This window comes from Saimiri boliviensis, chromosome X (genome assembly GCF_048565385.1).
Source record: "Saimiri boliviensis isolate mSaiBol1 chromosome X, mSaiBol1.pri, whole genome shotgun sequence".
NCBI classification, from domain to species: Eukaryota; Metazoa; Chordata; class Mammalia; order Primates; family Cebidae; genus Saimiri; species Saimiri boliviensis.
Window position 1 is genome coordinate 95,874,753 of NC_133470.1, and position 576,716 is coordinate 96,451,468.

Sequence of the window (576,716 nt, forward strand, 5' to 3'; positions counted from 1 at the left end):
AGTTAAAAGAGTTATGGGAGTTGGGAGTTAACAGTTAACAGTGAACAGCGATATGGGTGTTGGGAGTTAACAGTTAACAGTGATATGGTAGTTGGGAGTTAACAGTTAACAGTTAACAGCGATATGGAAGTTGGGAGTTAACAGTTAACAGCGATATGGGATTTGGGAGTTAACAATTAAAAGTTAACAGCGATATGGCAGTTGGGAGTTAACAGTTAACAGCGATATGGGAAATGGGAGTTGACAGTTAACAGTTAACAGCAATATGGCAGTTGGGAGTTAACAGTTAACAACGATATGCCAGTTGGGAGTTAACAGTTAACAGTTGACAGCGATATGGGAGTTAGAAGTTAAGAGTTAACAGTTAACAGTGATATGGCAGTTGGGAGTTAACAGTTAACAGCGATATGGGAGTTGGGAGGTAACAGTTAACAGTTAACAGCGATATGGCAGTTGGGAGGTAACAGTAAACAGTGATACGGGAGTTGGGAGTTAACAGTTAACAGTTAACAGCCATACGGCAGTTGGGAGTTAACAGTTAACAGCGATATGGCAGTTGGGAGTCAACAGTTAACAGTTAAGAGCCATATGGGAGTTGGGAGTTAACAGTTAACAGTTTACAGCGGTATGGGAATTGGGAGTTAACACTTAACAGCGATATGGGAGTTGGGAGTTAAGAGTTAACAGTTAACAGTGATATGGCAGTTGGGAGTTAACAGTTAACAGCGATATGGGAGTTGGGAGTTAACAGTTAACTGTTAACAGAGATATGGCGGTTGGGAGTTAAGAGTTAACAGCAATATGGGAATTGGGAGTTAACAGTTAACAGTTACCAGCGATATGGCAGTTGGGAGTTAACAGTTAAGAGTGATATGGGAGTTAGTAGTTAACAGTTAACAGTTAACAGCCATATGGCAGTTGGGAGTTAACAGTTAACAGCGATATGGCAGTTGAGAGACAACAGTTAACAGTTAAGAGAGATATGGGAGTTGGGAGTTAACAGTTAACAGTTAACAGTGAAATGGCAGTTGGGAGTTAACAGTTAACAGTGATATGGGAGTAGAGAGGTAACCGTTAACAGTTAACAGCGATATGGAAGTTGGGAGTTAACAGTTAACAGCGATATGGGATTTGGGAGTTAACATTTAAAAGTTAACAGCGATATGGCAGTTGGGAGTTAACAGTTAACAGCGATATGGGAAATGGGAGGTAACAGTTAACAGTTAACAGCGATATGGCAGTTGGGAGTTAACAGTTAACAACGATATGCCAGTTGGGAGTTAACAGTTAACAGTTGACAGCGATATGGGAGTTAGGAGTTAAGAGTTAACAGTTAACAGTGATATGCCAGTTGGGAGTTAACAGTTAACAGCGATATGGGAGTTGGGAGGTAACAGTTAACAGTTATCAGCGATATGGCAGTTGGGAGTTAACAGTAAACAGTGATACGGGAGTTGGGAGTTAACAGTTAACAGTTAACAGCCATACGGCAGTTGGGAGTTAACAGTTAACAGCGATATGGCAGTTGGGAGTCAACAGTTAACAGTTAAGAGCCATATGGGAGTTGGGAGTTAACAGTTAACAGTTTACAGCGATATGGGAATAGGGAGATAACAGTTAAAAGCGATATAAGAGTTGGGAGTTAACAGTTAACAGTTATCAGTGATATGGCAGTTGGCAGTTAACAGTTAACAGCGGTACGAATATTGGGAGTTAACAGTTAACATTTAACAGTGATATGGCAGTTGGGAGTTAACAGTTAACAGCGATATGGGAGTTGGGAGTTAACACTTAACAGTTAACAGTGATATGCCAGTTGCGAGTTAAGAGTTAACAGCGATATGGGAATTGGGAGTTAATAGTTAACAGTTACCAGCGATATGGCAGTTGGGGGTTAACAGTTAATAGTTAAGAGCGATATGGGAGTTGGGAGTTAACATTTAAGAGTTAACAGTGGTATGGGAGTTGGGAGTTAACAGTTATCAGCGATATGGGAGTTGGGAGTTAACATTTAACAGCGATATGGCAGTTGGGAGTTGACATTTAACAGAGATATGGGAGTTGGGAGTAAACAGTTAACAGTGATACGGGAGTTGGGAGTTAACAATTAAAAGTTGACAGCGATATTGCAGCTGGGAGTTGAAAGTTAAGAGTTAACAGCGATATGGTAGTTGAGAGTTAACAGTTAACAGAAATATGGGAGTTGGTAGTTAACAGTGAACAGTTAATAGCGATATGGGAGTTTGGAGTTAACAGGTAACAGTTAACAGTGATACAGGAGTTGGGAGTCGACAGTTAACAGCTATATGGGAGTTGGGAGTTAACAGTTAACAGTGATACTGGAGTTGGGAGTTAACAGTTATCAGTAAACAGTGATACTGCAGCTGGGAGTTAACAGTTAACAGTTAACAGCGATATGGCAGTTGGGAGTTAAGAGTTAACAGTTAACAGCAATATGGGAGTTGGGAGTTAACAGTTAACAGTTAACAGCGATATGGGAATTGGTAGTTAACAGTTAACAGTTATATGGCACTTGGGAACTAACCGTTAACAGCAATATGGGAGTTGGGAGTTAACAGTTAACAGTTAACAGCAATATGGCAGTTGTGAGTTGACAGTTAACAGTTAACAGCGATATGGGTGTTGGGAGTTAACAGTTAATAGTTAACAGTGATATGGTAGTTGGGAGTTAACAGTTAACAGCGATAGGGGAGTTGGGAGTTAACAGTTAACAGTTAACAGCGATACGGCACTTGGGAGCTAACATTTAACAGCGATATGGCAGTTGGAAGTTAACAGTTAACAGTTAACAGCGATATGGGAGTTGGGAGTTAACAGTTAACAGTTAACAGTGAAATGGCAGTTGGGAGTTAACAGTTAACAGTTAACAGAGATATGGCAGTTGGGAGTTAAAAGTTAACAGCAATATGGGAGTTGGGAGTTAACAGTTAACAGCGATATGGCAGTTGGGAGTCCACAATAACAGTGATATGGGAGTTGGGAGTTAACAGTTAACAGCGATGTGGCAGTTGGGAGTTAACAGTTAACAGCGATGTAGAAGTTGGGAGTAAAAAGTTAACATCGATATGGCAGTTGGGAGTTAACAGGTAACAGCGATATGGCAGTTGGGAGATGACAGTTAACAGAGATATGGGAGTTGGGAGTAAACAGTTAACAGTGATATGAGAGTAGGGAGTTAACAGTTAACAGTTAACAGCGATATTGCATATGGGAGTTGACAGTTAAGAGTTAACAGCGACATGGCGGTTGGGAGTTAACAGTTAACAGTTAACAGAAATATGGGAGTTGGGAGTTAACAGTGAACAGTTAACAGCGATATGGGAGTTGGGATTTAACAGTTAACAGTTAACAGTGATATGGCAGTTGGGAGTTAACAGTTAACAGCGATATGGAAGTTGGAATTAACAGTTAACAGTTAACAGCGATATGGCAGTTAGGAGTTAACAGTTAACAGCGATATGGCAGTTGGGAGTTAAAAGTTAACAGTTAACAGCCATATGGCAGTTGGGAGGTAACAGTTAACAGCGATATGGCAGTTGAGAGTCAACAGTTAACAGTTAAGAGCAATATGGGAGTTGAGAGTTAACAGTTAACAGTTAACAGCGATATGGGAGTTGGGAGTTAACAGTTAACAGAGATATGGCAGTTGGAAGTTAACAGTTAACAGTTAACAGCGATATGGCAGTTGGGAGTTAACAGTTAACAGCGATATGGGAAATGGGAGTTAACCGTTAACAGTTAACAGCGATATGGGAAATGGGAGTTAACCGTTAACAGTTAACAGCGATATGGCAGTTGGGAGTTAACAGTTAACAACGATATGGCAGTTGGGAGTTAAAAGCTAACAGTTGAAAGTGATATGGGAGTTGGGAGTTAACAGTTAACAGTTAACAGTGATATGGCAGTTGGGAGTTAACAGTTAACAGTGATATGGGAGTTGGGAGGTAACAGTTAACAGTTAACAGCGATATGACATTTCGGAGACAACAGTTAACAGCAATACGGGAGTTCAGAGTTAACACTTAACAGCCATATGGCAGTTGGGAGTTAACAGTTAACAGCGATATGGCACTTGGGAGTCAACAGTTAACAGTTAAGAACGATATGGGAGTTGGGAGTTAACAGTTAACAGTTTAGAGCGATATGGGAATTGGGAGTTAACACTTAACAGTGATATGGGAGTTGGGAGTTAAGAGTTAACAGTTAACAGTGATATGGCAGTTGGGAGTTAACAGTTAACAGCGATATGGGAGTTGGGAGTTAACAGTTAACTATTAACAGAGATATGGCAGTTGGGAGTTAAGAGTTAACAGCAATATGGGAATTGGGAGTTAATAGTTAACAGTTACCAGCGATATGGCAGTTGGGAGTTAACAGTTAAGAGTGATATGGGATTTAGGAGTTAACAGTTAACAGTTAACAGCCATATGGCAGTTGGGAGTAAACAGTTAACAGCGATATGGCAGTTGAGAGACAACAGTTAACAGTTAAGAGAGATATGGGAGTTGGGAGTTAACAGTTAACAGTGAACAGCGATATGGGAGTTGGGAGTTAACAGTTAACAGCGATATGGTAGTTGGGAGTTAACAGTTAACAGTTAACAGCGATATGGAAGTTGGGAGTTAACAGTTAACAGCGATATGGGATTTGGGAGTTAACATTTAAAAGTTAACAGTGATATGGCAGTTGAGAGTTAACAGTTAACAGCGATATGGGAAATGGGAGGTAACAGTTAACAGTTAACAGCGATATGGCAGTTGGGAGTTAACAGTTAACCACGATATGCCAATTGGGAGTTAACAGTTAACAGTTGACAGCGATATGGGTGTTAGGAGTTAAGAGTTAACAGTTAACAGTGATATGGCAGTTGGGAGTTAACAGTTAACAGCGATATGGGAGTTGGGAGGTAACAGTTAACAGTTAACAGCGATATGGCAGTTGGGAGTTAACAGTAAACAGTGATACGGGAGTTGGGAGTTAACAGTTAACAGCTAACAGCCATACGGCAGTTGGGAGTTAACAGATAACAGCGATATGGCAGTTGGGAATCAACAGTTAACAGTTAAGAGCCATATTGGAGTTGGGAGTTAACAGTTAACAGTTTACAGCGATATGGGAATAGGGAGATAACAGTTAAAAGCGATATAAGAGTTGGGAGTTACCCGTTAACAGTTATCAGTGATATGGCAGTTGGCAGTTAACAGTTAACAGCGGTACGAAAGTTGGGAGTTAACAGTTAACATTTAACAGTGATATGGCAGTTGGGAGTAAACAGTTAACAGCGATATGGGAGTTGGGAGTTAACACTTAACAGTTAACAGTGATATGCCAGTTGCGAGTTAAGAGTTAACAGCGATATGGGAATTGGGAGTTAATAGTTATCAGTTACCAGCGATATGGCAGTTGGGAGTTAACAGTTAATAGTTAAGAACGATATGGGAGTTGGGAGTTAACATTTAAGAGTTAACAGTGATATGGGAGTTGGGAGTTAACAGTTATCAGCAATATGGGAGTTGGGAGTTAACAGTTAACAGTTAACAGCGATATGGCAGTTGGGAGTTAAAAGTTAACAGCGATATGGGAGTTGGCAGTTAACCGTTAACAGCGATATGGCAGTTGGGAGTCAACAATAACAGCGATATGGGAGTTGGGAGTTAACCGTTAACAGCCATATGGCAGTTGGGAGTTAACAGTTTACAGTGATATGGCAGTTGGGAATTAACATTTAACAGCGATATGGCAGTTGGGAGTTGACATTTAACAGAGATATGGGAGTTGGGAGTAAACAGTTACCAGTGATATGGGAGTTGGGAGTTAACAATTAAGAGTTGACAGCAATATTGCAGCTGGGAGTTGAAAGTTAAGAGTTAACAGCGATATGGCAGTTGAGAGTTAACAGTTAACAGAAATATGGGAGTTGGCAGTAAACAGTGAACAGTTAACAGCGATATGGGAGTTTGGAGTTAACAGGTAACAGTTAACAGCGATACAGGAGTTGGGACTTGACAGTTAACAGCTATATGGGAGTTGGGAGTCAACAGTTAACAGTGATACTGGAGTTAGGAGTTAACAGTTATCAGTAAACAGTGATACTGCAGCTGGGAGTTAACAGTTAACAGTTAACAGCGATATGGCAGTTGGGAGTTAACAGTTAACAGTTAACAGCAATATGGGAGTTGGGAGTTAACAGTTAACAGCGATATGGGAATTGGGAGTTAACAGTTAACAGTTAACAGTTATATGGCACTTGGGAACTAACCGTTAACAGCAATATGGGAGTTGGGAGTTAACAGTTAACAGTTAACAGCAATATGGCAGTTGTTAGTTGAAAGTTAACAGTTAACAGCGATATGGGTGTTGGGAGTTAACAGTTAATAATTAACAGTGATATGGCAGTTGGGAGTTAACAGTTAAGAGCGATAGGGGAGTTCGGAGATAACAGTTAACTGTTAACAGAGATATGGCGGTTGGGAGTTAAGAGTTAACAGCAATATGGGAATTGGGAGTTAACAGTTAACAGTTACCAGCGATATGGCAGTTGGGAGTTAACAGTTAAGAGTGATATGGGAGTTAGTAGTTAACAGTTAACAGTTAACAGCCATATGGCAGTTGGGAGTTAACAGTTAACAGCGATATGGCAGTTGAGAGACAACAGTTAACAGTTAAGAGAGATATGGGAGTTGGGAGTTAACAGTTAACAGTTAACAGTGAAATGGCAGTTGGGAGTTAACAGTTAACAGTGATATGGGAGTAGAGAGGTAACCGTTAACAGTTAACAGCGATATGGAAGTTGGGAGTTAACAGTTAACAGCGATATGGGATTTGGGAGTTAACATTTAAAAGTTAACAGCGATATGGCAGTTGGGAGTTAACAGTTAACAGCGATATGGGAAATGGGAGGTAACAGTTAACAGTTAACAGCGATATGGCAGTTGGGAGTTAACAGTTAACAACGATATGCCAGTTGGGAGTTAACAGTTAACAGTTGACAGCGATATGGGAGTTAGGAGTTAAGAGTTAACAGTTAACAGTGATATGCCAGTTGGGAGTTAACAGTTAACAGCGATATGGGAGTTGGGAGGTAACAGTTAACAGTTATCAGCGATATGGCAGTTGGGAGTTAACAGTAAACAGTGATACGGGAGTTGGGAGTTAACAGTTAACAGTTAACAGCCATACGGCAGTTGGGAGTTAACAGTTAACAGCGATATGGCAGTTGGGAGTCAACAGTTAACAGTTAAGAGCCATATGGGAGTTGGGAGTTAACAGTTAACAGTTTACAGCGATATGGGAATAGGGAGATAACAGTTAAAAGCGATATAAGAGTTGGGAGTTAACAGTTAACAGTTATCAGTGATATGGCAGTTGGCAGTTAACAGTTAACAGCGGTACGAATATTGGGAGTTAACAGTTAACATTTAACAGTGATATGGCAGTTGGGAGTTAACAGTTAACAGCGATATGGGAGTTGGGAGTTAACACTTAACAGTTAACAGTGATATGCCAGTTGCGAGTTAAGAGTTAACAGCGATATGGGAATTGGGAGTTAATAGTTAACAGTTACCAGCGATATGGCAGTTGGGGGTTAACAGTTAATAGTTAAGAGCGATATGGGAGTTGGGAGTTAACATTTAAGAGTTAACAGTGGTATGGGAGTTGGGAGTTAACAGTTATCAGCGATATGGGAGTTGGGAGTTAACATTTAACAGCGATATGGCAGTTGGGAGTTGACATTTAACAGAGATATGGGAGTTGGGAGTAAACAGTTAACAGTGATACGGGAGTTGGGAGTTAACAATTAAAAGTTGACAGCGATATTGCAGCTGGGAGTTGAAAGTTAAGAGTTAACAGCGATATGGTAGTTGAGAGTTAACAGTTAACAGAAATATGGGAGTTGGTAGTTAACAGTGAACAGTTAATAGCGATATGGGAGTTTGGAGTTAACAGGTAACAGTTAACAGTGATACAGGAGTTGGGAGTCGACAGTTAACAGCTATATGGGAGTTGGGAGTTAACAGTTAACAGTGATACTGGAGTTGGGAGTTAACAGTTATCAGTAAACAGTGATACTGCAGCTGGGAGTTAACAGTTAACAGTTAACAGCGATATGGCAGTTGGGAGTTAAGAGTTAACAGTTAACAGCAATATGGGAGTTGGGAGTTAACAGTTAACAGTTAACAGCGATATGGGAATTGGTAGTTAACAGTTAACAGTTATATGGCACTTGGGAACTAACCGTTAACAGCAATATGGGAGTTGGGAGTTAACAGTTAACAGTTAACAGCAATATGGCAGTTGTGAGTTGACAGTTAACAGTTAACAGCGATATGGGTGTTGGGAGTTAACAGTTAATAGTTAACAGTGATATGGTAGTTGGGAGTTAACAGTTAACAGCGATAGGGGAGTTGGGAGTTAACAGTTAACAGTTAACAGCGATACGGCACTTGGGAGCTAACATTTAACAGCGATATGGCAGTTGGAAGTTAACAGTTAACAGTTAACAGCGATATGGGAGTTGGGAGTTAACAGTTAACAGTTAACAGTGAAATGGCAGTTGGGAGTTAACAGTTAACAGTTAACAGAGATATGGCAGTTGGGAGTTAAAAGTTAACAGCAATATGGGAGTTGGGAGTTAACAGTTAACAGCGATATGGCAGTTGGGAGTCCACAATAACAGTGATATGGGAGTTGGGAGTTAACAGTTAACAGCGATGTGGCAGTTGGGAGTTAACAGTTAACAGCGATGTAGAAGTTGGGAGTAAAAAGTTAACATCGATATGGCAGTTGGGAGTTAACAGGTAACAGCGATATGGCAGTTGGGAGATGACAGTTAACAGAGATATGGGAGTTGGGAGTAAACAGTTAACAGTGATATGAGAGTAGGGAGTTAACAGTTAACAGTTAACAGCGATATTGCATATGGGAGTTGACAGTTAAGAGTTAACAGCGACATGGCGGTTGGGAGTTAACAGTTAACAGTTAACAGAAATATGGGAGTTGGGAGTTAACAGTGAACAGTTAACAGCGATATGGGAGTTGGGATTTAACAGTTAACAGTTAACAGTGATATGGCAGTTGGGAGTTAACAGTTAACAGCGATATGGAAGTTGGAATTAACAGTTAACAGTTAACAGCGATATGGCAGTTAGGAGTTAACAGTTAACAGCGATATGGCAGTTGGGAGTTAAAAGTTAACAGTTAACAGCCATATGGCAGTTGGGAGGTAACAGTTAACAGCGATATGGCAGTTGAGAGTCAACAGTTAACAGTTAAGAGCAATATGGGAGTTGAGAGTTAACAGTTAACAGTTAACAGCGATATGGGAGTTGGGAGTTAACAGTTAACAGAGATATGGCAGTTGGAAGTTAACAGTTAACAGTTAACAGCGATATGGCAGTTGGGAGTTAACAGTTAACAGCGATATGGGAAATGGGAGTTAACCGTTAACAGTTAACAGCGATATGGGAAATGGGAGTTAACCGTTAACAGTTAACAGCGATATGGCAGTTGGGAGTTAACAGTTAACAACGATATGGCAGTTGGGAGTTAAAAGCTAACAGTTGAAAGTGATATGGGAGTTGGGAGTTAACAGTTAACAGTTAACAGTGATATGGCAGTTGGGAGTTAACAGTTAACAGTGATATGGGAGTTGGGAGGTAACAGTTAACAGTTAACAGCGATATGACATTTCGGAGACAACAGTTAACAGCAATACGGGAGTTCAGAGTTAACACTTAACAGCCATATGGCAGTTGGGAGTTAACAGTTAACAGCGATATGGCACTTGGGAGTCAACAGTTAACAGTTAAGAACGATATGGGAGTTGGGAGTTAACAGTTAACAGTTTAGAGCGATATGGGAATTGGGAGTTAACACTTAACAGTGATATGGGAGTTGGGAGTTAAGAGTTAACAGTTAACAGTGATATGGCAGTTGGGAGTTAACAGTTAACAGCGATATGGGAGTTGGGAGTTAACAGTTAACTATTAACAGAGATATGGCAGTTGGGAGTTAAGAGTTAACAGCAATATGGGAATTGGGAGTTAATAGTTAACAGTTACCAGCGATATGGCAGTTGGGAGTTAACAGTTAAGAGTGATATGGGATTTAGGAGTTAACAGTTAACAGTTAACAGCCATATGGCAGTTGGGAGTAAACAGTTAACAGCGATATGGCAGTTGAGAGACAACAGTTAACAGTTAAGAGAGATATGGGAGTTGGGAGTTAACAGTTAACAGTGAACAGCGATATGGGAGTTGGGAGTTAACAGTTAACAGCGATATGGTAGTTGGGAGTTAACAGTTAACAGTTAACAGCGATATGGAAGTTGGGAGTTAACAGTTAACAGCGATATGGGATTTGGGAGTTAACATTTAAAAGTTAACAGTGATATGGCAGTTGAGAGTTAACAGTTAACAGCGATATGGGAAATGGGAGGTAACAGTTAACAGTTAACAGCGATATGGCAGTTGGGAGTTAACAGTTAACCACGATATGCCAATTGGGAGTTAACAGTTAACAGTTGACAGCGATATGGGTGTTAGGAGTTAAGAGTTAACAGTTAACAGTGATATGGCAGTTGGGAGTTAACAGTTAACAGCGATATGGGAGTTGGGAGGTAACAGTTAACAGTTAACAGCGATATGGCAGTTGGGAGTTAACAGTAAACAGTGATACGGGAGTTGGGAGTTAACAGTTAACAGCTAACAGCCATACGGCAGTTGGGAGTTAACAGATAACAGCGATATGGCAGTTGGGAATCAACAGTTAACAGTTAAGAGCCATATTGGAGTTGGGAGTTAACAGTTAACAGTTTACAGCGATATGGGAATAGGGAGATAACAGTTAAAAGCGATATAAGAGTTGGGAGTTACCCGTTAACAGTTATCAGTGATATGGCAGTTGGCAGTTAACAGTTAACAGCGGTACGAAAGTTGGGAGTTAACAGTTAACATTTAACAGTGATATGGCAGTTGGGAGTAAACAGTTAACAGCGATATGGGAGTTGGGAGTTAACACTTAACAGTTAACAGTGATATGCCAGTTGCGAGTTAAGAGTTAACAGCGATATGGGAATTGGGAGTTAATAGTTATCAGTTACCAGCGATATGGCAGTTGGGAGTTAACAGTTAATAGTTAAGAACGATATGGGAGTTGGGAGTTAACATTTAAGAGTTAACAGTGATATGGGAGTTGGGAGTTAACAGTTATCAGCAATATGGGAGTTGGGAGTTAACAGTTAACAGTTAACAGCGATATGGCAGTTGGGAGTTAAAAGTTAACAGCGATATGGGAGTTGGCAGTTAACCGTTAACAGCGATATGGCAGTTGGGAGTCAACAATAACAGCGATATGGGAGTTGGGAGTTAACCGTTAACAGCCATATGGCAGTTGGGAGTTAACAGTTTACAGTGATATGGCAGTTGGGAATTAACATTTAACAGCGATATGGCAGTTGGGAGTTGACATTTAACAGAGATATGGGAGTTGGGAGTAAACAGTTACCAGTGATATGGGAGTTGGGAGTTAACAATTAAGAGTTGACAGCAATATTGCAGCTGGGAGTTGAAAGTTAAGAGTTAACAGCGATATGGCAGTTGAGAGTTAACAGTTAACAGAAATATGGGAGTTGGCAGTAAACAGTGAACAGTTAACAGCGATATGGGAGTTTGGAGTTAACAGGTAACAGTTAACAGCGATACAGGAGTTGGGACTTGACAGTTAACAGCTATATGGGAGTTGGGAGTCAACAGTTAACAGTGATACTGGAGTTAGGAGTTAACAGTTATCAGTAAACAGTGATACTGCAGCTGGGAGTTAACAGTTAACAGTTAACAGCGATATGGCAGTTGGGAGTTAACAGTTAACAGTTAACAGCAATATGGGAGTTGGGAGTTAACAGTTAACAGCGATATGGGAATTGGGAGTTAACAGTTAACAGTTAACAGTTATATGGCACTTGGGAACTAACCGTTAACAGCAATATGGGAGTTGGGAGTTAACAGTTAACAGTTAACAGCAATATGGCAGTTGTTAGTTGAAAGTTAACAGTTAACAGCGATATGGGTGTTGGGAGTTAACAGTTAATAATTAACAGTGATATGGCAGTTGGGAGTTAACAGTTAAGAGCGATAGGGGAGTTCGGAGATAACAGTTAACAGTTAACAGCGATACGGCAGTTGGTAGCTAACAGTTAACAGCGATATGGCAGTTGGAAGTTAACAGTTAACAGTTAACAGTGAAATTGCAGTTGGGAGTTAACAGTTAACAGTTAACAGAGATATGGCAGTTGGGAGTTAAAAGTTAACAGCAATGTGGGAGTTGGGAGTTAACAGTTAACAGCGATATGGCAGTTGGGAGTCCACAATAACAGTGATATGGGAGTTGGGAGTTAACAGTTAACAGCGATGTGGCAGTTGGGAGTTAACAGTTAACAGCGATATAGAAGTTGGGAGTAAAAAGTTAGCATCGATATGGCAGTTGGGAGTTAACAGTTAACAGCGATATGGCAGTTGGAAGATGACAGTTAACAGAGATATGGGAGTTGGGAGTAAACAGTTAACAGTGATATGAGAGTAGGGAGTTAACAGTTAACAGTTAACAGCGATATTGCATATGGGAGTTGACAGTTAAGAGTTAACAGCGATATGGCGGTTGAGAGTTAACAGTTAACAGTTAACAGAAATATGGGAGTTGGGAGTTAACAGTGAACAGTTAACAGCGATATGGGAGTTGGGAGTTAACAGTTAACAGTTAACAGTGATATGGCTGTTGGGAGTTAACAGTTAACAGCGATATGGGAGTTGGAATTAACAGTTAACAGTTAACAGCGATATGGCAGTTAGGAGTTAACATTTAACAGCGATATGGCAGTTGGGAGTTAAAAGTTAACAGTTAACAGCCACATGGCAGTTGGGAGTTAACAGTTAACAGCGATAAAAAAGTTGGGAGTTAACAGTTAACAGCGATATGGAAGTTGGGAGTTAACAGTTAACAGTTATCAGTGATATGGCAGTTGGCAGTTAACAGTTAACAGCGGTACGAAAGTTGGGAGTTAACAGTTAACAGTTAACAGTGATATGGCAGTTGGGAGTTAACAGTTAACAGCGATATGGGAGTTGGGAGTTAACACTTAACAGTTAACAGTGATATGCCAGTTGCGAGTTAAGAGTTAACAGCGATATGGGAATTGGGAGTTAATAGTTAACAGTTACCAGCGATATGGCAGTTGGGAGTTAACAGTTAAGAATGATATGGGAGTTAGGAGTTAACAGTTAACAGTTAACAGCCATATGGCAGTTGGGAGATAACAGTTAACAGCGATATGGCAGTTGAGAGTGAACAGTTAAAAGTTCAGAGCAATATGGGAGTTGGGAGTTAATAGTTAAGAGTTAACAGCGATATGGGAGTTGGGAGTTAACAGTTAACAGCAATATGGGAGTTGGAGGTTAACAGTTAACAGTTAACAGCAATATGGCAGTCGGGAGTTAACAGTTAACAGCGATATGGTAAATGGGAGGTAACACTTAACAGAGATATGGCAGTTAACAGTTAACAGTTAACAGCGATATGGCAGTAGGGAGTTAACAGTTAACAGCGATATGGCAGGTTGGAATTAACAGTTAACAGTTAACAGCGATATGGGAGTTTGGAGTTAACAGTTAACACTGATATGGCAGTTGGGAATTAACAGTTAACAGCGATATGGGAGTTGGGAGTTAACAGTTAACAGGGATATGGCAGTTGTGAGTTAATAGTTAACAGTTAAAAGCGATATGGGAGTTGGGAGTTAACAGTTAACAGTCATATGGCAATTGGGAGTTAACTGTTAACAGTGATATGGCAGTTGGGAGTTAACAGTTAACAGTTGATAGCAATATGGGAGTTGGGAGTTAACAGTTAACAGTTAACAGTGATATGGCAGTTGGGAGTTAACAGTTAACAGCAATTTGGGTGTTGGGAGGTAACAGTTAACAGTTAACAGTGACATGGCAGTTGGGAGTTAACAGTTAACAGTGATACGGGAGTTGGGAGTTAACAGTTAACAGTTAACAGCCATATGGCAGTTGGGAGTTAACAGTTAACAGCTATATGGCAGTTGGGAGTCAACAGTTAACAGTTAAGAGGGATATGGGATTTGGGAGTTAATAGTTAACAGTTAACAGCGATATGGCAGTTGGGAGTTGACTGTTAACAGAGGTATGGGAGTTGGGAGTAAACAGTTAACAGTGATATGGGAGTTCAGGTTAACAGTTAACAGTTAACAGCAATATTGCAGCTGGGAGTTGACAGTTAACAGTTAACAGCGATATGGCGGTTGGGAGTTAACAGTTAACAGTTAACAGAAATATGGGAGTTGGGAGTTAACAGTGAAGAGTTAACAGCAATATGGGAGTTTGGAGTGAACAGTTAACAGCGATATGGGAGTTGGGAGTTAACAGTTATCAGTTAACAGCGATACGGCAGTTGGGAGCTAACCCTTAACAGCAATATGGGAGTTGGGGGTTAATAGTTAACAGTTAACAGTGATATGGCAGTTGGGAGTTAACAGTTAACAGTTAACAGGATATGGGATTTGGGAGTTAACAATTAATAGTTAACAGTGATATGGCAGTTGGGAGTTAACAGTTAACAGAGACAGGGGAGTTGGGAGTTAACAGTTAACAGTTAACAGCGATACAGCAGTTGGGAGTTAAAAGTTAACATCCATATGGCAGTTGGGAATTAACAGTTAACAGCGATATGGCATTTGGGAGTTGACAGGTAACAGAGATATGGGAGTTGGGAGTAAACAGTTAACAGTGATATGGGAGTTGGGAGTTAACAGTAAACAGTTAACAGCTATATTGCAGCTGGGAGTTGAGAGTTAAGAGTTAACAGCGATATGGCGGTTGAGAGGTAACAGTTAACAGTTAACAGAGATATGGGAGTTGGGAGTTAACAGTGAACAGTTAACAGCGATATGGCAGTTGGGAGTTAACAGTTAACAGCGATATGTCAGTTGGGAGTTAAAAGTTAACAGTTAACAGCCACATGGCAGTTGGGAGTTAACAGTTAACAGTTAACAGCGATATGGCAGTCGGGAGTTAACAATTAACAGCGATACGAAAGTTGGGAGTTAACAGTTAACAGCGATATGGAAGTTGGGAGTTAACAGTTAACAGCGATATGGGAGTTGGGAATTAACAGTTAACAGTTAACAGTGATATGGCAGTTGGGAGCAAAGAGTTAACAGCGATATGGGAATTGGGAGTTAACTGTTAACAGTTACCAGCGATATGGCAGTTGGGAGTTAACAGATAACAGTGATATGGGAGTTAGGAGTTAACAGTTAACAGTTAACAGCCATATAGCAGTTGGGAGTTAACAGTTAACAGCGATATGGCAGTTGAGAGGCAATAGTTAACAGGGAAGAGCGATATGGGAGTTGGGAGTTAACAGGTAACAGTTAACAGCAATATGGCAGTTCAGAGTTAACAGTTAACAGCGATATGGGAAATGGGAGTTAACAGTTAAGAGTTAACAGCGATATGGCAGTCGGGAGTTAACAGTTAACAACAATATGCAAGTTGGGAGTTAACAGTTAACAGTTGACAGCGATATGGGAGTTAGGAGTTAAGAGTTAACAGTTAACAGTGACATGGCAGTTGGGCGTTAACAGTTAACAGCGAAATGGGAGTTGGGAGGTAACAGTTAACAGTTAACAGCGATATGGCAGTTGGGAGTTAACAGTTAACAGCGATACGGGAGTTGGGAGTTAACAGTTAACAGTTAACAGCCATATGGCAGTTGGGAGTTAACAGTTAACAGCGATACGAAAGTTGGGAGTTAACAGTTAACAGTTAACAGCGATATGGCAGTTGGGAGTTAACAGTTAACAGCGATATGGCAGTTGGGAGTTAACAGCTAACAGTTAACAGAGATATGGCAGTTGGGAGTTAAGAGTTAATAGCGGTATGGGAATTGGGAGTTAACAGTTAACAGTTACCAGCGATATGGCAGTTGGGAGTTAACAGTTAACAGCGATATGGGAGTTAGGAGTTTACAGTTAACAGTTAACAGCCATATGGCAGATGGGAGTTAACAGTTAACAGCGATATGGCAGTTGAGAGTCAACAGTTAACAGTGAAGAGTGATATGGGAGTTGGGAGTTAACAGTTAACAGTTAACAGCGATATGGGAATTGGGAGTTAACAATTAACAGCGATATGGGAGGTGGGAGTTAACAGTTAACAGCGATATGGCAGTTGGGAGTTAACAGTTAATGATATGAGAAATGGGAGTTAATAGTTAAGAGTTAACAGTGATATGGCAGTTGGGAGTTAAGAGTTAACAACGATATGGCAGTTGGGAGTTAACAGTTAGCAGTTGACAGCGATATGGGAGTTGGGAGTTAACAGTTAACAGTTAACAGTGATATGGCAGTTGGGATTTAACAGTTAACAGTGATATGGGAGTTGGGAGGTAACAGTTAACAGTTAACAGCGATATGGCATTTGGGAGTTAACAATTAACAGCAATAGGGGAGTTGAGAGTTAACAGTTAACAGTTAACCGCCAAATGGCAGTTGGGATTTAACAGGTAACAGCGATATGGCACTTGGGAGTCAACAGTTAACAGTTAAGAACGATATGGGAGTTGGGAGTTAACAGTTAACAGTTTACAGCGATAGGGGAATTGGGAGTTAACAGTTAACAGCAATATGGGAGTTGGGAGTTAAGAGTTAACAGTTAACAGTGATATGTCAGTTGGGAGTTAACAGTTAACAGTGATATGGGAGTTGCGAAGTAACAGTTAACAGTTAACAGCAATATGGCATTTGGGAGATAACAGTTAACAGCAATATGAGAGTTGAGAGTTAACAGTTAACAGCCATATGGCAGTTGGGAGTTAAGAGTTAACAGCGATATGGCACTTGGGAGTCAACAGTTAACAGTTAAGAACGATATGGGAGTTGGGAGTTAACAGTTAACAGTTTACAGCGATACGGGAATTGGGAGTTAACAGTTAACAGCGATATGGGAGTTGGGAGTTAAGAGTTAACAGTTAACAGTGATATGGCAGTTGGGAGTTAACAATTAACAGCGATACGAAAGTTGGGAGTTAACAGTTAACAGCGATATGGCAGTTGGGAGTTAACAGTTAACAGCGATATGGGAGTTGGGAGTTAACAGTTAACTGTTAACAGAGATATGGCAGCAGGGAGTTAAGAGTTAACAGCAATATGGGAATTGGGAGTTAATAGTTAACAGTTACCAGCGATATGGCAGTTGGGAGTTAACAGTTAACAGTGATATGGGAGTTAGGAGTTAACAGTTAACAGTTTACAGCCATATGGCATTTGGGAGTTAACCGTTAACAGCGATATGGCAGTTGAGAGACAACAGTTAACAGTTAACAGAGATATGGGAGTTGGGAGTTAACAGTTAACTGTTAACAGCGATATGGGAGTTGCGAGTTAACAGTTAACAGTGATATGGGAGTTGGGAGTTAACAGTTAACAGTTAACAGCGATATGGAAGTTGGAAGTTAACAGTTAACAGCAATATGGGATTTGGGAGTTAACATTTAACAGTTGACAGCAATATGGCAGTTGGGAGTTAACAGTTAACTGCAATATGGGAAATGGGAGTTAACAGTTAACAGTTAACAGCGATATGGCAGTTCGGAGTTAACAGTTAACAGCGATATGGCTGGTGGGAGTTAACAGTTAACAGTTAACAGCGATATGGGAGTTGAGAGTTAACAGTTAACACTGATATGGCAGTTGGGAGTTAACAGTTAACAGCGATATGCGAGTTGGGAGTTAACAGTTAACACTTAACAGCGATATGGCAGTTGGGAGTTAACAGTTCAGAGGGATATGGCAGTTGGGAATTAACAGGTAACAGTTAACAGTGATATGGGAGTTGGGAGTTAACAGTCAACAGTCATATGGAAGTTGGGAGTTAACAGTTAACAGCAATGTGGGAAATGGGATTTAACAGTTAACAGTTAACAGCGATATGGCAGTTGGGAGTTAACAGTTAACAGCGATATGGGAGTTGGGAGGTAACAGTAAACAGTTAGCAGCGATATGGCAGTTGGGAGTTAACAGTTAACAGCGATATGGGAGTTAGTAGTTAACAGGTAACAGTTAACAGCCATATGACAGTTGGGAGTTAACAGTTAACAGCGATATGGCAGTTGAGAGTGAACAGTTAAAAGTTAAGAGCGATATGGGAGTTGGGAGTTAACAGTTAAAAGTTAACAGCGATATGGGAGTTGGGAGTTAACAGTTAAAAGCGATATGGGAGTTGGAGGTTAACAGTTATCAGTTAACAGCGATATGGCAGTCCGGAGTTAACAGTTAACAGCGATATGGTAAATGGGAGGTAACACTTAACAGAGATATGGCAGTTAATAGTTAACAGTTAACAGCGATATGGCAGTAGGGAGTTAACAGTTAGCAGCGATATGGCAGGTGAGAGTTAACAGTTAACAGCGATATGGGAGTTGGGAGTTAACAGTTAACACTGATATGGCTGTTGGGAGTTAACAGTTAACAGCGATATGGGAGTTGGGAGTTAACAGTTAATAGTTAACACCGATATGGCAGTTGGGAGTTAAAAGTTAACAGGGATATGGCAGTCGGGAGTTAACAGTTAACAGCGATAGGGGAGTTGGGAGTTAACAGTTAACACTGATATGGCAGTTGGGAGTTAACAGTTAACAGCGATATGGGAGTTGGGAGTTAACAGTTAATAGTTAACAGTGATATGGCAGTTGGGAGTTAAAAGTTAACAGGGATATGGCAGTTGGGAGTTAACAGTTAACAGCGATATGGGAAATGGCAGTTAACAGTTAACAGTTAACAGCGATATGGCAGTTGGGAGTTAACAGTTAACAGCGATATGGGAAATGGGAGTTAACAGTTAACAGTTAACAGCGATATGGCAGTTGGGAGTTAACAGTTAACAGTTGACAAAGATATGGGAGTTGGGAGTTAACAGTTAAGAGTTAACAGAAATATGGGAGTTGGGAGTGAACAGTTAACAGCGATATGGGAGTGGGGAGTGAACAGTTAACAGCGATATGGGAGTTGGGAGTTAACAGTTAACAGTTAGCAGCGATATGGCAGTTGGGAGCTAACCCTTAACAGAAATATGGGAGTTGGGAGTTAACGGTTAATAGTTAACAGTGATATGGGAGTTGGGTGTTAACAGTTAACAGCGATACCGCAGTTGAGAGTCAACAATAACAGCGATATGGGAGTTGGGAGTTAACAGTTAACAGTGATATGGCAGTTGGGAGTTAATAGTTAACAGCGATATAGCAGTTGGGAATTAAAAGTTAACAGCGATATGGAAGTTGGGAGTTAACAGTTAACAGCGATATGGCAGTTGGGAGTTAACAGTTAACAGCGATATGGGAGCTGGGAGTTAACAGTTAACAGTTAACAGCGATATGGCAGTTGGGAGTTAACAGTTAACAGTTAACAGCAATATGGGGGTTGGGAGTTAACAGTTAACAGTGATATGGCAGTTGGGAGTTAAGAGTTAACAGTGATACGAAAGTTGGGAGTTAACAGTTAACAGACATATGGGACATATGGGAGATGGGAGTCAACAGTTAACAGCGATATGGTAGTTGGGAGTTAACAAATAACAGTTAAAAGCGATATGGGAGTTGGGAGTTAACAGTTAACAGCGATATGTCAGTTGGGAGTTAACAGTTAACTGTTAACAGCGATATGGGAGTTAACATTTAACAGTTAACAGTGATATGGCAGTTGGGAGTTAATAGTTAACAGCAATATGGGAAATGGGAGTTAACAGTTAACAGTTAACAGTGATATGCCAGTTGGGAGTAAAGAGTTAACAGCGGTATGGGAGTTGGGAGTTAACAGATAACAGTTAACAGCGATATGGCAGTTGGGAGTTAACAGTTAACAGCGATATGTCAGTTGGGAGTTAACAGTTAACTGTTAACAGCGATATGGGAGTTGGGAGTTAACATTTAACAGTTAACAGTGATATGGCAGTTGGGAGTTAATAGTTAACAGCGATATGGGAAATGGGAGTTAACAGTTAACAGTTAACAGCGATATTGCAGTTGGGAGTTAACAGTTAACAGCGGTATGGCAGTTGGGAGTTAACAGTTAACAGTTGACAGCGATATGGGAGTTGGGAGTTAACAGTTAACAGTTTACAGTGATATGGCAGTTGAGAGTTAACAGTTAACAGCGATATGGGAGTTGGGAGTTAACAGTTAACAGTGATACGGCATTTGGGAGTTAACAGTTAACAGCGATATGGGAGTTGGGAGTTAACTTTTAACAGTTAACAGCGAGATTGCAGCTGGGTGTTAACAGTTAAGAGTTAACAGCGATATGGCGGTTGGGAGTTAATAGTTAACAGTTAACAGAAATATGGGAGTTGAGAGTTAACAGTGAACATTTAACAGAGATATGGGAGTTGGGAGTTAACAGTTAACAGTTAACAGTGATATGGCAGTTGAGAATTAACAATTAACAGCGATATCGGAGTTGGGAGTTAACAGTTAACAGTTAACAGCAATATGGCAGTTGGGAGTTAACAGTTAACAGCGATATGGGAGTTGGGAGTTAACAGTTAACAGTTAACAGTGATATGGCAATTGGGAGTGAAGAGTTAACAGCGATATGGGAATTGGGAGTTAACAGTTAACAGTTACCAGAGATATATCAGTTGGCAGTTAACAGTTAACAGTGATATGGGAGTTAGGAGTTAACAGTAACAGTTAACAGCCATATTGCAGTTGGGAGTAAACAGTTAACAGCGATATGGCAGTTGAGAGTCAACAGTTAACAGTGAAGAGCGATATGGGAGTTGGGAGTTAACAGTTAACAGTTAACAGCGATATGGGAATTGGGAGTTAACACTTAACAGCGATATGGGAGGTGGGAGTTAACAGTTAACAGTTAACAGCGATATGGCAGTTGGGAGTTAACACTTAACAGCGATATGGGAGTTGGGAGTTAACAGTTAACAGTTAACAGAGATATGGCAGTTGGGAGTTAAGAGTTAACAGCAATATGGGAATTGGGAGTTAATAGTTAACAGTTACCAGCGATATGGCAGTTGGTAGTTAACAGTTAACAGTGATATGGGAGTTTGGAGTTAACAGTTAACAGTTAACAGCGATATGGCAGTTGGGAGTTAACAGTTAACAGCGATATGGCAGTTGGGAGTTAACAGTTAACAGCGATATGGCAGTTGGGAGTTAACAGTTAACAGTGATATGGGAGTTTGGAGTTAACAGTTAACAGTTAACAGCGATATGGCAGTTGGGAGTTAACAGTTAACAGCGATATGGCAGTTGGGAGTTAACAGTTAACAGCGATATGGCAGTTGGGAGTTAACAGTTAACAGCGATATGGCAGTTGCCAGGTAACAGTTAACAGCGATATGGGATTTGGGAGTTAACAGTTAACAGTTAACAGCGATATGGCAGTTGGGAGTTAACAGTTAACAGCAATATGGGCAATGGGAATTAACAGTTAACAGTTAACAGCGATATGGCAGTTCGGAGTTAACAGTTAAAAACGATATGCCAGTTGGGAGTTAACAGTTAACAGTTGACAGCGATATGGGAGTTAGGAGTTAAGAGTTAATAGTTAACAGTGATATGGCAGTTGGGTGTTAGCAGTTAATAGCGATATGGGAGTTGGGTGTTAACAGTTAACAATTACCAGCAATATGGCAGTTTGGAGATAAGAGTTAACAGCGATACGGGAGTTGGTAGTTAACAGTTATCAGTTAACAGCCATATGGCAGTTGGGAGTTAACATTTAACAGTGATATATCAGTTGGGAGTCAACAGTTAACAGTTAGGAGAGATATGGCAGTTGGGAGTTAACAGTTAATAGCGATATGGGAGTTGGGAGTTAACAGTTAACAGTTAACAGCAATATGGCAGTTGGGAGTTAACAGTTAACAGTGATATGGGAGTTGGGAGTTAATAGTTAATAGCGATATGGCAGTTGGGAGTTAAGAGTCAACAGCAATATGGCAGTTGGGAGTTAACAGTTAACAGCAATATCGGAGTTTGCAGTTAACAGTTAACAGTTAACAGCGATGTGGGAGTTGGGGGTTAACAGTTAACAGCGATATGGCAGTTGGGAGTTAACAGTGATATGGCAGTTGGGAGTTAAAAGTTAACAGCGGTATGGCAGTTGGGTGTTATCAGTTAACTGTTAACAGCGATGTGGCAGTTGGGAGTTAACAGTTAACAGTTAACAGCGATATGGCAGTTGGGTGTTAACAGTTAACAGTTATCAGCAATATGTGAGTTAGGAGTTAACAATTAAAAGCTATATGGGAGTTGGGAGTTAACAGTTAACAGTTAACAGCGATATGGCAGTTGGGAGTTAACAGTTAACAGCGATATGGCTGTTGGGAGTTAACAGTTAACAGCGATATGGGAGTTGGGAGTTAACAGCTAACAGTTAACAGCGATATGGCAGTTGGGAGTTAACAGTTAACAGCGATATGGCAGTTGTGAGTTAACAGTTAACAGTTAACAGCGATATGGGAGTTGGGAGTTAACTGCTAACAGTTAACAGCGATATGGCAGTTTGGAGTTAACAGTTAACAGCGATATGGGTGTTGGGAGTTAACAGTTAACAGTTAACAGCGATATGACAGTTGGGAGTTAACAGTTAACAGTGATATGGGAGTTGGGAGTTAACAGATAACAGTTAACAGCGATATGGCAGTTGGGAGTTAACAGTTAACAGCGATAGGGTAGTTGGGAGTTAACAGTTAACAGCAATATGGCAGTTGGGAGTTAACAGTTAACAGCAATATGGGAGTTGGGAGATAACAATTAACAGTTAACAGCGATATGGCATTTGGGAGTTAACAGTTAACAGTGATATGGGAGTTGGGAATTAACAATTAACAGTTAACAGCAATATGGCAGTTGGGACTTAACAGTTAACAGTTAACACGTATAGGGAAGTTAACAGTTAACAGTTAACACCTATATGGGAGTTAACAGTTAACAGCGATATGGGAATTGGGAGTTAACAGTTAACAGTTAACAGCGATATGGCAGTTGGGAGTTAACAGTTAACAGTGATATGTCAGTTGGGAGTTAACAGTTAACAGTTAACAGCGATATGGGAGTTGGGAGTTAACAGTTAACAGTTATCAGCGATATGGCAGTTGGGAGTTAATAGTTAACAGTGATATGGGTGTTGGGAGTTAACAGTTAACAGCGATATGGGAGTTGGGAATTAACAGTTAACACTTAACAGCGATATGGCAGTTGGGAGTTAACAGTTAACATTTACCAGGGATATGGCAGTTGGGCGTTGATAGATAACAGCGATATGGGAGTTGGGAGTTAACAGTTAACAGCGATATGGGAGTTGGGAGTTAACAGTTAACAGTGATATGGGAGTTGGGAGTTAACAGTTAACTGTTAACAACAATATGGCAGTTGGGAGTTAACAGTTAACAGTTAACAGCGATATGGCAGTTGGGAGTTAACAGTTAACAGTTAACAGCAATATGGGAGTTGGGAGTTAACATTTAACAGCGATATGGGAGTTGGGAGTTAACAGTTAACAGTTAACACCGATATGGCAGTTGGGAGTTAACAGTTAACAGTGATATGGCAGTTGGGAGTTAACAGTCAACAATTAACAGCGATATGGGAGTTGGGAGTTAACTGTTAACAGTTAACAGTGATATAGCAGTTGAGAGTTAATAGTTAACAGCGATATGGGAGTTGGGAGTTAACAGTTAACAGTTAACAGTGATGGTGCAGTTGGGAGTTAACAGTTAACAGCGATATGGGAGTTTGGAGTTAATAGTTAACGGTTAACAGCGATTTGGCAGTTGGGACTTAACAGTTAACAGTTAACACCTATAGGGTAGTTAACAGTTAACAGTTAACACCTATATGGGAGTTAACAGTTAACACTGATATGGGAGTTAACAGGTAACAGTTAACCCTCTATGGAAGGTAACAGTTAAAATTTAACAGTTACCTTCGAAATGGTAGTTAACTGTTAAAAGTTAACAGTTAAAAGCTGTTAATAGCTTAAAATAAAAGTTTCTTTGCCTTTGAATAGCAAAACAAAGTACTGTCAATATTTTAAGCAAAATGTTAAAAAAGATTACTTTAGTTTTCTAACAGTTTAGTTTATGCAATTAATTCCTGTCCTGCTATTTATCAGAAACCTGTATTCAAGTGCACCTGTTACAGCTTTATAACTGATTATAAAACCACCCTTTAAAGAGGAGCAGAAGAAGACAATTATTTATGGATGACACAAAGTTATAGGGTAGTCACAGTTAAAGACACAATTGACAAGGATATTTGTTACCTCTGTGACACACAATAATTTTAACAAAACAATCATAATTATTACTGATAATGTACAGTAAAATATATTAGAATTATAGGAGTCTCCCATCACTTTGGAACACATGCCATTAACATATTTATACAAATACAGTCCAAAGAAAGTCAAACACTATTTTATAGACAATGCTTCCTGTATGACTTTATACAAAATAAGCCAAATTTTACCATTATATTAGTGTGCTATTAATGTTATACTCCATTTTTAATAAAATCTTGTAGATTCATTTACCCAATTTTAATGTTTGACCATAATGTAAGATTTTTTATAGACCCTTTTTATCCCTTTATAATTTTTGTTAACGAGCAGGTTAGTGCTTTAAAAGAAACCCATTGTGCTTTTATTTTAATGTTCAATTTATAGAAAAACTGGATTTTACCACTCGATAGATACCACTTAGCCAGTATGTTTACACATGGAATTTTCTTTACAATTAACTTTCCAAAACTGCTTAAACCTTTAAAAGAATTAAATGCATTTGTTTGTGGGATGAGGGAAAAGTGAAGTGAGAGAAAAGACAGGGTAGGTGGACAGAGACCCATAGGATTCAGGAATTAATTTAGGATGAGCTGTCATTGCCCACTGCTTCCTGGGTTGCAAGATAGCCTCTGCCCCCAGCACCCATCCCAGGTTTCAGCACCAAATGTAACAGTTAAAGAAAGAGGAAAGAAACATGAAACATGGCTTGACAGTTAAAGACAGGTTTATTTTAGAAAAAACATGAGAGGCGCTTTTTTTTTTTTTTTTTTTTTTTTTTGGTTAGGAGCACTTTTTTATGGACTAAGAATATATATTGATTTTTGAGTGAGGGGGCTTATCATAAGCTCAGAATGTTTCTGTGTTGGGGAGAAGTTTATGGCAGAATTGGAATGTCTCTGGGAGGAGGGGAGGTTATCTTGGGGCTGGCATCTTCCTGGCCAGAGCGGGGGTTATTTCAGGACTAGCTTGTCTCTGGTTGGGGAGAATTTGGAATGTTTCCGGTTGGAGATGTTATTTGTGGTTGTTTATGGTTATGCTGACATTAGGTATTAGGCTGATGCCCTTTGGATTTAGGCAGTTTTTGATTAAAGTAAATTTTACAATGACAGTGCTTGTTCAAGACGGCGATACTCCTGCTTTGCCAGTGATGTCCTAAACCTCTAGCCCCTGATGGCTTGCAATCACTATTGATTTCAAAAGCTATGCCATGCCTGACGTGCATTTTCAGGAAGGAACAATTAACATATTTCTGAGTGTAGAGACCTGGAATCTTGCCTTAAATTTGCTTCTAAGTAGGAAGGTGATCCTGAATAAGTTTCCTTCCTTGGATTCCAAATTTTTATTTAAAAGAGACAATGGGTTCTTATGATCCTATGGTCTTTTCCAGCTTTAATATTCTATGCTAAAAATGTATTACCTTCAATGATGTCCAGTGCTCTCTCTATTGTAAAAATCTGGCCAGGCGCAGTGGCTCATACCTGTAATCCCAGCACTTTGGGAGGCCAAAGCAGGTAGATCACGAGGTCAGGGGATTTAGATCATTCTGGCTAACATGGTGAAACCCTGTCTCTACTAAAAATACAAAACATTAGCCAGGCATGGTGGCACTCTCCTGTAGTCCCAGCTACTCAGGAGGCTGAGACAGGAGAATCGCTTGAACCTGGGAGGTGGAAGTTGCAGTGAGCCATGATCACACCTCTGCACTCCAGCCTGGGTGGCAGAGCGAGACTCCACTGCAGAAAAAAAAAAAAAAATCTAAATCTTTGTCCTAGTAGTTTGATGTCATGAATTTTCACATCCTATTATACTCACTACTAATAATTTATAATTACTGACCACACACTATGTACGAGGCTCTGTGCTAAAAGTTTACATATATTAATTGGATTTTTACAACAATCCTGAAGTAGGTGCTAGCATTTTTTCCATTTTTCATATGAAGAATCTAAGACTAAGAGGAGTTAAGAAACTTGACGTAGATCACTCAACTAGGAAGTAGCAGGATTCAGATTTGAACCAGGCCTATGATCTTACTTTTATGCCATTTTTCCTCTCATGAACATAACAATAGTAATACTAATGAGTATAACATAAATTGCCAACTTAGTGGTACTACAGTTGGCAATTTAATAACCCTTGCCACAATTGTAAGAACATGTAGCATGAATAGTATTCTATCCATTTTATTGACAGGGAATTCACCACTTACCAGTGTTGCTCTCTGACAGTTAAAACATGTAAATCCTTTCTAATAATGAAGGCTGTAATGCTAAATTCAGGTTAAAATGCATTCATTCATCAAATATTTCTTGAAAGTTTACATATTCCAGGTACTGTAGTAAGATAACTGATAAAAAGTATCATATTTTTTTGAAAGAGGCACAAGCACCATTAAATGTCTTCACCATTAAATGGAGGATGGCCTTTCCAATGAAGTGATTTCTGACTAGTGACCTTAAGAAAATTAGGATACATAGAGGATATTTTAGAGAAGAACCTTCCAGGTGGAAGTATGCAAAGACCCTGATAAGGAAGGCAGGTTACAGGAATCACATGCAGGGTGAGTTACAAGAATCACAGATTAGGGAGTGTGATAGAAGCAGAGTGATTCATGAGAAGAATAAGTATTCATGTCAGAGGATAACAGTTGGCCAAATCATGTACAGCCTTATTAGGAATTTTGATTTTATTTTAATCAAGATGAAAAATCTGTGGAGTTTGCATCAAAGGAAAAACTTGAACTGGCTTAAAATATATTGTAGGAGATCAAGGGTAGAAGAAATAATCCATTGTCATCATTACATCAACAAATATTTTTCAGAATTACGTTTTGTTTGCTCAGATGATTTTCAGAAACATCTTTAGCTACTTAACTTGTGAATAACTTTTTCAAAATAATTGTCCATATTCAGACTTGTGAAGCTTTGTACCAATTTAGAGATAGTCCCCTCTCTTCTCTTCTCTCCTCCCTCCCTCCCTCCCTCCCTTTCTTCCCTTTCTTCCTCCCTTATCCTCTTTTAGATTCCTCCCAGAGCATAAGATAACATAGGAGAAGATCTCCTTTCTGAAATGAGTTCAAGTCCCCTTTTATTACAAGAGTTCAAAAACATGATGACCTCCAAAGGATGATCAAGAAATAGAATCAGTCTTAAGCTGTAGTGTGGTGTATGGGGCTCAGTCTCTGGGGTCTATGCTTTAGTCAATGATAAAGTATTTGCTGACTTTCAAATGGATCTGTGAATTTTTGTTTTTGCTTTTTTGAGATGGAGTCTGGCTCTGTTGCCAAGACTGGAGTGTAGTGGTGCGATCTTGGCTCACTGCAACCACCAGCTCCTGGATTCAAGCAATTCTCCTGACTCAGCCTTCTGAGTAGCTGGGATAACAGGTGCCCACAACCACGTCCAGCTAATTTTTGTATTTTAGTAGAGACAGGGTTTCACCATGTTGGCCAGGCTGGTCTCAAGCTTCTGACTTTAGGTGATCTGCCCAAGGGGCCTCTCAAAGTGCTGCGATTACAGGCATGACCTACTGCACCCATCCAGATTAGTGATTCTAAAATTTTCTTGGCCACAGGGAAAATGGTGCAATATACCCTTCAAGGAACTTTCTGCAAAATAGAGGAAATGCAAATTTATTCACACGTTGGTTACAATTATATCTCTTTCTCTCACATTAAAAAAATCATATTGCAATGTGAATGGGTGTGAGAGAATGATATTTTTATTGAAATAGCTGGCACGTGAACATACCTGGTTACAATGCTTGGCTGAATGAGAAATGCAATGCCATTTTATGTAATTGCACTGAATTTGTGTGAGTCTGACACTTAATCAATTCAGAATCTCTGTCATATTTCCCAATGTCGTATCCATCAAACATCTCCTGAGATGTGTATCATCCCATCTGGACCTAAATGGCTGATTCATGCAGAAAATTTTCATGTCATCCCTCAATCCCAACCACAGGCATCTTTGGATCCAACTCTCTTTAAAATACTTTATTGTCCTTCTTAGGGGGCATGAGAAACATTTAACTGTTTTCTTTCACCATTATAATTTTTTAAGAAACAAAGTAGAGCGGTTATAGGCCATTTACTGGTTATGTGCTGCTCTCAGGTAGGCCCACTACCTCTGCTGTGCTGCACACAAAAACATAGTACGTGATAACTATATAAGACTCAGGCGCGTCTTCCCAGACAGAACACTTGGACATTTCTTTTGCTTTTATTTTTATTATTTTAAACTGACAGGTAAAATTTAATGTATTTATCATGTATATAATTTTTGCAATATATACATTGTGGAATGAATAAATATAGCTAATTAACTATGCATTATCCCACAAAGTTGTCATTTTGTACTGAGAACACTTAACATCTACTCTCTTAGCATTTATCAATAGTTAAACATATTATGATCACCTGTAGTCCCCACATTGTACAATATATCTCTTGAGCTTATTCCTCCAGTCTAACTGAAATTTGGTATCCTTTGACCAATGTCTTCCCAGCCGCCACCACAGAGCCCCTAGTTACCTCCATTCTACTCTCTCCTCTATGAGACTTATAAATATTTTACTATTTAATTTTCATTATCTTTTATTTTAGGTTGAGGGGAACATGTGCATGCTTGCTATATAGGTAAAATGCATGTCACAGGGGTTTGGTGTACAGATTATTTTATTATTTAGGTAAAAAGCGTAATAGCTTTTCAATCGTCACCCTTCTCCCATCCTCCACCCCTAGGTGGCACTGGTGTCTATTGTTCCCTTTTTTGTGTCCATATGTACTGATGTTTAGCTCTTGCTTATAAGTGCAAAAAGGTGGTATTCATTTTCTGTTCTCATGTGAGTTAGCTTAGAATAATGGCTTACAGCTCCATCCATGTTGCCACAAAAGACATGATCTCACTTTTTCATGGCTTTATAGTATTCCGTGTGGTTTATGTACCACATTGACTTTATCCAGTCTACTGTTGATGGGCATTTAGATTGATTGAATATCTTTGCTATTGTGAACAGTGCTGTCATGAACATATGCATGCATGTGTCTTAATGGTAGAATGACATATATCCTTTGGGTATATATCCAATAATGGGATTGCTGAGATGAATGGTAATTCTGTATTAATTTCTTCCAGAAATCACCAAACTGCTTTCTACAACGGCTGAACTAATTTACATTCCCATCAACAGTGTATAGGTGTTCTCTTTTCTCTGTAATCTTACCAGCATCTGTTATATTTTGACATTTTAGTAATAGCCATTCTGAATGGTGTGAGATAGTATCACATTGTGGTTTTGATTTGCATTTCTCTAATGATTAGTGATGTTGAGCATTTTTTCATAGGCTGTTGGCCACATGTATGTCATTTTTGTAAAGTGTCTGTTCATATTCTTTGCCCAATTTTTAGTGAGTATGTTTATTTTTTGCTTGTAAATTTTAAAGTTCCTTAGAGATTGTGGATATTAGACCTTTGTCAGATGCAGTTTGCAAATAGTTTTTCCCTTTCTATAGGTTGACTGTTTACCCTGTTGGTAGTTTCTTTTGCTTTGCAGATGTTCTTTAGTTGAATTAGGTCTCATTTGTCAATTTTTGTTTCTGCTGCAATTGCTTTTGGCACCTTTATCATGAAATCTTTGCCTTGTCCTATGTCCAGAATGGTATTTCCTAGGTTATCTTCCAGAGTTTTTATAGTTTTTGGTTTTACGTTTAAGTCTTTAATTCATCTTGAGTTAATTTTTGTATGTGGAGAAAGGAAGGGGTCCAACTTCAATCTTTTGCATATAGCTAGCCAATTATCCCAAGATAATTTATTGAATAGGGAATCCTTTCTCCGTTGTTTGTTTCTGTCAATTTTGTGAAGGGGCAGATGGTTGCAGTTGTGTAACATTATTTCTGGGCTCTATGAGACATTTTTAGATTGGGACATTTATTTCAATTTCTAACTACTCTTGGCTAGGGACAATTGTGCCTCTTTTATTTTCACAGGCATACAGATATACTATCATCTCTGGCTCCAAAACCTATTATGGGGTTTCTATTTATCTGTTATTCTTCATCCAACCAAGGGTTTAGTATGAGCATGAATTGGGAACTGATGATGAAGGACTTCATCTTAGAGACCAAAAATATTTATTTACTCATGGTAGATTATGGTACATAATGCTTCCTTTCACATTTCAATAAAGTCTTTTCACATGGTCTCAGTAAAACATGGATATTCATCAAGATAAGCTAGTATTTGCTGGAAAAACAAATCCAAAATCATAATGACTTACTATAATAAAGGTCTAATTCTTGCTCATACTAAATATTAAGGGTTACTTAGGGGGAAGTCAGGAAGCAGAGACTATATAAATTAAATTACCAGTAAGTATGACAGAGGAGAAACAGAGCTATGGGGAAGGGGGTCTCACTTTGGCAATTAGATATTCTGGCTCAGAAGTGACATCAGTCACTTCTGTTACAACTCATTGACGTGAACACATTATGCCCTCATTGTACTATGGCATCCTGTGGTGTTGTGCTTAGTCATATGATTGCTTTCACCAATAAAAACTAAGTATAAATGATTTAGCAGAAGTTTTAAAAGCTACACCATGGTGTTTCATGTTATATACTTTTTCTCTGCCACAAAGCTGGCAATACCCTGGTTCCTTTTTCAGCCTAGATTCTAAGTCCTTTTATGATCTGTCCATTAGTCCATTACTACCAACTCTCTCTCTCTCTCTTTTTTTTTTTTTTTTTTTTTTTTTTAAGATAGAGTCTTGCTCTTGTTGACCAGGCTGGAGTGCAATGGTGTGATCTCGGCTCACTGAAACCTCCGCCTCCAGGGTTCAAGCCATTCTCCTGCCTCAGCCTCCTGAGTAGCTAGGATTACAGGTGTCTGCCACTATGCCCAGCTAATTTTTGTATTTTTAGTAGAGAGGGGGTTTCACCATGTTGGCCAGGCTGGTCTTGAATTCCTGAGCTCAGGTGATCTGTCTGCCTCGGCCTCCCAAAGTGTTGGGATTAAAGGCGTGAGCCACTGTGCCTAGCCCCAACTCTCCTTCTTTATCCCCAGTTACCTCTGTGAGGTCATCTATTAGTACTCTGCTCATTCCCTTTACTCCAGCTTCAATAGCCTCTTAGGTTTATTTGAATACTCATGGCACATTCTCACTTCAGAATTTCAGAAGTTATTTTTCCCTTTTTTGAAGGGTTCTTTTCTCAGATATTTATATGTTTCCTTCAAGTCTTTTCTCAATAGCAACCTTCTCAATAAGCAGTTTCTAGCCACCTTTACCTAAAATTTAGTGACTTTCCAGCAAATTCATACTTTCCTTCCCTGCTTTACTTTACCATTCATAGCACTTATCACTATACAACATAGCTTAGATTTCTTTTTTTTTTTTTATTTTTTTTTATTGCATTTTAGGTTTTGGGGTACATGTGATGAACATGCAAGATTGTTGCATAGGTACACACATGGCAGTGTGGTTTGCTGCCTTCCGTCCCCTCACCTGTATCTGTCATTTCTCCCCATGCTATCTCTTCCCACCTCCCCACCCCCCCGCCCCTCCCCCATTTCCCCCCAATGGACCCCAGTGTGTAGTGCTCCCCTCCCTGTGTCCATGTGTTCTCATTGTTCAACACCCGCCTATGAGTGAGAATATACGGTGTTTGATTTTCTGCTCTTGTGTCAGTTTGCTGAGAATGATAGTTTCCAGGTTCATCCATGTCCCTACAAAGGACGTGAACTCATCGTTTTTGATGGCTGCGTAATATTCCATGGTGTATATGTAGCACATTTTCCCTATCCAGTCTATCATGGTTGGGCATTTGGGTTGGTTCCAGGTCTTTGCTATTGTAAACAGTGCTGCAATGAACATTCGTGTGCACGTGTCCTTGTAGTACAATGATTTATAATCCTTTGGATATATACCCAGTAATGGGATTGCTGGGTCAAATGGGATTTCTATTTTTAGGTCCTTGAGGAATTGCCACACTGTCTTCCACAATGGTTGAATTAATTTACATTCCCACCAACAGTGTAAAAGTGTTCCTATTTCTCCACATCCTCTCCAGCATCTGTTGTTTCCCGATTTTTTAAAGATCGCCATTCTAACTGGTGTGAGATGGTATCTCAGTGTGGTTTTGATTTGCATTTCTCTGATGACCAGTGATGATGAGCATTTTTTCATATGTTTGTTGGCCTCCTGTATGTCTTCTTTTGTAAAGTATCTGTTCATATCCTTCGCCCATTTCTGACACCTTACACCAAAATTAACTCCAGATGGATTAAAGACTTAAACATCAGACCTAATACCATAAAAACCTTAGAAGAAAATCTAGGCAAAACCATTCAGGACATAGGTGTAGGCAAGGACTTCATGACCAAAATGCCAAAAGCAATGGCAACAAAAGCCAAAATAGACAAATGGGACCTAATCAAACTCCACAGCTTCTGCACGGCAAAAGAAACAGTCAGTAGAGTGAATCGGCAACCAACAGAATGGGAAAAAATTTTTGCAGCCTACCCATCTGACAAGGGGCTGATATGCAGAATTTACAAAGAACTAAAGCAGATCTACAAGAAAAAAACAAACAAGCCCATTCATAGCTTAGATTTCATTTATCTGGTTTGTTTTCTATCACCCTTAATCCATTTTCTGTTGCTTATAATACCTAAAACTGGGTAATTCATAAAGAAAAGGAATTTATTTCTTACAGTTATGGAGGCTGGGAAATCCAAATTGAGGGGGCACATCTGGTGGTGGCCTTCTTGCTGGTGTTCTCTTTGACATGTCCTGAGATGACCAAGTGCATTGCATGGCAAGAGAATTGAGTATACTCACATGCTATACTCAGGTCTCACTTCCTCTTCTAAAGCTACCACTTCCCCTCCCATGATAACCCATTAATCCATTCACACATTAATCCATGAATAGATCAATCAATTCATGAAGGCAGAAGCCTCATAATCCAATCACATTAAAGAGGTCCCACATCTCACCACCTCTCAATACTGCCACATTGGGGATAAAGTTTCAACATGAATTTATGGAGGGGACATTCAAACCATAGCACCGCACCATGAGAATTTAAGCTTTTTGAAAGTAAAAAAATGTTATTTTTTCTTATTTTATTTTACTCCTATATTGACAGGGCTTAGAATAGTGCTTTACATAAAGAAGCTAATCAACAAACGTTTGTTAACTAAATACCCTTGAATGAACTAATAAAAGACAAGAGAAAATTTCCAAAGTTTTACAGTATTTTGTTTTTGGAAAACACATCAGTCTATATTAAATAAAGCAATTGAGTATTTTATAATAATAAATAATAGGAAATAATATTTTTGAGTAAAAAACTAAGAATAAGAATAAAAGAATTAGGAAAACTGGCAATATTTTAATCATAATGCAAAATACTTATCATAAAGAAGCTGAGGTTATCCATCATACTTTCTGATTCTCCAAGATCATGAAAAGAGACTCACTTGTTCTTGTTAAAAAAAAGCTTTAAAAAAAACTGTGCTGAAAAATAATTTCTAGAGTGAAGCTGTGTATGTTAACAAGCCTTTGAGGCGCTTACTTGACTGTTGGGCAACTGAATTTCAGGAGGCTTGCTTCAAGTCCAGCATGTTTTTATCCTGGCTTTGGCATAAGATAAAAAACAAGAGCTTTAGTCAGAAAAAGCTAAGCTATGCACTTCCTAACTGTGCAAAGTTGAAAGATTTACTTAACTTTGCTGATCCTCACTTTCTTTCTTTCTTTTTTTTTTCTTTTTTTTTTTTTTTTTTTTTTTTTGAGATGGAGTTTCTCTCTCCTTGCCCCAGCTAGCATGCAATGTCGCAATCTTGGCTCACTGCAACCTCCACCTCCGGGTTCAATTCATTCTCCTGCCTCAGCCCCATGAGTAGCTGAGATTACAGGCATGTGCCACCGTGCCCAGCTAATTTTGTAGTTTTAGTAGAGATGAGGTTTCTCCATGTTGGTCAGGCTGATCTCGAACTCCTGATCTCAGGTGATCCTCCTGCTTTGGCTTTCCAACATGCTGGGATTACAGGTGTGAGCCACCACGCCCAGCCTCACTTTCTTATTTATTAAATGAGTCATAATACCTATCCATAAGAGTTTTGAAAACTAAAGTATCATTTAAAAATCTAAAGCTAGTAGGTGTTCATTAAATGACAGCCATTATGATTAGTTTTACATGATTATTTTATTGCTCAACATTATGCACATGACTGGTTTGGGAGTATGCAGTATTATTCCTTTAATGGATTTGCATCTGTTATAATTAAGAAATGACACATACAAGTTATTTCATTAATGAGGCTTGTTACCACTGTGGGGATGTGCAGTTTTAAGTCACAAGGTGACTAACTTGAACAAAGTAATTGTCTTTGTGTCTGGGGACATGGTATAAGAATTGCAAAAGGAAAATTCTGTCTTGCTAAAATTTTTGATAATTAGTCTATTGACAGATTGGCAAATTTAGTTAGAGATGTGAGTTTTCTACTTTGTATTTGAATTGAAATGCGATTTAATTTAAATATCATACAAAATAGGTTTTTTTTTTTTCTTTTTTTGTTGTTTTTTGAGATGGAGTCTCACTCTGTTGCCCAGGCTGGAGTGCAGTGGCGTGATCTTGGTTAACTGCAACCTCTGCCTCCCTGGTTCAAACGATTCTCCTCCCTCAGCCTTCAAAATAGCTAAGATTACAGGCTCCCAACACCATGCCAACTAATTTTTGTTATTTTAGCAGAGATTGGGTTTCACCATGTTGGCCAGGCTGTTCTCCAACTCCTGACCTCAGGTGATGTGCTAAACTTGGCCTCCCAACAAAATAAATTCTTAAAAAGAGAATGACTTGCAATAATCCTATTTTTGCATATTATAATTACATCTTTCATATTACTCCATTTCAATCTTCTTTCAGGTAGAAAAGTATAACCTATAAGTTTTCTCTCTTTCTTGAAATGTTTTATTTTTATTTTTTGAGACGGAGTCTCGCTCTGTCATCCAGGCTGAGCGCAGTGGCACGATCTTGCCTTACTGCAACCTCTACCTCCCAGGTTCAAGTGATTCTCCTGTCTCAGTCTCCCAATGAGCTGGGATTACAGGTGCCCACCACCACGGCTGGCTAATTTTTGTATTTTTAGTAGAGATGGGGTTTCACCATGTTGGCCAGGCTGGTCTTATACTCCTGACTTCAGGTGATCTACCCGCCTCAGCCTCCCAAAGTGCTGGGATTATAGCCATGAGCCACCACAGTGGGCCAGTTTTCTGTCTTTTAAATGAAGACACAGTAATCACAAAGGGGAAAAAAAGTTGAATCAAGGAATTAGCCAACTTACACCCCAAATAAAACTTATTTTTAGCTTGTCATACTACTGATATACTGCTCCCTTCACAGTAGCTCTCAGAGCAACAGTGTAAATGGAAAACAGTGTGTCATCGAAGAGTGTGGGGTCCTGCTTACAATCTTTGAACACATGAGATATAGTGCCATACATGCCATGATCTTGCAGAAAAGGGGAACACAATCTGTTCCTGAAACACACGTCTTTTACAACCAAAATCAAAGAAGGTATACATGGTAAGCAATCTAATTGGGGACAATCATTAGAATAAGATGTCTTCAGTACTGGACAGCAGGTTATTTTTATCCTAATTCAAAACACTGAATTCATTTAGCATTGAGACTGAGTTTGTCATGTACCAGGCAACATGCTAAGGTACATAGGGAGGATGTGTATAGGACACAGTTGGACAGGGCTTGACTCTGGTTATCAAGAGACTTTCAGTCTATTAAAAGATATAAGCCTGGCCGGGCACGGTGGCTCACACCTGTAATCCCAGCACTTTGGGAGGCTGAGGTGAGTGGATCACTAGAGGTCAGGAGTTCGAGACCATCCTGGCCAACATGGTGAAATTCTGTCTCTACTGAAAATATAAAAAATTAGCCAGGCATGGTGACACATGCCTGTAATCCCAGCTACTGGGGAAGCTGAGGCAGAAGAAGCACTTGGGCGGTGGAGGATGCAGTGAACCAGGATTGTGCCATTGCACTCCAGCCTGGGAGACAGAATGAGACCCTGCCTCAAAAAAATTATATATATGTATATACATATATGTATGTATATATATATATATATATATATATATGCCTTATGTTTTAGTTAACCACTAAATTTTTGACATATTCCAAGTCGAGTGTTATGCATTTATTCCTAAATAAACTAATCAGATCTTCAAAACAACACCAGAGTGGTTATTGCCCACATTTTGTTGATGAGAAGACTGAGAACCCTGTAAGAAAATTTCATATCTAGTCTTTTTATTATTAACATCTTACACTAGGATAGTGCATTTTTCAAAACTAATAGCCAATATTCATACAATATTATTAACTAAAGTCCTTCTATTACTCAGTATTCCTTAGGTTTTACTTGATGCTGTTTTCTGATCCTGCGCAAGATACCAGATTACATCTAATGCTCATGTCTTTTTAGGCTCTTCTTGGCTGTGACAGTTTCTCAGATTGTCTTACTTTTTATGACCTTGACAGCTATGAGAGGTACTAGTGAGGTGTTTTATAGAGTACCACTCAGTTGGGATATGTCTGGTGATACCCTTTTCATTAGACTAAGATTATGAGTTTTGGGGCAGAATCCCACAGAAGTAAACTACTTTTCTTGTCATATTATATCATGGTTGTATGATATCACACGACAAATTGCTGAGGATATTGGCCTTAATCAACTCACCAAACTACTGTATGACAGGTCTCTCCACTGTAAAGGTACTCCTTGTTTTCCATAAATTGCTGTTTCTTTTTTTTTCTTTTTGAGACAGAGTCTTGTACCGTCACCCAGGCTGGAGTGCAATGGTGCGATCTTGGCTCACTGCGACCTCTGCCTCCTGGGTTCACGCAATTCTCCTGCCTCAGCCTTCCGAGTAACTGGGATTACAAGCGCATACCACCAAACTCAGGTAATTTTTTGTATTTTCAGTAGAGACAGGGTTTCACTATGCTAGACTGGTCTCGAACTCCTGTCCTCATGATCCACCTGTTGCAGCCTCCCAAAGTCCTGGGATTACAGGCGTGAGCCACCACACCCAGCCTACACTGCTTTTTTAAAGCAAATCATTAAGTGAAGCCAACACTAAAAACAGAGGGGGATTAAACACTACTTGGATTAGGAAGTATCAACATAAAATATTTGAAATTCTTCTATATGGATTTGTCTATTCTCCTTTATTTGTTTTTTTTTCAATAATTAAATTATATCACTGTAAACTCCCAGATATTTATTGTAAACTTTGGCATAAAATTTAATATTACCTTATTAATTTTCTTCCTTAAATCATTTCAATTCTGCTGATTGTGGGCTCTTTCAGTTGACTCTTGTGTCATTTTGATATGCTCTCATCTTTTTTTTTTTAATTTCTTTACTTTCTGGTACCACAAAATGCTTCAGGCTCATCTTATGCAATTCCTGCCCTAGTACTAGAATTAATCACTCCCTTAGGCATTCCTATTTTGTTTTCTTCTTTACTTACATAATGATTTTAGCAAGCTAGAACTGGGTGCTAGGTTTGTTGACTGCGAATGGGTTGCCATTGTTTTTAGCCCTTCTCAGTAGATGAAGCAAGAAAATACATATATATATGTACTAAATTGTGTATATCAGCACATCTATAAATATTTCTGTATATATGTTACGTTAAACATGAGTTCATACTGATGTCTTCAGCTCTAATCCATTACCACACGTGTCATTCTAGTTTTCTGCCTTGTCTACAAACTTCCAACAGTGAGAAACTAGTCTCCCACAATCCATCATGTATTTGCTTATTTGCTTAGTTGCAGTATAAATGTATACTGATTTCAGATTTGTTAACCCATGTTTCCATGGGAAACAATGTTATACAATAGACTGCAGTGTTTATGTGAGCTCCTTTTACATTTAGTCTCATAAGCTCATTTCCACCTTTTCTCCTAACCTCCCCAGTAAGATTATTTAATGGAATTGTAAGTCAGTCATATTCTATTGTCACAGTCTGAATTTTCTATCTTTGCTTCAGTTTAAGTAGTTCCCATATCTTTTATTTTGCAGTGTCTACTGGGATGATAATTTCACCCACTTCACTTTTAATTTCAGATGGCATATGTTTTAGCTCCCAAATCCCATGTTTTGTCTTCCATTACTCTTCTCATTAGAGTATTTTAACAACTATTTTAGTCCATGCACGGTGGCTCATGCCTGTAATCCCAGCATTTTGGAAGGAGGAGACAGGCAGATCACCTGAGGTCAGGAGTTCAAGACCAGCCTGCCCAACAAGGCGAAACCGGTCTCCACTCAAAATACAAAAAAACTGCTGGGTATGGTGGTGGTGCCTGTAATCCTAGCTACTGGGGAGGCTGATGCTGGAGAAACGCTTGAACCCAGGAGGCAGAGGTTGCAGTGAGATGAGAGGTAGAGCTTGCAGTGAGACAAGATCAAGCAACTGCACTCCAGCCTGGGTGACAAGAGTGAAACTCCATCTCAAACAAAACAAAACAAAACAAAAACTACTTTAAAGGTTTGTCAGCCAATTTCATTCTCTCTGATTTCCTCCAAGTTATAGGTCACAATGTGTTGTTGTGCTGGTTGTTTTTTGTGTGTTTTGTTTTGTTGTTGTTTGTTGTTGTTCCTAGGCAATAAACTGAAGATCAGTTTAATCTTTTTGGATACTAATTTTAAAGTTTGTTTTTAAGCGTCACTAGAATATGTCTGGAGTAGCCTTTACTCTTGGGCTAGTTTAGCCTTCTGGTGCCTACTGAGTGCTTAGAGCATTAAGTGATGCTTCTCTATTTCACTGGTAGGGTATTTAAGATGTTTCAGTTCTATGCGGTAGGAAATTTTGAAAAGCAGTCATTGACAGCTGGCAACTGGTCAGACACTCATAGCTAGGCCTCAGTGCTATTAGAAGCTGGGCTGCCACTCACAGCTAAGCCATATTATTCTCTTGTTGAATGTGGACAATTTCCCAGAACTCCAATTTCAGACCATGATAAAGTAAGATAAAACAAGGTCATTTTATAATTTTGTCTAAGTACAGACAAAAATAAGATCACTGTGCAATCCAAAAATTGTAAAATATCCCAGTTATCTGCTAATTTGAGTGACTGCTACTTGTTTTCCCAATTACAGCTTCATATTTGTTCTACTTTGCCCTCCTTTTATATAAATTCTACTTAAATACTGAGTTATAGAATTGCTCCTGTTTTCTGACAGCTGTTAATCTAGACATAACTCCCAGTTCCTTAGACCCTTTACCAAATTACCCAGCCAAAGCCCAAATCCTATAAGAAGTTCTAATACTCTATATCTGACTTGTCATGTAGTTACAGAACTTTTCCTCCCAATATAAATGACTAGAAAACATACTGGAAACAGTTTATTGCCTAATCTAGACAATGGGCAGTGCAGTACTATGATCACTAAAAGAAGGAAAACAAACGAGATGGTGTTCCATTTCCTTCACTGAAATAAATGAGTAATAAGCCCAACTTCTTTAACGACAACTGTGTTCTTGTAGGATAGTGACAGTGAGCTCCACAAAAATTTCAAGTGGTGATTCACAGGCAGTTGTTCTTTCTCTGGCCTGATGGGACTCACCCTGCAAATGTGTTGATTAGTAGTGAAGGATTGAAAGGGCCCCCCAGGAAGATTTCTGGAGCTTTTTCCTCTACCTAGCTCCGTCCTCTCTATTATTCTGTCCTAAAAATTCCATTTATTTCAAATGCCTAAATTATGATTTCTATCTCTTCAATTTAGTGAAACAAAAGTGTCTCTTATTTGAATTCTTTGTGTCATTATTCCAAAATTCCTGCCTGGTAGGAAGGTGGAGTGATTGTAGAGCGTACCTCCTTGTTTCTCTTAGTGAACACAGTGCTATACTGTGAATTGTCCTGATTAATGAAAAAATCTGTTTCAAATATTTTTTCTCATTTTCTGGTTGGTCACATTGGGAGAGAATATGAGCAGAAGTGGAAGTTAGTAAACAATAATGTATTATATAGTTTCAAATAACTAGAAACAGGTCACTGAACATTCCTAAGACAAATAAATGATAAATGTTTGAGATGATGGATGTGCTAATTACCCTAATCTGATTACTATACATTGTACATATCAAAGCATCACTATATACTTCATAAATATATACAAGTATTACTTATCAATTACAAAAATTAACTTAAAAATTTAATCATACCATATATATTTCTTTCATATTTTCTATCCCCACCTCACCTCTTTGTAAACATATCAAAGATACACTACAGATAAAATTCTACTTTATTTAATATCTGGTTAATATTTTATAGGTTATATTTACTATTATGTATATAATCAATGCAGTTTTAATGAACATTTTTCCAGTGTATATGTCTGTGCATCTGGTATGTTGTTATCCTTATACAACATGCTGCATTATTGTATTAATTCTAATGTCCATATGCTCAACAAAATTATTGAGATGCTACTATATGCTAGGCACTACGCATTAAAATGGTTATGGCTTCTGTTGCTGTAACTATGAAAGGAAAAGAAAAAAAAAGTAATGACTTTGGCTATTTCTGAGAAATGTACTTTAATTTTCCAGAGTGGAATTTCTTAACACTTATCAAAATCCTAGTTTATAGACTCAGATAGATACACTTTATATATCTGCAAAATATCTTATTTATTTCTTTCACAAATGCATTTTTAAAGTTTATATGCAAGCTGCAATTATATAAGTCTAATTTTAAGTAACTTTTTTTATAACAAGCCTATAATCAGGTGAGTCAAAGCCACTTGCTATATACATTTCATTTTCTAATATGTTATTTAAGGCAGGGTACTGATGTAACCAGTGGGCTATAGTTTTAGACAGTAGGTGGTACGTAGTTAAATTTTAAAAATGAGCAAAAACAGAAGTAAAAATCCTTACAATGTTTGATTGAAGAAATAAAATCACAGAGTTTCTTACCAGTCAATAGCTTTGCACTGTGGGATGAGAACAGGATATAAAGAACCAGAAAAGAATTACAGCCTTTTCTTCCCTCTTGGTAATTTCTTATCTGTGCTACCTAAGTAGGGGAGAAGGTAGGCTTATAGTAAGGGTGTATTAGTCCATTTTCCTGCTGCTATAAAGGACTACCTGAGACTGGGTAATTTATAAAGAAAATAGGTTTAACTGACTCACAGTTCCACATGGCTGGGAGGCCTCAGGAAACTGACAATCATGGCAGAAAGGGAAGCAAATATTTCCATCTTCACATGATGGCAGGAAGAAGTGCCCAGCAAAAGAGGAAAAGCCTCTTATAATACCATCAGATTTCATGAGAACTCACTCACTATCATGAGAACTCACTCACTGTTACCAGAACAGCAGCATGGGAGAAACTGCCACTATGATTAAATTACCTTCCACTGGATCTCTCCAACAACACGTGGGGATTATGGGAACTACAATTCAAGATGAGATTTGCGTGGGGACTCAGCCAAACCATATCAAAGGGTAACTACAACCTTTGATGATTGGGAAACATAATTTTTCTCCCTAGAAAAGGAAGAAAAAAGGCAAAAGTATTTAATGTGAAACTGATTTTGAATCATGAATGACTATTATGATATAGTGTTTACTGTATCTGAAATGCTACTCTTCATGACTTCTGTTTTCACTCAGTATAGTTTTTACTTATTCTAGTAATAAAAAAAATTAGGACTTTAGAAAAAATGAAAAGAATAATATTTAAGTAAAACTATAATAAATTTCCTTTTCAGTTCAATTTTTCAATCCAATTTCCTTTCTAATTTATTAAATCCTTATTCTGTACTGTTTGTCATATATTGGGAGTAAAAATATGTTGAAAAATGAAGGGGGCAACAAGCAGAGAAGAAATGAGAAAAATCAATTCTTGGCTCAGGCATCTTGAAATACCGAGTCAGCAATACAAACAGGCTTTCATTTTCAAGCACTTACCAAGCTATCTATAGCTTTTTAAGTACTATTATATTTAATCCTAAACAGGGTTCTTCGAGGTTAAGCATGTTCATTATTCCTGATTCACACATGAGGACACTGAGGCTTAGAGAAGTCAGGTAGCTTGCCTAAGGTCACACAGTAAGTAAAAGGTAAAGCCAGGTTTCAAACCCAGGTCTGTGTAAATACTTCATCTTAATTTTTTCCTGTGATTTTCTACTGTTCTTATTTTCGAGAGTTCTTTGTAAAATCCTTCATCCTTTTAGAGGTAGTATTTTTTTTTTCTTATGGTTAGCTTCAATTGAATTTTCTTAGGTAAAACTTTTAGCCCTATAACAATGGTTTGAATCCATGACTTTAGAAGACGTCTCTCTAGCCTTACTGCTTTCTTAGAAGGTTAATGAGATGAGGTGGGCAAGGCACATAGTAGGAGCCAGATTTCCCTTAATCTAAGTTCTGCCTCTGATTGCCCTGGTGCTCTTGGTTGATATTTGACTTTACTCTGCCAAGGGGCAAGGAAGAGGCACTTATTACACAAAGATAAATGAACAGATGTTTCCCAAAGTCTGACTTTGGATCATTTCCAGGCTTCTGAAAAGTTCCATTTATTTATTTATTTTTGGGGATGGAGTCTTGCTCTGTCACCAGACTGGAGTGCAGTGGCATAATCTCAGCTCACTGCACTCTCCGCCTCCCAGGTTCAAGCAATTCTCCTGCCTCAGCCTCCCGAGTAGCTGGGACTACAGGCGTGTGCCACCACACTCATATGATTTTTGTATTTTTAGTAGAGACGGGGTTTCACAATGTCGGCCAGGATGGTCTCGATCTCTTGACCTCAGGTGATCCACCCACCCTGGCCTCCCAAAGTTCTGGAGTTACAGGTGTGAGCCACAGCGCCCAGCCTCTTAATGCTTTTATGGAGGAAATGATTTTAAAAGTCCTTATTTTGCCATTTTACTTAACATAGTTACAGATTTGTTACTTTTAAAATTTAAAGAAAAAATATTCTCACTTATAAATATTATCATAACAATGTTAAATAAAATATTAGCAAATTGAATTATGCAGAATTTTAAAATAAATAATACACTATGGCCATGTAATGTTTGATTAGGAAATTAAAATACTTGTCCTATATTTGAAAATTAAAAATAAAATCAACCATATTTATGTGACTGTGGTAAGTAGTTTTTAAAATGTCTCCCAGTGATTTCCATCTCTTAGCATGCATGCCCTTGCCTAATCTCCTTCTGGGATAGTTAATTTAAAGGTCAACTTGATTGGGTTAAGGGATGCCCAGAAAGCTGGTAAAACATTATTTCTAAGTATGTCTGTGAGGGCGTTTCCTGAAGTGATTAGTATTTCAATCAGTAGACTGAGTAAAGAAGATCTTCAAATGTGGGTAGACATTATCTAATATGTTGAGAAATAGAATACAAAGGCATAGGAATGGAGAATTCTTTTTGCTTGATCTGAAACATCCATCTTCTCCTGCCCATAGAAATCAGAGCTCCCTGTTCTTGGGCCTTTAGATTCAGACTAACTTACACCACTGGCTTTCCTGGTTCTCCAACTTTCAGATATCAGAAGGTAAAGATTAGACCCACTGATTTCCTTCCAATAAGTAGAGTAAGACATGAGTGATGGAGTGTCAGTTACAAATTACATGACAAAAGACTTTGCCTATTATGTTGCTTGTATTCTTACTGACACTCTACTTTGCCCTCTCACCTGTTCATACTGATGAAACCAGCTGCCTTGACGTATGCTGAACTATGGAAAAAACCCACTTCCCAACAAGCACAGAGTTATTTCCTCCCTCGGCTCATCCATAAAATGACTACAACTTTGACTGGATCCTATCAAAGCCCCTGAGTCAGAGGAACCACATAAGCCACATGCAGATTGTTGACCTACAGAAACTGTAAGATAACACAGGTTTTTGTTTTAAGCCCAAATATTGGAGTAATTGTTTATGCAGCAATATATAATGCAATGATAACTGGAAAATTATATAATCATATTTACTGCTGTCATCATTGCATTGAGTTTTAACTGAAAAAATATAGTAAATTAGGACTAGGAGACATACTTTCTCAATAACAATGACCATCCCAAATCAATAGCTGAAATTATATTTAAAAGTAAACTATAGAAACCTCAGTTGACATCAGGACATGAATTATTCAAGATACTGGGTGAAATGGAACACTATTTGAAAAGAAATATAGATTCATTACATGTCACATCGTGCACCAAAAGAAATAAAAATAGGTTAAATTATTTCTAAAAATAAAATTATAAAAGTAGGAAGAGAAGATACTGGTAAATATTCATATAATCTTGAGTTTGGAAACTTTTAAATACAACACCAACCAAGGTCAAAAACCTTTAAGAAAAATATTAATATATCTGACTATACAAAATTATAAATGTTAGGATACAAAAAATACATTAAAATTTTAAAAGAAAATTAATTATAAAAAATTTATTGAAAATATTAGTTATTAATGTCGTTCAAAATACATTTTCAAACCAAATAATGTCCAATATAATTTTTTTAAAATAAGGTCTCCTCTGTTGCCCAGGCTGTAGCATAGTGTAGCAATCTCAGCTTATTGCCGCCTCACCTCCTGGGCTTATGAAATCCTCCCACCTCAGGCTCTAAGCAACTGAGGCTACAAGTGCATGCCACCATGCCCAGCTTGGGTGTGGTTATTATGATTATTATTTGTAGAAACAAGGTCTCACTATGTTGCCCAGGCTCGTCTGGAATTTCTGAGCTCAAGAGATTCTCCTGCCTCATCCTCCCCAAAGTGCTGGGATTACAAGTGTGTGTCCTATACACCCCTGGCCTAAGATAATTTTAACAGAAGATTAATGAGAAGAAACTATATCCTACCAGATATTAAAACATTATAATAGTGTATTTAATGAAGGTAATTACACAAGTATATGTTGATGTAAAGATGTTCCATAGGGAGTGCTCACAAAGTTTCTGTGAGGGTGTTTCCTGAAGTGATTAGTATTCCAATCTAATTCTCTATATTCTAATTCTAATTCTCATTCTAATTTCAATCTAATTCTCTACAATCTAATTCTTTAAATCTCTATATTTTATAGCCTGCTTTATAATCAGATTGAGATGACTTCAAAATTGACTAGCTCTCGGCAGTGAACCATGCACAGAAAACATATACATCATTTTAAGGTTGAGACAATTATGCCCTCATGTGGCTTTTCCATTCTTTTCTTCTCCTGTCACAGTGACCTTGAAAACCATGAGTTGACAAGGAAGTGAACAAAATGGAGGAAGCCTGGCTCCCTGAGGTATTGGATGGAAAAGAGTCTCTGCTCACCCAAACAGATGTTTAGTTCATCAAAAACAAAGCTTTGTTATGTTAAACTACTGAGATTTTATTTTGTGGTGGTTGTGGATTCAGCACAGCCTAGCATTACTCTTGCAAATACAAATTCCAATAAAAAGATATTAGTATTTATCTAATGTTATAAATAAAAATAAAATAGTAGAAAGAGAATGTACTAGTCACTAAATGGAAAGCTATTTTAACCATTTCCACAATAAATTGTAGGCAAACTAGGAAAATATATATTTTTTTAAAGTACGCATAAAAGAGCTATAAAAAATAATAAATAGTAACTATATATATATATGAAATACTTCTTCTTTAGTTCACTTTCTTTCTTCTACCAGCTTTATATTATTTTTTTGAGAGAGAGTCTCATTCTTTTGCCCAGGCTTGAGTGAAGTGGCATGATCTCAGCTCACGGCAACCTCCACCCACTGGGTTCAAGTGACTCTCCTGCCTCAGCCTCCCGAGTGGCTGGGATTTCAGGTGCCCACTATCACGCCCAGCTAATTTTTGTATTTTTAGTAGAGATAGGGTTTCACCATGTTGGCCAGGCTGGGCTCAAACTCTTGACCTCAGGTGATCTACTTGTCTTGGCCTCCCAAAGTGCTATGATTACAGGTGCGAACAACCAGGCCTGGCCCCAACTTTATAACCTTTTATGTAATGATTGCTAATTGCTATGCATTTATGCAATGCCTTCCTATGGTAGATAGCAATGATGGCCATATTATTTTATACCTTCCTGAATCTACCCATATGGGATTTTGCTTTTCCTTTCACTGAAGAGTTAATGACCATTTCATTATCACTTGAATCTATGGCCTTACAACTTGCTTTGGCCAACAGAATGCAATAGAGTGGCAAGGTATCAATTTCAAGCCTAGTTTTCCATGGCTCATTGTGTGCATCCTCTTGCTTTTTGTTGCCCTCTGCTGTTAACTTGAAAACATGTCCAATCTAACACACTTGTCTCCAAAAAAGAATAAGAGACAAGGAGCAGAGTCAATCATCAGGTATGTAAGCAAGCTTAGCTAAACTCAGACTACATCAACTGAACCTCATAGACACATGAGAAATTATTGTGTATCCTTATATGCCACTGGTTTTAGGGTAATTTGTTACACAGCAATATTGTGGAAGTAGATAACGGATACTTATTCCACAAAAAAAAACCTGGGTACAATGATACTTTACAGGGATTATACACTTATAACAGACGCATAAAGAGATAATTTTATGTATGTTATGCATTCATTGGAGGAGGGAGGATGTAAGCCAGAATGAGATTTTATTGCCATAGCCTCTTCACAATGCAATTTCAGAATATATAGAATCAATTTCTCAGTTTACTGACTGCTGAGTAAGTCCTTGGAATAAATTAAGACTAGAAATGAGGGCAAGATAAGTATCTCACTTCAGCCTGGTGGGTTTCTCAAGCAGAAAAGTGTTCCAAATCTGTTGCTAATAGAAATTTTTGTTTCAGTACTGTTGGCAGAAACTCTTCCCATCTTCTGGCAATAGGTTGGATGTTAGCTTTACTTTGAATTGTGTTAAGGATTCCATCCCCTTTTCTGAATACCTGTTGTATTTTGGTGAGAAGATAAAAGATGCTGAGAATGCAGAATAACTACCTTAAATTGGAAGTCTTAGATTATGTCACTCATGAGGAAATGTTTGAATAAAAATAATTTAGATGGGAATGACTGAGAAAGAATCTTCTCTAGACGGAGAGTGCAAAAATGGGAAGATAGCAATCTACATGGAAACTGCAAAGAAAATAAGGGAAAATAAATAAATCTACTCTTTAGGGTAAATAACAAGTCAAATAATATAAAATGATACTGTTTTAATCAGAAAATATTCATAATGGAAGACCTGAATTCATCCATATTTGGCTAAATCCCAAACTTAGAAACTCAGTTGAAGGAACATCATAGAACTGCAATTAATATAACTGCATTTCTCTAGTTTTTAAATTGGTATTCAAAACATTCTTTTTAATGATCCCTCAACTGTGCAATTTTCAAATCCCCATGTGTGACCATATAATGTCCTTGCACAAAATCATTCATTTCCCCCAGTGCCTATAAAATAATGTCCACGACTCTTTTTTAAATGTTTTCCAGTTCTTTTCATATTTTGATGGATACATAGTAGTTGTATATATTTGAGGTGCATGACATGTTTTGATACAGGCATGCAATGTGAAATGAGCACATCGTGGAGAACAGGTTTTCTTTCATTTGAAACATTTATACATTGTGTTATAAATAATCCAATTACACTCCTTATTTTAAAACATACAATTAAATTATTATTGACTACAGTCATTCTATTATGCTATCAAATAGTAGGTTTTATTTACGTTTTCTATTCTTGTACCCATTAACAATCCCAGCCTCCACTCCAATCCTTCACTACCCTTTCCGGCCTCTATTAACAACCTTTCTACTCTCTAAGCCCATGATTGTAATTGATTTGATTTTTAGATCCTACAAATAAGTGAGAACATACAATGTCCATCTTTCTGCACCTAGTTCATTTCACTGAACATAATGATCTCCAGCTCCATCCACGTTGTTCCAAATGACTGGATCTCATTCTTTTTTATGGCTGAATAATACTCCACTGTGTCTATATACCACATTTTCTTCCTCATTCACCTGCTGATGGACACTTAGGTTGCTTCCAAATCTTAGCTATTGTACATAGTGTTGCAACAAACATAGAAGTGCAGATATCACTGCAATATACTGATCTCCTTTTCTGAGGGTGTATATATCCAGCAGTGGGATTGATGAATCATATGGTAGCTTATTTCAGTTTTTTGAGAAACTTTCAAACTGTTCTCCATAGTATGAGTGTGGTAATTTACATTCCCACCAACAGTGTAGAAGGGTTCCCTTTTCTCCATATCCTCACCAGCATTTGGTATTGCCTGTCCTTTGGATGTAAGCCATTTTAACTGGGGTGAGATAATATCTCATTGTAGATTTGACTTGCATTTCTCTGATGATGAATGATTTTCAGCACCTTTTCAAAAACTAATTTGCCATTGGTATGTCTTCTTATGGGAAATGTCTATTCAAATATTTTGCCCATTCTTTGATCAAATTATTAGAATTTTTTTCCCTTATAGAGTTAAGAGTATCTTATATATTCTGGTTATTAATCACTTGTCAGATGGGTAGTTTGAAAATAATTTATCCAAGTTTGTGAGTTGTTTCTTTACTTTTTTGACTGTATCCATTGCAGTGCAGAATCTTTTTAACTTGATGTGATCTCATTTGTCCATGTTTCTTTTGATTGCCTCTGCAGTGCCTAATTTGTGAGGCACTGCTCAGGGTATCTTTGCCCAGACCAATGTCCTGGAGATTTCCCCCCAATATTTTCTTGCAGTGTTTCATAATTTGAGGTCTTAGATATAAGCCTTTAATCCATTTTGATTTGATTTTCTATATGGCAAGAAATAGGTGTCCAGTTTATTTATTCTGAATTATGAATATCCTGTTTTCCTAGCACCATTTTTTGAAGAGGCTGTCTTTTTCCCAGTGCATGTTCTTGGTACCTTAGTTGAAAATGACTTCATGGTAGGTGTTTGGATTTGTTTCTGGGTTTTCTATTCGAGTCTGTGCTGATACCAGTACTGTGCTGTTTTAGTTACTATAGCTCTGTATTATAATTTGAAGTCTGGTAATGTGATCCCTCCAGTTTTGTTCTTTTTGCTCCGGATACCTTTGGCTAGTCTGGGTCTTTTATGGTTTCATACAAATTTCAGGATTTTTTTTTTCTATTTCTGTGAAGAATGTCATTAGCATTTTAATGGAGATTGCACTTAATCTGTAGATTGCCTTGGGTAGTATTGGGCATTTTAACAGTATTTATTCTTCCAATCCATGAACATAAGATATTCTTCCATTCTCTGGTGTCCTCCTCAATTTCTTTCACCTGTGCACTATAGTTTTCATTATAGAGATATTTCACTTCTTAATTCCTAGGTATTTAATTTTATGTGTGGCTATTATTAATGAGATTGCTTTTTATTTTTCACTCCTGACATATAGAAATGCTACTGATTTTTGTGTTGATTTTTGTATCCTACAACTTTACTGAATTTATTATTAACTTTACTGAATTATTAGTTCTAATTATTTTCATGTGGAGTCTTAGGTTTTCCAAATATAACATTATGTCATCAGCAAATAAAGATAATTTTACTTCTTCCTTTCTAATTAGGATACCTTTCATATCTTTCTCTTGTTTGATCGCTCTAGCAAGAACTTACAGTACTATGTTGAATAACAGTGGTGACAGTAAGCATCCTTGTCATGTTCCAGAACTTAGAGGAAAGGCTTTCAGTTTTGTTTTATTTTGTTTTTCCCATTCTGTATGATACTAGCTGCGGGTCTGTCATATAAGGCTTCTATTACGTTGAGATATGTTCCTCCTATACTCATTTTTGAGAGTTGTTATCATTAATAAATGTTGAATTTCATCAAATACTTTTCCAGCATCAACTGAATATGGTTTTATCCTTCATTCCATAGATACGATAAATCACACTGATTGATTTGTGTATGCCAAAACATCCTTGCATCCCGGGATAAATCTGACTTCATCATGATGAATGACTTTCTAAAGTACTGTGGAATTCAGTTTGCTAGTACTTTGTTGAGGATTTTTGCATCAATATTTATCAGAGACATCGATCTGTAGTTTTTTTCTTTTCTTTTTTTTGGATGAGTCTTTTGTCTGGTTTTGGTATGAGTGCAATAGCGGCCTTGTAGAATGCATTTGGAAGTATTCCCCCTCCTCTGGTTTTTTTTTTTTTTTTTTTTTTTTTCAGAATAGACTGAGTAGGATTGGTATTAGTTCTTTAAATATTTGCTAGAATTCAGCAGTGGAGTCATCAGGTCCTGGTATTTTCTTTACTGGAAGACTTATTATGGCTTCAATCTCATTACTTATTATTGGTCTGTTCAGGTTTTGGATTTCTCCTGGGTTCAATCTTGGTAGGTTGTAAGTCTAAGAATTTGTCCATTTCTTCTAAATTTTCCAATTCATTGGCATTTAGTTATTCAGAGTAGCCACTAATAATCCTTTGAGTTTCTATGGTATTGGTCCTAATGTCTCCTGTTTCATTTCTGAATTTATTTACAACTCTCTTTCTTAGCCTGATTAAATGTTTGTCTATTTTGTTTAACTTTTCATAAAAACAAATTTTTGTTTCATTGATCTTTTGTACTATATTTTTCATTTCAATTTCATTTATTTCTGCCCTGGTCTTTATTATTTAATGTTTCTACCTATTTTGGGTTTACTTTGCTCTTGTTTTTCTAATTTTTTAAGATGTAGCATTGGATTGTTCATTTGAAGTTTCTCTTATTTTTTGATATAGGCACTTATAGCTATAAACCTCTCACTAGTACTTCTTTTGCTATATCTAATAGACTTCGGTATGTTCTGTTTATATTATTACCATTTCTTTCAATAATTTTTTCAATTTCCTTCTTAATCACGTTATGTTCACAGTGATCATTCAGAAGCCTATTGTTTAATTTCCATTCATTTGTAGAGTTTACAAAATTCTTTTGGTTTTATTTATTTATTTATATATTTAGAGATGGAGTTCCACTCTTGTCGCCCAGGCTGGAATGCAATGGTGCAATCTCAACTCACTGCAATCTCCACTTCCCAGGTTCAAGCAATTCTCCTGCCTCAGCCTCCTGAGTAGCTGGGAATACAGGCACCTGCCGCCATGACTGGCTAATTTTTTTGTACTTTTTGTAGAGACGGGATTTCACCATGTTGGCCAGGCTGATCTCGAACTCATGACCTCAGGTGATCTACCCACCTCGGCCTCCCAAAGTGCTGGAAATACAGGCGTGAGTCACTGTGCCCAGCCTTGTTACTCATTTCTAGTTTTATTCAATTGTGGTCAGAGAGGAACTTGATATTATTTCATTGTTTTAAACATTTTAAGACTTGTTTTGTGACTTGACATATGGTTCACCCTGGAGAATAATCCACATGCTGAGAAAAAGAATGTGTATCCTACAGCTCTTGGATGAAATGCTTTGTAAAATTATTAGGTCAGTTTGGTATGTACTGCAGATTAAGTCTGATGTCTCTTTGCTGATGTCCTGCTCTGTGTTATCTTGAATTTCTTTGAGTTTCTTCAACACAGGTATTTTGAATTTTCTTTCTGAAAGTTCACGTATCTGTTTCTCCAGGACTGGTTTCTGGTGCCTTATTTAGTTCATTTGGTGAGGTCATGTTTTCTTGGATGGTGTTGATGCTAGCATAGATATTCTTTAGCACCTGGGCACTGGTAAGTTAGGTATTTATTGTAATTTTCACAGTCTGGGCTTATTTGTAGCCAACCTTCTTGGGAATGCTTTTCAAATATTTGAAAGGACTTGGGTATTATGATCTAAGCTGTTTCTGGGTATATACCCAAAGGATTATAAATCGTTCTATTATAAAGACACAGGCACACGTATGTTCATTGTGGCATTGTTTACAATAGCAAAGACTTGGAGCCAACCCAAATGCCCATTAATGATGGACCGCATAAAGAAAATGTGGCACATATACATCATGGAATACTATGCAGCCATAAAAAAGGATGGTTGCATGTCCTTTGCAGGGACATGGATGAGTCTGGAAACCATCATTCTCAGCAAACTGACACCAAAACAGAAAACCAAACACCGCATGTTCTCACTCATAAGTGGATGTTGAACAATGAGAACACATGGACACAGGGAGGGGAATATCACACACTGAGGCCTGCTGGGGGCTGCAGGAGCTAGGGGAGGGATAGCAGGGGGTCGGGGGATTGGGAAGGGATAACATTAGGAGAAATACCTAATGTAGATGACAGGAGGATGGATGCAGCAAACCACCATGGCGTGTGTATACCTATGTAACAATCCTGCACAATATGCACATGTATCCCAATACTTAAAGTATAATAATAAAAAAAGAAGAAACTTCTAAAATAAATTTAAAAAGAAATGGAAATTCTAACTTCCTAGTAGATTAGCAATATAGAGTCACATAATAATACCACAGTATGTCTAAGTTGAAAATCACTTAGTCATCATATTAAACCTTCTCATTTTATGATGGAAAAAAATGGGATAAGGAGGCTGGCTGCAGTGGCTCATGTGTGTAATCCCAGGTCTTTGGGAGGCCAAGGGGAGCACATCACTTTAGGTCAGGAGTTCAAGACCAGCCTGGCCAATATGGCGAAACCCCATCACTACTAAAAAATACAAAAATTAGCTGGGCATGGTGGCAAACACCTACAATCCCACCTACTTGGGAGGCTGAGACAGGGAGACTCACTTGAACCTGGGAGGCAAAGGTTGCAGTGAGCCAAGATACGATATTGCACTCCAGTCTGGGTGACAGAGTAAGAGTCTGTCTCCAAAAAAAAAAAAAAAAAAAAAAGAGATAAGGAAAGAAGGTGGTTTGTGCAAGATCACAGAGCTAGTTGTGGCAGAGTTGTAAATAAAAGTATTTCTGATTCTCAAGCCAATGACTTACAACTGTAAGTCATTATTAACTCAATAAACATTTATGGAGCACTAAATATGAGTCCAACACAATAAGTCACAAACAGTAACATGTGACCTGGAGGCTGTCTACAGCAAACTGACACTGGCATTTTTCTGATGGAAGACCAGCAGCTGACTAGCTTTTCTGGATTAGCCCAAGTCTTTCTTGAAATCCTCTCTAACAGAGATAATAACAGCAAAAAGCTTTTTATCAACTGCTCCTTTAAGTCACTTGTAAATCTCTTTTCTCTATACAAATGCTGACTAATAGAAATATAATGTAAGCTAGTTATGTCATTTAAAATTTCCTAATAGCCATAATAAAAACATAAAAATAGTTGAAATTAATTTTAATTAATGTTTCATTTAACCTAATATATCTAACATGTAATTTCATATGTAATTGACATAAAATGTATTAGCATCATATTATATATTATCTCATTTGTACTAAGTCTTCAAAATCCAGAATGCATTCTACATTTACAGCACATTCCTATTTGAACTGGCCACATGACAAATGTGCAGTCATTTGTGGCTAGTTGCTACTATAGTAGATAACATAGCTTCATATCATACATTAGAAAAATTAGTCTGAACAAGTAATTAAAATGCAACCGAAACATATTACAATTAACTCACTAAATTACAAAACATGGAAAATTCTTTATCAGATGGATTCTTACGAACGTCAATTAAGTGTACTTCTTCTTTTAGTTATTCTATGTTAAGCCTGAGCATGCTAGGTCACTGGAAAGGTTAAGTTAAAAGAAGCAAAAAGAACATTAAAATAAAATGTTACATTAAACCCAATAGGTTTTTAATGATTTCTGGCCTTCACTTATTGTTAAGTCTTTATAATTGGGATTAAACATTATTTTCTCAACGGCAAGTCAGAACAGATAACATCAGGAATGGAGCCACTTTTCTGGTAATACATTAGGGAATTATCTGTCCATTCAAATTAGGGGTTTTTTCTATATCTCTGTCAAGGCTAGATTTTCATAAAAGGAAGATCATTTTACATGGAACGAATTGCTAAGCAGGCTAGAGGTTCGAAATCCATTACCTATTCATCACCTAGTTAATAGATGTTCATCCTCTATAACCTTGAAGAAATTCTGCCACAAAATTCAAAGGCAACATACAGGTCATATTTCTGAACCCAGTGCTACAATATATAGCTTGACAATATTACAGAATCTTCCAAATTAAAACTTTTTAGAAAATTCAAAATCTATGGTCACAGTAACTATAAGTTAATGAAATGCTACAGTAAATTTTGGATACTGGGAAAATGTGGCCTAACATTATAATAGCTATCTGAAGGTACTTTCTGCAAAATTGTTAAAACACCATCCTTTTAGGGGTCCATTTTTCTATCACTCTAAAGAATAAATACTCTGGGGAAAATGAAGTATTATTATGGTTTGGCTGTGTCCCCACAGAAATCTTATCTTGAATTATAGCTCCCATAATTTGTTTTTTTTTTTTTTTTTTTTTGAGACAGAGTCTCACTCTGTTCGCCAGACTGAAGTGCAGTGGTGCAATCTAGGCTCACTGCAACCTCTGTCTCCCATATTCAAGTGATTCTCCTGCCTCAGCCTCCCAAGTAGCAGGGATTACAGGGGCGTGTGACCACCCCCAGCTAATTTTTGTATTTTTAGCAGGAGACAGGATTTTGCCATATTGGTCAGCTGATCTCAAACTCCTGACTTCAGGTGATTTGCACTCCTCAGCCTCCCAAAGCTGGGATTACAGGCATGAGCCATCACACCTGGACAGCTTCCATAATTTCTGGCCAGAAATGTGCTGTGGGAGGGACCCAATGAGAGATAATTGAATCATGGGGGCTGTTTCCCCCATACTGTTCTCATGGTAGGGAAGAAGTCTCATGAGATCTGATGGTTTTATAAGGAGTTTTCCTTTTTGCTTTATTCTCATATGCTCTTTGCCTGTCACCATGTAAGGCATCCCCCTTTGCTCTTCCTTCATCTTCCACCATGGTGGTGAGGCCTCCAGTCATGTGGAACTGTGAGTCCATTAAACCTTTCCTTTATAAATTACAAAGTCTTAGGTATGGCTTTTTTGCTTTTTTTCTTTTTGAGACGGAGTTTCACTCGTTACCCAGGCTGGAGTGCAATGGCGCGATCTCGGCTCACCGCAACCTCCGCCTCCTGGGTTCGTTCAGGCAATTCTCCTGCCTCAGCCTCCTGAGTAGCTGGGATTACAGGCACGCGCCACCATGCCCAGCTAATTTTTTGTATTTTTAGTAGAGACGGGGTTTCACCATGTTGACCAGGATGGTCTCAATCTCTTGACCTTGTGATCCACCCGCCTCGGCCTCCCAAAGTGCTGGGATTACAGGCTTGAGCCACCGCGCCTGGCCTAGGTATGGCTTTATTAACAGCAAGAGAGCAGCATATTCACACCTAATGCAAGTGTAAACATTTGATATTTCATTATTTTTTGTGTTCATTTATCTTGCTTCATGCAATGACACTTGACAAAATATCACTTTTATTTTCCTAAAGAGTTGTAAAATATTTTATTTCATTTCCATGGGGGTAAAAAAAAAATCTTACTTTACCTCTATTTTGCCTGCAATTTAAAACTTCTGCTTTAATTACTAAGAAGATAAGCAATTAAAGTTTATATGCAATTTAGTTTATAATAACTAAAATAATATGGGTTTTAAGGAAATGTCAGGAAATTTATTTTCTCAGAAGTTTCTCTCCTTTTTTTTGTTGTTGTTGTTATTGTTTATTTGTTTGTTTTTTAAGATGGAGTCTCAATCTGTCTCCCAGGCTGCAGTGCAGTGGCACGATCTCAGCTCACTGCAACCTCCACCTCCCAGGTTCAAGCAATTCTCCTGCCTCAGCCTTCTGAGCAGCTGGGATTATAGGCACCCGCCACCAAACCTAGCTAATTTTTGTATTTTTAGTAGAGATGGGATTTCACCAAATTGTCCAGGCTGGTCTCAAACTCCTGACCTCAGGCAATCCACCCACCTCAGCCTCCCACAGTGCTGGAATTACAGGTGTTAGCCACCACACCTGGCACCAGAAGTTTACTTTCAAATAGTGGTATCTTCAAGTTTCCAAATATGAGTGTCTGCAGTTGTTTGGGGGCAAAAACCTGTCAATCATAAATTCCACAAATACTTAGTAGTATGACGTGGAGGCATTTACAAATTGGAGGCTTATGTGAGGAATTGTTGAAGAAAATAGGAAAAAGGCTGTAGGAAGATGCCACCTTTAACATATATCTGTGCAACCCTCACCTCACAATTCTAATCCAACTACAAGTCTATTTACCAGATTGCTACTGAGGCAGAAATATCTATGGTGCTCCAAGACTGTAAAAACTAAGCCCCATGTGTGCTAGGGTCCTCACAAAATTAGAGGATGATTTTGTTGCTCTCTGCTCAGACTAGAGCTTCATGATCTGCCAGTCAGGGGCGAGAAGCTGCTAGAAAGTTTAGTCAGAGAATATCTGTGAGTCCCGCTGCAGGATGGGAAGTGGTGTCCCTAGCTCTCAATAGGCTACAGAAGTTTATAAGATGCTTTGAGCCTTCTATATGCTTAATGGGGCAGAGTGGAAATTTTTGCAACTGAGGAGACCAGAGGGCAGAAATACATTAAGCAATCTGCCACATGACACAAGCACGATTACCAGTGCTTAAGGTACCCTAGAGATTGATCTGAGCTCTGATAATAAATATATCCATGACTAGGCAAAGGAAAATAAGAATTCATTCACGATAATCCATTGTCCACTAAAGAATGAAAAAGCAAAAGGGACAAGTTGCTAGTGAAATGAAGCTGCTGGCAGAAATGGATGACAATAAAAATACTACTACTACTACTAATAAAATAATAATAAACAAATTCAATTATGACATTAATAGATTGTGAAACAATAAAAATATCAGATGTAAATTAAAACATTTAAATGATGAAATGAGACAGGATAATACTGCCAGAACACAAATTACATACTTGGAAGATGAAGTGGAAGAAAAATCTCAGAAGATAAATGATGATGGGAAAACTGGATATTCACATGCAAAAAAATTAGACTAGGTCCCTACATCTCGTCATGTACAAAAAATCAACTCAAAATGGATTAAAAGCTTAAATGCAAGATCTGAAACTATAAAACTATTATAGGAAAATATAGTGGAAATGCTTTAAGACATTGATCTAAGGCAAGGATTTTTTGGATAAGAACTCAAAAGAATAAACAACAATAACAAAAATAGACTAATGGGATTAAATCAAACTAAAATTCTTCTGCACAGGAAAAGAAACAACAGAGTAAGGATACAACCTACAGAACGAGAAATATTTGCAAATAATGTATCTTGTAAGGGATAAAATATACATCTGGAATATATAAGGAACTCAAATAATTCAGAACAAAAATGATAAATAATTTGATTTAAAAATGGGCAAAAGATCTGAATAGACATTTCTCAAAAGAAAATATATAAGTGACCAACAGGTATATGATAAAATGCTGAACACCACTAATTATTAGGAAAATGCAAATAAAAATCACAATAAGATCATCTCACACCTTTTAGAATGGCTATTATGAAAAAGACCAAAAACAAAAAACCCACAAATGTTGGTGTCTATGTGGTGAAAGGGGAACTTTTATATGCTGCTGATGAGCATGTAAATTAGTACAGCCATTATGGTCAAAAGTATAAAGGTTCCCCAAAATGTTTAAAAGGGAACTACCATATGATCCAGCAATCCCAGTACTGGGTATATATCCAAAGGAGATAGAATCATTATGTCCAAGAGATATCCACATTCTCATGTTTACTGTGGCACCATTTACAGTCGCCAAGATAAAGAATCAACTTAAGTGTTCATCAGTGAATGAAAGAAAATGTGGTGCATGTACACAATGGAATACTATTCAGCCATAAGAAATAATAAAAACCTGTCTTTTGCAACAGCATGGTTGAATGTAGAGGGCATTATTTTAAGTGAAATAAGCCAGACACAGAAGGACAAATACTGCATAACCTCACTTATATGTGTAATCTTAAAAACGCTGATCTTACAGAAGTTGAGAACAATTACCAGTGGCTGAGGAAGGTATTGAGGATAAGTATGTCACAATCAGCTAGGAGAAAACAGTTCTGGTATTACATAGTGCATAATGGTGCATAGAGTTAGCAATAATGTATTGTATGTTTCAAAATAGCTAGAAAAAGGATTTTGAATATTCTTATCACAAAAAATAATAAATGATTAAGATAATGGATATGCTAATCAACCTGATCTGATTTCTTTCTTTCTTCTTTTTTTGAGATGGAGATTCACTCTGTCACCAGGCTGGAGTGCAGTGGCGTGATCTTGACTCACTGCAACCTCTGTGTCCCAGGTTCAAGTGATTCTCCTGCCTCAGCCTACCAAGTAGCTGGAATTACAGGCATGTGTCACCACACTCAACTGATTTTTGTATTTTTAGTAGAAACGGGGTTTCACTGTGTTGGCCAGGACGGTCTCGATCTCTTGACCTCCAGATCCCTCTGCCTAGCCTCCCAAAGTGTTGGAATTACAGGTGTGAGCCACCAAACTCGGCCCCCTGATTTGATTTCTTAACATTGTATACATGTATTGAAACACCACACTGTACTTCACAAATATGTAAAACTATATGTAAATTAAAAATAAAAGAAGACTAAAATAAGATATGTGAATCTGGCTAGAAAAGCTGAGGAACTTTGAGCAGAGACCCTGAAATTAATAGGGGGTCCAGAAAGGGAAAAATCAACAGATGAAGAAAAAATAATTAATGAAATAATTGAACAGACTTGAGTGTACTATTGAAAATAATATGGGAGTTTCCAGAAAGGACTTGTTAAGGAACATACAGGTAGGTATATCATGATCTTAAAAAAAAAAAAATAGAAAATGAGCACCTGGAGAGGGAAGTAACTTTCAAAAAAATCTAATTAATATTGGACTTGTCATCTCTAATATCAGAAACTACAAGTTGTAGACTAAGGGGAAAACTATTGTGAAAAAAAGGAAATGTGACCCCCAAATTTAGGCGAGATATAAATAGTGCGCACAGCCCTCTTTGAGTAATATTTTCAAGAAAAGACTAATGGACCCCAAACATCTAATAAACTTTGGTGAAGCCTTAAGAGAGGGAATGATGATGAAAGGAAAGAAATAGAGGTGACAATAAATACTGAAATATATATAAGTAAATCTAACAGGAATATGCCAGAGTGACTATGAATGTGTAATATACACGAAAGTGAAAAGATACACTACAAGAGAAATCTAATTATAATCTGGAACTTAAAATATTATCACAGAAAAGTTGAAGGGAAGATAAAAGTAGGAGCAAAATCTAAACTCCAAACCAGGTGAAAGATGGGAAAGAAGGAAAAAATAAACAAAAATAGAAGGATAAATGGAAAACATAAACTATGATGACAGAAATAAGTCCCAATTATGACAGTAACTACAACAAATGCAAACAGATTAAACTCTAGAACCAGTTTCCGCAAACTGTGACCTGAGGGCCCAACAGAATATAAAGTTTTATAGAGACCCTGCCTGTTTACATATTGTCTGTCAATGTTTTTATCCTATAAAGGCAGAGTTGAGTAGTTGCAAAAGGTATCATATGGTCCACAATGCTGAAAATATTTTACTATCTGGCCTTATACAGAGGAAGCTTACAACATCTGTTTTAGAATCATAAAAAGAGATTCAGTGATTTGATTATCTTAAAAACACATATTTGGAAAGATATTGTCTAGAGTAAATGCATTTAGAGAAAAAAGATATAGTGGTTAAAAGTAAAAATACAGGTAAACATAAATTTGAGTAAATGTGAACCAGAAAAAAAAAGCAGAGGTAAAAACTTTTAATATCAAGAAAAGTTCATTATACGCCAGTCAATGGTCAAGAGATCAAGGAAAATATATAATGACTATGAGCATGTATGCACTTAATAATATAGCTTTGAAATAAAGCATGTGGCAGAACTAGGTAAGTTGATAAAGGTACTTGGAGATTTTAATGCACCCCTCTCAAACACTGGTAGTTCAAGCAGATAAAATTTAAAGTAAGGTAATTGACTGTAGATTTGTTTACATTTAAAATTTATATTCAGCAAACAAGAAATATACTTCATTTTTAAGCATACAAGGAATATTCTCATGAACTATATTAAACTATTTCACAGTATGGATCAAATACCTTAAAATTATACAAATCATTTAACACAGCAACTTCTTTCACGCATTTACCTTAGGAAAATAATCAGATTTGCACATAGATATATTTTAACCTAATGTTCATTGCAACATTGCTTATATTAGAAACAGATTGGTAATAACCCACTGTCACACAATAGAGCAGTGATTAGATAAATCATTGGTGCACTAACATGTAGTTGGTAACAGCCAGGAATGCTCTTTCTTGGACATGAATAAAAAATTGCTACTTCCAATACAGGCATAGACAAAGGGCCCATGTATAAGCGGATGCATAGGCCCAGATGAATGAAAATGCTATGCTTGTGAATAAATGTGAAAGAATTATTATTTTAGGACTTGGAATTGTAAAGCTAAGACTTAGTAATGGTACTTCTTGAGTAGCAAAAGGATTCACTTTGGGGCCAGTATATGATGCTTTGGGACACTTATGTGATCCCTTGAGCAGAGGTCAGGATAAAAGCCTGGAAACTTTTGCTCAAGTCATCATGGATCTAACAAATTCCTACCAATGGACAGAAAAGGGACATTCAGAAGCTAACCTACCTCAGATATGCCCTATGCCTGTCTGTACTCTTACCTGTTTTTGCTTGATAAAGCTTATGAGTAGAAGTAATAGATATCCATAAATTTCATTTCCAGCGTTCCTCAAACCTGGTCTGATCTTTGTCCAGCACCTAAGGCATAATTACATGAAAAATGATGAATCCATTAAGAATAATGTTAGACAAATCTTGAATTCTTATAGCAAAGGTTTATTACCATATATCCAAAAAGCAATCTCTACATAGCATTATAGAATGAGATACTATTAAATTATAGCTATCCTTCAGACACATAAATAGAAAAAATAACTAGAAAATGTATACCAGCTTATTCACAGTTCTCCAGAACTGAGATTATAATTATTTCACTTCTTTTTAGTCTTATGTATTTGCAATATTGAGAGCAATTAATATGTATTACTTTGGTAAAGATAAAAATTGATGTTATTTCACAAACATAATTAAATAAAAATGAATGCCATAAAACTAATGTATAATATTTCATATGGTAGTTCTTAATTATCCCACTTTTTTCAACAACACACTGGAAAATTCTCACCGAGTTTCATGGAAATTATAAAAGCCCATGGGACTGGGGAAGAACTGATTCAATTTCTGTTTCTAATGCTAGTGTAATGGATAATTTCTAATTTTGGATTATAAAACTAAGATAAATTGAGCTTATCTAGGAATATAATTCATATAAATAGTTTATATACATCAAATTAAAACTCTAATTTTAAACATATAAATAATTAACAATAATTTAGGACAGCTAATTTAAAATCCATAAGATTAAATCTCTTAATTTAAATAAAAAAAGATATTATTTCCATTACACTGTTTTCTTGGAAAATAAAACATCATTTCTACAATGGGGAAAAAATAGTGATCTAAATCTGCTAAATATCTCACTGTGAGTTGGACAAGTCAGATTTATCTCTAAATCCTGCATCTGAATACAATTATGCATTTATATATTTATTTATATATAAATTATACATTTATTTATGATTCTACAGAGCAGTCTTCTAAAATGCACCATTATTTCAAAGTTTATTCATTGAGCAGGTTCTATTTTCTTCATGCATAATATGAGACAGTCGGAATAAATGATCTCTGCTGATTGCTTAAACAGGGCAATTGTCACCCTACAGACACACCAATTCTATGAAGGGATCTGTGTTGATATAAAGACATCCCAGTTTTATACAGAGATTCACAATACTAATTTAAGAACACATTTGTCCCCCTAAAGGAACTGTCTTTGCCAATCTGACCCAATGACCACATTGAAATGTCTCTGCAACTATAAAGCACACCAGGCTCACCCATAGGAATGCCTCCCGCTCCATAGATACTGGAATCCCTTTAAAGAATCCCTATAATCTCCTGCCATTTGTAATCTCACCAATATGTGAAAGGGTTTCTCAGTCACTATGCTCTTAAAGGTCCTCTTACACATCTAGATGTACCAATTCATATCATTTTACATTTTTGTTTTATAAGTTACTTTATACATAGGTCTCATTTGCAAGTAAAGGAATGCATTCTACTGGTTTTCAGAAGTATCTAAAGGCTGCAACTAGTTACTGCTTTCCATAATGCTATCAAAATATACTCTATTTATTATTTCTGCAAAGCAAAACCAAAACTGAAATCCACAAAAATACAGCTAATTCATTTAAATGGCATTAAAATTCCTCATTAGATCTAGGTGAATACTCTAATGCTTAATCCTATACTGTCATTGTGACAGCAACAAAACTGACATTTTTTTCATTTAAAATGTTTTCTAGAACAAAAGACAAATGCTTCCAAGTTAATTAATGCTCAAATAATATAAAATATAAAAATTAAATCAGAATTTCTAACACTGCATCTCAGTCACATTATCATTTAGTGAATTTAATATGAGTAATATCACCACTATGACTATTAAATGAACTAATAAATGATTATCTGCTTCTTTAGTATTTTACCATGAAAGCTAAAATGTATGTTTTTATCCCTTTTGCATGTGATTTTTCTTTTTAGCTCGTTCCAATAAATGAACTCTTTAATCCACCATTGTTTCACACATAATCTAATTTGTGTAATATATTTCTCTATTTCTTTATCTTATGACTCATACTACCACATTATTTTTTAATAGTGTAATTGACTGTAATGAATATATTATGAGTTAAATGTTATTATAATGATAGTTATTGCATTATTAGATGGTTTCTTTCTTTTTTCTTTTTTTCTCAGGTGCCAATCATGTTTTATAATATATTACTGAGTAACTAAAATATTTTTAAAATATTGATGACAGAATAATTATCATTTACATAGCATTGTAAGATATATAAATGGTCATTTACAAAGCCCAAATGTTTCAGAGATGCACTACAGTATTTAAACTACAATAGTTTTTTCCCCAATTCTAAACATACTACACGATTACTATTAACATTTAGAAAATATAAATATTCAAAAATAGTTCTCTCTCTTCTCTAATGATCTGCTCATTCACTCTCTTTATGAATTCTACTGAATATTTTCTGTGCTTACATAAGCATAGTTACAGAAATCCTCTATTTAGAATCATACTGCATATTCTGTTCTGCATCTTGTGTTTTAAGCAACTTATGTGTTAACCCAATATATATCACTGACACCTTCCCAATGTTAATACATAGTAGAGATCTAGTATTCTTTTTCTTTACATATATACTTTAAATTCTGAGATACATGTGCAGAATGTGCAAGTCTGTTACATAGGCATAGATGTGCCATGGTGGTTTGTTGTACCCATCACCCCGTCACCTACATTAGGTATTTCTCCTAATGCTACCCCTCCCCTAGCTCCCCACCCCCCTATTCTCCCTCTCCTACTCCCCCATCCCCCGGACAGGCCCCAATATGTAATGTTCCTCTCCCTGTGTCCATGTTCAACTCATTGTTCAACTCCCACTTATGAGTGAGAACATGCAGTGTTTGGTCTTCTGTTCTTGTGTTAGTTTGCTGAGAACGATGATTTCCAGCTTCATCCATGTCCCTGTAAAACATTTCTTGATTGCCAAACATTAATTTTATTAGGAATATAAATTTTCCAGTGTAATCATTTATTGATGTAGCTTAAAAGGTACCAAACTCTCTCTGGCAAACATTGGAACACATACTGCCATGGGTTTTAGCTATTGGTAAGTCAAGTACCACAGAGTACTATAAAATAAACCTTTGAAGCCAAGTCCTTGGTGATGTTTCACGGACTGTATGAAATAATATCGGCCAGGCACAGTGGCTCATGCCTGTAATCCCAGCACTTTGGGAGGCCAAGGAGGGCAGATCACCTGAGCTCAGAAGTTCGAGACCAGCCTGGGCAACAGGGTGAAACCCCATCTCTACTAAAATAAAAAAAAAAATTAGCCAGGCGTGGCAGCATGCACCTGTAGTCCCAGTTACTTGGGAGGCTGAGGCAGGAGAATCACTTGAACCCAGGAGGAAGAGGTTGCAGTAAGCTGAAATTGCATCACTGCACTCCAGCCTGGGCAACAGAGTGAGACTCAGTCTCAAAAATGAAAGAAGGAAAGAAAGGAAAGAAAGAAAAAGAAAGAAGGAAAGAAGGAAAGAAAGAAAGAAAAAGAAAGAAAGGAAGGGAGAGAGAGAAAGAGAGAGAAAGAGAGAAAGAGAGAAAGAAAGAGAGAAAGAGAGAAAAGAAAGAAAGAAAGAAAGGAAGGAAGGAAGGAAGGAAGGAAGGAAGGATATCAGAGTACAGTTAGGTATCTTGCTCTGCTTCCTAATTTTACTGCTTGATGAGTCTTGCCTTGCTCTTTGTGCAGAATTCCTCATGACCTGGCCAGTGACAAAGAAACAGTGTAATACTAAGTCATTGTCACTGGCTAGCTAGCTTAGATTCAGCCTTCAGTAGGCCAGATGCTGCTGCAATAGTCACCATTACAGGGAAAATCTCTTTTAACCAAAAATCAAAGCTTCATCCAAAGCCTGCTTGTTTCAAATAATCTATGTAAAATCAAATCTAACATTTATCAAATGCTAGGAGTGTGGCAGACACAAAACATACTGCCCAGTTCCCCCTTCAAGGAAGGACTTGCTGCCCATCTGCAGTGAGTGTGGTCAGCACACAGCCTTTAGCTGTCAACTCCTTCAGAAACTGCCTCAGCTGCAGAGTCACCTGGCCCAAGGTAACACGCACAGAAGCCTACATATGGCATCTGAACAGGTGGCTTTATAGCCATAAAGTCTTGACCATTCCAAGCCAAAGCCTGGCATCGTTGATGGGCAATGCTTTCTCAAGAGCTGCCAGTAAGGCTGAATGAGGCTTTGTTAAGCCTGCATAGAAGCTCATAGAAGCACAATCCTGCTTCTTCCTCCTCCCTCTCACAACTGTTGATCTTCAAATATCTGACACCTCACACCCTAAACCTCAATGTCTGTTTTTGAGATCCCAACCTCCAGCAGTAAATCAAATGCTATATATTTCTATGTGTATGTGCACTGTAAATGTCAAATGCCATTTATAGCATCAAGGCAAACTAAACTTCCCTCACTGGAAACAACTAAAAACCATTTATAACCTACTTTTAAAACTTTTCAAATGTATCACCCACCCATCCAAAAAATGAGGAGAATCCTTAGAGGCCAGAAAATGAAGCTACAATCTAAGTACTGCTACACGTAGAGCACTTAATAGGAACTAACAAGACTCAGCTAAGGAAATTGTAACTGGCCAAGTCCCTATGCAAAGATATCAGGAATAGGTAAAGATACTGTGGTAAACTCTATAACTACTCACTAAATGTTCCAGTGCTTCTCCTTTAGTCTTCTTCCCTGTAGAAGGATACATCCCTGTCCAATTGAATTCAGGAGAGCCTGTGGAACCTGCTTGGGCTAGTGAAATTTGGAAGTGATATGTGCCTTTTCTGGGCAGAAGGTTTAAGAGAGTGGTTCATTTTGTCTCCTTTCTCTCTGCCATGAAGACTGACAGTATTCCAGAAAGAAATAACTCCATCCGCGTGTTTTCTGAAGTAAAGATGACATAGCACTGAGAAGTAGCCAATCCTCAGTAAAGTTGTAGCATGAGTAAAAAGTAGATATTTATAATTGTATGTAACCAAAATGTTGGAGCCATTTGTTACTGAAGTAAAACCTTATGAATCTTAAATTTAATTGTATTCAGCATTTACTTAGATATTATCTCACCTAATCCTCAAACCAACCTAATTAGACAAATAATTATTCTAGTTGGTGCTTTTATTTGTAAACAACAGACACCAAGTCTGGTAATATAAGCAGAAAAACAATTTGTTAGAGAGATAACACATTGTTCTTAGAGTCCATGTGAAGAGCAAAGAGTCAGGCAAATAATATATGGAAATAGCCAAGGGAGGAAGAGCTCACCCAGAATCACCCAAGAGAAGCAGTTTTCTTAGGATTCCACTGGAAATACTGTCACTTCTCAGTACTCTGTGTCACACTACTGGACTCTAGCCTCTGCCACAAATAGTGCAAATAAGTGTTGACTTTCTCTAAATCTTAGTATACCTCCAGAAGTGTCAAAGCTCCTGGCAGAAGTATCCACATGGCTATGCTCATCCACTGGGTCTATGCCAACAAGCTGACATTAGTAATATCTGCCCCTCATTCAGCTTCCAAGTAAAAGGTAAGGCCCTGACTCACATTTCTCTTTGGATTACCTCCAGTTGGTGCCATTTAGATACTATGAAGACAAAAGTGACTGATATGGTATTTCCAGTAAAAAAAAAAAAAACTTGAGAAAATTGGACTTTGGAGAATTTAAATCACCAATTCAAAATCACACACCAGTAATGACTTATATCAGATAGAATGCTTATAGCTACAAGTAACCAAAATCGGAAACTCAAGCAATAAGGCATATGTTATCACGCACAAATGGTATTCTAAGTGAAGTGAAGGCTTCTGGGTGGATTGGATCAACTCTTTAATGATGTAATTAGTTCATGTAATTTCTTAGCCCACCTGTCCACAATTTCAGCTTTATATTAATGCTGGTACCCCTCATGGTTATATGATAGCTGCACCAGCAATCAAAGCTATGCACTGTTCATTTTCCACCAGAAAAATTCTGTCACCCTCTTATAGCTTCTTTCTTGCTTAGCCAAATTATATCACATCTTCATCCCTAGACATTGCCACACACTGATTAGCTTAAGCTTGGCTTCCTGAAATGGCTGGCAAGAGGAAAGACATTATTATGATTGATTCGTTTATCTTTCATTCTGAAGCTGAAGATAAGGGCACCTTTTTTTTCTATTATATGAGCTTCACGAAGAAAGGCAAATGTCTGAAGAAAAAAAAATATGGTTCTCTTAAGAAGAAGAAAGAAGGCGGAAATAGATAATCTGTAGGCAAACAACAACCATGTTCTGCCTGCTTCTAATACATAGATTTTTTTGAAGTGTCCACACAAGACAGTGTGGCAATTCCTCAAGGAACTACAACCGGAAATACCATTTGACCCAGCAATCCCATTACTGGGTATATTCCCAAAGGATTATAAATCATTCTACTATAAAGACACATTCACACATATGTTTATTGTGTGAAATATAACTACGTGAAATTCCTTCAACTATCCCTAAAGAGAAGCTCCCTAAATTTCTTCTGGGTAATGCACTCAAGTCAAGTCCATAATCTCTAAGTGATGCAGCAGTGATCCAAGACTAAATAGTATTATACTAACCCCAAAAACATCGATGTATCATGATGAGGAAAAAACAAGGCAAACATTAATAAAAGTCATTATTTTTTTAAAACAACAAGAGGGAAAATTAAGTGATAATTCTTCCTTATAATAAAACATAATCTGTGAGATCGCAACAGAGAGGATGTTCTGTCCTAGAAGTGAATTAAGTTTCCTGATCATCCAAGCTGGCTTCCCCTGGTTCTGTTCTCTGAGAAAATATCCCTCATTAGTTTTCCCCTAAAGTCAGATGCAGGATAATCACTTCCCAGATTACTTCTCATAAGAGGTTTCACTGCCTTAGTAGTCTACTTTGTATTGGTGTAAGCATACAGACAAAGGGATCAAGGTTGTTGGCTAGGATTTTTGTTTCCTTGGCAGTAAAGCATACATAAATTCACTATGCTTTCAGCCTATTTACTTTTAATCTTTTCTACTGGCTAGGAACCCCAGCCAGAGATCTTGTGAAACCATGGGCTTTGAATCTGAGAATATCACTTTCCTTGCTAGAGCTTTCAAAGTGCCACATTCACCTTATGCTTGACTATTATATGGCATTTATGAAGATAGGAAGCAGAGCTAACATATGCCAACATCCAAAATTTCCTCTACTAAGACATTCTATGTAGGAACATGATGATTCCCAATGTAAAATACATAAAAATGCTTTTTAATCATACCATACAACATGTGCCAAACAAATACCAATCATTCATTCATTTAATGATAACTTATTGAACACTTAGAGCCTAATATTAGCTATTGGTACAGTAAGGCTACATAACAAACAAGTATAGTATCTGAGAGGTAGACAAAAATACTCATTTTTCTCATCCATGGGTCTTCAAAGTCTACGAGGGCAGAATAAATTCAGGCTTAAGACTGAATATAGGTGTGCTTCACAATGTGTCTCATTCCAGTATAGAGGATGAAGGCATCACAACTAGGCAGGGCATCTTTTTTATTCTCACAGAAATGGCAGTAGACGAGACAAGGCCAACTTTAAAGGTACTTCAAAGGTACATTTCAGCTCTCTTCTCATATCATGATAATCTCCTCTAGAAACACTTTCATAGACATACCCAGAAGTAATGTTTAATTCAAGACCTGGGTATCAGATGACTCAATCAAGTTGATACATAAAATTAATCATCACACCACCCATCTATCATAAGGCCATGTCAAGGAAATGTATGTATAATGCCACTATTACAAGTGATTGAATAATTATGACAATTTAATCTACCACATCTGCTGCATCCCAAGAGTTGTTATAAGCACTGAGGATATAGCAGTGCTGAAAACAGGCAAAGCTACAATACTGCTGGGTTTTAACTTGCAGTTGAGGAAACATAAAAACAATGAGCACAACCCTGGATATATCTATAAAATATTACACAATGTTAAAAATGTTAATGGTAGGTAGGAGGCAGTGGCTCATGCCTGAAATCTCAGCACTTTGGGAGGCCGAGGCAGGTGGATCACCTGAGGTCAGGAGTTTGAGACTAGCCTGACCAACATGGAGAAACCCCATCTCTACTAAAAATACAAAATTAGCCAAGTGTGGTGGCTAGGGGAGGAGAATAGCTTGAACCCAGGAGGAAGAGGTTGCAGTGAGCCAAGGTCACACCATTGTACTCCAGCCTGAGCAGCAAGAGTGAAATTCCACCTCAAAAAAGAAAAAGAAAAAGTTAATGGTAGAATCAATCATGGGTAGACAGTGAAATGTTTGAAAAAGTGAAGTAGGTTAAGGGGTTTATAAAGTAGATGTGTTTGTGATATTTTGGATAGGGTGGTAAAGGAAGCGTCTATGAAGAGTTTATAAGATGAGAAACCCCGTCTCTACTAAAAATACAAAACTAGCTGGGTGTGGTGGCTTGTGCTTATAATTCTAGCTACTCTGGAGGCTGAGGCAGGAGAATTGCTTGAACCTGGGAAATGGAGGTGGCAGTGAGCTGAGACTGTGCCATTGCACTCCAGCCTGGACAACAAAAGTGAAACTCTGACTCAAAAAAAGAAAAAATAATAGACACATAGATCAATGGAACAGAATCTAGAACCAAAATCTAATGCCACATACCTAGAATCAGCTGATATTTGACAAAGCTGACAAAACCGTACACTGGGGAAAGGACACTCTATTCAATAAATGGTGCTGGGAAAACTGGACAGCCATCTGTGGAAGAATAAAAATGGACCCGTATCTCTTACTATATACAAATCTAACTCAAGATGGATAAAAGACTTAAATATCAGATATGATACTCTAAAAAATCCAAGAATAAAACCTAGGAAAACTCATTTTAAAATTAGCCTAGGAAAAGAATATATGAGTAAGACCTCTAAAGCAAATGCACAAAAAACAAAGACAATTGGAACTTATATATAAAAAGCTCTGCACAGCAAAAAGGATAATGAACAGAGTAAATAGAAAACCTACAGGCTGGCATACAATATTGGCAAAATATGAATTTGACAGGAGCTAATATCCAGAATCTTCAAAGAACTCAACACATAAAAAAACAAAAACAAAAACAAATAATCCCATTAAAAAGTGGGCAATAGGACATGAACAGACATTTTTCAAAAGAAGATATACAAATGGCCAACAAACATGAAAAACTGCTCACCATCACTATACATCAGAGAAATGCAAATTAAAATAACAATGAGTTGCCATCTTACAACAGTCTTAATGGTTATTATTAAAAAGTCAATAAACAACAGATGTTGGCGTGGATAAATAGAAAAGGGAAAACATATTATGTTGGTGAGAATGCAAATTTGTACAGCATGTTTGGGAAATGTCAGGGTCATGACCTGTGGGGGTCTGTCCTGCAGACCCTGGCTCAGTGATGGAAGAATAAATTCACTCACACAAAGAATACAGTGAATGTGAGGGCTGGGGTGACCAGGCCATTCACAGGCATTCGAGGAGAGTGCTTGAAGACATAGTAGCCACTGGCCCCACCACGCTGGCCTTTCTAGCCTTTATTCAGGGCATATTAAATGACAAAAGCTTTGAGTCAACACCACTAGGGTGAAGAGATTAAAGAACAGGTTCCAAGGCCTAAAGCAAACACCATTATTGAGTAATATCTCCGGTCAACCTCCCCGCAAAACAGCCATCCAGAATGATCAAAGGTTAGTTTATAGGACCATATGAGTAAAAAAGTTATTCAGATAAGCTCCCCCACATTTCCTAGCTATTTACTTTTCTTATCAACTAAAGATAAAGGGGATAAGTCTGCCTTCAGCCAAAACTTCTAGTGAAACTATGCAAACTTCTCGGCCTCCCAAGAAAGTTTGTGACTATATTCTATAACTCTCTCTAATATTTTTCCCTTAATATTTTTCCACCACCCTGACTGAACTCTAAAAGGGAAAAAGTATGGATATTTCTCAAAGAACTAATAATAGAGCTACCATTCAATCTAGCAATCTCACTACTTGGTACCTACCCAAAGGAAAAGAAATCGTTATATCAAAAAGATACCTGCACTCAAATGTGTATCACACACACACACACACACACACACACACACACACACACACACGAGTGCAGGTATCTTTTTGATATAATGATTTCTTTTCCTTTGGGTAGGTACCAAGTAGTGAGATTGCTAGATTGAATGATATATATATATATATATATATATATATATATATATATATATATGTGTGTGTGTATATATATATATGTATATATAGAGAGAGAGAGAGAATGTATATACACATACATACGTATGTGTGTATGTGTGTGTGTGCGTGTGTGTGCATGTGTGTATGCAGAGTACTACTCAGCTAAAAAAAAGAATGAAATGCCTGGGCATGGTGGCTCATGCATATAATCCCAGCACTCTGGGACGCCAAGGCAGGTGGATCATCTGAGGTTAGGAGTTCGAGACCAGCTGGGCCAACATGGTGAAACCCCATCTCTACTAAAAATACAAAAAATTAGCTGGGTGTTGTGGTGGGTGCCTGTAATCCCAGCTACTTGGGAGGCTGAGGCAAGGAGAATCACTTGAACCCGGGAGGCAGAAGTTGCAGTGAGTCAAGATTGTGCCATTGCACTCCAGCCTGGACAACAAGAGTGAAACTCCATCTCAAAAAAAAGAAAGAAAATGAAATAGTCTCTTGCAGCAACATCAATGAAATTGAAAATTCATTATCTTAAGAGAAATAAACTCAGAAACAAATAAAATATTGCATGTTCTCACTTATAAGTGGGAGATAAATAATGTGAACACATAGATATGAAGAGTGGAATCACAGATACTAGAAATTTAGAAATGCAGGAGACTTTGAGGGTGACGAGAAATTACCTAATGGGTACAATATACACTATTAGGGTGATGGTTACGCTAAAAGCCCAGACCTCACCACTAGACAATATATTCATGTAAGAAAACCACATTAGCACCCCAACAATATAGACAAATTTTTTAAAGGCCTAGTTAACAACTCAACTAAAATATCTAATAGTAATAATAACAATAAAACAACTAATGCCTGTATAGTGCCATTAATGACTGAGTGTTCCTTTTCTGTCAAAATTAATATGTTGAAATCCTAACCCCTGGTGTGATGGTATTAAAAGTGAGGCTTTTGAGATGTAATTAGGTCATGAAGACACACTCATAAATGAGACTAATGCCTTTATATAAAGATGCAAAACAGTTTTTTTCTGTCTCTGCTCTCTGCCATTTGAATATTCAATGAGAAGTTGATAGTCTGCAACAGGAAAGAGGGCCCTCACCAGAACCTGACCATGCCAGCACCTTGATCTTAGACTTTCAGCTTCCATAAATGTGAAAGAAAAGTCTATTGTTTATAAACTGCCCAGTGTGTGGTAATTTCTTATAGTTAAGATAGGTTCTTATTATTTGACACAGTTTATTGTAAGCACTTTAAAAAATATATTAACTTAATTCTCACAAAAGCCCACAATGTGTTGTATTAGTTAGTTTTCACATTGCTGATAAAGACATACCCAAGACTGGAAAGGAAAAGAAGTTTAATTGGACTTATGGTTCCACTTGGCTGAGGAGGTCTCAGAATCATGGCAGGAGGTGAAAGCACTTTTTACATCGCAGTGGCAAGAGAAAATGAGGTAGATGCAAAAGCGAAAACCCCTGATAAAACTATCAGATCTCATGAAACTTATTCACTACCACAAGAACAGTATGGGAGAAACCATCCCCAGGATTCGAATTATTTTCGACCAGGTCCCTCCTACAATACATAGGAATTATGGGAGTATAATTCAAGATAAGATTTGGGTGGGGACACAGAACCAAACCATATCATGTGTACAGTATTATTATCTCCATTTTTGTATGAGCAAACAAGTTGCAGACATTAAATAACTTGCTCAAGGGTTGCTGAGTGATGGAGTGAGAATGTGAATTCAGGCAGTCTGGCTCCAGAATTTTTGCTCTTAACAATACAACCTTACTGAAAGTAAATAACAGGTATCCCAAACTTATGGCCCAAACTGAGCTTAGGTACTCCCACAAACCAAGCTTTTACCTCCAGATATTTTTCTATGTCAAAAAACGGCAACTCCAGGCCAGATGTGGCGGCTCATGCCTGTAATTTCCACACTTTGGGAGGCCAAGGTGGGTGGATCACTTGAGGTCAGTTCGAGACCAGCCTGGGCAACATGGCAAAAACCCATCTCTACCAAAAATACAAAAATTAGTCAGGCCTAATTTTTGTGGCACATTCCCATAGTCCCAGCTACTCAAGATGCTGAGGCGGAAGAACTGCCTGAACCCAGGAGGCAGAGGTTGCAGTGAGCTGAGATCACACCACTGCATTCCAGCCTGGGTGACAGAGCAAGACCCTGTCAAAAAAAAAAAAAAAAAAAAAAAAAAAAAAAAAAAAAAAAAAAAGGCAGCTCCACTTGCTTAGGTAAAAAATATCGGAGTCACCATTTACTTCCCACTACCTCACAAAAATCACATCTGGTTCATCAACAAATCTGACATTTCCACAACCTCTATATTTCCACAACCTCCATTGCTGCCATTTTGATCCAAAACACCATCATGTTTCATCCAGAAAACTGTAGTAGTATACTAACTTTGCCCCTTCCTTCAATTTTGCTTCTCCTGCATCAAACTCTCCAGTGGATTTTCATCTCACTCACAGTAAAAGTTTCAGTCCTTACAATAGTCTATAAGGTTCTGCATGATCTTCCTCTCTATCTTTCTCATTTCATTTCATCCTACTCTCCTACTCATTCATTATGATCCAGCCATACTAGCTTCCTAGCTATTCCTTAAAAACATCAGGCTTGGCCGGGCACTGTGGCTCATGCCTGTAATCCCAGCACTTTGAGAGGCCAAGGCGGGTGGATCACAAGGTCAGGACTTCAAGATCACCCTGGCCAAGATGGTGAAACCCAGTCTCTACGAAAAATACAAAAATTAGCCGGGTATGGTGACAGGCACCTGTAATCTCAGCTACTAGGGAGGCTGAGGCAGAGAATTGCTTGAACTCAGGAAGTGGAGGCTGCAGTGAGCCCATATGGCACCACTGCACTCCAGCCATCTCAAAAAAAAAAAAAAGACAAAAAAACATCAGGCTTGCTTGTGCTTCAAGGTCGTTGCAACTGCTGTTCCTTCCGTATGCCTAAAATTTTATTGTTTAGATATCTGCATAGTTCACTTCCTTACTTCCTTCAAGCCTCTACTCAAATGTCATTTTCCTAGTGAAGTTTTCTTGGCCATACTATCTAAACTCCACTCAACTACTGCAGAATCTTTCCTCATGCTTTATCATTTTTAATTTTTTCTGTATTTTATTTACTGCCTATATCCTTCCATTAAAAGGTAAGTTCTATGAGAGTAAGAATTTCCATTTTTTTTCTTTGCTGCTGTATCCTCAGTGTCTAGAATAGTAATTGGCACATAGCTGGTACTCAACAAATATTTGTTGAAACAAATAAATGAGTGAAACCAAGTAAGTAATTTTTAACAGTGAGAATTTCAGGTAAGGTAGGTTTTACTTGGTTGAGGGGTATATATTATCCAAGGTGTCTTTCTCTTAAAGACAGATTGGCCAGGCATGGTAGGTCATGCCTATAATCCCAGCACTTTGGGAAGCTGAGGCGAGATGATCATGAGATCAAGAGATCAAGACCATCCTGGCCAACATGGTGAATCCCTGTCTCCATTAAAAATACAAAAAATTATCTGGGCGTGGTGGCACGAGCCTATAGTCCTAACAACTTGGGAGGCTGAGGCAGGAGGATCACTTGAACCTGGGAGTTGGAGGTTACAGTGAGCCAAGATCACACCAATGCACTCCAGCCTGGCGACAGAGCGAGACGCTGTCTCAAAACAAACAAACAAACAAAAAGAACAAAAAAAAAAAAAACAGAGATCTTCAGATTCTTCTCTCATTTCAGGCATGTGAGTCACATTTCTATAGACCCTCATTGACCTGAAACTAAACTTATGAGGTAGATTGCCACCACCAATAGGCTATATTTTATCTGCATAGAGTTAACTGATATAAGTAACTTAAGATATTACATAGCCTGGCAAGTTTTTTCTTATAAGGTCTTTCCCAGCCAATATCCTTGTAGCTTCTAGATTGGAAAAAACATACGGCTCAGATACATATCAATGAGTTTCTTGTACCCTGTGGCATTCTTTTAAAATTCACAGTTGACTAGTATGAGTACTCAAAGGGGAAAGCTCCTTTCTGTTAAAGTTTTTAAACTTCTGCATTGTTAAAAAAATTCTTAAGGAAAAATCCTCATTAAACTTTAATTATTAACATTGAGTACTGATAAAAAAGGAATTTAAAAATATTCTCTTCTTATCAATCCCTTAATTCTATGAAGAGATTTCCAGCTGAAACCCTTTATGGCACCTGAGCTTCATGGGTATAGGAATTTTTTTTTTTTTTTCTTGAGACGGAGTTTCACTCTTGTTACCCAGGCTGGAATGCAATGGTGTGATCTCGGCTCACTGCAACCTCCACCTCCGGGGTTCAGGCAATTCTCCAGCCTCAGCCTCCTGAGTAGCTGGGATTACAGGCACGTGCCACCATGCCCAGCTAATTTTTTTTTTGTATTTTTAGTAGAGACGGGGTTTCACCATGTTGACCAGGATGGTCTCGGTCTCTTGACCTCGTGATCCACCCGCCTCGGCCTCCCAAAGTGCTGGGATTACAGGCTTGAGCCACCACGCCCGGCCCGGGTATAGGAATTTTAATTGAACTCTAAAAGATAGAGCTTCTATATAAAGTATGAATATTTTGGTACACATCTTCATAAGCCACTTTCTTAACAGTATTTTTGTTAACGGAGACGTTCAAATATTACGATTGCTATTAACATCAATGGAACTCAGTTACGCTTTTAAAATAAATACATGTTATAGAGTACCTAGTTTAACTGGGAACTGGCATGAAAGAAAATCTGTTGCAATTTTAAGACGGGTGTTGTGAGCATGTTATAAAAATCTCTGTATTAAGACACTGCATTGCCCCATTATTTGAGCTGGCATTTTGGTCTTACCTTGAGGACACATAACTGACCCAGAAACCATTTTGTGATTAACAGACAGTGACTGCTGTAAAACAGTAAGTGAGGTATTTTTTCTGAGCTCCAGTGTTATTAGCCTTAGGCAGCACAGATACAGTAGTAACTGCTGTTCCAGCTGCCAAAGTGTGAGGGGAAATGAAGCCTGTGATCTCTGGGAGAGTTTGATTCTCCCATTACCTGCCATTAGTAAAAGTAAGTTTTATTAAATACAGAGTTATTTATTAAATGGGGAAACTAAGTAGGCTTTAAAGTGGCTTCTAAGATGTGCTTACAGTGGTTATTAATTCCAAAGTAAGTTGGAAGAACCAAGGGGAAAATGGTATTCTAGGAACTTTTACCTCTGTCTGCATGACTTTGGATAGACCAGACACATTTTGCATACAAACAGAGATTATTAATATTCTAACCCCAGAGGATCAATTCCGAACCCATATGGTACAGAAGGAACTGTAAATTGAAAATATAAAATAAGATGACATAATGCCAGATATGCAAAATGAAAATAAATATTGATTAAATTTGCCTATTTAACAAGAAAGACAGTAATGTTTGAATCTAAAAATCTAACTATTCACCTCTTTAAAAAATTTGCTTAAAAAAACACAGCAAACACTGAAAAGGTTGAAATAATTAAAGCAATATAAAAAGATATATAAGGCAAGAGATTGTGCCACTGCACTCCAGTCTGGGTGACAGAGGGAGACTCCATCTCAAAAAAAATAAAAAGATACATGTGGCAAACACTGATCAAATTAAGCTGGTACATCAATATTAATATGAAAATAAATTGAATTGAAAGTAAAAAAAAATACTAGATATAAAGAAGTATACTTCCACATGATAGAAAGGATAATCCACCTAGCTTGAATTTGTGAAAATTGAACAGCATAACCCAAAAATACATAAAATAAAACTTGAAAAGAAACATACACACACACACACACAAAACCATTAAGGTATATTTAACATGAATTTCTCTTCAAAACTGAACAATTTAAATATCAAATTGGGCGAGATGCCTTGGCTCACACCTGTAATCCCAGCACTTTGGGAGGCCGAGGCGGGTGGATCACAAGGTCAGGAGATTGAGACCATCCTGCCCAATAGGGTGAAACCCTGTCTCCACTAAAAATACAAAAATTTAGCTGAGGTGGTGGCACGTGCCTGTAGTCCCAGCTACTAGGGAGGCTGAGACAGGGGAATCACTAGAACCCGGGAGACAGAGGTTGCAGAGAGTCAAGATCGCACCACTGCACTCCAGCCTGGGTGACAAGAGTGAGATTCCGTCTTGAGAATAAAGAAATAATTAATTAATTATAAAAATTATTTAAACAATGCCATTAATATGCTTGATCTAATGTGACTGTTGATGCATGTATGTGCATGTGTGTAGAAAAAGAGACGAAGGCCGGGCGCGGTGGCTCAGCCTGTAATCCCAGCACTTTGGGAGGCCGAGGTGAGTGGATCACGAGGTCAAGAGATCGAGACCATCCCGGTCAACATGGTGAAACCCCGTCTCTACTAAAAATACAAAAAATTAGCTGGGCATGGTGGCGTGTGCCTGTAATCCCAGCTACTCAGGAGGCTGAGGCAGGAGAATTGCCTGAACCCAGGAGGCGGAGGTTGCGGTGAGCCGAGATCGCGCCATTGCACTCCAGCCTGGGGTAACAAGAGCGAAACTCCGTCTCAAAAAAAAAAAAAAAGAAAAAGAGACGAAAAGGAGAAAATAGTGAGACAGAAGCGTAAGAGGAAAGACTTTTTTTCATGCACATAGTGAACATTTACAAAAATTGACTCTGTTCTGGATCAGGGCTCTGCAAACTTTTTCTGTATAGAATCAGGTATGTAGTAGGCTGTGGATTATAAGGCCTCTGTCACAAATATTCAACTCTGCCAAAATAGTACAAAAGCGTACAAAATAGTACAAAAACCATATATAATACCTAAATGAATGAGCATGGTTGTGTGTCAAAACATCTTTACTAATAAAAATAAGCAACCAGATTAATTTACAATATGGGCCTTAATTTGTCAATGTGACTTCTGTTTCATCTCATAAAAAAATTTCAGCTTAGTTACAATGCCTCATGCCTGTAATCTCAGCACTTTGGGAGACCAAGGCAGGTGGATTGCTTGAGCTCAGGAGTTCCAGACCAGCCTGTGCATCATGGCAAAACCCCATCTCTGCCCAAAAAAAAAAAAAAATTAAAAATTAGCTGGGCATGGTGACATGTGCCTGCAGTCCCAGCTACTCACAAGGCTGAGGCAAGAGGATAGCTTGAGCCTTGGAGGTAGAGGATACAGTGAGATATGATCACACATTGCACTCCAGCTGTGGCAACCAAGTAAGATTCTGTCTCAAAAAGCTTTAAATAAACTTTAAAGAATTTACATCTTAGATAGACCTCATTTACACACAACACACACACACACACACACACACACACACACACACACAGAAAACAGAAATCAGAAATTAAAAGATGGGTTTAAATTTCTGGAAATTAGCAAATTTGCTCTCATATTACTCACATATTAGAAAAAGCATCATGTTGGAATTTACAAAATATTTTAAACTAAATAATAAAAATCCACATGTAAAATGTGTGGCTCTTTTCTTTCAATTCAATGTAAAAGGTTTGAAAAAGTTTTTTGAAGAGTGTAATAAACTTGTTAATCTCCCAATAAAACTGAAAACAAAGTAAGAGGCCATACAAATTCCCAACATCATGAAACAAAGAGGAACAGCACTACAGGCCCTACTGACAGTAAAACAATACTAATAGAATATGAGAGCAACTTGGCTGGGCACAGTGGCTCATGCCTGAATCCCAGCACTTTGGGAGGTGGGCAGATCACCTGAGGTCAAGAGTTTTGAGACCAGCCTGACCAACATGGTGAAACCCCATCTCTACTAAAAATACAAAAATTAGCTGGGCATGGTGGTGGGCACCTGTAATCTCAGCTACTTGGGAGGCTGAGGCAGTAGAATCGCTTCAACCTGGGAGATGGAGGTTGCAGTGAGCAGAGATCATGCCATTGTGTACTGCAGCCTGGGCAACAAGAGTGAAACTTTGTCTCAAAAAAGCAAAAAAGAATATTAGAGCAACTTTATGCCAATAAATTTGAAAGTTCAGATTAAATAAACAAATTACATGAAAAATACAACTTATAAAAACTGATATAAATGAGCTGAGATATACAAAAATATATATACAGCCCAATATCTGTTAAAAATTGAATTTTTAAAGGATACATATGTTATAAATATTATGTATATATAATTTAACTCCCTCTCCACATCAAGCATATTAAAAAAAGGCTCCAATGTTTTCACTACTGACTTCTATGAAATATTTAAAGAAATAATACCTAATTTAAAATAAATTGTTTCAAAAACAGAGGAGAAATATTCCTCAAATCATTTTATGAGACTAGCAAATCTCTGATATCAAAATCTATCAAATATATTATTAGAAAAGAAAACTTCATGAATGCAGGCACAAAAATCATTAAAACATTAGAAAACAAAATCAAGTAAATAAAATCAAGTAAACAAAATGTAATTTATCGTATCTGTGCTAAGTGTCCCCAAGTCCAACACCCGCCTTGGCCATTTATTAGAAGGATTTACAGGACTCAGGATATAGATGTTGTATTTATGGCTAAGATGTAATAAAATGAAATGATATAAAGCAAAATCAACAAAGAGAAAGGTATGGAAGGAACCAGAAATAAGTTTCTAAGAGTCTTCTCCTGGGAGAGTCATAGAGGATGTGCTTACTTCCTGCAGCAACAACTTGTAACAAAATGTGTGAAATGTTTTCTACCAAAGAATTGCTTTAAAGACTAAGTTTTTATTAGAGGCTGATTATGTAGTGATTTTCTGCCTAGAGTATACCAAAATTCCAGTCTCCCAAAAATAAAGCCTCTGTTCAGTATAAACCAAATTGTTTGTACAAACAGTTTAAGCACAATAAGCCACTCTTATCTGTTAGTTTGGGGAGAAGTCTCCCAAAATCCAAGTTACCAGACATCATCCAATGGCCAAACTTGCAAGCAAGCCTTTCTAATATCTAGGCCTACAGTATTAACATTTTTCTTAACAATGGCCAAGTGAGATTTATTCTGAGAACGAAAAGAAAATGGTTTAACAATTAAAGTCCAACCACTGTATTTCACTATGTTAACAAAATAATCCAAATAAAGAACATCTGATTGTTTGAATAGATGCAGTAAACGTATTTGGCAAAATTCAACGTTCTTGATAATCTAGTGATAAATAATAATTTCCTCATTCCAATACAAATCATCTATAAAAACCTATGGCTGATATCATACTTATTGTGAAATTGTAAACAGTTTTGCATAAGACTTCCAAAAAGGAAATGGATTCACAAGCAGTCCTAGACCAAGTAATAAAGCAAAAATATTAAATAAAAAGTCTACAACTTAGTATGAGAAGAGTAAAATTTTATAAGCAGATGACATGGTCATTTGCACAGAAAATTCTATGTAATATACAAAACAACTAGTAAAATTAAAAAGTTAATCTAGCAAATGTACAGCATACAAAATTGATATCAAAAAAACTATTATTTATGTACCAGCAACCACAATTGCAAAATAAACTTAAAATACCACTTTCATAATATTCAAAAGCAGAAAATGCTTAGAAATGAATTTAATAAAGCATCTAACACTTGAGAGAAATTAAAGAAGATCTAAATAAAAAGATACATGTACTATGTTCATGAATTGGATTACTTAATATTGTTTAAATGTCTGTTCTCTCTTATTTAATTTATACATTCATCATGATCTCAATGAAATCACAGCAGAATTTTTTAGTGGAAAATGACAAGTTGGGGAGCAAGATAGCAGAATAGACAGCTAGTTCTACCAATTAACCCACATCACAAAGACATCAGTTAAACAGTTATCTACACACACACAAAGCACATTCAAAAGAACCAAAAATCAAGTGTAAGCATTCACTATGAAAGGAAAATAAATCTTAGAACCCCAATATCACTACACTAAAGGGAAAAGTCAAGCTGGGGACTTCTTAGGGCACACTTACCTCCCATTCTATTTAAAGTCATCCCTCTGCTCAATGAGATTAATGCATATCTAATTGCCTTCTTCAGAAAGGCTAATCAGAAACTCAAAGGAATGCAACCATTTTTCTCTCACCTACCTATGACCTGGAAGCCTCTTCCCCACTTCGAGTTGTCTTGCATTACCAGGCAAAACCAATGTATAGCTTACATATATTAGTTGATGTCTCATGTCTCCCTAAAAACGTATAAAACCAAGCTGTAGCCGGGAGCAGTGGCCAACGCCTGCAATCTCAGCACTTTGGGAGGCTGAGGCTAGCGGATCATAAAGTCAGGGGTTTCAGACCAGCCTGACCAACATGGTGAAACCCTGTCTTTACTGAAAATACAGAAATTAGCCGGGTGTGGTCATATGCACCTGTAATCCCTACTTGGGAGGCTGAGGCAGGAGAATTGTTTGAACCCGGGAGGTGGAGGTTGCAGTGAGCCAAGATTGCGCCACTGCACTCCAGCCTAGGTGACAGAGCAAGACTGTGTCTCAAGGGAAAAAAAAAAAAAAAAAAAGCTGTGCCCCTACCACCCTAGGCACACGTTGTCAGGACTTCCTGAGGCTGTGTCACTAGCACGTGTCCCTAACTTTGGTAAAATAAACTTGCTAAATTGACTGAAACTTCTCTCAGATATTTGGCGTTTACACACAATACATGGTTTCGATTTCAAATTGCTGAGTCACTGAAGAGGTAAAGAAAAGTTCCTTGAATCATCAGTGCCACTTCTCCCTCATCCTTCAGCAGCAGTGGTGTGGTATGGAGAGCCTTTCTGTGTGCAGGAGAGAGGGATACTGTAGCAATTGTGAAGCCCTGATCCTGCCACATTATAGCATAAAATAAAACCAGAGAAAATTCACCAGATGCCTGCCCACAGAGGGAGCATTTAAACCAGTCCAGCCAGAGGGAAATCACTGATTCTTTTGTTACCAGAAAGGGGACCAATCCAGACCCCGAGAGAAGGTTCTTGGATCTTGTGCAAGAAATAATTCAGGGCGAGTCCATAGAGTAAAGTGAAAGCAAGTTTAACAAGAAATGAAAGAGATAAAAGAATGGCCACTCCATAGACAGAGCAGCCCCAAGGGCTGCTGTTTGCCCATTTTTATGGTTCTTTCTTGATAATATGCGAAGAAGGGGGTGGCTTATTCATGTCTCCCCTTTTAGAACATATACGGTAATTTCCTGACATTGCCATGGCATTTGTAAACTGTCATGGCACTGGTGGAAGTGTAGCAGTGAGGATGACAAGAGGTCAGTCTTGTCGACATCTTGGTATTGGTGGGTTTTAGCCGGTTTCTTTAAAACTGCAACCTGTTTTATTAGCAAGGCCTTTATAAACTGTAGCTTGTGCTGACCTCCTAGCTCATCCTGTGCCTTAGAATGCCTAACCATCTGGAAATGTAGCTCAGTAGGTTTCAGCCTCATTTTATGTAGCTCCTACTCATGATAGAGTTGCTCTGGCTCAAACGCCTCTGACAACAGTGGTTTAAACATGAGTTCCTGCAAGCCTGTCACTGCAGGACAGAGTGCCCTGGGGCTCTAAGAAAACCTGAATGGCAGTTTAGGCCACAAGGAGTGCAACTTTTAGGTGAGACCTAGTGCTGAATTGGGCCCAAAACTAGTGGACTAGGTAGGCACATGACCTACCAAGAAAACAACTGGAATTCCTAATGGAGTGCTGGTATCACTGCTCCCCTAACCCTAAGCTGCACAGCTCATGGCTTTAAAATAGACCCCTTCTGTCCACTAAAGGAGAGAAGAGTAAATAGTTGGGAGGACTTTGTTTTGCATCTTGGAAACTAGCTCAGCCATAGCAGGATAGGGCACCAGTCAGAATCATGAGAGCCCCATTCCAGGCCCTGCCTCCTAGATGATATTTATGGCACCCTGGGCCAGAAGGGAACCTGCTGGCTTGAAGGAAAGAACCAGTCTTTACAGCATTCATCACTTGTTAACTGATGAGCCAAAAGTGCAAGCAGGTGAAGCAAAATTAAACAAGTAGGACTACATCAAAGTGAAACGTTTGATATAGAAAGGACACAATGAACAGAGTGAAAAGACAACCTACATAACGGAAGAAAATATTTCCAAGCCATAATCCTGACAAAAGATTAATATCCAAATATATAAGGAATTCCTATAACTCAATAGCAAAAGAAACACACACACACACACACACACACACACACAAACCATGGACAGTGGAGCTGAATAAGCATTTCTTCAGAGAAGACATACAAATGGCCAAGAAATAAATTAAAAGATGCTTAACATCACTAATCATAAGAGCAATGCAAATCAAGACCACAATGAGATATTAACTTTTAGGATAGCTATAGTTAAAAAAAAAAATCAAAAGATACCAAGTGGGGCAATGATGTTGAGAAACTGAGAACCTGTAAACTCTTGGTGGGAAGGTAAATTAGGGCAGCCACTATGGAAAGCAGTATGATGGTTCCTCAAAAAAATTAACAATAGAACAATCTATAAATGTCTGTCTGTCAGTACATGAATGAATAAGGAAAATGTATATACATCCAGTAGAATATAATATTATTTAGCCTTAAAAAGAAGGAAATCCTGCCATATGCTACAACATATATAATCCCAAAGGATATTACAGTAAGTGAAATAAGTAAGTCACAGGAGGACAATTATTTCATGTTTCTACTAATATGAGATGTCTAAGATAGTCAAACCCATAAGAATAAAGAGTAGAATGTTGGTTTCCAGGGTGTGGTGGAAGGAAAACATTTACAGTCACTAGTATACTTTCTCAAGTCCCTCTCTCAATTATATTTAAATCTATACTTCTTTGGGGCAGCTCTTTCTTCTGTCTTGGGTTGTTATATTAAATTATTTCTTAGATTTTGCTAATAGCAAACTTCACTATCTTAATATTTTCTCTGCTATGTTTGGGTTATTTCAGAGTGGATAAGGTAGAAATGCCCATTACTCGCCCATATTCAAGCATCAAATCCCTTTAAAAAATGTATTTAGGCTGGACATGGTGGCTCATGCATATAATCCCAGCGCTTTTGGAGGCCAAGGTGGGCAGATCAGCTGAGGTCAGAAGTTCAAGAGCAGCCTGGAAACCCTGTCTCTACTAAAAATACAAAAAATTAGCCGGGTATGGTGGCAGGCACCTATAATCCCAGCTACTCGGGAGGCTGGAGCAGGAGTGTTGCTTGAACCCAGGAGGCTGAGGTTGCAGTGAATTGAGACCATGCCACAGCACTCCAGCCTGGGCAACAGAGTGAGACTCCCGACTCAAAAAAAAAAGTATTTAATGACATAAACCTAATTAGGTGTCCTGATTCTTTTTACAAAAATGAGGAAACATTTAAAAAAGTATACCATTTGGTGGTATTATTATATTCAGAGTTGTGCAGCTAACAACACTAAGTTCAGAATATTTAATCACCCTAAAAAGAAACTCCATACTCATGAGGAGACACTCCTCATTATTCTTCACTCTAGCTCCTGGTAACTACTAATCTATTCTGTGGCTCTGTAGATTTGCCTGTTAGAATATTTCATATCAGTGGAATCAGACAATTCATACAATTTATGGCCTTATGTGTCAGGCTGTTTTCATTTAGCATAATGTTTTTGAAATTCCTCCATATTTTAGCATGTATTGCTATTTTATTTTTTAAATTAAAATTCGTATTTTTATTGTGTAAAGGACACTTAACATGACATCTACCATCTTAACAAATATTCAAGTGCACAGTACAATATTATTAACTGTAGGCACAATGCTGTAAGCAGAGGTTTAGAGCTTATTCACTTAGCCTAACTGAAACATTCTACTCATTGAACAGCAACTTCCATTCATCTGGTGCACAGTTGCAGCTTACAAATGTTGCAGAATTAATGTCCCGAGCATCTAATTTCCAAGGATGGTGGGAAGGAGAAAAAAGGTAATTGTCCAGCCACCCCATCTATATCAGAGGGACAATTCTGTGGCATGTTCTCCACAATTCCTTTAAAGATTCCCAACGAGACAGTCCCAGTTGCCCACACCAACATCGAGCTCAATAATGCACCCTCCATTCACTTTTCTTCTCTGTCTTACTCTCCCTGCTCCCATATTCAAATGACCAATGAATACCTCTCAAACTTCCTGTACCTACTCTTGCACTCATTCTTAGAATGAAAAGAAATTGACAAATACTCTGCATTCTAAGTATCCCTAGAGCAGCCAATGTCTTCATTGACATAGGGGAAAATGAAGCTTAAAAAGAAAAAAAAAACACTCATACACATCAACACACATGCACATACATGCACAGACATGCAAAATTCTGAATGTTAAGGAAAATTCCTACCTTCCCCGAACTCTTCCCATGCACTTTTCCTAGATAGATAGATGGAAAATATTTGGCCCAGAAAAGTCTTTTTTTTTTTTTTTTTTTTTTTTGAGATAGAGTCTCCTTCTGTTGCCCAGGCTAGAGTGCAGTGGCACGATCTCAGCTCACTGCAACCTCCACTCCCCAGGTTCAAGTGATTCTCCTGCCTCAGCCTCCTGAGTAACTGGGATTACAAGTGTGTGCCACCACGCCCAGCTTAGTTTTAGTAGAGATGGAGTTTCACCATGTTGGTCAGGCTGGTCTCAAACTCCGTATGTCGTGATCCACCCACCTTAGCCCCCCGAACTGCTGGAATTACAGGCATGAGTCACCACACCCAGCCAGAAAAGCCTTTTTTCAATCCAAAATGTGCTCAAAACAGGACAGGCACAAATAAATAAAAAGCACCCTATGAGAAACAAAGGTGACTACAACAGAAAAAAAATCACAAAAATAATACCCACTGCTAAAGTTTGCCACAGGACAGATTAAAAATTTCACCAACTTCCACGTTCTATAATAGAAGCCAAGGTTATTTTGACCAACCCTCCTGTATTAGGCCATTTTCATGCTGCTGATAGAGACATATCCAAAACTGGGAAGAAAAGGAGGGTTAATTGGACTTACAGTTCCACATGGCTGGGGAGGCCTCAGAATCATGACACAGGACTAAAAGCACTTCTTACATGGCAGAGGCTAGAGGCAATGAGGAAGAAGCAAAAGCTTCTAAAAAATCCAACAGATCTTGTAAGAGTTATTCACTATCATAACAATAGCACGAGAAAGACCAGCCCCCATGATTCAGTTACTTCACTCTGGGTCCCTCCCGTAACATGTGGAAATTCTGGGAGATACAATTGAAGTTGAGATTTGAATGGGGACACAGCCAAACCATACCACCTCTCAAACAATTAAAAATTCTGAATGGAAGAAACATTAATCGTATCAAAAACTGGTAGGCCAGGAAAAATATCAGCCTCATATTTCAAGAGACTGTAATCAGGGCCCAGGGCCTACTTATGAAAAGAGTTTAATAGCCAACTCTCTCTAAATGGATCTGGGATCTTCATAGTAAGAAGATCCCAGAAGTAAACCTGTCCTTACTTCCAAACTCAAGAAACTTTGGCAAAAGTTATCTTGGAGCTGAGAAGAAAAAGGAGGAAAACAAAAAAATAATTGTGTCCCTCAGAAGTCCTGGCCACAGGCTGGCCATCATACAGATTTTCAAGCCAATTCCATATTGTTTGGATATTACAAAAAAATCTCAAAACATAAATTTGTGTGTGGGTTGTCCCAGATTAGCAGGATCTGGCAGAAGCAAATTTCATCCTAACCCTCAAAGAATTCACATAAATCTTTTTACATTGGGATCTTACCATTTGTTTCATGAATGAGAACTGACTTTAGTTTTAATATATTTTTATATACTCAATTTGTGTGGTACTGGTATCAACATTCTGCTTCCCTCTTAGAATAAGTTTAGGATTTTCCCTTTTTTATTTTATAGAATTCTTTATATATATTGAAATGCTCTATCGGTGGAAAAAGTCCGGGCCTAGTGTTTTATCTATAGGAACAATTCTTTATTTCCTCTAACTTTATGAAATTAATCAGATTACATATTCTTGTATCAATTTTACTAAGTTATATATTTATAAAAATCTGTCTATACAATCTAAGTTTTCAAATGTGTAGTATAAAGTGTTCATCATTTTCCTTATTAGCTTCTTAATCTATACAGTATCTATAGTTATGTATCTTTTTATTTAAAAGTCTTATTTTTATTTGTGCTTTCTCCCTTTTTTCTTAACTTGCCTGAGGTTTGCACCTTTTATTATATTTCTCCAACAACCAAATTTTAGCTTTCTATGTTTTACTAATTTTCTCTACATCATTATCCCCTCACTTTAGTTTTTCAGAATTGATTCTGTTTTCTTTTCTAATTCTTTAAATACCTAGTACACTAATTTTCAAGTTGTAGTTTTCTCCATTAGAAACATTTAAGTCTATAAACTCCTATTGTAATAACACTTTTCCTGCTACTCGCAAATTTATTCTGTAATATTTTCAATATCATTAAGTTCTATGTACTTTTAAATTTCTATTATGATAATCCATGAATTGCTGAAAAATATTTACGCTGTTAATTTTGTTGTTCAATTTCAACTTAATTTTAATTTCTGCTAACTCAATTGAAAATTCTTTACTAATTTTCTAAATCTCATAACAAGACTTTTATTCACATCGATTTTTCTATAAATGCTCTCACCTTGAAGAACGCTCCCCTCTAGGCTGCTTCCCTGTAACAGTCTTGACTGGTTGCCCTCTAGGCCTGATTCAATTTTCTCATCCTAGGATTTTCCTTCACTATACTTTTAGGAATTTATTTCTCTCTTGTGTTGTGTCTCCTATTTTCTGCATTTCACATCTTTATCTTTCTTGGTTTACTTCTTCCTTTTGGTAGGAAAAAATCTCCAGTAGCTTCTTAAGAAAAGGTTCACAGGGAGACAAAATTTTAGAGATGTCACATGTCTGAAAAATGTATATTTTCTACTTGTACACTTGATTATTAGTCTACATGGAAATAGAAAGATATATCAGAAATCATTTTCCTTTAGAATTTTCAAAGCATAACTCCATTGCCTTCTGGTTTATAGTGATGGTGTTGAACATTTTTAAGTCATCTAATTCCTCATCCTTTGTACCTGACCTATTTTTACCCCTCTGGAAACATACAAATTTTCTCTTCATTCTCAGTGTTCTCAAATTTTACATTGATATATCTTGACATGAGTCTATTTTCATCTATTTTGCTAGGTGCTAACCTTTTAATCTATAAATAAGCATCCTTAAGTTCTGAGACTTTTTAATGAATTATTTTGCCAACAATTTTCCCCTCCGTTTCACTTATTTTCTTTCTATAACTCATATAATTAAAATATTGGATGACCCCCGTATGGGCCAAAAAAATAAAAATAAATAAATAAAATATTGTAATTAATTATCTTGGAGAAGAAGATAGCACTACACTGATTCTATTTGTGTCAAACTATCACAGCTCAAGATTTTCATATTTTATTAAGGAGAAATGTATTTCTTGGTATTCACATTGTTACCTAAAGAAGGGCAATGACTGGTCAAAAATTGAAATATATGAATAATAGTTAGAAGATGCAAGCTGTATCCTCAAGAACTGTAGCATATGAAAACCTTTCAATTCCAGGCAAGTTGACCTAAGCTTCAACATTCTCCCAACTAAAATGAATCTATTTGTGCTAAGTTCTGGGATAAAAGGTGAATAAGACATTGTTTCTGCCTTCATTGATATCTCAAGTAAAGGGAGACAAGTAAAAATGATATAAAAGAGGGATATATAAGGTGCTATGGAAACTGAGAAGAGGGACAGAGTATCTGTGACAGATAACTTGGTTGGGGCATTTGGAAACAAGGAGTTCTCAGCGTATGCTTTACTGTGTTGCATTTGATTGTAAGCAGAAACAAATGAATATTAATCCTAATGGCGTCACAGACCCTTTTAATGATGTAATGAAATTTTTACGACTCTTTCAATAAAAATTAATATAACAAACATACACATATATTTTGCTTACTAAGAATGTGTATCATCAAGAGCTCTGGGTATAGAGGAATGAGTAGGAATGTTTTAGGCAGAAAAGAAGGGAAGGGGAGTCCAAACAGAAGAAGCAGCATGTGCAAGAGCATGGAGACACAAAAGCTTGCACATTATTGGAATCAAGGTGACTATAACATAATTCAGGGTGACTGGAGCATAAGCTGGAAGATGAACCAGTCATGGTATAAGATGAAAATAGAAGATAAGAAGATAGCCAGGGATAAAGCATGTAGTATCTCAAATGTCAGTCATGCACTTTGTTTATTCAGACACAAGACCATGATTGATAAAAATTATGCACATCATGTCAACTCTCTTCTAACTGTTAACAAATATAACTGGAACAGCTAGTACCCAGTGGAATACTAAATAACATTCTGACTGTAGGGTTTCACTGGCATTCATTGTAGGTGTTGAGTATGAAGTGCTAAAACCTCAAGCTTACAGCTTGATGAAAGAAAAATCAATGTTAGAATGAAACAAAAAGCCCCTGAACGGCTACATCAATTATGTTCTACCTTAATAACTTACAGCAGAATGGTAATCTTCAATGAGTAGAAATGGTTCTCAACCATAGAAACAACTTAGATTTACCTGGGAAGTTTACAAAAAGCATAGATGTCTGGGGGGGTCAATGGATCCTGGACATTTGAATTTTTGAAAGCTTAACAGATAACTTTAATGTGCATTCAAATTTGAGAACTACTATGTTAAGAAAAATAATCCATGTAAGTAAGTTCCTATCTACTCATCTGCCCTTAATTATACTACACTGTTCTCATGCAGCATGATACAAATCAAAATTAATATTTTAAAATATTTAAAAATATATGTGCTAGGATGCAGTGGCTGACCCCTGTAATCCCATCGCTTTGGGAGGCCGAGGTGGGTGGATCACTTGAGAGTTCAAGACAGCTCTTGACAAAATGTTAAAACACTGTCTCTACAAAAAATACAAAAAATTAGCCAGGCCTGGTGGTACATGCCTGTGGTCCCAGCCACTCAGGAAGCTAAGGCAAGAGGACTGCTTCGGAGGATTGCCTCAGCTCAGAAGGCTGAGGCTGCAGTGCACAGACATCAAGGTACTGCACTACAGCCTGGGCAACAAAGTGAGGCTCTGTCTCACATACATGTTTGGCCACTTTAATTCCTTTGCAATGGAAGTCTAAGCAGCATGCTTGAGGGTCAATATCAGTACCTGCAAGCAGCTAGCCTGTGCTAGAAATGTTCAGAGTGGGTTTTTTCACATTACACAGTCTCATCTGCTGAGTGTGCTGCCTGAGGCTATTGTTCTCTTCGTATCTTGCAGATCTTTCTGGGGAAAAGGCCACATGCATCAAGAGTTTTTTGCTAAGGGTCTTGTAATTAATTGGATGACCTTTCAGTCAAACAATTTCTAAGGACAAGATTTTTCCTATTTTGGCTCAGGAAACTGCAGGCATCAGTTGCATATTTAACATTACCACAGCTAATAAGTCATCCATTGCCTTAAACAAAGTGTACAGAACTCAATATTTTAACTTTAGTTACACCCCAACACTATATAGGGTTTGCAATTAATCATTTTTATATTCTATATTCTGTTTGACACTGAACATAGAATTTCAAGAAGAGGGTTACATAATGATTTATTCAATAAATATGTATAGAGCATGTATGTACAAAAAGCTGTGCTAGGTGCTGAGATTAGAAAACATACCATATGGCCAGACACCGTGGCTCACACCTGTAATCCCAGCACTTTGGGAGGCTGAGGCAGGTGAATCACCTGAAGTTGGGAGTTCAAGACCAGCCTGACCTCCCGACCTGTCAGGAGATGGAGAAACCCTGTCTCTAATAAAAATACAAAAAATTTAGCCAGGCGTGGTGGTGTGAGCCTGGAATCTCAGCTACTGAGGAGGCTGAGGCAGGAGAATCGCTTGAACCCAGGAGGCAGAGGTTGTGGTGAGGCGAGATTTTGCCATTGCACTCCAGCCTGGGCGACAGAAGTGAAACTCTATTTCAAAAAATGAAGCAAAGGGAAGGGGAGGGGAGGGGAGGGAAGGTAGAAAGAAAACAAACATACCACGTGTCTGCCCTCAACATGTTCTCATTCTATTAAATGGTGTAATAACATAACACTGAGCCAGAAAAGTTTCAAAAGAAAAGTACCCACACAAAAAAGAGCTAGGCAAATACATGGGACATTATGATCACTTATAACTGGTATCAGTTAAAGCCAGGTCTTCAAGCCCCATAAATGTCAGAATAGAAAGTTTAGAACAAACTGTCTACATAAACAGGAGTTTTTTGTTTTGTTTGTTTTCCTAGGAAAATAAGATCAGAGTTTCAGGAAGGTTACAAGACTAACTGCAATATATAGGATGGATTGAAGACAACAAGAGAAGACAGAAGATGAGTTATGAGTTTTATTAAATGGTTAGAATAATAGATGACGGCAATGTGGGCAAGGAAAGTGGAAGCAAGGACTGAAATAAAGAGACAGATGTGAGAATCATTGCAAAGATAAAGTATAAAAGTCTTGGCATAAGTTTTCAAGTTGAGGCCAGTGAGAAAACATCGGGGGATTAGTGGCATTCATCTATCCATCAAATTATTCAACAAGTCTTTATTAAAAAACTACTATGCGCTGGGCGCGGTCGCTCAAGCCTGTAATCCCAGCACTTTGGGAGGCCGAGGCGGGTGGATCACGAGGTCAAGAGATCGAGACCATCCTGGTCAACACGGTGAAACCCCGTCTCTACTAAAAATACAAAAAACTAGCTGGGCGTGGTAGCTCGTGCCTGTAATCCCAGCTACTCAGGAGGCTGAGGCAGGAGAATTGCCTGAACCCAGGAGGCGGAGGTTGTGATGAGCCGAGATCGCGCCATTGCACTCCAGCCTGGGTTAACACGAGCGAAACTCCGTCTCAAAAAAAAAAAAAAAAAAAAAAAAAAACTACTATGCAACAAGCACTGTTCTGGGTTCTAGAGGTAAAGCAATGAATATGGGATTAATGGTCCCTGACTTCATAAAGGTTTATGTACAGGGAGAGCCAGATAATAAATAACAGACACAAGCAGTTGTAAATGCCGTAAAGGAAATTTTTGGATGCTGAAAGACAGTAACAGACAGTAGTGATGGTTGGTGTAATAGACAGAACTACTGTATATTGGGTACTAAGTGAAGCTTTCTCCAAGGAAGTCTTATTTGGTGTATCAGAAAAAGCAAGCATTGAAAAAGTGGAAAATAAAACAGCTGCCAAGGCTCTAAAATAGGACAATTTTGGCATAGTTCTGTGTTTGAAGAACAGGGAGTTGCTAATATGCAAAATAGTGCTGAGAATTTGAATAAGAAGAAAATGGTAACCAGTAGTTTTAATAGTACAGATTGTAATATTGACCTTGATAAAAGCAATTCCAGTGGAATGAGAACAAAACCAAATTGAACTGAACTGAAAACTGAGTGGGAAGAAATGAGGGAAGTGAGTACAGTGTGTTTGGTGGGGAAAAGAAATGAGGGTAGTGGCAGGGAGATACACAACGTGGAAAATTCTAGTTTGTTAAAGTGATAGAAGAATTTAGATCACAATTGAATATGTATACTGAGCTGCTAGGGAGAGAGAATTTAGATCACAATTGAACATGTATACTGAGCTGGTAGAGAGGCAGAGATTAATGTACATGAGAAAATAAAATCGAGAATAGTGGGATTGTGGTGTCTAGCATCTACAGTTCACACTGACCTTGCCTTTGAGTTGGATAAATGGCTGAAAGCTGATTCTTTTTCAAAGTTGGTTTCTGTTTGGGAGAGAAGGGAGTAAGGAACAAAATGAAATTGTAAACTGCATAGAAAAATAAGGATATTGAGTACCATAAAGGAAGAAAAGAGCTCAGGAACAACAAGATCCTGATCCTCAAACCAATGCTGCCTACTTTCTAGTCTAGCTTCACATCGGCCCTATTCCAATTTCCAAAAGAACAATGATTGTTTCATTTAATCTAACCAAGAGCACTTTACACATCCTACCATATACATCTGTCATCTCAAAGAAGAAAGAGTGTTTTAGGACTAAAAATAAAAAGAATGTAATATTAAGATTTAAATCAAATAACAAATCTAGCTTCATTGAAAACTTGTCTATACTGTTTTCTTCTTCTTTTTTTTTTTAATTATGCCATGGATTAGTGAAACTATTATCCCAGTCTTGTGCCTGTCTGGAAATCAGTACTGGGAAATCACTAGACTGATTGCCTTATGAAATCTCTCCCAATTCACATTCTATGATTCAGTTAACAATTACAAAACATACCATATTTGAAATAAAATAATTTCCTTTCTATCTTCCATTCAACGATCTTATAAATAACTCTTTCCCGAGTCACCTTTCCAGTTCTCTCAGCTATAGGGATCTAATATAACACTTTGACACCCTCATCAGTTTCAAAGGCCTATTGTCTCAACTTTTCAGAGAGCCCAGAGCATTTACAATAAACATATCTCTCAGCACAAAAGGTAATAGCTGGTTCAACTGTTCTTTGTCAGCCTGAATGTTGATTAAGACCTCAGTAATCCCATTCCACTCTGCACAAATCCAAAATCACAAATGCAGATTAATTTATGAGAACAGAAGGAAAGAATTAAAAGAAAAAAAAAGGCTGTCTTGCTGAAAGAAAGAAAAACACAAAAGAAGTCTCACTGGCTAGCTCATTGGGATATTTTTATTTCTAAAGTGTTCAAGCATCCTAGTATTTTTCACCACTCTTAAACAGACATTTAAATATTATATCAAATAGAATATTTTAAAAGATGACTTAACTTATAACAGGTGGACTCTAAATACCAGAAGTATCAGTGGTTTACTAAGACCTCTGATCTGGAGGCATGTGCCTGATGATGCCTTTCTAATTCCAACAGCATGGGCCTGGAGCAAAGTTTATTTTACTGAAAGGCCCACTGTATTGAATTCACTGCCTGCCCTAACTCTATATATTTCCAATTAGCTGACCTTCAAAGCTGATGTTAGTAGAAGGAAATTGTTTTCTGACATGTTAACATTTTAAAGCTAATAGTTTTTTAATAAGCGATTGAGTTTGCAGCATTCTGCTCTTGTTATGTTTTATTGTTTTTTGTGCTTTAATTTGGTATGTGTGTTTTGGCATGACTCCAATGGCAGGTGCAATTTTAAAAATGGAATCAATTGGATTCACTGTGATGTCTGATATAAGCATTCCAAGCTTAGCTTTTAAAACAAAATGCTAGGCTTGGCTCTTTCCACAGTCCTGCAAAGAAAATGTATTGATTCCCTAGGGTTTTCCCTAGGGAAATTCTGTTCTGAAATTTGTTGTGTTTTGAAATTCTGTTCTCACTCTTCAAATGTCCAAATCCACACTCCCTTAAACAGCTTTTATTGAGAACCACAACCTCATCCTCTCCTTTCTCAAAGCGACTAAGTCCATCTAGCAGGAAAGCCCAAGTACAGTTTATTTTCATCTTTAAAATCTCTCTCCAGTGCTTTCTACAGTACTGCCAATTAATAGGGGCTTAATAAATCTTTGCTAAATGACAGGTTGAATGAATTTGTCCTCTCTCCCTTTTTCTCTGACTTGCAGTAAGAGAAATTTCTTTTTTCCAAGATTAAACTTTGTCAATGATGTAGAATTTATGTGATTTTTTTCCACTCATGCCTTCTTCAAGACTGTGATTCATCACGTATTTCTCCTTAGTCTGTGTTTGGTCTTCATTTCTTCATTGGTCACTTAGTGGCTTCCTATTAACACAGATAAATGTCTCAGTTTTGTTAAAAGGGCTGAGAAAATGGTGACTGGGACAAGGCATCTGTATTGGTTGGGTGGCAATATTCTGTTACTTTATATCTGCATGGCAGAAATAAAATCAAACACTTGTATGTTTTCCTTATCTGAGTTTTATCTTAAAAAGGTAAAAATAAAAACAAAAAAAGAAACACATTGGGAACAAAAGGTTGATTAAGGCTGAAGCAAATTAAAGACTAGATCTGAAGAATCTTTCAGAAGAATAAACAGAGTTAGGCCTCATAAGTGACTTCAACCTTGCTTGATTTGCAAACATAAGCAAAACTTAACTTGAGCTACTCCTTGTAAATGTTTATATCACAGAAAAACAATCAGAAGCAGTTAACAAACTTATATAATTAGGACTTTCCTATGGGATAGATCAAATGAGGCACTGTATAACTGTAACCAATCAAATACCATCTGCTTTACTTCTGTGTCTATTCTATAAAATTCTCCTAATTGTTTTCCCTTGATGGAGCTCCCGAATGGCTTCTAGTTTGGAGCTGTAAAATTCATGGAATATTTTTTGCTCAAATTCTTAAAAAAAAAAAAAAGTTATTGTGCCTCAGTTTACCTTTTAACATTAGAAATATTACTCTGGCTTGACAAGGTGAACAATTTCTGAAGACTAGATGGCAACTCCTTTGGTAAGCCAAGCAATTTCCAATGCTTTGTTTTCAACAAAATTGAATGACTTGCAGTTGTCATATATATAGTTTTCAGTATGTAATTCACGAAGAATTCAGAGTTAAGTGAAATTGCTGTAAAAAAATCTTTCTTCCATTCCTATATACCTATTCATGGGAACAAAGTCTCTTTTTGACACCTGTATCCATAAAAAGAAAAAAAATCAAAATAGAATAAATAATGAACCCTGTCTCATTCTAGCAATTAGTAATAATTATGTCCACAACAGTGAATGATAGTAAATGAGAGGACAGAAACAATACCATGCATTTCATTAAGAAATGTATTTTCAATAAATATTAACACTGTATATTTAACAATTATTTTCAAAAAAAAATTAACATACTCTTCAATCAATTGTATGCTGCTATTTTTTTTTTTCTTTTTGAGATGCTGTTTTGCTCTTGTTGCCCAGGCTGCCCAGGCTGGAGTGCAATGGGGCGTTCCTGGCTCACCAGAACCTCCACCTTCTGGGTTCAAGCAATTCTCCTGCGTCAGTCTCCAGAGTAGCTGGGATTACAGGCATGTGCCACCATGCCTGGCTAATTTTGTATTTTTAGCAGAGATGGGGTTTCTCCATGTTGGTCAGGCTGGTCTTGAGCTCCCGACCTCAGGTGACCCACCCACCTCGGCCTCCCAAAGTGTTGGGATTACAGGCGAGAGCCACCACGCCCAGCCTGTATGCTGCTATTAACTGAAACCTGCAAGTATGTTTATCAGAACAATAAGGGTGGTTATTTTTCCATATTGTTGCATTTCATGTAGTTTCTTTTTACTTTCTTCTTTGTACTTTTTGTATTTTTAAATATTACAATAGGCACATATCATTTTTCACTAAGTAAAGCAATAACGTATTAAAGGTATGAAAAAATACTTTCTCTTGAAAACACCTCCCTAAAGCTATTCATCTTCTTTCTTTTTTATCTCCTTTTTGTCATTATTTATTCATCTCATTTTCAACAAGACTTCTGCTACTATTACTGCATTGAAAATACACTCAAAGGCCAGGTGTGGTGGCTTACGCCTGTAATCCCAGCACTCTGGGAGGCTGAAGTAGGTGGATCACCTGAGGTCAGGAGTTTGAGACCAGCCTAGCCAATATGGTGAAACCCTGTCTCTACTAAAAATACAAAAAGTAGCTGGGCATGCTGGTACATGCGTGTAATCCCAGCTATTCGGGAGGCTGAGGCAGGAGAATTGCTAGTGGCAGGGAAAAAAATAAAAAAATAAAAGAAAATACACTCTGCAAGGTCAACCTTATTGTCACAAAATCTTCAGTCTTTACTTCCTTTGACAGCACTCCACAACATTCAGTATAGTCAACTTGTCTGAGCCTTGCAAAATGTGTCCCTTGGCTATTCATTTACTTTTTTTTTTCCTCCCCTTCCTGCTCACATCTTATCTCCCTCTTTGATTGGATTTATTAGGTCATCTGCTCGTTGCGAAATGTAAACCCGAGCCTAAATATTAAGAACACTACTAGCTATGTGTCTCCAAGCCATTATATCGTGGTTGAATGATTTTCCACCCTGCATTCCTCATTCAGAGTGCTCTCTGACCTTGAGCCATAGTTCTGCAACTGCCATTTTCACTGGGATATCTTGACACCACCTTAAACCCAACATGTCTAAAACTACATCTGTTGCTCCAAGTCTGTTTTCCCTCTAGACCATACTTGTTCTGTCACAGAATTAGGTCATAATTTCATTGCTTTTGCAATAGCCTTTGGCCAAAAACAAGAAAAAGTCACAAAGTGATCTTCAGCTACAGTAGAAAAATGAAAACAGAACACACAGAAAGTCTGAATACAAGAATATTTATTTTTAGAGCTGATTTCATAAAAGAAATCAGACTAATATATCATTATGTCAGTTTAAGTATAGCCATAAAAGTAAATTTGGCTTCAAATTTAGAGTCAATCAGTCTCTGGAGAGAAATGTGTTCATTACCAATATTAGCAGCACTTTATCCTCCAAGTCATTTGGACTAAAAACCATGGGGAGGTACAATTCTGTTTTTTAACCCTCATATCTAGCCTTTTGCCTACTCTTGTCAAGTATTTTTTAATGTCTTTTGTTACTGATTACATTTGCACTCCCACAAAATACCTAATTCAGGTCATGTTCACCTTACATTAAGATGTTACAACACTCAGACTCTTAACTGATATACTTCACCTCCATTGTCTTCCATCTTCTGTTCCTGTTTATATAAATTCAACCTGCTTTAAAAATTCTATCTGGTACTTGATGTCTATAAGATAGAGACTATAAACTTGAGTATTGAAATAAATAGAGTGCCTAGGACAAATATTTAGATGTTGAATAAAGTAGGAGCCAGTGAAGGAGAGTGAGAAGGAGAAGTCAGTGAGGTAGGAAGAAAATAAAATTAAATGTGAAGTTACAAAAGACAAGGGAAGATGTTCAAAGAGAGAATGACCAACTGTTTAAGAGTGATAGGTGATCCTTAAATGGGAAATACAGAAGTTGCTGATGACCTTGACAAAAACAAGATCAATGGAGTGGACAGACTGAAATCTGGAATAGTTTAAGGAGAGATAGGAATTTTGAGACCAAGAAGCAATAAGCAACAACAACTCTCACAACAGGTTTTGCAGTGAGGAGAGCAGATAAACGATACTATAGATAGAAATGTAGGGTGAATACAGTTTTTTGTTATTTTATTTTTAAGATGGTAGTTATTTTAACATATTTGGGTACTAACAGACATGATCCAATAGAGAAGAAACTGATGTTGCAAGAGAAAGATGGTGTAAATCCTTGGGGAGGTGAAAGAGAATGGGACCGAATGCAATTGTGGAGGGGCTGCCCCTTCATAGGAATGGGGACACTTTTTTGGTTTTAAATAAAGAAAAGGCGTATGTTGGAGATGTCACAGTCAAAAGATGAAGCAGGCTTATTTTCATGTCTTCCTCCCATTTGCTCAGTGAGGTATACATCTGGAAATGAGGGGATTGGGACAGGTGGGCATATGAAGTTTAAGGAAAAGGAAGATATGAAAATAAGTTCTCAGACAGTGAAAAAGTAAACTTGCTATAGAAAAACAGTTGAAATTCCAGGGAATATTGAGACCTAATTTGAGTTTTGAGAGTATTAAAGTTAAACTAGGATGTCTGATGATTTGATATTTCTCCATCTATGAAGAAAGGATTATTAATGTGCAGGGCAAAAATGAGACTCAACTTCATGATTTCTAACTCTAAGACCAATATTCTTTGTACTATACTATATTAATGGTATTTTCTTTTAAATTCACTAGAAAAATTATAGGTCAGGTTATAATTGAGTAAAATACTTTATTCAAATTAAAAAATATATATCCAAGTGGAGGATGAGCAACAATACCTACAGAAATAAATTAAAGAAGCTTACAACATGAAGCCATTTGTAGCCTGTATGCCAATCAGCATACATTTCCCCCCGTAAATATTGCAAAATGTCCATATGCTCATGCTGCAAAAAGCCCTCTTAGAGCCTTGTAATCAGGCCAGTGGACCATATTGTTAGACACAATCTAACCTCTTTCAGTCTTGGCCCCAAACAAAGGACAGCAGGCTGATAGAGCTAGAGCTGATTAGCACCCCATTCATCTTGCCTTATGCTTAGAATGCCTAAAGGAAGCTTCCTTTTTCTGGCTGATGATTAAACAGAATCAGTCTCTTTTGCTCTCTGATTTGAGTCATTTATCAATCATCATTCTGCAGACATACTGAGAAGCAAAGAATGTATACACACATACATCCTTATGTTTAAAATGTTTTAAAGGGGTATATATGTGTTTTTTTAGAAGGTGTGTATATGTGTGCCTGGCACCACAATATAATAAAAAGGAAAGTGGGAGGGTGTGAGGGAAGCAACGTCTAGAAACTGTGTGTACAGCTATTCCTGGAAAGATAGAATGGTGTAAAGTTAAAAGCATGGACTCTGGAGTCAAACTTCTTGGGCCAAATCCTGGCTCTGACATTTATTAGCCACATGGCCCTGGCCAAGTTACCGTTTCTGGACCTCAGTCACCTTATTTGTAATATACAAATAATAGTAGTACTTAAAATAAAAGGTTGTTGAAAAAATTAAATGAGTTGGTGTTTCAAACTCTAGTATTTACCAGCTGATGATCCTGAGAACATCATTTTAACTCTTAAGGTTCAATTTCAATTCAATTTTAGTAAAACTTACTTCCAAAGCCTCCACTGCTTTTGCAATTTTGTTCCTATCATAAGATTTTACATTTTCTGGTATTCTGGCAACAGATTCATGGTTAAATAATATTGTATTAGTTATAAAATTTGCTCAAAATTCTGTTACCTATACCAATGTCCTCATCAGCAGCCAGATAAATTTATAACCATTAATATTTGAATCAAGAATGTCATATATTGGCGGGATGTGGTGGCTTATGCCTGTAATCCCAGCACTTTTGGAGGCCAAGGCAGGCGGACCACCAGATCAGGAGTTTGAGACCAGCCTGGCCAACATGGTGAAACCCCATCTCTACTAAAGATTTACAAAAAAAAAAAAAGAAAAAAAATCAGCTAGGCATGGTGGGACGTGCCTGTAATTCCAGTTTCCCAAGAGGCTGAGGCAGGAGAATCGTTTCAATCTAGGAGGTGGAGGTTGCAGTGGGCAGAGATCACGCCACTGCACTACAGCCTGGGAGACAGGGCAGGACTCCATCTCAAAAAAAAAAAAAAAAAAAAAAAAAGCAGATGAGTCTTCCTAAGAATATATCTACATTAATATCCAATTTGGTTTACATTTCTTGAGGCCTTAACAATGGAATGCAAAAAGGTGTACAACTAATGAAGCTCAGTCTATGTAATGGACTGCATAGAAGATGCCTCATCTACAAAGCTCAGAGGAATGATAGTACTATCAACACGCAGCACTTTGTCTCCCTGTCATGTGTCTCCCTATACTTGCTTCATAATAAGGGTAGTCCTATGTCTTATTCAGTCTGCATTCTCATGCCCAGAACAGAGTCTCTGACACTCAATAGATCTAAAAATTGTATGAAAAGTGAATGAGGAAATGAACAAAGAAAAGGCTCACTTGACTGTTTGTCTCATCTTTCATCTACCTTTCAGTCAATTTCCATTATCCAAAACCTTTTAAGTAAGGCTATAATAAACATTTATTCTGATAAGATAGAAGAAGAGTAATGCATATGTTTGAATAATCAATTCCTGAGCAATATTCCAAAGGCTCACAAGAAATACCTGATTACTTACAATGCCGGAAGTGCCATATTTGCCTATAGCATAAATGTTGCTTCTTATAACAATTTTGGTGCCCCCCCCACCCATCGCTCACATCATACACAATACATGGGGGCATGTGCGCGCATGTGTGCACGCGAGCACACGTGCACGCACACACGCACACACACACACACACACACAAAATTTCTTCGATAAAGACTGGACTTCAATAGTGATAAAAGACACATTGTTAAAATGGTAAGGGAGAAAGCAAAACAACAAATTGCTGTTTCATACTTAAGTCTCTGGGCTTTTATGTTCCATATGGTAACTGAGATTGCAACATAGCAAATACAGATTCCAAAAGATCTTTTTATCCCTCTATTTTGTGATTTGTGCAGCCAAGCATGTTAGAAAGAATACATAACTAGAACAAAGAGCTGACAGGCAAACAGGTAGCAATTTGCAATCACTGAAGAGAGTACTTTCCTCAGGCTCCAAGATTTTTTTTTTGTTGTTCTTTTTTAAAACTATACTGCTGGGCAGAACAAACGTAAGTGCACAGAACCCAATCACAACAGGTGAAATCATGATGAAATAAGACCCTGAATCTTGGTTAGAAAGAAGATGGTCAACATACTATAAAAAAAGTGGGGGAGGTAACTCCATAGGAATCATTTCAATATGAAAAGTCTGGATATTATTTTTAATATACTTTTGTGGCTTAACCATAATCGCATAAACACCCAGGAGTCATTAACTTTGCAAATTATTTGGAGGATTCTGAGGAGTTAATCCCAGAAGATAGTATGATGTACAAAAAAAATTTACTAGAATGTTTTTTATTACAAAGAAGTAAAAAGGAACAAAATAGAAAAGAGGTTCCATGCAGCAGATGCTACACTAGGAGTCAAAAAACCTGAAGTCCCATCTCGGTCTAAAGTAAACTAATTATCCCTCTCTGTGCTTTCTGTTTCCCATGAATATAAAAGAGGTGATGAAAGGAGATGTGCATTCAATCAGTTCCCTCCAAGCTGTAACATTATTATTTTGAAAGTCCTTCCTGATTACAGAACACATGTCTTAGCTTACAAAAAGCTCTATCATTGAATCCTTACAACAATACTCTTAAGATAGGAGTTATTATCCCCATTTACAAATAAGGAAGCAAAACCTCAGAGAGATTAACACATTTCCCCAAACCCTCCTTCTAGAATGTTGTAAATCCAGTTCTCACATCAAATTCAACACTTTCTTTCTTTTCTTCCTTCCTTCATTTTTTTTTTTAGATGGAGTTTCACTCTTATTGCACAGGCTGGAGTGCAGTGTCGTGATCTCGACTCACTGCAACCTCCACCTCCCAGGTTCAAGCAGTTCTCCTGCCTCAGGCTCCTGAGTAGCTGAGATTACAGACAAACGCCACCATGCCTGGCTAAATGATTTTTGTATTTTTTTTTTTTTTTTTTTTTTTTGAGACGGAGTTTCGCTCTTGTTATCCAGGCTGGAGTGCAATGGTGCGATCTCGGCTCACCGCAACCTCCACCTCCTGGGTTCAGGCAATTCTCCTGCCTCAGCCTCCTGAGTGGCTGGGATTACAGGCACACGCCACCATGCCCAGCTAATTTTTAGTATTTTTAGTAGAGACGGGGTTTCACCATGTTGACCAGGATGGTCTCGATCTCTTGACCTCGTGATCCACCCGCCTCGGCCTCCCAAAGTGCTGGGATTACAGGCTTGAGCCACCGCGCCCGGCCGATTTTTGTATTTTTAATGGAGACAGGGTTTCACCATGTTGGTCAGGCTGGTCTCAAACTCCTGACATCATGATCCACTCACTCGCCTCGGCCTTCCAAAGTGCTGGGATTACAGGCATGAGCCACCACACTGGGTCTGCTCTTTCTACTACACTGACTCCCTGATACAATTTATCCTAGTATACACAGTATTTCTCAAAATTTAAATTATCATGTGACCCACACAGAATGAAGCTTTAAAACAGTAAAGGATTTCATTGGACTGGAAATGACTCATTTTAATAAAATATAAGAAACGGGAAGATGTTGGTCAAATGATACAAAATTTGAGTTAGATAGGAAGGATAAGTTTAATAGATCTACTTTACAGACAGCATGGTGATTGTGGTTAATAAAAACATTATATTCTTGAATGTTGCTAAGAAAATAGATTTTAAAAGTTCTTATTACAAAACAAAATATGTGAAGTAATATATATGTTTATTACCTTGATTTAGCCATTTTACAATGTTTCAAAACAACGTGATGTACACAATAAATATATACAAATTTTTAGTCAGCAATTAAATAAATAGTGTTTTAAAAAATGAAATAAAAATAAAAAGCAGTTGGACTTATACCACAATGTTTTCATATTATTATTTGAAAGCTGTCTAGATAAAGACTATCAGGAATATACTATAGTTGAACAAATTGAGTTTATTACTCATTACAGTAAGAGAGAATGTACACCATAGAGAACTATTTTATCAATTATGGGGGCATCTCAGTAAGAAAATAATAAAAAGGACTTGTTATAGTGTTTGGATTTGTATTAGGTGATTTGGGGGAAATACTAAGGAAGCAGAATTTTTCTCTGGATTGAATTCTCAGGAAGTAGGGATAATATGATGATTAGGTAGGTATCTTACTACATCTTATCTATTGTGAGGGAAGTATAAAGCAAGGGTAAAGTTGTAATTGGTAAAAGAAAAAAAGCAGTAAATTACATTAGTCAGAAGTAAAATAACTGGTCACTTTTGTGACTTGCACAAAAGGTTCACATTCTGTTTTCAGACATGACTGGAGAGCAGTTTTGTTTTTGCCTTCATTGATCATGGTCACAGAGTGGCCTTATTTAATGCTGATGCTCTCGATATAGTAATACCAAGGCCGAGCTATATGAGTGCCAAGCCAGCTCCTAGAAACAACTGGGCATAGCTTGTGACTGTCAGGAGTTGTTTTCATCTTTCTCAAAAGCAGTTAAACATTTTAGTTGAGTGATTTGCCCTGCAGCTAGTGGATGAGAAGGAATTTTCAAAAGGAAAAAAAATGGAATAAGATCTGTTCTTCTCAAAAGACATGTTTTCAAGTACTATTTCTATATGGCAAATTACTTCTTACACAAAATTAAAATATAAAGAAGAGACTAGGAGAAAATACTTGTGATGTGTATAACAAACAAATGAATATACAAAATTCTTCTATAAATAATCAACCCAATATAACAACAATTCACAGATTAATAACTACAAATAGATAAGATATTCAACTTTACTATTCACCAGGTAAATATAAATTAAAACAAAGAAGCAATTTTCTTCCATTGGAGTACCAAAAAAATGATGAGGGAATAGGAAATCCTTATACTGTTAAAAGTGAACAAAGTACAAGTACTTTTCAGGATATTTTGGCAATTTCTAGCAAACTTTAAAATGCACATTAAATTTTTTAAAAAATTTCTTTTGGAAATGCTACACTTGTGCACAAAAACACGTGATTCAAAAATGATCATTGTAACATTTGTTAAACAGAAAAACTGGTGAAAAACGTATGTACATCATAGAGAAATACCTAAATTTAAAAATGATATATCCATCTATGAAGTTATATGTAAGCAATTAAAATATTTATATAGATATGTATGGCAAATGTAGAGGAAAAACAAAGATACAGTCTTAGACAAGAAAATTAATCTACAAAAATTGCTTAATATCTCATTTATGTCCAAATATTTATGTAGGCCAGATGCAGTGGCTCATGCCTGCAATCCCAACACTTAAGGAGGCTGAGGCAGGAAGATTGCCTGAATCCAGGAATTCGAGACCGGCCTGGGCAACATAGTGAGACCTCTTCTCTACCAAAAAAAAAAAAAAAAAAAAAAAAAAAGAGCCAGGTGTGGTGGCATATGTCTGTAGTCGCAGCTACTCAGGACACTGTGATGGCAGAATTATTTGAATCTGGGTGATTGAGGCTGCAGTGAGCTGAGAGCATTCCACTGCATTCCAGCCTGGGAAAGAGAGCAACACCTTGTCTAAAAAACATATATTATGTATTTGTAATATTTGCATATATGTGTATGACTATGTAAAGTATATGTGTATATATATTTAAATGAATATAAAATTATCTGTAAGCATACCGATTGAAAGCTTTTTCCTTTGAGGACCAGGAATTCAGTTGAATTTTGGGAAAATAGAAGGTGGGGAGAATGGCAGAAATGCAAGTTTTTCTGTATATACATTTGTACTGCTTGAAATTTTTATAGAAAAATATTTTCATAATAAAAAGTTATATAAGAATGTATTCTCTCTTTTTTTTTTTTTTTTTTTTTTTTGCCATGGTGTTTTGCTCTTGTTGCCCAGGCTGGAGTGCAATGGCACAATCTCAGCTCACCACAACCTCCACCTCCCGGGTTCAAGTGATTCTCCTTCCTTAGCCTCCAGAGTAGCTGGGATTACAGGCACCCAACACCAATTCCAGCTAATGTGTTGTGTTTCTAGTAGAGACGGAATTTCTCCACGTTAGTCAGGCCGGTCTCAAATTCCCAACCTCAGGTGATCTGCCTGCCTCAACCTCCCAAAGTGCTAGGATTACAGGCAAGAGCCACCACGCCTGGCCAATAATGTATTCTCTTAGGAAACATCTAGCTGAGCTGGGGTAACTTATAATGGAGTTATCTTCCTGGTAGAAATAACTGAAAACATTGACTGTATACATACATATATATATACAGAAACACACACATATAAATGTTAATGTTTTTTAAGTATTAGAAATTAAGTAGTGCAAGAAAATAATTCCTTATAGAGGAAAAACAAAGTGAAGTCTTATGATTGTCCTGGCTTACTGCCTGAAAGGAAAATTCAGGCTACATCATAGAAAGGGAGAACCCAGGCTGAGTGCAGTGGTTCGAGCCTGTAATCTCAGCACTTTGGGAGGCCAAGGCAGGCAGATCACCTGAGGTCAGGAGATTGAGACCATCCTGGCTAATATGGTGAACCCTGTCTCTACAAAAATACAAAAATTAGCTGGGTGTGGTGGCGGGCACCTGTAAACCCAGCTATTGGGGAGACTGAGGAAGGAGAATCACTTGAACCTGGGGGCGGAGGCTGCAGCGAGCCGAGATTGGGCCACTGCACTCCAGCCTGGGTGGACAGAGCAAGACTCCAACTCAAAAAAATTTAAAATTAATAAAATAAAAAGGAGAATCCATATGGAATCCAGTGGCCTCCCTAAGTTGAGATGACAGAACTAGGAGTCCAGAAAGAGAAATACAGCTAGAATTTTCAGAGAAGAATACAAGAGAATTCTGCACACACAATAAAAGACAACTACAGAGATTTGTTGAAGGTCCTCCTCAGCTCTAGCTAAGCATGAATCAGTGCACGAAGGTGAGGAAACTAACTGAGACTGGAGAAACAACTATCTAAAAACAACAGAAGAAACAATTCTTAGAGCTCGAACAGTTCATGTTCCTGTAAGTCAGAGTGAAAAACACTATTTTTCATGATATCAGGTAGGTTCCTCAGAGGGTATCGCCACAGTAGTAGAAAAAAAAAAAATAACCCTAGCTATTAATAGCTAGTCTGGAAAAAGCTTTATGCAAATAAACGCAACAACTGAAATGAATGACAAATACTGTGAAAAGACAAGCTATCAATGCTAACACAAAAATAAAAAGATAACCCAAATTTACTATATTTAAAAAAAAAAAGAAATAAAATTTTTAAGTGGAACTTTCACACAAAGAAAATTTCTGGCCCAGATGACTTAGCATAGAATTCTAATGAACATCAAAATTAAGAAATAATGCCAATTCTATACAAAGTCTTGTAGAACGTTAAAAGGAGGGAATGTTTTTGAACTCATTACACAAGCCGAACATTACCTTGATGCCAAAGCTAGACAAAGAAATTACAAGAAAATCACAAACTAATGTCCCCCATGAACAAATTCAAAAAATTTGAACCAATTTTTATTAAAACAAATAGTTTACAGAATGGATAACAAATCCATAACTAGAAAAAAGTCAAAAACTTATCTTAGTCTATTTGTGCTGCTATGCAAAATAATTTGGACTGGGTGGTTTCTAAAGAAAATAAATTAACTTTTTATAACTCCAGAGTCCGAAAAGCCCAAGATCAAAATAGCAGCAGGTTTGGTGTCTAGTGAGGGCTGCACACTTTATCTAAGATATTATCTTGCTGCTGCATTCTTCAAAGGAGAGAAACGCTATATGCTCATGTGGAAGAAAAGCAAAAAGGGCTTAAGTTAGTTCCTTCCTGTCCTTTTATAATGATCTTCCCTCATGACTTAATCACTTCCAAAAGGCCTCACTTTTTAACATCACCACCAAGGGGATGAAGTTTCAAAACATGTATTTTGGAAGGGACACATTGAAACCGTAGCATTCTACCAATAGTAGCCCAAAATTCATGTTCTACTCACATACGAAATAGATTAATTCCATCCCAAAAGTGTCAACTCATTCCAGCATAACCTTTAAAGTTTATGTCCAAAGTCTCATCTAGGACATGCAAATATTATTTAAATCAGATGCAGGTGATACTCAAGGTATGATTCATCCTGAGTCAAATCTGCTTCCAACTGTGAGCCTGTGAAATCAAACCAGTTATATGCCTCCAAAGTACCATGGTGAAACAGTCATGGGATAGGCATTCCCATTACAAAAGAAAAAACTAGGCAAGAGGAAAGGGGTAGTAGGTCACTTTTGGGTTCAAAACAAAACAGGACAAACAACATTAAATCTTAAGGCCTGAGAATAGTATTATTTGACTCCATGTCCCACTTTCGAGACCCATGAATGAAGGTTGTGTTCACAAGGCTCCAAAGAACTTTGCCCCTTTGGATTTGTTGGGTCAGCCCATGCCACAGCTCCTAGGGTTTGATTTCATGCACCTAGAGCTCTCCCAGGCTGGCACTGCAGGCTGGTGGCTGTGCAGGTCTAGGGTCTCAGAGGTGGCCTTCCCCAAATAACCCCAGTATACACTGCTCTGGTGGGGGCTCTCTGCAGTATCTATGACCCCTTAGCTCCACTGGGCATTTCCCCGGGGGGAGATTTGCTGTGGTATCCCCCATCCCATGGTTCAACTGGTCACTGCCCTAGAGGGGGCACTGATATGGTTAGGCTTCGTGTCACCACCTAAATCTCATCTTGGATTGTAATCCTAATAATCCCCACATGTCAAGGGTGGAACCAGGTGGAAGTAATTGAATCATGGCCGTGGTTGATAATGAGTGAGTTACCATGAGATCTGATGGTTTTATAAGGGACTTAATAGGGTTTGGTTGTGTCCCCACCCAAATCTCATCTTTAATTGTAGTTCCCATTATCTGGGAGGGAAGCAGCAGGAGGCAATTTAATCATGGGAGCAGTTACCTCCATATAGTTCTCGTGATAGTTCTCATAAGAGCTGACGGTTTTATAAGTGGCTTTTTCCCCCTTTGCTTAGGACTTCTCCTTCCTGCTGCCATGTAAAAAAGGACGGGTTTGCTTCCCCTTCCATGATGATTGTAAGTTTCCTGAGGCCTCCTCAGCCCTGTAGAACTGTGAGTCAATTAAACCTCTTTCCTTCATAAATTACCCAGTCTCATGTATGTCTTTATTAGCAGTGTAAGAATGAACTAATAACAGGGCTCTTACCCCTTCACTCAGCACTTTTTCTTCCTGCTGCCTTGTAAGAAGGTGCCTTGCTTCCTCTTTGCCGTCCTCCATGATTGTAAGTTTCTTGAGTCCTCCCCAGCCATGCTGAACTGTGAGTCAATTAAACCTATTTCCTTAATAAATTACCCAGTCTCAGGCAGTTCTTTATAACAATATGAAACAGACTTATGCAGGCATTCTGCAGTGGCCCTGACACTGCAGTAGTTCTCTGATTGGACCCTAATTTTCTCTGAGGCATTCATTGAAATTTAGGAAGTATTCATGCCTCCGCAGCTCATTCACTCTGCGTGACTGCAAAGTTGGCACCACATGAATGCGATCAAGGTTTACAGCGTACGTCTTCCAGAGAAGCTGCCCTTGCTGCAACTAGGCCCACTTGAGCCACAGCTGAGACAGCTGTGGAGCACTGCACTGGAATGAAGGAAGCAGAGACTTGAGGTGGCCTTAGGCAGCATACCTTGAGAATCTTCAGGCTTCCTGGGACCCTCCCTTGAAACCACTCTGCACTGAAGGACCTAGCTCTCTGTTCCTGTGATAAGAGTGATAGCCTGGAAGATCTCCGAACTGCCTTCAGGGTCATTCCTCCACTGTTCTGATAAAAGGATTCTGGCTTCTTCCTATCTACACTAATCTCCTCATCAAATGCTCACTTGGCCACACCCTTGGTTTTCTCTCCTAAACACAGGTTTTTATTCTTTACTAGGAGAGGCTAACAATTTTCCAAATCTTCATGCTCTTCTTCCCTTTTGATTATAAATTCTATCTTTAATGTGTTTCTCTCTTAATGCATTTTACTATAAGCAGCTAAGCCATGCCATACAGCACCCTGAACAATCTGCCTAGATATTTCTTTGACCAAACATTCTAGTTCATCACTCTTAAATCCTGCCTTCCACAAAGCAGACATGGATACAATTCAGTCAAGTACTTTGTCACTTTATAACAAGGATGGCTTTTTCTCTAGTTTCCAGTAAGACATTCTTCATTTCCATCTGACACCTCACCAGAATGGCCTTTACTGTCCATATTTCTATCAACATTCTGTTCATAACCGCTTAGGTCATCTCTAAAACTGAGCCTTTCTCTATAGCTCTCCTCTTCTGAGCTCTCACCAGAATTGCCCTTAACTTTCTGTTCACGGCAATCTAAGCTTTTTCTAGTCTGCATCTTAAAAGTCTCCCAACCTCTACTCAGTTCCAAAGCCACATTCACATTTTTAGGTATTTGTTAAAGCAGCACACACTTGTCAATACCAATTTCTATCTTAGTTTGTGCTGCAATTAAGTACCTTAAACTGAGTAATTTACAGTTCAGGAGGCCAGGAAGTTCGGTTTAATACCTGGTGAATGCTGGTTTCTATTTCTAAGATGGCACCCCGTAAACTCTATCTTGCAGAGGGGAAGAATGCTGTGTCCTCACCTGGCAGAAGAGCTGAACACTGGTCTTCTATGGCTTTTCCTTGAACATTTCAAGCTGCTTCATACAAGGCTGTTGCACTTGGCTATCTCTGTCCAGAAAACTCTTCCTCCAGATATTTACTTGCCTAATTTCTTACGTCATTCAAATGTCATCTCCGTGTAGAAGCACTGTTCACACTCATTCCTTCTGCCAACTCTCTACTCCCTTTTCTTCTATTCACAGAACTACTTGAAATTATATATTTGTTTGCTTCTGATTTAGAAGCTATGTGAAGGCAGGAACATTTTGTGTTTTGTAACTGGAGTAGCTGCAGCTGCATTCTCTGGTTCCCACGCCTGGAGTCGAACCCAGTCGCCTAGGTGAAAACCAGGAGTCTTAACTGCTAGGCCACCACAGAAGCGGAGTAGCTGCAGCTGGAACTCAGGCTCTTGGCCTACCTAACCCAAAAGAATGGAGAAAAAGAGCCTTGGTGGCATGGTGAGTGTTACAGCTCAAATAGAACTTGTGGACCCAAAGAGTGTGCAATAGTGCGATTTATTAGGCAGAGCAAAAGGACAGCTTCCACACTGTGAAAGGGGCCCTGGAGAGAGGTTGCCATCCAGCCTGGGCGACTAGAGATTTTACCCCTGAGTTATTACCTCCCCATTCATGGTCTCATCCAATGAAAGGAATTCTTTCAAACTTCCTCTGGATCAACTGATCTTTGAATACTTTACCGGACTGGCTACTGTTTCACAACCGTACACAGAGCTCCCACTTCCAAAAGCCAGAGACATAAAAACCAAAGACAAAGCCCCTACCTAGCCTGCCACAGAGGGGAAAGTGGAAACAAAGGCACCTAGCTGGCCAGAGTTGGGAAAGCCAGAGAAGTCTTGTGCTCGAAAGCAAGCCCCTAGCGACCTCAGGAAGTCACTCTAACACAGTCCCTCAGTTTTATTCACTGCTGAATCACCCAGTGCCTGGAAGAGTACTTCACGAATCGGAATCTCTCATGAAACACTTGTTGAATGATTGTATGAGTAACTGTGGACTAAATTATACTAAAAGGAAAAATAAATAAAATATTAGCTCTTAAGGCAAAAAGATCTTCAGGCAAGTAGTGCCCAGTGAATCTGAGCACAGAGCTATTACAGCCAACAAGAGAAAAGGAGAAACTTAGAAGCTTGGAAGTCATAGATAAGGAAATACCAAAGAAGAGTTTGAAGATTACAAATTAATCCAGCATCTTACGGCTATAAGAGAATGTAAATACTTGTCTTAAGCAGAGTCGGGGAGTGGGAAAGTGATGTAAATAGATATGTTCCATGCATATAATAATTATGGTATGTAATTATTGGTAATAGTGCCTTAATTTACTCTTTGATAGGCCTAGGTTCTACCCTTTCCCTATCAGTTTTGAGTTCCCAATCTACTGGATAGTTAAATAAGTAAAATCTGTTTAACTTAATATTTATCTATTCATATACAATGTATATATATATATCATTGTGTGTGTATATATATATATATATATAATTTATATGTATACATTACTACTGTTTATGTTCAATTTTAGCAGTTTCTTTTGCTCCAGTTCTTAATAATCAATATTCTGAGGAAAAAAGAGTTAAGGTACTTAATGTTAACTTATGTTAAGTGTTAAGTTGTATCATTTTATTCTCTCCTAAAAAAGTTTTTTTTTTTTTTCCAGAAATCATGGAGAGAAATAAATACAAATTATTTCACTTCTGCAATGTTGTACATTGCTGGCGTTGACTGTATTTTTTTTATTGTATTTTATTTTTAGATAGGGTCTCACTGTCACCCAGGCTGGAGTGCAATGGCATTATCTGGGCTAACTGCCACCCCCACCTTCCAGGTTCAAGTGATCCTCCCACACCAGCCTCCTGAGTAGCTGCAACTACAGGTGTGCACCATCATGCCCAGCTATTTTTTGTATTTTGCGTAGAGATGGGCTTTCACCATGTTGCCCAGGCTGGTCTCAAACCCCTGACCTCAAACAATCTGCCCGCTTTGGCCTGCAAAAGTGCTGGGATTACAGACATGAGCCACTGTGCCTGAACAATTATATTCTTTTACAAATTATTGAGGAAAATTAGCCAAAATGTATGTATATATATATTTTATATATATATATATAATATATATACACACAAACATACATATATATGTTAAAGTTCATTATTCATTTTGAAGTTATTATATTTTAAATGATAAATGTACCCAAAGACTAAGTGCAAAGAAAAAAACAAAAACACAAAAACATTAACTTTTCCGCTCAGTAAAACATATTGAGACTATAAAACAATAAAACACAAGGCAAAAACAAGCAGGAAAATAGCATTTAAGAATGCACATAAATAAATGTTATCTTCACTGATATCTTCATTTATACCAGTAAGCTATTACAAAATCATTTTTAAATCTACACTACCTTTAAAAAAAGAAACAATTCAGGCTGTCTTTTAAAAATCATGACAAATATATTTGCAAATAAGTTGGAAGATATTTCCCAGATGTTTTTCATGTGATGATGTTTTTCTTTCAGACATAGAAAGCAAATGAGCATTTTCACAGAAAACTTGTTTTTTAATAAACTGGTGGCTGATTGTGCAGGTGTGTGAATGAATTTTGAGAGGCTCCCAGCATTCCTGGGGGCTCATCATTCAAAGGATAGATTATGGGGTAGAAGCACAGGGTTGGGGGCCTCTGACTCCCTTTTAAATGCCAAAAACATGAAAGTGCCTCTCTGATTTGCCTATAGCCATCCACATAAGAACTTGGGCTATAAAAAAATATCTAAAGGCCAGGTACGGTGGCTCATGCCTGTAGTCCCAGCACTTTGGGAGGCCGAGGCAGGTGGATCACGACGTCAAGAGTTCAAGACCATCCTGGCCAACATGGTAAAATCCCATCTCTATTAAAGATACAAAAAATTAGCTAGGCATGATGGCACACACCTGTAATCCCAGCTACTCAGGAGGCTGAGGCAGGGGAATGGCTTGAACCTGGGAGGCGAAGGTTGCAGTGAGCTGAGATTGCACCATTGCACTCCAGCTTGGGAGGCAGTGCAATACTCCTTCTCAAAAAAAAAAAAAAAAAAAATCTAAAATGAGCCAAATGTTATTGCTATTTTTATATAACCCAGCACTAAGTAATGCTCAGGATGTTTTGTCCTCTAAGTTTTAATAGGCAATGTTTCTTCTAGACAAATATCCAGAAATATTTTTTAAAGAAAGCTTGGGGAGAGGTTTACAAAGCACCCATGCAAAGGCATTTCAATATTTTGGAAGAGAACAAGTTATATAACATTTATATTGAATTCAGGGTAATTTTTAAGTAATGAAGTGTCTTACCTCATTTTATTCCAGTCCCCTCATTTTACAGATTTTACATCCTAGAGAAAGAAATAACATCTGGCAATACATATTGCCAGATAATGAGAAAACTAATAGTGGAAACCAGGTCCTACCCATGAACTCACCAATTCCCATCCCTTGATCTTTTCACCATACCACTCAATTTGCTTTCTGAATCAAAGTAGAAAAATATAGTGGAAATATGTATAAGATAGTTTCTTGATTTTTTTAACTAATTATTCCATTTAAGACTAGAAAGAGAAAAAGGAGTATTTTATTTTATAGTTAATAAACTAAAACATACATTTTTCTTAACTAGAAAGGCCAGTGCCTTTGACAGGTCCTGTGCACGTATCATTTTCAAGCATAACTCTGCTGAAAAAGAAATGGAAAGAAACACAAACAACACCAACTGTTACATGAAGTGTATGAAAAATTGGTAAATGCTTTTGATCCTTCCAGCAGGAAGGGACAATGGAGTAGATAACCTCCATACAACTGTGGGAAAATACCCACTGCTCTTTATTCTGGGAATGTACTTTCTACATGCAAACACAAAAGGAAAGCAAAATAAATTAAGTAACTCATCCATGTATAGCTAAGCTGAAAACATGTACTACAAAGTGTTGCAGGTGAGTGTCAAGTGTGAGGTCTATCACTACCAGAAGAAAGCCAGCTAACTATATCAGGGAACAGAAATGGGATGAGCAAGATTTCTTGAAAAGAACTGTAGTCTACAAATTATAATAGACTCAGCGAGGTTAAGTGCACTTTTCCAGGCCCTGGACTTGGCTTCAGAACTCAACTATACAAGATGGGAAATAGTGGCTTACCAGTAATACACTTAAATAAAACTTGGGGGTTTGAGTTGATAGTTAATATAAATCAATTTAGCAGTTAAAAAAATCATATAACTTAGGGACATATACACTGTAATATGATAACCATAATAGGAGAAATTCTAGTTCCACTTCACTCAGTGCAGTCACAGGTAAATTACTTAATTTCCATATGCCTCAATTTTCTCATTGTCCAAATAAGGATTAAAATGCATCAGTCCTATTCATATTGTAAGAATTAATTAATACAAGTAAAATGTTTGGCATAGTAGTTGATAATCAATAAAGGCTAGCTTCTATTATTATTATCATTATTATTATTCACCTCACTCTAAGACACTGAACTCAGTGATGCATTTTTTAAAAAGGCATAAGTTGGTAAGTATTCAATAGAATGTGATCACAAAGTAACTGAAAAGAAATCTCATCAAATAAGGATAACTTATGGGAGCCAACATGTTTAACATGAAGAAAAGATGACTTCGATTATCATAGAAACTGTCACTACATATGAGAAAGACTGTTATGTGGAAGAGGAGGCATATTTTTTCTCTGAGGCACAAGACAGAGGGTAGAAACTACAGGGAGACATGATCTGGTTTAATACAAGTGAGACTGTTATAATCAACAGAATTATCTACAGATGGAGTGGGCTGTCTCAGGAGGCAGACAGTTGAAGCATTAGTTGAATGTTTGGCTAAGATTTTGAAGACAGGGTTTACACATCAGATGGTTGGGTAGGACTAAATGACAGCTAAAATTCTGTTCTTTCCAGACATGAGTTCCTATAATTCCATAACAGTTCTCCAAACACACTTTGGTGGTCAAGCCAGTCTAGTAATATTGAACCTAAAATTTGTCTGGGGGAAGAAGATTGCCATTATCACACAACTATTAGCAGTTTACAACGTAACATTGTGACAATGGCTAGCCAGAATAACTGGAGAGCCAAGTACTTAAGAGTGCAGAATATAGCCATCCACAGGGGTTTTAAAAAAAAGATCACAAATGTAGGCAAAGTTGCCCAACCTACTCCAAGGATCAGAGAAATGCACATTGAAAATAATATTTTAATTGCTGTTGTTTTCAAAGTTAGATGATATTAAAGGCTGAAGAAGAGGCTGGGCATGGTGGCTCATGCCTGTAATCCCAGCACTTTGGGAGGCCAAGGTGGGTGGATCACCTGAGGTCAAGAGTTCAAGACCAGCCTGGCCAACATGGTGAAACCCCCATCTCTGCTAAAAATACAAAAACTAGCCAGGCATGGTTGTAGATGCCTATAATCTCAGCTAATCAGGAGGCTGAGGCTGATTTCAAGAGAAATCGCTTGAACCCAAGAGGCAGAGGTTGCAGTGAGCCACTGCACTCTAGTCTGGGCGACAGAGGAGACTCCATCTCCAAAAACAAAAAGGCTGAAGAAGATATGAAGAAACAGAAACCTACATGAATTGAATATGGAAATGTAAATTGATATTCCTTGGTTTCTGTCTTAGAACACTCAGACAAAGCAGTTATGGACAGGGCTTCCCATATTAGCCTTGTTTGTTATAACGAAAAACCTCAAACTATCCCGATATCTATCAATAAGTTACGAATAAACAAAATGTAGTAGACTAATACCATAGACTAGCTCACTTTTGCACCAGCTTAGTATTTGCACTGACTTGTAAGATCTGCAAAACTTATAGTTAACTGATAAAAGTAAGCTGCACAACAATGTGTATGTGACAATTTTGGTTAAAAATACAAATAAAGACCATGCAAACTAAATATTTCTATATAAATATCCATATCTATGTAAATGTATAGGAAAACTCCTAAAGGATAAACACAGCACTCTTGGGGAGGGAAGCGGGTTTGCTTAGCAGTTAAAAGTACTTTAGTTTAATATCTAATGCTTGGAATTTTTAAAACAGGACCTTTTCATGTTTTACTTGTTTAGTTAAAAACAAATATTTAAATTGAAAGTGAGAGAAGACTGGGCATGGTGGTTCATGCCTGTAATCCCCGTACTTTGGGAGGCTGAGATGTGTGGATCACAAGGTCAGGAGTTCAAGACCAGCCTGGCCAAGATGGTGAAATCCCTTCTCTACTAAAAATACAAAAATTAGCTGGGTGTGGTGGTGGGCACCTGAAATCCCAGCTAATCGGGAGGCTGAGGCAGAGAATTGCTTGAACTCAGGAGGTGGAGGTTGCAGTGAGCTGATACTGCTCCACTACACTTCAGCCTGGGCAACAAGGGCAAGATTCCATCTCTAGAAAAAGAAAAGAAAATGAGGGAAAACTAGAGATCATTAATCCAGCAACCTCATTTTACAAACAAACAAAACAGAGGTTGGCATTGCATTCAATTTGCTCAAAGTTCTACAGTTATTTAATGGTAGAGCTAGAATTAAAGAACAATTATATGATAAGACAACATAGTCTTTGGGTCAAGAAGCCTGAATCTGGGCCCTAACTGTGCATTAGGCATATGATTTTAAGAAGCACACAATCGGATTCTCTTTCCTCTTCTGTACAACTGGGGCTTGTTTATTCATGATTCATTTAGTTGCAAGGAATAGAAACCCAATTTCAACTAACCACGGCAAAAGGGAAATATGTTACCTTAAAAAGGAAAAGTGGAAAAGACCTCAGGCACAATGACATCCAGGGATGCAAATAATGTCTTCAAGATGACTTATATTCTTCTCTAAATATCTCTATATGTTCATTTATTCTGTTCCACTGAAGAACCATGTGGTTCTTGTGAAACATTCTATCACAGTACCTTGCATTCCCTATGATAGGGGAGAAGATATATCTCCCCCAAAATGATTCTTTACAGCAAAAGAATAGAAAAATAAATTGGATGGATAGAAACAAAACAGTTCACTGCCTTAATCACCTCAGAGGACAAACAGAAGGAGCAAACAAGAAAACTTAACAGATGCTCCATCTCAAAAAAAAAAAAAAAAGTGAAGAAACTATGTGTCTAGATACTGAGGAGTGCTAATCTAATCTGAAATAAGTACAACATAGAGAGGTTTGAGAACTGCTGTACTGTGATGAATTTCATAACAGAGGTACAAAAAAATTAAGATCTGTCAAGTGTTATATGAAGCTAGATTCAAATAACAAACCAGTAACTGTGAAGAAAACTGTGGAAGATATGACAATAAATATTTTGCTAAAATACATAATATCCAGTTACATAGAAAAGAAAACTAACGTGCAGAAGTTTAATAGATCCAGAACACTTTTAAATTTTAACACTGACATCCAACTTACTTTACAAAACAAAATGATTTTCTTAAAATTACATCAACTATACAATCATTAGTTTTTAGTATTTAAAAATACAAATTTTACACACGAACTGGATTCCCTGCTGCACACATTTCAAGATATGAAATACAATCATTTTGCTTTCAGTCCTGGATCATTTGTCTAACGAGGATCATCATAAGACATAAGTGGTTGTCACATTACATGCACCACCAGAAAAATCGTTGGATAGTCCAGTCCAAAGACAAAGATTCTAAAACAGAGACCTAAGTTATTGTTATTGATAATTACGCAGAAAGAATATCATTTATTTGATTTTCCTGGATATCACTCTATTATTCTAAGTCATCTCTCAATAACTTGTTATACTCATTTCTGTTGAACCATGAGAAGCAGTTGAGCATAGCATTTACAAGAATTGACTTTGGAATTAGAGACATCCCTACGTTCCAACTCATACTCCAGTATCTATCAGTTGTGTGACCTTTGTAAAAGTTACTTTATTTTTAGAGCCCAAATTTCCTCCCCCGCAAGATATGAATAAGGATAGCACCTGCTAAAAGAAGATTTTGAAAGGATTAAATGAGATAATGTTGGTAAAATGCTTAATGCAGTGTCTGATTCATGGAAACATTTAATGAATAGAAACTATATTTATAATTAATAACAAGTGATTTTGTATGCTCTTGAAGCCAGAAAAGCTAAAAGACTGAAATATATAGCTTGCTCAAGTCTAGTTCTTATAGCTTATTAAGACATGGAGCCACTAATTCCTACATGAATTCAGAGACCCATTAGAGTCACTTCAACCTAGAAGAAATCATGTAATGAGAATGTTATTATATCTTGGTATATACCCAGAGAAATGAACCAGAGAAATGAACATTTGTTCATTTCTCTGGGTATATACTAAGAAAGAAGTGTAGGGTTATTATGTTGCAGGTACTGTCTACAGTTTATTACCAGTCTTTCTCTTTCTTTTTCTTTTTTTATTTATTTTTTTGAGATGGGATTTTGCTCTTGTTGCCTAGGCTGGAGTGCAACTGGTGGGATCTTGGCTCACTGCAACCTCTGCTTCCTGGGTTCAAGCAATTCTTCTGCCTCAGCCTACCAAAGAAGCTGGGATTACGGGCATGTGCCACCACACCTGGCTAATTTTGTTTGTTTTTGTTTCTTTTTTTTAAGTAGAGATGGGGTTTAGCCATATTGGTCAGGCTGGTCTCGAACTCCTGACCTCAAGTGATCCACCCACCTCAGCCTCTCAAAGCACTGGGATTACAGGCATGAGCCATCGTGCCCAGCCTCTCTTTCTCTATCTACCACTCTATGTGTATATATACACACATACACATATTCTCAATTGATTATTATAAGTAAAGCCTAATTCAGACTATCAAATGAAAAAAATTTAAAAATTCTCTTAAATAAACATAGAATGTAACATCAAATTTTATTCAGTAGGTTTAGATACTTTTTTTGAATTTACTGACAGTTGTTTTATGGACAATTTTGTGGTTGATTTTAAAGTATGTGTCATGTGCAGATAAAAACAATATATATTCTGTTTGTTTGAGAGTGGAGGTTCCTATAGATGTCTGTTAGATCCATTTGGTCAAACGTTGGGTTCAGGTCCCAAAGATCTTTGTTAGATTGCTGCCTTGATGATCTGTCTAATACTATGAGTGGGGTGTTGTTGAAGTCTCCCACTATTATTGTATGGTTATTTAAGTCTCTTCATAGGTCTCTACAAACCTGTTTAATGAATCTCAGTGCTCCTGTATTGGGTACATATGTATTTACAATAGTTGGATCTTCTTGTTGTATTGAGCCCTTTACTATTATGTAATGCCCATCTTTATATATTTTTTATCTTCGTTGGTTTAAATTCTGTTTTGTCTGAAATTAGAATATCAATCCCTTCATTTTTCTGTTTTCCATTTGCTTGGTAGATTTTTACCCATCCCTCTACTTTGAGCCTATGGATGCCATTGCATGTAAGGTGGGTCTATTAGAGACAGCATACAGCTGGGTCTTTCTTATCCAACTTGCCACTCTGTGCTTTTTAATTGGGGGTATTTAGCCCATTTATATTTAAGGTTAATATTGATATGTGTGTTTTTGTTCCTGATATCGTGTTATTAGCTGGTTGATTATGTGGTTGCTTTATAGTCTATGTATTTATATGTGTTTTTGTGAAGGCTGGTAGTGGTATTTAATTTTCCTGTTTAGCACTCTCTTAAGGACCTCTCTTAAGGCAGATCTGTTAGTAATAAATTTCCTTAGCATTTGCTTGTCTAAAAGGATCTTATTTTTCCTTTGCCTATGAAGCTTGGTTTGGAATTTATATTCTTTAAGAATGCTGTATATAGGCCCCTAATCTCTTCTAGCTTGTAGGGTTTCTGCTGACAGGTCTACTGTTGGCCTGACGGGGTTCCCTTTGTAGGTGACCTGCCCCTTCTCTCTAGCCGGCTCTAACATTTTTTCTCATTTCAAACTTGGAGAATCTAATGACTGTGTGTCTTGGGGATAGTCATCTAGTATATTATCTTGTAGGGATTTTCTGTATTTCCTGAATTTGAATTCTTGCCTCTTTAGTGAGGTTGGGGAAATTTTCATGGACAATAACCTGAAATATGTGTTCCAAGTTGCTTGCTTACTCTCCCTCTCTTTCAGAGATACCAAGAAATCATAAACTTGGTCTCTTGACATAATCACATATTTCGTGGAGACTTTTTTCATTCTTTTTTTGTTATGTTTTCTTCATTTTTGTCTGGCTGACTTAATTTGGAGAACGAGTCTTTGAGTTCTGAGATTCTTTTCTCAGTGTGGTCTATTACGCTGTTAATACTTGCAATTGTATTATCAAATTCTTATAGTCAGTTTTTCAGCTCTATCAGGTCAGTTTGTTTTTTGCTTAAAAAGGCCATTGTGTCTTTCAGCTCCTATATCATTTCATTATATTCCTTAAATTCCTGGGATTAGATTTCCACTTTCTCCTGAATGTCAATGATCTTCATTCCTCTCCATATTCTAAATTCCATGTCTGTTATTTCAGTCATTTCAGCCTGGTTAAGAACCATTGTTGGCTGGGAATGGTGGCTCATGTCTGTAATCCCAGAACTTCTGGAGGCTGAGGGAGGCAGAATGCTTGAGCTCAGGGTTCAAGACCAGCCTGGGAAATATGGTATAGTCCCATCTCTATAAAAAGTACAAAAAAATTTAGCCAGGTATGGTGGTGCATGCCTGTGTGCCCAGCTACATGGAAGGCTGAGGTGGGAGGATCATTTGGGCCTGGTAGTTTGAGGCTGAATTGAGCCATGAATGCACTATACTGAGTGACAAATTAAAATTGAAAAAATAAAAAATAAAAAAAAAACATGGCTGGGAAACTAGTATGGTCTTTTGGAGGTAAAAAGGCACTCTGCCTTTGTGAGTTGCCAGAGTTCTAGCACTGGTTCTTTTTTATCTCTGTGGGCTGATGTTCCTTTAGTCTTTGAAGTTGCTGTCCATTGGATGGGTTTTTTTTTTTTTTCTTTTATCTTCTTTGATGCCCTTGGGGCTTTATTTGAAGTTTAAGGTCAGTTTAGTTGACTGACTTCATTTTTGGAAGACTTTAAGGGGGCCAAGGCTAAGTTCAGCACCCTGGACTGTGTGCTCTAACTGCGGGGAAGCTAGTACCATTCACCCAGCTTTATTTGCTGGCCCCTCAATGATAGCAACCTTCTATGCTAGAGGGACCAAGGTGTTCCCAGACTGCTGGCCACAACACTATGATGGCGGGTACTGGCCAAAGTGCTTCGTTGGGGCAGTGGCAGCAGGATCTGGGCTCACTCTCATGTGTCAGCAGCTGCAACAGCTTTCACTCTCGTTTGTATAGCTCCTGGGAATAACTATCCCAGTAATCTCTAAAATGTTTATAACTTTGGAGTCTTCATTCATTATTTAGTCTATCATATTACTGCTTTGTATATTTATGAATTTGACCAATTCCTCAATGTTTTCTTCCTTTCCAAACTCTAAATTCTCTGCTTTTCTCCTTCCCTCTGAGCTGGCTCTTTCCCATTAGACTATAAGCATGCTGAAGTAGCTCTCACATTAAATCCACCAAACAACCAATCAAATATAAGTATTGGCCTTCCACTGACCCAACAGCCCTATCCAGCTACTGTTGTATTTCTTTATTTCCATTCACACTGATACTTCTTGTCAAAGGATTTGTCTTTTCTCTCTATTGCAACTTTTTCACCTTACGTTTACTCTTCCTCCCACTCCAACTTTGCTTCCAGCTCTACTACTGTTGAACCAAATTATCTGACTTCTGTGTGCCTACACACAAGCATTTAAACATTGCTGGGAGAAATCTAATGACCAGTTCCATGAAATTCAATTTAAATTTCTAATGACAAATCGTAAGAAACACATGTTGAGGCAGCAATCCTACTCTACTTCTCTTACTGACCTTTGTCCACTTTGTGGAACTACTGAACTGTAACTTCTACTTCTCTTTCAAACTTCTAAGAAAATAGAAGCCATCAGAAAATGTACACAGCATTCCAACACCAAATTTGTATTTCTCTCTGCATTTGCAGCCATGTTGTCTGTATCTGCTGAGTCCAACTCCTCACCTACTGCTTATATTTCCATATCCTCCAAATATGTTTTTGAGACTCACTACCTATTCTGAAACTGCTTTTGTTAAGATCACAGAGATTTCCCTGTTGTAAAATCCAATTAATACTTTTTTCTTGTTAGATCTATCAGAATTATTTGAAACACTGCTGACTCTCCCTCTCTTGAAAGATATTCCTCTGACTTCTGGATACCACATCTGTCTAATTTTCCTCTTCTCTCCCTGGTGGCTCCTAAGCAGTCTCTTTTACTGAATCATCTTCCTCCCCTACTTCTTAACCTGAAATGCAGGAGCATCATATGGCTTTAAATATCTTCATGCCATAACTTAAATGTCACTATCCAGAGAACTTTCCTGACTACCAATTAAGTAAGTAAGTTATCCAGTTATTGTTTATTAAAATGCCATGTCGATTCAATTCATGGCATTAACCACATGCTATATTTATATATGTGTTTAATTGTTGTCTGTTCACCATTCCTCATTGGATGGTGAGCTCCTTCGCAAGATACAGAGTAGCTCAGTTGTCTGTTACAGCACATATCACAGCGTGACAAACAGTAGCAGTTTAAAATAACTCTTCTCAAATTTTAGTGATTCCATGCTGTTTAGTAAATTGTGAACAGACTGTAAGAATCAGCATTAAAAAAAAAAAAAAAAGCATCCTGGTGATACTGATGCAGGTGTTTCGCAAATTGCCCTTTGAGAAACTCAGGCAAAGGGGACTGAATTTTAAAAATTGAATACTTTTATAGTAATTCAAAATTTATTGTGGGTCTACAATGTGCCAACCACTATGCTAGTTACTATATCAAAGAATAATTTGACGAGTCCTCATAAAAATTGAAAAAGGAAAGAAATCTCACTGATATAACAGGAAGAAAATATCCTAAATCTATAAAGCACATAAAACAAAAGGACGAAAGACAAAGAAATGGTTTCTAAGACTTTGGTTTTACTGGTAACGTAACGCCTAGACAAAAACTAAGAAAGAAGCTTTTATATTTATATTTTATAACAGGTTTCATGGGCTTTCCTTAATAACAATTATGCTTTGGAAGGCTATGTGGACACTGAGCAATTATAATACCATGTGTACTTGAAAACAAATGGTTTCAAGGATTCAGAAAAATCATGTTAGCACTAAGCAGCTGGCAAAATGTCCTGCTTCAGTGGGCAATATTTTAATGTCTCAACCTCCAGCATCTCCCTATTTCCTCACATATTTGACAGTACAATTTTCACACACAGACTATTCAGTATCCTTCTTAGCTAGGAAAAAAACTCAAGAAACTCCAAAATTTACACCAAAGTGGAAACTATTAAACTGGTATGCTTTCAACATAAAAACTTTAAGACACATTCAGAAATATGATCACAGTCAGAAATAAGCAATTATAAGACTTGACTTCTGTGGTTTCCAACATCCTCTTCCTTTGAATCTCAAATGTTTTTGAGAGTTTTTTTTACTTCTCAAGAACTTACTCTTTCATGAAGTGCTACTGAAAGAAAAACCACGAAATTCTGAGCTCATACTATACTTTGGTGATTTATTCAATACTCATTAGCCCAAATTTTTGTCAGGCCTTATCTTCGGAGATAGGCATACAATAATGAAAAAAACAGACAAAAATGCATGTCCTCATGAAGCTTCTATTCAGCGTGTGTGATAAGTAGGTACAGTAATTAATGCTAGTTGATGTTAAATGCTATAGGGGAAATCAGGGAACTAGAGTCATGAGTGCTGCTAGGGGCATTCAGATTTTAAACAGGATAGCCAAGGAAGACCTAACTGAGCAGGTGACGTTTGAGCAGGGTCCTGAAAGATATTTGGGAGACATGCAAACATGTGGGCAAAGTTCATTCCAGGCAAAATGAAGCAAATGTAAATATCTTCTGTTGGAAGCATTTGTGTATGGTCAAGGAAAAGCAAAGAGGCCAATGGAGCTGAGCAGAATGAAGGAAAAGGAGAGCTGTGGCATAAGTTAAAGAGGTAGGTAGGAGCAAGGTCACAAGGACCTTGTGAGAAGGTTTTATCCTGATAGAGAGAGGAATCACTGGAGAGTTTTGAGTAGAAAGTGACACACTCCTTTAAAAAGATTAGTGTGGCTGCTATGTGAATAACAGACTGTAAACAGGCATGTATGGAGACAGGGAATCAACTTAGGAAAATATTGCTATTATCCTGGCAAAGAATGGTGTCCCAGAGCAGACCATTAATGGAATGATGAATAATGTACAGAAGGTCCAAAACTGAACCCTGAACTAGTCCAAAGTTTAGAATTGGGGGATTGAAGGAGGAAGTCATCAAAGGACATTGAGGAGGAAAAACCAGTGAGGTATGAGGAAAATGAAGAAATTATAGTTCCTTTAAAGCAAAATCAAGATATTTTATCAAGGAAGTAATTAACTCTACTAAATACTGCTGATTTGTCAAGTTACATAAAGACTGAGAATGGGCCTTAGGGTTAGCAACATGGAGGTCACTGGTAAGTTAGTTTCCTAGGGCTGCCTTAACACTATACCACAGACAGGGTGGCTTAAACAAAATAAATTTATTTGATCACACTTCTGGATGGTAAAAGTGTGAGGTCAAGATGTTGATAGGTTTGGATCCTTCTGGGGCCTCTATCCTTGGCTGGCAGACAAGCTGCTTTCTTACCGAGTCCGCACATGTCCTTTCCCCCGTGACTGTGAACCCTTGTGTCTCTGCATGCCCAACTTCTTTTCTTATAAGAACGCCAATGATATTTTATTAGAGCCCACCTTTTTTAAATTTTTTTTTATTTTTTTAATTATTATTATTTTTTTTTTGAGACGGAGTTTCGCTCTTGTTACCCAGGCTGGAGTGCAATGGCGCGATCTCGGCTCACCGCAACCTCCGCCTCCTGGGTTCGGGCAATTCTCCTGCCTCAGCCTCCTGAGTAGCTGGAATTACAGGCATGCGCCACCATGCCCAGCTGATTTTCTGTATTTTTAGTAGAGACGGGGTTTCACTATGTTGACCAGGATGGTCTCGATCTCTCCACCGTGTGATCCACCCGCCTCGGCCTCTCAAAGTGCTGGGATTATAGGCTTGAGCCACCACGCCCGGCTAGAGCCCACCTTAATAGTTTCATTTAACTTAACAGTCCTTTAAAAAGCCTATCTCCAAATATAGTCACATTCTGAGGGACTAGGGATTAGGACTTTAACATAGGACATTGGGGGGACACAACTGAGCCCTTAAAAGTAACCTTTATAAAACCAGTTGTGAGGAAAGTGGTAAGATTTACAGCCTTTAATAAAAGTTGGAGAAAAATCAAAATCAACAAATGTAGACTATTTTTTCAATGACTTTTGCTGTAAAGAGGAAAGAGAAATGGGACACCAGCCAGAGAAGAAAATGAAATCAAGAGAGCTATTTGATTTGCTTTCGTTTTATTGAGATGGGAGAAATATCAGCAGGTTTTGTTTATGAGAAAAACCCACTAGAAAGGGAAAATTTAATAATATGGCATAGGAAGAAGAAAATTATAAGAGGGCTCTCTTGGTGTTGGTGAGTAAGGATGAGGTTAAGTTCAACTGCTTTAGCTAGCAGTACGGGTAGTTCACCTATATTAACAGGAAAATGCTGAGTATATGGATTATAGAAACTGGTTGGTAAAATAATGGGGATAGTAGACGGAGGAAAATCTCTTTCGATTGTTTTTGTTTTCTCATGTAAATAGGAAGCAAGGTGGAGTGAGTAGATATTTGAATTCTGAAAAAGGAGAAGGCATGGAATAGTCATTGAGAATGTTAACGGAATTGGCAAATATACCACAATTGCCAGGCAGCAATTTAAGACTCACCTGGGGCTTGAGTTTAAAGTGAGACCAGTTAGAAAGACTGTATGATTTTCTTCAATCATGTTCAACTTAATTAGACTTAGGATGTTGTCAAATGGGTATAATTACCGAGAGAGTAATTGGCTGGGCGTTATGGCAGGTGCCTGTAGTCCTAGCTACTCGGGAGGCTGAGGCAGGAGAATCGCTTGAACCTGGGAGGCAGAGGTTGCAGTGATCCAAAATTGCACCATTGCATTCCAGTCTGGGCAACGAATGAGAAACTCTGTGTCAAAAACAAAAAACAAACCAAAAAAAAAAAGCCTTTAGTGGGAGCCAGATTAGGGCAGAACCAGATTTAAGTAAAAATAAGGAGATGAAGGAAACATTAAAAGCTGTTGAAGATTTTCTAAATACCAGCTCTGATTTCCAGAGGAAAAACTATAAGGTTTATAGGAGTTGAGAGACAGGATTAAAACAAAGATATACAAGGCAAATATAGAGATGAGGAAGCCTGGAATACTTGAGGATTGATCCTATTGGCCTTAAGTCAAAACAGTGATGTTATGACTCTAATCATCATTGTTCAGAAAGGAAGGGTAGTAGTTTTGTCTGAGAGCAAGCTTGTTTGGGTGTTATTCTGTTCTTCAAACTTTGTGTTTTTCCCCTTAATATGGGAGTTTCAAACACCACATGTTCTTACTCATAAGTGGGTGCTGAACAATGAGAACACATGGACACAGGGAGGAGAACATCAGGGCATGTCGGGTGGGAGGCTAGAGGAGGAATAGCAGAGAGTGGAGGGATTGGGGAGGGATGGCATTAGGAGAAATACCTAATGTAGATGACGGGGTGATGGATGCAGCAAACCAGTACCATGGCACATGTATACCTATGTAACAAACGTGCACAATCTGCACATGTACCCCATAACTTACAAGTATAATAATGTTTTCAAACAAAGCAGTTTCTTCCCTTAACATTTATTTTTGCTATAGATTTTTTTTTTTTTTTTTTTTTTTTTGGAGACGGAGTTTCGCTCTTGTTACCCAGGCTGGAGTGCAATGGAGCAATGGAGCGATCTCGGCTCACCGCAACCTCCGCCTCCTGGGTTCAGGCAATTCTCCTGCCTCAGCCTCCTGAGTAGCTGGGATTACAGACACGCGCCACCATGCCCAGCTAATTTTTTTTTTTTTTTGTATTTTTAGTAGAGACGGGGTTTCACTATGTTGACCGGGATGGTCTCGATCTGTTGACCTCGTGATCCACCTGCCTCGGCCTCCCAAAGTGCTGGGATTACAGGCTTGAGCCACCGCGCCCGGCCCTAGATTTTTTTTTTTACAATAAAATAGGAAAAACAGGCTCTGATTGACTGTTTAGGAGAAACCCATGTTTTATTCAATTAACTGTCATGTCACTTAGAATACAAGTTCCGTGAAGACAGAGTCTACACTGTGAATATTCACTCTAAATCTAATTTATCCCATAGAATGTTTAAGCTTTCTATTAAGGATTTCATGTTGGCTGATTTGAGCCCAGAGGAATATACCTGCCACATTGCTCAGTGTACCCTTTTTCTGTTCAACTTTTCATCAGACCTATCCATCTCCTCAGGCTTTTGAGAGAACTCCAACACTTCCATTTCCTCCAAGAAGCCATAATTGGGAGAAGAGGGTAAAGACTCTGGTCCAACTCAGTCTGACCATAGAAATGTGATGGTTAATACTAAGTGTCAACATGACTAGATTGAAAGATGCAAAGTACTGTTCTTAGGTGTGTCTGTAAGAGCGTTACCAAAGGAGATTAACATTTGAGTCAGTGAACTGGGAGTGGTAGACCCACCCTCAATCTGGGTGGGTCCACCTAATCAGTTGCCAGCATAGCTAGGATAAAAGCAGGCAGAGGAACGTGGAAAGACTAAACTGGCTAAGTCTTCTGGCCTCCATGTTTCCCCCGTGCTGGATGCTTTCTGTCCTCAAACACTGGACTCCAAGTTCTTCAGCTTTTGGACTCTTGGACCTAAACCAGTGGTTTGCCAGGGGCTCTCAGGCCTTCAATCACAGACTGAAGGCTGTACTGTCAGCTTCCTTATTTTTGAGATTTTGTGACATGGCCTGGTTTCCCTGCTCCTCAGCTTGCAGACAGCCTATTCTGGGACTTTATCTTATGATCTTGTGAGTCAATACTCCTTAATAAACTCCCTTTCATACATACTTCTATCCTATTAGTCCTGTCCCTTAGAGAACCCTAACTAATACAAATTCATTATGTACTGTAGTAGGCTCAATCGTAGCCACACCAAAATGCATGTCTACTTCATAATCATCAGAACCTATGAATGTTACTTTATTTGGAAAATGGGTATCTGCAGACATAATTAAGGATCTTGAGATGGGGAGATCATCCTGGATCATACCGATGAACCCTAAATCCAATGACAAGTGTCCTTTCACCTGCAGAGGCTTGTCCTGCAGACCCTGATTCAACTACAGATAAATGAATGCACTCTCACACCCAGTACAGGGATTTAAGTGGGCTAGAGATGGTGTTCAGCTGCTTTCAGAGGGTGATTGAAGCTAACCAACAGTGACTCCCTTTTCCTCCTCACATTTATTCAGCATAGATTTAATAACAGAAGTTCTAAGTCAACATGTTTGTGGATTATTAACATGGTTAAAAGAGTGGTTTTATGAATGATAAAAGATCTTGCTTCCAGGGTCCAAAACAAACACCATTAACAGGTAATTCCCCTTCAACCTCCCCGAGAGGACCAACCAGCACAAAGTTTACAGTTACATGAGTAAACAGAGACAAAGGAATGTGGGATAAACAGATGTAACTAGGGAAGTTTTTATTATCCCTAATTTTTGTCCTATGCCTTAAAGCTCTAATGTTAAGAACTGGCTGCCTTTAGCTAGTGTCATTGAAATCTTTTGGCCTTCCAAAAGGTTTGAGACTATAATCTATAACTTCCCTATATCTCTCTTAATATTTTGCCAGCCATCCTGAGTGAATCCCAACATAAGGGTAAGGCTGAGAGAGATTTGACAGGAGAAGAGGAGGCAACATGACCACTGAGGTAGAAATTGTAATGATGCAGCCACAAGCCAATGGAGTCTGAAAAAGGAAAGAACAGACTCTCTTCTAGAACTTCTAGAGGCGGGCCACTCTGCAGACTTGATTTTGGATTTCTGGACTCTAAAGCTCTGAGAGAAAAAAAAAAATATCTGCTGCTTAGAGTCACGCAGTTTGCAGTAATGTGTTACAGTAGCCACAGGAAACTAATAACTCATCCTTCAAATGTCACTCCTCTCATATATACTCACTCCTCTATTACAAAATATAGTTATTTGATGTATATGATTATTCACATGAAAACATTTTTTTGTTGTCTTTGGAAACAGATTTGAGTTTGAATCCTGGCTGAGGCACTCATTAGTCATAAAATTTGGGCTGGAATTTATATCTCACTGAGACTCAGTTTCCTGTTGAATAAGGATAATAATATTTTTAAAGGCTGAAATAAAGTTAGAGATAATGTGTATGGTGTACGTAGCACAGAGCTTGGCATAAATGGGCATTCAGAAATGTTATTATATTCTCCATGGAGAATATGTTATCATGTGCTCCATGGGGCCACATTCATGAAAGCTAACGTTAAAATGTCCAAAGACTTAACTGATAACCATATCTACTTAAACAAGTCGACCCCAGTCCTAGCACACAACTCTCCTTCTTGAAAATTGCTCCATTCTACACTTCCCTTTAACAATATTTCTTAACAAAAGCAAGAACCAAGAGGTTCTAAATTCCAACCTTAACACTAAAGGCTCTAAATGCTAATCTTAACACTTAACACTAAGGGTGATCCCTGGGAGGGTGATCCTGGGTACTTCCAACAGTCTGTATCTACCTAAATTGCAACCTCTACAAAAAGGCTTAATATGCCCTCCTGAGATACACAAAGATCTATAAACAAATAGAAAAGCACAGACATTTTCATCCCTGATGTGAACTGTTACCACTGAGCCATTGAAGCAGCGGCACTAGACATCTATTCAAATGAGTACACTCTTTGCAAAACAATAATTTACCCCAGGGATTTAAAATCTACTTCAACCATGAGTCAAAGCAATGCGCCAGCAAAAACCAAAGCCAAATATTGTATGTCTGCTTTCCAGAGATATCTCTTCAAGAGAATCTCTCCTGTAGTGTACAGCCAGAAGTTATTTTCTTTTCTTTTGTTTTTTGTGACAGAATCTCACTCTGTCATCCATGCTGGAGTGTAGTGGCACAATCTCGGCTCACTGCAACCTTGGCCTCCCAGGTTCAATTGATTCTCCTGCCTCAGCCTCCTGACTAGCTGGGATTACAAGCATGTACCACCACACCTGGCCTAGCCAGAGGTTCTTAGTGTCCCAAGAGACTGTACCAGAATGGATTTTGGAATATCATTGGCCTCTTCAAGTGCCCCTGTAGATATTTTTAAAGTACTGAATATAAATTATGATTAATAATCTCCTATCATTCGATGATTTTGAGGAGTTTCCTTATATTTTGTAGGCATTTTTCAAGTTTCACTTAGTAATGTCTTGATATAAGAGGATGATGAGATATTATTCACTGAGATAACTATAATGAAGGGCAGGAGATTGTTCAGCATTATGTTAGCTTCAGTAACACATGTCCATGAAATTGTATCTCTCAGAGACAGGGCTCTGCTATTGATGTTATTAGAGAATGGGTAAAGCAAGGCTTATAAAATATACACTCTCTTCCCTGTTTCTCTAACTTCTAAAAATATGTCAGCTACCATCCAAGTGATCAAAACATTTCCCTCAAGTCTTCTGAAATAATCCAATTTAAATGCTAAAAAAAAAAATAAGGAAAGGGAAAGATGGAGTCTTATGTATGTACATGTGTGTTCAAGAGGAGGCTGAGACATGGGAAGGCTTCACTGAGAAAGGGAACAAGATCTCCAGCAGACATAGAGCAGAATGTCATGTAAATGCTAGATTTCCAATTTTCAATTGAAAATTTAGAAATTACTATCAACTATGTTTATATTTGCCAAGTGCAGTTCTCAAAGTAGGAATTTTGGAAACAACAAAAAAGTGTTGATATGAAATGCTTAAAAAACAAGAACACTCAAAATATTCTCTCAAGTTCCTTTGTCCCATTCATATGTATCATGGTAGCGACCATCCCAGGGGAAGTTATAACAAGCCCACCACAGAGTGGAATGTTGTATTTGGAACTCTTTTTATTGTACCTTTAGAAATTTTAGACCTGAAAACATTGGCTGAGTGTATTTACAGAAACTACTTTAATTGTTCCATTGTTGACAGATCAGTCAAGGGAAGGGTGAAATGCAGATGAAAAAGAAAAGGGTATGGAAATAAAAAGGTACAAAAGAAAAAAAATAACTTCAAAATAGTCAAACTACTGTACTTATATAGGTATGTCCTTATATTGACTTTTTTTTTAAAAAAAAAAAACATTATCTTTAAAAGTACCTTTTAACTTCAAACTTAAATCAGTGGTATTTCCTAGTTTCCTTGGGGAGGTACCATGGATCCACTCTTTTCAATGATGATAATTTTTTTTTCAGACAAACTAAAATCTCCAGCACAGCCTAAGAATTTAATGGTTATCACTGACAATAAAGTGACAGAGCAGAAGCTGTGGACCTCATTGGTGAACTTAAGAAAAATTTCCACTTCCAGCTGTCCTCATTCACTACTTGTAAGGTCTTTTAGGTTGACTGACAGTGCCATGGACTATACCATGGTAACCTCTGTAGCCTGCACGTACACTCCAGATGAGTTCCTGGAACTAGAAAGTCTGAAGTAACTGGAAAACCACAAAAGGAGAAGAAATGATCAACCTCTGTGATGCCTAATTAACTCTGAGTCATTCTTCTATTGTTTCTTATTCCCACCTCAATTGATAAGGCAATTCAATGATATAACCAACCTTGGTTGACCTTGTGACTCCACACCCCACAACCCCTCTTAGCCTGCAGAAACCACCCTGAACTGTAACTTCTGTAACTTTCCACTGCCTACCCCAAACCTATAAAACCAACTCCTAACCCACCACTCTCTACTGACTCTCTTTTAAAACTCAACCTGCCCACACCAGGGTGAATAAACAGCCATGTTGATCACACAAAGCCTGTTTGGGGGGGGGGGGGGGTCTCTTCATTCAGAGCACACATTTAACATGAGTCTTTATTGATACATTAAAAAAGGAAATGATACGGCTGGGCATGGTGGTTCATGCCTGTAATCCCAGCACTTTGGGAGGCCGAGACAGGCAGATCATGAGGTCGAGTTTGGGACCAGCCTGGCCAACATGGTGAAACCCCATCTCTACTAAAAATACAAAAATTAGCCAGGTGTGGTGGTGAGCGCCTATAATCCCAGGTACTCGAGAGGCTGAGGCAGGAGAATTGCTTGAACCCAGAAGGCAGAGGTTGCTCTGAGCTGAGATCGTGCCACTGCACTCCAGCCTGGGTGACAAAGTGAGACTCTGTCTCAGAACAAAATAAAAGGAAATGATAATAGCTCAAAAAGTACTTGGAACACTACAAAAAAAGCTCTGTTTGTCTCTCTTTCACAGAAACACTTACTTTCCTTCTTAGAGCATGTTTATGCCAGTCTCCTTCCTATCCATTGAAGTAACAATGCCTGGATTTTCTGATATCCTTCAGATTCTGATTATCTCATGCAGCAACCTTTTCCACAATGTTTGTTTAAAATCATTTATTTATTCATCTGTGCAGCAAATATTTACTAGTGCCTACTAGGTGCTCAGCATTATTCTAGGTATTAGGCATATAATTGAGAATGAGGAAAGCAAGGACTCTGACCTTAGAGAACTTGCAGTCTAATAGGACACCCCTCCTCCAAAAAAACAGGCTAATTAAATAAATGATTATTTAATACAAGCTCCAATGAATAAGTATAGCCTATTGACAGTTTAAAACAGGTACCCTTTGGGAGCAGAGGTAGGGAGTGAGGGGGTGGGCATTGGCCAGATAAGGCTACCACAGGAAAATTATATTTAAGATAAGATTAGAAGAATGTTGGAATTACCTAAGTAAAAAGAGGTGGGGAAAATTTTCCCAGGCAGAGAGAGAGGATGTGGAAGTCCTTATGGAAGGAAAAATTCTGGCAGTTCTGAAGTTAATGAAAGCCAGTTAAATTACCATATTGCTGCCCATTAAGTATGTGGCTTGGGAAGCCACTTTATTCTTCTGACCGTTGGTTTTCTTGCCCATAAAATGGGTGTAATAATAGGTTTATGAGAGTGAAGAGAATGTTAAATTATATACTATCAAATTATTTATTAAATATATTGTTAATTAATTAACTATTGTCAAATATTAAGCATAGTTAACTATTACTAAACTTCTAGTAAAACATTATGAAGCTATTCATTAAACAAAGTAGTCTGAAATAGCATATATTATTTTTCACTAGAGAATTTTGATGCACTAATCTTGTAATGACAATTTCGTATTTTTTTTTCTCTGTTGCCCAGGCTGGAGTGCAGTGGTGCAATCTCAGCTCACTGCAACCTCTGCCTCCCAGGTTCAAGCAATTCTCCTATCTCAGCCTCCTGATTAGCTGAGACTATCAGGCACCTGCCACCATGCCCGGGAAATTTTTGTATTTTTAGTAGACATAGGGTTTCACTTTGTTGGTCAGGCTGGTGTCGAACTCCTGACCTCAGGTGATCCACCTGCCTCGGCATCCCAAAATGCTGGGATTACAGGCATGAGCCACTGTGTCCCCCTTCGTAGAGATTTTAAATTGAAACGGGATATAGCAATTCCACTGCCACTTAAATTGTTCCAATGCCTAATAAAGGAAAAACTTTCATTCTGTTAATGAAAGACGGATAATATTGATCACAAACCTAACAAAATTATACAAACAAGAAACTACAGACCAATCTCAGAATTATCAATGAAAATTTTCAAATCGTATTAGGAAGCAGATTCCAACTGAACATTAAAAATAAAAATAAAGAAAGCCATTAGGACAAAATGAGATTTATTGTGGAATTACAGGGATGATATTATACTAGAAAATCTATTATTAGCCACTTAAAAAATTCTAAGAAAAAATCGCCAACTGATTGTTATACAGATGCTGAAAACGTGCTGTAAAAAATTTAATGCCATAATACAACATTATGTATAATGTCATGTATGTTATATATGTAACATAATGTTATATATGTAACATATATAATATTATAACATAATGTAACATTATATAACACACACATAATACACAAATGTAAATGTATGTGTTTATAGATATGTTGTTTGGGATTCTTTATGAACACTGTCAATAAGGAGACAAACAATGAAAATACTCCATCTATTTCTACTATAACTTCATACTAAGAGAAAACAATTGGAGGCATGAGAATTAGAAGTTTTTGCATATAATATAATGATATATTTAGAAAACCAAAGACAATAAATATCAAAATTAAAATTAAAATTTAAAAATTAAGTTTTTGGCATGATTTAAAATTTTCACACAAAAATATACAGACAGACACACACACACACACACACACACAAACACACTCAAATCGGTCAAAAGCTACTTAGGAATACAGTATCAAAAACCTATATAAGAAAACATTAAAATATTCCTGAAAGGCTCAAAAGTAAAATTTAGCAATTAAAAGCACATTTTTCGTTGTTGGATAGGATAAGTGAACTTCATAACAATATCAATACTCCCCAAATTAATATATAAATTTAGGGCTATTTCAACAAATATGTTATTTTTTCTAATGTTAAACATGTGAATTATAAAATTCATACAGAAAATAAAACATGTAAGAACCTGACAAAGAATAACAATGAAAGGAAGACTAATGCTACCAGATATTAAAACATACTCTAAAGTTTCTATAGATTGTGAGGTAATGGCATAAGGTCTACAGAGCATTTAAATGAATAGAAAGTCCACAAATAAATACAAGAACTTATGTTAATTTAGTATATATGATAATCATATCATATTGAAGATGTGATGAGTGTTTAACAAATGGCTTGCAACACCTCAATAGCCCTTTGGAAAAAATAAATTGAATGCTTATCTCACACCATATCCCAGAATAAACTTCAAATAGAAGAGAGATACGAATGTTAAAAAAACTGAGACCATAGAAGTACTATAATAAAACATTGGGGGCATTCATTTATAACCTAGAAAGTCTACCTATAACTCAAAATCTACAAGAAATAAAAGAAAACACTGATGAATCTATCTGCAAGAAAAAAAAATCTTTTACAGTGTAAAATATACATATCATAAAAAGGATAAAACACAAATGGCAGACTGGGAGAAAATCTATGCAAGTTATATCATAAACAAAAGACTAATTGTCCTAGTACATAAGAGCTTTTAAACAATAAGAAAAAATATTAAAAAAAAAACAAGATAAATGATCAAAATACATTAACAGATAATTCATGGAAAAAGAAATATAGATGGCCCTGAGCATATGAAAAATACTTCACTCATAATAAGAGAAATGCAAAGTAATATTACACTGAGATATTTCAAAACATCTTTTGGATAGTCAAAAAATCAAAATAGCCCTTATCTTGGAAATTCTATAAGAAGACAGTCTTATCCATTTTTAGTGGATGTAAAGAATGGCAAAACCACTATGGGAAGAAATTTAGCAATATCTGACAAATTACATATGTCTTTAGCCTTTGATCAAGTAAACCTTCTTCCAAAAACTTATTGTAACTGTATACTTCCACAAATATAAAACAAAATATGCCCAAGTTTATTCATGGTGAAACTTCTTAGTAATAACAAAATATTTCACATAAATAGGAAAAAATTTAATAACTATGACAAATCCATGGAATTAACTATGCAGCTGCACAGAAATGTAGAAAGCATCTATGAACTGATACAGTTACTTCTGAATTTATAGTTAAGTGACCAAAGCAGGTGCAAATTAATGTGTGTGGAAAAGTTCCCAACTCATTCCAGGAGGGCAGTATTGCTCTCATACCAAAACCAGACAAAGACATCATGAAAAAAAAATTACATATCATTATTCCTTATGAATAGAGACAAAAATCCTCAACAAAATACTAGCAAAACAAATTTAGTGACATATAAAATGTATTATAGAACATGAACAAGCGTGATTTATTCTAGGAAGTCAAGATTGATTTAACATTTGAAAACCAGTCAATATAATAACTCCATATTAACAGATATAAAACAGAAACCACATGATTATCTCCATAGATACAGAAACAGCATTGGACAAAATCCAACATCCTTTCATGATAAAAATACCCCATAAACTAGGAGTAGAGGGAATTTCCTCAACTGATAAAGAGCATCTATGAAAACTACACAGCTACCCTCATATTTAACAAAGGACTGAATGCTTTCCTTCTAAGAAAATGAACGAGACAACTCATGCCACTTCTATTCAACATTGCACTTAAAGTCTAGCTAGAAATATTAGGTAAGAGAAAGAAATAACAGTAGTTCAGATCTGAAAGGAAGAAGTAAAACTATTTCTACTTGTATAGGACATCCTAAGCAATCCACAAAATAAACCACTAGATCTAGTAAGTTCAACAAGGCTGCAAGATATAAGATCAATAAACAAAAATCAATTGTATGTCTATGCATAATGGATAATCTGAAAACAAAATTTTTAAAATTCCACATAGAATAATATAAAAATAATACTTAGAAAAAAAATTAAGCAAAAATAAGTGGAAAACATATAATAAAATCAACAAAACATCAATGAAACAAATTATACAATATCGAAATTAAATGGAAAGACATCTCATGTTTTCAACTGTAAGATTTAATACTGTTAAGATGGCAATACTCCCCAACTTGATCTACAGGTTCTATGCAATCCAAATTAAATCCCAGATGTAGCTTTTAAAGAAACTGACAATCCGATCCTAAGACTCACATAAAAATGCAAGAGACCCCAAACAACCAAAACAATCTTGAAAAAATACTAAAGTTGGAGGACTCACAATCCCCAATTTCAAAAGTTACTACAAAGCTACCAGAAAAAAGATAATCTGATACTGTCATAAAGATAGACATATAGATTAAAAGAATAAAATTGAGATTCTATAAATAAACCTATACATTTGACAATTGCTTTTCAATAAGGGTGCCAAGAGACTTCAATGGGAAAATAATAGTCTTTTCAACAAATGATGCCAGGACAACTAGATATCCATATACAAAAGAATGAAGTCTAACTACTACCTCATACTGTGTATGAAAATTAGTTCAAAATGGACCAAAGACCTACATGTAAGAGCTGAAACTGTAAAACTCTAAGAACCATGAAAACATAAATGTAAAACATAAAATCTGTGAAAACATAAGAGTTAATTGTTGTGACCCTGGATTAGGCAATGATTTCTTAAATATAACATGAAAAGCACAATCAACGAAAAAAAATATAGATTAAACCATATCAAAATTGAACACTTTTGTGCATCAAAGGATACTATGAAATATGTGCAAAGCCAATGTATTAATGGAAGAAAATATCTGTAAATCATATATCTGATAATTGTCTAGTATCCAAAATATATAAGGACCTTCTATAACTCAACAATGAAAAGACAGTCCAATTTTTAAACACAGGCATTTCTCCAACAAAAGATATACAAATATCCAATAAGCACATGACAAAATGTTCACCATCATTAAACGTTAGTGAAATGTGAGTAAAAATCATGATATAATACTTCACACCAACTAGGATGACTATAATAAAAAACAGACAATAAAAGGTGTTGCTGAAAAGTGGAAACACTAGAAAATCTATACACTACTGGTAAGAATGCAAATGGTAAGGCTACTTTGGAAAATAATCTGGCAGTTCCTAAAAAATTAAATAAAAAAGTTACATATAACTTAGCAATTCCATTCCTATATATACATACCCATTATAATTGAAAACAGGTCTTAAAACAAAAAATTATACAAAGATTGTCATGGCAGCAGTATTCATAATAGCCAAAAATTGGAAACAAACCAAACGTCTATCAAATGATGAACAAGTAATGAAAAGTTTACCCATATAATGGAAAATTAATCAGTCCTGAAAAGGATTGAAGTACTGATACATGCTACAACATCAGTGAAGCTTGAAAATATTATGTTAAGGTGAAAGAAGTAAATAACAAAAGACCGTGTATTGTATTATTCTATTTATGTAAAATGCCCAGAATAGGAAAACCCATAGAAACAGAAATTAGATTAGTAGTTTCCAAGGACTAGAGAGTTATAGGGGCAGGGAGGGAGATGGAACAATGAGGAATAACTAATAGGTACAGAGTTTCTTTTTGGTATGATGAAAAGTTCTGGAATTGGATAGTGGTGATGGGTTGCACAACTTGGTGAGTATACTAAAAATACTGAATTATACACATAAAAGGGTATGTGAATTATATCTAAATAATTATTTTTTTAAAAAAGTGTAATCCGAGTATTTTTCCTCAAATCTCATACCTGTTCTTGCCGGTACACCAGTGATGGTGGAAAATGAGGATGGAATCAGAGAATCACAGAGTTGGAAGGACAGTGCCAGACACTCATTCTAAAAGCCTTAATGTTGTCAAAGGCAAGACAGACCTTCAATGATCTGCTAATGAAAACACTTCACATTACAAATGAGGAAATGAAGGCCCAAAGGAGATAAGTAATTTGTACAAGGCATCATTTTCAAAGGCAAAATTAAATTGTAAACTGAGCACTGGACTTGTGGTGGGAATTCCTGGCCCAGTTTCTGTCATGTTCTATCATGAACAAGGCCCTAAGCATTGCTGAATCTAAATACTGCAATGTGCAAAATATGAATATAATATCTCCTCACCAACTTTTTGTATCAAGTTCAAAAATTAATATGAAAATAAGTTATAAGTGTCCAATACTCTTCATGTGTTACTTTTTAATATCTATTCTTGTGAATGCCCCTTTGTATATTTTAATATGTTGACCACCTTTTCTCCTATGACATTCCAAGTCCGCCAATATTAGTGTCTTTCTATCAGAATACTCAAGTCTATCATAAAAGTCAATCTTATATTCTTACTTTGCTAAATAATATCTAATAAGGAAAAGAAGAATAGAGCTAACATGTATTGACTGTCAAACAAGATATTAGTTACATTTTTTTCTTACATTATTCTTGAGACATAATTTTTTCCATGATACAGACGCAGAGGTTTAGAATCAAGTAAATCAACTAAGTTGTCTGTGGTTTTCAGAGTAAGCCTATGGCAATGTCAGGACAGAGATCAAAGTCTTTCTGTTCACCAACCCATTCTAATTGAACTCAGACTTCATCCAAGGAATAATCCATTCTCAGCTCACAACAAACCAATCTTTCCATGTATGCTTGTCTATCTCTTCTAAGGTCCATTTTCTGATGCTAATTTCAGCCTCCTCCACTTTTTATTCCAATAAATCACAAATTTAAGTATACTACATAAATATTGATCAAGTCTTCTACATATGTGGCTCACCTTCTCCACAGATAACTAAAACCCTTCCACTTGTCTTCTTGCTACACAGGGTGATAAAATGTTTTTCCAAAAATTAATAGTCAAATTATTTATCTTGTTTTTGAAAAAATACACATACACAAAAAAAAACAGTAGTGAAAATGTACTCTAAGCCATTAATATTTAGTTATTTAGCTTTCTGTTTCTCCTATCCCAGAGCTGAGTATTATTCAGTCCCAGTCATAAGTTAGCTTGACACTTTAATGGAACATAGATTATCTAAGGTTATTTAGACATCAAAACTAACTGAGCAGCAGGGTCAAGAACAGTAAGTACAGAATGTTGCCTCTGAAAATAATGTCAGAAATCTTCTAGGTACATCCAGGTACAATGAATGTATAGGAGTGTATTACTGAAATGATTGATTTAATCAGTTAAAAAAAAGGAGAGTGTTGTCAAACCAATCTCATCTCTGGCAAACAAGAAGCATGCAATGTAGAAGCCACCAACATTGAGTTATTTCTGCCAGAAAAATCATGTTGTGACAGGACTAAAAGAGGCTGCCTGATAATTATCCTTACTGCAAAAGAGTGGCATTACTAAGAAGTAGATAAGATCCCAAAAGGTTTCCAGGAACAAAGCGATAGACAGAGAAGGACAGGAAAAAAACAAACAAACAACAACAACAACAAAAAAAAACAAAAACAAAAAAAAACAGCAAATAGCAGTCCCTAGAAAAATCTTGCCAAGAAACATGTGACCTATCATATGGCCATCATATCATATCATATCACCATTAATTTTTTAATATGAAGGAATCACAGCTAAACAAGATGACAAATCAGCGATATAAGATTCAGGAATATGTACAAGTCAATGGAAACTAAACATGACCTGGAAGCACTTGTCAAACAAGTGGGAAAAAAAAACAACAAATAAAATCATCACAGAAATGAAACCCAAATTGAAGGCAACACAAAGATTGACGGTGCTGAAAACACTGTAAAGGACGTAGAGAACAAGATGGAGAAAAGTAAGCAGAATGAAATAGAAATGAAGCAAACAAATAAAAGTCTGAGAAATTTTAAAATTTGGAGGGCAGGTGAAGGAGAGTCAATATAAATATATGTTAGCTTATATGGACTCAAAAAATAAGGAAAGCTTTGCAAAAATGAAATAAGCTTTGATTCTACATATCAGACAGTGACACTGGGTTTTGATTCTACATATCAGACAGTGACACTGGGTTTCAGAAAAAATGACAAAGAATGAATAACACTGACATGTATTCTACTCAAACATACAGAAAAATTACCTGAGAACTAAGTAGAACTCTCAACAATATGAGTGGAAAATATTAGCGTGCTCTCAGACTTCTACAAGACAGCATTCAATGCTAACAAATAGTGGAGAAATCAAAGTAAAGACAAAGGGAGACCCAAAACTCTACACACAATGCAACTTGTTATTCACCTTCAAAAACTCAGGGTATATAATTCCCAGGGTTGTTTTTTTTTTTAATTTGTAAGAAACAACTGAAAAGAACAGCAAAAAAAAAAATTACTAACATAAAGATGTAAAATGAAAATCTTGACAGAATAGTAACTATTTAAATCTATTTATCTGCTGTATTAAAACAAATGGGAAGATTATGGTAATGAAAAACACATAAATGTTATAAATGATAACATCATATTGTCACTTAGAAAGTTGATAGAGAAAGAGTATTAGTGTGTTGAATTCCTCATCTTTCATGGCTAAATCAAAATTTATAATTCATATCTGAAAAACAATAGTGTTGTCTGTTCTATTTAAAGGCATAAACACTAACAGAAATGATGCAATCAATTAAATTTGGGAGCCAGAGATGGGAGGAAAGTGGAAAAAAGGAAAATATACTAAATATTTTCTCAACAGCCTGAACTATCATAAAGTAAACAGGCAAACAACAAACTGGGCATAAATATTTGCAACATATATCGCAGATCCCTAATAAATAGCTTCTAAAAAATTGAGAAAGAAACACGAACAACCCAACAGAAAATTAGGCAAGGACATGAAAAGAATAAAGCAAATCCACAATACAGGAAATTTGATAGATAAATAACCAGGTTTCCTCAAAGAATAAATTACAGAGGAAAAAAAGGGTGGGAGAAATTGCTATTAATTAAATGAAGGTTAAGAAATATATAGACCAAATTCAATGTGCTAACATTGTAAGGAAATTAATTCAAGTAAATGATTAAAAAGACATTTTTTAAGATACTGGGATATTTGACTCTGTATTGAATATTAAATATTGAGGAGACTGTTGATTTTGTTAGGTCTGTTAATGATATGGTGGTTTATGTTTTTTAAGGCCTTATCCATTAGAGAAACTTACTGAAGTATTAAAGGGTGAATTAAAGTCAGACCTGGGATTGGCTTCAAAGTATGTAATAAAAATTACAAGAAATTTAAGGGATAAACAAAGCAATAATGTTGATAATTTTTGAATCCAGGAGTCTATGGGGGTTCATCATAGTATTCTCTCTACTTTTGTATGTGTTATAATTTTTATTGTGTACATTCAAATAAGCAGTTTCTAAAAATTCTATATGGCAGTACAATTATCTGTGACTAGAGAACACATAAATCTGAAACATCACAATTACTTTAGTTACCATTGAAATGTAATTCCCTTTACTTTCTTTTTACTGAGGTTATTTGTTTTAAATCTAAAGCTTTAACATGGGGCATATAAAAATAGCCCTGGCAACTGTCTTTTATCTTGAACTGACTGATTCTGGACTAGTCAATTCAGTTAAACTGAATGTATAGGAACTTTGGCTAAAATATAAGAATTACTGCACTTTTACTGATGAAATCCTTGGTCATTTAGAGAGAGGAGAGTAGGTATGTAAATTTTGTGGCTACAATAATAAGAAATATAATATATTACTGACCACATGTCAGATACCAGCCTCTGAGGTGGAAAAGGGGGTTCAAAAATGTTGCTATATCTAGCTACTCTTAAACACCCTTTTCAGCATCTCTCCATTTTATATGATTTGCTTCTGTGTTCCAACTCAAATCTCATATTGAACTGTAACCCCAAGGCTGTAGGTGAGGCCTGGTGGGAGATGACTGGATCATGGGGGCAGCTTCTCATGAATGGTTTCATATCCTCCCCCTTGGTATTGCATAATAAGTGAGTTATCAGGAGATGTAGTTATTTAATAAGTGTGTAGCACCTACTCCCTCATTCTGTCTTCCTGCTGCTCGCCATGTAAGACACGCCTGCTTCCCCTTAGCCTTCCCCCATGACTGGAAGTTTCCTGAGGTCTCCCCAGAAATCATCATGCTTCCCGTACAGCCTGGGAAAGCATGAGGCAATTAAACTTCTTTTCTCTGTAAATTACACAGTTTCAAGTATTTCTCTGGGGATGAGATTAAGACACCACTCCTCTTCCCAAGTTATCCACGGGAAGGTTGTTGCTCCACTAAGAAAACTGCTATGGTGTTCATAATTTCCTTCAAGCAAGCAATTCCTTCAATCTATCCCAAGGTTAAAAAAAGAAAAAAAGACAATAGGACATTATATGGATGACAGAACATTTGAAGACAAATGTTCTCGGGACAATAGAACATTTGAAGAAACAGGAACAAATTTTAACAGGCATTTTAGGCAAGAGAAAAAAATGCAAGGTAGTTAATCAGATTTTCATTAAGGAAGATAGGAGGTTATCAACACTGTCAAAGGACACCATTGTACCTACCTTTAGAACTGAGTGGGCTAAGACTGTAGGGAACATGCTTGATCTATTCAGTAATGCAAACTGCTGCCAGACACTTAACCCTGACTTAGCAAAATCCATATTTCAAAGCAAATAATAAACATTCTTCATATAATTATCCTACCCTTACCATCGAGGAAAACATTCTCAGGACCTTGAATTAAAGTAGCTTTATTAGCTTTGCTTTACTTATTTTGAGCACCTAGAGGTCAGGTGAGGTGGCTCACATCTGCCATCCCAGCACATTGAGAAGCCAAGGCAGGTGGATCACCTGAGCGGGAGTTCGCGGTCAGCCTGGCCAACATGGCAAAAACCTATCTCTATTAAAAATACCAAAATCAGCTGGGAGTAGTGGTGGACATCTGTAATCCAAGCTACTTGGGAGGATGAGGCAGGAGAATTGCTTGAACCCAGGAGACAGAGGTTGCAGTGATCTGAGATTGTGCCACTGCACTCCAATCTGGGCAACAGAGTGAGACTCCATCTCAAAAAAAAAAAAAAATCCTAGAAAAATATTTAAACGCATTTTGAAAATGCAAATATACCACTAATTTCAACAAGACTTCTCCCTCTAGTCTTCCTACTTCCAAATTAATGAGGTTTTAGCTATGTTTTAATAGCAGAAAATAATCAAATATACATGTGCATAAAGCACTCTAGCTTTATATACCATTCTGCAAGATACAGCAACATGGACATAATATATGGCAGTGCTTATCTATTCAAATGAATAGAAAAATCAAAAGATATATTGGTATATATAAGATGATTAAATGATTATGACCTTTAATATGACTAATTTCATCTCACTGATAGCATAATTTCATTGGCCATTTCAAGTCTATTATGCCCAAAATGAGAATTCAGGAGTCTGAAGTTCATATTTGTTCAGCATTCCTACCAATTTTTAATACTTTTGATCTAAGTGGTGCTTTTATCCTTAGACATACTTCTATTTCTTCCTTTTTTGCAATGCTTTATGCCATTATCATGAATTCCTCCCTGGGTGGTGGAGCCCTTGCCAATATCTGCACTTTTATTATAGAATCTGCCCCCAACGTAACCAGAGTCTCACATTTTCCTTTTCTGCATCTCACAGCATAACCTGTTCGTCCGTTATGCAAGAAGGACATCACCTAACACACACAAACATACACACACACACATACACACACACACACACACACACAGAGTCACAGCAAGCTCATGTGCACATGCACACATACTCAGGAAATGTACATTTTGGATCACAGAAGCTCCTTGGCCTAGTTCTCCCAGATGCCACTCAGATGCTGCCTTGGCATGGCATCCTTACTGACCCTCCCTTCCTCCACAGAACACTGAACTCATCTGTCCTCAACTTCCACCCCAGAAAGGTCACTCCCAGATCTAATCACAGCCCAGATTCTCTTCCTGGCCCGTCTCTGTAACTAATCATCGAAGTTCCGGCCCAAAGCACAGTAAAAGCAGTAGACTGGACTCATTATGAAGGCAGAGTCCACATTTTATTCAATGATGTTTCTGTAACTCCACTCACCATAACTGGGCCATAATCAGTTTGGAATAAATGATTTCTGGTCACACTGGATCCTTTACCTTTTAGAGCTGTTGCTCACTTTTCCACATTTATCCCCAATTCAAGGTCTTTCTAATCAAGAATAAAGTGTAATTATGTGGCCTCTGACATATTATGTCTCAAACATAATCTTTCACTCTTCCAAGGGTTTCTGTATATTTTTCAAGGAGACTGGGAGAAGTGATCAACAAATTATAAATAACCAGGTGTCTCCTTGATTCAGATTTGGAGGCAGCAGCTCCCTGAAGAGCCCCCAGATCTCATTTCCACCCAAGGCCTTGGCCTCTTTTATTAAGTCATGCCCAACCCCATCTCTGGCCTCCAGAAACAGCTATCTTAGGTGTGAGACAACTCCTACCCTGAACTTTGCCTGTTCACCAGGTAAAACAGCTTTGTTTCTCGCTTCATATAAGACTCCAAAAAGTAAATAGGGTCTTATCATGCTCTCATTTCCATTCTCCCTGCACTTGCTCTGCTCTTCTTCTCACTGACATTTTCCTACTAAAGCCAAACTCAGAGCCAGAGACTTGCTTCCTGAGACTTCGGTTCCCAGGCCCAGGAGTAACAGCCCATGTTTACTGAGTACTCATCATGTAGCAGGGACAGTTCTAAATGCTTCATGGATATGATCTCATTTAATCCACACCTATGAGGTAATTAATATGATGATCCATATCTCATTTAATCAACACTGAGGTTTACCAGTACAAATAAAATATCTGCTTCAAAAGGCCTTACACAGTAAGGAAATGTGTTATTTAAATTAATCAAAGGTTATAAAGTCAAGTTCGCTTCAGACATGGTACAATGAGGACATCTGGACAGATATAAATGAGAACTTTGAACCACTCACCACCTCCTAAACCATTCTGCCTAGCAGAGGTAGTCCTCACAAATCCCGGGACAAGCTGCTCTGCATTAAACATTTCATGACTTAACCTGGGGCAATGGCCTCACAAAGGTATGCAGATTCTTCTCAGCAGCCACTGCTTCACTGCTCTGAACCCTCCAGGCCGAGATCTCAGCATAGCCCACATAGCAGTACAAGGTCTGATTTAAGAGATAACCAAGCATCTCCTGTTAATTTTCATAGGCAGGAATCTGGGACACATCTATGAGTGGGAATTCTACAGATGTCTGCCCAAGGAGGATGAAATATTTGTTAAGATCAGGGTGTATCTTTATGGGTGCACTTGCCCAGGATCCAGGATTTAATGTTAGCTGGAGCATCTGAAAGTGACATAAAAGCAATATACTATGTTGGCTATTTGGAGCCTGAACTTAACAGCTGCATATAGGCAATAAGGATTAAGGGGCAGAACTTCCCTGCTACAGTGTTAAGAATTCTGAAAGCTCAGAGAATTGGGAGCATTACATCTCTCTCTCTCTCTCCAGGTTTATGCCTGTTGTTGTGGTCTAATTATTAATACTGCCTCTTTGCCATCTGCTCAGCCAAGCCTTACCCATGCCATCCTAGAGGAACCAGAGGACATACCCTTTGCCAGGGCTTTATGAAATGCATTGGTGAAGGGAACATCAGAACACTGACAGAGCCCTGAGGTAGCTGTCGCCAGCAGCCTGGAGATGACAGTGGGGAATATTATGACTGTATTCCCTGATTTCCGTGGGAATAATGGTAGACAGAGTGACAGTGGTAGAGGCCAGTGAGAGCACTTAACCATTAAAAGACAATCTTTTTTTTTTTTTTTTTTTGTAGTGCTTGATATTTATTGAAAATAATGCCAATGCTTTTTCCAGGTAGTATTGAGGAGCTGTGCTGAGTGCTTGTTTTGTTTTTAGTATTATTTGTCCAAATGCACACATCTGTGGGACTGCTGCAATTTTGAAAGTAAAGTGACAGCTGTGTAAAACCAGTGCATAGGAAAAAAGAAATGTCAACAATTTGGCTGCCAGGCACACCAAGCCCCTGCAGCAATCTGGTGGGGCAGGGGAGGACCCTCGGAGTGGGTAGAAAACTAACAGGCTGAATGACTGGCCCCTTCATGGGTTCGTAAGCTGTCCAAATCAATGTCCGAAGAGGTATAGCCAACTCTGGCATCTTCCAGGTTGGTCTTTACTTCGAAAGGCGGTAGTATGTAGGTGGATGTGGTGAGTGGATGTGAAGTGGCAGCATAGTTCTCTGGGCAGATGTAAGCCTGGCAGTAGGGCAGGTGGCAGCAGCAGGGTTATGGGTGGTATGACCAGTTTATAACAGGGGCCTGGCCAATAAATGGGGCTCAGGACACAGTTCGGATTAGCAGGGGAGGGTTCCTGGGGCTGGCCAGGGTAGATGACACTTCCAAGCACTTCCGAGTGAGTGAGACTTCAGCCCCAACCCCAGGAGCAGGTAAATGGTGTACTATTCCTGGAACAAAGACAAGCACTACGGAGAAACGAAGAGAGAGAACAGAGGGCGCGAGTAGGGAAGGGGACCAGAGGGCAAGGCGGAGAACAGTGGCTCCCGGCGGGGTGAGGGTTGGAGGGAGGGGGTGGCGGCGTGCAGGGCCCTCCCCCCTAGGCCCGAGGGTCTAAGGCCTAGTAATCATCCTCTTCGTCGTCGTCGTCGTCGTCTTCGTCGTCATCCCAGCCAAAGCACTGTTTCATCTCATCGAGGAAGGCCCGGTAATCACCTAGGATGGGGCTATCCATCTCGATGTAGGGCACCACCCACTCCTCGGCTTCCCCGGTGAGGAGGCTGATTAGGAATGCCACCTTCATGGCGTCGTTGCAGAATCGGTTCTCGTTCACGAGCATGTAAGACGCCGTCTGCACGATAAACTCGGGGAGCCGGGAACTCTCGCCATTAAACGTTTCGGGGAAGGGCACCGGGCAGCTTGGCGGACGTACCTGGCGCAGCAGGCTGGCCCTCTCGCACACCAGCAGCCGCAGCTGTTCCATGAGCTGGCTGTTCTCGATGCTCAGGGCGCGGTGCCGCATCAGGAGCGCATGCAGCAGCAGCACCAGCTCATCCACCATAGCGAACGGCTTGGAAGGACAGGGCTCGGCTCGGTTCGGCTCGGCTCGGACAAAGTGCGTACGGAGGCCTCGCAGGAAGTGCTCGTCCACGGCGGCGCGCGAGGGTCAGGGGCGGGGGGCGGTGCGCGCCAGAGTCCGGGAGGCTACGCAAGCCCCGCCCACGAGGCCATTCGGACGGACGCTGCGCCGGCGCGGCGCAGGAGGGGCGTGGCTAGCCTAGGGGCCGCGGCAGCGTTGGGGAGTGGCCGGGATGGGAAGAGTGCAGACACAGAGGGCTTGGCTAGGACTAGGATTCGCTGGGTCGCTGAACTACCGGCTTTGGTAGCTCTCTAGGCGGGCAGTTAAAGGCTGCGGTCGGCTGCCAGAACTGGATGTGGGGCCTGAATTAGCGGAAGACCTGGCGAGCGCTGAATCCGGTCTCAGAGAAGGTACACTTGTTCAAACTGAAAGGATTAACCACTCTTCTACCTAGCCAACTCGCACAACTCAGTGTTCCTTCGCGGGTCTGTGGCGACTAAATTCTCTTGGCGTGATGTTTTATTAACACATTTTCTTTCTTGTTTAAATCTCACTTAGCGAAGTATTGACACTGCTGGCTGCACTGTGGGAGTCACACTTCCTTTCAGGGTCATGAAGACCCTCAGGGGGTCCTGCCTTACATGAAAAAGGCAGTATTTAAACAGTGACTTACTTAATTGGGAAATAATATGGTATACCTACCTTAAAAAAAAAAAAAAAAAAAAAAAACTAAATAGCAAGATATACAAAGTTCTGCAGAATCAGCATCCAATAACCAATTGCAGGCATCCCACACATTTTATTCTCTATTTCTTGTTCTGCTACTAGTGCCATTGGCCACTGGGTATTATTCTCCACTTAAAAATGAACTGTTAAGATGTGTGTGTTTTTAAATAATTTTCTTTTTCTACTTTAAATGGATCTCTGATCCTAGAGCCATTATGAATTGTTGGCTCTGCTTTCAAATACATTGCCAATTCAATCATGTCTTGCCATTTCTCCCACTGCCACCCTGATCCCCAGCCTTTCTTTCTCACACACTGCTGCAACTAATCACTCAGCTTTCGCTTTTTTTTTTTCTTCCTATAGTATATTCTCCATAAAGTAGCCACGGGAATCATTTAAAACAAAAATTAGATCCCTTCACTCCCTTGCTCAAAATCATCCAACAGTTTCACCTCAGAATAAAGAGCAAAGTTGCAGCCAAGGTCTACAAAGCCCTTCCTTCTATCCTATGCCTCTTCCCATTTTCTGCTGTGCTCTAATCACTGTCCTTGCTGATTCTCACACACGTCAAGTAGTTCTGGCTTTGTAGCCTTTGCACCTTCTATCCCTTCTGCCTTGTAAGACTGTCGTCCCAGTTGGCTGCCTGACTCCTTCTCCTACTGCTTTCAGAGAGAACTTTTCTGGCCACCGGACTTATCAGAACCCCCTGTTCTCTGCCACAAATCTCTAACCCTTTACTCTGCTTCATTTATCTACATAGCATTTATTGTGCTACTGGCCAACATGTCGAATAGCACTTTGCTCATCATTTGCTTCTATTTTATAATATATAAGTCAAAGAAACACTGCCTTTGCTACCTGCTGTATCCCTAATGCCTAGAAAAGTTCTGGCCCACAGCAGAGGCTTCACTAATGTTTGGCAAGTAAAATAAGCTCAGAGTGCAGATGCTGAAAAAAAATTAGAAGTTATGGCTGCACAAAGTGTCAAAAAATACTCTTTAAGTCGTTCAGTGTAAGGTCAGTCGCGGTGGCTCATGCCTGTAATCCTAGCACTTTGGGAGGCCGAGGTGGGCAGATCACCTGAGGTCAGGAGTTCAAGACCAGCCTGGCCAACATGGCGAAACCCCATCTCTACTAAAAATACAAAATTAGCCAGGTGTGGTGGCAGGCGCCAGTGATCCCAGCTACTTGGGAGGCTGAGGCAGGAGAATCACTTGAACCTGGGAGGCAGAGGTTGCAGTGAGCCAAGATCACACCATTACACTCCAGCGTGGGCAACAAGAGGGAAACTGTTTTAAAAAAAAAATTGTTCAGCGTATTTTATCTCTGATCATGAATCAGTCTCAATTGTGAAACAACGACTGATGTAATAAAACTGGCTGAGTAGATTTTTAAAGAAGTTCAATGATTCAGTCCTTTATGACAGAATTGAATGATCATCCATGGAAGTAGGAGGCTGGGAGAGAGCAGAGAAACAGGGCCAAGACCCAAGTAGGGACACGGGGAAGATCACACTGGTGAAAAGATGGGCAGTGAAAAAAAAAAGAGATAGGAGAAATGTGAGCCTTTGGCCTCTCCTGTGCTATGAGCTCTGCTGCTAGAGAAGTTTCTTGAGGGCAGGCAGGGATCCACTCTCACTCTTAATTTTATCTTCAGCATCTGGCAGTGTTTACTACCTCCTCCATAAATGTTCAGTGTGAGGGTTGAAGAGGAGGGATGGGAAATGTGGAAAGTAGGTCTCTGGCCATCATGCCCATTTACAGTTCAGAGTACAGGATGGGCCTTACTGGGACAGAGGTAGTGTCCAGCTCCACCTTTCATATCCAGGCCCTAATCCAGGAAGAGTACTCAGGATTCCACTCCTAGGAGCACACTTTCTGTAGCAGATGCTGGGCCAGGTGATTGGCAGGGCTGTCTCAATGACTCACACACACGGACCAGACTTGTGAATGGGCCTTTTAGAGCCAGAGACGCAGGAGATAAAGACTTACCTCAGCCTAATAAAGCAATAGGTTGATGGTGCTATAGCATCATGCCAACCTCTCTAACTCTAAAGCCTTTGCTCTTGCACCATGTGCTGGACCCTTGTGACTTCAGTGGACTCAGGCAGGTCTAGTGGGGAATCAGAGATGATTAAGCAGATGCTGCCCTCATTTTCTTCCTACAACTCCACAGCAGAGAGATTCAGGGAGGAAACTAGATGAGGCAACCACTAGTATTCCCTCTGAGTGTGCTCTGAGATGCTGGAAGACAGGAAATGTCCTGGCCAAAACTGTGCACAGAACTGGGCAGTGACTTTGGGAGGTACTTCTCAGCTTGGAGAAAGGGGATGGAACAAGCAGCTTAGCACTGACAAGGGAAGCAGTCAGGAAGAGGTGGGTAGTATCAGCTGATAGAACAAGTAGAATCTTTTTTTTTTGGGGGGGGGGACGGAGTTTCGCTCTTGTTACCCAGGCTGGAGTGCAATGGCACGTTCTCGGCTCACCGCAACCTCCGCCTCCTGGGTTCAGGCAATTCTCCTGCCTCAGCATCCTGAGTAGCTGGGATTATAGGCACGCACCACCATGCCCAGCTAATTTTTTGTATTTTTAGTAGAGACGGGGTTTCACCATGTTGACCAGGATGGTCTCGATCTCTTGACCTCGTTATCCACCTGCCTCGGCCTCCCAAAGTTCTGGGATTACAGGCTTGAGCCACCGCACCCGGCCTACAAGTAGAATCTTAATACTCATGTTAACCAGCTTCCGGGTGCCTGCGAGGCTCTCCCATCAGTGCCAGTGCCTTTCAGCACTTTCTTCTCCATTCACCCTGCTTATGCCTGCATGTTGCCTTCCTCATTCTCTTTCCCCCCTCTCAGTGGCCCTTAAATGTTCCTTTACACTTAGGTGAATATGCTGGAGGCAGACACAAGTACTCCCTGTAACAAGTACTCATAGGGAGTACTTGTCTCAGGCTCATAAAATTTATCAGGTCATATCTGGCTTGGAACACCCTAAGGGTGGCTTAGTCTCCACCATTTGGCAAGAGCACAAGCCCAGGGCACTCACTGCCACCATCTTCCAGGCTTCAAACCCTCCCCTGGTACACATCAAGCATCCAGGCTGTAAAATTCCCTTGAAATAAACATGAAAATTTCCCATGATTCTTGAGCCACCAGATGAGTACGCACACATCAACTGGGTAAACTAACTTGGCACTCAAATATGCAGTCAGGAACAGAAAGCAGCTTTGGAAAGTATTTGTGAGAGGACTGCATGAATGCTGCCAAGAGCCAGATCTCTTCCTATAGATTTCCTTCTATAGCCAGGTGCACCCTGGACTGCATTTGGACGGCAATAGCCCTCTGGCCTAGAGAAAGGAATGAAGAGGGACAACTTCCTCCCTCCTATCTTTGCCCTCTCCAGCTTACTAAAGTGCCTGGAAACATTTTTACATGTTTATTAATGTACTAAATTAATGTATCCTTATGGTTGAAATAAATAATATTGATGTGTTAAAATAAAAAAGGAACATTCTTAAGACCTCTTATCCTCACAAAATATCACTTAATAAGATTGCTGAAAATTCAAATTTTGCCGTCTCTTGTTCTCTCTCTCCCTTTCTCTAAGGGACTCAACTCTTCAGTTTGTTAGATGATATAGAAAAAAACATGATGCCAAATAAACTCATAGTTCCAGATATAATACTAGAGAATCAGAGTTCTATAACTGAAAGATTTTTATGAATTAATGTCTTATATTAAGTATTTTGTATTTTTCAGGTGTAGGCTTTTGTATTACCATAATATAGAATTTATTGCCAGCAGCGTGCTGCACTAGATGGTTGTTGTTTAGTTTTTCCTCTTGCCAACTTATTTTAATATATTTGGTCACATTGATTATACAAGAGCTTATACACATGTTTTGTTTCTGCCATTTTTGTACATTTTAGGAAATATCTGACATCATGTTAAATTTGTTCTTAAGGATCTTAAGAAAATGATTTATTATAAATCTATGTTTGCCTGTTTTGTTTTAAATGTTTAATAGCCTCTCTTTTAGATTGGCTAGTTACTTTGATCTAAACTCAGTTTTTCATGAGGCAGAATGGGTGTTGTGAATTGAAGGTAACCACAAATTCTTTGCCATTCAGGAGAGAGGTAGAAACAATTTTCCCTGCCTCATTAATCTGGGGTGGACCTGTGACTTGATTTGACAAGCGGAATGTGATGCAGTGCCTTAAAATTTATGAGACAAGTCCTTAAATAACTGAAGATTCTGCCTTTGCCACTTGGTATGCTTCCCATTAAGAGCCAGCTGCCATATATAAGAAGTCTAGCTACCATGGGTTCATTATACTGTGAAGAAGCTTAAGCTAGCCACGTAGAGAAAGAGAGAGCATGTGGAGGAGCATCGACAGTAAAAAAACATGAGACTGAAGCTCCTTTTTTGGACTTTCCAGCCTAGCAGAGCCACCACCTGAATGCAGCTGAATGAATAACCCCAACTGACAATATACAAAGCAAAAAAAACCCCACACACACAAAAACAAAAACTATCCAGCTGAGCCCTAACTGAATTTATGATCCACAGAATCATGAATAAATAAAATGCCAGTTGCTGTAAACCACAAAGTTCTGGGATAGTTTGCTACCTGGCAGTAGAGGACTTAAACATGGAGAAAGTTAGGGTATGCTGCAGATAAAAGCAGGATCCCTATATTTTTTAAAAAATATGATTTATTAATATACTGCCCTATTCTGTTTTCTTAGATTTACATTTGTCTCTTTGGCATCCATTAATCACAAGGCCAAACTAATGGCCAAAGTTGTTTGCATCCTCCTTGGTATCCAGAACCCATCCTCCGAAACTACTTCCTTGCTTTAACTCTCATGCACCAAGCCAATATTCACCTGCTCTAAATTAACCTGAAGCCAGGTGTCAGACAACTAGGGATTGCCCCATCCCCCATAACCAGCTGGAATCATTCAGATTATCCAGTTCTAAACTGTTTGGCCTGCCCTGCCTTGCCTTTCCCACAGATACACCGGTAAAGACTATGGCTTCCACTCACTCCTTTGTGCCTCCTGGTGTTTACCCACATGTCCTTGCCTGATGTGGTGAGCCTCCCCCTCTCAGGAAATGTAAGTAACAAAAATCTTTCAATTACATTGGCCTTTCCATGTCATCACTCAGTCAACTCCATAAATTAAAATCCTACAGGTACAGTTGGGACAAATGAAAAGTAATCCTCTCCTTTGGGGAACTCTGAAGTGTGTGCTTGTGCATGAGTGCCTCTCTGTCCTTATGTGAGTGTCTGTAGCCAAGCAGACATAAGCATATTGCTGCCCTGTGACATCAAGGGTGCTGCGTATAGGGAAAAGTGGTAGTGTCATGGTATGACAAAAATAGAATCAAAAGCAGCCATGTTTTCTCCAGGAAGTATATATGACTATGTAAAAGCAGTGAAGAACATTTCAGGGAAGCATTATGGAAAGAAAATAATTTTTGAAAAGAGGAGTTCTGTTTTCATACTCTTGCTTGCAACCTGTGTGGCCTGAGGAAGTCATTTATTTTTTTTTTCTGAGCTTCTATTTCCTTATCAATAAACTGCATACTAGTAAGATCTATATCATAAGGCTGCAGTAAATATCCAATCGTAAAATATAAAAGTATTTGACAAACTACAGAAGTCTTTTGTATGCGGATTACATGTTATTGTTCACTGGACATTCGAGATTTAGTAGCCTTGCAGTAACTCATATTAACTGCGTGTTAAGTTTACTGGGTAGTTCACTAATCTTATGTTAACATAGTATCTGTGAATTTATCTATGAAGTTTAAAATTATAAAGTATACCTTTGAATAACTAGTTGAAAGAATAAAATAGCGTTACCTCAGGATCTTGCTTTTTGTCATTCAAAGCTTTCTGCTCTTTTAAGTTTTTTAGGGAAAAAAAAATGCATCTATCACTATAGTCCAAAGACCAACATGTTACATTTTCCATTTTATTCTATCAATCTGTAAAAAAATCCATGCTACATCTGGGATATGGATACACAATCCTCTCTCAGAGTAATGAGGCAATTATATCTCCAGAAAGTTTTCATCACTGTGGACAATGGTGGTCTTCCTTGGAGAGGCCAGCTGCCCGCAGGGACATATGAAAGAGAGAAAACAGGGATTCTTTCAGCCTTAGAAGTTTCTCTGGCCTGCCTTCACCTGAGCCTCTCCTCTCTCCTCTGGGCTTTCCTGCTAGCCTCTTTCATGTCCATTGGTATCTCCTAAACATGCAGTGATTATTTTTGTTTTTAATTTTTAATTTTCGTGGGTACATAGTAGATGTCTTTTTTGTGGGGTACATGAGATATTTTGATACAATCATACAATACATAATAAACACATTAGGGCAAAAGGGATGTCTCAAGCATTTATCATTTCTTTGGTTACAAACATTCAAATCTTACTCTTTTAGTTGTTTTTAGATATATAAATGTTTTTAAATGTATAATAAATTATTATTGACTGTAGTCACCCTGTGTGCTACCAAATACTGTGTCTTATTTATTTATTTATTTAGAGATGATGTCTCAGTCTGTTGCTCAGGCTGGAGTGCAGTGGCACGATCTCGGCTCACTGCAACCTCCACCTCGTGGGTTCAAGCGATTTTCCTGCCTCAGCCTCCCAAGTAGCTTGGATTACAGGATTACAGGTGCCCACCACCACGCCCAGCTAATTTTTGTATTTTTAGTAGAGACAGCGTTTCACCATGTTGGCCAGGCTGGTCTTGAACTTTTGACCTCAAGTGATCTGCTCGCCTCGGTCTCCCAAAGTGCTGGGATTACAGGCGTGATCCACTGTACCTGGTCTTTTTTATTCTTTCTATTTTCTAGCTATATTTTTTGGATTCTTTAACCACCCCACTTCCCCCTCAGCCCCCCACTACCCTTCCCAGCCTGTAGTAAGTATCAGTCTACTCTCTATCTCCATGTGTCCAATTGTATTAATTTTTATTTCTCACAAATGAATCAAAACATGCAAAGTTTATCTTTCTAGGACTAGCTTGTTTCACTGAACATAATGTCCTTCAGTTCCATGTATGTGTTTGCAAGTGACAGAATCTCATTATTTTCTGTGGCTGAATAGTACTCCATTGTGTCTACGTTCCACATTTTCTCTATGCAGTCATCTGTTGATGGACACCTACTTTGCTTCTAAATCTTGGCTATTGTAAGAAGTGATGCAACCAACATGGGAGTGCAGATACCCATCAGTATAAGGAAATCAATGTACTGATTTCCTTTCTTTTGGGTATATTCCCAGTAGTGGGATTACTGAATCATATGGTATCTCAACTTTTATTTTCTTGGGAAACTACTAAACTATTCTCCTTAGTGGTTGAATAATTTACCTTCCCACCAACCGTGTAGGAGGGTTCCCGTTTCTCCACATCCTTACCAGCATTTGTTAATTCCCGACTTTTGAATATAAGTCATTTTAACTGGTGTGAAATGATATCTCAATGTAGCTTATAATTGCATTTCTCTGATGAACAGTGATGCTGAGCACCTTTTCATATGCTTGTTTGCCATTTCTATGTATTCTTCTGAGAAATGTCTATTCAGATCTTTTGCGCATTTTTTCATAGGACTGTTAGATTTTTTTTCCCATAGAGTTGTTTGAGCTTCTTAAATATTCTGGTTATTAATTCCCTTGTTGGATGTATTGTTTGCAAATATTCCTTCCCCATCTGTTGGTTGGCTTTTTAACTTGATGTGATCTCATTTGTCCATGATTACCTTAGTTGCTTGTGCTTGTGGGGTACTGCTCAGGAAATTTTTGCCCAGACCAATGTCCTAGAGATTTACCCTATTTTTTTTTCCAAGACAGAGTCTCACTCTGTTAATCAGACTGGAGTGCAATGGCATGATCTCTGCTCACTGCAACCTCCACCTCCTGGATTCAAGCTATTCCCCTGCTGCAGCCTCTGGAGTAGCTGGGATTACAGGCACGTGCTACCACTCCCCGCTAATTTTTTGTATTTTTAGTAGAGATGGGGTTTCACTATGTTGGCCAGGCTGGTCTCAAACTCCTAACCTCAGGCAATCCACCCACCTCAGCCTCCCAAAGTGCTGAGATTACAGGTGTGAACCACTGCACCCCGCCAAGTAATTACTCTTAAGTTCAAACTTCCAGAGATGCCTAGGACATAAACACAATGCAGCAAAGCACTTTGCTAGAGTATAACATGGGTGACTTTTATTCCAGCTTTTGATAACTTCCTCATTTCCATCTGAGACTTCATTAGCCTGGACTTCACTGTTCATATTCTTATCAGCATTTTGGATACAATCATTTAGTCTCTAAGATGTTCCAAACTTAACTTCATCTTCCTGTCTTCTTTGAAGTCCTCCAGACTCTTCCAACCTCTGCCCATTAACCAGCCCCAAAGCTGTTTCCACATTTATAAGTATTGTTATTGCCACAGCCCACCCTTTGGTACCAATTTTCAATATTAGTCCATTCTTGCATTGCTATGAAGAAATGCCTGAGACTGAGTAATCTGTAAAGAAAAAAGGCTTAATTGACTCATGGTTCTGTAGGCTGTAAAGGAAGTGTGACAGCATGTGCTTCTGGTGAGGGTTTCAGGAAGCTTACAATCATAGAAAAAGGCAAAGGGGAGCCAATGTGCCACTTGGTGAGAGCAGCAGTAAGAGAAAGAGAAGTGGGAAGTCTCTTATTTTTTAAACAACCAGATCTTATGTATACTAACTGAGAACTTCACTTATCACCAAGTGGGTGGTGCTATAGGATCCATGAGGGATCCACCCCTATTATGTAATACCTCTAATGAGGCCCCACCTCCGATAATGGGACTCACATTTCAAGATGAATTTTTGAGGGTGCAAACATCCAAACCATATTAACAGACATGTGCCCATATAGCTGAGGGAAAAGACACACATACTGCTAAGTGAAAGAAGCTAATGTGAGAAGACTACATATTGTATGATTCCAACTATATGACATTCTGGTAAAGACAATGGAAACAGTACAAAGATGAGTGGTTTCCAGGTTCAGGAAGAGAGTGAGATGAATAGGTGGTGGACAGATGATTTTTAGGTCAATGAAACTATTTTTTATGATATTATAATACATTATATATTTTTCAGTAGCCATAGAATGTACAACAGAAAAAGTGATACCTAATGTAAACTATGGACTTCTTTAGATAATAAAGTTAATAATAATGTATTGACATTTGTTCATCAATTGTAACAAATGTATTACACTAATACAAGATGTTATTAATAGGGGAAACTGTGTGTGGGAGGGTGGTGGGGTATATGGAAAAAAATCTACCTTCTGCCCAACATTTCTGTAAACTCAAATCTTCTCTAAAAATAGTTTGTTAATTATAAACAAAAGGCAAACAACCCAGGTTTTTCTAATGGACAAAAGTCTTGAATAAACAAATTCACAAAAGAAAATATAAGAATGGTAAATACGTATATGAAAAGGTTCTTGACATCATTATTGTAAAGGAAATATGATAAGACACCATTTTATACCAAAATTTGAATGGCTATAATTTTTTGAATGCATAATTCTCAATGATATTGAAAATACAAAATCACTGGAATTATCATACACTGCTGGTGGGAATATAAAATGGTGCAACCACTTTGTGGAACTGTACGGTAGATTCCTTTTTGTTGAGACAAAGTCTCACTCTGTCTCCCAGGTGAGAGTGCAGTGGTGCGATCTCTGCTCACTACAACCTCTCTCTCCTGGGTTCAATTAATTTTTCTGCCTCAGCTTTCCGAGTAGCTAGGACTACAGGCATGTGCCACTATGCCTGGCTAATTGTTTTTGGTATTTTTAGTAGAGACAGGGCTTTATAATGTTGGTCAGGCTGGTTTCGAACTCCTCACCTCAAATAATCTGCCTGCCTCAGCCTCCCAAAGTGCTGGGATTACAAGTACTTTCTTAACAGTTAAAGATACACCTACATTATGGTCCACTATCTGTCTCTAGACTAAAAACATATTCACAAAAGTTTTCTACTAGAATGAACATAAACCACTGGAAACAACTCAAATGTCCATCAACAGAAGAATGTTTAAAACACATTGTAGCACATTCCTATAATCAATATCACTCAGAAAACTACTAATGCACGCAACACAAAGATTAATCTCAAAAGCATTATTTTGAATGAAATAAGTCAGACACATAAGAATAGCATAACTGTATGATTCAATTTATATACAATCCAAGAACAAGGGAAAGTGCTTCCTGGTTATAGAAATCAGAAGGGAGATTGGCTGGGGGCTGGATGTGCAAGGGAGACTGACAGCAAAGAGACACAAGTGAAATTTGGGGGATAATGAAAATGCTCTACATCTTAACTATGGTGGTGGTTATATGGCTCTATACAATTGTTAAAACTAAAACTGAACACGTACTGTATATGCTTCCTAATTTATATAAATATACCTAAATTAAATTTAAAAAAGACTGGAGTATTAACTTCAAAGACCTCAACAAAAGAAAAACGAATACAAGAATAGTAAACATAATAAAACTGTCATTCAAGTATAAAGATAGAGAATGCTTTTGTACCAAAAGAGAGTATCTTCCATTTACCCGAATGGGCCCTAGGAGAGATACAGCTAAATTTGAACTTTAGTAGCATCTTCAAAAAGGACACATGGGAAATATATTCTATTCGATTTTCCAAACTGCCAGAAGTATTGTATGTCTTTATACCAACATTTCAGTTACCATGTGTTATAGGCTGAATTGTACACACCTCTTAAAATTGATATTTTGAAGTCCAATTCCCTAGTACCTCAGAATATGACCTTATTTGGAGATAGAGTCTTTGTAGAGATAATTTGGTTAAAATGAAGTCATTAGGTTAAGATCTATTCTGACTGCTGTCCCTGTAAAAAGAGGAAATTTGGATGCACACACCCAAAGGGAACACAATGTGAATATATAGGGAAAAAACTACCACCTACAAGCCAAGGAAAGAGGCCTAGAACAGATACTTCCCTCACAACCCCCAGAAGGGAGCAACTCTGCGAACACCTTCACCTTCCACTTCTAACCTTCAGAGCTGTTTAAAAAAAAAATAAATTTCTGTTCTTTAAACCACCTAGTCTGTGTTTCTTTGTTATAGCAGCCCTAGAAAACAAGTACACAATTGTTTAGTTAATTAACGCCACTCCCACAAAACATAGTTCAGATGTCAGGTACCACTGTATACCCATTGAGTAATTCCATAAAGTATGTATTTTGCCTCTAACTCTTCAATCCACATTTCATTATATAAATAACAGATGCATCATAAATGACCAATCACATCACTTCCTACAAACTCTGTCAGTAATTGGTCATTGCACACCTATATTCAGTGCATACACAGCAAAGTATATTAATTGTTACCTCCTTTCCTGTCAGTGATAAAGCTATGTGACATTTTACTTAAATGGATAAGAGAAAGGTGGAATTAGCCAAAGAATGAAAATGACAGGGAAGAAATAAATCAGCAAACAAAACACTGAACGTGAAATTGGAAAGTGGTTGTAATGGGAAGATGAAGATGTCCCAAAAGAAGTAACACTGGCAAAAACTTTCACATTAAATAAACTTTTGGGGAAATTTTACAAATTTAAATATAAAGGATGAAACACTGGAAGCAATCCATACTTAGAAAGGAGTATGACAATTCAGCAAATCAAAGAAAGATGCTTATTTCATATCATAAATTACATGATTTATGTGCTAAGAAGCTGTTGTGATTTCCAAGAATCTTGAGGAAGCTCCCAATAGCTATCTTGTTCTGCCACAACAAAGCAGGTGTCTGAAGTGCTTACTAAGAAACCCATGTGAATCTCACATGTGCCTATGTACCTGTCTGCAACTATTCTGGAGTACAATAGACTATTCTCTTCCACCTTCTAAATCTCATTCGTGCAAGTGCCTTTTACTGGCAAATTTTAATCCAAAACTATTTCAGGGAGAGGATACTAGGAAACTGTTCACTGGCTTCTCTTCTGTGATATAAAAAGAGAATCTTAAAGTAGCTTGGAAGTTGTGGTAGGCAGAAAAATTGCCTTCCAAGGATGTTCAATCCCTGCAACCTGTGACCGTATTACTTTATATGTAAAAAGAAATTTCACAGATGGTATTAAGTTTAATAGAGAACATATCCTGGATTATCCACATCATCCCACTGTGATCACATGGGTTCTTATTAAAACTGAAAGAGGGAGACAGAGGACTGAGTCAGAGAGATGCAAGAAAATTCAAAGTATGAGAGGGACTCCTACCCACCATTGCTGGTGTTGAAGAAAAGGGGCAAGAAGCCAAGGCATGGGGGCAGTATCTACAAGCTAGATCTCACTTTCATCTGCCAGCCAACAGGGTAACAGGAATGCCAGTCTTAAAATTGCAACAACCTGAATGTACAATAGAACAATTCTCACTTAGAACCTCCTGAAAAGAACAGAGCTCTACTGACTACTTGATTTCTGCTTGGTGAGAAATTCATCTGAATTTTGCCCTAGAGAACTGTAGGATAATAAGTTTGTGTTGTTAAAGCCACCGAATTTGTAGTAATTTGTTACTGCAGCAATAGGAAACTAATACACTGGTCATGCTGAGTTCATGACAGGCCTTCAGAAATAATGAGAACATAAGTGGAAACTGAGTCAAAAAGTCTAGCAGTAAGGATTGAACCCATAATGTAGGGATACAATTAAAATAAATGTAGAGATTATGAGCACAGATTTTTAAAATATAAATTCTATAAATTCTGATTATTTAAAAATTAAATAAGGAAGAGAAGTACTAGAGGAAAATGGCTAGCATTTTTTATGGTAGTAAGTTCATCTTTCATAACTGAGATCAAATCATTCTAATTAAATAAAAACTCAGATGCTTTTAAAGATAAAGATAAATATTGAAGAAATAAAATAATCAACTAAAATTTGGGCAGGAGAGTAGAAAGGAAAGGTGGAGAAAGTGGAAATATACTAATTCCACCATTGTTTATTATAAGCAAAGAATACTATCTAAAGTAAGAGAGGATTGAATGTCTTGTTTATAATTAAAAGAAAACTAGCACATTAAAAATGTAACCCTTCCCAAGCTTCAGAAAAAATGTGCAAGGAAGTAAAGAAAATATGTTAAAGACAAAACAGAAAACATCACATGAAATAACTTGACAAGCTAAGCCCATAAATGCCTACCATTTAAATAAATAAATATCAGCTAAAGTCACTTTCTAAAGGATATATTTTCAGATCTCATTACATAGCAAAACCCCTATACTTAAAAATGACTCAGAAACACTAAGATGAAATGATGGAGAGCGTTAAACCATGCAAATGCAAACAAAAATAAAGCAGGGTTTATAATTTTAAAATTGGGCAATGCTGAATTTACTGGAAAAAAAACATTAAAATAGAAAAATAAATAGTGAACCACTTTGTTGGTTTTTTTTCTTTCTTCCACTTTTAAGTTCCCAGGGTACATGTGCAGGATGTACAGGTTTGTGACACAGGTAAACGTGTGTCATGGTGGTTTGCCGCCCCTATCAAACTGTCACCTAGGTGTTAAGCCTTGCATGGATTAGCTGTTCTTCCTGATTCTCTCCCTCCCCAACCCTCCTGACAGGCTTCAGTGTGTGTTGTTCCTCTACCATGTGTCCATGTGTTATCATACAGCTCTCACTTTCCCACTTATAAGTGAGAACATGTGGTGTTTGATTTTCTGTTCCTTCGTTAGTTTGCTGAAGAAAATAGCTTCCAGCTCTATCCATGTCCCTGCAAAGGACATGAACTCATTCCTTTTTATGACTGCATAGTATTCCATGGTGTATACGTGAACTACATTTTCTTTATCCAGTCTATCATTGATAGGCATTTGGGTTGATTTCACGTCTTTGCTCTTATGAGTAGTGCTGCAGTGAACATACATGTGATTTATAATAGAATATATCTTTATAATAGAATGATTTATGTATCTTTATAATAGAATGATTTATATTCCTTTTGATAAATATCCAGTAATGGGATTGCTGGGTCAAATGATATTTCTCCTTCTTTGGGGAATCTCCACGCTGTATTCGACAATAGTTGAACTGATTTACATTCCCACCAACAGTGTAAAAGCCTTCTGTTTCCTCTGCAACCTCACCAGCATCTATTGTTTCTTGACTTTTTAATAATTGCCATTCTGACTGCCGTGAGATGGTATCTCATTGTGGTTTTGATTTGCATTTCTCTAATCAGTGATGTTGAGTTTCTTTTTCATGTTTGTTGACTGCATGAATGTCTTCTTTTGAGAAGTGTCTGTTTATGTCCTTTGCCCACTTTTTAATGTTTTTTTCTTGTAAATTTGTTTATACTTAGTGAAATGCTTTATGATGATAAAGTCTGCAATTCCCAACAGAGATCCAACAATTATGAAAATCCATGTGCTAAATAATATAGCATTATTTTTCATAAGTCAGGCATTTCAGGAGTAAAAAGAGAAGAATAAAATCATATTCATAACGAAGGGTTTTAATACATCTCTCTCAGTCCATAATAGATCCCAGAAGACAAAAAAAAAAAAAAAAAAAAAAAAAACCCACATAGATCTCAATATCCTAGTTAGTAAAGTATATATAATGGATAAATATTGAAACAATCATAATAATGTCAGGGAAAGGACTAAATTTCAGGTTCTCAGATTCCCAATATGCTGTTTTCTTGCCCCGAAACTATGATTTTCATCTATGAGAAATTATATGCAAAAGAATGATGTTGGACTTATACCTTAGGCCATACATGAATAACTTGAAGTAAAACAAATACCCTACAGCAATAGTTAAAATGATAAAACTCTTAAGAGAAAACATAGGTTTTAGTATTCATGACTTTGGATTTGGCAATGGCTTCTTAGATGTGACACTAAACACACAAGTGACAAAAAAAAAAAAAATAGAAACACCGGACCTCATGAAAATTAAAATCTTTAAGGCCAGGTGCAGTGGCTAACACCTGTAATCTCAGCACGTTGGGCAGATCACGAGGTCAAGAGATCAAGACCATCCTGGCCAACAAGATGAAACCCTGTCTCTACTAAAAATGCAAAAAAATTACCCAGATGTGGTGGTGTGTGCCTGTAGTCCCAGCTTCTCAGGTGGCTGAGACAGGAGGATCACTTGAACCTGGGAGGCAGAGGTTGCAGTGAGCCAAGATAGCCCCATTGCACTCCAGCCTGGCGACAGAGCGAGACTCCATCAAAAAAAAAAAAAAAAGAAAGAAAGAAAAAGAAAAAGAGAAAAGAAAAAAAATTAAAAGCTTTACTGCTTCAAAAGACACTATCAATAAAATGAATGGACATTCAAATTGTATATCAGATAAATGACTAATATGTAAAATATGCAAAGAACTCCTCCAGCTCAGCATCAAAAAGAGAAAATACGCCAATAAAAATTGTGCAAAGGTCTTGAATAGACATTTTTCCAAAGTAGGTATACAACTGACCAATAAGCACATGAAAAAATGTTCAGCATCATTTGTCATCAGGGAAATGCAAATCAAAACCACAATCAGCTACCATATCATACCAACTGGTATGGTTATAATATTCATTTTTAAAACAATAAAAAGTGTTGCTGAGAATGTAGAGAAATTGGAACCCTCAATCATTGCTTGTGGGAATTTAAAATGGTGCAGCTGCTAAAAAATAGCCTGGCGTTTTTTTCAAATGGTTAACCATAGAGTTACCATTTCATCCAGCAATTCTATTTCTGGGTATATACTTGTGAGAAATGAAGACATATGTCCACCCACAAACATGAACATGATTATTCATAGTATCATTATTTATGATAACAAAATTGAATCAAGTCAAATTTTCATCCACTGATTCAATAAATAAAATGAGATAGATGAATCTGGCCGGGAGCAGTGGTACATACCAGTAATCCCAGCACTTTGGGAGGCCGAGGTGGTCGAATCATGAGGTGAGGAGATCGAGACCATCCTGGCCAACATGGTGAAACCCCATCTCTACTAAAATACAAAAATTAGCTGGGTATGGTGGCATGTTCCTGTAATCCCAGCTACTCAGGAGACTGAGGCAGGAGAATCTCTTAAACCAGGGAGTCAGAAGTTGCAGTGAGCCAAGATTGCGCCACTGCACTCCAGCCTGGCGACAGAGTGAGACTCCAGATATATCTGTGCAAATGAATATGATTCTGCAATGCAAAAGAGTGAAGTATTGATACACAATGCAATATGAATGAACCTTAAACAAAATGCTAAGTGCAAGAAGCCAGCACAAAAGACCACACAATTTCATTTACGTTAAATCTCCAGAATAAGCAAATTCAGATACAAAAATAGGTTAGAAATTGCTTAGCACTGGGGAATGGAGGAAATAGGCATGACTGCTAAAGGGCTAAAGGGAATGGAGTGTCTTTTTGGGTGAAAATGTTCTAAAATTGGTTGTGGCAATAGTTTTACAACCTTGTGAATATACTAAAATTGTGCTAGATTGTACACTTTTAAATGGTAAATTGTATGGCATGTAAGTAATCAGAATAAGCAGATACACACACACATACACACACACACATTTACACTGAGAAACAGCACCTATTGTTTACACAGAAAAGTTTAGTGTAGGGTTTTGCAGTGGAACAGTCCATGCATTTTGTCACTGATCTGCTGCCTTACTTTATTGATGTAGGTAATAGAGACAGACTTTTAACCTTTCAGCTCCTTAGGTATCTTCAGCTACATCTTCTCTGACTGCTGGGACAGGTGTGTGTTTAGCTTCCTTCTGAAGGACATTGACTTCTCTTGCACTTCATCAGCATCATCAAAGTTGGAGGGTTAGAGATGATGGGAAACTGATGTGGGTTTCTGCTAATCTTTGGGAATTCTGGTATTTCTTTTCTTCACCATTTCACAGGCATCTTTCCTTCCTCACTGCCTGTCCTGTTATCTTCAGGCTAAACACAAGACTCAGAAGTGATGGGAAAATATAGATTGCTTTACCACTTTCTGCAATAGCATATAATCAAATAATGCCTATAATAAATGTTTTATTCTCTATTACTTGCGGTAGTTCTGTTGCAGTTGTGATACAGGTGTGATTCATAATGTTTTCAGATAGTCTCTCACATCTTAGCCTGAACAATATTACCACCTGCATAGCCTCCCCACAAGGCAAATCTACATGCAGTTGTCCCAGACATAATGTCTTCCAGCTTTTCCAGCTTTAATCTTCTGACAGTATTATCTCAAAACAACAGATTACACCTTAACTACTCCCTTAAATCACATTTTGCCACTCCCAGTCTTCTTCACATTAGTGCTATGCTTTATTGTGCCCTGTGATATAATTTGGAATTTGTAGCTATAGACAATATTGCTGTCTTTGCCAAGCAGTTAATTAAGGTGTTACTATAACCTCTAAGGGACATTTCACACACTGCAAATGTAATCTAAAGGATTAAAGTATGACTCAAACTTACAGATAGTCAGATAAGCTAGATTTTGGGAAACATTGAATGAGCTTCTATATTGTGCTTATCACATCCTCTCATTTACTACTAAAAACCTTACATTATTGATATAGTTTTTCCTATATGGCAGATGAAAAAACTGAGGCACAGAGATGTTGTTACTATGAAAACAATTACACTAATATACATAACTGTGATTGGGCTTGATTTGGTTTCTTCCTATAGAAAGCATGTCAATGGGCTCTCGCAAATACTTTTTTGATTTCTCTCCCCTGCTCATCACACATTTTAACTCTGTCCCTGACTATACGTTGACCTTATTCTCATCAGCTACAGATGGGATTTTCCCACAAGACTGTAGAGTTTCAGGCAACAACTCTAGGCTTATATGTTCCCAGTTAAACAACTCCAATAGAAAAATTACTTTTTTCTGAAAGGATTCCAGGGGAGGACTCTGACAGGACGTGCTTTGATTATGTCTCTCCTGGAGCAATCACTGTGACACAAAGGATTTTGTATTTTTAATGACTCAACCTAAATCAGGTCCATTCCCCTGTGGCAGAGAGCAGGAGGGTAAGTGGGAAGAGACACCATTTTAGATGTCACTGTCATGACCACACGAAGTGGGCATTCTCCAGTAGAGCAAAAATGAGGGAGGTGGAAAGGTGTGCTGAGAACTTACCTAGCTATAGTTAAAGAGGTAAATTTTTAGGTGCAATTTGGGTAACATTCTCAAGATGATAAAGCTGTTCTACCATCATTGGATCTCAGGATAGCAATATGAAAACACTATTATTTTATTGATTTAAAATATGTGCATTATCCAGAATCATTTTGATACTGTTTGTTTTCTGCTCAGTCTTACAAGATCTCTCAACCTAGTAACTTTCTATTGGAAAACAGAATTTTTTATATAAATTGCTTTTCATTAAAAGACGCTAGACTATGTCCTGAGGCAGGGTAAGGATGGGAGAATATCAATGTCCATACTTAAAGATTCTCATACCAGTGAAAATCTGGCAATTTCTCTGCTACTTTTAGAAAGATTTATTTTGTCAGTCTGGTAGTGACTCTTAAAAATGATCAATGCAATCCTTAGATGTAACAGAAAATGGATATATTACATTGGGGTTTAAGTTAATCTCCTTTGAGATATTGTTTCTCCTTTCATTTAAAAGCTGCTGTTATTTTGCTTGGCTTCAAAGATGATAGGAAATCATAGTTTAGAGAAAGGAATGGTCAAAATAAAGCCAAAAGCACTCAGTTTCTCTGTTTTTTAGAGCCTAGTCTTTTTATGCTTTCAAAGAGAATGTTCAATAAACTCTTGAGTTAGTTGGCCCTATTTTGTGAGCAAAGTTAAACACAATTTCAATGTTAACAATTTGGCAGTAATTGTTCATGTAACAAATTAAACTAGATATGTATATTGTTTGCATAAAAACTGTTTCAGTACTTTTAAAAACATAGTTTCATTCTGGCCGAGCACGGTGGATCATGCCTGTGATCCCAGCACTTTGGGAGGCCAAGGTGGGTAGATCACCTGACGTCAGGAGTTCCAGACCAGCCTGGCCAACATGGGGAAACCCCATCTCTACTAAAAATACAAAAAATCAGCCAGACATGGTAGTGGGCACCTGTAATCCCAGTTACTCAGGAGTGTGAGGCAGGAGAATCACTTGAACTCAGGAGGTGGAGGTTACAGTGAGCTGAGATGGTGCCATTACACTCCATTCTGGACAACAAATATGAAACTCCATCTCTAAATAAATAAATAAAAATCGTCCTCTGTTTTAGATTCAGAGGGTACATGTGCAGGTTTGTTATATGGGCATATTGTGTGATGCTAAGGTTTGGGATATGAATGATCCTGCCACCCAGGTGGTAAGCATACTACCCAATGGATTGAAGAACAACCCCCCTGATAAGTCTGCAGTGCCTATTGTTGCCATCCTTGTATCTATAAATACCCAATGTCTAGCCCCCACTTATAAGTGAAAACTTATGGTATTTGGTTTTCTGATCCTGTGTTAATTCACTTAGGATAATGGCCTTCAGCTGCAACCATGTTGCTACGCATGGAAGTACATTTTTAGACAATTAATTCATTATAAAGAAAGAGAAAAATATGACAGTTGTAGAAACTGATACTGATTTTTAATATAACAGTAACTCTTGTCAAACTTTTGGAAGAAAGCACTGCAGACAATGCATAAATTACCACATTCCAATACCAAGATCCTAGGTTTGCAGAGAAAATGGAATGGATACATTAAAGATAAAATTAAAAGTTTGCATTACTGGTAACTTTTATTTAATCAATTCAGCTGCCTACCTCTGAAAATACAATAGCACTCTATGAAAGCCCATTTTTGATAGACAGTTTCAAGACAAAACCTGTGTGTTGCTTCTGTTGTGATAAGACATGCTATCTTATTTGAACACCTTAATAGCAAAAGGACTTTTTTGGTTTAACTAGAACATTAGTAAGAAATGAAAACAAAGTCACTGAAGTTAGCACTGTGTTTTGCCAGAGTTCTGATGAAGAAGTGCTCTGAGATTATTCAAATGATTTGGAAATATCTTACCTCATTATCTTATTAATGCCTCTAGTTTCCTGGAAGGGACCTTGGAGGCCACTAATTCTAAGGCATGGAGGTTGTAGACTTGTTCCATTAACAAAAGTAAAAGGTGAAATTATTGACAAAGAGTAAGACATTGTAGGCACTTGTGAGAAGATAACCACAGGACAAAGGGAAGGTGGTTGGAGGATGGTTTTGAGTTTTAGTACTTTATGACCTTACTACTACGTACCAGGAAAAGTGTAGATTTGCCTGATGCACTTAGAGCTTGGCTATCGACATTATGATCACTCTTGACTGAATTCAGTTGATTCAAGTTCTATATGAAAAGAACTTCATGTGTACCTATGCAACAATCTTGCATGTTCTTCACATGTACCCCAAAACCTAAAATGCAATTAAATAAAAGAAAATAACTTCTGAATGAAATAGAGGTCTTTTCTGAGCAGGGTTCTTATGATGCATGGGTACCTTCTTACCATAACTTTATCTACTCAGCTTAGAAAACTGCAGTTGAGATACGACTATTTTTGTGATCCTCCCTTTATTTTAGTTTGTTTTCATTTTGCTTTCCCTCTAGCTTTAGTAAAATAATTTTGAAAATCTTAATTTGTCACAACTTGGCCAAAATTAACAAGAAGATAGTTTTTTGCCCATTGTTTGTTCTTTAGCCAGAACGAAACTGGGGATAGCCTTTTCTTAAGATGGGGTATAAGAAACACAGAAGAAAGAGAGAAATGTCAGGGGGAAGATCCAAACTCAGAATGAAAGAAGAGGGACCCACTAACCCAACCTTTCCTGTGAACTTGAAGAAATTGCTTCAGGAGCATCTCTTGGCTATAGCGTTAAAGAGCTTATGAAGGGAGGCAAGTATAGAGTAATGGTAAGAACACCGGGAATAATGACAGGCAAATTTAAGTCAGAGTGCTGACTAGGCCATGTTATGTTAGGGAAGTCATCTGACTTTCTACTACAGTTTCCCCATCAGAAGAAATATTAAATACATTGAATATTGTCAAACTTGAAAAACTATTATGTATATTAAATAAGATAATGTATGTGAAAGTAATTCATAGGTAATAGGCATTCAGTGGATGCTTATTATTATTACTGTTTGAGTGTGAGCTAAACAGAAGGATTCTTCTGAACATGTTATGTTAGTTTCCTGGGCTGATTGCTCTTGACACAGAAATGATTTGGCTGTTATGGGGCCTCATATATGTTTCTAATGAACAGTTTTACATATTTTCCCATTTGGTTTTTGTCAAAATGAAAGGCCTCTTTAACCAGAAATTGTAAATGTATGTGTTCACTATAATTTCTGCCTACACTTGAAGTCTTCACAGTGTAACTGATAAGACTATTACCCACTAGAAATACAATCTGAACTAACCAGTTGAGCTAAAACGAAATCAGCTTTTCCAAAAATGAGTCATAATCTTCACAAATACACATCGACTGTTTTTCATTATGCTTGTAATTGTGGCTGACATATTTATTGAAACATCTCCATCTAATTGGGTACTCTCTGAACCAGTTAGCATATTATAGATGCCCCTCTTTATCTAGCACTCTAATACTGACCAAGGGTGAAGAACTAAATGCAAAAAGTTCTAGTCCCTGATATTCATGGTCTTTCATCTAAACCACAAGACAAAATTCTCTCTTAAAAGGAAAGAGGGAATTCTGTCTCATTTTTGTAAGTTAATACACTTTATTTTTAAAAGCCAATTTAAGTTTACAAAAGAAATAGTAGGAAATAATTCTATTTCATTTTCTATATTGTGAAAACCTATTGTCAAGCTCGACATTTCAAGTGGGAAATTATTTGTTTTCTGCTCCTTTTACTCCTCTTGAAAATTTTGATTTCAATTTCAAAACTGCTCCAAAATGAAATGGCACTCAATAACCACATATTACTTTCTATTATGGGCTCATCAAAAACACAGCTTTGTACTACTGATAACCATTCCAAAAAGAGAAAAGGTGTGAAAAGTGTGGAATTTGCAGGTCAGTATCAGAAAAATGTCCGAGTGAGATTTTCATGAGATCTTCCTATGGCAATAAAAATATCAACTGCAATTTAAAGAACATAACTGACTCTGAGAGCTGAATCACTTTACCTGACTAAGTCTCCCCGTTCTCAGCTGCAAAATGAAGGAGTAGGACCAGCTGAGTGGTTCTCATCCTTGGCTACTGCACATGGTAACTTTCCAAGATGGTTTCTAATCACACTGAAGCTGGGCTCCAGTAACACTTTTTATGATATAGGGATTCGATTCTCTCTTCCTTAAAGGTGTGAGAGAACTTGACTAGAAAAATGCCTGGATATGTGAATATATGTTTATGTGTGTGCATGTTGGCATATTTTCACAAGTAGATTTTTATCTACTGATTTAATAGATTGAGTGGTTATAGGTTTATTCAGGTTTTCAGTGTTTTTGTGAAACACTTCTGAGAAGTCTTGTTGTGCTAGGAAATTGTCCATCTTTTTAAAATTGTACTTTAAGTTCTGGTGCACATGTGCAGATCTTGCAGGATTGTTGCATAGGTACACACATGCCATGGTGGTTTGCTGCCTCCATCCCCCCGTCACCTACATCAGGTATTTCTCCCAATGTTATCCCTCCCCAACCTCCCCACTCCCCACTTTCCCTCCCCTAGCCCCCTACCCCCCGACGGACCCCAATGGGTGATGTTCCCCTCCCTGTGCCCATGTGTTCTCACTGTTCAGCACTCACCTGTGAGTGAGAACGTGGTGCTTGGTTTTCTGTTCTTGTGTCAATTTGCTGAGAATGATGATTTCTAGATTCATCCATGTCCCTACAAAGGACATGAACTCATCCTTTTTTATGGCTGCGTAATATTCCATGGTGTATATGTGCCACATTTTCTTTATCCAGTCTGTCCTTGATGGGCATTTGGGTAGGTTCCAAGTCTTTGCTATTGTAAACAGTGCCTCAGTGAACATATGTGTGCGTGTGTCTTTATAATAGAACAATTTATAATCCTTTGGGTATATATCCAGTAATGGGATTGTTGGGTCAAATGGAATTTCTATTTCTAGATCCTTGAGGAATCCCCATGCTGTCTTCCACAATGTTTGAACTAATTTACCCTCCCACCAACAGTGTATAAGTGTTCCTATTTCTCATACATCATAACAAACAGTCTTTCAGACCATAGTGCAATCAAATTAGAACTGAGGATTAAGAAACTCACTCAAAACCCCACAAGTACATGGAAACTGAACAACTTGCTCCTGAATGGTGACTGGATAAAAAATGAAGTGAAGGCACAAATAAAGATGTTCTTTGAAACCAATGAGAAGGAAGATAGATATAATGTACCAGAATCTCTGGAACAGATTTAAGGCAGTGCCTAGAGGGACATTTATAGCAAGAGGAAAGCATGAGAAGCAAGGAAAGATCAAAAATTGACACCCTATCATCAAAATTGAAAGAGCTAGAACAGCAAGATCAAAACAATTCAAAAGCTAGCAGAAGACAAGAAATAACTTAAGATCAGAGCAGAACTGAAGGAGATAGAGACACAAAAAAACCTTCAAAAAATCAATAAATCCAGGAGCTGGTTTTTTGAAAAGATCAACAAAATAGACCACTAGGCAGACTAATAAAGTGGAAAAGAGAGAAGAATCAAATAGATGCAATAAAAAACAGTAAAGGGAATATCACCACTGATTCCACAGAAATGCAAACCACCATCAGAGATTACTACAAACAACTCTATGCACATAAACTAGTAAATTTGGAAGAAATGGATAAGTTCCTGGACACTTACACCCTCCCAGGACTAAACCAGGAAGAAGTTGAATCCCTGAACAGACCAATAACAACGTCTGAAGTTGAGGCAGCAATTAATAGTCTACCAAACAAAAAGAGTCCAAGTCCAGACGGGTTCACAGCCGAATTCTACCAGATGTGCAAAGAGGAGCTGGTACCATTCCTTCTGAAACTATTCCAAACAATACAAAAAGAGGGAATCCTCCCTAACTCATTTTATGAGACCAACATTATCCTGATACCAAAACCGGGCATAGACACAACTAAAAAGGAAAACTTCAGGCCAGTATCCATGATGAACATCAATGCAAAAATCTTCAGTAAAATACTGGCAAACTGAATGTGACAGCACATCAAAAGAAAATTGTCCATTACATGTTTAAGTGTATACTGGCAGAAAGTTATTCATAGCATTCCTTTATATATTTTAAATTTCAAAAGTAGATTTGCAGTTATATTCATATTTTCACTTATAATATTGTTTATTTGGCTCTTTGGTTTACCCTTTTAATCTATATTTCCAGAGCTTTTATCTATTTGACTTAAAAAAAAACACACATACACAACATTTTGTATTATTGCTCCTGTTATTTCCTTGTTTTTCCTTTATTTCTGTTTTTCCTTTTTTTGTCTTTTTTATTCCTTTTGTGGAGAATGGGGTCTCACTATATTGCACAGGCAGGTCTCGAACTCCTGGGCTCAAGCTGTCTTCCTGCCTCTGCCTCCCTGAGAGCTGGGATTACAGGCGTGAGCCACTGCGCCTGGTCTCCATTTTTATATTTACATACTCCTTTCCTACTTTGTTTTCGTGCTGTTCTTTGTTTTAGTTTTTTGTGTAGCACGTTTTGCTCCCTAGTTTTAAGCTTTTTGTCTTTTCTGATGTATGCAGTTGAGTTTAAACCTTTCCCTGTCATTACTGCTTTGGGTGTGTATCACAACTTTTGATACAAAATGTTTTCATTGTCATTCATTTCAAAATATGATTTAATTTATATTATGGCTCTTTGTTCCATTAAGTTATTATAAATATATCTTAATCTTTCTAAGTATTAAGGAATTAGTTTTCTTTTAGTTTTTTATTTCTGTTATTTCATTTCATCTCAAACCATATAGATATTCCATATGATATTGATTGGCATTTGTTAACATTTTCTTTGTGGATTAAAATGTGGTTAATTTTAAAATTATTATTATACTTTAAGTTCTGGGATACATGTGCAGAACGTGCAGGTTTGTTACACAGGTATACACATGCCATGGTGGTTTTCTGCACCCATCAACCCGTCATCTACATTAGGTATTTCTCCTAATGCTATCCCTCCCTCATATCTCCACCCCGACAGGCCCCGGTGTGTGATGTTCCCCTCCCTGTGTCCATGTGTTCTCATTGTTCAACTCCCACTTATGAGTGAGAACATGCGGTGTTTGGTTTTCTGTTCTTGTGGTAGTTTGCTGAGAATGATGGTTTCCAGCTTCATTCATGTCCCTGCAAAGGACATTAACTTACCCTTTTTTATGGTGGCATAGTATTCCATGGTGTATATGTGCCACAAAAAAATATGGTTAATTTTTTTAATAACGCCCCATCGGTACTTTGAAAAAGTTTATTATCTAATTGCTAGGTGTGAGATTGTATAAATGTCCATTAAATAAAGCTTGCTAATTTGATATACAAATATCCCATACACAGCAACCATCCTCAAACTTTAAATAAACTTGGTATGTTTATGCAGTCATTAGTGATTAATTATTGCTTCATTGACTCAGAAAGCCATCTACTATTTCATAGTGTCACCTGAGCTACAGCATCAAGCCTTATGAATCGTATTTATCTTCCCAATGTGATGAAAATAAAATGAAGTTTACAATGAATAAAAGATAATGAAATTCCTAAAACTACCTAAGCCAGAAAAGCAACTGTATGCTTGTCTGTGGGAATGGTGACTGTTTCATTCTGCAGACCCATGTCAATAAACCGATTGCTTGTATGATCTTTTAGCCCCTTCCATCAGTGACTTAACAAGAGTTCTAGAATTCTCCCTCACCACAATTTACAAGTCCTAAAAAAAATTAAATCCTTCTTTACATAAAAACTCATTGTCTTCCCAAAGTTACCCACAATAAATGATTTCTGTAGGAGAGAGGCTCACTGTCAAGATCAGTTTTCTGAAACTCATTCTCGTCTATCCCCTAGTGATTACCTTTCAGCATACACTCAGTCTTACCTGTCTGAAATAATTCCCTAGGTTGTCTGATGGCACACAGATCTAGTGGTGTCTCACCTGTTTTGAATTCTTCAAACAGCTGCTGAAGGCAAGTGGAGTCCACACTGTTTGGTTCACAAATTGAAACAAAACACATATAAATATACCCAGGTGGACACCACGTGACATTCTCTTTCAAATATTCTGCACTTCTGGCCTGCCGAACATTTCAAGGGTATTTCTGTCCCTTATTTGGACAAGGTTCTTCTCAGTAAATGAGCTGTGCCAAAAACCCAATGCATAGAAATAAGATATTGATAAGGGATTAAGAATAGGTAAGCAGGCTACTCATGACACTATACATATGCTGTTAATTCAACTAAGAATAGTTTGATTTTTAACATTTTTGATTCTGCTGAGAAGAAAGATACTCTTTCCTTTTATCATCCGTATTTATCCCACTCATAATTTCTCAGGTTCATGAATAATTCATCTTTTTTGATTTAGAATGATGACCCTATTGCTTTTAGAGATGGATACTGTGTCAGGAACAGGAAAGTCTCCTTAAGAATACTACACCAGCAGTGCTGAGCTGTGATTATGCTAAAAGAAAGAACATGGCACATTTAGCTGATGATGGCAATTGTGGAGAAAAGTTAGGTACCTGTGGGTCAATTTGTGGCAGTCTGTTTTAAGTGGGAGCTGTGGCAATTGAAGTTGCAAATAAAATTGTGTTAAATTTTATTGAATAAAACATTGTTAATACTATATATGTATATATATATTTAAATCTTCTTAGTGTTTTTTTAGAGATGTACTGTTTCATTGTATATTATGATAAAAAAGCAAAAAAAGGGCCGGGCGCGGTGGCTCACGCCTGTAATCCCAGCACTTTGGGAGACCAAGGCAGGTGGATCACGAGGTCAAGAGATCGAGACCATCCCGGTCAACATGGTGAAACCCCGTCTCTACTAAAAATACAAAAAGTTAGCTGGGCATGGTGACGTGTGCCTGTAATCCCAGCTATTCAGGAGGCTGAGGCAGGAGAATTGCCTGAATCCAGGAGGCGGAGGTTGCGGTGAGCCGAGATTGTGCCATTGCACTCCAGCCTGGGTAACAAGAGCAAAACTCCGTCTTGGGGGGTAAAAAAAAGTAAAAAAAGGAAGTAACCTAAATATCAAATAATAATATATCCGTACAATTAACTACTATATAATCACTTAAATTTCTACTGTGAAAGAATTTTTTTTCTTGTGCTTTGGGCTCTTGGTAGATGTGCATATCCTGCATCCTTCAGGATTGTTGCATAGGTACATACATGCTATGGTGGTTTGCTGTCTCCATCCACCCCCTGCCCTGCCGTTGCCTCCATCAGGCATTTCTCTCTGTGTTATCCCTCCCCATCCTCCCCAACCCCCCGCTGTCCCTCCCCTTCCCTCCCCTCCACTCCCCCTACCTAGCCCAGTGAGTGTTGTTCCCTTCCCTGTGCCCAAGTGTTCTCATTGTTCATCACCAGCCTATGAGTTAAAATATGTGGTGTTTGGTTTTCTGTTCTTGTGTCAGTTTGCTGAGAATGATGGTTTCTAGATTATCCATGTCTCTAAAGACACAAACTCATCAGTTTTTATGGCTGCCTAGTATTCCATGGTATAGATGTGCCACATTTTCCTTGTCCAGTCTATCTTTGATGGGCATTTGGGTTGGTTCCAGGTCTTTGCTAGCATAAACAGCACTGCAATGAACATACTTGTGCATGAGTCTTTGTAATAGAATGATTTATAATCCTTTGGGTATATACCCAGTAATGGGATCGCTGGGTCAAATGGAATTTCTGTTTCTAGATCCTTGAGGAATCACTACACTGTCTTCCATAATGGTTGAACTAATTTACATTCCAACCAAGAGTGTAAAAGTGTTCTTTTTTCTCCACATCCTCTCCAGCATCTGATGACTCCAGTTTTTTTAGTGACTGCCGTTCAAACTGATGTGAGATGGTATCTCAGTGTGGTTTTGATTTGCATTTCTCTAATGACCAGTGATGATGAGCATTTTTTCATATGTTTGTTGGCCACATAAATGTCTTCTTTGGAAAAGTGTCTATTCATATGCTTTGCCTGCTTTTGAATGTGTTTGTTTTTTTTCTTGTAAATCTGCTTTAGTTCTTTGTAGATTCTGGATATTAGCCCTTTGTCAGATGGGTAGCTTGCAAACAATTTTTCCCATTCTGTTGGTTGCTGGTTCACTCTAATGATTATTTTCCTTGCTGTGTAGAAGCTCTTAAATTTAATTAGATCCCATTTGTCTATTTTGGCTTTTCCTGCCGTTGCTTTTGGTGTCTTAGTCATGAAGTCCTTGCCTGTGCCTGTGTCCTGAATGGTGTTACCTAGGTTTTCTTCTAGGGTTGTTATGGTGTTAGTTCTTATGTTTAAACCTTTAATCCATCTGGAGTTAATTTTTGTATAGGTGTCAGGAAGGGATCCAGTTTCAGCTTCCTGCTTATAGCTAGCCGGTTTTCCCAACACCATTTATTAAACAGGGAATCCTTTCCCCATTGCTTGTTTTTGTCCGGTTTATCAAAGATCAGATGGTTCTAGATGTGTGGTGTTGCTTCCGAGGCCTCTGTTCTGTTCCACTGGTCTCTATCTCTGTATTGGTACCAGTACCATGCTGTTTTGATTACTGTAGCCTTGTAGTATAGTTTGAAGTCAGGTAGTGTGATGCCTCTAGCTTTGTTCTTTTTGCTGAGGATTGTCTTGGCTATGTGGGCTCTCTTTTGGTTCTATATGAAGTTTAAAGTGTTTTTTTCCAGTTTTGTAAAGAAGGTCAATGATAGCTTGATGGGGATAACATTGAATCTATAAATTACTTTAGACAGTATGGCCATTTTCACAATATTGATTCTGCCTAACCATAAGCATGGAATGTTTTTTCATCTGTTTGTGTCCTTGATCAGCATTTTGTAGTTCTCCTTGAAGAGATCTTTTATGTCTTTGTCAGTTGTATTCCTAGGTATTTTATTCTCTTTGTAGCAATTGTGAATGGGAGTTCGCTCTTGATTTGGCTCTCTGTCTGTTGTTGGTGTATAGGAATGCTTGTGATTTCTGCACATTGATTTTGTATCCTGAACTTTTGCTGAAGTTGCATATCAGCTTAAGGAGGTTTTGGGCTGAGATGATGGGGTCTTCTAAATATACAATCATGCCATCTGCAAATAGGGACAATGTGACAACTTCTTTTCCTAATTGAATGCACTTTATTTCATTTTCTTGCCTGACTGCTCTGGCTAGAACTTTCAATACTATATTGAATAGGAGTGGTGAAAGAGGGCATCATTGTCTAGTGCCAGTTTTTAAAGGGAATGCTTCTACTTTTTGCCCATTCAGTATGATATTGGCTGTGGGTTTGATGTAAATAACTTACTTTTATTATTTTTAGATACGTTCCATAGATACCTAGTTTATTGAGAGTTTTTAGCATAAAGGGCTGTTGAATTTTGTTGAAGACCTTTCCTGCATCTATTGAGATAATCATGTGGTTTTTGTCTTTGGTTCTGTTTATGTGGTGGATTACATTTATAGATTTGTGTATGTTGCCTCAACTTCAGACCTTGTTAATGGTCTATTCAGGAATTCAACTTCTTCCTGGTTTAGTCTTGGGAGATTGTAAGTGTCCAAGAATTTATTCACTACTAGATTTACTGGTTTATGTGCATAGAGTTGTTTGTAGTAATCTCAGATGGTAGTTTGTATTTCTGTGGAATTGGTGGTGATATCCCCTTTATCATTTTTTATTACATCTACTCGATTCTTCTCTTTTCTTTTTTACTAGTCTGGCTAGTGGTTGATCTTTTCAAAAAACTAGCTCCTGGATTCATTAATTTTTTGAAGGGTTTTTGTGTGTGTGTGTCTCTATCTCCTTCAGGTCTGCTCTAATCTTAGTTATTTGTCTTCTGCTGGCTTTTGAATTTGTTTGATCTTGCTTCTCCAGTTCTTTTAATTGTGACATTAGTGTGTTGATTTTAGATCTTTCCTCATTTCTCATCTGGACATTTGTTGCTATACATATTCCTCTAGACACTACTTTAAATGTGTCCCAGAGATTCTGGTACATTGTGTCTTTTTTCTCATTGGTTTCAAAGAACATTTTTGTTCTGCCTTCATTTCATCCAGTTACCATTCAGGAGCAGGTTGTTCAGTTTCTATGTAGTTGTGCAGTTTCGAGTGAGTTTCTTAATCCTGAGTTCTAATTTGATTGCACTGTGGTCTGAGATCCTGTTTGCTATGATTTCTCTTATTTTGCACTTGCTGAGGAGCGATTTACTTCCAATTATGTGGTCAGTTTTAGAGTGATTGCGATGTGGTACTGAGAGGAATATATATTCTGTAGATTTGGGGTGGAGAGTTCTGTGGATGTCTATTAGGTCCGCTTGGTCCAGATCTGAGTTCAAGTCCTGGACATCCTCATTAATTTTCTGTCTCATTGATCTGTATAATATTGACAGTGGAGTGTTAAAGTCTCCCACTATTATTGTATGGGAGTCTAAGTCTCTTTGTAGGTCATTAAGAGCTTACTTTATGTATCTGGGTGCTACTATATTGGGTGCATATGTATTTAAGATAGGTAGCTCTTCTTGTTTAATCGATCCTTTTACCATTATGTAATGTCCTTCTTTGTGTCTTTTGATCTTTGTTGGTTTAAACTTCGTTTTATCAGAGACTAGGATTGTTAACTCTGCTTTTTTGTGTGTTTGTTTTGCTCTCAATTTGCTTGGCAAATCTTCCTCCCTCCCTTTATTTTGAGTCTTTGCACTCGAGATGGGTCTCCAGAATACAGCACACTGATGGGTCTTGACTTTTTATCAAATTTGCCAGACTGTGTCTTTTGATTGGGGCATTTAGCCCATTTACATTTAAGGTTAATATTGTTATGTGTGAATTTGATCCTGCAATTTTGATACTACCTGGTTGTTTTGCCCGTTAGTTGACACAGTTTCTTCATTGTGTCTATGGTCTTTACTACTTCGTATGTTTTTGCAGTGGCTGGTACTGGTTGTTCCTTTTGGCAAGTTGATTCCAGAAAAGTTGATTTCAGGAAAGGCAAGCAAGTCGATTCCAGAAAAGTCAATTTCAGGCAAGGCAAGGCAAGTCTACTCAAGAAAAGTCGATTTCAGGCAAGACGAGAAATCAATTCCAGATAATTCGATTTCAGGACAGGCAAGGCAAGTTGATTCCAGAAAAGTCAATTTCTGGCTAGGCAAGTAAATTCAGAAAAATTATTTCAAGGCAAGGCAAGTTGATTCCAGAAAAGTCAATTTCAGCCAAGGCAAGGCAAGTCAACTCCAGAAAAGTCGATTTCGGGCAAGGTAAGGCAAATCATTTATACAAAAGTTGATTTCAGGCAAAGCAGTGCGAGTCAATTCCAGAAAAGTTGATTTATGGCAAGGCAAATCGATCCCAGGAAAGTTGATTTCAGGCAAGACAAGTCAATTTAAAGCAAGGCAAGCCAAGTCTATTCCAGAAAAATCGATTTCAGTCAAGACAAGGTGATTCCAGAAAAGTCGATTTCAGGAAAGGCAAGCAAGTCGATTCCTGAAAAGTCGATTTCAGGCCAGGCGAAACAAGTCTCCAGATAAGTTGATTTCAGGCAAAACATGAGAGATCCATTCCAGAAAAGTCAATTTCAGGACAGGCAAGGCAAGTCGATTCCAGAAAAGTCAATTTCAGGCAAGGCAAGTTGATTCCAGGCAAGTCGACTCCAAACAAAACAAGGTTAATCGATTCTAGAAAAATCAATTCCAGGCAAGGCAAGGCAAGTCGATTCCAGGCAAGCCTATTCTAGGCAAGGCACGATGATTCCAGAATAGTCGATTTCAGGCAAGGCAATGTAAGCCGATTCCAGAAAAGTCGATTACCAGCAAAGCAATTCAAGTCGATTCCAGGTAAGTTGATTTCAGGCAAGGCAAGTCCATTCCAGAAAAGTTGATTCTAGGCAAGGCATGATGATTCCAGAATAGTTGATTTCAGGCAAGGCAAGTCGATTTCAGAAAAGTCGATTTCAGGCAAGGCAAGTCAATTCCAGAAAAGTCAATTTCAGGCAAGGGAAGTCGATTTCAGAAAAATCAATTTCACCCAAGGCACAGCAAGGCGATTCCAGAAAAGTCGATTCTAGGCAAGGCAAAGCAAGTCTATACCAGGCAAGTCAATTCTAGGCAAGGCAGGATGATTCCAGAATAGTTGATTTCAGGCAAGGCAAGGCAAGTCTATTTCAGAAAAGTCAATTTAAGGCAAAGCAAGGCAAGTCGATTCCAGAAAAATAGATTTCAGCCAAGGCACAGCAAGGGGATTCCAGAAAAGTCGAGTCCAGGCAAGTCTATAACAGGCAAGTCAATTCTAGGCAAGGCATGATGATTCCAGAATAGTTGATTTCAGGCAAGGCAAGGCAAGTTGATTCCAGAAAAGTCAATTTCGGGCAAGGCAAGGCAGGATGATTCTTAAATAGTTGATTCCCGGCAAGGCAAGGCAAGTCGATTCCAGAAAAGTTGAGTTCAGGCAAGGCAAAAGAAGTCAATTTCAGGCAAGGCAAGGTAAGTTGATTTCAGAAAAGTCAATTTAAGGCAAAGCAAGGCAAGTCGATTCCAGAAAAATCGATTTTAGCCAAGGCATGGCAAGGCGATTCCAGAAAAGTCGATTCCAGGCAAGGCAAGACAAGTCTATACCAGGCAAGTCGATTCTAGGCAAGGCAAGGTACGATGATTCCAGAATAGTTGATTTCAGGCAAGGCAAGGCAAGGCGATTTCAGGCTAGGCAAGGCTAGTCGATTCCAGAAAAATTTATTTCAGGCAAGGCAAGTTGATTCCAGAAAAGTCGATTTCAGGCAAGGCAAGGCTAGTCAATTCCAGAAAAGTCGATTTAGGGTGAGGCAAGGCAAGGCGATTCCAGAAAAGTCGATTTCAGGCAAGACAAGTGAAATCAATTCCAGAAAATTCAATTTCAGGACAGGCAAGGCAAGTCAATTCCAGAAAAGTCGATTTCACGCTAGGCAAGGCAAGTAAATTCAGAAAAATTAATTCCAGGCATGGCAAGGCAAGGCAAGTCGATTCCAGGCACATCGATTCTAGGATAACATTTCATCTAACCTTTTTTCAGGGTTTTTGGTTTCGTTGCATTGGGTTAGAACATGTTCCTTTAGCTCAGAGAAGTTTCTTATTATCCACCTTCTGAAGCCTGCTGTCAATTCATCAAACTCATTCTCCACGCAGTTTTGTTCCCTTGCTAGTGAGGAGTTGTGATCTCTTGGAGGAGGAGAGGCGTTCTGGTTTTTGATGATTTCATCCTTTTTGCTCTGGTTTCTTTCTGTCTTTGTGAATTTACCTACCTTTGGTCTTTGAAATTGGTGACTTTTGGATGGGGTCTCTGAGTGGACTTCCTTTCTGTTGATGTTGAAGATATTTCTTTTTGCTTTTTTGTTTTCCTTCTCACAGGCCCCTCTGCTGCAGGACTGCTGGAGGTCCACTGCCAACCCTGCTTGCCTTGGAAGCACCTGTGGGGGCTGCAGAACAGCAAGGATTGCTCTTTGTTCCTTCCTCTAATAGCTTTGTCCCAGAAGGGTACCTACCAGATGTCAGCCAAAGCTTTCCTTCATGAGGTGTCTGTTTGGATATATGGGGCTCAGGGAGTTGCTTGAGGAAGCAGTGTGTCCCTTATCAGAACTCAAGTGCTGTGCTGGGAACTCCATTGCTCCCTTCAGAGCTGCTGGGCAGGGACATTTAAGTCTGTGCAAGAGAACTCACAACCACTCCTTTCTCCAGGTGCTCTGTCCCGGGAAGGTGGTGCTTTATTTTTAAGTCCCTGACAGGCTGCTGCCTTTTTTCAGAGATGCCATGCCTAGCAAGGAGAGAGTCTAATCACAGTCTGCCTGCAGAAGCATTGCTGAGCTGCTGCAGGCTCCACCCAGCTGCTGTGTAAACTTCCTTGTGATTTTGTTTACACAGGTAAGGTAGAACTGCCTCTTTAATGGTGGATTGCCTAGGTAATGGCAGATGCCCTTCTCTTCACCAAGCTCTACCGTCCTTGATCCAGCTCAAAATGCTGTGTTGGCTACGAAAATCTCAAGCCAGTGGGCTTCAGTTTTCTGGTCTTTGTAGGGATGGGAACCGCTGAGCCAGATTGCTTGGTTCCCTGCCTTCAGCTTCCTTTTGTTCAAGGGAATTGGCACCTCTGTCTCTCAGGCATTCCAAGGTGCCAGCTAAAATGGGCTGCCCAGATTTGTGCTGGAAACCCATGCCACCAGCTGAAATGGCCACCCAGATTTGTGCTGGAAACCCGTGGCACTTGTCGGCTAGGTGGGAATCTCCTGATCTGTGGGCTGTAAAGACCATGGGAGAAGATCAGTATTGGAACTGGTGTACTGGAGTGGCTGGAAAAGTCCCTGATAGCCTCCATTGGGTAGAAGGGGGGTCCTCTGGCCCCTTGTACTTCCTCAGTGAAGCAGTACCCCACCCTGCCTCGGTTTGCCCTCCTTGGGCTACACCCACTGTCCAACCAGTCCCACTGAGATGAACCTGGTACCTCAGTTGAAATGCAGAGACCACTCGCCTTCTGCATTGCTCTTGCTGGGAACTGCGCTCTGGAGCTGGTCCTATTTGTCCATCTTGGCAGATGTCCTCTCTCTCTCTCTCTCTCTCTCTCTATATATATATATATATATATATATATTTTTATTGCATTTTAGGTTTTGGGGTACATGTGATGAACATGCAAGATTGTTGCATAGGTACACACATGGCAGTGTGCTTTGCTGCCTTCCGTCCCCTCACCTGTATCTGTCATTTCTCCCCATGCTATCTCTTCCCACCTCCCCACCCCCCGCCCCTCCCCCATTTCCCCCCAACAGACCCCAGTGTGTAGTGCTCCCCTCCCTGTGTCCATGTGTTCTCATTGTTCAACACCCGCCTATGAGCGAGAATATACGGTGTTTGATTTACTGCTCTTGTGTCAGTTTGCTGAGAATGATGGTTTCCAGGTTCATCCATGTCCCTATAAAGGACATGAACTCATCGTTTTTGATGGCTGCATAATATTCCATGGTGTATATGTACCACATTTTCCCTATCCAGTCTATCATCGTTGGGCATTTGGGTTGGTTCCAGGTCTTTGCTATTGTAAACAGTGCTGCAATGAACATTCGTGTGCACGTGTCCTTGTAGTAGAATGATTTATAATCCTTTGGATATATACCCAGTAATGGGATTGCTGGGTCAAATGGGATTTCTATTTTTAGGTCCTTGAGGAATCGCCACACTGTCTTCCACAATGGTTGAATTAATTTACATTCCCACCAACAGTGTAAAAGTGTTCCTATTTCTCCACATCCTCTCCAGCATCTGTTGTTTCCCGATTTTTTAATGATCGCCATTCTTACTGGTGTGAGATGGTATCTCAATGTGGTTTTGATTTGCATTTCTCTGATGACCAGTGATGATGAGCATTTTTTCATATGTTTGTTGGCCTCCTGTATGTCTTCTTTTGTAAAGTATCTGTTCATATCCTTTGCCCATTTTTGAATGGGCTTGTTTGTTTTTTTCTTGTAGATCTGCTTTAGTTCTTTGTAAATTCTGGATATCAGCCCCTTGTCAGATGGGTAGACTGCAAAAATTTTTTCCCATTCTGTTGGTTGCCGATTCACTCTACTGACTGTTTCTTTTGCCGTGCAGAAGCTGTGGAGTTTGATTAGGTCCCATTTGTCTATTTTGGCTTTTGTTGCCATTGCTTTTGGCGTTTTGGTCATGAAGTCCTTGCCTACACCTATGTCCTGAATGGTTTTGCCTAGATTTTCTTCTAAGGTTTTTATGGTATTAGGTCTGATGTTTAAGTCTTTAATCCATCTGGAGTTAATTTTGGTGTAAGGTGTCAGGAAGGGGTCCTGTTTCTGCTTTCTGCACATGGCTAGCCAGTTTTCCCAACACCATTTATTAAACAGGGAGTCCTTTCCCCATTGCTTGTTTTTGTCAGGTTTGTCGAAGATCAGATGGTTGTGGGTATGTTGTATTTCCTGTGAGGCCTCTGTTCTGTTCCATTGGTCTATATCTCTGTTTTGGTACCAGTACCATGCTGTTTTGATTACTGTAGCCTTGTAGTATAGTTTGAAGTCCGGTAGTGTGATGCCTCCCGCTTTGTTCTTTTTGCTTAGAATTGACTTGGCTATGCGGGCTCTCTTTTGGTTCCATATGAAGTTTAAGGTGTTTTTTTCCAGTTCTGTGAAGAAGGTCATTGGTAGCTTGATGGGAATAGCATTGAATCTGTAAATTACTTTGGGCAGTATGGCCATTTTCACGATGTTGATTCTTCCTAACCATGAACATGGAATGTTTCTCCATCTGTTTGTATCCTCTCTTATTTCGTTGAGCAATGGCTTGTAGTTCTCCTTGAAGAGGTCCTTTACGTTCCTTGTTAGTTGTATTCCTAGGTACTTTATTCTCTTTGTAGCAATTGTGAATGGCAGTTCGTTCTTGATTTGGCTCTCTTGAAGTCTATTACTGGTGTATAGGAATGCTTGTGATTTTTGCACGTTGATTTTGTATCCTGAGACTTTGCTGAAGTTGTTTATCAGTTTCAGGAGATTTTGGGCTGAGATGATGGGGTCTTCCAGATATACAATCATGTCATCTGCAAATAGAGACAATTTGATTTCCTCCTTTCCAATTTGGATACCCTTTATTTCTTTTTCTTGACTGATTGCTCTGGCTAGAACTTCCAGTACTATATTGAATAGGAGTGGTGAGAGAGGGCATCCTTGTCTAGTGCCAGATTTCAAAGGGAATGCTTCCAGTTTTTGCCCATTCAGTATGATATTGGCTGTTGGTTTGTCATAAATAGCTTTTATTGTTTTGAGATACGTTCCGTCAATACCTAGTTTATTGAGGGTTTTTAGCATGAAGGGTTGTTGAATTTTGTCAAAAGCCTTCTCTGCATCAATCGAGATAATCATGTGGTTTTTGTCTTTGGTTCTGTTTATGTGGTGAATTACGTTTATGGACTTGCGTATGTTGAACCAGCCTTGCATCCCCGGGATGAATCCTACTTGATCATGGTGGATGAGCTTTTTGATATGCTGTTGCAATCGGTTTGCCAGTATTTTATTGAAGATTTTTGCATCTATGTTCATCATGGATATTGGCCTGAAATTTTCTTTTCTTGTTGAGTCTCTGCCGGGTTTTGGTATCAGGATGATGTTTGTCTCGTAAAATGATTTGGGAAGGATTCCCTCTTTTTGGATTGTCTGGAATAGTTTCAGAAGGAATGGTATCAGCTCCTCCTTGTATGTCTGGTAGAATTCAGCTGTGAACCCATCTGGACCTGGGCTTTTTTTGGGTGGTAGGCTCTTTATTGCTGCCTCGACTTCAGACCATGTTATTGGTCTATTCAGGGTTTCGGCTTCTTCCAGGTTTAGGCTTGGGAGGTTGCAGGTGTCCAGGAATTTATCCATTTCTTCCAGGTTTACTAGTTTATGTGCATAGAGTTGTTTGTAATAATCTCTGATGATGGTTTGGATTTCTGTGGAATCTGTGGTGATATCCCCTTTATCGTTTTTTATTGCATCAATTTGGTTATTCTCTCTTTTCTTTTTTATTAATCTGGCTAGTGGTCTGTCTATTTTGTTGATCTTTTCAAAAAACCAGCTCCTGGATGTATTGATTTTTTGAAGAGTTTTTTGTGTCTCTATTTCCTTCAGTTCTGCTCTGATCTTAGTTATTTCCTGTCTTCTGCTAGGTTTTGAGTTTTTTTGATCTTGCTCCTCTAGCTCTTTCAATTTTGATGATAGGGTGTCAATTTTAGATCTCTCCTTTCTTCTCATGTGGGCACTCATTGCTATATATTTTCCTCTAGAGACTGCTTTAAATGTGTCCCAGAGATTCTGGTATGTTGTGTCTTCGTTCTCATTGGTTTCGAAGAACATCTTTATTTCTGCCTTCATTTCATTGTTTATCCAGTCAACATTCAAGAGCAAGTTGTTCAGTTTCCATGAAGCTGTGCGGTTCTGAGTTAGTTTCTGCATTCTGAGTTCTAACTCGATTGCACTGTGGTCTGAGAGACTGTTTGTTATGATTTCTGTTCTTTTGCATTTGCTGAGGAGTGATTTATTGCCAATTATGTGGTCAATTTTAGAGTAGGTGTGATGTGGTGCTGAGAAGAATGTATATTCTGTGGATTTGGGGTGGAGAGTTCTGTAAATGTCTATTAGGTTTGCTCGTTCCAGGTCTGTGTTCAGGTCCTGGATATCCTTGTTGATTTTCTGTCTGGTTGATCTGTCTAATATTGACAATGGGGTGTTAAAGTCTCCCACTATTATTGTGTGGGAGTCTAAGTCTCTTTGTAAGTCATTAAGAACTTGCCTTATGTATCTGGGTGCTCCTGTATTGGGTGCATATATATTTAGGATCGTTAGCTCTTCTTGTTGCAGTGATCCTTTTACCATTATGTAATGTCCTTCTTTGTCTCTTTTGATCTTTGTTGCTTTAAAGTCTATTTTATCAGAGATGAGAATTGCAACTCCTGCCTTTTTTTGCTCTCCATTTGCTTGGTAGATCTTCCTCCATCCCTTTATTTTGAGCCTTTGTGTATCCTTGCATGTAAGATGGGTTTCCTGGATACAGCACACTGATGGGTTTTGGCTTTTTATCCAATTTGCCAGTCTGTGTCTTTTGATTGGGGCATTTAGTCCATTGACATTTAGGGATAGTATTGTTATGTGTGAATTTGATACTGTCATTTTGATGCTACCTGGCTGTTTTGTTGGTTAGTTGATGCAGATTCTTGATTGTGTTGATGCTTTTTTACCATTTGGTGTGTTTTTGGAGTGGCTGGTACTGGTTGTTCCTTTATATGTGTAGAGCCTCTTTCAGGAGTTCTTGTAGAGCAGGTTTGGTGGTGATGAAATCTCTGAGTGCTTGCTTGTTCACAAAGGATTTTATTTTTCCTTCACTTATGAAGCTTAGTTTGGCTGGATAGGAGATTCTGGGTTGAAAGTTCTTTTCTTTAAGGATGTTGAATATTGGCCCCCAGTCTCTTGTGGCTTGTAGGGTTTCTGCTGAGAGATCTGCTGTGAGTCTAATGGGCTTCCCTTTGTGGGTAACCCGACCTTTCTCTCTGGCTGCCCTTAGCATTTTCTCTTTCATTTCAACCCTGGTGAATCTGACGATTATGTGCCTTGGGGTTGCTCTTCTTGAGGAATATCTTTGTGGTGTTCTCTGTATTTCCTGGATTTGAATATTGGTCTGCCTTGCTAGGTTGGGGAAGTTTTCCTGGATAATATCCTGAAGAGTATTTTCCAGCTTGGATTCATTCTTTTCATCACATTCAGGTACACCTATCAGACGTAGATTAGGTCTTTTCACATAGTCCCACATTTCTTGAAGATTTTGTTCATTCCTTTTTGCGCTTTTTTCTCTGTTCTTGCCTTCTCTTTTTATTTCATTGAGTTGGTCTTCGACCTCTGATATCCTTTCTTCTGCTTGGTCAATTCGGCTGTTGAAGCTTGTGCATGCTTCACGAAGTTCTCGTGTTGCGTTTTTCAGCTCCATCAATTCACTTATTCTCCTCTCTATGCTGTCCATTCTCGTCAGCAGTTCGTCCAATCTTTTTTCAAGGTTCCTATTTTCTTTGCGATGGGTTAGAACATGTTCTTTTAGCTCATTGTAGTTTCTTACTACCCATCTTCTGAAGTCTGATTCTGTCATTTCATCACCCTCCTTCTCCATCCGGTCTGGTTCCCTTGCTGGTGAGGAGTTGTGATCACTTTTAGGAGGAGAGGTGTTCTGGTTTCGGGAGTTTTCATCCTTTTTACGCTGGTTTCTACCCATTTTTGTGGGTTTATCCACCTGTTGTCTGTCTCTGTCCCAGGGAGTTGGAGCTTTATGAGTTTCCGTTGCACTACTGCCTTTTTTGATTTTTTTTTTCAGGTCGGACCCGCCCAGCTAGCAGCACGCCTAGCCTCTGCCTGCCCGCAGGGGCTTTGCTGAGCTGCTGTGGGCTCCGCCCAGCTGCCCTGAGCTCTTCCCTGTAGTCCTTTTTATATGGGCGTAGTTAGAACTGTCTGGGCAATGGTGGCCCCGCCTCTGTTATGGCGGACTCTCTCTGTTGTGGCAGGTTGCCTCGGCAACGGCGGGTTGCCTCGGCAACGGCAGCCTGCCTCCGTAGCGGTGGAGAGTCTCAGTAATGGCGGAAGCCCCTCCCCCACGAAGCCGGACCGTCCCGGTTCAGCTGTGCTTGGTTTGAAGGGCTCAACCCAGAGGGTTTCCAATTACTGTTTTTGTTTTCGTCGTTGTTGGGGGTGGAGGGGTGGGACCAACCGAGCCTGATCACCTGGCTCCCTGACTCAGAGTCTTTTCTTTTAAGTTGAACGACCCCGCGTTCCGGTCGCTTGTTGAAAAGGCGCCGGGATCTCCCGTGCTGCGACTCACGGAGTCTGCTCGAACCGCGGCGCCGGCTCTTGGCGGATTTTTTGCCTAGGAATCTCCTGGCCTGGCTCGCTATTTCAGATGAATGGGCTATTCTGCCGTCTCAAGGCTCTGCTCGCCCGCTAAGAGGGCTCCCAGACCAGTGGTTTTTGTACGGAGAACCGCAGCAACTGGGAGTGGTCACAGCAGCCGCGCGGGCGGAATCAGCCCCGCGGGGGCCAAAACAGCCGCACCGGCTGGGACTGCGATGCTGGCGACCCCTCTGCCTGGGTATCTCCTGGTCTGTGGGCAATAAGAGTTCGTCTGGAAATGCGGCGTCCACTCACCCTCTGCACTTTCACTGGGAGCTGAAGTCCTGAGCTGTTCTTAGGCGGCCATCTTGAAAGTCCCCCTATTTTTTTTTTTTTTTTGAGATGGAGTCTCACTCTGTTGCCAAACCGTAGTGTAGTGGTGCAATCTTGGCTCATTGCAACCTCTGTCTCCTGGGTTCAAGCAATTCTCCTGACTCAGTCTTCTGAGTAGGTGGGATTATGCCCAGGGAATTTTTGTAGTTTTAGTAGAGATGGGACTTCACCATGTTGGCCAGGATGGTCTTGATCTCTTGACCTTGTAATTCTCCCACCTTGGCCTCCCAAAGTACTGGGATTACAGGCATGAGCCACTGCGCCTGGCTGTTAATGCAATGTTTAAATTAACAAATAAACCATAGATTTTATTTACCACATTCAAATAGTGTAATACAGTACATTTGATAAATTTTCATTATTGCAGAAAATATGACAGCATATTTAAATTTCATAATTTATTTCTCTATGATGTATGAGAATTTACAAACACTTAAGGTAATATATAGTATAATCATTTAAAGATGGTATGCTTCTAATATGTAGAAATTTAAAGAGATTTACATTTAATTTAAACAAGTATGAATTTTTTTTTTTATTTTATTCGTTAAATTATCCTTTAAGCTCTGGGATACATCGTCAGAACGTGCAGGTTTGTTACATAGGTATGTGCATGCCATGGTGGTTTACTTCACCCATCAACCCGTCACCTACATTTGGTGTTTCTCCTAATGCTATCCCTCCCCAATCCCCCAACCCCTGCTATCCCTCCCCTAGTCCCCCACCCCCTGACAGGCTATGGTGTGTGATATTCCTCTCCCTGTGTCCATGTGTTTTCATTGTTCAGTTCCCACTTATGAGCAAGGACATGTGGTATTTGGTTTTTGATTCTTGTGTTAGTTTGCTGATAGTGATGGTTCCCAACTTCATCCATGTTCCTGCAAAGGACATGAACTCATCCTTTTTTATGGCTGCATAGTGTTCCATGGTGCATATGTGCCACATTTTCTTTATCCAATCTATTATTGATGGGTATTTGGGTTGGTTCCAAATCTTTGCTACTGTGAATAATACTGTAATAAACACACGTTTGCGTATGTCTTTACAGTAGAATGATTTATATTCCTTTGGGTATATAGCCAGTAATGGGATTGCTGGGTCAACTGGTATTTCTGGTTCTACATTCTTGAGGAATCTCCACACTGTCTTCTACAATGGTTGAACTAATTTACATTCCCACCAACAGTGTAAAAGTGTTCCTATTTCTCCACATCCTCTCCAGCATCTGTTGTTTCCTGCCTTTTTTTTTTTTTTTTTTAGACAGAGTCTCACTCTGTCACCAGGCTGGAGTGCAGTAGCACAATCTTTGCTGAATGCAAACTCTGCCTCCCAGGTTCAAATAATTCTCCTTCCTCAGCCTCCCAAGTAGCTAGAATTAAAGGTGCCCATGTCTGCACCCAGCTAATTTTTGTATTTTTAGTAGAGATGGTGTTTTGCCATGTTGACCAGGATAGTCTGAAACTCCTGACCTCAGGTGATCTACCCGCCTTGGCTTCCCAAAGTGCTGGGATTACAGGTATGAGCCACAGCACCCGGCCAACGACTAATCTTAAACTCTGTGTGTGTGTGTGTGTGTGTGTGTGTGTGTGTGTGTGTGTGTGTGTATTCTCCGCTGTGTGTGTATGGCCCTTTAATGTCATTAAGTTATTTCTTTTATTAATAATAATAAATTAAATAATTCAGTTTCTAGGGAACAATTTCCTTGGGCTGGAATGCCACTCACATGAAGTGAGAGTGAAATATTGTCCCTATTTTTGAGTAGCTCACAAGACATCAAAGTAGAATGGATAGAACAATAATTATAGTTGAGTATAATTAGAATCCTGAATTTGGCATGAACATAGGTTAACATTTTGTTTAACTGGTATATGATTGCTCAGTTTCTCTTTAATAACTGCATTTTTTATTCTGCCTCATAAAAATGCAAAAAGTAAAAATAAAAATTACATTTAGCATCTAGATACCAACTATCACTAAGCTCCTTCCATTTTACTGTCCTACAGAATTCCAGGCTTGAGAATCAGAGTATTTAATATAATCCCTACTTCACAACAGCAAGTTTCTTAGTGGGAGGAAGATTGGATTGGGAATGGGGAAACCTGGCCTAGCTTCCTTACCATTTATTGAGTCTCTGTTTTGTTTTTGTTTTTTTTCTTTGAATCAATTGCCACTATCTTAGGTGTGAGTGTGTGCTTATACTTAATTCACAAAACATTTATTGAGTGCTTACTATATACATGGATTTTTAATAGAATATTAGATCAACAATGATTTTTCACCTGACACTCTGCTGCTGGATTATTTTATAAATGTAAAATGTGCTTTTCACAAGGATATTATCAGAATTTCCTCCAGAAAATGTTTAAGAAAACAGTCTTTTTTGTTCGTGCAGGCAAAATTGAGGAACTCATTTCTGCTGACTATTATGTAGTCTATGCTAAAAGTTCAACTTACAATACTGATATTAGTTACCAATCAGCTGATAATTAAGGTGTTAACTGATGATTGGAGGCTTAGTTGATAATAGGTGAAGTTTTGAATACTTCTAACACATTGGCATTGTTGAAGGGTGGGAAGTAGGTGAAACAACATGCTACTGTCTACAACATTCTACTATCTTGCATTCCCTGTCCCATCTCTTCATCGTTTAGAAATGGAGAATGTGTGATTTTTTAGGGTTGAGGAATGATTGGACACAAGCTTTTTTCCTATTGGTTTCACACTGCAGCTGCCTTGGCATATTTTCTTTAAGGTCTATCAAAAAGGAAAAGGAAAAAGACAAAGAAAGAGAAGATGCTAAACCTTGTCCTAGAAGAAACAAGCCTGGCTGGGAAACAAACAACAACAAAATCACCCTGATAATTTAAATTTTTCATAGCTTTAATTCAAATCCATAAAGCATCACATTCCCTAGTACCAGTTAATAAGGCAATTTAGTCAACAGGTTGACAGGGACATCTGTAAGGATGCCATCACAGCCAGCAAAGAAAGGTATTTTTGAAACCAGCTGAATGACGAAATTGATTTTATGTTGCTTCATCTAATGATAAAACCAACATTTTAACCATGCCTGAGCTATCTCTAACAAAGTGTAACTTTGGAGGGAAATGACTAAGAGAAAGGAGCAGTGAGTCTCTTTGAACAATAATTGGAAATACCTGCTGTTTCAGAGCTGAAATCTTTATTTTATTAGGTATTTACCTAGTAAAAACCATCACATATCAGTAGAGATAGCTTGCACTTCTTGTGTGTTTTTCCAAAGGGCCAGATAATACCTCAGAGTGAGGGGTGTCTTTATGTGTGCTGAGACTGAAGATACAATTTTTCACATTTAATAGTTGTTTATTTTCTGATGATTCAGTTCTCCTAGGACAGGATTCTTGGAGCTTTAAGTCTCACCCAGTCTTTCTAGGGGAATAAGAAAGCCATCACTTGCTGTGACTTTGTCAGCTTTGTTTAGCCTACCTCTTTGGAGTCAGCCAATAAATGTTTCTGGTGAAGAATCTGAACTAGAAAAAGAAAAGGAAAAGGAAAAAGTATATGCTAAATACATAGCTAAGAAAGACTTCTAATTCTTCCAAGAAGACAGTGTCAACATTGACAATGTGTGGGTAAGACAGTCTTCAGTACTAGCAAGAACCTCTATTCATGGAGTTATCCATATATTCAGCAAACTATACTAAATACTTATTTTTAGATGGTTCTGTGCTCAATCAATTCAAAAGATAAGTAAACATTAAACGATGCATGCCACATAGGAGCTCACAGTCAATAGTTTAAAAGACTAACAAATAAACACATAGTTATAATACTGCAAAAAACGTTCTGATAGGGTATTCATAGCTTGCTGTGAAAATACATTGGAGGGGCAAATAACAAAGACTCAGCTAGCTTGTGACAGGATATAGGGAGGGTTTTTGATATGGTTTGGCTGTGTGTCCCCACCCAAATCTCATCTCAAATTGTAATTCCCACATGTTAAGGGAGGGACCTGGTGGAAAGTGCTTGGATCATGGGACCATTTTCCCCCATGCTATTCTTGTATTAGTGAGTGAGTTCTCATAGAAGATGGTGGCTTTAAAGTGTGGCACTTCCACAATCGCTCTTTCTCTCCTGCCACCATGTAAGACATGTTTTGCTTCTCCTTTGCCTTCTGCCATGATTCTAAGTTTCCTGAGGCCTCCTCAGCCATGTGGATCTGTGAGTCAATTAAACCTATTTTATTTATAAATTATCTAGTCTCAGATAGTATCTTTATAGCTGTGTGAAAATGGGCTAATACAGATTCTTAATATTTATGCCTTTTTTATTTGTATTCAGGTGACGACTTCTTGTTCTAGTGTTAGGGCACATCAATTACTTAACTAATTCATTTGACAAATACCTATTTTATGTATTGGAATCATGCCTAAGAAATAAAAATGTATAGTCTCATGAGCAGAATCAGGCAATAAACAATATATACAAGTGAAACAAACAGTATTTTAGAAGAGTCAAAGTGTTATAGAGAAAAAAAGCAGGGGAAGGCAATAGGGAAAATTAAATGGGCACCGTCAGATAGAAAGAAAAGGTGGCAAGTTTTTTGTTTGTTTGTTTGTTTGTATTTTGTTTTTTTGAGACAGAGTCTCGCTGTGCAAACCAGGCTGGAGTGCAATGGTGCAATCTCAGTTCACTGCAACCTCTGCCTCCCAGCTTCAAGCAATTCTCCTGCCTCAGCCTCCAGAGTAGCTTGGACTACAGATGCACACTACCATGCCCAGATACATTTTTGTATTTTTGGTAGAGACAGGGTTTCATCATATTTGCCAGGTTGGTCTCAAACTCCTGACCTCAAGTAATCCACCCACTTCAGCCACCCAAAGTGCTGGGATTACAGGTGTGAGCCACTGCACCCGGCCTGGTGGTTTAAGTTTTAAATGCTATCTCTGAGTGAGATCTCAAGCCAAAAATTTTGTTTTAGCAGAGGAATGCCGAGATCTCATTTCTGTTTCAATAAAATCACCCTTGTTGATGTGTCAAGAACAACAGGGAAACTCTTAGCACCCTGCTTGATGTATCAAGCACAGACTTATAAGGCCAAGTTTGTAAACAGGGTAAACAGGGAAACTCTAAGATTTTCCCTGTTTATAAATCAAGACAGAAGAATATGTGCCTTTGATTAGGTTTGTAGCAATGGGAGTGGGTGAAAAGTGGAGAAAATCTTTATGTATGTTAAAGATATTACTCAGAGCATTTCTGGATGGTTTTCAGATTGAGAAGAAGGAGAAATGAAGGGTGACTCCAGAAATTTTGAGTTGAGCAACTAGAAGGATGGAATTAACATTAACTTAGAACTTAAAAGGAACAGAAAATTATGAGAAGAAGGAATAGAATTGGAAATTCACTTGGGTACATAATAGTATTGCAATACTTATTAGCCAAATGGAGATATTGTTTTGGCAGTTAAATATATGAGTCTGAATTAGAGAGGATAGCTTAGAAGGAGTGCAAAAATCGGGAAATCATTAGCTAATAGATTGTGAAGGCCTAAGGGTGCATGATGTCACCTAGAAAGTGAGTGTAGATTTTTAAAAAGATTCCAAGACTGAGCCCTATGACATGAAAACTTTATGAGTCTGGGCAGATGAGAAGGAGTGACCAGTGGGGTGGAAGGAAAATTAGGAGAATGATATCAGCAGCCAAATGAAGGAAGTTTTTGAGAAAAAGGGAGTCATCAACTATTTCAGATGCTGCTATATGTTAAATAAGTTGAGGATGGAGGAATTGACACTGGATTTAACAGTGTGAAGATCATTCCTGGCATGCATAAAATTAGTTGTGGTGGAATGGTAAAGTCAAAAGCCTAGTTGCAGTGAGTTCAAGAATAAATGGAAGGGGAGGAATTGAAGACAGTAAGTAGACTTTTGCAAACCAGTACTAATATCCTCAGATAGACAAAGACCTTCTTATGCAACCACCCATTCATTCTTTGTACTAATAAACATAAGGAAATGGAGTCTTGATATGGGAACTTTTTTAATAGGAGAGACAAAATCAGGGAGAAGAAATTTGGAATGTAATTCAGCAAGAGGTTCTCAAATTCAGATGCAACACTGTGTTAACAGGATTTTTCTGTTTTAAAGGAGCAGAGGTGTGTTCAAAAGTGTTAATTGGAAAGATACACAGGCAAGTGGAGGACAGGAGAGAGTCTCCAAGAAGACACAGTTTTACTCCTCTCCCCTCACCAACATATATTCATTGCTCCCTATTCTAGCAACTCTTCCACATTCCTGACTCAGCATTTCAATCTGTTGATCTGCTTCTTCTGTTCTATTTTGATTACTGCCCACTGACCTCTCTGTAGTCTCCTCTCATGCCATGGCTTCTGAATAATCCTGGATTCTACTGCTTCATTCTCCTACTTCTTGTTTTGTCTTATTCTGTTTCTACTCTTTTCAATATCACCAAATTAAAATTCCCCAAGAGAGATATGATTAAATTGGTTTAGTTCTTGTTCTCTATATAGCTGGCCCTAATTTCTGGTTAGTTGTAGTCAGGATATTGGACTCATGTGATTCCTATTTATAGAGATAATCATGGGAGTGGTCTCATGGGTATTGATACACATTCAGAACTCTACAAACTCCTCCTGAATACAGTTGTTAAGAGTAGAATAAGTTGAAAAATATCATAAATATAAGCAAAAGGTAGATAAAAACGACTTTAAATTTAGTTTTGTAAAAGTTTTTTGAGAAGAAAAACATCTATAATACAGCTTTGAATTATATACAGATAAGCATGAATGCTGAAGTAGATCATATTCCTGTGTACTCTATACACAGGAATTTACCTCACCAGTATAAATGGATATACGTGCATTTCACTACATAGCCTCTATGAGATACTAATCATACCTAATTCATGGGGAAGAGAGTGCGTAATTCAATTCAAAGACATAAATCCCCAGTGATGCCATTTCAGTTATCAATACAGGGCTTTTTTGTTACCATCTTTAAATGACATCTACTTACTCTGCGCATGCAGATTCCAGAAATCTCAGAAAAGATTTAATTTGTCTTCTTAGTTACATTAGACCTTTAAAAATAGTGAGCAATTTCTGCTGGCAGTTCTGTCACATGAATCCTTACTTTCCAGCACTTAAAGTCTCTGTCAATTCACCCTGGTTGTCTTGCTTATAAATGTTTCTAAGTTGTAGAGTATGGCCCCGAAATGAATCATAAATTTTTCTAGGGCAAGTTCCATATCTTTAACTTCTTTTGTGTTTGCTTCTAGCGTTTAGTAGTATTTAGTGGAGTTCTCTTCACACATACCATGAATGTTGTTTTTGACTTCATATATCCACAATGACTTTCAGATACACCTACAAAAGGGAGCCTTTGGTTGTAATGAAAAGTGGAGTTGCAGACAAATTCTTTATAGGAAATGAATTTTCCTTTAATTTAGGGTTGTATATGCAAAATCCAAGTAGACTTTGGCTTTATTGGTTATCCACCAAAATCATTAAGTCTGTATTTTTCTGGATTGATTTTTTTTTTTTTTATAATTCTTACTCTACAGAAAACTAAAGTGTTAGTTACCCTCCAACATGTGTAAAAACAAACAAAAAATCATCCCACATATGTCTTAAATGTCATTGAATTGATTGCTTTTTCCCAGCTGCATGAGAATATTAGAGATGACATCATTGTGTATATACAATATATTTCAAATCCCTATTTTGAATGCAGTGACAGTTCTATTGCTATAAAACTATTATACTACTAAATAATTAACTAGGAAAATTTGAAAAACATAATGGAGAATAAAAGACAATTGCATACGCGTTTATCACAACAAAATAGTCTTTTATAGCTGATTATATTTCTTTTTCTATGGCTGAAGAACAAAATATCAATTATGGACAGATGGCCATTAGCATAATCCATAATGCCAGAAGACAAAACAATGTTTTTATCTATCACCTTTGATTAGTAGTATAATGTTTTATTAGAGTCTGTATAAATAACAATGAGTAACAGAATATGGGCTTTGACAGAGCAACAGTTTGCCCTTTAATGGCAGTATTTCTGTTTGGAAATAAAAGAAAGGAGGAAATTATTATACAAATCTTCAAACATGTATCAAAATGATGGATTTCCTGATTTTCTCAAACTAATGGCATACACTCAGTATACAGAAATTCATTTAAATAATTAACATTTCCATGAAAATATTCTTTAACCGAATAAAGCAATTTAGATGTTTTCACATAAAATCAAATGGTGTAAGGGATATATCAACAGCCTAAGTGTTTGAAGGAAAGTTTATACTTTCCAACTTGTCTTAGGTTTCACCTAATGGGCCTTTGACAGCCTTGACTGTGATTTTCTTAACCTCTATCAACCCCTACTCTATTTCCACCAGGAGAAAAATAAATCAAAAGTTACAGACAACAAAGCCTTAAGGACCTCTATTCTCAATGTTTAAGATGTTTCTGTGGCTTAGATTGGCTGACTCATAGCTAAAAGTAAATTTAGGTGAACATCTTCCCTAAATAAAATCTCTGTAGGAAGAATGAGCTTAGGCTATTAAAGATGACACTAGAAGTTCTTTAATTCCATTGGAGTACAAAAGTTTCAATCACTTTTTTTTTTTCAAACAAAAAAGGTTTAATGAAAAAGAAAAGACATTAAAATGGTTTTTTTGTTTGTTTGTTTTTTAACAGGAGGGTTTGGGCATGGAGCTGGTTGATCTTAAAAATTGTATTACAGTCATTCACATCAAGCTGTTCAAACCTTGTAACTGGAAAGGTCCCACGATGCTGGGCTCTAAACATCAAACACAAAGGCTAGCATTACAGAATTATCTGGTATTTTCCCTTTCCTGAAAATTTCATCTTAAATTGGGGTCTGTGGACTCAAGAGCTATATTTATGAACCAAAATTCAGGATACATACTGTGGTACAGGGACATGGATGGTGTGAAAAATATCCTGGATATCTAGCTGCTGAAACTGCAGCCCTCTCAATGACTCTAATACTCAAGAGATTCAAAGTACAGCCCCAGAAGTTCTAGATACAAAAATAGTAACAACCCAAATGAATATGACTGCATTTAAAAAACGTAATTATTTCCAAATCTACTGAGCAGCTAAACAGTCTTCAGTGATGCGTATGGTCACTGGGTTTCAAAGACTCCTGCTCCCAGGAGCGCCAGGACCTTTTATGACTATGTAATTTAACTCAGCTCCTACTTCTACTTCTGTGACTACGCCCTTCAGAACGCCCGTTGTGCCGGCTAGAATATGTCTGAACTCTGCCCTCTGTCCCTATCCCTTGTCTTTTCTTCTCTTGCCTCCCTCCTGCTTGGGGACTTGTGCTCGTGCTTGGGTTTCTCCTTCTTCAGCCCCCTCTCTAGGTCCCCTACTCCACCAGAGTAGGCAGTCCTGGCCTTGGGGAGCTTCTGCCCCTCCCTGAGCTCTGACTTCTGAGCTCTCTGATTTCTTGCTGCTGTGCTTCTTAGGGACAGGGTCATCCTCTTCCTTTACTGTCTTGCTTCTGGGTGACGAAGAGGATGGTTGATTTGCCTGTACCTCCTGGTCAGTTTTCTCTTTTCCTTTCTTTTTTCCCTTTTTGTCTTTCTTGGGCTTTTTTGCTGGGTTTTCATCTTCAGAGCACTTAAACTAACTTGGTGAGGGGGTACGAGCCCCACAGCCCTTCTCCTGGAGCTCTTTGGACACATCATCCATTTCTTCTGAATCCTCAGGAGCCTGATAGTTAGATACATGATCCACTCAGATAGTTCTTCCTTTCATCTTGATCCCATTAAAATTGTCAATGGCCAGAACTGTGCTCATTTGGTCTTCATAGCAGAGGAAAGAGACTCCTTTGGATTTCCCAGTCTTCTTGTCCTGCATGACATTAATGTTAACCATCTCCCCATATTGTGAGAACACACAGATGATGTCCACTTCAGTCAGTTCATAAGGAAGCCCTCCCAGGGAGATCCAGGTGCTGTTCTTGTACTCAGAGTGCCAGGACACCTTATCGGCCACCCCAAGCTTGATCTCTCGCTCATTCAGCTAGTTGATCAGCTTCATCTTAGTGAAAGGGTTCATCGCACTCAACATTCAGGTATCAGCACAATCACTTTTATAACCTACATGAAATAGAGTAAAGCACCAGTAAACTTGCAAGGGGACAAATTTTAACTGTAACTATGTCTGTTAAGGAAATGACTGATGGTGGGGAAGCAGAAAAGTGTCTATGGGGTGAGGAGGCATAGGGATTATAAGTAACAGGGGAGAGTCTTTTGGGTAGAACTCAACAGAAATTGTTCCTTTCTCCTACTTATATCCAACAATGTAGCCATATTACAAATATATTTTCCAGCAAATGTATTTTTCAGATAGCATTACTAGAGCCAGTTTGCACTAAAGAGAGTTGCAGTGCCAACATTCCACAAATCTGTGAAGATAGCAACTAGAGTCATAGAAGTATAAAGACAGGAGGTTGGGCAACTGCCATTATATGAAAAAAACTCTGCAGGTAATATTTTGGAACTTAATGGGTAGACACTACAGACCAACTAAGGAGATCCCTCTCACTGTCTGGTAGCACTTCCCTACAAATCTCTATATATTGCCATAAAAGCATTTATTCTGATCATAAGAATTATATATGCTTATCATGGAAATTTGAAAAATACCTCAAAATATTAAAAAGGGGAACATTCTATCATCCAGTAATAATAGTTTCTATATTGACAAGTATTCACCCAGACTTTTTTTTCCCATTGAGAATGATGTATATGGCTGTGTGTGTGTTTTAAAATCTAGATCATATTTGAAAAACAAATCTCTTTTTTCACTTATTACATGAGGAACATTTCCCATGTCATTCAATATTCTTCAAAAATTTCATTGTTAATGACTGCATAGCGTTTTCTGTATAATGGTTAAGCATTAGTGTATAAAATATTTTTCTGTGTAATTATTACATGCAATAGCTAATGAAATGAGATAGAAAAATTAAATATGTGGTATACTTTATTTATTTATTTATTTATTTTAGAGGGAGTCTCTCTCTGTTGCCCAGGCTGGAGTGCAGTGGCACAATCCTAGCTCACTGTAACCTCCGCCTCCCGGGTTCAAGCGATTCTCCTGCTTCAGCCTTTTGAGTAGCTGAGATTATAGGCACCTGCCACCATGGCCGGCTACTTTTTTTTTAATTGTACTTTAGGTTCTGGGGTACATATGCAGATCATGCGGGATTGTTGCATAGGGACACACATGGCAATGTGGTTTGCTGCCTCCATCCCCCCGTCACCTACGTCTGGCATTTCTCCCCATGTTATCCCTCCCAGACCTTCCCATCCCCTGCCCCACTGTCCCTCACTTGTGTTATGCTCCCCTCCCTACATCCATGTGTTCTCATTGTTCATCAGCCACCTGTGAGTGAGAACATATGGTGTTTGATTTTCTGTTCTTGTGTTAGTTTGCTGAGAATTACAGTTTCCAGATTCATACATGTCCCAACAAAGGACACAAACTCATCATTTTTTATGGCTGCATAGTATTCCATGGTGTATATGTGCCACATTTTCCTTGTCCAGTCTATCGTCTATGGGCATTTGGGTTGGTTCCAGATCTTTGCTATTGTAAACAGTGCCACTGTGAACATACGTATGCATGTGTCTTTATAATAGAATAATTTATAATCCTTTGGGTATAGTAATGGGATTGCTAGAAATTTGTATTTCTAGGTCCTTGAGGAAGTGCCACACTGTCTTCCACAATGGTTGAACTAGTTTACACTCCCACCAACAGTGTAAAAGTGTTCCTATTTCTCCACATCCTCTTCAGCATCTGTTGTCTCAAGATTGTTTAATGATTGCCATTCTAACTGGCATGAGGTGGTATCTCAATGGGGTTTTGATTTGCATGTCTCTAATAATCAGTGATGATGAGCATTTTTTATATGTTTCTTGGCCTCATAGATGTCTTCTTTTGAAAAGAATCTGTTCATATCCTTCACCCACTTATGGATGGGTTGGTTTTTTTCTTGTAAATCTGTTTTATTTCTTTGAAGATTCTGGATATTAGTCCTTTGTCAGATGGGTAGATTGCAAAAATTTCTTCCCATTCTGTTTGTTGCTGGTTCACTCTAATGATTGTTTCTTTGGCTGTACAGAAGCTCTGGAGTTTAATTAGGTCCCGTTTATCTATTTTGGCTTTTGTTGCCAATGCTTTTGGTGTTTTAGTCATCAAGTCCTTGCCTATGCCTATGTCCTGAATGGTTTTGCCTAGGTTTTCTTCTATGGTTTTTATGGTGTTAGGTCTTATGTTTAAGTCTTTAATCCATATGGAGTTAATTTTAGTGTAAGGTGTCAGGAAGGGGTTCAGAATCTGCTTTCTGCACATGGCAAGTCAGTTTTCCCAACACCATTTATGAAACAGGGAATCCTTTCCCCATTGCTTATTTTTGTCAGGTTTGTCAAAGATCAGATGGTTGTAGATGTGTGGCATTGCCTGCAGGGCTTCTGTTCTGTTCCATTAGACAACATCTCTTGGTACCAGTACCAGGCTGTTGTGATTACTGTAGCCTTATATTATAGTTTGAAATCAGGTAGCATGGTGCCTCTGGCTTTGTTCTTTTTGCTTAGGATTGTCTTGGCTATGTGGGCTCTCTTTTGTTTCCATATGAAGTTTAAGGTAGTTTTTCCCAGTTCTGTGAAGAATGTCATTGGTAGCTTGATGGGGATAGCATTGAATCTATAAATTACTTTGGGCAGTATGGCCATTTTCACCGATATTGATTCTTCCTAACCATGAGTATGTAATGTTTCCCCATCTGTTTGTGTCCTCTGTTATTTCATTGAGCAATAGTCTGTAGTTCTCCTTTAAGAGGTCCTTTACATCGTTTGTTAGTTGTATTCCTAGGTATTTTATTCTCTTTGTAGCAATTTTGAATGGGAGTTTGCTCATAATTTTGCTCTCTGTTAGTCTGTTATTGGTGTATAGAAATGCTTCTGATTTCTGCACATTGATTTTGTATCCTGAGACTTTACTGAAGTTGCTTATCAGTTTAAGGAGATTTGGGGCTGAGATGATAGGGTCTTCTAAATATACAATCATGTCATCTGCAAATAGAGACAATTTGACTTCCTCTTTTCCTAATTGAATACCCTTTTTTTTTTTTTTTCTTGCCTAATTGCTCTGGCTAGAACTTCCAATACTATATTTAATAGGAGTGGTGAAAGAGGGCATCCTTGTCTAGTGCTGGATTTCAGAGAGAATGCTTCCAGTTTTTGCCCATTCAGTATGATGTTGGCTATAAGTTTGTCACAAATAGCTTTTATTGTTTTGAGATATGTTCCCTCAATACCTAGTTTATTGAGAGTTTTTTAGCATAAAAGGCTGTTGGATTTTGTCGAAGGCCTTCTCTGCATCCATTGAGATAATCATATGGTTTTTGTCTTTGGTTCTGTTTATGTGGTGGATTACGTTTATAGACTTGCATATGTTGAACCGGCCCTGCATCCCTGGGATGAAGCCTACTTGATCATGATGGATAAGCTTTTTGATATGCTGTTGCAATTGGTTTGCCAGTATTTTGTTGAAAATTTTTGCGTCTATGTTCATCATGGATATTGGTCTGAAGTTTTCTTTTTTTGTTGAGTCTCTGCTGGGTTTTGGTATCAGGATGATGTTGGTCTCATAAAATGAGTTAGGGAAGGATTCCCTCTTTTTATATTACTTGGAATAGTTTGAGAAGGAACGGTACCAGCTTCTCTTTGTATGTCTGGTAGAATTCGGCTGTGAACCCATCTGGACCTGAGCTATTTTTGGTTCATAGGCTATTAATTGCTGCCTCAACTTCAGACCTTATTATTGGTCTATTCAGGGTTTCAACTTCTTCCTGGTTTTGGCTTGGGAGGGTGCAAGTGTCCAGGAATTTATCCATTTCTTCCAGGTTTACTTGTTTATGTGCATAGAGTTGTTTGTAGTAATCTCTGATGGTAGTTGTATTTCTATGGAATGAGTGGTGATATCCCCTTTATCGTTTTTTATTGCATCTATTTGATTCTTCTCTCTTTTCTTTTTTATTAATCTGGCTAGTGGTCTATTTTGTTGATCTTTTCAAAAAACCAGCTGCTGGATTTATTGATTTTTTTTGAAGAGTTTTAAGTGTCTCTATCTCCTTCAGTTCTGCTCTGGTCTTAGTTATTTCTTGTCTTCTGCTAGCTTTTGAGTTTGTTTTGATCTTGCTCCTCTAGCTCTTTCAATTTTGATGATAGGGTGTCAGTTTTGGATCTTTCCTCACTTCTCATGTGGGCATTTATTGCTATAAATTTCCCTCTATACACTGCTTTAAATGTGTCCCAGAGATTCTGGTACATTGTGTACTCATTCTCGTTGGTTTCAAAGAACAGCTTTATTTCTGCCTTCATTTTATTGTTTATCCAGTTGACATCCAAGAGCCAATTGTTCAATTTCCATGAAGTTGTGTGGATCTGAGTGAGTTTCTTTATCCTGAGTTCTAATTTTATTGCACTGTGATCTGAGAGACTGTTTGTTATGATTTTTGTTCTTTTGCATTTGCTGAGGAGTGATTTACTTCCAATTATGTGCTCAATTTTAAAGTAGTTGCTATGTGGTCCTGAGAGGAATGTATATTCTGTGGATTTGGTGTAGAGAGTTCTGTAGATATCTATCAGGTTTGCTTGGAAAATTTAGAAGGTGAAGAAAGTGTGAGGATATCTACTTCTAGAAGAGAAACGACACAACAGCATTGTTTCACATGTATTTGGTAGGATTAGAGATTTGCTTTAACCATTTTGGAAAGTAATTTAGCAATACATATAAACATTTTAAGAATGCGTAAACTTTGATGCAACTATTTCACTTGTAGGAATTTACCTCATCATGTTTATACCTACATGGATGCTTATTATATCACCACTTAGTGTCCTAAATTTTGAAAACTCTTCATTGTCCAAAAACAATTGAAATCAGTTGTCTTTCTGAGCCAAGATAATTGACATTTAAAGTTCTATCTAAAAAACAGGCATCCAAATAATGCTATGAGACTTGCACATGAGAAAACTACTTTGACCAACACAGTTAATCCTTTCGTGAAATTTCTTAAAATACATGGAATTTCATAGAAACATTCTCTTAAAATCCCAACAGTTGACATAGGTATTAAGGGTAGACAAAAATATTGTTCAGTCTGTATCATTATTACTGCATACACTGCATAGTATAGGATGATCCTGATCTTCCACCAGCTTTCTTACTACCCAGCTGGCAAAGATATAAGATGAATTCAACTGTTAAAGAAGTTCTGTTTAGTAATGCTTTCAGTAAGTTAGCTTGGATAATTGGTCATATTATAATATCACTTGTACAAATTAAGTCTTCAATAAATATATTTGAATAAATAAGTTAATATTCTTAATTGAGGGGCAAAATGTGAACATGGAAAGGGAAAAGACATAGTCTAGTCACCCAGGTCATGTCTCAATTTCTAATTTTTTTCTCCAAATAATTTCAGTTCACACTTTGTGTCAGGAACCATTCATGTATTCAACAAATCTTTACCAAGCACCTACTGTAAGTCAGACAGTATTTCAAGAACAGGGGACATGCAACAGTGTATAATAGAGATGACGAAGCTTACACAGTGTTGAGAATTCTCTAGCCTAGCCCTTCTACAAACAACATCGACTTAAGGGGTTTTTAGCCTATTTCTGAAAAATGACAACCTCCCCATAGGGACTTCTTTCAAAGCTGCAACTTGTTTTCGATTTCTTCATTTCATCCACACAGTTACTGAATGCCCACTATTATGAGCCAGGCACTGCGCTAGGGACTGGAGAAACATCAGCAAACAAAAAAGACAAAGTCTTTGCCCTCAAGAAGATTGTGTTCTAGAAACAAAAAAAAAATCCAAAATAATTTTAGATATTGGTAAGTGACATCAATAAAATATAGAGGGCTGTATGATAAAAGTAATTGGGAGGATAAGGCTATAAAAGCTAGTTGATCTGGAAGGCCGCTCTGTGGAAGTGACATATAAAACAAAACCTGAATGACCAGAGGGAGCCAGCAATGGAAAGATCAATATGAAGAGCCTTCCAGACAGAAAGAATAGCTTTTGCCAGAAGAATAAACTTGAGATGTTCTAAGAATAGAGACAGCAAGATGATCAACGGTGGAAGTGATTCATAAGAGATGAGTTCAGAGAAGTGGCAGGAGACCACATAATTTTTGATCTTGTAGGTTAGGCTAAAGACCATAATTTTTATTCTATATACAGGGGAGAGTCACTAGAAGGTGTCAAATAGAGTAGTGATAAAATAAGATTTACTTTCTTTTTGAAAACCCAATATTTATTTCTTCCAGATTTATTGAGGTATAATTGGCAAACAAAAATAGTATAAATGTAAGTTATGAAACATGACATTTTTATAAATGTATATATTGTGAAATGATTATCATAGTCAAGTTAACTAGCATGTCCATCACCTCACATAGTTACCGTTTTTTGTGATGAGAAGATTTAAGATATATTTTCTTAGCTAATTTCAAGTATACAATACAGTATTATTGATTATACTCACCATATTTTACATTAGATTTCCAGAACTGATTTATTCTGCATAACTGAAACTCTGTACCTTTTGACTAATATCTCCCGGTTTTCCCCCATATCCCAGGCCCTGGTAACCAGCATTGTCCTCTTTGCTTCTTTGAGTTCATCTTTTTAATTGCTTATTTCACTTAGCATAATGTCCTCCAGGTTCATTCATGTTGACTCTTATGATAATATTTACTTATTTTTTAGGGCTAAATCATATTCCACTCCATATATATTCCACTACATATGGAGTGGAATATTATTCACTTATATTTCTACAGTGCCTACTGTGGGGCATATATATATATGTATAGCATTGTGTTCTTTGCTTTTTTGCCTCTTTGCTTCTTTGAGATGTATATATATGTATATGTTTTTTATTTACATGACACGTATATATGTTTTTCAACTCCTTCCTCATCTGGGGCCACACAGGGCATGCTTTTATTTCTAGCAGTCAACTATGAGAACTGTTGTCGAATAGACTGAACCAGGGAAACCCATTTGAATCTTTGGGTCTAAGGCTTTTATTGAGCCAATGTCATCTATAGCAATAGAAACATGAGAGTCCAACAGTGGAACCAGGTGCACCTGTTAAATCTTGGTGTTTGTGCAAAGCAGCCTGAGAAACTAATATGGAACAGTCCGTAGCTCCAGGTGAACACAATGAAATCCTTAATCACTGACAAATATATTCTAAGGATCACATTTCCAAGGGCTGACCAAGGGTCGATCATGATTTCCAGGTGTCCTTGGACATGCAAGGAGTAAGCAATCAGCTAAGAGGTCCAGTCACTGAGGATAAAACATTGACTATTGGTTTTTGCAAGTTTTAGGTCACAGTAATCTTAAGAATGTTTCAGTTTAGTGGTGGCCATAACAGTCTGATATAAAATGTTGACAGGATAATGGAAGGTGAGGAATTAAAGTGAGTATACACAACTCTTTTAATGTATTTTTCTGTGAAGGGGAAACAAGAAATGAGGAGGTTTTTAGCGTATTCAGATGTCAAGGAATTCTGTGGTCAGTCTTAAGATTAAAAATATCACAGCATATTTATATGCGGATCTAGTAATGATTCAAGAAAGAAGGAAATACATGGTAGGTACTTTTATTAGTCTGTTCTTGCACTGCTATAAAGAAATACCTGAGACTGGATAATTTATAAAGAAAAGAGGTTTAAATGGCTCACAGTCCCATAGGCTGTACAGGAAACATCACTGTGGAGGCCTCAGGAAACTTACAATCATGGTAGAAGGTGACAGAGAAGCAGACCCATCTTACATGGCAGGAGCAGGGTTGAGGGTGGTGCCACACACTTTTAAACAACTAGATTTTATGAGAACTCTATTGCAGGAACAGCACCAAAAGGGGAAATCCACCCTCATGATCCATTTACCTCCCACCAGGCCCCATCTCAAACACTGGAGATTACAATTTAACATGAGATTTGGGCAGGGACAAAAATCTAAATCATTATCAGTCCTTGAAATGGGAGAGGTAATGAGATACAGAACTCAAGTAGAGTTCCTGGCTTGTGATGGGAGGGGCTGTTCTAAAGGTCTCTGACTTGCCCTGGAGATATTTTCTTCATCATCTTGATGATTAGCATTTGGTTCCTTGTTATGCAAATTTCTGCAGCTGGTATGAATTTCTCCCCAGAAAATGGGTTTTTCTTTTCTACCACATTGTCAGTTTGCAAATTTCCCAAATGTTTATGCACTGTCATCTCTTGAACACTTCGTTGTTTAGATATTTTTTCCACCAGATACTTTAAATCATCTCTCTCAAGTTCAAAGTTTCACAGATCTCCAGGGCAGGGGCAAAATGCTATCAGTCTCTTTGATAAAGCATAGCAAGAGAGGGGGACCTCTGCTCCAGTTCCCAACAAGTTCGTCATCTCCATCTGACACCACCTCAGCCTGGACTTCATCGTCTATATCACTATCAGTATTTTGGTCAAAGCCATTCAACAAGTCTCTAGGAAGTTCCACACTTTCCCACATATCCTGGTCTTCTGAACCCTCCAAACTGTTTCAACCTCTGCCTGTTACCCAGTTCCAAAGTCACTTTCACATTTTCAGGTATCCTTATAGCAGCACCCTATTACCTTGGTGCCAATTTACCGTTTTAGTCCATTCTCACACTGCTATGTAAAGCTGCCCAAGACTGGGTAATTTATTTATTTATTTATTTATTTTAAAGGTTTAATTTGCTCACAGTTCTACGTGGCTGGGGTGGTATCAGGAAACTTACAATCATGGTGGAAGGCACCTCTTCACAGAGCAGCAGGAGAGAGAATGAGTGTCAGCAGAAGAAATGGTAGCTGCTTATAAAACCATCAGATATCATGAGAACTTACTATCATGAGAACAGCATAGGGGAAACTGCCACCATGATCCAATCACTTCCCACTGTGTCCCTCCCATGACACATGGGGATTATGGGAATTACAGTTCAAGATAATGTTTGGGTGGGGACACATACAAATTGTATCACTTGTAAACACTCATATACATTTGTTAATACCTTCACACACTTATAAATACAGCATCACACTCTCATATTCTCTTACATGCTGAAAAACACACACTCTCAGTAACACACTCACACATTCAATCACACACATTTTCACAAGTCTCACAGACTCATACATACAAATTCCTATGCTCAAATACACTCACAAATTCTCTTACATGCTCTCTAACACTAAAACTCTCACACACTTTCACAGTCACACAGTCACATTCTCACACATACATACTTTCAAACATATACTCCTAAATATACTCACATAATCAGCTGCACTCTCACTTACGCATAATCTCACACTGAAACAGCCACACATTCATATAGACATGAACTCAGATATGAAAGACATATCAGTTGTCATTGTTGCCATGGCTATTCCAGCAGGGAGAATATTTGAATAAAAATACAAAAGCCCTTTGGAGTTTATATTCTACTGGGTAGTGATAGATAACTAAACAAATGATATAATATCAAGTAGTGATACATGTTATGATGACAAGTTGACTAGAATAAAAGAGTAAAGTGCAGGGATGATATATTAAGTACAGCAGTCTGGGAGGTTTTCAGAACATTTGAGCAGAGGCAGGCTGTAGTCATATTTGTGCTTTAAGAAGTAAATACATAGTATGGAAAAATAATTAGGTGATAATGGCGGAAACAATTTTCTGGTCAAGAGATGATAGTGACATGGAATAGAAATGATGCTGAGTTAGAAGAGGTGGGCAGAAGTGGAAGCACTAAGCAACAGTGGTATCCTAGATACATTTTGAACATAGAGGAAACAGAATTTGCTAACAAATTGGAAATGAGTCATGAGAGAAAGAAAGGACTTAAGGGCGATTTCAAAGTTGTTGATTGGAGCAACTTGAAGGACGGAGCTGCCATTTACTATCATAGAATGAAGGATACAAAGAATAGCCTGTTTGTCATTGAAGAAATGGGGATGCAGTAGAAATGCAGAGTTCAGGTTTGGCCATTAGTTTAAGGTAACTATTGGTCATTCAAGCTTAGATTAGAAATGAAAATGAGAATATGGTAAGCATTAGTCTGGAGTTTAGGGGCAATGTTATTTATTAAGTATTCATTAATTTTTTCAACCAATAATTATTGAGCACCTCCACCCTTATAGGCTCTGGAGATTCAGAAATTTACAAAACTAAGTCCCTTTCCTCAGAGCTTACAGAAGGTAGGTGTAGACAGCCCATATACAAAGTCCATATACAAAAAGCATATTATAAAATATAAAGGTAGTTATAAGTGTTTTGAGGGGGAAAATGAAACATGTGCCTGACACTATTTTGTGCATTTAAATGCAAGGAGATACTGGTATTCTTCCCAATTTACAGTTGGAGAGAGCAAGCCTCTCATATGTTAAGTAGTAAGTCAAGGCTTAATGAGTAAATGAATTGATATTTTAACATATCAAACTGTACAGGAATACCAAGGCTTCACTGCAAAGGTACTGGCATGGATCATTCTATTTTGTCCCCAAGCCACCATACCAACTTACCCACCTGTCTTGATCTTGAAAAGTAGTCACTACAAAAAAAAATTAGCATCAAAATACTATGAACATACGAGGTCCCTAAAAGTACATGAGGTTTGAAATACAGCAAAGAAAACCATGAAAGGAGAAATTTTTGTAGCCCTTTAAATTTGAAAAGACTTGCAGTTTACAAAGCTTTTGTACTTATATACAAATTTTCCTGATTTACATAGACCAGAGTATAAAATATGGGTGCATTCACCATTTCATTTGTCTTTATAGTAACAGCCTTAGCAAACAGCCAACTAAGGATGGCCTTTTCTCCTGATTTGGAAGCCCTGCAAAGAAGACTACTTTGCTCACTATGCATGCCCACCTCTGGTGGCTCCATGTACATTTCCACAAGGGCTGCCATTTCTCTCAGAACTTATTGCTGAGATAAATGCACTGGAGCCCTCAAGGTGCAAATCTACAGAGTTCTGTGACAAAATGGGAGTGATCTTCTCTTTATCTTTTGGTACCATAATCAAAGTCCCAGAGCAAATCATCTTGTGTCCCATCACATTACAGGTTATTTAGTTATATATCCATGTCAGATATTTCATTCACAATTCTCTGTTTTCTTCAGCCCCAGGCATAAGCCTCTTGGCAGTAGTGGGGGTAGAGCAACATTCTTTACCTTGGCATCATGTTCCTAAACAGAAGAACCTATGGCTAGAGCAATACAGCATTTCTCCACAGGAGGAGGCAAGTCTTCATTGCGTTCAACACATGTTACTTATCTTTTTACGATAAGCCTGCAGTGAGGAAGCACATAGTCTTAGTTCTGTGCACCATGAGTTTCTCAGGTGCAGGTATTCATTGGAGGAGACATGCCGCATTTGTTCATTGCAGTATTAAGAGGTTCATTTTTGCTGCACAACTGAAACATATTCTCCAACCACAGCTGTTTTTAGTAATAAAGATGCTAGTGTTGATCACCATCTGTCTGACTCGGTTAATTGAAAACTCAGGTGAAAAGAACAGTGCCATGTATTGGGCCCACCAAATCCCACATAGTCTGTGGGACTAGGCTAAAGAGAGTTTTCACTGGCAGACTGTCCTCAAAACAGTTCCCCTGATGCCACTGTATTCATTTCTCTGGGCTAAGGTTAGTAGTCTAGATCTCTTCCTTAGGGGAATTAAATTATGATATTTTCAACTTTGTGTTGAGTTGTTTCCTCCCTCCCTCTTTCCTTCAGTAAGTTTTTTACTGACTGCTTTTCTTTTCTGGGCACTGTCCCAACCTCTGGCAATACAACAGTGACCAAGACAGAAATAGCACCTTTTCTTATAAAGTTTACAGTCTAGTAGCCCAACGAACATAATTGAAATGGTCACCTGAGTGTTATAGTGTATAATATAAACACAATAAGTGCTATGAGGGTCTTGGACTCTGATATAGTCTGAGGGATCAAGGAAGGCTTCCTTGTGAAAAATGATGCTTGAGCTGACATCTATAGAATAAGCTGGGCTGGTGGCTCACGCCTCTAATCCCAGCACTTTGGGAAGCCGAGATGGGCAGATCACGAGGTCAAGAGATCAAGACTGTCCTGGCCAATGTGGTGAAACCCCGTCTCTACTAAAAATACAAAAATTAGCTGGCCGTGGTGGTGTACACCTGTAGTCCCAACTACTCAGGTGGCTGAGGCAGGATAATCACTTGAACCCAGGAGGCAGAGGTTGCAGTGAGCTGAGATTGTACCACTGCATTCCAGCCTGGGTGACAGAGTGAGACTCCATATCAAAAAATAATAATAATAATAATAAGCTGAAGTTAACTAGACAGAAAGATGGGATATGAGAAAGGCTGTATTTTAAACAAGGGTAAAGGAATAAGCAAAGGCCCTGTGGTAGTAAGGGAGGTGTATTGAAGTTTGTACTCACCCAGCAGTTTAGTCTTTTCAACCATCCTTTCTACAATTTAGCTAGGATTCACATTTTACAGATGAATACATTGAAACACAAATGGTTACTAGCTGCATGACCTTGGGTAAGTAGTAGAACTGAAATGTGAAGCCAACATTCAGTGCCTCTAAGGCAATAGTTCTCAAATAGAGGCTATCTCTGACACCCCACCCTCCCTAGGCACATTTTGCAATACCTGAAGACATTTTCAGTTGGCGCAAGTGGAGGGATGCACTCCTGACATCTAATGGGGTCCACATGAAATGATTATCTGGCCCGAAATGTCTTTTTCTTCAGTTTTTTGAAATTTGTTTTAAATTTATTTCTTAATTTTTTATTCAGGCCACATACACACATATACATATTGATATAATCATTTCAGTAATTTAAATACTACCCAAGTTGATATACCCCACACCAAGCTCCTCATCTTTCAACAGTTCTGCCTCTTTCCCTGGAGGCTTCTCAGTCCCTCATGCAAATAGACGTCTGGCCAGTCAGCTCCAATTAGCCATTGTTGCCCAGTAGTGAACAAGGATTACACTTAAGCAAGGACCTCTGCTACTTTGCAGTTATCTCAATGATCTTCACCAGCTTTGTATTATCACTTCACCTCATAGAAGAGGAAACAGAGGTTAAATTACATGCCTTGGATTTTAGAATCCAAAGTAACAGAGCAATTGAGTCCCTCTTCTAAAATTAATATTGTTGTCTCTTCATGCCGTGGCCCTTTTAAGGATAAATGCTTACTCTCACCCTTCTCAAGTACAACTGGCAAAAGCTGGAGATGCAAGTCTGGATCGGAGCTGCAGGAGTGCTGTGAAGAGTTTGTCAGACTTAATGGCTGGATTATTTTTTTAGGAGCTTGAAAATCAGCCCAGAGTTACTCAGCTTGAATTCTTCTCTTGCTAGGCTCAAGGCACACCAGACACACAATCTGCTGTTTGTGTAGAAAATATGTCAGGAGAGAAAAAGATAGCACCCACATGCGAGCATCTGCTGGAAAAATTCATTTTACCACTAACCATACAATTGAGTGAGAAAAACATCTGTGCCTGCTATTGCAGATGTAATCATAAAACGCAAATGTAGCAATGAAAGAAAGTGGAAGAGGGGCAGAGGATGAGGAACTAGAGAAACACGTGACAGTGTCAGGAAGGGATGACCCTGTAGCTCTGTTGCTGCACTGAATACTCTCACCTTCACCTTTCAAATATGACACGATCCATAGGGAACAGCAAAATTGTAAGCAGGCAAATTATGCATGAGACACAGCATCTTAAACTCAAACCAGCAAGGCAGCTCCGACGAAGCTCTAAACGAGGCAGAGGAATCCCAGAGACTGCCAATAACAGCAAAAAAAATCTAAATATATGTTGGCAGCATTTCAATATGCAGTCAGACTTAGCATTGTGGAACTGGAGAATGCAGAAGATATCAAAGCCCTCAGAGATCAACTAGGTTAACCCCCTGTTTTACTCATCAGGAAACCAAAGCCCAGAGAGGGATATGACTGCCCAAGTTCACACAGCTAGTTAGTGGCAGATGATTCTTCACAGTTCCTGGGACGCAATTTGTTTTTCAGACTGATAAGAGGAAGAACTTTTGTAAAACTTTTCAAGTAGCCAGCAGCATCAACTTGAGAGCATAATTGTACTCCAGTGATATAAAGGTATACTTTGATTCTGGAAGCCAAAAGCCAATGGTGATTACCCGTCTTTGTTCAAACTGCTGAGGTATAATTCTGCTACTCCCGGTGGAATAGAAACACACAGTAGATCTCAGCAAATGACACTCTACATCTGCTTTGAAAACAAATCTGAAATGTAAATGTGGTTCTGCTTCTGTTGTGCTTCCAGTTTCAAAGTACCATACAATTTTGTTCTGAAAGTGGGAAGAAATCCAACTAGGTCCAAGGCACCCCATTCCACACTCTCATTGGTCAGTTTGCATGGTCTGGCGAAGGCGTCTACATCCACCGAACCAGGCATCCTAGCTTTTGCTTCTGGTTCTGCCTAGGTCTAGCTACATGACTTTGGGACAAAGGCCACTGGGCTTGAGCCCTACATAGCCTTTCACCGTGGAAAAATGGAATAAGAAGCAGCAAAAGTAAAGGATAAAATGGAGAAATGTATGGTAAGAGATGGGGGTAAGAAACAGGGCTGCCGTCTCTCCCTGCCCATGCCCTCAACTTACAGCATAGTTAGCAGCATGTTATGAAGCCCAGACAGTGTCCGTTTTCAATTCAGTTGTGGTCACATCATTCTTTTTATTCTGTTGTGAAGTCTTGGTTCAAATCATTTGTTGAATTTTATTGGTCATTTTCTTGTTAATGAATTGTAAGAGGTATTTACATATTCAGAATACAAGTACATTGATATAAGTGCTGTGAATAATTTCTCCAGTTCAATATGTCCTTTTCCATTTTCTGGACTGTATCTTTCACATAGCAAACCTTTTTAATTTTAACATAAAATGTATCTTTTTTTAATGCTTGTGCTTATTGTGTTCTGTTACAAAACTTTTGCCTATCCTAAGTCACAAATATTTTCTTCTATACTTTCTTCTAGGTGTTTCAGAATTTAAGGTTTTACATTCAGGTCCATTTAGAATTTATGTACGTTTATTATCTATTTTGAGCTGATTATTGTATACAACATAAGTTAAAAGTTAGTATTGGCTTTTTTCCCATATGGGTATACAGTTGGTACAGCAGTATTGGTTGAAAAGGTCCTTTTCCCCCATTTAATTGCTTTGGTACCTTTGATAAATTGATCATGTAAATGTAAGACTTTTGGCTTGTGAGCAGACCTAGACCTACACTTCAAAGACAATGCAAAGGAGGAAACAAGTTTACAAACACATTTGCACTAATTCCAACTCAGTGGAGCTCAACTCATGAGGTCTGACTGTAAAGGACCTCACAGTTGTTCCCAGGGGTGAAGGAGGGTGAAATAACAAGATACTACTTTGGATAATTAATTATCAGGTGTACAAGACTGGGGCATTCCTTGTTTCTACTTTATATGCATCACATCACTAATATTTCTAAACAATCCTGTGAAATAGCAATTAATATGATCCCCATGCTTTAAAGTGAAGCACTGAGAGGTAACTTGCTTATCTGAGGTAATGTAGAGCTGGAGGACCTGGAGTGTGAAACTAGACTCTATGATGCCAGGGCTATGCTTTGAATCACTGTTTCTGTTTATCTTTGTAGCTCCACTACTCTTATCTGCACAGTGCTCTGTAATGGTTCTCATCTAAATCAACCTACTACTATTCCCTTCCCTCCCAGCTGTTGAGGGCTAAGTAATAAAAACAGTTAATATTTATTGAACACTAAAGCACATAGGCTCTTTACATACATTAGTTCATTCAATTCTCACAACAGCTCTAAAGAAGGTTTGTACTATTATCTCCATTTTACTTATGCAGAAACTCAGTCTCAGATCCTTTAAGTAATTTACTCTAGATCACACAGCTATTAAATGGCAGAGCCAGAATCTAAAGCCAAAATTGACTGGCATTAAATTCCCTGCTCTTAACTACTACAACATGCCACCTTCTAGACTTTTTTTTTTTTTGAGATAGGAGTCTCATTCTGTTACCCAGGATGCAGTACAATGGCGCGATCTCAGCTCACTGCTACCTCTGCCTCCCGGGTTCAAGTGATTCTCCTGCCTCAGCTTCCTAGTACCTGGGATTACAGGCACTGGCCACCATGCCTGGCTAATTTTTCTATTTTTGGTAGAGATAGGGTTTCGCCATGTTGGCCAGGCTGGTCTTGAACTCCTGACCTCAGGTGATCCACCTGCCCCAGCCTCTCAAAGTGCTGAGATTACAGGCATGAGCCACTGCACCTGCCTTCACCTTCTACACTTTAAAGTAGATTATCCCTGCATGGTTGCAGAGGATGAGGTAAAGACACTGGTAAGTCACTAATGTGCCTTCACAACCTAGAACATTCCCTGGATCTACTATTATGTTTCATCACTTAAAGCTAGGGGTTGGGGAAATGAGCAATTCAGAAGTTCCCACAGCCAACTTAAAATTTCCATGGAATTGCCTGTCTTCAGAAGATCAAAGGCTTCCATATTATAAAGTGATGTCACTTGCTCTATTCTGCTTGGAACTTCAAGAACAGGATATGTAAAATGATTCATTTTGATAAGCTGTTATGGCTTAACCTAACAACAAAGAAATTATTCAGAATTATCCTAATAATACTTTTATGCTTAATCTTCATGATCTTCCATATGATTGCACCAGTGCTCTCTCAATTGGTTTTCACAACCTTGTATGATAAGCAGAGAAGATGCTATTCTCCCCATTTGACTGATGAAGAAATCATATAAAAGAAAATTAAATGGAGGTAAATGACTTGTCAAGTTTATACAGTTAGTATGCAGTGGAGCTGGGACTGAGCCCCAGGTCCTTGGAGGGCTCACTACTGATTTTCAAATCTAAAGCCACTAATATTGCGATCATTGTTTCTTAATGTTTCAGGTTATTCAGATGCAGACTGTAACAACATCAAGATCTCAAAATATTTTCTTTAATAATTATTTTCCTAAATTATGAGCATCCTACTATCACTATCAGGACCATAGCTGCACCTATGATCTTTCAAGTGAAATCACTTTAGCAGGCTTTTAAGACAGACTGGGCCAAAGGAAAAAGATTCCTGAAAGGAAGAAAGCAACATGTTACCTTGAAGAGTAATCAATTATGTGAGTGGTTTCACTGCCTGTTACACCATGGATTATGCTTTCATTTTTCATATTAATGTTCTTTATGTTTTTCAATTAGTCACAGTAAATTACCTGTCCTTCCCCTTTGCAAGGGCAGCTTAGTGGGCCTCTGTGGAGTATTTTCCAAGTTTTGTCAGGTGAATTCTTGCTTTAATTCTCCTTGAGGCATTAACGTATAATTTTTTTTACAAATACACGAACGTGTTCCATTTGATACCATCTCATTCATGTAGGAAATAACCTATTAAAGAAGGAGTTTGAGGAATCTGCCTCTTTTTTTTTTTTTTTTTGCAATTGTGCATAACAAAAATACTTCTAACTTAAATATGAAAAAAGAATTGGAACATTAAAGAAAATTAAAATTCATTCAATAATTTAGTCATTCCAACAGAGAGAGCTTATGACATGAATCATATAAAAGAGCAAATTCTCCAAAATCCATTTCCTTCTGCCCAGTCCTGGCAAAGTTCCTGTCCCCCCCTGCACTCTATCCTATGACCCCATATTTCTCATCCCATAACAGCTAACCAGCTGCATTTTAATAGTCTGTTTATAGTCAGTCCTTGCCTCCTTCCCCTAATCTTTGAGGTTTTCTAGAACAGGAACAATGTCTTCATCGGAAGTGAATCCCTAGATGTTGGCACACTACATGCACAGAAGTAGGTGCTTAGGAAAGGATAGAGAGATGAATGAAGCCATTTGCCTTTGGAAAGCACTAGTGCATCATGTTAGCTATGGTCTTATCTCACAAATGAGGATTTTCTCAGGCTATAATTTAAGCATTATATTGCTTTCCCATAATCATCTCTGGTAAGGGATACCAAATAACCTCTCTGCCCTTGAGGACCCACAGTCTAACAGAGCTCTGTCAAATGTTACATTTCTGAAGGCCTGGTGATAGACTCCATTCCGAGTGCTTTGTCAAAAGTTGCCATTTTCCCTTTTTCTTTCATGTGTGACATTGTCCTTAAGATTAGAAACTTCTCTGAAACACTACTAGGGTGGTGTCTCACAGGACTAATGCTTTGCTCCATGGGCTACTGTCTTTTGACATCTTAATATGGGAGAGAGTAAGCCTCTTCTTCCTCAAATATCTTAGTTTTATTTTATTATTGTTATTTTTTTTAGAGGAGGAGCACTATAAAAACTTCAACTCACAATTATATTTCTGCTTTTCACCAAAGGACAATTTAAATTTTTTTACATTCAAATTCTTTTCCTAATGTCATTTAATGACTTTGGGGAAGCAGAGAAAGAGAGAGCCTCTGAGGACTCTCTGAGTCTTTGTAAAGAACTACAAATTATTATTATTAAACCACTATCTCCACTGTGGTAATTCTTTTTCCTATTAATAATTAATTCAGTAACTAGGGTGGAGAGCTATAAAAAGATGCTATTATTCCAATTTTAGGTTAACTTAATCCATCAAATGACATAAAATATGTTTGAAAACATCTCTAATTTGTGTACGTTGTGCAAACAAATGTATACAAAAAAATTCATTGAGTCGTTGTTTCCTTGACTTGAGACACAGCTAAACTACAAAAATCTGAAAAGTAGAGTATGAGACCTCTTTCCAGAGAAGATTTGGCTGATACTCACTATTGGTGGGGTAGCATCTAGAAGCCATCAGAGGAATAGTAGATTGAAAACTTGTAAGAACCTTGAAAGATTGATTTTCTTGGCTTTGGTACAGTATAGATTAGTGGTTATTCACCTCTTTCTGGAGCTTTACAAGAAACTGATATACCACATAACCTTCGGTTACCATTCCGGCGATTTATTACAATAACAAGCAAAAAGTTCCTTCCTATAACTGAACACCTTTCTTGCTTTGATGTATTGTATATTTGCTACAAAGAGAATAACTAATCTCTATTCTCTTTATAGAAATTCTTCGTGCCTTTCGAAATTATGAATAAGATAACTCCAATCCGCATAATCTTCAGACTAAACAAAATCTAATTTATTTTATGCTCAGTCTCTTATTTTTCTTTAAGTTTCTTTAAGGACCCAAACAGGAACAGCCCCAGAATCAACTTTCTCTGTTCCTAGTCCTCAGAACTACTGAAGACTGATACAAACTGAATCTTTTACCAAAAAGTCATTATGTCATATCCACAGTTGCTCATGGTTAATTATCTAGTAAACAAAACAAAACCCCAAAAAATAGGTATACAAAGAATCCCAAAGAGAGAAGCTCTGTGTGTGTGTTTGTGTGTGTGTGTGTGTGTGTGTGTGTGTGTGTGTGTGTGTTTGTGTTTCATTAAGGGGTTAGAATTAAGTAGACATGCAAAGTTTGTGGCATTAACTCCAAAGTGAACAATTGAGAAATGAATGATAAATTAAGGGCAACTAATTTAGAGATAACAATTTGATAACAAAAAGAAATTGGGTTTTGAAATTCCTAAAGAAATGCAAATGACTATCAGTAAGAATTCCCACCAGACAAGGTTCAATAGCATAAGGCAGACGTGAAAGAGTGGAGAAAAGGGAACAAAGTTCATATTTTGTTTAATGTTGAGTAAGTCTCTTACCCTATATTATCCTATGATAAACATCTCTTAGAGTGGCACCCCCACTTACAATTCTCCTTTCTCTGAGAATAGCCTCAATATGCAGAGATGAATAGGCAGCAAGTGGTCATATGTATAGTATGGGATCTTGGTCTCTTGGCCATGTTTGTTGATCCATGGGTGGGCACAGGATCCAAACCCAGTAAATGAGATTCTTTCTCTCATGAATTTAAAATCTAGAACAAAAAGGCACACTGTACTATATGCGGTACAGTGTCATGTCCCTATTTCATTCTGCCTTTTTCATATAATGTGAGTTGTTTACATGTCTCTCATTAGATATTAATTTCTTGAAGACAGGATCTTTGTCATATATCTTTCTATAGGATAACAGAAAGTTTTTGATGTTCATTATCTTGATTATGGTGATGATCTCATATATATATACATATGTCAAAAATCATCAACTTTTGTACTTTAAGCATGTACAAAATATTGTACATGAGTTAAATCTCAATAAACTCATATAAAATTTCATAGAATCCCAGAAAAAGTAGTAGCAAATGATCCGAACTGGTGTGAATATGAGTGAGATTTGTTTCAGATGAGAAAATTTTATGGTTTTACAGTTAGCTTTGTGCTAACAGGTGATCAGGCTGTTTTTAAAGAAAGAAATAGCATAGATTGTATCATAAGTAGAACACCTGTGATTCAACGATAGTTAATCTCACTGAATAATCAGCTAGACCAATCAAATTCTTTCCAGCTAGAAACTGAATAAATAATGAAATCTTCTTGTTGGAAGCTATGTTAGTCTGCTTGGGTTGTTATGAAAAATACCATCAACTGTGCCTTATAAATAACAGAAATTTACTTCTCACAGTTTTGGAGGCTGGGAAGTCCAAGACCTACATGCTGGTAGATTTAGTGTTTGGTAAGAACTTACTTGTCATTGAATGCACCTTCTCACTACATCTTTACGTGGTGGAAGGGGCAAACATGCTCTCCCAGTCCTCTTTTATAAGGGCACTAATTCAATTCAGGAGGACTCCACTCTCATGACTCAATCACCTCCCAAAGGCTCCACCTCTTAACACCACCTCTAACACCTTGGGGTGCAGGTTTCAACATATGAATTCTGGAGGGACACAAACATTCAGATTATAGCAGTAGCAGAAGGAAATATTGGGAAGTGAAGAAAGAGAAGCCAAGATACAGTGAGAGAGAGTACAGCATCATTAGTAACACCTTGGTAGTACAGATAAACAGCACCAGAGCAGAGTTACTGCAGCAAATTACAACTCCATGATTTAGGGTAACTTGAGTGAAGCTGTCACTTTCTAATTAAAATTATGCAAACTTGGCCTTATACTATTAAGACATCTACATGGGTCCTGATGGGTCTGATTAGTTTGTTCATTTTTCCTTTCCCACTTCTTTTTATTTTTTTTAATTGCATTTTAGGTTTTGGGGTACATGTGAAGAACATGCAACATTGTTGCATAGGTACACACATGGCTGTGTGATTTGCTGCCTTCCTTCTCCTCAGCTATATCTGTCATTTCTCCCCATGCTATCTCTCCCCACCTCCCCACCGCCCCCTTCCCTCCCCCATTTCCCCCCAGTGGACCCCAGGGTGTAGTGCTCCCCTCCCCGTGTCCATGTATTCTCATTGTTCAACACCTGCCTATGAGTGAGAACATGCGGTGTTTGATTTTCTGCTCTTGTGTCAGTTTCCTGAGAATGATGGTTTCCAGGTTCATCCATGTCCCTACAAAGGACACGAACTCATCATTTTTGATGGCTGAGTAATATTCCATGGTGTGTATGTACCACATTTTCCCTGTCCAGTCTATCATCAATGGGCATTTGGGTTGGTTCCAGGTCTTTGCTATTGTAAACAGTGCTGCAATGAACATTCGTGTGCATGTGTCCTTAAGTAGAATGATTTATAATCCTTTGGATATATACCCAGTAATGGGATCACTGGGTCAAATGGGATTTCTATTTTTAGGTCATTGAGGAATCGCCATACTGTCTTCCACAATGGTTGAACTAATTTACACTCCCACCAACAGTGTAAAAGTGTTCCTATTTCTCCACACCCTCTCCAGCATCTGTTGTCTCCAGATTTTTTAATGATCGCCATTCTAACTGGTGTGAGATGGTATCTCAATGTAGTTTTGGTTTGCATTTCTCTAATGACCAGTGATGATGAGCATTTTTTCATATGTTTGTTGGCCTCCTGTATGTCTTCTTTTGTAAAGTGTCTGTTCATATCCTTCGCCCACTTTTGAATGGGCTTGTTTGTTTTTTTCTTGTAGATCTGTTTTAGTTCTTTGTAAATTCTGGATATCAGCCCCTTGTCAGATGGGTAGACTGCAAAAATTTTTTCCCATTCTGTTGGTCGCTGATTCACTGTACTGACTGTTTCTTTTGCCGTGCAGAAGCTGTGGAGTTTGATTAGGTCCCATTTGTCTATTTTGGCTTTTGTTGCCAATGCTTTTGGCGTTTTGGTCATGAAGTCCTTGCCTATGCCTATGTCCTGAATGGTTTTGCCTAGATTTTCTTCTAGGGTTTTTATGGTGTTAGGTCTGATGTTTAAGTCTTTAATCCATCTGGAATTAATTTTAGTGTAAGGTGTCAGGAAGGGGTCCAGTTTCTGCTTTCTGCACTTGGCTAGCCAGTTTTCCCAACTGGGAATCCTTTCCCCATTGCTTGTTTTTGTCAGGTTTGTCAAAGATCGGATGGTTGTAGATATGTTGTGTTTCCTCTGAGGCCTCTGTTCTGTTCCATTGGTCTATATCTCTGTTTTGGTACCAGTACCATGCTGTTTTGATTACTGTAGCCTTGTAGTATAGTTTGAAGTCCGGTAGTGTGATGCCTCCTGCTTTGTTCTTTTTGCTCAGAATTGTCTTGGCTATGCGGGCTCTCTTTTGGTTCCATATGAAGTTTAAGGTGTTTTTTTCCCATTCTGTGAAGAAGGTCATTGGTAGCTTGATGGGAATAGCATTGAATTTGTAAATTACTTTGGGCAGTATGGCCATTTTCACGATGTTGATTCTTCCTAACCATGATCATGGGATGTTTCTCCATCTGTTTGTGTCCTCTCTTATTTCATTGAGCAGTGGCTTGTAGTTCTCCTTGAAGAGATCCTTTACGTTCCTTGTTAGTTGTATTGCCTTTCCCACTTCTTGCCAAATCTGAACATTTATTTAGCAACAGCAAACATACTGGAGGCAGATAGATGTTTTAAACTTACCTGTTTGGATATGAAACAGTTTTGTTCCTATTTGGTGTGGCGGGCAGAGGGTAAAGAAGATGTGCCAGATATGCTCTGTTTGCCCATCTAGATACATTCTCTACCTTTCTCTAGCTTGTTTTAGTCTCTGGAAGACTGACTTTTTGGGCAGCTGATCCAGGCCCTTATCCTCTGGCTCTTCTTTGGGTTTCATTATAGGGAGCTCTGGCAGAATACTGGAAAGTAAGCAGTGGATATTGTTGGACAGTGGCTATATTCCTCTACCTAAAGCCACTAAACCTGTGTGAAGGCCTGTCCTATTCAGCTCTCACTTTATTCCAGGAAGGGTTGCCTCCCATTTTCCCTTCAAGGCTTTCACCATGGATAATTCTATCTTTATTGGTTACATTGCCTTTTTTATAGTTCCTTTCCTAACATCTCTTAATAAATACTCTTTTCAAATGTGCCATGTATTTCTACTGGAATCCTGACACAAGGGCTTAAGCCTTAATCAATTTTAACTTATGTCAGTTTTGGATACCTATAAATGTCTCTTTTCCTTAAAATTTCTAAGTGACTTTAGGAGTCAATGTGCACCTTCTATTCTAGACACAAGGATCCTATTTGCCTTTATATCTTTCACTCCTAACATAGTACCTGGCACAGAGATGGTGCTCAACAAAATTGTGCTGAAGTAATTTTGTAAATGAATAAATTAGTTTGAATTAATTTGCCTTCTGAAATTAATGCTTGAATAAAGGTTTTCTGATATTTTATATGAACCATTAGAATTTGGGACAAAAAACCAACTATGTATAACCTCAGTAGTAATTTAAGGAATTCAAATGAAGACAGCAATAATATAACATTTTACACATATTAAATTAGCAAATTTAAACCAAACAACAAATGCCTATATTGTAATGAAGCTGTATACTCATATACTGCTGGTAGCGGTATAAATTATCATAGCCCATTTGAAAAACAATATGGCAAAATGTATCAAGAGTCATGAAAATGACCCAATAATCTCTTTATTGGGGATTTACCCTAAGGAAATAATTGAGAAGAAACAAAATGCTATATTCACATAGATGCTCAATGAAGCATTATTTGCAACAGCAACACTGGAAATAACCTAAAATGCCCAACACTGGAGAACTGGTTAAGCACATTTCAGTACATCAAACATAGAGAACCCCCTGACTCTCATCAAAACATGCTTGCTACAGTGGTGACCACAAAAAAAGACTTTCACATATTTAAATAAATGGTGAAGAACAAAAAATGAATGAAAGAGGCTGTTATGGACTGAAATGTGCCCACACCCCTACTTAATTGTGGTAGAGGGATATGGATTATTCCTTTACCTTGTAAAATGTTTTGATAGATATTTTATCCAGTTTTTTTAAAAAGCCACAGTAGGGCAGAGCAAGATGGCTTAATAGAAAGCTCTACTTATGCTCCCCTCCCCAGTAAGGACACCAAATTAACGACTGTCTACATAGAAAAAAAAACACCTTCATAAGAAGGTCAAAATGATGCAACAAGTCTGTAGGATGTTCCAAACTTTCCAACATCTTCTTGTGTTTTCTAAACCCTTCAAACGGTTCCAACCTTTGCCTGCTACCTAGTTCCAAAGTCCCTTCCACATTTTTGAATATCTTTACACAGCAGTGTTTCACTACCTTGGTACAAATTTACTATATTAGTCTGTTTTTATACTGCTATGAAGAACTGCCCGAGACTGGGTAATATATAAATATAAGAGATTTAATTGATTCACAGTTCAGCATAACTGGAGAGGCCTCAGGAAACTTAAAATCATGGAAAAAGGTAAAGGGAAAGAAAGGCATCTTCTCAAGGCAGCAGAAAGGTGAAGTGCTAAGCAAAGGGGAAAGAGCCCCTTATAAAATCATTAGCTCTTATAAGAACTCACTCACTATCATGAGAACAGCACGGGGGAAAGTGCCCCAGTGATTCAATTTCCTCCACTTGATCTCTGCCTTAACATGTGGGGATTATGGGGATAATAGGGATTACAATTCAAGATGAGATTTGGGTGGGGACACAAAGCCTATCCATATCAAGGGCAGCAGATTATGTATGAACCTATGAATAAATGTGTCCTAAATTCCCTCTCACCTCTTCCACACTAATTCAATAGACCTGTATGCTGAACCTGGCATCATTATTGTCATAACTAGTATAGTCAATTGTGAGTGTTGATGTACTGAATGACTAAAACATCGTGAATTAACTTGATGTGTTGTGCTTATAATTTGATCTCCTGAGGAATCAATATTTCATGGTAGGAAACAGTTGAAAAATTCATGGTGTTAAACCACAGCTCTACCACAGGGCCTCTATCCCTACTTAGCAACCCTGTTAACATCCATCCCTGGAGAACCCTGCCTGGCTTCCAGCTTCTTCCCACCTCTTCTCCCCACATCTGAGGCCACCAACTCCTCTACCTACGAACTCAGCCTTTTAATCCAAATCTGACCTCAAGTAAGGGAAGGTAAACATTTCAGCCAGGTATCTCATTGTGAGTACACCTATAATAACTTCATGCCACAACTGTCTCTCTTAAATGGGTCTTTGTTTTCTTTGTACCTGGAGCTACGTGTTAATAATGTATAAAGTACTCCAACCCTCTCAGAGGTTCCTGTCTTGTTCTATCCAACACTGGGAAGCAGACTCCAAACTGATTTGCAATCTAGAGTTTGTGATTCTGCTATCTACAGAAATAGCATCCTATCTGGTTTCCCTGACTCTGGAATTTTCCCCACCCCAATCACTACCACCAAGTCCATCTGAGGACCACTTGCATCTGAGAAAAATTATATGTTCTAAAAGTGTACATTCATAAGCTCCATAGCCTCTTCTCTGGAGGTAAGAGCCAAGAATATGCATCTTACAAGCTTCCCATGTTATTCTGAGAAACACTTAAATTCAAATACCATTGTTCTGGACAGCAACTGGACTCTTCCTAAAATTCAATTCTGACCACTTCACTTGTCTGCTCTAAAACTTCCAATTGCTTGTTACTTTTAAATTTAATAAATCCAAACTACTTAAAGTACCTTGCAAGGTCTTCCAGGACCTGACTCCTATCTGCTTGTCCACCTTCATCTTTTACTGTTCCCTGTTGATCCAATAATACACAATCACCGGTAGTTTTCTATACCTACCATACTGTCACAAGACTCCATGTTTCTGCCTATTCCCTGTTTCCCTGGTGAATGCCCATTCTTCAAAACTCCATTCCAATGTCCTGTCCCAACCCTGTAAAGCCTTTACATATACAAACATACTCATACACACATACACACAAAAGCACACAGTCCCCAGAGTTAATTGCTCTCTATGCTTACTGTGTACCTAATTTTGTTATTGCATTTACCTCATAAACACTATTTATCTTATTTATATATACATTTCCTCTACCCACCTTCCTTTACTACTCCACTGTCTCATAGGCTCTAAGGTTTTGGAAGGCAGGGATCCTTAATAATAATGACTTAATATCATTAGCCTGGATAATTCCACTTAATAATCTCCATACGAAGAGGGTCTTACATATAATAGGTGCTCTACAAATATTGACCAGAACTCAGTTGCACTCCTTAAACCATCTACATTCCAACCAAACTATTCTGTGCACTGATCCATGACAGTCCTTCCCTGTCCTACCTCCTGACTTCTATGCATGCTGCTTCATCTCCATAAAGTTCACTTACTCCGCATGGCAAAATCAGATGCATCTCTGAAGGCCTTCTCCCATTGCACAACTTGTCTCTCTGTACCCCATCCCAACTGTTGTGATTAACATGCTCTAAGTGTAACTTCATAGCTAATTGAGGGTTAATAGTTACTCAGCATCACATATTCTGGTCTTTACCTGAAACAGTGACTGCCACATAGTAGCTGCTCAACATTTAGTTAATGAATTAATATCTGACCATAGACAGGATAGGCTGTGTAATCTTAGTTTAATAAGCAGCCTAAAGTTGATTTACTTTATTCAGCAAAGGCTGCAAACAACATGTGACATGGATTTCATGATATATGGCTTCGCACTATCAGTTCTTGACCACATGGTTGAGTGAAATCTATCATTTATTTTAGTATTTGATAATTCTGAAAAAAGTAATTAGCTTCAAGTCTTCATGATTCACAGGCCACCATTTAGGAAGCACAAATACTGTTTCAGATTTGAAAATTAATGCTTTTAGATGTTTTCTTGTGAATATTAAACTTTAACTTGTTTCACACTGAATATGTTTTGGAATAAAAGGAAAAGGGTGAGAAAGAAGTCAATTAATGTTTCCTTGATCTCCTTCAACGTTCTCATTGTAACCCAACAATATAGGTATTACTGTCCCAGTAGATGTGAGGACAGTGCAGCTATGATATCTATTTCCACTCTAGAAAATTTTAAAATGAGAGCAAAAAGATATTAAGGATATTTCTCACTATCACCCAATAGTAGAAGAGTGAATATTGAAATCCAAGTCCGACAGTCACCAAGACCATACATTTTCTACTAAACCAACTGCATCATGTGGCTTGGACCTGATAATTTTTTTTACTAGTAATAAGAAAAATAATAAAAAGACATTGTAAGACAAAACTTTTGAATGAAAGAGATTGATGTCTGAGCTTGTATGTGTGTGAATTCAAGTTTATACTTTTAGAGTAAGATCTGGAAGATGACAAAGAGCTGACTAGGCAAGGGAGGATGGAGTGTGCATTACAGACAGCGAGAAAGCATGCGAAAGTCCTTACAAACAGGAGAGAACATAGAGTTTTAGTGGAACTAAAAAGGGAAACAAAAGGCAGATAAAAGTAGGAATAGGACAAATATTTGTGTTCTTTGTCTTTGTCCTCTACCTCTGCATTGCTAAGCTACTCCAAGTTAGCGTTGGGTCCAGCCACCTAAGGTGAAGAATATGTGGACATTCAGTTGCAAAGAAAACTGGGACAGCTGGTAAGATGAGTAAGAAAGCAGGTACATCCCACAGTTCATTTACCCTGGAAAGTAACACAACATGACAAAGAATTCCAGGCCCTTCATCTGTGAATCATCAAAACCATTCTGTGATTCCAGGGAACATTGAGGATCTATACCAGTATTTTCTAATAAAATAAAATAAAATACAGCCCAGCTGTATTTATTCACACTATCAGTGTGAATAAATAAAATAAAAACAGCCCAGCTTCCTTCTCAGCATGTCTATTTTTCAATCTACTCTGAGTATTCTTCACCTGAACTAAACCTACTTTAGTTCCTGGGTTAGTAACAGTTCCTAGGTTAATAAACTCTTCTCTGGATATTTTTTGTTTGGTCATGAATGGTGAAATATAATCTCACAGGGACACATTTAATATAAAATAGGCATAAATCACTGAATAATTAGTTTTCTAAGTCTCAGTGTCTTCAGCAATAGGGAAGTCAACACAGTGCTGACATGTGAGGATTACAGTATAAACTGAAGCTGATCAAATCCTCAGTAAAATCATCAAGAAAGAATACATTTAGATATGTCAAAGTTGTAACTCAAGGCCCAACAACAGAATAAGCTGTGTAGCTTTTGAGGCCCATCAATTTCCAATTCTTATTCTTAAAAAAAATTGTAAAGTGATAATGTTAAATTTTAAAATGATATGAGTAATCATTTTTCTTACAATTCAAAAGGAAAAAATAATTTAAATATGCTACACTTGAAATGCACAGTTAGCAAAGTTTTGGAATGGTCCCAAGTGACAGTTTCAGTCTTAGCTCTTCAAATAAATGCAGACATATTTTTAGACAGGAGAACTGACTAAGATGTAAGTGGTTTGCAGTTAAAGTAATTGCATATATGGTAGTGGTAAGTGAATTACAGGAGTGACAAATGCTGGTACTTAAATAATTTGAGGCAAACAGCGTCTTCCTTCTGCCCTGAGTAGATTCAAATGAGAAGAAGTCAGTAAAACATCTGCCTCATTTATTCTACTCTTGTCTATATGGCTGAGTCCTGGTTCCTGGTTTGAGCTGAGTTTATTCAAGTACACAATATAGGCAGCAATGCCCTCCAAAAACCATCAGTAAAACAGCAACATGTGAAGACTGATTTCTAGCAGCAGCCAGCTTTGTTTTCTTAAAAGTAAAAAATATATGTAATAAAAGAAATGCTACACATACAATATTTAACCTTGACAGAAAGGGCTTTTTCCTCATTTCAATTAAAAATGATTCCAGTATTCAAGGAATATAAAGAATGCCATTCAAACGGCATGTGCTCTCCCCTCTGCCCAGAATGCTTTTGATTTCCAACTTTCCATGTCAGCATCCTTTCTAGCCTTCAAGGTCATCTCAAGTTTCACCTTTTTCTTCAACTCCTGTCATAATGAATTTTCCCTCCCCTTGCTTTCTCTAACCCTGGGTTATAGTCTAGTGATTATCATTCTACATTCTATTAGCTACTCAAAGATCCGTCTGTCTTCCCTAGTAAATTAGAAGGTCTTGAAAGACAGGGTCCAGGATCTTCACACCACCTCCAATATCTGAAATAGTTTCTGGCACATAGCAGTATTTAATAGAGGCTTATTTAATTAGATACCGGAATTTAAAATCTTTAAGCCAATCATTCTGACATTTTTGGGGTAATACTTTGAAGACTTCTTGTGTCAACATGTGTATGGAAGAAACTATTTTTTGACATTTCAACTGACCCTATTAGTCAGAAACCAATCAGCCATGGTGCGACTATGCAGTAGTATAAACCTAGGGGTCTACATTTCTAAGTCTCTGTCAGTCATATTCTTCTAGAAGATCCCCAGCTGCTATGTTTGACAACTTCATAGTTGAATAGGTTTGGGGATTGTACTCCTGCCCATCTGGTAAACCGAGCTTCTGTGTTAAAAGAAGACAATCCATAACTTCCAGAGACTTTTCTGCAGAGAGGAGAAAAAAAATTGCAAAAGAAAAAATCTGGTATTTTTCTGTTTTTAAGTTTATAAATATCTATTTCTTTTTAAAATAACAACCTAAATAGCATTAACCTGCTCTTTAGAATAAATTATGAACATAAATTTGATTTGTATTTTTAAGTGATTACAGTCATTGCACCAGTTCCATTAAAATATGCAACATGATTATTGATTAAATGCTTGTTTATGCATTTGGCTAAGTTATGCAACTTCACCAGCAACTTTGCAGCTGGATCTCTGAAATATGGAATTGGATCAGCATAATATAACTTTTTGCTAATAAAATATGCAGAAAAGATAACAAAGTTTATACACCGAGTATTAAACTTGAAGGCTCAATCAGTAATTATGTAAGTACAGGGCAAGATCAATGAAGGGTGCCATGCAAGCCACACATTGTGCAGCGTTATTCTCAAATGACACCCCTCGTTACTCAATTTATCTGACACACTACAAAACTGAATCAAAAAGTAGAAATAGATACCTGCCCATATGATATTTATGGGTCTTTCAGAAGAGGAAGTTGAATCTTGTTACTTTCTTCCTGAGATTTTACTTGGAAAAATACCTACACTTAGTGAAACTGGAAGAGTTGTATCTAAATATGTGTACAATTTAGCTAAAATTAGACACCATTCAGAAAAATTGCCTTACACCCTTTTTAAACTTTATTTTAGATCAAGGGAGGTAGAAGCTTTTTACCTTTCCACCTACATAAATAATTTTTTTAAGGTCAGAAAATCAGGAAGCTTTAGTCAAACAAAGTATTGTTAAATACAGTCAAGTGTCACTTATCCACAGGGAGACATTCTGAGAAATGCCTCATTAGGCGATTTTGTCATTGTGTAAACATCATAGAGTATATTTACACAAACCTAGGTGGTGTAAACTACTACATAACTATATTCTGTGGTACAGCCTATTGCTTCAGGCTACAAATTTGTACAACATGTGACGGTACTGAACACTGAAGACAATTAGAACATAATGGTATGTATCTAAATAGAAAAGATTCAGTAAAAATACAATATAGACGATTAAAAATGGTACAATTGTATAGGAAGGGTATTTATTTTGAAAGGTGCTCATAGGACTGGAAGTTGCTGTGAGTGAGTCCGTGAGTGAAGTGTGAATGAATATGATGATCTAGGACATCACTGTATACTACTGTAGATTTTTATAAACCCTGTATACTTAGGCTACACTAAATTTATTTAAAATGATTTTTCTTCAATAATAAATTAGCTTACTCTAACTTTTTAACTTTATAGGCTTACATTTTTTATTGTTTTATAATAAAACATAGATTTAAAACACATGGTACAGATGTACAAAAATATTTTCTTTCTTAGGTCCTCATTTTATGTTTTATCTATTTTTTAAATTATTATACATTTTTTGCTTTCCACACCTTTTTCTTAAAAACTAAGACACAAAGACACATTAGCCTAGGTCTACATAGGGTCGGAATTATCAACATATCACTTGGTGATAGGAATTTTTCAGCTCCATTATAATCTTATGGGATCACCATGGTAGATGTGGTCCATTGTTGACCAAAACATCATTATGCAGAGCATGACTGTACTTAAAATTTTGATTACTTTATTTAAAATTTTGCGATACAGTGAGGCCACTGTACCTTAATCCAGGTATTGGTCTTATTTATTCATGAAGCATACCTCAGGATAAAGAAAGACGACTTCTTTCTCTCTTCCATCAAAGATATTACTTTGCCATCATCACTCTCTTTTAACTCTACCTTGTACATCGCTGAGATATACAGTTGGATGAAAAACTAAACCTTACCCCGGCCTGGGGACATTTAGAAGTACAAATGAAATCCAAATATCTAACTCTTTCTCGAAAATGCTACAACATTTCTATCTTAAGATTTACATATTCCTTTTAAAGTAACTCTCATATATCTACATTTTAAAAATCACATCCTTTTTTAATATTAACAACTTGGTTTTCCCTCACTCTTCCTATCTGTAAGTTAGGTTTGCTCTCCAAATTCATATCATCATTGTGTATGGATATGATATCCAACTCTCACTAAAATGAATGCTGAATAAAGAGAGAAAAAGCAATACTATTCATTCAGTGTCTTGTGATATGGTTTGTAAGGAATGCATATGTGATCATTTACTTATATCTTGATACTTTTAGGAATCTGTACCTATAATAGCAATATTGTTTTAACATCATGGGGCAGAACCCCATTACATTTTATTTTGGATTCTTATATTTGGTCATTTATCTGTGTATGCTATGCTTTAGCTTTTTCAGTTATTTTTTTTCTTTCAGTTGGATCTGCATGCATACATTTCAGGTGTTACCTGAATAATCCAGTCTCACGAAGATCAACTGAAAGATGTAAGTGTAGATTTACTGTGGTACTCCCTACTTCTCTGCCTGGATGGCCTACATCAGGGTGTTGGTAGGCATGGAGAGCAATCCAAACAGCAGGCTGTCGAAATCATTGTGAGCTACATACAGTGTATCAGACCAGTGAGCATCTCTTTTTCCAATCCAAGTTTCCTGTTGATACGGGATGGAGGCAGAAAGCACTGGATAGAGTAGGGCAGGGTCTCTGGCAAGGGTTCTATCCTAGGGCCTGTGCCCACAGACCTAAATGAGAACAGACACTCCTGTTTTCATCCCCGAATGTTGCATTTTCCAAGACCACTCTGGCCTGTCATGCCTCCCAGCCTGTGCCTATAAAAACTCAACACTCTAGCAGACATGAAAACGACATGAATCATATTGTTCATCAGATCATCTAGGTAATTAGGTACATTGTCAATCAACTGTAGTTTGTTTTTGTTTTTGTGTTGTGCAGTAGGTCTCAACAGTGAACTTAGGATATTTAGTAAACCATGCTCTAAATAAATGGGCTATCATTCAGGCTCTGTTGATCCACTTATAGAGTACTAGCAGAATAGATTTAGCATAATTCGTTAGAGATCCAGTATTTTTGAAATGGTAAATGAGCATTGGCTTTAACGTAGACACCAGCTGTATTAGCCTCTAACAAGGGAGTCAGCCTATTCTTTAAGGCTTTGAAGCGAGTGGTTGACTCCTCCTCTTTAGCTATGTAAGTCTTAGATGGCAACTTCTTCTAACAGAATTAGATGTTTCATCTACATTGAAAATCTATTTTGTAGCCATCTTCATCAATGATCTTAGCTAGTTCTTCTGGATAACTTAATGGATCTTCTACATAGGCACTGGTCACTTTATTTTGTGCTTTTATGTTATGGAGATGACTTCTTTTCTTCAGTCTCAAAAACCAACTTACTCTAGTCTCAAACCTTTTCTTCTCGAGCTTCCTCTGCTCGATCAGCTTTCACAGAATTGAAGAGTTAGGGTTCTGCTCTGGGTTAGGCTTTGATCTGAGGGAATGTTGTAGCTGATTTCATTTTTTATTCAGATCATTAAAACTTTCTTCATATCAGCAATAATGTTACCTTTCTTTCTTATTACTCACGTGTTCACTAGAGAAGCACTTTACATTTCCTTCAACAACTTTTCCTTTGCATTCACCACTTGGCTGTTTGGTGCAAGAGCCCTAGCTTTTGGCCAATGTCACCTTTTGACATGCCTTCTCCCCTAAGCTTAATCATTTCTAGCTTTTGATTTAACTGAGAAATGTACAACTCTTCGTCTTACTTGAACACTTAGAAGCCATTGTAGGGTCATTAATTGGCCTAGATTCAATACTGTTCTGTCTCAGGAAATAGGAAGGTGTAAGGAGAGGGACATAAATTTGGGGGACAGCTGATTGGTGGTGCAGTCAAAACACTCACATTTATTTATTAAGTTTGCCATCTTATTTGGGTGCAATTCTTGGTGCTCCAAAACAATTACAATAGTAACATCAAAAATCCCTGATCACAAATCACCGGAGTAGATATAATAATAATGAAAAAATTGGAAATATTTTGAAAATTAACAACATATGTCACAGAGAAACAAAGTGAACACATGCTGTTGGAAAAATGGTGCCAATAGACTTGCCTCATGCAAAGTTGCCACAAACCTTCAATTGTAGGAAATGCAATATATGTAAAGCACAATAAAGCTAAATGCAATCAAATTAGGTATGTTTTTACTTCTTGTAGAATACAAAAAGATAATAAAATGATTTAAAATTTAATAAAAGACAAAAAGGAACTTTTTTATATTTACCCTGAAATTTTTTTCAAAATCTATTGAATATTTTCAAACATTAGATATATATAGATCAGGCCAGACACAGTGACTCACACCTGTCAGCCCAGCACTTTGGGAGGCTGAGCCAGTCAGATCACTTGAGCCCAGAAGTTTGAGACCAGCCTAGACAACATGGTGTCTGTACACAAATATTAAAAAATTGGCCAGGCATGGTGGTGTACTCCTATAGGCCAGGTACTCAGGAGGCTGAGGTGAGAAGGTCACCTGAACCCAGGGAGGTTGAGGTTGCAGTGAGCCATGACCATGCCACTGCACTCCAGACTGGGCAACAAAGTGAGACAGATGTTCTAGAGCATATGAATAGATGTATGTTTTCTCTTCAAATTTGCATAATTTATATTGCAGAATAAATTAAAAGTCCTGGCTCTTGAATCAGGCATGCTTTTCAGTAACCACTCCATAATTTATCAGTTGTGATCTCTTTCTTCCTTAACATTTTCCCTATGTTGGCTTTTTACCTTTAATATATACATATACTCACATCTGTGGCATCTGAAAATGCTTTCCTACATTGACCCTAAATTTCCCTCAAGTCACTGTATATACATTCTGGCTTCCTTTCACTCCTGGCTCAATTTTTATCTGCCTAGATCACCACTCACCAATAGTGTTATAATGTGAGCCACTGTGTAAGCCACATAGGCAATTTTAAAATTTCCAGTAGCCACATTTTAAAGGTATGAAAAAAACAGATACAATTAAGGTTAAGGTTAATAACATACTCTAATACAGTATAGAAAAAATATTATAATTTTATTAAGTTATCAATATAAAAATTACAAGGAAAATATTACATATTAATTACTAAGTTTTCAAAATGTAGTGTATCTTTTATATTTACAGCTCAATTAATAAACAATTGCCACATTTTAAGTAGTCAGTAGCCACATATGTCTAGTCACTATCATACCCAATAGCACAGTCTAAGGGCATTATGTAGTAACTATTTAGGATAGAAAACTTTGATCATTTACATGCTATATTCAATGAGTATTTTTAACTCTGACTAACTCGAACTTTCTGGAACAGTTAACTGACTGCTTCTATCTTAGAACTCTGTGTTCTAAAATACCATTCTTTTTTGGTTTCCCTCTTAACTTTCTACTGCTTCTTAGTGTCTTTTCCCTCTTCACAGACCTTACATTTTAGTTTTCCTTGGGGCTCTGTCTTTTATCCAGAGGTCCATCACTGGTGGACTTCAGGCTGAAACCTGCTGAGGACTTTTCAAATCTACCTCTGTGCTTTAAGACATTGCTATTCCAAGTTGGTTCCCAAGACAGAGAGCATCAGTATCACCTGGGAACTTTGTTACAATCACAGGCTCTATACCAGACTCACTGACTGAAAATCAGCTTTTTGATTAGATCTCCAGGCTACTCATATGCACATTAACATTTAAGAAGCACAGATCTCTAAGAGCTATTCCATCTGTCATACCATTTCCTATTAGGTTTTCCTAACAATCACGTTGTTGCTCTGTAAAAGTTAGCTAAGGTTTTCTTTCTTCTGTGAAACCTTTTTAAAGAGCTCTCCCTCAATTTCTTCTAATATAGAGCTAAATATCCTCACTTCTCTTTACTCCCTTTATATTATGTCCTTATTATGGCATCTATGGCATTGCAGCTATTTTTCTACTTGTGTGTCTTTTGTAGTAGAAGATAATTGCCTTGAGAGCAAGCATTTAGCTTAAGTCATTTTGGGATTATTCATGTTCATATCTTCATATCACAGTTTCTTGCATATATTATGGGCTCAAAAAGGCGTATTTAATAAAAAATGGAACTTAGGCAAATAACTTGCCCTCTCTGAGCTCCAGTACCGTCAACTGTAAAATGAATGTATTGATAGCAGTTTCTTCAACCACAAGAGGTTGTTGTGAATATTAAATCAGACCAAATACTAGCTCCTGGTTTCCCAAGGAAAACTACCTTAACAACATTAAATAAACAAATAAATGTAAATAAAGATGTCAAAATACTTGAAAATTATATAGTTTCCGTAAGTATGCTCACATTCCAAATTTCTTCAGTAGCACCTGGTTATTATACCAAAATGCAACTCTCTTTAAATTCTGAAGTTACTTACTTCCACCTGCATCCACCACCCACAAATCTTAAATTTTGTGATGGGAAATAAGTGTTTTGGCTCAATAAATTCTTTCATCATTAAAGTGCCTGGTGATGAAGAACATAACCATGACCGGTAATCCTGGGTTGAGTTCCTTTACATAGCTGTTCTGCTAAACCTTTTTCCGACTTAAAAAAGTCATCTTCAGTCTCAACTTTTTCAGAAATTTCAGAAAGGATTGTGTCATACTTTTATCATCAGCTCTCTCTTGAACATTCAGAAATGAGTAGTAATAATTTCTCTCTGATTTTCTGGCACCTCAACTGTACTTTGAAACACTCAGTTATCTCTTACAAATCTGTTTTGCACATTAATGGCTTGCTTTATATTCTCCTTCTGAATCTAGAGATTGGCATCATTTTTCGTGAAGTTGTAACTTGACTTCATCCATATTTTTCAATGAAATAGCATCTATTTCATTCATCTATTCATCCTCCCTTGATGAGTTTGTATTGTATAGCTTTCCAGCTAGGAAGAATGATAATGATCAGACTGAGCAGATTTTTCTTCCAACAGGTAATGATCAGATAATGATTAGACTGAGCAGATATTTTTTCCAACTTTTAAATTCAGGAATACATATGCAGGATGTGCAGGTTTGTTACATAGGTAAATGTGTGCCAATGTGGTTTGTTGCACAGATTATCCCATCACCTAGGAATTAAGCCCAGCATCCATTAGGTATTCTTCCTGATGTTCTCCCTCTTCCCAGCCTGCACCTTCCAACAGTCCCCAATGTGTGTTAATTCCCTCCTATGTGTTCATGTGTTCTCATCATTCAGCTTCTACTTATAAGTGAGAACACATAGTATTTGGTTTTATGGTCCTGTGTTAGTTTTCTAGGGATACTGGTCTCCAGCTCCATCCATGTCCCTGTAAAAAACAGTCTTGCTCCTTTTTATGACTGCATAGTATTCCATACGTACTACATTTTCTTTATCCAGTCTATCATTGATGGGCATTTGGGTTGATTTCATGTCTTTGCTATTGTGAATAGTGCTACAACGAACATATATGCATGTATCTTTATAACAGAATGATTTATGTTATATATATCCATATATATATGAACTAAGGAACATATATATACATGTTCCTTATATATATGCTGTATATATATTCCATATATAAAGATGTTGTGTGTGTGTGTATATATATACACATATATATAAAGAATATATAGCAAGCCATTAATGTACATGATATATATATGATGTAATTAAACTGTATGATATATATTATATATATATGGACTAAGGAACATATGTAGCCAAAGGAACAAATATATTTATTCCTTAGTCCCAGAAATGGGACTGCTGGGTTGAATAGTATTTCTGCCTTTAAGTCTTTGAGGAATCGCCACACCATCTTCCACAATGGTTGAACTAATTTATACTCCCACCAACAGTGTCTAAGCATTCCTTTTTTCTCCACCACCTTGCCAGCATCTGTTGTCTCCTGACTTTTTAATAATAGCCATTCTGACTGGCATGAGATGGTATCTCATTGTGGTTTTGATTTGCATTTCTCTAATTATCAGTTATGTTGAGATTCTTTACATATGCTTGTTGGGCGCATGAATGTCTTCTTTTGAGAAATGTCTGTTTATGTCCTTTGCATACATTTTAGTGGGGTTTGGGTGTTTTTATTTGTAAATTTGTTTAACTTCCTTATAGATGTTAGATATTTGACCTCTGTCAGATGCATAGATTGCAAACAGTTTCTGCCATTCTGTAGGTTGTCTGTTTATTATGTTGATACTTTCTTTTGTTGTGCAGAATCTCTTTAGTTTAATTAGATCTCATTTTTCAGTTTTCACTTTTGTTGAAATTGCTTTTGGTGTCTTTGTAGTGCCATCTTTGCCCATTCTTACGTCCTGAATGATACTGCCTAGGTTTTCTTCTAGGGATTTTATAGTTTTGTGTTTTACATTTAAGTCGTTAATCCATCTTGAGTTAATTTTTGTATATGGTGTAAAGGAGGAGTCAAACTTCAATTTTCTGCATCTGGCTAGCCAGTTCCCCCAGCACCATTTATTAAATAAAGAATCCTGGCCGGGCGCGGTGGCTCAAGCCTGTAATCCCAGCACTTTGGGAGGCTGAGGCGGGTAGATCACGAGGTCGAGAGATCGAGACCATCCTGGTCAACGTGGTGAAACCCCGTCTCTACTAAAAATACAAAAAAAAATAGCTGGGCATGGTGGAGCGTGCCTGTAGTCCCAGCTACTCAGGAGGCTGAGGCAGGAGAATTGCTTGAACCCAGGAGGCGGAGGTTGCGGTGAGCCGAGATCGTGCCATTGCACTCCAGCCTGGGTAACAAGAGTGACACTCTGTCTCAAAAAAAAAAAAAAAAAAAAAAAAAAAAAAAAGAATCCTTTCCCCATTGCTTGTGTTTGTCAGGTTTGTAGAAGATCAGGTGGTTGTAGGTGTGTGGTCTTATTTCTGGATTCTCCATTCTATTCCATAGATCTGTTTGTTCTTGTACCTGTAACATCCCGTTTTGGTTACTATAGCCCTATAGTGCTATAGTTTGAAGTAGGGTAGTGTAATGTTCCAGCTTTGTGGTTTTTGCTTAGAATTTCCTTGGCTATTTGGGCTCTTATGTTGGTTCCATATGAATTTTAAAACAGTGTTTTTTTTTTCTAATTCTGTGAAGAATGTCAATAGTAGTTTAATGGGAATAGCACTGAATCTATAAATTGCTTTAGACAGTATGGCCATTTTTATGACATTGATTCTTCCTATTCATGAACATGGAATGTTGTCCCATTTGTGTCATCTCTGATTTCTTTGGAGTGGTTTGTAGTTCTCCCTGAAGAGGTCCTTCACTTTCCTTGTTAGGTGTATTCCTAGGTATTTTGTTTTTTCTGTGGTAATTGTGAACGGGAGTTCATTCGTGATTTGGCTCTCAGCATGCCTGTTGTTGGCATATAGAAATGCTATCAACTTTTGCACATTGATTTTGTATCCTGAGATTTTATTGAAGTTGTTTATCAACTTAAGAAGCTTTTGCTCGTCATCACTGGTCATTAGAAAAATGCAAATCTAAACCACTTGAGATACCATCTCACACCATTTAGAATGGCGATCATTAAAAATATCTGTAAACAACAGATGCTGGAGAGGATGTGGAGAAAAAGGAACACTTTTGCACTGTTGGTGGGAGTGTAAATTAGTTCAACCATTGTGGAAGACAGTGTGGTGATTCCTCAAGGATCTAGAAATAGAAATTCCATTTGACCCAGCAATCCCAATACTGGGTATATACCCAAAGGTTTATAAATCATTCTATTATAAAGACACATGCACATGTATGTTAGTTGCAGTGCTGTTTACAATAGCAAAGACCTGGAATCAACCCAAATGCCCATCAATGATAGACTGGACAAAGAAAATGTGCCGCATATACACCATGGAATACTATGCAGCCATAAAAAACGACTAGTTCATGCCTTATGTAGAGACATGGATGAATCTAGAAACCATCATTCTCAGCAAACTGACAAAAGAACAAAATCAAACACCACATGTTTTCGCTCATAGACAGGTGATGAACAATTAAAACACTTGGGCACAGGGAAGGGAACAACACTGACTGGGGTAGCTGCGGAGGTGAAAGGAAGGGGAAGGATGGGGAGGGTGGGAGAAATGGGGAGGGATAACACCAGGAGAAATGCCTGATGTAGGCAATGGTTGGGGGTATGTGGCATGGATGTACTTATACAACAGTCCTGGAGGATGTAGGATATGCACATGTACCCAGAGCCCAAAGTACAATTTTTAAAAAAAAAGCTTTTGGGCTGAGTTATGGGGTTTTCTAGTTATGGGATCATGTCTTCTTTGGCAGCTGATCTCTAGAAGGAGTCACTCATGCTCATCACCAGCATTACCAAAGCTTATTTGACACATCTTTTGTCCAATGGCAATCTTGATACACATTTTTTTTTCTTTTTGAAGAGACTGTTAAGTACACAGCAAAAGCTCATTTTCTTAAAATTGCTAATTCTTATTTAATAACAGTAGCAAAAATATGCCATACTTCTCTGACATGGCAACTGGGCTAACTGGCAATCTAGGAGAAGAATGAGCAGTTGAAATGACACAAAAAGGGAAATCAAGTCATGTGACAGGCTGTGACCTCTTCTTTGCTTCTTATAGTCTAGACTTCAATTATCTACTAGAGAAAAAAAGGCAAAGGCTTATTTTCATTAAAAATAATCTGGGAGTTTGTTAAAGTTTTACAAATATTTGATTCATTCACTTCAGTAAGAAATAAAAGAAACAAAATTTAGAAGTTGAATCTTTATCCCCAAGTTCTGAGTAGTACTTGGCAATGTTGGGTCTATCCTTTTTTTTCTCTCTCTTACAGTTATACAAACTCATGGTCACTTTTCAGCTCTGTAATTTATTAGCTATATGGGCATGGCCAGTTACTTCACACCCTGAACCTTAGTTTTCCCTTATGTGAAATAGAGAAAGCAAGCCTACCTTTACAATTGTTATGAGGATAATATGGATGTCATTATACTTTGTAACCTGGGGAGCTATAAAGGTTTTTTTACTAATAACAGGACCTCATGCAGATGGTAGACATTGAATAAGAAACTGACAGATGAGCCAAGTAGACAAGGGCCAAGGTGAGGGGAAAACATCCAGGGACCATTCACAGAATGCCAGCTATTTGCCTGGCACCCTGCCATGCACTTTTCCATGTTACTTTCTCAAAGATGATGAGTGAAGGACTAGAGATAGGAATTTACAAAGTGTCACTCACTGAAGAAGATTAAAAGAATGAGGCTAGGAAGACAGGTTAGAGCCAACCTGCTGTGGTTACAAATACCAAGCTCAGTTCTTCCACTTCCCCACAAGGAACAAGAACTATGTTACTGCCATTTGGCTGAAACTACTAGTGAGAATTGATGTTGATGAAGGTAAATTTTCTTGCCAAGTGATGAGAGGCAAGAGAAATAGTGGTATATATAGAATGCTCTTGCATTAGCGCAGGGTTAAAGGAATCTGGAAACTCTTTTTTAAAAAAGACAGAACCTTGAATGTAAGATGAAATTAGTTTTAATTAGAAATAAAATTGTGTGTGTGTGTGTGTGTGTGTGTGTGTGTGTGTGTGTGTGTTGCACAGATTGCTTCTTAAAATTCATGTGGAAACATCATCATGTGATGTTTACTTAGACTAGCATGCCGTTGGGCCTGACTACAAACTTCACATCTATGTCAAGAGGTTGCACACCTAACCCAGCATTTTTCATTGCTCCTCATCCCTTTATGTCTGGTCCCCTGGCCTTGGATGAGAAAATGGTTGTTCCTAAAAGGGACAATCTCTGAACAGTATTTAGGGAAGGAAATGAGGTCTCTAAGTCTTCATGGCCAATATTTATTCATTTTTTGATCCTCCCACATAAAGCTGTGTTTATGGAGTTGAGAGTCATCGCTTTTGTAGGTAGGCCATATCTGAAAAGCTCATCTGGGAATCCAGTCTTTGTACTTTCCTCAAATGAGCTTCTTGACAGGCTGTGAGGAAGCAACAGGGCAAGGAATCTCACCTCAGTGGCAGACTTGGCTTACCATGATTGAATCCCTCAGACACAGTCAAATAACAGAAGCACAGGATTCCAGTTAACAAGATGATCAGCCGTCACATAGCTGCTTCCTCACGCTGCTTCCAAAAATGTACCTCACAGATGGCTGGTTACAATATACAGGCTGGCACACCTGCCTCCATGAGCCGTATATAGAAACATGTGCCACTGAATATGCAGAACCTCTAAGAGTCAGCTCCAGAGCCCAGCAGTTGCTTGTTTCATGTTAACTTGAAAGGGAGTTTCCAAGAATGAAATCCTGCATCCCATTAGTGCAAAGATGCTCCCTGGTGCTTATCTTTATTAGCTTTGCATTCCAGACCCTCAGCCGAATGTAGAGATGTTGGCACCAATAGTAGATAAATGTCCATGTACAAAGGAGTATACTATTGGCAGCCCAGATACCTCTCTGTAACCTACTTTGCCTTGACCTTGGCAAAGTGGAATTGATTACTTATTTTGACATTATGAAGCTTTTATACATGTTAGGCACAGTTTTTCAAAGGTGGCAGTTGGTCTTTGCTTTACTGAAAGATCAGTGGAAAGTCTTTGCATGGGAAACGTCAGCATTTATATTTTGGTACCTTGAGACTGGGAAATTGTTTTCCCAAAATTCTCTGTCCTGCTATTCAAGGCATTGGCAAGGGTGGGCATGAGGCAGAGAGGGAAAATGGGAAAAACTCCCTCAGATGTCCCCTGCAACGATGAATGTGGGCCTTCACTTTGAAGATTTAACATTGCCAGCTAAAGTCCTAGCCCAAGGAAATAAAAGTTCATGTTGATTTTTCAGATCATAAAACCAGCTAGGAATCCAAATTTCACAAAACATGTAGCATTGTCCATATAAGAGCACAAGTCACTACAGTGTCATGCTTTTTTCTTTTCTTACTAAGGGAAATGAGAGCTACTTAAATGCTTAAATGAAATGATAAAATGGATGAGTGAGGAAAAACATAAGACACATTCTAAACATGCACAATCTTCTCAAATCAATTTTAAGGTACTACATACAGCCCCTTTCCTCCCTTTCCTCACCCACTAATGATAATGCATTAAAACCAGACTTCTCATACACATCCCTGGACATGACCCTCGAAGATAAACATGTAATATCTTCCTAGAATATTACTTTAACGTGAAGATTTAAAGTGGAAGGCATTTTATATGGAATAAAAATGGAGATATTGTGGAATAAAATTTTAAGGTCATGTGTTTTTTAAAATAATGAGAAGTCTTAAAAAAATTCAGGGCTTGCAGCTGTTGCTTCATACCATACCTAACTCCATCAGGAGTATACATTCACATTCCTATGCCATTAGAAACTTACTTGGAAGAATTTTCAAATCACTGCAATGAACATAATCCCCAGCCCCCAAGAATTTTTCTGGGTTTTTAAGCCATAAAATTTTACAGTGTTTCAACTTATATCAGAATACTTTTGTTAAAAAAGCCCTCTCTAAAATGGGATTCAAAAACCAAAGAATTTGGAGGCTAGAAACAAAACCCATTGTAAGCAGGGAGGGCAGTTATTTACTCATTATCCTAATTTTACAGATGATAAAACAGAAGCTCAGAGATGTTCAGTGGCTTTCCCAAGAGCACAAAGCTAGGAAGCCTAAGAACTATGACTCAAACCTAGATTATTTCAGGAAAAGTTTTGCCCTGCAGCATGCTACTTCACAGGAAACGGCGCATGTCAAGTGTACTGTCTCAGGGCAAGACCACAGCTAGTTAGGAACCTTTCAAATACCTCATTTTCATCTTCAAATTATATGTCATAATACTGTTTCTGAGAATACACTGACCTAACAGTCACAGAGTATGTCTCTGAGAGAAAAACTTCCTCAAGGTTTCATCTTGTTGTTGGAGAGTCAATAGAAAGATAGGCTAGTAAAGCAAATGCATTACCTCAGTAGTTACAGTTTAACCCCAATTTACTCAGCTTTTGCCTCTAGTTTCTCATTAGAGAATAATAATTAAATGAATCTCTAAAATAATCACAGCTCATACAATAAATTAATAAATAATAATAATACTTGTCTTTAATTCTTAATGTAAAACAGGTTTTGTGCTAAGTGCTGACTAAGCCTGAGTAATTCAGAAAGGGCTTTCTGGAGAGGGTGACATTAGACTTATGTCTAAAAAGAAATAAAAGGATTTTGACATAGAAAAATAGAAAGAACATTCTAGGCCAGAGAAGTAACATATGCAAAGGAATGGAAGAATAAATAAGCATGGTGTACTGGGAGAAATTCAGTGTTGGAAAGGTAAACTGGGCCAGATTGTAAAAGGTCCTGCTCACTTGATAAGGATTTTGGACTTTATCCTTAAGAAAACAGAGAATAATGGACCAATTTTATGCGGGATGGTGTCATGTTCAGTTTGCTGATTCAGAATAGCATTTCACGGGTGAGATGGAAGGTGAAATGGAAGGGTAAGAGCATATCGGGATATGGGAACAACTGGAGGCAGGAAACCAGGTTGAAGGTTACCACAAGAAAATTACTCATAATGAGTAATAATTATATGAGTACTTACTATTTATTGAAGCCTAGTTATATGCCACATACTGTTCTAGGGAAATACCAGTGAATAAAGCATACCTACTTGAAATCTCCAGGAATGGGTTCCTGATAACTGAGAGTTTTGAAAGCTTCCTGAGTAATTGCTGATACACAGCTGGGTTTAGGAAGCACTGGGCCAGTGTAGTGCCTATTAATTTTATCAGCGAGCAGCAAATATTTTCTCATTTATCACATATTTATTGAGCATCTAGTATATAGCATGTAACAGAAAATGAGAATAAAACATAAGAAAAACAGACAATATTCTTACATTCTTGGGAAGGAAATGAATATCCCATGGCATGGGACTGGGTAGGGGGAGAAGCAGAGGGAGTTACTCTAGATCAGGTGGCTTATAATGGCTTTCGAGAGAAAGTAACAATTCTAAGAAGAGAAGCAAGAGAAGGAAGGAATGATCAAATGGTGGTCATGTATACAGTCACTCATTGCTTAACAGTGAGGATATGCTCTGAGAAATACATCACTAGGCAATTTTTGTCATGGTGTGAATATTATCATGTACTTACACAAACCTATAGCCTAGTGCACACCTAGGCTATATGATATAACCTATTGCTCCTAAGCTACAAATCTGTACAGCATGTTGCTGTACTGAATACTGTAAGTAACTGTAACATGATGGTATTTTTGTTAAATATATCTAAACATAGAAGAGGTATAGTAAGAATGCAATATTAAAGATAAAACATGGTATACCTCTATAAGGCACTTAAAATGAATAAAGCTTGCAGAAATCTAAGTTCCTCTGGGTGAGTCAGTGAGTGAGTGGTGAGTGAATGTGAAGGCCTAGGACATTGCTATACGTTACTGTAGACTTTACAAATGCTGTACACCTAGGATACATTAAATATATTAAAAATATTTTTCTTCCTTCAATAATAAATTAACCTTAGCTTCCTGTAACATTTTGCTTTAATTTTTTTAACTTTTGATTCTTTTGTAATAACACCTTAAAACACAAACATATTATACAGCTGTACAAAAATACTATTCTTTTTATATACCCTTTTACTTTAAGCTTTTCATTCTAGTTTTTTTTTTTTAATATTTTGTTAAAAAATAAGACACAAACACGCACATTAACCTAAGCCTACACAGGGTCAGGATCATCAGTCTTCCACCTTGATATCGTGTTTCACTGGAGCATCTTGAGGGGAAATAACATACACGGAGCTGTCATCTCCTATGATACCAATTCCTTCTTCTGGAATACCTCCTGAAGGATCTTCCTGAGGCAGATTTACAGTTAACTTTTCTTTATAAGTGGAAGTATACTCTAAAATAACAGTAAAAGGGTAGTATATTAAATACATAAACCAGTAACATACTCACTTATCATCATTACCAGGTATTATGTACTATACATAATGGCGTGTGATATGCCTTTTTATGACTGGCAGCTCAGTAGGTTTACTTACACCAGCATCACAACAGGCATGTGACTAATGTTTTGGACTATAATATTATGACAACTATGCCATCACTAAGTGATAGGAATGGTTTCTTATGGAACCACCATTATATTCATGGTCAGTCATTGACTAAAATATCATTATGCAGTGCATAATGATATTAGTTGCTTGTAAGCCTGTCTTCATGAGATGGGAATATGTTATGTTTTATATGCATGCTTATTTATTTGCAAATGGATGCTTCTTCCAAACTCAAACTTAATGTGTGACTATATATTCAGACATTCAGGAGCACATAAAAAACACACAAATGTACAAGTACATGTACACGTGTACACACACACACTGTCTCATCTCATAGCGTCTATTTAAGACAGCCAAAATGGGCTTTTTGTGGACATTATGAAAGTTCCATTATAAGAAAGTTTTAAGGATTAAAGCCAAGATTTCTAAAGAAGGTTCTTCCTTCAAATACCTAGAAAACTAATGCCAATTTTAGAACAAACTACTACTTACAAATTTCAGGAGGCCTATAGCCAGGTCACAGAGTTTAATGGTATGATAGAAGAGTCAGGTAATCATAATTGTTATCAGTGAGTGAAAAACCTAAAATCATTTGCTATGCTAAAATAAGAATGATTTCTCTATTTAAGAATGAACAGGCTAGGCATGGTGGCTCAAGCCTGTAATCCCAGTACTTTGGGAGGCTGAGACAGGCAGATCATGAGGTCAGGAGATCGAGACCATCCTGGCCAACATGGTGCAACCCCATCTCTACTAAAAATACAAAAATTAGCTGGGTGTGGTAGTGTGCACCTGTAGTCCCAGCTATTCGGGAGGCTGAGGCAGGAGAATTGCTTCAACCTGGGAGGCGGAGGTTGCAGTAAGAGTCTGTCTCAAAAAAAAAAAAAAAAGAAAATGAATGAACAACTAGTTTGTAGCTTCTTAAAGTTAAGAAATATCAATGACCTAGGAAACTGGGAATAATTTTAAAAGAAATTAGTTATGCTTGATTTATGTTAGAGGAGAAACCAAAGTGTCTGTGATTAACTCCAGACCTTCAAAATTAAGACACAAGAGTTATGCCTTAAGAATTTTTTGAAATATGACAGAACAGCATTTGTAATACATACATTCCATACACATTCCATAGTACAATAAGTTGCCACTTTTAAACCAATAATAATTTGTTAGGAAGTAATAGAAACATGATGGCTGAATGGGAGATGTATCTCAAGATTTGTTTTCCCCCAACAAAATTTCCAACTAGCAGCTTTCACAGATAAGAACACCTTTTTGAAAATCCCAAGACTTGCTGCCTCCCATGAGCCAAGGAATGAATTTGACATTTCCAAATAGTTGAACAAACAAAGAATCATACTTTGTGACATTTTGAAATTGGAGTTTTCAGTGCTGGGACTGTTAACATTCAGAGATGTAGCCATAGAATTCTCTTTGGAGGAGTGGCAATGCCTGGATCGTGCTCAGCAGAATTTATATAGAGATGCGATGTTCGAGAACTATAGAAACCGGGTCTCTGTGGGTATTGCTGTTTCTAAGCCAGACTTAATCACCTGTCTGGAGCAAAACAGAGGACCCTGGAATATAAAGATAAATGAGATAGCCAAACACCCAGTTACGTATTCTTATTTCACCCAAGACCTACAGCCAGAGAAGGGCATAAAAGATTCACTCCAAAAAGTAATACCAAGAAGATATGGAAAATATGAACATCAGAATTTACAATTTAAAAAATGTTTTGAAAGTGTGGTGATGAAGATAGCCACTTCTCCTTCACTTTCTGCCATTATTGTAAGCTTCTTGAGGCCTTCCCAGCCATGTGAAACTGATGGAGTGCAATGGTGCGATACCGGCGCACTGCAACCTCCACCTCCCGGATTTAAGTGCTTCTCCTGCATCAGCTTCCCAAGTGGCTGGGATTACAAGCACCCACTACCATACCCAGCTAATTTTTGTGTTTTTAGTAGGGATGGAGTTTCACTGTGTTGGCCAGCCTAGTCTCAAACTCCTGACCTCAAGTAATCCACCTGCCTTTGCCTTCCAAGGTGCTAGAATTATAGGTTTGAACCACTGCACCTGGCCTCATTCTAGCTTTTAATATAAATAATATTTTTCAAAGTGCTATTAGTGACTCTTTTAAGTAATGAGAGGAATAAGGTTATCAGAAACCAGTTACCAACCAAAGTATTTGTGTTGGGGTTTATTATGAGTACTTCGAACCAAAAATAAAGTTTTACATATTATCTAAGTGTCAAAAAAGTTGTTTTTAAATTCTACTTTATTTCTATTAAGTTAGAAAATTCAAAGAAAAAATGTTAAATAAAAAAATTAAAAAAAAAAAAAGAAAATCCCAACACTTGAGAATAAGGGTAAGATACTTGGACTGACAACAGAATTGAAATAAAAAATGCACTAAAAGGGTTTGAGAAACATTCTCACTTTGACCACATGTCCCCTCCCCAAAGTCAGCACACTAGTACACAGAAAGGATTCCGCTGGGACCACAGTTTCTACAGTAGAAAAGGAGAGCTGGAAGCAGACACATAGCTTCCCCAGCATTCTGGAAGTCTTTCCAGGTTGCTCACTACTGTCTCAACATACAGGAAATGCTGGAGGTAAACACATGCTAGATCTCCTGAAATAGATAGAAATGAAGAAAGTGGGTAGGGCTCACAGTGAACCACCACAAGGATCTTGGGTAGCTTTGTGTTCCTGCTAATGGTGGCACCCAATCAGAGATACTAGCCAATGACATAACCTACTTGTGAAGCCAAGCTGGTTGCTTCTAGAAGAATGATGGAAAGTTCTGCCTGACTTAGTGCTTGGTTTAGCCACCTCTCAGCCTCAGAGCCCACTGCAAAGGTTTCAATAGGTAGAGATAAGCCCACCTAGTGCACATTTCTAAAGAGCAAAAGAGCTGGCTCTACCCTACCTGGGAGTCCAAACAGAGACTAAGCTCAGCCATATAGCCCAATCCAGAGCTCCACCCAGACAGAATATGCCTGCCACCATGCACTATCTCTCTCTGACTACAGAGAGCAGTCAGTAGTCTCACCAAGCATCAGAGAATATCAGCAGCCTGACACAACCTCAGAGCAAAGGCCCAGTAAATGGGTGAATTCAAGTAGGTAAATGGATAACAAAACTCAAGATCCAACTGTATGCTTCCTATAAGATACCCATTTTCACCTGAAGGAAACATGAAGACTGAAAGTAAAAGGATAGAAGAGGATAGTGCATGCAAATGGTAACTAAAAGCAAGAGTGGCTAGACTTAGATAAAATATACTTCAAATCAAAAACTGCTGTAAGACACAAAGTGGGTTATTATTTAATGATAAAGGTCTCAATCTGGAGGATTTAACAAATATGTGTGTGTGTGTGTGTGTGTGTGTGTGTGTGTGTGTGTGCGTGTGTGCGCGCATGTGTGTGTATACATATATATATGCACTCATCATTTTAGCACCCAAATATACAAAACAAATATGAATGGACAAAAGGGAAATAATAAATAACAATATGAAATAGTAGAGGTATTCTGCTATCAACAATGGACAGATCATCCAGACACAAAATTAATAAAGAAATACTGGAATTGAATTGTACTTTAGACAAAATGGACCTAAAAGGTATATAAAGAACTCTCCTTCCAACAACAACAAAATACACATTCGTCTCTACTGCACATGGAACTTTATTTAAGATAGACTATATGGTAATCCACAAAACAACTCTCTTCAGATTTAGGAAGATTAAAATCATATGGAGTATTGTTTCCAACAAAAATGATATAAAACTAGAAATAAATAACGAGAAATTTTGGAAAATTCGCAAATAGGTGGAAATTAAACAACATTCTCTTGAATAGCCAATGTGTAAAAGAAGAAATTAAAAGAGAAAGTTAAAAAAAAACTTGAGACCAATGAAAATGAAAACACAACATACTTAAACCTGTGTGATGCAGGAAAAGCAGTTCTAAGAGATAAGTTTATAGCAAAAAAAAATGCCTAGATTAAAAAATAAGAAAGATCCCAAATGGCTTAATATTACACTTTGAGAAACTAGAAATAGAAAAACTGAATGCAAATCTAGCAGAGGGAAAAAGGTAAAGATCAGAGCAGAAATAAATAAAATAATGAATAATCATTTTAAAAGTCAAGAAAACTTCTTTTATGATAAAAGATTATATATCATGATCAAATAGGAATTTTTCTTGGTATGCAAATTTGGTTAAACATATGTAAATAAATCAATGTGATGCATTCTCCTGAATACAGCATACTGATGGTTCTTGGCTTTTTGTCCAATTTGCCAGTCTGTGTCTTTTGATTGGAGCATTTAGTCTGTTTAGATTTAATGTTAATATTGTTATGTGTGAATTTGATCCTGCCATTTTAATACTGGTTGGTTGTTTTGCCCTTTGGTTGGTGTAATTTCTTCATTGCATCATTGGTCTTTACCATTTGGTTCTTTTTTGTGGTGGCTGGTACTGGTTTTTCCTTCCTGTGTTTAGTGCTTCCTTCAGGAGCTTGTGTAGGGCAGGTCTGGTGTCACAAAATCTCTCAGCAATTGCTTGTCCATAAAGGATTTTATTTCTCCATCATTTATGAAGCTTAGTTTGGCTGGATATGAAATTCTGGGTTGAAAGTTCTTTTCTTTAAGGATGTTGAATATTGGCCCCCACTCTCTTCTGGCCTGTAGGGTTTCTGCCGAGAGATGTGCTGTAAGTCTAATGTGCGTCCCTTTGTGGTTGACCCAACCTTTCTCTCTGGAATCTCTTGGTATTTTTCCCTTCCTTTCAACCCTGGTGAATCTGATGATTATGTGCCTTGAGGTTGCTCTTCTAGAGGAGTATCATTGTGCTGTTCCCTGTATTTCCTGTATTTGAATGTTGGCCTGCCTTGCTAGATTGGGGAAGTTCTCCTGGATAGCATCCTGAAGAGTGTTTCCCAGCTTCAATTCATTCTCCCTGTCTTCTTGTGGTACACTGATCAAGTGTAGATTAGGTCTTTTCACATAGTCCCATATTTCTTGAAGGCTTTGTTCATTTCTTTTCATTCTTTGTTCTCTTTTCTTGCCTTTTCATTTTATTTCATTGAGTTGATCTTCAATATCTGATATCCTTTCTTCTACTTGACTGATTCGGCTATTGAAACTTGTGTATGCTTCTTGAAGTTCTTGTGCTGTGTTTTTCAGCGCCATCAAGTTGTTTATGTTCTTCTCTAAGCCGGTTATTCTAGATAGCATTTCTTCTAACCTTTTTTCAAGATTTTTAGTTTCTTTGCTAGAACACGTTCCTTTAACTCAGAGAAGTTTGTTATTACCCACCTTCTGAAGCCTGCCTCTGTCAATTCATCCAATTCATTCTCCATCCAGCTTTGTTCTCTTGCTGGTGAGGCATTGTGATCTTGTGGTGGGGGAGAGGTGTTCTGGTTTTTTGTGGTTTCATTCTTCTTGTACTGGTTTCTTCCCATCTCCTTGGATTTATATAGTTTTGATCTCAGGTAGGTGCTTGGGGAGGCACCCTTCCCTTTGTCTGCCTGCAGAGGCACTGCTTCTCTGCCATGGATTCAGTGGAGCTGCTATGTTTTTTATTTACTCAGGAAAATTAGGCCAGCTTCTGCAATGGTGGCTTCCCTTGCCCCCGCCAAGCTCTATTGTTCCTGGTCACTCTCTAACTGATTTTCTGGTGTGAAACTCTGGAGTGAGAATTTTTTAGCCTTCTGGGCTTTGTGTGGGGGTGGGGAGGATGCATCCTGCCATATGGGCTGTTTCCCTGTTTTCAGTTCCCCTTCTTTCTGGGAGGTGGGTGACTCCTTGCTGGCTTTCTGGCTTTCACGTCAGCAAGTGCTTCCACCTAGATCTGTGCTGACAGCCCCTGCACCGGCCAAAGTTGCTGTTCTGCCCTGTTCAGGCAGCTCGCTGAGGCTTTCAGCCTGGTGAAGATCTCCTGTTCTGTGGATTGAAGTGGGCTTGTGTGGAGCACTGTATCTGAACGGAAGTCTCAGAGGGGGAGAGCTCCCAGTCCTCCTGTCAGTTGCACGCATCTCCTGGGTGGGGCAGTGCCCCGCCTTGCCTCAACGTGCCCTATTTGGTTTATACCCACTGTCCAACCAGACCCACAAAATGAACCTGGTACCTTGTTTAGATGTGGAGACCACCTGGCTTCTGCATCTCTCTTGCTGGGAGCTTCTCTCCAAAGCTGCCTCTTATTTGGCCATCTTGGGATAAGAAACTGGTTTCTATTCTTAATTTTTATGCTGAATTTCATATTTGGGTATGGATTTCATATGAATAAATTATTCTCCAAATACATAATTTTAAAAAATTAATATTCAGACTTTGATACAGACTAGAATCTAAGCCAAATTCATCTGGGGAAAAGAATGTTAAGTAGTAATGCTATTTGAAATCCCAGAAGCTTCTAGTAAGCAAACATGTAAGTTATTCTGCTGTAGCATTATTTAGGATCAGTGCCCCCAAAGCCAATTACTATGTTCTCTGCTGATGTTTTTCTTTATTATACACAAGGATAATGTCTTCTGATTTAACTTTTTTCTTTATCTTTTTTTAATTTTTTGTGGAACTGATGATTACAAAATACCTTTAGCCCCTGACAATCATATCCCTTGGTCATTTCCCATTGAGGCTACTACACTTTTTACAGAATGATATTCTGCCTCTCTGCCCTATTTAATTATGTTCATAATTGCAGCCTTTCTCTACCTCTGAGTCCATGCTGAATTCCATTTTTTTGTTTATATTGGATTATGATCTCAAGAATAGGGAACAGTTTTTAAAAAATAATTTTATGGCATTTAGGAAAATATTTTTTTCCTAATAAATGCTGACTCAGTAAGTAACAGCTCTATTTTCTAGTCAAGCAAAATCCATCTAATTTGGATAGAGAATAAGTGGTGAAAGATTACAGTCATTTAGGGTCACGCTGAAGAAGGTGTTGGATACCAAGTCAATAGGCAATATTGGAGTCAAAGTTTTTCTTGTTGTTTTCTAAACTCACAAATGACTTGATCAATGTGGGGTTTTAAGATTAATATTTCAGGGTTGTAAGAAGAGACAAAAGATGGAATTACATTTTTTTCCTTCAGGTTATGCAAATAAACAGAATAAAAATTCCTAATTACAGATTTAAAACAATATCAGTATATGTTTAGATAGTTTACTGTCTCATTATTTATAAAGGAGTCACTTCAACATGGCACAACACTCTTAAATGCATATGCACTTAATAAAAAAGCTTCAAATTGCATGAGGCAAAAATGGCCAGAATTGAACAGAGACATCAAGGAATTAACATTTTCACCCAGAGGCCCTCACATTCCTCTCTCACTAATCAAATAAACAGAAAATCAGCAAGGTTATAAAACATAAGGACAATGCTATCAACCAGCTTGACACAATGACATTTATAAAACACCTCCGAACAACAGCAGAATATATCTCTTTTTTTACTGCATATAAACATAATCCAATAAAATGGACTGTAATATGCACTGTATACCAAACTATAACAATGTTAAAAAGAGATATTAAGAATCATATTCTTAGAATATAATAGAATTAAACTAGAAATCAGTAAAAAAAATCAGGAAAATATCCAAATAGTTTGAAATTAAAAACATGCTCCATATGCATGGATCAAAGAAGAAATCACAGGGGAAATTGAAAAATATTTTGAACAGAAAATAATGAAAATAAACATATCAAAATCTGTGGAATGTCTTTGAAGTAGCAGTTGGAGAGAGAAGTTTATAGCATGCTATTAAATGTTTACGTTAGAAAAGAAGAAAGTGCTCAAATCAATGATATAAGCTTCTGCCTTAAGAAAATTGGGGAAGAAAAGAGAAATTAAACCCAAATCATGTATAAGAAAGAATAGTATAAAGGTAATAGAAATTTGATTTTTTTAATGTTTATTTTTGTGTCCTACAACTCTACTGAGTTATTTTATTACTTTTAACATGTTTTCATGGTATCTTTAGGGTTTTCTCTACATATGACCATGTCATCTGCAAGCAATGACACTTTTATTTTTTCTTTTCTGATTTGGATGCCTTCCATTTCTTTTTCTTACCTAATAGCTCCACCTGGGATTTCTGTTAGGTTTGGTGCATAAGTAATTGTGGTTTTAGCTATTTAAAGTAATTGCAAAAATGCAATTACTTTTGCACCAACTTAATAATACTATATGGAATAAAGGTGGTGAGAGTGGGCATTTTTGCTTTGTTTCTGATCCTAGAGGAATAGCTTTCATCTTTTCACCACTGAGCATAACATTAGCTATGAGCTTATGATGTATGGTCTTTATTGTGTTGAGAGTTTTATCAAATTTTTTTTCAGCAAAGTAGGAATTGAAGTAAACTTCCTCAACCTGACAGAGAACATCTAAGACAAACATGTTCAACTAACATAGTTGATGGTGAAAGATTGGATATTTTTCAACTAAAATTAAAAACTAGGAAAAGATATCTGCTATCACCACCAATAATCATTGTCATACACCACTCATATTAAACATTATACCTGGCTAGAACAAAAAGGCAAGTAAAAAGACTGAAAGACATATATTTTGGAAGATAGAATAAAGTGATTTCTATTCACTGATAACATGTCTATGTAAAAAAATCTCAGCAAATACTCCAAAATGCTATTAGAACTGATGAAAGAGATTAGAAAGGGTGTAGGATACAAATATACTATCAAAACCCCATTTTATTTATATACTTACAATGAACAACTGAAAATTGAGAGGGAGGTAGCCAAGATGGATGACTAGAAGAAGCTAGTGCATGTCACTGTCACAGAGAGGAAAGGAATGGGCAAATAAATACAGCACCTGCAATGAAAACATTCAGGTACATGCATTGGTACTATTCAAGGAAACAACTAGACACATGGAACAGAGATAAACAAGACAGGATAGCAACCCACACTTGAAAGACACAGGGCCAGGAGAACCTCACCCACCCAGGGAAACTGAGTGAATGTGAGACCCTGGGAACCCACTCTTTCCCAGGGATCTTTGCAACCCTCAGGTAAATAGATCACCTTGTGAACCCTCTCCCCCAGGGCATTTGGTCTAATATGCAGAGCTACATGGAGTCTTAGCAGAGCAGCTGCTTAGGCACACATAGAGACCCAGGAGACTCAGATAAGCATGACTTCCGGGCTTCTCAGCAAAAGCAGCTGCAACTCCAGCCAAGCAGGAGGTTAGTCCCCAATACACACCCCAAGGAAAGGGGCTGAGCAGTGACAGTCTGCAGGCCTCCCTTCCTCAGCAGCACACAGGGTATAATCCACTGGCTTGAAACTCCAGCCAGCCACCAGTAGCAATGTTAGACCTCGCAAGACAGAGCTACCAAGGGCAGGATTGGGCTGCCACCTTTGTTGTTTGGCAGACTTAGCCATTCCAGCCTTTGGGCTTTGGAGAGTCCAAGGTGAGCAGGGTCTGAAGAGGACCTGGGCACAGCACAGCTGCTATGTGAAAATGTGGCCAGACTGCTTTTTTAAGCAGGTCTTTGATCCCATTCTTTTTCACCGTGTGGGCCCTCTCAATCATCTGGGTCTAGCTACCCCCACTGGTGTTCTCTGGCTGAGATAGGTATCAAAATTCCCTGGGATTGAGCTCCCAGAGAAAGAAGCGGCTGTCATATTTGGTCTTTGAGAAACAGCCGTTCTGGCCTTCGGGCTTTAGAGAGCTCCAGTGGTCTGGAGGCTGGGATCCCCAGCACAGCACAGCTGCTCTATGAAAATGTGACCAGATTGCTTTATTAAAGTGGATCCCCAATCCCATTCTTCCTCACAGGGCAAGACCTCCCAGCTGGGGTATATACCTAACCCGCCAGGGTTATCTGGCCAAGAGAGATTTCAAACCTCCCTGGGAAGGAGCTTCCAGAGGGAATTGTGGGCTGCCATCTTTGCTGTTTAGGTGACTTAGCCATTCCAGCTGAATGAGACCCCCAGCACAGCACAGCTGCCCTATAAAAACATGGCCAGACTGCTTTCTTAAGTGGGTCCCTGATCCTTTTCCTCTTCACTGGGTGAGACATCTGAACCAGGATCTCCAGCCACCTCGTGCAGATGCATTTGGACAAGCAATGGGTCCGTACCTCCCTGGGACAGAGTTCCCAGGAAAGAAAGACTATTTTCTTTGTTGTTTCATAGTCTTCACTGTTGACATCTCCAGGTACTGGAAAATCCAAGGTGATTAGGGACTGGAGTGGACTCCCAACATACTTACAGAAAAGTGCCAGACTTTTACATGGGTACCCATTCCCACATTTCCTCACTGGAAAGGTCCTGGACCTGGGCCTCCAGCCACTCCCCACTGAGGCTATCAAGCCAGTAGCAGCTCTGCAACATTTTGCACAGAGCCCCCAGGGGTAACTGAAAGCCTCTCTGCCACTGACTCTGTAATATAACTGCCCTTGCTACCCTCAGACTAATGAAGAGGCAAAGACCCTCAGTGCCTTCGCCATACCTCCAACAAGCTGCAGTCAACCCAAGAAGAGGAGGCCAGTCTGTCTTCCACAGGTCCCATCTACTCCAACCTGGTTGTCATCAGACAAGGAACTCCTGGCTTGGGCCCACAGCATAGATCCTCCTTCCTGGGCTGATTGCACTGAGCAATTGCTGACCTGCTTCTCTCTGGGGTGGAGCCCCCAGAAGACAAGCAAAAGACGCTTGGCCTCAATCATTACTAAAGTCCCTTCCTTTGCTACCTCCAAGTGTCAAGAAGAACATAAACTCTGAGATCACCCCAGAGCTGCAGTGGGCAGCCCAAGAGTGCCAGGCCACAGTCTACAGCCAGCACTCAACAGGGGGAGAAGCCCACACTTTCAGAACATTGAGAGGAAACATGGCTGCAACTATGAGGAAACAGGTGAGCCACACAACTGAGCAAGAGTCTACCAACTGACTAATACACCTAAGCACCACCTGTTGGTTCACACCCCAAAGCCTGAACACCAAAAATACCTCGCTAATATACCCCACTGTGAAGCCAAAGACAAAGTTAGTTTCAAATAAAGACCTTGTACAAAGCCTTGGCCCTGTAAAAACATCCAGAATTGAAATCTGTTGACTATACTCAATCTACAATGTGGTTAGAGGAACACTTACACACACAGATGAGAAAGAACCAATGCAAGAACTCCAGAATTCAAATGACCAGAGTGTTGTGTGTCCTATAAATGACCACACCAGTTCTCCAACAAGAGCTCTTAACCAGGCTGAGCTGGCTGAATTGACAGAAATAGAATTCAGAATATGGCTAGGAATGAAGATCATTGAGATTGAGATGGAGAAAAAAGCACAATCCAAGGAAACTAATAATCACAATAAAGCATAAGGAGCTGAAGGCTGAAACAACTGGTATAAAAAAGAACCTAAAGGATCTAAAGAGCTGAAAAATAAAATACAAAAATGTCACAATGCAATCACAAGTATTGACAGTAGAATATACCAAGCTGGGAAATGAATCTCAGAACTTGAAGACTGGCTTTCTGAAATAAAACAATGGGACAAACATAAATAAAAAGGAATGAAGAAAACCTCTGAGAAGCATCACATTATGCAAAGGAGCAAAAACTATGAATCACTGGCATACCTGAAAGGGAAAGGAAGAAAGCAAACAACTTGGAAAACATATTTCAGGATATTGTTCATGAAAACTTTCCCAACCTTGTTAGAGAGTCCAACAGTCAAATTCAGGAAATACAGAGAACACTTGCAAAATTCTTCACAAGAAGATCATCCCCAAGACAGATAATCTGGAGATTTCCAAGGTCAAAATGAAAGAATGTTAAAGGCAGCTAGAGAGAAAGGTGAGGTCACCTACAAATTAAACCTCATCAGGATAACAGCACAACCTACAACTGTAGCCCTACAAACCAGAAGAGATTGGGGACCTATATTCCACATTCTTAATGAAAAAAAAGTCTTCAAACAAGAATTTCATATCTAGCCAAATTAAGCTACCTAAATGAAATAGAAATAAGAACCTTTTCATATAAGCAAATGTTGAGGGAGTTTGTTACCAACAGACTTGCCTTACAAGAGATCTTGAAAGAAACACTAAATGCAGAGAGGAAAGATTGCTACCGGCTAATGTAAAAACACAAATATACAGACCAGTGACACTATAAAGCAACATGCAAACAAGCCAGCATAACCAGCTAACAACACAATGACAGAATCGAATCCACACATATCAATACTAACCTTGAATATAAACAGGCCACATGTCCCACTTAAGGGGAACAGAATAGCAAGCTGGATAAAAGCATAAGACCCAATCTCATGCTGTCTTCAAGTGACCCATCTCACAAGTAATGACATCCATAGGCTCAACATACAGGGATAGAGGAAAGTCCAAGTGAATGGAAACAGAAAAAAAGCAGAGGTTACAATCCTAATTTCAGACCAAACAGACTTTATACCAACAAAGATTTAAAAAGACAAAGAATGGCATTACTAAATAATAAAGGGTTCAATTCAACAGGAAGACGTAACCACCCTACTTACATATGCACCCAACACAAGGAACACCCAGATTTATCAAGCAAGTTCATAGAAACCTATGAAGAGACACAGACTCGCACACAATAATAATGAGACATTTCAACACTTCACTGACAGGAATAGACAAATCATTGAGGCAGAAAATTAACAAAGATATTCAGGACCTGAACTCAACATTGGAACAACAGAATCTGATGGATCTCTACAGAAGTCTCCACCCAAAAACAACAGAATATACATTCTTCTAATTGACACATGGCACATACTCTAAAATAAATCACATAATAAGACATAAAACAATCCTGAGCAAATGCAAAAGAACTGAAACCATACCAAACACACTCTCAGGCCACACAGCTGTAAAATAGAAGTCAAGACGGATAAAATCATTCCAAACAATGCAATTATGTGGAAATAAGCAGATAATTATCTCAATAGATGCAGAAAAGGCTTTTGATAAAATTCAACACCACTTTATGTTAAAAACTCTCAATAAACTTGATATTGAAGGGACATATCTCAAAATAATAAGAGCTATTTATGACAAATTCACAGCCAACCTTATACTGAATGGGCAAAGCTGGATGCAGTCCTTGAAACCTGGCACAATACAGAATGCCCTCTCTCATCATTTCCATTCAACAGAGTATTGGAAGTCCTAGCCAGAGCAATTAGGCAAGAGAAAGAAATGAAGAGCATCCAAATAGGAAGAGAGGAAGTCAAACTATCCCCATTTGCCCATGACATGATTCTACACCACAGTCTCAGTTGACAAGTTCTTTCCACTGATAAAAAGCTTCAGCAAAGTATCAAGCTACAGTATCAATGTACAAAAATCACTAGCATCCCTATACACCAAAAACAGGCAAGCCAAGAGACAAATCAAGAATGCAATCCCATTCCCATTTACAACTGCCACAAAAAGAATAAAATACCTAGGAATACAGCTGACCATGGTGGTGAAAGATCTTTACCAAGAAGAATCTCAAAACACTTCTTAAAGAAATCAGAGAAGACAGAAACAAATGGAAAAAAAAATCCAATGTTCATATATAAGAATAATCAATATTATTAAAATAATCATACCCTCCAAAGTAATTTACAGATCCAGTGCTATTCCTATTAAACTAGCACTGACATTCTTCATAGAACTAGAAAAGACTATTATAAATTCGTATGAAACAAAAAAAGAGCAGGAATAGCCAAGGCAATCCTAAGCAAAAAGAACAAAGCTGGAGAGACCATGTTACCCAATTTCAATTTACATTACAGAGCTGCAGTAACCAAAAGAGCATGACACTGGTACAAAAACAGGCACATAGACCAACAGAGCAGAATAGAGGACTCAGAAACAAGGTCACGTGACCACCTGCAATTATCTGATCTTCTAGGAACCTGACAAAAATAAGCAATGGGGTGAAAACTCCCTGTTCAATAAATGGTACTGGGATAACTGACTAGCCATCCCTTGTCCCTTGTATGCCAATTTTGCTGAGAGTTTTAATCATAAAGTGATGCTGGAATTTGTTGAATGCTTTTTCTGCATCTATTGTATTTTTTATGTGTTTCAATTTAATTTAGTTTTGCTCTGATCTTGGTTATTTCCTTTCTTCTGCTGGGTCTGGGTTTGATTTGTTCTCGTTTCTCTAGTTCTTTGAGGTCTGACCTTAGAGTCTCAGTTTGTGCTCTTTCAGTCTTTTTAATGTAGACATTTAGGGCTGTAAACTTCCCTCTTAGCACTGCCTTTGCTGTATCCCAGAGATTTTGATAGGTTGTGTCAATATCGTCATTCAGTTCTAAGAATTTTTCTAATTTCCATCTTGATTTCGTTTTGACCCAGTGCTCATTCAGGAGCAGGTTATTTAATGTCCATGAATTTGCATGGTTTTGAAGGTTCCTTTTGGAGTTGATTTTCAGTTTTATTTCACTGTGGTCTAAGAGAGTGCTTGATATAATTTCAATTTTCTTAAATTTATTGAAGCTCGTGTTATGGCCTATCATATGGTCTGTCTTTTAGAAAGTTCCATGGGCTGTAGAATAAAATGTGTATTCTACGGTTGTTGGATTAAATGTTCTTTATATATCTGTTAAGTCCATTTGTTACAAGGTATAGTTTAAGTTCATTGTTTTTTTGTTGACTTTCTGTCTTGATGACTTGTCTAGTGCTGTCAGTAGAGTATTGAAGTCCCCCACATATTTTAATGGACAAAAAATTTGAGCAAATACTTTAACAAATAATATATATGAATGGCAATTAAACACAAGAAAAGATGCTCATTATCGTTAGTCATTAGGGAAAAAAATTAAAAGTACACTGAGATATCACTACACTCGTGAGAATAATTACAAAATAAGAAAAAACATGAATACACTAAGTGCCTACAAAGATGTGCAGCATCTAGAACTCCTACGCTTCTAGTTTCACTTCTCTGAAACCCTCCCTAATTCATTCTATGAAACCGGCATCACCCTAATACCAAAACCGGGCAAGGACATAACCAAAAAAGAAAACTACAGACCAATATCCTTGATGATCATAGATGCCAAAATCCTTAACAAAATACTAGCGAATCAAATCCAACAACATGTCAAAAAGATAATCCACTATGATCAAGTGGGTTTCATACCAGGGAAATAGTATCAAACATTTTTTAAAAGCACTTTGTCAGTTTCTGAGATAGTTAGACCTGCACTTACCATATGATTTAAGAACCCCCCACTCCAAGGTATTTATCCAAATAAAATGAAAACCTATAGTCACACAAAGCCTGCATGCACAATTTTATATTGGCTTTATTTCTAACCACCAAAAACTAAAAAGAAACCAAATATCCTTCAACTGGTGAATGGATGAACAGATGTGATACATCCATTACAATCAAATATTACTTGGTAATAAAAAGGAAGGAAATAAGAATATATCTGCAAATAACAATGATTCTCAAAATAATTACATTAAGTGAAGAAAGCCAGAAAAGAAGCATATGTAGTATATATTTTGCTTTCTTCACATTCTAGAAAAGGCAAAGTATAAGAGATGATATCAGATCAATATGTTACCTGAAGCTGGGGTTGGTCATTGAGAATACATTAAACAGGCATGAAGAATTCTTATGGGATAATGGAAATTCTCTAAAATAGAATTTCGGTGATTGCTGCCCAACTCTGGAATTTACTGAGAAATATTAATTATGTACTTACCATGCACTAATTTTATGGCATACACATAAATATCAATATATTTGAATTTTAAAATAAAACATAAAAGGAAATATTTGTGGGCTCTCTCATGTGTTTAAATTCATAAATATATGAAAAAAACCTCATAGCCAGACTCTTTCTATAAATCATTAAAAAAGACAAAATCCAATAGAAAACAGGCAAAAATGTTGAACAGATAGCTCAAAAAAGAAGATATCTACATGGTCAATGAAACACATAAACAAATGAAAAATAAGCACATGAAAAAATGCTCAACATGATTAGTCATGAGAGAAATAGAAACAAAATCCCAATGAAATACCACTATACATATACCAGAATGGCTCAAGTTAAAACAAATGACAGTACAATGTGTTGAGAAAGATGTAGAGCAACTGAAACTCTCATGCACTGCTGGCGTGGATGCAAATTGATGCAACCACATTGGAAAACTCTTTGGCAGCATCTACCATATTGAATGCACTCATATCCTATGCTGCAGTAATTTTGCTCCAACATATATACTCAACATACATGTATACATATGTTTACTTAATACTTGTAAGAAATGTTGACATTAGCACTATTTGTAGTGGCAATAAATGAGAAAGAATCCAAATGTTCATGAATAATAAAACAGCTGAATAAACAAACTACTGTTAGAGGCAACAGCATGGATGAATCTTCCAAACATACATTTAATGAAAAGAAATCAAATACTAAAAAGAACATACTGTATAACTCCATTTACGTGAAATTCAAAACCATTTAAAACTAATCAAAAATAATTTCAGATAGAAGATAACTTTAGGATAGAAGGCGACAGTGCCTGGGATGGTGCAGCAGGGGAACTTCTCAGGGTATAGTTAATATTTTACTTTTTTTTTTCTTTTTTTTTGAGACGGAGTTTCACTCTTGTTACCCAGGCTGGAGTGCAATGGCGCGATCTCGGCTCACTGCAACCTCTGCCTCCTAGGTTCAGGCAATTCTCCTGCCTCAGCCTCCTGAATAGCTGGGATTACAGGCACGCGCCACCATGCCCAGCTAATTTTTTGTATTTTTTAGTAGAGACGGGGTTTCACCATTTTGACCAGGATGGTCTCGATCTCTTGACCTCGTGATCCACACGCCTTGGCCTCCCAAAGTGCTGGGATTGCAGACATGAGCCACCGTGCCCGGCCATATTTTACATTTTTTAATCTGAGTAGTAGTTATCGAATAATTTTATTGTGGGATAAGCCATCAAGCTGCACAATTACGATACGTGTTCTTTTTTGTATGCATATCATTTTTTCAGTTAACCAATTTTCTTAAAACAAACATTAGTTTAACAATTAAAACTATTATTTCCATCATTTCTCTTCCCAAGTAGCCTCATTCAATCATAAATATTTTTAGTAATTGGCCACAAGTGTTCTAAGCATTTCTCGAATGCATAAGGCAATAATTTATGTGGGCTTTTGCAACATCAAAACACAAGAGTTTCACAAATTATTCCAACTCATTTCACTTGTATAAATTCAGCTTTTCCATTTTAAGAGAAACTTTATTTCAGCAAAGCAAACTTCTAACTCATGAATAGCCTGACTCTGACCCTTCCACTTGACATTTTATAATAGCAACCTTAAGTACTGTGACTAATCATGAAGAAATTCTTAGAATTGGCAGCAACAGTGCTTGGGCTGGAGTGCAGTTTACAGTCTTGGAATCCTTTCTCGGATGTCTTCCAACTCCCTTCTGCTATCTCTGGCACAAATTTCCTCTGACAAATGGAACCAAGAAGCTCAAACAATAGCATGCTTTACTTTCAGATCAAAATGAAAGTCTGTTTGACTTCCCATCCATGTTCACTTAGAAAACCCGCCTCTGGTTGACCTTTGCATGCATATCTTGGTGGATGCAGAGGTGACATTCTGCCTTTGTATCTTTTCCCTTTATCCACCTATCTGGAAACAGCCATGAACGTAATCTATCTCACATGGACTCAGCAAGGCAGAAACATATGGATGCTCCTGGGGGATTTCTTTTTGTGCTTTTGCTGACATCTGTCCTCACCATCCCTCTTTCCAAAGAAAGGTACAAGCCCATAAAAATACACATATTTTTGGTCATATCTACAGGATTTTAAATTAAGAAACACTGTGTTTAGGATTTCAGTATGATACAGCAGAAAATACTTGATAACTTCATTTTGATTTTTACAACCTCATTGAGTAAAATAAGTGACTGAATAAAAGAAGCTCCAGTAAACTATATTATGTAAAAATTCTCAAAGGGTTTCCTCAGACTTCAATATTGGAAAATGGGAAATTTAAGTGATTTGTTGGTATTACAAAAGTTGCATGGTTAATGACAATGGCAGTTTGGGGCACATGACTGGTAAGATAAAATGCTTTGTTTATCACTACCTTTTTCTTTTGTGTTTCTGATGTTATGTGATCTTTCCTTTAAGTGTTCATCGAATGCTTATATATACTGGACCTTGTCCTAGGTGCTGAAGCATGGTTTTTTGCACTGGAAATACAGCAATAAATGATAGACAATAATCTCTGACAGTATGGAGAGTATCTTCCACTGTAGGTATAGAAAACCAAATGCAGGCAATAAGAAATAAGTAAATAGTAAACATTAAAAGATGAGTATGTCAGATGAGTGATAAGTACTATGAAGAGAAAATAGGGCAAGAATGCTAGGGAATGCCAAGGGGCCTATTTTAAATAATAGGGTCAAGAAACTCATTACTGAAAAAGTGACTTCTGCAGGAAGACCTGATGGAAGTGAAAGAGAAAGCTGTTGAGTTCTCTCAGTAGGAAGCTATCTGGTGGGAGATCTTTCACGTCCAAGTAAGAAGTGAGCACAGAAATCCTGAAGTGGAGTTCTCATGGCCTATTTGAGAAAAAGTAAGAAAGCCAGTGGGGTTAGAAGAAACATGGATTCATTTCTAGGGTTGCTTTAACAAAGTACCCCAAACTAGGTGGCTTGAAGCATCAGAAGTTTACCCTTTCATGGGTCTGGAGTCCAGAAATCCAAAATCAGTTTGTTGGCAGGACCATGCTCCCTGCAGAGGCTTTAGGGAAGAATCTATACTTTGCCTCTTCTGGCTTCTGGTAACTGCCAGCTTTGCTTGCCTTGTCTTCTGTCTCCATCTTCACACCCCCACCTTTCCTTCATATGTCTCTCTCTGCCTCTCCCCAGTCACAGGAAGTCTGTGATTATATTGGGCCCATATGAATAATCCAGAAGTGTCTCCTCTTAAGATCCTTAGCTTAATCAAATCCTTTGCCGTATGAAGTGCCATTCACAGGTGTTAAAAATTCCACATGGATATTTTTAGGAGGGTCATTTTTTGGCCCATCACAGAAGGGAAAGGGTAAAAGAAGATAGGTCAGAGATGCAGTCAGCTGGCAGGTCATATATGGACCATAGGCTGCCGTGTGGCCCTAGGTTATTTTTCTGAATAAAATGGGAAGTTTCGTGACACTCTCCAACTTACCTACATTTCATACTGCTTAAATAAACCCATTCAACGTAATATCTGGAGAGTTGTGATAAAAGAAATTTTGATTCTTTCTTGGTGTTTTAAAGGATCTCACTGATGCATTTTAAATTTTTTTATTTTACTTTAAGTTCTGGAATACATGTGCTGAATGTGCAGGTTAGTTACATAGTTATATATGTGCCATGGTGGTTTGCTGCACCTATCAACCCATTATCTAGGTCAGGCGTCCCCAAACTATGGCCCGCGGGCTGCATGCGGCCGCCTGAGGCCATTTATCTGGCCCCTCACTGCACTTCAGGAAGGGGCACCTCTTTCATTGGTGGTCAGTGAGAGGAGCACAGTATGTGGCGGCCCTCCAATGGTCTGAGGGACAGTGAACTGCCCCCCTATGTAAAAAGTTTGGGGACACCTGATCTAGGTTTTAAGCCCTGCATACATTAGCTATTTCTCCCAATGCTCTCCCTCCCCTTGCTCCCACCCCTTGACAGTCCCCAAAGTGTGTCTGTCCTTCACGCTGCAGCCTTAGTGATGTTTTAAAAATCAGACACAACCCTGGCTATGGCTAGTGAGCATGCCCAGCTCTTAAAATTTTTCAAGGAAAATTCAGGGACAGTGCAGTTGTTATCAGGAAGGGTAAAGTAGCCTAAAAAGAGCCCCAAAATAAAATAAAAATGAGGAAAATTTGGCACTGCAGAGAGTGCCCATAAAATCTGTTATGTCCCTTTTGCCCCTACTCTACCACCACACCTCTGTCCACATTAATGTATCCTGAGCTAGGATTTCTTCCTGATCAAAAAAAGTCTTGTTAGCCAGATTTAGAATCTTAGGGTTTCCCCTAAAGACAATGTGAAACCTTGGAAGGATTTATAAATAAGAGTTAACATGGCCTTGTTTTTGTTTCAGAAACATCATAAAGGCTGTAGTAGTAGGGGTGGGTTGGAGAGAAGAGAAAATGCAGAGAAGGATGAACAGTTTTGCAGTATTTCAAACAAGGGATGAGGAGAGCCTGCACTACACAATGGCAGATACTGCTGCAGGGCAGAGTGCAGAGGATGAAAGAAACCTTAACACTTATCACTGTCATAGCCAACAGTGTTGTAGGAAACACTACATAATAAAATACTGTTTATATGACTTTATATGTATTAAAGAAAACGGGTCATGTGAGTCGACTCATGTTTTTACATGTAAAATCATTGTTCCTGACAAATAAGAACATTGATACATGGGGCGGCCCATATGTATCAGTGTCTCTAGGAAGAAAATTGTGCCATATGTACCAGCATGGACTACGCCAGAAAAAGCTGTGTATCAGTAGGTAGATACATTTTCAGGCTGTGTTCGCAATCTATCTCTCCTTAAGTGACTGTTGCTCTTTTTGCTCTGACAATCAAGTCCAGATTCAAGGAAACATTTTTAACTAACTACAGTATATCATTGTTGTCTCTGAACAAACCTAGAGGGGAAAAATGACCACTGAAGTGAATAATAGGTTTGAGATAAGCAGGAAAAATAGTATTCTTCCTAATTCCTGGGTGAGAAGACTATATTAACATGTATCAAGTGCCTATCATGTTCCGGGTACTATGTGAAGTGCTTTCACACATTATTGCATTTAATTCTTACAATAACTCTAAAAGGTATGCTTAATCATTCTCATTTAATAAGCAAGGACACTGAGGGGCAGATAAGTTAGGAGACAAATCCATCCAATAAGTGGCAGAGCTGAGACTTGAACCCTGGCTGGCATGTTGTCTTCATAACACCACTGGACTCTCCATTCAGGTAAAACAGTACATCTGCTTCCCCAGGAGACATTTGGCCACATAATTCACTAGGTAGTTTTTGGTCAGACTCTTGGCTACTATTACATCTCTGGACCTCAGGGAGTCAACGTAAAAAGCCATGGAGGGCCAGGCATGGTGGCTCACATCTGTAATCCCAGAACTTTGGGAGGCAGAGGTGGGCAGATCACAAGGTCAGGAGTTTGAGACCAGCCTGGCCAACATGGTGAAACCCTGTCTCTACTAAAAATACAAAAATTAGCCAGCTGTGGTGGCACACGCCTAATCCCAGCTACATAGGAGGTTGAGGCAGGAGAATTGCTTGAACCCGGGAGGTGGAGGTTGCAGTGAGTCAAGATTGCACCACTGCACTCTAGCCTGGGTGACAGAGCAAGACTCCGTCTCAAAAAAAAAAAAAAAAAGCCATGGAAGCTGCTGAGTAGAAGAGACAAGAAGCCAGGCTTGCTATTTCTCGGGCTAGAATTAAGCCTTGGGCAGGGAGGCCTCAGTAATGATCCTGAAGGTATTTCACTTTTCTTCCTTTGAGACCTGGTCATTGCATTGTCTCAGAGCCTTGCTGTAACTTTGAATAATCACTTCAGCAAATGCCATTTTCAGCATCAAGGAGTCTTAACACGCTTTAGAGACAAAGCGTCGAATTAGTTCTATGTAATGTCTCTAATGTTTACCAGATGAATGAATCCTGAGGAGTCTCTCATAATGAATAGTATTTATTCCATGTTGTAATGTTGCCAAGCACTTCCATACTAGATGCAGTTTGGAATATAAGTATAAAGCTCTGTAGTTGCTTTAAGAAAAGTAGTATATAAACAATAGGGCACATTGACAAGATACAGACAGTGTAGTAAGAAGATGTGATTTTGCATGATCAGAGAGAATATTCTGTGTGTCAACAAGAATGAAGAAATGGATTCCACTGACAGCAGAGACTGTGCTACGGCTGGTGGCTTTCAAATATATACTATCTATCAGACCTCCCACTGTTAATATACACATTTTTCTCACACAGAATAGAGATAAATTGTTTTTTTCTGAGAGTTCCTGAGTTTAAATAGTCAGGATTAAATTGAAAGTAATGTGACCTTATCTCAAGAGTGAAGGCATCAGTATTTTTGTTGTGTTCACACATATCTGAGACAGCATGCAACTGCAAACCAGTTCAGAGAGCCCAGTCATCATATTTCTCATGTCTTCTAATGTCACCGAAACAAAAAAAGGGTTATACCCTTCTGTCTTCTCTGTTCCCTTTTCAAGTAAAAAGAATATAGAGATAAAAGCACAGCTTCCTTCCCATTAGTGCCAACAACTGCACTTCTCTTTACAAATTTCCTTCTTAGAAATTCTAGTTATAATAAGTGCTTGAGCACCAAGCATTCTCACTGAAGGAAAAGCTATAATTTTTGCCAGAAGTACAACCTTCCAGCTGACTTCAATATAGTTGAGAGGCAACAGAAAAAGTTTAATATACAAGATTATTCTATGCAAATTATCACTGATGGGAAATAATTACATGTGATATGTCTTCTGTTTATGGGGAAGCTTTTTATATATGAACAATCTGAAAATTGGAAGAATTTATTTCTTGCCAGATAGGCACTCTGTGGCAAGCTAAATAGGACCAGAGGTTTTTTTGTTTGTTTGTTTTTAATTTATTTTATTGCATTTTAGGTTTTGGGGTACATGTGAAGAACATGCAAGATTGTTGCATAGGTACACACGTGGCAGTGTGATTTGCTGCCTTCCTCCCCATCACTTATATCTGGCATTTCTGCCCATGCTATCTCTCCCCAACTCTCCACCCCCCGCTGTCCCTCCCCTATTTCCCCCCAGCAGACCCCAGTGTGTAGTGCTCCCCTCCCTGTGTCCATGTGTTCTCATTGTTCAACACCCACCTATGAATGAGAACATGTGGTGTTTGATTTTCTGCTCTTGTGTCAGTTTGCTGAGAATGATGGTTTCCATGGAATATTATGCAGCCATTAAAAACAATGAGTTCATGTCCTTTGCAGGGACATGGATGAACCAGGACTAGAGGTTTTAAAGGTTCCTACTTGGGGTTGCATTCCTAGTTTCTGAGAAAACAAACTTTAAACCAATGAATATCAAAAAGGGCAAAGAAGAGTATTACATAATGGTAAAGGGTTCAATCAACAAAAAGATTTAACCATCCTAAATGTCTGTGCACCCAATACAGATGCACACAGATTAATAAAGCAAGTGCTTAGAGACTTTCAAAGAGACTTAAAGATCTGCTTTAGTTCTTTGTAAATTCTGGATATCAGCCCCTTGTCAGATGGGTAGACTGCAAAAATTTTTTCCCATTCTGTTGGTTGGCGATTCACTCTACTGACTGTTTCTTTTGCCGTGCAGAAGCTGTGGAGTTTGATTAGGTCCCATTTGTCTATTTTGGCTTTTGTTGCCATTGCTTTTGGCGTTTTGGTCATGAAGTCCTTGCCTACACCTATGTCCTGAATGGTTTTGCCTAGATTTTCTTCTAAGGTTTTTATGGTATTAGGTCTGATGTTTAAGTCTTTAATCCATCTGGAGTTAATTTTGGTGTAAGGTGTCAGGAAGGGGTCCTGTTTCTGCTTTCTGCACATGGCTAGCCAGTTTTCCCAACACCATTTATTAAACAGGGAGTCCTTTCCCCATTGCTTGTTTTTGTCAAGTTTGTCGAAGATCAGATGGTTGTGGGTATGTTGTATTTCCTGTGAGGCCTCTGTTCTGTTCCATTGGTCTATATCTCTGTTTTGGTACCAGTACCATGCTGTTTTGATTACTGTAGCCTTGTAGTATAGTTTGAAGTCCGGTACATATACACCATGGAATATTATGCAGCCATCAAAAACGATGAGTTCACGTCCTTTATAGGGACATGGATGAACCTGGAAACCATCATTCTCAGCAAACTGACACAAGAGCAGAAAATCAAACACCGTATATTCTCGCTCATAGGCGGGTGTTGAACAATGAGAACACATGGACACAGGGAGGGGAGCACTACACACTGGGGTCTGTTGGGGGGAAATGGGGGAGGGGCGGGGGGTGGGGAGGTGGGAAGAGATAGCATGGGGAGAAATGACAGATACAGGTGAGGGGACGGAAGGCAGCAAAGCACACTGCCATGTGTGTACCTATGCAACAATCTTGCATGTTCATCACATGTACCCCAAAACCTAAAATGCAATAAAAAAAAAAAGAAAAAAAAAAAAAAAAAAAAAGAGACTTAAACTCACACACAATAATAGGGGGAGATTTTAACTCTCCACTGTCAATAGTAGACTGACGATCGAGACAGAAAACTCAGGACCTTAACTCAGCTCTGGATCATGTGGACCTGATAGATATCTACAGAACTCTCCACCCAAAAACCACAGAATATATATTTTTCTCATCATCACATGGCACTTACTCTAAAATTGATCACATTATTGGGAGTAAAACACTCCTCAGCAAATGCAAAGAATTGAAATCATATCAGTCTCTCAGATCACAGTGCAATCAAATTAGAGCATAAGTTTAAGAAATTCACTCAAATCCACACAACTACATGGAAATTGAACAACCAACTCCTGACTTTGGGGTAAATAATAAAATTAGGGCAGAAATCAAGAAGTTCTTTGGAAGTAGTGAGAACAAAGATATAACATACCACAATCTTTGGCACACAGCTGAAACAGTGTGAAAGAGGGAAATTTATAGCACTAAATGCCCACATCAAAAAGCTAGAAAGATCACAAGTTAAAAAATTAATGTCACAACTAAAAGAACTAGTGTACCAAGAGCGAACAAACCCCAAGGCTAGCATAATAAAAGAAATAATCAAGATCAGAGCTGAGCTGAAGGAGACAGAGACACAAAAAAAAACACTTAAAAAAATCATCAAATCCAGGAGTTGGTTTTTTGGGAAAAAAAAAAAGAATTAATAAAATAAATAGAACACTAGCTAGACTAATAGAGAAGAACATAGAGAAGAGTCAAATAAACACAGTCAGAAATGATAAGGGGGATGTCACCACTGACCCCAAAGAAATACAAAATACAAATATAGAATACTATAAACACCTCTATGTGCATAAATTGGAAAATCTAGAAAAAAATGAATAAATTCCTGGACACATCCACCTACCCAAGACTGAATCAGAAAGAAATCAAATCTCTGAATATACAAATAATTTGTTCTGAAATTGAGACAGTAATAAATAGCATACCAAATGAAAAAAAGAAGAAATCCCAGGACCAGAGAGATTCACAGCCGAATTCTACCAGAGGTACAAAGAACACCTGGCAGCATTCCTACTGAAACTACTCCAAAAAATTGAATTGGAAGAACTCCTCTCTAACTCATTTTATGGCGCCAGCAAAATCCTGATACCAAAACCTGGTAAAGATACAGCAAAAAAAGACAACTTCAGGCCAATATCCTTGATTAACATCGAAGCAAAACAAATCCAGCAGAATATCAAAAAGCCTATCCACTACAATCAAATAGGCTTCATCCCCAGGATGTAAGTCTAGTTCAACATACAAAAATTAATAGAAGTGTTTCATCACATTAAAAGAACTAAATACAAAAACCACATGATTATCTCAATAGATGCAGAAGAGGCCTTCAATAAAATTCAACATCCCTTCATGTTAAAAACTCTCAATAAATTAGGTATTGAAGGAGCATACCTCAAAATGATGAGACATTTATGACAAGCAGACAGCCAATATCATACTGAATGGGCAAAAACTGGAAGCATTCCCCTTGAAAACCAGCACAAGACAAGTTTGTCCTCTCTCACAACTCCTATTCAACATAGTATTGTAAGTTCTGGCCAGGAAAATCAGGAAAGAGAAAGAGATAAAGGATATTCAAATAGGAAGACAGAAAGTTATCTTTGTTTGCAGATAACATAATCCTGTATCTAGATAAACCCATAGTCTCAGCCCAAAAGCTTCTTAAGCTGATAAACAATTTCAGCAAAGTCTCAGGATATGAAATCAATGTGCAAAAATCACTAGCATTCCTATAAACCAACAACAGGTAATCCAAGAGCCAAATCATGAATGAACTCATGTTCACCATTGACACAAATGAGTAAAATACCTACGAATACAGCTGACGAGGGAAATGAAGGACCTCTTCAAGGAAAACTATAAGCCTCTGCTCAAAAAAAAAAAAAAAAATCAGAGATGACACAAATGGAAAAACATTCATGAATAGAAAGAATCAGTATTATAAAAATGTCCATACTGCCCAAAGCAATTTGTAGATTCAGTACTATTCCCATTAAGCTACCATTGGCATTCTTCACAAAATTCGACAAAAACTATTTTAAAAATTTTATGGAACCAAAAAGTAGCCTGAATAGACAAGGTGATCCTAAGCAAAAACAACAAAGCTAGAGGCATCAGGCTACCCAGCTTCAAACTATATTACAAGGCTACAGTAACCAAAACAACATGGTATTGGTACAAGAACAGACACATACACCAATGGAACAGAGTAGAGAACTCAGAAATAGACTGCACACCTACAGCCATCTGATCTTTGACAAACCTAACGAAAACACAAAAATGAGGAAAAGACTCCCTATTTAATAAATGGTGCTGGGAGAACTGGCAAGCCATATGCAAAAAATTGAAGCTAGATCCCTTCCTGACACCATATACAAAAATTAACTGAAGATGGATTAAAGACTTAAATATTGGCTGGGCTCAGTGGCTCATGCCTGTAATCTCAGCACTTTGGGAGGCCGAGGCAGGCAGATCACAAGGTTTAGGAGTTTGAGACCAGCCTGGCCAAGGTGGTGAAACCCCGTCTCTACGAAAAATACAAAAATTATCTGGGTGTGGTGGTGGGCACCTGTAATCCCAGCTACTCAGGAGGCCAAGGAAGGGGAATTGCTTGAACCCGGGAGGCAGAGGTTGCAGTGAGCTAAGATTGTGCCATTGCACTCCAGCCTGGATGACAGTGAGACTCTGTCTCCAAAAAAAGGAAAAAAAAGACTTAAATGTAAAGCCAAAACTATAAAAGCCCTAGAAGAAAACCTAGGCAATACCATTTAGGACATAGGCACAGGTGAAGATTTCATGACAAAGATACCAAAAGCAATTTCAACAAAAGCAAAAATTGACAAATGGAATCTAATTGAATTGAAGAGCTTTGGCACAGCAAAGGAAACTATCAACAGTATAAATAGAAAACCTACAGAATGGGAGAAAATGCTTGCAATCTATCCATCTGACAAAGGTCTAATATCCAGCATCTATAAGGAATATAACTTTACAAGAGAAAAGCAACTCCATCAAAGAGTGGGCAAAGGACATGAACTTCTCAATAGAAGACATGCATGTGGCCAAGAAACATGAAAAAAAAAAAAGCTCAACATCACTGATCATTAGAGAAATGCAAGTGAAAACCACCATAAGATACCATCTCACACCCATCAGGATGACTACTATTAAAAAGTCAAAAACAACAGACACTGGTGAGGTTGTGGATAAAAAAAGGAACACTTTACACTGTTGGTGGGGGTGTAAGTTAATTAAGCCATTGTGGAAGACAGTGAGTGTGTTGATTCCTCAAAGACCTAGAGGCAAAAATATCATTCAACTCAGTAATCCCATTACTGAGTATGTACCCAATGGAATATAAACTGTTCTATTATAAAGATGCATGTGTATGTTCATTGCAGCACTATTCATAATAGCAAAGGTGTGGAATCAACCTAGGTACCTATCAACAGTGGGTTGGATAAGAAAAATTGTGGTACATATACATAATTAAATACTATGCAGCCATTAAAAGGAATAAGATCATGTCTTTTGCAGGGACATGAAGAGAGCTGGAGGCCATTATCTTGAGCAACTAACCCAGGAACAGAAAACCAAATACCATATGTTCTCACTTATAAGTGGGAGCTGAATGATGAGAACACATGGACACATGAAGTGGAAAAAAACACACTGATGCCTGTCAGAGGGTGGCGATTGGGAAGAGGGAGAGCATCAAGAAGAATGGCTAATGGACGCTGGGCTTAATACCTAGGTAATAGGATGATCTGTGCAGTAAACCACCATGGCACACATTTACCTATATAACAGACTTGTGCATATTGCACATATACCCCTGAACTTAAAATAAAATTTGGAAATAATAAATACATAAATAAACATAAGTTAGTAGATAAAGGAAGGTCCCTACTTTGAATAACAGTGAGAATTGAATTTTCTTTTTAATACTAATAAAGCTCTTGTAGAGGCTACCAAGCTGGACATATTTGGTCAACTCTATGGTGCTGAAAAGGAGGGAAAATTACTACAGGCTCCCATTTTCTAACCTCTTTCTGAATATGGCCTTACTGTCATAGCATGAAAGTAGCCTTATTTTCTTCCTCTGGAAACTGGGCCCAACTCCTGCCTTGCAGGACTCTTGAAGATTAGGTAAAATCATGGTGCAACTTGCCTAGTGCTCTATAAATAGTAGCTGCTGTTATTATTATTGTTATTATTATTGTCATTATTAAGGAAAGATGGTAAGTGTCACAATACATCCAGCAACAGTATTTGCCTCAGCGATGTTTCTTTAGTAGCAAAACAGAATGAAACAATGTCAGAACTACTGAAAGAAGCCAGAAGATTAAAGACCAATTCTCAACATATTGATTGAGCAGCTGTGGGACTATGACCTGCTGGAAACAGCGTCCTCTGGCACTATTGCACTGTGATGACACAGGCTCACAAATGTTCCTCTATCATTTGAAAATCATCATATTATAAATGTAAGTTGATAGGCATGTTCATATCAGCATCTCTTTTATTTTCTGCATTACACATTAGCAGGTCTCTACCCAATTTTTCTTTCTGTCATGGGGAACTTCACCTTCTTTCATGACACTCTTGTTTTGCTACTTGACACATAAAGGCTTTTACCGAAAGCAAAGTACAATTTACAACATGGAACATTTCTAAATTACAGGTTGTGTGCAACTCAGGTCACTATTTCAGAAAGACAAGTTTCAGAACCAAAGAGAAATAATGGAAAATAATAGCAGTTGGTGACACAGATGCCAAACAAACTGGAGGTGACATTTGGATCTCTATTTTAATTATGTATTCTTGAATAAATGATCTTTCTCACTAAATCTCTGTAATTTGGTACTCAGCTTTTATGCTGTGAACTGTATAGTATTCCTCAGATCACAGATCAGAACCATGAGAGACCTACCTCTTTGCAGGAAAATGTGTCATTATCCCAGGACATACATCAAAGATGGAGGGCACAGAATATTTTACCAAACACCTGCCCAGTATTCTGCTTATTTGCATGGCTTACTATGATTATCAGCAAAGACCAAGGTTGCATCATGCTTAGATAAGAAATTAAAAGACTTGGTGTATTAGTCCATTCTCACTTTGCTATGAAGAAATACCCAACACTGGTCATTTATAAAGAAAAGAGGTTTAATTGACTCACATTTTCACAGGGCTTGGGGGACCTCAAGAAACTTACAATCATGGTGGAAGGGGAAGCAAACACATCCTTCTTCACATAGCGGGAGCAAGAAGTGTAGAGTGAAGCGGTGCAGGGGAAAGCCCCTTATAAAACCATCATATCTCATGAGAACTCAGTCACTATCACAAGAATAGCATTGAGGGAACCACACCCATGATTCAATTATCTCCTACTGGGTCTCTCCCATGACATGAAGAGATTATGGGAACTATGATTCAATATGAGATTTGGGTGGGGACACAGCCAAACCATATTACTTGGTTACACAAGTTACGGTTTTTTTTCCTCTCCTTTCTGTTGCCTCTTGAGACCTGAAAAGAGAGGTGGCTTTGGTTGGTGAAAGGCTTCCAGGAAAGTCATATTTCCTAAAACTTAAATCAGATTACATCCGTGCCTCCCCTCCCATTTCCTGTTTAAGCTATCTGTTGGCTTCTTATGAACCTAGAGTAAAATCTGCAGTCCTTACAACAACTACCACAGCCCCATTATAATCTGGCTTCTACTCATCTCTTAAAACTTGTCTTTCATCCTCCTGTTTCTCACTTTGTTCTTGCTCTACTGTCCTTTTTTATATTTATTAAATAAGTTCAATCTCATTTCCACATTAGCTGAGCACTCTCTCTAGAAGGCTCCTCTCTGAAATCTTCACATGGCTGGCACCTTATGCTCAGATCCAGCTCCAGCATCACTTTATCAGAGATTCCTTTCCTGACAAGAAATAAGATGCCCCTGTAAGATACAATATCATCCCCTTTCCTTATTTTATTATCTGCCCAGCATTAATTACTCTGATATTTGTTTGTATGTTGGTCTCCTGCTTTCAGAATGTAAGCTTTGTGAGATGAAGGCTTCACCTGTCCTTTGTAGCACTGTATCTCCAGGACACAGAAGAGTGCTTGGCAAGTGTGGTGGCTACTCAGTAATGTTTGTCAGTCGAGAAAAAGTGGTGTGAGTTTTGGAACTATAGCTTTAGATACCAGATGAGTGGGTTCTTTGTGAGAGCTAGAATACATCACAAAGGTGTAAGAAAAAATATGGTTGTGTGGATTGAATGTGAGAAAAGATGAAAAAAATATGGCCTGATAAACACATGAAAACAGTTACTAAAAAATAAAAGAACATTTAAAAAAACAAAAACTTATGTGAGAGGTACTAGGGATTAACATGAGAAGAAGATCTGAGAGAATATAGGGCTTTAGACATTTAGATGCCAACAAACCAAACAAAAATAATAAATAGGATGAACCTGTTCATGTGTTGAAAATTATCTCATATGTAGTACCAAGTTTTAGTAGAATGAGAATCTACAATAGAATCCATGATGAAAGCTATTCTCTCTACACTTGATATTTTTGTGGCACTCACCAGGAGAGCATTCATGAAATGGTGAAATGAGAGAAGTGGTATCAATATATATAGATTCCAAGGGTATGAAAAAAATCCTAATATCAAATGCAAAAAGATTTTAATAATGTGTAGATAATTCTCTCCCCAAACAAATCCAGCAGCACAATCCAGGAGCAATTGTTCCTTGATCAGGGCCAGGAAGCTGGCCATGATTAACACTTGGGGCAGGGGCATTCATAGCCATTTGTTGTGGAGCAGGAAAGGAGAAAGGAATGAAGAAACAGTTGAGCAGAGAGAGCTAAAAGCACAGGTGAATAAGTTGGTGGTGGCACATACTTCTTCCAAGATGGCAAATGTGTTTCTATTGCCTGTTGCTGGGTTCTGAGGAGCCCCAGCTTTCAGTTCACTTAAATGCAGTTAAGGAGAATGTTGGCTTGAGGAACAATTCAGGAACGCTCTTTACCTGGGCTTGATATGTTTTCTTGGAAAATAAGCTTAAAAGGGGGAGAGTATAAAGAAAATTACTGAACAACTGTAATTTGTATGACTAAGAGATAATGGGAAGATGGTTAAGTATAATCATGGTGATTCTTTAAAGTATTGTGGATTTTTCTTTCACTTGCCTTTCTGAGAATAAGGCTTTTTTCTTAAGTGGCCTGAAGCATCCATTTTCCTAGAAGGAGGTAAAGATTTGTTGTAGAAGGAACAAACCAAGAATATATCACATTGCTTTTAGCACTGTGAGCCAGTATCTTTATAAACCAAACTGATAGTTTAAAATGAGAACTTTTAAGTTCCTTGCTTTCATTTTTTAACCTTTCGGATTCAATTAATATTTTTTCAGGGTATAAAATATTTCCTGGATTAGCTGGAGTCTGGAAAATGTATATGACATAGGGGAAATAAGACATAAAGAAGAGGTGTAAAAGACAAGGGCACAGCAGTCAGACATGCCTCCCAACTAAGAAGAGGAACACTGAGCATAAAGAGGATCTCTTGCCCTCACTTCCAATGTGGTACTCCAGTAGGCATTCAACGAGGAGCTACCTGCACCAAAACACACTTGGCCATGCAGTGTGGGCAGGCAAATGGAGACTCTGAGTTGTCTCCAAACTTTCCTTGATTTGTATGTGGCATGCACACTGAAGGGGCCTGCCATGGGGACCATTATGGTACAACAAGTTAACCCCACCACCATGGATATGGGAGCAAACTACACTAGGCAGAAGACATGACAGAGACTTTAAAGGGTTTCTACCCAGGGAAAGCTGAGTAATATTTAGCCAACTGAGCCTGCCAAAGAGGATTTTCAGGCCTCGAACAAGTCAAGAGACAGCAAGGTGCAGGCTATAGGTAGCCTTCAGCATAAATGCCAGCGGAACAAGCAGCTGCCAGAGTTATCACCAAGGTGGACCAGATATATCACCATGTAACAAGAGCAAAGGACTCTACTGTCCTGGTCCCTATATTAGACACATGAAATCATAGCACATGCGCGCGCGCACACACACACACACACACACACACACACACACACACATCTTACCCAGATATCATTTTAAAAATAAGCTGAAGTAGAGGTGTGAAATAATGGGAATCTGAGATGATGAGAATTTTGTTTCCTTAAAGGGACTGGGCATCAGTTGAAAATAACTCTAAATTATTATATTTCAATGAGGTTTAAGCAAAAAAGTCTAAAAATTATTTTCCCCACCAGAAAGTGGGGAGAGAGCTTTAGAGAAAGACCAAGCTAGATAGAGAAAATAAAACAGTTGCATTTTCTCTGCACATGATTTGTTCTGTGAAATATTTTTGTGATTCTGCTACATGAATTGACAGCTAGAGTTTAGGAAACACTGGGATAAGGGTTAGCACAGACCAGCTGGCAGGTGCAGATGATGCCTTCCTGACCCAGATTCCAAAACTTACCCAGAAATTAAATATATTTCAGTTATAACCTTTCACTTTTCTGGAAAACAATTGGAAGTACAAGTCAGCCAAGATCAGAATATCTGACAAGGTTTGTACTTGATGTGCTAAGAAATTCGCCTCCAAAACAGATCTAGGTGCAGCTAGGGGACTTGCTACTATTCTGGACTTAATTCTGAACAAAATAGAGGGCCTGGGGAAATCCATAAACCATCAGAGAAAAAATTCATGTTCTCTCGGGCTTATTAAAGTCAAGAATAGAACACTAATACTAATAATTAATACATCCATGACCAGCATTTCCCAAAGAAAGTTTTATGAAATATAAGCGCTAAGAGATTCTCCTTGCAAAATGAGTTATGTGATTAAATATGAGAGTAAGGCTGGGCCTGGTGGCTCACTCCTTATAGCACTTTGGGGGGCCAAGGCGGGCAGATCACTTGAGATTAGGAATTCAAGACCAGCCTGGCCAACATGTTGAAACCTCATCTCAACTAAAAATACAAAATTAGCAGGGCATGGTGGCACACACCTGTAATCCCAGCTGCTTGGGAGGCTGAGGCAGGAGAATTGCTTGAACCCGGGAGACAGAGGTTGCAGTGAGCTGATATTGTGCCACTGCACTCCAGCCTGGGCAACAGAGCAAGACTGTGTCTCGGGAAAAAAAAATATATGGGAGTGAGACCCCTCATACTGTTTTCTCCTCTTGAAGATTCAAAATACACATGACATTCTTATGTGTACTAAAGGCTCTAAGAACCTTACCTTCATTTTTTTCTTTCTTTCATTTAATCTGATGTTTCTTAACTTATTTAGCTTCACAATATTATTACAGTATATCAATAGCAATTGGCATACAATGGAATTAAGACTATTAATAATACACTTTGGGAAGTGCCATATTGTTTTGATTCATTTTATTTCTGACAGAAAAAAAAGACATCAGTATAATTTCATGATTTTAGAATCAGGAAAAAAAGTGAGTCAAGAATTTTGGTAAAGCAGTGGCATCACTAAGCAATGAATGATAAATAGGTTTTACTGCTGCCCTTCTCTATCAGCCACTTCCCAAGCCGCCCTAAACACATCTGCAGTCTTAGAAAAAGCACTGAGATTGTCATGCCAACGTAGTTGGAGACAAATGTCCTAGCCATCCTCTACTTAAGCCCATGTTATAGCAATTCTGAAGCTACTATTGAACACGCCAGTACTGTAATCATAAATAATCATAATAGCAGGGGTAAAGCAGAGGTATTAAAGAAAGCTGGTATAGTTACAAAATGATCTCTCTGAAGTTCTAAAATTAGAAGGGAGTATATTAAGCAAATGGCAGTCCTTATAAATATCAGGACAGGCATTTTATAACACAGTGCCTAGCATATAGGACATCTCTAGTAAATATTAAATAAATGAATGACAATGTAACAACAAATACATTTATTATGGTATTTTCATAATAATGACACATATTAATGACACATAAGCATAATGACACATGCTTTCAAAGGTCTAGGTCCCATTGAGAGCAAATAATGTGGATCATCCCAAATGGAAACTGGGTAGAGTCTTTCCTTTTCTTTCTTTAGAGACATGGCTTAACAGGAGACTGAGAGGGGAAGGTGAATCTTTTAGGAGTGGAGACAAGAAAAGTGAGCTGATAAAGTGGTTGAGACTTGTGCCCAAATTCGGTGAAACATCCCAGAAGTATTTGTGTATTGAAATGAGTATACCTGCCTGTGTGACACCAACGACCATGTGCTAAATTCTAAGGGTCCTTCAGATCATTCTGACTTAGAGGAACTATAGCACCAATAGCACCACCTACCTTTAAAAGCAGAGCATTTAAGTTTAGGCAACATCCTCACCAGTGACAATGGAATGATGACCAGAAAGGCCTCTAATCTACTTCCCTGTGCTGTTCATTCCTGATACAACCAAATGAGGAGAAAGACATGAACAAAATTAGAGATTCAATAAACTGTTCACCGTATTTGGCAAGTAGAGTTCTTAGAGCCACATTTGATTTGATTTCAAAAAACAAAGAAACGTAACAGTTCTTGTACGTTAGGTATTGTGGAAAAAAATTACATTTGATCCTGAGCATTTATTCATAATTAATTTAGATAAAGAATATTGTATTCTGTCTGGTACATGTACTTTAAGACCTCACATTTTGTACTGGCAGCTTCAAAATCTACACCAAATTTATATAAAACCTCACTGTTAAATTTGCCTCTTGAAGTATTGATCTGGCTTATATAGTCACCTACGACAGTATAAATATTACTATTGTCACCCCTATTCAGTTTGATAACTTTCTTTGAAAATTACACTAAATGTGACTTTGATCTTCAAGTCTTAAAATTAATTTCAGTTGACTGTAATCTGACTTGAAAATCTGAGAGATGTTTGTATCTTACTCAGAATTTTTCAGGCAAGGGGTGAGGGTTGGGAGCAGAAATTTACCTCCTTAGTGAATATTATCTGTATCCATATTTAGGAACTGCTGATACAAGTCATCTGAGGAAACATAATAGTTTTCTCTTTTAAGGGAGCATAATGCCTTCATGCAATTTGATATATATTATTGAATAATTCTATTCTACATTCTTGATTCCAATAGATATACAGAGGTGACAGAGGATATACTTCTCCTACAGTCTATTATTGAATACATTGCACCTCCAGATTTTAAGATAAAAATCAGTGAGCAATTCCATATAAGAGAAATGACAGGGCATAGAAGAGCTTTTAAAAAACACAGAAACAGTAGGACAAGTTGCCCCTGACAAAAATTATCTCTCCCACAATCCCTCCCTCGTTTGTCATGGCAATAAAGACCACAGGGAGACACTTCCTTCAGAAAAATCCCTTCACTGTTGTAAAAACATGTGTCTCTGGTAGGCAGGTGGGTAGCCAATTGCAGGATTAACACTGAGTAAAACAGTTCTGCATATAATCTAACTACACTGAGTTCTGACATAGAAATAAACTAGAAAAGGATTAGCATTATGTTCTAGTTATCTTTGGGTGATTTAAATTTCTTTATTCATCTGTACTTTTCCTATGGAGCATATTTATTTTACAATGAAAAAGAATAAGAATAAAAAATTTGAAAATTGTTTAAAATGTCAGTATTAGACTTCACATCCCAGCCCAGGTGAAATGACTGATTTCAGATTTGACATCCTGCCATAAACAACTAGAAAACTTAAGATAAAGGATGAAATATAAAATGGCTATTTCAGATATTAGATAATAGACAATAGAGGACTTTGACCTAGGGCCTAAGAGAAATAAATATGGTGAGGTATACAACTGCCTCAACATTTTGTTTGGAGGTTGCATTAGTCCATTTTCATGCTGCTGATAAAGACATACCAGAGACTGTGCAATTTACAAAAGAAAGAGATTAATGAACTTACAGTTCCACATGGCTGGGGAGGCCTCACAATCATGGCAGAGGGCAAGGAGGAGCAAGTCACATCTTATGTGGATTGTGGCAGGCAAAAAGAGAGCTTGTGCAAAGAAGCTCCTGTTTTTAAAGCCATCAGATCTAGTGAGACTCATTCACTATCATGAGAACAGCACAGGAAACACCCGCCCCATAATTTAATCATCTCCCACCGGGTCCCTCCCGTGACACATGGGAATTCTGGGAGTTACAATTCAAGATGAGATTTGGGTGGGGACACAGTCAAATCATAATCATTCTGCCCTTACCCCTTCCAAATCTCATGTCCTAACATTTCAAAACCAATCATGCCTTCCCAACATTCCCTCAAAGTCTTAACTCATTTCAACATTAATTCAAAATTCCATAATCCAAAGTATCATCTGAGACAAGGCAAGTTCCTTCTGCCTATGAGCCTGTAAAATCACAAGCAAGGTAGTTACTTCCTTGATACAATGGGGGTACAGATATTGGCTAAATACAGCCATTTCCAAATGGGAGAAATTGGCTAAAACAAGGATGCTACAGGCCACATGCAAGTCTGAAATCCAGGAAGGCAGTCAAATCTTAAAGCTTCAAAATGATTTCCTTTGACCCCATGTCTCACATTCAGGATGCGCTGATGCAAAAGGTGGGCTTCCACAGCCTTGGGCAGATCTCCCCCTGTGGCTTTGCAGAGTATATCCACCCTCCTGGCCACAGGCTCATGCTGAGTCTCTGTGGTTTTTCCAGTCACACAGTGCAGGCTGTCAGTGGACATACCATTCTAAGGTCTGGAGGATGGTTACCCTCTTCTCACAGCTCTCCTAGGCAGGGCCTGCATAGGGACTCTGTGTGGAGGCTCCAACTCCACATTTTCTTTCTGCACTACCCTAGTAGAGCTTCTCTATGAAGGCCCTGCCCCTGCAGCACACTTCCACCTGGGCATCCAGGTGTTTCCATATATCCCCTGAAATCTTGGTGGAGGTTACCAAACCTCAGTTTTTGACTTCTGTGCACCCACAGGCTCAACACCATGTGGAAGCTGCCAAGGTTTGGAACTTCCATTCTCTGAAGCAAAAGGCTGAGTTGTACCTTGACCCCTTTTAGTCACAGCTGGAGTGGCTGGAATGCAGGGCACCAAATTCCTAGACTGTACACAGTAGAGGGACCCTGGGCCAGGCCCACAAAACGATTTCTTCCTCCTATACCTCTGGGCTTTTGATGGGAGGAGTAGCAGCAAAAATCTCTATCATGCTCTGGAGACATTTCCCCCATTGTTTTGGGGATTAACATTTGCCTCCTCGTTACTTAGGCAAATTTCTGCAAGTTCTTGTGCAGGGAAACTCCTGTTTTTAAAACCGTCAGATCTTGTGAGACTCATTCACTATCATGAGAACAGCACAGGAAAGACCCATCCCCATAATTTAATCATCTTCCAGCAAGTTCCTCCCATGACACAAGGGAATTCTGGGAGTTACAATTCAAGATGAGATTTGGGTGGGGACACAGCCGAATCATATCAGAGGTACTTTCAGACTGTGGCACAGAATGGAAGACAAGAAGCAGAACATAATAATCTTTGTCAGTTGGAAACACAGATATTAAAGACTGAAAAAGCAGATGCATATGGAACTTATGAGAAATGGAGCAGGAGACAAGGTTCTTGCACTACAGAGAGAATGAATTTGAAAAATCTTCACAGTTTTGCTGAGAACATTGCTGAATACTAAAATGTGCATGTGTAAGCTGAAGCGTCATGATGCTGGGCAAAGCACTTCTGGAGAGCTGTAAGCTGAACTATTCCTACAGTATACAACAGAGTTGGAAGTCATTTAAATTCTAACCAGCCAAAGAGGAGATACTTTGTGGAAAAACTGGAGCATTCAGGCAACTTCTGGAAAATGACATTTTAGTAGAAGTGAAACTAGACTTGAAGAAATGGAAACTTTAGATTCACCCTAACAAAATTGATCTGAAAATTATTTGTCTGATAAAACGAAGTTTTGTTTGTTTCTTAAAGATAAACAGTGGGATTCTGATATTTAACAGTATAAAATGTTCAGAATTCAATCAGACATTATTAGCCATGCAAAGTAGTAAAAGAAATACATAACCAGGGGAGAAAGCAGTGAATGGAAACATTAAGAAATGACAAAAAATATGGTTTTAAAAAGCAAAGATTTTTAAATAATCATTATGTATATGTTCAAATATTTGAAGGAACTCATGCACACCATGGAGAGATAAATGGGAGGTTTAAAATGGAAACAAAAAGAAATTGTAAAGATCAAGAATACAGTATCTGAAACAAAATGTATACAAGATGGCTTAAAAGCAGTTTTGTTACTACCAAATAAAAGACAAAGATCAACAATAGACAACTCTCCAAACTGCACTTGGGAAAGAAAAAGGACTTCAAAAATCAGAATCTTAGCAATTCATAGGATGCTATAAAGCAGATTTAACATATGTGTTATTATATTAAATATAAAATTAGAGAAGACAGAAAAGATATTTGAAGAAAATGATTTATTTTTCTTAATTTCATGAAAACTATTAACCCATAGACCCACGAAATTTAACAAACATAAAAGACTGTAAGCAATAACAGCAACAACAAAACACATCAAGATACGTTGTAATAAAATAGTTGAAAACCAATGATAGAGAAAAATTATCAAGCAGCCAAAGGTAGGAAAATAATAGCTTGCATACAAAGGAATGAAGGTAAAAATGAACATTCACTTCTCACCAGAAACTATGCAAGCCAATAGATGATATGACATCTATAAATTACTGATACAAAAAATGCAACCTAGAATTCAATATACAGAAAGAAAATCCTTTTGATATCAAGACAAATAAGACTTCTCAGAGAGACAAAAATGAATTTATCCAGAAAATATGTAATACTAAATATGTGAAAGAAAATTCTTCAAGTGAGAACACAGGATTCCACAGAAAACCCTGCATCAACAGAAAAAGATTAGAGCAACAGAACTAATAAATATGTGCGAAGATATTCAGAATTCTTTCCTCATTTAAAAAATGTTAAATTAAAGTTTATTTTAAAAATAATTGACTATAGAAAGTAAAAATAATAATATATCTTGGGATTTAACATATGTAGATTTTAAATTCATGACAAAGACAAGGGATTTAAGGAGATCCTTACATTGGAAGTATACCAATGTAACAATCTTACATAACACTATATATATATATATATGGCATATATATATGCTCTGGTGCTATAGGCAACAATAAAGGAAAGGAGGAACAAACAATATTTGAAACAAGTAGAAAACATATACTTAGATGGTAGAATTAAACTTAACTCTATCAAAAATTACATTGAAAGGGAATTGTCTAAACACAAGTAAAAGGAAAACACTGATAGACTACATATAAAAGCAAGACCCTATTGAGAGCTATCTACAAAAATCCTACTGCGATGTGCTTAAAAACTTGCCTCTCAAATCTCTGAGTGCAGTAAACATAATTGAACAAAATCCCCAGCTGCCATGCTATAAAATTCTTTATATTCATGCCACACTTTCCATGTGCTGCTTGCAGCCTATGACTGAATGCAGCAAAAATACTCAGGCCCAGTGTTGTTAGACACATAAATCCTCTGATAAGCAACACTGACTCAAGAACCGCCCATTGACTTTGCAGAAATGGCCAATATCTGAATAAATATAACAGAAATTGCCAATATATGGAAAAATATAATACTTTTCTCCTCTTAAATTATTAAAAAAATTATCACTGTTGAAAGCTAAAAATATTATGTAGTGAAGTTTTCATTGTATGTAGATGCAGTAAATATGACAACTATAACTTAAAGAGGGAACATAAAAATATGTGGTTAAAAGGCCTATTTTTCACTGGAAGTTGCTAAATGTTAAGTTGACTGTGAATGGTAAGTATGTGTATTCTAATCCCTTGAGCAAATACTAAAAATTAACAATAACGTGAAGAGATATAGCCAGGAAATCAATAGATAAATTAAAATAAAATATATGTACATATATATTCAATAATTATATATAAGTATATATACATGCAACGTGCTTGTATATAGATACACATATGTGTGTAAGTGTGTAAAATAATGTAAGTGTTAATGGTGTAAAGCAACTAGGACTCATACATTTCTGGTTGATAGGAATACAAAATGGTTCAGCCATTTTCATTGTTTCTCAGTTGATCAAATGCTAAACCTATTATAATCATATGTCCCAGAAATTCAAATGTGAGTATCCACCCAAAATAAATAAAAACATACATCCACAAAAAGTAATTTGCATGAATGACAGCAGTATTATTCATAATAGGCAAAAAGTGTAAACTGCAATGTTCATCAACTGATAAAAGAATAAACTGTAATACATCCATGCTATTGAATACTATTCAGCAAGAAAAAAGACATGAACTGCTAATACAAAGAACAAGATGAAACCTCAAAGTGAGATAAGGTAATACTTTATGATTCAGTTTATATGACATTATCGAGAAGGTGACCTGTAGGGATGAGTGATTACCAGGCTTTAGGGGTAGAGGTGAGGTTTGTCTTCCAAAAAGGCAACACAAAGCAATATTTTAGCAAGATAGAATTGTTCTGTGTGACTTTATGTATTTTACAAAATTCATAGAGAGGTATACCAAGAATAGTGGATTTTGCTGAATACATGTAAATAATAAAAATAAATTTAAAATAAATGAATAAGGCCACATGATTGAAATCTGTAACAACTCGGAAAGAAAGGCGTAACCTATAAGACTGCTCAATTAAAAGACAGTCAGTAATTTAAAAAGAAAAAATACTTTTTTAAAAGGGCCTTCCAATTAATGCAATTTAAAGTATTTGGGAGCTGAGGTATGCAGAGTAACCAGGATTTAGACAGCAGGTGGTCTCACCAAGAAGTCACCAAATAAATTTGACAGTCAAAATGACTGACGGAACTGCTAGGACTTTAGCCAGACAGCAGACCTTCTGGGGGTAAACTGTTTTTGTTATAAAAGTTACACCTTCTAAAGATGCATTTCTTTTTTAAGAAACTTATTTGGATAAAGGTTGACATATTACTTCTTCCATCCTATCACTTTAAACACATTCTAACATATTCAAAAGACTAATTAGAACTTAGCACCATCAAAATTAAAACATTAAAAACATATTTAGTAAGCCTAGGATAAAGATGGCAATTGAAAACAGGAATTATGCAAGTATTAAATTAGGCATTTGTTAGTTCTATAAAAAGATTAAGATTTGCAGAAAGTATCGTTTGGAGAGATATTAAAAGAAGTGTTGATAAGAGGACTCAGGTACAAAATACAGAAGAAAATGCATATAGATAAGACTATTTCACTACTTCAAATTTCATATGGAATCAAAAAAGACCATGTATAGCCAAGACAATCCTAAGCAAAAATAACAAAGCTGGAGGCATCATGCTACATGACTTCGACCTGTACTACAAGACTACAGTCACCAAAACAGCATGGTACTGGTACCAAAACAGACATATAGACCAATGGAACAGAACAGAGACCTCAGAAATAACACCACACATCTGCAACCATCTGATCTTCTACAAACCTGACAAATGGGGAAAGGATCTCCTGTTCAATAAATGGTGCTAGAAAAACTGACTCGCCATATGCAGAAAACTGGACCCCTTCCTTACATCTTGCACAAAAATTAACTCGAGATGAATTAAAGACTTAAATGTAAAATCCAAAACCATAAAAACCCTAGAAGAAAACCTAGACAATAGACATTCAGGACATAGGCCTGGACAAAGACTTCATGACAAAAATTACAAAAGCAACTGCAAACAAAGCCAAAACTGATAAATGGGATCGAATTAAACGAAAGTGCTTCTGCATAGCAAAAGAAACCATCATTAGAGTGAACAGACCGCCTACAGAATGGGAGACAAATTTTGCAATCTACCCATCTGATAAAGATCTAATATTCATAATTTACAAGGAACTTAGACATATTTACAAGACAAAAAACAACCCCATCAAAAAGTAAGCAAAAGATATGTACTGACACTTCTCAAAAGAACACATTTACGCAGCCTACAAACATGAAAAAAAGCTCAACATCACTGATCATTAGAGAAATGCAAATCAAAACCACAATGAGATAACATCTCATGCCAGTCAGAATGGCAATTATTAAAAAGCCAAGAAACAATAGATGCTGGCAAGGCTCTGGAGAAATAGGAATGCTTTTACACTGTTGGTGGTAATGTTAATTAGTTCAACTTTTGTGGAAGACAGTATGGTGACTCCTCAAGGATCTGGAATCAGAAATACCATTTGACCCAGCAATCCCATTTCTGGGTATATACCCAAAGGAATATAAATCATTCTACTATAAAGACATATGCACGCCTCTGTTTATTGCAACACTATTTACAATATCAAAGTCATACAACCAATCCAAATGTCCATCAGTGATAGACTGGATAAAGAAAATCTATTCCATTCATATACATGATGGAATAGTATGCAACCATAAAAAGGAATGAGATCATGTCCTTTGCAGGGACATGGATAAAGGTGGAAGCCATCATTCTCAGCAAACTAACACAGGAACAGAAAACCAAACTGCATGTTCTCACTCATAAGTGGGAGCTGAACAATGAGAACACATGGAAATGGAGGGGGACCAACAAACACCAGGGCTTGTTGGGGGTGGAGGGCAAGGGGAGGAAACTTAGAGGGTGGATCAGTATGTACAGCAAACCACCATGGCACATGTATACTTATCTAACAAACCTGCATGTTCTGCACATGTATCCTGGAACTTAAAGTACAATTTTAAAAAGCCATTTTTAAGAGGTGTGTATCTTATAAGAGAACTAGGCATTGCAACAAAGTATATTTTTTAAAAACCAAAATTCTGTTATTTTTGAAATATTGTTAAAAAACAACTGTACTGACAAGAATATGTTCCTTATTCCCATAACAATTTTTAAGTTGGATACACCATTATATGATTTCAACTTTCTTTAAACTCACACTCTGACTTATTTTCATTCCATTCTTACTCTGTCAAGACCAGTGTCACTTCATAAATTCTTGTTGCAAGAATTGCTTGGGGAAAAAAAAAATGTATGTAACTTCTTGAGAGTTTGTGTTCCTTCCACTCCAACCTCAACTTTCCCATACTGGAACACATTGTTAGCAAGATCTAAACCTACCAAGCCTGCACCTGGATGATAATCAATAGAAAAGGCCTGTTTCAGGATACCCATGCCAACCCCAAAAGCCGGAAACACATTTCAAAAAATTTGTCTCAGGGTGCATATTTGCCTTTATATGCATAAAAATATATGTTTATAAAAAGTAGTTTTTTTGTAACAATAATTTTCATTATGACAAAATTAGGTGTGTAACAGACAATATGTCTTAGTATGTGAAGAACATTTAAAAGAACAGGAGATGTATAAATACTCTTGGAAATTTTCCTTCATTCAGAAAAGGAAATTATATTTAGACTACTCAAATAAACTGATTTTACAACTGATGCTTTTTTTCTAAGCAAAAATCAATAATGTATGGCTCATATGCTAATGAATCAATTTTCATTGCTGATCCTAAGTATAGTCCTGCAAATTCTCCTGGCTAAATCTCATCATAAGGTTGTTGACTGATTGAATGTTACAGCAGCATAATGCTAGATGAACTAATCTTGACTGATACTGTAGCTTTCTTAAAGGAGTCTTTAAAAACAACTGGTCTTAGATTGTAAGCTCTTTCTAAAATTCAATTCAGGTTATTGTTCAGGGTAAAATAATTAAGAAAGGTCACTGGATGCATTGATTGCAGTGGTCCCAATTTAGTCACACAGACAGGCTCATTCCTTGCCTAATTGTGTCATCACAAATGAACAGCTAGATTTAATCAATTCTGATAACAAAAAAAGTTATTCTTGGTAAATGGATTTTGCAAAGCAATCAAATCAGGTTTTATGCCTATCAGTCCTAACCCAGAAATATTCAATAAAAAGCTTTGTTAAATGGAAGTTTCTAAAAACTATAGAAATATTCTACTTTTTTATAATTTTTACTTTTTTATCTTGTTTTCATTTTTAAGAAAATCAAGGATTGAACAAAAAGTCAATTATATTACAGTATTTCTACTGAATAAAAACAAACGTAAGTGTCATAATGGCAGGAAAAGTATTTTTATAAATATGATTTACCATGTTTTTAATTACAGTACAAAATTCTTCTCTAAAGTAATTATATGATAGAGAAGTAAGAGTAATATATAATTCAACAAGCTTCTCTTCATAAAAGACTATTAGGGGATTATTTTTGAGTGAATTGGCAGCTTAATATATTTGATTTTCTTTCCAAGTCTCACTGTGTGCATCCTTTGTCCTGCAGCTGCAAAGTCTGTAGATTGATCTCATCAAATCTCATATGCAAATTACAGTTCTACCTCCACATATATTGGGTTTAATAATGATAAAAATAGATGACAAATATGAAAGGGAATGAGTACAAAATCTTAGTGTAGCAGCAAGCTTAGCATGTTTCAGGAAAAATAATATGATGTAGTCCAAGGACAGTAGACAGGAGGGTGGAAGATGAGATAAAAGTGGTGGTCAGAGGCCAGATCCTACTGCCAAATGAAGGCCATGGTAAGAAGTCTAGATTTTATTCTAAGGGTAATGAAAACACAAAGGAGTGTTTTTTGCAGGAGAATGACATGATCTGACTGATTTCTGAAATAATCATCCTGTCTGCTTTGTGGCAAACTGGCCAAAATAGGGTAAGGGGAGAAGCAGGTAAATCAATTCAGAAGCTATTGCAAGGGTACAGGAGAGAGATGATGGTGATCTGAACCAGGTTTGTAGTATAGAGCATGGTAAAAGGTTGATTTCAGGAAATATTTTGGAGGTAGAGCCTACTGGATTTACTGCTGGATTGGATGTGGGGATTGGGGAAGTTAGAAGAGATGATGATACAACTAGGTATTTGAACTGAAAAGATGGGTGGATGATAGTGTAAAGAAAAAGTCTGTGAGGAACCAGGTTGCCTGTGGGGTAGGAATAGAGTCCTGTTTACAAATTTTAGGTTTGAGATGCTGATATGGTTTGGCTCTGTGTCTCCACCCAAATCTCATTTTGAATTGTACTCCCATAATTCCCACATGTTGTGGGAGGGACCCAGTGGGAGATAATTTGAATCATGCGAGCAGTTTCCCCCATACTGTTCTCGTGTTAGTGAATAAGTCTCTTGAGATCTGATAGCTTTATTTGGAGTTTCTGCTTTTGCATCCTCCTTACTTTCCCTTGCCGGCACCATGTAAGAAGTGCCTTTCACCTCCTGCAATGATTCTAAGACCTCCCCAGCCATGTGGAACTGTAAGTCCAATTAAACCTCATTTTCTTCCCAGTCTCTGGTATGTCTTTATCAGCAGCATGAAAACGTACAAATACAGATGCCTACTGAACATTCAAGTAGAGATATTGATTAGACGGTTTCACATATGAGTCTAAAGCTGAAGGGAGAGATCTGCACTTGGGGCATGTGTAGAGCTGTGTAATAGATTGAGATTGGTTAGGTAAGAGTGTTGGTTGGTAGAGGGCCAGTGGCAGATTGCAGGTACTCTAGTTTTTAAGAGATCATGCAGAGAAGAAGCAAGCAGATAATGAAAGAAGCCTGAAACAATGTGCCCAGTAATATAAAAAATATACAGACGAAAGTGGCATCTTGGAAGCCAAGATAAATTAAAAATGTTTTTGAAAGAATGGAGTGGGCCTTCTAAACAGGAGCTAAAAGATTTGAGATAAAAAGGTGTCTTTGAAAAGTATTGCTTTTTTGTAAAAGGCAAATGAGAAATTTGGCTGTAGCTGGAAGGTGATACAGAGTAAAATACATTTTTATTTTTGCTTCTAATAATAGAAAAGATACTTTTTTAAAAAATTGTTCTTTTTTCTATTTTTATTTCTGATGGGAATGATGTAGTAGAAAGGGAGGAATGTTTGATATACGAGAGAGAAGAAAACATTTATTACAGGAGTGATTTCTTCAACAGGGTGAGAGGATATGAAATCCAAAACACAGTTGAGGGGTTGGCCGTAGATAGTTATAAAGTGCTACTTTGACAGTAGCAGGGAGAATTTAAAGGAGTTTTGATACAGATGCAGAGAGGTTGAGAGTTTGGGATTTGGAAAGATCTCAAGATTTCTGGTTTAGCTATGCCAGGGAAAAGAATTCAGGGGTATAAAAGATTATTGTAATCAGTTCTGCAATTTCAAACATCCAGCTTAGACCTTGACTCAGACTCCCTGGTTATAAGTCCTTGCTGCATATACTCTTGCACATGTTATTATTTGTAGCATTTAAAATACATGTTCATGAAGCATATGTTAGAGAAATTAGGTCAGTAAGTACTTGTTTTCATTTCACAATCTAATTTGCTGAAAGCAATTCCAAATTCTCTCGAAATTATTTTTATTGCAGTCGCTACAGAATGGTTTGCTTTAGAGAAGGAGGTTCCCTAATCTTTGATAAAGTTGAGGGTAGAATCAATGATATTTGATTTTGACCAATCTAGAGCTTAGTGGACTGTCAAACTCCTGGGCCATTTTTCCTAAGCAATCTGGAAGCTCTTTATCCCCTTTCATCATATCCTAGGAAACCTGCCAACTGCATGTTTTGGAAACAAAAAGTTTATTCAGAGTTTTTCAGCTCACAATACAGTCAATTATTTTCAGAGTGCAGACACTATATGCTGACCCAGTAGAAAGTTATTTTGGGAAGCAGGGTCTCCAATCTGTACTTTCAAGCATTCATTAGAGACTCTAAGAATAGAAACATGATGCAATGTGCTAGGAAACAAGAGAGCTAATTTATTCCAAGCGGTCAATCACTAGCTCAAGTCCTACTATCCTCTATCCCCCGCCACACAAAAGAATTCTCTGTGTTTCAAATTAAGATAACATGTTCAGAATCCATCACATTGGAGCTCTTAGACATTATATAGTTTACCACTTTTGTTGTATAAATAGGTAAACCTGAGACCTACGTGAGGCTAGGGACTTACCAAAGTTTACCCAGCATATGAATGCTATAAGCCAGACTTCCTGACTCCTTACGCATCACTCTCATCACCATACTTTTCAGCTCATCTTTCTTATTTCTTTACTATAGCAAAAAATATTCTTCGAGCAGGCAAATTGGTCAGGTTGACTCCTGCTATGACATGTACTACAAGCTTCAGGAGCAGCTGCCCCAGGAACCATAACAAAAGCCATTTTAAGGATAAAGAGCAAAAACCATAAAATAATAATGCAGAAGAAGTAGGAAAGTAATATAAGGAGAGAAATAAAGGGATAGAATCTCCTAAACAGGGTAGGAAAAAATGTAGCATGGGGAAAATTAAGAAGAAAAAGTCTGGCATGAGAAAAATAGAAGAAGGATCTACAAATTGTTTGAGATAGAGGGAGGAAATATATGCAAGCCATTTACCTGATAAAGGGTTAATATCCAATATGTATAAGGAATTCAAACAGCTCAATAGCAAGAAAACAAAATATTCATTTAAAATCAAGCAAGGGACCTACATAGACATTTCTCAAAAGGAGACATACAAATGGCCAACAGATATATGAGCCAAATGCTCAATATTGCTGATCATTTAAAAATCACATTAAAACCACAATGAACTTTCAACTTATGTGTGCCAGAATGGATACTATCAAAAAGTTAAAAGATAAGTGTTGACGAGAATGTGGAGAAAAACCATTGTACACTTTTGATGAGGATATAAATTTGGACAGCTTTTATGGAAAAATTCATGGAGATTCCTCAAAAAAGTACTAATTGAAGTACCATATGATCAAGCAATCTCACTTTCGAGTATTTGCCCAAAAAGTTTGAAAACATTTTGTTGAGGTGATACCTGCACAACTATGTTCATTTCAGCACTATTTAGAGTAGTCAAATTATGAAATCAACCTAAGTGTCCATCAAAAGACTAATGGATAGGGAGTATGTGGTATATATACACAATGGAATATTATTTAGCCTTTAAAAATGAGAAAAATCTGTTATTTGTGACAACATGAATAAACCTGGAGAACATTATGCTAAGTGAAATAAGCCAGGCACAAAAAGACAAATACTACCTGTTCTCACTTATTTGTAAAATCTAAAGTAGTTGAACTTATTGAAGCAGAGAGTAGAATGGTTGTTATAGAGGCTGGACGGTGAGGGGAAAGGGAAGATGATGGTCAAAGGGTTCAAAATCTCAGTTAGACAGGATAAATACGTTTTTGAGATCGATTGCACAGGATACTTAATATAGTTAATAATAGAGTATTGTACATTTTCAAATTGATGAGAGTACATTTCAAATGTTCTCACTACATAAATACGTTAACTATTTGAGGCAATGGATATGTTAACTAGCTTAATTATTCCACATTCTATTCATAAAGCAAAACATCACTTTGTACCCCATAAATATATTCAATTATAAATTGTCACTTACAACAAGAACTTTAAAAGAAGACCATGCTAGACAGGATTTTTAATGTTAGTCCTATTTTAGAAATGACAAAATGAGGTAACACACGGTAGCTAGATGGCAGATAAGAAGCCTAAAGCACATTTACATCTCTCAAGGTGTTCAAAGGTTATCTCCTCTATGAAGCAGTTCCTAATCCCCAGAGCCTCTCAACATGACACCAAACAGAGTGCATTTGTGCACACCTCTCTTAGCTTACTTTCGGTTTATTCTTAGGCTTTCTAATTAGATTCCAGGTGTGCATTTGCAGGTTTCTTTCCTGGATATATTAGGTGATGCTGAGGATTGGGATGCAGATTTTTCTGTCACCCAGGTACCGAGCATAGTAACCAACAGTTTTTCAACCCTTGCCTTTTTCCTCCCTCCCACATCTAGTAGTCCTCAGTGTCTATTGTTTCCATCTTTATGTCCATGGGTACCCAATGTTTAGCTCCCACTTATAAGTGAGAGTATGCTGTATTTCGCTTTCTGTTCTTATGTTAATTCACTTGTGATAATGGCCTCCAGCTGTATCCTTGTTGCTGAAAAAAAAAAAGTGATTTTATTATTTTTTATGGCTGCATAGTAATCCATGGTATATTTTTGCCACATTTTCTTTATGCAACCCACCATTTTGGGGCACCTAAGTTGATTCCATGTCTTTGCAATGGTGAATAGTGCTGAAAAGAACATGTGAGTGCATGTGTCTTTTTGGTAGTATGACCTGTTTTCTTTTGGATATATATTCAGTGATAAGATTCCTGGGTCAAATGGTAGTTCTAAGTTCTTTGAGAGATCTCCAAACTGCTTTCTGTAGTGTTGAATTAATTTACTTTCCCACAAACATTGTATAAGCATTCCCTTTTTTCCACAGCCTTCACAGGATTTACTATTTTTTTACTTTTAAATAATAGCCATTCTGACTAGTGTGACGTGGTATCTTTTTTTTTAAATTATTGTGCTTTAGGTCTGGGATCCATGTACAGATCATACAGGATTGTCGCATAGGCACAAACATGGCAACGTGGTTTGCTGCCTCCATTACCCCCATCACCTATATCTGGCATTTCTCCCCATGTTATCCCTCTCCAACCTCCCCACCCCGACGCTGTCCCCCCCGCCATACTACAAGGCTACAGTAATCAAAACAGCATGGTACTGGTACCAAAACAGAGATATAGACCAATGGAACAGAACAGAGGCCTCAGAGGTGGTATCGTATTGAGGTTTTCATTAGCATTTCTCTGATGATTACTGGTGTGAACATTTCTTCATATGTTTGTTGGGCACTTGTATGTCTTTTCTGAGGAGTGTCTGTTCATGTCCTTTGTTCATTTTTAATGGGTCTATTTGTTTCTTATTTGTTGAGTTGTTCTTTATAGATTCTGGGTATTAGACCTTTGTCAGATGCATAGTTTGTGAATATTTTCTCCCATTCTGTAGGGTGTCAGCTTACTCTGTTGCTAGTTTCTTTTGCTGTGCAGAAGCTCTTTAGTTTAACTAGGTTCCACTTGTCAATTTATTATTTTGTTGCAATTCCTGAGGACTTAGTCATAAATTCTTCCCAAAGCCAATGTCCAGAATGGTGTTTCCTATGTTTTCTTCAAGGATTATTGTAGTTTGAGGTTTTACATTTAAATCTTTAATCCACCTTGAGTTAATTTTTTATATGGTGACTGGTAGGGTTCCAATTTTATTCATCTGAATATGGCTAGCCAACTATCCCAGTACCATTTATTTAAAAAACTGTCCTATCCTTATCACTTATTTTTGTTGGTTTTGTTGAAGATAAAATGGCTAATGGCAGCTTGATTTCTGGGTTCTCTCTTCTGTTCCATTGGTTTATTTTTGTCTGTTCTTGTCTGTTTTTAAAACAGTAGTTATGTTCTTTTGGTTATAGTAGTCTTATAATATAGTTTGAAGTCAGGTAATGAGTTGCCTCAGGATTTGTCCTTTTTGCTTAGGATTGCTTTAGCTATTCATGCTCTTTTTCTGTCCTATATGAATTTTGGAACATATTTTTTTTTGCTTCTGCAAATAATTAGTAGTTTGATAGGAATAGCATTCCTGTCAAAGTTCTAATAGGGCAGCATGGCAACTTTAACTATATTGATTCTTCCAATTCATGAGCATGGAATTTTTAAAATTTGTTTGTGTCATCTATGATTTCTTTGAGCAGTATTTGTAGTTCTTACAGAGATCATTTGCTTCCTTCGTTAGATATTCCTAGGTATTTTTCATGGCTATTGTAAATGGGATTGCATTTTTGATGTGGTCTCTAGCTTAAACATTATAGACGTATAGAAATGTTACTGGTTTTTATATACATTGATTTCATATCCTGAAACTTTACTGAAGTAGTTTATCAGTTCCAAGAGCTTTTTTCTCAAATATTTAGGGTTTACTAGGTATCGAATCTATATATTTCTATAGTATGGTATTCATTCTCCATTGCCCCAAACTTCAGTCAATTTCTCTTTTGTCCACTTCTTATCTTGTCAATCATTTCATGGAATTATGCAAAAATAAACAAGATATGGGAGATGCCCTATATTATCTTCCTATAAGCTCCCTGGCCAGCCCTATTGACTTTTTGCTAATCTGCAACAGACAAAATGCCCATGTTCTTTAAAATATTTAAATTTTCAAATCCCTCTGTTTTGAATACTGTTTCACCTCACACTCATATTTACATTGCTTACTTTTTCATATTTGCATAGAATAAGTATGTCTTCAGATGAATCGCTGCAATGTCACCATACTACTGAGGCCTTCTTCTGCCTTCTTATGGAAACAGCACATGCCCTTCCTCTTCTTTATATTATACATAAAATTATATCTACATAAATATAGATACAAATATGGATGATATGTCTAAACACCACACATACTCCTTCGTATTAGTCTGTCTAAATTATAATGCGGTCATGATGGCAGAAATTTTTGTGTCATTTATTCACTGTCTTTCCATCCCCAGGAATAGTGTCTGAAAAGAGAACTCAATAAATCTGATGAACAAAGGAATAATTACATTTCCCAGTCTGTCTGTGCCGCTAGACTGTGAATGTCTCAAAACAGAAAGAATATGTCTGTCTTCACTATTATATCTCCAGCACTTTGCAGAGGACCTAAGATACTCTCGGTGCTCAATTGAGATTGGTAGAGTAGAAATGGACAACCTTTCACATTCCTATGCATCAGGCTGCAGTATAACCTTGAATAGTTTCTTCTGACAACTTCAAATTTACCCCTCCTCCTTCAACTCCCCAATGAGCCTCATTATTCTTATGGTGTTCATTATCCTAACCTAATAAATTTTCCAACACTAATACAGAATGAATATAGCTTTATTCTCTGAGTGCTTATTTTGCTCAGGGTCTTTTGTATCTGCCAAATATTTTGGACTTCATTAGATATTTGTTGATTAAGTTGCAAGATAGGAGTAATAACTTCATATATGTGAACATCAGCACACTACAGTGTCTTGAAATGCTGTTTGAAGCAACACAATTTTAAACTAGAAAGACATAAAAAATACTTTCTAAATATAAAGCTAGCTAAATGAATTCCCCAATCAAGATTTTGCAAGTAATTGCAGAATTGGATGTATTCTATATTTGAGTTAATAGACTTCCTTTTTGGGGGGGGCATAAAATTCTTAATATCCAAATCATCAGTTCTGTGTGTTCTTTATGCTGCCTAACACATTTTGAATGCTCAATAAATAAGTCAAATTAAAGCCATGGCAGCCCAAACATTAGTAAATCCAATAAAGTGATGCTTGGCTCTTTCTCTTTAACAGGCAGGTGCATGCCAAAAAGCATGCATAACAAATACAATATAACCCAAGTCATTGGTATTTGGTCCGTTTTCTTACAAGAAAAACATTTAGAAACATTTACAGTCTCTAAAGAGTGGAAGGAAGGATACACTTAGAAACAATAACAAATAATTTGAGTTTCACTCAAAATGACAAAATAATAAATCAGAATTACAATAAACCACTGACATTTAAATATTCTTGAAAACAGATTGCAGGAAACACTGTGACTTGGGAGAGGACAAGAAGGACCATCCAATGGCTCCTTTTCACTGGTGACTTTCTCTTTCTTCATCGGTCTGTCTGCCATAGTAGCTGCCAGTATAATGGAATAATAAGATTTGGGTAAGCACAAGCACCACTCTACCCATTCCCTCTCTTTGTTAATGAGGAGGCATTGTTGGCTAACAACAAAGGGCATCATAGTTATGCCTTTGTGTTCTTGTGATTTGCTATAAACCAATTTATAATTACACACACACACTCTAACATACACAGATAAACTTAGTAATTTTTCATGATCTGTTTCAAAGGATGGATTTCACACTTCCCAACTGAGACTTCTGTGGTCCTTGTGAAGTACTAAGAAGAGAGTGCACTTTAATTAAAATATGTTCTACCAGGTATTAGACACCACATGTTTTAAATAATATTTTAATTCTCGCAATGTCTCTCTGAGGTAAATGCATAATGATATCCTCATTGAAAATGATAAAATTAAGAATTAGATTATCACTTACACTGTATTATTCAGTCATTTATTGTTCAAGTAATGATTCAAAATCCAAAAGATCTGACTTCAAAACCTATAATCTTTCCAGAATAGCATGATAACTTCAAGTACTATAAAAGAATATCTGAACTGAAGTCCATTAAATGGTTGCAGTCATTGTCTTGATGTTACATTTGAGTAGAATGAAAGGACATCTGTTTGGGTATGAGACTCTTTATGTTTTCATACACATTATTCCATGTAATTTCTCTGTCTGTTTACTCATGAATGATGGACCTAAGGAAATAAATGTGTTTTATGCCACTATCTTCTCAGAATCAAGAGAATCACTTTAGGTAAATGGAGTAAAAAGTCCTGTTCATGGACCTATAGTACCTCAATATTTTCCCACTCAGCCAGCTTCCCCAAACATCTGTTGCCTATTGTTTGAACAATTTACTAAATATCATAATGACAATATCACTGTGCATTCTTATTCCTATATTAAGGATAAAACAACCAGACACCTGATAGGGTTAAGTAACTGATTCATGGTCACACAAGAGGCAGAGCCAAATATGAGACTTTATTCTTCCAATTCTGAGGTCTGTGCTTTGCCACTACCTTTCTTTTGCTATTGATCTTCATTTAGGTGTATAAATGTATGCATAGGCATACTTGTTTTGTCTCCTTAATTAGACTGTAAGCTATTAAAATGGAGAGATTGTATTTTATATTTATATGTTATATTATACTTTGTTTAAATTGTACCTTGCACATGATAATCAAGAAATGGGAATATATCTTGACTGGTAGCACCAAAATGATTTAATAGAAATGTCAAATAAAAACTGATTTCTAATAATGTATGGAAAAATGTCAGAAGCAACTCAAAATAATACAAATATTTTCAACATACTCTGGTATTTTAAGATAGTAATCAATATAAAAAACCACCAAAAAGATTTTTCCCCCAATCAGAATTATTTTTGAGAAACTGGTACAATAACATCAAAAAGAAACTTATATAGAATTCTAAATTAACATTTAATTTTAAGCTATAGCTCAATATAACTAAAGCATGCTATATGTGGAAGAAATATGTAACCAAATAAACTGATGGCAAAGCCTTGGTTTGTGCAATACCTACATATGATATCAAAAGAATATGTGCAAAATGACCTATTTTATTTTTCTATCCTGTGCAATTGCTCCTTACCACTACAAGGCACAAAAACTTTCCATGATCTATTAATAATTCATTCTAATACATTCATATCATCATTTATTTTTCAAAATTTTATTCAAATCCATGTGTAATACTATAAAATTTATCCTAAGTAGCAAATAAGGAAATCATTTAAGTAGTAGACAACAGACTCATGGGGAGGCAGGCTGAATGAGAAAATATTGAGAAATATGAGTCCATAAAGAGGACACATTGAGTGATTCCCTATATTCTGTGATGATAGAGACAGAAAACACATTTCTGTAAGTAGATCATTCATGAGTAAACAGAATGAAGTAAAATGCTAGTAATTTAATTCTATTAGAAAATTATTGCTCTTTAGGCAGGCTCAATATCACCATTTTTTTTCTTAATCCTAACTAATACATAAACCCAACTTTCATTGAGTATGGAGCACAATATCAATTTCAGTTTCTAAGACAGCTGCCATCATATATTAATTTTAACTTTTATTTTAGGTTCAGGGGTATATGTGCAGGTGTGATATATAGGTAAATGGCATATTGCAGCAGTTTGGTGTATAGATTATTTCATTATCCAGGTAATCACCATAGTATCCCATAGGTAATTTTTTATATCCTTATCCTCTTCCCACCCTCCATTCTAAAGTAGGTCTCAGTATCTGTTGTTCCTTTCTTTGTGTCCATATGTACTCAATGTTTAGCTCCCACTTATTAGTGAAAACATGCAGTATTTGGTCTTATTTTCCTATGGTTATCTGCTTAAGATAAGGCCTCCAACTCCATTCACATTATTGAGAAGGACATGATCTCATTATTTTCTTTGGCTGCATAGCATTCCATGGTGTATATGTACCATACTTTTTATTTTATCCAATCCACTGTTGATGGGCACCTAGGTTGATTCCATGTGCTTGCTGTTGTGAATAGTGCTGCAGAGAACATTTATGTGCATGTGCCTTTATAATAACATGATTTCTATTCCTTTGGGCATATACTCAGTAATGAGATTGCTGGGTTGAATGGTATTTCTGTCTTGAGGTCTTTGAGGAACAACCACACTGCTTTCTACAATGGTTGGACTAATTTATATTTCCACAAATAGTGTGTAAGTGTTCCCTTTTCTACAGAACCTCACCAGCACCTGTTATTCATTGAATTTTTAACAGTACCCATTATGGCTGGTGTAAGATGATATCTCATTGTGGTTTTGATTTGCATTACTGTAATGAGCAGTGATGTTAAGCTTTATTTCATATGCTTGTTGGCTGCATGAATGTCTTCTTTTAAAAAGTATCTGTTCATGTCCTTTGTCCGCTTTTTAATGGGGTTGCTTGTTTTTTGCTTGTAAATTGGTTTAAGTTCCATATACATTTTGGATATTAGACTTTGGTCATATACATAGTTTGCAAATGTTTTCCCCATACTGTAGTTGTGCTCTGCTACTAGTTTTTTAAATTCTGTACAGAAGGTTTTTAGTTTATGTTCCATTTGTCAATTTTTGGTTTTGTTTCAATTGCCTTTGGCATCTTCATTGTGAAATCTTTGCCATGTCTAGAATGTTATTTCCAGGGTATTTTAGTTTTAGGTTTTGCATATAAGTCTTTAATCCATCTTGAGTTGATTTTTATATATGGATTAAGGAATAGGTTTAGTTTCAACCTTCTGCATATGGCTAGCCAGTTATCCCAGCATCATTTATTGAATGGGGTGTCCTTTCCACAATGCTTGTTTTTGGTGACTTTATGGAAGATCAGCTGTGTACAGGTTAGGTGTGCAGAGTTATTTCTGGACTCTCTATTCTCTATTATTTTTTTAAAAATTGTACTTTGGGTTCTGGGGTACATGTGCAGATCATGCAGGATTGTTGCATAGGTACATACATGGTAATGTGGTTTGCTGCCTTCCTCCCCCCATCACCTATATCTGGCACTTCTCCCTATGTTATCCCTCCCTACCCTCCCCACCACCCACTGTGCCTCCCCTAGTCCCCCGCAACTGACTGCAGTATGTGATATTCCCCTCCCTGTGTCCCCGTGTTCTAATTGTTCAACACCCGCCTATGAGCGATACCATGCAGTGTTTGATTTCTGTTCTTGTGTCAGTTTGCTGAGAATGATCTCTATTCTCTATTCTTGGGCACCTGGCTTTGTTCTTTGACCTCTCAAGGTTGTGAAGCTTCTGCATTAAAGGGACCGAAGTGTTCTCGGACTGCTGGTCACAACACTGTGATGGGTGGCACCTGATAAAGCACTTTTTCATTCTGGGGTGGTAGCATCCATGCTCATTCACATGTGCCAGCAGCAGTGACAGCACAGTGAGGTGCACATTCATTGAGTTGGGGTGCTGGTAGGCACAGGGGTACCAGTCTCCTTGCAAATGTTTGCAGCGGTGGTGGTGGTGGCAGTGTAGCACAGGTTGTCCTATTACAGACTCCAGCTTTCAGTAATTGAAGGCAATCAGCATGAGAGATGAGAATATTAATTTATTATTGTCAGTCATTAGATTTGTCAGGCACAATTTAATATCAATGTTCTGCACTCTTGATCCCATGATTATTAAAAAGCCACTGAAATCCCAGCATTTTCCTTCTCTTTCCATCCACATCCCTGTGCTCTCTGCCTCTGTCAGTCAGAATTAAAGCATTAACTAAGTTACATATATGTGACAGTCTCTTTAACCTCTAGTGCTTGGTACACACTGTTTCTGTGAAGAAATTCTTGCTGCCCAAATTCGTTCAAATTAACAGTCAAATTAACTTATTTTCATGCTTAGTTTATGAATTTTAACACACATATAGACACATGTAAAAATTGCCACAATCAGGATATAAAATAGTTCCATCACTCCCAATACTTCTTAGCACTAACACTAACACTTTAGAGTCACACCTTCCCCAAACCTCTAACCCCTGGAAAAACCACTAATGTAGTCTCTGTCATGTAGTCTTGCCTTTCCAATGATGTTATATAAATGGAAACAGACAATATCATATATTTTGAGACTGGCTTCTTTCACTTTGCATAATGTCTTTGATAATGCTAACTATCGTGGAATCAGTAGTTTAATTTCTTTTATTACTGAGTAGTTTTTAATTGTGTGAATATACCACAGTTTATTAATTGTTATCCCTTGAAGGACACTTGTATTGTTTCCACTTTGGTGTATTGTGAATAGAACTGCCATAAACTTTCATATTCAAGAGTTTGTGTGAACATAAGTGTGGCAGGCTGAATAATGGTCTCCAAAGGTATCTATGTTTTAATCCCCAGAACCACTAAATATGATACCTTATATGGCAAAACATACTTTGCTGATGTGATTAAGTTCAGTACCTTGAGATGGGAAGATTGTCCTGAATTACTATAGGAGGCCCTAAATCTAATCACAAGCATACTTATGAAAGGGAAGCACAGCAAAAAATGCCCCAGAAAGAAGAGGAGTAGGTAATATGATCATGGAGGCGGATAGTGGAGTGACATTGCTACAAACCAAGTAATGCCAGAAGAACAGATTCTCCAATAAAGCTTCTGGTAAAAATACAGTTTTACCAACACTTTGATTTCAACCCAGTGAACCTGATTTTACATTCCTATTCTCCTCTGCAGAACTGTAAGATAATCTGGTTTTTTAAGCCACTGAGTTTGTGATAATTTGTTATAGCAGCCAAAAGAAAGTAATGTAATATGGCTTCATTATTCCAGGTTAAATTTCACTCCTGGGAGTACAGTTGCCAGGTTGTACAGTAAATATATATTGAACTTTAAAAGAAACTGCAAAACTGTTTTCCAAATAACTTTAAAATGTTGCATTTCCATCAGTAATGTATGAGAAATGCAGTTCGTCTGCTTACTTTTAAGCATTTGATGTTATAGGTATTTTTTATTTTATCCATTTTAATCAGCATGTACTGCTATTTAATTGTGGCTTTAATTTGCGTTTCACTGACGGCAAATGATTTTAAACATTTTTTTCATGTGTTTATTTGCCATTCACATATTCTCTTTGACAAAGTACAAATTCTATTCTTTTGCCCATTTTCTAATTAGATTGCCTATTTTTTAACCATTGAGTTTTGAGAGTGTTTTATGTATTCTAGATACCAGTCCTTTGTTGGGTATATGGCATGCCTGTCTTTACGTTCTCTTAACAGGATTTTTCACAGATCAAAGCTTTTTTATTTTTGATGAGGGACATATTAACAGTTTTATGGAACTCGTTTTCAATGTAATTTCTAAACTTTTCATGAAACCCTTAGAAACAAACTAACAAAAATATTATGTGTTTATTTTAAAGGTGTTATCATTTGTCATTTTACATGTGGATCCATGGTTCATCTATTTTAGGTTTCTTTTTTAATAAGATGTGAGATTTAAGTCAATACTCATTGTAATCCTGTGATTATCCAACTGTTGCAATATATTTGTTGAAAAGACTATCCTAGGTCCTTCAAATTGCCTTTTCAAGTTTTTCAACTCTCAGTTAGTAGGACTTTGTAGGTATATTGATGAACTCTGTCTTCTATTCCATTGTCCTATATGCCTATCCCTCCATCAATTCCAGAGTCTTAATACTGATTACTGTAGCTATATAGAAAGTTTTAAAATTAGGTAGTGTGATTCCTCCAATATTATTTTCCATTTATAAAATTGTTTTAGTTAATTTAGTTTATCTGCCTTTCCTTTTACATTTAAAAAATAAGCTTGTATTATATAAATATACAATTAATTCTGTTGTGTTTTTGGTATAAATTGCATTAATTATACAGATAAATTTTGAAAAAGATTGACTGTTTTTATTATGGTAAGTCTTCCAATCCAAAGCCACATGATTTATTTAAATTTTCCTTCGTATCTCCTGGCTGCATTTAGTGATTTTCAGCATAAAGAACCTGTTTATGCTTTAGTAACAAAACCAGACAAAGATATTACAAGAAAGCTCAAATACAGCATCTCCAATAAGCATAGTTGCAGAGATCTTCAACAAAATACTACCAAATAAAACTCAACAATGTATAAAAAGAATTATGCGATGACTGAGATTTATTCCAGCTATGCAAGGCTGGTTTAAGAGTCAATATCAATTAATGCAATCCTTCACATCAACAGGCTAAACAATAATATTGTATGATCATACACATGCAGAAAATGTACTTGACAAAAATCCAACAAATATCCATGATAAAAAAAAAAATCTCTCGTCAAACTAGGAATAGAGGGGAACTTCCTCAAACTTGATAAACAATATTTACAAACAACCTAGAACTGACACCATACTTCATTGTGAGAAACTGTATGCTTTAGTCATGCAATCAGGGTCAAGGCAAGATCACGAACGTGGATATTCCATCTCATCTCTTCTATTCAACATCATACTGGAAGTCTTAGCTAATGCAAAAAGACAATAGAAACAAATAAAAGATACGAAGTTTGAGAAGAAAAAACTAAAGCTGCTTTTATTCTCAAATGTCCTGATTATTTAAGTATAAAATCCAAAAGAATCAACAACAACAAAAACCTCTGGAACTGATAACTGGCTATGAGAAGGTTGCAGAATACAAGGTTACTATTCAAAAGTCAATTGCTATCTTAATACTATCAATGAGCATTTGGAATTTGAAATTAAATCATGATGGTCTTTACATTAGCACAAAAAATAAGATTTTAACAAATGTATGTATAAAATTCTAACAAATATATAAATCTAAAAATATATATAAGATCTATACATAAGAAGAATACATATTCTTTCAACTTTTTTTTAAAAAAAACAAATAAAACCTTCCAAGGGCTCTTTATTGTCTTCAGGACAAAAGATAAAAGATCCATTTACAACGTACATGGTCCCTGAAGACACCATGCTGGCTCATCTCTCCTGTTACCTCTGCCAGAAATGCCTTCCTATAACCGTTGCTTTTTTTTTTTTAATAAATGGAAAAATAGTCCACATTGGCAGATAAAAAGACTCAATATCATTAAGATGTCACATGAACCAAACATGATCTACATATTCAATGCAATCCTGGTCAAAATCCTGGCAAGTTATTTTGTGGATGTCAACAAACAAATTTTAAAGTTTATGTAGAATTCAAAAGACCTAGAATAACTAACAAGATATTAAAAGAGAACAACAAACTGGAAGGACTGAATTACCAGACTCTAAGATATTATAAAGCTACAGAAATAATGACGATTGTGATGCTGGCAAACAAATAGACAAACAGGTCTGTGGAATAGAGAGCCAGGAAATGAACACTCACAAAAATAATCAACTGATTTTTGACAAAAAAGCAAACACAATTCAGTGGAAAAAGGATAGTATTTTAATCTTTGCAAAAGCACTTATCTGATAAAGAACTGGTATCAAAAAAATCTTCAACAGTAAGAAAACAACCTTATTAAAAAATCGGCACAAGACCTAAGCAGAAACTTTACCAAAGAAGATAAATAGAAAATAAGCATAGGGAAAGACGTTCCAAATCACGGGTACCACCCAATTCTGCGGAGGGTGCAGAGCAACATGAGTTTTCATTTCTTGTGGAAGGCAAAATGGTACAGCCAATTTGAAAGGCCGTCTGGCAATTTCTTACAAAGCTTAATATAGTCTTACCATACATTCCAGCAATTTTGTTTCTAGGTATTTACCTAAATGAGTCAAAAACAAATTATGTTCACATGAAACCTTGCACACAGAGGTTTATAACAGCTTTATTCAGATTGCCAAACATGGAAGCAGCCAAGATATCCTTCTGTATATGATAAATATAAAATATAGATAAACTGTGGTACATGTACAAAATGAAAAATTATTCTGCAATAAAAAAGTCTCATGTACCCCATAAATATATACACCTACTATGTACTCACAAAAATTAAAAATAAAAAAGATATATTTTGACCAAAATAAAACATAAATAAACATCACAATGTTTTCCATTAATATGTACAATTATTAAGTGTCAGTTAAAAACAAAAAAACTTCTTAAAAAATTAGCTACATAGCTACAGACAAATGAAGAAATCATACATGCATAATATTAATAAAAAATCCAATTGGTAAAGGGAACATATCATATAATTCCAACTCTATGACATTCTGGAAAAATGTGTAACTATAGAGATTTAGTTCTATAGAACTACAAATAAGAACTAGAATTCTTCTAGAACTATAATATTAGTGGTTTCCAGAGGTTCATACGTGAGAAAGGGAGGACTGAATATATGCAAGACGGGATTTTTAGGGCAGTAAAATTATTTGGCATGATGCTATAATGGTGGATACGTAATATTATGTATTTGTCAAAACCCATATAATGGGCAACACAAAGAATGAACTGTAATGTTAACTGTGAATGTTAATTAATAATCTTTTTGTATTCTATCATCAATTGAAACAAATGTACAATGGTAATGAAAGAGGAAAACAGAGGCATAAGGGGGAAATGTGTCAATTGCTATACATTTTGTTAACTTATTTTTCTGTAAACCTAAAGCTTCACTAAAAAATGTCAATAACATTTATAGAAGATCTTATTTATATATTATTAGATTTATCAATAAATATGTAATGTTTTGGCTGAGTGATTATAAATTGAATTTTGTTTTAACTTGTAGTTTCTAATTATTTATTGCCAGTGTATAGAATTATGATTGATTTTTGTGTGTCGATCTTATACTGCAAAACCTTAATTCATTTACTTCTTCTACAAGGTTTTATATGTACGTATTTCTTGGAACTTTTCTGTATAGACAGTTTGTGAGTAGAGACATTTATCTGTTTCTTTCCAATCCATGTGCACATGCACACATACAAACCAACTCTCACACACATATACACAATCAGTTCTAGCAGACCTTGAAGGAATATTTCTATTTCATTAAGTAACAAAGATTAAAATGTTTGAAAGTTATCTGCATTATGAATTATTACTGTGAATTCCTTTCATAGAGTATATTTTTAAATAACAATTATTAGCTATATGTAGAAAACAAAATCATCTTTGGTGTATGCCTGTAGTAACCCAAATACTTAAAACACATCCATAAAAGCACTTGGGAACTATTAGATAAATATAATTGCTTTAGCACATATTCTGTAGATTTTCAGTGAGAGAATATTGAAACAAAAGGACAGCACCTGTTTAATGCATCTGAGGAAGTATTTTACTCAATAATTTTGAAATGCAATTAAAACATGATTAAGGTGAATTTTCTTTTCATTGACAAGTGAAAATTACATAAATGTGTGATATCTATGATATTTTTGATGTGGGTATACATTGTGGAATGGCAAAATCAATCTATTTAGCATATGTAGCTGATTTATTTTTTTAAAAAACATATTCATACCTGTTTCCATCATTTACACCAAGGAAAGAATCAATAACTCATCACATAACAATTCTCAACATACTAATTTCACTGAAAATTCTGCATCTGGTGAAAGTTTCCAACAGACTTCAATTGAGAAAACAATCGTGAGGAAAAAAGAACCAAATCATCAGTATTTTTAGGAGTAAAACCTTCACTACCCAGTAACCTCTGATAGATTATTAATAGGGTTTGGCTGTGTTCCCACCCAAATATCATCTTGAATTGTAGCTCCTATAATCCCCATGTGTCATGGGAGGGACCTGTTGGAAGGTAACTGAATCATGGGTCAGGTATTCCCATGCTGTTTTTGTGATAGTCAATAAGTCTCATGAGGGTCGATGGTTTTATAAAGGGCAGTTCCCCACACACACATAGTCTTGCCTGCCACCATGTAAGATGTGTCTTTGCTCCTCCTTTGCCTTCTGCCATGATTGTGAGGCCTCACAGCCATGTGGAACTGTGAGTCCACTAAACCTCTTCTTTATAAATTACCCAGTCTCAGCTATGTCTTTATTAGCAGTGTGAGAATGGACTAATAAAGTAAATTGATACCAAGAGTGGGACACTGCTAAAAGTGTATCTGAAAATGTGGGAGCAACTTTGGAACTGGGCAACAGGCAGAGGTTGAAAGAGTCTGGAGGGCTCAGAGGAAGATAGGAAAATGTGGGAAAGTTTGAAACTTCCTAGAGACCAGCCAATTGTTTTGATAAAAATGCTGATAGTGTTATGGATAATAAATTCCAGGCTAAGGTGGTCTCAGATGGACGTGAGGAACTTGTTGGGAACTGGAGCAAAGGTGACTCTTGTGATGCTTTAGCAGAGACTGGAAGCATTTTGCCCCTGCCCTAGAGATCTGTGGACCTTTGAATTTGAGAGAGATGGTTTAGGGTATCTAGTGGAAAAAATTTCTAAGCAGCAGAGCATAAAAGTTTGGAAAATGTGCAGCCTGATGATACAATAGAAAAAGAAAACCAAATTTTCTGGGGAGAAATTCAAGCCTGCTGTAGAAATTTGCATAAGTAACAAGGAGCTAAATGTTAATCATCAAGACAGTGGGGAAAATGTCTCCAGGGCATATCAAAGACCTTCACAGCAGCTCCTCCCATCACAGTCCTGAAGACCTAGGAGGGAAAAATGGTTTCATGGGCTGGGCCCAGGGTCCTCCTGCTCAATGCAGCCTCGGGACATGGTGCTCTGCATCTCAGCTGCTTCAGCTCCAGCAGTGCCTAAAAGGAGCCAAGGTACAGCTCAAGCTGTTGCTTCAGAGGGTGCAAGACCCAAGCCTTGGCATCTTACATGTGGTGTTGGGTTTGCAGGTGCAAAGAAGTCAAGAATTGAGGTTTGGGGACCTCCACCTAGATTTCAGAGGATGTATGGAAATGCCTTGATGTACAGGCAGAAGTTTGCTACAGGAATGAAATCATCATGGAGAACCTCTGCTAGGAAAGTGCAGAAGGGAAGTGTGGGGTTGAAGCCCCCCACACAGAGTCCCCACTGAGGCACTGTCTGGTGAACCTGTGAGAAGAGGGCCACCATCCTCTTCTCCAGAATGGTAGATCCACTGACAGCTTGCACCATGTGCCTGGAAAAGGCACAGACACTCAATGCCAGCCATGAAAGCCACCTGGAGGAGGGCTGTACCCTGCAAAGCCACAGGGGCAGTTACCCAAGGCTGTGTGAGCTCACCTCTTGTATCAGTGTAACCTGCATATGAGACATGGAGTCAGTGGATATTATTTTGGAATTTTAAGGTTTAATGACTACCCAGTTGGACTTCAGACTTCCATAGGGCCTATAATTTCTCCCATTTGGAATGGGAGAATTTTTCCAATGCCTGTAGCCCATTGTATCTAGGAAGTAACTCACTTGCTTTTGATTTTACAGTCTCACAGGTGGAAGAGACTTGCCTTGTCTCAGGTGACACTTTGGACTTGGACTTTTGGGTTAGTGCTGGAATGTGTTAAGACTTTGGGGGACTGTTGGGAAGGCACGATTGTGTTTGAAATGTGAGGATATAATATTTGGGAGGGGCCAGGGGTGGAAGGATATGATTCGGTTGTGTTCCCACTCAAATCGCATCTTGAACTGTAGCCCTTACAATGCTCACATGTTGTGGGAGGGACCTGGTGGGAGGTAATTGAATCATGGTGGCAAGTTTTCCCATGCTGTTTTCATGATAGTGAATAAGCCTCATGAGATGTACAGATATTATAAAGGGCAGTTCTACTGCTTTCTTGACTGCAACCATGTAAGACGTGTGCTTGCTCCTTGCTTTCTCCCATGATTGTGAGGTCTCTCCAGCCATGTGAAACTATGAGTCCATTAAACCTTTTTTTTTTTTTTTTCCATAAATTACCCAGTCTTCGTTATGTCTTCACTAGCAACATGAGAACAGACTAATACATTGTCAAGATGTAGAATTTTGTCATTGTTTTTATAATAATTTTATGGAGATATATTAGCATATTATATATTTCTCCTTTTGTAAGTTTACAATTTATTGTTTTTTTGGTAAGTTTACCAAGTTTGGTAAAATTATCAAACCCATCTCTGTCAATCAGTATTAGAACATTTTCATGATTCATTGTGAACCCTCATGCACATTTACTACTAATCCTGTTACCCACTACCATCATACCAGGTGTATCAGTCCATTTTCATGCTGCCAATAAAGACATAACTGAGACTGGGCAATTTACAAAAGAAAGAGATTTAATGGACTTACAGTTCCAAGTGGCTGGAGAAGTCTCAATCATTGTGGAAGGCAAGGAGGAGCAAGCCACATCTTACATGGAGGGCAGAAAGCAGAGAGAGCTTGTGCAAGGAAACTCCCATTTTTTCAAACCTCAGACCTCATGAGACTTATTCACTATCACAAGAACAACACAGAAGAGCCCCAACCTCATGATTCAGTTGTCTCCCACTGCATCCTTCCCACAAAACATTGGAATTATGGGAGTTATGAGATGAGATTTGGGTAGAGACACAGACCCAAACTGTATCACCAGACAACCCTTTACCTACTTTCTATCTTTATAACTTTAGGTTTTTGGATATTTTATATAAATAGACTAATAAACTATATGGTCTTCTGTTTGACTTTTTTCACTAAAAATAATGTTTTTATTTTATTTATATATTTGTGACACAAAATCTTGTGTAGTAACCCAGGCTTGAGTGCAGTGGTGAGATCTTGGCTCACTACAACCTCCACTTCGCAGCATTAATCAATACTTCTGGCTCAGCCTCCCAAGTAGCTGCAACTATAGTCATGGGCCATGGCACCCAGCTAATTTTTTTTTGTATTTTGGTAGAGATGGGGTTTTGCCATGTTGTTGAAGCTGGTCTCAAACTCTTGAACTCAAGGCATCCTTGTGCCTTGACTTCTTAAAGTCCTGGGATTTTACATGTAAGCCACTGCATCCAACCACCATAATGGTTTTGAGATGTGATAGCATGTCTTTATTTCTTTTGATGGCTGAATAGTCCATTGTCAGTATGAACCATATTTTATTTATGCATTTACAAATTGATAGGGTTTTGGATGGTTTCCATCTTTTGGTTATTATGAGTAATGCTGCTTTTAATATTTGTGTGTAAGTTTTTCTGAGGAAATGTATTTTCAGTTTTCTTGGGTATATACTTAGGAGTGAAACTGCTGGGTCATGTAACAATTCTGTGTTTGACTTTTGAGAAACTAACAAACTGTATTCCAAAGCAATTGTACCATTTTTCATTTCCACCAGGAATATATTAAGGTTCCAATTTCTCAACATACACTATGTCTGTCATTTGATTAAAGCATTCTAATGGATGTGAAGGAGTTTCTTATCGTGGCTTTTCTCATTCTGCTAATGACTAGTAATGTTGAGGATCCTTTTATGTGCTTATTAGTTATTTGAAATTTTCTTTGGTGATACATTTTTAAAAAATTTTTGCCCATGTTTTGATTGGATTGTTTACTTACAAGTGAGGTTTAAGAGGTTTTTGTACATTCTAGATACAAATACCTTATAGGATACATGTTTTAGACATATTTTCCTTTCTTTCTATTTCTTGTCTTATTTAATTAAACTTTTTATTTTGAAATAATTGTAGATTTATATCTAATTGTAGGAAATAATGCAGAGAGGTCCCATATATTCCTTACCCAGTTTTCAAAATGGTAATTTCTTGCAGAATCATAATACAATGTCAAAACTGGGATATTGGCATGGATATAGTAATATAAGAAAACACTTGCATCACCACAAAAATTCTTCATATAGTCCTTTTATAGCCACACCCATTTTGGTCCTGTCCCATCTCTCCTTAAGCTTTGGCAAACAGGAACTTTCTAAGTTGTTGAATATTCCATATTTTCTTTCTCTAGTGACATGTCCTGGTATTAAAAACAAAAAGCAAACAAACAAAATTTTCTAGTTAAAACCATTTCTAGAAAATCTGGAGCAAGAGTTTCCCCCTTTCAATATTAGTATTGTAGCAAAAGTTTTTGAAACCCCCATCCAAATTTATCTTAAAATATTTTTATGAACTTAGAGTTTTTGTGTTTTGATTTTTTGTTGTTTTTCACAAACCAGATGCCACCATATGGCTTCAATGTGTTCTACTTCAGTATTAGAGACAAAGTGAAATGGCTGCCAGATTTCCCTAGAGTCCTCGTATTATAAAGGAAATGGCTTGTGAAGCCAGGAGACTCAGTATTATGAAAAGCCCTCCAAAATGGTTTAGATCTGTAATTCAGCCTACCCATCAAAAACAAAAAAAAACGTTAGATGGTGTCTGCACAACAGGGTAGCCATCCCAACCAAATGCCTCAAAGGAATACAAGATGATCATGTTAAAAGCTATTTTTCTTCAGTGGTTTGATTCAGTCTGAGTTCAATTTTGGACTCTCTTTTTCCTGAGTTGCTACAGGTATACCCTTCCATTAGTCGAAGAAGTTTCATTTGTAAATCTGACACCATATATTTATATGAAACTGAATGTTAATCTTGGTTGAATTACATCACTATAATTATCAACTGTAAAGATTCAGGCACTTGCAGCCTTAAATTCATTTTCCTTGGCCTGTTGTGTATGCTCTTTTTCTTATATGCTGTTAACGTCATCTTTTAGGAAATGAAAGTGTCTGTATTTATCACTCAGAATATGCTAGGTTATGCTGTGGGAATAGACAATCTTAAAATCTCAGTGGCTTAATAAAGCAAAGGTTCATATCTGACTCCCAGAAAGTCTGCTGCTAAATATGATATTGAAAAAAAGGTAAATAAGCATATACCAGATTTAAAGATCATGTAAAATTTAATGGTATAATATTGAGCAACTCATATACATAAGGTAGAATGTTTGAAAATATAATTTAGGATAATGGCTCCATTTAACATGGATAGTGAGTACCTAGGGATTTACTATCTTTTTATTCTTTATATGTTACATATATCTTATATAAGTTTGTGCATGTATGAACTATTTCATAAAAATGGTTGTTCAAAGTGGTACATTTTCAATGAAAAACGAATTTTTTAAACATTGTAGACGTCCTATTTGAGAGTATTAAGTGATGACAGCTACAGCTATTTTATAGTGCTTAATTGAAATAATAGTCTAAGCCTGGCTATTCTGATTATAATTGTTTTCACAAATTCTATAGACAAAATTTATACTTTTGAATGACACAGAACAAGAAGTATATGATTGTAATCAGCAGCATGGACTGGAGGCAAAATGCCCTGGATTTGATTCAAGTTACATCAACTATAGATACCAATAATATAACTAAAACTGTAAAGATGCTATAAGACTGAGAGGTGTGAGTTCTTGGTCCATTCTAAATTTGAACTGAAATATATGTCTATGATCATCATTGGAAGAAATAATGTAGTTCCTCTGAGATGTGGTTCTATGTGGAACAGTTTGACCAATGCTAATTACATAGGATTCCAGAGGCTGAAATCAACACTGGCTTTTGTTTTTTAATTCCCATGATAGTCTAGAAGAGACACTAAGTCATGATATCCATCCAGGGAGATTTAGTTTTATAGAGGAAGTTTTCAAACATAATAGCTTCTTCTTGAAAAACTATCTTTAGGAGAACAGAAACATGAAAGCTCTTGTAATATCTTAGACATGGACCCTTCTGAGGTAAAACAAATGTCTTTTACCTCAGATTAACACATTAAGGTACACAATAGATGCTCAATAAATATGAAATGGCATTAAATTAATCCAAATTAAAATCAATGTCTTTTAAGTTTCCTTATACACATCTTCTTATTTTTTTGAGTTTGATAATTTCAAGCATATTTATTATTGTGTCAGGGTTAACATTTACACACTTTATTGTTGGCAGTAAAACTCATCTATCTTTTGGAAAGCAGTATATGTCAGAATGTATCAAATGCAAACTCATCTGGATATCATAAGATAAAAAATTATGAAATTAAAACACCAAAAATAGAAGACAACATTGATGATGTCACTCTATTTAAAATAGAAAGAATAAGTGTTCAACAAAAAGTTTTTGTTTTTTTTTTAACTTTTAAGTTCAGGGGTACATTTGCAAGTTTATTATACAGATAAACTTGTGTCATGGGGATTTCTTGTACAGATTATTTAATCTCTGAGGTATTAAGCCTAGAACCCATTAGTTATTTTTCCTAATCTTCTCCCTTCCACCCTCCACCTTCTGGTAGACACTGTGTCTGTTGTTCCTCTCTATGTGTTCATGTGTTCTCATTATTTAGCTTTCACTTATGAGTGAGAACATGCAGTATTTCTGTGTTAGCTTGCTGAGGATAATAGCCTCCAGCTCAATCCATATTCCCGCAAAGAACATGAGTTCATTATTTTTATGGCTGCAAAGTATTCGATTTTGTATATGTACCATGTTTTCTTTATCCAATCTACCGTTCTTGGGCATTTAGATTGATTCCATGCCCATGTTATTGGGAATAGTGCTGCAGTGAACATATGCATGCATGTGTCTTTATAATAGAACAATTTATATTCATTTGTGTATACACCTAGTAATGGGATTGCTTGGTCAAATGGTAGTTATGTTTATAGCTCTTTGAGGAATTGCCACACTGTCTTCCATAATTGTTGAACTAATTTACACTTCCACCAACAGTGTTCAATAATTCTTTTATCCACAACATTGTCAGCATTCATCATTTTTTGACGTTTTAGTAATAGCCACTTTTATGAGATGGTATCTCATGGATTTGATTTGCATTTCTTTAATGATCAGTGATGTTGAGCTTTTTTTCATATGATTATTGGTCACATGTATGTCTTCTTTTGAAAGTGTCTATTCATGTCCTTTGCCCACTTTTTGATGGGGTTGTTTTTCTCTTGCAAATTTGTTTAAATTCCTTGTAGATGCTGGATAAGAGACCTTGGTCAGATGCATAGTTTGCAGATATTTCCTCCCATTCTGTAAGTTGTCTGTTATTATGTTGATAAATTCTTCTGCTGTGCAGAAGTTCTTTAGTTTAATTAGACTCCATTTGTCAATTTTTGCTTTTGTAAGAATTGCTTTTGCAGTCTTCATCATGAAATTTTTGCCCATTCCTATGATATTGTCTAGGTTGTCTTTCAGGGTTTTTATAGTTTTGGATTTTACATTTAAGTTTCTGATCCATCTTGAGTTGATTTCTGTATATAGTGTAAGGAAGGGGTTCAGTTTCAATCTTCTGCATATGGCTAGCCAGTTAAGCTGACACCATTTATTGAATAGGGAGTCTTTTCCCATTGCTTGCTTTTGTGAGCTTTGTCAAAGATCAGATGGTCATAGGTGTGGGGCCTTGTTTCTGTACACTCCATTCTAGTCCATTGGTCTACATGCCTGTTTTGTACCAGTGCCATGATGTTTTGGTTACTGTAGTCCTGTAGAATAGTTTGAAGTCAGGTAACATGATGCCTCCAGCTTTGTTCTTTTTGCTTAGGATTGGCTAGTCAGGCTCTTTTTCAGTTTCATATGAATTTTAAAATAGTTTTTTCTACTTCTGTGAAGTGCCAGTAGTTTAATAGTAGTAGCATTAAAACTATAAATTTCTTTGGGCCATATGGCCATTTCAATAATATTGATTCTTCCTATCCATGAGCATGAAGTGTTTTAAAGGACACGATAGATGTATCCATTTGTTTGGGTCATCTCTGATTATTTGTGCAGTAATTCTACAAAGAATTTCACCTTCTACAAAGAATTTCACCTTCCTGGTTAGCTGTATTCCTAGGTATTTTGTTCTTTTTGTGGCAATTGTGAATGGGATTGCATTCATATTTTGGCTCTAAGCTTGACAGTTGTTTGTGTATAGGAATGCTAGTTACTTTTGTACATTGATTTTGTATTCTATAGCATCATTGAAGTTGTTTATTAGATCTAGGAGCATTTGGGCCAAGTCCATGGGGCTTTTTAGATGTAGAACCATGTCGTCTGCAAACAGGTAGTTTGGCTTCCTCTCTTCCTATTTGGATGCCCTTTATTTCTTTTTCTTGCCTGATTGTTCTGGTGAGGACTTCCAATGTTATGTCAAATAGGAGTTGTAAGTGAGGGCATCCTTTTTGTCTTGCTGTGGTTCTCAAGAGGAATGCTTCCAGCTTTTGCCATTCAGTATGATGTTGGCTGTGTATTTGCCATAGGTGGCTCTTACAACTTTGAGGTATGTTCCTTCAACATTTCATTTATTGAGAGTTTTTAACATGAAGGAGTGTTGAATTTTATTAAAAGCATTTTCTTCATCTATTGAGATGATCATTTGGTTTTTGCTTTTAGTTCTTTTTATGTGATGAATCACGTCTATTGATCTGCATATGTTGAACTAACCTTGCATCCTAGAGATAAAGCTGGCTTGATCGTTGTGAGTTAGCTTTTTATGTGCTGCTGGATGTGGTTTGCCAGTATTTTACTGAGGATTTGTGCATTTACATTCATCAAGGATATGGCCTGAATTTTATTTTTTTACTGTGTGTCTGCCAAGTTTTGATATCATAATGATGCTGACCTCATAGAATGGGTTAGGGAGAAGTCTCTCCTCCAATTTTCTTGGAGTAGTTTCAGTAGAAATGATACCAGCTCTTCTTTGTACATCTAGTAGACTCTGGCTGTGTATCTCTCTTGTCCTGGGCTTTTTTTTTTTTTAATTTGTAGGCTATTTATTGCTGACTCAGTTTTGAAGCTTGTTATTGGTCAGTTCAGGTATTCAGTTCCTTCATGGCTCAGTCTTTGGAGGGTGTATGTGTCCAGGAATTTATCTAGGTCTTTTAGATTTTTTAGGTTTTGTGCATGGAGGTATTCATAATATTCTCTAGTGGTTATTTGTATTTTTGTGGGATCAGTGTTAGTATCCCTTTGTTGCTTATAACTGTGTTTATTTGGATCTCTCTGTTTTCTTCTTTATTATTCTAGCTAGCAGTCTGTTTTATTAATTTTTTCATAAAACCAACTGCTGAATTTGTTGATCTTTTGAATGATTCTTCATGTCTGAATCTCCTTCAGTTCAGCTCTGATTTTGGTTATTTCTTGTCTTCTGCTAGGTTTGGGGATGGTTTTCTCTTGCTTCTTTTTCCTCTAGTTGTGCCATTGAGTTTTTAATTTGAGATCTTTCTAACTTCTTGATTTTGGTGAATAGTGCTATAATTTTCCCTCTTAACACTGTGTTAGTTGTGTCCCAGGGATTCTGAAATATTGTATCTTTGTTCTCTTTATCTTCAAAGAACATTTTGATTTCTTCTTAATTTCATTATTTACCCAGAAGTCATTCAGGAGCAGGTTATTCAGTTTCCATGGAATTGTATTATTTTGAGTGAATTTCTTAGTATTGATTTCTTATTTGATTGTGCTCTGGTCTGAGAGAGTAGTTGTTATGATTTTCATTCTTTTGCATTTTCTGAGGAGTGTTTTACAGTATATCTGATTATGTGGTCAATTTTAGAGTATGTACTCTGTGTCAGTGAGAAGAATGTATATTTTGTTGTTTTGGGGTAGAGAGTTCTATAGAGATCTGTCAACTCCATTTGAGCTCGTGTTGAGTTCAGGTCCTGAATATCTTTCTTAAATTTCTGCCTTGATAATGTGTCTAATACTGTCAGTAGAATGTTTAAGTCTCCACTATTGTATTGAGTGGGAATCTAAGTCTCTTTGAAGGTCTCTAAGAGCTTGTTTTATGAATCTGTGTGCTCCTCTTTTGGGTGCCTCTCTATTTAGGATAGTTAGGTCTCTTGTTGAATTGAAGCCTTTATTACTATGTAATGCCTCTCTTTCTTTTTTGATCTTTGGTGGTTTAATGTCGATTTTGTCTCAAATTAGGTTTGCAACCTCTGATTTTTTTTTTCTTTTTTCCATTTGCTTTGCATATTTTTGTCCATCCCTTTATTTTTAGCATATGGGTGTCATTGCATATGAGATGTGTCTCTTGAAGACAGCATACCAATGGGACTTGAAATTTTTTTTTTTTTTTTTTTTATTTTTATCTAACTTGCTGTTTTGTGCCTTTTACTTGGACTATTTAGCCTGTTTATATTCAAGCTTAATATTTATATGTGTGAATTTGATCCTGTTATCATGATGTTAGCTAATTATTATGCAGACTTGTTTGTGTGGTTGCTTTATGGTATCACTCTGCATACTTAAGTGTGTTTTTGTAGTGGCTGGTAACAGTCCTTTCTTTCCATATTTAGTTATCTCTTCAGAAGCTCTTATGACAGGTCTAATGGCAAAAAAATTCACCCAGCCTTTGCTGATCCAAAAAGGATCTTATTTCTTCGCTTATGAAGCTTAGTTTGTCCAGACACAAAATGCTGGATTGGAATTTCTTTTCTTTTACAATGATGAATATTGGCCCCAAACATTTCTGGTTTGTAGACGTTCTGCTGAGAAGTCCACTGTTAGTTTCATGGATTTCCCTTTGTGGGTGACCTGGCCTTTCTCTGTAGCTGCCTTTATGTATTTTCTTTCATTTTAACCTTGGAGAATCTATGCAAGAACTCTGACTGTCTTCCTGGTCCCTGAGTGGCAACTGTACCAGTTGGTTATGTTCCAGCAGCTGCTTATGAATCTTCAACTGAGTTTCTTATTTTGTTGACAAAACTTCTATAGGTCTCAGGCCTATAGACTAATGCAGATATTCTTGACTCCTGTATGATAATGGTTAAAAAAATAAACAATGATTATGTGCCTTAGGGATGGTCTTCTTGTGAATATTTTTGTGTGGTTTCTCTGCATTTCCAGAATTTGAATGTTGACCCCTGTAGCTAGAATGGGAAAATTCTCCTAGATGATATCCCAAAGTATCTTTTCTGAATTGCTTTTATTCTCTGCATCTTTTTCAGAGAGAGCAATGAGTCATAGATTTTGACTCTTTAAATAATCCCATATTTCTCAAAGATTTCATTCTTTCCTTTTCTTTTTTTTTCCTATTCTTGTTTTACAGTCTTTTTTCAGACATCCAGTATTTAAGCTCTGAGATTCTTTTTTCACTTGGTCTGTTTTGATATTAATACTTGCGATTGCATTATAAAATTCTGGAGTCTGTTTTTCAGCTCCATCAGGTCAGTTACATTCTTTTCTATACTGGTTATTTTGTCTGTCAGTTCCTATATCATTTGTTGTGATTTGTGGCATCCTTGGATTGGGTTTCAATGTACTCCTGCATCTCAATAATCTTTATTCCTATCCATATTCTTAATTCTATTTCTTTCATTTCAGCCATCTCAGTCCAGTTCAGAAACACTTGCTGAAAAGCTAGTACAATCATTTGGAGGAAAGAAGGCACTCTGGGTTTTTGAGTTGTGAGAGTTCTTGCACTGGTTCTTTCTCATCTTTGTGGGTTGGTGTTCCTTCAGTCTTTGAAGTTACTGTCCTTTGGAAGGGCTTTTTCTTTTCTTTTATCTTATTTGATGACCTTGAGGGTTTGATTGTGATATAAGGTAGTGTATTAGTCAGGGTTCTCTAGAGGGACAGAACTAATGGAATATATATATATATATTTATTAAATATTAACTCAATGATCAAGGTCCCACAACAGGCTATCTGCAGGCTGAGGAGTAAGGAGAGCCAGTTCGAGTTCCAAAACCAAAGAACTTGGAATCTGATGTTTGAGGGCAGGAAGCATCCAGAACCAGAGAAAGATGTAGGCTGGGAGGCTAGGCCAGTATCTCTTTTCACATTTTTCTTCCTGCTTATATTCTAGCTTCACTGACAGCTGATTACATTATGCCCACCCAGATTAATGCTGGGTCTACCTTTCCAAACCCCTTAATTCTAATATTAATTTCCTTTGGCAACACCCTCACAGACACACCCAGGATCAATACTTTGTATCCTTCAATACAATCAAGTTGACACGCAGTATTAACTATCACAGGTGGGTTCAGTTGACCAGCTCCATTTTCGGAAAATTTTAGGGGGCCAACACTCAGTTCTTAACTTTTGTACTGTGTGCTCTAACTCTGAGGAACTTGTATCAGACCCCATCTTTATTCTCTGGCTCCTTGAGGTTATCAACTCACTGCACTAGGGGACCAAGATACTTTTAGGCCAGTGGTCACTACATTCTGATGGTTGGTGCCAGCCAAAGCATTTCTTAGGGCAATGGTTGCAAGATCTTTTCTCATTTGCACATCCCAGCAATAGTGGCAATGACAGTATGGAGGGGTGCATGCAAGTGACAACATGGAAAGGTGCATGCTAGCTGGCTGCAGCAGGACGTTAGTGGGTGCCAGGGTGCCTATCTTCTTACGGGCACTCACAGTAGTGACAGAGGCAACACAGCTAGTATAGAGGGAGTAGGAGGGGGGCCTGTTGGTGGTTGTGAATGCTGTCACACTTGTGGTTGTGTCAGCACAGGGGCAGAGCATTGGTGGGCACAGGTCTGTGTGCATCCTCTGGCTGCTCAGGGTTGGGGAGGGCTTGCTGTTCTGCATGCCTAATTTCACTCCAGCAGCAATGTTGGTGCTAGGGCAGGGTGCTGATGGGGGCAGGGATGGCAGAATCTGTGCCTGCTAAAACTCTGAAAGAAATGGTGATAAAGCAAGGGAGTGGGGGCAGAGTGCACTCCCACCAGCAGCAGAAGCAGGGCAGGGTGCATGTACAAACGCTCACTGGCAGGGCAGGTAAGGCAAAATCCACTCACAGACACACATGCTGACAGATGTGAATGGTGGCCATACGCCTAGGGAAAACTACAGTGATGGGAGGGAGTAGGCAGGATGGTGCGTGGCCACGGGGGCTGCCCCACTGAAGCTTGCATTGATCAGACATAGTCTGCTAGTGCAGGAGCTATGATACAGTACCTTGGGGCACCCAACACTACATTGCAAGCAGGTGCAACCAGGATGGGTTCCCGAGGCCAGTAGACCAAGGGGTGCTCAGGTCAGACCAGCCCCATTTGATGGGCAAGATCACTCTGCAGAGTTTAGGTCCAACAGTTCCCCTAAGGCTAAAGCCTCCTATGGGAGCAAGTTGAGCCTGAAGGGATTGGTGTCCTCCCACACCAAACCCTCTGGGCTCCACATAGGCTGGTGTGCTCACCTTAGCACTTCTCTAAGAACTTCTCCCTGCCAACTCAAATGTCCATGGTGGTCTAGGGGTTTCTACCTGCCAGGATTCCAGAGGCCCATGGTGAGAGCAGGTTGCTCCTTGCCAGTTCAGTACACTCATTTGTACCATTTGGGGCTGGGAATGAGTCCCAGGGTGTAGTAGCCTCATGCGAGGTTCCCAGCTTCCTCCCTCTTCAGTCCCTCTTCTGTGCCTTCTCTCCATCCACTCTCAGTGCCTTCCTTCTGAAGATTTGTTAGGAATGCACCAGTGATCTTGATCCCTCAGTGGCAGCTGTACCATCTGGCTGCATCTAGTCACCTATCTTCGAATCTTCAACTGAGTCTTCTTATTTTGTTGATAAAACTTATATAGGTCTCAGGCCTATGAACTACTGCTTATTTTCTTGACTCTTATATAATAATGGTTAAAAAAAAAAGGCAATTAAAAATGTTTCCTTCGTCTTTTAATTACAGTGTTCTGTTCAGTTATCACTGTGTCCTCTAACACTGTAATCCAGTAGTATGGTTAAACTAAAATTCTTAGTTATGTTCATATGTCCATTCAAAAATACTTTATGATCACCTATTGGGTGTCTGGAACAGATACTTATAGGATCTATTAGTAAACAAAACAGATAAAATTCCTGCTTTCGTAAGGTTCAATTTTGTTAGATCCCCACATGCTAACCATTCTGAACAATATAAGGAGAACATAATTATAAAGCCCTTTGCTATGGTTTGAATGTATGTGTCTGTCTAAATGATTTATGCCACTATAACAGAATACCTGCTACTGGGTAATTTATAAAGAACATAATTGCATTTCTTACAGTTTTGGAGACTGGTAAGTCCAAGATCAAGGCACAGTCATCTAGTGTCCAGTGAGTGTTCAGTCCCTGCTTCCAAGATGACACTTTGACAGTGTGTCCTCAGAAGGGGAAAAACAGTGTGTCCTCACATGCAGAAAGCAGAAAGGCAAAAAAACGATAAACTCCCTGTATCAAGCCCTTTTATAACAGGATTAATCCATTCAAAGGAGCAGAGTTATCAAGACCTAAATATGTCCCAGAAGGCTCCACCTACCAACATTGTTGCACTGGGGATTTAATTTCCAACGTATAAATTTTGATGGATACATTTAGACAATAGCAGTACCCTTCCAACATTTATATGTTGGAACTCTATACCCAATGTGATAATATTAAGAGGTGGAGCTATTGGGGAAGTGATTAGTGATGAGTGTTCATGAACAGGATAAGTGATCTTACAAAATATGTTGAAAGGGGCACCCTACTCCATTTTTCCCCTTTTGTCCCTTCTACCATGTGAAGATACAATGTTTACTTCCTCCAGAGGATTCAGCAACAAGTCACCATCTTGGAAGCAGAAAGTGAGCCCTTACCACACAATAAATCTGCTAGTGCTTTGATTTTAGATTTCTCAGTCTCCATAACTGTGAGTTACACATTTCTATTGTTTATAAATTGCTCAGACTAAGATAGTTTGTTATAGCAGCAGGAATGGACTAAGACATCTTTTAATAAAATTATTATGGTGGGAAAAAACATGGAAACTATTTATGATAAATTAATCTAAAGAAGCAGAATGGAAAATAACTTATGTACTTAATAATGTGATACATATAATAATCATACCTACCATTAGTGGAGCACATATAAATAAATAATATTTATAATTTATTGAGCTCTTTAATAGCACCATTTACTTTATCTGATTGAATTTCTATGTCAAACATGTAATGTAATTACAATTATTACTGAAGCTTACTGGTTAAAGCAAGGAAGGAGAAGGAAGAAGAGGAGAACTCTCCCAAAGGCACAGAGATAGTAAATAGCAAAGTCAGGACTCCAAACCTAATGCTTATCTTACCTCACTAAAAGAATGTCAATCATTAGGATAATACCTAATGTAAATGACGGGTTGATGGGTGCACCAAACCATCATGGCACATGTATACCTATGTAACAAACCTGCACACTCTGCACATGTAACCCAGAACTTAAGGTATAATTTAAATAAAATAAAAATCAATAAAACAATGTCAATCAAATACAAGGATGAATAATACATCAAAAGCAGTTTCTACTCTGCAGGAGCTCATGAGTCACCCAAAGTTGTAGACGACTAAAAACAATAACATCTACTATGCACTTACTATGACCTCAGTGCTGTGCTAAACAATTTAAAAATACTTTATTTCACTTAATCTTTACAATGAGACTATAAAATAAGTACTGTTAGTATCTCTGTTTTTAAAAATTATTATTATACTTTAAGTTCTGGGGTACATGTGCAGAACTTGCAGGTTTGTTGCATAGGTACACACATGCCCTGGTGGTTTGCTGCCTCCATCCCCCTGTCACCTACATCAGGCATTTCTCCTAACGTTATCCCTCCCCAAACTCCCCACCCCTACTATCCCTCCCCTAAAAATGAAGAAACCAAGAAAAACTTGCTTAAGGTCACATAGCTAATAAGCGAGCTGGGACAAGGATTGAGACATATGAAAAAACAACATTTTTTGTATATTGAAGTAAACGGATTATTGGTGAGATTCCTTTGGCAAACTGTCAAGAACTTGCTTTCATCGTTTTTCCAGTAGAAAACAAAACACTGAAGCAGATTATATTATCATGAGTCATTTTCTACTTATGCTACTAAGAGATTTATTTGTTCCACACACATTAGCTACCAGCCTCAATCCAGTGTTGCACAATATTGTGTAACTGCAGCTCTCCCATACCTGCAGAGGAGTGGCCTCAGGGAGCAAACAGAGGTTGCCTCAGCAGTCTCTCTCCCACTCTCTCTCTGTTTCATAGACCTATGATCCTGTTCTCAGCAACACTTAAAGTAGCTCTTCTTCTGTGCTTTAATGAAAGCTTGCTTTGACACTGTTATTGATAAGGGATATTTGATGTCACTTTGGAACAAGTGGACATGTGTATAATTATATATTTACAGGAAATTAATCCATCCTCTGGTCATGGAAGTTGGAAGAACATAGAAGCATGTAAGCAGTCTAAAATGGCTGACTCACAAGGAAATGACTAAGAGTCACCAAAATGCTATGATTTGGACACTTAAACTGTCTAGCATGAGGATATATGCTCTCGGGGATTATAAAACTCCACTATATATTTTATGAGCAGAATTGTGGAAGCTTCTAAATACGGCTACATTAGAAATACTTGAGGAAATGTAAAAAGCTGTTCTTTTAGATCATGATAATATGACAATTATTTAGAATTACTAAATTCTGATTTTCCTTGAAAAAATATAGAAGCTAAAATGTATACATCTATGATGAGCAAAGAAAAAAAGGATAAAATAGAGTAGTTCAAAAGACCTTAGAAATAAAGAAACTAAACCAAAAAGAGTAAAATTGAATTTCCTGAAACTTAGTGGCACAGTTAAAACTGGATCCCGTTTTTACTATGATGTATGTAGAAATACATTCTACAATGCCCCTCCCAAAATTCCTAACCAGAATCCTAACTTGAAAGTCACTCTCAACAATAATTAAGACTCTATGATTTAAACAATTAATTTGGACAATGGTAGTTGAAATGGAAACATAATTCATCTGTTTGTTGAGTGTTATGTGTTTCACTGAAAACTGAGCCAAATTCTAGCTATGTTAGAGCTTAGAGAGCATCATCTGAAATTTTCAGGTTTTACATGAGGAAGCAGAGTTTCCACATAGGGGTTCAATGATTAGTCCTAGGGCACACAATTCTAGCACAGCTGGAGATAGGACCCAAAACTCCAAGTTCAGCACTCTTCTTTTTATTAGCTATAATTTAGGTTTATTCAGATTTGTAAAATGGGATCAGAAAAATATGTTCCTTGAAATAATTTTGAAGGAGGTTCGGTTTGGTCTGGGCTTCCCACAGCATTTCCATTTTGTTTGCAAGCTCAGAATTGCTGCACTCCACACAGAAAGTTCTGGGCAATATTGTCATTCTACTCCCTAAGGATGCCACAGATTTTAATGAAAAAAAAAAAAAAAACAACAACAACAAAAAAAAAAACTTCAATAGTGGAATTTCAGGCCTTAGAAAAGAGCTTGGAAAGGAAGTGAATGTTTGTATATCCTCAAATCACAAATGGTTTCATGTGCTAATCTTGTACTCCTGTGACATCATGCCCATCTCAGACTACAGTTTTTTTTTTTTTCTTCAGAATTTCATCTTAGTATTTTCCATAGACAGTAGTGCAAGCCCTGAATACAGAGTCCCAGATTAGCTCACCAATGAACATTTGCAACCAGGCTATTTCAGACAGCTTAATGACCCAATGGCTCAGTAATCAAATCAGTTGCTCAGCACCTGACCTTTAACTAGATAAAAATCTATAACCCTGACAAATCACTCATCTCACAGTCTTCTATACAAAATAATAAGAAAAAAAGACCATAGCATGAGCCACTATGAGATACCAGAACACACTCCCCTATAATTTAATATAATGTATATTTTTTCTTTCTCATAAATGGATCAGTACAATCTAGTCAAGCAACCACAACTGTACAAAGAAGCCTAAGACTTCTGTCTTTTTACATAAAATATAGCTTACTGAAAAAGTGTTGCAGAATATGGATTAATCACACTCCTTGCTCCAATAATAGTGTTTGCCTATATTATGGCTTTACAGAACAATACTTTCCTTTATCCCAAAAATCTAAAGAGAGACAAATGGCTCATGTTACTGAGACATATTGCCATGAAGTATTTTCTATCACGTAAGTGAGTAGAAATGTTTCTGGCTTTTACAATGCTGCCATTTAAAGGTTTTTTAAAATAATAATAATAGTAATTATAATAATAAGTCATAGCCATACAGGTATTCAGTGTTCCATGTATTTTTCCTACTATGCACGATAATGGCCTTTTCTTAAAGCTCTTTATAGGATTGGTCAATATAGGCCCTGAAACCAATAGAAATAGCTCACAGACAACATTCTAATTAGCATAGGGGCCTTTGTGACCATCAAAGTGTCCTTGTTTCTCTTGGCAGAGCCTAAAACTCAATACATATTTTTCTACAGAGGCAGACAAATACCATTTGGAAAAAAAAAAAAAAAAAAAAAAAAAAAAAAAAAAAAAACCAAAACAAAAAAAACAACTCTTTTCTCTCTTTCTCTGAAAGTAACCTAAGCTTTGGAGAGTTGTTATTCTGACTCTGAAAACTATCACCATTGTTTGCTTAGAGGTTCTGTGATACAGTGAACTTATATAGGCTTGAAAACACACAGATCTAAGTAGAAATACTAGGTCCTCTACTGGCTAACTGCATAATTTGGAGGCAGGTCATTTTACCTCTGTAAGCTTCAGTTTTCTCTTCCCAACATAAACTAGTTATGTGTAAATCAGCACAACTGATTGAATGAAGGGAAAACTCTGCTTTAGTTCCCATGCATGTTCTATATTTGGAGAGAGAAAAATCAAATAATTCATCTTATATCAATTCTGAATGAGGCCCAAGTTTTTATTTATTAATTAGCATCTAAGATGTCAACAGATGTGCTCTGTATATGAATGAAAAATAGCTCTCATAGTTTATCTTCTTGATGCTCTCCAATTGCCAGCACAGCAGTCTCTGGAATATTGAACAAGTTAATGGAGATGCTGCAGTGATGCACTGTTGTAGTTAGGAGCAGAACATTAAGCACAGAGTTCTTTAAGTATTTAGTTATAGGCATATGTCCTCAATCCTAATGAAAAAGAATAGAATTTCTCAATAACTCATTGCAACAGTTAATAGCATTAAATACCCCAAACCAACATTGTAAAGTTGAGGGAACAATGCATCACATAAAAACAAGGGAATGTAATAGTATTTTATTATCTGTAGCCCAACCAATATGCTTCTTTCCACTGTAATTAAACTTTTGGTTTGAATGAGTTTTTTTCTTTTGCAATAATTTAGGACATTTGCATGTGCATAATAAGTATGAAATTACAATTATTATCATGTAATGCATTTAATGTTCAGTCAGTTGTATTATCTTCTGGTCGAAAACCTTAGTATCTATTTAATTGAGAGTCCTGAACACAGAGTCCCAGATTCGCTCACCAATGAAAAGAAAAAGAAAAAAAAAAAGAAACAGAAAAAAGGGCAGAGAGAGCAGAAAGAAAGAGAAAGAGAGCAAAAAGGAGTGAGCAAGTGAGCATGAGAGCAATAGTTGCTGTTCAGGACCATAACTGAAAGCTAACAGGATGTTTCATTACTATTCAGATATGATCCAATTCCATGTATAATTTTATACTGACAAAAAAAGTTATACTTTATGTTTGATTAATTCTGAAGAATTTGTTCTTGTTTATAATACTTTCATAATTTACTCTGTAAAGGTATTAAGTTGTGTCATTTTGCATTTGGTTTCTACACCCTATCTAATCAGCTTGCGATAATGAGAAACATTAGGAAGTGGCAATGCAATCTTGAATACACATGGAAACAGACAGCACCACAAATCTTCCTGCCTTTTACTTTCAGTGAAGTTAATAATCAAAAGTACCTCTTATAAAAAGTACTGCATATTACAGCTTCAGAGACTTCAGAGAGCATCTCAGAAAATTGCTATGCATGACTGTTTATGAAGGTCAAAATAATTAATATAGCACAAAATGCATCTGTTCAGGGAAAGGGAAGTATTTCAGGTCTTGCAGAGGCCCATGAGTCCATACCCAACATTATTTTAGGGTAATAAAACGAATGCAGTGAAAGATTGCTCAAGAAAGGAAGGGACTGATCAATAAGAAGGAATTAACATGGATCAGCTATTTTTTATACATTATTTCAATGGTTTTCAACTGTATTAATTAGATTTTTCTTCAGCTGTTATCTTAAAAAATAATATAATAGTGGCTTAAAATTGATTTCTTCATATAAAGATTCAATTTGATGGATCAGACTAGTATGGGTACTCCACAATAAGGGGTCCAGGATCACAGTGTCTTATTGCTCTACCTTTGGCAACACGGCTTTTCCATTAATGATCCAAAATGGCTGTTCCAGATTCCACACAACTTCTGCATTCCAGCCAGTAGCCAAGGGGACAAAAGAGTCCTGTCAGGCACGGTGGCTCACACTTGTAATCCCAACACTTTGGGAGGCGGAGGAGGGTGGATCACGAGGTCAGGAGTTTGAGACCAGCCTTGCCAACCTGGTGAAACCCCATCTTTACTAAAAATACAAAAATTAGCGGGGCATGTTGGTAGACACCTGTAATCCCAGCTACTCGGGAGCCTGAGGCAGAATAGCTTGAACTGGTGAGGTGGTGGTTGCAGTGAGCCCAGATTGTGCCACTGAACTCCAGCCTGGGCAACAGAGCAAGGCTTCATCTTAAGAAAAAAAACGCTTTAAAATACCTTTTCTTAATAAGCATTCCCAGATGTTGCACATTTCACTTATCTTTGCATTCCATTTGTCATAATTTAGTCACATGACCACCCATAATTGCATGGGACTTAGATAGGCTTTGGAATCACACAGACCTAAGTAGGAATCCTAAATCCTCTACTATCTAGCTGCGCAATTTGGCGACAGGCCATGAGAATAAAACCATTAGGCAGCTCTGTGGCCAAATGAAAGTTATCTGATCACATAAGATGAGAATGGGTATTAGAAGCCAATCAGCGGTCTCTGTCACAAGTTGTCTGTGGACCTCAAGTGATCAGACAGTTATGGAAAAGAAACCACAAATTCACATGTATACCAAATATTAACTAGAGATTGAACAAACAGTTTATCTCCTAGATATACATACTGTTATATAATAAAATGTAGATGTATTTAGAAGTATTATTTAATTCTGGACAGCATTTTAATCATTGGATATTATCCCAATCATTAGATAGTAACACATACCTACTTTATGTTGGGAAGAGAAAATATCTCTCTAAGCTTAGAGAGATAAAAATGACCTTTCTCCAAATTATACAGCTGTTGAGATTAACTCAGGGTAGTTGGCAAAATATTAAGGGAAATATTAGGGAAAGTTATTAGTTGATAGTCTCAAAACTTTTGGCAGGCTGACAGATTTTCTTTTTTGGGGGTTTTAAATTTATTTATTTATGTATTTATTTATTATATTTTTAGTTCTGGGGTATGTGTGTAGATCATGCAGGTCTGTTACATAGGTATACACCTGCCATGATGGTGGTTTGCTACATCCATTGCCCCATAATCTACATTGGGTATTTCTACTAATGCTATCCCTCCCCAATCCCCCCACTCCCTGCTGTTCCTTCCCAGCCCCCTAGCCCCCAGGCCCTGGTGTGCAATGTTCCCCTCCCTGTGTCCATGTGTTCTCATTGTTCAACACCCACTTATGAGTGAGAACATGTGGTGTTTGGTTTTCTGTTCTTGTGTCAACTTGCTGAGAATGATGGTTTCCGGTTTCATCCATGTCCCTGCAAAGGACATGAACTCATCCTTTTTTATGGCTGCATAGTATTCCATAGTGTATATGTGTCACATTTTCTTTATCGAGTCCATCATTGGTGGGCATTTGGCTTTGTTCCAAGTCTTTGCTATTGTAAACAGTGCTGCAATAAACATATGTGTACATGTGTTTTTATAATAGAATGATTTATTATCCTTTGTGTGTATACCCGGTAATGGGATTGCTGGGTCAAATGGTATTTCTACTTCTAGATCCTCAAGGAATCACTGCGCTGTCTTCCACAATGGTTGAATTAATGTACACTCCCACCAACAGTGTAAAAGCGTTCCTATTTCCCCACATTCTCTCCAGCATCTGTTGTCTACAGACTTTTTAATGATTACCATTCTAACTGGCATGAGGTGATATCTCAATGTGGTTTTAATTAGCATTTCTCTAATGACCAGAGATGATGAGCTTTTTTTTTTCATATGTTTGTTGGCTGCATAAATGTCTTCTTTTGAAAATCAGTGTGCAAAAATCACAAGCATTCCTATACACCAATAATAGACAAACAGAGAGCCAAATCATGAGTAAACTCCCATTCACAATTGCTACAAAGAGAATAAAATACCTAGGAATACAACTAATAAAGGACATGAAGGACTTTTTCAAGGAGGACTACAACCCACTGCTCAAGAAAATAAAGAGAGGACACAAACAGATGGAAAAACATTCCATGCTCACAAGCAATGGGGAAAGAATTCCCTATTTAATAAATGGTGTTGGGAAAACTGGCTAGCCATATGCAGAAAGCTGAAACTCACCCCTTCCTTACATCTTATACAAAAATTAACTCTAGATGGATTAAAGATTTGACATGTGGCCTAATACCATAAAAACTCTAGAAGAAAACCTAGGCAATACCATTCAGGATATAGGCACGAGCAAGGACTTCATGACTAAAACACCAAAAACAATGGCAACAAAAGCCAAAGTAGACAAATGGGATCTAATTAAACTAAAGAGCTTCTGCGCAGCAAAAGAAACAATCATTAGAGTGAACCGGCAATGAACAGAATAGGAAAAAATTTTTGCAATCTACCCATCTGACAAAGGGCTAATAACAGAATCTATGGAGAACTTAAAAAAATTCACAGGAGGAAAAAAAAAAAACATCAAAAAGTAGGCAAAAGAGATAGGCAGGTTTTCATTAACAAGCTGAAGGCAGTCAGTTTTTATCTTAGAGCATTAGGTCACAGGGTGTAGATTAGGGATAATAGAAGCTTCCCCAGTTAAGTCTGTTTACCCCACATTCCTTTGTCTCTACTGTTTACTCATGTAAACTTTGTGCTGGATGGTCCTCTCAGGGAGGTCGAAGGCAGATTACACATTAACGGTGTTCGTTCTGGGCCAGGGAACCAAAACCTTTTATCATTTGTAAAACCACTCTTTTAACAATGTTAATTATCCACAAGTGTGTTGACTTTGAACCTCTGTTACTAAATCTTTTAAATGCGAGGAGGAACAGGGAGTAGTCAGTTAGCTGCAAATGCCCTTTCAGAGCAACTCATGACCCCCTAGCCCGACTCTTACACTGTATTCTGTGTCTGAGATTGTATTTATTCATCTATCACTCGGTCATGGTTTGCAGGACAGACTTCTGCAGATGGTGATCAACATTGCAGGTGGTGACCCTGACGTGACCAACAACACAGCTGGTGCCCTAGTGTGAGGAGAATTGACGTGAATGATGCCACATGCAGCTAGCTAGTAGAGGACCTAATATTTATACTTAGATCTGTGTGATTCCAAGCATACATATGTTCACTATATCACAGAATCTCTAAGCAAACAATGGTGATAGTTTCTTTTGAAGTTCTACACAGATAAGGAAAAGCAAATAGTGAGCACTAAGCAAACTCACTTGTACACCATCCATAATAGTAAGCTAAGTAAAAAGAATTTGAGGTAAGATTTATCATAACTTGTCTAAAGAAAGACAGAAAAAGGCAAGATAAATCAAGATGAGGAATAAAGTTAGAGCAAGAGCTGTTACTTTCATCATCAAGAGCTCTTAGCCACAGGGTAAGACAAAGATTCACAGGGACAGGCAAGGACTAATCTAACAAGCACCACTAGAGAACACTAATACAAAGACTAAGGATGTTGATTCCCTACCTTAAGGCCCAATTTTATATTCCTTGCTCACACTGAAGACCAAAATATCAGCATAATATACTGGAGAGAATTATGCTTTTGATACAGGAATACACAGGGTGGAATATTCACTCTACTAACTCTCTGACCCAAAGCCAATAGTGTTTACAGTGTGTTCTTTCCAGTGTTATGCATGTGATACAACTAATACTTCTTAAGCAAGAACTATGTGCTAGCCACTATGCTAGCCTCTTTATAAACATTGTCTTCTAATCCTCAATGCTGAGAGCAAAATACTATTTTTAACCCCTTTTTAAAAGATGATGAAAATAAGTTTGGGAGATATTGAGTGATTTTCCCAAGATCATAAAACTACTAAGTGGCAGAGAAAAAAAAATAAATTTAAGGCATTGTACTTCATAGCATTAAGCTATACTGCTCATCACAGAATATTTGATAAGGGGTGTGATGGATTCTCAGCTGTGTTTTAAGGAAAGCACATTTTTGGCAGCATGAAAAATGAAGGATTTCTCGATTAGAGATTGGGAGTCCAATTATAAGGCTGTTGCAATAGAATTATGGCAGTGGCAGTGGAGAAGAAGGGAAATGTACCGTAGTTACAGAAATTGCTGCTAGAGAACCAGAGAGCTAATTCAACTCAGACGGGCAAGGTAAAGTAAGGGATTTCTGGATTTGAAGACCTGGGAAATGCTGCTCATTAAGAACTGAAGTAACACCAAAAGGAGGATGATTGATCATCTTTGGTGCATGTGAAACAGATGGTAAGCAGAAGATGGGGAGGGAAGGGAGAAAGTATATTCCATTTTAGACATGTTGAATTTGAGTTGTTGGTGTTGGGCATATACATCTATTATATGCACAGCTATTTTACAGTTAATATAATAGGAATATAAAATATTATTCTAAATAATTCAACTGTGAAAGTAAAACATCATGTAAAATCGAATTTATAAGAGTGAATATAATTAAATGTGGTTGAAAATTATAGCCTAGCCTATCTCAGAGAGTCATCATAAAGATTTAAGTAGATAGATATGAAATGTGCAGTAAACTGCAACATGGTATACAAATAGGAATAATTGGCATGTTTTTATGAATGTGTAATAGACAAGTGGACACTGGTGGCAAGCTACTAAAAAAATCAGTTTGTATGATAAAGATCTGAAAGTTGTTAGTATACAGGGACTCTGAGTGGTGGAATATATTTTATCTTTTAACCACCTTATTTGTATAACTTGAAAAAAGATCAAATCAGAACCAAGAAATATGAATTGGAGTATATTTGTATTACAAACCTGACTTTCTACTAAACCTTCAAAGTGTAGCAGCCCTTCTAACATCACACAGGATAGGAAGAATTTCATTTGCTGAATCTATTAGGAAGAAATTTATTTTTTGTCCCCCCACTGCCTAGTGCCTCACACCACAGGAGTTACCTCATTTATAGTGCACTTTCTTTTGAAACCCTGGAAATGAGAACAAACTAGATATATTCCATAAAATGACTTTTCTGGATTTAAAAATAAAGATAGCATTTGGCTAATTAATAAGTCATTGTGAAATAATTTTCAATGAAAAAAGCATATTTAAAACAATTATGTGGGAAGAGTAATATATAGAAATTTTATTGTTCTATAAGCACATGTAATATAGTGTAGGGATATTACAGAGAAAATTATTACATGAGCAGAAAGAGTTAATATGCAATTGAAAGCATATCTATCTATATAATTAAATGGGTGAAGTAATCATTATTTAAATGCACGTGGCATAGGCAAAACAAATAGGGTCATTTTCGTAATGTGTTTGTGGGTTATGAGCCAAATCTTCCCTAAGAATATGAAACAATGAAAATGAAAAAGTTACTCAATCTCCTGAAGCTTCTCTCATATGTAACTGCCCAATTAGCCAGGGGTAATATCCAATTGTATCTAAACTACCTGTATCTTTGCACTAAAATGAAGCATTTAAAAGAAGCATCTGCTTCCAGCATTGCAAAGACATTTCCTGTAGAGATTATGTATTCCAAACCTGACATTACAGATAAGAAAACTGAGGATCAGAGAGAGGTGGCAACTTGTTCAAGGTCACAGGAGAGGAGTAGAGCTGAATCTAAAGCCCAGTGCTATTTTCAGTTCACCACGCAGTCATATTTGTATTTTTTGGTCTTATATGTTAGTTTTTCCTACCAAAACTTCTGAAATCTGAAATGGTGGTTCCTGACATGTGTTCTGCAACAAAAGCCAACATAGCTAAAATTTGTATGTCTTTCTGCTTTACCCTCCACCTATCTAATAGAAGAGAGAGTAAAATTGAATTGAATTAAAGTAACTAAAAGTTTAAAATTACAAGCAACTATGCCAGTTGAGACAGCTGTATCATCCTTTGGTCCTTTGTTCTTTGTACAATAGGGTGCAAGAAACAGACTGTCACTCCAAGTAACCCAATGAGTCCGTACTTGGAATGTACAAAATTTAAATTTTTAGAGAGTATGGATGTCATATACTCCAAAAATCTTATTTTCTAGGATTATTTCCCCTTTTGAAAACTTTTCTGACTGAGGATAGTGTTCAAAACTAGAGACTATTTTCATAATTTCTAATCTAGAACAACAAAGATTGAAAAAATTATTCAACATTTTTAAAGCTAGAGGGTGACTTGATTATAATCTACTAACAAATTTAAAAATATGATAATTATAATTTTTAAAAATACTGTTCTGTAATATGTACTTGAGGAAAATTTTATGCAAAGTTCAACAGTCATATTAATCTTTTTTTTTTTTTTTTTTTGAGACGGAGTTTCACTCTTGTTACCCAGGCTGGAGTGCAATGGTGCAATCTCGGCTCACCGCAACCTCCACCTCCTGGGTTCAGGCAATTCTCCTGCCTCAGCCTCCTGAGTAGCTGGGATTACAGGCACGCACCACCATGCCCAGCTAATTTTTTTTTGTATTTTTAGTAGAGACAGGGTTTCACCATGTTGACCAGGATGGTCTAGATCTCTTGACCTCGTGATCCACCAGCCTCGGCCTCCCAAAGTGCTGGGATTACAGGCTTGAGCCACCGCGCCCGGCCGACAGTCATATTAATCTTAAACACATTCGCTGATAGAAATACCTAGAGCACAATTAATCAATTTGAGATCTTTGTTTCACAATGCCACTCATTTTGGATGCTTTTTATACAAAAGTGATCAGTCACTTTAACATTAGGTAGACATGGCATTTAATATTTACCTCAGTAAAGAATCTGCTTGTTTACATGTTTTCACAACTCAAAATGCAAATGTTTTTTAAGTTTTTTTAATATCCATTAGGAAAAAAAGAATTTATACTACAGAGTTTTCAGGAGTATGTACATGCTATAATTTCTGTTAAAAATGCAGACCAAAAGTTGACTCATTTGCAGCCAAAATAAAGCAATAGGAACCCAATTTGCCTTCCTCCTCAAAACAACTAATAAAAAAGAGAACAAAATCTATTAAAGAAAGGCTTTCTGGCACTGGATATCTGGCAATGCAGAGCAGCAAGTCTAGAAAGAGAAAGAAAAATTGAAGTGAGTCCTACAATTTCCCCAGCTTACTGCCTGAAGAGATTTTCTAATTCATGGTTCTGAGAGGGGGAACTTAGGCAGAGACCAGCACTATCCCTGAAGTGAGTAGAAAGAGCTGGAAACCCAAGGAGTATAAGAAAACTAGAGTTCCTAGGGCAGAGTAGAAGAAGTTAAATTCCTGGTGAGTACAGTATGAGCTTAGGTAGCTAATCCCTTCCTTCACCCAATCTTTATTCAAAGAGCAGACCCAAAGAATACTGGGGCCCCATGACTCTCTCTGCACCTTTGTCTTAGGGCATGGATTCCATGCTTGGAGATACAAGCTGAGACTACCAGTAGCTACTACCCTTCATAATACTGAATGTGGTCCATTAGAGATTTTCCAGGGGTAGCAGCAGCCCACATAAAAAGAAAGCTCTGAGTAAGTCACAAGAAAGATAGGCAGCATTATAGGCAAGCTAATTCACCAGAGTAAACCAGAAAAAGAGACATCTACTTAGAGCCCTACTGGGCTGAAAACAAACCTCAAAACTTATCCCTACCTAGATATAATTGGATCAGACAGTGGAGCAATTTATGCCCCAGAGCACTGTCAAAACAATAAACAAGTAAAACAGTAAAAAAAAAAAGAAAGAAAAGAAAAGAAAAACAATTTTAAAAGAAGCGAAATTAATTAGCAGAGCCTAAAAGTGGGATCGAATAGAATTGAAGCAGACAGGTTAAAGAAGAGATTAGAAACAGAACCTTTCTAAAACCTCTGTCATTCCTGCTGACTATGTGCATGCCCAAGGCTGCACCTTCTAAGGAACAACGCAAAAGGATTCACACTGCAGGAGAAATTGACTTCACAAAAATATGCTACTCAAGCAACAAAACAAATAAATAAGCAAATCAAAGCATAAATAAGCCCTAGTATTGAAGAAACTGAATCAGTATGCAGAGTTGCCACAAGAAATTACCTCCAATGTTCATTTTTCACAAAATGTTATAATACATTGCAAAGAAACTGGAACAAGTCACTCACACAGAAGAAAAACAAAAAGTAGGCAACAAAAAATAAGAGAAAAACCAAATGTTATAATTAACACTTCAAAGTAGCCATTATAAATGTGTTCAAAGAACTTATGGAAGCCATGCTTAAGGAATTAAAGGAAGCTGTGAGAAAAAATATCTCTTCAAAGAGAGATAAATAGATAAAAATTATTTTAAAAGAGGGAAGTAAAATTTATGGAGTTAAAAATTACAGTAATCAAAAAGAAAAATATATAACCCAGGGATTCAACAGTATACTTAAACTGAAAGTAGAAGGAATCAGAAACTTGACTATAAATACAGCTTATGCAATCTAAAGAACAAAGAGAAAATAGAATGAAGAAACTAAATAAACCCAAAGTGAAATGTGGTACATTTTTAAGCACACCAACATATATGTAGTGGGAGTATTAAAGACGAGGGGAAAAAAAGGGAAAAGAAAATATAAAGAATGGCTGAAAACTTCCTAACATTTTTGGAAAACATCAATCTTCACATCCAAGAAGCTCAAAAAGTTTTGAACAATAAACTCAAAGAGATGCACACAGATCATAGGAAAAATGTTGACATATAAGATAGAAAAAAAATATTGAAATTGGCAAGAGAAAAGTGACTCATCACGTACAAGGAAATTTACACATAATTGACAGTTAACTTCTTATCAGAAACAATGGAAGTTGGAAGGCAGTGATTTAACATAATTTAAAGTGCTCGAAGAAAATAAAAATTTCAAGAATATCAAAGAAATCAAACAAGAATTCTATAGTCATCAGAAATATCTTGGTTGCGCACAGTGATCTGTAATCTCAACACTTTGGAAGTCCAAGACAAGAGAATGACTTGAGGCTGGGTGTTCGAGACCAACCTGGGCAGCATAACAACAACCCACTCTACAAAAAAAAAAAAAAAAATGCAGAATATTAGCTGAGCATGGTGGTGCATGCCTATAGTTCCAGCTACTCAACAGACTGAGGCAGGAGGTTCACTTGAGCCCAGGAGTTCAAGCTTATAGTGAGCTATGGTCGTGTCATTTTACTCCAGCCCAGGCAACAGAGCGAGACTCTCTCTCAAAAAATAAAAATAAAATCTTCAAAAAATGAAGCTCAAATATCAACATGCTTAGATAAACAGAAACATGGATAATTCATTTCTATAATACCTACATTGCAAGAAATCCTTAAGGAATTTCTTCAGGATGGAATTAAAGGCACACACACACACACACACACACACACACACACACACAAAGGAAAGGTAATGATGTTCTTAAAAAGACCACATATATTCACATTTTTATTATTTCCTCTCTTAATTGATTTCAAAAGGCAATTGTAAAAAAATTATATATGTAAAAACCAATATGTATGTAATTTTATTGTGAGCCTTATAAAATAGACAAATGCAATGTATTTGACAATAACAGCATAAAGGATGTGGGTGGAATGGAAGTTGTTTTGGGGTAAGAAAATGACATCAGATGGTAACTCAAATCACAGGACTAAAATGAAAAAAATAAAAAATTCTTTATAAAACAGACAAATATAACTGTATTAGTCTGTTCTCCTGATGCTATAAGGTCATGCTGAGACAGTAAATTATAAAGGAAAGAAATTTAATTCACTCACAGTTCCTCAGGCCTGGGGAGGCCTCAGGAAACTTATAATCATGGCAGAAGGGCAAGAAAATATGTCTTTCTTCACATAAAGGCAGCAAGGAGCATTGCTGAAATGTGGAGCAAAAGGGGGAAAATCCCCTTATAAAACCATCAGATCTTGTGAGAACTCACTATTACAAGAACAGCATGAGAGTAACCAACCCCATGATTAGATTACCTCCCACCAGGTTGCTCTCATTACAGATCGGGATTATGAGAACTACAATTCAAGATGAGATTTGAGTGGGGACTTCACCAAACCATATAAATAACCAACTCCATAAACGTACACTAGGTCTCCTATTTTCTCTCAGATTCTTTAATAGTTATGACATATCAATTAATAAATGTAACAGTGTATTATAGGGTTTATTATATGATATGGGCAAAGCTACAGGCAGGTTTGTTTGCTGATGAGTACCAGGGAATAATACATCTGTGAGGAGCACACCAAGAGTCAGAAAAATGATGCAAACATTGTTGTGGGGTCGGGGAGCTAGGGGAGGGATAGCAGGCAATGGGGAAATTGGGGAGGGCTAATGTTAGGAGAAATACCTAATGTACATGAAGAGGGGGATGGATGCAGCAAACCATCAAGACATGTATATACCTGTGTAACAATCCTGCATGATCTGCACATGTACCTCAGAACTAAAAGTGTAATAAAACTAATAAATAAAGGAGCCTTAAAAGTTAAAAAAAAAAAGATTCAAACATAGGCCTCAGAAACTATTCCTTCAAAGGGGTCAGAATTTATTTGAATTAGTATTTATTAAAATTAATGCCCCAGAGCATATTGAAAACAGTAAAGCAATCAGCTAGTTATTAGTGGAGTTCAACAGTTGGGTGCGGTTAGGGAAAGGGATGAAAAGAGTCATATGAAAACCATTATCATCTCAAGGTGACTGTGAGCATATCTAATACTGCAATTCCCTGAGGAACAGTATAACAATATCAGACTGGTGACTGTGTGTGTGTTGAGAGAGGGAGATACACAGTAAAATAATCTAGTCAATTGCTAAATAAACTATAAAATAATAAAATAACAAGCCTGTGATGATCAGTACCCATGGTGCTTTGGTTCATTATTTTAAATACCCAGTTTCCAATAAAAATGCTATGAGACATGCAAAAATAAAAAAAAGAACAGAAAAGTATGACACATACATCAAACAAACAAAAAAGACCATATAAATTGCCTGTAGGAGACCATATGCCAGATTTATAAACATGTTCCTAGACATTATGGAAACCATGATTAAAGAAGTAAAGATTATAATGACAATGTTGAATCAAATTGACAATATTAGTTAAGAGGGAGAAATTATAAAAAAAAGAACTAAGTGGAAATCATGGAGTTCAAAAGTACGATAATTGGTATAGAAAAGTTCACCACAGGACCTTAACTGACAGAAGAAAGAATAAGTGAACTTGACAATATGTTCATAGATATTATGTCAACTGAAGGAAAGAGAGGAAAAAAAGAATGGAGAATTTTTTGAAAACATCAAAAAATATCACAAACCTGTATCTAGTCTAACCAGAGAAAAAGAGAAATAAAGAATGACAGGACTAAAATCAGAAGTATAAGTTAGGACAAACCTTACAGAAATAAACAGATAAAGAATACTATGAAAAACTGCACCCCAACACACTAGATAACCTAGATGAAATGAGCAAATTGTCAGGAAAATAAAACTGGCAAAACTTCACAAGAAAAGGTAGAAAATCTAAGTACACTTTTACACAGTAAAGATACTGAATCTATAATCAGAAACCTTCTAAGGAAAAGTTCAGAACCACAATGCTTGACTACGAAACATTTAAGGAATTTTTAACACTAATTCTTCTCAAAATTTTCTAAAAATATTAGACACTTCCTAACTCATTCTATGAGAACAATATTACCTGTACACCAAAGCCAGATAAAGACGTTATAAGAAAACAAAACTATAGGCTGGGCACAGTGGCTCATGCCTGTAATCCCAGCACTTTGAGAAGCCAAGGTGGGTGGATCACCTAAGTTCAAGAGATCGAGATCATCCTGACCAACATGGTGAAACCCTGTCTCTACTAAAAATACAAAAGTAACCGGGCATGGTGGTGCATGCCTGTAATCCCAGCTACTCAGGAGGCTGAGGTAGGAGAATCACTTGAACCCAGGAGGCAGAGGTTGCAGTAGGACAAGATTGTGCCAATGCATTCCAGCCTGAGCAACAAGAACAAAACTCTTTCTAAATTAAAAAAAAAACAAAACAAACAAAAAAAAACTATAGACCAATATCTGTTCTGGACACAGATGCAAAAATCTTCAACAAAATACTAGCAAATATTTCAGCAGTACATTGAGAAGATTATATATCACAGCCAAGAGGGATTTCTTTTAGGAATACTAGGGTGGGTCAATATGCAAAAATCAAGCTGTATAATATGCTACTTTAATACAAAGGAAAAAAACTCATGATTATCCCAATCGATGTGTACAAAAATGTAACACAATTCAACAGTGCTTTGTGATAAAAACAATTAACTAGGAATAAAATGGAAATTTTTCAACATGATAAATTAAGGTTATGAAAAAAGGCCCAACAAAGTTAATATTATGCTCAGTCGTGAAAGTCTGAATACTTTCCTCCTAACATCAGAAATAAGACAAACTTGTCTACCTCTATTCAACATTATATTGAAATTTCTAGCCAGACTAGTCAGGCAAGAAAAAGAAAGAAAATGTTTCAGTCAGAATGTGAGAAATAAAATTGTTAATATCTCTATTCAGAGATGAGGTGATTCTAAAGACTCTTTTAATTTGCAATATACAGTGGCTCAGGCCCATATTTGTATCATTCTGGGAGGCCAAGGCATCAGGATAGCTTGAGACCAGGAGTTTGAGGCTGTAGTGAGCTATAATAGTGCCACTGCACTCCAGCCTGGGTGATGCAGCAAGATTCTGTCACTAAAAAAAATAATAATAAAGAAAAAGACTCTCCCAAGAAAATATTAGAGCTAATAAAGCAGTTTAGCCAAATTACAGGATACAAGCTGAGCATATAAAAATTAATGAATTTTTATACACAATCAATAGACAATCTGAAATGACAATTCAAAAAAAACAATCAAAAACAATAAATTATAAGAAAATATGTAACCAAAAATGTGTAAGACTTGTATACTAAAAATTAAAAAAACACAACTGAGAGAAATTAAAGAAGACACAAATAAATGGAAATATATTCTTCATTGATAGATTGGAAGATTTAATATTGTTAAAATGGTGATAACTACCCAGGCATCTACAGAGCCAATGCAATCTCTGTCAAAATTCCAATAGCCTTTGTTGCAGAAATGAAAAAGCTGATCCTCAAAATTGTATGCAATTGCAATGGTCTCTGAATAACCAAAACAGTTTTTAAATAGAAGATCAAAGTTGGATGATTCAACTTTCAAAGCTTACTACAAAGGAAGAGTAATCAAGATGAGGTGGGAGTGGCATATGAAAAGACATATAAATCAATGGAATAGAACAGATGGTCCAGAATAAGCCCTCATATTTATTATTAATTTATCTTCAACAAAGTTTCCAAAATATTTCAATGGGAAACATGATCTGTTGTACAAATGGTGCTAGGACAATTGAGTTTTTATGTGAAAAATATATAGTGGTATACCTACCTCATATCATATACAAACATTGACTCATAATCAAAACCCTAAATGTAACAGCTAAAATTTTAAAATACTTAGAAGATAACAAGTGTCAAGCTTCATGACCCTTAATTGGACAATATTTACTTAGATATGACACACACACAAAAAAAAAAAAAACAAAAGAAACAGAAATAAAAAATAAATTGGACTAGTCTAAATTTAAAACTTTTTAATTCAAAGGATATTATCAAGAGATGAAAAAACAACCTACATAATCAGAGTATCTATTTCCATATATCTGATGAAGGTCCAGCATCTATAATATACAAAGAACACTTACAACTCTACAACAAAAAGAATAAAAGTAAATAAAAATAGGCAAGGAACTTGAATAGATAAGTCTTCAAAGAAGAAAAACAAATGGCCAATAGGTACACGATATAAGTGCCTAATGATGCTTAACATCATTAGTTATTAGGGAACTGCAAATCAAAACCACAGTAAGATATCACTTCACACCCACTAGGATGTCTAGATAATTAGAGATACGGAGAAACTTGAACCCTTGCACATTGCTGATATGAATATAAAATAATGCAGCTGCTATGAAAACAGTGTGATGGTTCCTCAAAATGTTAAACATAAAATGATCATTCTATGTTTAATTCTCCAGCAACTGCACTCCTAAGTATATATTTAAATTGACTAGCAGATACTCAAACAAATAATTTTACATGAATGTTCATAGCAGCACTATTCACAATGGCCAAAAAGTGAAAAACTACCCAAATGTTTTTCAATGAATAAACTGATAAAATGTCATATGTCCATACAATGGAACATCATTCAGCTATAAAAAGGAGTAAAGTATTATTACATTGTACACCATGGATGATCCTAAACAACATGCCAACTGAAAGACACCAGACACAAAAGGTCACCTCTTGTCTGATCACATCATATGAAATATCCAGAAATGGCTAAGTCCAGAAATAGAGAAAGCATGTTAGTGGTTTCCAGGGCCTGTGGGAATTAATAATGAAAGTATCTTCTTAATGGATACAAAATTTCCCTTTGGGGTAATGAAAATATTTTAGAAAATATTTTAGAAATAGAAGTGACTGTGGCACAATATTGTGAATGTACTAACTGCTAAATGCTAAAATGGTAAATTTGTGTTATGTGAATTATGAATTTCACCTCAGTAACGATAAGTTACAGTAGGAAAATAAAACCACATCTTTTTACACTGGCCTCTGCAGTAGAAGTCTTTCTGTTCAGTAGATACTTCTCCCTTTCTCTATGATCCATGACCAAATAATTTCTAAATTCTGTCCATTTTTCCTTTGAAAACACTCTTGTTTCTTGTGTTCTCTGATTTACCACTTTACCATAGCCCGAGGAGAGGCCTCTATCATGTCACACTAAACAAGTACAATGTCTTCTTCCCTGGCCCACTGCCATCCAGCCTGTCACTACTCCAAGCCATTCTGTATCCTGCATGAGATATCCTTGCTAAATAACTTACTTGATTCCTTTAGTCCATACTTTTCTATCAAGAGCCTTTTATTGAACCCTGTTGCCTAGAATTACCTCACTTGTAAAACACGGCAACAACAATAATGAACTTCGTAAGGTTGTTACGTGAATTAAATTAAATTATTTACCTAGCCTATTTCCTGACACAGTTTGGCAATCAGTGAATGGTAGCTTTTTCTTCCTGAGGAAGAAGGCTACTTAGAAGGCCTAAATGAGATGCTAAGTATTTTTCCGTCAGTCTATGTGAAGCTATTTAGAATTTATTTAGGTATTTAAAATTTATATCAGAATAGATTCAAGCAGCCATACTTCCTGCATATTCTAGCCTATTGACATAAAATCTGACCAAAATGGTGTATCTGAACATAAGACTTAAGAAATAGCACACCATAGATGTGGTAGATGAATGAGGGATTCAAGTTGATTCCATGATATACTTATTACCTGCAAGAAATAATGTACAGAATCATGAACCTTTAACAATCTTGGTAACTACTTTTAACAAAATAAATCATATATTATATTTATTTTTAGTACATTATACAAAACAATGTACCTGAAGCAAGGGAAGAAGTAAGTGGCAATTTCAGAGGCATTCCTGGGCATGATAAGTATAGGAAAAACTCACTATTTTTCTCTACACACTCAACACTTCTGGGTCCTAATGTGTGGGTTTTGCCACACATCATCCAATTCTAGTCTCTAAACACTGAGTAACCTACAATTCAGTTCTCCTACTATCTGGAGTTAGTGCAGAACCCACAAAACTGTTGCCCATTTTAAATGCCAATCCCAGTTAATAGGTCCTCAGTTACCCACATTTCTGTCCAAGATGACGACAAATCAAAGTTTTTCATGATTCTCTCTTCAAGTTGGCTATGAAAGCTCACATAACTTGGAGAAACAGTTTTGTTTACTGGTTTATTATAAAGGATAAGATAAAGGACATAGATAAATAGCCAGATGAAGGAGTAGGTAGGGTGAGGTCCAGAAGGGTCCCAAGTTGACAGGTTTCTTTCCCCGTGGATTTGGTGTACACCACCCTCTCAGCACATGGTTGCATTCACCAGCTTAGCTTTTCAGACTCTGCATCCCACACTTCTGGATTTTTATGGAGGTTCATGTAGTAGGTAAGATTGATTAAATTGTTGGCTATTGTTGATTATGTCAGTCTCCAGTCTCTCTCCCCGCTTCAGTAATCAGGAAGTGTGGCTGAAAATTCCAACCCTCTAATCATATGGTTGGTTCTCCTAGAAATAAGTCCCCATCATTAAACTGTCTAGGAATCCCCAGCCACCAGTCATCTCATTACCAGGCAAAAGACCCTTACCACTTGATGGATTCCAAGGGTTTTAGAAGCTGTGTGCCAGGAAAAGGGGGTTGTTGGGAGAGACCAAATATATATATTATGTCATAGGTGGGATCATTACATTGGTACACATGAAGAACAAATAAAATAATGCAGATGAAAATGGCTTGATTTACATAAAGTTAGCTTTAAATTAGCATGAACTTAAAAAAATACAAATTAATTCCTTATGAGAGTAACTTTCCAATGCAAGCTATTAGAAAGTTAAAAGAAAAAAAGCTTAAATTTTTCTGTAAGGTTGAGATTATTTATCAAATTGCCTTTTTTTTTTTTTTTTTTTTTTTGGTGGGGGAGACAGAATCTTTCTCTGTCACCCAGACTGCTGAAGTGCAGTGCTGCCATCATGGCTCACCGTAGCCTCGCCTCTTGAGCTCTAATAATCTTCCCACTTCAGCCTCCCAAGTACAAGCTGGGACTACAGGTGTATGTCACTGTGCCCGGGTAAGTTTGGTTTTCAATTTTTTTTGTAGAGACAGGGTCTCACTCTGTTGCTTAGGCTGGTCTCAAATCACTGGGCTCAAGGGATCCTCCCACTTTGGCCTTCTGAAGTGTTGGGATTACAAGCATGAACCACTGCACACAGCCTTACAATTGACTCTTTAATATAGTGAACACCTGAATGTCTAAAATAACCTCTCTGGGCTTCTTGTGATTAGTATATATATATAAAAAAAAATACCTTTAGGCAAAAGTTCAAGAGTAGCACAACAGGCAATAGCATAGGGCACATCAAGACATCTGTTCTGGCTTTATAATGCCATCCTTAATTAGATGTTTCCCTTTCACTCTCTTTTCATAATTTGTTTTTCCTCCTCTGCAACCCAGATCTGGACCTGTCCACAGCCTACCTACTCACTGTATGTAACAGCAGCCGATGTATTTCCACTCCCAGATTCTTATGATCCACCAGAAAGCTCTCCAAATGCTTGGTATTTTCTCCTGGCCTGTTATGCATTTCTCTTTCCCTGGAGGTTCTTTACTGCACCCCAACTCACACACTCCCCTGAAACATCTGTTAATGACAGTCTTTCAAAGTCAACTTCAGATCTCATCTCCTTAAACTCTTTTTAAAAATCCCATGTTCTCTTTAAGAATGATGAGCTACCAGTAGTTGGCTTCTATGTACGCATAATCTACTTCATTTCATGATACAATCTTCATGTAAAAAAATGGTGATCTCTCTCATATTATATCCTGAAAACTAAACTTTTATTTTGGCACTTAACCACCTTCGACCAAGGTGTCTATAAGGACAGGACCTAGCACTGTTCCTTGAATATGGCACAAGATTGACGTATGTTTGTTGAAGAGTAATATTAAAGGTGTAATTAAGATTATCCTTAAAAATATACTGTTTCATTTAATAAATTCTTCTTGCCACAAGATAAAATTTCCACAAACATACAAAGCTATCTGAATTCACTTCCTGAAAAGTCAAACAGTATCTGAGATCAGACAAGTTCACCTGATCATGTTTTTTGCTTGATTAAACAAGATGATGACAAAGTGGATAACATTTCCATCTACAGATTCCTTGAACTCAACTAAAATGAATGCAAAACTTTTTTAAAAATAATGCTGACATCTTATGCAATCAACTTTATCAGAACAAAAGTTGTTCAGCAGAGATTTGAAACCAAACAAGTACCACTCTAAGCCACTTTGAAAAAGCATTGACCATAATCAAGATGATCTTATCCAGGAAGAGTCATAAAAAACATAGTTTGTTGAATGAGGCATGGGCAAGATATAATGAGGACCATCTTCTAATAAAAACAATTCCATTTCCACAGACAAAGAAGAGCACTGCTTGTGAACAGAAAGGCCCTACTGGTCTTTGCGAATAGCTTTAGCACTTTAGGCCACTCCATAGATTATGCATATTTTACTGCATATAATAAGATGAGTATAGAAAGGATCACATCGTATACAGCACAACCTAAAATCATTTATTTGGAAACATGACTACACAATATGCCTAGAACTTCTACCAAACTACATATTAATCAAGATAATATAAGCCAGTTACTCTCATTTTTGTTTTTGCATTGGTACTATTTTGTTTTATTTATTGTACTTTAGGTCCTGGGGTACATGTGCAGATCATGCAGGACTGCTGCATAGGTACATACATGGCAAGGTGGTTTGCTGCCTCCATCCCCCCCATCACCTACATCTGGCATTTCTCCCCATGTTATCCCTCCCCACTCCACTGCCGTCTCTCCCCTAGCCACCCCCCAGCAGAGCCCAGTGTGTGCTGCTCCCCTCCCTGTGCTCAAGACTCGCATTTTTTTACGACCTTTTACACTCATAAAAGTCACTGAGGATCCAAAAGACATTTTTCAGTGAATTCTATATATTGAAACTTACCATTTGTTAAATAAAACTGAAACTTTAAAAAATATTACTTCATCAATTTATTTTTTAAATTGACAAACTCATTACATGTTAACAATTTATTTTTATGAAAAGTAGACATATTTTCCAAAACAACAAATGAGTTGAAGAGTCACATTGTTTTCATTTTTACAAATCTTTTAATATCTGACCAATAAAACACTGGTGAAGTGCCTAATTTGCTTCTGGGTTTAATCTGTTTTAATATGTTGTTTTGGTTGAAGTATATGAAGAAAATTTGGCCTCACACATATATATATAATTAGAAAAGTGAGGAGCAGTTTAATAGCCTTTAAAAATAATTGTGTTTGTTCATGGACGCTATACCAAAACTCAGCAGGGAGTGATTTCTTAGCAATTAGTTTCAGTGTGGAATCTAAAAATATATCAATAAAATACTCATTTACAGTAAAATTCATTAATCTACTTTGCATCTTGAATGAATCTTTCAACTATGCATGATTTTGTAACATCATTCAACAGTCACTTTGAAACTATTCATTCACAAGTTAAGCAAGTCTTTATTACACAATATCAAAAACATCACATTTGTTCATATCACCATGAATCTTATCAGAAAATTCTAAGTATTGGATAGCTATTAAATTCAAGGCAAGGGATATAAGGTTTTCAAAATTCTAATATTTACTTGAAATTTCAAATTTTACAATGAATAACAGATACCATCCTTTGTTTTTCTTGAAGTAATAGCTAACTTTAACTTTAGAAAAAATGTTCTGCTAAATATCCAACTCAAACCACAAATATCAATAGTTTCTCTTTCACGTAAAACGATCTCACAACTCAAACAGTTGCACAAGCACTTTTCCTTGAGACAATCATTGTCCTACGGTATGCAGAAAAGAAGTGCTTTATGTATACTTCCCATTTCTTCACATAGAATATTAATTTCATAAAATTAATACTGTTATACTTTTACAAAGGATATTCTCTGGTAAAACTGGTAATTTTTTCTTTTCACTCTGAGTGCATGGTGTTAAAAAAACTCAAGGACCAATAGTACAAGCTGCAACTCTTGCCTTGATTTGTGCCAGTGTACCAGCAGTTTTATTCACAAGCACCATCAGTGTAACTGTAAACACACATGTTCCAGGATAGAACATGAGAGTCAAAAATACTATTCTATTTTAACATTTATCACCCTTGTGTTTACTGCCCAGCTTTCAAATAAAGGAAGATAAACTTCACTGATTAGTCCATGCTTATACCAAATGAACATAATCCAAACAGGAAGCCCAGTTACATCTGTAGATTTGTTTATTTGTAAGGCAAAAGTGCACTTCTGAACATAAGCTATTAACTCAGTCCTAATGTTTGCAGCTAAATATTTAAGACAGTGAGTTACTATATGATTTGAAAGTGGCAGCACCATTATTGTTTTTACTGACTTTTCATCAAGCAGGTATCAGGCAAAGTAAAACGTAAAAAATTATGTTTACTTCTCCAGCCAATAAAACACAATGAGCTTCCCTATAAAATCCTCGAGTGGCTTTTCCATTTATGTTTTTAAAGTCTGTAATAAGTGATTTTTGACTTTTAAATAGCTTATCATATCTATGTTAAAAATGCAATGCCTTATTTCTATTTCATTTTATTTTTATTGTATATATTTGAGGTGTACAATATGATTTTTTGATATGCATATACATGGTGAAAAGATTACTGCCGTCAAGCCAATAGCATATCTGTCTTCTCACATAGTAAGTAACCTTTATCTGAGCGTGTGTGTATGCAAGTGTGGTAAAAGCACCTAAAATCTAATCTCTTTGCAGATTTCCAAGATACAGTACAAAATGATTAACTATAGCCCTGATGATGTAAATTAGGTGTTACTCATCATAAATGACTGCAATATATTTCTTTACAAAAATTTTAAATTACTGGTTTCAAAATCATGCCCCAACCTTGCAGACTCCATAATACTATTCAAAATATTTTACATATGAAAAACTAAGATAATTTATTGCCACATATAAGACTAAGGAAAAGAAATTTTCATCATATATTTTGTCTTCATCAATTCTCACAGTTTCTTTGGAGTAGATTCTTCTCTTTCCTAAAACAGACAATTATCTAGAATGGCAGCTGAATCTTTCTTTCAGCATCTTTATGTATACATATTACATTGTGGACTGAGAAAGGAATTCTAGTCTATCTTTTTAAGAATTTATCTTTAAAAAAGTATAAATATATTTTCTTTTAGTAAAACATATGTTTAACTTATAAAGTAATAACTTTAAACAAAATTTTAAAAGTATTTTTTAAAAATTTAAAATATATTGCAAAACCAAAACAATAATATATGTTCATTTCTGGTTGTGTTTTCCCTTAGGCCTAAGAGAAATGAAAAAAAATTTAAATTTAATTTAATGCATGATTCTGAAATTATAGATATTAGAGCAGGTATAACCCAAAGATAGATAGTAATAGAAAAGAAGCATTATGAAGAAAGGGAATTTATCTCTGAAGTGCATATTTATACCTTAAATATACTATCTTCTAAAGTCATAGAAAACAGAATACACAAGCACATATTCCAATAGCCTTAAGGGCAGTGAAGTTATTACAGGTCATGTAGCTTCTGGAGCATTCTCTGTATACTCATGACAAAATTAGTGCAAAAAGCAAAAATATTTTATAATTTTGATGAAAATAGTTGTTATTTTGTGGATCTTCTTAAAGGATCTTAGGGACCCCATACCAATGTTCTTTGGACCACATTTTGGGATCTTCTGGCATAAGCAGTGGTGTAGCAAAATGAAACTTTACTTATTATTAACACACAGTTCAAATTAAGTCAGGTCATCTTCTTCTATCTTAATATCATGTTATATTGAAAATATGGCCTTCTATGTTTCTGCAGCAGGAGAAGAAAGAACAGGAGTGATGTGGAAATTTAAAGGGCCAGTGCTAAAATAGGCTTATGTTAATTCCATACATGTTCCATTGGCCAGAGCCCAGTCATGTAGCCATAACCTAACTGAAAAAGAATCTAGAAAATATAAGGGTTCCCATGAATTTCTGGTGAACAATAAAAATCTATGCATAGAACAATCAACTATAAACTCCTTATGTACCAACTTTTCACAAGGAGCTGCCCAATAACCCACATTGGATTTTAAAGACATTGAATTCTGAAACTGTGTTTCATTCAATACTATACCTAGGGTCTTTCATACATAGTACAGTTTAGGATACAGATTACTGATTACAACCTAACAGGTAATGTGACTAAACAAAGTCTCTACATCAAGAATACCATGATCTAAAAAAGAGAAACAGAAAGGTTTCATTTTCTATTTCTCCTTGATCACTGATGATGATAATAGCTTTTATTCATTAGGGAACAATGCAATGTAAAATTTCCAGAAGTGTTTATGTAAAGTTATCATGACTATCATGTCATCAGTATGTAACATCTCCTGAAGTCTGTAATAATTGACTATTATTTGGGAACAATATAGTAGCATCATTGATGATTAGCTTCAAATTCAGCTCTTGACAGGTCAAGTTTTGCAAAAAAATAAAAAAATAAAAAACAATATCTCACAGGCTTGATTTGTTGCCACTCCAGACAAAAAAATATCACATAAGTTCTTTATTTACAGGACTACTTCACAGAGTTGTACCCCAACCTGAATGTTTACTACCGTGTTCTTCCAAAACAGAATCCTGTGTCTCTAACTCTGTGAGATCAGAAAATATGTAATTATGAGAACTCCTACAATTCTGCTTTATCCGAAGTAAAAATGATTGATAACTGGAAATATTGAATTCACACGCTCCATCAACTCCATAAGATGATAGTCCTTCTCTAGAATATTTCCAACCTGAATAAGAAGTTAGTCTCTCTTGGATAATGGGTACTACAATATGTGAAATTTTGGGTCTGAGATCTCAAATTTGAGATACTATGCTCTCCACCAAGCCAATATAAGATAGAAACAATAACCAGATGTAGAGAGAAAATAAAATGACAGCCAGAGCAAAACTTCTGCTGTCAGTTGTTTTGAAGTCTTATTGCTACCAAGGTTTAATTAGTATACCCTTTTATTAGCTCTGTGAAATTCCCCTGTTTTCTTTCAATGTATTATATTTATAGCCTAAACTAATTCAACTTGCCTCTCTGCCATCTCAAATCAAAAAGTTTTAATTAATATGTTGTTTTTTAAGTACAATTTTCAATAACAGACTAAATAGAATCTATTCACTAAAACAAATTGAACATTTATTAACTCAGATAAAATAGGTCACATGAGTAAATGTGAAAGGCTTGTAGGAGGTAAATCAGAATGAGGTGCTACCATTTGATATTTCCCTTATATTTGCTTATATTTAAGAAGAAGTTCTTCATTCTTCTTAAAAATTTATCTAAAGCTTAAATTTTAATGCATCTAATTTTTCAAACTACTTTGTAGAAATAGTGTGTTATTTGAGAATATGAAACATGGGACAATTTGAGGAGAAACACTTAACAGCCTATTTCTCACATTTTGTTCAAAATGTTAACACAGTTATCTATCTTGTCAACTTTTAATTAGAAGGATCAGAATCCAGTTCTAAAGAGTTTATTCAGTTGAAAATCTAGGAATGGCCATTTGGTACACACAGCCTCCAGAGAAAATGGATCAGTTCTCCAAAATTAAAAGTTGAGTTCTTGCTTATATTGGCAGAAAGCAAAGAAATTAATAAGACTGAAACATTTTCTGTATAAGGCTGGTTTAAGAATTACAAAATGGAAGTTTTCTTTCTTCCCATAAGGCTTGTTTTCTTTTCATTACAGCTGGTTTTTATTTATTTTCCAATTTAAAACAGTATATTTAACGTTTCATCCAAAGACAATGTGATAGCCATGAAGCCTTCTGTAACAAAGATAAGAGGGAAGGTAATGTATAATGAAAATGAATAGTGAAGAGGGATAGGGTCTTCCCTGGCACTCTTAAGTCATTTACAACATATTACAAAACAATGCTGGTAAGGAAGAAGATTTAATGTATAATCACAGAAAGAAAGATTACAACTGTCTAGGTTATAGCTGCTTGTCACATGACTTAGGCCCCATAATCACACACCATTAAGGCTCAAAATAATTTAGAATTCCAACAGCTTAGATTTTGAATTACTTGTTTCCAGAATATTCTGAAAGTGTCTCTACCAAATTCCCACTAAAATACTAAGGGAAACATAGAAAAGAAACTAAAAATAAACAATCATAAGAAACTAAATGCAATTACTTATTTATTTATTTGTTTAGAGATGGGGTCTCACCCTGTCACCTAGGCTGTAGTGCTGTGGCATAATCATGGCTTACTGCAGCCTCAACCTCCTGGGCTCAAGCTATCCTCCCACCTTAGCCTCCCAAGTAGCTTGGGACCACAGGTGTACACCACCCTGCCCCAGGCTATTGTTTTAATTACTTTGTAGAGATAGGATCTTACTATGTTGCTCAGGTTGGTTGTGAATTCCTGGGCTCAAGTGTTTCTCCCACCTCAGCTTCCCAAAGTGCTCGGATTGTAGGCAGTGCAGATGTGCTCACTTTTAACCACATCCATGCCAACATCTATTTTTTTTTTAATTTTTTGATTACGGCCATTCTTGTGTGCATAAGGTAGTATCACATTGTGGTTTTGATTTGCATTTCCCTGATCTTTAGTGATGTTGAACATTTTTCATGTTTGTTGGCCATTTGTATATCTTTTGAGAACTGTCTATTCATGTCCTTAGCCCATTTTTTATGGAAATTTTTGGATTTTTTCTTGCTAATTTGTTTGAGTTTGTTGTGGATTCTGGATATTAGTCCTTTCTCTGATGTATAGATTGTGAAGATTTTCTCCCACTCTGTGGCCTGTTTACTCTGCTGACTGTTCCTTTGGCAATAGCTCTTTAGTTTAATTAAGTCCCACCTATTTATCTTTGTTTTTGTTGCATTTGCTTTTGAGTTCCTGATCATAAAATCTTTGTGTAAGCCAATGTCTAGAAGGCTTTTTACAATGTTATCTTCCAGAATTTTTTAGTTTCAGTTCTTAGATTAAAGTCCTTGATCCATCTTGAGTTGATTTGTGTATAAGATGAGAGATGAGGGTCCAGTTTCATTCTCCTACATGTGTCTTGCCAATTATCCCAACACCATTTGTTGAATAGGGTGCCCTTTCCCCACTTTATGTTTTTGTTTGTCAAAAATCAGTTGACTTCAAGTATTTGGGTTTATTTCTGGGTTCTCTATTCTGTTCCATTGGTGTACAAGACTATTGTTATAACAGTACCATGCTGTTTTGGTTTTGATGGCCATATAGTACAGTTTGAAATCAGGTAGTGTGATGCCTCCAGATTCGTTCTTTTTCTTAGTCTTGCTTTGGCTATGCGGGCCTCTTTTTTTTTTTTTTTTTTTTTTTTTTTTGGTTCCATTTGAATTTGGGGATTTTTTTTTTTCTAGTTCTGTGAAGAATGATGATGGTGTTTTGATGGGAATAGCACTGCAATTCATAATAAGTACAAGGTCATTGCTTTTGAAAGAAAAAGACCAATTAGTGACCTATAGATGCTTTCCTCCTGAAAAAAGACCACTGAGATGGTTGACAGCAAGAGAAAGTACCTTCTGGCCTGTGTTTGGTAAACACTAGTTCTGAAGGGATTACTTCATATTCCAAAGGAAACAAGATAGAGACCTATGAAAAAGCATTGAAGAAAATAAAATAAATAATACTGATAACTCAGAGGAATATCATGCTACTGAATATTATCTACTACAGGATCCGAAGAAAATTTTAGAGAATTATTTGGCAACTTTCGTAAATAACAGGAAAATATGGACCCTGTGAAACACAAGAGAAGAAAATGCATTGAAAATTTTATGTAAGTGTATGTGTGTGCGTGTATATATATATATATATATATATATATATGTGTGTGTGTGTGTGTGTGTGTGTGTGTATATACACACATATATATGTGTATATATATATACACATATATATGTATATTAGCAAAAATCCATTTGGAAGGTAATGAAAAATATCGTTGACTTGCAATAATAATAAAACTATAAAATGCTTACAAATAAGCAAGAAATTTGTAGGATGTATATGAGGTGAACTACAAAACTTTATGGAAGAAAACAAAAGACATTCTGCAAAATTAGTGATATACGTCATGCTCCTGGATGGAAAGATTCAATATTGTGAATCTGTTTAATCCATTTCACATTAATTTTTAAGCTTAAAGAAGCGGAACTTTTTTAAGTTTATTGGGCAGAATAAAAGCCAAACATTTATATGTAATTTTTAAAGTGATGTAACAGGGTTTGAGGAATTCAACTAGACATTAAAAATTTATTTTAATAGACAAATTTAAATAGTGTGACACAGCTGCAAGTTGAAGAGACATATCAACAGTAGTGAGCATAAAATATATTTTTCCCTTTATATTTTTTCTATTTTTTAACGTTTATAAAACTAGCATGCATTATTTCCATGTAAGTAATAAGAAATAAACATTATTCTTTTTTAAATAATTGTGCGTGTGTGTGTGTGTGTGTGTGTGTGTGTGTGTATTCCCACACATATAATTTATGGTTAGCCCTCATCCATATATATGTGTATATATATATATATTCCTGTATAATTTATGGTTAGTCCTCATCCATATACATATGTATACATACACACACACATACACACACACATACACACACACATATCTATCCCCGTGTGTATGTGCATATATAATATATATATACACACATATATATATTAATATATCTTCCCATAGTAATGGAATAGAGCCCAGAGAAAGAATTTCTTGATGAGAGAGAATAAACAATTATTTTAAAAAGAATAATGTTTATAATTTATGGTTAGTCCTCGTCCATACCCATTTTCCTGGTGTCATTATTAATAATGCCTCATTATACTCCCTTATTCATTTCAGCTTGCACAATGAAATATATAGTTGATCACTCTATTTATAAAAGCATCATCATTCATACCTCACATTTAGCATTCAGCATCAGTATATTTTAAGGGTATTATTTCTCCAACATGGCTCCCTATTAGACAAATAATTTGCATATAACATATTGCATTAACATTCAAATTAAGATTTATCTACTACAAAATATATGATGTACCACTTCTGCAAACAATTGTAAAGCTACTTTTTATTGTTTTCTTTAATTTTTATGGGTACATTTCAGGCATATACATCTATGAGGTACATGAGATGTTTTGATACAGACATGCAATGTGAAATAACCACATCTTGGTGAATGGGGTTTCCATCCCCTCAAGCATTTATTCTTTGAGTTACAAACAATCCAATTTTACTCTTTTAATTATTTTTAAATATACAATGCAGTTATTATTGGCTATAGTCACCCTGTTATGCTATCAAATCACTTTTAAAGTAAAATTTCAATAGAAGACTGTGATAGTGTTTAAGAGGAGGACAAGTAAAAGAGATGAGAGAAACATTATAGATTTTCCAAGCTATAGTGAAGGATAACTGAATCCAGGATTAAACAAGTCTAACTTATATAAAAGTAAATGCAATCTCATGATTACAAATGCTTTTCTGAGGCCTATCGGCCATGTTAACCTGCCTCATAGTTCCCTAAGGTGAACAGAAGTGATAAAGATCTCTTTGCAAGTTAGTAAGTGCTCCCATTCCAGGGTGGTAACCACAAAGAAATCTATTTTTCAATTGTATCCAATTATTTTCACCTTCACAGTAACCTTGATGCACTGCTGCCTCTGTTACATCTTAAATGCAGCAAACTATTATTTTAGCTGATTTCAGCTTTCACTGACACTTCAAAAGCCTGTGTGCCATTGCCATCCTTGGGAGTTTTACTAATGGAAAAGGTGATTAGGAAGAATAAAAGCATAATGATAAAATTACTCTTTTTCCCAAACCTCTTTCTTTAGTGTCCCTTTTCTGCACAACATTGGTTACCCTGATGCCAATTTAAAAACAACAACAACAAAAGGCTCTTGTATAAAACTAAATGACAGAACATCTTTCAAAATCAGTACCTGTGATGAGTCAGACATCAGGTTAATAAAACTAATTTTTCCTAAGGGCTTTATACAATTGAGGGTTATTATTTTCTTCCATCATTTTCATTTACCTCACTAGAAACAACTCAAAATGTTCAAGGTCGGTAGCTAGTGGACTGCATTGTGTGAATGACTATGATGTAATTATGAGAGCACCCTAGAGTATCCTGTTATTTAACAAACAAAAGTAGAACATGGAACACCCCACATAAATACTGGTCCCTCTTCACTAAAGGGCTTTAGTTTGAGTCCCGTTGCTTCCTGTCAGTTAAGAATTATGGTCTGTGAAATAGAAAATCAGTTACTGAATTTCAATTTGCTGGCTACCTGCTGCTCTTGCCCGAATGTTGGTTGCTGCAAGAAGAAGGAAAGTTTGTTTAGTAATTCCTTTATGTTTCTTCTTGAAGTTTTTTTTCATAGACACTGGGGAGAATAATACATATCCGTACAGATTCTATTCAAACATAAATATTTTCACAAGTGACTTTTTGTATACTACTTTAATTAAGTTAATCATACAGGTATACTTAAAGAATATAACAGTAGCTTGACATTCTATGGTTACTCTTCATGACCTTATAAATTTAGCACAACCCCCCACCAGCCTGCTATTTAATAAACTTTCACATAAAAAATTAACTCTATACTCCCTGTTTATTACAGCGGTCTACTCAAACCCAATACTTCATCCAAGTAAAACTATCTGGAGGATTTCTATGATGACACACTAAGACCCTACCAGATGGAAGTCACTTGCAGAAAATAATTATGAAATATAAACCAAATATAAAAACCAAATACCTGGAGGTACTGGATTGTCAATGGAAGCAAAAGATTCTGGTAGTAGTTCATGCTCAGAAGAGGGAAGGTGGGTAGTTCCATGAAGTAAGTTTCTGCTTTGGTGGATCATATCCTAGGATCTATTGCAGTTGATTGTGTGGTACATAAAGCAGTGTGAATATAAAGAATATCATTAATGATAAGTGCCATAGTACATGCAAATCGCTATTATTTTGGCTTCCTTTCCTCTTTATTTTTTATTAATATGTGTAACTATTTAAAGGTAAATGTATAATATTGCTTTGCAGTGTTATAATGTAAGTAGATTTAATAGATATAACAACAACTCTAGAATAATAGAAGAAATGGGGCATATGATCCTAGAGTGTTGTAAGATTTGTACTTTTTTTTTTTTTTTTTTTTTTTTTTTTTTTGAGACGGAGTTTCGCTCTTGTTTCCCAGGCTGGAGTGCAATGGCGCAATCTCGGCTCACTGCAACCTCCGCCTCCCGGGTTCAGGCAATTCTCCTGCCTCAGCCTCCTGAGTAGCTGGGATTACAGGCACGAGCCACCATGCCCAGCTAATTTTTTGTATTTTTAGTAGAGACGGGGTTTCACCATGTTGACCAGGATGGTCTCGATCTCTCGACCTCGTGATCCACCTGCCTCGGCCTCCCAAAGTGCTGGGATTACAGGCTTGAGCCACCGCGCCCGGCCGTAAGATTTGTACATTTTATGTGAAGTAAAGTGATATTCATGAAAATTAACTATAAAAAGTAAAGGATGTATATTGGAATCTCTAGAGGAAAATTTTTAAAACTGCAAAGTCTAGCTAAAAACTCAATAAGAAAATTAAAATGCGATCCTGAAAATAAAGTAAAAAATCTTATAAAAGTCAGGACAAAAGTAATAGAGGGACAATAAAACAAAAAAAGGAAAAAAAGCAAATGGTTAAAAGGTAGACTGAAACCTACTTTTTTAGTTTGCTAGGGCTGCCATAACAAAGTACCATGAGCAAGATGCCTTAAACAACAAAAATTTGTTTTCTCACAATTCTAGATCAAGGAGTCAGCAGAATTGGTTTCTTCTGAGGCCTCTTTCCTTGGCTAGATGATGGTGGTCTCCTTCCTTTGCCTTCACACGGTCTTCCTTCTGTAAGTGTCTATATCCTAATTTCCTCTTCTTAAAAGGGCATCAGACATACTGCATTAGGACCTATCCTAATGCACTCATTTTCTTTTAATTACCCTTTTTAAGACCCTATCTGAAAACACATTCATGTCAGGGTGTGGTGGCTTATTATGCCTGTAACCCCAACACTTTGGGAGACCGAGGCAGGCAGATCATGAGGTCAGAAGTTCAAGACCAGCCTGGCCAACATGGAGAAACCCCATCTCTACCAAAAATAGAAAAAAATTAGCTGGGCATGATGGTGGGTGCCTGTAATCCCAGCTACTGGGGAGACTGAGGTAGGAGAATTGTTTGAACCTGAAAGGCATAATTTGCAGTGAGTCGAGATCATGCCACTGGACTCCAGCCTAGGTGTCAGAGTGAGAGTCTGTCAAAAAAGAAAGAAAGAAAAAAGGAAAGAAAGGAAGGGAGGAAGGAAGAAAATACATTCACATTGTGAAGTTCTGTGGTTCAGCATAGAAGTTCTGAATAGCACTGTCAACTACAATGACTTAATTAATATTTATAGAACACAGCACCTTTACTATGGTAGGCTAGCACCTTCTTTTCAGTGACATATGTTATATTAAGATCACATGTTCAGTGATAAAACAAGTCTAAATAATTTTAGAAAGATTTAAATAATACACTATTTTCTCTTACCACAAAAAAATCACACTAGAAGTCAATAATGTAACTAGACAAACACTGAATACTGGTTAAATTAATAATGAGCAAAAGCAATACAAGAGACAAGAGATATCAAGGTAATTTAGGAACTATTTTGAAATGAATAACAAAAAATCATATTAACATTTATGGTATGTAGCTAAAGCAGTAATTACAGGGAAAGTATAGCTTTGAATTATTATGTTAGGAATAGGAAAGTTCTAATATAAGTGACCTGAATTTGCATCTCAAAAGATTGAGCAAAAAAAAAGCAAATTAAACCCAAAGAAGAAAGTGGAAGGAGATAATAGAGGTAATAACAAAATAAATGACATATTAATTGGAAAAATAATAGAGAAAAAAAATCAATGTCACTGAAGTCTGCTTTTTTGAAAATAATAATTTTGGTAAATCTCTAACTAGATTGAAAAATATTTTTAATAAAAACACAAATTACCAATATCAGGTCCAAAAGAGTATCCATCACTATAAATCCTATATTACTAAGCTAATTAAAAATGCTGTGAATAATTTTATACCAATGAAATTGAAAAAATTAGATGAAATTGACAAATTTGTTAGGAAGTACTGGTTATTAAAAACGACCCTGGACAGATTGGGCGTGGTGGCCCACACCTGTAATCCCAACACTTTGGGAGGCTGAGGCAGGTGGATCATTAGGTCAGGAGTTGAAGACCAGCCTGGCCAAGATGGTGAAATTCCATCTCTCCTAAAAATACAAAAATTAGCTGGACGTGGTAGCTGGCGTCTGTAATCCCAGCTATTCTGGAGGCTGAGGCAGAGAATTGCTTGAACCCAGGAGGCAGAGGTTGCAGTGAGCTGAGATTATGCCACTGCACTGCAGCCTGGGCAATAGTATGAGACTCTGTCTCAAAAAAAAAATGACTCTAGACAAAACAATAAACTTGGCAAATCCTAAATCAATTAGAGAAATTAAATTCATATCATTTAATGCTAAATAACTTTATTAGAAAGTTGATTGATTAGAGAGAAATGGACAGTATTTTTACCAGTAAACAGAAGTTACACATTGTATTTCAATACTGGGGGGGAAATGAAGATGTAATTAAGGTGTAGGACTCAGCAAATTCATTAATTTCACGAGAGCAGAAATTCAGCAGATTACATATATATTTTTAAACTTTTATTTTCCTTTCAGGGATACCTGTGTAGATTTCTTATATAGGTAAATTGCATGGCACTGGTTTTTTATTATTTCATCACCCAGGTGATAAGCATAGTTCCAATGGGTAGTTTTTTGATCCTCGCTCCTCCTTCCATCCTCTACCCTCAAGTAGGTCCCAATGTGCATTGTTCTCCTCTGTGTGTCCATATGTACTCAATACTTAGCTCCAACTTATAAGTGAGCACATGCAGTATTTAGTCTTCTTTTCTCATGTTCATTTGCTTTGGATAATGACCTACAGCTCCATCTATGTTGCTGAAAAGGACAGAATCTTGTTCTTTCTTATGGCTGCATAATATTCCATGGAAAATATGTACCATATTTTCCTTATCCAGTCTACCATTGATGGGCGTTTAGGTGGACTCCATGTCTATGATATTGTGACTCTTACTGCAGTGAACATACACATGCATGTATCTTTATGATAGAACAATTTATATTCTTTGGGTATTTACCCAGTAATGACATTTTGGGGTTGAATGGTAGTTCTCTGAAGTTCTTTGAGAAATTGCCAAACCACTATCCACAGGGGCTGAAGTAATTTACATTCTCACCAGTAGTGTATAAGCATACCCCTTTCTTTGAAAACTCACAAGCATCTGTTGTTTTGAACTATTTAATAATAACCATTCTGACTGGTGTGAGATGGTCTTGATTTGCATTTATCCAATCATGAGTGACGTTGAATATTTTTTTCATTTGCTTCCTGGCAGTATGTATGTCTTCTTTTGAAAAGGGTCTGTTCATGTCCTTTGCCTACTTTTCACTGGGGTTGTTTTATTTTTTGCATGAATATTAAAGTTTATTATAGATTCTGGAAATTAGACATTTGGCAGATGCAAAGATTGCAAATAGTGTCTCTCATTCTGTAAGTTGTCTGTTTACTTTTTTGATAGCTTCCTTTGTGGTGCAGGAACTTTTTAGTTTAATCAGGTTCCATTTGTCAATTTTTGCTTTTGTTGCAATTGTTTTAGGCATCTTTGTCATGAAATAATTGCCAAGGCCTATGTGTAGAATGGTATTTCCTAGACTTTTTTAAAGAGTTTTTATAGTTTTAGGTTTTACATTTGTTAAAGCAAACTAAATATGGCCTGAGAAGGATTCTGTACTTCTATATTTGAGTCCTTGTGGATGAACTTTAACTTTATGGACAGTCAGACAAAATTGAAAATCTAACTTAATGGTATATACCTGTAACAATATCTGAGTGTTGGCCAATCCCTGCAGCCATACTTCAGCTACTTATAAACTGCTGAATGTTCAAACTGCATTCAGATAAGGCAAATGCCAAGCTGTAATCAGTTTCACTGTTTCTGTACCTCATTTCAAATTCCTGTACATCACTTTAACTTTTTTGTCTATATATTTGTTCTGACCACAAGGCACTCCTGGGGTCTCTGTGAATCTTCTGTGACTTTCGGGACTGCCCAATTCACAAATCCTTCATTGCTCAATTAAACTCCTTTAAATTTAATTTGGCTGAAGTTTTTCTTTTGTCACATTTAAATCTTTAATCCATGTTCAGTTGATTTTTGTATATAGCCTAAGGAAGGTATCCAGTTTCAATCTTCTGCATATGGCTAGTCAGCTCCCCCATTATCATTTATTGAATAGGGTGTCCCTTCTCCATTGCTTGTATTTGTCAGCTTTGTTAAAGATCAGATGGTTGTAGGTATATGGCCTTATTACTAGGCTCTCTATTTTGTTCTATTTGCCTAGGTATCGATTTTGTGCCAGTACCACATTGTTTTGTTTACTGTATTCTTGTAATATAGTTTTCAGTCAGATAATGTGATGCCACTAGTTTTGTTCTTTTTGTTTAGGATTGTTTTGAATATTTGGGTTCTCTTTTGTTCCATGTAAAATTTTAGAATAGATTTTTCTAATTCTGTGAAGTATGTCATTGGTAGTTTGACAGGAATAACATTGAATCTTTAAAGTACTTTGTGTAGTATGGCCATTTCCTTTACATGGGCATGGAGTGGTTTTCCATTTATTTATGTTATCCATGATTTCTTTTAGCAGTGTTTTGTATTTCTCATAGAGATTCTCCACCTCCCTGGTTAGCTCTAGGTATTATATTCCTTTTGTGATAGTTGTGAATGGAATTGCATTATTGATTGGCAGTAAGCTTGAACATTGCTGATGTATAGAAATAGTATGATTTTTGTATATTGAATTTGTATCCTGAAATTTTTGTTGAGGATTTTTACAGCTATGTTAATCAAGGATACTGGCCTTAAGTTTTCTTTTTTTGTGTGTGTGTGTCTTGTGTTTCTGCCAGGTTTTAGTATCAAAATGATTGTGGCCCCATAGAATGAGTTAGGAAAGAGTCCTTCTACCTCAATTTTTTGAATAGCTTCAGTAGAAATGACACCAACACTTCTTTATATGTTTGGTAGAATTTGACTGTGAATTTTTCTGTTTCTGGGCTTTTTCTAGTTGGTAGGTTTTTTATTACAGATTCAATTTTATAACATACTATTGGTCTATTTCTCATTTCAACTTCTTCCTGGTTCAATCTTGGGAGGTTGTAGGTTCCCAGGAATATATTCATTTCTCTTTTTTCTTTTCTTTTCTTTCTTTTCTTTTTTTTTTTTTTTTAGGTTTTCCATGTTTTCTAGTTTGTCTGAATACAGGGGTTCATTATAGCCTCTGAGAGGTTTCTTGTCTTTCTCTAGGGTCTCTGTCAATTCTGATTGAGTTTCATTGGATCTTCTCCCTTTTTTTCATTATTGGTCCAGCTAATGGTCTACCTTATTTATTCTTTCAATGAACCACCTTGGGTTCACTGATGTTTTGTATGATTTTTCATGCCTCAATTTCATTCAGTTCAGCTCTGATTTTAGTTATTTATTGTCTACTGTTATGTTTGAAGTCAGTTTGTTCTTGTTTTTCTAGATACTTGACGTCTTTCTAACTTTAGGATGTGATCATTTAGTGCTATAACCTTTCCTTTTAACACTTTTTAGCTATGTTCCAGAGATACTGGTATGCTGTATTTTGGTTCTAATTCATTTCAATAAATTTCTTGATTTCTACCTTAAATTTATTCTTTACTGAAAAGTCCTTCAGGAGCAAATTGTTTAATTTCTATGTATTTGTATGGTTTCCTAATCTCACTGGAGAGGTTGACATGCAAGTCCAAAAAACACAGAGAACCCCAGTCAGATACAATACAAGACAACTACTCACAAGACATATAGTCATCCAATTCACCAAGGTAAATGCAAAAGAAAAACTCTTAAATGCAGCGAAGAGAAGAGACAGGTCATATACAGAGGGAACCCCATCAGGTTAGCAGCAGCTCCCTTAGCAGAAACCTTATGAACCAGTAGAGATTGGGAACCTATTTTTAGTGTTCATAGGGGAAAAAAAATCCAACCTAGAATTTCATATACTACCAAACTAAGCTTAGTAAGTGAAGAAGAAATACAATTCTTCTCTGACAAGTTAATGCTGATGAATATGTTTAAACTAGACTAGCCTACAAGAGGTCCTTAAGAAAATGCAAAACCTGGATTCAAAAGAATGATACATGCTACCACAAAAGCACTCTTAAGCACATAGCCCACCACCTCTATAAAGCCACTATGCAATCAAGTCTATATAACAACCAGCTAACAAAACCCTAACAGGATCAAAATCACATGTATTAATATTAACCTTGAATATAAATGGGTTAAATGCCTCATTTAAAACACACAGAGTGTCAGGCTGAATAAAAAGATAAGATTCAGCTACTCATTGTCACCCAGAGACCTATCACATACAGTAACGCCCATAGGCTCAAAGTAAAATGGTGGAGTAAGATCTACTGTGCAAACAGAAAACAAAAAAGAGCAGAAATCGCTATTCTAATATGAGATAAAACCTATTTTTAAACCAATAAAAATTGAGAAAGACAGGGAAGGGCATTATATAATGATAAGGAGTACAATCCAACAAGAAGTCTTAACTATCTTAAATACATACACACTCAACACTGGAGCACCTGGATTGATAAAAACAGGTTCTTATTGGCCTATGAAAAGACACAGACAATAACACAATAATAGTGGCAGATTTCAGCACTCCACTGGCAGCATTAGAGAAACCATTGAGGCAAAAAAATAACAAAGAAACTCTGGACTTAGACTTTACACTTGACTAGTTGTATCTCATAAGACATCAACAGAAGATTCCACCCAACTACCATGAAATATACACTCTTTTCATCTGCACGTGGAACATATTATAAGCTAGCACATGTTTGGTCATAAAACAAGCATCAATAAATCCAAAAAACTTGAAATCATTCCAAGTACATTCTCAGACCACAGTGTAATAAAAATAAAAACCAATACCAAAGTATCTCAAAACAACACAAATATATGGAAATTAAACAACTGACTCCTGAAAAACTCCTGAGTGAACATATAAATTAAGGCAGAAATAAAAAATATTCATTGAAATTAATGAAAATAGGGACACAACTTACCACAATCTCTAAGATGCTGCCAAATCAGTGTTGAGAGGAAAGTTTATAGCCCTAAGTATCTTCATCAAAAAGTTACAAAAGTCTCAAATTAACAATTTAACTTTGCACCTAAGGGAAATGGAAAAAAAAAAGAACAAACCAATCCCAAAGCTAGCAGAAGAAAAGAAATAACTAAAGTTATTTAATAGAAATAACTAAAGTTAAATAACTTAATGAAATTGAGATTCTAAAATTTATACAAAAAAAAATCCACAAAACCAAGAGTTGGTTTTTTGAAAAAATAAATAAGATTGATAGACTCCTAGCTAGATTAACAAAGATAATGAGAAGATCTGGCATATATATATATATATATATATATATATTTTAAAAGATCTCAGATCAATAACTTAACTTACCTCTTTAAGGGACTTGAAAGAGAAAAACAAATGAAACTCGATAATTTCAGAAGAAGGAAATGGTGAAGATGAGGGCAGATATCAATGAAATAGAAAATAGAAACATAATACAGAAAATCAAATGTTTATTCATAGGAGAGATTAATAAATTGATAAATCATTATTACACCCATCTACAAGAAAATGTGAGAAGAGTCAAAATCCTAGAGACATATATCCTATCAAAATAAACTCAAGGAGAAATAGAAAGTGTGAATAGAACTACAACATGTAAAGAAATTGAATCCACAAGCAAACAACATATAAGAAAGAAAAGCCCAAAACCACATGGATTTATTGGTAAATATTCTATCAAAATTTAAAGTATAAACGTCGGTCCTTCTCAAAGTCTTCTAAACAATAAGAGGGGGAACACCTCCTAACTCATTCTATGAAGCCATCATTATTCTCACACTAAAGCCAGACAAAGACATCACAATAAATGAAAACCACAGGCCAGTGTTCATTTAAATATAAATTCAAATTTTCTCAATAAAATACTAGCAAATCAAAAAAAATGCAGCATATTAAAAGAATTATGCAACATGACCAAGTATAATGTATCCCAAGAAGGAAAGCAAGTTTCAAAATATGATCCAGTCAAAAAATGGGTAAAATATGAAAATCAATTAATGTAATAAACCACAGTAATTGAATGAATGAAAAACAAACACCTGAGTCTCAACAGATACAGAAAAAGCATGTGGCAAGATCTAGCAGAATTTCATGATTAAAATAAAATTCAGCAAATTAGAAATAGAAAGGAACTTTCTCAACATGATAAAGAGCATCTGGGGGAAACTCAAGCCTAGTATCATACTTGTAGTGAAATACTGAAAGCAATCTTTCTAAGATTAGGAACAAGACAAGGATAACCGTTTTTTCCCACTGCTTTTTAATACTGTATTGATAGTTCTGAGAAGAGCAATTACAAAAGAAACAGAAATAAAGTTATCCAAATTGAAAAGGAAGAAGTAAATCAATCTCTCTTCACAGGTGACATGATCTTACATATAGACAATCCTTTAAAATTTCCACCAAAATATATTACAACAAATAAACAACTGCAGAAAAGTTTCAGGATACCTATTCATTAAATGGTGCTGGGAAAATTGGATGGCCATATGTATAAGCATAGAATTAGAATGATATTTCTCACCATATACAAAAATTAACTCGGGATAGATGGAATACTTAAACTTAAGACATAAAATTAGAAAAACTCAAGAAAACCTAGGAAAAATTCTTCCGGCCTAGGCAAAAAATTTATGGCTAAAACCTCAAAAGAAAATGCAATAAAAACAAAAAATCGACAAAGGCGACTTAATTAATCTAAAAACTTAACAAAAGAAATAACAAAGTAAACAGAAAACCTATAGAATGAAAGAGAATATTTGTGAACTATGTATCCAACAAAGGACTAATATCCAGAATCTATAAGGAGCTCAAACAGCTTAACAAGAAAAGACTAAATAGCTCCATTTAAAAGTAGGCCAACTGGCATGAGGAGACATTTTTGAAAAGAAGACATACCAATGACCAACAAACGTATAAAAAATGCTTAACATCACTAATCATCAGAGAAATGCAAATTGAAACCACCATAAGATACCATCTCGCACCAGTCAGAATGGCTACTATTAAAAAATGAATAACAACAGATGCTGGTGGGGATGTTGAGAAAAGGGAACACATATGCACTGTTGGTGGGAGTGTAAATTAGATCAACTCCTATGGAAAACAACATGGAGATTTCATTAAAAACTAAAAGTAGAACTACTATTCAACCCAGCAATCCCACTCACTACTGGGTATCTACCCAAAGGAAAAAAAGTCATTCTCCAAAAAGACATATGCACTCCTATGTTTATTTCAGCACTATTCATCAAAGTCATGGAATCAACCTAAGTGTCTGTCAACAGATATCTGCATTAAAAAATGTGGTACATATACACCGTGGAATACTATGTAGTCATAAAAAAGAATAAAAGCATGTCTTTCCCAGCAACATGGATGAAACTGGAGGCCACTATCGTAAGTGAAATAATTCAGAAACAGAAAATCAAATTCTGCATGTTGTCACTTACAAGTGGGAGCTAAACAGTATGTACATGTGAACTTAAATATAGAAATAATAGATACTTGGGGACTCCAAAGGGAGCAAGGAGGGAAAGGGATGAGGATTAAAATTTCCTACTGGATACAATGTTTCCTATTCAGGTGGTAGGTACACTAGAAGCCCAAACCTCACCATTATATAATATATCCATGTAACAAACCTGCACATGTACCCCCTTAATCTATAGAAATGAAAAATTGCAGTTTACAAAGTTAATACTCAAAATCAAATGGGGAAATGGGGAATGACTGATTAACAGGTATACAGTTACCTTTTAGGGTGATGAATATATTCTAGAACTAGATACTGATGATGATTGCACAATATTATGATGCGCTAAATATCACTAAATTTTACATTTTAAGTTGGTTAAAATGGTAAATTTTATGTTATGTGCATGCTACCAGGAAAAATAAAACCTAATCCTTCTGATCTTTATTGGTTGATTTAAATACCAACTTGGACACTTGCTAGGTGTGTGATCTTGGGCAAGTTACTAGCAACTCTAGGTCTCACTGTCCAAGACTACAAAATGGAGATAATACCAACCATGTAGGAATTTTCTAATGATTGCAAATAGTATATATGGATACAGTACTAACCTGAGCATTAACAGATATTCAGTAAATGGCAGGGGTGGTGGTAATACTCATGATTGTAATGGCATTGTATGATGTAATGTAATGGCATGGTACATCATTATAATAATGGTCTTTACTGGCAATTCTAAAGTCTAAAATTTAGCTTGGTCATCTAAAACAAAGACTAATTAAGTAGCATAAGACCTTTCTTGATTTCCTGCGAAGAAAGTTTTACTTCTTCATGAGAGAAAGTTAAAATTCTGTGTATTTCCAAAAGACTACATGGAAATGTGATTATGCATATATTATATGGTTTCTTACAGCTGTCTGCTTTTTTAATTGAGAGAAATGTACTTCACAAACAGCAGAATCTATGAATAAGTTGGATATATGCCTTATAGGACTTTTACAATTTACAATTTTCAAGCTCTGAAAAATTATAAAATCAGACGTCATCATCCATGATGGTCATGATCATTCCATGTGAGGCTATTCACTATTAACTCTGGAGCTTTTAAAATCTGAATTTAAATCTTTTTAAATCTGAAGGCCTCACGTAGGCTTCATTTGAGTATACATTTTTAGGTGTTTCAGTTTCTTGGAAGTGTTATTGAAATATTTGAGTGCCAACGATATGCCAGGCAGTGCAATGTGCTAAGTGTTGAAGAAGTATCATTGGTCAAAAATAAATGTAATTCCCTACCCACATGGAATATACAATCTACTACACAAGAAAGACATTAATAAAATTGCATCCAAATGTGTATTATTACAGCACTGATAGATAATATGAAGAAGCAGTACTTCTTCCAGAGAGGATTTGTACTAACAAGGGAGGTCTAAGATCAGTATTCAAAGAAGAGTAACAAATTCCAATAAGAGTACAAAATAATTGAAACAAGTTTAAGTTGTAACATTAGATTATATAGGTAATTCTATGCCTTTGGGAGTAGTAGGGACAAAACTAGAAATAAGAGCAAATGGAACTTCCAGAAGTGAAAGTACAATATATGTAATAAAAGATACACTGAATGGCATTAATAATTGATTAGAAACTATAGAAAAAAAGATCAGTAAGCTAGAAGGGATAGAAATAGAAACTATCCAAACCAAAACACAGAGGGGAAAAAAAAAGACTGAAAAAATGAAGTCATAATGAGTTGGAGGCATTATCAAGTTTTATAACACATACATCTTTGAAGTCCCAGGGAAAAAGAGATGGGAATACAGACACACACACACACACACACACACACATACACACACACACACACACCTGAAGAAGGTTAATAAACTTGGTTATATAAGTTTACTCTTTTCTTCTTGCTAAAAATGTTACAGTCTTGAAGTAATAAAACTGGTTTACTTGTGTGGAGAACGACTAGAAATGAATTTTCAAACAGCAGCTAAAGATACCGTTTGAATGTTGTATATATCACTAGAAAGTGGGCAGTCTCCTAAAAGACCTACTTTGATGTGGATATCATGCATTTAACTATATAAGATATGTTTATTTGTTTAAATATCAGGAATATTGCTTATCTGTGAGGAAAGGAAGACCTGGTTGAAGATGGGAGCTTCAAGGGTCTTAGTATTTATGGAATACCTATATTTTACAAAAAGCATCCCATTTAACCATCAGACCATCTCCATAAGTTAAGTCAGACCATTTTTACATTACAAATGGGGAACGAGGATCAAAGATTTAGCCCACACCACTTAGAGTAAGTAGCAATGTTGAGATTCAAATCCATGTCTATCTGGCTAACATAAAAATGAGAAATTTACTGACTTAAAATTATGCCAGCATCAAGTCAATGTAATGGTTTGAGTATTTTTTCTTGTTACTCTTCACTTACAGGGTTTATCACCAGGTAATGCCAATTGAAGCATTGTAAATCTGAAATTAATACTTAATCAATCATATTTAAACAAAAGTAAGGAGCCCAAGGATATATTTTTCCTAGTACTGCATCCGGAATTTTTTTTATGTAGCCTTTTTTCTTGAATAAAGACTCTCTTTTCAACCTCTGCCCACAAGAAAAGGCCAAGGATAGAACAAAAGAAAAGACGTTCATAAAATCTTAATGGAAAAAAAACATATGGAACCAACAGTGGCATTAATTCTTTTAAATATTTATTGTAATAGAGGAGATCTTTTATCCTGCTTTCTGAGAAGACAATATAAGCAGTCTACTAGACATAATCTCAGCATGCTTTATAAATTAAACTGGCTCCTCAATTATTTATTCATTTGAGAAAATAAAGATTTGCTGCCATTTCAAATTTTAAATCAGTAGTCGAAATGAGCAGCATGTCTTTCATGAATTTTATCCACTGGTCATTATTATTTCTTCATGTAACCTGTTTTTTTTCTAACATCACGTTTGTTCAGGTTGTCTAATTTCATTATTACATATTCAAAATTCATGTTGTTGTCCTAAGCATTATCATTTTTCAAATTAATTCAAATTTGGTCTAGATTTATAAACAAATTCACTTTCAGACTCCAATTTGTTTCAGAATTTATTTAGTCAACAAGATATTTGTACTGTAATTCATCACCAATAATAGGGATATGAATTGACTAATTAAAATAAAAAATTTGGGAGCCACTGAAGGAAACTGAACTCCATCTGAACATGATAGCAGAAGTCACTTGGGCTACGAGTGCAGTCTACCTTGCATTTCCAAACAGAAGAAAAGACTGTCAAATAATCAATGTTTATAATAGTAATACCATTACAAGGTATAGACCAGACCCATCCTGAGGATGGGAGCAGGCCAGGGAGAAGGCTGTGATTTCAGAGTAACCCCAACCCCATCCACAAATACCTCCATTAACCAATTATGTTGGCCATGAAATTCTGCTATTTCGAGATTTCTTTAATTTAAGGCTTTGGAGCCTAATAATACATTAACTCTGAGTAAAGTCATACTCTAAGCTTAATCAGGCTGATGGTGCTCATCATATCCTATCCTGAGAGCATGACTAAAGAGAAGTGGAAAAATGGTGAGTACAGTGAGATCCAGACAAAACGTAAGTGGAAGGCCAAAGATTCCAGAAACAAACCTAATTTTCACTTTGAAAACAAACCAAAACAAAACCCTTTTGGAAAGTAAGCTAAGGCTTCGTAAGTAGCAACACATGGAAGATAGGTCAGATTTAAAAGTCACAAAGGGAAGGTTGGTGGTTCAGAAACACTTTGGCAAATAAAGATCAGTTATTTTTTAAAAGTACATTAAGAAACCTTCAATCTTAGAACCTTTGCTGGGCCCTGTCAGTAGGCCAGATAGCTTGCTAGGTACTGGGCATACAAAGATTGCTGGTGGCCTCTCAATATTTCTTTCTTCTTCCTTAGTCACAGAACCCCAGTTGCAAGCTGGGTACATTACTACCCAAAGTTAAAACTACTGGCTGGCTTCGCAATTATTTTTTTCATTTGAGAAAATGAAGATGACAGTGTTATTTGCTACCATTTCCCAGTCTGCCTGGTGGCTGGTGTGATTCAGTTCTACACAGAGAGATGGAGAAGAGCACACTGTATAAAAGATCCTTGATGTTTGTTTGAAGGGAGTTGATTCAACTGTTTGTTGATTGGACATAACAAAACAGAGATGTTTCTGCAGCCCCTTAAAGATGAAAACTATGATGGCTTAGAAACATAGCAATATTGTTTTGAATATTGAATATAATTAATTTATAATAATTATAATTAATGGATTATAATTATTTAATTAGTATTTCTATTAATTATAGAATTAATGACAATACTAATTGTATGTGAACTAAAAGAAACATAGAAGGATCTTAGAGAATAAATCCTTACATGATAAGAAAAACCTTAAAAGAAGAATCAGCTCATTTAGTCATGAGTTTCATGTTGTGCCAAACCCACTTCTGTGAGTTTGCCTTAAGAATGAGAGAGAAGGGGAGGCCAAACTGACACTGAGCACCTAAGCTTGGTGTATTAAGTACTGTGGTAGGCACTGGATTTTTTTAAAAAGTGTTACCCCTAAAAGGCAAAGGAAAAATGACCAATTACAAAGCTACTGAAATGGTTCCTGCCCCAAGCAACCAAGCAAAACAATAAAGCAACACATGACAGTGGTAGTGAAGGCTCTATTCCTATTGAATCTAACTTGGTGATTAGTTGGATATGGAAAGATGAAAAAAGAAGAAGCAAGGATAAGTGTAAGATTTTGCTTGGAAGATTGGATGAGAACAGCTGGCAATATTAATTCTGTATGAACTCAAAGAATTTGTGTATATTTTGTAGGAGTCAGTGGATTTATAATTGAACAGGTTGGGTTTATTTCTATGTGATATCTGTTTTAAAGTATCTGGTGGTCAAGAGAGTTATCTTAAGATAAAGGGAGGCCAGGTGTGTTGGCTCATGCCTGTAATCCGAGCACTTTGGGAGGCCGAGGCAGGTGGATTATGAGGTCAGGAGTTCAAGACCATGTTCTTTTTGCTGTATCAATCTGTTTGGTCTCAGAGGAGTCAACATGACATTCCTAAAGAGTTTTGAATAAAGATGACTTCTGACCAGTACCAAACTCTCCAGGCACCAGGAACCAGAACCCATAGTCTAAAGGCTCATCATGTATGAAGAATTATAAATTATATCATCCTCTGGCTTTCTAGGGGGACTCCATATTTCTCTTTGGGTACATATATATAGTGTGTATATATATTATATATATTATATATATTAATATATTATTAATATATTTATATATTATATATAATATATATACACACTATATATATACATATATAATATATATTATCTATATATTTAATGAAGGTAGTATGGGAACATCACAGTTTGGAAATTAGACAAGTTTGGATTTGAATCCCAGATATGCAGTTTACTTGCTATGTAAATTTCAGCAATTGACTTAAAATGGATGCACTTTAGTTTTATCGTATATTAAATGGACAAAATTTACCTTGCCAGTTTGTTCAGGGGCTGTCTAAGCTTAGGCATCTTTTCCATAGTAGGTACTCAATAAATGTTAGCCCCTCCTTACTTCTTACCACAAGGGCACTGCTATCTATAAAATGAAACTTAATGCACGAAAATTAGAGAACAACAACAACAATAACAAAACTTCTTCCAGGCATGAATTTTGTTTCCCTTAAGAATAACAAAATACTGGTTGGGTGCAGTGGCTCATGCCTGTAATCCCAGCACTTTGGGAGGCTAAGGTGGGCAGATCACCTGAGGTCAAGGGTTCAAGACCCGACTGACCAACATGGTGAAATCCCGTCTCTACTAAAAATACAAAAATTACCTGGGCATGGTGGCAGATGCCTGTAATCCCAGCTACTTAGGAGGTTGAGGCAGGAGAATCGCTTGAACCCAGATGGCAGAGGTTGCAGCAAGCCAAGATCACACCACTGCACTCCAGCCTGGGTGACAGCACAAGACCCTGTCTCAAAAAAAAAAAAAAAAATGGGGGGGAGGGTAACAAAATACTGTCTTTATTACAAACAAATATATATTGCCCCCTTCTTTTTTTCATCTTTCTTACCCCAAATTTATCTTTACCCTCTGTATTAGTTCTTGCACTACTATAATGACATACCTGAGACTGGGTAGTTTATAATGTAAAGGGATTTAATTGATGCACAGTTCTATTAGCTATACAGGAGGCATAACTGGGGAAGCCTCAGGAAACTTGCAATCATGGCAGAAAGTGAAGAGGAAAGAGGCACGTCTTCAAGTGGCTGGCAGGAAAATAAGAGGTGTGGGAGGTGCTACACACTTTTACAACAACCAAATCTTGTGAGATGTTACTCACTATCACAAGGACAGCAAGGAAGAAGTCTGCTCCCATGATTAAATCACCTTCTACCTGGCCCCTCCTCCAACTCTGTGAATTACAGTTTGTCATGGAATTTGAGGGCGACATAGAACCACACCATATCACCTTTCTAATTTCCTCATGAATTTATGTGGCACCTCAACTACTACTCTGCAGTATTTCTGCCAAGACTGGACAAAGGGCAACATGAGTGAGGTACTAGATAAGAATCCCATTTCCTCTACATCCTTAATCTTGCTATAGTGTTACCCTAAGGGCTGAATTCCAACAGCAGGGAAAGAAGATAGAAAATAATATTTTTTATTGATCTCTTCCTTTGCAATTTTCTTTCTTCCTTCAGTTTGGCAGCAGTCATGTCAAGGGTAGCGGTGGAAAAATTAATGGCTTCTCTCTGTGATCTGTGTTTTATAACATCTCTATACTCCTTTTTCTTCCTCCCTTTTTACTAGATTCCCAAAAGAAAAGCAAAGGTGACAGATTAGTATACTTATCTGTGTGTCAAACATACAAAATAATAATGGTTCCGTGTAGACTATAATAATAATAATAATAATAATAATAGTAAGAGCAACAATAATGGCCAGCATTTTTCAAGCTTTTAGAATGTATCAGATATTATTCTAAGGGCCTTATACCCATTAACTCATTGAATCTTCAGACAAATCCTATTGAATAGGCACTAGTATTATGCCTATTTTGTAGAAAAGAAAAAAATCTCTCTGACTATAATACTGAATTTATCTGTTTCTACTTGTAACTGTGTCAGTTTTTGACTCAGGTATTTTGATGCTATTTTTAGGTACATACACATTAAGGATTGTGTCTTAGTCCATTCAGGCTGCTATAACAAAAAAAACAATGCATTGGATGGTTTATAAGCACACATTAATCTCATATTCTGGAGACTAGGAAGTCCAAGATCAAGGTGCTGGTAAATTCAGTGTCTGGAGAAGGTCACTTCCTGGTTTGTTGGCCCCCTGCTTTTTAGCTTGTCCTTAAGTGGTAGAAGGGAAAAGGAATCTTACTGGGATCTTCTTATAAGGCCAATAATCTAATTTTAAAGGATTAGTCCTCCTGACCTAATCACCCACCTTGGCCATACTTCATGGTACCCTCTAATTTTGGAATTAAGATTACAATATTTAAATTGTGTGCTGGGTGGAGAGTGGAGTAGGGACACAAACATTCAGACCATAGCAGAGTGTTACATCTTCTTGGATAATTGACTCCATTATCATTATATAATTCTTCAATTTATTCATGATACCTTACCTTGCCCTGTTGTCTGCTCTGTCTGAAATTAAGAGATAGTCCCATTTTCTTTTGATTAGTGGTAGTGGGGCATATTTTCCTGTATCTCTTTACTTTTAACCTACAAGGGTCTTTATATTTAAAGTGAGTTTCTTGTAAAAAGCATATGGCTGGGTTTTGGTTTTTGAACACTATGACAATATCTGTCTTTTAATTGCTATATTTAGGCCATTGATGTTTAAGTGATTATTGATACAAGTGTGTGACATGGAACACATTTGAAACTTTTCTATTTGTTGCCCATGTTCTGTTTCTGTTTTTCTCCCCCACAGTTTTCTGCCTTTTGTAGTTATTACCAAATATTTATGATTTCCTTTTCTCTCCTTTATTAATATATCAGTTATATTCCTTCTTAATCTTTTCTTAGTGGTTTCCCTAAAGTTGGAATATGTGTTTACAGCCAATCCAGGTCCACTTTCAAATAACACTATGCCATTTCATGGGTAGTGAGAGTAACTTAAAATAATAAAATAATCCTAATTCCTCCCTCCTGTCCTTTGCAACATTGCTATCATTTATTTTACTTATACATAATCATATAAATACATAGGTATATATACCTAAATACATTGTTGCTATTATTTTTAAAGAAACCATTATATGTTATATCGATTAAAATAAGAAAAACAAAAGCTTTTATTTTACTTCTTATTCATTCTCTAATTTCTTTATGTAGATCCAAATGTCTGACCTATATTATTTTCCTTCTTTCTGAATAACTTTTAACATTTCTTTGAAAGCAAGTCTTTTGGCAACAAATTCTCTCAATTTTTGTTTTTTTAAGAAAGTCTTTATTTCTCCTTCATTTGTGAAGGATAATTTTATAGGGTAAAAAATTATAGATTGGTGGAGTTGTTTTTCTACCAAAATGTTAAATACTTCACACTACTCTCTTCGTGCTTGCCTGGTTTCTGAGAAGTCAAGTGTAATTCTTGTCTTTGATCCTATATAAGTGTTTTTTGTTTCTTACGGCTTGTTTCAGGACTCTTTTCTTATCTTTGATTTTCTGCAGTTTGAAAATGGTATGTCTATGTGTATTTTTGTTTTCATTTTTTTGTTTTTGGCTTTTATCCTGATTGGTTCTCCAGGCCTACTGGATATGTGGTTTGGTGTCTGACACTAATTTGGGGAAATTATCAGTTGTTATTCTGTCACACATTTCTTCTGTCCCTGTCTCTCTTCATTTTCCTTCTGATATCCTCATTATGTATATGTTATATCTCTCATAGTTGTCCCACAGTTCTTGAATATTCTGTTCTGGGAGTTGTTTTTCAGTATTTTTTTTCTTTTTTCTTTTTTAGTTTTGGAAGTGTCTATTCCATACCCTCAAGCTCAGAGATTCTTTCCTCAGCTGCATCCAGTCTATTAATACACCCATCACAGGCATTCTTCATTTCTGTTGCAGTCTCTTTGGTCTTTAGCATTTCTTTTTAATGTTTTCTTAGAATTTCCATCTTTCTGCTTACATTATCTATTTGTTCTTGCATGTTGTCTATTTTTTTCCATTAAAGCTCTTAGCACAAAAGAAATCCTGATGTGTTAATGCCACAATTCCTGCTATATTTGAATTTTCTTCTGATGTCTGTTCAATATCTTCAAACTGTATGTTTTGCCAGGAATATCATAGTAATATTTCATTAAAGGTTGAACATAGTCTACTGGGTTGGAGAAACTGCAATGAATTGGTCCTGAATAATGTAGTGGTAAGGTATGTGTTTGAATATGGGGTGTGAAGTGTTCTATAGCTTTATGATTAGCTTTGTCTTTTGGTGAACCTGTGCCCCTAGACTGTGAACTTAGCCAGTACTTTTCAGCTTCTTCCCCCTTAGATAGGATGAAACGTTTAGAGTAGTGAGAGTTGAGTATCTCCCTTTCCTCACATAAAAGGCTAGACGGGGCTGGAATTGGGTATTTTCCTTCCCACAAGTAGGTTAGGTTCTGAAATAACCCCAGCGGGTTAGACACTAGTAAAATACTGTAGTTTCTCCTAAGGACATGCCTTATGAAGAAGAACAAAATCATTTGGTATATTTTGGAATAATTCTTTTTCTGAAGCATGAGGGGAATTTTCTGATACTCTTTATGAAGAACCAATAGAACTCCAAAAGGTAAAAAGTCACAAAAATCTAAGTGTAGCTCTATGACTGAAGTTTTTAACTTTCAGAGTTGTCCACTCTGAGCTTCCAGAATTTCACCAATTGTAGTTTATGTTTTCTTACTATGGCATTGGTTCTTGTGGAGGTTTCTGCTTTGAGGTTTCTGCTCTAGTAACCTGTGATTCTCTTTGTCTGTCTGTTTCTGTCTCCACTTTTGGGGGTGGCAATTTACCCTGTGACTTCACTTCTCTGGGGAATCTAACACCTAAGAATAGTGGTTGATTTTCCCATTTATTCAGCTCTTTACATGTTGATAGGAAGAAATAACAACCTCCAAGCTCCTTGTGTGTTAGACAAAACACCAGAAGTGGTAGAAATTAAACAGAGGAAACAATGCCGCAATGTACATACAAATGCATGTGTCTTTATATCAGTAATGGGATTGCTGGGTCAAATGGAATTTCTATTTCTAGGTCCTGGGGGAATCACCACACTGTCTTCCACAATGGTTGAACTAATTTACACTCCCACAAACTGTAAAAGTGTTCCTATTTCTCCACATCCTCTCCAGCATCTGTTGTCTCCAGATTTTTTAATGATCTACCATTCTAACTGGCGTGAGATGGTAGCTCAGTGTGGTTTTGGTTTACATTTCTGTAATGACCAGTGATGATGAACATTTTTTCATGTTTATTGGCCTCATGTCTTCTTTTGAAGTGTCTGTTCATATCCATTGCCCACTTTTGAATTGGGTTGTATTTTTCTTGTAAATCTGTTTTAGTTCTTTGTAGATTCTGGATATGAACCCTTTGTCAGATGGGTAGATTGCAAAAATTTTTTTCCCATTCTGTTAGTTTCTAGTTCACTTGAATGATTGCTCCTTTTGCTATACAGAAGCTGTGGAGTTTAATTAGTTCCCATTTGTCTATTTTGGCTTTTGTTGCCAATGCTTTTGGTGTTTTAGTCATGAAGTCCTTGCCTACGCCTATGTTCTGAATGGTTTTGCCTAGGTTTTTCTTCTAGGGTTTTTATGGTGTTAGGTCTTATGTTTAAGTCTTTCCTCCATCTGGAGTTAATTTTAGTGTAAGGTGTCAAGAAGGGGTACAGTTGCTATTTTCTGCATGTGGCTAGCCAGTTATCCCAACACCATTCATGAAACAGGGAATCCTTTCCCCACTGCTTGTTTTGTCCTTTGTAGGGACGTGGATGAATCTGGAAACCATCATTCTCAGCAAACTGACACAAGAACAGAAAATCAAACACTGCATGTTCTCACTCATAGGCCAGTGTTAAACAATGAGAACACATGGACTTGAGGGGGGAGCATCACACACTGGGGTCTGTTGGGGGGAACTAAGGGAGGGACAGCAGGGGGTAAGGAGGTTGGGGAGGGATAACATGGGAAGTAATGCCAGATATAGGTGATGGGGGGATGGAGGCAGCAAGCCACATTGCCATGTATGTACCTATGCAACAATCCCACATGATCTGCAATGTACCCCAGAACCTGAAGTGCAATAAAATATATATATTTTTAAAAATAAATAACATAAAATAAACAGAATAAAGAACATATCCAAGGTTACATATGTAAAAAGGTTACACTGACTCAAAACTAATGTCAGATCCCACTCTCAACCACTGCCCTAAGCTGATCTCAGACCAGTCTGCTTTACTTAAGAAGTGTATATTGGTTATGTGTGAGCTCTAGAGCTAGATTCTTTAGGTATAAATCCAGTTACATCACTTTTATTAGTTGTATGACTTTTTGCATAAGATTGTTGTAGGTATTAAGTGAGTTAGTTTCTGAAATGCACTTACAACAGTGACTAGAAGTGAGAAAACACTCACTAAATGGTGGCAGCTTTTGGTACTGCATGAAAGAGCCAGCATTCTCATCCCTCAAACACCATGAAAAATGCACAAATGTGGTATGGTGAATTTGTGGCATCTCCTCTGGAAATTTGGGTGGAAGAGATCTTCAAGCATCTGTTTTCTTGACATGCTGTACTCTCTATAGTTTCTTGCTCTTCAAAGTCTGATACATTAAACCAAGAACATTGGCGTGTCCTGGGAGCTAGTAACGATGAAAATTCTCAAGTCCCATTCTAGACCATTTGAATCAGAATCTGCATTTTAACAACATTCCCAGGTGATTAATTGATGCATTTTAGTTTAAGACTCTGATAAGCATAGTGGTTAAGAGAATAGGCTTTGAATTCAGACTCAGTTGCATCAGAAGCTAAGTTCTGTCAACTATAAGCTCTGTAATGTTTGAGCAGTTTCCTTAACTGTCTGTGCCTGATTTCCTCCACTATAAAATTGGAATAATAATAATACCTCTCTCACAGGGCTGTTGAGCAGATTGGCGCACAGTAGGTGATCAGTAAACAAATGTTATAGCTAGATTGCTACCATTATCATTAAAGTGTCAAGGTTGAAACAGGCCAGGTGAAAACCTATCCCCATGAAGTCGGCATGTGGGGGAGAGAGGACACTTGAGGATGGATCAAGTCTGGAGGGTCACAGCCTAGATACTTTATTCAACTACAGTGGAGAGCAGAGTATCATCACAAGGAATGCTTAGATCACATGTGAAACAAAAACAGCATAAAGTTGAAATTGTTAGGCCAAGACATAAGGACAAGAACAAGCTGAAGGTTAGAAGGAAGGACCAAGAGAGAACTGAGTAGGGAGTGTGACTTCTGGTTCAGAGAGAAAACCTAGTCTCCAGCACTGGTACAACCATGTGGTATGATCGTGTTCTCACGCACTTGGATCACATGGCCAGAATAATAAAGGGAACTCCTTAAAGGTACTGCATGGGCTCTGCCAGCACCACTCTCAAATGCCACACACCTGGTTTAGAACACGCCCAAGGACATCGATCCACCTCATCTACTGTATGCTTAATACATCCCAGGAACAATGATCTAAAGCAGGGGTTCACTGGGTGCAAGAGGAGGAATTCATTCCATATTAACATACATTTACTCTTCCATTTCTGCTTCAGAGTGCATGAGATTTGACCATCATTAAACAGAAACACATTTTGAGTATGCAATCCAAGGAGCTATTTTTTCCCCAATCTGGTGGGCTGAAAAATATTTATTCTCCCTGAAGGATGGAATGGTAACCTCCCTGGTTTAGCTTCTTGCAATAACACTCCCTAAGGGTTAATGTGCTATTAATATAGCAAAAAAAAAAAAAGAAAGAAAGAAAGAAAGAAAGAAAGAAAGAAAGAAAGAAAGAAAGAAAGAAAAAGAAATCCCTTTAAATAGCAGCTTATGGTTTGTTTTTTTTTTATTTCTCTCCTGCAAAAGCTGATTTACTGTGTGTTTCTTCCATCTGGCAGGAAGCTAATCTGAATATGAATCAATCCTTGCAAAAATAACTGCAGGAAATTTTAGACATTCATAACTTTCCATAGTTTTTTTCTTTAACAATAGCATTTTTGTCATTCTTTCAGTTGTGCAGTTTTTCCATTGAAATGAAGTATGACTATTTAAGGAATTCTGCCACCTCATCCTCAATGCCTCCTTTACTGTTATAGATTCACATTGCTCATCTTCTAGATATTTGCACATAAATGCGTAATTGCTGTTATCCCAAAAAGTTTTAATCATGAGGGGAAAACAGATTAATGTGATGTTCCCAACTGGATAAGCAAAATAACAAAAAAGATGATTCTCAAATATCTAATTCTTCTTTCTATGTAGTATATTTTGTAATAATGATGTTTTCTTCTAATACCGGCTCTATCAATTACTATTTCTAGAGCTGCTAAACAAAATGGGACAAAAAAAAAAGCTATCTTATAAATGTAGACTGCAGTCTTCAACAGATAATGTGGCATTTTCAAAATAATTGGTTGTCAACCTTTGCCACATTGTGGCACACCATAAACATAATGTTTGTACAGTATTCTAAGGTAAATAGATGAGGCTGCTTGGGCAGGAAATGACTGGCCCATGGACTCCAGCTGCCCCAGGTTCCATCAGACCACCCGAAGGCTTGGGGAGTAAATACCGCATTATACCCACAAACATTTTCAGCAAGTACACAAGCTCTGCTCATGGTAAGTTCCTCTGAACTTAAAATTAGTGAAGGAAAATGTGTACCATTAGAAAATTGAAGTCACATCATCCAGACTAATGCATGAGTGTCTTTGGCAGAATTTCTAGACAAAGGCTATATGGCCAAGTCACTCCACTTTATATTAACTTGCCCAATATGACTGGCTAATCCAGCATTTTCCAAACTGTGTTTCATAGAATGCTAGTATTCCATGAGATATTATTAGACACTAAAGAAATGTCCTGGCCAGGCGCAGTGGTTCACGCCTGTAATCCCAGCACTTTGGGAAGCCGAGGTGGGCAGATTAACTGAGCTAAGGAGTTCAAGACCAGCCTGGGCAACATGGTGGAACTCCGTCTCTACTAAAATACGAAAGATTAGCTGGGCGTGTACATCTAATCTCAGCTACTTAGGAGGCTAAGGTAGGAGAATTTCTGGAACCCGGGACGCAGAGGTTTCAGTGAGCCAAAATCACACCACTGCACTCCAACCTGGGCAACAAGAGCAAGACTGTCAAAAAACAAAAACAAAACAAAAAACAAACAGACAAAAACAAGAAATTTCCTTCCTGTAGTCAAATAATTTTGAGATTTAGTGAGTGAAACGTATTTCATTACTGTTAAGACTTTCTGATCTCTTTCACATCCTAATGTGATTTGTGAATTTCGAAAAAAAATAAGATAGAGCTGATTGGCAACATAAGGTTGTGCAGATTGTACATTGTACAACTCTAGAGGTAAATGTTCACATTGTAACCTATTATATGACACTCATTTAAGCAGTGTACAACCTCTATATGGCAGCACTAGAATATAACATGCAATATTTTTCATATATATTTGACCATGGGAGATTTTTCCAGAATACCTGTTAATGTCTACTAGAGCACATTTGGTTCTGTATGAACTCCACTGATCATCTTGTTTGTTTTGCTACCTTTCCAGCATTCTATGTTCTGAGTAACTCCACTCCTTCTTTTTCCCAGTTTGTGCTTTCTCTTATCCCTGTGAGGAAAGAACATGGTCTTTGATGTCACCCCAGCCTGAGTTCAATACCAGCTCTGTCACTTATTTACCAGCTCTGGGCCTTGGTGCTATCTGCAAAGTAGAAATAGTATCATGCACATTACAGGGTGATTGTGTGGATTAAATGAGCAACCATATGTAAAGGCTCAGTACAGACCCAGACATCCCTTATCTTAAATGCTTATGACCAGAAGTGTTTCAAATTTTTGATTTTTTTGGATTTTAGAATATTTCTATTATATTTACCAGTTGAGCATACCGAATTCAAAATCTGAAATTCAGAAAGCATTTTCTTTGAGCATCATGTTGGTACTCAAAAAGTTTCAGAGCTTGGAGCATTTCAAATTTGGTCTGTGTTAGAAGCAAATTTTCTGTGCCGCAAAAGAAATAGCAAATAACACTGGAACACACATTTTCTCAGCAAGGCAATTTTTACTTCTATAGATGGGTAACTCTCATGGATGGAGCAATGGCAAGTGCACATCAGACAAAGGAGAGCAGGGGTTTTTAATTCCTAACACAGCTGGCCTTAGCTGCTGTGTCATTCCCCTATTGGTTGTGGTCGGACCACACAGTCTATGCTAAATGCAATTAGTTAATTTGAAGGGTGCAGGGAGGGAGTTACACTGGCAGGAAGAACAGTTTCAGCAGGAGGAACTATTGTGGCAGGAGAGGTAATCTGCAGGGTTAGTGCAATGTGGGCTGTATAGACAAGGACTGTCAGGGAAGTTGCTTACTGAGACCAGGGCAGGAAGACATAGAGTGAGGAAGTCTGGCCTTGAAAGCAGGGAACAAAGAACAAGGAAACTTAAACAAGCTAAGCCTTTGAAGAAGAAATTCTTACTGTATTTAACAACGTGTTCAACCTGTATACAACAAATGTTCCTCTTCATCATCAGTGCTTTTGCTAAAGTTCCCACTGCCTGCAACATGTTTCTGTGCTCAGTCTTTCCTTAAAGGAATATCTCATCTACAAAGGCTTCCTGATGCAGCTTCTCCCTTCTTCAACCTCTATAGCACTTTGTAGTTCATTCAAAGGTGTATTCTAGGATATTATTTCTGATAGAATAATTTTGACCAATTTTTCATCTCCCTTGCTTGAGTGTGAAATCTTGAGGGCAGCAATATTGCCTTGTTCACCTTTGATCCTTAACAGAACCTGGGATATCTTATGTTCTCAGTAGCTGTTTGTATAATCTAGTGAAATAAAAATAATAAAGTAGCTGGCAGGTAGCCACAGTATTTTTCACTGAGGAGGTGTTGATAATAGCTCTTCTTGGCTGACTGGATACACATTATTGCCCGGGCAAAAATTTATCTACTGGTTTGCATAGACAGTCACAGCAAATCATAAAGATATATCTTGCATAGCACAAAGAAGACATAGAGGTTTAAATTGCACAAATGTGTTGTACAATTAACATCTTCTATAAAATAAAGGCCTTGAAGCATAGCGTTGATGATCAATCTCATAACTGATTAAAAATTCAAAAATAAAGCAAATGCTTTAGAAGAGAGTCCCAGACTCAAAGATCAATATATATGAAATCCCTGTTCCTTAAGTTCTGTTCAACTGCTAATCTATACTAAACAATAAGCTAACTAAACCTCTTTAGAAATTTCCATTAAGATGATGCATTTGCTTACATTGCAATAGTACTGTTTTGAGTATATTTAGACAGCCCATTTTTACATCAATAAAATATGAATTATCTATACCCAGCATTATATTTTATTCAGGTTCTTATGCTAAAATGTTTTTAAATGAGATGTATATGTCCAAAATAAGTTGCATGTTAGCTTTTCAAAAAACAATTTTGTTATAAAGACGTAAGGTAAATTCAAACAACCTTGTAAAGTGGGGCTACATTTATCGATAGGAATTAGATACTTTAGGAAGAAAATCCAAGATCAAGAACATCTTTTTAAATAATGTCAGAAGGATTTTTTTTACAAAAATTACCTGGTTAAGACATACAGTTATATTTCTTAACAAGTGTTTTGGCCCTTGACACCTTATCTGAAGAGCAATTTATCAGAAAAGCACAAAACTATAATTGCTAAAGGTGTTCATAACTTCCATAACAATTGATTAATTTCTATGACAGCATGATATCAAAATGCCCCCATACAATGTGTCAAAAATAATAATGTATAAGCATGTGAATTGTTTTAATTTATAATTCCAAAGAGCTGCAGGCTTTATTCACTGCACTATGGACTACGCCATGGTAACCTCTGCGACCTGCATGTACACTCCAGATGAGTTCCTGAAACTAGAAAGACTGAGGTAACTGGAAAACCACAAAAAAGAGAAGAGTGATCAACCCCTGCAGTGCCTAATTAACTTTGAGACATTCTTCTATTGTTCTTTATTCCCACCTCAACTGATAAGGCAACTGGACTTTGTAACTGACCTTGGTCAACCTTGAGACTCCAGACCCTACAACCCCATCACAGCTTGAAAAAACTGCCCTGATCTGTAACTTCTGTAACTTTCCACTGCCTACCCCAAACCTACAAAACCAGCTCCTATTTCACTGCCCTCCACAGACTCTCTATTCAGACTCGGCCTGCCCACACCCATGTGAATAAACAGCCATGTTGCTCATACAAAGCCTGTTTGGTGGGGGTGTTCTCTTCATTCAGAGTGCACTTTTTAACAATATTCCTTCACTGAAGGCAGATCTTTGTAGGGAGTCATTCTAATGAGAAGACTCTTGATGAACTTGGAAGTTGAGCGAGAGAAAAAGGACAGTGTTGAGGGTGTAAACCCCAAATATCTGACATAGTTCTCAGTTAATTTAGAAAGTTTACTCTGTCAAGGTTAAGAACACACCCATCACGCAAACTCAGGAAGTCCTGAGACTTGTTCTCAAGGTGCTTTGGGGTACAGTTTGCTTTTATACATTTCAGTGGGACATAAGACTTCAATCAATATATGTAAGATGTTTGGTTGAGTCTAGTAAGGCAGGACAACTGGAAGTAGGGGCTTCCAGGTTAGAAGTAGATAAGAGACATTCTTTTAAATCCTTGTATTCAGCCTTCCACAGAATACACAATTTAGTCTGGCTCAGTAAATCTACATTTTTTTTTTTCACATGGAAAATAGGGTAGAGGAAGTAATCAGATAAGCATTTGTCTCAGGTGAGCCTCCTAGAGAGATGACTTTGAATAGAATGGGAGGCAAGTTTGCCTTAAGCGATTCCTAGCCTGACTTTTCCCTTTGGCTTAGTAATGTTGGGGGTCCCAAAATGTATTTGCCTTTTACATTTCTCCCCTTTTCTTTTTAAAATATTTTGGAGAAAGAAAGCATTTTAGAAGAAAAACACGTCTCTTGTCTTAGGTTTAGTCTGATCTCACATGGCTAGGATGGTTTATTCCTACATGGGTAGGTCCCACATTATGAGGAAAGCTCATTTTTAGAAAGTTTTGAAGTCTCATATTCTAATAAGAAAAAAAGGGACGGGAGAGGAAGGAAGAAAACAACAAACGAAAGGAAAGAACAATTCTGGAAAATTAATATAGGCCATATTACGCTGAAGTCCATACATCAGTAGGCAGATATGAAAGTGGCTTATGTATGTAAATAGGTTGCTGTTATTTTCTTCTGAAGTTTAAGTTGTTTAGCATCAGTTTGCAGGGCTTTAAGAAAGCACAGCTTAGTTTTCAAATTAGAAAAAATGGGAAAAAATTGAAAACATTATTTTGGAGACTTGTAGCCAGGAAAAATTTTAGAATTCATTCCAAACTGTAGAAAATAATAAAAATTGAAAAACATTAAGCAGGATTAGAATCTAATAACAGGTGTACTGTAGCTTATTTTGAAAGATAATTTTTCTCTCTACAGTCTCCCATTTTTATTAAAAACAAACCATAGTAGGCTTCAGTCTTATACTTGACCTGATTATGGTATAAAGTGCATCAAGAGTAATCATTTTTCACACAGGCTTTTTAAATTGGCTTTGATGGAACTCTGATCTATAAGGAATCTTAGATAAGACTTTTTTTTTTTTAAAGCCAAGCCCAGCCATGGGTTTGTACCCTCAAATACCTATGAGTTGAGTAAATTACTTTTCTCTTGAGGTTGCAAGGTAACTGGGGGCTCCTAGGCCTTTTAAAAAGTGAAATTCTTCACTTACCACAGGTCAGAAACCCTATACAGGGACTGTGCAGTCAAGCTATGAGGCCAGTTTTCCCAAGGGGCTTTTATTGGCTCTATAAGTCAAGCTCGATTTCTTGAAGGAAAACACACCATTCCAGTCAAAGCCTTGATAAAACAACCAGTTTCTCCAATTGTGTCCTGTTGCTGTAGCAGGAGCAGCCACAGGAAAGGATCTCTCAGACACCGGATGCAGGAGGAAGGAATTTGTATTACAGCTGAAAGCTTTGTTGGCATGCGTGCCTAATAGCAAAACTCGTCCAACCAAGGAAGGTTCAGCCTTTATATAGGCTTATACTTTAGATGCTACACGTGGAAGAATCTTAAGTTCATAGTTTTAGGAATTACATATGAAAGGGTTTCAGTTCATAGTTTCAGGAATTACATATGAAAGGGGTTTCAGTTCATAGTTTCAGAAATTACATATGAAAAGGGTTTCAGTTCATAGTTTCAAGAATTACATATGAAAAAGGGTTTCAGTTCATAGTTTCAAGAATTACATATGAAAAGGGTTTCAGTTCATAGTGTGCGACCCGCAGAGACCCTTCCCGAAATAATTCAGTCCAAGGAACCGCTGGGCCGAGTCCAGGTTTATTGGGATCTGCGGGCAACCCAGGCGGGAGGGGAGCTGAGCTGCACCCAGCAGCTGCCGGAGAGGGTTTTTATAGGGAGGGGGCCTGCTTAGGTGAGGTGTTGTGAAGTGATTGGTGGCGGTTGGGCATGGGCGGAGGGGGAATATTGTGGCGTGCAGGGATTGGTTTAAGCTTTGGCGGGCTAAAGTGGGAGATGATTGGCTTGCCTTGTCGCTGGGAAGGCGGAACTCTAGAGGTAGCCCGTACAGGTGAGGTGTCATGGAGTGATTGGTGGAGGTTAAGCAAAGAAGAAGGAAGAGCCATGTGGCAAGGGGGATGGGCTAGGTAACAAGGAGAAGGAAGAGCCATGTGGCAAGGGGGATGGGCTAGGTAACAAGGAGAAGGAAGAGCCATGTGGAAAGGGGGATGGGCTAGGTAACAAGGAGAAGGAAGAGCCATGTGGAAAGGGGGATGGGCTAGGTAACAAGGAGAAGGAAGAGCCATGTGGAAAGGGGGATGGGCTAGTCCTGTTGCTGGGCAGACTAACCTCCAGAGGCGGCCTGCTGGATGTGGGTCCCGGGTATGGGGAATGGGCTCTTTCTACCTAACACATAGTTTTGGTAATTACATATGAAAAGGGTTTCAGTGCATAGTTTCTGGAATTACATATGAAAGGGTTTCAGTTCATAGTTTCAGGACTCACATGTGAAAAGGTTTCTGGTTAGATCTTATTTTAAGTACAAATCGTGCCTTCTGAAGTTTCCCCAAGGCCTAGCCTGTTGTTTTCAGGAAGAAGATTCAGGAGGCGCCAGCTGGCCTGCTCTCTCTTCTATTGAGATGCACAGTGGATGTGACAGAGGGGGAGGGAATCCTAAATGCCTGGGTCTCCCTCTTCATCACAAAAGAAAACATTCTTGTTGCACTTATGCAAATAACTGTATTGCCATAAGTTAAAAATAGTCACAAATAATTTTCCAGATTCCAGAGGAATTAGGTAGAAAGAAATATGCTCCATATTTTGTTCACAAGAGTATACTTTATTCAGTTGTTAAAAGCTATAAGTAGCTTAAAAGAAGTTTTCTGTACTCTGAAAAACAAAATGAAGGATCAGAAAAGTTTTAAGAAAAAATTAAAAAGATTACTTCAGTGTTCTATAATATTAGTTCAGTTCATACAGTTAACTCCTGTTCTGTTTGATATTCGTGAACTTTTCAGCTCTCTGTGAGAGTCTTGAAAGTTTTTTCCTTTATTCTAATGTCATAATTTCCAAAGGTATTAGAAACCCACATTTAAGAGCAACTATCAAAGTTCTATAGTTAATTACAAACCATGTTTTGTAGAGGATAAAAACAAGACAACATTTGTCTGTGGATGACAAAAAGTTTTAGGACAGCAATTATTAAAACCACAATTGGCATGGAAATTTTGGTTACTTCTGTAGCATGCAATGTAATATAAAAATTATAATTAATAACATACACCAAGTTATATCAGAATTATGAGTTTCTTGTAATTTTGGAAGACATATCAATAACATTTATACAAATACAGCCCAAAGAAAGTCAAACACCATTTTATATTTGACAATGCTTCTTATATGATTTTTATACCAAATAAGCCAAATATGTTTTTTTTGGACTTCAGAGGACTAATATCAAAAAATTAATGAATAACCAAGTTAGAATTTGACTTTGGAAAGTTTGTCAAATATGGAAAGTTTAAAATGCTTGATATCACGAAATAAGATCACAGGTCATTGTAAAGTAAGTCATTCATTTAATCAAAGCGATAACTCAGATTTCAAAACAAACGTGAACATCTTTATTCTTTGAGAGAAGAGACTTAATATCCCAAACAATAAGTCCCAATAAAAACATTATGAGGTAAATTAAATTTGGTGAGATTTCTTTGAAATTTTATGAACAACCAATAAAAGTTTAATCATTTTGACTATAAAATATAATATCTATAAACCTTCTTGTAACCTTTATAATTGTATTAAGGAGTGGGTTAATGCACAAGAAAGCCTTGATAAACTGACACAGCAACCTAGATGTTGGTTTTGTATTAATGGGCCTTTGATATTAATGGTTAACTCCTAGAGAAACTGAACTACTTTTCTATTAATATCAACCCTTACAATCTCATACGCCCACCTCTTCCACAATAGTCCTTGGGCCTTGAGGAGTTGAATAGTTTTAATTTCTGACCCTGCATGTCACGAACAGTTTATTTTGATTAACATCTTCTACTGGGCCTTAAGGTAAGGCCATAATTGCTATCAGTGTTTAAGATATAGCCAGACTTGGTGTCCTTTTTAGACCCAGGAGTTAAAGACCTGTAACTCAATAGCACAAGGATTTTAAAAGCACATACAGAAAGTTACACAGATGTAATAAACTTAATTTAAAAAAAAAAAGTTATCTGTTTTTTCTTCTACATAATCCAAAACTATAATAATGACATAGGAATTATTTTGATAAAATGTATAAGAATGACATAGGAATTATTTTGATAAAACGTATAATAATGACATAGGAATTATTTTGATAAAACGTAACTTTTAGGCCAGTTACCAATAAGCAAAAGAAAAGACCATCTGCAGGGCACAGAATATTATATTGGAAGAAAACATTATTTTTGGACCTTTAAGAAAAAATTTTGGCCTGGCATGGTGGCTCATGCCTGTAATCTTAACAATTTGGGAGATTGAGGTAGATGGATCACTTGAGGTGAAGAGCTCGAGACCAGGCTGGCCAACATGGTGAAAACCTGTTTCTACTAAAAATACAAAATTTAGCTGAGCATGGTAGCAGGAGTCTATAATCCTGGCTATTCAGGAGGCTGAGGCAGAAGAATCTCTTGAACCTGGAAGGTGAAGGTTGCAGTGAGCCAAGATTGTGACACTGCACTCCAGCCTGGGTGACAGAGTGAGACTCCACCTGAAAAAAAAAAAAAAAATTTAGTATCTGGCCACAACGAACAGTTAGAACACTTACATGAGCTGAAAATGAGTTGAATGAGAGAGTTTTTCTTTTGCACCTTTTAAAAAGGGAGAGTAAACCAAAAATGGTGAGTTGTGATAAAAGTCAAATGTTGGGTTAAAAATAATTAAAAATAATTTATTAAGAGTAAATGAAATCCTTAAGAAAATTTTATTGATCTAATGAATTTTTTAGTGTGTTTTTATATCATAACCTAAATCTAGAAAGGCTATTATAAATAATTTCCCTTTAACTATAGACAACTTTATACAAATCATTTATAACTGCTCGTACTTCCTTTTGTATCTTTTTCTCTTTCTTTTTTCCTTTGAGACAGAGTCTTGCTCTGTCATCCAGGCTGGAGTCATGCAGTGGTGCCATTTCGGCTCCCTGCTACCTTCACCTCCCACGTACAAGCAATTCTCCTGCCTCAGTCTCTCAAGTAGCTGGGTTTACCGGCATGCACCACCATGCCTGACGAATTTTTGTATTTTTAATAGAGATGGCTTTTTGCCATGTTTGCCAGGATGGTCTCGAATTCCTGACCTCAGTTGAGCCACCCACCTGGGCCTCCCAAAGTGCTGGAACTACAAGCATGAAGCCACCACTCCCAGCCTTCCTCTTTCTTAAATAACCAGTCATTTTATTTTAGAACAAAAATCTACCATACAAGAATCTTTCTCAGATAAAATTATTTTCCTTTAATTTTTTTTTTTTTTGCCAAAAATGCCTCTTTATGGCTTCCTTTACATTGTTCATATTCACTGATAAACTTTACCTAATTTCATAAATAACCTTTAAATAAAATTATTTTTCTTTAAGATCACATTTGTTGACATTTGCTCATGCCTGTAATAACAGCATTTTGGGAGGCCGAGGTGGGTGGATCACGAGGAGTTCAAGACCAGCCTGAGCAACACAGTGAAATCTCATCTCTACTAAAAATATAAAAATTAGCAGGGTATGGTGGTACACACCTGTAATTTCAGCTACTAAGGAGGCTGAGAGAGGAGAATCACTTGAACTTGGGAAGCAGAGGCTGCTTTGAGCCAAGATTGCACCTCTGCACTCTAGCCTAGGCAACAGAGAGAGACTCCCTATTTTTTTAAAATTGCCTTTCTTTTTTTTTTTTTTTTTTTTTTTTTTTCAGAAAAATGTTTTCCTGGACAAAATAAGGCCCAGAAAAGAGAACAGATAAAGCCACCTAGGACACAGGGAACAGGACATGCAAAGGCAGAGAGGGCAAAAAGTACAATGTGTTTCTGAAAGAGTAAAGATATTGAATTGGCAGGAGCAAGAAAACCTGCAGCACAAGGTATGATGGAAGTTAGGGCTGCAATTGTAGGTAAGGCCAAAATGCAAAAGGCCTAGGACTTACTTATTTCATGCAACGAGGAGCTGTAATTTGTGTTTTTGCACAGGACTGACTCACAAGACTCATCTGGAGGCTATTTAGAAGGAGACAATAGTGAAGGAGAAAACAGAGGACTTGTATGTGGCCCAGGCGAAATGCTATGCAGATCTAAATTAAGATCTGATTCAGAGTCAAACCCTTTATAATCCTGTTTATCTGAGACAATGTGTCCTGAATTGAAAACTACTGATGTTATTAAATGTTATATTTGGTATTCAGTACTTGGTACTCATTACATTTGATAGTTGGCATTAGCCCATATGCTAAAGCAAACACTGTAATGCAACTGTGTCATATTTAGTACAAGTCAGAAGCAAAATGAGAAAGAAATATTAAGTATAAATGATCCAAAAATTTTAATAAACGTTTATTTAAAAGCAGAATCATATTCCCAACATTAATAAATAGTATTGCAGGCTGGACATGGTGTCTCATGCCTGTAATTCCAGCACTTTGGGAGGCCGAGGCGGGCAGATCACCTGAGTTCGGAATGAGACCAGCCTGACCAACATGGAGAAACTCCCATCTCTACTAAAAATACAGAATTAGCTGGGTGTGGTCGTGCATACCTGCAATCCCAGCTACATGGGAGGCTGAGGCAGGAGAATTACTAGAAACCAGGAGGCAGAAGTTGCATGCAGTGAGCCGAGATCACACCATTGTACTCTAGCCTGGACAACAAGAGCACAACTCCACCTCAAAAAAAAAAAAAAAGAAATAGTATTGCATTCATCAGTAGTAGGCTTCCCCCTGCCCCCACCTAATGGTCCAGTCTCTGTTGCCATGGAGACAGTTACCTAATTCATTCCATTCTTCTCTAAACCCTTTAACACATATTTTTAAAATTTTTATTGAGAGATCACTGATTAATTTCCAACAATGCATAAAATTAAAATAGACAAAACTTCCCTGTTAAACTGTTTGCCAAATAAAAATGCTTCAGCACGTACTATGTTAATCAAAATTTTAAGACTGTCATTATGAAGTATTTTTCAACACAAAAAATGCTAAAAATATTATTTTAAGAGTACATTCCACAATATTTTGTATATAATTGTATAGGAATGACTATTAGAAGTATTCAAATAAGAAATAGACAAAGAAAGTTTTCCATGCATGTGTCTGTCAATAATTGTTTTGTATGTTTGATAACACATTGAACAGGAAAATAATAAAGCAAGTGAGAAGTAATAACAAAATGAGGCAATGTCTATAGAGACACATTAATTTGTGAGGGAGAGCATTACTTTAGGCAATTGCTATTGATTGTGTTCAACTGCTGTCTCCAACCTCATAGGTAAGCACAGAAAAAATTTATGATTTTTAAAAATAAATTTTAGAATAAGGAGAATGGTCCCTGCATTAGAACACACGTCACTTCATTCCCACTCACATACAAAGTGTTGCAATAAACCATGCATGCATACACAGATTTAGCCTCATTTTTAAAAGTCAGAAAATTATATAAAAATGTTTATAGTAACTTTATTCACAATAGCCAAAAATTGGAAATAGCCCTGGTGTTAATTATTAATAGGAGAATGAATTAAAAAAAAATGTCATATCCATACAATGGAATACTAAAGGGATGAACTATTGACCAACAATATGGATACATTTCAAAATCATACTGAGAGAAATAATTTAGATACAGAAGAAGAGTACATACCCTGTGATTCCATCCCTTTGGAGTTCCACAAAAGGCAAAATTAATCTATAGCAGAAAAAAAATCAGAGTATTTGTGCCCAGGAGTGGAGGCCTAGAGGAGGGGATTGACTAGGAAAAAGGTATGAAGGGACTTTTGGGGACAGTGGAAGTATATTATATGCTGAAGGGGTTAAGATTATACAGAAATAGGAATTTTGCAAAAATCAGTAAATTTATGTATTTAATTGTACACATTTTTACATAAAAGTGAAAAAATCTAAATATCAAATTCTTAATTAAGTATATTGCTATCTAAAATGCATTAAAAATAAGAGGAACTGAGGCATGGATAAAGGGATGGGCCAGTGAATAGGTATGTGATAAAATTACTATAACAAAATGTTAATGGTAGAATCTGGGTAAAGGGTGTGCCAGTAATTTATTGCCTTATAGTTCCAACCCCACTCTTCTTGGCCCAATTTTGTGATTCTGCTCTGGATTCTGCAACTCAGTCTCTCCTTTGCCAACAGGATCCTTGTTGTCTTTCTCTGACAATAGTGGGTCATGGAGGGTGACTGCAAGCCTGGATGTGAAATAAAGACCTTCCTTTTTTTTCCTGTTGGTAATTTGTGTCTGCAGCAGTGAATATTTCAAATACAGCTGATTCCTGTAGTGTCTACCATGGTGGCAAGTAGCTCCTGCTTCCAGCAACTTCCTTTTTTACCATAGTGATTAACTTTTCTCATGTTTCTGGGGCATCTTCTTTACCCACACCAGCTGAAGTTATCCTCTTTTCACAGTCACAACTTCTCAAATATCTGAATCTCAGATTGTAGGGAGCTGAGCTTCCTTTGTTTTTTTTTTTTTTTGAGATGGAGTCTTGCCCTGTCACCCAGGCTGGAGTGCAGTGGCGCGATCTCCAGTCACTGCAACTTCTGCCTCCCAAGTACAAGCAATTCATCTGCCTCAGCTTCCTGAGTAGCTGGGATTACAGGCGCACACCACAACACCCAGCTAATTTTTGGTATCTTTACTAGAGACAGGATTTCACCATGTTTACCAGGCTGATCTCAAGCTCCTGACCTTGTGATCCACCCATCTCGGCCTCCCAGAGTGCTGGGATTACAGGCATAAGTCACCACACCCAGCCTTAAGCTTCCTTTTAGTTTTTTCTTAGTTTCTTCCTGGTTCAATTTTCCTTCAGTTCTAGGGCGTTAGCCTCATTTTGCAACTTTGACTTCTGGTATATGTTAGAAATAATTTTTTACCTTTGCTAGTACAAACAACCCTTACTTTGCAGGGATGTAATATACCATCATCTAATTAAATAAATCGGTTCCCCAACAACAGTCTGAATTTCAGTTACAAGTTGTAAGAACTGTGAGTAATTGCATAAAATATAAACTTTGCTAGTAGTTCTTCAGTCCACAAACAACAAATGCATGTTGTTATTACTGATCTATCTTGTCACTTCTTTGAAAGTCTGTCAATGATTGATCAGTGCACATGTATTATTCAGTTTATGCACAGACAACAAATCATGTTACTGTGTTGAATCCTGCTTTCCCAGTAATATGAACTTAAGTGACATTTTTAAAAATGTGGTATCAAAGGAGAAATGATCAACAAAAATGAAAGTTCAGCAAGATGAGGTATGGTGGCTCATGCCTATAATCTCAGCACTTTGAGAGGCTGAGGCAGGTGGATCACCTGAGACCAAGAGTTCGAGACCAGCCTGGCCAACATTGTGAAACCCCATCTCTACTAAAAATACAAAATTAGCCGAGTGTGGTGGCATGCGCCTGTAATCCCAGCTACTTTAGAGGCTGAGGCAGGCAAATCCCTTGAAGCCAAGAGACAGAGGTTTCAGTGAGCCGAGATCCCACCATTGCACTCCAGCCTGGCCAATGAGAGCAAAACTTCATCACAAGAAAAAAAAAAAAAGAAAAAGAACAAAACTGATATTGCTATATGTGAAATTAGAATAAAAAAGTGTATGAAGTTATAGAAGAAATAGCCAACCATGGGAACATTGATACTGCTGCCATGTCATTCAAGAGTCCCTAGAAATTGACCCACAGGAACTAAATTATGAATATAAATGTGAAAAGTTGTGACAAAAATATGAAGATATTCCAGAGAAAGTAACATCAGCAAAAATATACACATTAAAGGAAATCTTGAAGATATTTGACAACATTGAGAGTGCAAAGTACACAAATTAGAAAGAAGATCCAAACTTACAAGGGAGCATAACAATTTGCAAATACTCTCTCCATAAGAAGGCAAGCACTATTCAAACTATCCTTTATAAATTTTTTACAAGGAAATAAAATTATTTAACTCTCTGTGTTTCTATTGTTTTAAATGACAGTATACTAAATAAATATTAGTTTTGCTATTTTTTACTCTTCTATAAATTTATAACAGAAAGTTTTAAATTATTTTGGCAAAAAAATTATAAGTATAGAACAATCATAACTCCTTATATATTAAGATTCTTTTGCACAGTTTCAGCTTGTACTGGCATTTTTATGGTTATGCACTACTGTAGAAATTGGGGTACTACCCATAGTTAATCACCTTTTATTTTGTCATCAATTCTTTATATTACACTTCCCTGTTAAAAGTTCTGATGGGGTTTTTGTTTCTTGACTAGACATTGATGATCAAGCAGATATAATTATTCACTGTTGAATTCTTTCATCTTTGCTATATGTTTGAAAAATTTCAAAATAAAATGATGGAAAAACTCAATTGTTACTGTGTTATATTTCCAGGTGAGTCAGACGAATGAAGGAAAATCATTTATGCAATGAAAAACAGCAACAAAAATGTTTTAAACAATGAAAATGTGAAGGGTAGTGAATATACCAGCAGCAAATTAACATATGTGTTATAAATAAACTTTCAGTTCTGCAAAAGAAATAGTACTCGCATATAAATTTTCTCAGCAAGGCTATTTACTTCTATAGAAGTGTGCATCTCATGGATGGAGCAATAGCGACGGCACACCTGAACCCCAGGGGAAGGGGTTCTAATCCCTGATGCAGGCCACCCCTGCTGCTGCATTGTTCCTCTATTGGCTAGGGTTAGACTGCACAGTCTAAGCTAATTCTGATTGGCTATTTTAAAGAGAGCAGGGGTATGAGCCAGAGTGGCAGGGTGATCAGTTTTGGTGGGAAAGACAGTTACGAAATAGGTGACTAAAGGTGACTCAGGTCAGGGAAGGTGACCAGGGATGACTCAGGATGGAGCAGATGATGAGGGAGACAGATGTTAACTACTTATTGGAACTGATGGAAAAGTTGTTTACTGAAACTAGGGGCAAGGAGATGAGGAGAATGAGGAAGTTAAACTTTAAAGTGGAGAATAAAGAACTGAACATACTGACATACTGATTCTTTGAAGAGAAATTTAGAACTCAATGTATTCAACATAGGGATACAGCATTTTGACAAACACTTTCAAAAAATGACAGCCAATGGGGAAAAAATTCCTACTATTCTAGTGTGACATAGCAAAAAATTTGACCCAACTATAACCACACAGAGGAAATATTAAAGAAAAAGCTGTTAATAAAAGTTGGAAAATTCTTTCCAATACCAATCCTGTGGCCAAAATCAGAATAAAAAGATGCATGAACAGCCCAGAAAAAGTCAGGACTGAACTCTTGAGCGTAGTAGCCATTGCCTACTGCCTTCAGGAATTCTTCACTCATCCAGACAAGAGGGGAAAGGCACTTACAAAAGGAAAGATATTTATGTTAAGCTGGCTTCAGGCTTCTTAACAGCAACAGTCAACATAAAGGCACCTTGGTAATAAAGAGTTTTTATATAAACTAATTGATGATGAAATCTAACCAGACAAGAGGTAACTAAAGAAGTCATGGTAAAAAGAAGTGTGACACTCAATGCAAGAAGAAAGAGCAATGGCTGCAATCCTGAGAGGGTGGAAAATCATGACATATAATTCTATACCCATTAGTCACATTGTCCTTTGCATATAAAGGCAATCTTCTTCAAGTGTGCATGCATTCAAAGACTCCTTGAGCCCTATCTGAAAAAATTGCTTGCTGATGCCATCAGTTCAACTAAGAGATTAACCAAAATATAGAAGTTAAAGATGGAGAAACTTGTGGCCAAAGCTTAATTTTCTAATGGCAAGCACTGAGCATTTTGGAATAGAGAATTAAAATTAAGCAGTCATGGGAGTTAGGATTTTAGAAGTCAATTTAAATGCTAATAGCTTTGTCAAAATCAAAATAACTGACAAAATAACAAGTACTTTCTAAATTTTTTCTACCAAGCTTACAAAACAAGAAAAAAACTTGAATAATTCTTTATTAACTTCAGCTTTTTTTCATTTTACTTTGAATTCTTTTTCTTCTACTAATTTCAAGCTATTTTCTTTTTTTTTATTTCAAGCTATTTTCAATGTACTCCTTTAAAATTTAAAATAGATACAATGTAATACCACTTTTGTGAAACTACCCATTCAGCCCTTTGTGTATTTACAAAAAGAGAGCTATGAAATGATATTCACCAATGTTAATTATGGTTGTTTCTTGGTAATGGGCTTTGCAGTGACTCTCGTGCTTTGTTGTACACCTCTTTACTGCTTGATTTTTTAAAAGAAATAACAAACAAGTGTTTACTAAAAAAGTAAATTCATTTGATGAAAAAGAAAATAAAACACAGGGACAGGATTGCTAAACCAATAATGTATTAGTGAACAAAAGTGAGGAAAAATGTTTAAACTCTATCAGAAAACCTACTTTAGGCTGGGTGCGGTGGCTCACACTTGTAATTCCAGAACTTTGGGAGGCCGACGTGGGCAGATCACCTGAGGTCAGGAGTTTGAGACCAGCCTGGCCAACATGGTGAAACCTTGTCTCTACCAAAAATACAGAAATAAATAAATAAATAAGCCTGGCATGTGGTGCATGTCTGTAGTTCTAGCTACTCAGGAGGCTGATGCAGGAGAATCACTTGAACCCAGGAGGCAGAGGTTGCAGTGAGCTGAGATCAAGTCACTCACTCCAGCCTGGGCAACAGAGAGAGAGAGAGAGAGAGAGAGACCGTCTCCAAAAAAACAAAAAAAAAAAGAAAGAAAAGAAAAAAAAGCTACTTTAATCATGCATCAATTTACAAACATTTCAGGTATTTCATTATAAATAATTCTCACTTATTCAGAGAAAATATTGTGCCCTATGAAAGAGGAAATAGTTGGTCTATGTAGCTACTACGTGTATGAGAAAATAAAGAAACTCCATTTATTCAGTATTGTCTTATGAATTAGAGTCTTCACAGATTTATAAGACCCTTCCTCATCCAAATTGGAGAAAACTCCCTTTATTCCTTTATTCACATTTATTAACTATGCGAGATAGCCACTAATCAACATTTGCAATTTATAATTGTTTTCAACTCTCAGTCAAAATATCAAATGGGCTCTAGATCCTTAAGACATCTTTTTTTTTTTTTTTTTTTTTTTTTGAGACAGAGTCTGTCTCTGCTGCCCAGGCTGGAGTGCAGTGGCACGATCTCAGCTCACTGCAACCTCCGCCTCCCTGATTCAAGTGATTCTCCTGCCTCAGCCTCCCAAGTAGCTGGGACTACGTGTGTACACACCATGCCCGGCCATTTTTTTGTATTTTTAGTAGAGACGGGGTTTCACCATGCTGGCCAAGCAAGACATCTTATTTTCTTTTATAATACTGTTTTGTATTTTATCAAGCAAATGTGTTAGTTTATTTCTTACACATTTGTCAAAAAATCTTACCATAAATAATCAAAGATTTGTGTCTTCTGTCTCCAAATCACACATTTCCATCAAATGGGTAAAGATTTTGTCTATGTGATTTTTATTCATCCATTTGCTAAATAATTTCCGTGGAGTCATCTAACTGTGGGCAAATCAGAAAAATTTAGTTCAGGGTACAATTATGCCCAATTTCATTAAATTACTTTGGCAAATGGTGCTGGCTTTTTACAATAGTTTTCAAACATCTAATAAGTAATTGCTTATAATTGTGTCATTGTCTGACAGCGAAATGAAAGAGCCAGCACCGCAGTGGAGCAAACCCCTCCATTTGTGTTGTACTGCAGAGCTTTCTGGCCAAGCAATTCCTCCTGACTGTCATGCTGTGGAAATTGCAGGAGTTTGCTGCAATGTAGGCTTTTAACCTATGAAGGAGGGCCAAGAGGCAAAAAAGAAATGAAATTACACAAATTAGTCTTGGCAGCCAAATTCTGTTTCTCCTTGCACCTAACAGGACAGTGTCTGGCCACCATGGAAGGGCCTATCATCTTCTTTAAAACCTTAGTTTCTTAGCAGGCTTAATTTCAATCCTATAATTTGGTATAGCATAAGGAGACACGCTCACCACTATAGGTAATTGCAAGGCTTCAAGGTGACTGTGACCCTCCTGATTGTTCTCAAGAAAAAGAAGTGAAAAAAAACAATCAAAGAAGTTGCCATTTTAAGCAATGCACTTGATCCTTCATTTGTTCATTCACTGATCATTTACTGAGTACCTACTATGTGCCAGGCACTGGCCTAGTCACTAGAGATACTACAGTATACAAGATAGACAAGGACCCTTGTAATATTGTGATGTACTAAGACATATAATTCATCTCTGCCCTTGATTTCTGGAAGTCTTGATTTCTCAAGATTCTTAGAATCTCTGAAGTGATAAAAGTGTCTTTTGTGCTGGACATGGTAGCCCACACCTGTAATTCCAGCCACTTTGGGAGGCCAAGGCGGGTGGATTACCTGAGGTCAGGAGTTTGCGACCAGCCTGACCAACATGGAGAAACCCCCGTCTCTACTAAAAATACCAAAAAAATTAGCCAGGTGTGGTGGTGCATGCCTGTAATCCCAGCCACTCAGCAGGCTGAGGTCGGAGAATTGTTTGGACCCAGGAGGCAGAGATTGCAGTGAGCCGAGATTGCATCATTGCACTCCAGCCTGGGCAACAAGAGTGAAATTCCATCTCTCTCTATATACATATATACATACCTATATATATATATATAGATATATATATACACTATGTTTTATATATATATATATATACTATGTTTTATATATATATACACTGTTATATATATATATACTATGTTATATATATATACTATGTTATACATATATATATATATATATATATATATATATATATACACACACACATATGTATATAGGTATATCTTTTGTATGCTAATGAAATGACTGGTGACTAGAGGGTCACCAGAAAGATCAAGGCATGATTAGAGAGTCCTACCTGACCCGCAGCTCCAGGGACGGAGAGGGGCTAAAGGCTGAATTGATCCTCAATGGCCAAAGATGTAGCCAATCATGCCTAAGTATTGAACCCTCCATAAAAAGCCAAAAGGACAGGGTTCAGATGAGGTTTCGGATGGCTAAACACATGGAGGTGGGTGGCTGCCCAGACCAGATGTGGAAGTTCTAGACCCCTTCTCTCATGCCATGTTATAAGCATCACTTCACTGTATCCTTTGCAATATCATTTATGATCAATTGGTCCATGTAAGCAAAGTGTTTTTTCTGAGTTCTATGAGAAAATTAATTGAACCTTGGGAGGAGTTTTGGGAACCCCAATTTACAGCTGGCCAGAAGTATAGGTGACATCAGTAGCTTGCTATTGATGTCTGAAGCAGGAGAAGTCTTAAGGGACTGACTCTTTAACCCAGGCATCCCCAGACTTTTTACACAGGGGGCCAGTTCACTGTCCCTCAGACCGTTGGAGGGCTGCCACATGCTGTGCTCCTCTCACTGACCACCAATGAAAGAGGTGCCGTTCCTGAAGTGCGGCAGGGGGCCGGATAAATGGCCTCAGGGGGCCGCATGTGGCCCGCAGGCCGTAGTTTGGGGACGCCTGCCTTAACCTCTTGGATCTGACACTATCTGAAGGTAGATAGTGTCAGAATCAAGTTAAATTATAGGACACACAGCTAGTATCCACTGGAGAATTTCTTGGTGTGTGGGGAAAATTCTCATACACACTTCGGCAACTGGAGGAGGAGTCCTTTGTGTTCACTGTGAGTGACTGTGTAAGAGAGTGGGAAAAACAGTTCAACTTTTCCTAAGAGCCCTATTTTCATATTCCTTACATTTTACCACATGTAGGTAAATAAACAAGTAATACATAATATGTCGTGTTATATTTAGTATTATGCAAAATAAGGCAGGGTAAGAGAACTATTGTGGGGACACGGGTGTTCAGAGATATGCCAGTTATGGACTAAACAACAAAAGAAGAAGTTTGTTGCAATCTCTTTTAAAATATTTTCTAGCACTTTGGGGGGCCCGAGGCGGGTGGATCATGAGGTCAGGAGTTCAAGACCAGCCTGGCCAAGATAATGAAACCCTGTCTCTACTAAAAATACAAAAATCAGCTGGGTGTGGTGGCACATGCCTGGAATCCCAGCTACTCGGGAGGCTGAGGCAGGAGAATTGTTTGAACTCGGGAGGTGGACGTTGCAGTGAGCCGAGATCGTGCCACTGCACTCCAGCCTGGGTGACAGAGCAAGACTCCGTCTCAAAAAAAGAAAAAAAAATTTTTGTTTACATTACACTGGAAATTGTTCCCTATGTTATATACCTGGGACTTCCAATCTTGCCTTCCATATTTTCTCCATTTAAAGGGATCTCTCTTCCCTTGAAATTGTCATGGTTCTTCACTTAAAACCTCTGCCTGATGCTTTATAGAGCAATTATTTCTTTACAGCCAACTGCTCCTACTATAGAGGAATCATTTTGAAATTAAGCACTGTGTTTCATTCATCTTGGCATTTGTTATGGTTTGAATGGTATCCCCCGTAAAAAAGTCACATTCAAGTCCTAACCTCCACTACCTCACAATGTGACCAGAAGCTAAGAAAAGACAAGGAAGGATACTCCTCTACCGTCTTCTGAAGGAGCACAACCCTGAAGACATCTTGATTTTGGATTTCTGGCCTCTAGAACTGTCAACGAATAAATTACTGCTTTTTTAAGTTACCCGATTTGTGGTACTTTGTTACAGTAGCCCTAGCAAACTAATATAGCATCATTCTAAGAGCTTAGAATGAACACAGAATATTTGATAAATAAATCAATGAAGCACTTTATAAGTGCTTATTAAAATTACTTAATATGCAATTTTATGTTCACTTTACTAATGAAGGAATTAATGAAGAAACTCAAGCATAAATATATTTGAACTCTGTATGTGACAAAAGATGTGGTTGACCTTCAAAGCTTAAGTATTTCTATAACAGAGAAACAAGGTTTTGTGATAGTGTCACTTCTACTTAATAAACACAATTCCTTTAGCTATTTATAGTTTATCCCAGCAGAGTATATGTGTGTAAGACCTTTACCTTGTTCCAAGAGAAGAAATGGTAAAAGCAGAGTTGATTACTTGAAGATGACCTTACAAATCAGGCAGCAAAGGAAATCAAGCCTCAGGGGCTAGCTGAAAGTAAAATATTTGTAACTGTGATTTTACTAGCTGGAAAGCATGGGGCAAAATTTATACCTAGCCCTGCAACCTTCCCAATGACAATTACACATAATTCTGCCTTGAGCATCTACCCAGTATCAAATGGCTTTGGAAAAGCCCTATTCTGCAGCTGAGCCTGTTGTTCTCAAAGACAAACAGTTCATTTGTTCAACCCATAGGACCAGTTAGATCTTGGTTAGCATGTAAAATAGCAACCAGACACAAGCCAAACTGACTTCAGGGAGTCCATTTACTGTAATATTGAAAATCATGGAATTTGGAGTCAGAGAGACTTGAGTTTGAATCCAGACTCTACAAGTTACTAGCTGCTTAATTTTAGTCAAGTTATTAAACTTTTCTCAGCCTCTGTTTCCTCATGAATAAATAGTAAAAATTGTTAAAGATATAATAAAGACTTCTCTGTAACAACAAGCAGTCCTGAGAAATTTCACCTCAGAAAATTCTTATCCACAACCTTTCTTTGGCCACTGGTGATACTGAGTGCCCAGATTAGTGTGAACCCCATGAATGGATACACTCTCACAGAAACAAGAGAGAAGCCATTTTCAAGTAAACAGTAGTGTAGGCAACCTGCATTTTACTCCCAGTATTATGGTGGGGTAAGGGAGCCCCTTCACAATTCATTGACAAATACTCCATGTCTAAAGTTAATTTTGAAAAAGATCATAAGCAAAAACTTTAGAATTCTCTGCAAAAAGTAACACGAATCCTGAGAGAAAATTACATCCCAGTGTAGCCATGCATACAAATTATCTCAGTAAATATTTGTTGAATGAATAAATGAATGAGAGAGGGGTGAGATATTAAGAGGTTGTCCATGGAGGATTTGGGAAAAGCAAAAGCAAAGGGAGCAAGCTGAGAGGAAACAATTAGGGTTCATTTGTTAAGTGCCTAAGAAGTGTGTTTTTTTAAACATACATAGATGCCTTTATTTTTGAACAATTGGTTATGATACTATTCATCTGAATAACAAATTTGTGAAAACAATAATGATGTACCAAAATTGGGTAACGAGAATTGTCCACACTGAGTACAAGCTATAAAAAAAGGTGTAGTCTCTGTAGAAAATTTTAAAACAGTGAAAACCAACAAAAACCTTGTCTGCTTAAATTTTCATCATGATCGGGCAATTTTAACCAATGTTAATGATAAAATACTTTTCCCCAGATAAATATTTTCTTGGTACAGGTTCAATACGATTGATGAAGTCACTGTTGAGTTTTATTATTATTTTTTTTAATTTGCAAACATACTGACTGTGGGGTTTGATCTTCTCTCAAAAAAACCACATACCACAGAGAGTATGTAGACTCTGTGGTAACAATATTTCACTACCCTATTCACCCAAGTTACCCAGGAGTATTTTTTTTTTTTTGAGACGGAGTTTCGCCCTTGTTACCCAGGCTGGAGTAACCCAGGCTCACCGCAACCTCCGCATCCTGGGTTCAGGCAAGTCTCCTGCCTCAGCCTCCTGAGTAGCTGGGATTACAGGCAAGCGCCACCATGCCCAGCTAATTTTTTTGTATCTTTAGTAGAGACGGGGTTTCACCATGTTGACCAGGATGGTCTCGATCTCTCGACCTTGTGATCCACCCCCCTTGGCCTCCCAAAGTGCTGGGATTACAGGCTTGAGCCACCGTGCCCGGCCTACCCAGGAGTATTAAAGTCATGCTTTAGCCTCAACATTGACTTTATTAGCCTCGATGGAAATAATTTTGAATAAACAGAGCCAGTGAGCAAATCTTCCACACAACATCAGTCAAATCCTGCTGACTGTCAAGAAAGACTGATTAAACTGTTTTCCCTGTTTTCACTAGGACCAAAGGTGAAATTGGTCATCTATCATGAGAAAATCTATTTTAACAATATGGTTAACCAGATATAAATGGGTTGCACTTGCTAGGATAGTGTTTTTTAAAAAACATTGCGCCTAAAATTCTGTATCAGTGTACCCTTTGACTAAGAGATCATACTTCTAGGAAAGATACATTGGCAAAATATGAAAGGCTAAGTATTATACATTATAGGAAAAAGTTGGGCACAGCCAAAGAGTTTAGCGATAGGGTACTATTTGAGTAACTTATATTACATTTATATAAGGTGGATAAAAGTGTGTATATTATGCCACTTTTCAGCTAAGAGAAGGGGAGCGGCATCTTGTCATACCAGAAATCAAGGAAGATGTCAAAGATAACTGAAGTTGTGCCAATAAAATCTCAGGCACCAACTTAAAGAGGATTCCACTGACTAAAAATAGAAAAATTGGAGCTTCAATTAAAATAATAATCTCAATGGATTAACACCCATACGATACGTTCAAAGCCATGGGTTCATACTGGTATTTTTAAAACAGTCATTTTTCACCTTTGGAGGATTCTAGAAAACCCATTCATGTGCCTTAGTTTATATCTTTTAAACGAAAGTATAAACCAAAAATCGAAAAAGTGTCTAAGGAGAAAAGGAATAAGATGGAGGATACAGGAATGTAAATTATATTTTTATGAATGTAGCTCAATGTCACTTTACATAACTATTTTACGTAATTTAAAAAGTTAAATCCAAATAAGACAATCTCTAAAATTTAAAAGCAAAATGAAACACATGAATCTATATATAATTTGGTAGCAAAACAGCACACAAAAGAATCATTCCAAGATACTTTAAATAAAAAAACACTCAAAAGGAAATATATATATATATATATATATATACATATGTATATGTGTGTATATATAAATATACATATATGAAATATATATATAAAATGTCCTTTTGAGTATTTAATTATATATTTACATATAATTAAACTTTGAGAAATCATATCAGTAGAGGCAGTTGTAGATTGCTATTCTGAGAATCAAGTATATATATCATGGGATAAAACAAACAAGTCTGTCAGTGTCATTGGGAAGTGGACTTTTGAAAATGAGTGATATGATTTGGCTGTGTTTCCCCCCAAATCTCATCTTGAATTGTAACCCCCAAAATTCTCACAGGTTGTGGGAGGGATCCAGTGTGAAGTAATTGAATCATGGGGGTGGGGCTTTCCCATGCTATTCTTGTGACAGTAAATAAGTCTCACAAGATCCGGTGGTTTTGTAAAGGAGTGTTTCCCTGCACACACTGTCTTTTTGCCTTCGCCATTTATGTTAAATGTGACTTGTTCCTCCTTGCCTTTCGCCATGATTGTGAGGCCTTCCCAGTCATGTGGAACTGTGAGTCCATTACCAGTCTTGAGTATGTTTTGTTAGTGCAAGAACAGACTAATACAATGAACAAAAGGAAATACAGATTAAAAAGGTTAACTGAAACTTGTTTAATCCTGAATTTTAACTGGAAGATCAGTGTGAACTCATAATGTGAATTATCTTAAATAATATTTTCTAGCTCTGTCCACTGAAATGTTATAAAAACAATAATCAAAGTAAGAGCAACGACATAAGGGCAACACACTGAGTGCCCAGAGAATGGTCTTGAAATACTATTTCTCACTAAAAGAAAGCAAAGATCCTTGGAAAGAAATATTGCAACTCTGAGACTAGAAATGAACAATGATAAAATTAAGATATTGCTATTTTTGCAAACTGGCGGTAAAATAATTGATATAGTCATTAATTAACAATGAATGTAGACATCACAAAAGGAAAAACAACCTACTTACGTTTAAGATGGCATACACAAAATGCACACAATTTCCATTTTATGTATATTCCAGAGAAGCTTTGGCATATGTGTATCAGGAAGCATGTACAAGAATGTTCATAGCAACACTGTTTGTAATGAAAAAAATGCATGGCAACCTAGATGTCTATAAAGAGTACAAAAGATAGGTAGTGGAATAGTCATTCAATGAAATAAAATTCAACAGTGAAAAAATACAGATATTTGTGATAAAAATCTATCAGGTGATATGAGTATAATTAGTAATTCAAAACAGTATCTCGGGATGGAGAGTGGGGGCATCTAAGATTGGGAACAAACATGCAAGAAGCTTCAAATGCACTGGTAGTATTTCTTAAATTGGATGGTAGGCATATTTGTTGCCATCTTGCTATTATTTTTTAAATGGCATTTGTATATTATGTATACACAATGTATAGGCACAAACAAAAGGACTTTATACAATGACTGAGATATAACATTTGTGGAACATTTGAAAATAAAAGGATTTACCCAAAAATAATCAAGTAAGGTACATAAAAGCAATATAATTAAGTGAAGTTGTTATAAAACTGCAATGAAAATGTGGTTGTTCAACTTCAAAACACTGTAAGAGTGACTCATGAATACAATGTTTATGAAGTGCCTATGTGACAGGTACTGTGCTTCATGGTGGGCATGTAGTGGCAAATGACAGACACACAATCCCTGCTCTGTAGTGAGGGAATGAAAAATGAACAAGTAAATAACTCTTAATTTTATAATTACAAACTGCAGTAAGAGTATCAGTACACCAACCTGAGTTTATTGAGTAGGTTTGTGTTGGGAACTGTGGTGATGAGTAGACATTATTTTACAGAGGAGAAACTTGAGGTACATCTATATTAAGCAACTCACCCAAGGTTAAAGAGCTTATAAGTAGAGCTGCTGTGAATCAAACCAAGTAGTCTGACTGCCGAGACCAAGCTCCTATGCTACACTGAGTAGGAAAACAATGGAATTATCAGGAAAACATTGAGGCTTTTTTTTTTTTTTTTTTTTTTTTTTTAGTTTTTATTGGTCAGGGAAGGCCTCTCTGATCACCTGAGAAATACAGCATTAGAGAGAGCTAGTTTGACACATGTAAGTATTAAATGATCTTCTAAGTGATAGGAAGCCTAGAGGACAAATAGGCAAAAGAAGAATAATTAAGAGGAAGGTCATTCTGTCATGTCTAATTGGAGCATGTGTCAAAGGGGACTATCATGCAATATTTGGCTTGGCAACAAGGGGCAAAGGAACAGGAAAAGAACATCAGTTTCCACCTCTGCAGCAGCAGTCTCTCTACTTTGGCTTCCACCTGGGCCACTTTGGGTTTCCGGTTAAGCTCCCAGGAGCTCAGTGCTGCTTCTCCACATCCTTCTTCAGTGCCTCTTTGCTCTCTTGAGGCCTGCCCCACATTATCCTTAAGACCAAGCTCACATCGAGCGTCTCAATCTGGGCTACTACTTCAAGGCTGCTGTACCCTGAACAAATGGCAAGCCTCTGCAGTAAGCAGCAGGCCAGCTGCCAAAAACAAAAATAGCTAAGTAAGAAGAAGATGATTGCCATGCACTTCAGAAGTCACTGCAGATGTTTCCAGCTGAACAGTGTTCCAAGATTGTGGTGCCATTGGCATGAACATCAGAAAGATTGTTTATATCATTGCAATTGCCATTTGACTTGAGGACAACAGAATTTGCAAGTTCCTGCAGAATCGAATTCAGGTTAAATAAAGCCCATATTAAGAAAATGACAGATGATTCAAAAGGTGACAGCAATTTTTGAAATCATAGATAATTTGCAGAGAATTAATGATGGTCCTGTTATTATTTTCAGTAAAAATACTGTACATTCAAAATTACTTTGACTTTGGAGAAAAACATTCCATTCCTCTTGGATGTCATTCTGAACCTATACCTTCCAGTATTTTTGAAGCAGATTTTCCAGAGAATACCAATTCAGGAATAATTTGCTTCCTGATAAGGCTGTGAACTTAACCCAAAGAATTAGTAAGATAAGAAAACATATTTGGCTAACCTGATAGCAAATTCTAAACCCTAAGCTGTAGGTGTAGGGGATGCAAGTTTTAAAAAGAAAGACATTCAAACACCTGAGGATGTTGAATGCCAATACTGCTGTTATTCAAAACTCTTCTTCACATAAAATATTGCAAAACCTAAACCAGTGGATAGTCAAGGAAACAGTCAATTATATGGATGGTTCACAAATGTGTTCACTGTTTCACTATAAAAGTGATGCTATGAAGAATAAGAGGAATGATGATAATAATTTAAGAAGTGGAGATACTAACAATAGATTTTTCCAGTATTTATCAGGCTAAATGTATTTCTAAGGGAGTTACTGCTTTAAAATTTAGCGAATGGGGTTAAGTGTATTGGGGACAGAAAAAAAACAAATATAAAAGAAAAGTAGACTTACTAAAGCCACTCTACTCCTCCAGTCTTTCTAACCATCACAAGGGATGTTGATGGTTACAGAGTCTTTGTGGATGTTAGATGTGAATAGAAAGTGTGTCCTTAGTGAATTGGTTTTCTTTTCTTTCTTTCTTTTTCTTTCTTTTTTTTTTTTTTTTTTTTTTTTTTTGAGACGGAGTCTCACTCTGTTCCTCGGCTGGAGTGTGCAGTGGCACGATCTTGGCTCACCACAACCTCCACCTCCTGGGTTCAAGCAATTCTACTACCTCGGCCTCCATAGTTTCTGGGACTACAGACACGCACCATCATGCCCAGCTAATTTTTGTATTTTTAGTAGAGACAGGGTTTCACTATGTTGGCCAGGCTGGTATCGAACTCCTGACCTAGTGATCCATCTGCCTCAGCCTCCCAAAGTGCTGGAATTACAGACGTGAGCCACCGCGCCTGGTGTGAATCAGTTTTCAAGCAGTAACGCAGAAACACATATGTGTTCTGATAATTGTAAAAGAAGCCCTGCCGAGCTTCATTACAGACAAGGAGTTTGGGATGGCGTTAGGAAGAAACCACTTGCTATGAAACCTGTGAGTCTATTTTGTAAAGGGAGAATGAACAAGATAATTATTACAGGAAAAACTTCAGTCTTCATCAGGAACATATGACCCTTTCTCTGGAACTTAAATAGAAAGAGCTTTTTTTTTCTTTTAAAATTTTTTCCTATAACACCACATGGAGCCATTGCTCATTCTGTGCCACATACTTTGTCAGAGGCCCCCAGAAAGTGAAAAGTATCAGAAGCAACTACAAAGAACACTTCAAACTTCAAAGTTGAAATAGTGAATCAGAAAACCTAAGAACTTCTTAGGAAATGAATATTTATAATCTAAAACCTAATTCTGCATATGTTTAGAACACATGAAATAATAAAATATGTTGCATGTATTTTGCAGTTAATCTTGGACTCATTTGTATATTTTATTAATGATATTTTAAAAATCTTTATACCCTTGTAAAATGTACTTTTTAAGGTACTTTTGGTACTGTCAACACTTCAGAATTTTGCTCATAAGTATTATAGGGTGAAGTGTGTTTCAAATACAGCACTTTGTATCAGTTGCAATATTATATGGACTATTTTTAGGAAACTTAAAATTTCAGATAATTCAGTACTTACAGTTCATTATTTACTTTAGTATTTCTAAAATTAATTTGTATGCATTCCTATTGTTATTTTATCTAGGTGACTATTACAAAATTCACGTTTCTTTTTCTCTCCTAGTAATATCTCATACTGCATTTATCTCTAAGGAAAATAGAAACCTATGTTCTCTGCTGGCAGATATATATATAAAATCCTTATATATAGGACATATATGTATATATACACACATACACATATGTAAACATATATAAGTATATATATCCATATATAATATATATGCAAAGTGCTTTATTATATCTATAATCACAGGGAGGAACAGAAACAGGAGGAGGATAAGGTGGAAGAAAGGGGGAAAGATATGGAGGAAGAGGGAAAGAAGATGGAAAACAAGAAAGGAGGAGGGAGAACGGAAGAACAGGTGGATGGAAGGAGAAGGATGATGGAGGAGAAGGGAAGAGGTTTGGGGTGGAGTAGAATGAGGGAGAAGGAAGAAGAAGAGAAAGAAGGAAAGAGGAGAAAAGAGGAGGAAAATACTTTATACTAATAATAAGGAAACCATTAAGGATATTGTATCCCATCCATTCCACAGAATTTTCACAGTTGTCAAATATATTTGTCATGACTAGCAATTGGCCATAATGTTTAAAACATAAATTACAGCATAAAAAGCAGAATACACAGTTGTATGTGAACAATGTTTACAATTACGTAAAAAACATACGTGCTTGTGGGCATTACCATAAAAGAAGTTGTTTTGGATCACGGGATTAAGAGTAGAATGTTATATTTTTCTTTTTCAAACTGTTTTAGTGCTGTTAAATTGCTTTGCAATGCAAAACAAAAATGGAGTTAGGAAATGGATCACTATAGTTAGCAACATAGCTGTGATAAAGAACCAAGGATTTATCTGAGAATGATCTCTCAGCTAAAAAAATTAATCCCTATTACTTATTTTAAGCATGGATTTTTCTCACCCACATAGGATTTAGTGGCAAGGTAAGCAGCATACAGAAAAGAAGAGCAGTCATAAAATAGTGGCAAACTGCAGTGAGGAAGAGAAGCTGCCAAAAGAGGCTTAAGTGTGCATCTTAAGAGTACCAGACTGTGCAGCCAGGAAAACAACATCCACCTCCAGGCCTCCCATGGAAGTACAATCAGTATTGAAACTAAGGTCTTTGGAATAGAAAATAAAAGAAATAAGCATCCTCTTTACAATTCCTGGAATTTCCTTTTTGTGGGCTAGTTTTATATAAATTGATCTCCTAAAATGATTAAACCTCTAAAGTTAGCATTGTCTATTTTCCTGCTAACTCCTTATAAAAAGATTGTAAATGCAGCATAGGCTGGAATTTTGCAGAGGGTCTGTTCTTGACCAGATGCTACCTGTTGGTCACACCTGAAAAAGGCTTTAATGGCCCTTTATTTTCTGGATATTACTATTCTTAGCATGATTCCCCTGGCCTCACTGGGGATAAGTGCCTCCAAAAGGAAAAATAAAAGGCTCAGACCTAGCCAGAGGCCAGTGATTTTTCACCGGGAATAGACTGCACGGTAGGAAAGAACACAGTAATTATCTTTAGCAATAAAATTCTGTTTTGTGAAGTCTGTGCGGGAGGGGGCAGTGTGAAGAAATAAATAGGTTAGTTGATGTTTCTTTTTTAGATTCTCTGAGTCAGCAGCCCTTTTACTGCTGTAATACAGGAAAATGGGAACCCTGACAACTAATGGGCCAGCAGAGCATATGCTATTTAAGTAAAACTTATCAATGCATTGCAATCAAAAACTTGCTTTTCCTACAAAAATATCAACAGCTTAGTTTCTACCTCTTCAGCTGCTGTCCATCTCACTGTCTGACTTTCACTGACTAACTGCTTTTTTTTTTAAGAGCTGGTATACAGAACCTGTAATCCTTATGAAATTGCACATCTCTCTGAGTTGTGAATATTTTTCAAGCTCTGGCTGAAACTGGAAAATGAAGACTGTTAAAATTGCAGCTTGCTGTTGAGCTATGGCCACTGGTCTGGACTATAACGAAGTCTGATAACATGAAAGGAGTCAAGAAGATCTTGTGCAAGCTTATTCATGTGCCAGGTAAAACAGACTGGCAGCATCTCCCTGTTCATCCATTGGCCTTTTACCTGTGAAAGCCAATATCTGTGGCATTTCTCTTCTAATTACTACACTCTTGTCCCAGCTCCAGAAATAGGTCCACATCACCGACAACCTGGAATTCCCCATCAAAAGGAGGTTCAAACTCCTGACTAAGTGCATTGAACTTCCCCCAACTCCCACCCCCACCCCAGTGTCTAGATCCAAAACACCTATATTAAAAAAATCACAACTTCTAACACATTTCTAATCTATCACAGGTCAAAGTTGTGTCTACATTTGTATTAGACTGTTCTCACCTTGCTATAAAGAAATATCTGAAACTGGATCATTTATTTTTTAAAGAAAAGATTTAATTGGCTCTGGTTCTGTACAGAAAGCATAGTGGCTTCTTCTAGTGAGTACTCAGGAAGCTTCCAATCATGGCAGAAAGCAAAGATGGAGCAGGCACATCACATGGCAAGAGAGCAGGAGCAAGAGAGAAAGTGGGTGGGGAGTTGCCACACACTTTTAAACAACCAGATCTCTGCCACAAAAACAGCACCAAGGGGATTGTGCTGAACTATTCAAGAAAGATCCACCCCCATGATCCAGTCACCTTCCACCAGGCTCCACATCCAACAATGGGGTTTATAATTTGAGATTTGGGGGGGCACAGATCTAAACCATATCAGTATTACTGACCCAATTCATCAAACCATGAACTAGGTTCTAAATCACTGTTGGAACAGAATCAGCAGTTAGGAAACGTTAATAGAGAAAGATGGCACAATAAAAGTGAATGCTTTTGCAGTGCAGCCTTGGGAAAGAGAGAAAGTCTGTGAATGATGTCTTAGTCCATTTGGGCTGCTATGACCTTGATCACGTCGGAGTCACCACCTGAGAAGTTGATCACCACCTGCAGAGGTCTGTCCTCCAAACCCTGACTCAGTGACAGATGATGAATACACTCTTGCGCCTAGTACAGTGATTTTGAGTGAGCTGGGGATGGCCGTCAACTGCTTTCAGAGGGCGATTGCCCCTAACTGACCATAACTCCCTGTACCTCTTCCCATTTATTCAGTACAGATTCATTTATTCAGTATAACAGAGGTTCTAAATCAACATGCTTGTGGATGATTAACATGATTAAAAGAGTGGTTTTACAAATGATAAAAGCTTTAGGTTCCAGGGCCCAGAGTAAACACCATTAATGGGTACTTCGCTTTTGACCTCCCCCTGAGAGGACCATCCAGAACAAAGTTTACATGCGCAAACAAATTAGAGTAGAGACAAAGGGATGGGGGGTGAACAGACTTAACTGGGGAAGCTTTTGCTGTCTGTATCTTTTACCCTATGACTTAAAATTCTAACATAATGAACTGGCTGCCTTCAGCCTGTTCCATTAAAACCTTTTGGCCTTCCAAAAGGTTTGAGACTAGAATCTTCTAACTTTCCCTAATTTTACCCTAATATTTTGCCAGCCACCCGAGTGAATCCCAACAGACTGCCATAATAAAAATTTCCTAGATTGGGTAATATACAAAATAAGAATTTATTCCTCACAGTTCTGGAAGTTCGAAAGCCAAGATGAAGATGTCTGGTCAAGGCTCCTTTTCTGTTTCATAAATGACACCTTGCTGAATCCTCACATAGCAGAAGGGGTTAACAGACTCCCTTAAGCCCTTTTATAAGGGCAGTTCCATCCATGAGGGCAGAGCCATCATGACCTAATAAGATCCCAAAGACCACATCTCTTAATGCCATTACCTTGGAGGGTAGACTTCAACATATGAATTTTGGAGGACACAAACATTCAAATCATATCAAATGTCACTCATAGGTCTGTTGGTGGTCAGAGGACTTCACTGCTTGATGGAAATGGTGGGATGCCTTCATGAGTGACACCAATGGTCTTTCCCTTCAGTACTTCAGAGGAAGATGAAGAAAAATGAATAGACACACATAAGAAGGAGTCTCCCAGAGAACTGTCCACTGAGAACTTTGAGCACTTTGTTTATGTTCTTTCATCTAACAGCTAACATTTAATGAACACTTATCATCATGACACCCTATGAGTTAAGTAATATTACTATCTCTATTTAAAGATGACAAAATTGAGACACAAGTGTATATTTTTACTGCCCCACTACAATCTATAGCAGGAGTCAACAAACTTTTTCCTGTAAAGTCAAATAATAAATATTTCTGGCATTGGAGGACACACACCACCTCTGTCTCAACTATCCAACTCTGCTGTTATAATGTGAAAGCAGAAATAGACAATATATATATATGAACAGACATAGCCATGTTCCAATAAACTTTCTTTTTTTTTTTTTGAGATGGAGTTTCACTGTTGTTACCCAGACTGGAGTGCAATGGCGCGATCTTGGCTCACCGCAACCTCCGCCTCCTGGGTTCAAGCAATTCTCCTGCCACAGCCTCCCAAGTAGCTGGGACTACAGGCGCGTGCCACCACGCCCAGCTAATTTTTGTATTTTTAGTAGAGACGGGGTTTCACCTTGTTGACCAGGATGGTCTCGATCTCTTGACCTCGTGATCCACCCGCCTCAGCCTCCCAAAGTGCTGGGATTATATATAGGCATGAGCCACTGCACCCAGCCAACTTTCTTTACAAAGTAAAGAAAAGCTGAAGTGCAGATTGGCCCTAGATTCATAGTTGGCAGATCTCCCATCTACGTTTCTGGGACCACAGACAACTTGATCAGAGTACAGAAATGCATCTTGTAGATAATATTCACTTCCTGTCAGGCATTTTGATCCTGTTAATCTGCATCACTGAGGCAATTTGCTTTAGTTTTGCAGTGTGTCCAATGAACATATCTGTAACTAATGAGGAGCCAATAAGACTCTGCCTTCAAAAAGTGCCATGAAGAGTGGATCCCAAACAAACCCACATCAGGACAGGGAAGGAAGTCTGGCATCTTTAGATTTGTTCTGAGACTCCTATCCCCAAATTACAAAGACAGAAACCATCAGAATCAACTATCCTGAGAACAGTGTTGCCAACATGGTGAAACCCGGTCTCTACTAAAGATAGAAAAAGAAAAAAAAAAAAAAAGAACAGTGTTGCTCCAGGGGATACAGTCATGGACCCCACACAAGGATATTTCAGTCAACAATGAACCACATATACAATAGTGGTCAAATAATACTATAATGGAGCTGGAGATGATGTGTAATAGGCTATACCACCTGGGTTTTTATAAGTTCAGTCTGTAATGCTTGCAAAACAAAATTAGTCAGTGACACAATTCTCAGAATGTATTCCCATCATTGAGTGATTCATTACTATATTTGAGACAAAGGATGAAAAGCGTTTTTATATTTTTTATAATTCAATTTTAGAAATTTCAGCATAGACAACATGTGAATTAATTTTCTCTTAAATACTGTGTTCTGACAGCTACATTTGAATTGCCCTAATCCGGAATGTGCACTCTAGATGTGATTAGTTAGCACCTGAAGGATTCTATCTCAGCCATCTCAGAAACCTCGCTCCGAAGATCTCTACTACAAGCCTTCCAGATACAGCTATCTGAATCTGCACCACAAAGTTGGTTAGTTAGCATGAGGATTTATGGTTGTCTAGAAAGAGTTTACCTCAAGGCTTTTCTGAAGAAAATTGGATAATCTGGAAAGACCAGCAACTGTGCACATTAGAAGTGGCGCACTAAGTCTAGAACTCTTTCCTCGTGATCTATATGCTACTGCTATATGAGGAATTCTGTCACCTAAGCTTCCTAACATGATTACTGACTCTGCCTTCATAATATTGTGTCTCACAATACTGTGTCTTTGTCTGTAAAAAACTTTTTATGCAAAGTTCTTTGCCTAAGTGCCTAGGATTCCCAAAGGGACAGAGAGTAGGAACCATTCGCAGAAATTAGCTGTGCAGCAGTATTTGTGCCATTCATTAGTAAGCGTTCGCCTATGTGCCCGAATGTGGTAAGAGACTTGCTTGCATTATAACATACTACCTAGCAGCAAGGTTAGAGAGGGGAGTTGTATAGCTCTCATGCACCTCTAATTTTCTAAAGTTGCTGATATGTACCCAGAAACCCTGACAACTGTTTGATCAATAAATTGATTTAGATTAGGTTGTATAGACGCATTCATTTGTATTTCCAGAGTGACTTTTGTCCTAATTGTTTTATTCAGTGCCCTATGTGCACCAATAATACAGAAGGCATGGACTCTATCCTCCAGGAAATCACAATTTGGCATTGTAGGGAAAAAAAATCTAGTGAATATATTTTAGTATTTTCTACGGATTGCTTTTTGAAACTGACTTTGCTTTAGCTATTCATTATATTTATAGAACATATATCAGCCACATTCATATATATATGTATTTTCATCAATCTCATTTTATAGCTGAGGAAACCAGAAAATGAAAAATTGTAAACACAGTTTAACAAAAATCTGATATTTTTCTAAAGTATTTATTGGTAAAAATGATTGAAGAGGTAAGTGGGAGGACACTCAGAGGATTGCAAGCAGGTTGTAGTTGAATGGCAGTTTAAAGAAGTAATTCAAAGAGTAAGATTCTTATCCAAATTGAGCTTGAAATGCCTACTACATAACCAATCACAAGCAAAAACATGTTCAAATGCATTGAGTCAGTTCTCTCTGAATAAAATTCCTTCAAGTGCTGTGCAAAGTGCAAGCTGTAAACAGTTGAACTGCCACAATAAATTAGTCTCCAGAGATCTTTGCATGCATGTACACATCTGGCTTTCATGTGGTCTGTAATGAAACCAGAAACTGATTACTGGATAATCATATTTGTTGCAATTATGCTCTCAAAATTGAATCGCATGTTTCAAAAAGGTTTTATTTCTGAAAACAATCTTGCATAATAATCCAATCCTGTTTAGTCTGAAAGGACTACAGTGGCCACCACTAATGAAATAATAGATGCAAAGACTGGAGATCACAGAAAAAGACATCTAGTCTTTGTCTTTTTGTTGTTGTTGTTCTTGTCATACTAGCCAGAATATAGGACATTTAAGCATTAAGCAATATCCCAGGATTCTTTCTGTCACCTCTGAAAAATGCAACTGGGAAAGATCATAGCATTCATTATGTAGTGACAGTAATATTGTAATTCTCCAGATCTCTTGAAACAGTGAGGAAGAGATAGTTGCCTGGCTTTGACACAGTATTCTTATCTTAATGAAAATCACAACTAAGGAGCTCTTCCACAGTAACCACTATGCTCAGGAGAGTCTCATGATAACCTACTCAAGCACTTCCCAAGTCTCAAAAAAGAAAGTTAATTATCAAGCTTCACACACATACAGAAAGATTGCTAGCCACAGGTCAGACTTGCAGCTACATGACTTCTGGTGCACGTAGCAAACAATGTCACTGTCTATTGACTGGGAGTCAGGGTTTCCTGCTAGCAGAATGCCAGTAGGTCTCAAAGTCTTACTGGTAGCTCTCTAAGCCAGTGGCTGCTATTATATCTCCCCCACGTGGGCTTTCTTATATTCTTTTTTCTTGTATGTTTTTGTTGTTTGTTTGTTTCTTTTCTTTTCTCACTGGGGTTTTCAATAATCTCTAGCAGTCATAGAGCAACTGCGGCACCATCTCCTCTCTGACCCCTCTCTGGGACTGGGGTCATCATTTTCTCTGCCTCTTCCCTAATGGCCACTAAAATCTACACTCCTTCTGGCCCCCTTTCTCTGTCTTCTTACTCCAACACACATGCATACTGTCCTGTGATCTCAGTGCTTCTGAGGAAATTCTTCCCATCCTACAAAATTATTTGGAAACTCCTAGGATAGCATATAAAAAATATTGTGGAAAAACTGTAGCCACAGATTTTCATGGATCAACATAGGAGAATATGTGCACTGTTAGAGTCAATAAAATTCTAAATGTAATCATCAATTGAAGTTCTTCAAATAATTTGGCTTTGAAGTCCTTGAAATATGATTTTTATTTAACAGTGAATGGTGAGGCTGAGGAGGTGTGATGGGGCTGTCCTGAATTATATTAAATGCACACTTAAACCCTTTCATCTTAACACTTAAACAGGCTGTCCAGGACTAAAGCCAAAGTCATCAGACAAAATAATCAAAAATACAACAAGAAAATGTAAGGAGCAAGATGTATTGCAGTGACAGTTTGTTCAAGTTGTAGGTGGGAAGTTAGGTGCTCAAATAATGAACTGGAAAGAGAAAACAGAGACCTAACAGAAAAATAGCCTTCTACTTCATGTTTCTATCAATGGGCGGGAGGTGGGGGGGGCGGCGATGGGAAGCCTTCATACAAGAATTCTGTATTCACTTACCAATATATTGAATTAATATTTTTTACTTTGAGGTGGTTGCACAGATTCTGTTTTGCAGATAGCAGTAGGGCATACTGGAATGCACATGGTCTTAGAATGAAGTTCTGCTTCCACAGAACGTTAAGTTTTCAGCCCTGCTGCACATAAAAAATCACCTGGAAGGTTTCAAAAATCTAGATGCCTGTGCCCCATCTCCAGATGTCTAATTCACTGAGTGCAGCCTGGGCATCTAGCTACTTTTTAAAACTCCCTGGGTGATTCTAATGAGTAGTCATATTTGAAAATCTCTGTCCTGGATCAGCAGTTCTTAAAATGTGATCTCTGTCCCAATAGCATCAGCATCACCTGTAACTTGTTAGAAATGTGGATTCTCCAGGCCCATTCCAGATGCTCAGATTCAGAAACTGAGGGTAGGGTCCAGCAAACTTTTAACAAGCACTACAGCTGATTCTGATGCACTCTAAAGCTGGAGAAGCACTACCATAGAACAATGGCTCTGTAGAATTTTGGTTTATGCAAGAGCAACCTTGAAGCCTTGTAAAAATGCAGATCTGAGTTAGTAATTCAAAAGGGAGGCCTGAGATTCTGCATTCCCAACATGCTCTCAGGTACTATCTAAAAATTTTGAGTAGTGAGGTGTCTTGGCCCACTTGCTGTTGCTTATAACATAATACTTGAAACTGGGTAATTTATAAAGAAAAGAAATTTATTTCCTATAGTTATGGGGGCTCAGAAGACCAAGGTCAAGTGGATGCACCTGGGTATAAGGCCTTCATGCTGTTGGGAATGCTCTACAGAGAACTGAGGTATTGCATGGCATTCTATGGTGAGAGGCTAAATAGCTAACTCAGTTCTCTCTTCCTTTTCTTTTTGAGACAGAGTTTTCCTCTATTGCCCAGGCTGAAGTGAAGTGGCACCATATCGGCTTACTGCAACCTCCACCTCCTGGGTTCAAGCGATTCTCCTGCTGCAGGCTCCTAAGTAGCTGAGATTACAGGCTGCTGCCACCACGCCCAGCTAATTTTTATATTTTCAGTAGAGACGGGGTTTTGCCATGTTGGCTAGGCTGGTCTCAAACTCCTGACCTCATGATCTGCCCACCTCAGACTCCCAAAGTGCTGGGATTACAGGCAGGAGCCACTGCGGCTGGCCTCTTTTCTTATAAAGCCACTAGTCCACTTTTGTGATAACCCATTAATTTATTAACACACAAATCCATTAATCCATGAATGAATTAATCCATTCATTGAGGCAGAGACCTAATTACCCATTCACTTCTTAAAGAATGCACCTCTCAATACTGACCCACTGGAGATTAAGTTTCAACATGAGTTTGGAAGGGAAAAACATTCAAATCAAAGAAGAAGCATGAAAGGATTGTTTTCTGTTTTTGCTGTGTACAAAAATTGGTAGGATGCTTTATATAAATGCAAATTTCCTGGTCCAAAAGTTTTGGAGTTGGCATATGGGAGGCGAGGCCTAAGAATGCATATTTTAACAAGAAGCTCAGGCAATGCTCATCCAAGTGTCCTCAGACCACACACATTGAAACATTAAAAGCAAGCTCTGAAACTCAACCTGGGGCAAATCACTTGACCTCTTTGAGTTCTCATGTCCTCATCTGTTGAATAAAGCTCATAATTCCTTCCCTGCCTACCTGAGAGAATTGTTGCCAAGATCAACTGAGATAATACTAGTGAATTTGCTAAGCAATTTATACCAGAAATCAAAGCAAAAAACAGACTTTGGTACTCAGCTATCAGAGTTGTGAAAGTGGACAAGGACTTACAATAGCCGTGTTATTGTGAAATGGCTCATTGAGAGTAAGAACAGCATATTCCTTGAACTGTCAAGAGCAGCACGCCTTGTGCCATAACCTGTGATCTAAACGACGTTGAAACTCGGAACCACTCTGAAGGCTATGACATCTTGATTGCACAGAAAGAAGGAAAGTCTCCTCTTAAAACACAAGCACCTGTAGGCGCATGTGTGGGCATGCATGTATAAACACATACACATACACACATTGATGTACCCTACTTGTTACTTTGGTGTATATTATGGTTCTCTACCCAGATTTCCTCTTAAAGGGATCTTAAACCTGTTGGGGCTCAGAAAACAGCACTCCAAAATGATGGCCTCAGAAGCAAAAGTTTTTCTCTGACCTTCTCCTGCCTTCCTGTATCTCAGTCCCATTTTCCCCAAGGCTAGCCATAGAAACTAGAATCCCTCCTCCCCAAGGTGGGTCATAGAAACCAGAATCTCTTTTCCTTAATGTCAGCCATAAAACCCAAAAATACTACTCTTTCTTTCCATTATGTGTGTAAACTAGTCATAAAGAAATCATTTGGTCTACCTTTTTTTTAGTCATAGAACCCCATTCCAGAGAAGGCTCTGCTCCACACCCAAAAGGAAGGAATGTATTCTCAGAGACGCTAAGAAGAGTCTGGACAGATAGGTCCTGCTGGGTTTTCCCACTCAGTTCATTATCATTAGACCATATCTTTCAGTCCAATCCTATTTCCACATGGCTGTCCCTATGTAACCAGCAAAAGGGTCTGGCTGTTCGCCACTTACAGAAATAAACCAAAATAATAACAACTTATGATAAAAAGAGAGTGAGACTTTATTATCTGTGCCAGCAAGGGAACAGACAGAAAACAATTCCACTCTTTGATTAGTAGAAGAAATGCAGTTTTTGTTTTTTTTAAAAAAAGGGTTTGGAGTGCAGAAGAGGCAAGGCAGGGCTAGGAGGTGCCATGCAATGTGACTTGCTCTGATGGCTCATCTTGAATTATTGTTCCATTTGGTGAAGGGGCCATCGTAGCCCAACCAGCTTACAAATTAATCACAGTCAATCTTGCAGCCAATCTCTAGCCAAGAGTGGGTTCCAGCCTTGAAGTAATCTTTTATTGGAGAGAATTCTGGAGGTGTCTGGTCCATATTAGGATCTGACCCATGAAGTTGTAAGGAAATATGTGACCAGATAAGTGAGTATGATGTATGCTTACCAAGCATCTAGGTAAATGAATATGCATGCATAAGGCATGGGGCATAAAGTGGAAAATGGAAGGGAAAGAAAACATTGAGGCTGTAAAGTTTATCTCAGAGCTACATCTTGAAACTGAGGGGAGGGAGGAGGAGGAAAAAGGAAAGGAAAAGAAAATGTAAACCTGGTTTGAGGTTAAGCTGCTAAGCTACTCCGTTATACATACTGTGTTGAATTGAAGCATAAAAATGGATCGTTTTTCTTGTATCTTTGAGTTTTCATTCCAAAGCCTCTGGTGTGTACACACTGTATCAATCTGTATACCTTTTCTCCAATTGATCTGCCTTTTGTGAATTGTTTCTTCAGTGAGCTTTCAGAAAGTGAAGGGGAAGCTTTCCCTTTTGGCCTCCACATACCCGTCCCACAACTACTGGAAATATCACTGGCAGGTAATTGACAGCTGCATCATTCACTGCTAATTGCCCACAACCACTGAAGTCTAACCTCCAAAATAGTAAATTAAAGATAATATTTCATTTTATGCAAGAAATGACAAATTGCTGTCACTTTCAACGATTGAAAAAAATGCAAAGGTGGTGGTCTGCAGCATACTCCCATTTATGTGTGGGTTTTTTGGAGCCTGAATCTCACTCTGTCCCCCAGGTTGGAGTGCAATGGTGCGATCTCGGCTCACTGCCGTCTCTGCCTCCTGGGTTTGAGCAATTCTCCTGCTTCAGCCTCCTGAGTAGCTGGGACTACAGGGATGTGCAACCACCCCCAGCTAATTTTTTTATTTTTAGTAGAAACAGGGTTTCACCGTTGGCCAGGCTAGTCTTGAACTCTGACCTCAGGTGATCCACCAGCCTCGGCTTCCCAAAGTGCAGGGATTACAGGCTTGAGCCACCGTGTCCAGCCACATACCCCCACTTAAATTCATCAGCCAGGTGCCTATAAAAACTGAATGGATCATGATAAATAACAACAGGCTACCAGAAAGTTAATCAAGTAGTAGCCCAAGTAGTTGCTTAGGAACATTGGAAACAATTCTCTGAGGTAGGCAGGGTAGGAAATATGAGCCTTATTCAGCAGCTGAGGTAATTAGCAATGGGGTCAAGTGATTTCCCCTAAGCAAAGTCTCAGAACTTTCTTTTAGGTCAATGTTCCAGTGTGTGGTCTGAGGACACCTGTATTAGAATCACCTGGGCTTCTTGTTAAAATATACAGTCTTAGGAGTCAGCTCCCACGTGCTCCAAAACTTTTGGAACTAGAAATATGCATTTATATGAAGCTCTCTGCCTATTCTTGTGCACAGGGAAGTTGAAGAACAGTCCTTTATAGCCTTGTGCTCTGGTTTGAATATTTGTTTCCTCAGAAACATCACATTGGTATACTATACAATACATCTATGCTAGAGCAATTTAACATCAATCCGGCCTGTTTTTCCCTGTGAAGTATCACTGATACCACGGCTGACATAGCAGCATTAATTGAGGCTGTTACTTGGTTGAGCTTGCTGTAGTCTTTAGTCATCCAGAGTTTATTTTGTTTCTGCAGATTACCAAATTAAACAGAAATATGACAGGTTCTAACCACTCTGTATTCTTTAGATCTTTAAGATTAGCACTAATCCGCCCTATACTCCCCCTGGGTTGTAATATTGTTTTTCATTTACTAGGTTGAATGGGAAGTAGGAGGATTCAAAACTCTACATTTGATCTTCACCACTATAAAATCTTTTGCCCCATAGGCCAGTAACTCAATATAGAAAATATTTCAATTGGGAGGTATTGCAGTACTAATTATATCTTTGGGGACTGAAGAAGTGATCAAGTATGTCTATCGGCCTGCTGGACCCACTTTGAACCAGATTTTGACCAGGTGTCCATTTTATCACTTGACCCCATGTACCTCCCTTTTCTAATAAAGGGGCAATGACCATGATATGGGTCTCTCGGTATCAATATTAAGTCAGAAGTTGTGCCCAGGAGTCCTTGAACTGTCTCATCATTCCTTTTTTTCTAGTGTACAGTTACCAGAGTAAATGACCAGAGATCCCTTTAGGGAAGAATCAGAGAAAACATCCCAGTATGTGCTTGCCATAGTGTTACAGGTTTCTTCTTCCCAGATATCTAGCCAGCTCTTCAGTCAGCAGATTATGTGTCTGAAATCTGGCTTAGATTCAATAACTGGACAAGGTAGTGTGAGTTTTTATTGAGGTAATGTTCTCAGCCTCCTACTAATTAACTTCTGCTTTCTTTGATTATATATACAAAGTAGTGCATTCATTGTTCCCATTGATGCCTAGGCATACTATATTCTATTAGTATTCTTCATACTCATCGGATGTCAAGCCCTCTGGGCTACTACTAGGACATGACTGTTTATTACAGTAATTATGATTCCCTGGCTTCTGGTTATTAAGCCTCCCATTTGACCACTATTGAATCATGACCCCATCTTACTATCAACAGGCTCCATGACAACTCTCCTACCATCAGTGATAGACTACAGAGGAAAACCACCACTGAACTTTTGAATGATGCCATTACCTATCTCACCAGCATATTTCTGATAGCCCTGCCGTGAAATATAATCCTCTCATAGGTCTGGTCTCATCTATCCATTACTGCATTTCCACTTTCCTTAGCTTTTTAATCCTTTGTCCATTGTCTATCATAACATTCAGAATGGGCCATTGCTTTCTCCATGTTTCTAAGAGGCACCCTGACAGTGAGTTTATACCATTTCTTTTTTCTTTTTTTTTTTTTTTTTTGTGAGATGGAGTTTCACTCTTGTTACCCAGGCTGGAGTGCAATGGCGCGATCTCGGCTCACCGCAACCTCCGCCTCCTGGGTTCAGGCAATTCTCCTGCCTCAGCCTCCTGAGTAGCTGGGATTACAGGCATGTGCCACCATGCCCAGCTAATTTTTTGTATTTTTAGTAGAGATGGGGTTTCACCATGTTGACCAGGATGGTCTCGATCTCTCGACCTCGTGATCCACCCGCCTCAGCCTCCCAAAGTGCTGGGATTACAGGCTTGAGCCACCGCGCAGTTTTTGCTAGGGTATTGCCATGGACTGAATTTCGCAGCCCCCCACAAAATCCATATGTTGAAAACCCAACCACCAATGTGTGGGGCCTTTGGGAGTTGGTTAGATCATGAGAGTGGAGCCCTCATTAATGGGATTAGGGTCCTTATAAAAGAGATGCCAGAGACAGGCCCTCCTGTTTTTCACCATGTGAGGACATAGCTAGAAGGTATCATGTATGACTCAGGAAACTGGTTCTTACCAGATGCCAGATCTGCCTTGATCTTGGACTTCCCACCCTCCAGTACTTGTGAGCAATAAATTCTGTTATCAGCCACTCAGTTTTTGATATTTTCTCATAGCAACTGGAAAGGACTAAGATGGATATTAAATTCAGTGTTCTGGAAGAGTGCTCCCAAGTCAATAACTCTTCTGTGTCTAGTTTAATGATCCAGTCTTCTTAGTCAAATATCTTCAACATCTAGTCACACAGGTATTTGCTCAGCTCCTGTTTGTACATTCTGGCTACTTCTTGTAGTTTCTTTGAAGTATAGTGTCATACCTCTATTGTCATACTCATTACACATCCAGTTGAATTAAGCTGTGACATAACCCTACTTATCAACCTGGTAACCAGGAGATGACAAGTGGCAGATTCTGATGGGGTCCCTCTTGCTTTGTATGGGAAGGGCTCTGCACTGTCTTCTGGCACAGAGGTAACACTACCTCTTAATAGAGAATGGGGGACCATTCTACAGTTTTTGAGGGCTCAGTGGAGTCCAGGAGTCAAAAATATTTAGAACATACAATCACACATCTCCATCTCATGTGTTGGGTGCTAGGTTTTCCTAACTAGGTCCCTGGCCCTGGCATAACAGACTTACCTAGAGATTCAATCATCTTTGAAGTTTAGTGATCCTAACTAAGTGATTCTCAACACCAAGAAATGTTTCTCACCAAGAAATGTTTCTCACCAAGAAATATTTGGCAATCTCTGAAGTCATTTTTATTGTCATAATGTTGTAGCATTTTGCTCCTTAGTTCAGCTAAAACCATGGTTCTTGTTACACACCCAGGAAAAATTAGGGATATGGATACATTGAAGGGTGAGTACAGCAGAATTTTATTGGGCAAAAAGGAAAAAAAAGAAAAAAAAAAAAGACTCAACAAACTGAGATGGAGTCCTCCCAACAGGCCCTCCACCTCACAGATTAAATCCCAGTTCACCGCAGGAGCTGAAGAGAACAGGCTCCTCCCCTGCATAAGGTAAAAATACCCTGTGGCTCCACCCACTTCCCCCAGTGCCCATGTCGGGCTCCAGTCCACTGTGGGCATGCCTAGAGAAGCCACAGACAGGCTCCCTCATCTGCACAAAAGCATCAATGTAAACACTTGTGAGTAGAGTCAGAATTCTCCAGGGACCCCTTTTTATCTATCTAGGCATTTGGCTGTCTTAATAATGGGGTTGGGGTGTTGCTTGTATCTGGTGAGTAGACACTGGAATGCCACTAAGCATTTTTTAATGCTCTGGACAACAACAACAAAGAACTGTTTTGCCCAAAATGTCAGTCATGTGGATGAAAAAACATTCTAACATTTCTTGATGATAGAATGTTCTCCAGGAAATAAGATAAGTATGACCAACCAGATTTCTGGAGAAAGTTTCCTAGATGGGGCAAACTTACTATAAGGTACATTATGAAGAGCAGGGTAGAGAGTGAATACTGTTGTGCTTCACCCATATTTTCTTGGTTTATATGCTATTAAGGGGAAAAAAGAAGATAGATGGATTCTTCAGATGCTAACAGCTGACAGCTGAGTCCCTCACTAGCCATCCTTTCTGAGTGAATACCGTTGCCTGAACCTAAACTCATGCCCCCTCCCAAGGATTGTCTTATGGCTAATGGCTGGCTGAAAAAGATATGCAAAGCTTTAGCCCCCCTTACCTCAATTCAGAGCAACTCTGAAGTCTATCTCTGCTTCAGAACTCTCTGTAAGGTTGCCCAATATCAGCTTCTCCCTGTATTCAACTGAGGCAAGCTTCTCCCCCTATGCAACCCTGCGTTCCTTGCCTCCTTAGAAGTAGGCCTTTCAAGAGGATTTCACAACAGATCTGCCCCTAACTCTCCATCTCAGAGTTTGTTTTCAGGGAATAGAATCTATTAAGTTTATGTATATGAATGTCAGCTGCTATATTTAATTTATTCCAATAAAGTAACTATTCTTTCCATTAAAAAGTTGTGCACAATCCAAATAATGCTACCTTTTGTGATACAAGTACTGTTTTAATATGAAGATACCAAGATTCATAGCATTTGGGTTAATATAACAGAATGCCATAGACCAAGTGAGTAAAACAACCAACATTTATTTCTCACAGTTCTGGGCGGTGGAAGGTCTCAATCAAGGTGCCAGCAGATCTGGTGTCTGCTGAGGGCCCGCTGCCTGGTTTGAAGACAGCTGGCTTGTATTCTAATTGTATCCTTCCATGGCAAAAAGCAGAGACAGGAGGCAATCTTTCTCTTATAAGAGCACTAGTCCCATGATGAGGGCTCCATCCTCACAATCTAATTACCTCCCAAAGACTCCACTCCAAATACCACCACATTTGGAATTAGGATTTCAATATATGAATTTTAGAGGGACACAAACATTCAGTCCACAACAACAACTATGATGTAAAGTGTATGCGTACAAACTTCAGTGTGATTTTTAATCTATAATTTTTAGTGTAATTTTAATCCTAGGAAATTCTTTGTTTACTGTAAAAATACTATGTCAGTTGATATGTTCTAATCCAGAGATCAGAAGTTCTGCAAATGGCTGAGTAAATGTATCCAGGTAGAACCTGTCCTTCTTAACAATTACTATTTATTTTTTTTTTTTGGTCTCTTCCTTGGAGTGTGCTGTAATCAGAGTTATAAATACCATTAAGCAGAATACTCACCTGTTTTTTATTTGTGGGGCAGTGGGAGTGAGGAGAGGGGGTTGATCAGTACATCAAGAAAAAACTGGAAAACTATTTGTCAAAAAAGGATACAACTAGAGAGAAGAAAAACCCTGCCACTGAATAGTTTTTATAATGTCTGTAATTTACACTAAAATATTTCAGTATAGACAGTGTGACATATAGATGTGTGATTTACCTTTAATCTATAGCCTAAGGAGGAGTTCAACTAGAACCCGAATCAAGATTAACTAGTCCGGATCCCTCAGAACACAGAAAATCATCTGGGAGCCAATGAGATAAAGGGACTTGTTCGAAGTTACAAATCTAGTCACTAGTGGTACCAGGACAAGCATTTGGGTCTCACACTATCGAGTACTTTCTGACATATTACAGAAACTACTAACAATGTTTTGAATTACCAAACTGCATAGATGTGAAGCAACGATAAGCCAGAACAAATGGGTAAAACTGCATACCACCAATAAATGTCATTAGCAGTCATCTTTATAGTGCGGCTTTGAACATAGAAACAAAAGGCCTTAAGAACAGCCTTTAGGAGCTTGCAACCTGTTCGTAAATAGAAAGGCTTCTATACATCTATGTGATAAATAATTATAGTTTTTATTCCAGTGCATTCAACTCTCAAGAGTCATGAAGGTAATTAAACCCATAACTCATGCACCTATCAAATATTCACAATGTAAGTGTTGAAAATCAATTCTTAAAATAAAAATATTGGTTACAAAGGAAGTATAAGTAATTAACTGCAAGAATTCACCATCAAAATAGGCTGTTTTTCTATGCTGATATAATCAGCGCTGACAATTCTCAGAGCTTACTCAGCCTTCTATAATATTACTTTCAGCAAGAGGAATTTCCCTAGCATCATTTCATGCAGACAGTCCGGCTCTTTCATTTTATTTGTTGCGATATCTAAATCTAAGCCATGTTTTCATATTCCGTTAAGGTATCTAATATATTTCTTCAGCTGAGGCAACTTTCACAAATAACATCAGCACATTTAATCATATACTTGTCATAAAATAAAAATTTAAACATTTTCTCATGTAATAATTCTCAACCTCAAATTGTTGGGTTTTTTTTTTTTTTCTTCCTGATCTGTAGCAGTAACCCAAGAAATGTTTTTCAAAGTGGAAAGGTTTTACTTAGGCCAATCAGGCACTGTTCTCACAAAGCAAACTTAACTTAAACCAATGTTCGACTTCTTGTCATTGCATGGGTGAAGAATTGCTCCTGCCTTTGCCTCCACACAGCTGCATCTATCCCTTTGTTTGTTTATTTCCCACTCCCTCTCCTGTCAAGCCTGAACCTGCCTAGTGAGACTAACTTCTAACATTGCTCAGAGGAGTTTCCAGAATGAAAAACTGTGACTGCAACACATTTCTGCCTTTTCTTCTTCTTTTGGAAAAGGATTAAGCCACATATGAGAAAATAACGAAATCTGAGGACAACTCATTTAATTACTTACAAGTCAGTCCTGGATTTCTCCCTCTAAATTATTCTCTTGCCCACAAATACCTGAGAAAACCTCAGCCATCTACTTATAGGAAATAACTAGCCCTCCTTATCCCTGCCTTCCGCATTTGTGGGTTCAACCAACCGAGGATTGAAAACACTTAACTTGTACAGACGTTTTCTCTTCTCATTGTTATTATTATTATTTGAGATGAAGTTTTGCTCTTGTTGCCCATGCTGGAATGCAATAGCGCAATCTCAGCTCACCGCAACCTCTGCCTCCTGGGTTCAAGCGATTCTCCCCCCTCAGCCTCCTAAGTAGCTGGGATGATAGGTATGCGCCACCACTCCAGACTAATTTTGTATTTTTGGTAGAGACGAGGTTTCTCCATATTGGTCCAGCTGGTCTTGAACTCCCGACCTCAGGTGATCCACCTGCCTCAGCCTCCCCAAGTGCTGGGATTACAGGGATGAGCCACTGTGCCCAGACTCTCTTGTCATCATTATCTAAATCATAAAGTATAACAATTATTTGCAGAGTCTTCACATTGTATTGTGTATTGCAAATAACCTAGAGATAATTTAAAATGTATGAGAGTATATGCATAGGGGTTATATGCAAATTTTACACCATTTTATATCAGGGAGTTAAACATCCCTGTATTTTGGTAACCAAGGGGGTCCTGGTACCAATCTGCCTCAATACCAAGGGATGACTGTACCCATTTTAATACTTAGAATAAAACTATTGTTATTCAAAGGCAAGAGTGATATCAGATATCACAAGTAATTGTCACTAGCAGCCATTTTTGTAGCGTAACTTTGAAGTTAGAAACAAATGGCCTTGAGAACAGCCTTTAGGAGCCCGTAACCAGTTCACAAGTAGAAAGGCTGTACATAGCTGGTTGAGGAATTGTCTGGGTAAAAACATGTAGTACCTAATCAAAGAGCAAACATTTTCTTAGAAATGTTTACCTGAGATACACAACACTCTTCTCTCAAACATTTTTCTACACTATTTTCCCAAGGTTATAGCTGTTTTCTTCAATAAAGAAACAATGATCACCATTTGAATGTAGTCAAAACATATAGACAGGTGCTGCTATCTCCAAAATGTGAGACAGAAGATCTGCAAGGTAATACAATTCTGTTTTCTGTAATATTCTAATACTGTGCACAAAATTTCTATTGATTCTAAAGAGCATTAATAGTAGACAAAATACCAAATCAGTAGAGCTGTGTCCAAGTCACTGTCTACATGTCTCTGCCCCACCAGTTTCCACCATTCCTTGCAGAGAATATATAGAAAAAGTCAACACAAGGTTGAATTTCGACTAACTACTTGAGAGGAGTTCATAAAATAACAATTTTTATAATAATTATTTGGTGGTGAGGCCAGACTCCCTCTCAACACATTTCCTTCTTGAAGAAATGAAGGTGGGGATTCTTTGGAAGTAGAATAACATACAGAAAAAATTTTTAGGCTATCTTATCTGAGGACCTAGAATAGCAGAACCTCTTTCCTTTGGCTTCAGCGGTGCTATGATATATAAGCATGGGAAGTTAGAAGCCCCCTGGTTTGGGTTGTTTGACTGTAAGACACCATGCTTAGTAGCTCCTAGGACAGCTGTGAAGCAACAGAGACCCTGGGCTATAGGAAAGTAGCTACAGCAACAGCAGGGAACTGGGTCATATGTAGATTACAAGAAGGACAAATTCTATTCCTGACTGCCACTTATCTTTTGCCTCTTGAACCTCAACTTCTTGAAGTATAAAAGCTGATCTATGCATATAGGCTTCAGAGTAGCTATAAGATAAAATAAGATGACCTATGTAAAAATATTCTTTGTAAATGTTTCTCTAAAATGTAATGGGCTGGAAAATATCTGTTGTCATAATTATTATATTATTATACAGCATCAGTTCCTCTACTTAATTTTTCTGTAATTCCCATGTAGAGGTTATGCATGTTTTAAAATAGTTTATCTACCTATTTCTGAAATGTGGATTTATTAAGCTGTAAAATTCACTAGGATTTATATAATTTAATACAATTTTACACTTTTAAATTATTTCATTTTCGACTTGAAGAGCCCTTCAGAAAATATTTCTGAATTTGTGATGCACTTAAGAAATTATCTTTTGGGATTGGGTAAACAGTCAATGCTAAACACAGTTCTTCAGTAAAAATTCTGTGGTTCCCTGTTGATGAGCCCCACTCCCAGAGTCAGTGGAACCCAGAAATTTGCATATTTAACAAGAAACCACCACTATTCTTTTTTGATGCAGGTAATTCCTTATTAATAAGTTAAATTAACTTTGTAATACGAGTTACTCAAGGTGAGTAATATGTTCTCAAGCATTTTAAGAATTACTCAAGGTGGCAGGGCACAGTGGCTCACACCTGTAATTCCACACTTTGGGAGACCAAGTCAGGCTGATCACCTGAGCCCGGAAGTTCAAGACCAGCTTGGAAAACATGGCAAAACCCATATCTACAAAAAAAAAAAAAAGTACAAAAATTGGCAAGGCATGGTGTCACACACCTGTAGTCCCAGCTACTCTGGAGGCTGAGGTGGGAGGATCACCTGAGCCTGGGGAGGTCGAGGCTGCAGTGAGCAGTGACTGCACCACTGCACTACAGCCTGGGTAACAGAGTGAGACCCTGTCTCAAAAAAGAAATTACTCAAGCTGTTTAATAAGTATACAGATAACCAGGCCTCTTCCTAGAAAATCTGTTTAAGTAGATTTGAATTAAAACCCAGGAATCTGTATTTTTACAGGCACCCCAAGTGACTGTTATCATAGACACACACACATTTTTTTTTTTTGAGACTGAGTCTCCCACTGTCACCTTGGCTGGAGTGCAGTGGTGCAATCTTGGCTCACTGCAACCTCCGCCTCCCAGGTTCAAGTGATTCTCCACCCTCAGCCTCCTGAATAGCTGGGATTACAAGTGTCTGCTTCCACGCCTGGCTAATTTTTTTGTATTTTCAGTAGAGATGGGGTTTCACTATGTTGGCCAAGATGGTCTTGTGATCCACCTGCTTCGGCCTCCCAAAGTGCTGGGATTACAAGCATGAGCCACTGCACCTGGCCATAGACACACATTTTTAGACCACATGTTAAAAAACACTGGTAAGAAAAACATTTTTCACAAAAGTAGGAACACAGATCAGGTCTCTTTTCAGCATTAACACTTATTAAACAGAGTTAATATAACTATTGATTATTCTTACATATGTGGATTAAAAATAAATAATTTTCAGGGAAATATTGTTTGTCCAATGAAAGACACTGGGTATTTAACAGTGCATGATGTAAAAACTGGGATTAGATACTCTCGTCAACTCTAGATAGCTCTGTCTCATACCAGCATTTTACCTGATACTGTCTTTCCTGTCACCGATGGATTTATCCCAATTTTTATTTATCCCCATTACAAAAATCCCACAAGATCTGGCCTGATTAACAATCATTGCTCCACAAGAAAAGTCCAACTTTACTTCTACTTAAGTTAGAAACTTTATGCCATTTGGAGGTTCATAGTGCTGTATTTGAATGAGTCAGGTATGAGAAAGGGTCAAGAGATAAGAATCTATTTAAGTTCTGCAAGCTGGATGATGGAAAACTCTATCAAAGAAGTTCAGCTGCTTCCGGAAGAAGAGGTGGAACTGATGAAGGGAACTGTAACTCTGAGTCATAGAATGGCTAAATATATTTTGTGACACAGGATAAGGAAATGTCTTTCTGAATAGAATGAAAAGACTTCAGTTGGTGGTAGGTGCGTGGCTCCAATAACTGAAAGCATCTGAGAATAAAAGTATTATATGAGCATCTTTAAACAGTTGTGTTTTATAGATGGCTTTCCAAAAGTTTTCCAACAGTTGCGTTTTCATGGATGTTCACCAAAGTGACCATCTCCTTCTGTAAATGCAGAAATAGCTTTTACTAAACCCTCTCACGCCCTGGCAGAATCAGTGAGCTATCCCTGACCACAAGATTAACAGAGGTTTTCCGGGATAGATTCTGCAGCAGGGAGGTAGCCAAATCACATAGGAAAAGTCACACCTAGGAGAAAAATTGTGAAACTTCAGTCAGCACTACAGTTCTCATTATTATCTCTAGAGATAGTACTGATTTCTAAACAACGGGAGGTTGTAAATGGGTCAGGTGGCAGATAACAGCTGACAGGCCAGTTCTTGAAGAACAGCAAATCATGGCACAGCCTAAGATTTTAACCCCTTTTCACTTCTGTATTTCCATAATATACATTTTGTACTATTTTGTCCTGTTATAAAAGTAACATGAACATTGTCAGAAATTGAGAAAGTAGGGAAAATTAGAAAGGAAAAAATAACATCATTGTAATCAATCACTTTGGACAAACAGCTTAAAATAACTGTGTTCAGTGCAGTGACATGGGAAAGAGCTGTGATATCTGAGAGTTGGAGGCAAGGGTGAGGTTGAAAGGCAGCCTGAAGGGGTACAGAAGGTATATGTTCTTGTTGCTGTATTACTCTGTTCAATTTCCTTGCCTCTATTCTTAACCCTAAAGCCTTCCACTATTACCTTGGGAATTCCCAATCTATTTTGGCAAGTTCCTCTAAATCCTAAACTAGTGCTTCACCAGGATTAATGTGCATTTGAATTACCTGGATACCTTGTTAAAATGCAGATTCTGATGTTGTAGATGTGGGATGGAACCTGAAATTCTGCACTTTTACTTAGCTCCCTTGTGATGACAATGCTGCTAATCAGTGGGACACATTTTAAGTAGAAGGTCCCAAGCCACTTGATAGTTTCACCACCAAAACCTCATTTGAACCTGGCTGTTCTGTGAGGACACTGCCTTCCCTTCACTCCATATTTCTCAATCATCACTGCCAGACAATTATTTCCATCTATTTCACTTATGAAAAATACAAAACCACTTTCTTGGAGGCTCATGTCTTCCAGTTATGCCGGCCCCTCCCCCTCTTTATGGCAATCAATCACCAACTTCGTGTCACTCTCTCTCATTCATCGAAGACTTTGCCATCTATCTAGGAAGAGGTGTGGTAGGGAAAGTCACAAGACATACTTTTACAAGATAAGCTGAGTAGTACTGAAGAAATTCACAAAAACTGCCTACCAGATGTAAATCATTTTAAATTCCTAGTTACTGTGTAAGAGATAAATAGCTGTTCACAAAAAATTTGTTTTGCCCTTTGAAGTACAGAGTTAGAGAAAAAGAATAGCAGCCCTGACATCAGAGGGCTATCCTGGCCCTATCAGCTGGGCCTGGCTGTCATTAGTAGCTGCCTTGGCATTCACAGAAGGGTCTTAGGTTCTCCTTTTGACCATGGACAATATCATATAACATCAACATCAAACAAGGCCACTCTGTGATGTGACCATGATGGATCAAGACAGAAACAAGACCACGCCATAGTCGCATTTAAATACAGAGAAATTATGAACATTGTGCAAGTCGTAAAAATGATCAAGTATCCACTTACACTGACCAATGTAAGTTATTACTGCTTCTCCACTAATTGTAGCCTTAGCCAACTCTAGTCTTCACTCCTAGGCTAATTTTGGTATTTTTAGTAAAGATGGGGTTTCACCATGTTGGTCACGCTGGTCTGGAACTCCTGACCTTGTTACCCACCAACCTCAGCCTCCCAAAATGCTGGGATTACAGGCATGAGCCACCATGCCCAGCCAAAGGCAGAGTTGTAAAGCTTATAGAAGGAAACATAGAGGACAGTGTTTGTGAACATTGAAAACTTCAACGACCTTAGTGGTTATAACTTCTCATTATCAAAACAGACATAGTAACCAAAGTGAAAAAAGAAAACATATACTGAAAAAATGTTTCTATTAGTACCCATAATACATAAATAACTACAAAATCATGACAAATAAATTATAAGCAAAAATTTTAAAGATGAGCAAAACCCAAATAGACATTCCACAAAAATCAAGCATGGCCAATGATGATGAAACATGTTCAATCTCATTAGTGATCATAGAAGTACAAATTAGATCAAAATGAGACAGTGTTTTATCCCAATAATACAAGCAAACACTTCAAAGTCTTAGCAATTGTGGGTGAAGATGTGAAGCAAGAGGAGCTAATACCATACCAGTGGAAGGATTAAGTGGAAAACAATAATGAGGTATTGTTTATAAAGCTAAATATGCTCATAGACTATGAACTAGCAATTCCATTTCTACGTGTACACCCTAAAAAAACTCTTGAACACATTAACTAAGAGATATATATGAGAAAGTTCATACACACACACACACACACACACACACACACACACACACAAACTGGAAACAACTCAAATATCCATCAACAGTAATATGAATAAATTGCAAAATGTTCACATAATGAAATAATATACAGTGGTGAGAATGCATGACTGCAGGCTACACTGCAGTGGCGTGATCTCAGCTCAGTGCAACCTCTGCCTCCTGGGTTGAAGCGATTCTCCTGCCTCAGCCTCCTGAGTAGCTGGTATTACAGGCACCTGCCACCAAGACTGGCTAATTTTTGTCTTTTTAGTAAAGATGAGGTTTCATCACGTTGGTCAGGCTGGTCTCAAACTCCTGACCTCGTGATCCACCCGCCTCGGCCCCCCAAACTGCTGGGTTTGCAGGCATGAGCCACTGCTCCCAGGCAAAATGCTTAGTTTTTAAAAATCAAGTAGTATAAAGACTATAAAGGCTATACATATAATGTAATGTCATTTTTATGAAGCTCAAAACCAAACTGTATATTGTCTATCAAATATGCATATATGGTAAGACTACTACAAAATAAAGAAATGATAAGAAAATTCAGCGTAATAATGTAGGGATGGATGGAATGGAAGGACATCGAGGAGGACTTTACAGATAACAAAGAATATAGAATGTTGGTGATTCTCTCGTTCCTAAATCGAATTGTATGAGCATAACTATTCATGATTCATTTTATTATCATTTTCCCTAGCTTACATGTAAGTTATATACATTTTTATGTCATACGTGAAAGAAATGTAAATTTTAAAAGCATATGTGCATAATGTTTTTATATACACATACAAATTTGGATCATATCACTTCCCTACTTGAAACTTTTCAGTGGCTTTCCATTTTGGTCTTCATAGCCTTGAATGATCTTGCTTTGTAGGCCCCGCTTCATCTTCATCTTCCTCTCATTCCTCCTTCATTAAAGACATTTTTTATTGACAAATACTCATTGTACTTCTGGGTACAATGTGATGTTATGACACATACATACTTTGAGGAATAAGTATATCAAACTAATTAGCATATCTATCACCTCACATACTTTTTTTAAGTGAGATTATTTAAAATCTACTCTGTGAAGTTTTGAAAGTTTTGAAATATACAATACGCTATTAACCATGGTCACTATGCTTTATGATAGATCTCAAAAACTTCCGTCTAAGTCTAACTTTGTACCCTTTGACCAATATTTTCTAACGTCCCACCCTCAGCCTCGTAGTAACCACCATTCTCCTCTCCAGCTCTGAGTTTGACTTTTTTAGATTTCACACGCCCTTTCTTTTTACTACACACTAGCCATATTGGCCTTCTTTTGTGTTCTAAAAGAAACAAGCTTTTTCCTGCCTCCAAGCCTTTGTGCTTAGTGTTCCCTCTGCATGGAAGACTCTTTCCCACCCTCCACCCACATTAATTTTAGTTTTCTTTCTTTCTTTCTTTCTTTCTTTTTTTTTTTTTTGAGACAGAGTCTTGCTCTGTTGCCAGGCTGGTGCGCAATGGCACAATCTTGGCTTACTGCAACCTCTGCTTCCCAGGTTCAAGCTATTCTCCTGCCTCAGCCTCCTGAGCAGCTGGGATACAAGCATGCACTACCACACTCCGCTAATTTTTGTATTTTTGGTAGAAATGGTGTTTTACCAGGTTGGTCAGGCTGGTCTCAAACTCCTGACCTCGTGATCCACCCACCTCGGCCTCCCAAAATGCTAGGATTACAAGCATGAGTCACTGTGCTCAGCTGGGAAAATAATTTCTACTTTAAAAATGACTTGAATAGCTCCTTGAAGCTGGCTGTTCAAGAGGCAAGCATTTTTAGCAGTCCAATCTCGTTTAAAAAGGCATAGAACATCAAACCTGCAAAGGACAGTTCCTTTATTTTACAGGTTAATTTTTTTCAACAAACATTTTTTGAGTGCTTATAGATAAGCAAACTAGAGCTCAGAAGGGTTGATTACTTAGCCAAGGTCATGCAATCAGGCCCATATTTCCTCTTTTATATTTTATACATATCAACCTTCATGTCACTATTTACAAGTATTTTTAAATTTTTAGTCCATCTTTTTTGTTTGTGTTATTAATTTAAGTCAATATTAATGTTATTTTATATAATATGTGTATGGATTGATCTCATGTTTAACAATAGCTCACTACATTTTCTCACATCTCCTATCTTCTACTGTGATTATTTTCTTTTTACCCTTAAGTTCATACTTTCATAGTCACTTTAATGAAGCTACATATATGAATGTGCATGTATTTGCACATACACACATACATATATGTATACATATAACAGCTTTATGAGTCCTTCTTTTTGCAAATGAATATTCATACTATTTATTCATATTAATTCATCCATTCATTTATTTATTTAAATCAACAGATATCTTTATGTATGTGGCTACTCTAGGCTGAATATAGTTTTTCTTGCTAGTGGAACAATGGTTAATAAAAAAATTACCATAATTGTATTTCTTGTAGAACTTAACCTCTAATGGAGAAGGCTTATCACATAAATATGTAAGTGCAAACTGATAAAAGAGAATAACAAAGGACTTAACATAAATCCAAGAGAGGCTAGAGAAACATGGTCTGGCAGGACCTCTTTGGAAAGAAGAAGTTTAAGTTGAAAATTAAAATTAGACCAGGCACTCACCCTGCAATCCCAATGCTTTGAGAGACCAAGGCGGGTGGATCAGCTGAGGTCAGGATTTTGAGACCAGCCTGACCAACATGGTGAAACCCTGTCTCTACTAAAAATACAAAAATTTGTTGGACATGGTGGTATGTATCTGTAATCCAGCTACTTGGGAGGCTGAGGCAGGAGAATTGCTTGAACCTGGTAGGTAGAGGTTGCAGTGAGCTGAGATCGTGCCACTGCACTCCAGCCTGGGTGACAGAGCCAGACTCCATCAGGAAAAAAAAAAAAAAAGAAAGAAAGAAAGGAAGAGAAAGAAATTATTTTCCTATTTTCTTTTCTCAAAATACATTAAAAAGAATGAAAAAGAGCCTGTAGGGGCAAACACTGTAGAGATATATCAGCATGAAAAATTGAAAAATGTAGTGGGTGATAGAGCATCACATCTTTCAAAATTAAAATCTGTCCAAATTTTAAAAATGTTTTTCCTATCTTTAAGGGATCACCAAATTCTTCCCTTAATGAAAGCAGTGGTACTCCCTGGATGTTAGCTCCCACTGCACTGCCATTTGCAAGCAATAATTTTTCTCTCCACTTCATTTTCTAGGGCTGCACACTAAGCAAGCATTTCTGAGGATGGAAACCTCAGAAATGCTTAGTGAGCTGACATGCCCCACCTCCTTTTTCTGAGTCAAGAGTTAGTCTGCTACTCTCAAGCCACAACAATCTTTCATAATTACCATCCCTTCTGACAGATCCGTCAGGAGCACCACTGTTTACTCCCAACACAGTTCTGGCCTCAGTAGAAGTAAACTTTTTGTTTTGCATATTTTACTTTCTGTGTTCTGTGGTTAAAGACTATTATACTATTATTGTGTCTAACAAATACAACCCAGCAGGTATCATGACCCTACTTGGACATGAAAATTTTTGAAGGATTTATGTCATAAGAAAATACACTAATAAATGTAGTAGAACAGATGGATCCTGATCACAGATTCAGAAAGATTGAACACAATAAGTAGTGAAGATTGATACCTACCTACAAAGCAGCAATCTGGGTTCGGAGAACAGAGGGCTGCCATAGATATTTGGCATATTTACTGAAGCATTAAGAGTTTCACAGTCCTCCTAAGGATTATACCTACCTCTGGTTACATAGACTAGTCTGTAGTGAGTTTTCCACTTACTTATTTAACTCTTAAATACCATAAACTTCCAAGGAATACCTATGTTCTTGCAGAAGCAATAAATTTTCTGCCATGTTATTAAACATTGTTTGCACTTTAGAAATGTCAGTGATATTTGCAGTTCTAAACACTGCTTTTCATGCCATTTCAAAGGTGCAGTTGTTAGAGCCAAAAATATTCATGTTTTAAAAGCCTCTCTCATATAAATGTCTCAGGGTCAAAAGACATGAAAAAAATCTCTGTTTCATCTTTAGTCTGTTCAAACGCATTATATAAAAGAGTGTCAGGAAGAAAATAAGTCTAGGAAGACTCCCCTGCTTTACAAAATGAAAGGAAGCTTTAGATTTCATCTCAATTCCCATTTAGGGTTTATAAAAGTCTTTCTCAACTAACAAATTTTAACAGATCAGTAAAATCACTCCATTCAATCTATTTGGCTAAACACTGAAGATAACATTGTTTTTTTGATTTACAGAAATTTTAAAAAGTCATCCTTCCTGGAAACTGAAGATGCCACATTCTGTGTATGCAAAAACATGCCCTCATCTCCTGAGACCATGCCTTCCTCTTAAATCCTACGACCTTTAAAAAACTTGGTGAAAATTAAAGTTGTCCAGCAAGTTCAAGAATCCAATGTGGTAACCAAAAGTCCACTGCCCAAGCTCATGCATTTAAGACATGACAATCCACTGTTCGCGTTTACTGTATTTCACTAACTAAAAAACTTAACAATTATTCATTCATTCAATATTTGTTGAGCAGATACTCAGGGCCAAATATAGTATCAGGCACTGGAAAGGAGAGCTACAAAGAAGAGAGGCAAGGTCCAGGTACACTAAGAAATCACAGTCTACTGGTTAAAGCAAAGTTTTTATTTATTTATTTAAGATGGAGTTTTGCTCTTGTTGCCGAGGCTGGAGTGCAATGGTGTGATCGTGATCTTGGCTCACTGCATCCTCTGCCTGCCGGGTTCAAGCAATTCTCCTGCCTCAGCCTCCCAAGTAGCTGGGATTTCAGGCATGCGCCACTACACCCGGCTAATTTTGTATTTTTAATAGAGATGCAGTTTCTCCATGTTGGTCAGGCTGATCTCGAACTCGGGACCTCAGGTGATCCACCCGCCTTGGCCTCCCAAAGTGCTGGGATTACAGACGTTAGCCACTGCGTCTGGCCGGTTAAAGCAAACTTTAAAACAAAATGCACAATTTGTGCTTAAAAAGAAATCATGATAACTTTAGAGTATATAATAGGGGGACCTTGCCTAATTAGAGGGGTCAGGGAAGACTGCCTCAATGAAGTGGCATTTAAATGGAGAACTCGTGGAAGAATAGGAATCAGCTACATTTAGAGAGGCCACTGATCTTAATTCCAATAAATCTGCAAGATATTCTCATCCTAAACTGTAAGATCCCTTTATAGCTGCTTTAGCTATTAAATCATAGCCCTACTTAGAAGATGTGACAGAAATTCTTCTATCCTCCCCTATGGCTAGCCAAGTAATGATTTGAGTCTTCAACTGGTGTCCTTTTCTTCTCCCACATACCACCCCCATGACACACAAATTCTTCTGTGAGAAATGGAGTTAAAATTGACCCAGAAGAAAGTTGACATATTGGTCCAGAAAAACAAAGAAATTAAAATGTCCAGACTTTAAGTTCAAAAGGCAAGAGCTCAAATATAACACAGCAGCATTCAGACACATGCCATTCTCTTTACTCTTTTACCCACACCCTTTGAGCTGAGGAGAATTGAAGGGTATTTTAGAGGGGAAAACCAATGATTTGTCACCAGCCTTCACAGAATTTGGGTTGGGAGAAGAAAGAAGAGCAAACCTTGGAGAGAAGTACCTGCCTAATGTGACAAAGTGCATATATCATGTACATGGGAGACTTAGGCAAAAAAGAGGGTCTGTGATCACTCCTGCCAAGTTCTGCAGCACCAGAGTTTCCATGAGTATCTAATGGAGAATAAAAGTTGGCAGATACAAAAGTGAGTGTGTCCAATGTACCATAACTATGATTTTAAAAAAAGCAACAATGGATGCAGCGATAAGAACAGTTCCATTCTACCCAACAACCAGGACTCCCTCTTTAGAATCAGATGGAGAGATAGTTACATAGTGACCACATGCCAGAGTAGAAATTGCCATACATGGTTATGATCGTGGAGACAACTGTATAAGAGCTATGCAGAATCCAATCAGATACCATTACAGTCTCCATAAGAATGGTAGGTCAGATGAGAAAGCACACACACACACACACACACACGCACACACACCCTGAATTCACAAATCCTGAATTCACTCAGGTAGTAGAAATCAGTTCAAGGACATTAGCTATGAATTTGGGGAATGAGGGGTTTGAAGACCCTCATCTCTTCAAATTAGATAATGATGATGGAAAAATGATGTAAGTAAGGATACAATTTGATCTTATAAGAAATCAACTCTAGCTAAAGAATATGGTATCTGAATTTCCTGTCACCACAGGGACAAAAACAAGAAGCTCAGTTTATACAACTGCACACAAATAGAATCTCCCTGGAAAGCTGTTGACTCTGTACTGCATCCTACTCTCAAATCTCTGGCTCGTAAGTGATCTCAGTTGCCTTGTAATGACAAAACCAGCTTGCCTGGCCTGAGATGATATGCTACTCTCCTTGAAACTAAGTATCCTTAAAAATCTTAGGGAGGTTTGGAATAAAATACAGATATAATGAAGTGAACAAAAGCCCATAGTATGAATACCAATATGCAAAATTCAGAATAATGTGTGTGCAGTTGGTATTCAATGTGCTTTTGTTGTTTAAGAGAATATGACGTATTTTAGAATAACAGTTTAAATAAAGAGAACAGACATTCTAATTTAGAATATTTTATTGTTATTTTTTCATTAAAGTATGTAAAGTATTTTGACTAAATTTACTTTTTAATGTGCTAGAATATTTAAGAGAAAACTTGAGATTCTTTATATTTCCAAGTTTAAATTATTAAATATATAAGAGTTGTTCAAGCAATTTATAATTTTTGCTTGTTGGGATCATAAGTTTGCCTGGTCATGTACTTGAAGTGCTTAAAAAGAAAATCAGATATTTTGATATGTTGTGTTTCCATTTTCTTCTCCTTCAAAATATTGTTTAAATGTTCATCTTAATGTCATTTTTGACCTAAAGATCATTCAGGAGTACGTTGTCTAATTTCCATTTATTTGTATAGTTTTGCGAATTTGTCTTAGAATTGATTTCTAATTTATTCTGTTGTGGTCTGAAAATATACTTGGTATGATTTTGAATTTTTAAAAATTTATTAAGACTTGTTTTGTGGCCTAACATATGGTCTGTCTTGGAGAATGTTCCATGAACTGATAACAACAATGTATATTCTGCAGTTGCTGAGTAGAATGTTCTATAATTGTCTGTTAGGTCCATTTGGTCAAAAGTTCAATTTCTGTCCAGTGTTTCTTTGTTGATACATTAGACTTTAAAATGTACTCTGAAATGCTAAAAAAAAAAAAAATTGAGAAATCTGCGTTTACGCATAGAAGTTCTTTTAATTAAGCAGAATTTAGTCTGTTCAGCTTGGGTTGATCCATTAATCAAGGGCTGCCTTGCAAGGGATTGACAAAATTCATGGGATTTATGGAATAAACTGAGAGTTTTAAATTACATTTAAAAGTAAGAAAAATAACTACTTTTTAAGTTGTTTTTTGATACATTAATTTAAAACCAAGTAACTGAAAGTAGCATTTCCTGCACACAAAAGGTTCCCCTCAGGCATCAAAAAGTTTACGCTGATGCAATTGAGTCGTTCTCTCACAAATCATCTCAATCACACTCTCAGGAAGTACTGTACATTTCCTATACTAAAACCCAGACTAATAATAGCAGAAATTGAAGCCTGGCCACTCAAAATACCATTCTCAACTCTATCTCCCTTGCTAGTCTCCCATTATAGAGAATGTAAAGCCCAAAACATCACTTTCCTTAGCTTCTTCACAGCAAGTGGTAACCTGTGGCTCAGATCTGGCCAAGAAGACCTAACTGGAAGTTTTTCAGTACCTGCTACTTTCTTGATAAAAGAGGCATATACAAGAGGAGAGCTACTGATGGTGGCTGTTCTCCACTTCTTTCTGCCTAGGAGAGATTATGTGGTGTTAGGATGTGTAGCAACCATTTTGTGATCATTACATGAGCAGCACAAAATTGAAAAAGCAACATGCAAAGAATGGCAGAGAAGAAAATAAGATTCTGGGTCATTGGGCTTCCAGACCAACACTGAGGCCATGTGTCTAGATTTTCTTATTACTAAATAGTAAATACCCTTCTGTTTTAAGAAACTACTGTTTTTTTACTGTTACTTTAAGGCAAAAGCTTTCCAAATGGATATATGAGAGAATATCAACTGGAGTAGGATTCCCCAATAGGATCAACACAGATAAGAATCAAGAAGAGAGCGTTTTGAGGCTCTTTCCTCAAAACCTTCACATAACAGCAGCGTAAGCTAAGTTCCCACCAACATTATCACCATGCTCAGAGGCCTAAAAGAAACTGTAAAAAGATGAAGAAGGGAGAAAAAATGGGAGAAGATGTTTTAAATCTGAATGTGGATAGATTATGAATTTTTATTAACTAACACATCACAGATTTTGGACTGAGTTTACCTGGAAGGAACTAAATGAAGAGTTTTATTCCTGTTGCCAGGGCGGTGGTCATTGTTGTTTCCTATTGCTAATAAGGTAGACTAAGCACTTGGAAAAAAAATTCTTTCACTAACAGAAAAATAAAATAAGTTATGTTTTAGCATATTTGAGTCTGTGAATGTGATATTCATATTCATATCTCTTCTTTAGCTACTCAGATATTAGGAGGCTACATAGCATCAGACAGATTGACAGACGAATATGCTTACAGAATATATCAACCATCTCACATTAAATTAACACATATATTGAGTTCCTGCTATGTGCCAGGTTTTCTGCTCAGGCTTTGTATTTCTAGTTTGGTAGTTTTTAATATTTAAACAAAGCAGTTGACTTCACAAGCCTGGGTAATACAAACCACAAAAGCTGAACATGAATCTGAACTAGAGGCCAGATTCCTAAGGTTATCAGAAGGCCAAAATCTCATAAAAGAAGTCAAAAGAAGGTAGAAAACAGAGAGCCTTTCTCCCTTTCCCATTACTGGAATTATAAAGGTTTTACTTCTTTGCATATTGATCTCTCCTATGATTTGTTAAATGCTTAAGTAGAAAATAAAATGTCTTTCTTCATGATCCAGCTGAACCCAATAAACTTTGCTGCCTTTGTTCTATGATACATCCTTTGAGTATAAGAAAAACATTATAAATGAAAAACATATTTCAGATGTTGCTGGGGTGGGATGCATGGAAAACCAACTCAACCAAACTTGATTTACCAAAGTGGGGAGGAAGATAAAGGCACACCAAATCCCACCAAATAAGGCTTTATTGTTTTTAAATTTGGTTAAAAGCAAAGACTCTGGCTTATTTATTACCATCAATATCATCAACTGAGAAAGGAAGCATGAAAGCTTATCTATTGATTTTGCTTTGGCTTTATAAGTAAACTGCACACTCTAGTTATCTAAGCATTTCCAAAACTACAGAGTAAGCAAAATAGAATTTAAACCATTTTACATTTGGATGCAGTTCATTCATTGACTTTGATAATAGCACATTGTATATTGGTTTCTGCCAAAAATTCATTCAAGAACAGGTCAATATATAGAGTAGAGGGAGCAATGAGTGGATGCATAGTGTACATCCACTCTGTACCTTTCTGTAAAAATATGGCTATTTCCAATTGTCGTCAAGAATTTTGTATAGCCTGACAAGGGTTAATTTACTTTAACCATTAATTTAATTCTTACCAGTTGAGTGTTTTACCAGATACCACTTCCAGTCCATGCTGCCCATCCTTTGCAGGAACTCTCTCAATTCCGCCCATGCTTCCTATCTACTCCTCAACTAACAGATAGTGTACCTTTTCTTCTGTAGGAAAGAATACTACCTTTCTTTCCACGGCACAGCCTCGTACATGCATCATACTAATTTTCAGTGCAGCTGCATCCACAATTCCTTGAAGCGACTGTCAGCATCTGTGAGCCTTCAGAAGGGTGAAGTACCCCCGTCGAAAATAAGTCTTTTTAAACAAATAGCACCTTTCAACTTTCTTGTAATCATTGTCCCTACATCATGTTTATCTCTCAAATCAGCCTTTAGCATTTTAAAGCATACATAAAAAACAGGGCAAACTTATCTTTTACTCTATGCTAGGGAATAAATGGGGTAAAGTGGGGAGGGTTGGCTGATATTAAATATTCATGTGTGTGTGTGTGTGTGTGTGTGTGTGTGTGTATACGCACACATACATACAAATATAGATAGATATAGTTCACACCATATATATCTATAAACATATATATATATATAATGCATACAGATATATATTCCATACCATATGTGTTTATAAACATATATAGATATCCTTAGAAAAATTAGTAAATTAACTAAGATGTAAATCTATATAGTACTTATATATAATCAACATTTTTTTTTTGAGACAAAGTCTTACTCTGTCACCCAGGCTGGAGTATACTGGCATCATCTTGGCTCACTGCAACCGCTGCCTCTTAGGTTCAAGCTATTCTCCTGCCTCCCCAGTAGCAGGGATTACAGGCCTGTACCACCACACCCAGCTAATTTTTGAATTTTTAGTAGAGACGGGGCTTCACCATGTTGGCTAGGCTGGTCTCGAACTGCTGACCTCATGATGTGCCCGCCTTAGACTTCCAAAGTGCTGTGATTACAGGCGTGAGCCACTGAGTCTGGCCGTGAACATCTTTTATGCTTATTTTTATTTATTCATTCACTCGAGAATATTTATTGATCATCTATTATGCGTCGGGCACTGTTACTAGAGCATGAGATAAGTAAGTAAACAACAAAACATTCAATGATCTTTTTTCTTGTGAAAAGCCGCAAAGGGAAACATAACATTTGTAAAAATCTTTACAAATGACTAAGTCCAACTCTTGTCTTGGGATAATTTAATAGCACCTGCTTCCACTTTCAAAAGTATCCCAGTTGTTGAAAAATGCTATATAATCATCCTATAAATAAGTATGTTTAAACAATGACTAGTGCTACGGAAAGGAAAAAATAAAAAGTACAGCAGGATAAGGGAGTCTGAAATGTGGAAAAGAATGGTTGCCATTTTCAATAGAATAGTCACCGTAAACTTCATTGACAAGGTAGCATTTGAGCAGAGACCTGAAAGAAGTATGGGTGTGAGCTATGTAGCTCTCTGCATAAAGATTATTCCTGACAGAGGCAACAGCAAGCAAAAATCTCAGAGGTGAAATTGTGTGTAGTATGGTTGAGGAATACCACGAAAACCTGTGAGGCTGGAGCAGAGTATACACATCATGGGGAAACTGGCAGACATTAAGATTTTGGCTTTAATTCTGAGTGAATGAATGAGCCACTGGGGAGATAAGGAGAGTAATGAGTCCCACTAACATCTGACTTGTTTTTAGCAGGATCACTCTGGTTGTTCCATTCAGAATGGTGTTCAGGGCTGGAGTGGCAAGATACAGGGACACCAGTCAGGCTGCTATTGTAATAATCTGGGAAAGAAATGGTCATTGTAGCAGTGAAGATGGTGGGAAATTGTTGGATTCTGGATATATTTTGAAGGAAGAGGCAACATTTTAATTGGATATTCAAAAGTCTGAGAGGTGTAAAGAAAGCTACTATTAACATTCCCATTTTACAGATGAAAAAACTGGAACTCAGAGAGGATGTAACTTAAGCTTGTACAACTAATTGAATGGAAGAGCATAAAACCCAAGCCTCCTATTAGCCTGGGACTTCCTCTATGTTGTGCAGTGGTTCCCATACATACCACAGACTACACAGTAAGTGTGAGCTCTTCTCATACTGAGATTTACAGGAGTCTTTCCCAACAGAAAAAAAGTGAGAACACCTTTATCAGCAATAACTTGGGGTTTCACCTGGGATGTATAAAGGTTATGTCCACCCTCAGATGTGACACTTTTGACTGAAGTGATTAAATAAATAACTGAAATGATTAAATGAGGATTTCATTAAATGTCCTATGCACATGGACATGGCTTAATATCCTCTAAAGAGGCATGACTCTATGATGTGAAAATGGAAGGAATAGATAGATTTGGGTTTAAATCCTACCTTGACGTGTATTAGCCATGAACTTAGCACAAGTTGCCTCTTGAATTTGTTGTAGAACACTAAATAAAATATAGTCTAAAAACACACCAGGTATATTCTTACAGGATAATCCTACTACCTAGCATTTTCCTCCCTCAGATCTTCATTTGAATGGCTCCTTGACATCAATCAATATTTAATTAGATGGCATCTCCAGAGATAGACCTTCACTGACCATCCAGCTTCATTTTCTTCAGAGCATTTATATTAGTCCATTTTCACTCTGCTATAAATAACTACCTGAGACTGGGAAATGTATAAAGAAAAGAGATTTAATTGATTCACAGTTCCACATGGCTGGGGAGGCCTCAGGAAACTTACAATCATGGCAGAAGGTGAAAGTGAAGAAAAGCATGTCTTACATGGTGGCAGGAGTTAGGGGAAAGTGCCAAACACTTTTAAACCATCAGATCTCATGAGAACTCACTCACTGTCATGAGAACAGCATTGGGGAAACCACCTCCATGCTTCAGTCCTTTCCCACCAAAGCCCCTCTTGACATGTGGGGATTACAATTCAAGATGAGCTTTGGTGTGGCATGGACATAGAGCCAAACCATATCAGCACTTATCACTATAGAAAATCTGATTAATACATTGTTATATATTTATATTCTCTCTCACCAACTAAATTGTAGACTCTATGAAGGCAGGAATTTTTTTTGTCACTTGTGTCTCCAGTACCTAGATTAGTTCCCAATACACAGTAGTCTCCCAGAATATTTGATGAATAAATTACTTTTGTGTCCCTCTTCTGTTCCCTTCCTAGGTTAGGACAGATTGGTCTATTTGTAGTGTTCTGTGTTGTTTCCCACTTCAAGGTCTTTGAATCTAGTGTTCTCTCTTCCTGGCATACTCTGACTCTCACACTGTCTGGTGGACCTCTACTTATTTTTCCAGTCTTAACCCAAATGGTCACTTTCTTAGAGAAGCCTTCCATGATCTCAGACTAGGTCAGTTCTGCCTATCTTGAGCTATAAGAGAACAATGTGTTTTTCCTTCATAGCACTTGCCACAGTTTATAATTATTTGTTTACTAGGATGATTAATTATTCAAGGTCTGTCTCCTGAACAGGAATGGAAGCTCTCTGAGTTCATTGCTGTTTATATCCAGCACTTAACACATGATAGACATTCAATAAGTATTTACTAAATGGATAAGGAAAGAAATCCACATGTGTGCAGGAAACTCAGCACATATTACAGAACTTCTGTATGTTTATTAAAAACTCAAAAAATTGAGTTTGGAGAAAAGGGATCCATTTCCAGGAAAAGGTAAACTGTGAAAATATAAATAGGGGTCATGGCTTTCTATTGCACAAGCAAGGAAGATTTACTGACAAGAAGGCAAAGGTGTTCCAGTCACATGAGTAAGCAGGTAATACAAAGGGCATTTCAAAATATTAACCACACAGGCAATTTCCTCTAAATTTTTTCTTCTGTTGATCCCATTTTCTTTCAAAAAATTCACGAAGAGGGCTTGCACTCTGTATGTAACTTCTTTTAAACAAGTATCTGGTTCATTGGCTTCAATTCTGAATAATGTTACAATTTCAATGCGAAGCTGTCAAGTGAATATAACAGCTAACTGGAGAGCTATGCCTCTAGGACAAGAAGAAACTCCATTAAGTATTGGAATCCTTGATTCATGAGTCTCCTGCATGGTGTCTTCTACCCTTCAGTAGAAAAGGATACAAGGACCTACAAAGTTCACTTGATATTTATAGTGCATGTGTCCTTTGTAAGTATATTTGACATTTAAGATGAAAGTCTGGCCTTTGGAACTAAATTGACTTAAAAATGAGAGATATTGAGAGAGGGGAGCATGTTTCTTAAGTAAACAAGGAGTAACCACAATTAAACTAAATAGTTCAAATGTTTGCTTTCTTTAGGAGGACAGAGCCTAGTGTTTGCTGGATCCTGCCCTCCATGCCCCAAAATGATGAAAAGAACATTTACTTATTTTGTCTTGGTTAGGTAATTTATTGCTTTTTGTCAGGAAATAAGAACTAAAACTATTGGCTGATTTATACTCATGCACAGAAGGCAAATTTTGCCAAATCATTCTCTCTCCTTTAAGCATCCTAGGCACCCTAATCAATGACGCACCCACCCTCCAGTTTTTTTCCTCTCTCCCAAAGGATGCCGTGGCATGCTAGCAGAGTAGAGAACAGCAGGGAAACAAAACAAAGCCCTTAAGAACTCCAGTATTGTTGAAAACATAGAGGAAACAATGGTTTGGACATCTGTTCCCATCTGAAACCAGATTGGATGACTGACTTGCTTTATCACTCTAATTTGTATAGCTTATTATCAAAATTTCACTGTCCACAGGCCAAATATGGCCCTCCAGCTGTTTTGTCAATAAAGTTTATTGCAACACAGCCATGCCTATTCTTTTACTCAATGTCTATGGCTGCTTTTATGCTACAGCAGCAGAATTGAGTGGTTACAACAGAGACTATCTGTCCCACAAAGCCTAAAATATTTTCTATTGAGCCTTTTACAGAAAACTTTTGCTGACCCCTGCCTTAGACTATGACTATCTGACAATTGGAAAAGATCTGGATAGATTAAAATATTAAATTGTGTTTATAAACAAAATATAATAAGGTCTTCTCTCTGTTGGTTTATCTGTTAACCAAAGCCTTCAACCCTTAAGTAATAATCTGTTTTCATTTTTGCTTCTAATCTTTATAAAATTTAGCCAGATTTCCCTCTCTCCATTCGAAAATGCATTACATATTAAGCAGAAGATACTGAGCATAATCTAATAATGTGACATAACAGAATAAGCACGGGTTTTGGAGTCAAGAGACTTGACAGAACATGTGCTAATCCCATTAACAAATAAGTCAGTGGGCATTCATATAAAGACATATGAGCTTCAAGAACTGTCAAATGTTCTCTTTTTGTATTTCTCTGTTTTGAACAAATGCTGTGTTCCCATGAACTTGTCAGCTCTCGGTCCCCCTGTTAATGGAAAAATTGAGGTCACATCCTCCATTTGGTGGCAATTTGCTCACCTAACCTGCTGACCTTTTTCACGTTCTGCATGCTCACCAGGCCTGTTTTAATCTAGATCAAACTTCCTATCTCCTAATAGCCAATCAACGTCAAAGCCAGAAGTATTGTTTCTGCCCTGAGCAATAGGATGCCAGAAACAGGACACTACAAAGAACTAAATAATGATTGTATGCTGATAGCAGAATTTTTACCAATTTACTTAACTATCTCTAGTAATGACTCTCTTTACATCAATGAAACATCTAGAGTGTGGCTGTTTACTGTAGGAATTGCAGGGGTTGAGAGCTAGAGGCTTGCCTCATTGAGTTTTTGCAAACAATGAGATTTTTCACGTCAGCGGCAAAAGAGAGATCTTTCACTCCTAGGTTTCCTGAAACAGTTTGAATTAATGGCCCTGGCATATTTGAAAATATTTTCTGATTTTTCTCTCCTCTCTTGTCTGTTTTAGTAGCTTAGTTTGGGGAGAGGGCAATAGAGCAAATTGTGGTAAAAGTCCATCTCTCTGCTAATTTGATTATTTAACAGGTATTTGTTTTTCTGTCATCTATGGAAAAAGGAACAATGAAAATATAAGATAGTCTAGGAATTTTTTGGCTGTCCTGAAAAATACTTTTCTGCAGAAAAATGTTGTAGATCTCTTGGCTCCATAACTATCAAAATAATATTCATCACCCACTCGGCAACACCAGACCCAACAGTTCCCTGCCTCAGAGGTTGAAGTGGAAACTGTTTATTTGAAACCTCACACCATGCTTCCTATAATCAGGAATGCAGCTTTTCCACCTCCCCTCCACAAAACACTCAAAGAGTTATCCAGAAGAGACAATCCTATTTGATTTATAAAAGCCTACTAGAGACCATCTCAGCTGAATCCTGAGGCAAACTTGGGATTCCAAACATAACAACTCTGCCCCTGTGTTCCACAGGGTGATTCCCTAGGAACGTTGGCTCCCTCTCATCTAAGGAGCTTGCTGAAACATTTATACAGAACCCATCATCACCCTGCTTGCCAGAAGCTGGAAAAAGTTTGAGTACACTTGTTGTAACTGAGTGAGCGCAAAATCACCACTGAGACAAAGACTAGGCCAAATTATAGGGTCTTTATTGCCTGCGGCCAGGGAGGACTCTCCTTTCTCTAACCCGTGGCCCTGAAAGGAGGGTGTCAAGACCTTTTATGCCCATAAACCACCTCCTTGGTGGGGGTAAGGGAGAGGGGCTTTGGACATTCCGAGGGCCAGGGGACTTTGGACATTCCAATTGTTACTTAAGTGGTTTACAGAAGTTAAGATAAGCGTTAGTTTACACATTGTCTGGGTAGGGTGGAAAATTACAGACCTTAGTTGCTTATTACAAGTCTTAGTTTTTCTTAAAATGGTGCAGGGGCTAAAATGGCGTTGGTTTGGACTGCTTGCCTGTCACTTTAGGGTTACAGAGAGCAGTTTCAACGGAAAGCCGAGGTATGGTCCAGGTATGCAGTTTAGGGGGCAATTACCATGTCACACACTCCTTCCCTGGTAGGCAGTATGTGCAATGGCTCTGTTTAGGCAAGCAGGTTCAGCAACAGGACCTCCAGATTACATGGCTTTGGGGATACTGTTCAAATTGCAGTCTAGGTGAATAGTGCCTCCTTGGAATTGTGCTGTGTACAACTTGTGCAACCACACTGTGGTAGGCAGAATAATGGCCCCCAAAAATGTTCACATCCTAATCCCCGGAAATGAGAATATGATAGATTTACATAGCTATGGAAAACTAATGCTGCAGATGGAAATAAGGCTACTAATTCACTGACTTTTAGATGGGGAGATTACCTGTGTGATGGTTAATTTTATGTGTCAACTTCACTTATTTGCCAAACATTATTTGGTGAAACAGGATTCTAGATGTTTCTGTATGAGCATTTTAGATAAGATTAATATTTAAATTGATGGACTTTGAGTAAAGTGGATTGCCCTGCATAATCTGATTGGGCCTCATCTTACCATTTGAAGGCCTGAATGGAACAAAAGACTAATTTCTCCCAAGCAAAAAGGAATTCTCTAGCAGAGGGCCTTCAGACTTGAACTATAACACCAATTCTTTCCTGGGTCTCCAGCCTACTGGTGACTGCAGATTTTGGACTTGCTAATCTCCACAATTATGTGAGACAATTCCTTAAATAAATCTCTGTTTCTGTCTCTGTCGTTCTACAATATGTATGTGTGTGTGTGTATATGTGTGTGTGTGTGTGTGTGTGTGTGTGTGTGTGTGTATAAAATAGAGAGAGAGAGAAAGAACCAGTGTGTGTATATATATACACATATCCCACTGGAGTGCCCTGACTAATACATCCTGGATGATCTGCATAACTACAATGTAGGTACAAGAATCCTTTAAATATGGAAGAGGATGTCAGAAGAGAAGGTCAGAGTGGTAAGAGGTAAGGGCTTAGCCTACCATTCTTGGCTTTAAAGATGGAAGAAAGGGATCAATGTGGGCAGCTTCTAAAAGGTGGAAAAGGCAGGAAAATAGTTTCTCCTTTAGAGTCTCCAGAAGAAATACAGCAGTTCTGACATCTTGACTTTAGCCCAGTGAGACCCATTTTGGAGTTCCGTCCTCTAGAACTGTAAGATAAGACATTGCATTCCTTAGCTACTAGATTTGTGGCAACTTGTCCAGCAGCAGTAGAAAAACTAGGATAGCATGGCAGTAGCCCTTCTCTGGAGTCTGACACACCTGGGTTCTCACTCATTATTCATTATTCTCTACCATTTACCACAGGCCTGCAATCCTTATTTGCAATTCCAAAGTTTAAAAAAGGTCTTGAAAAATAAGGATATTTTGTAACTTATTTGACAGCAAAACCTAACTTGACCTAAACCAGTATGGAACTATTTATGATCTTTATTTATTTTACTAGGTGTGAATATTCATATATTTCAATGCATTAATATTAAGGTATTTGATGATGTGGGATTGCCACCAGTCCTGCTGATGATATGATATAATATGTTATACATGTACCATATATCTTTCTAAAATCTGACAATTTTTGAATCTTGAAATATACCTGTTCTCAAGGGCTTCAGAGAAAATATTGTAGCTCTATCAGTTACTTGGGTAATTTAATTGATTTCTTTAAGCCCCAGTTTTCTCATCTGAAAGTACCAAACATTCAGTAATTATAAAAAATGTTAGCTATTACCCCCTTTTCTCTTTGCCTCACTCTTTATTTCCTTTGCCTATATTTGCATCCCACATGGACCCAGAACAGTCTACAAATATTTGAATGCCCTATATGTACCAAGCACCTTCCTCTTCTCCTCTTCTCCAGTGTTTGTGTTGAAATAAATCCCTCGCAATTAATCATAAATAAGCCTGTCCAGAACTGTCTGCAACAGACACTCTCTGAACTCAACAGACAAACAAGATTGAGGAATATACTGGTCAAAGGATGAGAGGTAGGGGGAATGAGTTCTAGTGTTTCATAGCACTGTAGAGTAAATATAGTTAAAAATAATTTATTGTATATTTTCAAAAAGCTAGACGAGAGGATTTGGAATGTTCCCAACACATAAAGTGATTAATGTTTGCAGTGATGGATATGTTAATTACCCTGATTTGATCATTACATATTGTATACATATACCAAATGTCATCCTGTATCCCATAAATATGTACAATTATTATGTGTCAACTGAAAGTAAAAGGGGAAACAAGAATCAGAGGACCAGTAGGAAGCAGAAATTTGTTTATTGAGCAGTGCCAAGCAAAAAAGCATTTGTGAAAGACCCTATACATACTGTAGAGCTGAGAACAAAGAACCACACAGACATGATCCCTGGTCATAGAAGCTTATGAAACAACTCAACCAACAACATAGCAGAGAATCACAATGACTTTAGAATGCGATTGGAAAGAAAAACTTATACATTATAAACTGTCTCAAATAATTTAATAAACGTTTCTTAATCATTGAGTAATAGGGCTTTTACATATATTATATAATTTAACCCTCATATGGATGTGACAAGGCTTTGATTATGCCAATATTTAATCGATGAGAAACTGAGGTATAGAGAGGTGATCTAGTGGCAGAGTCAGGATTTGAACAGCTGTCTATCTGATCTAGCTCCTATGTTTCTTACATTGCCTGCACTATGTTGCTGCTTAGGGTTGTTGTTTTTTTTTTTTAATGCTTCTTGATTTAGATAAATTGGCTGAGGTAGTAGATATAAGCAAATAAAGATTCCACAGGAGGAATTAAGAAAAAGCTCAACGTATTTTTAAATTCTTTTCCTTTTCTGCAGTCTTCTTTCCATGGCATGCTCTGCTTAGCCAAAGTTACAGATGATACTTTCTCTCAAATTAAAAAAAAAAGTTCATCTTTCAATTCTTGGAAAGAAAACTCTCACTATCCTTAAACCACATTGGTAAAAGACACTCTTTTTAACCTTTGAGCACAACAGAAAAACAAGCAAAACCTCTTTTTCTTTGAGGTTTTCTTCTCTCCTCTTTATATGCAGATCACATTCCTTTGAGATGCTGATCTTTTCCCATGATGCACTCTGCTGACAGAAAGACAAGCTTACTGCACAGAAATGCCAGTTGAGTTGACAAGCAAATTCCATCAGTATGCAATGTTTACACAGTACAGTTTAGCAACAGCAGTTCACACAGTCTGCCGTCTTGGATCAGAATTCTAATTAAGCCTTAAATCTTCTGAGTTCATATTAATTCTTATCACTGAGGTTTTAGACTTTTTGTTGTAGAAATCTGAGGCTTCATCTGTAAAGAAAACAGAAATATAATGTATTACTGGCTTGGTCTGGGTGGGTGTTTATAAACATCCTAGTGCACTATTTGTGGAATGAATGTGATTCCTTTTGATACATCTTTTTTTTTGTCATTAATTACTAGCTTTAGTAGTTGCTGAGGATCAGAGAATTATACAGTTCTGGAGTTGCCGATCCTCCAACTGACACACAAAATAAATAGGTTTGTGAAACAAACTTTGGTTGTTGGTGGTAATGACTATTGAGCTTAAGTAACAAGCATTTCTACATTGCATCCAAAAAAAAGACTGTATCAGTAAATTTAGAGCAAATAGGAGCCAAATTCAAACAGTTTCTATCTGTTAAAACTTTTGAAGCATACTTCAAAAGAGAGAACTAGAAAGCCAAGTGCCAATTCCATTTCTTTGAGCATTTAACTTTTTGATAAATTTCACTGTCTCTGTCATAAAGGCACAAGTGACACTTATGAAGTACCAATTACTGTGGAGCAGCTCCATTGAAGTCAATGCTTTTCCCTCCTTTAGTTCAGACTATAGATCATTGACATTATCACCTAAGATGTTTTATTAAAAATTAAAAAGAAGTACTATTATTTTTCTAGAATTAGAAATGGTCAAAAAATAACACATTTTAGAATTTCACTCTTCAAAAGCAGTTTTATTTACAACACTGTTTCCGAACAATGTACACTGATGACAGTTCAGAAGGCACTGCGCGAGAACAGGGAGTGATTATCCAGCTAACAAAAGGTTTATGATTCTCTCTGAGACCAAAATGAAGGGTTTCAAAGATTCAGTCCATCCACAGGACTTGGATCCTGGTATTGCCAGAGACACCCCGTCCCCAGGAAGTTCTACAGGTTCAGGCGAGATTCTACAATTTGAATTCCCATTGAATGAAAATAGTGTCTGGTAGAAGCCCTACTGAATGGAGACAGAAGGGCTGGCTTGGACAAGAGACAGCAGCAATCAGCAACAGGAGTAGGAGGGAAAGAGTGTTGTGCTGAGAGTCTCAGATAGAGGGGCTTAATTTCATTTCTGCAGATACTATGAAAAAATTTCAGAATCATTCTTGTTAGGTTAGATAACTGCCACGCACTCCATACATAAGCAAAAATGAGCTTGGCTTTTATGGAACTGAACTATGGAGTGGATTACTCCAAAGTTATCTTAAAAAGGGGTTTTGAGGGTTATGAACTAGCAGGTAGTTGAATACCTCATGTACCAAAAGAAGGAAGAGCTTCCTGTGCTACAATGCAGATGATGGGTCATGAACCAGAACTCTCCTTCCGATTGGGCTTAGAAGAGATCATGACTCACAGCAGAAATTCACTAAATATCTGGAAATTTTAAGTAAAGGTTTTTGATCAGGAAAGGGAAGTGACTGAAAAGTAGCTTTGGGTTGAGAGGCCAAGGCAGGAGGATTGCTTGAGGCCAGGAGTTCAGGACAAGCCTAGGCAACAAGGGAAGACCCCACCTCTACAAAAAAAAAAAAAAAAATTGGCCAGACAGAGTGCTACATTCCCGTAGCTGCAGCTACTTGGGAGTCTGAGGCAGGAGGATAGCTTAAGCCCAGGAGCTCAAGGTTGTGGTACAGCTCTGACAAGTGGAGGAACACCAGGTTCTTCTTCTCAAGTCAAATTACGTAAGACAACACAAACACACGTGGAGTGGTTTTTAAGGAGTGGAGAGTTTAATAGGCAAGAGAGAAGGCAGAAAAAAGAAGCTCCTTGGTACAGAGACAGAGTGAGAGGGGCTCCAAAGCTGAAAGAGGGGACCCCACGTTAGAAGGAAAACAACCAGTTTATAGGATGGCTGGAAACGGTGTCTGATTTACATAGGGCTCAGGGGATTGGTTTGACCAACCATGTCATTCACGTAGCCCATGAAAAACCTGGCCCTCCCACCCCAGTCCTTTCATATGCAAATGCAGGGCACCTTGATGTTCTACACACTTGGTGATATGTGGGGGCAACTATGCTGTCACCCACACATGGGGGCAAGGGCAAGGGGACAATGGTGGGGATTGCAAGGTTGGGTGGACTCAGTTTCTAATGGCTATTTCCATATTAAAGGTTGCCAGCTGGGTGTAAGAGCCAGGGCTTTCATGCTACACAAAAAATGTTTTTTGTTTTTTGTTTTTTTTTGGGGGGGGCTGTGAAAAAAGCTTCCAAGGACCTCTTTTCCTCTCTATCTGCCTAAAATAATTTCTTATTAGTATACAGTTGCAGTGATCTGTGATCAAGCCACTGCATTCTGAACTGTGTGACAGACTGAGGTCCTATCTTAAAGAGAAAAAAAGAAAAGAAAAGTAAAAAGAAAAAAAAGTAGCTTTGGAAAAATTAACCTGGGAGCATTGCATAGGATAACCTGGATCTGGAAGAAACTAGAGAAGGAAAAGTTAAACTATCTAGAGTGGAAAGTACAAATTAAAAATGAAGCAGCAGATCAACCTTATTATTAATCTGAAAAAGGCAAAATTAAAAAATGAAATTTTTTCCCTGCACAATTTGGGGAAGGACTTGAGGAAAGAGATCTTTTTGAGCAATTTGACAGTGTCTCTTGATTTCAAATGAGCAGATCCACTGCTTTAGGACTTTTGTCTATAGGAACAATATCACATTCGCACATAGAAATGAATATGTAGGCTGTTCACAGCAGTATGGTTTATAAGAGATGCAACAACAGCAAAAACCAACAACAGCCTGGGGAGACAACCTAATTGCTCATCAATAAAGAACTGGCAAAATAACCTGACACGGTCTTATTTGGTTAAAGTCAAACAGCAATTTAAAAGAAAGAGGAAGGCCTATGTGTTTTGACATGAAATGATCTTCACAATATGCTAGTAAGGGAAAAATCGAGTAGTGTATGTAACATGATGCCATTTATTTAAAAATTCAATAAAGTGTGTGTGTGTATATATATATATGTATATATGCATATGTATGTATAGAAAAAAGCCTGAAAGAATACAAACCAAAATCTTATTAACTGAAGTTACTTTTGTTGTTGTTTATTTTTGTTTTGAGCTGTAAATACGCCTGCCAAAGGTATGTTGTTATGTGTAAAAAAAATTATAGTAAAATATGTATAGTGTAATGTGATGTATGTGTTAGAAAATTTGTATATGCACATTGCTGTATTTGTATCTAAATAGAAAATGGTCGTGAGGACACATGCAAGGACATCAGGCAGGTATTAGTGATTATCTCTGGGCAAGAAAGCCGAATGTGGTAGGGGCAAGGGATGCAATGTGGGTCAAGTTGGTAAGAGTGGTTAATGAAAAGGTATTTTCAGTGTTTACTTACATGTGCTTTTGTGTTAATTATATTTTCTATAAATGAACACTTACAAATTTGTAAATTGGGCTGGTTTTGGAAAATACATATCAGAAAAACAATCCCAGATTTGTTAAGTTTTCATTCTGGACCCAATCCGTGTGCCACCTGGAAGTCATCTCAGAATGAGTCAGCTAAGATCACCACTTTAAGGATGGGTTGACTCATCCTTCCCAGGGCCAAGCCCACCCACTGAGACAGTTAATCAAGGCCTTCTGATACTCTTACATGTGGAGACTCAGAGACAGATTCAGCAGGCTGCAATGATAGTTGCTGCCCAGATCTCCACACCTCCTCCCCCTACTCCCATACACTGCAATGGTTTTCTTAGAGCTTTGGATATTTTTGTACAAAATCACTATGGCAAAAAAAAAAAAATCACTATGGCATACGGCTTTGGCATCTTAGTCTGCTGATACTCCAGATGACTAGATAAACTGCAAATTGGTTTGCCCTTATTTAAGTACCTCCGTAGGCAATGTCTTGCTACAATACACACTGTAGATCAAATGGCACATTGCTTACACAGATAGCTAAGGCACAAGGTAGGATTTGCTTTAAGAAACTGTAATTTATACCTCTTCTTCTCAAATAAAGAATCTATGTATTTCCTACAGGCACGCAACTCTTTCAAACTGGGCATTCTTCTTTTGGAGCTGTCTGTATTTGGGGCACTCAGTATCTCCTGGTAATAATTGTAAGTCAGAAATTTGTACTGAGTGAAGATGGCTTTAACATCACCATTGGCTCCAGTTGTTTTATGATGTGTCACACTTTCAGACAATGAAGTTCTGGGGAATTGGTATAAACAAAGTGAAACTTACATTAAATATAGTCATGGCTTTTTAAAAGGACACCTAGGAGTCTTTCATTAGGATCCTTCACGGAGTTTGGGGTTTGTTTTTAAAATTATTTTAAGGCAGAAAATTGAATCACTTGTCCTAATTCTATCACAAGGCAGTCCTTCATTTATTCAATCATTTAGCACCTTATTCATTTGTTCAACTAATCTGTACCGAGTATCACTTATAAAATTTACCGAAATCTACTATGTGCTAGGAAATGCACCAGGCACCAAAGTGCAATGTTCTCTCTAGCTGACAGTACTGGTGACAAATGCTAGGATAATGACAAAAAGATCAACACTGCCATCTGAGATATGTCAGGTATCGACCTGACCAGCTTGTTTCAATTTGCTTTTTTTTTTTTTTTTTTGTCTTCTCCATCATCCATTCATTCATTAACAAAAGTATACACTGAGTGTCAGGCACTGTGTTAGGCACTAGAGATGTAATTGTGAGCAAAATCAAGGTCCCAGCCTGGAGTGTTGTCTTCTCCGGTGGATAAGACAGCTATTGATCAAAAAATCAAACAAGTAACAAAAAACTGCAGCTGTGCCAAGTGCCCCAAGAAGTGCATTGTGCCTCTCACTGCTGCCCTCACCTTCATAAAGTACAACCAGAGCAGCCTCATTTTAGTCTCTTTTATGTATTGGGCTTCCAGGTAAGATTAATTTAGGGAAAAATTGGGGTTTGATTTTTAAAAGTTAGAAAACCACTACTGTACAGCATTTAACTCTGTTATTATATTGGCTATGATTTTTTTCTACTGAATCTTTACAACTATATGTCTCAAATATGAGGTGCACTTTCTTAAAAGGGATTTTTAATCTTGCTGACAGTTTCTTATTTCCCTAGGATCTCAAATTCCCTCATCTTGTAATCATTTTCTCTAATATTTTCATCTATCTTTACATCTCAAATGAATCATTATCAGCAATAATATTAACAATAATAAATAAAGTAAGAAAGGAATTCCTCTTGACTCGCCTACTATTACACAAGGAGATTGTCTCTAATGCAAACCCAATTCATTCTTGAAAAGGGAAATAAAGTGCTAGATTGATTTATGAGCAGACACTAAATCCCAATGACCACCTCAACTAGGTGCAAACATGCTTGGTGGGTTGAACAAAAATGTCTTTAACTTCCACTTACTGAAAAATTGTTTGATACTGTCCGTCTATTATATCACACTTGCTCTTATCTCCTTCAAAACAGCAACTGTAATTTTTTATACTTGTATGATGTCACACAATTTATAATGAACCTCAAATGCAGAACCTCATTTGATCCTTATCCAATGTAGTAACTTACAAGTAGTATTTGGAAATAGCATCACCTATCTAGCCATCCACATCTGTCAAAACTTTACTTTTGGGTCTGCGGGATGTCTGATTGCTGGTGGTAATATTCATGTTTGTGAAGTTCTGAACTACTAACAAGCAAAATAAAGAAAAAAGCATGTATATATTTTCTGTTTTATATGGTTTCTATTATTCCCTCACCTCCAATTTTTCACTTATTGGGTTGTCAAGAAATGGGATTATACTGGGTACCAGCAAACCTTAAAGATGTGGAAGCTGATTGGTTAAACATGGCATTTTGGCCAATGCCCTACCTTAGCTAACTGAACAATGTCTGTATCTTCATTTTGAAAATAAGATATTGAGGTAAACTCATGCTTCTCCTAAAATTGTTTTAATGTTTCTGAGCAGATGTTACAATCCTAATTCCACTGAAAAAAAAAACTATAGTGGGTTGAATAGCAACCCCAACCCAAAAGATATATCTGCATCCAAATACCCAGAATATGTGAATGCTGCTTTATTTGAGGAAAGGGTTTTGTCGATGTAATTAAGTTAAGGATCTCAAAATGAGATTATCCTAGATTATCCAGGTGTACCCCATATCCAATGACATGTGTCCTTATAAGAAACAGAAGAGAAAAGACAAGCACAGAGAGGAGAAGGTGATGTGAAGCCAGAGGCAGAGATTGGAGTGATGCTACCACAAATCAAGGAATTCTTGGAACAACCAAAAGCTGGAAGAGGCAGGGAACAAACTCCTTTCTAGAGTCTCTAAAGCAGCAATCCCCAACCTTTTCAGCACCACGGACCTGTTTCGTTCAAGACAATTTTTCCACGGACTCCGGGGAAAGTTAGAGGGTGGTTTTGAGATGAAACTGTTCCACGTCAGATCATCAGGCATTAGAGAGATTCTCATAAGGAGTATGAAACCTACATCTCTTGCATGTGCAGTTCACAACAGGATTGATGCTCCTGCGAGACTCTAATGCCACTGCTGATCTGACAGGAGGTGGAACTCAGGTAGTAATGCTCACTTGCCCACTGCTTACCACCAGTCTGTGGCCCACGGGTTGGGGACCCCTGCCCTAAAGGGAATGTGGCTCAGTGGACAGCTTGTTTTCAGACTGCTGCCACTGGAAAGTGAGATTCTCAAGTCAATTACTTGTAGCCATTCTTAGCATTGAAATTTGTATATTTACTGTGTTCTTAGACAGAGTCCTTGTAAAGCTAACCAGCTCTTATCACCTTTGAGCAAGGGAGACCTTCTAGCCTTCCTAAAGTTGTAATTCTACTTCTGAAACTTCTTAAAATCTATCAGTAAACCTTCTCTTCCCAGTTCTTCTTGGAGTCAGGAAAAGCTGGGTTGAGGGGGCAGAAAACAAAAAAGAAAAAAAGTCAATGTTGTAAAATTCAAGAAAAAAGCTGAATTTCCCACTATTATATTGTCACAAATAAGTTACTTTTCTTTTTTTGAGATGGAGTTTCGGTCTTGTTGCCCAGGCTGGAGTGCAATGGCACAATCTCAGCTCACTGCAACCTTCGCCTCCTGAGTTCCAGTTATTTTCCTCCCTCAGCCTCCTGAGTAGCTGGGATTACAGGTGTGGGCCACCACACCCAGCTAATTTTGTATTTTAGTAGAGATGGGATTTCTCCATGTTGGTCAGGCTGGTCTTGAACTCCTGACCTCAGGTGATTTGCTCACCTCGGCCTCCCAAAATGCTGGGATTACAGGGGTGAACCACCACAACCAACTAGAAACTACTTATTTTAATGCATTCAATTAAGCCTTGTTTTTGTGGGTTGTTGTAGAAAAATGCAATATTTCCTGTCTATAAACATTTAAAGAAGAAAAAAGTATCTAAAATAATCACATTTAATATTCTTGCAGTATGATTTGGATGCACTTCTGAGGTAATTTCTATTTTACCTGATTTTTACTGCTCCAGTTCTGTTAGCTAAATTTTTTTTATGTTTAGCTTGTGTGTGTGTGTGTGTGTGTGTGTGTGTGTGTGTGTGAGAGAGAGAGTGTGATATGGGGGTGGCAAGAGGCTGTTTCAGTAGACCACCAAGTTATTCAATTTGTATGCTACTGCTCTAGGTGGATTTCACATACGATATTATTTACTATATTCTTTCTGTATTAGGTAAAATAACAGTGGAAAGACAGAAATGTTTTTTTTTCTAAGAATTGCTAGCATAAATTTGAAAAACAAAACAGCAAATCTATCAAACTCTTATCATATTTATGCTATAAGGCACTTGCTCAAAGAAGGAAAACTCTTTTTATATAGCTTATAATTGCAATTCAGATAACAGAAAACATTTCTCATTATGGAGGAAAATATGAATATAAATCTTGTCTACATAAAAAGGTTGATATTTTATTTCACTTCAAAATTTGCACAAAACATTTTGTGAGTACTTCTACTTTGAAAAGACAGAGCAGATTTATATGAATTTTTATTAATTGCCTCAATCCTTCCTGACTTTGAAGGCCTGGAGTCCTGGAAAGACCATTGGACCCAATTTTAAAAAGTCTGCTCTGCCACTGTGTGAGCTAAGTGTCTGGAAACCTATATTCTTAATCAAAAAACATGAAGATAAAAGAATCTGTACCACCTAGATCAAAGAGTTATTACCAACACATCTACCTAGTAAAATCCCACTCATTCTTCAGTTCTGTATTAGTCCATTTTCATACGGCTATAAAGAACTGCCCGAGACTGGGTGATTTACAAAGAAAAGAGATTTAGTTGTCTCACAGTTCAGCATGGTTGGGGATGCCTCAGAAAACTTACAATCATGGCAGAAGGTGAAGGGGAAGCAAGGTACCTTCTTCACAAGGTAGCAGGAAGGAGAATGAACAAAGGGGGAACTACCAAACTCTTATAAAACCATCAGATCTCATCAGAACTCACTATCACAAACAGCATTGGGGAAAGCACCCAGGTGGTTCAATTACCTCCACCTGATCTCTCCCTTGACATGTGGGGATTATGGGGATTACAATTAAACATGAGATTTGGGTGGGAACTGATAGGGTTTAACTGTGCCCCACCCAAATACCGTCTTGAATTATAGCTCCCATAATTCCCACGTATCATGGGAAGGATGCAGTAGGGGTAATTGAATTGTGGGAGCAAGACTTCCTCATGCTGTTGGTTTTATAAAGAGAAGTTTCCTGTACATGCCCTCTTTCCTGCTGCCATGTAAGAAGTCCCTTTGCTCTTCCTTTGTCTTCCGCCATGATGGTGAGGCCTCCCAAGTCATGTGAGCCCATTCAACCTCTTTCTTTTATAAATTACCCAGTTTCAGGTATATCTTTATTAGCAGCATGAGAACGAATTTATATAGGGATATAGTCAAACCATATCAAGTGCTAAGACCATCACACCTGCCTATAAGGCAGTGGCTCCTAGAGCTCCACATTGGAATCACCTAGGAAACCAGGACCACTCCTAGAGACGCTCAACTGTCTGCTTTAGGTGGGGCATAGAGCCAATGAAAGCCCCTTGGTAAAACTGGCTTCATATCTTGTCCACACAGTCCCTGTACAGGATTCCTGACCTGTGGTAAGTAAAGAATGTCACTTTCTCACAGGCCTAGGAGCCCCATGATATATTGGGATCTCAAGAGGAGAGGAATTTACTCAACTCACAGGTATCTGAGGGTACAAACCCATGGCTGGGCTCAGCTTTTTAAAAAGTCTTATCTCAGATTCCTTTTATGGAGTAAAGTTCCATCAAAGCCAATTTTAAAGGCCTGTGTAAAAATAATTATTCTTGCTGCACTTTACATAAATAATCAGGCCAAGTAAAATAAAGCAAATCAGTCTTACTATGATTTGTCTTTAGTAAAAATGGGAGACTGGAGAGAGAAAAACTATGATATACCTGTGATTCGATTCTAGTCTCATCAGATGTTTTTGAGGGGTTTTTTTTTGCAATTTAGACTAACTCTGCTTATTCCTGTGAACCAACTAGTGATCTCTCACTGCTGATCAGAAGAAACAAGAGGGATGGATAATGTAAAAATCTGGATCAGTATTCTAATTCTGGGCATGTATTGGAATGTATAGCATGTATAGCAACTCCATATCAGCTTGGTTCCAACAGCTGCCCAGTTTATGGAAAGCCTTCTTATTTAGTTTACTTGGGATGGATTTACTTTTTTTACTTCACTCTTGTGGAATATATTTGCTATTGTACCCTTTGTGTAGGAATGCAGGATAAGCTTACTCAATTTTTTTCTTAAATTGAACACTTATTAATCTTCCAGATATTACCTTTCGTTGGAGCTATGAATGGCCTTCACCATACTGACAGTTTCTGCTGAGCTCCTCTCTACCCTGAATACAAGAGACTCTAATAGTTAGGCAGGACTACCATTGCTCTTATTCAGCCTGTAGAAGTTACAGAAGATGGATCTTCCTCCCTCTACAAACCTTAAGATTAAGGGTTCCCTTGTAAAAGAGAAGGAGATGTCAGAGGTATTTAAACCAGAGTGACTCCATCTTGAATAGGGACTGGGTTAAGTGAGGCTGAGACTTACTGGGCTGCATTCCCAGGAGGTTAAGACATTCTAAGTCACAGGATGAGATAGGAGGTCAGCACAAGACATAGGTCATAAAGGCCTTGGTGATAAAATAGGTTGCAGAAAGAAGCCAACCAAAAGTCACCAAAACCAAGATGGCAACAAGAGTGACCATTGTCATCCTCACTGCTCATTGTATCCTAAATATAATGCATTAGAATGCTAAAAGACACCCCTACGAGCACCATGACAATTTACAAATGCCATGGCAACGTCAGGAAGTTACCTTATATGGTCTAAAAAGGGGAGGAACCCTCATTCCCAGAATTCCCCACCCCTTTCCCAGAAAACTCATGAATAATCCACCCCTAGTTTAGCATATAATCAAGAAATAACCATAAAATATACAACCAGAAGCCCTTAGGGCTGCTCTGCCTATGGAGTAGCCATTCTTTTATTCTTTAACTTTCTTTAACTTTCTTGATAAACTTGCTCTAACTTAAAAAAAATGTGTTCAAAGCCTTTATTTTAATGTATAGCCAGAGTTTAGAATCCATAAAGACTTTTTCAACTCACAGTGGCAGAACTCATTCTTATCTTGCATTCCCCAAGTTTGATTGAGGTTTAATTAGCAAGAACAAAACTAGAGGCATCACACCTTCTGATTTCAAAATATCTTATAAATATTTACAGTAATTAAAACAATACAATGCTAGCATGAAGACAGACATATAGACCACTGGAACAGTATAGAGAGCTCAGAAATAATCAATGCATGTACAATACGCTCAACTGATCTACAAGGGTGCCAAGAACACACAATGGGAATGGACAATCTCTTCAACAACTGGAGTTGGGAAAACTGGATATCCAATGATGAATTTGGACCCATATATTACACCATACAGAAAAATCAACTCAAAATGGAGAAAAGAATTAAGTGCAAGACCTGCAACTTTAATACTACATAAAAACATAGGGGAAAGGCTTCTTGTTGATACTCCTAATCTAATCAATCTCAATTTAAGTGAACTGCTAGACCAATTGAAGTGTTTCAAATCTTCTATCCAATGTACTGACAAGTATGCTCGAGATATTTACAGAGAATAGGTTACCATCTGAAAATAGCAATAACAGAAGTTTATATAAGGTACTCTTCCAAGCACTCTACAAGTACTAACTCGTATACTTCACACAATAACACTATTATAATTTTCATTTTATTGATGAAAATGCTGAAGCACAGAGAGATTAAATTATTCACAGTCACACAGGCTGCAGGTGGCTAGGCAGAGATTTGAACTCAAGCAAGTCACTAGGCAATACATCCCCATAGTAGACTGAGTGCCCAATTTTGCTCCCCTTAAGTTAGTTATTTGCTTTTGCAAAATCAGTCCAGTTTGTTCTAGCAGCTGTTTATGCCTGTTGTATTATGATTACATAATTTAGTCAAATTGTTTGCAAAATATGCACTAGAAGAAAAAGATGAGTACAAAAAGAAGAGTTGCTATACTACAACTGAGATAATTGCTTTAAGGGAACTCACTGAAACAATTGCTGTCAAATTAAGTGTGAGTGGGGCAACTATTATTTGAGAAAAATCATTAAAATTTAGGATTCTGTGGCCTGATACCTTTGCAAGTACTTTAATTTAATTTCTTGTTCCAGCTAAAATAAACTGACACAAAATCATAAATAAAACTTTATGGGTGAGGCTATGCAAGAAAGAGGTAGGAAAGTATACTCAATGGACTTCAAAAATACCCTTAGATCTATATCAAAAGATGAGGAAGTATGTATATTTAAATATTTAAAATGTTTAAATGAACATTTAACCATTTAAATGTGTACCTGAATTTTTTATAATTCCCCAATGTAATCAAGTTTTTAAATGAACTGACCAACAACTAGCACATATTAGGAGAGGTCTAAAGAACTAGAATATTCTTTATTGTTTGATGTTATAATTGTCTATTCACAAATCTGTTTCTTTCACCTCATTGTAAATGCCTTGAGTCCAATAACTTTGATGTATTCATTGTTTTATGTTCAGGACTAAAATGATGCCTGGCATAGAATAGAAACTCAATAAATGTTTGTTAAACTTAAATGAGATCCTGTGTGTGGAAGTCCTGTGAAGCTTTGAAGTCCTGTGGAACTGTGGGAAGTGCTTTGAATGGACACACACATTAGTATGTCCTCATTTCTGCAAGTAGAAATTCAGTGATACAGCCACTTCCAGGGTCAATCAGCAATGTCGGTAAAGCCTGAGTGTTAAAAGAGTGAGTTCTAGAAATAGACCTAGTTTTGGATCTTGGCTTCCCAACTAACTAGCTTGGTGACCTTGGGCAAGATATGTAAATGCTGTGCACCTCAGTTTTCCCATCTGTGAAGTAGAGACTTACAAAGATACCTACCTCCAAACATCTAAATGTCCATCAGCTGAGTGTTGATATGGAATACGCTCCAAGTTATATTATTAAGTGAAAAAGTAAGTGGTGAAAAATGCTTACAATTTGATCCCATTATCGTTTAAAAAGAAGGGGAAAGACAAATATCAATATAAGCTTCTATATGCACAAGGAGTTTCCAGAGGAATATAAAAGAAACTGTTAAAAGTGATTGTATCTGTGGAGTGATGCCAGAGAACAGTTAGAATTTAAAGGGTGAAGGAGGCTATGCACAAGAGGCTTGCTAGCAAAAATTCCTGTTGCATAAAAAAAGAACAGGAAGATCCATGGCAGTCAGCTTGGATTAGCATGCTGCCAGAGCTGTAAGGTTAGAAGCAAAACCAAGATAAGCCTCAGATCAGGGATGTCAAATCCAGACAATGAAGTCACTTCTTCCTCCAAAACCTCTGAATCAGGACATTCTTCACCATAGAGCCTGAAAACGGCCTCAGAAACCTTAAGTCAGTGCTCCAGGAGGCCACCAAAAGTTGACAGAAATTGGCCAAAGGAATAAAAGTTATTTGCCATCCGGCATTATAGTAACAAAATGAGTTGAGAAGAGTCTATAAAGGAAAGAGTATTGGGCTACGACTACTGACCCTAAAGGGAGAATAGCTTGGAGGTGAATTAACAATGGCTCCAAAGAAAATGTGACTTTTAAATGGAAGGTAGTAGATGATCAGTACTAAAACATTTGCTTCATAGTATCTTCAGGTCTGTTATTCCAAAGAAACAAAAAGAGTTACAGCCCTAGTCTTTACTATCTGAAATTAAAATCTCTGCAGGATACTCATTATAATGAACATACTCACTTAATACACCTGGCATTTCTATAACACTTTTATCATCAACACATTTTCACACAATCATGACGGGCAATGTGGCTTTACTTTGCCCTTACCATTCTATGAGCTAGGTAGTGCAAATGTTGTTAGATTTTATCATGTTGATAAACACCCCCTAGTTGCTGAGCAGTCAAAGGACTTGCCTGGGATCAAACAACAGACCAGTGGTGAAATGGGACTATGACTGAGGGTTCCTGACAATTAACCTGGATCACTTTCCTTGAATGTCAATTCAAATTGAAGCAGACTTACTGATGAGCTAAGTTGGTGGAGCAAAGAACTCGGATTAAGTAGGTTATTACAGCAAAGGTGACCTATTTTATATGCATATGATGCAGGACAGGTGAGTCCCAAAATTGGGGTTTAGCTGGATAGCATTCTTGGTTTTGCCCAGGAAGGAATTCTAGGATGAGTCAGTGATGTTAAATAGTAATTTTGTTGAACTGTATTGCTCCTAGCAGAGCAGGGCTAAGTCATATGCAATGCACCCAGAGTGGGCAGGACATAAGATGTTGTCAACTTTAGTTATATCCACTTATACCCATTTTTAATTATATGCAAATTAAGGGGTTGGTTAATGCAAATTGAGGAATGGGTTATTTAGAACTTTCTTACAGGTCATTGCCATGGAAACAGATGGTTACTTTCGGGTCGTTGCCACAGCATTTCTAAACTGTCATGGCGCTGATGGGAGTATCCTATGCTAATGAGCAGCAAGGGGACCTAGAGGTTGCCTTCCGTGCCACCTACTGGTGCTTACCGTTTTTTGTAACTTTAGTTGGGCTCCACCTGCTGGTTCTTGATGGTGTTTTATTTTTATTTTAGCCTGTCGGGACCAGGGAACGTCTTACTGGTCTTTCACCTCAAGTAAGTTCATGGGTTCTGGGGATCGGCTACATATGTTACCAGTTGATTGATCACCAACTATGAGGGAGGCAGTACTGAGCACTTTGTATTTATTGTCTCATTGAAGCTTCCTATAGCTCAGGCAAAAAAAAAAAAAGAAAGAAAGAAAGAAAGAAAGAAAATACAGTGAAGTTTGCTCAATTCCACTCTTTCACAGCGCACATCTAGTCTGTCAGAAAATCCTGTCAGCTATCCTATCAAAATGTACCCAGAATATGCCCGCTTTTCACCACCTTCAATGCTATTCCTCATCATGTCTCATCCAGATAATGGCAATCACTTCCTCACTAGTCTCCTTCCTTCCCGTTTTCCCAACTCCAGTTTATTCTCAACACAGCAGCTAGAGAGAGATCCTTTGAAAACTCAAAACACATTATACCACTGTCCTGCTCAAAACCCTGTCATGGCTCCCAGTTTCACTCAGAGTTAAAGCCAATATCTTGACAGTAGCCTATAAAGTCTCCATGACCCACCATCCTGCTCTCTGTGCAATTCCTTTTCTCTTCTGGCCTTTGCACTCTCTGTACCCCCTCAGTGGAATGCTGTTCTCCAAGAATCGGTCTGGCTTTCCCGCTCACCATATTCAGGCCTCTGCTCAAACACCACCTCATCAGAGAAGTCATCTATGACCACCCTATTTAAAATGACCTTCTCTTCCCTACCCAAGTCCTTGCTAACCCTTCCTGCTTTTTTTTTCATAACACTGATCCTCAATCTGATAGACTATATCTTTTTTTCTACATATTGTGCATTTAAAGTCAAATTCTGACTTCCATGAAACTGACTTGTATGAAGAGTTAAATCTTTTTAGAAAAATCGTTTCATGAGAATCATCAGCTTTAGATGTACTAAAATTTATAGTTTAAAATAATTGGTTAGAACCTTACCCCAATGTTGTCCTTGTCTAAAAACGCTCTTAACAGCATTAGTTACAGTTGCATGAGCAGAAAGATCCTTCTCAACATTAAAACATATCAAAAGGGAATTGTAGTCTTACATTTTTCACCAGTAACTGATGGTACTTTCAATTATATTGACCAAAAACAAGGTTGTTGTAAGTATAAATTTTGATGGTACTATAAATTATTTGCAGAAAAGTGAGCCAGGAGAATCTTATGCTCAATCAAGATGTCACATTAATGAAGTGTTATTATTTACTGTATATATAAATTTATGGCACTGATTTATAAAATTATAAAACAAATATTACTCTTTGTGTTTTTGAACATGGTGCCATGGTTCATGTGTCACTACTACTGCTATTTTGTTTCATAAGTAATAAAATATTTCTAAAGGGAGAGGTTCAATAGTTTTGTACATTTAACATGACTTTTTTCTGATTTTTGAGCAAGGGACCCTGCATTTTCGTTTTGCACCCAGCCTCAAAAATTATGTAGCTGGTCCTGCTTCAAGATTATATCATTCCCTCTGCCACCTATCCCACCACTCCACCATACACACACAGCTAATTAAACAAGCTTTTCCTTGTTTTATATATTATTTGATTGAGGCACACACAACTTTAGCCAGGCACTAACCACCTTATTTATGTTGAGATGCTGTAAGTTCGCAGAAAAACATATTCTCTGTCCCAAATAATACATGTATTTTAGTAGATGTTTGCACTGACAATTTCGAAGGGACTTCATTTCATCCTGGTCTGTAGTTCCCAATGAAGGTCCTGGCATACAATTGACATTTGATAAATATCTGCTAAATTAAGTGTATGACAAGTGATTCTGGAACTCCCTAGCAGGCTATTAGTAGTGCTTTTCTCAGTTAAGGGCACATTTCTTGGTTGTTACACAATAAATGAGTATATAAAGCATAATAAAGCATATGCAGATATTTCCTCCACTTTGTCCTCAAAGTGTAATTGATATCTAACCTGGGCTTTCCTCTGCAGACAGGAACCTAGTGAATGAGGTAACTTGGGCTCTGAGCCCAAGAACACCTTACCAAATGTAAAAGATGGCCTTCATTTTTAAACAAAGCACACACAAAGCACACACATACCCCTGAATTTCAAAGCAATGTGCCCCAGAGAGTTTCCAGGATGAAAGGGATGAATCTACTGTCAGCTTTTAACTAACTTCTTTCTTCCTTCTTGTTTTATTTTCCCAAAAAGGGTCAATCACTCTGGTTCTTACTGTCACTACCATTCCAGGCTCACTCATTAAAACGCCACTGTAGGTTTCGACAAGAATCCATTTTGTAAAGCTGAGCAGGGTAGCATTTATTCAAAAGTAATAATACATGCTGTGAGAATGTAAAAATCAAGTTGACATAAAACACAAATAGAGAAAAAAATAGGATTTTCAAAGTGCAAATTTCCAATTTTAAGAGTGTTAGTAAATGAATCCAGTTGACTAGGTCCCACATAATCTGATTGTAATTTTATCTTCCTCCTTACATACACAGTGAGCCTCTTTCTCTCCCAGCACCATGCCTACCTCTCAGCCTTTGTGTACTCTGTTGTCACTCACCCTGAGACTCTCATTGTAGTTCTTACCACCAAAGATGTGCCAAACCCTCAGGTGACCCTCAGTTCTTTCTAGAGCTACGGATGAGCTAAATTATTGACTTGGATGCAAAACATTATCACTTTACAAATCATTGCTGAACTGAGTGTTTACACTGGTTTTAAAGTTCATTCTAACACACAGAAACAATTGATTTTATTAAAGCCATTTTGCTTTTTGCAAAATTTCATAACAGCTATTTCAACATAAAGCAGTTGAAGCACAAATATTAGATAAGCACATATGCAGAAGGGAATGGGGTATCAGAAATAAAATGATTTAGATATGATACTTAAGAAATATGTCAGTAGGATTAAATAAGTCCTTGTTATGAATCATTTCTGAGACCTATAGAGATAGATTTGCACCTATGATATGTCATGTCTCACATTTTGTCACACCTCCCATGGAACTCAGAACCTAGCATATTCTCTTTAATACTGGAGTGCTCAATAATGGTCTGGTAACTGATTGACTGGTTGTTGGCCTGCCAAAGGAAAAAAAAAATCATTTTCTGATGAGCTTTGTATTTAAGATCCAAATCAGATAAGCTGGTTTATTTTTTTTCAGAAATGGTGATTATTTACTCTTGCAAATAAATGTAGAATGCCATGTCATGGAGAAAACATTTCTGAATCTATGGACACACAGTCAAAAGAAATACATGAAAAGAAAGAATACACTGAAAAGATACTTCCCTTTTCCACTTTTGATAAAGGACCATTTTAACAAAAGTTTATGAGATGAAATTGCTGTATGAATGAGACATTTTATGTCAAGTTCCAGCCAGTAGCTGACAACACTTTCAGTGCAATGTTAACAATTTGAAATATATTGAAATAATTTTATAAATTAATACTGTAGCTATGAAAAGCTCAACCTTATAATCATTCTCCTCTGGAAATACTCCATTCCATCTTATTTTTCTAAGAAGTTTATATGGAAATATGATATGTTGCTACTGTTAAGCAAACTACTTCAGGAGGCAAAAAATGGATTTATTAAATAATTAGCAATAATTAGCATGCAGCTAGAGGAAAGCTATGTGCCTTGCAGAAAATCTAAAATTGTTATTGGGAGCAAAGTGATATTCATATTTTTTAAACTGTATCAGCAGTTGCAGATGCCAGGCACATTCACAATAACAGTACAATTTAGTCATGGATTAGATATGGACATGGTGTTAGCATTTTAGTGTGAGAATAATTTTGGTAATATAAATGTGAGCAAACCTTTGAGGATTTAGAAAGGCCAGATAAGGCATAAAGTATATCCTGGCTGTGGCAGGGTAACAGAGGCATTGTAGGAAGAGGATATATAATGTAGATTATACATGACCTCAGAGAAGACAGCGACACATAGAAGACTCTTACTAATAAAAACAGAGATGATGAAGCATGTGTTTATTAAATTCCTGGAGGGCTAGCAAGTATGATATTGGACAAATAAAAAGGTCAAGTGCTTCTCTCTCAGCACTAAGAAAGAAATATCAGAATGTCCCTAAAGATAAATAAAGCATAAAGCAGTGAATTTTAATAAAAGTTGTGGTTGGCAGACAATGGAAATTAATCACCAAATAAGTTAGTGACCAAATTGGCGTGTCTGCAATAACCACAAACAAACTTTATTTCTCTGTCGAAGAAAAACAAACAGACAGCAAACCCAAGAGGTTTGAGATAACAGCCAAATTATTCTTTGCTTATACCTTCCTTCAGGATAGCCATGAGGGAAGAAATGTGAAAATGTGACAAGCTGAAGCTTTAGATATGAAAGGAGATAATTATCTCAAAGTGCTTTGTAGGTAATAAAGAGCTGCATGAAAGATAGTAATGACAGTAACACAACCTTATGACTTTCAAAGTGCCTTCAGATTCCTACTCTCATTTGAGCCAGGTGTTTTCATATATCTGTTATCTCCCATAAAATTCAACATGCTCATCATGTCCAGGTGCAACAGAGATTCCAAGAGCATAAGCAACCTGTCTATGGTCAGGCAAGGCAGTGAGTGAAAGTGGGAGTCAAATTCAGGTGCCCAAATTCACTGTCCAGAATAATGACTATTAGAGCTCTATGTGGTTCTGATCAATGTGTTTCTCTTTTCACTGAGAAGGTCCCCATGTGCTCAAGGTGGAGGCCATTCCATGTCAATATTCTGCCTAAAATATAGACACTGGCTTGAGATACTGTTGTTATATATTCCTCTAACCAGTCATCCTTTCTCATTTTTATTTTTGAACTTATCCTAAATAATCAAAATCCTTTTCTCACAAGAACAATTAGCCAGTAACATTGATTAAATTCTGGCTTGAAAATCCCACATTATTTTCAGCCAATGTAACAAAGAGAAACTACTTGACTTATGAGGCAACATATAGTACCTAATGTTTCTTCCTTTGAGAATTCAGAGCTACTCAAGGAAGAAAAAAAATGCAAATAAAAATGCCTCTATAGGGCCGGGCGCGGTGGCTCAAGCCTGTAATCCCAGCACTTTGGGAGGCCGAGGCGGGTGGATCACGAGGTCAAGAGATCAAGACCATCCTGGTCAACATGGTGAAACCCCGTCTCTACTAAAAAATATAAAAAATTAGCTGGGCATGGTGGCGCGTGCCTGTAATCCCAGCTACTCAGGAGGCTGAGGCAGGAGAATTGCTTGAACCCAGGAGGCGGAGGTTTCGGAGAGCTGAGATTGCGCCATTGCACTCCAGCCTGGGTAACAAGAGCAAAACTCCGTCTCAAAAACAAAAAAACAAACAAACAAACAAAATGCCTCTATAAAGAGATACTTGACTTTATTAAGCATATTCCATGTTAAATAGAACTGCAACTTTAATAACAACTGCTAGCCAGGTCATTCCTTTAAGTAACTTCAGTGCATCTAATTCTTCAACTTAAATTTTGTTCTTGTGTAATTTTCCAGTTTACCACATTACGTGTTCAACTTAGTATGAAATATTTGCAATGTGCAAGAAGGAAAAGAGGTAAATTATTATTTCAAGGTGGCTTTCTATGCCATTCAAGTTTGAAAATATGCTGGTTAACACACACAAAAACAATTCTCCTAGTCGCTGAAGGAAGTGTCAGGCATATAGAAATCTATTTCCCAGCCCTGCCGAGAGAAGGAGAACCAGCAAAACGTCAGGATTTCCCACAGGTTGGTCTTGGCATTCACAAACAGCCTGAAGATGTACAAGTGATAAGTAAGTTAAAAGGGAAATTCTTTCTCGTCCCCAAATGAGAGATGGGAAGCTTAACTTGAAAGTTTCCTTATGAGTTAACAAATTAAATATTTAGAATACCAAATGTACTTCATTGGACCCCACTCCCACTCGTTGATATTCATACAAAACAACTCCGTTAAATACGGCACAGAGAAGTGAGATGAAACCAGAGGCATAGTTTATCAGATCTTCTGGGGAAAAGGAAAAAAAAGGAACAAAAGATGGAAAATAAGCCCGAACGTTGTCTTGTCGTGTACACTCAAAAACTATGAAAAACACTCCAAAATGCTTGTGTCATATCCTAAAAGGTCATTTAAATTTACCCTGTGCTCAAGGTGAAGGTACTGTTTTCTTTCCCCAAATAGGCCAATTGAGTTTTGCTCACGTTTTGGATCTCTAACTGCGCCCCTAACCCCAGGTGGGCCTCTTGCAAAAGTGGCCAGAGGCTGAGTGAGACTGTGAAAGAAATACTATGAGAAAAACAGTGAGCGGTGTGAGCTACCAACCAATTTACCGAATTACTGTGGTAGGGTGGAGGTTGCAGAGAATTGATAGCCTCAAGTTCTGTCCTTTGATCTCTTAGAAATAAGCTGGAGGAGTTAACATAGGTTAAAACAATAAGGGTGAAACCTCAAAAAGACTCTTGACATTATTGGATTTCAAAAAAGAAGAAGTTTGAGGCATACCAGACTTGTTAAGAAATGCTACATGGAAGATATTGGTACTGAAATGCATCTTAAAGGTGGGATGGGATTTAACTAGAAAGAGAATAACTGTATTCATGTCTTGAGTGCTTATTCTGTGCCAGGCATTGAGTTAGGTCTTTTACATGCATCTAATTGACTTCTTACCTTAGAGTGGTTTTATTACCCCCATATTATAAATCAAAAAACAGAAGTTTAGGGAGATTACGTGACTTTTCCAGGATCGGACAGCTAGTAACCACCTTTGGGATAATGTCATGATCATAACCTTACAAGATCTTGCACAGCGAGCCTCTGCTTGTCTCTCCAGCCTCATCTCACACTGCTCACCTGCTCATTTAACACACTCTTAACTGTAAATGAACCAATCACTCATCACAGGATGTTCAAATTTGGGATTCTCACTCATAAGCGCATGTTGAACGATGAGAACACATGGATACAAGAAGGGGAACATCACACACTGGGGTGTGTTGGGGAGTAGGGGGCTAGGAGAGGGATAGCAAGGGGTGGGGAGATTGAGGAGGGATAACATTAGGAGAAATACCTAATGTAGGTGACAGGGGGATGGAGGCAGCAAACCACCATGGCATGTGTATGCCTAGGTAACAATCCTGCACAATCTGCACATGTACCTGAGAACTTAAAGTATAATTTAAAAAATATAAATAAATAAATAAAAATATTACCTGGGAATATCCTCTTTAAATTTATCATGACAATCCTCATATGGACACTATATGGTGCCTGGAAATCCTACATTTCCCCCAATAAATTTCCTTTCATCATCTCTATCTTGTACCTTTATTTTTTTTCCTCAAAACTGTGAAAGCCTCATCCCCACTCTTTCAACAGATGGCCACACCTTCCTCTGCTTTGAGAAGTTGGTAACAACTGACTTGAGCATTCTAATCTTCTTATGATAACCAATAATCCTCATGCTTCTAACCCAATAACCCTTCCCTATTCTTGTCTTAAAAACCCATTTTCTTAAAGCACATTTATCTCTCTGCGTTCAAAACATTACATTCTTCTGATTTTCTTCATACTCTATCAGCCATCTCTTCTCAATTTGTTTGCTATTATCATCCTCTTCATAGCCTTTCAATGTTGAAGGATCCCGATGTTGAGGGGTACTCTCCTCTAAAAATCCATTATCCCTAAAAAATCTCACCCCGGCATATGACTTTATCAATCATATACCAAATTTATAGCTCTAGCTTTCACCGCTTCTCTGAACTTCAGATTATTTTATGCTCAACAACTCCACATAATTGTCTACTACAGTTCAAACTTAACATGGCCCAAGCTCCTGATTGTCCACTCCACAAACAAATGTCTACTTATTCTTCAGTCTTTCATGTTTCATTGTCACTATCATTCTTCCAGTTGCTAAAAGAAAAAAAAATGAGTTATCCTTGATTCTTTCTATTCTGTAATAATTCATGTACAATGCATCGGTAAGTTTTGTTAACCTACTTCAAATTATATCCCCAAATCCATTCACCTCTCTCCTTCATTACTGCTACCAGGATAGTCCAAGTCACTGTGGATGGTGTCATCAGCTTCCTAATTGATCTTTCTGCTTCCACTCTTGCTCTTCACATCCAAGTGTCTAATCTCTGGACAGTGGGATATTTCCCAAACAAATCAGATCATGTCATTCTCTGCATAAAACCCATTCATGGTTTTCCATCACCCTGAGAATACTATTCCCATTCCTTCTCATGAGGTACATGGCCTCCTAGGGTCTGGCCCCTGACAATTTTCTAATCTCATTGTATACCTCTCTTCTTTTCACTTCAATCATTCTGGCCTCCTTTCTGTTACTCAAATAAGTAAATATGTAAAGTTCTTTCTCACATTAGCACCTTTGCACTTGCTGATTCCTCTGCCTGGAGTGCTCTTTTCTCAGCTCTTTATGTGGCTGATACTTGTCTTCTGATCATTCAGATCTCAGGACATATGTCATGGCTTCAGAGATGTCTTTCTTGAGAATTCTTTCCAAAGCAGCCACCCTTCTCCCCGACCGCACTCTAACACACCACCCTGTTTGTCTTTCATATCACAACAGCCTGTAATTGTAGTTTTGTTTGTTTGTTTATTAGACTATTTTCTTGTTATCTATAAAGATTACAAATTGTTTGAGAGCAGAGACCTTGTCTTTCATACTGTGGGCACATGGAACACCTTGACTGTATGGTCCAGTGAGTTGTGAGAAATTTGTCCCCACAACCAACAACTCCACCAGAGAGGCAACAAGGACAGTGCCAACTTTACTTCTCCTTATAGGATAGCTAGAGAAATAGCTGACAGCTGCCTACTACCCAAGTCTCACATACGATTTTCTGCCTAACAAATCAGAAAAACAAGTCTAATAATGAGAAAACTTTTAAAAAATATTTTCTTGCTGTGCATCTAGAACAAACAAAAAACATACTCTTCAATTCCATTATGCAATTATTTATTCAGTGTTCACTCTGGTTCTAAGTCTTGTTCTCAACATTGATGATACAATGATCAATAAGACAAGGAGCCAGTCCTCAGAAAGCATATAGCGTAATAAGGGAGGGGGAAGAAGAAACAGCGAAACACACATATTTCTATTATAAAGCAGTGAGAAGTGTTGTCCTAAATGTTAAAAAAAAAAAAAAGCAGTCAGAATACAAAAGAAGTTGGATTTGTGAAGGTTTTGCCAAAAAAAGACAAACTTAGATTACGATTTAAAGCCAATATCACTGAAGAAAAGACCTCAGTCATACACAAACCAACCCAGTGGGCATCTGGAGGTTTCCTGAATGAAAGTGGAACACACTAACTATGGCATTTTCTATGCCTTTTAGCAAAATCAAGTCCAACCCTGGAGTCCCTAGACTCTGTGTTTGAGAGCCTCATGTATCATAAACACTTCTGTGCCCTTGAACTTTCTGAACACTCTATAGTCAGAACTATAGAGTGGCAGAGCAGGGAAATAACTTAGTGGAAATCATTTATCTGTTCAGCTATCAAAGAATCCAGAACTTACAGTGTCATGTTTAAAGGGGAAAGGTGTCAGAGGAAGTACAGTTCCCTGGTGTACAATTGATTACATAAAAGCAAAATGACAGTTTGCCAGAAACTTTTATTTCAACTCCTGTACACCAATAGGACAATATGTAAAACTGCCACATAATATAGACTGATCCCAGCACTTAAAGAAGAGGCCAGAGCTTCCCTAACTCATAAATCGGGATCTCTAAATAGATTAGTTATCCTTAGAATATTGAATGAAGAATTACAAAACCATGTAGGCTTAGATAGGACATGCTGTTGTCTAAATTCTGACTTCCTATATGTAAAGAATTTAATAGGCCAGGTGCGGTGGCTCATGCCTGTAATCCTAGCATTTTGGGAGGCCAAGGCTGGTGGATCACCTAAGGTCAGGAGTTTGAGACCAGCCTGGCCAACATGGCAAAACCCCGTCTCTACTAACAATACAAAAATTAGCTGGGTGTCGTTGTAGGCCCCTATAATTGCAGCTACTTGGGAGGCTGAGGCAGGAGAATAGCTTGAACCTGGGAGGTGGAGGCTGCAGTGAGCTGAGATCATGCCACTGCTCTCCAGCCTGGGTGACAGAGTGAAACTCCATCTAAAAAAAAAAAAAATTAATAATATTGACCTCTCTGAGTTATCACAAGCATCAAATGGAATAACAGATGTTCTGAGGTATTAACTGATGTATGTAAAAATGCAATATCACTGCCATAGCACACTACCATCTCAAAATTTCTAGTTTCCCCTCTTTAATTCAGGGGAAAGATTTTATAGTCACTTCTTGCCTCACTGAGGAATATCAGTGGATTTAATCTGACTCCATCACCAACAATGGAAAGTCTTTTAAGAAATGTTGGAGACTCTTTGAATAATCAGACTATCACCCAGTAAGTAACTACTTGAAACTTTTAAAATGTATTCTTGAAAACTGATCCCAGGGACCTGAATAATACAGCAACTTTTTAACTTGAAGTAAGACCTAAGGGGTACAGTAAGGTAAGAAAAAGAAATAAAATACATACACATTAGGAAAGGAGAAATAACACTGTCTTTATTCACAAATGACATGATTGTCTACACAAAAATCATAATATATCTGAAAATGAAAATTTCTATAAGTGAAAACTGAGTTTAGCAAGTTGTAAGATACAAGGGGATGCAAGGACAATATTCAAAAGTCAATTGCATTCTTGTATACCAGCAATGAAAAACTGGAAATTAACATTTGACATTTTAAAAAATAGCATTTCTAATAGAACCAAAAACTGAAGTGTTTGGATATATCTAACAAAATATGTGCAGGAACTGTATACAGACATTTACTAAGTGTCAGAGGCATGTGAACCAGAGCAACACCATCTTGAATAGGAGCTGGTAAAATGAGTCTGACACCTACTGGGCTGTATTCCCAGATGGATAAGCATTCTAAGTCACAGGATGAGACAGGAGGTCGGCACAAGACATGGGTCATAAAGACCTTGCTGATGAAACAAGCTGCAGTAAAGAAGCTGGCTGAAACTCACCAAAACCAAGGTGGTGATGAGAGTGACCTTTCGTCGTCCTCACTGCTACATTCTCACCGGGGCCATGACAGTTTATTAATGCCATGGCAACATCAGGAAGTTACCCTATATGATCTAAAAAGGGGAGGCGTGAATAACCCACCCCTTGTTCAGCATATCATCAAGAAAGAATCATAAAAATGGGCAACCAGCAGCCCTTGCGGCTGCTCTGTCTATGGAGTGGCCATTTTTATTCCTTTACTTTCTTAATAAACTTGCTTTCACTTTACTCTATGGATTCTCCCTGAATTCTTTCTTGCACAAGATCCAAGAACCCTCTCTGGGGGTCTGGATTGGGAACCCTTTCCTGTAACATCTTTCTGGTGACCATGGAATGGACTATAGTGCTGAACTCTTGACCCAAAGGCTAAGTTTGGGTAAGTGGTGGGGTTGGTAACATCTTTCTCTAGAACCACAATAAGTGACGATACTGAGGAAACTTCCTGACCCGAAGGAAATAGACTGCAGCAAAGATTGGATGGCTTTGGGTAAATGGGGTGCATATACCTGAGTAAAGGATGGGATCGGGTTAGAGGCCCAACTTAGAGGAGTTAGAGTCTCTCCTGAGACAGTGTGGATTAAAGGTCCCTTTTAATAAAAGGTCTGACAGACCTTGAGCTATAAGCCCAATTTAAGAGGGTTAGAGTCGCTTCTAAGATGTAGAGGGTTAGAGGCCCCTCTCAGTAAAATTCTTACTAGTAAAGCCCCTTTCATCTAAAAACGGATTTGGCATTACAGGATGTTAACTGGTATTCTCTTTGGATTAATTTGTCTCGTACTATTTGGTGACAGCTAAGTTAGGCATGTACAGGATTGTGGGACATGGAGAACTTTTTCCTTCCCAAAAGGGGAAACTTGAGAGTTGACAGTACTGTTGGAAAAGATCCCATGGCTACTGACAAGTGGCCGTCTGAACTTATCAGTGTCACTGCAAAGGATGGATCTTTCTCTGGTCTTTTATCTTATTCTGTCTGAGTATTTATATGTGTTGTGTGTGTGATGTTTATATGTGAAAGACCTTTGATTAATTGGTTTAATAATAATAAGAGGTTAAATACAATGTTTCGTTAGGAAAGTAAAAAGTCGATTGCTTTTTATTTCATTCATGTGACTTAAGTAATTTTTGTGAAATAAAGACAGCTTTCAAGATTATTGGTAAAATAAATATATCTTCCAAAAAAATACTAGTTTTAAATTATGCAGGTCAGATATTAGGTTTGCAAAATACTTTAATGTCATAAACTGCTTCTTTGACTTCTGAAAATTGTTCAATGTACATTGAACCCATTTGATTCTAGATAAGGCCTGGGGACATGTGGAATTAACCATGCCCCCTACCTTTGCAAAGAAGGTTATGAAGAAAAGACATTATATATAAGAAAGGATCTTGTACACTAAATTCTTGCCCTAAAGTAAAATGACTGGTTGCTTTAAAAAAGAATTTATGCAAGAAATATCGCACAATTTAAAGGTGATTGGGCTTCCTAAATGCATCATAAAATGTCATTATGACTCTTAACTGTATAACTTGCCTGCTTTACAGCGAGGTAAGGCCTGAGACATGTGGAATTAAACACTGGAAAGGATCAGATCTTATCTGCACTTCTATCTGGATTCTAGGCTCCACATATAGTACGTAATTAAAATCTCTTACTTGCCAACGTTTTCACCAAAAGTAAAAGTTGCTAAGAGTTAACAGTGCAACATGTATTTGAGACTACTGAAAAGACAACTCTACACGCAAGGCAGGTAAGCAAAATAGAATGTACTTTTGGTAAAAGATTATAGGAAGTCTCAAGAGTATGGATTTTTCTTGCCTAAATTAAAGGGCTAAAGAATTCTTTTATATGCAACAATCTTGCATGTTCTTCACATGTACCCCAAAACCTAAAATGCAATAAAATATATATTTAAAAAAAATAAATAAAAGGAAAAAAAGAATTATTTTAAGTTAGAATAAAGTTGAAGGTTTAAGCAAGTTGTGGAAGCTTTGTAAAAAATTAATTGTAAAAGAAATTCTGTGTATGAACATTTTGGGTAATAAAGGAGTATTCAGTTTTTTAGTAAATTAAACATTGGAATAAGAGAACAACAGGTTTTTCTTAAAGCAAAAATCTGCTTATGATCTCTTTAATAAAAATTTGCAAATAGTTATAAAAGGTTTATTAAAATCTTACCTTATGGTAAAACTGATTAAGATTGAATACATTTTTCTATAAGGTTGTATTAAGAAGTGGATTTGACATCAATAATGCACTAATGTAAAAGTGATGTTTGGCTTAAGTGGTATAAAAAACATACAGGAAGCATTGTTAAATATAAAATGGTGCTTGGTTTTCCTTGGGCTATATTTGTATAAATGTGTTACTGGTATATGTTCCAAAATTATGAGAAACTCCTGTAATTGTAATTTAACTTAGTGTATGTTATTAATATTTATAATTGTTATGTGAATTTTTGTATGCCACAGAAGTAACTAAATTTCTTTGTCAACTGTGTTGTTGACTGTGGCTGCCCTACAACATTTTGTCAGTCACAGACAACTATTGTCTTGTTTTAGTCGTCTTTAGAAGGTGGTTTATAAGCAACTATAGAAATCTAGCAGGTGTTCTTAAATGCAGGTTCCTGGTAACTTCGGAGATTAAAACATCAGAATGAAGCAAAAAAACTTTAAGAACTCTCATAGAGACCTGAAATATTCATGAATACCAACAGAACAAAAATTAACTGCATAAGCTAAAGAAGACTGAAGTATTTTTTTTTTTTTTTTTTTTGAGACGGAGTTTCGCTCTTGTTACCCAGGCTGGAGTGCAATGGCGCGATCTCGGCTCACCACAACCTCTGCCTCCTGGGTTCAAGCAATTCTCCTGCCTCCGCCTCCCTAGTAGCTGGGACTACAGGCGTGTGCCACCATGCCCAGCTAATTTTTGTATTCTTAGTAGAGACGGGGTTTCACCATATTGACCAGGATGGTCTCGATCTCTTGACCTCGTGATCCACCCGCCTCGGCCTCCCAAAGTGCTGGGATTACAGGCGTGAGCCACCGTGCCCGGCCATTCTTTTAAACTTTTTGCTTAAAACATTGCTGATCCTTTGTCTTGTTTTTCCGAGTCAAGGAAACTTTTCTTCTAAGCCATTTACAGCTTTTAGCAATTGAGTAACGCATACTCCTGTGAACAAAATTTAGAGCATATTTGTTTCCCTTTACTTAATTTCTCTAGAATTTGGAAACCAGTTGTGAGTATTGTTAACTTATGGCAATATAGTTATTTGCGTAAGTGCAACCAGAATCTTTTTTATTTTGCAACAGGACACGATTGGAGAAGCTGGTTACTTTTCCAAGGCTTAGGCTGGAATGACATGCTTTCCTTTAAGGAATGAAATTTGATTTGTAAAGCCAATAAAAGCCCCTTGGGAAACTGACCTCCTACCTTGCCTACATAATCTCTGTTCAGGGTTTCTGACCCATGGTAAATAAAGAATGTCACTTTCTAACAGGTCCAGGAGCCCCATATTATCGTGGGACCTCAAGAGGAGAGGAATTTACTCAACTCATAAGTATCTGAAAGTGCAAACCCATAGCTGGGGTCAGCTCTAAAAAAGTCTTATCTAAGATATCTTCTATGGAACAAAGTTCCATCAAAGCCAATTTTAAAAAGAGCTTATGTGAAAAATAATAATTCTGCTGTGCTTTATACAAACAATCAGGCCAAGTATAATAAAGCAAATCAGTCTTACCATGATTTGCCTTTAGTAAAAATGGAAAAACTGTAGAGAGAAATTTTTTTTCACAAAGTTTGGTACACTTGTAATTAAATTCCAGTCTCATCGGTTGGTTTTAAGTTTGTTTCTGCAATTTAGACTAACCCCGCTTATTCCTGTGAACCAACCAGTGATCTCTAACTGCTGCTCAGAAGAAACAAGAGGGATGAGTAATGTAATTATCTAGATCAGTATTTTAATTCTGGGCATGTATTGTAATTGGCTAGCAACCCCATATCAACTTGGTTCCAACAATTGCCCAGTTCTTGGAAATCCCTCTAATTTATTTTACTTGGAATAATTTTACTTATTTTGTTTTATTGTTGTAAAATATATTGCTATTGCATTCTTTGAATAGGAATAAGAATAAGCTTTCTCAACATTTTCTTCAACTGAATACTTACCAGTCTTCCAGATATCACCTTTTGTCGGAATTCAAGAGTTATGAATGCCCTTCAGCATACTGATGCTTTCTGACTAACTTCCTTCTACTCTGAATACAAGAGACCCTAATAGTCAGGCAAGAATATCATCGCCCTTATTCAGCATGAAGAAGTTACAGAAGATGAATCTTCCTCCTTCTACAACCCTTAGGATTAAGGGTTCTCTTATAAAAGGGAGGGGGGAAATGTCAGAGATGTGTAAACCAGAGCAACACCATCTTGAGTAAGAGCTGGATGAAATAAGGCTGAGACCTACTGGGTTGCATTCCCAGATGGTTAAAGCATTCCAAGTCACAGGATGAGATAGGAGGTCATCACAAGATACAGGTTATAACGACCTTGTTGACAAAACATGTTACACTAAAGGAGGCAGCCAAACCCCAACAAAACCAAGATGGCCACAAGGGTAACCTCTGATCATCCTCACTGCTACATTCCCACCAGTGCCATGACAGTTTAAAAATGCCATGGCAATGTCAGGAGGTTATCCTATATGGTCTAAAAATGGGAAGCATGAATAACCGGCTCCTTGTTTAGCATATCATCAAGAAATAACCATAAAAATGCGCAACCAGCAGCCCTTGGGGCTGCTCTGTTTATGGAGTAGCCATTCTTTTATTCCTTCACTTTCTTAATAAACTTGCTTTCATTTTACTCTGTGGACTCGCCCTGAATTCTTTGTTGCACAAGATCCCATAACCCCTTTTTGGGTTCTGAATTGGGACCCCCATTTCCTATAACAAAAGCAGTGATTAAATAATTTTTTTAAAATAGGTGTTTAAATAGAAAGATATTCTGTGTTCATGGATTGGAAGACTCAATATTGTCAAGGTGTTATTTCTTCGTTACTTCATCTATAGCTTCAATGCAAACTCTATCAAGTGCCAAGTAAACATTTTGCAGCTATCACAAGCTGCCATAAAATTCATACAGAAATGCTAACAATTTAGAGTAGCCTAAATAACTTTGAAAAAGACCAAAGCTCTAAGATATTATCAGATTTCAAGATGTATTATAAAGCTGCATTAAGCAATACAACACAGTATTGTCACAAAGGTAAACAAATGCATCAATGGAACAAAACACAGAGCTAGAAAATAAACACATACTCATATAAACAACTGATTGTTAACAAAAATACAAAGCAATGCTGTGGTGATATGATAGTTTCTTCCATAAATGGTACAGGAACAATTAGATATCCATATGCCAAAAAAGAAGAAAATAAAATCCTTGGATTTATTCCTCATATCATGTATAAAAATTAACTCAAAATGAAGTATAAACCTAAATGTAAACGTTAAAACTATGAAACTTCTAGAACAGAGCATGAAAGGACATCTTTGTGATCTTATGTTAGACAATTTCTCAGACATGATACTAAAACATAAAGCCCATACAAAATAATTGATTGTGCCAGAGCCCTGGCATTGGAAAGTGGTTGACTTGTGGACTGGTAAGAAGAACGTACTGACAACTGTATAGTTTTGAAAAAGGAACATTTTATTAGAAAGAAGGAATTCTGCAGGAGAGTGCAGTGGGGAGCCTCAGCAAGGGGACTGAGCGAGCCACGCCACAGTAGACTTTTCCTTAGAGCTATTTATGGACCTTCATATGGGAGCTGAAGGGTAATTTGCACAATAAGTGATTACATTGTAGACATTTTGGTGCCTTAATGTCAACAAAAGTTCAAAGGTTGCACAGTGCATTTTGGCATGCATGCATTCCAGAGATGTATAGAAATTCTAGTTACTTATACATTTTAAGTTGAAAAGAGGCCTGGAATCAGGTGTCTTTAGATAATAGGGAAGTTTAATAACTTCTAAATTCGTCTGATAAAGAGTTCTTGTCTCCAGGGACTGCTTGATGGTTCCTAGGTATTTTTGCTCTCCTCTGATTGTACTTTAACAAAATAATTTAAAAATCTTTCCAAAAGACATTGTTAAGAGAATGAAAAAAACAAGTCAAAGCCTGGGAGAAAATTATTGAAAAATCACATATTCCATCAAAGGCTTGCTTTCAATATATTAAGTTGGTGCATAAGTAATTGAAGTTACAGTCTACAAATTTTAAATCATTATAACTAGATGCAAACACAGCTTTATTAATCAAAATAGGAACCATTACAATGAACACATTTTATCCAATAAGAAATAAGTTTATTCCTGTAGCATAAAAATCTGTGCTTTGGGATTTGAGGAAATCTTGGAAAGCATTTTCTGCATTTTGCTGGTCATGGAAGAGTTTACCCTGTAAAATGTTGAGATACGTGAAGAAGGAGTAGCCAGTTGGCGGGAGGTGAGAATAATACGGTGGATGGGGCAAAACGTCATAGCCCAATTTATGCAACGTTTGAAGTGTTGGTTGTGTGACCTGTGGTCGGGCGTTGTCATGAAGAAGAATTAGGCCCTTTCTGTTGACCAATGCCAGCTGTAGGTGTTGCAGTTTTCTGTGCATCTCATCAATTTGCTGAGCATACTTCTCAGATGTAATGGTTTCACTGCGATTCAGAAAGCTGTAATGGATAAGACCAGCAGCAGACCACCAAACAGTGGCCATGACCTTTTTTGGTGCAAGTTTGGCTTTGGGAAATGCTTTGGAGGTTCTTCTAGGTCAAACCACTGAGCTGGTCACTGCTGGTTGTCATGTAAAATCCACTTTTCATCTCATGTCACAATCCAATCGAAAAATGGTTCATTATTGTTGCATAGAATAAGAGAAGATGACACTTCAAAATGACAATTTTTTGATTTTCACTCAGCTCATGAGGCACCCACTTATCAAGATTTTTCACCTTTCCAATTTGTTTCAAAGGCCAAAGGAATGTAGAATGGTCAACATGGAGTTCTTTGTCAATTTCTTGTGTAGTTGTAAGACGATCAGCTTTGAGGATTACTCTCAACTGGTGGTTGTCAACTTCCAGTGGCTGGCCACTATGCTCTTCATCTTCAAGGCTCGGATCTCCTTTGCAGAAATCCTTGAACTACCACTGCACTGCACATTCATTAGCAGTTCCTGGGCCAAATGCATTGTTGATATTGTGAGTTGTCTCCACCGCCTTATGACCCATTTTGAACTCAAATAAGAAAATTGCTCTAATTTGCTTTCTAACATCAATTCCATGGTCTAAAATAAACATGAAATAAACAGCAAGTAGTAAGTCATTAGCAAAAAATATAAAGTGAGAAATGCCCATTAAAATAATATATAACATAACCACATTTATTTAATAACATATTTCAATATCAAACAGCAAATTCCAATAATACAAAAACCGCAATTATGTTTGCACCAATCTATATATACAGAACTCTCAAAACAGCAATAAGAAAGCAGTCTTACTAAAACAAATGGATAAAGAATTTGAACAGACACATCACCAAAGAAGATATACAAATGAATATGAAAAGATGTTCAACAGTCATTTTTCCAAAGAAAATGCAAATGAAAATCACAACGAAAATACCATTACATTACTTACTAAATGGCTAAAATTAAAATGGCTGACCATATAAATACTGATGATTGTATTCTAATCTTTTTTACTCTTTCGTTCCTACTACCACTCTAGTTTAGATTCTTAAATGCTCTGGCCTTTACTGTTAACGTAGATTCCTGATAGGCCTCCCCATTTTCACTCCCGCCATCCTCCAGCTGTTCTCCTCACTGAAGCCAGTCATTGTCATAAAATACAGATCTGATTGTCTCACTCCCCTGCTTAATATTCTTAGTGGATCTTCTTACTAAGAATATTCTGCTCTCATGAAAGTTCATAATCCTTAGTGTGGTTATAAAGGCCCTTTTATAATCTGCCCCCTGCCCATTCGTGTATACTTATCTGTGCCACTCTCTTTCTTTATCGACATGCTCCACCCACACTGTCATGTTTCTGCTGGTTTTTTTTTTTTTTTCAATGTATGGAACATCTTTTTCCTTTTATGTGCCTTATGCAACCCAGCAGACAAAATCACGTTATATTTTTTCAACACACAATTTTATTTCAGGTCTCTGTGCCCTTTACAAATCGACTACTTTCTGTCTGGAGTGTTCTTTTTTTCTTCTGGCCAAATTCTAATCATTTGTCAAGAGTCTGCAACAGCATCATTTATTCAGTGACTCAATTCTCCAAGCATCATATCCTCTGTGTTCCTAGAGCACTACATTTGATCAGTCCATGACAATACTGTCAGTGTATTATAAGAACTTATTTACAGGTTTTGTCTATTTTACTATGCTGTGAGCTTTGTAATCATATGAATTGTGATTCTGTATATTAGTGGCTACCATAGTGCCTAATTCATGGTAGGTGCTCAATAAATGTTTGAGAAAGATGAAATCTTTTTAAACATAATTTAACTTACAACTTGTCTGCAGCAGTCTTTTTCTCTGCCCAGGCTATCTTTAGTGTGAAAATGATGTGTGATTTAGAGAGACACTAGCCTGCAATAAAAGCTTATTTTTTTTCTCTGATCTACAAATTGGAGAGGACCATAAAGTGTCATATAGTGACTTGTACACTCCCTGTGTTTTGGTACCAAGCATGAAGGTCCTTTTAAAAATTACAAATTTAATTAAAACAAATAAGTCCTCAGGTCTGAAAAGGAGATTCCTAACTTCGGGCTCTTTTCTATTGGTGATGAAAGAAAGATTTCATCATCATTTCAAGGTGAGAATTTGTATTTTTGTTTTCTCTTCACTTTCTTTAAATACTAACTGCTTCTCTTTTTAGTGCTCACTGGCATCTTACAGTCATGTTTACATAGGTAAAAAAGAGACATGTAAGCCATCCATTTCCCTATGTGGAGATTTCATGAAGTCCTAGCTTTAAGTTTCTCTCTCTATTTTTGAATGTCTCAACTATTTATAAAATGCCTGACCATTTATGCTGAGAAAGTTACATAAAAAAGGAGCCTGGATGCTGGTAAGTCAAGACTTTTTTTCCAGACACAGCATGATGTGGAATATTTATAGCTCACTGTAGCCCTGAACTGATTATTGTTTCCTTCAGGAAATTTCTGGGCTTTTGTGTCATGTCATAGCCACACATTACCTTCAAACAACTACCTTAATAGTTCTCCAAGGAGATTCACTTTACTCTCTCTAACATGTTTGCAAAGATGTTTACAGCTGCATGATTTGTGTTGTTAACGTAAATCTGGGTCCTGAAGAATTGTGGTTTAGATTTTTTTGACATGACGGATGGTTCTCCTTGAAGTTTGTATTATTACCTTAATTGTTCCAGATGTTCTTCCCAGCCCCACTGAGAACTTCCTAGGTAATAATTATGTGACCCATACCCAAACTTGCCATTTCTTGCACGCTACTCAGGATCACTGAAAATTCTCCTTTGAAAAAGACATGAGAGCTGAAGGTAAGATATGTCAAAAGCTTTGGAGGCAGAAGGATTAGCTTGTTTATTTCCAGCAGTCTTGATATGGGTAGGAAAATGGAACTAAAGGGCAAAATTAAAAGTTAAGTAAACTTTGGCTCAGTGTCAGAATATCCTTTCTAACAGACAAACAGGACTGAGACCTGGTGTACTTTTGTTACCACAATGAGTGGGTTTGGTCACTTGGCAAGTGTTAACCCAATAACCACAATCAAGGAGAATTTAACAAGGGGATTTTCATTACTTGCAACAAATAAGGCGAATACCAGGGACAGTTCCCAAAACAGTGTCTCCTGGAGCTAGGGGTTGGATCAGGTTTTAGAAGCATAGGGCAATGAGACATAATCTGATTGGATCTCGTAGTTACGTAATGCTGGGAGGCATTAGCTGACTGTATCCTGCCATGGGCTGACACCAGAGATTAAGCTAGTTGGACTGTGGATCCTGACATGTGGTATCCACTTTTTAGTTCAGTCCCTGCTCCTTGGCCTGAGAACGTAAGTTCCTCCTGTGAATGCATGCTTGGTTCATCTGGGCATGCTCAGATTACATGACCTAAGAGTTCATGGCAACTGAAAAACAACTCACAAATTTGTTACATAAAACTTGAACCAAATTGGTCTGGTGTGGCTACACTTTCATAATGACAGTTCCACAATTTTTACCTGGGAGAGATTTAGAGATGACATTCTAGTCAAAAGTAGATGGCTAAGGGACTCTATTGGACCCTACAGTTGCATAGAAATTGGTGTACATTGTAAAAACATTATTTGTTCATATCAGTGAATTGGGGAAAAGTGATAGATATTGGGGGGAAGCACTCCAAACCACTGTTTTAGGCTGCTGCTGCTCAGGAAGTAGTGCATTTTTCAAAATGGAAAGTGTTTACCTTCTTGGTACAATTACTGGAGAAGGAATTATTGCATAGATTCTATTCTCCTGTGTTTTTGTGAATTTACTCTTTGTAACAAACTCTGTCTCTTTGTGATATAAATTCTAGATACAACTATTAAATAATTTTGCCATTTGAGGGAGGGAGAGAGGTGGGAGTTTCATCTTCTACCTACTGTGACTTTACAGAAAACCCCAAATGAGGGAGTTAAAGCAGGTGGTTCTAGTTCTATTTTACACAAAGAAAACCTGAAGGCCAAGTGAACTGTGGTTACATATTTTAGCATTTAACAGAGGTAATACTATATAGAAGGAAAAAGCAAAGTTTAGATGGCCTAAGTTTCCATCTTTAACATACTGAGGGACCTGAGTCCCTTCTTTCATTATTTTTTTTTTCTACCAGACAACTTTGTTACCTATTTACAACTGAATTTATAGGTTTATAAGTAGAGTTCCAGCATTTTACCCATCTAAACAATGCCTAAAACTAAGTACAATTTCTATTTCTAGTTTCTTTAATTTTTGTTATTGGTTTATCAGTCTTAGACATTCATGTATGTATACACATATGCCCATACACACACACACACACACACACACACACAGACATTTCTAGCAATCCTATACCAAAAGTTCATAGTTACCATAGATTGTAAGAGAAACTATAAAAATAACCAGCAATGCAGTAGGCAAGCTGAGTTTCAGGGTCAGGCACCAGGTCTGCTTCCTTTAAAGCAGTGTGCACACTGGCAAGAGTATGGTCAATATGGCAAACAAACTATAGAGAATGTATGTTTATTTTTGGTAGTCTAAATCATATTTAAAATATTTACATTTTATAATTATAAGGCAATTTGTACATATTTCAAAAGTGTTGAAAAATACTGAGTCAATAAGAAAATAGTTATCACATAATTTCACCAACAAAAGGAAAACACTGTTGCTATTTTGCTATATATTTTCCCAGTTTATATGCTTATATAAATGTGTGTGTGTGTGTGTGTGTGTGTGTGTGTGTGTGTGTGTGTGTGTGTATGTGTTTGAGACGGTATTTCAATCTTGGTTATAATTTGAATAAGTTTGCAATGTTGAGATATTTTTCATGCCTAGATATATTAGCTTTTAAATTTATACTACAGGACTTCTGCTTCTGGCCAAGATAAAATAGCAGGAAGCAAATTTATACCCCTATCTAAAAGAGATGAAAAAATGACAAAACACATGGAATGATCATTTTCAATTTATCAGACTTCAGACAGTACAGGAAAGTGATCTTAGAGATGTAAACAAATGAGGTGAGCCCTCCAATTGTTCACCTTACTGCCTGGAGAGAGATTGCAGCCTACGGTGCACAGAGTGGGAGCATGGTAGTCTTCCTGAGTGGAAGAGATGGAGCTAAAATCAAGGGAGGAAAATGAGGCCAGAATACCAGAGATGAGAGAGTTGCACAGAGGGCTGTGCGTAATCCCTGATGGCATCAGAGTGGAAAATTTTATAATTCATGGAGCATTGATTGGAATACCCAAATAGTTTTGCTTGGGAGTGATGTAGTATTAGCTACAGTCTAAACACTGCTCTGACATTTCCTAACAAGGCTTAAAAGCAAGACGCATTGCAGTTTGAATTGTGCCACCCGCAAAATATGCTCAAGTCCTAGTGCCCTGTACCTGTGAATGTGACCTTATTTGGAAATAGGATATTTGCAGATTACTTACTTAAGATGAGGTCATAGTGGAGTGGTGTGGGTTCAGAATTACCGATGTCTTTTTAAAAGGTGGAGAAGACAGAGGCACAGAGGGAGAACACCATGTGAAGATGGAGGCAGAGATAGAAATGATACACTTATAAACCCAGGAATATTGCTGGCCATCACCAGAAGCTAGCAGAGAGGTATAGAACTTATTCTGACTCAGAACCCTCAGAAGGAACCACCTCTGACGATAACTTGACTTCAAATGTCTAGCCTCCAGAACTGTGAGAAAATAAACTTTTGATGTTTTAAACCAGGAAGTTTGTGGTACTTGTTAATGACAGTTCTAGGAAACTAACACAACCCAAAGCATAGTACTGTTTCCAATTAACTGTGTCCCATAAGAAAGCTCACAGATATTTACTTGTAGAAATACAAAAATACCCAGCACTCAGTAAAGTAGAACTCACAATGTCTAGCATCTGATCAAAATTAGCAGGCACACAAAGAGGCAAAATATAACTGATAATGAGAAAAAAATCAATTCATCAGTAATATAATTGATGGAGTTAGGTAAAGGATATTAAAAGTTATAATATTTCATATGTTCAAGAAATGAGAGAAAAGGTTAATGTTGTCTAATACAGACATGGAAGATATAAAAAGACCCCAAATTAACTTTGAGAAATGAAAATTACAATATCTGAGTTGAAAAAGATGCATTGGTTTAAATTAAAAGCAAAAGAAATGAATAGTGAACTTGAAAATATAGCAATAGAAACTTTCCATAGTGAATCACAGAAAGAAAAAGAAATTAATAGGGCACTATTGAGCTATGAGACAACTTCAAGAGGCCTAATGCACTTGGAGATCACAAAAGAGGAAAGAAGGGAGGATAGAAAAAAACATTTGAGTAAATGAATAAAAATCACCAAATTTGATGAAAACAAGATAATTCCACAGATCTAGGAAATCAAAAGAATCTCAAGAAAAATAAATGCTTAGAAAAATATACCAAGGCACATAATAATTAAATTGCCTAAAACTAGTGCTGAAGATGGCACTTAGAAGCCAGTTAATGAATGTGCATCTTGTAAGGAAAAAAGAAAAATAGTGCTAAAAAGGAAATCCTAAAATTAGCCAGAAATAGGAAAAAACCATTTAATTTGCAAGGGGAAGAATGTAAGAATGACATAGATTTGCAAAATAATAAAAGCAGAAACACAACATACCAACTATTGTATGATTCTGTTTATATGGAATATCTAAAATAGGCAAATCTGTAGAGACAGTAAGGAGATTAGTGGTTTCCAGGGGCTTGAGGAAGGAGAGAATGGGGAGTGCTTAATGAGCATGGGGTTTCTGTTTGAGGTCATGAAGTTCTGGAACTAGACAGTGGTAATTATTGCACAACAATGTGAATGTACTTAATTGAACACTTTAAGTACCACTGAATTGTACACTTTAAAGCTATTCACATAGTCAATTTTATGTTTTGTTACGTGTATAACAATAAAGAGAAGAAAAGCAGGGGAAAGTGGAACAATATATTTGAAGCACTGAAAAACAAAACGATTGTTTACCTATATTTCTAAACCCAGTGAAAATATATTTCAATAACAAAGGTAAGGCCGGGCATGGTGGCTCACACCTGTAATCTCCGCACTTTGGGAGGTAGAGGTGGGTGGATCACCTGAGATCAGGAGTTCAAGACCAGCCTGACCAACATGGTGAAACCCATCTCTACTAAAAATACAAAAATTAGCTTAGCATAGTGGCAGGCACCTGTAATCCCAGCTACTTGGGAGGCTGAGGAAAGAGAATCGCCTGAACCCGGGAGGTGGAAGTTGCAGTGAGCTGAGATTGCACCATTGGACTCTAGCCTGGGCAACAGACTAGAGACTCTGTCTCAAAAGAAAAAAAAAAAAAGAGAGAAAAGAAAAGAAAGTAAAAGAAAGGCTTTTTCATAAATACACAACCTGGAAAAATTCATCACCAACAGATGGGCACTACAAGAAATGTTAAAGGAAATCCTCCAGGCAAATGAAGAATGATACCAGATAAAAACCTGGATCTATAAAAGGAATGAAGAACACCAGAAATTACAACTACATGGGAAAATATAAAAGATGCTTCTCTTATTATGTAAATGTCTTTAGAGATAATCGACAGTTTAAAGTGAAATGAAAAATACTGTAAAATACTTTATAACGTATGTTGAAGTAAAATGTATGCCAACAATAGACTAAAGGCTGAGAAAGGAAAAATTGAAATATACTGTTGAGTTTTATGCATTTGACTACTCTGAGTTCCATTGGATAGGATTGGCTGTTTTCTTCTTTATGTATAAGGTTTCTGCACAGTGATCAGGTGAGCTCAGATATACCAGGCACTTAAAAAAATATTCATCATTTAGTGTTTGCCATGGCAGGCTTGAGTTATTGAAGCTTAAAACAGATACACTATATTACAGGACTAAGGGTCTGGGTACTGATGTGTATAAGCTCCATCCTGGACAAAGGATGCCAAGACTAGAGCCCGAAAAGTGACCTGAGATAGCAGATGTGAGACTGAAAATTTACACTATATAACTGTATATATAACTGTATATATGATATGAGCCACAAATTCACAGGTGTGTGTGTATATATACACACATACACACACCTGTATATATATATTCATCCAGGAAAGCAAAATAAAAGTATGTATATATATACATATGAACATGCACACCCGAATACACACACACATACATATATGTGTATGAATATCACATATATGAAATACATGTAATACACATACATATGTATGTGTGCATATATATGTGTGTATGTGTGTTATATGTGTGTATGTTACATGTATTTCATATATATATATATATATATATATATATATATATATATGTTTAAGGAAACAGGAATTTATCTGGTGAATTCTGAGTGAGTACTTTCTCCCTTTAAAATCTTCCCTGGATTTATTAAATTTTGTGTGATTTTGGCTGCCAACTGTGTTTGCCTGAGAGGGATTGACATCCTATAGCATGTAAACCACTTTCTATATAACACTAGATTTTCCCTAAACCTATGGCTTCAAATGACCTCTGCTGATGCAGCCCGGCCTAGCCACCAGGACCCCTCTTCTTATAGTCCAACCATGGTTCCTACTGACCATTAGACAGCTTCACCTGGACAGTCCACACAACTTAGCCCATACTGACCTCAGCCCTCACTCCCTTCCTCACTTCTACTCCTAAGTCAAGTCCCCACCAACTGTTCTTCCTCTATGCTCAGTCTTAGCCAGGTGGAACAGCTTTTACTTACTCAGCAACCTTCAGAACTCAGAATCACTATACACTGTCCACAACTATTGCACAGAATTTTCCCCAGATTCTCATGAGTCCATCTCCTCCTCACCTTCTCTCACCCACAGCCTGAATTAAGTGCCTTGTCATTTTATTTTGCTTTGTTTACTTGGTGTTATTAACTCATCATATATTCAATAAAATTTTTCTGGATGGATGAATAAATGAGAGAATGAGTGAATCAATTAAAATACTGGAGGATCACATTCAATTATTCAAAATGTGGAGTCTGCCCCATGCCTGGGCTTTCTGGCTCTGTGAAAGAAATCTAATGTGCCACAACTGCTCATGTAACTTCAGAAATCCCAAGGAAAAGTGGCACCGAATGTGTCATTATGGATGTATGAATGTCTCATCTCCAGGCCTAAACACCATCTTGGCTGTGGAGATGCTCTCAACATCATCATACATGATGCTTCCTGCTTTGCACCCCACATATTCCTGTTAGCCCTCAGGTATTTATATTTAATCCTAACAGGGACTGCATCCTCTTTTTTTTTGCTTACCTGATGACGTATCGTTCAGGCCAAAGCCCCCATTTCCCCGACAGCCTCATAAGAGGAAGTGAGGGAGGGGGCCTTCTGTATGATTGTCCTGCCTGGAACTTCCCCAGTCAGATAGCATATGTGGCTTTCTGTGAGTCCACCTCTCTCTATGGAGGGAGCTCCCTTCTGCCTTCCCTGTGATGCCTGGCAGTGCCTAGATCACCTTCCCTCTCCTGATCTGAAGCCAGGCCCCTCTGAGCAAGGTCTTCATCTCTCTTTAACACCCCAGTCAGAAATCAGGGGACTCCACATCCAGCCATCATGCTCTAGGGCCTCCCAGGGCTGAAAGCAGGTGGGGTGCTGTATTCTGTGGGACCTCTTTCTTCTTGGGCGAGGTCTATTCAGACCTCCGTCAGGGCCCCCATCTTAATGTTCACCAAAGGCCTGGCCCCTTCCCTCTCCCAACCATTCCAGTGACCATGCCCTGGGACCTCCCAGAACTAATCAGAGGAGTAGTGTGGGATTGGGGCCCAGTTATTCTGTAATGAATGGGAGATCCCGTAAGTCCTCCCATAGGTCCTCATTGTTCACAGCTGTAAGGACCTCAAGTCCGTCTCTGCTGATCTGTGTCTGTCACTCTCAGACCAAGACCTCCACCACCCCGAGACCCCAAATGGAAAATGAGAGGGGCTTCTCAGCCTAGAGTCTCCCAAACTGCTATCGGAAGCGAAGTAGGAATGTGTGGGTTGCCCATTTTTCTGAAATGTATAGGCCCTTCAGTCTTCAATTTTGAGGTCCTCAATCATGTACCCTGGCTTCTTGATTAAGTACTTCTTGGACAATTATTCCTCCCTAACATATCTGAGCATTTGATCAACTTGCAACTCTGGCAGTGAATGGTTTCGTAGTTCCTTGTTACAGATCCTAGGTGGGGAAGTAGCAGCACCCATGACAGAGAAAAAGTCCATCTTCCCATAGGGTCTCTTCACCGGCCAGATTTCAAGTTTAGAAACTTTTTGTTCTAAAAGATATTTTTCTACACAGAAGAAGCTGAGCAGGGTGATTTAGGAGGTCCTGCTTTTTTTGAGCTTATGTAACATTGTATGGTTCAGTGCAGTGATTTCCATTTTTATAACCTTCATTCATAGTGAGAAAAATATACCTCTCTACCAGCTGTATGTGTAAATCATATATATGTCATGAAATAGTGCCTAACCTTACTATGTGATTGATTATGATATGCACTATTCCATTTGTAGTCTGTTCTTTATATGTATTGAAATAATACACATATTTTAAAGACCAGCCCTCATTCACTATGGTGCTTTCAGGTGGTTGTTAACACAGACTTCAGAGTCATATTGCCTCAAAGAATCTCATCTTTTCTGCTCTCCTAATACGATTGCACGACTACTGGCTTCTGTGGTCTGAAGGGCTCCCTCAGATTTATACACTAAAGCAGGAGCAGAACTTTTAAAACGCTGTTCCTATCTATCCTGTCATTAGCCCTCCATTGCCAACTACAGACCCTCACCCAACTTCAACCGGGTTGACCACTCCCTCATTCCAAGCACAAGTACCAGTTCAATGCAATTCTCAATCTCCCCGAGGGTTTTCTCATAATTTGCTGTTTAGAAATTATTGCCAGTGTTTCTTTTTAATTTACTCTTCTCTGGCTTTGCAGGCTTGACTTTGGGAGCAGAAGATAGCAATCAAAGTTTGATTGTCCTCTTGGAAACTACAAATAAGGCACTAAGTTGGTAAATAAGAATGAAGATCTTTACAAGGATGTGTGCCCCATCAATGAACATCATATACTGCTCTGTTTATTTTAGACTTGTTTTACCTGGACCTACCAGTAAACTTTTATAGTGGCCTCCACAAAGATCTTACACATTTTTGTGAAAATTCTTTTAAGGTAAATTTTGGATTTTGTTGGTGTTATGAGACGTATTTTCTCTTACATGTTCTAATTAGTTACTGCTTTTGTGTGGCAAGGCTCTTGATTTTGCTATAGTGATCACATGTTATCTTTCTGAGGTTTCTTATTCGTTTAAATATTCCATGTGCTGACTTTTTTTTTTTTAAATGGAGTCTCGCTCTGTCGCCCAGGCTGGAGTGCACTGGTGTGATCTCAGCTCACTGCAACCTCCCCCACCCCAGGTTCAAGCAATTCTCCTGCCTCAGCCTCCCAAGTAGCTAGGACTACAGGCACCTGCCACCATGCCTGGCTAATTTTTTTTTTTTTTTTTTTTTTTTAGTAGAGATGGGGTTTTACTATATTGGCCAGGCTGGTCTCACACTCCTGACCTCGTGATCCGCCCTCCTCGGCCTCCCCAAGTGCTGGGATTACAGCTGTTAGTGACCACGCCTGGCCCATGTGCTGAGTTTTTAGAACTTTCCACATAGATAATTATATTCTCACTGCTATTATCTGAATGTCTGTGTCCCTCCAACATTAATATGTTGAATTTCTAACACTCAAGGTGATGGTATTTGGAGGTGGGACCTTTGGGACGTAACTAGGTCATAAGGGTGAAATCCTCATGATTGGGAGTAGTGCCCTTATAAAATAGGCCCCACAGAGCTAACTAGTTCCTTCTACCATGCGAGAACACAGCAAGAAGTTGCCATCTATGAATCAGAAAGCAGGCCCACACCAGACACAAAATCTGCCAGTATTGTAATCTTGGACTTTCCAGCCTCCAGAACTTGAAGAATAAATTTCTATTGTTTCGAAGCTATCCTGTTCATGATATTTTGTTATAGAAGCCTGAATACAGCCAGGCAAGGTGGCTTACACCTGTAATCCCAGCACTTTGGGAGGCTGAGGCAGGTGGATCATGAGGTCAGGAATCGAGACCATCCTAGCTAATACCATGAAACCCCGTCTCTACTAAAAATACAAAAAAATAGCTGGGCGTGGTGGCACATGCCTGTAGTCCCAATTAGGAAGCTGAGGCAGGAGAATCACTTGAAACCAAGAGGCGGAGGTTGCAGTGAGCTGGGATTGTGCCACTGCACTCCAGCCTGAATGACAGAGTGAGACTCCATCTCAAAAAAAAAAAAAAAAAAAAAAAAAAGAAGAAGCCTGAATTGACGAAGACAGTCTCCTAAAAGTATCTCCTTCTTTTCAATATTAATACCCCTTATTTATTTTTATGTCCATGGTTCTGGCTTTGTGTTTTAGTACAGTTTTGAACAATAGAAGTGATGGCATATTTATGTGTTTTCCTTAACTTTAATGGAAATTCTTCTACCATTTCACATTTGAAGATATTTGTGGTAGACTTTAAGAAATAAAAGTCCCCTTCTAATCTTAGTTTGCTAAAAGATTTGCCATGAACTAATGTTGAATTTCTTTCTATTTTTTTTCATTATTCACTGATGTGGTCAAATGTTTTTTTCTTTTTATTGTGGACAAAATTATGTTTCCTCAAATTCCTATATTGAAGTCTTAACCCCCGGTACCTCAGAATGTAACTCTATTTGGAGAAAGGATCTTTGGCCAGGCGCAATGGCTCATGCCTATAATCCCAGCACTTTGGGAGGCCGAGGCTGGTGAATCACGAGGTCAGGAGTTCAAGTCCAGCCTGACCAACATGGTATAATCCCATCTCTACTGAAATATAAACATTTGTCAAGTGTGGTTGTGCACACCTGTAATCCCAGCTACTCAGGAAGCTGAGGCAGGAGAATCACTTGAACCCGGGAGGTGGACGGTACAGTGACCCAAGATCACACCACTGTACTCCAGCCTGGGTGACAGAGTGAGACTCCATCTCAAAAAAAAAAAAAAAAAAAGGTTCTTTTAAAAGGCAATTAAAGTATACTGATAATGAGGTCATAAGGATAGATACTAACCCAATGTGACTGGTGGAAGAGGGAATTGTAACATGGACAAAAATAGAGGAAACATCATGTGAAAATAGAGAGAGAATACAGTCATCTACAAGCCAAGGAGAGAGGTCTCAGAAGAAACCAATCCTGATGATATTTTTATCTTGGATTTCTAGCTTCTAGTACAATGAGGAAATACATTTCTGTTGTCTAAGCCACCTAGTCTGTGGTACTTTGCTACAGCATTATCATTGCTACAGTACTATCATTAGTGATAGTAATCTTGTTCTCTTTTCCTGTACTCTTGTCCACAGCAGACACATTGAGGATGCCATTGGCATCAATGTCAAAAGTGACTTCAATCTGAGGAACACCTTGGGGTGCAGGAAGTATGCCTGTGAGTTCAAACTTGCCAATCAGGTTGTTATCCTTGGTCATGGCACGCTCACCTTCATAAACCTAAATAAGCACACCAGGCTGGTTGTCGGAATAGGTAGTGAAGGTCTGTGTCTGCTTGGTAGGAATGGTAGTATTATGCTTGATGAGGACAGTCATGACTCCAACAGCAGTTTCAATACCAAGGGAAAGAACAGTGACATCCAAGAGCAGCAAATCTTGAACATTTTCAAACTTGTCTCCAGAGAGGATGGTGGCCTGGACAGCTGCACCATAAGCAACAGCTTCATCAGGGTTGATGCTCTTATTCAGTTCTTTTCCATTGAAAAAGTCTTGGAGAAGCTTCTGAACCTTGGGAATGCAAGTAGAACCACCAACCAGGACAATATCATGAATCTGTGACTTGTCTAGTTTGGCATCTCGAAGGGCCTTCTCTACAGGGTCCAGGGTTCCACGGAACAGATCAGCATTCAATTCTTCAAATCGGGCACGTGTAATGGAGGTATAGAAATCGATTCCTTCATAGAGAGAATATCTTCAGGCAAAAGAGGAAGGAGTGGATTTACAGACAGTCCCTAAACCCAACACTATGACTATCTCCCAATAAATTGATATTTACAACAAGCAGGCAATTTTTGCCATACTTACAAGAAGACATAAAATTCTCTAGAATCCATAATACATCATATGAGCAACAGAAAGGAACTCCAGGCAGCTATTCCCTCCAGGCAAAGGAACAAAACAACAAACCAAAAACTTGCAGGATTATCAAAGTAGTAACACCAGAACAGGATACTAATTTCAAATATAGGTTAATATTGCAACTGTCAGAATAATAGGTTTTTGAGGTGAACACTAAGTAATTACCCTGTAATCTAAACTACTTTTACTCTTCTATTTTATATGCAAGGGTTTTTAGATAACCTTTCAAAATATAAACATTTATTATAAAAATATAAAAATTGAAAAACATGTAAAGAAAATACAAATTCAACTGCAATATATCATGGGCAAAAGATACACAAAAACCAAAGGCAATGTTTTTTTTTTCTACTATCACAGACTCGCTGAACACAACACTTCACATCTGATCACCAAAATATGTGGAGATTTCTCCCCATCAGCAATTCTGCAGTGAACACCAGCTCTGTGTCCTGTAATTCAGCATTTGATACTGACACTGTCTACTTTGAAATAGCATAGCATCACACTCCACAGGTTGAAAGCTTAATCCTATAAGACTGCTTCCCACTTCAAATGCCAATCGTAAACCCCAAGTTATGGCCTGTGCTTCTATAAATTAGGGTTACCACAACCACCTCCTCAGGCTGGAATTTTCTAGAGTGGCTTTAGAACTCAGGGAAATTTCTTTATTTACATTTACCTGTTTATTATTAAGGATTTTATAAAGGATAGGGACGAACAGCCAGACAGATGGAAGAGAGATGCCTAGGGCAAAGCATGTGGGAAGGGGCGAGAAGCTTCCATTTTTAAAAGACACTCACATTGTGTCTTTCTGCAGCTTTTAACTGAGCTTTCCTATGAGAAAAAAACCTCTGTAATGTAGATGACGGGGTGATGAATGCAGTAAACCACCACCATGGCACGTGTATACCTATGTAACAAACCTGCACTATCTGCACATATACCCCAGGACTTAAAGTATAATAAATAAATTTATTTCAAAAAAGAAAAAGAACTTCTATTTTACAGTTAGATCTCACTGGTTTCCATTATATTTAATTAAATAAATAATTATAATTTCAAACTTAAACTAACATGTTAAAAGGTTTGTGTACAGATATAAATTATTCTCTTTTTTGTATAAATTTATGGAGTACAAGTGTAAATTTGTTACATGCATAGATTGCGTAGTGGTGAAGTCAGGACTTTTAGGGTATCTATCATCAGAATAATGTATATTGTATATTGTATATAATAATGTATATTGTACCCATCAAGGAATTTATCATCATTGACCCTCCTCCCACTCCCACACTCTTCCAAGTCTCCATTGTTTATCATTTCACACGCTACATCCATGTGTACACAGTATTTACCTTCCATTTATAAGTGAGAACATGCAGTATTTATTTTTCTTTGTCTGATTGTTTCACTTGATATAATGGCCTCTGTTTCATCTATGTTGCTGCAAATGACATGAATTTACCTTTTTATGGCTGAATGGTATTCAGTTTTATATATATATATAATTTTCTTTATTTTGTCATCAATTAATGAACATTTAGGTTGATCCCACAACTTTGCAATAGTAAATAGTACTGTGGTAAACATACAGGTACAGGTATCTTTATTATTTAATGATTTCTTTTGTTTTGGGCAGATGCCCAGTAGTGTGATTGTTGGAGTGAATGGTAGTTCTACCTTTAGTTCTTTGACAAACCTTCATATTGTTTTTCATAGAGGTTATATTACTTTATATCACCACCAACAGTGCATAAGAGTTCCTTCTTCTCTGCATCCTCATGAACATCAGTTAATACTTACTCTTTTTAATACTTATTCTCTAGCCATATGAAGAAGAATGCAACCAGACCCCCTACTTTTCATCATATATAAAATGTAACTCAAGATGGATAAGAGATTTAAATGTAAGACCACAAACTGTAAAAATCCTAGAAGAAAACCTAGTGATATGGTTTGAATATTTTTTTCTCTGCCCAAATCTCATGTCAAATTGTCATCTCCAATGTTGGAGGTGGAGCTTGGATGGAGGTGATTGGATCATGGAAATGTTTCTCATGAATGGTTCAGCACCACCCCATTGGCACTGTCCTCATGATAGTGAGTGTTTTATTGTGACATCTGATTGTTTAAAAGTGTGTAGCACTGCCCTGTCCGCTCTCTTTCTTGCTCTTGGTCCTGCCATGTAAGGAATGCCTGCTATGCTGTCACCTTATCCCATGAATATAAGCTTACTCAGGTCCCTCCAGAAGCTCAGTGGATGCCAGCATCATGCTCCCTGTACAGCCTGAACTGTGAGCCAATTAAACCTTTTTTCTGTATGAATTACCCAGTCCCAGGTATTCCTTTATGGTAATGTAAGAATGGACTAATACATCTTATAAATACCATACTGAGCTGGGTGCAGTGACTCACACCTGTAATTCCAGAACACTGGAAGACCAAGGCAGACAGATCACTTGAGGCCAGGAGTTCAAGACCAGCCTGGCCAACATGGCAAAACCCTGTCTCTACTAAAAATACAAAAATTAGCAGGGCATGGTGGCACACTCCTGTAATCCCAGCTACTCGAGAGGCTGAGGCACAAGAATCACTTAAACCCAAGAGGGGAGGTTGCAGTGAGTTGAGATTGCACCACTGCACTCCAGTCTGAGTGACAGAGCAAGACTCTGTCCCAAAAAACAAACAAAAAGAAATACCATTCTGGACATCAGCCTCAGCAAATAATTTATGGTAAGACCTCAAAAGCAATTGAAATGAAAACAAAAATTAACAACTGGGACCTAATTAAACCAAATAGCTTCTGCACAGTAAAAGAAACTATCAACAAAGCAAACACACAACCTACAGAATAGGAGAAAATGTTAGCAAACTATACATCCAGTGAAGGTATACTATCTGGAGTCTGTAAGAAACTTAGACAAATTAACAAGCAAAAAACAACCCCATTAAAAAGTGGGCAAAGGACATAAAGATACTTCTCAAAAGAAGACATACAAGTGGCCAACAAACATATGAAAAAAATGTTCAACAACAGTAATCATCAGAGAGATGCAAATTCAAACCACAATGAGCTAGTATCTCACACCAAGTCAGAATGGCTATTAAAAATACAAAAAATAGCAGATGTTGGCAAGGTCATGAAGAAAAGGGAAGGCTTATACACTGTTGGTGGGAATGTAAATTAGCTCAACCACTTTGGAAAGCAGCGTAAAGATTTCTCAACAAACTTAAAACAGAACTACCATTTGACTGAGCAATCTCATTATTGGGTATATACCCAGAGGAAAATAAATCATTCTACCAAAAAGACACATGTATTCATAAGTTTATGGCAGTACTATTCACAATAGCAAAGACATAAATCAACCTAAATGCCAATTGACAGTGAATCAGATAAGGAAATGTGGTACATATATACCATGGAATACTACACAGCTGTAAAATAAAGTGGAATTACATTCATTACAGCAACATGGATGCTGCTAGAGGTCATTATCCTAAGCAAATTCATGCAAGAACAGAAGACCAAATACTGCATTTTCTTACTTATAAGTGGGAGTACACATGGATACACATAGACACAAAAATGGGAACAACAGACAGTGTGGACTACTAGAGTGTGAAGGAGTTGGGGGAGAGGCTGAAAAACTACTTCACGTAAAAAAATTCACATATAGGTAAATTGCATGCCATGGGGATTTGGTGTACAGAATATTTTGTCACCCAGGTACTGAGACTAGTACCCAATAGGTAGTTTTTCACTCCTCAAACCCTCTTTTAAGCCTCCACACTCAAGCAGGCCCCAGTGTCTATTGTTTTTCTTCTGTGTCCATGTGTATTCAGAGTTTAGCTCCCACTTATAAGTGAGAACATGTATTTAGTTTTCCGATTAGGATAATGGTCTCCAGATCTATCCATGTTGCTGCCAAGAAAACAATCTCATTCTTTTTTATGGCTGCATAGTATTCCATGGTATATATATGTCACATTTTCTATCCAGCTTGCTGTTGATGGGCATTTAGGATAATTCCATGTCTTTACTACTATGAATATTTCTGCAATTAACATATGTACGTATGTGTATTTATGGTAAAATTACTTATTTCTACTTTGGATATAAACCCCAAAAAGGGATTACTGGGTCGAATGGTAGTTCTGTTTTAAGTTCTTTGAGAAATCTCAAAACTGCTTTCCACAGTGACTGAACTAATTTACATTCCCACCAACAGCATGTAAGCATTCTCTTTTCTCTGCAACCTCATCAGCATCTATTATTTATTAATAATAGTAATTCTGACTGATATGATTGTATCACATTGTAATTTTGATTTGCCTTTCTCTAATGATTATAATGTTGAGCATTTTTTTTCAAATGATTTTGAGTTTGTCTTCTTTTTGAAAAGTGTGTGTTAATGTGCTTTTCCGACTTTGTGATGGAGTTGTTTTTTGCTTGCTCATTTAAGTTTCTTATAAAGTCTGGATATTAGACATTTGTCAGATGAATAGTTTGCAAATATTTTCTCCCATTTTGTGGTTTGTTTGTTTACAGTCCACTGTTGATAGTTTTTTTGCTGTGAAGAAGCTCTTTAGTTTAATTAGGTCCCACATGTCAATATTTGTTTTTGTTGCAATTGCTTTTGGCATCTTTATCCTGAAATCTTTGTCAGGACCTATGTCCAGAATGACATTTCCTGGTTCTTCTTCAGTGTTGTTTTTTTTTTTTAATATATAGTTTTAGGTTTCACATTTTGCCATTAATTCATCTTGAGTTGATTTTTGTATATGGTGTAAAGAAAAGATCCAGTCTCAATCTTCTGCAAATGGCTAACCAGTTATCCCAGCACCATTAATTGAACAAGGCATCATTTCCCCATTGCTTGTTTTTGTTGATTTTGTCAAAGACCAGATGGCTGTAGGTGTGAGGCTATATTTCTGGGGTTTTCTATTCTGTTACCTTGATCTATGTGTTGGTTTTGTGCCAGTATCATGCTACATTGGTAGCTGTAGTCTTGTAGTATAGTTTGAAGTCCAGTAATGTGATACCTCTAGCTTTGGTCTTTTGCTTATAATTGCTTTCACTATTCAGGCTCAATTTTGGTTTCATATGAATTTTAAAGTTATTTAATTCTGTGAAGAATGTCATTGGTAGTTTCTTAGGGCAGTATGGTTATTTTAACAATACTGATTATTCCTATCCATGAACATTGAATGTTTTTGCATTTGTTTGTGTCATCTATGAGTTCTTTTGGCAGTGCTTTTTAATTCTCCTTGTAGAGATCATTAACCTCCCTGGTTCTCTGTATTCCTAGGTATTTTTTGTTTGGCTATTGTGATTAGGAATGTGTTCTTGACTTGGCACTCAGCTTGGACATTGTTGATGTATAGAAATGCTACTGATTCTTGTACAATGGTTTTGTATCCTGAAACTTTTCTGAAGTTGTTTATCATATCAAGGAGCCTTTGGACAGAGAATATGAGGTTTTCTGGGTATAAAATCATGTCATCTGCCAGCAGAGATAATTTGCTTCCTTGGTTCCTATTTGGATGCCTTTTATATTTTTCTCTTGCCTGTATTGCTATGGCTAAGACTTCCAGTACTGTGCTGAATAGGAGTAGTAAAACTGGGCATTCTTATATTGTTTCAGTTCTCAAGAGGAGTGCTTTCAGCTTTTGCCCATTCAGTATGACATTGACTGTGGGTTTGTCATAGATGGCTCTATTATTTGGAAGTATGTTCCTTCAATGCTCACTGTGCTGAGGGTTTTTAACATGGAAAGATGTTGAATTTTATCAAGTCTTTCCTGCATTTATGGAGATGATCACGTGTTTTTTGTTTCTGGCCGTTTATGTGATGAATCACATTTATTGATTTGCAGCCAATGTTGCATCCAAGGTATAAAAGCTATTCGATTATGGTGGATTACCTTTGTGATGTGCTGCTGGATTCAGTTTGCTAGTACTTTGTTAAGGATTTTTGCAGCTATGTTCATCAAGGATATTGGCCTGAAGTTTTCTTTTTTGTTGTGTCTCTGCTAGGGTTCGCTATTAGGATAATGCTGGCCTCATAGAATGAGTTAGGGAAGAGTCTCTCCTCCTTAATTTATTTGAATACTTTCAGTAGTAATTATACCAGTTCATCTTTATACATCTGGTAGAATTCAGCTGTGCATCTCTCTGGACCTGGACTTTCTCTGGTTGTTAGGTATTTATTGCTGATTCAATTCCAGAACTTGTTATTGGTTTGTTAAGGGTTTATATATCTTTCTGGTTTAATCTTGTGAGGTTAAATGGTTCCAGGAATTTATCCATTTCTTGAGGATATTCCAGTTTGTGTGCATAGAGGTATTCATAACAGTCTATTGGTTTTTCCCCCCATCTGGAATTGGTGATAACATCTCCTTTGTCCTTTCTAATTGTGTTTATTTGGATTCTCTGTGTTTTTTTTTTTTCTTTATTAATCTAGCTAGCAGGCTACCAATCTTATTTACTCTTTCAAAGAACCAACCACTGGATTTGTGGATCCTTTGTATCCTTTTTTGGATATCAGTTTTATTCAGTTCAGCTCTTTATGCTTCTGTTAGCTTTGGGGTTGGTTTACTTTTGTTTTTTGTTTTTTTCTTTTTTTACTTTTTTAAAATTTTTATTTTATTTACTTTTTATGTTTCTATTTCTGCAAGGTGTGATATAAGGATGTTAATTTGAAACCTTTCTAACTTTTTGATGTGGGTGTTTAACACTGTAAAGTTTCTTCTTAACATTGCTTTAGCTGTGTCCCAGAGATTCTGGTATGTTGTACTTTTCTTCCATTTGTTTCAAAGAATTTCTTGATTTCTGCCTTCATTTCATTGTTTACCTAGAAGTCATTAAGGAACAGGTTGTTTTATGTCTATGTAGTTATATGATTATGAAAGATCTTCTTACTATTGATTTCTGTTTTTATTACATTGTGTTCCAAAAGTGTGGTTGGTATGATTTTGTTTTTTTTGGAACTTGCCTGAGGATTGTTTATGGCCAATTGTGTGGTCAATTTTAGAGTATGTGCAATGTGCACATGAGAATGTATATTCTGTTATTTGGGGGTGGAGTGCTTTGTGGTGTCTATTAGGTTCATTTGGTCAAGCATCAAGTTCAGGTGTTAAATATCTTTGTTAGTTTTCTTCCTTGCTGATCTGCCTAATGTTATCAGTGGAGTGTTAAAGTTTCCTGCTATCATTGTGTGGCCACCTAAGTCTCTTGATATGTCTCTAAGAAATTTTTTATGAATCTGGGTGCTCCTGTGTCAGGTGCATATATTTTAGCATAGTTAAGTCTTCTTGTTGAATTGAACCCTTTACCATTATGTAATGCCCGTCTTTGTCTCTTTTGGCTGTTGTTCATTTAAAGTCTGCTTTTTTTGTTTTTTTGTTTTTCCAGAAACTAGAATGGCAAGCCCTGCTTTTTTGTGTTGCCCATTTCCCTTTGAGATTTCTCTCCAATCCTTTACTTTGAGCCCATGATGTCATTGCATGTAAGATGGATCTCATGAATACAGCATGCTTCTTAATCCAACTTGCTGCTCTGTGCCTTTTAATTGGGGTATTTAGCCCTTTTACACCCAAAGTTAATGTTGATATGTGTAGATTTGATCCTGTCATTGTGTTGTTAGCTGGTTATTATGCAGACTTCACTGTGTAGTTGCTTTGTAAGTCAACAGTCTTGTGCTTAAGTGTGTTTTTGTGGTAGGTGGTAATGGCTTTTTCCTTCATTATTTGGCACTCTCTTAAGGACCTCTGGTAAGACACATCTGGTGGCAACAAATTCCCTTAGCATTTGTTTGTCTGAAAATGATCTTATATCACCTTCACTTATGAAGCTTAGTTTGACTGGACATTAGTTGGAGTTTATTTTTTTAACATTGCTGAATATAGGCCCCCAATTTCTTCTGACTTGTAGTGTTTCTGCTGAAATGTCTGCTATTAGCCTGATTCGGTTCTCTTTGTAGTGACCTACCCCTTCTCCCTAGTTGTATTGAATATTTTTTTCTTTCGTGTCAGCCTTGGGCAATCTGATGACTATGTGTCTTGAGGATGGTCATCTTGTATAGTATCTTGCAGCGGTTCTCTGCTTTTTCTGAATTTACATGTTGGCCTCCCTAGATAGGTTGGGGAAATTTTCATGGACAACATCTTCAAATATATTTTCCAAATTACTTGTTTTCTCTCCTTCTCTTTCAAGGATGCCAGTGAGTCATAGATTTGGTACCTTTACATAATCCTACATATTTCAGATGTTTTGTTCATTCTTTTTCATTTTTAAGACATTTTTTCAGGCTTAGTTAAGTTGGAAAGCCAATCTTCAAGCTCTGAGATTCTTTCCTCCACTTGGTCTATTTGCTGTTACTAATTGCGGTTATATTATTAAATTCTTGTAGTGTGTTTTTCAACTCTATCAGATCAGGTTTTTTTAATGGCCTTTCTTCTTTCAGCCTGACATTTTGAGTTACTGGAGTTCTTGTGCTCATTCTTTCTCATCTGTGTGCACTGATATTCCTTTAATCCTTGAAGTTGCTGTCCTTTGGGTAGTTTTTATTAAAAAAAAATTTACCTTTAATGCCTTTGGTGGTTTGATTGTGAGCTTTGGCACCCAGAATACTGGAAGATTTCAGGGTGCCAAAGCTCATCTCAGCACTCCTGGGCTGTGTTCTGTAACTCTTGGGGACTGGTATTGGACCCCTGAATTTGATTTCTGATCTCTAGATGTTAGGAACCTGATGCACTGGAGGGGTCAAAGTGTTATGATCACTGGCCCCAACGCTCTGGTGGGACGTGCCGGCCAAAGTGCTTCATAGGGGCAGTGACGGTGGTAACATGCTCACTTGCACATGCCAGCAACCACAGCAGCACAGCAGAGTGCCAACATGGAGGGTATGGGCCGGCAGCAGGGACAGGGTGGTTACAGGGTTGCCAGAGTCTGTGCACGATCTTGCACCAGCAGCAGATGCAACGCAGCTGAGCATAACACCAGCTGTTGCAGGGGTCTGGTTCCATCATCTGTGCACACACTTGTGTCAGAAGTAGTAGTAGCAGTACAGGGGACTGCCCACACCTCAGTGGTGGCACCGTGCCATTGAGGGTGGGTAGGGCAGCCAGGTGTGCTTACTTACCAGGAAACAGTGGGGTGGTGAGGTGTTTGTGGATGTGCACTGTCATGAGAAGGGAGGCAAGGTCCACCTACATGCATGTGCTGGCAAAGCAATGGGGAATGAGTTCATGAGCACATTTTTGCCAACAAAGCAGCAGGTAGAGACTGCAGTTGGGGGAGGTTCCAGCTGGGCTCCTGGAGCTCTCTGATGATTAAGCATGGTCTGCCAGAGAGGGAGCTATAATGAGGGCCCCTGAGAAGCACTTTGGTAGGGCATCTGAGACTGCACTGCAAGAGGGTGGCCTCTGGCTGGGCCCCCAGGATAGGTCAGCAGATGAGGGCATACTCAGACTGGACTGGCCCGGTCCTACAGGCAAGAATACCCTGCTCCGTCCAGGCTAAAGCTACCTAGAGGAGCTTGGCAAGCCTTGGGGGATGGATATCCTTGTGCTCCAATGCAGCTATTCCCTTGCCACACCCTCTGCTGGTTTGGCAAGGGCTAGATTCATGCCCTTGCCACCTTTCCAATTTGCTCTCCTTGTCAGCCCAAGTGTCCATGGAAGTCATGAGGTCTCCTGCTGCTAGGATTCTGGAGGTCTGTGGTGAGAGTGGGCCAGTCCTCACCTGTTCAACTCACTCTTTCCCCAGGAGGCACTTCGGGCCAGGAGTGGGTCCCAGTGTTTGGCAGCCCCACACAGGGTTCCCAGCTTCCTCCCTCTTCATCCATTGTCTGCATCTTCTCTCCATCCACTCTCCGTGCCTTCCCTCTGAAGATCTGCTAAGAGTGTGCCAGTCTTCCTGATGTCTCAGACCTTTGGTGAGCAATATTTCTTCTGGCTGTGCCTAATCAGTCATCCTGCCATCCTCCTAATATATGGCTTTATTTCTGGGTTCTTTATCCATTTACCTATATGTGTCTATTTTTATACCAGTACCATGCTGTTTTGAAGAACAAAACTGGGAGCATCACGTTACTTGACTTCAAATTATACAAATGGTTCTTGGTAAGCATATATAACTCAACTTGTGGGAGAAGAGTCACGTAGGCATACAGAAGGTATAGCTACCAGCCCTGAGTTTTATGTGTGCTGAGTACTGTATATTTTACAGATGAACCAGAAACCACTTGTAGATCACTTAATAGAATCCTTATTGCACATTTTTATTATGAAACTGAGATCAAATTACATATCTCTTTTCTAATAGAATTCAAAGTTGTTTTAGTCAGTAACATCACCAAATAACATTTTAAATGCAAAAAAGTAATATGTTCAATGTTGAAAACTTATAAATCTAGAAAAGTCACAAAGGTAACAGGAACAGAAATGAACTTTAATTACCATGTAACTATCTGTACACTACGTTTTTTAAAAGTGGCATTCCAGAGCTTTTTTTTTAGAAGCATGGATTATGATGTTTACACTATTTTTCCACGTTATTTCAGCTTATTCTTTAATCATTAAATATTATGTACCTACAAAAAGCATGGAGACTATTATAATTTATGCTGTTGTGCCTACAATCCAGCATATAAAATAAATTATTATAGATATAAGTGAAGTCCCTTGTTTAATCCATCTGGTCTCCAGTAAGAAACACAGTGACAAACTCAGTATAGGATCATTCCAGAAGAGTTTTTGGAAAAGGGGACTATTTGCAAAGATGTGGGTATAAAAGAACCACAATGGATAGTGCAGACTGTTGGGGCTAGTAGCAACTTAGATATTAGCACCTAGGCACAAAGGCATAGGAGAGAGAAAGATGCCTGGACTCCAAAGAAGTCTCTTATAGAATTAGCCACATTGGGAGCTGCAGAGACATCTGGTCAAGGGATATAGTCAGTTTGAGGTGATTTCACAGAGAAGATGCCAGGAGAATATTTCCCTTCTTCTCCCTAATCTCTTGCTTTCTCATTATGTAAAGCCAACCTGAAGCCAGAGAACATGGAAAACACATCGATACAGCTTGCACAGGTTCAACATGCCCCAGGCAAAGAGTAGAATGGGAAAGGGTAAAGAGTTAACTGAAGTAGCAAACAGCAGTTGTCCAGCATTCTCATCCCATTTCACTCTCTTCCTTTCTTTCTTCCACAGGGGTATTGCTAATTTGAACTTTATGTAAATATACTTTTATTACATTTGTATATGTCCATATGCACTGCAGAGTGTTATTTAGTCTGGTAGTTATTTGAATTATTTAACAAATATTTGGAGTGATTTCCCCTCAAATGACATGGAAAAATTAAACTTCCCAGTCCTATTAAAGTTCAACATTATTGTGTGATTTGCTTTGGACAATGAAATGTGAGTAAAAATGAAATGTGTCACTTCCAGCAGAAGCTTTAAAAGCTACCATGAAAATCACTTTATCTGCTTCCCAGTGGTTGAGTGATCAGTGAAACATGTGAGAAGATGAAACCTATATCAGCCTGAGACTCTGAGTGACCCATGAACAGAGGCCTCCAGATAATCTGTACTAAACATATCATGGCATTAAGTAACTGAGATTTGGGAGTGTTAAGGCAGCAATACTTAGCTTATCCAAACAGACACATTTTGCATGACTTAAAACTTTGTATAAATGTTATCCTACCATATTTATCATCCAGGAATTTTTGCTTTGCAGTTTTGAGATTCACCCATGCTGATGGATGTAGCTATGTAGTTCATTCCATATACAAATATACCTAATTTACTTATCTCTTCTCCCACTGATGGAACATTTAGACACAATTTTATTGCTATCACTGATAATGACGAAATGAACAGTTTGGTACATACTTTCTGCACAGATATGCAAGAATTTCTCTAAGAAACACACTCAGGGGAGGAACAGTGTACTTTTAAACCTTTCAAAGAAAGTCGCAGATCGGGAGGAGACTTTAATCATTGTGAACCATAGTTTCCGTCAGAAAGGTTTTCAGAAATCTTTGCCCCTGAGGATCCTTATTCCTACTCTCTCAGAACACTAAAACATAATATTCAGAAAAATTATATTTAAAAATTGCTCTGACCTTGAAAAGACCAGAGACATTCCTAAAAATAAAAAAGATCCATCTTAGAGAACAATGGCTACACAAAATAACACCAATTACTTTTTTGAAAATCTCTTATTATAGAAGACAAATTGAAATAAAGAAACAATATAAAATTGGAAGTAGCTTCTTAAAGGATATTCTTTTCATAGGTATGACGAGAAATAAAGCTACATAATCAGTCACTTACTAACTCAAAAGTATTATCAACAAATAGAATTGGTGAGTAAATATTTAGCTGCCAATCATAGGTCAAGAGACCAGTAACGTGAAATGCATTTTTGACATATTCAGTTTACATTATAAATATCAAACTATCACCATATAAATGAGCAATCTGGATAACAAGGTTGCTACCTAACCCCCAAAGGTGCTAAGAAACAAAAGAATCATTCTGGAATATTTGAATGCAAAGGAAAATGCCCAAAAAATGTGTCACATACATGTCTTCGGAACACACCGTAAGCATATTCAGTGGTAGAATTTCTTATTTGTATAGGTAGCAAACATTCCAGACTGTAGTAGAAAGAACATAGGTGTAGTACAAATTTCTATGGGCACTCAAGACCATAGAATACAGTTATGAGGATGATTGAAAAGGTGACCTCAAATAGCAATAGCAGATTATGAAATACTGTAATAATAGCCTGGTAAGATTTTTCTATATAATACTAAAGAAGTCTGGAAGAATATATATAAAAATATTGAATTGTTCTCTAAGCACTGGAATGGTGGATTAAGTTAATTTTTTTGACATATAAAGCCTAAATTTTTCTACAAAATTAAACATTAAATGTACATTACATGTTACATTAAAATTACTTAATTTAAAAATTTGTTAATGGTGGAAGAAATGGGAAGAAAGAAAATATTTTCTTTGCCTACACATCAATATTTCTTAACTTCCAGTCTGTTAATTCCCAGTGTAAGGTTTTCTCCTTATCTTCACTGCTTCAGATCTAGACCCCTTGGACAGGTTCACCTCCAGAGGCTAGTATACTAATAAGAGAAAAAGTCAAATAAGAGCTTTTTCTCCTTCTGTCCAGTTACCTTCTCTGCTCCCCTTCTAGGGCTTGCTTTCAAATGCCCAAAGTAAATGAACTAGGCCAGTGAAAAAGGTACAAATGGGCCAGAAGTTTGGGGGAAGGGATCATACCACAAAGCATGAGTGTTTAACCAAGCTCTAAGTTTCTGTCTAGTTAGCACACCTTTTACCCCTTTTCATACCAGAATCCCTTCCCCACCACACACACTTCTCTGCAGCTCCTTACCCCATCCAGAGTCTACACTCCTACTCTTTCTTAAAATACTTTAGAGCAAATTATACCCATAATCAAGTCCCCTTATTTTACAAATGGGGAAATTTCCAAAGAAAGAAACTGTTTTATTCAAGGTGCTACAGCAATGTAACAGGTGAAAGATATAACAGGTGAAGGATTAGACCCATGTAACAGGTGAAGGATTAGATAGGATATATATATATAGTAAGCTGATAATGTAACACAGCTTGCATAAGCCACTAATTAAGCAGACAAACAAAAAGAAAACTAACAAAAACCTGACACTTTTAACTTCGTCCCCCAGCTTTCTACCTTTTTGTTGTTTCTGTTTGTACCTTATTGTGCTGCCTATGTCTTGAGTATTTGTTGTAATTATTTTTGATTGGTTCATCTTTTAGTATTTCTAGTTTGATAAGATTAAGTTACACATCACACAGTTAGTGTTATAATATTCTATGTCTTTTTGTGTACTTACTATTACCAGTGAGATTTGTATCTACACATGATTACTTATTGCTCACTAATATTATTTTTTTTCTGACCTGAAGTACTCCCTTTAACATTTCTTTTTTAAAATGTAATTTAATTTCATTTAAAATTCCAGGATACAAGTGCAGGACATGCAGGTTTGTTACATAAGTAAACGTGTGCCATGGTGCTTTGCTGCACCTATCAACCCATCACCTAGGAATTAAGCCCGGCATGCATTAGCTATTTTTTCTGATGCTCTCCCTCTCCCGCACAAACCCTCTCTACAGGCCACAGTGTGTGTCGTTTGTGTTATTCTCCTCCCTGTGTACATATATTCTCATCATTCAGCTCCCACGTATAAGTGAGAACATGTGGTGTTTGGCTTTCTGTTCCTCTGTTTGCTGAGGATAATGGCTTGCAGCTCCATCCATGTCTCTGCCAAGGACATGACCTCCTTCCTTGTTATGCCTGCATAGTGTTCAATGGTGTATGTATATATACGACATTTTCTTTATCCAGTCTATCATTGATGGGCATTTGGGTTGATTCTGTCTTTGCTCTTGTGATTAGTGCTGCAATGAACATATGGGTGTATTTGTCTTTATAATAGAATGATTTATATTCCTTTGGGTATATACTCAGTAATGGGATCGTTGGGTCAAATGGTACTTCTGGTTCTAGGTCTTTGAGGAATCACTATGCTGCCTTCCACAATGGTTGAACTAATTTACATTCCCATCAACAATGTGAAAGCATTCCTATTTCTCTACATCATCATCAGCATCTGTTGTTGATTGTCTTTTTAATAATCACCCATCTGACTGGCATGAGACAGTATCTCATTGTGGTTTTGATTTGCATTTTTCTAATGATCAGTGATGTTGAGCTCTTTTTCACGTTTGTTGACTGCATAAATATATTATTTTGATACGTGTCTCTTCATATCCTTTGCCCACTTTTTAATGTGGTTGTTTGGTTTTCTTCATGTGAATTTGTTTAAATTCTTGTAGATTCTGTATATTATACTTTTGCCAGATGGACAATTGTAAAACTTTTCTCTCTTTCTGTATGTTGCGTGTTCGCTCTGATGTTAGTTTTTTTTTTTTTTTTCTGTGCAGAAGCTCTTTAGTTTAATTAGATCACATTTGTAAAATTTTGCTTTTGTTAGAATTGCTTTTGACGTTTTTGTTATGAAACATTTGCCTGTGCCTATGTCCTCAATGGTATTGCGTGGATTTCCTTCTAGGGTTTTTATATTTTGGGGTTTACACTTAAGTATTTCATCCATCTTGAGTTAATTTTTATATAAGGTGTAAGGATGGGATCCAGTTTTAATTTCTGCATATGGCTAGTCAGTTCTCCCAGCACTATTTATGAAATAAGGACTCCTTTCCCATGCTTATTTTTTGTCAGGTTTGTTGAAGATCAGATGTTTGTAGGTGTGCAGTCTTATTTATGAGATCTCTATTCTGTTCCGTTGGCTACTGTGTCTGTTTTTGTACCAGTACTATGCTATTTTGTTACTGTAAACTGGTAGTATAGTTTGAAGTCAGCTAGTGTGGTGCCTCCAGCATTGTTCTTTTTGCTTAGGATTGTGTTGGCTTCACAAGCTCCTTTTTGGTTCCATATGAATTTTAAAGTAGTTTTTACTAATTCTGTGAAGAATGTCAATGGTAGTTTAATGGGAATAGCATTAGATCTACTTTGGGTACTATAGCCATATTCATGATGTCGATTCTTCCTATCCATGTGCATATAATGTTTTTTCACTTGTTTGCATCCTCTCTGATTTCCTTGAGCGGTTGTTTCTAGTACTCATTGAAGAGGTCCTTCACTTCCCTTGTTAGATGTATCCCTAGGTATTTTATTATCTTTGTAGCAGTTGTGAAGGGAGTTCATTCATGATTTGGCTCTCTGCTTGCCTGTTGTTGATATATAGGAATGCTTGTGACTTCTGCACAACAACTATGTATCCTTAGACTTTGCTGAATTTGATTATAATCTTAAGAAGCTTTTGGGCTGAGACAATAAGATTTTCTACATATTGGATCATGTCGTCTGCAAACAAAGACAATTTGACTTCCTCCTTTCCTATTTGAATACTCTATTTTTCTCCTGCCTGATTGCCCTGGCCAGAAATTCCAATACTGTGTTGAATAGGAGTGGTGAGAGAGGTCACCCTTGTCTCGTGCCAGTTTTCAAGGGGAATGTTTCCAGCTTTGGGCCATTCAGTATATTGGCTATGGGTTGTCATAAATGGCTCTTTTATTTTGAGGTATGTTCCTTCAATACCTAGTTTATTGAGAATTTTTACATGAAGGGATGTTGAATTTTATTGAAGACCTCATCTGCTTCTATTGAGCTAATCATGTTGTTTTGTCTTTAGATCTGTTTATGTTGTGAATTATGTTTATTGATTTGCATATGTAAACCAGCCTTGCATCCCGGGGATGAAGTTGACTTGATCATGGTGGATAAGCTCTTTGATGCGCTGCTAGGTCAAGTTTGCCAGCATTTTATTTAGGATGTTTGTGTTGATGTTCATCAGGGATATTAGCCTGAAGTGTTTTTTTTTGCTGTATCTCTGCCAGATTTTGGTATCAGGTTGATGCTGGCCTCATAAAATGAGTTAGGGAGTAATCTCTCTTTTCCAGTTGTTTGGAATCGTTTCAGAAGAAATAGTACCTGCTCCTATTTGTACCTCTGGTAGAATTCAGCTGTAAATATGTCTGGTCCTGGGTTTTTTCTGGTTGTTAGACTATTTATTACTGTCTCAATTTTAGAAATTGATATTAATTTACTCAGGGATTCAGTTTCTTCCCGGTTTAGTCTTGGGAAGGTGTATGTGTCCAGGAATTTATCCATTTCATCTAGATTTTCTAGCTTACTTGCACAGAGGTGATTATAGCATTCTCTGATAGTAGTTTATATTTGTGTAGGGTCAGTGGTAATATCTCTTTCATCATTTTTGATTGTGTCATTTGATTCTTCTCTCTTTTACTCTTTATTAGTCTAGCTAGTGGTCTATCTATTTTATTTTTTCAAAAAACCAGCTCCTGGATTCATAGATTTTTTTGAGGGGTTTTCATGTCACTATCTTTTCCAATTCTGCTCTGATCTTGGTTATTTCATGTCTTCTGTTGATTTTAGAGCTTGTTTGGTCTTGGTTCTCTATTTGTGATGTTAGGATGTCAATTTGATATCTTTTTTTTTTTTTTGATGTGGGCATTCAGTACTATAAATTTCCCTCTTAACACTGCTTTAGCTGTATCCCAGAGATTCCAGTATATTGTTTCTTTGTTCTCTTTGGTTTCAAATAACTTTTTGATTTTAATTTCATTATTTACCCAGGAGTCATTCAGGAGAAAGTTGTTCAATTTCCATGCACTTGTGTGGTTTTGAGTGAGTTTTTAAATCTTCAGTTCTAATGTAATTGTGTTGTCATCTCAGAGACTGTTATGATTTCTTTTGCATTAGATAAGGAGTGCTTTACTTCCAATTACGTGATTGATTTTAGAGTGTCATGTGGTGCCCAGAAGAATATATATTGTGTTATTTTGGGGTGGACAGTTAGATATCTCTGCACTCAAAACCAGATAGATATCTATCACGTCCACTTGATCCAGAGCTGAGTTCAAGTCCTGATTATTCTTGTTAATTTTCTGTCTCATTGACCTGTCTAATATTGACAGTGTGGTGTTAAAGTCTCCCACTACTATTGTGTAACAGTCTAAGTCTGTTTACAGTCCCTAATAACTTGTTTTATGAATCTGGGTGCTCCTGTATTGGGTGTACATATAATTAGCATAGCTCTTCTTGTTAAATTGATCTCTTTACCATTATGTAATGCCCTTTTGTGTGTGTGTGTGTGTGTGTGTGTGTTTAATCTTTGTTTAAAGTCTGTTTTGTCAGAAACTAGGATTACAACCCCTGCTCTTTTCCGCTTTCCATTTGTTTGGTAGATTTTCTTCCATTCCTTTATTTTAAGCTTATTTGTGTCTTTGCATGTGAGATGTGTCTCTTGAATAAAGCACAGCGATGGTTCTTGAGTCTCTATCTAGCTTGCAATTTTGTGTCTTTTAATTGGAGCATTTAGCCCATTTACATTTCAGGTTAATATGGTTAAGTGTGAATTTGATCCTGTCATCATTATGCTAGCTGGCTGTTTTGCAGACTTTTTGATGTAGTTTTCAGCAGTTTTTTTCATTGATTGTTTTCTCATTTTTGTGTTTATCTAGCTTTGATCTTTGAGGCTGCTGACTTTTGGATGGGATTTTCATGGGGATATTTTTGTTTATACTGTTGTTGTTGCTTTGTTTGTTTATTTGTTTTTAACAGTCAGGCCCTTCTTCTGAAGGGCTGCGGGTCCACTCCAGGCCCTATTTACCTGGGTCCCTCTCACACCTGGGAGTGTCACCAGTGGAGGCTGCAGAACAGCAATGATGGCTGCCTACTCATTCCTCTGGGACTTGTGTCCCAGAGGGTCTCCAGCCTGATGCCAGCAGGAACTCTCCTGTATAAGGTGTCTGGCCACCCCTGTTGGAGGATCTCGCCCAATCAGGAGGCACAGGATCTGGGACCCACTTACTGAAGCACTGTGGCTGCCCCTTGGCAGAGGGGGTGTATTGCACTGGGGGGAATCACCCTGGTCTGGACTGCCTCAATTCCTCAGAGCCAGCAGGAGAAAAGATTAAGTATGCTGATCCACAGAGATTGTTCTCCTACTCCCTGCAGGGGCTCAGTCCCAAGGAGATCAGAGCTCTATCCCTAAATCCCTGGCTGGAGTTGCTGAAATTCCTTCAGGGAGGCCTTGCCCAGTGAGGAGGGGTGGGTCAGGGTCTGGCCCAAAGAGGCAGTCTGGCCATGATCTGCCAAAGCTGCTGTGCTGTGCTGTGCTGTGCTGTGGGGAATTCCTCCTGGGTCAAAATCATCCAGTTTCCCTAGCACTGGCAGGGGAAAAATGGCAGACTGGAGCCACAGTGATGACAGCCACTCCTTCCCACAGGAGCTCAGTCATCTTAGGCAGCAGGCAGTCACAGTGATGACAGTCATACCTCCTCTGGGGAGCTCAGCTGTCTTAGGCACAATGCAACTGCAATGATGATGGCCACCCCTCCCCCGGGTACGCAGTAGTTTTAGACAGTCTCCAGCCATGTGGCCACTGAGAATCTGCGCAGTTCTGTGCTTGGGACCCAAGGCCCTGGTGATGTGGGCTCACAAGAGAGATCTTCTGATCCACAGGTTGCATAGGTCCATGGCAAAAGCATGGCTTCCTGATAAGTGTAGCACAATCACTCATTGCCTCCCTTTGCTGGGGATGGTAGCTCTCCTTGCCCCACGTGGCTTCCAGGCAGTCCTTTGCACTACCCTGCTTTCCCTCGCTCTCCATAAGTCACGCCAACTGCCTAGTCAGTCCCAATGAGAGAACTTGAATACCTCAGTTCTTGGTGCAGGATTCACTTGCCATTTTCCTTATTAGCAGGAGCCTCCAACCACAGCCGTTTCTAGTTAGTCATCTTGGCCTTTTATCCTAACACTTATTGTAGGACAAATCTGGTGTTGTTGAAATCCCTTAGCTTTTTTTTGTCTGGGAAAGTCTTTATTTCTCCTTCATGTTTGAAGGATATTTTTGCTGGATAGTCTATTCTAGGGTAAAAGATTTTTTTTTTCTTTCAGCACTTTAAATATGTCATGCCACTCTCACTTGGCCTGTAAGAATTCCACTGAAAAGCCTGCTGACAGATCTCTATTGAATGTTATTTGTTTCTTTTCTTTTGCTCATTTTAGGACCTTTTCTTCATCCTTGATCTTTGGGAGTTTGATTATTAAAGGCCTTGGGGTAGTCTTGTCTGGGTTAAATCTGCTTGGTGTTCTGTATTCTTCTCATACTTAGATACTGATATCTTTCTCTGTGTTATTATTTGTTTGAATAAACTTTCTAACCCATCTCTTTCTCTACCTTCTCTTTAAGGGTAATAACTCTCAGATTTGCTTTTTTTGAGGCTGTTCTGTATATCCTGTAGGGGTGCTTTATTTATTTATTCTTTTTCTTTTGTCCCCTCTGACTGTATATTTTAAATTAGCCTGTCTTCAAGCTCATTAATCCTTCTTTCTGCTTGATCGATTCTGCTCTTAAAAGACTCTGATGAATACTTCAGCATGCCGATTGCATTTTCTAACTCTAGAATTTCTGCATAATTCTTTTAAATTATTTCAATCTCTTTGTTAAATTTATCTGATACAATTCTGAATTCCTTCTCTGTGTTGTCTTGAATTTCTTTGAGTTTCCTCAAAACAGCTGTTTTGATTTCTCTGTGTGAAAGGTCATGTCTCCGTCTCTCCAGAATTTGTGCCTAGTGCCTTATTTAGTTTGTCTGGTGAAGTCATGTTTTCTTGGATGGTCTTGCTGCTTGTGGATGTCTGGGCATTGAAGAGTTAGGTATTTATTGTAGTCTTCACAGTCTGGGCTCATTGGTAGTAATCCTTCTTGGGAAGGATTTCCAAGTATTTGAAAGGACTTGGATGTTGTGATCTAAGCCATATCCACATTAAGGGGCAACCCAAACCCAGTAACTGTGTGGTTCTTGCAGACTAGTAGAGGTATCACCATGGTGGTCTTGGATAAGATCCAGAAGAATTTTCTTGATTACCAGGGAAAGACTCTTGTTGTCTTCCCTTACTTTCTCCCAAATGAATGGAGTCTCTCTGTGCTGAGTTGACTTGAACTGGGGATAGGTTGACATGAGCAGTCATATTGCTATTACAGCACTGGGTCTCACCCTTGGCTTACTCTAACCATACCTGGCTATCACCTATGTTCACTCAACTCCCTAGGGCTTTACAATCAGCAGGTAATGAAGCCTACTTGGCACGCGTCATTCCCTTCATGGTGGTGTGTTCCCTCAAGCTTCTGGCGGATCTAGAGATGCAGGGAGCCAAGAACTATAGTCAAAAACCTCAGCAATCTGCCTGGTGTTCTATTGTACTACAGCTGAACTGGCACTCAAACACGAAAAACAGTTCTTCTCACTCTTCCCTCCCCTTTTCACAGGCAAAAGACCTTTACCCAATGGCCACCACCACCACAGCCCAATGGAGAATACTGCCAGGCTACCACTGATGTTCACTTAAAGCCCAAAAGCTCTTTAGTTAGCTTTTGGTGAATACTGCCAGGCTTTGTACTCACCCTTTAGGGCAGCAGACTACCCTCTTGCCCAGGGCAGCTCCAGAGCCAAGGCCTAGAATCAGGGACCTAGAATTGGGGACCCCATTGTGGCAGCACTGGTAACTACCTGATTTTTGGTTCTTAAATACGTTCTTTTTGTGTAGATAGTTATTATATTTGGTGTTCTTGCAGGGAGGACAATCAGTGGAGCCCTCTATTCAGCCATCTTGATCCGCCCCTCCAGCTGCATGCTAATTTCACTGCTTTTAAAACCACAACAGCTTCCTGTAGACTTTTGTTTCAAGTAGTTCTTTTCTAGGATGAAATTACATTATTGAAGTTTTCTGGTCATTCTGATCAAATGAAATATCACCCGTTAACCTGAAGCACTCTGCTTAAGACCTGTCACTTTGCAGCTGACATAGTGACATTTGCTCTAATTTCAGTTGTGATATAACTGCTGCAGTTCTTCTCTTTCAGAGCATTTCATTTGCAGTCACTTGAGTACATTCTGACATCCTGTGATTTTTAAAGTCAAATAAATAATTGCTTAATTTCCTCCTGAGCTTTGATGAAATGTCAAAATCATTACAGAAATTGATGAGAATTGTGCTAGGGTCTTGTCAGTAGCTCACAGCATCCCTAGTACTCTCATTCCTAGTCAAACACTGGGGTGATTTAAGGAGCATGTTCTGACCTAAATTTAGATTTTAATTATAATAGTTAGGATACAATGGTTTTTCATTGACTGTTTAGTTTTGTTTGGAATTAATTTGGATGACAGAGTCGGTATTAATTAGGAACAGAAGAATGTGCAAGGGAAAAACCTATCCTGATAATTAAAAAAATTTTTTGTTCAATAACTTCAAACTTTTCTCTAAAACATTTTTTCAGGGTTGTTAAAAATATCACATTTAGAATTGAAATCAGTCATCCTCTCTCTTAGCTACATTCAGATCAGAATTCAAGCTCATAGTGACATGTAAAAAAAAGTGAGTGATATCAAAAAGGAAAAGAACAGCCCAACAGAGACCTTGGATAATTCACAATCTCAAAAAATAAGAACTGACTGTGTTGAAATGGAGAAGCCCCAATCCATGTGTCACTCTGAGCATGTGCCATGCACTAACTACCTTTGCTGTTATAATTAAAAAGAAAATAAAGCCATCAAAGGCACAGGAACAGCCAGCTGTAGAGAATGAATAATGCCACTTCCAGAGGACTTTTATGGTTCACAAAGTCAAATTCCTTCTATAACCAGAGCCTCATGAACTACTAAGAACAAAGCATCTCTTTGGTAGTTCTCAGCTTACAAAAGTTAACCACACAGTGAAAAGAGCCACAGATAATAAATCTGCAGACCTGTATGATAGTTCCAAAAACTCTTCTGTGAGGCCTTGAGAAAGTCACTATGTCTCTCAAAATCTTGATATTCTGGCTTACAAAAATTAAGATACAATATATAATTGCCAAAGCAGTTTCACATGAATATGATGTATGTGAAACTGCTTTGCCAATTAAAAAGCATTATGTAAATGGAAATGATAAACAAGAACGGTTCTAAATATTTATTATAGTCTCACTACTGTAGAGAGATGAAGCAAAAGCATTAATGTTGATCTCTATCTTCAAGGTACTTACAATTATACAGGGAGATGGGACTGCTAATGCCAGTAAAACAACTAACCTTCAACCCTGGACAGCATGTAATTAGCCAATGCTCTGAGTGTTCAACATACATTTGTAAGAATCATCTTATTTGACCCTCACAATAGCTCTAGAAGGCAGGTAGATTTATTGCTGCCATCTTCATTTAATAGATGGAAATCAAAATAAGGGACTCACTTGCCTAGTGGGAACACAAACCCACACCTGTGCCTTCTGACTCCTAATTAAGTACACTTTCTCTCTCTTCATTTAGCTATGTTAAGTGGCACTGATTCTGTAACTTCTGTAGAAATTTAGAAAAGGAACAAATGGTGGATGAATAAGAGTAAGAAAAGTCACAGAAGTCTTTATGGAGGAGACACTTCAGAAAGCAAGATCGGATTTGAGTAGATTGAGAAGCTGTGAGGGAGCATTCACATTATAATTACCTAAGTACCAGGGGAAGGGGGATTTCTTCAAGCCACACACACAAACCCATTTTAACGTTATATGTCCTCTATCCCACCTTTACTCAGCAATCCACCACTGCTGCATTGTGATCCACCACTACTAAGAGATGTATTTAACTCAGGTCTGTTAGGGCAGAAAAAAAGCAAACCACCTAACTCCCTTATCCAACTAGTTTGTCTTTCCCACATATTCCTTTCCCTACAAAATACATTCCATTTCCCTACTTGTAAACCTAAACCTGTACATTTTACAATAGTAAAAACAGATTTATTTAGTTTACAAATATAAAAACTAATGAGTGCTGGTTGCAGTCCTTTCTGAGAGATTAGTTATGCAAAATCAAGTTAATAAAACTAAATAACATATATTTTTTCAGTCTTCAACTTTCAGAATTCCAGAGTGTCTCTTTACAGATAAGTGATAAGTAAACTGAAAAGGGAAACATTAATAATACTATAAAAATTCAGATACTCCTTCCATTGCCCCACTAAATTTGGATACACAAAGCAATTACATTCCAGCTGGAGAGCAAAAGGCTTTGTTTCCGTGGTTTGTGTCTGAGATGATTGGCAAAATGCACATACATGTCTTGAAGACTATACGAAATTTCTTATAATGCCTCACTGCTAGGGCTGGACAGACTGTACCACAGTCAGTCTACTTAAGTTTGAGATAGCTTAAGGTGAAGCATAGTCCTATAGTGCCTGGATTTCAATCAGAGTTCTGCAGAACTCTTGGATGTTTCAAGAGTACAAATATGTGGGTTGAATTTAATTTCAGAAAAGCACTCTAAACTTTTTGTTAAACTGTAGTAAACATAATATGCTCACTCAAACATGCCATGCTTGAGCAGATTGAAAGCCATAGATGTGTTTCCTTATGTGATACAGTGAGGCAGGTTTGGGAGCAGACCTCAGAATAAAGTTCTTCCTGTTATATCTGCTAGAAATTTGAACTTCTTAGACATACATCATTTTTTTAGAGAGTTATGAGTTCTCATTTACCTTTTTCTTTCAAGCTTTTGCTGGTCCACTTCCACGAAATTGCACAAATGAGAAGAGGATCACAGAACACATGTGCTGGGCCTAATGAAATGCAAGGCACAGCTGCATTGCCAGTGCTTACTCTAAATTCACATGATAGTCAGTTATGCAGTTACAAAGGACATATAACATGTTGTATTATGATAGTATCATCATACTATAGAATATTGAAGCAGGCTTGTGAGTTAATCAGATGCTGTTGCTAGTGATTCAAATTTAAAATCAAGATGTCCTGTTTAAATTGTCTTTCAATCTTCAGGATTAGTGAAATTTAAGCATTTTGAGATTACTAGAAATCTATTGTTAACACCTGCCACCATTCGCAGCTACTAGCTTTTAGATTCATGTAGATTTTCTCAATACTGGGAATTTAAAACAAAATTAATAAATAAATTGCATAGTGAGACTGTCAGATGACTGCTACCTGCATCTAATTTTTATATTTATTAAACAACTTTCATTATTAGCATTGACTGACATTAATAACAATTCCTAAAATTATACACTGGAATTAGAAATATCTATGATGAATTTATAACAAATTTTGCCTGTTTTCTACATCCCAGTGAATACAATTTTGTTTCGAAACAAAATTTTCTGCTATTTGAGGGAAGGAAGGAAAGGAAGAAACAATGAAGCAGAGGGTAGGGAAGAAGGCAAGGAGGGAGGCAGGGAGAATCGAAAATCACTAGCCAAGTTATACTGGCCTAGGACCTGACAGCCATGAATTCTAGTTAATTCTATCATGAACATGCTGTATTCCCTTGAGCATTTAAGTTATTTCCCCTCAAAGTCTTGATTTCCTAATCTGTAAAACTCATACACTTAACAAAGATTTACTGAGCGATACGCTGAACTCAGAGCTGTCCCTGGTGCTGAGGAGGGTACAGTGGTAAGAGAAACAGGTGTGGCCTATGTTTTCATAGGGCTTAAAGTTGGTGAGGAGGCAGGGAGGGAGAGGAGAGAGAGAATAACTGGGTTAAATAAGCATAGTTGTAATAATTCTTCCTGCTCCATAGGGCTGTATATTTTGAATACTCAGAGCATTAACCAACTACATGCTGTCGGCTGCTGAAGTTTGGTTCTTTCATTGACATTACCAATCTTGTATCTTTAATATGACTGTAAGTACCTTAAGGATAGATGTCAACTTTAGTGCTTTTTCTTTATCTCCCTACAGTGGTGAGTATATAATAAACACTTAGAGCAGTTACTGTTTTGTAACAAATTGTCCCTCTCCCTCATTCATATATTCCACATTTTGCCTACTTTCATTTCCTGGAAAACAACATACTCTTTCCTTCCTTTGAGTGTCTAGCCATGGTGTTGCCAAAGCCTGGAATGCTGTTGAGCTTGCCCACATTCCACCTGCCTTCACAAGGCTGCCTCTTTCTCAGCCATTAGATTTCTGCATAAACGTTACCTCCTCAGTAGGGACTTCCCTCTCTTCCATAGTAGATATTTCCTTTGATCTTTCCAACAAGTTTTTCTTGAGTTACAGTTCTAGTCTCTTAATTTATTTTCTTTTTTTAAACCTTAGCTTGGCTGCTATTAGTCGGCCCTGCAGATGTGCGAGTCAATGGTCAGCCAGGGATGCAACGACTGTGCTTGCTCCAGACTCTGTACTCTAATTCGTTAAGCCTATATGACTGCAGGTTTTCCATCAGAGTTCTAGCTACTTAATACTGCTAAAGCTTGGAAACAGGCTGAAGGTAGTGGTGTAAAGTGGCTAAAACTTAGGAATCTCACCTGATACCATCACTTCTTTCAAGTTTCGCTGCTCAAAATACTGCAGTCGCTCCCCAAATTACTCAGAATAACAGCCAAGTGATCTACCTAACTCATCATAACCTGGCCTTTGTTATTACTACTCTGCCTTCATCTCCTTTTACTCTCCCCCTTATTCACTCTATTTTATCTTCATTGATTTTATTGTTCTTTCATGATATCAGGAATGCTCTCTAGTTTTGTTCCGTGCCTATAGCAGTTATTCCAGATATCCAGATAGCATACTTTTACACCACTTTAACTCTGAGCTCAAATATTAGCTTTTCATTAACGTAACTTTCTACCCCAAATTCCATAGCTTTCATTCCCCTTCCCTTTCTTTATCTTTTGTTTTTCAGTAGCATTTATCACCTTTTGACATATATTATTTATTTATTAGTGTTTATTGCCTATGGTCTGTCTTTCTCTCTTGGCTGTAACCTACATAAAGGACAGAAGAAACCTTTGTCTCTTGGATTACTTCTGCATTCCAAACATCTATAGCTTTACCTGGAAGATAATAGGTACTCAGCATATTTTTGTGAAATGAGTAAGTGATTAAATGTATGAATAAAGATTCCTCATTTCTTTTTTGAGACAGAGTCTTGCTCTTGTCACCCAGGCTGGAGTGCAGTGGCACAATCTTGGCTCACTGCAAACTCCACCTCCTGGGTTCAAGAGATTCACCTGCCTCTGCCTCCTGAGTAGCTGGGATTACAGGCCCCTGCCTCCACACAAGGCTAATTTTTGTTCTTTTAGTAGAGAAGGGGTTTCACCTTGTTGACCAGACTGGTCTCAAACTCCTGACCTCAGGTGATCCACCCTCCTCGGCCTCCCAAAGGTGCTGGGATTGCAGGCCTGAGCCACCATGCTTAGCCAAGATTACTCATTTCTTACATGGGGAAACACACACAATTCAGGGAAACAACCATCACACAAAGAACTAGGGGAGATCTTCATTAGCATTGTCCTCAAACATTGGGAACATTGTTTGACCCTCTTCAGCAATACCAACACACTTACTCTTTTTTATTACTATACTTTAAGGTCTGGGGTACACGTGCAGATCATGCAAGTTTGTTACATAGGTATACATGTGCCATGGTGGTGGTTTCCTGGATCCATCGCCTGGTCATCTGCATTAGGTATTTCTGCTAATGCTATCCCTCCCCAATCCCCACACCCCCTGCTGTTCCTCCACTAGCCCCGAACCCTCTAACAGGCCCCTATGTGTGATGTCCCCTTCCCTGTGTCCATGCCAAACACACTTACTTTAAGGATGAACTTACCTTTTAGAAACTATCAAAAAGTCTGTCTGAACCAAAAATAGTCAAAAGAGAAGGTGAATAATATGGACATTATTATTTTATGTTAAAAATATTGTATTAAAAGACTGTGTTTAATGTTTTGGCTCATCATCATCCTGTGACGCATTTCCCAAGAAGTCCCAAAAACACTTCCAGTGCCTGCTGAATTGATGTATGTTTTTGTAACGAAACAGTTTTTAAGTAAAGGGTTCCGATTTTTATCTTTTTTAAAGTGTCATTATTTTATATTCCTTTCCTGCAACATAGAGTAGTGAAAGATAAAAGTCTCCACTACATTTACATAAGCTATAAAAATTCAGCTTTTAATTTTTACCAGATGTGAGCAGTATAGACAAATTTCTCCTCAGTGTTCCTTCGACAAGTTTGGTGCTATTAAGACTGGTGGAGTTGGAGGTAAATAGTGGGTATAAAGAGCCTTGATTCCACTGATGTTAATAGTTAGTGCCATGATTGCTGTAGCTCATTAACGGAAAAATAAAGTTTATTTAGTGTTAACATTAAAGAAAATTGTTGAATTTGTCTCATTTTCCTAGCTTCTGGTATTCTAAATAGTGTCTTTTTATTTATTAATTATTTATATTATAATCCCACAGTAGTGTGGTTGAAGGACTTTTTAAGCATGCTGTAATATGGCTTATTTTATCTCTATAGTCACCCTATCTTTTCCCTGGGTTATTAGTTGCCATATAATTGCATTTCTTTGTACTTATCTATTGATTTAACACTATGGGTGCTTATTAAGCCGTCCTTCCTAGTATTGGGTGAATTAGAAGATCACTGTCCTCATTAGTTAATGGCTAATTTCACTCTCGCTGCATGTATTATTTTTTATCTCGTAACATTAGAATATATAGACACAAGTGTGTACCCTTCTGCTTTTGCTGTAAGCATACTAAGAAGTGAGCAAGTGATCAAGCCTTCCTATAGTTGTTTCTAATTCTTTTTCCTGATAGTATACATCCAATACATCAAATAGGTTTTGTCTTAAGCTCCAACCCAACAACTTATAGTAGCTATCTGGAGCACTCTGCTGAGAGTTATATAACCTGATCTAGCTCAATAAGAAAGCATGCCATAATTGATGAGTTATATCTTACATCAGCATATGATAGAAGAAATTCAGGACACCAGCTAAGTTTATTATAGGTGGTGGAAACAAGATCAAAACACCTCAAGAGAGGAATAGAGAATGGGACATAAAGGTCAATATTAAGTATACATATATTGTATATCTAATAGCCTATGTATTCAGGGCTCATGGACTTTTGGATAGTTGCATTCTTTCCACAAAACATCACATGCTTCTGAACACAATGACAAGGATTAAGGGACAAAGCAGACAGTGGTTTATATCCACTTTGGCTAGAAGTCTCTTCCTACTTGGAATCCAAGTAGGATTTACACAATTTGCCTTTTGTAGAGTGACCTGATACTTCCTGGATAACAAAGTGAAAAATGTAACCCACCCTAACCAAGGCAAAATATCTATCTTGGGATATTACTATTTAAACACTTCATGACCAAGATTACTTGTGCTAAATATGCATAAAATATATCATTCATAAGATTTCATATAAACATTATTTTTTCTGGTACCTATCTATGTCCCTGCTAAGTAGCTATTTTCTGATGTTCATCTGGGTGGTATGAGCTAATTTTCATTCCTGAGGGATCTGAGCTCTCAGTTTCCCTACCTGTATCTAATCTACTATAAAAAAAACCTATAGCTTATTTTTTTGCTCCTTTTTTCTTGCTTGTCTAGTGGGCTCCAGATGGCTAAGTGTTGAACTTAACTTCCAGTTGCTAAAGACACAGGTAAGTTGTATGAACATAGTGGTAACTGTCATGATCTGCCTCCTATCATACTGTTATAGTTTCCTCAACCTGTACCTGTAATCTTGTGGAGACTTAGCTATAACCAGGGTACTCAGGGAAATATTTAAGCTTGGATTATAGATTGTGGTATCAGCCAGAGTGGTCCCTTACAGTATTACAGTCTCACATGAACCTGCCATCCCTCTGCCTGGGATCTCTCTGGTGTTACATACATCTCATACCTTGCCTCTCCCACTCTGGATTTTAGTTTCGAGGTTGCCATTAACAAAGCCTGCTTTGTTCATATTTCTTCTGTCTCTGATCCTGACTCCCACCTGCTCTGGCTTTAGTCATTGTATATCATTGAAATTTTACTGGAATCATCTTAACTCTGACCTTCTCTAGCCAACAACACACTCAAAAAAAGAAAAATAAACCCATAAAGTTGGAAACGCTCCTTAGTGTCCTCATCTGGTTCCTGAAAACTACACCATAACTAATTTGATTAACTTTTTAAATGTTATCATGGTTTATCTTTCACTTTTTGCTAACAGCTCATCATGTGGGAAGAAAAGATCATAGGTTACTAGACGTTGAATACTTACAGTTATTCGTCATCTATTATCAGTAAGCAATTTATTCTCAAGATGATCTGTTAAAGCCCAGACTCGATATGGAACTAGGCCTGCAAAGAATTTGCATGTTAAGAAGTCTAAAAATGTTCTTGTCCTCTTTCTAAATGTAGAGAAAAAGATTCTTGACATTATAGGCATACATTCTAGTTAATTAGTCAAAAATTATGTTGTATAGAAATAGCAATACTTTGTATCCCAGAAAAAGTACTGATGTGGTTAATAAATAATAATTATATTCTCATTTTTGATAATCGGAAAAATAGTTTGAATAGAACAGATGAATGGTTTTCCACAGCTGAACAGACATCAAAATATTTAGCACAGTATTATAAAAGTTCACTTCGGAGACAAGCTATTTTCAGGACTGTATCCTTGCAAATATTCTAAGAAATCCTAGACAAAATAAAGACATAAGAGAAAGAAAGAAAACTGCCATAAACAGCTCCAACTGCTTATTCTGAATACAAATGGAAGTTGCTTGGGCTTGGAAAAACAAAGAGAGAAATGGACCAAAATGCCCCTCAAGCTTCTGTCTACATGAAGTGTACTAGCAAAACTCACAGACTGCAAACCTATGTCCTGAAGAACAGGGATTTCCCAAATTAAAAACATCATAGGAAGTCCTGGCTAATTTAAAAGTGTACAAGGAATTCTTCACAACAACTTGAAAGAACTGATTAAAATTTGTGGTCACAGAAAGGATAGAGTTCATTAATTTTCCCTCTCCTGGAGGTAGAAGTCAATTGACTATAAACAGGCGATCCAAGCTTAGAGATTTATTATTTACTTACTGCTTCCAAAGAGCTTGGCATCATAACAGAGTAACAAGGCACAAAACAGAGTAACAAGGCACAAAATTCAGAACTAAATTGAGTCATGAAACAGTGTTCTCCTGGATATAGGTTCAAGTAAACACATATCATTCCCAAAATAGGGACACAACCCTGAATATACCAATGGAGCGTCATTTTTAAAATACCATCACCAACTAATAAGGGATCAGGATGGTCAGAACAGCCACTCTATTGTGGACATTTATTTTTAACTCATTGCACATTGTATGTTTCTTTTGTGAAATTTGGCCTTGGTAAAAAGTCTTTGAAAACGCAAATTGCAATAATGTTGCTGTAAGAAGTTCTGGATTCTATAGCCGTAGCTGGAAACCAAAGAATAGTCTACTGTATTTCCAGATGTTAATTGAACATCTTCACTTGTATACCCCATGTGCATCTGCAATTCAGTATGCCTAGACTGGACTCAGTATGTTTCCCCAACCTTGCCAAAAACAAAACAAAGCAAAATAAACACTTTTTTTCTGAAAACCAGACTGCTCTCCTCCTTCTCCTTTGTTTTTCATCTGGGTGAGTGGCATCAATATTCAACCAGTTACCAAAACAAGAAGACTAGGGATCCAGCTTGATACTTCCCTCTCTCACTGCCTAAATTCAATCCATCACCATATCCTACTGATTCTGACTACAAAATAACTCAGATTTGCTTTGTTTCCTCCATCTCCATCAACTTTAAGCTAGTTTATCATCATCTCTCAATCCCTTTACCGCAAAAGCCTCCCAGATGATTTCTGTCACTCACTTTAAACTCCTCATATTTATTCTCCATGCAACAAACAGAGTGTTGTTGCTATTTTCCAAACACAAAAACTTGGTCATGTCATGTTGTTGCTGAAACTCTTTGATGGCTCCCCACTGTGCTTGGGGGAAAAGAAGACAGATTATTCCAGTGGCCTCTAAGGCTTTGCTTGTTCAGATTTAGGACTGGGGAAAGGGAGGTAGTTCAGAACTCCATCATTTCAAATCACAATTATTCCATCATCCCAAACAATACGATAAACAGTTGAAACAAGGTAGAATAAAAATTATGTAGGCCAGGTACAGTGGCTCACACCTGTAATCCAAGCACTTTAGGAGGTTGAGGCAAGAGGACTGCTTGAGCTCAGTCATTCAAAAATGCAAACTATGATCATTCCACTGCACTTCTGTTAGGACAGCAATGCAAGATCCTGTCTCTGAAAAATTAATAAAACAATAAAATAAAATAGTAGGTAGTGGCAAAAACTGGAAGAAATCTAAGGAATCAATATCGTCTAGGGCTGTAAAACTATATTAAAATGCATGTTTTCAGGGTCACCATTGACAAAACAGGTCAAATTTAGGTAATTGTAGTATCTCAGCATTCTAAACTGTGACTTGAGTAGAATTCTCCAGGAAGTAATGCCCGGGTCTCTAATTTCTGATGACTAGTAACCCTATTATGATCACAAATTTTTGACCCTGTAACTGCATGATGATCACAAATATTTGACCCAGTAAGTGCGACCCACTGGAGATAGTGATTCTGCTCTCCTAGTTGAGTAAGAAATTTTGTAAACCCAGTAGGGTTGTCAGATAAAATACAGGACACCCAGTTAAATTAACAGTGGGTTACTAAAAAGTTATTTATTGTTTGTCTGAAATTCAAACTTAATTGCTGATCTTGTATTTTATTAGCTAAATCTGGCAGCCCAAAAAGCCAATAAAACATAAAAATACACATATAAATGTTGAAGCAAATTAATCCTTTAGTAAAAACTGTTTTCATTTTAGGAATAATTTTGTTATTATGATAATCTGTGATATGCTTTTAACATAAAGTATTTGAAACACTTAAATCAACCTATTCAAGATTCTAAAATTATAACTTTAACTTGAAGTGTTTAATTATCAATAGATTATTGAAGGGTAAGATTATTTTGTTATGTTTATGTATGACATTTGAATACTTTTAAGAAAGTGATTTATTACCATTATAATTTTGGTTAATTAGATATAAAGCATACGAATATTTTGCTTGTTAGGCTTACAAGATCACCCTATCAAGCATTTGAAGTGTTTATGGGAATAAAATTTATTAAATTTCTAAATGTATTTATGGTAAAAAAAAAAAGTTAAGAGAAAAGTATATTAAGAGTTAATCAGAGAACAAGTGAAAGTGATTTTTAAAATTTTTATATAAAAATATTACATTTATAAATAGAATAACAGGGTTTTAAGTTGAATGTAAAGGCTTAAAGAAAAACTCCATTGTAAATTTAAAACTCCATTGTTATTGGCCTTCTTTCCGGCCTCTCTAGTCTACTTGTCACTACAAATATTTGCAGTAAATTGTTCCCTCTTCCTTGAGACTATCTATGCTCCCCTCTCCTCCTCCCCACAGTCATCTAATTAGCTCCTTCTCTTCTTTTAGATCTCACCTAAAGCTTCCAAACTCTCTAACTAGGTCAAATTTCTCAGTTAAAAACTCCCACAGTATAGGGATAAGAAGTTATTAGTTGCTATTATTATAGCTGTTTTCATTTTACCTCATAATTTTTCTTCTTAGCACTTATTTATAATTTTATATTGATTGCTGTCATTAATTAGTTTCTTTCTCTATAAGCTCAACTAGGTCAAGGAGTACTTTTGTCTTTATTCATCATTCTAGTCTAGGTGAGTAGCAGTCTGTAACATACTAGACTCTCAATAAATGCTTGTGAAAAGAAACAAGGGGCAGGAGTAGGCAAAGACAAATTCTGTCTTTATCAAGAGGTAAATTATGAAGTTGAAAATCAACATGAGAAGTACATAATCTCATCATATATCTTTTTTTATTTCTTACAAGTCCACGCTATCTCTTCCCTATATGAGTAGAAGAGATGTTTATATTTATACTCCCAAAGGGCTGGGAGTACTGGTGTGACCCACCAGCCCGGCCTGGAGTCTCTTTTATAAAGCACCAATTTTATTCATGAGAGTTCTGCCTCCTTGACCCAATCACCTACCAAGGATTCTGCCACCTAATATCATCACGTTGGTGATTAGGATTTCAATACATGAATTTTGAGGGGACAGAAACATTCTGTTTAATGGATTTTCAAAGTACAGTTTTCTAGGCATGTTACAATCCAGCTATATCAGATTACATGCCCTAAATGCTTTCACATTATATGCTTTTAAAATCGCTAACCCTCCACCTGAAATGCCTCTTCCCTACCTCCTCTCCGATTCTCCTCACCCCTATCTCACCATTTCACCTGTAGAAGTCCTACCCATCCTCCATTGTCCAACTCAAACTACACTTCTTTTTGCAGATTTCTTTAGATTTTTATCAGTGACAAGTCTTCACCATACTCCCATGGCCATACATCACCATTAGGCTCTGTAACTTTACTTTGACCACAATTCTTTGTACTGATGTATTCTCTTTTTTTTTTTTATTGCACTTTAGGTTTTGGGGTACATGTGATGAACATGCAAGATTGTTGCATAGGTACACACATGGCAGTGTGGTTTGCTGCCTTCCGTCCCCTCACCTGTATCTGTCATTCCTCCCCATGCTATCTCTTCCCACCTCCCCACCCCCTGCCCCTCCCCGATTTCCCCCCAACGGACCCCAGTGTGTAGTGCTCCCCTCCCTGTGTCCATGTGTTCTCATTGTTCAACACCTGCCTATGAGTGAGAATATACGGTGTTTGATTTTCTGCTCTTGTGTCAGTTTGCTGAGAATGATGGTTTCCAGGTTCATCCATGTCCCTACAAAGGACGTGAACTCATCGTTTTTGATGGCTGCGTAATATTCCATGGTGTATATGTACCACATTTTCCCTATCCAGTCTATCATCATTGGGCATTTGGGTTGGTTCCAGGTCTTTGCTACTGTAAACAGTGCTGCAATGAACATTTGTGTGCACGTGTCCTTCTGGTAGAATGATTTATAATCCTTTGGATATATACCCAGTAATGGGATTGCTGGGTCAAATGGGATTTCTATTTTTAGGTCCTTGAGGAATTGCCACACTGTCTTCCACAATGGTTGAATTAATTTACATTCCCACCAACAGTGTAAAAGTGTTCCTATTTCTCCACATCCTCTCCGGCATCTGTTGTTTCCCGATTTTTTAATGATCGCCATTCTAACTGGTGTGAGATGGTATCTCAATGTGGTTTTGATTTGCATTTCTATGATGACCAGTGATGATGAGCATTTTTTCATATGTTTGTTGGCCTCCTGTATGTCTTCTTTTGTAAAGTATCTGTTCATATCCTTCGCCCATTTTTGAATGGGCTTGTTTGTTTTTTTCTTGTAGATCTGCGTTAGTTCTTTGTAAATTCAGCCCCTTGTCAGATGGGTAGGCTGCAAAAATTTTTTCCCATTCTGTTGGTTGTTGATTCACTCTACTGACTGTTTCTTTTGCCGTGCAGAAGCTGTGGAGTTTGATTAGGTCCCATTTGTCTATTTTGGCTTTTGTTGCCATTGCTTTTGGCGTTTTGGTCATGAAGTCCTTGCCTACACCTATGTCCTGAATGGTTTTGCCTAGATTTTCTTCTAAGGTTTTTATGGTATTAGGTCTGATGTTTAAGTCTTTAATCCATCTGGAGTTAATTTTGGTGTAAGGTGTCAGGAAGGGGTCCTGTTTCTGCTTTCTGCACATGGCTAGCCAGTTTTCCCAACACCATTTATTAAACAGGGAATCCTTTCCCCATTGCTTGTTTTTGTCAGGTTTGTCGAAGATCAGATGGTTGTGGGTATGTTGTATTTCCTCTGAGGCCTCTGTTCTGTTCCATTGATCTATATCTCTGTTTTGGTACCAGTACCATGCTGTTTTGATTACTGTAGCCTTGTAGTATAGTTTGAAGTCCGGTAGTGTGATGCATCCTGCTTTGTTCTTTTTGCTTAGAATTGACTTGGCTATGCGGGCTCTCTTTTGGTTCCATATGAAGTTTAAGGTGTTTTTTTCCAGTTCTGTGAAGAAGGTCATTGGTAGCTTGATGGGAATAGCGTTGAATCTGTAAATTACTTTGGGCAGTATGGCCATTTTCACGATGTTGATTCTTCCTAACCATGAACATGGAATGTTTCTCCATCTGTTTGTATCCTCTCTTATTTCATTGAGCAGTGGCTTGTAGTTCTCCTTGAAGAAGTCCTTTACGTTCCTTGTTAGTTGTATTCCTAGGTATTTTATTCTCTTTGTAGCAATTGTGAATGGCAGTTCGTTCTTGATTTGGCTCTCTTGAAGTCTATTACTGGTGTATAGGAATGCTTGTGATTTTTGCACGTTGATTTTGTATCCTGAGACTTTGCTGAAGTTGTTTATCAGTTTCAGGAGACTTTGGGCTGGGATGATGGGGTCTTTCAGATATACAATCATGTCATCTGCAAATAGAGACAATTTGATTTCCTCCTTTCCTATTTGAATACCATTTATTTCCTTTTCTTGCCTGATTGCTCTGGCTAGAACTTCCAGTACTATATTGAATACGAGTGGTGAGAGAGGGCATCCTTGTCTAGTGCCAGATTTCAAAGGGAATGCTTCCAGTTTTTGCCCATTCAGTATGATATTGGCTGTTGGTTTGTCGTAAATAGCTTTTATTGTTTTGAGATACATTCCGTCAATACCTAGTTTATTGAGGGTTTTTAGCATAAAGGCTTGTTGAATTTTGTCAAAAGCCTTCTCTGCATCAATTGAGATAATCGTGTGGTTTTTGTCTTTGGTTCTGTTTATGTGGTGAATTACGTTTATGGACTTGCGTATGTTGAACCAGCCTTGCATCCCCAGGATGAATCCTACTTGATCATGGTGGATGAACTTTTTGATATGCTGTTGCAATCGGTTTGCCAGTATTTTATTGAAGATTTTTGCATCTATGTTCATCATGGATATTGGCCTGAAGTTTTCTTTTCTTGTTGAGTCTCTGCCGGGTTTTGGTATCAGGATGATGTTTGTCTCGTAAAATGATTTGGGAAGGATTCCCTCTTTTTGGATTGTCTGGAATAGTTTCAGAAGGAATGGTATCAGCTCCTCTTTGTATGTCTGGTAGAATTCAGCTGTGAACCCATCTGGACCTGGACTTTTTTTGGGTGGTAGGCTCTTTATTGCTGCCTCGACTTCAGACCATGTTATTCGTCTATTCAGGGTTTCGGCTTCTTCCAGGTTTAGGCTTGGGAGGATGCAGGTGTCCAGGAATTTATCCATTTCTTCCAGGTTTACTAGTTTATGTGCATAGAGTTGTTTGTAATAATCTCTGATGATGGTTTGGATTTCTGTGGAATCTGTGGTGATATCCCCTTTATCGTTTTTTATTGCATCAATTTGGTTATTCTCTCTTTTCTTTTTTATTAATCTGGCTAGTGGTCTGTCTATTTTGTTGATCTTTTCAAAAAACCAGCTCCTGGATGTATTGATTTTTTGAAGAGTTTTTTGTGTCTCTATTTCCTTCAGTTCTGCTCTGATCTTAGTTATTTCCTGTCTTCTGCTAGGTTTTGAGTTTTTTTGATCTTGCTCCTCTAGCTCTTTCAATTTTGATGATAGGGTGTCAATTTTAGATCTCTCCTTTCTTCTCATGTGGGCATTCATTGCTATATATTTTCCTCTAGAGACTGCTTTAAATGTGTCCCAGAGATTCTGGTATGTTGTGTCTTCATTCTCATTGGTTTCGAAGAACATCTTTATTTCTGCCTTCATTTCATTGTTTATCCAGTCAACAGTCAAGAGCAAGTTGTTCAGTTTCCATGAAGCTGTGCGGTTCTGAGTTAGTTTCTGCATTCTGAGTTCTAACTCGATTGCACTGTGGTCTGAGAGACTGTTTGTTATGATTTCTGTTCTTTTGCATTTTCTGAGGAGTGATTTATTGCCAATTATGTGGTCAATTTTTGAGTAGGTGTGATGTGGTGCTGAGAAGAATGTATATTCTGTGGATTTGGGGTGGAGAGTTCTGTAAATGGCTATTAGGTTTGCTTGTTCCAGGTCTGTATTCAGGTCCTGGATATCCTTGTTGATTTTCTGTCTGGTTGATCTGTCTAATATTGACAATGGGGTGTTAAAGTCTCCCACTATTATTGTGTGGGAGTCTAAGTCTCTTTGTAAGTCATTAAGAACTTGCCTTATGTATCTGGGTGCTCCTGTATTGGGTGCGTATATATTTAGGATTGTTAGCTCTTCTTGTTGCAGTGATCCTTTTACCATTATGTAATGTCCTTCTTTGTCTCTTTTGATCTTTGTTGCTTTAAAGTCTATTTTATCAGAGATGAGAATTGCAACTCCTGCCTTTTTTTGCTCTCCATTTGCTTGGTTGATCTTCGTCCATCCCTTTATTTTGAGCCTTTCTGTATCCTTGCATGTAAGATGGGTTTCCTGGATACAGCACACTGATGGGTTTTGGCTTTTTATCCAATTTGCCAGTCTGTGTCTTTTGATTGGGGCATTTAGTCCATTGACATTTAGGGATAGTATTGTTATGTGTGAATTTGATGCTGTCATTTTGATGCTACCTGGCTGTTTTGTTGGTTAGTTGATGCAGATTCTTGATTGTGTTGCTGCTCTTTTACCATTTGGTGTGTTTTTGGAGTGGCTGGTACTGGTTGTTCCTTTATATGTGTAGAGCCTCTTTCAGGAGTTCTTGTAGAGCAGGTTTGGTGGTGATGAAATCTCTGAGTGCTTGCTTGTTCACAAAGGATTTTATTTTTCCTTCACTTATGAAGCTTAGTTTGGCTGGATAGGATATTCTGGGTTGAAAGTTCTTTTCTTTAAGGATGTTGAATATTGGCCCCCAATCTCTTCTGGCTTGTAGGGTTTCTGCTGAGAGATCTGCTGTGAGTCTAATGGGCTTCCCTTTGTGGGTAACCCGACCTTTCTCTCTGGCTGCCTTTAGCATTTTCTGTTTCATTTCAACCCTGGTGAATCTGACAATTATGTTCCTTGGGGTTGCTCTTCTTGAGGAATATCTTTGTGGTATTCTCTGTATTTCCTGGATTTGAATATTGGTCTGCCTTGCTAGGTTGGGGAAGTTTTCCTGGATAATATCCTGAAGAGTATTTTCCTGCTTGGATTCATTCTCTTCATCACATTCAGGTACACCTATCAGACGTAGATTAGGTCTTTTCCCATAGTCCCACATTTCTTGAAGATTTTGTTCATTCCTTTTTGCACTTTTTTCTCTGTTCTTGCCTTCACTTTTTATTTCATTGAGTTGATATTCGACCTCTGATATCCTTGCTTCTGCTTGGTCAATTCGGCTGTTGAAGCTTGTGCATGCTTCACGAAGTTCTTGTGTTGCGTTTTTCAGCTCCATCAATTCACTTATACTCCTCTCTATGCTGTCCATTCTCGTCAGCAGTTCATCCAATCTTTTTTCAAGGTTCCTATTTTCTTTGCGTTCGGTTAGAACATGTTCGTTTAGCTCACTGTAGTTTCTTACTACCCACCTTCTGAAGTCTGATTCTGTCATTTCATCACCCTCCTTCTCCATCCGGTCTGGTTCCCTTGCTGGTGAGGAGTTGTGATCCCTTTTAGGAGGAGAGGTGTTCTGGTTTCGGGAGTTTTCATCCTTTTTGCGCTGGTTTCTTCCCATTTTTGTGGGTTTATCCACCTGTTGTCTGTCTCCTCTGCACTTTCACTGGGAGCTGAAGTCCTGAGCTGTTTTTAGGCGGCCATCTTCCCAGCATTCCCATACTGATGTATTCTCTAGACTAGTTTTTTTTTTTTTTTGAATGCGTATCAGAATTACCTAATGTTTTGGGTAGTAATTAAGACTGATGTTTTCTCTAGACTAGGTTTTTTTTTTTTTTAATGTGTTTCAGAATTACCTGATGTTTTGGGTAGTAATTAAGACTCCAAAGATCCAATGCAACTTTATGGAGTCAGAAGCTCGGTGGGTGAGTGCTGAAAATCTGTATTTGCAACAGCTCTCCAGGTGATTCTTAGGCTTATTAAAGTTCCAGATCATTTGCTCTACACTGAGAGACAGTCTCCCCAAAAGAGTCACACCATCATTCTTCTGTGAGTTATTTTCTCCCTCAATTCTTGTTGCTGAAGATAGTGTAAATATTCAATATTCAATAAATGTTTTAAATGTTAATTTACTGTGGCCACAAATGAATCTTGGAGCAGAAGCTATAGCTGAAATTCTCAAAAATTTTACAATACCTTCTTGTATTAGGCCATTCTCGCATTACTATAAAGAAATATCTGAGACTGGGTAATTTATAAAGAAAAGACATTTAATTGGCTCCTGGTTCTGCAGGCTATTAGAGAAAGCAGGGTGCTGGCATCTCCTCAGCTTCTGGGTAGTCCTCAGGAAACTGACAATCATGGCAGCAGATGAAGGGAGAGCAGGCATATCACTTGGCCATGACAGAAGCAAGCGAGGTGCTACACACTTTTAAATAATCAAATCTCACAAGAACTCACTCCCTATCTCCAGGACAAAACCAAGGGGATAGTGTAAACCTTTCATAAGAAATCTACCCCATGATCCAATCACCTCCCACCAGGCTCCAGGTCTAACATTGGAAATTACAATTCAACATGAGACTTGAATGGGGCCACATATTCAAACCTATCACTTCTACACCTTAATTTTCAGTAGGTTTTAGCTTAAAGGCAAAGGAAAGCTATCAGAGGTCATAAGGATATGAAAAATTGTCATTTTCCCTTCTCTCCAGCCTTCCAATTCACTATTGAGCTTCCAGAAGTATATAGTAAAAGGCAGAGCTTTTATTAACATCTACTACACTATAAAAAGAAGTCTGTGTAGCAATTCTTAATCAGAATGAGAGAAATGCTCTTTCTCCTTATCCCTGAAGCTCTTAATATCTGTACACTATATTTAATCACTTGGGCCCCATAATTTGCTGACATTTAAATGATCTCAAATTAGATTTCCTGGAGCACTGTTCCCAATAAGTAACTTTTGAAGATAATGCAGGATCTTAGTTGCAAATCCTTCCACTGGTTGCTACTTGCAGCTTCTGCAGCATCCTGAAAAATTACCCTATTTAAATAATTTTCTTTCAAATAGGTTGGAGTCTGCATAAGTATGTAATAATTAGAGTTTTTACATTTGAGCCAAAATAACTTCAAGAAAATGTGACATAACAGATAAAAGTCTTCTTTCTCATCCTTAGTGCAGAGCAGGTTCAAATACTCTAAACATATATAATAATGTTCTTTTCTATATTTCTACTGCATTAGTTTCACACTCATCATTACATTTGGTCTCCATTACATCCCTGTGAGACTAATAGAGCTAGAATTATTAATTCAGTTTTATAGATGAAGAAAATGGGTTTTAGGTGAATTATGTGATCTAGCTCAGAGTACGCAATCAGAACTTAAACCCAAATCTTCTTACACCAGAGAGAATATTCATTCTACTATATAAGAGGTTCTGAAGCTTTTGGAAATGCCACAATTGTGGCATATAACCCTAAGGCCTAACTTCACACCTGTCCTCACCAACCCAAGACACCACTGATCATTTATTGACAAACTATGGCTATTCTGATTCTCTGCAGGTCCCTTTCAGAGAGTGAGATCACATGGTACAGGCAGCATCTACCTCACATGCATACAAAGCCAGGGTGGCCTAGACTCCTTATTGGAAAAGGATGGCATAGTACAAGTCCCCTGTTAATGAGATGTTAAGTCCGAAGCTATATCCCCATTCCTACGAAGGCAGCATATACTAGCCTGGCCTTCATAGAAGAGTGCCTCTAAACAGAAGAGTGCCCAGTGATTTAAGAAATTTGGTAGAGATTACATGTTTCCTCAAAACTCAGGGATTCCACCTAATTGGTAGCTCATTAGGATTTAATGCATTAAGTATTCAAAAGAAAACACCACCCTATCCTTTATTACTCTTACCACAGTGACCTGTCTCAGAGGAATAGTCTTCAGCCAAGTAAGGAGACTTCAAGAAAATGAATGGGAGAGCTTGTTGTAGATCTCCTGAAGGTTAAATAATGTGTACACTGGTCTCTGCTATCATATGGAATCTAAAGATGAAAGATAGGATAGGGTGGACTATAGCAGGAATGGCTGACATGTCCAGAGTTTGGCAGGCCTAAGTATTCTCCATGGGCAACAATAAACACTGAGGAAGGTTGATGGATATGAATCATGCTGAAGGGGCCCAGCCCAAGAGATATGCCTGCCACTGCAGGGATATCTCAAAAATAGCAGGCATCAGTTGTATTGCCAGAAGCAGGAGAGAGGTGGGTAGAGTCAAAGCTTAGAGGAAGTATCACCCATGATTGAGATGATGCAGTGGGATGATCCCATGGTGGAGTGTCTCTAGACAGTTCTTAAAAGCACTGTACAAGAGGAAGAGTCAGCATTGGGGTGTGTGTCACATCCACAGCAGTAAAGCTTTGCCCATTGCCTTTCATCCATCCTATCTGGCAGGTTGAAGTGAAGCCAGAAGAAGCTTAATGTTTGGAAGAGGAGGGTGACAAGAGCTGACAAGAATGAGGAAAAGAAAAACTCTTTCCCTTTGGTGGACTCCATGATGTGCTGCCCAGTTTCCCATTCAGAAATGAAGTGCTTATTCTCCCATGAGTGCTGCCAGTTGACAGCCCTTGGCTCTCAGTGCCTTTATGAGGATTATCTCAGCTGCAAAAAGATACCTTTCCCAGGTCATGTCTTCTTTCAGGGAAGAGTGACTTACATTCAACAACTGATAAATACAAGGTATGAATACCTGGCTCCCTCACCCAACTCAGGACAACTCCAATGGGTCATCTCCACTTCAGAGTTTCCAATTGGGTTGGCCAAGACCTCTGCTGGGATGTATTGTAGCTTAACTCCCCCTGTATAATCCTGCTTCTTTCTATTTGTTTCTATCCACAGGGGTTGATCCCAAAAGCAATCTCTAATAAGCCTCCTGTTTGTCACTTCCCAGCTCAGAATTTGCTCCTGGGGATCACAGTCTAAACCGGCTCCACTTTTCCTACTAGATTCTTCTGAGTCTAGGTTTAACCAGGAGCTATAAAAGAGAAGAGAAGCTTTAAATTGAAAAAGACCCAAGTTCCAGTTTTTATCTGACTGGGCTTTTTAATACTTTAGGCTGATATTTCTCATTAAAAACTGTAAATGACTGACAAAGCTATAGAATCTGACTGAGATTCTGTCCATGAATAGAAAGAGAGCTCTTATAGAATGAACTTGAAAGTCACTAATTGAGGAATTAAAATGTTTTCATTATTCCACCCTTTATTAAGTCTAGCTTGGTCAATAAAATAGTTGCATAGGTCATGCCACAGTTTTCCTGGTGTCTGAAGTTCATTCCTGTCTGGTATGCAATTTTGTAGATGATCACTGTTAACTTAGAATTCATCTCCGTAGGAAGACTTGCAGTGATAGCAATGGTGCTGCCAGAGCTCCAAATGTGTTTGTCACTCACTTGGATGATGCTTCATAGGGGTTTGTTTATTGGTTCATTTGTTTCTCCTCAGTGGTGGCAAGTCTTCATTCAATGAGTCCATTTTTGATATCTGGAAATACTTAAACATGACTCAACCAAACCTGCTGAATTAGGTAGATAATAATGTTTTCAGTCCAACATGCATTTTAAAGTAAAGTTATGAGAAAAATGTCCTTGTTTGAATAGATTACTACCTCTAAAAGTAAAAGGAATTCCGAACGTATTTTGAGAAATGTAAGGATCTTTAGAAGGAGATGAATATTCTCATTTGGATATCTAAGTTGTGGTATGTACATTTTCCAGGCACCATCTATCTTGAATTGTGAATTATACTAGTGTTCGTTAGATGACTCAGGAAAGTTATAAAGATGGGAAGTAATCACCTGATGCTACACATAGGCAACCGTGCCAGAAAAATAGTAAAAAAGAAAAAAATGTTCCAGGCAAACAGCCACACACCAGGCTCTATAGCAAGCAGCCTTGGTTTGACGTCAAACTGCTAAAAGCAGACATTTGGGAACTTGGTATGCTTATGCTATTGGAATATAAATTATCACTCCATCCCCACCCTCAACATGTATACCTGTATGACAAAATGTAAAACAAGTTCTTATAAGCCACAGCAGATGCTTGCTTCAGAAAGTAACAAAATAGGATTTGAGCAGGAAATTGTTTTTAGAGTTCATACCCCAGCAAGCCAGCAACATTGGGCATTGTGGGCCAGACGGAGTATGATAAGCTAGATGACCTGATGGTAAGTGATTACTTTCACTTTTCTTTCCCATGGGGGACCTAGAAGACATAAACACATCCATCTTACTATTGCCCTCAAATATTAGTCCCATATTCACAGAGGTTAATAAATGCACAGTCATGCAACTTTCGCCTGAGTACATACAATTTAGGATAGGATGGAACCCATAGCTGAAGTTAACAAGAATGCATCTACTTGGGGAAAAAAATGGACACGGGGCAACTTTTTCATACCTCAGTGTTAGTATGAAGTTCATACTGACAATTCTGACATCACAATAAGAATAAAGAATACAGTACTATTTTCCTTTACAAATCAAACAGTGGATATCTACAGAATGACTACATTGGGCCTGGCACTGAGTTTAACACTGTAAGAGATGGAAAAACAAATGAAATATAGATTATGCCCTTGAAAAACTCACACTTCAGCAAAGAAGGTAAACACATAAACAGTTACAGAACAGTGTGTTGCATGGTCTAATGGCCCTATAACAGCAGTTATCACAACGATATTTAGTAAAGAATTATTGAGAGAACATTATAAATATTATATTGACATGATCAACTCAAAATCATGACTGTTGTTACCTTGTGTCTACCCATTCCTGTCCTGAAATACCACTATATAGACCACTCCTGGACTCTTAAAGTGTTCTGTTTCATTAGAGGACTGCACTGTTTTACAAAGCAAGTTATAATATTAATTTTTAAATTTCCATTATGTATTCAAAGCTTCTTAAGAGAGCTCAAAGATGATCTTATATTAGCTAGATACAGAATCATATGAAACATAGACTACAGTAGAAATAAATAGCTATTGACAAAAAAAATAACAAAAGGAAGATGTTTCTTTCTAACAAAAATGTGACTGCTACATCAACCCACGAAATCTTCTAGGGAATCTAAAAAGCAGCTAAGGTGTCAGAGTATGCCATTACGTCTTACTATTTCTGTCTCAAAGAAATGAATTCAATATTTCAATTATATTCTTCCCTGTGGGGCAGGATAGCTAATGTATTATTTATTTTTAAAGAAATTAAAATGAAAATGTTACCATTTTCATAATTTTGACTAATTTTTTCATGAAAAATAAAATAAAATTTTTGGAAAGCATAACACATATACATCTCAATCACATAACTCCCTCAATTCTGATATTAAACTTTTAAGTGTGATATCTCTTTGGAAGCCTGCCTCTAAACAACAAATTTATTTTCTTGCACAATTCCTAAGAAAATTACAAGCTGAATAAAAAACTCATTTCTTGGCATTTCTGCAAAATAATTGTTACTGAATATTTCAACAGGAAAACCTGGAGGAAATGAGATATCCTAAGCAAATCTGTAGATATTTGCACATAAACTGAAGTGAACAATTTTAACAAAAGCTTGCTAGGGTAGAAGTGATGGGCACTCCTTACAAACACAACGAAGTGAGTTTTTTGATATGATATGTAATGATTTTTTTTTTAAACGTGAAGCTTATTTCATAGTTTATAGCATGGAGAGACTCACAGAAAGAATCTTCTTAAGCCTTCTTACGAAATTCTAAAGCCCAACCTGGGGAAGATGCTAACAGTGCCAACCTAGAAACCTCCCAGATATCCAACAGCTTCCAGTATGGCTATGAAAGCTACTTAGAAGCTAGCTCTAACTAGCATCATGTTTAAGCAATCCATTTCCTACTCAACTATACAGAAGCCTGGTATAAGCAATCCAAGAAAGTGTGGAAAGATGACCTGCTCCTTCTCAGGATTTCATAGAGCATGTGTTGAATACAGCTGATATCTAGCCCTGCAAAGCCCCTTTAGGAAATGTTCACAACATAGAGACTGGGCACCCCCACTCCACACACAATGTAGTGGTATCCTATCACTTATCCATAGTCTCTGTTCTAATATGCTTCAGCAACCTGTCTTTTATTCAGTGTCCTAAGTGGGTCTTCTTATCCCGGAGTTGACCGTGGGGACGTGTTAAGTTATTTACAGTCTCATCTAACATCTTGAACCCAAACTTGGTACCATTTTAGCAGCTCGGATCTCTTGCTTTTCTCATCTATGCTTTGGCTATTTCCTGTGATTCTCCTGCCTCAGATACTCTGGGTAACTACTTGGTCCATCTTGGCTGCAAATGTTCACGTGTGAAAGCCCCAGTAGTGGTAACAAAGAGCTAAACGACAAGAAAAAGCACACAATTTGTATGTAACATGCATACATACATGCAAACAAAATGCTATTATATCATCCACTTGTCCACCTTATGTTAAAGTATGGCTTTATGTAACAAAGACATTTTTACTCGAAAGTAATTCTAAAACATTATTGTCTAAACATTATTGTTCACTTAGGCTGAACAAGAGACACTGTAGCCCACTTACCTCACTGTTGATTCCCACTTTCTAATGGAAGAAGAGCTCTGTTAGAGGGAAAATACCTTTCCCCACTTCTGATTTAAGTTTGAAGATATTTTCTTGGTCTCTCTCTACTCATTTGTTCAATCTGCCCTTGGAGAAGTGAAGTGACTTATCTAATTGGTAAATATGGGGCAATCAAGCTCATCTCTGAATCTCTTCTCCTTGCTTCTTGCTACTCTCTGCTACTACAGGGATTCTGCCCCTTTAAGAGGGTAGGGAGAGCATCCTGGCTTAGTGCTGCTGTAACTGGGTGGGTAAATCCGCCTATTTCACAGGTTCTGTACTAACAAGCACAGTTTGCTAGCAAAGCCAAGGCCACATATTCCAAACTGGCCTATAAAGGTAATAAAGATGATATTTTGACTCCACCTGCCATATGTTTGTTCTCTCAAATTGTTTTGAAACTGAAGGGGAAAACGGGAGGTCACCTTAGAGACTCCAATAAACATCATTGCATAAGACCAAGAATTTTGCTTCTCCTCACTGTTGCATGTATCTAGCATAAGGGTTAATTAACAAATTTGCTGGCCAATGAAATGTAAGGGGAAGGATACTTTGGGATAGGCTTCCCCTTTCCTCTCGGAAAGAGACTTAAGGAAGGATCATTCTCTTCTCAGGTTCTTGGGTGGGGCCTTGTGAGGTTACTGATCTTCAAGTCACTTAAAACCCCCTTTCCACCATGAGAGGATAAGCCTGAGACTGAAGATGGTGAAATAAACAGATGGAAAGGACCTGCATCCCTGAGAGTATTGCTAAGTCACAGTTATAACCAATTCTGGGAACACTTGAGCCCTGAACTTTGTGTCATATGCAATAATAAATCTCCTTATGGTTTAAGACAGTAAACTGGCTTAGTAAATTGAGCCTTCTGTTGCTTGAATGTAAAGTCTCTCTAAGTGACAGAGCAACAAAAAAGGCAGTTACTGCTCATAATCCCCTGAGGAAAGACTGTAATTAACATGTAGGCATAAATATATTAGGTAGTTTTAGATATTGATGCATGCACTGCAGAAGACAGGGTATTGTAGAAAGAAGACTGGGAGGGCTGCTTTTAGCTTGGGTGGGCAGGGAAGGCTTCACTGAGGAGGGAGTAATGCTTGACTTGGGACCTGTATGACAAGAAGGAGTCATCCATCTGAAAAGACAAAAAAAGAGCATGCCAGGGAGAAAGAACAGCAACTTAAAAGACTTCAAGGTAGGAATGGGCTTGACATATTCAGTCAAAGAGAAAGCCAGTGTGATTCAAGCAGAACAAATGTAAGGGAACACAGAAGGTGATATTGTTAGCAAAGTAGGAAGAGGCCAGATCATGGAAAGTTTTGTAGACCACAAAGAGGAGAACACATGCTCGCTAGTTGCTTATGGAAAGTTCTTAGAAGATTTCAAGCAGTAGAGTGATAGCTTTGACTTAAAATGTTTTAAGACCTAGTGATGGTTAATTGCATGGGTGGACTGGGTGAAAGAATGCCCGGGGGAGCCAATCATAATCCTAAAATATACAATCCCAAATGTCATAATTCAGAATGTTGACACCCCTGAAAGATCAAAATTCCAAAAATACGAATTTGGAAAAAATAATATTAAAAACTGTAAAGATGTGTATTTAAATATTAAATAACTTCCCTATTTTAAAGAGGGAATTTACTTGAGAAACACAAAACATAATGAAAACTTTATAAGCCACTTTACATAATAAAATAAGCAGTAATAACATACATGCTTTTGCAAGCATGAACAATACCTAGTAACAGTCACTCAGATATAACAGTTTTGAGCCTATGAACCCTATTCATAAAGGAATACGTCAAAAAATTAAATCTATAAATGCATATCACTGTGGTTGGTAAATGTCTGTCTCTAGTTTTATAGCACAATCATCTGAAACACCATGACAGACAAGCTAAGTCTCTTGAGGAGAGGGATCAAAAATTGCAACAGACCACCATCACATCGCCACCACACCAAGAGCCAAGATCTCAAGAGAGTTTATTGTGCACAAATGCAGATATACAAAAAGTAAATAAATCTCTTCATTTACTGAAGAAGTTTCAATGTTTTTACATACACGCATAACACACACTACACACAGAGTCAATGTTGTGAAAATACACTTTCATGGAGACACATTTGCAAAACAATGCATAAAATGAATTAGAACTCTCCAAAAGTCTTTACACAATTTATACCTCCAGTATTGGAAATGATGCAAAGATGAAATATAATAGAATGTAAAAAATAATGCTGACAATTTAAAATAGTGGGAAGAAAACTTTTTTAAAAAAAGAAAGGAACAAACACAAACAAAACAGAAATTAAAATGAAAATTTTACATATGAAGAAATGTATTGCAGGGTTAGACTATGGGCAATTGCACAGACATATTTCATAAGACCTGGTTGACTTTCATGATCATTAACTATATTTTGAAGAAGAAGTAGCTGCTGTTTTCTTTTAGGACATGGCCCTTCTTGGAGAACATATTCACATTCATTTTCTATGTGGCACTGCTCTTTTTGAAATTCTTCTGTAATTCAATAGACACTGAAAGGAGCATTCCCTATTACATTTTCCTATTTTCTGTGCCACGCTTCTTTGTTGTTTGGGATATGCAGAAATTTTACACGCACTCAAATAAAGACCACACATTTGGCAGAAACAATACTGGTGGTCAAACAGCAACACCATTGCATAAGTGTTTACTTATCTTGCCGTGCACATAATTACTATTATTATTATTATTATTATTTTTGAGACAGAGTCTCACTCTGTCACCTGGGCTGGAGTGTAATGGCACAATCTGGGCTCACTGCAATCTCAACCTCCTGGGTTCAAGCGATTCTCCCACCTCAGCCTCCCAAGTAGCTGGGATTACAGGCACCGCCCCCATCATGCCCGGCTAAGTTTTGTATTTTTGTACAGATGGGATTTCATCACACAATTATTTTTGAAACAGTCAGTATCTTCTCTGGCTTATTCAGGCAAATGAGGCTTTAATTTATTAAAAGCTCAGTGATTTATGCCTGTAATACCAGCATTTTGGAAGGCCAAGGCAGGCAGATCCCTTGAGCCCAGAATCTCGAGACCAGCCAGGGCAACATGGTAAAACCCTGTCTCTACAGAAAAATACACTAAGTCGCTGGCATAATGGTGCATGCCTGGAGACCTAGCTACTCAGGAGGCTGAGGTGGGAGAATTACTTGATTCGAGGAAGATGAGGTTGCAGTGACCTGTGACTGTGTCACTGCACTCTAGTCGAATTCAAGAGTGAGATTGTCTTAAACAAAATTTTTTTTTAACTCCTGGAATGTCATCAACTGGAAGAAATGCCAATGCAGGCAAATGACACATTTTCAAACTGAGGTTTTCATCGTTGCCATATTGTATGGCCAATCCACTTATCTGAATTTTCTATCGAATGCATTGAGGTGAATGAAAGAAAAAAATTTATTGATACCACCTTGAAATTTGATTTTAGAAACTTTGATCACACCTAATTTCAAATCTGTTATTATGGGTTAGAGAGTCTATTGAAACCCATTCTCTTCTGCATAAAGACAATACGAAGTAATAATGCCACTTACTATGATACTATTCTATGATACTATTCTATAGTTGTGATTTCTGGGATTTTAGACATTAGGCATTTTAGACTTTAAGGATTTTGACTTTAGGTATTTTGACTACTTGACATTTCAACATGTGTGATGATGGCATTCAGGATTGTGTCTTTTGGGATTATGATTCAAACCTTGAATACCCAGCTAAGTGGTAAAATATTATTTTTGGATGTCTGTGACGGTATTTCCAGGAGAGATTGACATTTAAGTCAGTAGACTGAGTCAAGAAGAGTGTCCTCACCAACACAGGTGGGCATAATTCAATCTACTGAGGGCCCAAATAGAACAAAAAGGTGGAGGAAAGGCAAATTCACTCTCTCTCTTCTGGAGCTGGGCTATCCATCTTCTCTTGCCCTTTGACGTTAGAAGTCCCAGTTCTCAGGCCTTTGGATTCAGACTAGAAGTTATATCATCAGCTCCCCTGATTCTAGGACCTTTGAACTAGGACTCAATTACACCACTGGCTTTCCTGATTCTCCAGCTTATAGGTGGCAGATCCTGGAACTTCTCATCTTCCATAATCACATGAGCCAATTCCCATAATAAATCTCCTTTTAAATAGCTATATATTTCCTATTGGTTCTGTTTCTCTGGAGAACTCTAATATATATCCTAATGTAACTCTTTCCATGGGCGTAGACAGAAAAACAGGACAGAAAAATTCAGTGTCTGGTTCAAGGGTTGTGTCCTCTTTGAAACCATTCTTAAGCACCCTGTACTCAACAAGCACTCATTCCTCTGAATTTTTCTATTACTTAATGCTTACATCACTGCTTTGGCCCCTTGGTCTTTCTATATCTTACTTCATATACATATCTTATCTTTCCCAAAAGATGGCAATTCCTAACACTCCACGACTCACATGGCACACCTCATTGTATGCCTGCCTATAGTAGGGGTTTCATTTATCTTTGTTTTTGATGATGGTATCAATGGACATACTATAAGCACATTAATCTAGATATATATTATTTGTTAATCATAAGACCAATGACCGAATTTAATGAGTTATTTTATAGTTAAGTAATAGCATTATTTTGCTATATCTAAAAACATCACCATGTGATACCAGAATTAAAACATATAACATCTCATATACAAACTGATAAAGTGGGAGCCAAACAGTAGAATGTTGATTCTGTATATAAACTGTGAAAATATTTTATTAAAGAAGACTGAACAAGTAGTCATGGAAATTGTTCTAATTTGAGACATACCGGATACATTGATATTTTATTTCTGAACCCACAAAACCTCCTGAAATCTAAGACATGCAGCTTCATAGGGATGACAGATTTCGCTGTGAAAGGCAATAGATTAGATCTAGACATTTGTAACTGTTAGAAAAATCATAAACTGAATCATATTTCTTTTTCCATCATTAATATTAATAACTACATTTCAAATAGGTTGTGTTGGTTTTGAGAAGTAAAAATATGGCATCATATGACAATTTACATTCTCAGCACACTTTCCACTGTGCTGTGTCTTCCTAAAATTACCTATGAGTAACTGGAGGATCAAGTTGAACCTGGAAGAATAAACAACTCCCCATCCTCTTCACCCTGCCAGTAGAGGACATAAAGAGAATGAGAGCACTAAACTGAGCCTTTACAAGAAGTAAGTAATTGCAGAGCTTTTATGGTCTTTGACAGCAAAGAGAGGTCATCAAGAGCTATATGGCTCAACAATAGGCCTCTTTCTTACTGTTGGTAAGTCTAAATAGGAATGATATGAAAGCTAATAATGAAGGAAAGCACATTGTTGATGAAAATATTCATCAAAACACGCCATAAGTAACTTGAAATTAAAATGCAAGAAAATAGTCATGGTAAACCACAACCTACTCAGGACAACATTGAAAATGAACTGCTGTTTATAGGAAGAACGTGTGAGAACTCCAGCAGCCAGTTGTGTGTGAGCATGCAGTGTGAGGGCCTTACAATCCTGAATTTGAGCCTTTAGTAGACCTTAAGCAATGTATTGATCTTAGCTTATGAATATCAAGTTTGAGAAATTTTTAATTGCTCTCTTAGAAAGTTCATAGTGTTAGATAATGGTTAATACTATTAACTCTGGAGTTATTTCTATATCTTACTTCATATACATAAGCTTATCTTTCAAGACTTTCTTTCAAGACTTAATCTTTCAAGACTTATCTTTCAACACTCTGGAGGTTTGAATCCCAACTCTGCCATTTACTAGCTATGTGTCCTTGGAGCAAATTACCTAACTTCTCTGTACCTCTGTTTTCCATCCACAAAATGGGAACAATAAAAGTATCATCTACCTACAGGGTTGTTATGAGGGTTAAATATGCTTATTTCATATTTATAAATTGCTTAGAACAGTGCCATGCATATAGTACTGTATATGAGTGTTTAAAAACTAGGTTCTCCTAGTCATATATAAAATTATAGTCTATGAAATTCTGCACCACTTGTCTTCAATAACCAAGGAAAGATTCATTCTTTGAATTATACTTTAATTTTTATTTGTAACCCATCAGGTGAATACTTATTGCCCAGAAGTGGACCTGGGACCATATTTTGAGACTCCTTTTAAAGACATCTAGTCATGTTAGAAATGGGAAAACTGAGGACTATGGCAGGGAAAGAACTAGCCCAAGGTAATAACTATTAAATTGTAGCAGAGATAAGAATAGAAGCCAAGTCACTGCTTTCTCTACCAGCCACTTCTCTGCCTTGCTAAGGTTGAGATTAAAATATATTTTGTGATGAATTGATACATGATCTTGGAAAAATTCATACGAAGATTGTATTTACACTAACAATCAAAGTAAATTGTGTGCTTAGTGCACTAGAAGCATGTGTTATGTGTGAGACTATGATTCTCAATGTCATTGATATTACTTGTTACACAGGCCTTTTACTGATATGGATTTCTTTCTTTGTGACTAAATTGTCACAAGGTTAATATTGCCTTCTTTGTCAAATAAACTAAACCTGTTGAAATAAACTAAACCCTAAGGCAATTATATTTCTTACTCGAATACTTCAAAAGATCTCTCTCTAATGAGTGACTCAGACAGTAGTTTAATTGCAATTTAGATTTTCCATATTGGAATGTCTGTATCTTTTTAGCTTCAAATATTAAATTATTAAGAATGTATACAGCACAAAAACTAAACATGAAAACCAGCTCAGGGGGAATGAAGTATAAAACCAGAAATTGCTTCTTAATTGCTTTGTCAACTAAAGAAAAATAAAACTAAACAAAGAGCATAGCCTCCAGTTTTTTAAGGACATTTCTGAAAGCCAGGGTTGTGAATTCATTTGCTGTATTTCTAATACACCAGTAGCCCTTGCAAGACTCATTTATTGAAAAGCAAAGCAGAGCTTTGGGTGAGACCCCTTGAAGAGAAAAGCTGCCACTTTGCAAATACACCTTTATTTTTTAAATTTAGCACAGATAAAATCCCAGTGAGTTTTTAAAATGTGAGTTAACATTTGCAAGTGTCAGACATCAAATAGCAAACTCATCAATTCAAGTATTTTTACAATTCCATGAGAGACCATTGTTATGTTTGGACTGCAGCCCTATCAGTTTATTACAACCATTACTGCCTCCCAGGAGGCAGTGATTGAGATTTGTCCAGAGGTGTGAATTGCATAAATAATATCTTTTCTCCTATGGGTTTAGATAACTTCAATATTTAATACTTACTAGCATAATAAACAATTATGGTTCATCAAGATAGCAATAGAACATTTTGTATTGAATATACTACTTTTGTAAAGAAATGCCAGCAAAAAATAAGTTAATGCATTATGGTACATTAATAAAATCCTAAATTCAGTATGTCAGAACTGGAAGATCTCCTAGAGATTTTTTAGCCAAATCCACACAGTTCAATGGCAAGGAAATGGTGAATTTCCTCAAATTCCTCAAATTAGTGAGTTAATCCTGGAACCAAAAGTCATCAGAATCCCTGTCCAGTACTCACCCAAATTTGGGTTTGTTTTGTGTTTGTTTGTGTGTAAAGTTCAGCAAATGCATTACCTGTATGAGGTCCACATCAATTTGGTTAATGCCATGGCTTTCTCTGAAATAAATAGTAATCTAGACCAGGCTTTATTGCAAAAATTTCCCATTTTTGGTTATTAAAATTTATGGATATTAATTCATGTTAACTCTTCTATGATGTATTCATATTTGGAAGAACATGAAATGTAATCTAGGAGAACTTCCACATTACAGGCATTTTCCACTATTTATAAACATTTTTCGTATGTTCCTTCTTAAATTTATATTATACTATTACATACTAATATATTATAATAGCTAGAGAGTCATTTCTATGATTTTCTAAACACAATTGTGCCAGTTTATTTTAGACGAACTAAGAAAGTAGGGTAAATGAAAAAAATTGTCTTAAAAATAGAATTGCACAGCAATGACAAGAACATTGGTCTTTTTGATGACTTCATAGAAGCTGACTGCCACAATATATCTTTCTAAATTTTCAAAGGTGGATAATGTTTCTATAATAATAGCCAATCAAACCTTTTCTCTGATTTGGATTCAACATCTATTGTAATCCTTACTAAAAACATTACATGGTGCTCAGTAAACTGAACAAGCTCCTCATCCACAACATCTATTTCCTTCTCTCACTTGTTCAAATGTGGTGCCTCAATGACCCAAGCAACAGATTTTATCTAGACAGAGCATGGAGGACTGCCCTATGTCAGCTCCCTTAAAGGGGAGTAGTAAACTATAAAACCACTTAGCAATTATGTGCAATTGGATACTCATCAACAGAGTACCCCACCACTTATATTACCTGTGATCTGGCCACTTTTCTTTTGTTGTTCTCATGTGGGACAAGCAATATGGTGAGCTGACAATATACTGATTGTTCTTTTGCTATCTATGTAAGTTAATACACTGTCTGAATATATTGGGGCTAATGGTTTATGTTTTTCCAGCTTAATAAGTCAGCTTAACCTAGAGATTAGTAGTAAAGATCCCAAGTTCCAGATCCAGACAATCTGAGTTTACATCCCAACCACTACGGTTTGAATGTTCATTGCCTCAAAAACTCATGTTGAAAGTTAATTGACATTGTAACAGTATTAAGAGTTGGGACCTTGGAGAGGCCATTAGGCCATAGGGACTGTTCTCTTATGTGTGATGTCAATGTTATTATAAACAGGAAAGTTTGGCTTCCTCTTTTATGCACTTGTCTTTCCACCTTGTGCCATGTAATGACCCAGAAAGAAGGCCCTTGCCAGATGCTGTACCTTGATCTTGAACTTCCCATTCTCTAGAACTTTGAGCTAGTAAATTTCTGTTCATTATAAATTATCCAGTCTCACTTTTCTAAAGAAGACATACGTACCACCGCCAACAAGCATTAATGCAAATCAAAACCATAATGAGATACCATCTCATACCAGTCAGAATGACTGTTGATAAAAGTCAAAAAATAACAGATGCTGATGAGGTTGCAGAGAAAAGGGGACACTTATACACTGTTGATGACAGAGTAAATTATTTAAACCATTGTGGAAAGCAGTGTGGCAAATCCTCAAAGAGCTGAAAGCAGAACTACCATTTGACCCAGCAATCCCATTACTGGGCATATACCCAGAGGAAAATTAATCAGTCTACCAAAAAGACACATGCACTTCACTTGTGTGTTCAACACAGTGCTATTCACAATAGCAAAGACATGGGATCCACCTAAATGCCCATCAACAATAGACTGGATAAAGAAAATGTGGTACATATATGCCATGGAATACTATGCAACCATAAACAAATAAGATCATGTCCTTTCCAGGAACATGGATGGAGCTAGAGGCCATAATCCTCAGCAAACTAATGCAGGAACAGAAAACCAAATACTGTATATTCTCACTTGTAAGTGGCAGCTAAATGGTAAAACCACATGGTCACAAAGATGGGAACAATACACACTGGGGCCTACTTGAGTGTAGAGGGTGATAGGAGGGAGATGAACAGAAAAAAAAAATAACTATTGGGTTCTAGGCTTAGTGCATGGGGGATGAAATAATCCGTACAATAAACTCCATGACATTAATTAATCTATATAACAAACCTGCACATATACCCCTAAATCTAACTTTAAAAATTTTAAAAATAAAATGAAATAAATGAATAACCCACTCTTAGGTATTCTACTATGGCAGCACAAAATGGAGTAAGGTATAATCCTCTCACTTTTCAGCTGTGTGATCTTGGCCAAGGTACAAATAACCTTTCTGTGTCTTGATTTCCTAATATTATTCATTATCATCTAAGCCTCGATGATGGTAAAAGAGAAAGTTTACTGTGTCAAATAACCAGTCCAGTAACATCATAAAACAAGCTGCTCAACTTTTTTCATTAGCCTTCACATGTTAATTTAGGTGACTGTTGTGCACTAGGCGCTATACCCAATATGATGACTTTTAAGAAATGGAACCGTGAAATCTCATTGTAAATACTGGAGTGAAGGACACATGCTTAATGAGCAATATGCACAATACGCTTTCCAAGAATTCAGAGGGGACAGAGACCACTTTGACCCTGAGCCAGAGTGTGGATATAGTCTATAGATTTTCCTCATTTAAAACCTAATTAGTTTTAGCAAAGCCATAGTTGTCTTCCCTAACTATTCCAGAAATAGGTCAACCATTTCTTAGTAAGAGGAAAGGAAACCAATAATTTTCGGCACCAACATTATGATAATAAATGATTCTAGAAATGCATCAGTTATCCTTTATAGTGAAAAACATTTTCAGGCACCAACATAATAATGATAAACTCATAAATTGTACAGTATAAACACAATATGTAAGTCATATATTCTTGTTCATTATATAAAATTTAACTTCATTAAAATGTTTATTATATTCTGCTCAGAAAATACATGTTCATGAAAAATTTTGAAGAAGAAAGGGAGCCAAAATAGCCAACTAGATGCAGCCAGAAGGAACATGTCCCACTGAGAGACAGGAACATTGGGAAAACTGGCACACTCTGAGCAGAACTTCAGAGGGAAGGCATTGAGAGTGGATGAAGGGAGGGCACAGGCTCTGGATTGAAAGGGGAAAAAGTGGATAGATGTTTCCTCGCCTTTCCTGATAGCACACATGTGTGCAGGCACCCTGCCTCCCACCACGTTGGCATGAGCACACCGTGCCATCCTCGCCAACACTAACAGCACCCCACTCCCACTGTGGCACAGGTAGTCCACTGCACCACTTCCACTGCTGCAGTGCTAATGCATGCACAGGTACCAGAAACACACTCATACTGGTGCCCTGCCCCTTCCATGCCATGTCCACCATGCTGCCCAGCCCAACCCCCCATATGGCCACCCAACCATGCCATTGCATCTGCTAGCACGTGTAAGTGAGTGAGCACAGTTCTGACTGGCACTGCCTGTGTGAAACACTTTGGCCAGCCCTTCCCCATCAAAGTGTTGTGGCCTACAGAGCAGATCACTTAAACTTCTCCATCAAAAGAGATTTCAAACCTCAAGAGGCAAGAAATCAAAGTCGGGGGTCTAGAACCAGCCTCCCAGAGTTAGAGCATGCCAAATCCACCAAGCAAATGGAAAACACAGAAAAGGAGGAATTGCTGTTCTATTTTCAGATGAAACAGAGTTTAAACAATCCAAAAAGACAAGGAAGGGCATTACATAATGTTAAAAGGTTCAATTCAACAAGAGGACTTAACCATGCTAAATATATATGCAGTCAACACAAGAGCACCGATATTCATAAAAGAAGTTCCTAGAGACCTACAAAGAGACTTAGATAAGCACTGAATAATGGTGGAGAACTGAAACACCACACTGAGAGTATTAGAGAGATCACTGGGGCAGAAAACTAACAAAGATATTTGGGACTTGAATTCAACACTTAACCAAATGGACCTAAGAGACATCTACAGAACTCTCCACTCAAAAAAATCAGAATATAAATTCTCATTTGCACATGACACACACTCTAAAATTGACCACACAATCAGCCATAAAACGACTTTCAGGAAATGTTCTCAAAACTGAAATCATGTCAAGCATACTCTCAGACCACAGTGCAATAAAAATAAAAATGAATATTAAGAATGTTGCTCAAAACCATACAACTACTTGGAAATTAAGCAACCTTTTCCTCAATGACTTTTAAGTAAACAATAAAATGAAGGCAGAAATCAAGACATTCTTTGAAACAAATGAGAACAAAAATACAACATACCACAATCTCTGGGACACAAAGTGGTAAGAGGAAAGTTTATGGTGATGAATACTCACATCCAAAAGTTAGAATAATCTCAAATTAACACTATCAAGGAAACTTAAGAACATTATCAAGGGAAAAATAACCTTATTAGAAAGGAGGCAAATAACTTAAAAACATTATCAAGGAAAAACCAAATAATCTTATTAAAAAGTAGGCAAAGACATGAACACTTTTCAAAAGTCAACATACTCATGACCAACAATTATATGAAAACCTGTTCAGCATCACTAAACAGACAGGCAAATCAAAACCACAATGAGATACCATCTGACACCTGTCAGAATGACTATTATTAAAAAGTCAAAAAATAACAGATGCTGGCAAGGTTATGGAGAAAAGGAAACGCTTATACACCACTGGTGAGAATAAAAATTATGTTCAATCACTGTGGAAAACAGTTCAGAAGTTTCTCAAATAACTTAAACAGAACTACAATTTGACCTAGCCATCTCAATATCGGGAACATACCTAAAGGACTATAAATCAATCTACCATAAAGATGCATGCATATATGTTCATTGTAACACTACTCACAATAGTGAAGACATGGAATCAATCTAGATTCCCATCAATGATGAATTGGATAAAGAAAACAAGGTGCATATATACACCATGGAATACTATGCAGCCATAATAAAGAATGCAATGATGTCCTTTGTAGCAACATGGATGAAGCTATCAGCCGTTATCCTAGGGGAACTAATTCAGGAACAGAAAACTAAATAATGCAGTTTCTCATGTGTAACTGGGAGCTAAACATTGAATACACGAGGAGACAAAGAAGGGAACACCAGACACCAGGGCCTACACGAGGGTGGAGAGTGCGAGGAGGATGAGGATCAAAAAGCTACCTATTGGGTTTTATCAACACAGGAGCTAATAAGAAATTATTTTAGGCAGATAGTAAGGGTAAAGGGTCTCAGTGGAAATTTTCCCTTAATAAGAAACAACCCCCAAATCATCTCTTTTCTAACAGAAAAGGCAACATGAAGGGCCCGGCCGGCAAGGTTTGATATGCAAATGCCGGCCGTTAGAAACTGGGTCCACTCAATATGGTGATTTCTGCTCTCTTCTCCTTGTTACCACCTGTGCCAACTGTGATAGCCACCTCCAGATAACACCATGAGTTCAAAATATCATGGTGACTCGCATTTGCATATTAAAGAACTAAGGTGGAAGGTCCAGGTTTTTCACAAGCTATGTGAATGACACACCTGGTCACATCAACCCTCTGGGCCCTATGCAAACCAAACACTGCCTCCTCCAGCCCCCAGATATAATGGACTGCCTTTCTGCCACATATGCGGTTTCTCTTTGTTCCAAGTCCCCCTCTCTTGTTTCTGTATGGAAGAACTGTTTTCTTCTTTCTTCCTTCTTTCTTGCCTATTAAACTTTTCACTCCTTAAAACCACTTCACATGTGTCCATGTTGTTAATCCTACTGGCATGAGACCAAGAACCCTGGTGTTCCTTCAGTCATTGGAGCCATATCATTTTGGTGCCTGCGCCTGGAATTCATTCATCAGAGCAGTGAGTGTGGAGCAAATCTCAACCTCACATCTGCCCTTTAATCTCAAGGCTGTCTTCCAGCTATCCTGTCTCAAAACTTCCTGTCTTTCCCTGTCTGTAGTCTCTTATTCTCTGTGTGTTGAAAGTGTGGGACTTTTTACAGCCTAGGGAAGTCATCCTGTTAGGCAAGATCAGGAAATGCTGTAGTACTGAGGAAATAGCTCAGAAAATGAATGGAAAGGGAAGCACTTTTTAATATACAGTTTAGAAGCCCTACGGAAAACCAGGGCCAAACCTCTCAATTACTCTAAAATGTCTATAATAGACCAAAAGTCAGATGAGAATCCTGTGGCCTTTATGGAAAGGCTGAGAGAGGCACTAATAGAGCACACCTCTTTATCCCCCAAGTCAGTTAAGGGACAGCTTATCCTGAAGGATAAGTTTATTACAGCAGCTCCCAATATTAGAAGAAAACTACAGAAGCGAGCGGTAGGACCAAACAGGACTTTAGAGAACCTCCTAGAGGTGGCCCCTTTGGTCTTTTACAATAGGGACCAGGAGGAGGCCCAAAACAAAGAGAGAAAGCTCAGGAGAAGGACAAAGGCTCTAGCAACAGCTTTGCAGGCTTGCAAAGTCCAGGATCCCCAAGGTGCATCTGCTATTGGAGTGGCAGGCCAGGGCATTTTAAAAAGAAGCCACCTCGACCCTGTCCATCCTGTGGCGAAAACCACTGGAGACAGAACTGCCTCCAGAGGCGGAGATCTCTGGGTTCTAGACCAGACTCACAGGTGGTCCAGCGGGACCGATGGGTCCCGGGGCTCAAACCTTGGCTCCAGCAGCTCAAACTGCCATCATAGCACAGGGGCCCCAGGTGATTTTTTTATATTTTTGAGACGGAGTCTTGCTCTGTCATCAAGCTGGAGTGCAATGGTGCAATCTCGGCTCATTGCAACCTCTGCCTCCCAGGGTCAAGCGATTCTCCTGTGTCAGCCTCCCAAGTAGCTGGGACTACAGGTGTGTGCCACCACACCCAGCTAATTTTTATATTTTTGGTAGAGACAAGGTTTCAACATATTGGCCAGGATGGTCTCGATCTCTCAGCCTCTAGATCCGCCCACCTCTGCCTCCCAAAGTGCTGGGATTACCGACATGAGCCACTGTGCCCAGTAAAGCAGACCTCCTTCTGAACACTAGAGCCAATTTCTCTCCTTCGTCTCTCTAATCTAGGTCCTCCCCTCTTCCTATAGCCAGACTATAAGGGGCATCTCAGGAAAAACCCTAAGCCAATATTTTTCTCCACTTTGGTTGTAGTTACTAGGACTTAATTACACATACTTCCAAGCCATTGTCATGGTAGCTCTATTAGTCAGAAAAGTCTCCAAGTTAAACCCAGGAAATAATTTAACTGTGTACAACCCATATAATATGGCAAGATCACTTTCCTCAAGGCAGGGCTCTTAGCTAACAGCCGGTAAAGCAAGAAGTACATAAGGCTGGATAAGCAGTAATCACTCTCCCCAAACACAAGCTCTCAATCAGCTGAGCTACTAGCTCCTACAAAATCACGTGAATTAAGCAAGGGAAAGGTAGCTAACCAACTGACTCCAAGTATGCTTTCCTGATTTTCCATGCTCATGCTCCCATTGAAAAGGAAAGGCATTTTCTTACCACTGATGGATCTCCTATGAAATATCATCAGGAAATTAGCAGGTTGTAATCCTCAGTTTTTCTTCCAGCAGAGATAGCAGGGATGTGTTGTAGGGATCATCGAAAAGGGACAGATAAGGTAGCTAAAAGGAACAGATGAGGTAGCTGAAAGATTAGCTGATCAGGCAGCTAAATGAAAGGCAAGGAAGCCTCAAGGCACTAACAGACTTCAAGCACTTCTAATCTAGGAGGGCTCCATAAAAAGTATTAAACCTCAGTATTCGTCTGCAGAAATAGAATAGGCCACTTCTCAAGGGCATGCTTTTTAGCCCTCAGGATGGCAAATTCTATTTGCCAGACTCCAGCCAATGAAGGTCCTTAAAATCCTTCACCCAGCTTTTCAACTGGGAAAGGATAAAGCTTATCAGTGTGCTCAGAGATTGTTTTCAGGCAGAAGACTTCTAAATCGGTTAAGCGTGTAACCTATCTAGCTCACTTCCAACAAGAATTAACACAACTAGCAGTAGCTCAACCACAGGAACTAAAACCACCTTTATTTAGCCCAGGAAATTTGGTATTAGTGAAAATTAATTCTCTCCTTCCATAAGCCAACCTGGGAAGGGCCCTACCCTGTTCTTCTTTCAACCCTCTCGGCAGTAAACGTTACAGGAATCAACTCTCAGATACATCACATTCAATTCAAAGCCTGAAATGCTGCGGGAGTAACCCCTGGCAGCCCAGAGGAATGTCCTGAATATCAGTGTGGAGAAATAGAAGATGTTAAGCTAAAAATCATAAAAGACAAGTAACCAAGTGAGGGCAGCTCATCTTACTCAGTTCCACTTTTACCTCAAGAGATACTTTTTGTCATTTCTATCCTTTCCTCTCAAAATTTACAACAAAATATTAGAGCTTCTTTTTAATGCATATTTGCAGGGAGATTTAATTATTAATAGAATCACATTTGTGACTTTGTAAATCTCTTAAAAAATGTTATATCTGGGCAAATAAAATTTTAAATGACAACGGTTACTATGCCGCTCTTGTGAAAATTGTTACAGTTACACAACTATTTGCAATAGAACTATACACTGTGGCACCCGCAATGTGGAATTCTGGTTGTAAAATTATAATTGCTGTAATATTTTGCCCAATCATCATCCTTATAACAAGATTAATAATTGCAGGAGAGATTTAGTCAAGGTTGTTTTGCTTATAGCAGGAGTAACAGTTACAAATAAGAAGCAAACATAAAAGTTTTGCTATCATTAAGTTTAATAGGACTTTTTATTAAAGGTTGGTAATATAAGGCACTTTAAGCTATGAAAAGAAGGTTATAAAGAAATAAATTTTTATTAAAAAGGATTTTGTATTGTAAATCCTTGTCCTAAAAGGAAATTATTGGTTGTTTAAGGAAAAGATGTTTAGGACAAGTCAGAAAGTTGTATGTTGTAAGAGGGTCTGTGAACGTCATGAAAGAATTTAATAATTAAAGGAAAGAAATCGTCAAAATCAATGCTAAAGTTATTTTAGCCAGCCAGTAACGTATTTCTCCCGATCACATTGCAAGTTAAAAAGATGGCCTAAGCCTAAAGTTATTCTCTAATAGCAAATCAAGAGGGAAATGTATGCTTTTCTCTAGGAAAAAGTTACTTTTATATTAACATTTCTGATAATGTACAGTGACATCTAGTGGAAGAAATCTGGTATTGCATTCCATTGGAGTAACTAAGGTGTCAAACTCTGCTGTCAGTTATGGTTTATGGGACCCTCACTAATGGTGGTAATCTTCATACTTACATTCTAACCCTTTATTTTAAAACTTCTTGTAAAATTTATCTCTTTTCATCCAGAAGCAATTAAACTCCAAATGGTACTGTGAGCAGAGCCACACATGGACACAGCATTTTTCCGAGAGAACACTTGTATCAACCTCAGGAGAAGGCCCAGCTGCTGTCGCCCCACTCAACGCCCCTCTTCAGCAGGAAGTAGCCATAAACAATCGCCATCCCACACCCCTAACAGCGGTTAGGTTTATTTCTCTTTGAGAGGGGAATAATACAGGAGTTGTTAAGAATTATTTTAGGTAGATAGTAAGGATAAAGATTCTCAGTGGAAATTTTCCTGTAATAAGAAGCAATTCTCAAACCATCTCTTTTCTAACACAAAAGGTGGCTTGAATGGCCTGGCTGGCAAGCTTTGATATGCAAATGCAAGCCATTAGAAATTGGGTTTGCTTAATATGGCGACTCCTGCCCTCTCCTTGTGACCACCTGTGCCAAGTGTGATGGCCACCTCCAGATAAGACCATGAGTTTAAAACATCCTGGTGACCTGCATTTGCGTATGAAAGGGCTAAGGTGGAAGGGCCAGGTTTTTCACCGACTGTGTGAATGACCTACCCGGTCAAACCAATCCCCTGGGCCCTTTGCAAACCAGACACCACCTCCTCCAGCCTCCAGAGATAATGGGCTGCCTTTCTGCCACACATGGGGTTTCTTTTTGGTCCAAGCTCCCCTCCCTTGTCTCTGTACAGTGAACTATTTTCTTCTTTCTTCCTTCCTTCTTGCCTGTTAAACTTTTTGCTCCTTAAAACCACTCCACGCATGCCCATATTGTTAATCTTGTCAGCATGACAGCAAGGACCCTGGTGTTCCTCCAGGCATCAGTGCCAATCACTGTGCTTATCATCTGGGTGACAAAATAATTTTACACCAAACCCCTGCAACACACAATTTACCTATCTGACAAACCTGCACCTGCACCTCTGCAATTAAAATAAAAATTAAACATTTTTTGGAATGATACAAAAATAACCATCCATAACTAGTTTTTTGTTTTTGTTTTTGTTTTTTTTTTTAGATGGCAGATTGGAGGCAGTGTTAGTGAGGCCCTCCTACCTGGAAGGGCAGAATAGTGGATAGAATTCACACTGTTAGTTTCTTTTTCCAAGAACCAACACAGGAACTTAACAAGAAAACTGAAAGAATCTGCAGATCCTTTGAAAGAAGTGGGAGGCTGCAACCTACTCTGTGACAGGTAAAAAACCTGAAAATTCCCAGACTGTGAGATGGGGAGAGTCTGCCTCTTAGCATGCATCCTCACTGTGGAATCTGAAAATTCAGACCATGGGAGAAGGCCTTAGCTCTACACCAAACTGGAATGCATTTAGGTAGTGGCATGAAACACAAAAGTAGAAGCAGCAGCAGAAAGTGCCTTGCAGGCATTCCTATCCCTGGGGAAGAGGGAACCTACGGAAGCTATTCCTAACTATATCTCACAGGGGCCCTTAGGGAAGACAGCCAACAAGCTCAGAAAGGTTGCAGAGTGAAAGAAACTCCCAAATGAATTTTGATATAATATCAACTGGGGACCAATTCCCTTGATCAGAACCCGGGGTTGGATCAGAAAGTATGCATGAGACACGAGCACAGAAGCTTGGCACCCAGCCCTGCAGGCAGACGAGGAGAGGCATGCTTTGCAAGCCATGGTTGCTGTCTCTGTGGAGAAGCTTGTGGCTTGGGGCATGTCTGAGATCTGTGCACAGAATGCCTGGATCTAAACGTGGTACTGTTAGAAGAGCACTACACAGGTGTGAGACTGGCCTCACCAACTGCGTGGGAGCTGGGCAAGGATTACTGTTGCAGCCAGCTACTCCATACTCCCTTTGCAAACTCTTCTGTGCAGCACGGGCACTTATAACTTCCTCCAGAACATTGCCCTAATGGCCTAGGAACCACCTCCATCCTTTACAGGGGCTGTGGCCTGCCTCACGCAAAGAGAATCAGAGCTTAGACCTGCTTAACCCTGCCCATATCTGATGACATCCCTCCACCCACCCTGGCAGCTTAACACAAAGGAAATAAACTTTGGGGAGCTTTATAGCCCCACTCACCACCTGAGAAACCAGAATATTTCCCTTGGGAAACGTAGTGTAACTCCAATCCCATTGCTACTACTGTAGCTGGTGCTCTTTTGCAAGTGCCACCCCCTGGCTGCAGGCCAACCAGCAGAGGCCATTACAACACCTCTAGGCAGAATAACACTGCACTCAAGAAGAAAATGGCTGCATGACCTCAGCTGTCACCACTGTCTGCAACACTGTGGGTAACTAGAGGTAACTAGAGGTTCTCAGTCTGTCCACATGACAAGTTCACTACTATTATAACCAGCATTTGAGAAAGCCAGCACAGTAAGCCTATCTACAACCAGGAAATCTCACAGAGTCCACATCGCTCTCCTGCCTCCTCCATCAGAACAGGTGCTGATATTCATGGCTGGGAGAACTGAAGACAGGTCACATCACTGGATCAATGCAGACATTCCCCAGAACCAACCAAGCGTCTAGCAGCCCCCTTGGGTGGCTAGATCTAGAAGAGCAATAACAATGACTGTATTCTGGCTCTCAGGAAGTCCCATTCCTAGGGGAAGAGAGAGAGCACCACATCAGGGGAATGCCCCATGGGACAAAAAACCTGAATGGCAGGACTTGAGACCAGATCTTTTCACTGGTGGAAATGTTCTTATAGCAGAGACACAATTGTGTGCTGGGCACAGGAGGAAACATTTGCACCTCTACCCAATAGGCAAGCAGCCTCTGATCATAAAGGGTCTTCGAGAAGGGGTCCTTGTTTCCCTCTTGCACACCACTGCAGACACAGATGAGGCTTCTCCCAAGGGAACACAGCATGGATGCACCTATAGACAGCCTTCCTGGAACAATTCATGTTGATTGCAGCCCCACAGGAGGAGTACTCCCCAGATTCAGGCATGCACTGAAGCAGAGTCACAATTCTTCCATACTTGCAACAGCAATATTCCTGCAGATAAAAAGAGGTGCCTGTCTGATCTGAATAGCTAGAACACTGGGACAGGGATGAGGCTGGGAAGTAGATAGTTTTCCTGCTGGCCTAGCAGGGGATTTGATGTACTTCTGCTATGCACTCTGATAAAACCTCAGCATATCTAATTGAGAGTTCCCTCAGCCATCTTCATCGAGTCTGGGACCTCTGCACACCATTGAGTATTACATCTACCTACCTGCTTCAGTTACAACTGGTGCCTCCCCAGGGATATCTCCCCTACTATCCTGCAGCCTAAATAATCAACTCGCTAAATAAAACACTGAAGAAAAATTAAATAAAGTGTATAACACAAGAGAATAAGATAAGCTTCAAGAGATCCCTGACATTCCAACCCATAGGAGACAATGAACTTGCCCACACACCAAGTACATCATTATTACAACCAGCATCAGGGAAAGTCAGTGCACAAAGACTCTCTGTAACTAAGAAACTCATATAGAGTCTTCACCCCTAAAAGTACCAAAAATCAAATTTGGCTATAATAAACTGTAAACATTAAAGTCAGATCCTTAGAAGGAAAAAAATGAAATTAAAAAGGACACAGTCAAATCAAAATTAAATTCAAGAATTATGTGAATAAAGAGCCTACCTAAATGAGAAGAAACCAGAAAATCAATTCTGCTAGTATAACAAACAAGGTTCAACAACATCCTCAATAGATTATACTGGCTCCTCAGCAATGGATTCAAACCAACATGAATTCTGTGAAATGCCAGATAGAGAATTTAGAAGGTTGATTACTAAGATACTCAAGAAGATACCAAGGAAAAATAAAAACCAACATAAAAAAGTAATAAAGTCAGGATATGAATGAAAAAATTTCCAGAGAGATAGATATCATAAAGAAAAACCAATCAGAATGTCTTGAAATAAACAACACACTTGGGAAAATACAAAATGCAGTGGAAATTTTCAACAATAGACCACAACCAATAGAAGAGAGAATTTCAGAGCTTGAAGACAAAGATAAAGATAAAAGGATCAAAAGAAATGAGGAAAGTCCCCAAGAAATATGGTATTATTTTAAATGGCCAAACCTAAGAATAACTGGTGTTTCTGAGGGAGAAGAGAAGTCTCATCAACACATGGAACATTCTCTAAGATAGATCATATGATAGGCCACAAAACAAGTCTCAATAAATTTAAGAAAATGAAAATCATATCAAGTATCTTCTGATACCACAGTGAAATAAAACAGGAAATCAACTCCAAAAGGAACCTTCAAAACTACACAAATATATGGAAATTAAATAATCTGCTCTTGAATGATTTTGGGGTTAACAATGAAATCAAAATGGAAATATAAAAATTCTTTGAAATAAATGGTAGTAGTGACACAACTTATCAAAACATCCCAGATACAGCAAAAGCGATGCTAAGAGGAAAGTTCATTGCATTAAATGTCTACATCAAAAAGTTTGAAGGAAGATAAATTGACACTGTAATGTCATATCTTAAGGAACGAAGGAAATAAGAACAAAGTAAACCCAAACTGAGCATAAGTAAATAACAAAGATCAGAGCACGACTAAATGAAATTGAAACAAAAATAAATGAAAGAAAAAGCTGAAAAAGTTAAACAAAATTGATACACCATTAGCAAGATTAACCAGGAAAAGAGAGAAGATCCAAATAAGCTCAATTAGAAATGAAATGGGAGATATGACAACTGATACCACAGAAATACAAAAGATCGTTCAAGGCTACTATGAATACCTTTACATGCACAAACCAGAACATCCAGAAGAACTGGATAAATTCCTGGAATTTTACAATTCTCCTAGATTAAATGAGGAAGAAATAGAAACCCTTAACGACCAATAACAAGCAGCAAAATTGAATCAGTAACTTTAAAAATGCCAAGAAAAAAAAGAAAGTCCAAGACCAGATGGATTCACAGCTGAATTCTCCCAGACATTTAAAGAAGAAATGGTATCAGTAATACTGAAACTATTCCAAAAGATAGAGAAAGATAGAATTCTTCCTAAATCACTCTACAAAGCCAGTATAACCCTAATACCAAAACCAGGAAAGGACATAACAAAAAAAGAAACTATAGAACAATACCCCTGACGAACATAGATGCAAAACTCCTCAACAAAATACTACCTAATCAAATCCAACAGCACATCAAACAGATAATACATCATGATCAAGTGTGTTTCATCCCAATGATGCAGGGATGGTTTAACATACACAAGTTAATAAATGTGTTACATCACATAAAGATAATTAAAACAAAAATCATATGATTCTTTCAATAGAAGCAGAAAAAGCGTTGTATAATATCCATCGTCACTTTCTGAAAAAAGAAAAAGAAAAACTCAACAAAATAGTCATAGAAGAGACTTACCTCAAAGTAATAAGAGCACTCTATGACAAACGCACAGCCAACATCATACTAAATGGGGAAAAGTTAAAAGCATTGCCTCTGAGAATTGGAACAAAACAAGGGTGCCTACTTTCACCACTTCTATTCAACATAGTACTGAAATTCTAGCCAGAGCAATCAGACGAGAGAGAAATAAAGGGCTCCAAAACTGAATAAGAGGAAGTCTAACTGTTGCTATTCACTAATGATATGATCACATACCTAGAAAACCCCCAAGACTCACCCAAAAAGCTCCTAGACATCATAAATAAATTCAGCAAAAGTCTCAGGACACAAAATCAATGCACATAAATTAGTAGCACTGCTATACTCCAATGACAACAAAGATGAAAATCAAATCAAGAACTCAATCCCTTTTACAACAGCAGAAAAAAATAGAAAAATACTTATCAAAGGAAGTATAAGATCTCTACAAGAAAAACTGCAAAACACTGATAAAAGAAATCATAGATGAAACAAACAAATGGAACCATATCCCATGCTTATGGATGGGTAGAATCAATATTGTGAAAACGGCCATACTGCCAAAAGCAATCTACAGATTCAATGCAATTCCCATAAAGATAGCATCATCATTCCTCACAGAACTAAAAAAAAAATCTAAAATTCATATGTAACCAAAAAAGAGCTCACATAGCCAAAGCGATATTAAGCAAAAAGAAAAACTATGGAAGCATAACATTGTGTGACTTCAAATTATACTACAAGGCTATAGTAACCAAAAAAGCTTGATACTGGTATCAAAATAGGCATGTAGTCCTATGGAAGGGAATAAAGATCTCAGAAATAAAGCCAAACACTTGCAGCCAACTGATCTTCAACAAATCATACAAAAACGTAAATTAGGAAATGGACACCCTATTCAATAAATGGTGCTGGGAAAACAGAAAAGTTACATGTAGAAGACAAAAACTCGATTCCCATCTCTCACCTTGTACAAAAATCAACTCCATATGGATCAAAGACTTATATATAAGGCTTGAAACTATAAAAATTCTAGAATATAACAATGCAGAAATTTGTCTGGGTATTGGCTTAGGCAAAAGTTTAAGACCTCAAAAGCAAATGCAAAAGAACAAAAATAAATAAATGGGACCTAATTAAACTTAAAAGCTCCTACACATCAAAAAAAAAAAAAAATCAGCAGAGTAAACAGGCAAACGACACAATGAAAGAAAACATTTATGAACTATGCATCTGACAAAGGACTGCTATCCAGAATCTACAAGGAACTCAAACAGAAACAAATAATCCCAGCCAGAAAAAAACAAAAAACAAATAATCCCTCAAAAAGTGGGCAGAGAACATTGATATGGTTTGGCTCTGTGTCCCCACACAAATCACATGTTAAATTGTAATCTCCAGTGTTGTGAGAAGGACCTGGTGGGATGCCACTGGATCATGGGGAAAATTTTCACCCTTGTTGTTCTCATGATAATGAGTAAGTTCTCATGAAATCTGGTTGTTTGAAAGTGTGTAGCACTCCCTTCTTCACTCTTTCTCTCTCTCTCCTGCTCCACCATATGAAGATGTGCCTGCTTCCCCTTTGCCTTCTGCCATGATTGTAAGTTTCCTGAGGCTTGCCCAGCCATGCTTTCTGTACGGCCTGAAGAACTGTGAGTCAATCAAACCTCTTTTCTTCATAAATTACCCAGTCTCATGTAGTTCTTTATAGCAATGCGATAATGGACTAATACAAACATGAATAGACATTTCTCAGAAGAAGATATACAAACAGTCAACAAACATATCAAAAATGCATAACATCATTAATCTTCGGGGAAGTTCTAATGAAAACCACAATGAGATATCATCTTACTTTTGCAAGAATGGCTATAATTTAAAAAAAATAAAAAATAACAGATGTTGAGGTGGATGTGGTGAAAAGGGAACACTGCTAGTGGAATATAAACTGGTATAACCATTATTGAAAAGAGTATGGAGATTCCTTAAAGAACTAAATGTAGAACTACCATTCAATCTAGCAATCCCACTACTGGGTTTATACCCAAAGGAAAGGAAGTCATTATATGAAAAAATCTCATGCACACCCATGTTTACAACAGCACAATTTGCAATTGCAAAGATATGGAACCAACCTAAGTGCCCATCAGCCAATGAGTACATAAAGAAAATGTGGTATTATATACACCATGGAGTATTACTAAGCCATAAAAAGAGTGAAATAATGTACTTTATAGCAACTTGGATGCAGCTGGAGGCCATTATTCTACGTGAAGTACCTCACTAATAGAAAACCAAATATTGTACGTTCTCCTTATAAGTAGAAGCAAAGAAATGAGGATGCAAAGGCATAAGAATAATATAAAGGATGTTGGAGACTGCAGGAAAGGCTTGGGGATGTGACTGATAAAAGAATACATATTGGGTACAGTGTACACTGTTCAGGTGACAAGTGTAATAAAATTTCATAAGTTACCACTAAAGAAATTTTCAGTGTAACCCAAAAACACCAGTACCACAAAAACTTTTGAAATAAAGAATAAAAACCATCCATAATCCAGAAATAACTGCCAAAAACTTTTTGACTTTTTTTGCATTTTTAAATATATTGAGCTAATAATGCATAATTTGCTTTTTAAAGAATGTTTTATTTATTTTATTTCAATTAAATATGTAAAATGAAGGAAACAAAAAGTCCTCATAACTCCACTATCAGTTAACCCGAGATGCATTTTAAAAAAGATTACGCAAGTGGTTAGAAAATTCAAAGAGGGGCCGGGCGCGGTGGCTCAAGCCTGTAATCCCAGCACTTTGGGAGGCCGAGGCGGGTGGATCACGAGGTCAAGAGATCGAGACCAACCTGGTCAACATGGTGAAACCCCGTCTCTACTAAAAATACAAAAAATCAGCTGGGCACGGTGGCGCGTGCCTGTAGTCCCAGCTACTCAGGAGGCTGAGGCAGGAGAATTGCCTGAACCTGGGAGGCAGAGGTTGCGGTGAGCCGAGATCGCGCCATTGCACTCCAGCCTGGGTAACAAGAGTGAAACTCCGTCTCAAAAAAAAAAAAAAAAAAAAGAAAGAAAAAAAAAAGAAAATTCAAAGAGTATATGACTGGGCTTGGTGGCTCACCCCTGTAATCCCAGCATTTCGGGAGGCCGAGGAGGGCGGATCACTTGAGGCCAGGAGTTCAAGACCAATCTGGCCAACATGATGAAATCTCATCACTACTTAAAAAAAAAAAATAGCTGGGCATGGTGATGCAGGCCTGTAATCCCCAGCTACCTGAGAGGCTGAGGCATGAGAATTGATTAAACCTGGGAGGTAAAAATTGCAGTGAGCTGAAATTATACAATTGTACTGCTCCATCCTGAGCAATAGAGCAAGGCTCTGACTTAAAAAAAAGAAAAGAAAAAGAAAAAAAAGAAAATTCATACAGTATAATGTTGTATCCTTCCACTACACAAATGTCAGAATATATACTATATAATATGCCAAAAGGTTTTTATCAGGTTTTCAATTTTTAGAAATTATAAACAATATTGTGTTGAATTGTTTGCCAGTACATATCAGTATCATATGAAAACGACTGGATGCATTTTCACCAAATTTGTAAAGTATGTTTAGAATAGTGTATCCCCAAATATAAGCTATGTAAGATCCATGAGATTTACTTTGAGAGTCAGGAGGGAAACATTTCTAAAAATATGCTGCAATGCAGCTGTATCTGAGTTTCAGCAAGATACCTCTATGATTGTTAATCAGGAAAGCCCTGCTACATACATTAAGATGCCAAGGAGTCAGAAATCAAGCAGTGCTTAAACAGGGGCTTCTTTTTTAAAAATTACAAGGTCAGATACTACAGTACACCCAATTATAAGGACTCGCTTTCAATTAGATTGTTTCTCAAATAGACAACTTGATACTATTAATATGTGATCCAGAGAAACAACAGGAGTAGTATTTATGTATCGTCATCGATGATTAACATGAACAACTCACAAGAGGACAACTAAAAAATAAGTAAGTCAATGTCTGCTTTATAGGTATTCTAAATGATAAGAAAGAAAAAGACAAATGAGTTGATATGGTTTGGCTGTGTCCCTTCCCAAATCTTACCTTGCATTGTAGTTCCCATAATCCCTACATGGTGTGGGAGGGACCAAGTGGGAGGCAATTTAATCGTGGGGGTGGTTATCCTCATGCTTTTTGCCCTTTTGCTCAGCACTTCTCCTTCCTGCCATCATGCGAAGAAGGGATGTGTTTGCTTTCCCTTCCACCATGATTGTAAGTTTCCTGAGACCTCCTCAGCCCTTTGGAACTGTGAGTCAATTCAACATCTTTTCTTGATAAATTACCCAGTCTCAGGTCTGTGTTTATTAGCAGTGTGAGAATAGACTAATACATGGGTAAAGAAAAACAAGGACAAATGGATAAAGAAAAGGAAATTGCAGAGTCTACTTCTTGATGGGATTATTTGCATTATCATATTCCAGGGGCGAACATACAGAAATGGGAAAAGTGCACGGCCATTTTTACAATAGACCATATTCTTCCTGCTTATCTATCCCCTACCTCTTCTTTTACCTCTTTCTTCCCTCCAGTCAAACTATCCTCCTTGATTTTCTTCAGAAATGGCAGGCGGGTTCTCCACTTAAGGCCTTTGCCTGGAACACTCTTCTCTTCCATTACCTATCCACAGAATTACTTCCTTTATCTCCTTCAAGTCTGTGGGTTGGAAATTTGCTTTGAGCTCAGCTGGATAAATATTTTAGTCTTAGCTGGGATTACTCATGTGCCTGTGATCACCCGGTAGATCAGCTGGGTGCTAAGAAGGCCTCAGATGTAATGGCCTATGCCTACTCCACATGACTTCTCACCCACCAGCAGACTGGACTGGGCTTGTTTATATAGTAGTCACACAGCAAGTACAGAAGCATGCAAGGCCTCTCAATACATAGCTTGGAACTAGCGTGATGTCACTTCCACCACATTTTATTAGGTAAAGCAAGTCATAATGGCAATTCAGATTCAAGTGGTGGGGATATAAATTCCACTTTCACTATGAGGGACTTCAGTCACATTGCAAAAGGGTGTGAATCATCAAATGGGAATAATTTTGGCCTTGCAGCAATATATCATAGTGAGTCATTTTTTCGGCACTTTTTTCAGAGTAATAGTCTTCAGGCAGGGAAGCACATCTTCTGTAACTCATTTAATAAGCCACAACGTTTTCATGTGGTTTCTTATACAACAAAAGTTAACAGATGCACATGCTTTGTAAATTATAAACATAAAGAGAAAATCACGTAAGAAATCAAAGAGGGGGAATAAAAGGTTAGAACTATTATCTAGTATTGAATTCTCCATTCACAGTAGGGGATGCTAATAGAGATTGGGATAATGTTTATGGAATTATGAACGTGAAGGATTTTGAGCCTAAAATACCATTCTGAAAGGAGACAAGTTTTGGGTATACCAGAAAACTATCACCTAGGGGCAGAAACAATTTCCAGTAACTCGGGGATTTTATTTGAAAATATTCTCTTCAATGAAAGCACATGGATTAATTTTGTATACTTGTATTTGTTTGCTTGGGCTGTCATAGCAAACTTGAGCAGACTGGGTAGCCTAAATAAAAGATATCTATTTTCTCACAATTCTGGAGGCTAGAAGTCTTAACCTCCTGTCAGCAAGTTGGGTTTGGTTTCTTCTGTGGCCTCTCTCCTTAGTTTGCAGATGACCTCCTTTTGGCTGTGTTCTCACATGGACTTCCCTCTGTATGCACGTGTACATCTCTAGTGTCTCTCTGTATATCATAATCTGTTCTTTTGAAGACACCACTCAGATTGGATTAGAGCTTATTCTAACGGCCTCATGTTAACTTAATTGCCTCTTTAAAGGTCCTGTCTCTAAATACAATCACATTTGTGGGTTTAGGATTTTACAAATTTTGAGGGGACACAATTCAGTCTGTAACAAAACTGTTCTTGAATAGTGACATCATTCTTGTGAATGAAAGGAAGGCAATTCAGGAACACTTGAGCCTCTCATGTCTGTCATGATTCTTTTCTGTATAAACAATGTCAATGGCAACTGTACCCCTGAAATGGAGTCTCGGGGCCAATGGAGGCTGGTAGGACATTGGCTGCATATGTCCCCAGTTTTGATGTTTACCTTGCTTCTAATAGTATTCTGAATTTTTATATAAAACCAATCAGGGCAATATCAAATCATATCACGTGCATGTGTACCTGTGTGGGTGTGCACGAGTAATTTTCTATTTAGTCTTTCTTTCCACCACTTCATAACTCTCTGAAATACTGTAGTTGATATTAGAAGTGGGACTAGCCTAAAGAAACACACCACCACCACTGTCAGATTTGGGAAGAAATTGAT

General features: G+C 37.5%; 2 protein-coding genes, 2 long non-coding RNA genes and 1 pseudogene across 5 annotated transcripts; 2 read left to right on the forward strand and 3 right to left on the reverse strand.

Annotated features, from left to right (window-relative positions):
• Positions 1-141,451: 141,451 nt before the first annotated feature.
• LDOC1 (LDOC1 regulator of NFKB signaling) lies at positions 141,452-148,301 on the reverse strand. Its single transcript, XM_074391984.1, has one exon. It carries the CDS (start codon positions 148,148-148,150, stop codon positions 147,710-147,712), a length of 441 nt encoding a protein of 146 aa, XP_074248085.1. The 5' UTR covers positions 148,151-148,301; the 3' UTR covers positions 141,452-147,709.
• Positions 148,302-148,378: 77 nt separating this feature from the next.
• On the forward strand, positions 148,379-442,439 carry LOC141582861 (uncharacterized). The gene is made up of 6 exons (XR_012515767.1): positions 148,379-148,578; positions 153,915-154,016; positions 298,752-298,885; positions 357,895-358,099; positions 359,070-359,164; positions 440,047-442,439. It is a non-coding gene; the product is annotated as an uncharacterized LOC141582861 (long non-coding RNA).
• On the reverse strand, positions 198,997-199,952 carry LOC101042444 (RNA-binding motif protein, X-linked 2 pseudogene; annotated as a pseudogene).
• A 27,339-nt stretch (positions 442,440-469,778) lies between the features above and the next one.
• On the forward strand, positions 469,779-511,669 carry LOC141582862 (uncharacterized). 2 transcript variants are annotated; one of them, XR_012515769.1, is made up of 4 exons: positions 469,779-469,825; positions 482,447-482,652; positions 498,612-498,687; positions 511,640-511,669. It is a non-coding gene; the product is annotated as an uncharacterized LOC141582862 (long non-coding RNA). The 2 variants fall into 2 exon arrangements; XR_012515768.1 differs by lacking the exon at positions 511,640-511,669 and having other exon boundaries at positions 498,612-499,022.
• Positions 501,005-503,206, reverse strand: LOC101029532 (heat shock cognate 71 kDa protein-like). The gene is given in 2 exon segments (XM_074392114.1): positions 501,005-501,698; positions 503,118-503,206. Coding segments are annotated over 2 exon segments (783 nt in total).
• Positions 511,670-576,716: the final 65,047 nt, after the last annotated feature.

Excerpts from the sequence above, each read along its gene's own strand:
- LDOC1 (XM_074391984.1), bottom strand. The coding sequence starts at position 148,150 with ATGGTGGATGAGCTGGTGCTGCTGCTGCATGCGCTCCTGATGCGGCAC.